This window comes from Ambystoma mexicanum, chromosome 7p, assembly GCF_040938575.1.
Source record: "Ambystoma mexicanum isolate Mex_15411 chromosome 7p, UKY_AmexF1_1, whole genome shotgun sequence".
Taxonomy (NCBI): Eukaryota; Metazoa; Chordata; class Amphibia; order Caudata; family Ambystomatidae; genus Ambystoma; species Ambystoma mexicanum.
Window position 1 is genome coordinate 99,749,530 of NC_090939.1, and position 576,716 is coordinate 100,326,245.

General features: G+C 48.7%; 1 protein-coding gene across 2 annotated transcripts; it reads right to left on the reverse strand.

Moving 5' to 3' along the window:
- Positions 1 to 34,987: 34,987 nt before the first annotated feature.
- Positions 34,988 to 447,591, reverse strand: USF3 (upstream transcription factor family member 3). 2 transcript variants are annotated; one of them, XM_069635867.1, is made up of 8 exons: positions 447,310 to 447,590; positions 440,600 to 441,066; positions 349,721 to 349,834; positions 275,521 to 275,600; positions 189,317 to 189,351; positions 157,856 to 157,938; positions 100,840 to 100,936; positions 34,988 to 47,440 (listed from the first exon to the last, which is right to left on the reverse strand). In XM_069635867.1, the coding sequence occupies exons 3-8, from the start codon at positions 349,799 to 349,801 to the stop codon at positions 41,031 to 41,033; spliced, it is 6,786 nt and encodes a 2,261-aa protein (XP_069491968.1). In that variant the 5' UTR covers positions 349,802 to 349,834; positions 440,600 to 441,066; positions 447,310 to 447,590; the 3' UTR covers positions 34,988 to 41,030. The 2 variants fall into 2 exon arrangements, with proteins under 2 accessions (XP_069491968.1, XP_069491969.1); XM_069635868.1 differs by lacking the exon at positions 440,600 to 441,066 and having other exon boundaries at positions 447,310 to 447,591.
- Positions 447,592 to 576,716: the final 129,125 nt, after the last annotated feature.

The following is a 576,716-nucleotide window of genomic DNA, read 5'->3' on the forward strand; positions in this document are numbered from 1 at the left end:
CACCAATCACACATTTGTTTGATGCTTGACCAAATCCTGAGAGGAAATTAATATATAATCTATATACACAATGACAAATATATCCAGATACTGTTGAAGCACTTCATGAATAAAGAATTAGAAAGCTGCCGGGGCATTACAGAGTCCGAAAGGCATCACCTGGTACTCATACAGCCCAAACCTGTTCTTAAATGCCATCTTCCACTCGTCCCACTCCAGTAGCCGAACCAGATGGTATGCAGCACGAAGATAAATCTTGGAAAAGACTGTCGTCCCCTGGATCTGATTCAGCATCTCTGAGATGAGAGGGAGAGGGATATCGGTTTTTGACTCTCACTCTGTTAACTGCTCTATATTTTGAAATGTTTTAAATGTATACATTTATACCGCGCCGAAGCCCACAGGCATCTGGGCACCAACATTTACACAAGGGGATAAAGTAAAGACAGGATGGCAAAATGATGCAGTTCTTTATTCTTGGGGCGGTGGCATCTATTTAAACAAGGCTATCTTCAGGGCCTTCCAGAAAGCCAGATAGTTACCCCTCTAATCTGACGGTGTTGGGTAGACCATTCCATGCTTGAGCTGCCCTTACAGGGAAGGATCTCCCCAGCCCATTTGCGCGTTTAAACGCTGGGCATACAATCTGGCCCTTAGTTTCTGATCTCAATTATCTGCCCGGTATATACGGAAGGATCAGCTCTATTAAGTAGGCCAGAGATTGCCTGTGGATACTTGGATGGACCAATGTCAAGGCTTTCAATGTGATCCGTTCCTGAATTGTCAGCCAATGTAGGGCTCTTCTCTCGGCAGTTATATGCTCCCATCTAGTTCTCTTCTTAATGATTCTTACTCCGCTGTTCTGGATGGTTGACATCTCGCGATGCAACCATTGTTCGCTCCAAGCATTAATGTATTTCCATAATCCAGCCTAGATAAAATAATGGCTCTAGCAACAGTGGCGCTATTTTGTTCACTCACTAATGGTCTGATGTGATTAAGCAGGCGCAAGTAATATTGGCAACTTTTTTTAAAGTTGCAGACCTGAGACACTGCATAGAGTGATGCTTCCAAAATGATACCCAAGGTCTTCACCTTTTCTTGAACCTTGACAGTGGACTCCCTGATCTGAAAGGTTTCATATTCGTGGCCAATTTGGCTTGTGCCTGCCGTGAGCCAAAGATCAGTAACTGCGTTTTGTTCCCATTCACACACATCCAATTGGAGGTCGTCCATGCCTCTATGGTGTTGTACACTGTTTCCAGGTTATGGGCATCTATTTTATGGCTGCCACTCAGTTCCATCACCAGCTGAGTATTATCGGTGTAGTTCGTGAAGAACACTCCTGTGCCCTCAAGGACTGTACAAAGTAGCCTAAGGTAAAGATTGCAAAGGAGCAGGGACAAACTGGCCCCCTGTGGAACTCCACACTCGATAGGCGATAGCTTCTCGGCCTTGGCACCTCAGTGAATTTTAGATCTTCGATTGGTAAGAAAAGATAATATCCATTTGGTTGCTTATGAAGAGCAGCCCCCCACATGCTCCAGGGACCAAATAAGTTGCTTGTGGTCTAACAAATCCAAGACTGCGGACAGGTCCAGCAGCACCAACATGCCCGACCTGCCTTTGTCCATGATACTGAGCATATGGTACTGAAGGTCGACCATAGCTGTTTCCGTGCTGTGGGCCAGCCTAAAGCAGATTGTTGCTTGTGCAAGATGCTATTTGCTTCCATGTATGCTTGCAACTGCAGTGTAGCGGCTTTATCTAGGAATCATCAATAGACAAACAAGTTACATACCCCTCGGAACGTTCTTTCGATTGGATGTTCCTTATCTTATGATAATATATCATTCCAACTTTGCTACTTCGGAATTTCTTTTCTGACAGCGGACGCTGTATGCAGTGTTGTCGAGTCGATGTCCTTCGAGGGCCACAGTCGATGTCATCAGCATAAATAGCGCATGCAGTGCTCATTGGCTTGAGTTCTGTTTTTCTTTTACCCTCCGAAGAGGAATTATCAGGCGTACCCAAGACCGTAGGCTCACAGAAAGCATATAATGTAAAAGCATGTAAATTGTGTGGCGGGGTAGGCTGGGATGGGCAATGAGGAATACATGGGAGGAACATCCAACCAAAAGAATGTTACAAGGGGTAAATAACTTGTTCTTCGAATGGATTGTGTCCTCCCACGTATTCCTCATTTTATGATGGACTCCCAAAGCAGTACTAATTTGGAGGTTGGAGTACCAATTAAATTTAGACCTAATCATGGACCGAATGGAGGTTGGCTTTTGCATAAAGTCCTCCCTGACTGGAGGAAGAATCCAGACAGTAATGTATTACAAACGTATGGATAGACGACCAAATGGCTGCTGAACAAATATTTATTGGGACACCCCTTTGAAGAGCTGCAGAGGTTGCCATGCCCCTTGTGGAATGAACCCTAAGGGCTTGCGGCAGGTCCTTGCCCGCTAGTCTGTGGCATTCGCCAATAGCCAGGACAATCCATCTGGATATTTTTTTGTTTGGTGACTGCAAGGCACAATTTGGGACCAGTATATCCAATGAAAAGTTGATCTACTTGGCGAAATTTTGCCATCCTGAATATATGAAAACTGAGAGCCCTTTTTTGGGTTCTTCCTCCTCCTCCTCATCCTCCTCCATCATGTTGGTAAGGTCATTTCTTCAGACAAGTGGAAGTCAGAGGGGGTCATTACGAGTTTGGAGGCAGCCATGGTGCTATTAGCACCATGGCTGCCTCCAAACCCTTGTCTGTGTCCGGGTAGACAGAATAGGGACTTAACGGGCCATTCTGACCTTGGAGGACCCGGTAGGTCCCCATTCTGAATACCATTCCCCATTCCCATTTGCGCCCCCATAAGGCTCAATGGGAATGGGGAAGGAGCTAATAGCGTGCCCGTTATTAGCTCCATGGTCCCTTAACGGGTCCCGCTAAGGACTACTAGTCAGACCAGCCGTTCCTGGTGGGACCCGCTAAGGGACCTCGGAATGTGGCGGTAAAGGGTTAACGGCACCGGCATCCTTACCGGCACCGTTGACCCCCTACCGCCATACTCATAATGACCCCCAGAGACTACCTTTGGTAAAAAAAAGAAGGTTTTACCCTGAGAGTGACTGTCTTTATAGAATATGGTATGAAGAGGTTTGCAAGAAAGTCTGCAACTCGCTTACCCTGCAGGTTGATGTTATTGCAATAAGCAAAACTGTCTTTAATGTCAAGAGTCTTAAAGGACATGTAGGAGCTCAAAGGGAATACATGTTAAAAACTTTAACACAAGATTGAGATGCCAAACGGGTACAATGAATGGAACTGGTGGGTATACGTTAGTAAGGCCCTTTAAGAATTGGACAATGAAGGGGATCTTAAAATATGAATCATCCTCTGAGGAGCGCTTGAAAATGGAAAGCGCTGCTAGGTAGCCTTTAATGGTACCAATTCGGAGGCCCAGATTGGCTAAATGTAACAGAAAAGAGAGCACCATAGGTGTGTCACATAGAAATGGATCCACATTCTTAGCCTTGCCTCTGTAGGCCCTGATTTTAGCATTGAGTAAAAATAATTTGAACCCCAGCCCCTGTTTGCCTCCCCTTGCAAGCCGCGTCCTCTCCTGCTTCCCCTTGCGCCCGCCCTCCATCCCACCCTGTGGTCCTGATTGGTCCCTTGCTTCCGTGTGGATAAACCCAACAAGGTCACCTCAACCTGCACACCACTTCCATCCAGGCAAGTATGTGAGCCCCCTGAGCCTCTGTAGGCTCCGATTTTAGCATTGAGTAAAAAAAAAATTGATTCCCAGCCCCCGTTTGCCCCCCCCTTGCTAGTCATGTCCTCTCCTGCCTCCCCTGGCGTCCGCTCTCCCCAACGCCCTGCGGTCCTGATTGGTCTCTTGCTTCCGTGTGGGTAAACCCAACAAGGACACCTCAACCTGCACGCCACTTCCATCCGGGCCATGCAGGTGAGTATGTGAGCCCCCTGAGCCTCTGTATGCCCTGACTTTAGCATTGAGTAAAAATAATTTGATCCCCAGCCCGTTTGCCTCCCCTCGCAAGCCACCTCCTCTCCTGCTTCCCCTTGCGCCCACCCTCCATCCTGCCATGCGGTCCTGATTGGTCCCTTGCTTCCGTGTGGATAAACCCAACGAGGACACCTCGACCTGCACGCCACTTCCAACCGGACGTGCAGGTGAGTGTGTGAGCCCCCTGAGCCTCTGTAGGCCCTGATTTTAGCACAGAGTAAAATTAATTTGATCCCCAGCCCCCATTTGCCTCCCCTTGCGCCCACCCTCTATCCCGCCCTGCAGTCCCGATTGGCTCCTAGTCTACTCTTAATAGACCCTCCCAGGGCAGCCCTCTGCCCGGCAGCCCCTGCGGCTAAGGGCCTTGAAGAAAAGGGCAGCTACAACAGAGGCGGCTACTGAAAGTGTCAGCAGGTGGCTGCAGGGGAAACCATTTGCCAGCCGTCAACCAGCATCTACTAGGACCAGTACGGTAGGAGGGGCCTAGAATCCCATTCATTGTCAAATTCACCTACACAAATACAATATTGCATTAATTCCACCCTCTGCCACCTCACAGGTCTCTCAAATCTACCTGCACCTTGATTGAAATTGCACTGCCTGGTATTCAGGTTGCATTGATAGGCCTCTCTCCCACTGTGCGGGTCTCTCGTGTCTAGCTGTGCCTTGTCTGAAATTGCACTGTCTGGTATTCTGGTTGCATTGATGGGCCTCTCGCCCACTATACCGGTCTTTCGGGTCTGGCTGTGACTTATTCCATATTATCTGATATTCAGGTGCATTGGTAGGCTTTGTCAGTCACACCCATTAGGACAACTCTGTAGTTACTAGCTATACCCTTTTTTAAACACCACACTGGTTGTTCACTGCAGTGAAAGTCTTCCCAGGGAGACCCATATTTAGGACAGCCACTGTAATAATCAGACGATAGAACCCTAGCAAACCTCCCTTACCTTACCTGAGACAGCGACTGAACAAACCAACAATATTAGCTGACAAGACCTCCAACAGACTGAGCCCAACCACCACCGGACAACCCCCGATACCGAGTACCACACCACAAACAGCCGGACCAAAGGAAAAACAACTCTACATCAATGAACACAAATCAAAACCAACAAAAAACAATCAATCTCAATAAGCTGCGCAAACGACCAGGATCAAAGGAAAGACAAAGATCAGAAAGAACAAACACAACCGAACACCACCGAAGACTCACAACTGCACAACACACCTCCAGAGACAGGAAAGACAACCAAACCAATGCAGAGAGAAGAGAGAAATCACTCTAACTCCATACCTCACAAATAACCAGTCACCAGAACAAGTCAACATAAAGCAAAAATCAACAACAGACAACCAATCACACCCACGCAGAAGAACGGACAACGCCAAAAACAACAAGAACATAATCGACGCAATATAGAGGATCTTCCACCCAACACCTACAACATTTGGAAGAATCTGATGAAAACAAAAAGCCAAGACTGAACCTAGAGCAATTTTTCAACAACACAGACACTCCTGTACCAACATCTCTACTAGAGATCGACCTGGAAGAAAACCTTAACACCAATCAGAGGACAACACCAACAACAAACTGTTGGGGAGAATTCTAAAACAATTGCGATTTCCCTCCACCTTATAGACCCCCAGCAACTTTGCTGGATTTTGAGGATTTTTTTTTTAACACCTGGAGAGAGTGAGACCCTTTTTCCCCACTCATGTTTTATTTTTTTTACCTCTGTGTTTCTTTTGGTTGTGGAGTCTGTCAGACTCCCTAGGCATTGTTAGGTAAGATTTCCACAGGGCTGGTAAATCTTCCTTGCCTGGTTCAACTCCAGAACTTTTTGCTTTTCTAGTGAGATATTTTCCATTAATACCTCAGTGAGTGGGAACCTTTTTCCACACTCACCTGTCTTTAACTCTTTTTATGGGTGTCATTTTTAAGACTCTCCATAGTGTCTTTTTAAAGTTATCATGTCTAACAACTTATTGGTGCCTGTTGTTGCTGGGTTGCCCTAGGGGCTCCCCATTTAACTTTCTTGTGCTAACCTTGAGTGAACTACAGTTCCCAAGGGTAGAAAGGATCTTTGGATCCCTTTTACATCTTATTCTGTGAAACCAGCACACCCCACCTTATGTGGAGTGCTGGGGAGACACAATGTATCCCCTTTCACATTTAAACTGTAACAATTCTGTTACAGTGACAAGCTTACCTTTAATGGCTGGTGGCAGTGATACCTTTTACTAATTTGGTGCACCTTTACCGCGTGCTGTAATCACAGCTGCAGTAAAGGCACCTAAGGGTGCTCATTTTTACCAAAATGGCCCCTGTCTTCTTTTTCTGCCATTTTAGTGTTTCTTGTCGTTTCTTGTTCCTTCCCCTGACATCCAGGGCGGGAAAATCCTTTGTTTGTGTTTTGTCTTCGGCGGGAGTCCCCTGGACACCCCGCCCAGGCTCCAGTCAGTCTGTAAGCACAGGAAGTGGGGGAGGGGTCCCAAACTTCCCCCTCCTTTGTCTTAGGTCTTCCTTCAACTGGGCCAAATCCCAGTGGGGGGTTGGCTGTCCTGATTGGACAGCCAAACGCCCCTTTCTTGTAAAATGCGGGGAGAGAATGCAGAGGTTGTGTTGCAGTTCCTGATAAATACTGGAAACCTGGAAGCTGAAGTCATGTCGACCACTGGAACTGAAAACCGAAGAGGATGACGAAGGAAAAGCGGCGGGAATGATTTCCAGCGGCCGGAGGGCCTGCTTTGTAACCGGAGCCTGCTGCAGCCCTTCCTTCCGATCGACCTGGGGTCTCCGAAAACGACGACCCGAACCCAGAGCCTAGTGAGACCCACTAGACTCAAGAGGACCTGCATTTTGAGCCATCCCACGGGTTCCTGCGACCTTGCGTTCTTGCAATACCCCAATACCCTAGGACCTCCTGCCACTGTGCGGTGCATGGTCTTCCGAATTCCGAATCTCGCTGAAACTTCGTGGGCACCTTGGTCTATCTCCAGAGACACGAATCGAGTCCAAAAAGTCCCCTCACAAGAGTGCTGGACCTTTTAAACGACGAGAATTCAACCGCGATTTTCTGTCTTCATCTGTGCTCCTTGAAAAGGCGCCAAACCCGCAGAACCACATTCAGCCGTGAAAGGAATCTTGCCTAGAGCCTTCTTCATCGATCCCTGCTGCAAAGTCCCTTCGGAGGTCTTGTGTTCAGTCTCCAGGACAAGGAATCCAGTGACCGGGTATTTGGCTGCAGTCCCTGAAGTTCTCCTGCTGCAATCTCTTCTTCATTGCTGAGGTACTGTGTTGGCTTGGGTATATACTTACCTTAAGCCTGTTGGGATTTCTGTGTAGTCCTGGGGTGTTTTCTGTGATTGGGAGGTCCCTCGTCCAGTACACCCAGTCCCACTGCTAGAATCCTGCTGGGGTGTCTTCTGTGAAGCCCCTGGACCCTCCTCTAACCCTAGAAGTAAAGTACTCACTTGGTTGCCAGTTTTCCTAAGGAAACTCTGACTTTTGCTACTAAAGAACTTATTCTAACACTGCCTGTTGGTCACTAGTCCTAGTGACCCCCCCTTCTGCCACTGAGAACACTCATGCTCTAAGGGAAAAGACTTTGAAGGGATTGGGACTTCTGCCTAGAAAAGAAATCAAGTGGTTTACTTACTTGTAAAGAGTTGGTTGGTAACTGTAATTCTAAGAGTGAACAGTTACAAAAGTTCTTACTGATCTTGAATGTGTGATGCACTGTTCTTAAAAGTATGGTTAACATCTTTTCTTCCTTAGCCACTGTTTTACCAGTCTAAAAGAAAGTAGATGTGAAGGTATTTTACTCTCCTGTGATTAGGTTGTGCCTCTTTACAAAAGTAATGTGTTGGTTTCACCAGATTATTCCTGAAGGGTAATTGTATGAGTGTCCTCCAACTGTTGGTATCACCAGGTTAGTCCTGTTAGGATAACTGTATGAGTGTCCCCCAACTGGGTCTTGCTTCCCCTGACTTGCTGCTAGCCTGTCTTTAATAAGTCTACAATAGGTTGTTGCCTACCTAGAATATCTATTCTGTAAAGTGTGACATTGGGTTTTACTTTCCCCTTCATTGTGAAGTTAAAGTAAGTGGGTTCTACTTACCTTGTGATAGCTGTGTGCCATCCAAAACAAGTGACAAGAGTTATTGCTTATCTCAATCTGGGGTTCCCTGATTTCCAAAGCATCTGTAATTGTATATTACATCCATTAGGTTTTGCTCACCTGGTATAACTGTGTGTTATGACAAAAGTAGTGATAGGTTTTTACTGCACCTAGAATAAGTGTTTCACTATTCACCAAAAGTATATTGTCCAGTTGACTGGTTATGTGATTTGTTCCAAGAGTCACTGTACAACTGGAAGGGCCTACTGTCCTTGTATTACCAAAAGTAATCTAAAAGTAACCATTGGTCTTTTACTCCCAAGGAATAGGCTTGGCCTATACTAAATGTGTATAACAAGGTTTTGACTTCCCTAGAACTACTGTTAGGTGTTCCAAATAAGGTCTATACTTGGGTCTGTGTACTTTCAAGTATAGTGTTGTGTTTTATATTGTGATTTCATATAATGTTTCAGTATTTACTTAACCCCTAGATTTATCTGGGCCTACTTGTATTTAAATAAATCCTTTATTTTTATAATACATAGTGTTTCAGTGTTTCTTTGGATCATTTGTATTACAATTTTCACTTGTACTGTATCTACTGCCCTCTCTCCCTCCTAAGATAAGCCTGGCTGCTCTGTCTACGCTACCCCGAACTCAGGTGGTACAGCCTTGTTCTAAGAGTGGAGTCTTGTACTGCCTCAGTAGAGTGGTTTTGCTAGGCCCTTAACTGGACTTCAGAAAAACTGACCTAACAGGCATCATCATTTACATTGTGTCAAACAGCACCTTCAGGGCAGTGACACAGGGAAGTCTTTCAGATTTCCTAAAGGTTTCACTACCTTCTCTGGGATAAACTACTGTTTCCCAGAGCAGTAAAGTGAAATTGACTTTACTTACCATTGTAACTTGCTAAACCCAGCACACACTATCTTACAATAGATTGGTGGAAGGGTTACTTAGTATCCCCTTTGTCTAGCTTCTCATGTAAAATGTTTTATGTTACCCTTTTCTCATAGAACGGCTGGTGGCAGTGGTTTCGTTTGAACTACCATGGTTTGCATTTACCGGGGGCTGTGTCCACAGCCACTGTAAAGCAACCGGGGGAGCCATCTTTGTCAAACTGGTGCCCAGTCTTTTTTCTTTTGCCATTTCTTTGTGAAAACGCCCTTCTAGAGATTTTCTCTGTGCGCCAAACTAGGTTTGGTCTCTTGGTTTATTTCGCCTTTGGCTGGGTTTCCATGTGAAACCCGCCTCTGGCTCCAGAGTGTCTGGGGTAGGCATGAAGTGAGGGAGGTGCCCAAAACTCCCTGTGCTTAGTCTCTTAGGAGACCCAAATGCACTCTGTGATGATTGGCCGGCTGACTGTCCAGCAAGGACAGCCCCCCTGCTGGGTAATTGACAGCTAGGCTGGAATAACTTGGAGACAACTGTATAAAAGGCAAGTCTTTTGGCTTGGAAGGCAGAGTCAACCACTGGACGAAGGAACCGAAGAGCTTGAAGAGTACGCCTGATGAAACTACTGGACCATTGGTTTGCCCTGTGAAGCCCTGCTGCAGTGTACGCCAGGTTTGCATCGACAGAGAAGCCCCTGCAAGGACGACTTCTCCCTTTGATTTGGTGGGACCAATCAACTCCAAAGACAGACACCTGGACATCCATCTCGGAGCTGGTTGAATTTCCACAGAGTTGCTGCTGGAAACCGTATAACCAGGGAGAGGAACACCAGATTGTGTGCATTGCTTTTAAGCTGGCCTAGAGCTTTTGGAAGATTCCCCGGACTCCCAAGAAGCAGGACTGACCAGGCCTGAGACCCCTCAGAGTGCGGGACCCCAGAAGCAAGGAAAGTCTATCTCAACAGCCAGGAACCACAGTGTTGCTGTTTGTGGTAGACACAAGGAGCTGAAACAGTGAACAGCCACTGAAAGTGAAGTTAGCCGGTTGCAAGTTTTGACTGTCTCAGTGCATTGCAGGAGTCCCCCCGAGGTCCTCCCTCTTGTCCCCACGACTGAGGCCCAGGAACAGTGAGATCTGCAGAGCTGCCAGGAGCAGAAGTCATCAGCTGCATCTTTTCTTCATTTCTAAGGTACTGTAAAACAAGTCTAAGAGAACTTGCCTCTTACCATAGAATTGCTTGAAACTTCTACAACTCACAAGTCTAATCAGCTTGTGGCCCTACATTTGATTCTTCTTTTCATCAAAGACTCCTAAGAACTTGTGCAAAGACTTTTCCATTTACTTACCAGAAGTGCTTCATCCTATACAAGACTTTTGCCCATTGACTTTAGCTTAGCCTATTGAATTGGATGACTCTTCTTGGAGGATCCAAAAGTATTTGCCTGCTTATGAATATTTGTGGTCTCTTGTGTTCTAATAACCTTTGCCTTTTACCAATTCCTAAAAGTATTCTAAATGCCAACAGTAAGATATTAATGTCCCCAGCAACCTTGTTATTGAAGTCACCTGTGGGTGCAGGTTGTGTCTGTGGGCCATCCCACTGATTTAGAAACTAACAGTGTACAGTATTGAAGTGTATTTGTGTGTTACTATTCTATTGCTCCCTTCTAAAGATTCTAAGGTTATTTATCAGTCAATGCTTTATAATTGACTGATAAATTAATAAATAATTGTTTATGCAAGAAACCTTGAGTGTAACAGTTTATTTGAATACCTGTAACTATGAGTCTATGTGTACCTCCACTACAGCTCACATTTGCCCCTCTTGAGATAAGCCTGGCTGCTCAACACGCTACCAAAACTGTGTAGTACAAGCTTATACCAAAGGTTGGGTTGCCTATACCTGTAGTCCGAGTTGTGTGTGTGGTCCCAGAGTGTACTTCATACAAACTTTGCCTAACACAAAGCACAAACCACACCACACCTTTAAACTCCACTGCAACCTAATAAACGCAAGATCCATGTCAAAACACTCAAGAGATCTTTGACCTTCTCTGCGACAACGGCATCGACATCCTGTTCATCACAGAAACATGGCTGGACGATAACTTCAAAATCACACTCCAAAGCTGCCCCACAACCAACTTCAAATGCCTTCAGATAAACAGGAAAAACAAAAAAGGAGGAGGCCTCGCAACAGCATTCAAAGGACACCTGAAAATTAAAACAGACAAACCTCTCAACATCATCAACTGTGAAGCCATGGTTATGCACTTATCAGCGAACCCAAAAACTAACATCACATTCATTCTGGTGTACAGACCACCAACAGATGATGCTACTTTCGTCGCCAACTTCATAGAAGTCATTACCAACTTAGCCATCAAGCACGAACACCTAATAATCCTGGGGGACATCAACATTTGGTTTGAAGAAAAACACGCCAACTCCCAAAACTCACGAATACGGCAGCTAACAACCATGAAACTACGACAGTTGGTCAAAGGGGCAACACGCTCGGCATGACACACCCTTGACGCAATCTTCGCCAAGGAAAAATTCATTACGGCACCGCCGATATAAATACTGTGGCGCGACCATCTCATCTTCCCACTCGCGATTACACCCAAGTTCGCAACCAGCCTCCAAAGTTCACAACCACCACAAAAAGGAACTGGAAAAACATCAAAGCAAGCAACCTAATGGAACATCTGGAGATAACAAAACCCTCGACTACAGAACTAGAGCTGGCTGATCTAGACAAAAAAGCAGAGCTACTCCACAAATGGATTGCTGATACAATCGAAAACATCGCCCCGGAAAAACCATTCACCCCCTAAAAAAAAAAAAAAAAGAGCCATGGCTAAATGGTTCACGCCGCTACTAATCACCATGAAAAAGGACAACAAAAAGATGGAATTGGAATGGAAGAAAGAATACAAGCAAGACAAGAAAATACTGTTCCAGAAACAAATTCGCGCCTACAAGAAAGAAATACAAAAGGCGAAGAGAAGGTATTATGATGACAGAATCACCAATGCCAGCAACACACAAAAAGAAATGTTCAACATCATTAAAGAAATGAGAAACCCACCAGGCTGTGTCAACACACCAACTCCCTCAGAAAAAAACTGCAACGACTTGGCAGACCATTTCATGAACAAAATCAACGACATCCGACAAATCATACAAAACAGACCAACCAACCATAACACAACCAACCGGACCTAAAGAAGAGCCACAGCACAAACTCCAAAACTTTGCTGAAATCTCAGCAGAAGCTTTCGTCAAAGTGGTTAAAAACAGCAAGAAAGCAGGATCACCCATGTATCCCTGTCCCCCCCCCCCAACCCCCAGATATCTACAAATCAATCCTTGACAAGGAACGCGATCAGAACACTAAAGAACCTCCTAAATCTCTCGCTCGCAACAGGAACAGTATCAAGATCCTTCAAAGCAGCATATATCAAACCACTTCTAATAAACACAAGTGGCGATGTTGAGTATCTCTCCAACTACAGACCGATTTCAAACATTCCCTACCCGGCAAAACTCCTAGAAACGTACGTATACAAATTAACGCAAGAACATGTGGAAAAGCACCACCTGCTAGACCAAGCACAAGTCGTTTTCAGACCCGCAAGAGTAAAAGAATCGGCACTACTATCCATCTGGGATGACCTAAAAGCAAACGCAGACTCCAACACAACCTCAGCTTTGATTCTGCTCTACCTCTCTGCAGCCTTCTACTCAGTTAGCCATAACACCTTAACCAAAAGATTGGAAGACATAGGCATAACGGACATGGTACTACTCTGGATTAAATCATTCCTAGCAGACAGAACAGAAACTGTATGGTTAAAACCCTTCAAATCTACTCCATGAGTTAACGGCTGTGGAGTACCACAACGATCCTCACTATCACCACTATACTTCAACATCTACCAGACTCCAGTAATCAGAATCTTAAAAAAAATACAACATTACATGCTACAATTACACAGGCAACACTCAAATCATCTATAAAATCGAAGACACTCAAGCGGATCAATCAGCCCTAATCGAGTTTCTAAAAAGTCTTTAACTGGATGAGCGCCAACAACTTAAAGATCAACCCAGGAAAGACAGAAATCGCAATTATATCCAATAACCAAGAGAACAACAAGAAATGCTTCTTCCTCCTTCACACAACAATAAGAATCCTACCTGGCCTAGTAGGATCGTTGTCTGTCCTCCCCTTGTTCCCCCCTCCCTGCCTCGTCGGGCCTTGAAACACTTGTGTATAGGCGTGTTACAAATGCCATATATCATATCAAACCTTTCCTCTCCTTCACTCACAAAGCTCACAATCACCCTCATGTCAAGAATCGACTACGCAAATAGCCTCTACCTCGGGATGCCAGCATATCTCATGAAGAAACTACAACGCATCCAAAATGCAGCAGCCAGACTTCTCCTCAAACTATCCAGAAGAGACCACATCACCCCAGTGCTAAAAATACTACACTGGCTCCCAATCAAACATCGCATCACCTTCAAAACAATGTGCATAACACACAGGGCAAATCAGTGGACAAGGGGCAGAATTTCTACAAAAGAGAATAATCTACAAGCCAACAAGACTTCAGATAAAGCAACAAAATTCGCCTGGAACAAAACCGTACCAAGAAAAAACTAGGAGGCTCCTCCTTCTCCCACCTGGCTACAAAAACCTGGAACAACATCCCGAAAGGAATAAGAAACACTGAAGACCACCTACAATTCAGAAAACCACTAAAAACCTGGCCCTTCAACACCACAAATTCAAACTGAAAAAGTAAAACAACCAAACAGGAGACAAAAAACAGGATGACGCGGACAAGCACCAAAATCTGACCAAATAAACCCCTGCAATTACAAGAGAGATAACGCTAGATCACATAGGACACTAGTGTAAAGATACCGGTGAGGGGTGTCTGTACTTCCGCTCTATATGGTATAGGAGTTGCATAGCGGACCCCAGCCAAGATTCTATATAGGGTAGCAATGGACGAGCAATCAAGGCCTAGCTTCTCAGGAGGTGAAGCAGGCTGGTTCTTAAGTACAGTGTAGTCCCCGAACCCCTACAAAGGAATGTCCACACACTGTATTACTGAAAACACAGTCTTTATATAATTAATATTCAAAGGTATGTACATGATCACAATAACGCACTTTGTACTCTGAAATCAACAATGATAAATATATACAATTCTAAAGTGGTACCACCAATGTTATCAAATCTCATTAATGTGCATCAACTGTACGGTTAAAATGTCACACAGAACAATAACAAGGACACCAGCAATAGAGATAGAAAAGAAGGCAAGATGGTTGAAACAATAGGCAGATTTCTGGCCCCTACCACTAGGCACAGTTCTGTGTCGAGATCCCGCCACCTGGGCAACCTGTAAAATAAAGATATATAGCACAAGCCCAGTCCATAGATTGTTCAATAGTCTTATTCCCTCCTATAATGTTTTACCCACCCAATGTACCTGGTGGAGTAGAGTTCTTCGAAGACGCGTCGAAGGATCCTTCTTGAGTGACTCCCTTTAAAGTAGGAGCCATGGATCGTCGAGAGGCGAAGATGGTGAACTTGGCGTTGACGGCGTCGATGAGAAGTTCAAGGGTGCCGAGACCACGACGTTGATCCAGGCGGTGCTCGTCAGCGACGTCCTGCGAGGATGAGGTGTGCGGGGCACCTCGGCGATGGATTGTTAATGACCGCAAAGAGTTTCAGAAGAACTGTGGCCCCACAAGGGCGTCGAGTCGTCGAAGTCTTTGTGGCCTTCAGGTGGCGGGAAACCCACTGGCAGATTCTCCTCGGCGCGTTGGTCGTCCTCGACTTTCTCTGGCGGGAAAAAGCGGTCAACATTGCGGACAAGGGAGTCCGTCGATTCAAATGTTCTTAGGCAAAGGAGCGGGCGGCTCCGGTCGTCAGCGGCACGGTGTCAAGTGGTCCCCACAGCTGGGCAACACAACTCCGACGGGCCTCCAGCGGTTACACAAACCTGCGAACCCTGGTCGATGGCGATATACTTCGACAGCAGCGAAGTCTGGGTGCTTTGCTTCGTTCTCCTCAGCGGTCCCGTCTCGGGTCGGCAGCCTTTCGAGGGTCTGACTTCCAGGGAGCTTCGGCAAAGGTTAGCGGTGCTCGATAGTCCCTCTGGGCACGGGAAGAGGACGCCTTACCAGGTCCTCTCTCGGATCAGTCTTCGACAAATTCGGCAGCTTTCAGATCAGGTCGAAGCAAATGCAACAGCAAGTCTTCTTCCAGCTGGGCGTCGAGGATCAGCAGTTCCAGTTACTCTTCAAGTGTAGACACAGCTTCTGAACAATTTCCAGTGGTGAGAGGTCCCCAGATATACTATCCTGTCTCTCATACACACAGCAGCCAATCATACAGAAGGGCATGCATGCAGTCAGTCAGCCAATCAGGCACACAGTGCATTCAGGCCATCCTCCTCCCTCTCAGACACTCACAACAAGGAATGTGGATTGGGACAAGTACCCAGCCATTCAACACTACACAATGCATTCAGGCCAGTTTCGGGCAGGACTGTCTCAGTCTTTGTCTCTCATACCCGAAACCAGACAGCCACAACAAGAAGTGCATATTGGTCACACACTCCATTCACCCAGGTCCCACCCACAGGGTGTACCCACAACATACAGTCACTGGGAAGGCTCCAGCCAGTCTGGACTGGACTTCACAACAACACCATATATGGAACTTCCACCCAACAGCCAGTCAGGGGGAAGGGACAGAGTCAGGGCTTCCCAGGACTTTGGGAAAACAAGGTAACAGGCAATAGAAAGCAAGAGGCCACAGGGGCCATCTTGTTTTCCATCAGGAATCAACTGATTCCAATGGCAGGGCCTGGGTATCCCAAAATGGACGATACTCAGAGCACCTGTCAAATTCAGCATGGAGCTGCCACCAGCCCATACCCTGCTCTGCGGGCCACCCACAGGTGCCCAAAAACATACACTAGGGGCACAGGGTTGTACCCCCACCCATGGGTGCCGTAAGGGTATCCCATGGGTCTGTTCACCAAACCAAAAGAGAGAGCTGCACCGCCAGGAGTCCCACATGAACTCCTGCGCGGAAAACACCACAGAACACACGATAAAAAGGCAGTAAAGGACAAGGATATGGAGGCCCTGTCCCTCTGATGCATTTCCAGCATCACAACTAGTAACACCTCAAAGACAGAATCAGCTCCCCTGGCCAACCCACCCTACAACCTCCATCACTCCTGAAACGCTACCAGACACCACTCTTGAGTTGATTTGAGAGGATGCTGGCAGCTGCCACACTTGAACTGAGTCGTGGACATTGGCAGGGACTAGGCCAGGATAGAATTGTGAAGGATGACTTGTGGTGCGTATAAACGTAGGTGCGAACGCTGGCACATGCCATGCTTTGAGCGGGCTGTGAGTAGTAGCCTGCGTGAGCAGTTGGTTAAACTGTGAATGCCGACCACTGCTAAGTCTGGATGGAGTGGCTTTGGCCGACCGACGCCACGTATTGACTGGAATGAGAAGGCTATCTGGGATAGACTTGTGTGGAGTCAAACACCCACTAACCCTGCATACAGACAGGTTTGACAGCGATAGGTCGGACTAAACTTGGGCACGGTTATGAATGTGGATGGGTGCCATGTGTGGAAGGGACAGTGGAGTCTCGGCCGGTGCCAGATCTGGATGGAGATGTAGAGATGCTCGGGCCCCCCACCCGGAGAGGAAATATTTAAGTTTCGCTTCCTAGCCCCACCCAGAGAGGAAACACAGAAGCTTAGCGCTTCGCTTCTGAACAGCTATGCCAACTAACCAATCCACTAACAATTTTCAACCCTCTGCATACACCTTTCAAACTCTAACCAAACACAACCACAAGCCTATAAATGCAACAATCTGCATAAACATCACTACACTGCAACAACAAAACAAACCACATAGACCCACACAACAGCACACGACGGCTACCGAACAGAAAAACGCCCCAAGCCCAGCCAACGTGTGTTAACCGGGTTGAGGCTGCCAACAGCACATCACCGCTCTCTTGCACTTTTCCCTGCCTATTCCCACTAACACCCCCCCCCCCTTCCTTTTCTGTGCTGCCAGAGCGTCAGGGGACTACTCCGGTGGTGATAGTGCGCGGTACAAATATCCTTTACCATTAACATCAGTTGCTGAACTTGTTCCAACAGCAATGGTACAAAGATTTAGTTGCTGGCGCTCTGGCCGAAAGCAAAATCTCCATTACGTCATCCAGGAGGTCTCAATCCTTGTATCTCAACCATGCATGAAGGCTGAGTGTCTTGACCGCTTGATGGAGAACCCGACCTTTCTCTTGCAAGAGAAGATCCTCTCTTAGTGGAAAACATATTGCAGGGCAGATGGATATGTCCAGAAGGTCCAGGTACCACGTCCTCCTGGCCCAATCCGGAGCAATTAGGATCATGGATTTCCTAAACTTTCTCAACCTCCTGATCACATGAGGAATGACGGGGACTGGAGGAAGCGCATACAGGAGTGGAAAATCCCAGTCCATCACAAGTGCGTCTCCTAGAGCTCCTCTTGGGGGAAATTCCCTGGAGCAGTACTGTTTGCACTTCCGGTTGACACTGGTTGCAAACAGACCCACTTGAGGGGTTCCCCAAAGGGTGAAGAACTCTTGAAGGACTTCTGAGCTAGTTCTCACTCGTGGGAGACTGTGCTCTGCCTGCGCAAAGCGTCCGTCGCTGTGTTCTGCTCTCTGGCTAGGTCAACTGCCGACAGAGATTCCTTCTTGTATTGCCCAGAACCAGAGCTGCATTGCCTCTCTGCACAGTGGTAGTGACCCTACACCCCCTCTCTTGTTGAGGTAGTACATGACCACTGCGTTGTCTGTCATTATCAGGACATTCTTTCCTCCTAAAGAGGCAAGGAAGGCATTCAGCGCTTGTCTGGTCGCCCTAAACTCGGAAAAGGTTGATATGTAGTCTGGACTCTGATGGAGACCAACGACAGCTGATTGTTAGATCGTTAGTGTGGACTCCTCACCCCGTGAGTGAGGCGTCCATCACTACCGTTATCTCCGGCCATGGTTGCCAAAAAGATTATCCCTTGAGAAGAACAAGTTACTTTCTTACCTGGTAAAGTTCTTTCGATGGGATGGTCCGACGACGTATTCCATATCTATGACAGGGAATGTCCACAGCTGTGCTGCTTCGGAAAATCTTTGGTGTCTGCGTCCTGCGTTGATGACGCCGATGCGCCGTCCTCGAGGACCTCCTCTGACAGCCGACGTCACCCAATGTGATAAGTAGGACGCACGACGCCCATAGCCTCAGTTGTAGTTTTTTCCCCCAGAACGTGTGACATTAGTCAACTGCCAGTCAGACACAAAGCCTTGAGGAACGTAAGCTGCAATCGCAAAAGAAATTCTGCAGCGGGGAAGGTAGGGAGGGAACCATATGGAATACGTCGTCGGACCATCCCATCGAAAGAACGTTACCAGGTAAAAAAGTAACTTGTTCTTCGAAGGGATTGGGTCCTCCGACGTATTCCATATCTATGACTGACTCCCAAAGCAGTACCAAGCAAGGAGGTGGGAAAGAATTTAGAACACAAATTTAGCATGCCAAATCAAATTGCGGAATAGAGGACTGCCTTGCCAAAGGCCAGATCGTGCCCTCTGATGGAACCGAGGGAGTAGTGACGTACAAAAGTATGTACTGAAGCCCAGGTGGCTGCATCAGAGATGTGACGAATAGGATCGCCCCTCTGCAGGGTAGTAGAAGCAGCCACTCCCCTAGTAAAATGGGCCCGCAAGACAGCCGGAGGGTCCTTACCCGCCAAGCTGTAACACTCGGAGATAGCTAAAATAATCCGAGACAAAGTCTGTTTCGTCACAGCTTGTCCCAAACGCTTTCCAGTGTAACCAATGAAAAGTTGATCGTCCACTCTGACCCGGGACATGCGCGAAATATAAAAGCTCAACGCTTTCCTAGGATCAAGCCTATGGAGCCTATCCTCTTCCTTACCAGGATGTGGAGGAGGATAGAATGCCGGAAGAACAACCTTCTGGCTCAAATGAAAATCCGAAAACACCTTCGGAAGAAAAGAAGGACGAACTCTAAGGACAACCCTGTCCTTATGAAACACAGTAAAGGGTGGCTTAACTGAAAGTGCCTGTAACTCACTCACTCTGCGTGCAGAAGTAACCGCAACTAAAAACACAGTTTTAAAAGTTAGCAGTCTCAAAGGGCAAGAATGTAAAGGCTCAAACGGAGCACCCATAAGAAACTTAAGAACCAGGTTTAAATCCCAACCGGGCACCAGAAAAGGTGACGGAGGGAACACATTAGTAAGCCCTTTCAAAAACTGAGAAATTAAAGGAATCTTAAAATAGGAACATTCTTCAGACGAGAGCTTAAAGATGGATAGCGCCGCCAGGTAACCTTTAATGGTCCTCATTTGCAAGCCCCTGTGGGCCAAAGAAAACAGACCGAACCATGGGAATGTCACATTCAAAAGGATCCACATTCTTAACTCTGCACCAGTCGCAGAACTTTCTCCAACGGCAACGGTACAGAGACTTTGTTGCCGGCCGCCTGGCCGAGAGCAACACCTCCATCACGTCTTCAGCAAGGTCCCAATCCTTATACCTCAACCTTTCAGAAGCCAAGCGTGAAGGTTGAGGGTTCTGACCTCTGGATGGAGAACCTGACCCCCCTCCCGTGAGAGCAGATCGTCTCAGTAGGGAAGACGATGTGGGTCACATGGACAAGTCGAGAAGGTCCGGGTACCACGTCCTCCGGGCCCACGCCGGAGCAATGAGGATCATCCGGGAACCGAACCTGTGCAGCACTTGCGGGATGACGGGGACTGGAGGAAACGCATACAGCAGTGGGAATGACCACTCCACCACGAACGCGTCTCCTAAGGCTCCTTTTGGAGGAAATTCCCGCGAACAAAACCTTTCGCACTTCCGGTTGACACTGGAGGCGAAGAGATCCACTTGAGGGGTCCCCCAAAGGGCGAAGATCTCCAGGAGAATCTCCTGAGCCAGCTCCCACTCGTGAGAGATCGCGCTCTGCCTGCTCAGAGCGTCCGTCCGTCCGTCTCGTTGTCGTCTCCGGCCCGATGAACAGCCGAGATCGAAACTTCCTGCTGGATGGCCCAGAACTCGACCTGCATCGCCTCCCTGCACAGAGGAAGTGACCCTGCCCCCCTCCCCCCCTTTGTGTTGAGGTAGTGCATGGCCACCGTGTTGTCCGTTAGAATCAGGACACTCTTTCCTCGCACAGTCGGCAGAAAAGCCTTCAGGGCTAGCCTGACAGCCCTCAGCTCCAACAGATTGATATGGAGTCTGGACTCCGACTGAGACCAACGACCGCTGACTGTCAACTCGTTGGCATGAGCTACCCATCCTGTGAGGGATGCGTCTGTCACGCTCGTCACCTCCCGCCAGGGCAGCCAAAATGGGGCCCCATTCATCAGATTGCCTTCGACGACGGCCCACCACAGAAGGTCCTGGGCGACCGAGGGCGGCACCTGAACAGGGTCCGACAGCCTGCCGGAGGACTGAGACCACTGGAGCTGGAGTGCCCACTGCAAAGATCTCATCCGCAGACAAGCCTCTGGCACCAGAAGAATGCAGGATGCCATGAGGCCGAGCAGTCTCAAGAACTCGGACGCTGGGAAATTCTGGGCAAATTGAAACTTGTGCACCATCTGCTGAATTTGAAGAGCCCTCACCTGGGGAGGAAAACACTGCCGCAGGGATGTGTCGAGCACTGCTGCGATGTACTGGAGCCGCTGCGTTGGTGTCAAATGGGACTTCTTTAAATTGAGGGAGAAACCCAGCTTGTGAAGGGAGTGGCAGGTGACGGACAGATGATCCAGGACTTGCTCGGGAGAGCTCCCCCTGATCAACCAATCGTCCAGGTAGGGGTAGACGTGAATCCCCCCTTTCCTGAGATGCGCTGTCACCACCACCATGAGCTTGGTGAAAACCCTCGGGCGGAGGTCAATCCGAACGACAGGACCCAAAACAGAAAGTGCGAGTCGCCAACCGCGAACCTTAGATACTTCTTGTGCTTGGGATGGATCGGCACATGGAAGTAAGCATCCTTGAGGTCGAGAGACACCAACCAGTCCTGAAGTTGAAGGGCCTGGAGGACGAGAGAGAGTAACCATCTTGAACTTGTCCTTCCTGAGGAGTTTGTTCAAACCGCGCGTCCATGATGGGTCTCAATCCCCCGTCTTTCTTCGAAATCAAAAAATAAGGGGAATACCATCCCTTGTTCCTCTCTGCTACAGGCACCAGTTCTATGGCGCCTTTCTCCAGCAGGGCTCGAATTTCCTGCGCAAGGAGCGGATCCGGACTCTTCAAAGAGAGGTTCCCAGGTGGATTGTCGTGAGGCCTCTGCCGAAAAGGAAGACGGTAGCCGTGGGTTATGATCTCCAGAACCCACACATCTGAAGTAATGGCTTGCCACTCTACAAGATGCTGCGCCAGCCTTCCCCCAACCGGCGAACCATGGGACCTGGCCTCATGACTGAGTGGTAGCGGCGGCGGCGTTGCCTGAGGGCAAAGAGGCAACTGCCCGAGCGGCCTTGGCACCTCGACTACCCTTGTTTCCACCTCTGGCACTCTTACGGTGGCCTCTTTGACTGCTAGCTCCTCTCGTCTTACTGAAGGACGAGTAATAGTGAAAGGAACCTCCCCTCCATTGCTGTCCCCTAGGACGAAAAGGCAGAGGTTGGCGAATTGCCGCCCAACAACTTTTCTACAGCTTTGGAGGTCTGCAACCTCTCAAGGCTCTCGTCAGCCTTGCTGCCAAAAAGGTGTTCACCGTCAAAGGGCATGTTGAGGAGCCGGGACTGCACATCAGGAGCGAACCCAGACTTCTACAACCACGCAAACCTGCGTATTACGGTGCTCGCTTGCCCACTGCCGGGAGACTCTCCGGAGCAGTCCAAGCCAACGCCACCCTTCTCTGCAGAGCCATATGAAACAGCAAAATCGGGTCAGTGGGGGGACCAAGATCAAGGATGTCCGAGATCATCCTGAACGAACTCCCCTGGGGGAGCTGACCAACCCAAGTACTCGGTGACCCGAGACATAAGGCGCTGATATGAAGAATCGGCATGAGTGCCAGGCTCCGGCCTACAAAACTCCACCTCCGGAGAGGTGTCCAGTCCACTGGCATCATGCAGTGACTGCCTCAGGTCATCAAACTGGCTATGGCCCGAGATAAGCTCATCTGGCACCGTAAACGGAACCAAGCCGTCATCAGAGCCTTCATCACCCTCTGAAATGTACTCCAGGCGGGGAGAGGAAGACAACTGGGGACCAAAGCAGTGCCTGACCTTAGCCAGAGCCTTTCTAGGGGCTAACCCCGTGCCACGGGCCCCTCCGACACCACCGCCTCGAAAGGCATCGAGGGTGCCGAATGAGTCGGCGCCAGCAGAAACGGCTTCAAGCAAATCAGCGTCGACGTCAGCTGCAGCGCCGCCAGCATCGGCGGCGTCCACACAGGCCTCAAAGCCAGAGCAACGAGCGTGTCTCTCGACGACCTAGGTGCCGACAGCGTCGACGACCCCCTCGGAGGCGGAGCCTTGAGAGAAATAGTCGTCAACCTCGGCGCCAGAGGCGGCGACGTCTTTTTCGAAGATGGCACAGGCTCACGCAGTCTCCAGCACGTCGAGGACCGGGACCTGGAACGGACATGGCGAGAACAGCTACCCTTGTCCAAGCGGGACCTCTCCCGCGAGCCGTGCCAACCACCCGAGCCCAAAGGCGTACGAGCGGTGTCTCTCGACTGGTGCCGACCGATCCCACTCGGAGGCGCGGACGGACCGGTGCCCTGTGATTCAAGAATCACTAGCATCTGCTTCCTGAAGGAAGCCCATTCCTCTGGTGTCGCTTGCATGGAGGGATAAGCGACCCGCCGATGGTCGGAGTCCTCGGAAGAGGACGGGGAAGGCGACCGATGCTGGCGCTTCCGGGAATGCCTCGAAGAGGCGGAGGAGTGGCGAGACCGACTCCTGGAAGGAGACCCACCGGACTTCCGACGATGACGCGGAGAGTCGCCCCTCGAGTCATCCATCGAAAGCCCCGCAGACATCGACTTCCGGGGCTTAGACACCCGACCTACCGACAGCTTCTTCTTGCATTCCCGCAAGGCCTTTGCCGTGAGCGACTGGCAGTCGACACAGTCGTCCGTATCGTGGGCCTCTCCGTGGCACCAGAGGTAGGCGTCATGCAAGTCCGTGACCGACATCTTGGACCCACAGTCCCCGCATTTCTTGAAGCCCGGACGCGGGGTTGAAGACGAAGTAGACATCGCCACGAACAGGTCTTCACGAAAAAACGAACAGGTTAAACTAACCGAGAATTGAAAACAGCAAACTCCGAAGAGTCGAGACGTACCGAGATTCACGAAGCGAACACGTTCGCGGAAAAAACAGAACTGAGGCTATGGGTGTCGTGCGTCCTACTTATCACATCGGGTGTCGTCGGCCGTCGGAGGAGGTCCTCGGGGACAGCGCATCGACGCAGGACGCAGACACCAAAGATTTTCCTAAGCAGCACAGCTGTGGACATTACCCATCATAGATATGGAATACGTCGGAGGACCCAATCCCCTCGAATATTATCTTTGCAAACCCTCCATAGGAGGTCCTGAGCAACTTTGCTCGGAACTTACAGTTGGTGTGACATTTTGCCTGAGAATTGGGACCACTGTGTCCTGAGAGCCCATTGGAGGGATCTCATTCTCAAGCGGGACTCTGGCAGCAGGAAAATGCAGGATGCCATGAGACCAAGCAACCTCAGAAAATGTGAAGGCCAGAAGACTGAGCATTTTGGATTTTTTTTACCATCTGCAGAATGTGTTGACTTCTCCCCTCGGGTGGCAAGGCTTTCCCGGAAAAAGTATCCAGGACTGCTCCAATGAAGTGGAGTCTTTGTGATGGTATCATACGGGACTTCTTGTAATCGAGGGAGAAGCCCAGTCTGTGGAACGGATGGCAGGTGATACTGAGATGTTCCCGAGCATGCTCGGGTGAACAAACCCTGATCAGCCAATCGTCGAGGTAGGGATAGGCGTGAATCCCCCATCTCCGGAGACTCGCTGCCACTACCACCATCAACTTGGTGAAAACCCTCAGGCGAAGGTCAGCCTGAATGGCAGAACTCGAAACTGATCACGAGAACCGTTAACCGCAAACCTCAGGTACTTTCTGTGACTGAGAAAGATTGGCACATGAAAGTAAGCATCCTGAAGGTCCAATGATACCAACCAGTCTTGGAGTTGGAGAGCCTGAAGGATCTGAAGAATCTGAGAAAGAGTAACCATCTTGAACTTGTCCTTCCTGAGGAACTTGTTCAAGTTTCTTAAGTCCAGGATGGGTCTCAAACCTCCTTCCTTCTTGGGAATCAGAAAATAAAGGGAATACCAACCAGTGTTCCTTTCCGCTACAGGTACATGTTCTATTGTCTGAAGTAATGCCCTGCCATTCGTTCTGATACTGAGAAAGTCTGCCTCCCACCGGGGTCTTGTGGGTCAAGGCCTCAGAGTGGCTTAGAGGCGGCTACAGCAGCGGCTGAGGGTAGGGTTGCCACTCCTGGGGCTGATTTAGCATCCCTTCCTCGTCCACCACAAGGGAATCTTCTCTGGCCCCTCTGTCCGGCTTGTACTCTTCCAATTAAGGAGTAGAAACAAAAGGACCTACCCCTCCAGGAAGATGGGCCCGAATAGGGTTGTTGAGGCTATCTAATGGTGGCGCCAAGGGATTTAGCCGCCGCCTTTGAGGTCTGCAGCTTCTCCAAACTCATCTGCCCTGCTGACAAACAACCTTGAGCCGTCAAAGGGCATGTTGAGTAGTCGTGCCTGCACATCTAGAGCAAACCCGACTTCCTCAACCAAGAAAATCTGCGAAATACCGTACTAGCAGCCATGGATCTGCTGAGGCTGTCTGTAGTATCCAAACCTGACATTCATTCATTGCCTCCTTACCATCCTTAATGATCGTCAGGAAGCCGTCACTTTATTCACATTCCGGGATGTGCTCAGCTGTCAAAGCAACACAGCCCCGTAGGGTAAACGTGAATCTAGACAATAATTAAGTCACATTAGTGGATTCCAAAGCCATACTACCTGCCGTGAAACCTTTACGTGCCCAGGCATCTACCCTCTTGTCATCCCATAAACTCAATGACCTTTCCGATCAGTTTTCTGTAGGATGAGTCAACATGCTCAGGGGGGTCAGGCTTGCCAAACTAATTCTGGTGAGGTATCCAAGCCACTAGCTCACTGGAGAATATCATACAAATCTCTTAGTCTGGATTCATTAGAAATAAATTCCTGTGGCACATTGGGGGTACCAAACTGTATACCAAATGGTGGTGCATCATCATCAGAGGGTTGGCCTTCTGCATAAATGGCTGAAAGAGACATAGTATTTTTTAGGCAAGCCCTTGTTCACCTTGTCTTGCAATGTCAATGGCTTCGACAATGTTGAAGTCAACATTGAAGGCATCGAAGACTGCTTTCAAACGGTTGGCATTTTATCCAGTGTCGACCTAGATTTTGGTGTTGACAGCTCTGGCGCCGACAATGTTTTTGACGCTCTGCTTCTTCGATGGAACCACAGTTGGACTCTGTTCTCGACTCGTCGAAGCTCTCGATTTCTCATAGAATCGAGAATATTCCCGATGGGACGCCGGCTTTGATCTCGGCTTCGAAGAATTAGCCTTTGACTTCCCTTTATCGTCCTTATTCTGAGCGACTGGGGCATGGCTTGTTTGCTTTTCTTTCAAGGGGGTTGAGGCTGCATTCTCGAAAAATTGCAGCATCTCGCTTTGAAATGCGTTCCACTGCAGGGGAATCTGATTTCATAGGACATCTGATTTCCTGTGTGGAGGAATCACTCGAGGTGAAGGAGACCTATGGTGTCTCATCTTTGCCTTCTTAGAGGAAGACGAAGAGTGCCGCGATCGACTCCTCGATCGGGACTTTTTGACTTTTTGCGCCAGGAAGAGTCTCTGGACTCACTGGCCTTTTTCTCCCTCTTCGAAGGTGATTTCGATGCTATCCTCCCCACTGCCAGTTTACCTCCATGCTCCCTGAGAGCCTTCTAGGTCATGGCCTGACAGTACCCACTGTCAGCGTTATGGTGCCCGGAGCCCAGACACCACAGGCAGACACACGGTGAGGCTCAGTAATCGTCATTTTCGACCCGCAGTCCTGGCATTTTTTTTAACCCGACTTGGGCATCGATTTAGTTGAAGAAGACATTTTCTCACGAATATCTGACTGAAGCGCGCCGTAATTCACTCAAAGCGTAAGCTTGGAAAAACAGAACTGAAGCCAACGGGCACTGCATGCACCATTTATGCTGATGATGGCGTTGACTGTTGACGGAGGCGCTCGAGGGACATCGACGACTCTGCATACATTGCCCTCTGTCAATTTTGTTTTCCAAGCAGTCAAACTGGAGAGATACATTATCATAAAATGAGGACTACATGGGAGGACACAATCTATTCGAAAGTTACAAATGGTTGCGAGTTACTGGGGTCCTTGTGGTCCAAGCCTGGCTTTTTAACTAACAGGGTGACTAACAATATTTTAATAGATTCAGGTATGTGGCCGTCACGAAAGGACACATTGACCAGACGTGTGAGAAAGGGTATGAAAATGTCTCTGTGTTCTAATATAATCCTGGGGGTAGGATATTCTCTGCACATGACGTGGGTCTCATGGTGGATAAAAGGGACCAACCCCATGTCCCTTGTTGTAATATTAGAGAGTTCAAATCTTTATGCCCCTCTCTGCTCTTGTTGGTTAATCCAAGGATTTTCTCGGGAGTATACTGGGACACGTGTGGTCCTGATTGTTTCTCTTGCCTTTGTGAACTTGGCACTGAAAGCCTCCTGTACTTTTAAACAATCATCCTGGGAGGGTTGAGCCAGAGAAGATAGTGCCTTAGGTTTTTTTAACAATCTCAGAATTTCAAATAGATTGCACGTTGAGTTTGATGCTCTAGCTATATGTTCATTGTAAAAAAAACAAAATCTTAGATTCTGTGATGTTTTGTTTATTTGGAGACTGCTTCCTTTCACTTGTTCCTGTTCTGGATGGTTGGCTATTTTACCCATCTTAATTCTAACTTTCCCGTCTCTTTTTTAAGCTAGTCAGCAGGGGGGTGAACCATTTCTGATGGTTTGTATTTGCCCTGACTAGTTTCCACCTTGCAGGAGCTGCCCGTTCTACCAGTTCTTGAACTGATGTGATGTATGCATTAGCCTCTGTGGTTTGTGTCATTAATGCACTGAGCCAACTACACCCGAGATCTTGTCCGGCAGTACTTGGCCTAGCGGAATCTCCCTAAGCTTACAAGGGGAGAGAGCGAGGCTCTAGATGGAGAGATAACCAGAGAAGAAGTACTGGGGGCCATCCAAAGGCTGAAGACAGGGAAAGCCCTGGGAGGCGGCTTTATGGACGATTTTTACAAGCAATATCCCCACTGGCGGCACCCCGGGCTAAACTCATTAACTCTATAGTGGGGCAGGACACGATACCGCCAACGTTTGTCCAGGCCCTAATAGCAGTCATTCCGAAACGAGGGAAGGACCAAGCCAATTGTGCCCTGTATAGGCTAATCTCCCTCAATGTGGATGCCAATATCTTTGCCAGAATCCTGGTGTCGTGTTTGGAGTCTTACCTCCCCCGACTGATTCACCCTGACCAGGCAGGCTTTGTGTTACACAGAGAGGGAGCATACAGCATGCAAAAGACGCTTCATTTCACACATGCCGGCGGCAAAGGAGAAGGGGGGGGAGGGTACTCTTGCTATCCCTAGACGCTGAGAAGGCATTCCACTGGTTAAGCTGGGCCTTCATGGGGGAGGTCTTTGCGTCCCTAGGGATGGGACCCAGATGGACGGGTTGGATATCGGCCCTTTACTCAGGGCCAACAGCTAAGGTAGTTGTCAACAGGACCGAGTCACTGACCTTGCCACTACAGCGGGGAAAGTGCCAGGGGTGTCCTCTCTCCACACTGATTTATGCATTCGTGATGGGCACCATCGATCAGGGATAATGAGGACATCAGAGGCGTCACAGTGGGTGGGGTTGACTGTAAGGTTAGTCTCTTTGAGGAGGACGCCCTGCTCTGCATCACCAGACCGTCCCACTCAGTTTCCCCTCTGCTGGAGAGTTTGGAATATTATGGGAAGCTGTCGGGGTTTAAGGTCAATCTGAGAAGGTCGGTGGCATACGTGGTAGGGGGACTGTCGGAGAGGGAAAAGGAATAGATGAAGAGGCTTCTGTTTAAGGTGTAGGATGATGCCTTCGGATATCTTGGGGTCCAATTGACACAGCATTTTGAGGATCTTTTTCCCAGCTATTTCCTCACCCTTTGGTCCGCCATAAAACAAGTTATAGCGAGGTGGTTGGGGCTGTCTTGGATAGTGCATTTAAACTGTTTAAAGATGGTGGTTCTCCCCAAATTCTTGTTCTTGTTTCAGATGTTGCCCAAACCAATACCTGTATCGTTTTTCTCTGAGGGGAAGGTGACAATGTTGCAGTTTCTCTGGGTGGGGGCCAAAAATTGGGTCGCCGACGGAACACTGATCCTGCCAAAGGAGGAGGGGGGAGTGGGATTCCCTGACCTGGGGATGTAGTACAAGCCGGCCCAGCTTTGGGCCTCGGTGGATCACTTCGACCCACTATCAGGGAAACGATGGGTGGGGATGAACAATGCAGTATTGGCCCCGGTTACATTAGACAAATGGTTGTGGGTCCCTAGAGCCCGTATCCCGAGGAGAGTGCTTCATCAGCCGATCCTGGAGGTCCTGTGGTCCATATGGAGGGAGGGGACAATAAGTGGCTCACAACGTGGCCGTCCCCTTTGAGCTGCATCTGGGCTCCCCTACTCAGGGATGGCCTCAAGGAGCTAATGGCATTCAAGCCCTGGTATGAGGCCAGGCAGAGCAGGGTGGGACAAATGTGGGAAGGGGATGCCTTAATTTCCCTGAGTAGACTGGAGGAGGTGCTGGGTCTCAATTAACTGCCACCTTTCTTTTCTTGCAATTGAAGGGGGTTCTGTCTGAGGGACGATGGGGGGAAAATCTAAGGAGGGACCGGACGAGCTTCGAAAAATGTTTGATCACACAGAAGGGATCTAGAGGGCCGATAGCTGTATTGTATTGGAAGCTCATTCTGGTGATCCCGAAGACCGCCCCCCCTTCGAGAATCAAATGGGGACAGGATCTGGGCAGAGATATTGAGGACACTATGGGCTTGGATGTGCAGGAGGGCTCATCGTTCCACGGCATCGCTCCAGTATAGACACCAGGCCCTGAAACTTATCCGAATGAGGGAGGGATACGACCCACATTGCTGGAAGTGCCACCGGGAAAAAGGGGATTATATTCATATGTGGTGGAGTTGCTCAAAGGTGCAAGTTTACTGGAGGGAGGTCCTATCCTGGATAAAAGCGGTCAATGGGATTCAGAGGCAGCTCTCGCCATGGCTTCTCCTCTTTTGTTTAGGCACAGAGGAGGAGCCGGAAACTGAACAGGGGCATACGTTTCAGAGCACGATGGTTGCAGCAAGATGTTGCCTGGCCCAATTGTGGAAAAACCCACGAATGCCGCTGGGAAAGGATTAGGTCTGAAAGATTTGTGTTATATATGATATGGAATATCTCACCCACCTCCTAGATTAGTCCAGTTCTGACACTGAGGGCCCATGGCTCCCTTTCTTTGAGAAGTATGGGTGGTTAGACCGACGGGATGAGGAAAAGGCTGAGGGTTAGGGGACTGCTCACCACGATGAGAGATTAATGTGTTCGGAACCCATCATGGGGACGTATGGGTGAGGCTCTCCTGTTTTTCATACAAGCGTACCCATGAGATGCCTGGTTGAAAAGGGGATGCTATCCTGTGTCTGAACATTGTGGGGACAATTCCAACTTTGCAGCATTGTGGGGGGCAAGGGGGTGGCTTAAATGTCTAGGTTATAGGGGAATGGTAACTGCTGTTCTGTGTTGTCTTAACTTAAATGCCAATAAACTTTGATTTTGAAAAAAAAAAACTGCCTCTTAATCATTTTACATAGAGATATTTACAGATGAATAATTAGTCCTGAAATATATTCACAGAGTTCAAAATAAATTCTGAATTCACTTAGCTTCCAGTCTATCTTGAAACTTGCAGTCACGTACAGGAACGAGATATCCTCCAATCCTTCTGAAATAGTTCAAGTTTATCACTTTTCCATAAATGCCCCACAAGATAAGGCTAGTCATCAGAAACTTCTGTGTTTATATCCTCTCAGCTGGGCTATAGACAATGGAAGGCAGTTTAGAATGTTCATTGGCTGCCTATTATCCCTTCCCAGCCAATCAGGGTGCTTATGGAGAACCTCCATCTTGGCTTGTGAGTTTATCCACACACTGCAAGGAGAAGGTTAAGGCCAAACCAACTACAGAAAAAGGTTTCCTCACATCCATAGCACACATTCCAAAACACAAGAAACCTGACACACTGTCACTGGGTGTGTCCTCCATAGCGATGCTGCAGGCATGCCTTTTGTAGAGGGGGACTGGCACTTGGGCAGCTGCTGCTCCCGTTTAATCGTCAGCATCACTTTGTGCTGAACGCCTGGTCCTGACTCTTCGGCATCTGCTGGCACCTCAGTTGCTTCGGCCAGCATGGCGTGTACCGCCTAACGTTAAGTACGCCAGTCCTTGAGAGACTTGGGTCGAAAAAGTAGGCAAACGGCACAGTGATTTTTAGAGTGATGATGCGGAAGGCACTGACTGCACACCTTATAGATGTCCTTCAAGGGATACTTTTTATGACACAAGGGGCAGAATTTAAAAGGAGTGTTCTCCATGGTAATGGAAACTTGTAAAGGTGTAAGTAGAAAAGACGGAAAGTGAAAGGGTAGGCATTATCTGGGGCACGAGGAACGTGATAACCCCCCTCTCTCCCTACTGTGTGGGCCAAGGCGGACGAGGAGTCTCTCAGCGATCATCTTTTTCTGTTGCAAACACTGTCGAGAAGAGGCACTGCGTTAGTCGTCAAACGCGATATCAATCGTAAGTAATAACGATAAGAAATAAAGGCTACAAGCCATGAGCTAGCAACTTGCAACTTAATACAGATGCATTGGTAAATGAATGTGTGGACAATCTATTGTGTATGTTAAATGTATTTTACCTGATCTTAGGCTAAGCCTTACTGCCTAGCCTTATTACCAAGTGAGAGTTATGTGTGAAACCTTAGTAGGTCCTCAAAGGTTGGCTTCCCAGAACCCTGCCACCGTAGTGGTCCTAAAGCACCTAGGAGTAGGGCCAGGACCACAAACTTACTGCTGAAAAGGTTTCCCCAAGCTTACACAAGAAGGAGAAAATAACCGTTTCAGACTCATACAAATAAAGGAAGTGGACAGGGGAGGAAGTTTGCAGCACACAGGCCATATACTAACCTTCCTGCTGGGGCCGATAACATCAATACTAGATGGACACTCGCAGAGCAGCACAGGCACCATCTGGGAACTGTCACCTTCCAAGATAGCTGTGGCACTTCTTAAGCCCCTGGATCAGCAGTCGATTATGCAAATAAGAGCAGTAGTAGTAGGAGAGGAATATGCAACTTGTATCCCAGGAGAGAAAGGGACATGCAGGGAGATGAACAAAGCTGGAAGGACCAAGCACAATGTTTTGTTATGTTATAGATATTTGTAAACCGCACGTACACTGTAAGGCATCATGGAAACTGACCAGCAGAGAAAGAAAAGAGCAGATGAAAATCTACAACAAGAATGTTTTGAGGGGGCGACGGAAGGTTAGATGGTCAGACATGGCTCGCAGGGGATAAGGCAGAGCGTTCCAGGCCTTGGCTGCGACAACCGAGAAGGGCTGTCCACCCACACGAGAAAGCCTATACCGGGGGACATAGACCAGAAGAGCAGACAGAGCGGAGAAGGAACATACAAAGGAAACTTTGCCTGAAGATACTTCACCCCCACTTGATAAAAAGCATGATGAACAATTCACAGAGATTTAAAAAGAACACGCTTCTCAATAGGAAGCCAGTGTAGCTGTCGAAGTAGAGGAGACATATGTGCCCCCATTGGAGGATGAAGAATCGCCCTAGCTGCAGCATTCTGAAGGAGCTGGAGCCAGTTTAGGAGATAGCAGGGTTGGCCAAGATAGAGCAAGTTACAATAGTCCACTGTACTAAGCAGAAGAGCTCCTACAACCTGAGCCTGTAGCTGAGCCGGGATAAACAAAAGAACCTTCTGCAGAATTTTTAAGCTAAAATGGCCAGCCCTACAGACCAACACAACTTGATTCTCCATAGAAAGAGATAAGGCAATTTTTACCCTCAGATTTTTTATCAGAGGGTCGGGCATCGGAAAGGGGCCCAAAGAACTATGCCAAAAGTCAGACGTCCAGAAAGAAAGAGGGTTGGAGGTGCCAACAACCAACACCGCCATTTTGTCACCATTGAGCTTAAGCCAATATGCCGCCATCCAGGTGGCGAGATCCTCCAGGCCACACCTAAGCCGTGACGCGGTATCAGGACAAGTGAGATCAAGGCGAACCAAGATCTGCGTGTCATCAGCATAGGGGTAGCACCTGAACCGGTGCAACTGAACGAGGTGGAGAAGAGGTCTAATATAGATATTAAATAATATCGGTGACGGTGCGGATCCCTGAGGTGTGCCGCAAGATAGCAGAACCCATTTAGAACCGAACGGGGGAAGAGAGATGGGCTCTGAGAGCGATCTGCAACGAAGGCAGAGAACCAAGTCAAAACTTGGCCAGATACGCCCGCCACTGATAGCCGAGAGATCAGGGTGGGATGGTCCACTGTGTCAAACGCAGCAGATAGATCTAACAATATCACTGTGCCAACACCACCCTGATCGATCAGGAAGGTAAGATCATCCAGCACAGACGTAAGGACTGACTCAGTGCCCATGCCTGGCTGAAAGCCCCATTGAGCAGGATCAGAGAACCCAGAAGAGTCCAGAAAAGTTTAAAGCAAAAGGTGAAATGAGGGATTCCAACAACTTCATAAGAAAAGGAAGAAGAGAAATAGGACGGAAATTAGAAAGCACAGCAGGGTCTAAAGAGGTTTTTAAGCAGAGGAATCAAAAGAGCATGTTTCAGGGCAGTCGGGATATATCCATCACAAAAAGAGGCATAAACTGCCATTGTGATCTGAGAAATAATATCACCAGATATTTCCTTAAAAACAAGAAGAGGAATCGAGTCAGCGGGCGAAGCCGATTTAACATCTTGGTCGGAAAAGGTGGGAAAGACCGACCAGATGGGATTAGGATCAATGGTGACAATAGGGGAAACTGATCTACCAATTGGAAAGACTGAAATAATCTCCCAATTTAGAAATGTATAAAACCCTGCTAGAATGTCACATTAGGAAAAAGGACAGCTTTCCATTAGGAAGAGGACAGAGTTCAGGGAGGAGATGGAGGTCAGAGAGCAGTGCTGCAGCCAGAAAAGTTAGATCCAGTGCTGAGCCCACACCAAAAAGGCCTCTATGAAAGCCAGAGGGAGGCTAGACTCGTGGAGCCCTAGCTCGAGGAAACTTCGCACTGGAACTGTGGCAAGTAGGAAATGTCTGTGGTCCTGGGCTGTGCTAAGAAACCCTTGTATGAACTAGAGTAAAAGGCCAAGTGAAGTAAACAGAAAGGAACTACATGGGAGCTATAGCACATACACTGGTGGGAAAAAGTCAGACCACCAGCACAAATGAAAAGAGGCTTGCTAAGGGAGAACCAACCTAGGCAGAGGGATAATATATTTCTACCAAGAATTACCCATATTAAGGAGAGGATTCCTACACTTGTTGAAGCTGCAAACCCCCCTACGAGCAAGGTGATGGAAGGTCTTGCCCAATAGCTTTACAAGTCTGTTGTCTCATTCATTTGGGACTAAGGCTTTTTAATTCTTATACAAGCTTCAGTAAAAGCCATGACCACAATCACTATCTGGACCAAGACACCGCCATTAAAAGACAGCATCTTGCAAGAAGTGTGCTGGGGAACTTCACACCTGCGACTGTGGCTGAACACTGTCCCGGGCAGAGACCTGGGTGCCTTTTTGTTTTGCTAGTAAAGGGATGGCAATAGGTCTTCCTATTCTTTAGACTCTAAATCAGGGACTTTTCTCCCAATACCTTGTACTGTTGCTTGTGTAAACATCTGTTATTGAGTTCCTCCTTTCCTGCAGCCCATTTTTGAACAAACTAAAAGGGGTTTGCCCAACTTATGACGCACATTTTGTTCAGTCAACTATTACTTGGTTTCGTGATCGTCACCCTACAAGTAAACCCTTTTTAGAACCTCAAACCAGTGTGCATGTTCTTTTCCCACCTACTCGTGACAGTCGATACATTATTCCAAGTGACGAAACCAGTATCTTGCATATCATCATTTTCATTCAAATTCGAAGAGTAAGGCTTTGAGTGCTGAACCACGGCTACCAACAAGTGAGTCAAGGGACGCTTAAGTGTCCTAGCCTGTCTATATCAGGATCACACTAGCCCATAAACGTAGAGCATAGGGACATGCCAGTCAAATTGGGATGCATGTTTCACAGATATTGTTCTCCGGCAGGGGCAATTACTGGCAGCACTGACAACTATTTAACCAGTGAATCCTAGAACGAAGTACTCTCTAAATAAGCTTTAAATAATTTTAAGTTGGAAAAATATTTGCAACAGGGATGCTGTACTCTTGTTGTGTATTACTGGTGGTTTTACATACATTTATTTATGCAAAATACAATAATGGGGAACAATTTCAGACCCACCACCCTTGTAAATAACACCCGCAAATGGAAACGAAAACAATGGGAACACTTTTTCACTTTTTTAATAAAATATTATATTCATTTCTTTACAAATAATTATTACAACCGTTACATAGTGTTAACATTAATCAAAAATTTCAAAACTGGGCAAAGTTTGTTCATACTTCGTATACTCAGATTACATACATATTTCGGAAACAAGAGCAAAAGTTATTTACAAATAGTGAACATTCCTTATCGATTTCATTGTAAAATATTTTTTTTTGTTTTAAGAGATCTGGTTTTCCTTGGGGATATAAAACAAATGTACAACAATATTACACAGCAGATCCTGCTGGCAGCTTTATACATATAAATATTAAACATGTTAAGAATCCTGCACTCTCAGTTCTTTTGTGGCAATATGTTAACTTCACCTGCAAATAAACAAGCTTCAACATCTCGAAAGAGCATGCTGTAATATTTCACTATTACATGGGGTGTTAGAACATTTAACACACAGCCCAAATGACACTGTAGATGAGAATATTTCCAGAAGACAACATATGTAAGCCGTATTCATCTTGGAATTTGACAGATAAATGACCTATGAACAGGTGGGTTCCTAGCTCCGTTTCTGGTATATAGAAGTTCACAGCAACGGAAGGCATTTGCAGGATGGGGTGCAGTACAGCAACATGCCCAAGACATTTGTGGCTTTGGATCAAAATGAGTGACAGAAAACTCCATTCACAGCGTTTGCTGAAACACCAAGCTGTTGCTAATATCAGACAGCAAATTGAGAAGGAAGGCATGTGCAGGTGGCCAGAGCTGGATGTGGGGTAGTAATCAGAGGGATTCCTTTCCACCTAAACTAGCCATCAATAGGCCTTTGAAGTATGGTTTTACTCCTGTACATTGGCCCCTATTAGTCCCACTGGTTTTATTTCAAGGTATCTAAGGAGAAAGTGTGTTTTAGGCCGTGAACCCTATCTAGAGAAGGCCAAAGACATTGAAGCCAAATTCTTACATATGACAATCCAATTGAGTATCTTGCTCTTATGAGCCTACTAGTTCAAATGTACTACTGGCTCAAGTGATTAGTGAAAATATAAATCACATTTGACTTTTCTGCCCTTATTATCCAATGATAAAGTGATGGCTTTTCTCTTTATTCATACAAAATAATATTCGGCCGGTTTCACAAGCATTGAACCTTTGCTTTCATTGTGAAAACGATGAGTCTCTATGGGGGATTTCTCAGTTTTTGAAAAGTCAAAATCATATTCAGTGTTCTAGGGCCTACTCAAATGAAACAGGACATTTCAATTGCAGTCTTCAAAAGACCAAACATCACCCCGCAGGTTCTAGGAAACTATAAACGAAGACAAGAAACTTAGAAAAATCCTCAAGAAAATTAAAAAAGCAAACTCCAACTAAAAAGAGCTAGCTGAATGAAACAAATTCAATTATTTCAGAAAGTATGAAATCGTGTTATTCTGTTTAAATATTTAACTGATGCATAAGGGGCCACTTGCAGCCTACACTACGGGCAGAGTGAAAATAGAATTTCGAAGCGAAGCAGCAGCGTTGGCAGGGATATTGGGGTTGGGGAACAAGTGCTTTGCAGGACTGGGAGAGGAATGTGAATTACTACTTACTCTTTGCATTTTCTCAATGCCTTTGGTGTTCCCCTAATTGGACTGGACACACAGATTTGTTTAGTGCTAAAATACCCATCAAGATCGTCTCATGTGCTCAATGTAGCAACAGCAGATTGAAAACTGATAGACTGGTGAATTGCACACACACACAAATACACTGTAGTTCACGTCTTCCGATTAGTTACAGCTTAATATATGTTACAGAGGAGTGGAAATTCACAACTTTCTCCTAAACACGCACAATGAAGTTGAATGGTCGATGGATGACTATTCAGTGCCATGGCAATAATTTTGCTTCTTTAAAGCACTCAACTCTGTAGTGGATAAAGCCCTTGTCTGGACAAGTGTTCAGCGGCACGACTGGGAAATAAACGTACAAACTGTACATCAGTTACAAGACAGCTGTGTTGCAAATTGCTCTTCGCTGATGCACACATGCTTGGAAATCGAGTTAGTAAGGGAATTCAGTATAGAATCTTGAGCACCGGCATTATATGTGCTTCACACTGCCAGCTGGTGGTTATCCTGGCAGCCAATGTACTAAGAGTTGCACACCAGCTTATTTCAGAAAAAGTAAGTTTGATTATCACAATAATGAAGGTGGGAATTTATTGCAGCTGAAATCATTGTTCTTTGACAGCCAAGAAAGCTTTTTATAAAGCGATCATAAGGTATGACGACCGAGTGATCAGGTCGTATAACAGAACTAAGCTGATTGGAAAAGGAATATCAGTGGCCCAGATGACATCTCCATCCCATACCTGGCTGATCAATGGTGGACAATGACTGAATAGCTGCCATTGAGAGGGTCTTGTGCAAAACAACAGATTCCAACTTGGCACCAGTTTGGTTCAGAAAGATAACTCATCCATGTTTCTGTGTACAGGTATACTGGGAGAATCAGAGTAGCCTTGTAATTCCAAGATCTAAACACTAATGCAGCTGGCTGTTGGTGTAGAAATGGAAATGCATGGATGTTTATATGTGTGGGTACTGGTAGACAATCCAAAGGAAATAAGAAAGTGAGTAGCCTTGCAGTATGTCACTGTTCAAGGAGAGGACGGCTAAACCTGGCCTACTGTGAGTAATTCCACGCAGGAAGATATTCAGCCTCTAGCCAATCCAAACCACGTGATCAATAATCACAGATCATAAGCCTAAATGCCTTGAACCCATGAAACGCCTTTGTGATATCATACAAGTTCAAGGAACACAAAATGAATATTGTGCCATCATCCTTGAGACTTGCCTCAACTGGAATTGGGGCAGGATAGCCCAAACTTCTAAATGTGCCTTAGGTTGAACATACAGAATGAAGGTTAGAGATAGGAAAACCACTGATCAACAAAGAGCATTCTTCTGACATGGCAATGTCACTATCACAATGCACTGTTTTGAAGCTGAAGCAGCGAGATCAAGTGATTAACGACAAACTGATAATGGCCAACGGGAATTGAAGCTCGACAACGTCTTCAACTGCATGAGCGGGAAAAAAACATTGACATTGTGGCTTTAAATGTCAGCTATATATTTACATAAATGTTTAGAGAGCGAAACACAGAGGGATAGTGGTGGGACGTATGGGAACGTATACAAAATTATAAGTCAGTGCGGTAAAAGAAAAGAATGGAAAACTGAGAACAGATGGACATGTTTCTGCTAATGGTTTAAACAATTGTATTTCTCTATTAGGAAGGAATCTGAACTACATGACAGTGTGAGAGAGCAGACTTGAATATGAGCTATTGGACAACTCTGAAACAATAGAAGTAGGACTCCTTGGGTAGACTGGACCCACTTATCACACAATCACACTTTTTTGTGAGATAATGGAAGTGAATAGATGATTTTGCCACCTTCAGATACCCGTGTTGGGAAGATGCACCCTCCAAACCAATGTCCCTTCTGTGGTCAGAGTTTATAGCCTTCTATTTAGCACCAACTGTAAATCTTTGACCAAAAAAAGACGTCTCAGAGGAAGTGCATAACACTTTGATCCCCAAACCCAAAAAACGCAAACACAAAAATATATTGATGAAAAACAAGTGAAACGCTTCAGCATCAAAGTTGCAAAAAGTTCTTTGCTGTAAGGAAAATGTGAATTAAATACCTCATCATAATGTGGGTAAACATTGGCGGGTGTGGAAGATACAGGAAGGTCAGTTATGACTTTCTCAAATCCTGAGGAAAAGACATATTCATGACATGGAGTAGATTACTCCTGTGTGCGAGGACTATACTGAGTGAAATGAACATGAAGATGATGTTGAGAGATGTGTACAAACAGGAGCAAAACTATAAAGACAAGGGATTGACTGCTACCCTCTTTGACGAGTCTGAATAGCCCAAGTGTTGTATGGATATCTACTCCAAACACTGCATCAAACCCTCACAAAGCACTGTACTGTTCCTAGACCTTTTCACAGCTTTATGCTGAGTCAATCTCTTCTCGCCGCACTATGCTGCATTGAGGTGATGCATCACAGTTCTGCTGCTTCTAGATCAATTTAAGAGCATTGGCTGGTTTCTAGATCTTCTAGTGGCACAGTATTGCTTCCAGATCTTTTAACAGTAGTATGCTACACCCAAATCATTCGTCCAGCCCTTTGCTGCAACATGGGCTTCTTGTGGTACAGCTCTGCTTGTAGAATGTTTTACAGTTCTGTAGCACCTGTTTCTCACTGTACTATTCTGAATGTAATTTGTTTCACAGAAGTATGCTGCATCAAGATCTGCACACAACACCATGTTGTATTTAGATCTGGCAGCACTGTTTTTAGATCTTTTCGCAGCAATCAGTTGCATCTGCAAATTATAGACAATGTATTACAGAATTATATTTAAGTGGGCCTCAGAGTGCTGCAACGAGAAATGGCATATGTTCAACCAAAAAAGTGGCAGGAGGTTGCACATGTATAAATGAAGTATGGGAAGCAGAAAAAACAGGTTAAACACCAATTATACGTTAAGTATTGTAAAAAGAGCAGTTGTGAGAAGCATTATGTCAGATAGTGAAACAAAGGTTAAAGTGAACAGCAGTAATTCATGCAGGAGTATGGGGCTCCAAATGGGGTACTGGCGAGTTTGATGGGTTCATGCATTTGGTGTACCACCTGAGAATTCATCCAAAGAAATGTGAGCAGTTATGCCAGGGACTATTGTTGGATGGGAAGGAGTTCTCATAAATCCGCTGCATTGCACTTTGAGGTCAGCGAAGCATCAAATAAATGGGGCTGTGACCGAGGACGGACACTATCACACATAAGGGCAGACAGCCGAAAAAAGAAGATATGCCGCTTTCGGTAACTGTAAGATCTTCCAGCAGCATTGTTACAGCACGGTGTCATAGCACTTGTTGGCATGTCTCTGAACTACACAGCAGTTTCAAACTGTTATAAAAAAAAGCTGTGCCGATTCAAGACCCAGCATGGGCAGTTTTGCAGTACCATGCAGTTCCTAGATGTTCTGGTAGGGTCATATTGCTTCTGTTGAAGCTGCCTATTGCACACTGTTGTAGCACGGTTTCTAGATGGCCTACCTTTACTTGGCTGCTTGAAGAGATTCTAGCAGTGCTGTTTCTAGACATTCCATTCAGGTTTTTTTTCTAAACCTGTCGGCAGCACTGTATACTAGCACCAGGTCATGCCCAGGTGAAGGGCTTCATGAACCTTTGCTCCTAGGTAGAGTAGGCTACCTTTCATATTTTGTAAACCTAAAACTGCGATTCCTCCTTACAATAGAATTGTAGAAAAATGTGGTTTAGGAAAGTGTTTGGTAGAGTCTTACTAGAAACTATGACCCTTTGCAAAAAAATACATGAGTGGCAAATGGCAAAATTAGAATGTCAGAGGCAAAACAAATACTATATTAATCAATTCTCACATTCATAACCAATTTCTTTTTTGGGGCAATTCATGGTGACCATCTGATAATGTAAACAAGCCACCTGCCCCCTCCTCTTCCAAGTTAGGTCTGGGAGAACCACCACTGTATATTGCCATTGCTTGCACATCTTGGAAACAGCTGACAGTGATTGCTGGACATTTGGCCTAGCCCCTTCCAAATCGAACAGGAAGCACTGCAATAGGCCTAAAATGGAAGTCTGCAAGTGTGCTCCTCAATTCATACAAGTTCACAACTTTCAACATGACAAACAGACTAGATCTGCATAGGCTGCTGATGTGGACGAGGAAGAGAAAGCATTGGGCCAAATGTTTCTCCACGCTTGGGAAAAACACTGTTCCATTTCGGCAACAGCGGACACAGTGGCTTTCTCAGTCAGTGCAGTTTCCATCCTCCTCCTTCCTGTATGCACTGCTCTACACACTAGTTTTACTCCGGCTGGACAAAAGCAAAACAAAAGAGTATCCAAGATTTATTAAACTGAGTGAAACTGGTTTAGGTAAAATAATTTGGATGCTTTACCACCAAGAATGTCATATACGTTCAAACAGCCGAACTGCAATCATGACCTAAAATATGGCTTATGTTATGAGCAGGCCGGTTGGAGGATTGCTTGGAAGAGTCAGTTGTGGCAGAGTTGACAATAGAAAGCAACGGTGACATTGCGGAACCATCTGGAAGCGCGGTCGCGATTTCAGGAAACAAGGATGTCAGATTGAAATTGGATAAATGGGAAGGGTTTGCCATGTGCATCGGTGGCATATCTGCGAGAAGAGGAAAGCTGGGTTGAGCAAAGCCAACGGGTCTAGGAGGAGATAAAATTGAACCAAACCGGTTGTTCAAGCTGGCACTGTTGGGCTTCTCTGTGCTGGGATTGGTAAATATCTGATTAGAAAAATAAGGAATAGAAAGGTCATTAGACAAACTGGGATGGGCAGGAGAATAGGGAGGATAAAAAGACGGCAAAGTGTTCTGAGGATCTACTGGAATTAAAGCTGGTGCGCGGGTTGCACTGGATTGGGACACTGGAGGAATGAAGGCTGTATTTGCATTAATTGTGGGATTCATACCACCATCAGGAATAAAAGGAAATCCAAAGTTTTGAGAAAGGGTGTGCTGATCTGGTGCTGTGTTGTCACTAGGAACCTGGGAGCCATCGGACATAAAGCGAACAATGCTGGATCTCTTTTCTGTTGAAGACGGCTGACGACCAAGGAGCATACTACTACTTGGAGCCAAAGGAAGATGGGGAAGGCTTGGTTCAAACACATTCCCATGTCTCGGATTGCTAGATCGAGTTCTCTCAGGTTGACGGGCTTTAGAGCTACCACTGTCCTGCAAAGGGTGCCTTGAACGCGGATTTACTGGGGGATTGGACTGGCGGACAGAAGTCTGTCCTTGCTCAGTGCTCCCATGGGAGATGGCTGGATGAGATGCTCGAGATATGGCATGCACGTTTGTGGACACATTTGCAATCAGGTGGCTCTTCGAGCCTTGGCTCTCAGTGATTCTCATGGGATTCGATTTCTGGACAGAAATGTGAGGACTTGTGTTTCGGCCCTGAACTTCCCCTGATGATGAACTTGAGAATGGAATACTTAAATTGTTTCGGGAATTAATAACACCCATGGACATGTCACACGTCTCCCTGCTCTGACTTTCACTGTCTCTTCGGATTTGCACAGATTCTCGTCCAGTTGGGCAACCGTACTCAAGTGTCCCGGATACACCACACTGTGTAGTCCTCTGATGATCCGAAATTAATCTTTGACTTCCGACCACAGGTTCTCCAAGATGGGGTCCAAGCAAACTCTGCATAAAGCTCTGGTGACAGGAATTTTCAATGTCTCTAGGTGGCATTGCATTTCCAATTGGAATCCCTTGAACGGGTGCATAAGGTAGTCTCTTTTGTCGGTCTAAACCAGGAACAGAATTTTGACCAATTCGAAAAGCCTGCGACTGCATGCCCCGGAGGGATGAAACTGTATTTCCCATTTCACTGTTTCTTGAAGACTGTAGTTCATAGGTTACTGTAGGCTGCTGATTCGAAATGCCTGGTTTGTAAGATTGGCAGTCAGAAAGGCGCTGGACCTCAGAGGGGAGCGCATGCTCCACAGATATGCGGGTTTGCAAGTTATGTATTGGCAAAGCTTTAGTCCTGGAAACATCAAGGTAAGTTCTCATTTCTAGCTGGTCAGACACCCGGGGACCCTGATTTGATATACCCATTCTCTGTTCAGAATTAGATGTCTTTCCAATCAAAGCCTCTGCAGAGTAACTTGAAACTCTATTTCGTTCTTGCCTGTGAGGGGCACATGCCATGTTTGATTGTCGAGACACAATGCTTGGCTGGGACACCATATGATGCTCCATACTCCTGGAAGTCAGAAGTCTCTGAAGCTGATTGTGTGTTGATGTATGCTCCAAAGAGGTACCAGTGCTCTGTTGCCTATTCCCTACCTCCTGCTGTTGTTGATGCATGAGATCCGAATTTAGATGGCTCTGCTGGTGGGTACCTTGATGATTTCGGTTGCCCGCAGGATTGTCACAGCTCTTCTCCCCCTGGGGAGTGCTAAAGTGCTGCTGCATTTGTTGCTGCATTTGCTGGTGGTGGTGTGCATGGGCCTGGTTTCCCTTTTGCCGGCCTTGATCACTAACGTGATGCTTCTGTTGCAATGAGGGCTGATTTGCTTGACTGACCTGAACTGCATTACGTTTCTTTTGCATTTGGACATCCTGCTGTACTGCTCTTTGCTGGTGGACATTGTGAGGCTGAGAGTGGATTGTGCCTTCTGGATGTGGAGTATGATGCTGCTGATACAAGAGATGGCGTTCGCGAAACTGACCAACCTGTTGCTGTTTTAAGTATGGGTTGCTATTCTGAAGGTGGTTTGCAGTCTGACTAGAACCCCGCTGCTGGAGATGCTGGGTATGGGACTGTCCTTGCTGATCTGCAAGCACTGGCTGGGAGTTGCATCGGACATCAGTTTGCCTCAAAGCAGAGTTAACAAAAGTTACATTGGTTGAGAATAATGTATTGAAACTATTTGTTGGTGCGTGGCTGCTCACAGAAACAAGTGAATTGGATGAATTGTGCGGCATTTGATTGTCAAACATTTGAGTTTGCTCATCAAAATCATCAGCTGTTCCCCTCATTGATGCAATTTGGTCTTGTCGAACAGGTGCGCTCTCACAATGTTTCTGTCTCTTGGCAGTGGAAAGAAGGTGATCATCTTCAACAGTACGCTTGGCTGAGTCTTTCCTATGTTCTCGGTTTTGTTTCTGGTTAGCTTCTTGTGTCTGGGAAGCCTGCATCACAGTGGTCCTAAAGGCATGGAAATGCTCTTGAGAATATTCTGTGGTCACCGCTGGTGCTGGTGACGGGTTGTCATACAAAACAGATGGTCTGGGAAAGTCAGTAGGTATTGTAGTTGACATTTGATCAGATGGCTGGGATACATTTGAACAACTCACAAAAGGATGGGTAACGCCCACAGGATGTATCAAATTATTGATACTCAAACTAGTCACATTTTGGGACTGGGATGTTGAAATGTGCATAGGTAGACTGGTTGCTTCAATACCAGAAGAGCAGTTTGGTTTTTCAATTGGTCCACCAGCATTTGTTTGCGGGTTGGAGTCCTGAGAATGCTTATGTTCTGGTGGTGTGACAAACTGTTCTGTGCCCTTATCTTTAAAAGTCTGCATAAAAGGCGGTGGCCTGTTTTCTTTCACTGGTGCCTCTTTAGTAGTTTTACAGAGCCCCTCCCTCACGTCAACCTGGATATTAACTTTCTTTTTTACAGTGTTGCCCTGATCAAAAATAGCTCTGGCAGCAAGTGCAACTATGTCTGTTGATTCAGAAGGTGGAGAGATGTTAAACACAGACGTCAACGGTGTAGCATTCGTAACATCTTCTCTACTTGTATCTGGCAACATGGAAGCAACAGAGAAGCTGCGGTTACTGCCAGAGCTAGTAGACATGGGAGAGTCAGCCTGCCTGTTGGGCACGGATGAGCAACCAACAACTACTTCCTGCTCACACACACTTGTATGTTCAGGGTCCACATTTTCAGCCACATTAGGCATGAGATTTCCAGGCAAGGGAACTTTATCAGAGTCTATGGATTTTGAGCCAGCAGTCGTTGAATGCTGAAGCTCGTTCACAACAAATAATGGGCTTTCTGTAGGGGTGGTTTTCTCTTTTGAAATGTCATACAGCACTTTACCAAGGTCTTGTCCTTCCAATAAATCTGATGCAGCTTGCATTATACTCGGGGACTCTTCCATGCTTGTTTTTGGTTCTGAAGTGCTTACCACTTCAGCAGCACAGGTAACATTTGAACTACTGTGGTCTGTGGATGGAGTACAAACATGGTCAGCCAGAATGTGCTTAACTGTGCTAGATGAAGTCGAGGAGCTTGTCATTACACACTCTTTGGAGCATTCCAATGACACAGAGTTAGTTATTGGGACACCTTGAGATCTATTGGTTTCTTCTGCAAGAGGGATGAGATCTTTGCAAACAGATTCATCCAAAACAATGTCTTTTTCAGCGACAGATTTTGGTAGCAAAGGACTTCTCACAGTAGATCTGTTCAAATCACTCTCAGAATGTAATCCCATCTGTTCAGAATTACATATTTCATTAGAATTACAGTCAGAATTGCTAACACCATTTTCAGAGGGCATTGCGCTTTCCTGGAATCTTACAGAGGGGTTCGATATCATGGATGTGCTTTCCATTTGTGCCTCTTTTTCAGCATTTGAAAGTGACTTTGAGGCCTTCTGGCAGTCCAGAACAGATGTTGATGCACTTGCAGCTACGTTCACTTGAGGAACCACCTGGGTGGATGAGGGACGCTTTTTAACGCCAGACTTCTTGCTTATCCGCTTACATTTAACATTGGACGATAAACCAGGCAAAGGCTTTGCTGCATTGGAGGCAGCATGTAAAACAGTAGGTTTTTCAGAAGGCTTTGGAGATGTGGCTGTTGTAGACAAAGAAACACAGTTAGATGGGATCATCTGGGAACTTTCAGTTGTTGGTGTAATAGTGGGATGGTTGATGGACAGCTGTACACAGCTCTGCCCAGCCGCTTGTGATAGGCTTTGACTGAGACTAGCCAAAGCGCCAAAAGTGTTGAGGGCAACATTCGTGATAGGATCTTCAGTGGTGATAGGTTGAATAAGTTGCATTGGAGTTTGATGTGTAGCTCCGTATGAAGGCATCATTGGCTGCAAGGCAAATAACTGCCCGTTGAGTGAAATGGTTGATGGCTGCTGTTGATTTGACATTGCAACAGAAAAGGATTGAGCAGAACAAGGCGCTGATGAAGTTGGTGAAGGCCGTGGTAATATGTGAACAAGATGCTTACCCCCGAATATTTGCGGTGTCGGGGCATTTTGCGCAGGACCATTAGTACACAACACATGATTTGTCCCCTGAAGTGGCATCCTAGTGGCTCCAGGGGGCTGAGCAGACAAGAGCGGCAGTGGATTTGGGTTAGACGGTGATTGAATAATCACAATCTGTTGCCCTACTGTCTGTGAAGGGCATGGAGTAGGGTTAGGTGGCTTCAGAATTATAACATTCTGATTGGCTGGTGCTGGATTGACAGTGGTTCCTAGAGGTGAAGCCATCTGAATGACCTGCATGGCAGGATTTAAAGGGACAATGGCTTTTGCAGGTTGCGTTTTCGTTGGGGATGGAGTACACAGTGGCTGCACAGAAGTAGGTGGACAAGAGGGCAAAGACACTGCTTGCCCATCAACCTGCAGCGTAGTGTTTAAACTGATGCCTCTTATTGTTTGTATGCCATTGGTAGCAGGTAATGTTCCAGTGCAATTTGCTTGCTCATTCAAAAAGATGGGCAAATTATTATGAGAAGCATGATTCAGAGGTTGAATTGTGTTACCTGCCACTTGTAAAGTAGTCCATGTAGTCTGTGTGTTTCCAGATGTAGGAATCCGTGTAAGACTGCTAACCTTTGTCAAGTTTGATGTTTCACTTGAAACTTGCAAAGAATTTGAGAGAGCCCAACCACTGTCCAGGCACGATACAGGCAATGTGCTTATTGTTGTAGCAGGCAATGTATTAATTGCAACAGTCTCTGCCACTGCAGATGTTGCCAAAGATCTTCCACTGTTGGTTAGATGTATGATTGGGTTGATGTTGGCAGATGGTAAGGTGCCAGAGATAGCAGTCCTTGTAGTTTGGTCAGAGGCGGCATCTGTAACTGTGACCACAAAACTCTCCTGAAAACCAGAACATGTTATGCTTGTTCTTGGGGGCTCTTGGGTCATGACGGTGGCAGTCAAGGGGGCACTTGTGTCTTGGGACAGAGCTATGTTAGCCAGGCTGACATTTTGTTGTCCATTTGAGCTTTCCAAAACATTCTGATCACTCTGTGGTGCACATTGCAAGTGACCAGTTGCCTCACTTGGGATCACATCCTGTGTGTTGGTGGCGGCTGAATACGGTACGTTTGCCGGGCTCTCTGAGGTGGAAATCTTAAGAATGGCCTGAGCTGGAAGGGTCACAGGACCACACAGTGGAATTTGTTGATGGGATGTGGATGCACAGGCAGTTTGCTGCCACGATTTATTTTCTGTTGCACAAGCGCTGGCATTAGTAGAGGGTGCCATTATGTTACAGGTCCTCTGCACAGGCACAACATTAGCTGTTTGTTTTTGCATGTTCTGGCTAACATTAAAAGAGACGCTCTGGTTGTTCACCCCCAAGGGGCTCCCATTGGAGTAGACTATGATGTTCTTCTGGCCCTCATTGTTGGGGATCAGAAGAGGGGCCTTTGCGTTTTTAAGATTTCCTCTCCAGTGAATTGTAGGGTCATCGTACAAGCAGATGTCATTTGCTTTTAACAGAGATATGTAACGAGCATTCTCCTTCTGAATACTCAACAGTTGCTTTCGTAGTCTTACAATCTCATCAGCTGCAAAATAAACAGAAATAATGAGAACAGGGATGCAGAATACACATTACAATCTTTATATTGGACATTGAGCCAAGCAGAACAAGTGCTAATTCATGCATATTTACATGTATTATAGGTCGGGAGGATAGCTCAGGGGCAACACATTTGTCTTGGAAGCAAGACAACCCAAAGCAGCACATGTTTGTATCCTGGTCCCGCATTTATAGACTGGTCTCGGTTGTTAAGCACGTGATAAAATATCAATTCATTATTCAACATTCAGATAATATAACTAGCACACTGGGTGGAAGAAAGAGGGGACAGAGCTCTAATGAAAATAAATGCATTCTTCTTTAAAGCGAATATGCTCAGGGGTACAGTAATCTTTTACCAGATTCATTTCACATCGAAGACAAAAAACTTTATATTGAAAAAGAAAAGATGTAAATGTAAGGCTGCCTATAAACAACCAAGGTGTGTGAGAATCTGTACAGCTGCAGGAATAAAATTTTCAGTAAGTAAACAAATGAGTTTTAGGGGAATATCCAGTATCCCCTGCAAAACACTTTAAAGCAAACTATATCAAGCACTGCCACCTCCCTGCTCTCTAGTGAATTTTGTGGTCACATCATCCACCATCCAAGATGTTATGCTCCTCAACATCTCTTCTCATTTTCTGCCCACCATTGCAAGACACTGCTTAGGTTGGTGGACCATTATTGCAGCAGACAAGTAAAGTACTTGCATTGTCCTGCAATTATCCAGGAGTAGCGGTGGAAGAAAAAAAAGAGGAAGGGAACGTGCCTCTGCAATACATCGTTCCCCACTACTCCAAATGGATCTGCAGAGGGTGCTTGAGGCAGAAAGAGGAGCCTGAGAATGGTTGCCATCACATACTGCAGGATACGGTATCCGGTAATAATGTTGCCTTGAAAAAAGTAGTCAAGTTGGCGACTTAAAAAAAAAAAGCATTAATAATTCACCCTCCAGGCTATCAAACACTTTCCCCAAACGTTGTAGGACTGGAGGTAATATATAATTATACCTCTCCTAGAATATTTGGAGAGAGAATTTTGATAGCCAGGAAAAATTCGCCAGAACCTGACAACTTTTTCATGGCGACAATACTATATGGATCCACGGGATACACACGGTACTGCTTTGCCGCCTGTGGTTTTTAGTAGGTTACTTACTTTTTATTGAATTGTGACCGTTTTATTTGCACATTTTGTTTTTCTTGTAGGCTTCGGGTTATCACCCGGACTGCAGTGTTTGACTGGCCGCCACATACACCCATTTTAAGTTTGCTTTTTCGAATGGTTTCTTGTTTTTATTAATTATTTTAATTATAAAGTGCCTTTTACTTTCCTTGTACAGAGGGGTGCTGGCTGAGGGTGCCTGGCCTCTTGGCAGCCGAAGTTCGGCTCGGTCATCACCGGGATTACTTTTTCTTTCCGACACACATTCACTTCCTGATTAAAGTTTGTCTTTGCTTTCCATTTGTGCCCGGGAGCACACTGACCTCAGTTGTACCATGCATCGTCATATACGCTCACTACGCAGACAGCGCAGCAGTTGTGCGCTCAGTGCACCGAAGTCGCGCCAAAGTTAATTCCGTCTCCGTCGATCTGGGTCTCGGATTGTCAAGACATAATTGGCCTTTCCCCCATTTTTAAATATACCCGTGAGGCCATGCTGCAGCTAGTACCTTCAGACACTGTGCTGCCTAAAAACTTCATTCTGTCTTCTCCGGTTAGGCAAAGCTACGTCGCTGTCATCACGTCTATTTTTAATGCCTTTTTACTGAATACAGGTCCTCTTGTTGCACATGCAACATCGAAATATGAATTTTAGCATGAGCATTTGATGGACGTGCTCTGCCTCACTGAGACTTGGTTAACCGATACCTCGATGACTACCATTCCCCTTGCACTCTTGGATGATTAGAATACACTCCATCTTGACCGAATAGCGTCTCACCTTGGTGGCGGGTTCGCCATTGTTTTTACATTTACTCTGACTTTTTCCCCCAATTGCAATTTCTCACAATCTAAAAATGGAAGCTTTGCTGATACGCCTTGCCATATCTGCCTCTTATTCTATACATTTTTTCATTTATCATCAGCCTCCTGGCTCATATTCCGATTTTGTGGACCAGTTTGTCGAGTTAACAGCTTCTCTTCAGGTTAAGCTCTCTAACTTAACAGTATTGGAAGATTTTAATATCAGATATAATTCTCCTCAAAGCTTGACATTGGCTCACTTTTTCGAATCACTAACCGATCTTGGACTCCCATCGAAGGCTTTTGGAACCAAGCCACGTGATGGGCAGTATCTTAGACCTTATCTTCTCGGCAGAAACACTCGGCCCTTCAAGTTCTGTGGTCTGACCACTGTGTCATTGCATTTGGAGTAGTATGTGCAGCTTCACCTTGTAAAATTAGTCGAGCATTAGTTATGAAACGTAACTTCCGTGCAGTAGATCGCACTCGCTTGGTGTCTTGGATTAATGACAGGTCTCCTCTTTGGTTGACCTATCTTGATATTGCAGAACGTGGCTGAATGTGTTGCTCCTTTGTAGCCTACTCGCGCTGGGAAATGCCCCTCTGCTCCTTGGTTTTCAGAGGAATTAAAACGAGCCCATTTGAAGGTAAGACAAGCAGAGCGAAAGTGGCGCATATCCTACAGCCCTACTGAGAGTTTGGTTTAGCGATAACTGACTCATGAGTACCACATGGACATTAGGATGGCTAAACAAGTCTTTTTTACATGCAAGATTCATGGCCCTGAATCAATCCAAATAATTGCTCTGTATTGTAAAGACATTCTCTTCTGCTGCACTTTACACACCCAACGTGAGTGATTCTGACTCAAGCTCTTTGTAATTCCCTTTCTGAGTTCTTTATGTCAAAAAGTAAAAATATTAATGTGAATAACTAGCTTTTGATTAACACATCCCCAACTGGGATTGTTACTCCAGCATCAAATGTATGGTCCCATTTCTGTTTTCTGTTGAGGATGTATCTAGGGCAGTGACTCAACTTAAATCTGCTTCCCCCGCTGAACCCGTTCCCCTTGCAGTATTAAACGATATTATACCCACCATTATTCCATGGGTTACCGAAGTAGTCAATCTTTCGTACCAGTCAAGCATTATTCCTGAAGAACGTAAACTAGCTACAGTGATTCCCTTGTGGAAAAAAACATCACTGGAGGCTTCCGTCTTGGCTAACTATCCTCCTATTTCCCTTCTCCCCTTCTTTATGAAGCTTTTGGAATCCCTGGTTTCTCTGCTTCTTTCCATCTTCCTTGATACTTCCAGTTTATTTGACCCCTTTCAGTCAGGGTTCTGTCTGGGCCAGGGAACAGAGTGTCCTTGTATCGGTTGGATCGTGGAGGAGAAGGAGCAATAATCCTGTTTGATCCGTCAGCGGCATTTGATACAGTTGACGACAATATCCTTCTATCCCGCATGGCTGCAGCAGGCCTCTCTGCACCAGTCCTGACCTGGTTTTCATCCTTCTTTGTTAGGGAGAATTCTCTTATAAGGCTAATTTCCCAAACATAGTGAGTCCCCCAGCAGCTTTGCTGGATTTCTGTGGTTTGTTTTTTTCTCCTGCTAAGAGTGAGACTCTTTTACTCCCACTCTTAGGCATGATTTGAGGTATGTCTCGGACTGTGTGTGATTTTGGGCTATGGGGTCCTTTACTCCATAGGGTATCATCTGTTGTTTGTGTATGTGTTACACAGCACCCTTAGTGCAGTAACACAGGGGTGTCATAGTGACCCCCAAACAGACTCCATACCCTGGGACTGACTACTGTCTCCTAGGGCATGTAAAGTCACCATTGGCTTTACTAGTCTCAAATTGTGAACAGAACCAGTACAAACCATCATATTGTGGAAGAGGTTAATTATATTGCCCCTGGGTCTGTTTTCAAGGGGGCACTGTCCAGTCCCCCCTTGTCGAGTTTCTGGCTGGTGGCAGTGGTTACCACGCAAAATATTCCACCGGAATATTCTCTATGGGATTTTCCCATTGATTTTAAACGCACCACTTTTTGGTGCAATGTTAAAGATACCGCCGGTTTATTTATTTAATATTAAATTAACGGTTGGGTCTTTTTGCCAGAATTCTTTTCTAGAATGGCATTCGTGTACGTCTCTAACTCTGACCAAGCCCTTTGTTCCACTTTTTTGGCGGGCTTCGCCACAGAAACCCTCCAAATGGTGCCACTCTGTCTGGGTTCCACAGGAAGGGTGGAGGGGGGAATTGGCACCCTGGACTGTGTTGCCTCGGCAACCCAAGTCGCACTCTATTCTTTGGGAGTGGAACTTCAGAAGTCGCCACAGGACCTAAGAATCCGAAGAGGGAAGAAGCTGAGCCATCTGCAACGACGACACCACCGGTGAAGCCCTGCTGCAACTACCTCACCACTTTCCCGACGACAATAGAAGATCTTCTGCTGGACGAGTCTTCTTCCTCTGAGCTGGTGGGAACAACCTGTTCGCCGTTTTCCAAGACATCTCTTGGAATGGCAGCCGGATGTTGTCAAAAGACTCCCGATTCCTCCCTTTCCACTCGTGATGTGTGAGCCCGACCCCCAATGGATGCCAGAGGCTCGTTTTCAACAAAGGACTCATAAGCGTCATCAACCCGCCAATGCTGCTTCTGTTTGAAGTTAGCTCCCGGCTTGAAGTTCCATCTTCTGTTCTGTGCGTCTTTATCTCTATTTGAATCTTCTGTGTACCGAACCCTGCTTTGCTATCATGACTGCATCAGTTTTGCGTTTTAACACTCCTGAACTGCTGTGTACCGGATCCTTCCTTCATTGACACGGATTAACTCTGCTTTTCGGCTTAACATTCTTGAACAGGACTGCCTCTATCTCAGGCTGTGGCTCCTTTGAACTGCTGTGTACCAACCTCTTCCTGCTCCTACCCGGATTGCCTCTTAACACCAGATTTCAGAACCTTTGTATGCCACCTCTGTGCACTATAGGACGCTCTCCAGCCAGTGCACCTTCCCGACTCTAGTGCTTCCCATGTGCTGCCCGGTTCTAGTTCTCCTTTACTAACTTACCTTTTATTATTTTCTCCACTCGCTTTTGGACTTCAGAACACTCTTTATCATGTTCACGTTCTTTTGCTACAACGGTAAGGAATCCCTGTTTATCTACAGTTATACTGTAATTCTGCTGCATCTCTGCTGGTTCTGTGGCGGTGTGCTTTCCCTGCTCTTTTAGGTAATCGGTCCCTCTGTCTGCCTTATCAGTTCAGCAAATGGACATGTAATAGAATAGAGTTTTCCCTCAGAGATGATGCTTGGGTTCTAACAAAACCAAAGCTCTACAAACAATCCAGAAGATTTTGGTCTCTACGCTTCATCCATTCACCGGATTGGTGAGTAACACATGTGGAGGCAGAGGAGATCAGCACCGGAGAGATGCAGTCCCTGGGCTTGAGGCCAAGGACAACTCTTGCGGTGCGGTTCTGTTCTGGATGAGTTGCAGAGGGCGCAGGGCAGACGCGGGGAGGTTGAGGAAGAGGCTGATGCACTAGTCCAGCCTATAGAGAACCATGACTCTACCTCATGTCAGGAATTGGGAAGATCAGAGACAATATTAATGTATCTTCTTTAATTGGCTCCAATGCCTGCTTGCAATTTTCTTTCAGTTAGAGGCTAGATGTCTGTTACTGTTTATAAGATGTCCACACCTCTGTGATTCGATTTTTCGCAATTCCAGTGATAAACTCCATGGGAATTTGAATATTGTATCCAAACAAATGAGCATTCCTTTTAAAGTAATTCATAAGAGAAACATTTCACCTCATTATGTGTGTGTCGGTGCAGTAATAATGTGCTGATATTACTGCATACTGGCACGTTACTGTAACAGCACACACTCAGAGTTTGGTGGTCGGGTGACCGGATTTACCTGCAGCTCCGAGCTGCCGGTAATTCCGGCACCCCCGCCACCAGAAAATGCCAATACTACTGGCACCAGCAATTCCCCCAAACTTCCATAGGACACAATGAAAGGGGAATTCCAGCACTTACCGCCACTTGTAATCTGCCGGTAATTCCAACAGACCAAGTGGCGGTAACGGTATTACAGTTTGGTGGTATCCCGCAGGATTTGCCAGCAGCAAGGCATAAATTAGTCTTGCAAAATTGATTAGGCGAGACTGCTAAATAAAAATATTTTGATTAGCAATTCAACGTATATGATTAGCACGTTTGTATATCCTTACTTTCAATCAGGGCCAATGCAAGACATGTTTCCCGTGTACGGCAACAGAGGGCGTAGGGATCTTGTACGATTGTTCGCCACTAGTGCTATAATGAGGATGCCTTTTGTTGGACATGTGACTGGACACCGCTACCATTGCAAATTCAACAGGGCATCCCACTCGTGCCTCGCAAATAGTCACACACTTAAGTCTTAAATATACATTTCCCAAACTCAAAGGATGTTTTTTTAGCTTCATATTACTTTGTGTTCTTGTAGTTTTCCATTCAAGAATTAGTAAATAAAGCTACGACCATAGTGTTTGTTCTCAACATGGATTTATTTATTTTTCAGCTTGGATGATGAAATCAAGTTTCAAAACAACTCGACAAAACAGAGTGTTCTTTAAAACCAAAGTACTATTTCTACCAACTAAAGCTGGGAAGATATTTGGTTAAGGGCTTATGTTGCAGACTGGTCTCAAACCCCGGCTTCACAATTAACGAAAGTGTGTGTGATACTTGGCAAATCATTTGATCTCACTGTGTCTTATCTGCCAGAATTAGAAGTGCCCACAAGCTGTGCACTTAAAATTTGGTATAGATGGTACTTTACGCCACAGAGACTGCATGCAATAAACGTAGAGTACCCAGATAATTGCTGGCACGGATGTGGGGCAAAGGGGGACTTAGGACACATGTGGTGGCATTGCCCGATCATCCAATCCTTCTGGCTGGAGATCAGGTCCAAAATTAAGGACATCTGTGGCATTCTTCTCCCCTTGGACCCACTGATATTGGTACTGGGCGACACCTCAGAAGATGGCTCATACCCTCATTCGGGTCCCAGAGCGCGGATAATCACGCAGCTGTTAATGGCGGCACGCCTTACGCGCGCCCGGTTCTGGAAAGAACGAGAAGGCCCCCACATTGCGCTCTGGTGGGTTCAAGTCTGGGACATTTTGGGGGTAGAGAAACTAACAGCTACTATGGAAAACCGACTGAACACATTTCAGAATATCTGGGGCCCATTCCTAGAATACGTTGAGGAAAAAGAACATATGCACTTCCAACCGAGATTGATTAAATTCCTTCTTCAACCTTGAACAGCTGGGGAATAAAGGGAGAATCCACCGATTGGTGCGCTAGAACAAAATCCTGATGGACATTGAGGACAATACATACCCAGAACCATGGGAAACGAAGAAGGGATTGGACTGCACAGAATTTTATTGAACGTAACGGTGAATATGAGTAAAGTGGTACTGTAAAATTCCTTTTTTTTTCTTCCCCTTCCTCTTTGTTTTGTCCTTCTCTCCCCTCCAATTAAATGCACTATGGACTATAAAGCGGCTATATTATACCCAAAAAAATATCCATGAACCAGTTTAACCCCAAGAAGTGTAAAAATATTCAAATGAAATGTTAATGCATTGTGACAAATTAATTGAAGTGGTATGAACAGCGTCAAATGATGAACCTTACGAACCCTTTTGAGTGGCAGGAAGGGCTTCAAGGGACAGGTGCCAAGGAGGCGGCTGTTCGATGTACTGTTTTAAGTAATCAATTTTGCCATTGACTTGTTTATTGCTGAACTCAATGTATTGGTGTTTCAATAAAAAAATGTTGATTAAAAAAAAAAGTGCCCACAAGCCACTCTGTTGTGTTGACATGTGTAGCTACACAAAAAAAGCTTGTTCAATGTACTGCTTCATATATAATAATGATGATAATGCCACTTGTTAATCTGCAAAGCAAAGTTATTTGTCTCTTGGCTTAATTATAAACTCGTTTTGTAACATGTCTTACCATCATCACATTGAGTATCCAAGGCTCAGCCACGCAAATTATAAACCTGGCAACTTGCAAAGTTCACGTTTGTCATGAAAGTTGAATGCCAGCATGCATATCAAGTTCCAATCACATCTCATGTGCATTAATTCAAAAAGACTAGCATACGTTTTGTATGCTTGGTTCGGACTATAGAAGCTGGTAATAGATGTGTTAACCATTATCTTAGCTTTTGGTGCGGTCATTGAATTAAGATGGTGTTCAAATCTGGTAACATGTTATTTGGCATTTGTAGAACGCTCAATATATCATTGGTATGACCTCAAAGCACTGGTAGGTTGAACGCCCTCGGGGACCGCAGTCCAGGTCAGTATAGCGAGTAGAAAGAGATAGTACCGTAGGGTGCGTGAGTGCACCAGTTATGTGTGCAGCTGGTAGAATTGCCTGGTGGTAGCTGCATCTTAGCATTAGGTGTGGTAGTTGAGATATCAGTTAAATGTGTGCAGTCTGGGGAGTGGACACTGTGACTGGTTTCTGGCTGCGTTAGGCCTGTAGGACGCTTATGTGGGCAGCTAGGCAGGTTGTCATGGGATATAGCTGCATTTTATTAGAGTGAAGAGGTATTTGGGTATTTGTGGGGTAGTGTTCTTATGAGAGCAGCTAGGCCGAATGTATCGCCAGGGTATAGCTATACTCCAATTGAGTGATGGTGTAGAGTTCAGAGTAAGCATAGTGATATGATATAATGGTTCATGCATAAAGCGCCTAAGCATAATGCGCTTAGAAGCAAGTGATGAGGTACGGACCAGGGAGGACATGCAGGACATGCGAGGAGCGGTACATGAGGATGTGGCAGGGACAGACAGCAAGCATGCAGGGCCCGTGGCACAGACAGGACGGGGGTCGGAGGTGTACACAGCGACATCATGGGGAACAGGAAGGCAGGGTACTCAGTGACACGCGGGCACACAACGGGATCATGTGGACTAGAGGGGCGGGCGACAGGGATATATGGGGGTATTACAGGATCAGGAGGGCTGGTGTACACAGCGACAAACGGGCACAAAGGGCCCGACAGAGGGTTTGGGGTTATGACCGGACGGAGGGGCTAGAGGATACATAACTGCATGGGGAAGGGGGCATGGAATGTAGCGGGACACATGCGCAGTGGGGCATACAGCGGGAGGCTAGAGGGGAGGGGCACACAGACAGTGGGCTGGGCTTACAGTAACAGGATGGAGGGGCTAGAGGGATACATAACGTGGGGAGGGGGGCAGGGAACAGAGCGACACATGGGTGCAGAGGGGCTTACAGCGAAATCATGGTGACTAGAGGGGGGCAAAACAGAGGGATACATAGCGACAGGACGGGAGTAGGGGTATACAGCGACGCACAGGGCACAAAGCGACATCACAGGACTTGATGTGTCGTTGAAGGGACTAGAGGGGAAGAGAGGGGTCGGTATAAACGGTGGCACAGGGGGCTACAAAGAATATACAGGTAGTAAGTGGGTAGGAGACCCAGGGAGAGTACAGGATAAAGGGGCTGGGGGGGGGTTATCGAGATATCACAGGGATTATATAGGGTTGGACAGACAGCGATAACCCAGGGAACAGAGAGGTACATGTCGACAGCACTTATGACAGCACAATGTTGTTAGGTTTGTGTTCATTGAAGGCATGATTGGTTCACATAGTATGTAGTCTTTCGCATTTCTTTGAAATTCAATCGATTCTTAAGATTTAGGATGTGGTTATGGAAAGAGGCACGTTTTTAGTACTTTGCAGAATGTCATGTAGTTTTGGGAGCTTCGAATATGTGGGGGAAGGGAGTGCCACAGAGTCGGTGCCAAGACTGAGAAAGCGGACCCACCGATCCTGACAGTTAGTGCTAGGGATAACTAAAAGGAGGGCAGTGCTTGATCTTACAGTGCGCGGTGGGAGGTAAGGGTTTAGCTTTTCTTGCAGGTTTTATGGGCCAGTCTTGTGCACTGCACAATGAGTGATGCAAAGGGTCTTGAAAGTGGCTCTACGTCGGACTGGGAGCAAGTGGAGGGTTCGGAGAGTGGGAGAGGTGTCGTCTCTTGGAACAAGGGCGAGGAGCAGCTTAGCGGCAGCGTTTTGCGCTCTTTGGAGTTTGTTAAGGTGGTATGCTGGGACTCCTAGGTAAAGGGAGTTCGCATAGTCTAGCCTTGACATTACAATCGGCATCACGGCAGCAAGTCTGTTCGCGAAGGAGGGGAAGATGCATCTGAGAAGTTTGAGATGGTATTGGCAGCATTTAGACACATTGTTGATTTGTCGGGAGAGGGTTAAGCCAGAGTCGATAGTGCAGCCTAGGTTTTTTACTGTGTCGGAGTGGGGGGGGGGGTTGGCCCTGGGAAGGGGGCCGAGGATGAGGTAGAAGCATGGAATTGTCATACATCACGATTTCTGTTTTTGTGGGGTTTAAGAGGAGGTGGTTTATTGTCATCCATCGGTGGATATCTAGGACACAGGCTTCAAGGTTGGGCTGGGGGTTGGTCTCTGAGTTGTGGATTTTAAGGATGATTTGGGCATCATCAGCGTAGTTGTAGAACAAGATGTTGTGCGGGCGGATGATTCCAGGAAGGGTGGACATATAGAGGTTGAATAGGAGGGCAGATAGGCATGCCCCTTGCGGTACTCCTGTGTTAAGTGGGCGAGCAGCTGAGAAAAGGGGAGAGGAGGGTTGTTTCCTGTTGCAGAGGAAGGAGGCAATCCACTTTAGAGCAGTGCCACGGATTCCAAGGGAGTGGAGACGGTCCAGGAGGATTGAGTGGTTAATCGTGTCAAAGGCTGCAGAGAGGTCGAGAAGAATTAGTGCAGCGCATCCTTCAAAGTCTGCAGTGACTTTAAGATCATCCCAGATTGAAGTCAGGGTGGTTTGTTGTTAAGGGTGGTCGTCCTGTCAAGGTGGTGTAGAAGTGTAGCGATAGTGAGTCACAGAGTGATTGTGATGGGGCAGACTGGGTAGAGGTGAAAGTGGGATTGGCAAATTCAGAGATTATTTTATGGAGTTCTTTGCTGCTGTTACCACAGTTGAGAATTTATATTTGTTGTAATAGGCTTTTTTGGCATTCTGGATTTTGGCTTTGGAGTTATGGTGGTGCAAGGCGAAAGCGGATCTGCTGAGATCTGTTTGTGATGCTCGCCATTTGCGTTCCACAAGTTTATTTTGTTTTTTAGCGCTTCTCAGTTCGGGTGTGAACCATTTGGGAAATGGTCCATTGCGTGAGGATGCAGGGCGCAAGAGGAATTGGTGATTCATTTAGCCAAGAGCCGAAAGATTCAATGGTTAGGGATCCGTGCGGGGGAGGGGGGAAGGCTGGAGAAAGGGATGGCAAAGTGGTCGGACCAGATGAGAGGTATGGGGGCGGGGGGCTAGATGGATCATGTCGTGGGAGCTGAACATTGCATCTAGGGTGTGCCCCTTAGAATGGGTTGGACCATCAAGGCTGTCGACCAGAGGATAGGTCATGGGGTTGGTGGGAATGTCCAGCCAGATATTGCAGTCTCCAAGGAGAGTCAGAGAGGGGTGATTTACTTGAATGGTTGCTACAGAATCACAGAGGTTGTTTGCGAAATGTCTTTCGTAACCAGGCGGTCTGTAGAGGAGTAGGAAGCTGTGGGAGAAAGTCGGAGGTACAGAGAGCTTAACTAGAAGGGATTCGCATGAATGATTGCATGTCTGTGATTCAGCGAGATTTGAAGAGGACTGCCACGTTGCCTCCTCTGGTAAACCTGTTGAGTGGGATGAGCGAGTAGCCGGGGGAGGGGGGCGGATGCTTCATGTGCAACAGGGACAAAGTCATCGGAGAACTAGGTTTCAGTGATAAAGACTAGGTCTAGTTTGTCAGAGGAGAGGTCGAAGTTGCTGTGTCTGTTTTTCGCTACGGAGCGACCATTAAAAAGGATGCAGTTGACTATGGCGTGGGATGTTGTCATGGAGGAGGACATTGGGAGGTGAGCTGGAGGAATATGGGGGGTTGGAGGGTGCGGTGGGACATTCTGGGTCATTGAGACTGGGAAAGGAGGGGTATTGAGGAGGTAGGGTGCCAGCAGTTTTTGAGAGGTGGGCCATGGGGTTAGATCGGTTATGCCGGTGGAGGCTGGGAAGAGTAGGCGGGCAGAGGAGGATATGTGAGGTGTGTGTGTAGGGTCGATGAGGGGCGGGCAAGTAGACAGATGGTCTGTGGGTGTGAGGTGGATTAGGGGGTTATGAATTGGAGCGAGTCTTGAACGGATCTGTGGTCTGGTGTGCAAGCAGAGATGTCAAGAGCGAGGGGGTGAAAATAGGGCTAGGGTACGGGGGATTGCGATGGGGAAGGCGATGGAGAGCTTGGGAGGTAGGGGGGCGAAAGGGAGGGGGCAGTGTTTGTTTCTGTGGTGGGTTAGGGGAGAGGGACATTGTGGTTAGGGGGGGCAAAAAGGAGGGGGCAGTGTTTGATGGGGAGTGGAGGAGGATGGGGGTGGGAGCTGGTTGGAGCACCAGCAGGCTCCTCTGGTTTGGGAGTTTGATAGGGGGCAAGGTGTCTTGGAGTGGGGTATTAGGGAGTTCTCAATGGCGTTGATAGGGAGGATGGGGGCAATGGGTTTGGGTGGAAAAGGTGGACGGAGTAGGTTTCTGCGGTGGGAGGTGCTTGGCACGCCAGAGTGCACCTCTGATTTTAGAGTTGGATGTGGGGTGGTGGTAGGAGAGAGGGCGTGTGGCGTTCGGCTGCAGTGAATGGTGCGGGCAGGTTTCAAGGGTTGTGCTCAGGGCAGTAATAATGCAGGGGTTTGAGAAGATGGGTGCTAGTGCGCGGGTCACAGGCTGAGGTGGATGAGTGAGGAGGGCAGGGAGGGATCAGGGTTTCTAGGAATCGGGGGGGAGGTGAAAGGGGAATTCATGTGAGCTGGAGAATCCATTTGGTGTTGTGAAGCTGGGATTGATGAGCTAGATGTGAGAGAGTCTTAAGATGGCAGAGTACAATACAGTAATCTTAGAGCTCACAATTTTAGGATGGCAGAGTACAACACAGTAATCTTAGAACACAATCTAGATGTGAGAGATTCTTAAGGAGGCGGAATAAAACACAATAATCTTAGAGCGCACCATCTTAAAATGGTAGAGTTCAACGCAGTAATCCTGGAGCGCACAATCTAGATGTGGGACAGGCTAGTAGCTGATGATATATGCTATTTGCTATATATGCTATTTTAACATAGGTAGATCAGAAGTGCTCACTAAGGTTTGTCGTAGACTAACATATCTAGATAGCACATTTTGTAACGGGGGGGGCTGTCTTGGCTACACTTGCCTTGTCGGTCGATGCTGGTTGACAGCTGGCCACCGGCTTGCCCCTGCGGACACCTGCAGGCACGATCTAGAGCCGCTTCAGTGAGAGCTGCCCTTTGCCTCGGGTCCTTAGCCGCGGGGGCTGCACGGGCATAGGGCTGCCCTGTGGTGGTTAGTAATGACCTGGTGGGAGAGCCAATCCGGGCGGTGGGCGGGCTGGGGAGGCCGGACTAGTGGGAAGCAGGAAGCAAGGGATTGGGGATGCGGGCATATGAGGGCCTGAGGGATCAGGGCACTTCCAAAATTGAAAAATTAGGCCAGAATGGGGCTCAAACGTGCATACACTCACCTGCAGGGTCTGCTGGCAAAGGCATGTACAATACCCACAGCAACACATACCACAGCACCGCAGACTTTCACATGCAAACAGACCTCAGCCTTACATGTGCACACCTAGCCTTTCATTTGCAGCATAGCTTTTCAGGCACACAAACTGTAGCCTTTCACATGCATGCACACCAAAAATGCACATGTGCACACTCAGCCTTTCACATCATTTCAAATGCATTCCCACTATAGCCTTTTGCATGCCCACATGAAGGCCTATCATGTTTAAGGCCATTGCAATCTTAGTGGAATATAAAGCTTGAGAGGGGAACTAGACAACTGATTTAGGAAGCAAGATGCGGGAGAAAGAAACAGATGAAAGAAGAGCATCTTGGAAGAGATGAGGAGAGATGGGCAAGAGAGAAATTTATAAAGTCTGTGGATACATGAGAGAAAAGTGAGGGGGGAAAAAAGGGGTACGCCATCAATAAAGAGTGCAAAAGTGAGCAAAAAAATTATGAAATCGGAAAATGCTCAGGAATTGAGGTGGAAGAAATGACCGATCAGAGAGAAAAGGATAACTTGTTTAGTACCAGGCTGACTCCCTCCAAATATGTACAAGGGAAGACAGACACTTCCCATCACCCTTATCTGCAGTTTCCATCAGCCAAAGTGCTCATTAAAATTAAACTTCGGGGTCAGCGTCAACTGGTCTTCTTTCTTCCAGTTCACTCTCCTTCTCACATCTTCAACATCAATCTTAGATGCCCTTGATCATTCGAACCCAGGAGACTACATTCTCGAATTTCCCTTCCTCCCCCTCATCATCCCGAATGGGCTCACACCAGTCACTACATGTGACGACATCCTAAAAGCACATATCCTCTCCTTTAATGCCTCCTCCTTATTAAAGTCACACACACCAGCCAACCTCATCACATCCATAATGCACCAGTTTACCCTTTCCACAGCTCCATTGCACTCCAGATGATACAAAGCCATCCTCTTCTGCACAATAACAATTTGTTTCCATAACCTTCCCCACAAACTGGCTCCCGTTGTCAGTGAGAATACTTCCAGGGACCCCTTTCCTTTTTCCTTTCAAAAATATCTTCCAAGAATCCAATCATCTTCACTGCACTTGCTTCACTCCCAATTATGAATTCTACCCATCTTGACAATAAGTCAACACTACCACAATACATTTTCCTTGACCGCAATCAACATCCATTGTACTCATTACATCCTTTGCTAACATGTCCCATATATGTTTTGGAACTTCTGTCTTCATCAAAGGATGAGCAACAGCCTTCACATCCTTACCTGCCCTCTCACAACTGCTCACATTTTCTAACCACCTCTCGATCATCCTATCAAATCCAGCCCACCAACAGTCTATCAACACAGCTTTTGCCATTGTAACGCCTCCATGAGCCATATGCGCAATATTTGAGTCTCAACATTTTTGGTACAACCACCCTACCCCATTGCTAAAGCTATCCACCCTCCACGCTTAGTTCGGCTCTCTCATCTCCCTCTAAACTCCATTTCTGAAGCCAGCCATACTCAACACCCAGCACTGCGCATATTCATTTTCCCTTTTCATGGCATATTTTCTCATTCCGACTAACCAATTACCCCTTCATATGTCACAAACACCCGATATTTCTTCTTTCCCTTTTTCTTCTACTCCACCTAACCGTGACAAGTTATCCGCCAAAATATTTTTCTGACCTGGTATTACATCCATCACAAACATATGACATTGCATTCTTGTCACCCAACCAATTATACGTCTTGACACTTTATCCAAACCTTTTGATTCAAATGTCGCCTTGAGAGATTTATGGTTTGTCCCCAGGACGAAGTCAGTGCCCATACACAATTACAAAATGTTTCCATGGCTCAATGGCATGCTAAAGCTTCGTTTTCCAAAACAGAACACCTCTTTACCGGCCCTTGTAAGACTATTGAAGCATGGGCAATCACTCTTTCCACACCTCCATCACTGATTTTCAACAATACTGTGCCTATGCAGACATCACTTGCATACACTGTTATGCCTATCTTCCTACGTGTGTCAAACTATTTTAGAAATTTCACCATGTCAATTTCTTTCTTAATTTCACAAGATTCCTTTCCACATTTACCATTGCAAGCACATTCTTCACCTCTCCTCAGAAGTGTCCCCATTTCTCCAACTTTATCAGCAAAATTCCTCACACATTTTTGGTAAAACTATAATTCCTAGGAATGATCGCAACTCTGCTTTCAACTGTAGGACCACAACCTTAGCAATGCCATAAACCATCTCTCTCTTGGGTCTCACCACATCTTACACAATCTCATGCCCCAAATATTCCACAGAGTTCTTTTGAAAGACACATGTTTCCTTCTTCAGAGTCATGCCTCTCTTCCAACATATCCAGTAGCTTTCCTAATTTTCTTCTCATGTTCTTCCAATGTCTCACCGCAAATCAAAATGTCATTCTGGAAGCAACAAACTCCCTTAATTTCATTCAACAATGTATACATTACCTTCTGAAATACAGCCACCGCAACCAGACTAAAAGGTATATGCCGAAATTACAATATACCCTTCATGCATCACCAATTTCTACACATCTCCAACACTGATGGTAAGCTGATGCTAGATCTAGTTTAGTATAGATATTCCCTTTTCCTATTCTCGACATTTCACACATATTCGGTAAAGGGTGCCTCTCAACGACAACACATTTGTTCAATTGCCGGAGGTCTACACACAAGCGGAAATCTACAGGTTGTTTCTTTACAACAACCCTGGGAGGTCCCCCTTATGGTGCATCTGACCTCTTTTATTCTTCTTTTTCAACCTCTCTTCCATGCTGACATTGAGAACTTCCACATCCCAGTTCCTTACTTTCATATTTCGATAGTTTGTCCACACATGCCATAGAATGCGCTACTGTCTTGGCGATACCAAGAACTTCCTCCAGCTTTGGATCCTCCTTCAAACAATTCCTCACAAATCTTATTGTTGTTGCAAAGAATAATAAACCAATCACGGATATGCTCATCCAAGGCATTTCCAAAATTACATATTAAAGCCAAGTGGTGTGAAGCTGTAATGCATTCTTCCACACTTTCCCCATTTTCCTGATGCTGTACCTCAATTATACCTGTCCAAAATATTACTGGTTTTGGGATTGACGTGGGCATCCAACTTTAACATAGCCACCTCCAGTGCGTTCAAATTTTCAGTAGTCGCATCATCCGCCAGATGTCTCCAATATTCGTTGGCCCCCAAGGTAATGCATCAACAGGGACACTTTTCTGTCAACAGCAAATCCACTCCCACATACTGCTGCCACATAATGCAAAAACCCTTTTTCCCACTGGTACCATTTAATCTTAGTCAGAACAGGAGAAGTCAAATATGGGCAGGACAGGCATGCTCTGTATGGCCAATGTTCCAATGCCCCACCGGCTGATTTAACAGTAGTTAACGTCCTTGATCTCAGCAACAGTAGAAATGTATAACTGACAGTAGAAATAACAAACTGTCACTCTCCACCACAATCTCATGAGCTCAGGAGATGATCATCCATACCTGCCAAAATGTACTTTCCACTCTGTTTTATGTTCCAGCAATACCGTTATCACACAGATAGTGTGCCCGCCGTGCTGATCCGGCACTCAAGAGAATAGTTTGCCTCGGAGATTGGATGCTGTGCACCGTCTTATATCTCGTGCGCCCTTGCGCATCTCTGTAACCAGGGAAACCAATCGCGCACACACACAGTGTCCGTCCTCTGTGTTGCGTGAGCATGCACGCGTAACCAGTTCCTCCCTAACTGATAAATCCTCCAAGATCCTAATACTCAAAATAGGGTAAGGGGACCATTGTCCCTCTTCTCCCTTCACAGCAGCAGTGGCAGGTCCACGAATCCTGCAGTGACCCGGGACGACAGGCGCACACACCTAATCTCTCTGGCATTGTCAGCCACCATCGAGGGAGCTGGGGGCTGCATGAAAGACCACTTGTCGCCAATTAAATAATGTCTCTCTGAGAAGTAGGTAAGTAATATTCGTGAACTTAAATAGTAGTACAAATCTTTACGGTGCTGAATTATGTCGCTACAAAAACATTAGATTTAAAAAAGAACTGAAAATAAATACCTGAAACAATTGCCTCAGATTTCCGCAGCATCCCCAAATGCATTAATACATTGGGAGCTTGATGTGTATTCAATTGGAGTACAGGTTGCTCTGACTCAGGAGTTTTACTCGATAAGGCACTGAAGGACTCAGAAAATATTGAGATGCTTTGAAGCACATACTGGATATTGCTGGAGGCAAAGGTGTTCCCTGGGCTATGCAAGTCAAGAAAATATTGTATTGCATTAATGAAAACGCACTTTGGAAAGACCCCCTCAGATTTGTTGTGGGCACCAAAAGTAGAATAAAGGAAAACACAATTACCCTAGCCAGGCTAAAACTGGTGGAAGCTGCGAAAGCCCTAAAATTAGGTTCTGATTATCTGGCATGCAGGGTGGACTTTGGACAAGAAGGCTATTTAGATTATCCGAGCCCTCCTTTTATGTGAATTTCAGGCGAGGGACGTTGAAGATTGCCACCTTTACAAGAACTTGGAAAATTGGATAGTATGGTACCTGTCCTTTATTCAACCAAGGGGAGGAAAACCTTGCTAATTTTGTATTTGTTTGTGAAATGCTGAAACCCGGAAAGAACACGTTATCTGAACCCCTTGCTGAAGAAAGATGGCACTCGGTCAATGGTGGGTGCTTTGGAATTTAGCCCTTATTCTGTGTTGTGTGTAGTGCGTTACATCTATCGAGTCTGGCTGCTTAGGTGAATGGTGTGCTTATGTATCTTAGATAGTATCCAATCGGTTTGTAACATTTATAATGTTATGAATCTTGTTTTTAGTTGAAAGGGCTGCAAGCATACTCTCCCTATTTTTTAGCCCCTTCAGTTTTATTTAATTTAGAAGGTATTCCCATCATCATTTTGTGCCTGGTCGGATACACTTTACTGATTACCACAATATCACACTATTACGCATAAACCACCATTCAACTAGAACACAGCAGTACTATGACACATTCGGTAAAGCAGTTCTCATACGAACATGACTCATTTAACTACCCATCATCCTAACAAAACACAGCTAGCTAGCACGTACCGGCTAGCTTAGGCGTCTCCTCAGGCCTAACGCAGCCAGCACGCAGTATGGATGTCCACCCTCCAGACTGAACACATTCAACTGAACTCCTCAGCACCACACCTACCGCTAAGAAGCAGCTATGATGCAACAACCACACCAGCTGCACACATACCTGGTGCGCCCACGTACTTTACGGCTCTCTCTCTCAACTGACTTAAACTGCGGTTCCCTAGGGCATTCAACCTACCAGCGCCTTGAGATCATACCAATGATAGATAAGGCGCTATACAAATGCAAAATAACAAATAACATAACAAATAATTGTTTAGTAAAGGCATGTTTCCTGCCCACCAATCAATCCTTAGCTATTTTGTGACATTTGAACTCTTGCAAACAAACTACGTACAGATAAACCTAAAGCACATGAAACAAGAGGGAAGGCAGCTACAGCAGCTCTTCCAGAAAAATAGTCACATTTCTGAGATCTGTAGGGCTGCAATTTGGAAGTCTTTCAGTACCATTGCCAGGCGATACGGTCTGTATTTGAAGGTTAGAGCAGACACAGAAGTACTCAAGGCACCTCTGCTCAAACTGCTCAAATCGGTTTTTCCCACTTGTTTGTCTTTGTCCTGATGTCCCTCCATGTATTCTTGTGCATGCTTGCTATTCTATTCTTTTACTATTAGAGACAGTTTAACGCTGAAAAGGAAATATAGTTACTTATTCTTTGCCAGCATGGTTATTTTCATAAAGAATGTGCATATCGCCACAAAGAATTTGTGAGAAAAGGCAAACTTGAAGGCTAGAATTCTTGCTATCTTTCTCACAGAAAATAAGAGGACGATAACTACTACTAAATTTCCTGATGGGATACTGATGTCACTTGGCGGTCTTCCTTTTCATCACAAAATGCCCATCTGTTACCCTGTTTGTATTTTTACCTTTTCTGGATAGAATTTTGGACCACATTGACACAGGACAAATCTGCTTTTTGGAATAAGTTATTATTTAAAAAAATGTTTTAATCTGGAAATAAATTTTGTATTTTTTTAAAAAACGTCTGAGATCCACAGTCAATCTATTCATGGTTTATGAATTTTATTAAGATACCATGATGGAGAACTGGGATTTCAAATAAGAACATTTCATTTTTCTTATATTAGGGCACCATTCGCTATAACTGCAATGTTCTATCTCTATTAAGGACAGAGTTCTGTAGAAGCCATAATAGCCAGGAAATGGTTCATTAATCTCAATCAAGTATCTGTGTGCGCATCTCGTGCTCAACTTTAATTTCAAGAATCGTTCTTCTCCAACTACCTACCAATAACCCTCTCAAGGACGTTGCCAGGCCTCTCTCCTTGCACACAGGTACATGCTGTCAAATTCTGTGCCATGAATTTTATCTCTATTAGTCAAATGATCTTGCTCTTGTCTGATGTTGCTTGCAAAAGCCTCGTCATCTGTTGACATCAGTTCTGATCTCGACTAAATTAACATACTTCCAGTCCCTCCAAAAGCCCGATGGTGTATCACAGGATTCCATGCTTTGCAGATAGGGTGCATGTGAGGCATGTTTGCTTGAGTGTCACATACGAGTTCCCAACAATATATCCAGGGTGACATTCCTTTCAGGTTATTTTTCTCTGTTCTGAGGCAAGTTACATCATAGGTCATGTTGGGAGTATCGAGATTTGCCTGGATTTAAGGACTCATTGAAATCACACCCAAAATGAATCTTGTGATCCATTGAATACTTTCACATATTGAAGACCTACCAAAGCATTTCGCGAAGTCATAACTATTATGAACTTGACCAATGTATCTGCCACCAACAGAGTCAGTTTTAAATTGACAGCCCTGCATATCAAAATAATCATCCTTTCAGGGATCAAAAAAAGGAGCTGTTGAGCAGGAGCTAAAAGGACCTCCTGGGTATCCATCATCCCCCAGTGAGTATGAGCTATCTTTGGGGAACGAGGAGCTAGTACAGAAAGAGTTTCAAATAGAACTTCCACAAGGGCAGCATACTATAAACCTATGGCCATTATGTATGACCCATTATGGTATAATGTTCTGCTAGAGGTGCTCTAATACTCCTTTAGACACATTTTGTCACGCAGGTATGTTTCTGTTCTGTTGGACCAGTTGGCCTGGGGAGTCAAAAATAGCTCATTGCACCTGTTGGTGTTAGCCTAACTAGGCTCTTTTGGGATGCAAGCAGAGGCTAAACAGCTCTCATCTCTGGGCAATTTCGAACCCTGTCCCTCTTGTTCCACTGTGTATGTGATATAATGTATAATGTTGTCTCTCTCTCTCTGTAAACACTTCATTTTGCGATTTAACTAAGCGCGTTTCCTGCAAATTAGTCAGGTTGGTTTTTGTACTTGGTATATCTACACTTTATTCTGCTTAACTGTATTACCCGACTCCTTCCCACTTGAAGAGGGACTCCTTTACAATCATAGTCCTATCTCTCTGATCATTCTTTCAGTTTCCTGTGGTGGATCCACGTGCACCCATATTTCCGCTTGTCCATGGTGTGCCGCAAGGCTCAATCCTAGGCCCTCTTCTTTTTCTTTAATATACTGCTCCTCTTTCTGCAGTTTCCTCTTTTGGCCTGTCTGAACACTTATATGCAGACAACTCAACTATTTCAACTCTTTCTCTTCCTTTTCGGATTCCTTGCACTCTGCTTTTACTGTTTTCTTCATTTGAACACAACTAAAACAGAAATTCTCTTTCTTCAGCCTCTGCTGTCCCCCACATGTGCTCTCCCTTCTACTAGCTTTCCCGCAGTTCTTCCTTGTCTTCCTCTGCTCGCAACGTTGGCGTTCTTTTTGACTCTTCTCTCCCTTTTACTTCTCCTATTGCTATTATGGAACAATCCCGCTATTCTCAACATTTTAATATGAGAAAAGCTCGTCCCTTCCTCACTTTTCATGCTACCAAACTGCTGAACACTCCCCTTGTCTTCTCTCGTCTTGATTATTGTTCAGGTCTTCTTATTGGTCTTCCTGCTTCCCATCTGTCGCCTTTGTGCTCCATCTTGAATTATGTTGTCCATACCCTCCGTTCCATTTCCTCTGCCCTTCTTTCTCTTTGTTGGCTATCCTTCGAGGCTCGTCTTCAATTGCGTTTCCTCTATGTATTACTTTTAAATGTGTCCATGGGTTTGCACTTTGGTTTCTATGCTGATCCCTGCTCGTCCTCTCCACCCCAATTTCTCCTTTCTGCTCCTAAGCCTCCTTGCACTCAGTCCAGTTTTCGTTCTTTTGATCTTCTGGCCCCCAAGCCCTGGAACGCTCTTCCACTACTTATTTGATCTATCTCTTCTTATTCTCTTTTCAGCACTACACATGAATCCCATCTTCTTGCCTCCATATCTAAATTCCTCTGCTTTTGGTTCCCTTTCTGTTTAATGCATTGTTTGTACCGCTTTATTATATTGTATGTGTGGCGCTTTGGTGAAGGCCCCTTATCAATCAAAAATAGCCAAAAATACGCCTTAATCCCGGGCTCATTCTATCAAACATACAGTGATCTCTTAGCCCCACTTATATGTCTAATTGAATGTTTACCAAACTGCAGCTGCTTTTTTGAGTGATCTACACCTAAATTCCCCAGCATCCTCCCACTAAAGCCCACTTTCCACCACCATCTGAAAACCTGACTGATGGAATCCCTGGGTTACCAACGTCAATAACCACCCTCACTGGGGCCCAGGTATGAATCGTCCTCAGGCAGCAGTGGTAGCCCAATCATGCAGAGTCTCCACTCACCCAGTTGCTGCACCTTACTCAATGTAATGAGAGCAAACTATTGGATAGCGATAAACAGAAATTGCAATAGTGGAGGTAATTTCTCAGCATCCGAGTTCGCTTCCTGTGCATGAATGACAATAAAGTAAGCTTACGCCATCTGGTCAGTCTTTTTCCTCACCTCCCCTTCTACCAATCCTAATGGAGGAGAAGGGGATTCACACCACCCCCACCATCTGTTCTCCACAAGCACCAACACCTTTTGACACCTTTACTTCTTGAGCGCTGATTAGGCATGTCTGACACAGTTTAATAAAACAAAATTCCAAATTAGCTATATATGGTAAGCCCTTTCCTATGGAAAGCTTCAGTTTTCCGAGGCAAAGCAGCAGAGGGTATTTGTGGGCAGATGTGGTGGCAGGAACTGTCTGGTCCTAGTTCACACCCCATCCAATGTGCTAGTTTGAAGGTAATCATTGGAGCCAAGACCCTTTTGAAGAGGAGTATCCCGCTGAAGACTCAGAACTCGTTGGTGCAGCCAACCAGCATTGTCTTCAACACTTTCCAGGAGGTCTTCATAGGTGCTTCAAGCCCTGGACCATTTGGAACAACCAGTCTGTACCCCTGCTTGAGGATCCTGCACTTAGAAGCATTTGGAAGTGTCCCAGAACCATCCTGTGGGATGGCCAGCTTCCTTTTGGGCTACCTTACTGAATTGGTCGCTGTCCTGAGTTTTGACTTGGGAGTCTGCAGACGCTCTACTTTTATATACAATAGGGCAATCGCCTGCAGTTTCAGCTCTCCAGCACAAAGAGTGGCCTTGCAGGACCAGGTTCTTTGTAACCACCATAGGGGCCGCCTGTGCCATTTCTTCCAAGTGGCTAAGATCTCCCGATGCATCGTTTACTGGGGTCCATGACTTTATCTGATCAGCCCCGCAGCAATAACTCCTGACATGTGTTGGTCCCAGAGTGTGGGAGCATCGGGAGCCGCGGCCGAGGGTCGATGTGGTGAGTGGCTGGTGGCTGGATAAGCTCTGAGCAGACACTGTTGGCTCCTGTTTTCATTTGGTAGTACTAGCATTGCCCTGAATGTAGGGATCCTAGCTATGGCTTGTGCCTTATTCCCTGGCTAGGTTAGGTGGTCTTTGAGTGGATCGCAGTTTGCAGTCCGCCACGTCTCAGTTCATTATGACTGATGAGACGGACAGCTTGGGGTGGGTGTGCGTGGGGAGAAGAAAGCCCTGTTTAAAGGGGTGTGCAGGCCGCTGTTCTTGCTGTCTCCCTCCTGCCTTACGCTGCCCTCCTTTTCCCCGTGTGCTGTAAGCCTCGGCTATCGTACCAACTTTAAATGCAAGGCGTAAAGAAGAGCTATAATCTCTGCAGTGACAGAACAAGAGCCTAAGTACACGCAGGTCTTGTATTGGCCTTACCACAGAAGGACATCTCCAAACTCCTGATACAACTAAAATGTCAAGGTTTTTCTCACCTCACCAAAAGAAAACCTATAGTGAGGTTGTGCAATCAACAACTCATGTGCAGAACTCTGGGGTGGTGGAAGTTGGGAATGGCACACCTGACCTTTCGGTGTAGATCACAGCCCCGGTGCTGGGTGATATAGAGAGTCGTCTCAGCATCGTCATACTGGATGCAGGGTTAAGCCTGGCTAAAGAGCGTACAGCCACTGATTCTGTGTCAGAGTACCTGAGTATGTCGGCCCAGATGTTTGAAACGCAAACACAGCTGCAACTAGATCTGCCGGAACTAAGCATATCTGATACGGTGAATGAAGCCGAGATGGAAGGGGAATCTGAAGATTCAGCACAGGTGTCTCAAGAGGAGGTTTACCTCTGATATGGCAGACCTGGACTCAAACTGTAGCCCATTGGTAGCCTTGAATATTGTACTGCAGTCGTTTATAAGGTTTTACAACACTGTAGTCCATGAAGTTAGGAAAAACACGGGCATCCTCAAAACAATTCAACCGCTGCTGCAAGGTGAAGCAGGCGGTACAGGATGACCGGCCTTGAGCAACCTCTCAGTAGGCTAGAACCCCAATCTTGACTTTAAATGAAGCCAGCTTGTTGACACTAATTCTGGAGGATCTGAACCCTAGCAGTGGATCCTGTAGCACTGCCCTGTGTCAGGTGCAGAAAGTCATGGAATATGCTGCCGAGCCACCTGTGGATGGTGGGACCAAAATTAAACCAAAAAGCAAACAGCCAGGAGAAGAAAGAAAAAAAAAAAAAAGAATTCAAGGCAGTATCCAGGACAGATAATACTCGAGTCAGTGGATGCCATTAATCGGGTTCCCTCCTTGCCGCAGATCCGGATTGGCTACACACTGCAACTTTCTAGGGACCCTGCCATGGATGATGGAGTCGGGAGGGTGTCAGGCCTTGAGTCAAAATCTAAGGGACAGACGCTGAAGTCTATCATAGCACCTCATATGCAGCCGGACTGACCGCAGACTATTAAGGAGCCCATAGCGCTCCTTTGCCCTTAATTTTGGAATCTGTGTTTGAGGAAGAACGCACTATACCTCTAAACAGAAGTAAAATGCTAGCACTCCTGTCTTCAATTCCTTCCTAGTCGACAATTTCATCACAGGATCTGAAGTTTGTACATCTGGCCGATCGCACCCTCCTGGGGAAATGTACTGTAAACTTCACATCTAAATTAGCAAAAAATCTTTTGTACTCTCATCAGGAAGATGTCCTACTCAATGGCTTTGAATGTTATTATGCAGCCAATACTCTGAAGCATCCCATACAATTGGAGCAACGCATGACAATTATGACGATTATTGTTGGCTGCCTAACCAACCATATCCAGATGCTGGTTGGAGATGGCTACCAAGGCCCTTGCCACCAATTCCAGCTCGTCAACCCGGGTTCCAGCGCAGACCTTTTCTGCTGGAACACTAGAGGGTTCAACTCATTTCTTCATGTTGATCAGGCAATCCACCTACTACAGTATGACAATCATCCTCCAGGAAACATGGCTCCTAGACTGTCTGGTTATTGATGGCCGTCTAATCAACTACAAGCCTCCTACGAAAGGAGCGAGGTGCCGTCTTAGTGGAGGTCTACTAACTGCAGTCAAATACACCCAGAATCGGGTCTTAGTGGACTGGCCTTGTAGCTCTGCTGCTCTTTTGGCATCCGTTATTATGCATAAATCTGGCCTTCAATCGGTACAGCTGCTGGTAGTGCACTAACTTCCCCAGTGGAGGAGGTCTTGGAGGAACTGGGTAATGTGCTGATAAAGTGGAATGATATGCATTCAGGTGATGGTATAGTTATCGCTAAACTGTGAGTTCATAGTGGATGAAGAAGGGGCGGACAAATGTGAAGTGGAACCATTTACCATTGCCAAGGACACTGAGGGCCTTGGGAAGAAAGCGGCACGAGGCATGAAATGGTCCCAATTTCTGTCTTGGGGGGGCTTCACCCAAACCAATTTAGTATTTGGTGAGACGTGGACAAAAACACCCACGTGGCAACATTGTGGAGCTGAATCCATAATACATTACATCTTTCTTAAAAACATTGACAGGGATAGGATCGCAGCGTTTAAGATTGTGAAATCATCTAGAAGTGATCACACTATGCTCTGTCTCTCGTTGAGCGCAGGACTGCGGACCACAATCAGTACTGGAGGCCTGACAAACCTGATGATTACAAGCAGTAAACGAGCAGTGTGCAGCCCAGCTAAAGTCCATAAAGCAAATTACAATCGGAATATTTGGTGGTCCCTTTTGTCAGAAGATTCGAAGAGCAAAGCTATTATTTCCAAAGAACTTTGCATCTATTTTGGCCAAACTAGTGAGCACAGGCTCTGATCAACGGGTGACTTCCCCCAACCCCTTTCGCATTTTATCATGCAAAACCCTTTGACCCGGCGATTAAAGATCGGAAAAGGGATTTAAAGCAGAAACTGAACAAACATGAAATTTCTTCTACGAGGAAAGGATTGGGCTGGGCAGAAGGGGAAAAAAAGCAAGCAAGCATGAGTATAGGAATTGGCTCAAAGGGCACAGAATCCTACTTCATGGTGCCAAAAAACAATCTTTCTTCAAACGTTTGGTGGAAAAGGATACTAGAAGTATATGGAGGATACTAAACAGCACTCAGGAAAAACAAACTTCCCTGGAAAAGCAAACTGCCCTGCAATCATGTTGCATATCTGAGGCCGAGTGGTGTGCCTTCTATCATGATAAAGTCAATGCAGATAACCCTAGCACGATTCAGCATATGGCTAATCTCAGGCACGCCGTCCCTCGCACCTGCAAGTTTGACATTACAGATATCTCGATTGATCTCCAATCCTTGAATAACTCCAGAGCCAGTGGCCCTGATGGAGACCCCAATCAATTCTTCAAGGAGGATCCTACCTTGTGGTCGGACATATTATGCAGACTATTCCAACGCTTTACTAGTGGCATCAAATGTCGAATCTCCTGGCGATCTGCAGTGGTTGTGCCCATCTATAAAAGCGGGGACCGAATCAATCCAGCAAACTATCGGCCAATAGCACTGATCGGCAAGGCAGCTCAGATCTTTGCCAAACTGGTTTTAAAAAGGGTACGACGTCCTTTCATCGCCAGCATGTTCATCCCCAGGAATTTTAACATGCACATTCCATCGAATGTGCTCATCAAATGTTTTAGGGTGGGAAAGGACAGATAAGGGTTTGGGCAGGTAGGCAATAGCAAAAATAAGTGTCAGAGGGGCATTTAGGGGGAACCCCTTCCCCCAAAAGAAAGAAAAAACTATGAGCATTTTCCATGGAATGTGCACGTTAAAATGACAGGGGATGAAATGACATGGAACCTTTAAAAGATCTATCAAGATGGATAGATAGGGAGAAAATACTCAGTCCATTGCAAACAGATTTCAGGAAGAATGTAGGCACCCTTACGAGTGCAGCTGCCTTGTCGATCTGTACCTCAGATATTGGGGGAATACAGGGAAAACGATATATGTGGCAGTTCTGGATCTTAGTGCTGCCTTTGATAACATGAACACAGAGGCTCTGGGATAAACTCAGAAAATGGGGTATTAATGAAGGCCTCCTCAGTACGTTTCAACAGCTGTACAAGGAAAATGCAATAACAATTCGGCTAAATAATCAGGGGCAAGTTTCCAACCCCATTCAGATCACCAAACGGGTAAGACAAGGGTGTGTGGTGACCCCCACAATTTTCAACTTCTATTTAGCGGACCTTTGGTATGAAAGTTTGAGTGGGGGTTATGCACCTAGATGGCAGGACCGGAGAGTTAATATCATCGTCTATGTGGATGATCTAGTTTTAATGGATTACACACCGGCCGGCAAGACTGCAAAGGTTACTCAATGATGTACAAGCTTATCTAGCAATTAACCATCTTAAAATTAACCACCTTAAGTCTTATACGCTGACTTTCACAATCAAAATTAAGACCAAGAGGTATAGTTGGAAGGTAAATCAATCCCCGATCAAAGAGGTTACCAGTAGAACGTATCTAGGTTTTTCTATCTCTACTAAACAGCATTAAATGATCCAAGAGGGGAAATTGGAAGCTAAAATAGGTACGTCCATTTTACAAATGCAAGTTCTAAAGAACAAGCTATCTGCCTATTCTCTGCTCCCCCCTAATTGAAGTATACAAATTAAAGGTCACAGCCACAGTCTTATATGGCTGTGAGTTAATCTTGTTTGGAAATGTAACCTTTTTAGATAAATTGGAGGGTAAAATTTGGAAGACAGTACTAGGGTTGCCGAAGTCTACTCCGATTAGCGTAATCCGTTTACAACTGGGTTTGACCTCTTGGTGGGCGCAGCACATAAAGAGATTGTTATCGCTGCTGACCAAATTGGAGGAAGGGGAGGAAAACTCACTGACTGCCCGCATTTTTGCGCAAATGAGTAATGCCGAAATAGTAACTCTTTCTTGTATACATTTTCCATGAAATGTACTGCCTATCGAAATCTGATCGTACTGACAGGTTCCGATACTTCCTATATAAGGAAAAACAAGATAAAGAGATGGGATAAAAATAGTGATTATGAAGACATAAATAGACTTCATCTGTACCAGAAGGAACACTATCTACATATGCCGCAGAAGTCCCTAAGATCCTATATACGAAAGGTTCCTTCTACAAAGCATCGAGATCTTTACCTGAGATTTCGTCTCCGAGCTTTCCCAACGATGGAACCCCTGGGTTCGAAATTACAGGTCCCTAGGGAAATGCGGGGCTGCCATGCGTGTGGTTCAGTAATAAGTGAATCACTTTCCCACCTGCTTTTTGAATGTCCTGGTTTTTTGGGCCTCCGACTTATTTTTTGGGCAGATTTCAGCACTCGACTGCGAGTGTCCTCACTGAAAAACTTCGGGTCAGAATTATGATGACTGCAAATGAGGATGTGATTGTTGCAGTGACTTTTTGAGGAGTTAGGCGAGAGGATACTCCAGGGGGAAGCTGATCCGAGAGAGTTTTTGGGAGAGTAGTCTTTGCCCCAGGATGTTGGACTTATTCATGTCTGTATGGCCTCATGGCGGTGAGGGGGCCACGCTGGACCCCCAGCCTAACAACCTGTGTGACTTGCTTTTGCTTCACTTGATTTTGTATTGTTAGTAGGATTTTGATTTATGTATGGTGGAGCTGGCGACCGTTGATCCGAGGCACTGTGCCAGTACAGCTTTGAACTTTGTTGTATTTTATGTTAATAACGATTATGTTTCTATTATTAGTGTAACAGTTTATTATTTTAAACTAAACACTTTATTTTAATGAAAAGAATCTAAGGGCACTAGGCACACTAATTCATTTCTAGCTAGGAAATTACGTTTTAATGTTTAGTGCCTTATTTTGGAAGGTTTTGTATGGTGTTTCTAACTAATTCCTTTCCTGCATATTAGTCCTCTAGTATTGTTCTTATTTACTGTGTTCTTATTCACTTGCTTTGCTAGACTACAGCTGCCAAGATTGTTTTAATTATGTTCAAAAGTAAAGTGCTAGTGCTGTAAGGCCAGAGTAATACGAAAGTGAATGTAATATATTATTAGTAAATGTTTAGTGTGTTACTTACCTGGGGTTTTTATCTGCTAGGAGTTTGTACATGACCTAAATAATTTTATTTGTATACATTCTGCCTAACGTGTGTTCTAAAGAGTGTTCTGTGATTGATGTGAAGGGTTCATTTAAGCACACACAGTCTCCTAAGTATACGCCTTGCTGCTCAGTCACACGACTCAAGAGTTTGGCTGGACATTAGTATTTTGGCCAGACATTAGTGTCTTTCCCTGTTCACCAGAATAGGGTGGCCTCTCAGAATCCGTCCACAGAGTGGAAAATACATACATACATACAAAATACATCTCAAAATACATTTCAACAGAGCGTCATGGGTGTAGAACTGGAGAAGGGACGCTAGATGGGGCTGAATGTCAGCTCCGAGAGCAATATTGGGGCAGTACTATAGCAATGATAGCCACATAGGGTAAACCCTGGGTTATTGAGGGTATCTGTGAGGCAGAACTGGTAGCAAGGGCGACATTGCAGCAGGTCTAGGCACAGAGAGAGCAACATTACCGCAAAACTAGCAGCGATAGCCACACAGGAGGGAACCTGGGCATTAAAAGAGAAACATTGGAGCAGAATTGGGCAATGAAATTGCCAGCAGGGCAGCATTTTAGGCTCTCCCTTCATTGGTAATTTGGAAGGCGTATGGACAGAACTTAGAAAATGAGTGGTGTTGGGCACATTGGGCAGGGAAGATGACAGTACGGCAGAAAAGTGGCAGTATGTCACAAAGGGCAGAATAGAGGAATACATCTCAACATTGTGGTGTAACTTGGCACAGAGTATTACTGGGGCACAAATGGGCACAGAGGGAAAAATGGGTAAAGAAAGGGCAGATCGGGCATAGAAACAGAATACAGGCTAAGATTGGTGACAGTAAAGGGCACAGATAACCACACTTTACAGAACCTGGGGACGGACAGACTCTGGACACACAACAACACTGGAGCAGAACCTGGGCACGGAGGGTGATATGGAATGGAAGACAACCTGGCCACATGGCTCACTTGGATGAACATACAAAGCGGCACTGTTGATGCCTGAACCTTTCAATTGACGCGGACTCCACAATCATAGGGTCAGTGGCAGGAATTGGACTGGGATAACTTGTCCATCCTAATGCTTCACACCTAGTACCAGTTATCTGACTAGGGTAACTAAACAGGTACAATTCTAGCTCGTAAGAATTTGTCCCCCGCTCTGGAAACTACTTTGCCCGGCACCAGAGAATTCTCTCTCCCAAGTCAGCCCAGTATGGCTCATAAAACTGAAGAGGACATCAATTTCCTCAGACGTAAGTCAGCAAAGGAAATCTATGCATTGACCTCACAGTTGCTAAGCCAAAGCTCTCAGCTTACTGTAGGGGAGGCATGGTATCACAAGTATGACACTGACACAATAGGTACAATTTCTAATACCTTTAAGTTTCTAGGGTTGGAAAAACTCCTCTATAACTGAGATGGGAGTAGTCACGAACTTTACATGATAAAAAAAAAAAGAGTCCTAATAGAGTCTGTCAAATCAAAATGGCCTATGCCAACAAAACCGAATGCCTGCCCTATCTCTTGTACAAAAAAGTGTATAAAGGAGAAATGTATAAAGGAAAAATCGGTGTTCAAAAGAATAAATGTGGCTGAATCAGCTCTCCTCCCCAGGTTAGACCACACAGAGTAAGGCTGTCTCTATAGGCACGATGACACACTCTGGCTCAGGCTCTTAACACAATAAACAGTTCCAAAACGTGGACCAAGGCCCGCCTGGCCTTCCTCGTTAAAGTCTCTCTTTCCAGACTTCCAAATAATGTTTCAACAAAATGTTCACATAGGTCCTCTTCTGTCGGGCTCAGACCTTTTCAGAACAAAGTTTAACAAGATTTGCAAGGGGCCTCCCTTCCCCCAGCTTATTACACTTCGGGTCTCCCTCAGTCGGGCTCGGACCGCTTTCGGATTTCGAAGACTTGAATGTGCGTGGCTTTCTAAAAGTTCAAGGTTCAACTTTCACTCTCTCCTTCTCTATGAGTTAACTTTGCTTACTTTGCTTTTTCAGGCCACTTGTTTTATCGTTATAAATGAAATGTACCTTTCACAGAGACTTTCGAGTGGGCTACTTCCTGGACCACCCCGTTACTCGGTATCGCTGACTTTCCAGAAGTCCTTACTTCAAAGTTCATTCACAGGTCTGCCTTTCTTCACGTCTCATCCACACGCGTGCAGCCTTCACTTGCGATATAATGTTGCTACTTCAAACTTTCTTTAAACACACACCAGTCTCTCAGGTTACTCGTCAACTTGCGGGCTATGTGCGTTTCTTTTTTGGTTTCCCGATTTCCAATTCACGAGTCAATATTAGTACCACAGGCTTGGCCTCGCCTCCTCAACTCTGCTGTTCACCCGGGAGGGTCACTGGCGTCCTTGAAACGCCCTTAAAGTCAAGTGCCCAATTTTGCCTGACCCGATCACCAGGACATGCGACACAGTGCTTTGAAGCACTTCACTTGTGTATAAGCGCTTTACAAATAAACAATTATAATTACAATGTGCAGTACGATGTATGAGAGTTAGTCTGGCTACTCTCAGTCACCCTCTTTCTCTGTCTAGTGTTTGTGTAAAAAGGGGTGGGGGGTGGAGTTGCGACCTGAGAGAATCCTGAAAAACAGGATGGGTTAGACCCAACGGGCGAGACACCCTCTGTTTTCTCACACTATCTTAGAGTGTATTAACAGAATGTGACCATTTATTTGTCTCTCAGTCTGAAACTGATGCAATGCCTTACAGTTAAACGGTTAGCATGCTAGTTACAAATCCAAACAGCGACAGGTTAACCCTTCACGATACTGTTACTTCCGGGATCTTAGGCAGTCGGCCTCTGGCCTCAACGCATCAATACCCAGGGGAATCGGCTCTGGAGAGGAGTGCCAGGAGAAGGCAGCGACTGCAGGAATTAAGAGGAGCATATAGTGAGGCCGTTGGTTTTGACTAGGTGGAATCCCAAAGATTAAAAGATCACCTTGGATCTTCACGTTCCGTCCCATTACATCTGCAGCATTTCTTCTCAAGATTATTGATAGGGTCGCCAATGTTCAGTTGCACAAACAGAGACAAATGGAATTCTAGGCTTGCGGCAGTCTGGTTTCAGAGCCCAACACAGGATTGAAACTGTGCTCCTGGATCTTAAGTCTAGCATGTTGAGTATCGCTGAGAAGGGCCATGCTGCCCCTTTAATGCTTTTGGACCTCTTTGCAGCATTCAATCTCATAGATCACGGACTTCTCCATGAGAGGGTGATGAATGCTGCCAACTGCTCTGAGAAGGCCGCTTTATGGCTTTCATCCTTCTTGGTACCTACATCATCTAGAGTGGCTCAGGGCACTGCTGAGGCCACCCTGGTTACTTCATTATGTGGAGTGCCGCAGGGTTCCTGTCTGTCCCCCACTCTTTAATATTTATGTAAGACCCTTTCTTGACTTACTGGATAACCTGTGTGTCGTCTACGCAAATTACGCAGACTATACCCAGGTGCTTCTTGAGCTCACTGGCATCTATGATATTGATGTTGAGCACATATGTAATGTATACAATGAGATTCAAAACTGGATGGCTCTTAATTCATTGGCATTAAATGATAAGACTGAGCACTTAGGGGCTGCATCGGGCCAACGCTTAAAAAAACCTTGATCCTAGATACTCCCATTTTAATATCTTGGCCAGTGTAATTCCAGTCAACACCAAGGTGAAAACCTTGGGGTCGTGCTGGACTCGGAACTTACTATGAAGCAACATGTTGCCTCTGTTCGGTCCTCTTGTGGATACATTGCTAGACTTCTCCATCAGATCAGACCTTTTATTTCTGCAAACAGTAGATCTCTCCTCGCCACTACATTAACTCACGTCTTGATTATTGCGATAGCCTGCTTCCAGATTCCACAGTCCAATCTGGATCGCCTCCAGACTACCCAGAATAGCGCAGTCAGATCTGTTTTGGTCTGTCCAGAATGGACCATGTGTCCGAATTTAGGAGAAAACTACATTGGCTGCCGGTAAAACAACAAATCAGGTACAAAATTATCACCTTAACTTTTAAGTGCTTGAACTCTGCCACTCCACAATACCCGATTGATAGGATATCTTGTCAGGAAAAACTTGGAACACTTTGTTCAAATAACTCCCAGACGCATCAGCCCTGCATCAAGTTGAACACCTTTAAGAGTTCTAGCTTTGATGTACGGGCTCTGCAAGAATGGAATGCAATTCCTGTTGCTTTAAGATCTTGCACCACCCTAGTAAAGTTCAAGAAAGCCATTAAAACTTTGCTTTTCAATCTCCCAGATTGACCAATTAACATGCACTTCTGGATTCTGCCTTGATATTACCATGTTGGCCGTGGTGTCGTTTGTTCGTCTTGTCCAATTTGTGCGCTCTGAAGCGAGTAGCGCTTTACAAAAATGTATAATAAATAGATAAATAAATAAATGGTGCCGTCTGTCAAGAGGGTTTAGAGCAGTCCATGAGGGCTCTATCGCAAGGAATCCAAGTAGGCTCCTCAGATGGTACAGCTTTAACTGTGTTCTTCAACGCTGGCTCTAATTCCAGAGGTGGGTTATAGTTCCTCCTAGGCCCTCCCCCCAAAGTCTTCTCAGAGTGTTTTGGCAATACAGGTTGCATATCGGCACATTATTAAAACCCAATACATTGAAAACAAAATAAGATTGCCTGTGAAACGACTGACCCTGCTAACTGGCAATTTGCCATGCAGTGCATTTTATCTAACCTCAATCAGTTTGGTAATCTAAATGAGTTCACCAGTGGCGCGAATCGCTGAGCAAGGTGTGACCAAATCCCTGTTGGAAACTGAGGATAAACACTGTCAAACTGCCCTAGATGAAGAAAGTAGCATTAGAACGGTCAGGGAAGAAGGTGTCAAGAGTGCAGGGTAACTTAACTTATTCATTGTTCACGCAAGCTCCTTTGACAGCCTCTGTAGAAATCCCTGGTGGATCTACATTGCTTCATCCATCTTCAATAAGAACTGCAAATAAGACACATGGAACATCTGGATCGTTTACTACAAGGGATTTTCTTTTGGGGAAAAAGCAAATGCCTATTATCAATTGATAGTTATTTAAGAGAACTAGTGATGGATAAAAGGAATATAAACATCACCAATGTGGATAGAAATCTAAGGAATTAGTCCAGAGAGGCTTTGAGGAATAAAGTGCTAGCTTGGCTGCATCATAAAGCAGGGTGTGATACTATAAGAATGCATGATACGAGAGTCCTGCAAAGGGTAGACATTGAAGGACGGTCCTCCCAACAGAGATTGGATAATAGTGGGTTGTGGCAAAAGCAATCTTCATTTTTTTGAGTATGAGCAAAGGTTTGTCGAAAGTTACTTCAAACTTTAAAATTGTGGTTCATGGCTCAGGGGCTTTATAACTGTTGTAAGGTATTTGGCAGAGCTTACAAACCAGCTTCTGATGCCACTTCAAATGTTTCTTAAATTTAATGTCTGGTGTGAGCTTCCCGGAAACAACACGAAGAAACACTGTTCCCACACCAAAACCAAGGAAGAGATTGGAAGTCACCACAACACCTTATGGATTAGACCCTGAAATCCTATATGCAAATATTTTCTCTTCTAAAGTAAGGACAATGGCACATAAATCAATGTATTGTATTAAACCTGAAGCAAACAAACATACCGAGACGGGGAGGCCCTGCGCAGCTGAAAAACAAAAGCACAATCAATGTTCTAGTCTTGTTCTTCTTACTCAAGGTACACGGCCAATGAAAAGAAAAGAAGGATGGTGCCAAGGTGTTCATGGTTGGAACAATTTGAGAAATAATTGTGGCAGTGTTAGTAGAGAACCGGAGCAAAAGAATAGTGCGGACAGAGGCTACCGTGATTATGAAGCCAACAACACTATTTACAATCGAAGGAGGAAGGGGAAGCTAAACCCCTGGGAGCGAAGATAGGCACTTCCATTCAGAGTGCAAACCCCATACCACGAGGAAAATTGGAGGCAGGGTCCTTCAAGCAGCACTGTCCTCGACTCACAGAGTATGCGAGCCACTGAAGAACAAACAGGAAATCACTATCCTGTCTCAAAGAGGACACAGGAGCAACATGCCTGATACGTCAGTGAACAAAAACAAGTAGCCTAGATATGTGATGTCCATCACAACATGTAAATACCAAAAGGTATATACCAACTCTCAATGCATTTAACTATTTTTCTGTGCAAATGCGATCACTTTCCATAAAGACAACATTTTTTATGGTTATCAAAAATATTGTTTATTTTATATAATGCATGGAAGAAAATCTGGAAACAGTGTAAAAAAGATATCATGCCATTAACAATACTTAGCCAAGTCTATGATTCAACAAAACATTTTCATCATACAAAACAACCTGCTGTGATCAACACTATGGGCCTAATTCACACAAGTATTTTATAATGGCAAAACCCCACTAGAAAACGTCCTGTGAATAAGGGCCTATGATTCATACAAACCAACCACATTCATTCCCATACATAGTCCATTCGTAGTGTGCAAACAATGCAAGAGAATTAATTTGTAGAAAAACAGTAGGTCTCACAATTCGACCTCAGGTGCAAAATGCTATTCTGACGTTAAATACACCAATTCTTTACAATACTGATATGTTATGTTATTTGGCATTTATATAGCGCTCTATATATCTTTGGTATGACCTCAAAGCGCTGGTAGGTTGAACACCCTCGGGGACCGCAATCCAGGTCAGCTGAAAGTAGGGTGTTGAAGGGTGCTTGGGTGCACCCGTTAAGTGTGCAGCTGATGTAATTATTTGATGGTAGCTGCATTCTAACATTAGGTGTGGTGGTGTTGGTTTCGGTTCATGTGTGCAGTCTGGCGGGTGGGCACCAGGACTGGGTTTTGGCTGCGTTAGGCCTGTGGGACGCTTATGTGTGCAGCTAGGCCGATTTTCTCGTTGGATGTAGCTGCATATTATTAGAATGATGAGGTGTTCATGGGGTAGTGTTCGTATGTCAGCAGCTAGGCCGAATTGATCGAGGGGTGTAGCTGCACTCTAACTGTGTGATGGTGTAGAGTAGAGTGTAAGCATAGTGAAATGATATATGATTGTTCATCCACACAGCGCCCACACCCAATGCTCTTCAAAAGCACTGCAGACAAGGGAGAGAACAAGCGAAAAAACGCAAAGACACTCCCACAGGCCATGAACAGCAAGAATGTGAATACTAGCCACTGCACTCGGCCTAGCGATACCCAGACAGTGCAAGTGCCAAGCCAAAGACCGGAGGGAGCGGTACAGGAGGACTGGAGGGGCTAGGGCACACAGCGACATGAGTTACGGGGGACCAGTGGGTGTGGGGGGGCATATAGCAAGAGCATGGAGGGGGCAGAGGGTGCTGGGGGGGCACAGAGAGACATCACAGGGACCGGAGGGGCTGGGGGTACACAGCGACATCAAGGGGACCCGAGGGGGCTGGGGCACATAGTAACAACACGGACAAGAGAGAGGCAAGGTGCACAAAGCGATATCTTAGGGGACCAGGGGGAGCTCGTGGCGCACAGCGACATTGCGGGGGACCATGGAGGTTGGGGCGCAGTGACGAGACGGGAACCAGAGGATCTGGACGCACACAGCAAATTTAAGGGGAAACGAGGGGCTGGGGGCAAATAGCGACATCACGGGGTACAGAGGGGGGAGGAACACAGCGACAACACGGGCGAGTGGAGGGGTTAGGGCACACAGGGACTAGAGGGGCTGGACATACAGCGACAACACATGGAACTGGTGGGGTAGGGGCAAACAGGGACTTCACTGGGACTAGGGGAGCTGGGCATACATCGACAACACGGGGAATAGAGGGGTGCACAGCGACATCACGGGAACCAAAGGGCAAGGGTACACATCGGCAACACAAGGACTAGAGGGTTCTGGGCATACAGCAGCAGCAATGGGCCCAGAGGGGTACACAGCGACAACACGGGGAGCCAGAGGGCAGGGGGTACACAGCGACAACATGGGGAACCAAAGGGGCTGGTGGGCACAGATTGACATCACAGGGACTAGGGGGGGCTGGGCATACAGTGATAGCACGAGGGACCAGGCGGGTACAAGCGACATCACGGCGAACCAGAGGGCAGGGGGCACACAGCGACATCATGGCGGACCGAAGGGGGCTTGGGTGCACAAGTGATAACACAGTGAACCGAGGGGCAGGGGTATATAGCGACATCACGGGGAACTTGAGGTGGGGTGGGGGCACCCAGCAAATACACAGGGAAACGGAGGGGCAGGGGGTACGTAGCGGCATCGTAGGGGGCGGGAAGCATACCTGGGGCAGACAGGGAGTTGACAGAGGCTTTGTTGTGGGTCTAGTATGGTGACGAGGCATCAAGGATACTGGCAAGGATATACGAGTAAGGAGAGGGAATTGTGTGGAGTTATAGTCTAAGGAGATCATTATTCTGCATTTCAGGCATGCGGTTGCTTAATAGCTCAAGTAATTAGTGTATTCATTGATGACATTGTTGGGAGTTTCATTGAGCATTAGTCATCCGGTTGCTAGAGTTTCGATCACTTCAGAGGGTCGTGGTTGGTATTATGGAAAGACACGTTTTTAGAACTTTGTGGAATGTCATATAGTCTTGATGTGTCGAATATGTGGAGAAGCGAGTTCCACAGAGTCGGGCCAAGGTTGAGAAGGTGGATCCTCCAATCCTGACAGAGTTGGTGGTTGGAATCACTAAAATCAGGGCAGTGCTTGATCTTTTCTTGTAGGTAGAGTGGGCCGGTCTTGTGCACCACATTTTGAGTTATGCAGAGGGTCTTGAACGTGGCCCTTCGTCCGACTGGGAGCCAGTGGAGGGTTCGGAGAGCACGAGAGATGTGGTCTCTCGGAGTCAGGTCGAGGAGTAGTTTAGCAGCAGCGTTTTTTGTGCTCTTTGGAGTTTGTTAAGATGGTATGCCGGGGCACCTAGGTATAGGGAGTTGGCATAGTCCAGTCTCAACTTTACAACATACATAACTGCAGCAAGTCTGTTCGGGAAGGAGAGGTAGGGAAAGATGTGTCTGAGAAGTTTGAGATGGTAGTGACAATATGTTGACACAATGTTGATCTGAAGGGAGAGGGTTAGGCCAGAGTCCATAGTGCAGTTTACGTTTTTTACTGTGTCGGAGTTGGTTGGCCCGGGGGGAGTTTGAGGGGGGGGGGGTGGACCCAGGGACGGAGCCATGGGAGTGGATGAGGTAGAAGGGCAGTGTTGCCACACACCATGATGTTGGTTTGAGTGGAGTTTAAGACTAGGTGGTTTATGGTCATCCCTCGGTCAATATCTCAAAGACAGGCTTCGAGCACGGGCTGGGGGTTGGTGCACGAATTGGGAATTCTTACGATGATTTGGGTATCATCAGCGTAGTTGTAGCACAAGATGTTGTGTATACGGATGATTCCAGGCAGGGTGGTCATATAGAGGTTGAATAGGAGAGCAGATGGGCATGAGCCTTGTGGTACTCCAGTGTCAATTGAGCGAGCAGCTGAGACAAATGGGGAGAGGAGGGTTATTGATTTCCTGTTGCTGAGGAAGGAGGCGATCCACTTGACTGCAGTGCCACGGATTCCAAGGGAGTGGAGGCAGTCAAGGAGGATTGAGTGGTTAACAGTGTCAAAGGCTGCAGAGAGATTGAGGATAGTGCAGCGTATCCTTCAGAGTCTGCGGTGACTTTAAGATCATCCCAGATCGAGGTCAGAGTGGTTTCAGTTCCATGTTGTGGTCTGAAGCCAGATTGTGCGGGGTTGAGGAGGTTGTTGGAATCTACAAAAGGCATTGAGCTGGCAGTATGCTGTTAGGTCGATGAGTTTTGCAAGGAATCTGGCGTTTGAGATGGGTCTGTAGTTATTGGGATCAAGGGGGTCGAGGGATGGCTTTTTATGAAGAGGATTGAAATGCGCAATTTTGAAGGCATCAGGGAAGCTGCCAGAGCTGAGGGAGTCATTTATTATGGCTCTTGCATGTTCTCCTGCGCAGATAGACGAGAATATTTCTTTCATCAATGTGCAATTCTGATACAATGATTCGCCACAAATGTCATAAAAGCTATCCAAATTGCTGTCCAATGGAGCTTGTGACAAGAAAGTGTCGACTCGAGTTTGGCTCGGTAATCAGCGTGGTTTTCATACCCAAGCCATCTTCAGGACATAAAGAGAATCCATTTGTAATCACACTGGTGTGTGTTAACAATTCAGAAGAAGAGTATCTAATCTGTGGACTTGCAGCAGTCGGTTGGAAAGACCCATCCGTCCCCGTTTCGTCGTATCTGCAGCCCAAATGGTGCAGTCCCGATGTGACAGTCTCCCCGGTGAATAATAGCAAGATACTGTCTGTATCTACTTCTGCGCGATGTAATATCCTCATTCAATTACATGCTGTCTGGACATTTCAGTGATGCAACACGCCCAGTTTCTACAGTAGTGTCTTTGCATCTGTTGTGAATCATGTGAGGCAGTTAGTTGTTTCCAGGCAGTTCATCCCGATGTCACAATGTAGCACGTAGGCGTTTTCTCACAAAGTAACGACAACAGCAAACGATATGTGATGTCATCAATGACATTTCTGATGTTTTAGCAGTGCACAGTAGTGGCACGAGTTATGGTTGTTTAGCTTATTATAACTGGTGAATTTCTGGGGGTTTTTGATTTTACTTGTAACAATAACGTCCCTGTAACAAATTTGTTTCACTGAATTTCATAGGTTTTTACTAGTACACTTAAAAGAATGTCCATTTTATTTTAAAAATCATGTTAATAGAAATTTTTATTATTGCTGTTCTACTTTTACCTGTCCACCTTCCTCCAACAATCACCCCAATCAAATTCACACAACATAATTCAAAGACGGTTGGATAAAACATCTCTCCGTCCATCCGTCCCTCCCTCTCTCCTCTGATGACTTTATAGAAATACCAAATCCTCCCATTTGTGTTTCTCATTCCGATACCCCATCCCTTTCATAAATCCATTTACCCAGACAAGATACCAACATCTGTGGTGAACTCTGCACCCACGCTTATTGGGCCTTCCTTGTAGCAGTCTTGAGTCTGGGCAGCATTCCCAGGTCCTTTGAGCACCACCCCGTTGCTGGTCTTTTTCTGTGGGGTCTCTGAGCTGTGTGTGTTGCCCATCTTTAAGTCCACCCACCGGCCACAAAACCGTTCTGCTGTGGGCTGCAGTCACACACTGCAGTCATTTTTCCCTGGGCCTCCAGTGGCAGAGTCTGGATCCTGAGATCTTCTGGTAGGGTCCCTCAGGTGGCTCAGCTGGATGTTGCGGTTGATCACAGAACTATGGACTGTAATACTGATCTGTTTTGTCACCATAACTGCAAGAAAACTACAGACTTTGTCCTATTGGTTCTCATGGACAAACTCTACTGAACTTTTAAAACTCCCCATAAATACCACAGACTATTACCTATGGTCCCTTGTTCCCAATGGGATCCTGGAGTGTGTACAGCATTGACTGTATTTGTAACTTAATTGTGCTTTTTATGCCCATTGGTGTGATAAATCAATGTTTTCCCCCTTGAGGGACCCTGTAAAGTAGTTAATACCATCTTAACCCTTATTTTTTCTACTAGTCTAAAAGGTATTTGGGTCTCTGCAACACAATCTTTATGGCAGTTTTAGTTATCCATTTGATTTTTGCTATCCACGTAGAAATCACTGATCTTCACCCTTTACGTACTTGTGAAGTAGATGGTATTGTACTGCATGGTATAAGCATGAGCCCTACTGGGTTCATAAATGGTTTGGGCCTTCGTGTTGACCCCTTTAGTGTTTTTATATTACTTATAGCTACACCTTAGTACTTACTTGTAAATAAAGATATTCCTTCATTGCTTTACTTCTACTAACGAGTATACTTTTGACGAGCGGTACTGTACGGACAATACTTTATGTGCTTATGTTTTAATTAACAAAGTCAGGTTCTACATCCACTTTTGGAAACCATATATGTCAGCTACTGCTAGAGCGATTTCCCAGGAGGAGCACGGTGAGTGGCAAGGCCCTCCTAGGAGCGCCTTCATTTTTGTATAGTTGCAGGCCCCAAGGCCTTTTAGAGCCCCTCAGCAGCCCACTCCCACCTCGCGCCCTCTTCCTGCTTTCCCTTCCCTCCCGCCGCCCGACCCGCCCAGCACCCCTCTCATTGGTCCTCTCACCCTTCATCACTGGTCTTCCCAGGGCAGCCCTCTGCCCGTGCAGCCCTGCGGCTAAGGGCCCAAGGCCAAGGGCGGCTCCAACAGAGGTGGCTCCAGGAAGTGACAGCAGGTGTCCACAGGGGAAGCAGTGACCAGCAGTCAACCGTCAACTACAAGGACCAATAAGGTAGGAGTGGCCGGGGTCAGGAGTAAGGGCAACCACCCTACCCCAGACCCCGAACCACTTAACAAACTCATAATAAATAAGGTGATTACTCCCCACTGCATCCCTCTCACCCTCAAATTAGAGAAAATGTAATCATTACCCAAGACTGTAACAATCTGACCAGCTAGACACAGACCTTTACAGGTCTCTCAAACCCAACAGGGCCTATGTGTCCAAATTTGCACTGTATGATATCTGGACTGCATTGATAGGCCTCTCTCCAACTATTCAGGTCTCTCAAATTTAGCAGGGCTCAATTGCATTGTGCATTGTGTGATAGCTAGAACACATTGACAGGCCTCTCTCTCAAATCCAACAGGGCCTCTGTGTCCAAATTGAATTGTGTGATATCGAGAAAGCATTGACAGGCCTCTCTCCCACTATACAGGTCTCTCTAATCGAGTAGGGGCTCTATCACCAAATTGCACTGTATGATATCTAGATTGCATCGTTAGGCTCTCTCCCACTATACATGTCTTTCAAGCTTAGTAGGGGTTCCAGCTCTAGATTGCATAGTACAATATTCAGATCTCATTGACGGATCCTTAGACAGGTCTCCCAAACCCCGCTGATCAACTCACCCTGAAAGGGAGACAGAACCCACCAGTGAATTACTGTGATGTGACACCCTGATTAGAGGCTAACACTCATAAGGCATATATCCTAGCTGTGCCCCTCCAAATAACCCAACAACTAGTAGATATCCTCCCTAAGCCCTCACTGCTCGCACACTGCAGTGAACCACCTATACGGAGACGGACACTAAAGAGAGCCACTGAGAACACCTAACGATATAACCCCTAATCCACCTACGCCACCCCTCTCTAGACAGCAACTAAACGAGCCAACATCAGCTGGAAATTACCACCCACAGACAGAGACCTAACTGTTAGCGGACAGTCCTCCATGCACATTACAACGCCACAAGACAACCAGACCAAAGCAGAACCAAATGGACATCAGCAAACAAAGACTAAACAACCTCTTACAATGCCGTGCAAACAACCCATCCTGAGAGAAAGAAAAATAGAAGAAACAACAAACACTCCGGAAGAGCAACAAAGAACCACAACTACATAACGCACCCCCAAAGTCAGGAACAAGAATAGAACCAACACAGAGAAGAGACAAATCCCTCTACTTAACTCCTTACTTCACCGACCACAGGTCACCAGAAAGAACAAGGAAACCAACCCAATGCTAGAAGCCGCAACATCAAACTACCCCACACAATCGGGCAGAAGGATGATTAACACAAGTAACAACAAACATACCTCCGATGCGATAACACCTTTCATCACCAAAGCAAGAAGAACTTCCAATCGACAACCACAACTCTTCGAAGACGAACCCGATGAAAACAAAAACCCAAAACAGAACCTAGAAGAACTCTTCGAAGACGGCGACACCCGAAACCCTAAACCTCAGGAAGAGTTCGACCAGGAAGGAAACCCCAAGACCAATCATAAGACAAACTCAGCAAGAAAATCCAACCAAAACAACACCCCCCAAACTCCACTGCAATCTTATAAACGCAAGATCCATGTCAAAACATTCAACAACAGAGATCTTCAAACTACTCTATGACAATGCCATTGACATCCTGTTCATCACAGAAACATGGCTGGACGACAACTACAAAATCACACTCCAAAGCTGCCTTCCAACCAACTTCAAATGCCTCCAAATAAACAGGAAAATAAAAAAAGGAGGAGGCATTGCAATAGCATTCAAAGGACACCTGAAAATAAAAACAGATGAACCGCTCAACATCCCCCAACTGTGAAACCATGGTAATACACCTAAAAGCAAGCCCAAAAACCAACATCACATTCATCCTGGTGTAGAGACCACTGACATATGATGCAACCTTCGTCGACAACTTCATAGAAGCCACCACCAACATAGCCATCAACCACGAACACCTAATCATCCTGGGGGACTTCAACATCTGGTTTGAAGACAGTCATGCCAACTCCCTAAACTCACTGACTTAACAACTCACTACCATGAAACGACAACTAGTAAAAGGGGCAACACACTCGGAAGGACACACCCTTGACGCAATCTTCGCGGAGGAAAAACTCACCACGGCACCGCCGATACAAATACTGTGGAGCGACCATCTCATCATCCCATTCGTGATCACTCTGCCTACCCAAGTCTCCATCCAACCCCCTAAACTCTCAACCACCACAAAAAGAAACTGGAAACACGTCAAAGAAAGCACCCTATTCGAACAACTGGAGTTAACCAGACCGTCAACTGCAGAACTAGAGCTAACCGACAGACAGGAAAGCTAAGCTACTACACAAATGGATCGCAGATGCAATCGAAGAGATCGTCCAGAAAAACCATTCACCCCATCAACAAAAAAAAAGAGCAATGGCAAAATGGTTCACCCTACTATTAAGCACAATGAAAAAAGAAAACAACAAAATTGAACTGGAATGGAGGAAAGAATACAACCCGGACAAAAAAAATCACTGTTCCAGAGACAAATCCGTGCATGCAAGAAGGAAAATCAAAAAGGCGAAGAGAAGGCATTATGATTACAGAATCACCAATGCCTCCAACACACAAAAAGAAATGTTTAACATCATTAAAGAGATGAGAAACCCACCATGCTGCGACAACACCCCAACCCCTCAGAGAAACTATGCAACGTCCTTGCAGACCATTTAAAAAAAATTCTATGACATATGACAATCCATACAAAACATACTAACCGACCACAACATACTACAAAGTGAACCCATCACAGAACCTCAGCACAAACTCAAAAATGTTCCTGAAATATCAGCAGAGGCATTTGCATTGCTGGTAAAACACAGCAAGAAAGCTGGATCACCCATGGACCCCTGTCCCCCGGACATCTACAAATCAATCCTCGCACAAGGAACGCCGTCAGAATACTACAGAAACCTTATGAACCTTTCTCTAGCAACAGGAACTGTACCAAAGACCTTCAAATCAGCATATATCAAACCACTTCTTAAAAACACAAGTGGCGATACAGAAGACCTCTCCAACTACAGGGCAATTTCAAACATTCCCTACCCGGCAAAACTCATGGAAACCTACTTATATAAATGAACCCAAGAATACGTAGAAAAACACCACCTGCTGGACCAACCTCAAGTCGGTTTCAGACCCGCAAGAGGAATGGAAACAGCACTACTATCCATCTGGGATGACCTAAAAACCAACGCAGATTCAAACACAACCTCGGCCCTCCTTCTACTCGACCTCTCTGCAGCCTTCGACACAGTTAGTCATGACACCCTAACCAAAAGACTAGAAGACATATGCATAACAGACACAGCACTACTCTGGATTAAATAATTCCTAGCAGACAGAACAGATACTGTATGGATTAAACCCTTCAAATCCTCTCCAAACGTTAACGACTGGAGTGACACGAGGATCCTCACTCCCAACGGAAATGGGAACCGCAACATCACCATCTAAGGTAGTAAAAAATATGGGAGTCCTGATGGACAACACCCTTACCTTAGAAGCACGAGTAAATGCAACAGTCAAGAAGAACAAGTTACTCTCTTACCTGGTAACGTTCTTTCGATGGGATGGTCCGACGACATATTCCATATCTATGACAGTAATCACCACAGCTGAGCTGCTTCGGAAAATATACAGCATCTGCGTCGATGAACCGTCCTCGAGGATCTCCTCCGACGGCCGACGTCACCCGATGTGATAAGTGGACGCACAACGCCCATAGCCTCAGTTGTAGTTTTTTCCCAGAACGTGTGCCACCAGTCTTCTGCCAGTCTGACACACAAAGCCTTGCGGAAACGTAAGCTGCAATCGCATAAGAAATTCTGTAGCGGGCAGGGAGGGAGCGAAATGGAATACGTTGTCGGACCATCCCATCGAAAGAACGTTACCAGGTAAGAGAGTAACTTGTTCTTCGAGGGGATTGGGTCCTCCTACGTATTCCATATCTATGACAGACTCCCAAAGCAGTACCAATGCAAGGAGGTGGGAAAAGAATTTAGAAAACAGAATTTTAGCATGCCCAATCAAATTGCGGAGTAAAGGACCGCCTTGCCAAAGGCCAGATCCTGCCCCCAGATGGAAATCGAGGGAATAATGACGTACAAAAGTATGTACCGAAGCCCAGGTCGCTGCATCACAGATGTTGCGAATAGGAACACCCCTCTGCAGGGCAGTAGAGGCAGCCATACCCCTGGTAGAATGGGCCTGTAAGCCGACCGGGGGGTCCTTACCCGCCAAGCGGCAACACTCCGAGATAGCCAAAATAATCCAGCGAGACAAAGTCCGTTTCGTCACAACCTGTCCCAAACGCTTTCCAGCGTAACCAATAAAGAGCTGATCGTCCACTCTGGCTCGGGACATGCGTGAAATATAAAAGCTTAACGCTCTCCTAGGATCAAGCCTATGGAGCCTCTCCTCTTCCTTACCAGGATGTCGAGGAGGATAAAATGCTGGAAGAACAACCTTCCGGCCTAAATGAAATTCCGACACCACCTTCGGAAGAAAAGAAGGACGAACTCTAAGGACAACCCTGTCCTTATGAAACACAGTGAAGTGTGGTTTAACTGAAAGTGTCTGTAACTCACTCACTCTGCGAGCGGAAGTGACCACAACTAAAAATACATTTTTCTGAGTTAACAGTCTCAAAGGGCATGAATGCAAAGGGCATGAATGCAAAGGCTCAAACGGAGCACCCATCAGAAACTTGAGAACAAGGTTCAAATCCCAAGCTGACACCCGGAAAGGTGACGGAGGGAACACATTAGTGAGCCCTTTCAGAAACTAAGAAATTAAAGGAATTTTAAATTAGGAACACTCTGTAGACGAGTGCTTAAATATGGACAGTGCTGCCATTTAATCTTTGGTAGGCCAAAGAAAGCAAAAAAGACAGAACCATGGGAATTTCACATGCAAAAGGATCCACATTCTTAACCCTGCACCAGTTGCAAAACTTACTCCAACGGCAACGGCACAGGGATTTTGTTGCGGGCCTTCTGGCCGAAAGCAACACCTCCATCTTTTCTTCAGGGAGGTCCCAATCCTTATACCTCAACCTTTCAGAAACCAAGCGTGAAAGTTGAGGGACCTGACCTCTGAATGGAGAAGCTGAACCCCCCTCCTGTGAGAGCAGATCATCTCGGTAGGGAGGACAGATGGACAAGTCGAGAAGGTCTGGGTACCACATCCTCCGGGCCCACGCCGGAGCAAAGAGGATCATCCGGGAACCGAATCTCCGTAACCTCCACAATACTTGCGGGATGACGGGGACTGGAGGAAACGAGGACAGCAGTGGGAATGACCACTCCACCACGAACACGTCTCCTAAGGCTCCGTTTGGAGGAAACTCCCGTGAGCAGAACCTCCCGCACTTCCGGTTGACACTGGGGACGAAGAGATCCACTTGAGGGGTCCCCCAAAGGGCGAAGATCTCCAGGAGAATCTCCTGAGCCAGCTCCCACTCGTGAGAGATCGCGCTCTGCCTGCTCAGAGCGTCCGCCATCTCGTTTTCATCTCCTGCCAGATGAACTGCCAAGATCGAAACTTCCTGCTGGATTGCCCAGAACCAGAGCTGCTTCCCCTCCCTGCACAGAGGAATTGACCCTGCCCCCCCCTTTTTGTTGAGGTAGTGCATGGCCACCGTGTTGCCCATCAGGATCAGGACATTCTTTCCTCGCACAGTCGGCAGAAAAGCCTTCAGGGCTAGCCTGACGGCCCTCAGCTCCAACAGATTGATATGGAGTCTGGACTCCGACGGAGACCAACGACCGCTGACTGTCAGCCCGTTGGCATGAGCTCCCCATCCTGTGAGGGATGCATCCGTCACGATCGTCACCTCCGGCCAGGGAAGCAAAAATGGAGCCCCCCTCATCAGATTGCCTTCGTCGGCCCACCACAGAAGGTCCTGGGCGACCGAAGACGGCACCTGAACCGGGTCCGACATCCTGCAGGAGGACTGAGACCACTGGAGCTTGAGTGTCCATTGCAAAGATCTCATCCACAACCTGGCCTCTGGCACCAGAAGAATGCAGGATGCCATGAGGCCGAGCAGTCTCAAGAACTCGAACGCTGGGAGAGTCTGGGCAAGTTGAAACTTGTGCACCATCTGCTGAATGTGATGAGCCCTCACCTCGGGTGGAAAACACTGCCCCAGGGACGTGTCGAGCAATGCTCCGATGTACTGGAGCCTCTGAGTTGGTGTCAAATGGGACTTCTTTAAATTGAGGGAGAAGCCCAGCTTGTGAAGGGAGTGGCAGGTGACGGACAGATGATCCAGGACTTGCTCGGGAGAGCGCGCCCTGATCAACCAATCGTCCAGGTAGGGGTAGACGTGAATCCCCCTTTCCTGAGGTGCGCTGCCACCACTACCATGAGCTTGGTGAAAGACCCTTGGGGCAGAGGTCAATCCGAACGGCAGGACCCGAAACTGAAAGTGCGAGTCGCCAACCGCAAACCTCAGGTACTTCTTGTGCTTTGGATGGATCGGCACATGAAAATAAGCGTCCTTGAGGTCGAGAGACACCAACCAGTACTGAAGTTGAAGGGCCAGGAGGACTTGAGAGAGAGTAACCATCTTGAACTTGTCCTTCCTGAGGAGTTTGTTCAAACCGCGCAAGTCCATGATGGGTCTCAATCCCCCCGTCTTTCTTGGAAATTAAAAAATAAGGGGAATACCATCCCTTGTTCCTCTCCGCTACAAGCACCAGTTCTATGGCGCCTTTCTCCAGCAGGGATTTAATTTCCTGCGCAAGGAGCGGATCCAGACTCTTCAAAGAGAGATTCCCCAGTGGATTGTCTTGAGGCCTCTGCCGGAAAGGAATACAGTAACCGTGGGTTATGATCTCCAGAACCCACACATCTGAAGTAATGGCGCGCCACTCCGCAAGATGCTGCGCCAGCCTTCCCCCAACCGGCGAACCATGGGACATGGCCTCATGACTGAGCTGAAGCGGCTGCAGCATTGCCTGAGGGCAAAGAGGCAACAGCCCGAGTGGCCTTGGCACCTCGAGTACCTTGATTTCCACCTCTGGCACTCCTGCGGTGGCCCCTTTGACTGGCAGCTCCTCTCGCTTTACCAAAGGATGAGTAATAACGAAAGGAACCTCCCCTCCATTGCTGTCCCCTAGGACGAAAAAAGGCGGAGGTTGTCGAACTGCAGCGCCCAACGACTTGGCTGCAGCTTTGGAGGTCTGCAATCTCTCAAGGCTCTCGTCAGCCTGCTGCCAAAAAGATGTTCCCCGTCAAAGGGCATGTTGAGGAGCCGGGCCTGCACATCAGGAGCAAACCCGACTTCCGCAACCACTCCAACCTGCGTATCACGGTGCTCGCCGCCATGGACTGGCTGACGCAATCTGCCATGTCCAAACCCGACTGAACGGCCTCACACATAGCATTCTTGCCATCCTGAACCATGGCAAGGAAACCATCCCGTTCATCCCCTTCGGGAATATGTTCAGCCGCCAAGGAAACAGTTGCACAGAGTGTGCGTGAAACGTGACAAGGCACAAATGGAGTTGGCCGCCTGAAGCGCCATATCCCCTGCAGAAGACACTTTCTTCGCCCAGCCGTCAAAACGCTTGTCGTCCCTATAGGCAGGGATGGTAGGGTACGATGCCTGCTTTGCCGGGGCCGTAGCCGCCTGCACCACCAAACTCTCCAGAGTAGGGTGCTTGGATAAGTAGCAGGGGTCACTACTGGCTGGGTGGTATTTTCGCAGCAAAGACTTGCTCACTGCTGGGAGACTCTCCGGAGCAGTCCAAGCCACTGCCACCCTTCTTTGCAGAGCCATATGGAATGGCAGTACCGGGTCAGTTGGCGGACCAATGTCGAGGATATCTGTAAGGTCATCCTGAACAAACTCCCCTGGGGGAGCAGACCATCTTAAGTACTCGGAGACCCGTGACATAAGTCGCCGGTACGAAGAATCGGCATGAGTGCCAGGCTCATGCCTACAAAACTCCACCGCCGGAGAGGTGTCCAGTCTACTAGCATCATGCAGGGACTGCCTCAGGTCCTCAAACTGGCTATGGCCCGAGAGAATCTCGTCAGGCACCGTGTCAGGCACCATGCCATCATCAGAGCCCTCATTCACCTCTGAAATGAATTCCAGATGGCGGTAAGAAGGCACAGAACTGGAACCAAAGCCATGCTTGACCTTGGCCAGAGCCTTCCTAGGTGGTTCCCCCGAGCCACGGGGTACCCCCGTCGACACAGCCCCGAAAGGCGTCGAGTGAATCGGCGCAGACGTCGAGAGAATCGGCGTCGACGACAGACGGCGCAGACAGCATCGACGGTGTCGACACAGTCCTCGAAGGCGGAGCCCCGAGCGTGTCCCTTGACATCCTGGGCGCCGACGACTTCCTCGGAGGCGGAGCCTCGAGAGTGTGTCGACGACCTTGGCGCCACAGGCGTCGACGTCTTCCTCGAAGACTTCACAGGTTCACACAGTCTTGAGCGCTTCGAGGACTGGGACCTGGACCGGGCATGCCGAGAACGATTCCCCTTGTCCAAGCGGGCCCTTTCCAGCGAATCGCGACAACCACCCGAGCCCGAAGGCGTGTGAGCGGCGTCACTCGGATGATCACGACCGACCCCACTCGGAGGCGCGGACGGACCAGTGCCCTGCGATTCGAGAATAGCCAACATTTTCTTCCCGAAGGAAGCCCATTCCTACAGTGTCGCATGCTTGGTGGGGTAAGCGACCCGCCGACGGGCGGAGTCCTCGGATGAGGACGGGGAAGGCGACTGATGACAGCACTTCCGGGTGTGCCTCGAAGAGGCAGAGGAGTGGCGAGACCGACTCCAGGACCGAGACCCACTGGACTTCCGACGACGACGCAGAGAGTTGCCCCTCGAGTCGTCTGTCGAAAGCCCCGCAGACCTCGACTTCCGGGGCTTGGACACCTTACCTACTGATAACTTCTTCTTGCGCTCCCGCAAGGCTTTCGACGTGAGCGACTGGGAGTCGACACAGTCATCCGTGTCATGGGCCTCCCCGAGGCACCAGAGGCAGGCGTCGTGCGAGTCAGTGACCGACATCTTGGACCCACAGTCCTGCCACTTCTTAAAGCCGGACGCGGTGTGGAAGATGAGGTAGACATCTTCACGAAGAAATCGTACACAAACAGGTTCAAAGAACCAAGATGAACAACAGAAACTCCAAAGAGTCGAGGCGTACCGAGATTCACGAAGCGAACACGTTCGCTGAAAAAACGGAACTGTGGCTATGGGCGTCATGCGTCCTACTTATCACATCGGGTAATGTCGGCCTTCGGAGGAGGTCCTCGAGGACGGCGCATCGACATCATCGATGCCGAAAATTTTCCGAAGCAGCACAGCTGTGGCGATTACTGTCAGATATGGAATACGTCGGAGCACCCAAGCCCCTCGAAGAAAAAAAAAAATCTCCTCCACACGGCAAGAAGAATCCTACCTTTCCTCTCCTTCACGCACAAAAACACTCACTATCATCGCCCTAATCATATCAAGTATCGACTATGCAAACAGCCTCTACCTCGGAATTCCAGAATTCCTCCTGAAGAAACTACAATGGACCCAAAATGCAGCAGCCAGACTACTCCTCAAACTATCAAGAACAGAACACATCGCCCCTGCCCTAAAAACAATACACTGGCTACCAGTAAAACATCGCATCACCTTCAAAACAATGTGCGTAACGCACACTGCAATCAATGGACAGGGAGCAGAATTCCACAAAAAAAATAATCTACAAGCCAACAAGACCCCTCAGGTCAAGCAACAAAATCCGCCTGGAATCTAAACCATACCTCAAGAAGAAACGGGGAGGCACCTCCTTTTACCACTTAGCCACAAAAACCTGGAACAACATCCCAAAAAGACATAAGAAAAACAAAATAAAAAAAAAATCACATAAAATTTAGGCAATTACTAAAAATCTGGCTCTGCAACACCACAGACTCAAACTTAAAACCGAATCGGAAAGAAAAGGGATGAATGAACGGACTCGGACAACCCCCAGTACAGACTGTGGACATCTCCCTATGTGAAGAAGCTCCCATGGCACCTGGACGGAGGACGCTGGTTAGAGGGGAACAAGGGCGACACCCGAATTGAGTCGGAATAAACTCCCCACCCAACCACTGCACTCGTCCAGAAATTGCCACCGGGTACCACAGTATAGTGGAATTATCGGGATATTAGCAATCACCACAATATATGAGCTGTGGACATAGGCCGGTGCACTAGCCGTATGGGTGTGAAGCGAAGACTGGGAAGGAGGGGGCCAGATGTGAAAGGGACCCCGAAGACAGAGGCTGGGGCGCTCCCGAACCCCACCTGGGGAAATTAAAGAAGCCCAGCGCCTCAATTGAGCATAAAGATGCCAACTAACCAATTGCACTAACAATTTTCCCCTCTGCACACACCCCTCAAACTCGAAACCAAACAACCACAAACCTACAGCACAACAAACCACAAAAACTTCACTTCACTGCAACAACAAAACAAAAAACACACAGACGCGCACAACAATACATGACTACTGGCCGCAAAACACCCCAGGGCCAGCCAACGACCCACCGGGCTGAGGCCGCCAACAGCAGATCACTGCTCTCTTGCACTTTTCCAGATACTCCCCACTAACCACCCTTCCCCTTCCTCTTTCAGAGCCGCTAGAGCGCCAGGGGACCACTGCGGTGGCGATAGTGCACGGTACAAATGTTCTTTAACATTAACACTAACTGTACTTTGTAACCACCCTGCTCCCCTCCAAAGAGTGAATTCTGGATGCACGTTCATGTTACCCGGGTAAGAGTCAGGTACAACTTGGTGGTAAACCCTACCTAGTACTATAGGTTGTTTCATCTCAGACCTGACAAGGGGACAGCCCCAACAGTAAAGTGAGAAGCTCCAGAAGTTTACCTTTGGGAAACATGGTGGAGTCTCAACGTTACTAAATGTTCTCAGAACATGAGAGACTAAACAAGCTGTAATGGTGGAGAAAGAGGGAGGTAGTCTGGAATGCTCTATGAAGAGGACAACATTGGAGAGACATGTACATTTGCAGCCAGAATGCATCTTTATTTTTTTTAACTAAACAGCTGTGATTATAAATGTTTATATTAACTACAAAATACTAGTGTTCTCCATTAGTTGTGAACTTCTGAACCATGGCAGATGACAGAGTTCAAACCCAAACTGGACAAAATGTCAAGCCTTTAAACTGGGTAAACGTGCTGTGGGGATCTACTAAGTACATACACACTCCTTGCACTTGTACTTTGTTGCATAACGCATTCACACTGTTGAAGGTTAACCACCCTGTACCCAATCCTTACCCTGTTCTTTGTCTCCGCCATTCAGGAGAAGTTCATCATTTTGCCTCTTGAGTTCATTTATGTACTTGAATGCTTGATCCAAGATCATGTTCTTACTCTGTAAAGAAAGAAAACGTTGTGTGCAAGTTACTTTGTGGCTCATCTGATTAAATCCTATAAAAGCCATTTACACAAAACCTGGGTTGCGATATTTACTATACTCTTTTCATATTGGTTTAATGTAGAATTTTAAAGTTTGTTCGAGGATTTGGTCTTACCCAATGAGTCACTGAATTCAGAGTGACTGCGGTGGAAGAGTTATGGGGCCTGGATGGAGCAGCACAATGGGTCTGTTTGTCCAACCTCCATCACTAGGACAAATTATTAAATGCACTGACATAGCATGTGGTCAGTGCAGAGAGGTTGCGCGAGTGATGGGCAACTAATGCATTTGTTATTACTCGAGTAGAATCTTCTTTCAGGATTTCCAAACGTTACCTCAGTTTTCCTCATTTTTGGGGACTTTACACTGCTTGAATGAGAGTTCTGTGATAACACAACTTTACCTAACCTTAAAGCCACTAAGCGTAAGCACTAAGAATTGCTGTACAATAATGGCATATGGACTTATTGAGTGTTGGGCATATAGCAAGGAGTCTAACAAAGTATGTAATGGTGACATCTGTGGTCTCATTTGAAGGGAAAGGATACTGTAGTTAGATGCAATGAACGTTTAGTAATGTTCACTACATGCTATAAGATGTCTCAATGAGCTTCTTTTCTGAAATGTATGCCATTGTTTATATCACAACACTGTACGTTGAAGACCTTTTATTAATAGTCAAAGAGATTTTGCTGACCCTGACCCAGCCACAGCTGAAGGCAATTCAGAGGGTATTGTCCGAGGAGTTCTACCCACTCTACCTCTGGATCCACGTGATGTACTTCTCTGATCTCTTTGAAAGTATTGTCCCCTCCCTCTTGAAATGGTAGAACAACATTTTTTTAAAAGGACATCCTCTCTACCCATGTGCTGAGGGTTGTGAAGTATGTTTTATTGAAGCCCTCAGAGATTTAGCTGCTGCTCTTGAAGCCTGAAGTTTCTCTAAGCTGCCATCAGCTTTTTCAACGAACAATTGAGCCCCATCAAAGAGCAGGTCCAGCAAACATGCATGGACATCTAGTGTGAAACCTAATTTCCTTAGCCATGCCAGGCGTCTTAATACCATACTGGCAGCCATTGCCCTGCTTTTTTTTCTCTTTTCACTCAAGCAGGCTGAAGGAGAAGCCGCTAGCTGCACTGTGAGCTGCTGGAGCAGCGTCTTGGAGCAGATCCCACTGAAGGTAGGCCCTGTGGGGCTTAGTTTCTGGCTGGGGAGGCTAAAGAAGAGAATTGGTCACTTTTTCGGCCAAGCATGCATGTTAAAATAATCCCCAGAAGAAGCATAATTGTTTATAAATATAGCGCTAGCATTTGAGGTAATTGCAAGGCTGAATCCTTCCTTGGGGGGGGGGGGGGGGGGTTGCACAATGTCCATCTATATTGCCCTCCGCTTCTGAATATCTCCTCCAAGATGGCCACCCTCTTCATGGGCGTGGAGCCTTAACTGCCCTGCAGCTGCAGTCTTCACCATGACTGGCTGCCTCTGACTACTACAGCTAAAAAGAGGCGCCGGCAGGTGGAAGCCGGTCCCTCCAGCAAAGACCAGCAGCTAAGGCCCTGTCTGGGCCTAGTGCCCACAGCATCTCTGAATCCCCCCCACCCCTCTAGCTATTCGGCTCCAGACTGGTATTCCCTGCTCTCCACCGAACCTGGGCTCATCTCATCTCCATGGTCTCTGCTGACCCATTGAGTGATGGCTAAAATGCTCTGCTGCCTCCTCTTCTAACTCCTGACCCAAAGCTGTGTCGATCTCAGCCTACCTTCTGTTCCTCAACTACTATACATTCTCTTCATTGCATTCTGTGTTCTTTTAAACAAAACAAAAAAATTGTTTCTAGGTGGATGTGCTGTATATCTTGCACCCTCTGCGCACTGCATTTGTGATCCACTTTTAAATCATTTATAGGGGTGTGAGTGCTTTCACATCATTGCACCCATTGTGCACTGCACCTTTGTGTTCCTTTTATAAAAATCAAATCTAGGTGTGTGTGCTTTTACATCATTGCACCCATTGTGCACTGCATTTTGTGTTCCTTTAAAACAAATCTAATCTAGGGGTGTGTGTGCTTTTACATCATTGCACCCATTGTGCCCCTCCTTCCTTTAACTACTAGGCCACCTTGTGAGTTCGGGCCAGGACTGTGCTGTGCAGCTCCCCTCTTTCATTCAATTATCCTGTGTCACCCTCATGGCCCTCCCCATCTCTCCTATCTTCTGTAACTGCTTCACTATTACCTATCCTCCATCTCTCACAAAGTGTGGAAGAAAAAAGCAAAATAATACATCCTCAATGCCAACCCCAGTCTACCCATCGGAGACACCTATATTAGCACAACTTCCAGACAGGTCTTCACCAATATCCTTTTCTCTGTCCCCTCCCCAGATCTAGGGACTCTTCATCTAATTTCTACTCTCTCACTTTTCACATCCTCCCCCATTAATGGTGGCACCAATTGGGAAGTCCTTTTGGCGGGCTTCTTATCATGCTGCATCATTAATGTCTACCACACTGGCCCGATCTTGGTTCAGGGTCCACAACCCAACCTCCTCCTCTTTGAATGGTGTCTGCCGTCCCTCATCAACCTCCTTCCTTCCTGCACCTGCCTCTTCCCCATCGGTTCTCTCTGTCCCTCCCACTCCGACTGGAAAACCTTCAAAGGGGGAGACCTCCTTAACCTGGCCACATTCAACGCCCGTTCAGCCAACTAACACTCTGCCAACATAGGACTCCTTCTTGAAGACATTGACCTCCACATTCTCGCTCTTACCGAGACGTGGTTCAATGCCATCTCAGTCACTGCTTTCGACTGCCATCTACCCGATGGCTACAAGATATTTTTCAAGCCACAACCAAACCGTGCTGGCAGTGAGGTTGCCTTAATCTTCTCTGAGTGGGTCCCGGCCTGCCGCATATCCACTCAGCCTTACTCTTCCTTCGAGAGCCTGGTCTGCAAGTTGGTCATCTCTCCCGCCAACTCTCTGACTATTGCCACTATCTACAGGCCCCTGGCACTACCACCCTGTTCCTCTCTGAATGGGGTGACCTCTGCTCCTCTCTCAACCACCTTCAATCTCCTCCTCCTGGTGACTCAAACATCCAATTGGACTCCCCCATCTCAGCTTCCACTCTCTTCCTTGACCTCTGCACGTGTCCATCCCTCTCCATCCTCCCTTCTGGTCCAACCCACCTTGGCTGGCCACACTCTGGATGCCCTCATACTTTGGCCTCTCCGCCGCCCTCCTCCCCACCCCTTCTGGTCACATCACTTTCGTGGTCCGACTACTCTCTCCACTTCTTACCTGGGTGTCCCCTTGGCCCTCTGACTGCATCTCCCCAGCCCTGCCAACCGCGTTCACGAACATCCGCCCTATGAAACGAGTATCAGCTGCTGCCTTTGCATCCACCTTCATCCCCTCCGCTCCCCCCACCCCTGACTCTACGTCTGACTCTGCCCTGAGCAACCTCAACTTGGCCATTACTAACACTGGACATTTTTGCCCCAGTCATGAGGATCCACCTGAAATCTGCCCCCAAGCACAATTCCTGGTGCAACTCCAAACTTGCAGCCTTGAAACGCAAGTGTAGAACAGAAGTGGCAAACCTCAGACACACCCTCTGACAAACTGGTCTGCTGCCTGCTCCAAAGACAATACAGACTCTCCATCCGTGCCAAAAAAAGAAGGGCGCACATCCAGGCTTGGGTATCGGGTGCTTCCAACAACATGGCTGAACTCTTTAAAATCTGCAGGGAACTAGCCAGCCCTTCTGCATTCTCCTCCTCTCCTCTTCTTTCCCAGGCCCTTGGCAATGCACTGGCCACACACTGCACCACCAAAACTCTGAACATCTTGAGCACCCTTGCTACCCACTGCTCTCCCACCCCCCTGCCTCTTGTGGTCTCTCACTCTCCTCCTTCCTCTATCTCTTCCTTCTCCCCTGTCACACCTGATGGGGTCACCAGAGTTTTCAGCTCTACGAAAGTCTCCTCCAAACAGGTTACCCCTTGTTCTTCCAGAATCATCAAGGACAACATTGGCTCTCTTGGCCCCGATTTTTCTGAGTTCTGCAACCACTTTTTTGCTACTGGATCCTTCCCCTCCTCCCTCAAGCACTCCCTTGTGCACCCCCTCCTGAAAAAACCTTTAGCAGGTCCTACCTGTCCACCTAGCTACTGCCCTATTTCTATCACCCCATCCTTGGGAAACTCCTGGAAGAGCAGGCCGTTCCCCAACTTAACTCGCACACTGAACTTGTTCGATGGTCTCCACGACCATCGATCTGAATTCTGAGCATCCAGAGGCGCTGAACACCTGTAAAAAAAGAAAAAAAAAAAACTCCTTCCCACCCTTCTCACCCTTCTCCTTAACCCAGAAACCTTGGAGTGATCTTCGACTCCTCTCTATCCTTCCTACCTCCTTCACATCTGGACATTGCCAAGAAGTCCAACTTTCAACTCTTCCTTCTCAATGGAATTCTCCCATTTCTCACTTTCCCCCAGAAGCTCAATGTTACCAGTGCTCTGGTTCTCACTAGGCTGGACTAACTGCAATAGCCTTTGCTTGAATCTATCCTCTTCCTGTCCAAGACCCCTCCAGTTAATCCATAACATTGCAGCAAGCCTTAATCCATGGCCTCAAGCCACGGGGCTGAATCTTTCCTGCCCTAAAAACTCTTCAATGGCTCCCGGTTGCAGCACGGATCAAATTCAAATCCCTCTGCATCATCCACAAGGCTGTCTGGGGCCAGGGACCAGGCTATCTGCAACTTGCCATTACTAAATATTCTCCCTATAGACTTCTACGTTCCTCTGGTACCAGCTCTGTGTATGTGAAGCTGCTCGCTAAACAGAGGGAAGGAGGCAGATCTCTTGCTTCTGCTGGCTACCTCTTGTGAGGGTCCCTTCCTCTTCGTATTGAAATGGACCTCCTCAAATTCCAGAGGCTCCTCAAGACTTTCCTCCTTCCCTTCCACTGGTAACAGTCGCTGTGATTGGTGACCAGAGCCCGTATGTGTCCTCGGGGCCCTGGCCTCCCACACCTTATCGCCTCTGCCTATACAAAGCACTTGCCTCTGCACCCACTGGCCTATGCCGCTAGGCCTGCACTTACCACCAAATTGCAGCTCAATTGCTCTCTAGCACTTAATTCATTTGACACATCCGCTGCGCACCTACAAGCATGGTCAATCCAGCACTTCGGCACCCCACTCTCACAACCCCACCCTCTTCTCTCTCTGCACTTGCACGTTCTGAACACTCACAAGGCATAGTAGGTTTGTCTATATCCTCCAGTTTATGTATTGTTTTTTACTGTTATTCTCAATCCCACGTTCCCTCCTGTTGCCATGTGGGCGCTTTGAAATGCATTTACTGGTACAAGCGCCTAATAAATGCACAATAAATACATTACAGAATCAACTGTGTCCAGGCTTCATTTTAACGATTGCCTCATAGCATCCTTCCCATCCTGGATTAAATTTAAAAATCTCTCTCTCTTCACCCTCCGGTATATGATCCACTGCCAGGGCAGTCACTCCCCAAAGGGTATGCGTATATTTTGCCACAGCACTGGTGGCATTAGCAGATCTCAGTACCATACTACGCGTATTGAACATTCTTTTCCCTATGTCATGAATCTTTCTGTCGTCCTTGTCAGCTGGGTTAGAAGGATAAGCTGACGCCCTAGACTCCCAGACACTCTGGTGTTTGGCATTTATTGAAAAAGGGTGGACCTATGGAGGCTGGTCTATATCTATTTTTTTCTGTCAGTAACTTGTTCACTGATGATAGAATCTGGCTTCAGCCAATTCTCCATGACTGACTCAATGCGGTGAGAAAAGGTAATACCGTTTCCCTTACTGGCCCCACTGTACAGTATATCCGGAAGATCATCTATATTAGTTATCGCAGCTGGTTTAGACCATCCAAGATATTCTGACACCTTCTGATCATTGGCCTATAATATGGGTCTGAGTAGCCAACCACCTCTGGATTTCCAAAATCTGTCTCAGATGAAGTTTCCCAACTGCTAGTCACTTTCAGGGTTTCAACTATATTTCTCATATGTGTATAGGTTTACCAGCTGGGTCTTGCGTCCCCTGACTTGCTGTATAGCCTGTCTATAATACGTCTGCCTTAGGTTTTTACTTATCTTGAATAGCTGTGTGCCTTCCTAAAATAAGATATTGCTCAACTTAGTCTGTGTTCCACTGATATGAAAAGCAACTGTAATAGTATATTACACCCTTAGGTTTTACCTGCCTATAATAGTTGAGACATTCTTAAACACAAATCCTGTAGGTGTAGCTGACCTCGGTCTGCCTAGTGCAATCTGAAATTAGAGTAGACAGTTATTGCTTACCTGGTCTGAAATGTAATTGTATATTACACCATACGGTCTTACTCACCTGGTATAACCAAGTGTTACCCTGAATTTAGTTCTAGGTTTCTACTGTTCGTTGAATTTGTGTTCCACTATTCAGAAAAGTATCCTGATAACAGGGTGGGTTTACTAAGTGATTCCTTAGCTGAGTGTCACTGCAGGATTGACAGGATCTGCTACCCTTGATTTACTGTAAGGTAACCTGAACATAATTTATGGTTTTACTCCCCATGAATAGGTGTGGCCTATACTAAATGTGTACGATAAGGTCTGACTTTCCTAGAATTACTGGTGGTTATTCTGAAGAAGTTTATGCTTTGGTCTGTGTACCTTCAAGCAGTGTGTTGTGTTTTTACAATGTGTTAATGACTATGACAAAGTACTTACCCCAAGAGTTAACTTGGCCTAACTGTATTCATAATAAACCTTTACATTTTAGAATACCTCTGGTTGTAAGCGTTTCTGTTGAACCTGTGGTATAGTACAAGTTCTTTCTACCTTCCTACAACCCTCGCCCCCAAGATCAGCCTGTCTGCTCTGTCTACGCTACCATATACTCAGGTGGTACAGTCTTATACTAAGAGTGGAGTTGTCATAGTTCAGAAAAACTGTCTTAACAAGAGGCGCAGAGCAATGAAGAATACCTGGTGGAATGGTAATCGCCATTCTAGCTTTGGCAGAGGAAGGACTGGGAGCTTAAGCTAAAAACTGACAGACTTACAGAACGTCTGAGAAGCCGGAGATGCTGCATTGGGGAGAGTGACCGCAGAAGAACCGTCCAGCCCGGGAGATTGAAATGAGGCACAGAGAAGAAGAAATCTCCCCGGTCCCTAAGGAACGAAGAAATCAATTACGTGGAACGAACCTGGACCACCACTGGGAGCTCAAAGCCAGAACCGGGAACGAGAAGCGTGGAATCTGAGCAGGAGGACAGAGAAACACCAGTGTAGCCTGGCATACCACCACTGGGCAGAGCGTCCAAAGGCCAGAGAAGGTAGAGGGCCAGACGCTGGTGCCGGTGGGGGTTTTGGAAGCCGGTACTTGCCGAGAGAGGGAGCTTAGCTGGTCAGAACATCACGGAAGAGAAAGCAGGGTCTGGGACGCACATTCAGAAGCAGTGAATCTTCCTTGTGACAGTACTTAGTCAGAGAAGGAGCCAAATTGGACAAACTAAGGAGCAAGAGAGACCAGGGTCCGAGACCTCACAGAAATTAGATGTCTTTCTCATAGCAACGCTTGGCAGGAGAGTGAATCAAGTGGACCAATCCATAGAAAGGGCCTGGGGGAAGAGTATCATACCCCCTGGCATTGTGAACTGCAAACCAAGCCTGAGAAAAGGCCTCGGGAAGGGAGATATTCTCATTGGCATTGTGAGTTGCACAGTAAGCCTGGGAAAAGGCCAGGGGAAGGAGTCATTCCCTCTGGTATTGTGAAAAGACTGAAAGGAAGATACCTGGAGAAAAGAGGCATTCTCCACAACCCTAACAGTGAAGGAACAGCTATGGGCAAAAAGGAATGTTGATGTTTGAGTTGGAACTTTAGTCAGGAACACGGTTTGGTGGCTTAAAAGGGGTTGAGACCCGAGGATGGGAGACATTCCCTCAGATGACGATCCCACCTAAGTATCAGAACTTTATCCTTTGGAGCTGAACTGAGAACGTTGCTGCTTTTTGACCATTCAACTTTGAACTAACTTTGTTTTATAATCTGGAAAAGGATTGAAACCTGGGGAAGGAGTCATTCTCTTGGGCAAAGGTCCCAACTACAATTGAAACTGCTTTCCACTGTCCAGAAGAAGGGAGTCATTCTTCTGGACCAAGAAGATACACTACAGCTTTAGTTTAGTTATGAGTGTAAGGGACAGAAGCAGGGTTTTGACGCAGGACTGTGACCTATTGATTTACTTATGAATCCTTAGTATTTTGGTTGAAGTAGGGAAAACCCTCTTCGAGTTAGGGAGATGTAGGATTTCTTTTTTATTTTGATTAATAAAAGTCTATGCCAATAATCATGCCACCTGTGTGTCAGTCTCCTCCTTCTACACAGAGTTCAGTGTATCCATCCAATTCTCCAATTCTTACCAAACCTGAATTTTCCCATGACCCTTTGCAGGCAGACCAAGTCCACCCTGTAAAATGAGTTCTCTCCATCAACAGCAAGTCCTTCTTTGGAAGTGCCAACAGATTGAGGGTCTTTCCTAGATTATCTGCCCGAGACAAAACCCACCTGGTCTGAGTAGATCAACACTGGTAAGTATTGTTTCAATCTAGAGGACAAGACACTTGCAAAAATCCTTGTATCTTCATTCAGGAGGGAAATTGGGCCTAAGGAGGAACATGATGTGGGATGTTTACACCCCCTCCCCCCTTTGGTATGACAACAATAAGGGCTTTCAGGTAAGAGTGCGATAGGGAGGGCCATCAAGAAATTATTGTAAAACTTGGCCACAAAGGATGACAGAGGTGCTGAGAACTTCTTATAGAAGGTGGCGATGCCAACACCACCTCCTCCTGTGTCACAGAGAGATCTAGGTAATGCAACTGTTCATCGGTCAGTTGTGGGAGCGTCAAAATGTACAGGTACTGAGCCATGGTTGTATCTTCCGGGTGTCCCTTTTCTCGTATAATCTACCATAGTATTCAGCAAACATAGCTGTGATCAACAGCTGACCTTTACCATCCTTAATTAGTCTCAATCTCCTATTTGTTGTCAGCACCCTTATGCAATTTACTAGAATCGTCCCCGCATCGTCACCCTTCTCATAGAAAGTGTGTTTGGGTAGGCCTCCAGGGGGCGCAGTGATGCAGTAGCTGGTCTGTGCCATGCTGTCGCCACAGGGCTTGGAAGGGAACTGACCCCTCTCCCCAAATTCCCCCGTGCAAATCAGAAGTGTTCCACCAAGCTGTTCACGGCCAAGGGGTCTGTGGTCGAAATCCGGAGCATTTTGGCCCAGGGAAAGCGAAGTTATGAGTCAACAACTCCTGAATGCAGGCACTGCTGACTCCGAACTGTTTGCTGGCCCCGGACAGATTCTAGACGAGGCTGGGAAAATGCTGTCGGCAGGGCCTAACCACCCGCGAGGAGGCGGGCTGTGGGGAACATCGTCCCCTTGGAGGTTGTCTTCCCAGTTTGTCAGGGTCTATTGCTTTGCTAGCATCCGCAGATCCAATCACCAGTGACTGCCACCGCGATCTACGGGGAGCGGCCGGTGGTGGAGCGCCCTCCCCTCCGCCATCCTTGGTAGTGCAGGCTGAGTGCGGACGTGAACCGGCCTTAGCAGCATCTAGAGACTCGGGGAGTGTGTATGGCGAGTTATTACAGCAGAACCTGGCGGAGGAGGTCCCAGACTATTCGCTAGTGCGATGGGGCAAGATTACAGCACACAACTGTGGTGGGAAAGAAGTTAAGGATTAAGTGACTGGTAGTGGTGGGCACCCCCCCACAGCAGTGGTACCCGACAGCCTGGTACTGGATCTGCCCAGATGTTGGACTGCCTTGGGAGCAACAAGGGTAAAGATCCTTACAGGACTCAGGCAATGTGGGAGAGCTGGTGCTCATTTCGAATGGTGGACACATAGTTCTAGACATCAATGCAGGGAACATCTCAGAGTGCTTTGGTTTTCTGGAAATCTGCTCCGCGAAGATTAAGGTTTCAGGACCTGTCCTCCTTTACGCTGTCTAAACGTAAACTATGTGGCCCCTTGACCAAACTGCTCACCTCTAAAGGGGTACGATACAGAGGAGGCTTCCCATTTTCATTGGTGTTCGAATACGAAGGGTTAAAATACAAATTGATTACAGAGTAGGACATACGTAGGGTCTCTGGTGAGCTACTCTGGGAGGATGAGTCGTGGCACCAATCTCATGAAAATTTAAGAAACTTATCACCCCTTTGTCAGCCAGACCTTGACTGAGGGAGCTGCCATGCTAAGTGATTGTTTGTACTTTTAATTGTTCAGCTTAGAGATACAGTGCCTGCCGGTGCGGCAAGGCCCCTGGAGGGTCTCTGTAGCAGAGTAGGCTGAGGTATTAAAATCTGCGTGGCTACCTGAAGTTCCCATTGGAGTGGGGCCTGGCTCTGGGTTGAGTGGGGTGTTTGAGGGTGTGTAGAGGTGGGGGGAGGTGGTAGGAGCTTTTATTGTCCAAATGTAGGGCAGTCCTCTTCCTGGGAGGCGGTGGGGGGGAGGGCCTGCTTCTAGAGGGGGAAGACTTTAACATGGTCCTTGACTTGGCAATAGATAGTAATAAATTGAACGACTCTACTGTTTCTCAGGTAGCACAATCCTGACGTTTCCAGCAGATTAGCGATGAGCTGGGGGTAATAGACTCCATAGTACGAGTGGGGAAGGTGACCCGCCGTTCACATTTTATTCAGGGGTTCATGACTCCTATTCTAGAATAGACTATATCCTTATAGATGCTAGCTTGAAAAGGTAGGTCACAGAATCGGCCATGGCCACAATACCTTGGTCGGACCATGATCTCGTTCAAATTGACATTGGAGACTGGGTGGTTGGGGAACATTGGGGGGGGGGGGTGAGATGGATGTGAAATGACCTCTTGAACGACAGACAAATCGTACTGGGGCTCCTGACTAGCAGTAAATAATAATGCCAATTTAACGATAATGGGGAGGTGGGAGTCCTTAGAATATGGGAGGGCTTGAAGGCCACGATTAGGGGGTGGAGCTCATACGGATAGGAGCCCGAAAGAAGAGAGCGGGATTAACAGGAGGTGGATCTGAGAACATTTAGGGCTTGCATCCCGGGGGCAATCCTAACTCCCATATTTCACTGCCATTGTTGTTGGGGAGAATTCTCTTATAAGGCTAATTTCCCAAACCTAGTGAGTCCCCCAGCAGCTTTGCTGGATTTTTGGGGTTTGTTTTTTTCTCCTGCTAAGAGTGAGACTCTTTTCTCCCACTCTTAGGCATGATTTGAGGTATGTCTGACTCATTGTGTGCTTATGGGCTATGGGGTCTTTTTACTCCATAGGGTATCATCTGTTTTATTGTATGTGTTACACAGCACCCTCAGTGCAGTAACACAGGGGTGTCATAGTGACCCCCAAACATGGACTCCATAGCCTGGGGCTGACTACTGTCTCCCAGGGCATGTAAAGTCATCATTGCCTTTACTAGTCCAAAATTGTGAACAGAACCAGTACAAACGATCATATTGTGGAATTACTGGAAGGGGTTAATTAGATTGCCCCTGGGTCTGTTTCCAAGGGGGCACTGTCCAGTCCCCCTTGTCGAGTTTCTGGCTGGTGGCAGTGGTTGCCACGCAAAATATTCCACCGGAATATTTCCTATGGGATTTTCCGATTGATTTTAAACGCACCAATTTTTGGTGCAATGTTAAAGATACCGCCGGTTTATTTAATATTAAATCACTGGTTGGGTCTTTTCGCCAGAACTCTTTTCTAAAATGGCGTTTGTGTCCGTCTCTGTAACTCCAACCAAGGTCGGGCCCTTTGTTCCACTTTTTGGCGGGCTTCTCCACAGAAGCCCTCCAACTGGTGCTACTCTGTCTGGGTTCCACAGGATGTGTGGGTGGGGGAATTGGCACCCTGGACTGCGTTGCCTCAGCAACCCAAGATGCACTCTGTTCTGATTGGCCCAGTGGTGAGCCGCCCGGCTCACCACTTAGCATGCATGAGTGACAGCTAGACTGTTGAATGGGGGGTTTTCTGCATAAAATCAGGGCTTTTGGGACTGGAACTTCAGAGGTCGCCACAGGACCCAAGAAATCCGAAGAGGGGAGAAGCTGAGCCATCTGCAACGACCTCCCCACTTTCCCGATGACAAGAGAAGATCTTCTGCTGAAAGAGTCTTCTTCCTCTGAGCTGGTGGGACCAACCAGTTCGTCATTCGCCTTCCAGGACGTCTCTTGGTCGAATCGCCAGTGCCAAGCACCCCGGCGGCCGGATAGCCAAGCTTCACCACTGTGACAATGAATAAAAGGAACGCACCTTTTAACCGACAAACTACGCGGCTGCTATCTTCCCTGGGCAGTGCAACGACTCCAAGTTTCCTCCTCGACGAGATCTTCTCTTCCCCTGGTCGAAACCACGAACTGCACCCGCTGCCAGGAACAACTGCCACCGCTGGAGCTTCCTCAACTTTAAAAGGTACTGTGTTCCACCTGGCCTCCCTTTCTACGGTTTGCTAAAGGTGACCCTTAAATCCTTGGCTTTCCAACTGGGTTGGCCCCAGACCTTATAACTTTACCTTCTGAATCAACCCAACCTCTTTTGAACATTTTTACTAAGACTTGAATGCATTTCTAAACTGTGATCTTGGGCACATTTCACCTTGCTCCATTTAAAGTGGGCCTGGCCTATGAACTTTGGCTCTACAGTAGACTCTGCCTTCACTAACTTGTTTTGGTCCTAGAAAAGTGTTGGGAACTGTTATTTTCATAATCTGCTTTTTTTCTCTCCCTTTAACTTAATTATTGGAGTGTCATCTAAGTTACACGCTTGCATCGGTTTTTACAAATAGTGGTGTTTTGACTTAGACTTGTCTAATAATTCTTAAGGGAGGTGTGTATACTTTTCTGATTGTGTTTTAACTTGCTTTGATTTATAGTGCTAGTGTATTTCCTTAAGTGTGTGTTAAATAAATAATTATATACTTTTGATACCAAGCTCTGGTCAGTGTTTGCTTGCCCTACTGTGTTTTTAGCCCTATTGTGTATCCTCTGTATACTGCCCTACTCTTCTTGAGGGAAGTCTGACTGCTCAGCCACAGCTACCAGGTAAATCTGGGTGGTACAGACAGCTACCAATTGGGTTTACTGCTTACTCCTGTAGTCTTAATCTTCTTGCAGTGGTCCCCAAGGGAACTGCACAGGATTCTTCCTAACAATCGTCAGCAAAACTTTGAAGGTAAACAAATCAATTGAAGGCCCTGTTGCTTCAACAGACTGAAAAGAAACTGCAGGAGCGACGAAGGGCTAATAGGGTGGCAGCTATAAGCCCGGACAGTGATGTGATGGTCTATGCAGATGATAAAATAGGGGAATTTCAAAAATATTATGAACTTTATAAAGCAGATTACGAGGGGGATGGTTTGCACATTGACTGTTTTCTGGGCTCGTTGCCCGTCCTGGGGGTTTCTCAAGAGATGGCGTCTGCCCTGGAGACCTTGGTCTCTGAGGAGGAGGTGATCCAAACCATCACACATATGAAAGGAGGAACTTTCCCGGGTGATGATGGTTTTACAGTCAGATTTTCTAAGTCTTAACGCTCCATCATGGCTCCGATCTTGTCTAAACTGTTCAAAAGGTTACTGGCGGGTGGTATGATATGATATGGCATGGCATTTATAAAGTGCATATACACAAGTGTTTCAAGGCACGACGCAGCAAGGGAGGGGGAACAGAGGGAAGACAGACAGTGACCCTACTAGGCCAAGTGTCATTCAGATGGCGCAAGTGCAGGGCAGGGGGAAGAGGAAAAGTGCGGAGTGGGGGTGGGGACAGTGCAGTACATGGGGTAATAGAATAAATAAAAACAATAAGCAAAGTAGGGCCAGCTGGTGGCAAGTGCAGGGGTAAGTGCAGACATCAGGTGTAAAGTGCAGGTGGGGGACTGTAAGGATACAGAAAACAGTCCCCAAGTGCGGGGATTGCCAGGAGGCAGTGCAGGAGTGTAACTGGTGGGGGAGGGAACCTGGGCCCGAGATCAGAGGGTGGCCAAGTAACCAGTACAGTTTCAGCTAGGAATTCAGCAGGGGAGAGGAAGAGAGAAAGCAGAAGCAAAGAGGAAGGTTTTGAGGTGCTTCCAGAACCAGATTTGGTTCTCCTCAGGTTTCAGGTAGGCTGTTCCAAAGGGAGAAAGATCTACCACCAACTCGTTGCTTGGAGAAGCGACTGACCCTGAAGGAGTTGGGAGGCAGATGAGCGAAGAGCTTCAGAAGGAAGATATTAAGAAAGAAAGAGTTGAAGGTATTGAGGCCCCAGGCCCCAGAAGGCCTTGTGGACAATGCAGAGGGTTTTGAACTTAATCCTCGCAGCCACTGGGAGCCAGTGCAGAGATTTCAGTCCTGGAGAGATACGATCCCTGGGCTTGAGGCCAAGGACAAGTCTCGCAGTCCTGTTCTGGATGAGTTGCATAGTGTGGAGGAGTAGAAGCAGGCAGATTTAGAAAGTGGCTGTTGCAATAGTCCAGCCTAGAGAGAACCAGAGCTCTGGAGACAGTGAGCTTCTGGGGGAAGGAGAGGAAAGGAAGAATACCTCTGAGGAGGTGCAGCTAGTAGTTTGACTTCTTAGAGACGTCAGAGATGTGAGGTGAGAAGGAGAGTGTGGAGTCGAAGATGACCGAGGTTTTTAGCCTTGCAGGTGGGAGCAGGAAGAAGGCCAAGAGAGGCCGGCCAGAGAGTGACATGAAAGGAGGAAGCGGGTGTGCCGATGAGGAGTATTTCAGTCTTATTGGCATTAAGGTAGAGATCATTGGCGGTACACTGTTCCTGGATAGCAGACAGACAGTCAGAGATGAGAGATGGAGAAGAGGTGGCCGAAGGTAGCCTGAAAAGGAGCCGAGTGTGATCCGCATAGCACTGAAAGTTCTTACAGACTCCATGCTCGGTGCTATTATAGTGGCGATTCCTAAGGTGGGTAAAGACCCAACCCTGTGTACGTTGTATAGGCCGATTTACTTCACGAACACGGATGTAAAAATGTTGGCGAAACTATTGGGACATAGATTAGACCGGGGTTCTACCGTCCCTTATTCTTGGGGATCAGGACAGTTTCATCAAAGATCGCCAAGCATCAGATAATGCCGCAAGATGATTGACCCCATCCATCCTTATTTATTTCATTTGATTATACGCCCAAACCCAAGGGTACCACAGAGTAGGTTACAGACAATTTTGAGCTTAGAAGTTACATACAGTAGATACACAATATTTGCTTACATAGGTTTCACAATAGGACTTCGTTAAATAATGGTTAGTTACAAACCTTACTTACAATTCCAGTTGAGGCAGTGAGCGAGTTGCGAGGTCTCAGGTGGTGTTAGCATTTGTTAAAGAGCCATGTTTCTAATAGTTTGACTTTAGATTAGGAAGGCTCGTTACAGATGTAGGTGGGTTGTGAATTCCAAATTCTGGGGGCTGCTATGGGGAAGCTGGATGATCCTGATCTACTATTAGTGAAACGGGGAATGGTAAGGTGTGGGTTGATGCTGGATCTGAAGGATCTGGTAGATACTTTACGTGACAGACTTTGGTTGAGGTAAATCAGGGCGTTGTTGGTGATACATTTATGAGTGCTGGTGAGTTCTTTGTGTAAAACTCTTGCTTGTACTGGTAGCCAGTGTGCCCCTCATCTATGATGTGAGATATGTTCCCTCCTATTTATGCCCAGTGCCGCTCTGTAGGCTTTATTCTGAAGTAGTTGCATTTTAGTTTTCTCCGAAGTACCTAATAGGAGAACATTACAGTAATCGAGCTTAGCCAGAATGAGAGCTCTGGCTAGGGTGACAGAATTTTCCGTGGTGACTAGGGTCTGCTCAATGCGATTAATTTAGCAGTGTACGCCGTAGAGGAGGCAAGTGAGCTGATGTGTTTGTCCATGGATAGGCTGGAATCAAGGTATACCCATAGAGTTTTGACTTGGTGTGATATGGTGATTGGGGTGCCATCTATGACAATGGATGTGTATTGTGGGTTAAGTTTACTAAGACAGGTAGGGGAGCCTACTAGGAGAATCTCAGTTTTTTCTCCATTGAGGCAGAGGCTATTGGTAGCCATCCAGTGCTGGATAAGCGAGTAGATTTTGTTCACACATATGGTGTCCTGTTCGAGATTGCCGGAGATAGGAATGAGGATTTGTGTGTCGTCCGCGAAGTTGGTGTATATTACTCCCATTGCATCTAGGGCCGCAAAAAGCAGTTTAGTGTAAGCGTTCTAGAGCGTAGTTGAGAGGCACGATCCTTGTGGGACACCTAGAGGGACTGATATGGGATCTGCTGCTTCGTCGCCTATCGCTACTCTCGAAGTGCGGTCTGAGAGAAAGGATTTTACCCAGGAGGTGGCTTGCTTAGAGAAATGAAAATGTTTTGTTAGTCTTTGGCAGAGTTTGTTGTGGTCCACTAAGTCAAACGCCGCGGATAAGTCAAGTACTAGTAAAATACATAGTTTGCCTGAGTTCCTAATGGCGTCCATCTGGTTCTTTAAGTCCAGGAGGGCAGTCTCAGTACTGTGTCTGGGAGGGAAGCCTGATTGCCTGTCCCCTAATAGTTGGCTATTCTCCAAGTGGGTTTGAACTTGGGTGTAAGTAATTCGGTCTATGATTTTCAGGAGGAAGGGTACTGTCGTAATGGGCCTGTAGTTAGTAGGGATGGTGGGGTCTAGCGTGTTTTTTTCTTTTTAGTAGTGGTGTAACCCAGATTTCATTAGTGCTGAATGAGGCATTCACGAAGTTGGTGATGATAGGGGATAGAGTGGGGCTGCAGTCTTTGATACGTTTGGCAGGGAAACTGTCTCCTTTGCAGTTGGAAGGTTTGAGTGTGGCTATTGTTTTGAGGACCTGGTCGTTGGTCACTGGGGTGAAATGGAATTCGGGCACGTTAACTGAGGAGTCTGTTTCTAATGTGGGGGTCCACTCCGAGTGTACAAGCTTTTGTTGCACAGCGATTTTGGTTCAGAGCTTGATAACTTTAGTGGTCAAGGCGCCCTGGATGGTAGTGCACCAAGTATCACTTGCAATGCCAGTACTCGGTGGTGGGATAGGCGTTTCAAGTTCTCTGCCCATAGCAAATAATTCTTTGGTGCTTGAGGCAGCGCTGGTGATACGTACATTGAGGGAGTTAGATTTATGGGAAATTACTTTGGATTTGTAGGTTTTGGAAAATGACAGGAATTCTTTTATGGTCTCAGTAGTGGGGTTTTTCCTAGTAAGGTGTTCTAGTGCTCTTTTCATTCTTCCAAATTCAATGAGCTCCTTTTTGAACCATGGGGTGCTGCGTTTGGCTTTAGGGATCTTAGATTTGAGGGGGGCTACTTCATTTATGGCTGTATTAAGGCACTGGTGCTAGTGCAACGACATGCTATCAGGGTTGTTGATGGATGGGGGTTTGGTGTTGAGTAACTTGTTGAGAATGGGGGGTCAGGTTTTCCAGGGTGAGTTTCCGTGCATTTCTTACCAAAATAGGTAGGGGGCGGGGAGTCTTGTTTATTGATGCGTCGATAGTCGTGATTAGATTGAATGTGATTAGGTGTGATCAGTCCGAGGTATCTCCAAGAATCCTTTTAGTGTGACTAAGGTATTTAGCATGAGAATCCAGTCAGGTATTCTACCTTTTGAGTGGGTAGGGGTGTTGACAATTTGCGTGAATTGCCTTTCTAAAAATGCATTGTGAAAGGTTGTAGCTTTGTGGTCCGTTATATCCTAGATTAATATCTCCTAGGAGAATTGAGGAGGGGGGTAATGAGTAACGGTAGTTCAATATCAGGGTTATTTGCGGTGCAAGGGGTTTTGTACATTATTACAAAAGTTTATGATGGTTTTGGGGTCCGTAGTTAGCTTGAGGGAAAGTAGTTCGTAGCCCGATAGGGTTTCCGTTTGGCATTCTCTGAAGTGGAGGATAGTTTTGGTGATGATGGCCACCCCACCTCCTGTGGCATTGAGACGATCTGTTCAGAGTATCGTATAATCAGGCGGGATGGCGAGTAGGGCCTGAGGCTGGGTGTAGTCACGTTTCCGTCATTATTATAAAATCTAGTTTGTGTTCAAGAATGGGATCATGCACATCTATGGCATGTGCGCCTAAGCATCTTACATTAAGTAGGGCACCTATAAGTGGTGCTTTGGATGTTGGAGCGACGGGTGTTTGGGCTAAGTGGGCCTGTGAGTGAGTTGAAGTGGATTGTGTTTTCTGTGCAGAGTTGGTTCGTTTCTTAAGGGGTGGGATGATAGATATGGAGCAGTTCTGAGAGGAGAGGGATTTATGCGTTGCTGGGGTACAATCTGGTGAGGGGATAGCCTGGATCTTGGTAATTGGGTGCAGGTGATGTGTCAAAGCAGTGAGTTTTAATTTCCCTTGTACCGCCTAGCATGGGTCTAGAGAGTGTGGCATAGACAGGGGTTCTGGAAGAGAGGTGTGCACGCCGTGCTACACCTAGCTGCGGAGTGGTAGTAGGAGCTTTAAGAGGATTGTGTTGTGTTATGGGAAATGCTGGTGTGCTAGGCAGAAATTGAGTGGGGCATGGAAGGGGGTGGTGTCTGGGACAATGTATACATGCAAGACGTGTGCATAAATGGATGAAGGTTCCCTTCATGCACACTACGGTGTTGGTGGCGTTTGTGTCTCGGTGTGGGTATTGTTTGTATGTATTGGTATAACCCAGAGTCCTTTGTGATAGCTGGTATGGCTGAAGGTTGTGGTGGCTCGATAGTATGAGTGTGGTTGCCAATACGTTGAGCCTAATAGGTTAGGGTCTCTGGTGGTGTGCACTTGCCATGTGCTGTTTCTACAGGGCTCCTTGCTAAGAGGTGATAGTGTTTAGGCACTCATATTAGAATGTCTTAGTACAAGGGAAGTTCACTAAATAGATTGTGAGGAGCGAGACAGAATGGTGCTATGTTAGTATCACTTGAGTCAGAATCAACTGTACGTAAGTCAGGCAATATGGTACAGCATTGTAAATGTAATGTTAAGAACAATGGGTTAAAAATATAGACATTATTTAGACATGTAAAAAATATTGGCAGTAGGCTCGGTACATGAAAGGCGATTTGTCAGTTGGGTACTATTACATGAGACAACGGTACAGTAGGCGTTCAGTTAAACAAAGTATTGTTCTGTTAAACAGAAAGTATAGACCGTTTGAAGGTAGTGAGCACACAGTCTGTGGGCCTGACTCGACACTGGAGTATGACTGGTACAGTAAGTAGTTGGGAGCACAATGCGGTCTGGTAGTGTACGTGCATTCTGGGAAATGGGGATGGGATGGAATGCTGAAGAATCAAAGTAAGTCTTTGCGTATTTTATTACCAGAGGCGTGTGGAAGTGCCGGCTGGCAGGGGCTAGAAGCGGTATTAGATCAGCTCTGACATCAGACAGATAAGGCACGCGTTAAGCATAGCGAGATACGAGAGTACAGTGCAACTGGTAACACGATGCATGCAGAAGTGGCCTGGGATAGAGCTACCTTCAGTTTTGCATAACGTTACACAAACAACTATCTAAGAATGAAGTAATGCAGTAATATGCTGCAATATATCAAATAGTCAGTTAACAGGACGAGCCGTGTTTGGATCGGCGTTGGCAGATGTGAAGACAAGTGCATGGAAGGGGTTTGAAGGGTGGCATAGTGTTTACCCTTTGTTATTTGACGCGGCTAGTGTTGGATATGCAGACAGCGTGGGTGGTCCTCGGGGCCCGTTGCAGCACGGACAGGCACAGACCTGTGCCTTCATATGTGGGCTGCCTCGCGCCCTCCGGGAGCACACTGATGATTATGATGGGTGCCTCGGCCTATCAAAGCAATGCGCCTCGGCTGTCAAGGTGTTTGGCGCAATAGTACGATCATAAGTGCATACGTTGTAGTGTGGGGGGGGGGGGGGGGGGGAGTTGGGAGGAGGGGCTTGGGCTGTTTTCAAGTGAAGTGTTTTGCAATTATGAGACCGAGACACAGATGTTCGTAGTGGACTGGGAGTTCCCACTTCTGTACGCGTTTCCTCCAGTCCCTGTCATTCCTCAAATGATCAGGAGGTTGAGAAGGTTTCGGAAGACCATGATCCTAATTGCCCCGGATTGGGCCAGGAGAACGTGGTACCCGGACCTTCTGGACATGTCCATCTGTCCTCCAATTCGTCTACCGTACAGAGAGGATCTTCTCTCGCAGAAGGGAGGTCAGGTTCTCCATCCAGCCATCAAGACCTTCAACCTTCACGCTTGGTATCTGAAAGGTTGAGGTACGAGGATTGGGACCTTCCAGATGACGTCATGGAGGTGTTGCTTTCGGCCAGAAGATCAGCAATTAAGACTCTATAACGCTGCCGTTGGAATAAATTTTGCAGCTGGTGCAGAGAAAAGAATATCGAACCCTTTTCATGTGGTACACCTGCGGTGTTATCCTTCTTACTTTATTTGGCAAATTCAGGCCTTCAAATTGGCACTATTAAGGGCTATCTCGCAGCGCTATCGATCTTTAAGCACACTGCGGAAGAGCCATCGTATTTCAAAATTCCATTGGTAATACAATACCTGAAAGGTCTAACTAATGTTTACCCTCCAAGACCATTCCAAGTTCCCTTATGGGACTTAAATCTAGTTTTAAACTTCCTAAAGGGTGCTCCCTTTGAACCACTCCACTCTTGTTCATTGAAGTTTCTCACCCTCAAAACTGTTTTATTGGTAGCATTAACATCTGCTATAAGGGTTAGCGAGATACAAGCCCTATCTTGTAAACCTCCTCGTACAACTTTTCACAAGGACAAAGTAGTTCTACAGGTGAAGCCTAACTTCCTCCCAGAGGTAGTTTCGGAATTTCACATTACTCAGAAGATTACTTTACCTTCATTCTATCCTCCTCCCCATCTGGGGAAAGAGGAAGAGAGACTACACAGGCTGGACCCTAAGCGAGCCTTGAGTTTTTATATAAGTAGACTTGCTAAAATTAGACAAGCAGACCAACTCTTTGTAGGTTACGCAGGACATAAGTTAGGATTACCAATAACCAAACAAACCATCTCCAGATGGATTATTTTAGCCACTCTGGAATGCTACAAACTGGCAGGGAAAGAGCCCCCTCAAAATCTAAGGGCTAATTCGACCATGGGTATCGCAGCAACCTCAGCTCTTCAAAGAGGGGTACCAATTAGAGACACATGTGCGGCTGCCACATGGTCGTCCGCACATACCTTTACCAAATTTTATAGCCTGGATTCCTCCTCTAGTCAAGAGACTAGATTTGGCAAAGCTGTGTTACACTCTGTTCATTCTTAAAGGGTAATATGGCATCTCTTACTCCCGCCTCCAATCACATACCACTGCTATGGGAGTCTATCATAGATGAGGAATACGTCGGAGGACACAATCCCTTCGAAGAACAAGTTACTTCTTACCTTGTAACGTTCTTTCGATGGGATGTTCCTCCGACGTATTCCTTATCGCCCCTCCCATCCATCCCCGCAGTAACATTTCCCTTGTGGTTGCAGCTTACGCTCCTTCAAGGGTAGTAACCATTCATACAATAACTACTTTACTCTACAAAACGGAACTGAGCAACGGACGCTGCGCGTGGCCATTTATAGACATGATGACGTTGGCGTCGATACGGTGGCTGTCGAGGAGCACCTACTCGACGGATGTCGATGCACAGCGCCCTCTACTGGGAAAAAAATGTTCTGAGGCCCGCAAGCTGGAGATACAAATATCATAGATAAGGAATACGTCGGAGGACACAATCCCTTCGAAGTTGGTATTAGCCTATTTGACCTAAAACAATTGACCTAATGGCCAATTTGATCGAATTTTGCATGGGTGATTTGGAAATTGGGGCAATTTGGGTGTATATATTGCAAAGTACCAACCCTTGAGAGCAGGGGTTGCGGGGGTGTTGCCCTCTCCCCTCATTTAATATTTTACAATTTCGGGGGATCAGCAGTGTCCCCCGCTTCCTTAAAATTGGAGGCGGGGCACAAAAGAAAAAAATACATGTGCGTTTAAATTGGGCCCCGAGCAGATAGCTTGCGGTCACTTTGCTGCGATCAAAAAGAATGTGGTCAAACGCACCCAAACCGAGAAGTTGGCTGCTGCAGCAAGGTGGTGGCAGAGAGTTTGGTCGATCCAGAATTACACCCATTATGGCATAGCACACTGCCTCGGCCTTCCCTTTCAACACAGCTTGAAATCATGTTGACTGACATATAGCTTGAATCCTCTCCCCCTGCCCAGCACCACATTCCCCTGAATGTTAGCAAAGTATGTAACCTAAAGACCCAAACAACAACTCAACAAAGAGTAGAACATAGATTTGACAGGGGAGTAGGCCTACCCACTTCCACAGAGACAGCTGGGTACTACCAGCTCACCTAGGTCGTGGACCCCCGTCTCCTGCCTCCACAGTTTTATCACATTTACTTGTTTGATGTATTGTGCAAGAAGAACCCATTAAGATAAAGTCCCCTCTGCTTCAGGACAGTTGTCCCTCATGGACCACAGCTCCAAGATCTGTAAGAGCGCCACTTTGCAGCCTGGGAGGAAGAGAACCCCTGGGAACCTGGTGGCGGATCAGCCACTTTTCTGAACCTGCGGGTACCCTTCATTTTCACCCTGGCACCCTAGGCCTTCAGAAACTCGTTCACACTTCAACAGTTCTCGCTTTCCCTTGTCCTTCGTAGTGGCAGACGGTTCCCACTTTACCATCAGCTGAAAGGATCGGAGGAAACTCCACCTCTGTGATCCTGTAGGGAGCCCCTTTGATCTCAAAGTTGAGGGAGAAGGCGAAGCTCCATCTATACCGGGTATCTCCCTCAGCCAGCTAGCGTGTAATCAGTTTGCATGCTTTCCCTCTGGCTAGAGCACCCACTGACAGATCATGAAAAATTGTAAACCTGGAGCCCCCATATTCCACCACTTCTTTCTGTCACGCTCTCTGCAATATGTCAGGTTTGTATGGATAAGGAACAAGTTACTTACCTGTAACTGTTGTTCTCCAGCATGGGTCTGGCATGGATTCACATGCTCATGAATATTCCCCGTCGTCAGGCTGGGAATCCTCGGTAAAGAAAAAACCAGTATCAGTTTCGTTTCTGATCTGTCTTTCGTAGTAATAACCAATCACTGGTCTCTGCGTCATACTGACCACAGCCAATGACTGCCCTCTACCTAAGCACCTCCTCCGGCAGCCATCTTCAGATTTGGAAGCACGTGAAGTGGCAGTATGACCAAGTGAAGAGCCGCAGAGGGGTAGGCGGGAGGGTTCGCATGTGAATCCATGCCAGACCCATGCTGGAGAACAACAGTTACAGGTAAGTAACTTGTTCCTTCTCCAGCATGGGGTCTGGCATGGATTCACATGCTCATGAATAAAGAATACATAGCAGTACACACATGCACAACCACGGGAGGTGGCAAAGGCTCAACATTAAGCATCACATTAACTCAACATTAAGCATCTTACCTCCTCACCAGGCTCACCTCAGGCGAACAGGTTGCGCAGCACTGCTTGGCCGACCCTGGACTCCCCCCTGGAATCCCGGTCGACGCAGTAGAATTTCGTGAAGGTGTGCGTCGACCTCCACGTAGCAGCCCTGCATATGTCCAGCAGGGGCACACCAGATAGGAACGCCGTGGTAGCTGCGATCGCTCTGGTGGAATGGGCTCTCGGACGGCCAGGCAGCGGTCGGTTTGCCAACCGGTGACAGTACATGATACAGCCGGAGAGCCATCTGGAGATGGAAGCCTTCGAGAGAGCCTTCCCCTTATTGACAGGTCCAAAGTTCACAAAGAGTTGTGACGTCTTCCGAAAACCCTTCGTGCGGTCCACGTAGAACTTCAGCGCTCTAGCTACATCCAGCGAGTGCAAAGTCCTCTCAGCCGGCGACGAAAAGAACACAGGTAACACCAAGGGTTCGTTGAGATGGAAGTCCGACGGTACCTTGGGCATGAAGGAGGGGTGCGTCCTGAGCACTACCCTCGTGTCGTGGAAAGTCAAGTACGGGGCCTTGCAGGAAAGGGCCTGGATCTCTCCCACTCGTCGTGCGGAGGTGATGGCCACGAGAAAAGCTGTTTTCCACGATAGAAACTTCAACGGGGCCGAGTGCAGAGGCTCGAACGGAGGTCCCATGAGCTTGGTCAGCACCACGTTGAGCTCCCACGCCGGGGCCGGAGCCTTCACCGGCGGGAACGATCTGAACAGTCCCTTCATGAACTCTTTCACCAGACGATGAGACCACAAGGACGTCCGGCCCGTGGTTCTGGTGTATCTGGAGATCGCAGCAAGATGAATCTTGATGGACGCGTGTGCCAGACCAGCTTTGGCCAGCGTCAGCAGGTACGGCAGTACTTGGGGAGCCGTAATCCGTAGAGGGTTAATCTTCTGTGCGTGGCACCAGACAGAGAACCTCTTCCATTTGTGTCCGTAGCATTTAAGAGTCGAGGACGCCCTGGCCTTTGCAAGAACCTCTCTGCAATCGGCCGGTATGTCGTATCCTCCAAACTCTAGCGCTGCAGGAGCCAGGCCTGCAAGTTCAGCGACTTCGGGTCGTGGTGGAGGATGGCGCCTCCTTCCCTGGAGAGTAGATCCGCGTCCGCCGGCAGCTTGATCGGCGGGGACGCTGACAAGTCCAGAAGGTCCGGGAACCATATCTGCCTCGGCCACGCAGGTGCGACGAGGATCATCCTGCACCGTGACCTCTTGAGCTGGTTGACGAGCCGGATTAGCAGAGGCAAGGGAGGGAACGCGTAGAGGAACAGGCCCTCCCAGGGGAACGAGAAAGCATCGCCCATGCTCCTCGTCTGGGGAAACCTGCTGGCGAACCTCCGGCACTTGGTGTTCGTCGCCGTCGCGAACAGGTCGATCTGGGGTGTGCCCCACCGTCGGAAGAGGCGATCCACCAGATCCTGCCGTAGTTCCCACTCGTGGCACGAGCGCAGCTTCCTGCTGAGTGAGTCGGCGATGGTGTTTTTTATCCCTGCCAGATGAAACGGCACCAGAAGAATCCCTTGGGCGACGGCCCAATGCCACAGGTCCTGCGCCTCCTTGGACAGCGCTGGGGACCTGGTTCCGCCCTGTTTCCTGATGTAAAACATGGTGGTGGTGTTGTCGGTGAAGATCCTCACCACCTTGCCCTTGAGGGGCGGAAGGAAGGACCTGAGGGCCCAAAACACTGCACGGAGCTCCAGGACGTTGATATGCAGGGACTTCTCCGTCGGGAGCCAGAGTCCCCTTGCGTGCAGATTTTCGGTGTGCGCTCCCCACCCTTCTAGGGAGGCATCCGTGGTCACAGTCACCTGGTGGGCTGGGGTCTGGAAGTCCATGCCCGCCGTCAGATGCGCGCGGGTGCCCCACCACCGTATCGCTCGTCGGAAACTCTCGTCGAGCTTGATCCTTTCCTCGAAGCTGCCCGTCGTCTGGATCCAGCGCGCATCCAGGAATTCTTGCAACGGGCGCATCCGGAGCCTGCACATGGGAATGAGGTAGATGCAGGAAGACATCATCCCGAGGAGGGACTTGATGGACCTCACTTTGGCCGCGTCGGCCACCAACATCCGTTGCACCTTGCCCAAGATGGTCCTGGTCCTCTCCTCCGACGGGGAGGCCAGAAGGGACACTGTGTCGAGCCTCGCTCCCAGAAACAGTGCGACTTGCGCGGGCACCAGGTGGGATTTGGCGTAGTTCACGGAGAATCCCAGGTCCGTGAGGAGTTGGACGGTCCTTGCCGTGTGGACCACGGCGAGCTCCCTCGTCTTGGCGCGGATGAGCCAGTCGTCCAGGTAGGGGTAGACGTGAATCCCCTCGCGGCGCAGCTGCGCCGCCACCGGTGCGAGGCACTTGGTGAAAACCCTGGGTGCCGACCGTAGTCCGAAGGGAAGGGCTTTGAACTGGTAATGACGCCCTTGGACCACGAATCTGAGGAATTTTCGGTGCCCCTTTAGGATGGGAATGTGGAAGTAGGCATCCTCCAAATCCAACGACGATAGGAAGTCTCCTTCCTCCAGCTGACCCAGGACGTGCTGGAGGGTGACCATCCGGAACTTCTGCGCCTTGATGAACTTGTTCAGACGTCGCAGGTCCAGGATGGGGCGCCATCCTCCCGTCTTCTTCTTCACGAGGAAGTATCGCGAGTAGACTCCGGAGCCCCGAAGCCTCTTTGGGACGAGTTCGATGGCGCCCTTTCTGAGCATCGCCTTTACCTCCAGGAGAAGTTGAGGGACGTGAAGTTCTTTCCTGGCCACGGGGGGGACGCGCGGGCACCTTCTTTGAAATTCGAGCGCGTGGCCCCGGGCCAGGGCGTCCAGCACCCAACGGTCGGTGGAGATGGACTCCCACACGCTGACGAAGCCCGCCAGCCGGCCTCCCACCGGGGTGCTTCGGTGGGGGCCCGACCCCACGGCCGGTTCAATCCTGCTTGGACGCGGCCTTGCCGCCTTGACCTCCTTGGCGACGACGGCGGGGTCCGCTAAACTTGCCTCGTCCTCTGTAGGCCTCTTGCGACGACGAGCGGGCCGCTTGACGGTAGGAAGCGAAACCGCCGCCGGAACCTTTGGAGGCGCCCTTGCCTCCGCCGCTCCGAAAGGGCGTCCGTCGTAGCTGCAGGACTCCAAGGGCCCGGGCCGTCTCAGTATCCGCCTTGATGGCCTGAAGGGAATCGTCCACTGTCTTCCCAAACAGGTTGTTCCCGTCGAAAGGCATGTCCAGGACTCTGGTCTGGACGTCCTGCCGAAAGTCCGTAGCTTTGAGCCATCCACGACGTCGAAGGCAAACGCCGTTGCCCAGCTGGCGGAACCCAGTGTCGGCGATGTCCGTCGCCACGGTGATGGCGTGGTCCGAAGCCACCTCACCTTCCTGCAGGATCTCAAGGGCCTCCGCCCTCTTGTCGTCCGGCAGAAAATCCAGCAGGGGAGCCATCTTGTACCAGAGCTCCCTGTCGTAGCGGGCCACGATAGCCAAGGCGTTGGCCGCTTTAATCGTCGTCGCTGCCGACGAGATGACTCTACGTCCCATAGCATCCAATTTCTTTCCCTCGCCGTCCGGCGGGGAAGTCGACGTGGAGGCCGCACCCCCCCCCGCTTTCTTCCTGGCTGCCGCGGAGACGACGGAGTCCGGGGTAGGCTGCGCCCGGAGGCATAGGGGGGCCGTGTCCGGGACCCGGTACTTTTTCTCGTACCGGTCTCTTCTTGCTGGCGTCGTGGAAGGGTTCTTGAGGAGGGAAAGGCCCTCATCCCAAATGTCGTCCAACAGAGGCACTGCGAGGACCGTCTTCCTCTTGGCCTCGCGCCGCTGATAAAGGAAGCCTTCCTTTTTCTTCTCCTCAGGGCAGAGTTGGAAAAGCTCGGAAGCCCTGGAGATCATGGAGTGGAAAGATCCGATCTCGTCGGGCGGAGAAGCCCTGGTGGGAGGCGACGACGGAAAATCCTCGTCGTATGCCTCGTCGTCCGTACCCGTCGCTGCCGTGTCAGTCCCCGTATCATCCCCTCGAGTGGACGGGGAGGAGGGCTGGACGGGGCGCGACGGTTGAAAAGGAGGTGGTGGATGGATCCTTCTTTTCTTGGTAGGGGGAACACCAGAAGGTCCCGGTTCTGGATCCCCCGACGGGAGAGGTTCCTCCGTCGGTAACGGTAGCCTCGTCCTTATCTCGGAGCATAAGGACTGTATGGCCAACAAAATGGCCGCCGAGTTGTCTTGCGGCGCTGGCAGAGGGGAATCCGACGGGCGAGCAGGGGCCCCGTCGGTATCCTCGACGATGTCGTCGTCGTCACCTGCGTCGGGGTCCATTCCGACGGGCTGGCCTTCTTCCACGCCTAGGCCGTGGCTTAAGACCTCGATCAGTTCCTCTTCTGAGGTTGAGGCCGAATCTACGACGACGCCCTGCCCCCCCTTCTTCCCCACGGAGGGTTTCACGGGGGTCCTATCGATGGGCACAAAGGAAGACTCCCTCCGAGGAGGCAGGGAGATTCTGGGCCCTGAGGTCGCCACCACTGGTGCAGCCACCACAGGCTGAGCCAGGGCCTCCGCGACCGTTTCGATAGAGGGCTTGGTCGGATGGATCAAGGCCTTCACCACCTTAGGTGCGCTCACCGCCTTATCCTTGAGGGAGGGGGCACTGCCACGCTCCTCCTCTGCCTTAGAGCTCGACCGGGGCCTCTCCAGGAGCTTCGCCGGGTGCTCGGCCTTCCTCTTACCCGACCCAGAGCGTTGGCTCGTGGTTGATGGTGCCGGGGAGGGTGCGCCCTGCCTGGCGCCCGTAGAGCCCGACCGTTCGGCGCTCCCGGTGCCAGCGGACTCGCGGTGCTTGGCCTTATGTTGGGCCCCCGTCGCCGGGGCGCCCTCAAAGGTCTTAGAAGACCGCTCGGATTTCTTCTTCTTCTCGCCAGACGGGCTCTTACCCTCCAGCCAGTTGGCGAGACGTTGATGGCGGTCCTTCATGGTCCGTTCCGACATGTTGCCGCAAAACGCACAGTCCTTCTCCACGTGCGTCTTGTCCTCATGAAGGCAGTAAAGGCAGAAAGAGTGTTCGTCCTCCTTGAAGACGTTCTGCAGCTGGCATCCAGGGCAGACCCTGAACAGCTTTCCGGGCGTCGAGCTTCCCTTCTCCTGGGCCATCTCCGAGATCGGGCCTGAGAAGCTTCTGGAGTCCTCCGAAGTGTAGCTCGACGAAATCTTCACCCTTGAGGGGCACAGATGAATCCGACACGGGTCCCCGTAGATCGGATGTAGGATCGGTGGAGCTTGAGGCTCTTTTGACCGAAAGAATCGAAGTTTTTTTGTGAAAAAGCGCGAAAAATAGCACCAACGCTCGAGAGCAATAGCACGAGGATCCCAACACATGAACGTGCGGTAAAAATCTGAAGATGGCTGCCGGAGGAGGTGCTTAGGTAGAGGGCAGTCATTGGCTGTGGTCAGTATGACGCAGAGACCAGTGATTGGTTATTACTACGAAAGACAGATCAGAAACGAAACCGATACTGGTTTTTTCTTTACCGAGGACTCCCAGCCTGACGACGGGGAATATTCATGAGCATGTGAATCCATGCCAGACCCCATGCTGGAGAATAGTGGCATTTTGCCAAAACAGACATGGGCCCGTTCCCAGCTCCCCTGGCCTTGTGCACTCAGTCGAAGAGGAATGACTTGTCTTCTACTTGGCCAAAAAGGAGTTGCCGGGCCTCCTTCAGCTTGCGCTCCAAATCGACTCCGGTCTCCCCATTCTAGTCTTCGTGTGGGAGGCCTCAGAACCTTATTTTATTGCGCATCTCTCCATGTTCCATGTCATCCATCCCAAGGATAATGTCCTTCTAGCTCCGCTCCAAGCCCTTGATCCTAGATTCCAGGTGCATTTTCACAATATCGGCCAACATCTGGTTGTTCTTGAGGGCTTTCAGCTCGTCTTCTATTTTGTTCACGTCTGTCTAGAGGGCAGTGACTGAGGTCTGGAGATTGGTCCTCAGTGCTCTAATCTCCTGAAGGATGTTTAAAATGTCCAGTTCCGGGGGCGCTGTTGCGCGGCGATCAAGATGGCCGCCTAAACGTGGTGCTCCGGGCCGGCAGAGCGTTCGATCCTGCTCTCTTCTGCCCGACGCCATCTACGGACCTGCCCTCTGCACCCGATCCTGCGGGAACACTTCTACCGCAACCGGACGCGGTTTGCAGCCGCTGCGAGCCCCGCAGACGGAGCTACGCCCTTCTTCCTACCCTGCGGCTGCGGCCTTCCGCCCTCCCCGAACCGCGGCTCCGACAGCGTCGGCCCGCCTTCGACCTGAGGCCGCGGCGCTGCGGGCCGCTTGGGGGAGGGGCGCCCGCCCGGCGAGAGACGCATCAACTTGGTGGCTGCTTGGAGGTAGGGGGAGAGCGGGGAGGGGACTGCACCCGACTACAGTGATTCTGGCGGGCCGGCCCGCATCCTCCATACCCTGCGGGTGCCTCCCGTGTGCCGGCGCTGCGGTCCCCTCCCGCCCCCCGGCCTCTCTCTCTACGCTGCTAACTCCTGCGCCCTCCTCCCAGCCCTGCGGCTACGGCCTTCCGCCCTCCTCGACCCGCGGCTCCGACAGCGTCGGCCCTCCTTCGCCCTGGGGCCGCGGCGCTGCGGACCACTAGGGTGAGGGGCACCTGCCCGGCGAGGGACGCCAGATTGCTGGGTCCGGCTGTGACCAGGCGAGGGACGCCAGATTACTGTGCCTGGCTGTGACCACTTGGACCACCACCTCTTCTCCTGACTGGCGCGGGAGCCGACCTGCCCCGTGCAATTGGTCCGGGCCCCGTGGGGCCACTTCAACTTTGTGGCGGCTTGGGGGTGGGGGGTGCGCGGGGAGGGGACTGCGCCTGACTGCTGTGACTCTGGCGGGTCGGCCCGCACCCATCACACCCTGCGGGTGCCTCCCTAGTACCGGCGCTGCTGTCCCCTCCCGCCCCCCTGCCTCTCTCTTCATGCCGCTGACTCCTGCTGCTTCTACCCAACCACTGTGACCCGCTGGACCGTGCTCCATTTCCCCCCGGGCTGCAGGCGTCCTGGGGCTGAGGCGCTGTTGAACATTCCTTGGAGCTGCCTCCGCTGGACTCCCTGCACCGCGCCCCGGCCACTGTACGCCATTTCACCGGTGCGCGCCTGGGCCTATCACGGCGACATCCACTCTCCTGTCTTAGAGGGGCCACAACCTCCACTCCGGCCTCAAGGTGTGCTCGCTTGTTGCTCTGTGTCTACATTACCCCGGAACACGGATTGGCCCCTATATTCCGGAGGACGCTCCTTGGCACTAATATTTGGCTCTCATCTCTCCCCCTTCTCTTCACCTGACACACTCATAAGACAGGATGACCAAGGGAGGTGCAAGGAAACAGAGCTCCATCAATATGTTTGCGAGAGCTGCGGCAAGGCCACCTGAAGAGGCCTCCGAGTCGGTCTCCGACGCCCCCCTCGACACATCCCCGGATTCCCGAAATATGATTGATCTCATGCGTGAGGGATTTACCGCTCTCCACTCCAAACTTGATGACATGACCGGCACCATATCCTCTATTAAGGCCCACATTGAGAGGACGGATGGCCGTGTGTTAGAGGTCAAGACACGGGTGGGCTCTGCGGAGGATGCGCTGGGGGCTCTTCGCGCCGAGGTCGGCGCTCTCTCCAGCCGAGTCACGGAGGTGGAAAAGAAGAACGAGGATTTGGAATCCCGCTCGAGGCGCAATAATCTCCGCATCATCGGGGTTCCTGAGGACGAAATCCACGAGCCTATGGAAGACTTTGTTCAACGCACACTCCTGTCGCTTCTTGACGAGCCTGAGCTTTCTCCACACTTCGCAATTGAACGGGCCCACCGCGCCCTGGTGGCGAAACCAAGACCTGGTGCCCCTCCTCGACCCATCATAGCCCGCGTACTAAATTACCGCGATCGGGACGCCCTCCTCAGGGCTGCGAGACTCAAAGGTGAGCTACTTCTGGGTGGCGCAAGGATCCACCTCTATCCCGACTTCTCGACTGCGGTCCAGCGGGAACGCAAGACCTTCCAGGCGGTGAAACGCAGGTTGCGAGACCACTCCATAAAATACGCTATGCTCTACCCTGCCAAGCTTCGCATAGAGTACTCCAATCAGGTGCTGTTCTTCACTATCCCGGAAGAGGCTTCCAAGTTCATCGATGAACACTTCCCTGGCTGATCCCCTCCCTCTGATCTCGGCACAGCGGTGATCCTTGGTCCCCGATGGGAGGCGTATGGTCCACTCGCCCCCCCGGAACTGGGACCATGCCAATCCTTTCTCCCGCAACCTGCTTGTTCAGCTCGACCTTGGTGCTCGCCCGCTGTTCCCTTGGCGAGAACTTTGTCTAATATGCATCTCTCATCCGTCACGGGCTTCCCATGCACTATTTGCTCTGCTGCAACCCGGAGCGTTACGGCCAGTCGGGCCTTCAGACCCCCAGGCGATGATGCCTCTGCTTTTGTTTTGTTTACTAAGGGATGGGCTGGTCATCCCTCTGATTGGGAGGGGGGTGTGGGTGGGGGTGGGGTATGTTGGGGTTGTTTGGGTTTTTGTTATTGGAAAAATGGCGATGGCAGCGAAGGCGAACTGTGCTGGGGCATTTGTGATATGCTCCTGTGGAACTGTTAATTTGACCTCTCGGTCCCCGACATTCAGCTTTATTCTTAATACCGCCATACTGTGACTGAGAGTGCCCTGACCTTTATGAGCTGGAATGTGCGAGGTCTGGGGAACTATAGGAAGATGAGACAGCTCCAGCTGCAGGCCGAACGCCACCGATCCAAGATTCTCTTCCTTCAGGAGACTCATGCTCGTTCTATACACTGCATGCGCTTCGCCAAATCCTGGGGTCCTCACCGGTTTTTCACTGATTATTCTTCCCAGAGCCGAGGAGTCATGACCCTCATTCATAGGAGCCTCCACTTTTCCCTCATCTCCTCGAAAATCGACCCCCAGGGTAGATATGTACTTCTTCACGCCATGCTGCACCATAAGGAAGTGATCCTCCTGAATATCTATGGCCCTAACCTTGACGACCCGGAATTTTATGTGCAGGTCACCTCCCTTCTCGATGGCTTCCCCCTTGTTCCAATCCTCTGGGGAGGGGATTTTAACACGATCTTCGATATAGCCCTGGATAGATCGGGCTCCAGGCCCCGTCACCTCTCCAGGGTGGCCTATGCGGCACTTTCCTCCCTTCCCCGTCTGGCCATGGTGGACGCGTGGAGGTTCTTCTACCCGGATTCCCGCATCTACTCCTTTTACTCCTCGGTTCACGACTCCTATTCTCGTATTGATAGGTGGGTGATTTCTAACATACTAGTCAAGAATGTAACACAACTAACGATCCTTCCGAGAACCCTCTCTGACCACTCTCCTGTCACCATTACAGTAGACTGGGGCCCCGATCCCGCCCGCTCCCGACACTGGAAATTAAAACCCCTTTCCCTGCTGGACCCTGAGTTTTGTACCGAACTTGAACTGTCGATTGAGGAGTACTTCGAGACCAATATGGGCTCGGTAACGTCCCACGCAACCCTATGGGAATCATTCAAGGCTTACACTAGAGGGATTGCGCTGTCTAAGGAAAGCTGGGTCCTTAAGTCAATCCGCAGAGACCTCGCCGCCAGCGAATCCAGACTTTCATCTCTGGAAGCCACATGCTCACTACACTCCACTCCGGGCAACCTCGCTAGCATTGGGGAGGAACTGGATAACTTCCGCTCTCTTGCGGACCGCGAGCAGAGGTTCCTCGATAACCCTAGTGTGGCTAGGAGGTACGGGGAGGGGGAACGCCCCGGCCGCTTCCTCGCTAGGTTGATCCGGCGTGAGACGGGGCCCCCGCACATCCTCGGGGTTGAGAGATCTGACGGTTCCATGGCGGTCTCTTCACAAGAGATCAATAGGGAATTCTTCACCTTCTATGAATCTTTGTACTCCAATGCCGATGAAGTCTCGTTGGCGGAGATTGACTCCTTTCTCGATACCCTTCCTCTATCGACCCTATCCCCGGAGGCCGCGGGCTCCCTCGACTCCCCACTCACACGGGAGGAGCTCTCGACCGCAATTGACTCCCTATCCTCGGGCCGCACACCTGGCTCGGACGGTATTCCAGTCGAGTTCTACAAACGCTTCAAGGCACAACTGATTCCCCATTTGCTGGCTCTCTGGGAGGAATCTGTTGGGGCTGGGGCACTTCCTCCTTCTCTCCGTGAAGCCACGATTGCTGTGCTACTTAAACCCGGCAAACCCCCTTCACAGTGCGGCTCGTATCGCCCACTGTCCCTCATAAACTGCGATGTCAAAATATTTGCCAAGGCTCTGGCTCTCCGGCTGGCTCCCCTTCTGCCATCTATTATCCATCCAGATCAGGCCGGTTTTATCCCAGGTCGCTCCACTTCTCTGAACTTGAGGCGGCTATTCAACATTATTGATAGAATCAGCCCCGACACACACGCTGTGGCTGTTGCCCTTGACATGCAAAAGGCATTCGACTCGGTCTCATGGAAGTATTTATGGCGAGTCCTTGAGTGCTGTAAATTCGGCCCCTCTTTTATCTCCTGGATCAGACTGCTTTACTCTGAACCGGTTGCCAGGGTCAGTACGGTGGACCGATACTCTCCCCTTTTCAAGATCGCCAGGGGAACGAGACAGGGATGTCCCTTTTCTCCCCTGATCTTTGCGATAGCAATCGAGCCGTTCGCCGACATGCTCCGCCAACGTCATGCCGACAAGGGTCTCCGCTCCGCGGGACACACAGACATAGTGTCCCTCTATGCAGATGATGCCTTGCTGTTTGTGCGCTCTCCCTCGGCCAACTTACCCCCTATACTTGCAGACATTAGTCGCTTCGGCCGGATCTCTGGCCTTAAAGTGAACTGTTCGAAATCTACCCTTTTTCCGCTCACGGAATGCACCTCTCACTTCCCTGATGCCTTCGGTTTCACTTGGGCTCAAGACACATTTACGTACCTTGGGACGGTGGTGACTCGCCAACACGAGCGGACATTCCACGAAAACTACCAGAAATACCTCACGCACTTGACAGCCAAGATTCAGGTCTGGGACAAGCTCCCAATATCTCTGGCTGGCAGAATTGGCCTGTTGAAGATGGTAGTATTACCCCAACTGCTCTATAGGTTCGCTAATGTTCCCTTATGGCCGGGGGCGGGCTTTTTCCGCGAATTAGACTGCACCGTGAACTCCTTTCTTTGGCACTCGGGTGCGGTTCGTCTTAAAATCGGGACCCTCTCCACCCCCATGTCTTACGGGGGCTTCGGTGCCCCTAACTTTCTTAAATACTGGATGGCGTCACAAATCCAATATACCTCCTATTGGTTTGATACCACGGATCCTGCCCCGCATGTCCGACTTGAGAGGCTCGCAGTAGCTGACCGAGACATCCGCTCCCTGGTGCTACAACCCGCCCCCTTGACTCGGAACTCGCAGAGCCCGGTTACCTGCACAGCCGTTGCACTGGCAAAAACGTGGAGTCTGTTGGGGACTGCCTACGCCTTCCACGGTAATCTTCCACTGTGGAACTTTCTCCCCGGGGTCCCGCGGGTCCCATTGGTAGCAGTGCGCCGATGGGCGGACCTGGGCTTCGAACTGCTACGCGACGTGTTCGACCAGGGTATATTCGTCGAATGGTCTGACCTCCCCCTACCCCTGAGAAGGGGCCAGAGCGTATGGCTCCAATACGCATCCCTTCGAAAGACCCTTAAACGACACTACCAAACATTCCCCGCAATACCGCCTGATGACCCTGCTATTGACGAGCTCACTTCTCCCACCCCTAGGAGGGGCAAGATCTCTAGGCTATACACCATGCTCCAGTCCAGATCGATTCCAGACTTCACCAAACTGAAACTCGCCTGGGAGGCGGACCTTGGTGTGGAGATGTCCGATGATCGTTGGACCCATCTATGCGACCGCACACAACGGGTTTCTTTCAACTCTCGGTTCAAACTTATCCAATTCAAAGTTCTTCACAGATTCCACTATACCCCGATCAGACTACATCGTATGTCGGCCGACTACCCTGCCAACTGCCCCAGATGTGGTCGGGATGAGGCTGACTATATCCATATGATCTGGTCTTGCCCTCGCCTGGCCCAGTTCTGGGAGGCCGTCTGCTCGACTGTATCCACCGTGACGGACCACCCCATTGCTCTCTCCCCGCTGGTATGTCTCTTCCACGATCTCCCGGGCCTCCCCCGAGACTCCAAGAAACTAGCTGGTCTTTGCCTCCTCCTCGCGGTGCGCTCTATCCTGCTCTGTTGGCTTCGCCCCTTCCCTCCTACACATGCCCAATGGTTGAGGGCGGTCACATGGGCCTCTGATGCGGAAGAGGCCTGGTCCCACCTACAACCCACACATTCCAGACCGAGAAATATTTGGCTTCGATTCCGCTCTTATATCTTAGACCTGGCCGTGACTCAGACCTCCCCTCCTTCTCCGGTTTCCCCTGGCCAGCCTGGGTCCTCAGCTCAGTCATAGCTCCCCGATACCCTCCTACAAGATCTCACTGCTTTTTGCTCTTTGATTGTTCGAAATGTGAAGTAACATCTGCATACCAATGCTATGTATACTGTTCTTTTACAATGTTTTGCCTGGCGCTGTTCGCCTGTGTTTTGCTGCCACGCTTATAATAAAAAGAAGTTTAAAAAAAAAAAATGTCCAGTTCCATGGGCCTCTAAAGCTCACCGTGGGTGGATGGTTCCATAATCATGTATTCTGTTTTTTCCCAGCTTCTAATTTCGCTAGGCCTCCTGGACAACCCTCTCTTCAGAGGCATGCCTAGCTTTGCACCAGGTCATCCCCTCACAGTCAGTGGGGTGTACGTCCACCAGGGCCCGATTCAAGGGCTCCCGCTGTGCAGTAATGTCCCCTCTCAGGTGGGCTTCACCCTCCTCACCTCGGGGCACTGCTGAGCTTCTCTGAGATCCAAGTATAGTCACTGAGCGGGAACCTCCCTCCCACTGATCAATCACGGTCTCACTGTACCCTTTCCAAGGCTGGGCTTCCCTCCATCAAATCCTTGCATGCTCGGGGCTGTCCCCACTCCTCAAAGGGTCCTGTACTGGGGCTGTAACTGTTCCCCTGGCCCAGCAAATCTCTGCCCAGGGAAATCCTCACAGTCTCCCTGCAGCGGGCCAATCAGCTCCATCCTACCTCGCCTGCGGCTTTCACATCTCAAGCATGGTTCCCCCCGCCTGGTGTCTCCAAGCCCCTCCATGTCAGTGGTCTGAGGCAGCATCCCGTGGCTTGCTTCGCGCCCTCTAGTATCTCCAGTGCTCACTCTTTGGACTCTTCCTAGGCCTGTCTCGGTCTCGGGTCCACGCGCCTGACGCAGCCTCCAAGGTACTCCACCATGCGCGCTTCATCAGTGCAGATTGGGGCTACCGCACCTCCAACCACTGAGCTCCCAGCGATCAGAGCACCTCTCCACATCAATCTCACCCCCATATATTTCACCTGATGTAGGTGGACTTGACGGGAGCTCTTGGTTTATGCAGCCATCTTGACGTGCCCCCTGGTGGTCTCCTCGTTGGTAGGGTTGTGAACCAGGATTAGCTCATGTATGTGTTAGGTAAGATTTTCATAGTAATGATCAATCTTCCTGACCTGTGTCAACCCCAGAACGTTTTTCTTTTACCTCTGAGTGGGTGCCATTTTTAAGACTAACTGTAGTGTCTTTGAAAAATTATTCTCTTTGACAACATTTTGCCAAAATGTGCCTATTGTTGCTGAGTTGCCCTAGGGACTCCCCTTTTAACTTTCTTTGGCTAACCTTGTGAGAACTACAGTTTCCAAGGGTAGAAAGGATCTTTGAATCCCTTTTAAATTTTATCAAGTGAGGCCAGCACTCCCTCACCTTATGTGGAGTGCTGGGGAGATACGGAGTATCCCCGTTCTCATTTTATATGTTACAAGGACAAACTTACCTTTAATGGCTGGTGGCCGTGAACCTTTTTAATAATTCGGTGCATCTTTACCGCAGGCTGTTTGCACAGCCCCGGTAAAGGCACCCAACGGTGCTCATTTTACCAAAATGGCCCCCGTCTCGCTTTTTCACCATTTTAGTGTTCCTTGTCCTTTCTCGTTCCTTCCCCTGACATCCAGGGGGGGGGGGAGAATTCCTTTGTGCGATTTTTATCTTTGGCGGGAGTCCTGCAGACTCCACATCCAGGCTCCAAAGTGTCTGAAGGCCGGAAGTAAAAGAGTAGTCCAAAACTCTGCATTCCTTTGTATTCCAGCCTGAGTGCGATATTCCAGTTCGAACTGGGAGGCTGGCTGTCCTGGAAGGATTGCCAACCCCCCCAAGTTTGAATGTTGCAAGGCTGTTTGATTGGCTGGGTCCCTACATAAAAGTCTGAAACTGGAAGCTGAAGAGGTAGTCGACCACTGGAACCAAAACCGAAGTGGAAGATGACGAATTTGCAGTGAAACAATATACAGTGACCGGCGAGCCTGCTGTAGCCCTTCCTTCCAATCGACCTGGGGACTACAAAAACGATTGCCCCGACCCAGTGCCTGGTGAGACCCATTAGACTCGAGAAGACCTGCATTTTGAGCCATCCCACGCCGTGCTGCGACCTTGTAGGGCTGCAATACCCTAATAAATACCCTGGGACCTCGAGCCATTGTGCAGTGCATGGTCTTCTGAATTCCAATTGAAACTTTGTGGTGGATCTCCAGAGGCTCGATTCCAATCCAAAAAGCCCCTCACCAGAGTGCTGGACCTTGCAAACGATGAGAATCCGACAAGCAATATTCTGTCTTCCTATGTGCTCCTGAAAAAGGTGCCAAATCCATAGAGCCGCATCCAGCCCTGAGGAAAACCTTGTCTAGAGCCTTCCCCGTGATCCTTGCTGCAAAAGTCCTTCCAGTGTCCGGTCTTCTGTCTTCTTAATGAAGGAATTCAATGACCAGGTTTTTGGCTGCAGATCCTTAAGTCCTCCTGCTGCATAATCTTCAGTGCCGAGGTATTGTGTCGGCTTGGATATTTACTTACCTTAAGTTCCTTGTGATTCCGGTGTAGTTTTGGGGTATTTTCTGTGATTGGGAGGCCTTTCGTCCAGTTCACTCACCAAGGCCCCCTGCTGGAATCCTCTTCGGGTGTCTTCTGTGCCCTGGACCTTCAACTAACTCTAAAGTAAAGTACTTACTTGTTCCAAAAGTCTTCCTTAGGAACTCAGACTTTAACTTATCCTTACCTGCCTGTTAGACACTAGACCCAAGTATCCCCCTGCTGCCACCAGGAATAAGGGCAAGACTTCTAAGGATTGGGCCTGTTCTTGAGAAAAGAGAATCTGTGTTTAAAAGTGACTTACTTGCAAAAGAAGTTGGTGACTAACTCAGAGTGCTGTTAGGCAGAAACCTGTGCAGTTCCCTCTGGGACCACTGCAAAAGATTTAAGACTACAGGTGTTTGGCAGTAAACCCACTTGGTAGCAGTCTGTACCACACAGATTCACTTGGTAGCTGTGGCTGAGCAGTCAGACTTCTATCAAGAAGAGTTAGGCAGTATGCAGAGTATTCACAATAGGTCAAAAGAACATAGTAGAACAAGTAAACACTGACCAGAGCCTGGTGTAAAAGAGATAATTATTTATTTAAAACCACATCTAGAAAAACACACGGGCACTAATAGTAAGCAATTCAAAAACACGGTCACTAAAAGATATACACTCCCTTAAAAGAATATTAGACAAGTCTTAAGTAAAGCCCCACTTATTTTCAGACAGCGGTGAGCGCTTAACGTAGATGGCACTCTAATAATTCGTTTTAAAAAGGGAGAGAAAAGCAGAGAATAATATGAAACAGATCCCAACACTTTTGTAAGATCAAAGCAAAAGAGGAAGGCAAGTAAAACCGTGAAGTTAGAGTTCAGTAGGCCGGATCCTGTCATGATCTCTGCTTCCAAAAGGTTAGGGTTTTCCCAACTCCCTTGGAAGCAGATCCATAACCCAGGTTCCGAGTGCCAACCAGTCCCAATTGGGACCTTTTGGACCCAGTCCTGGCGCCAGTGGCACCAGGCTCATAAATATGCCCAGTCCCAGCGCTGGAAGCGCCGGGCTCATAATGCTTGGGTGGACTTACCTGCAGCAGACCATGCTGCTTACTTGCCTGCCAGTTGAGCCTCTGATACTCTTCTGTTTGGAACTACTTTTCCTGTTGGGTGGGGCTGGAGCCACTCCCTAGATTTAGAAAACTGGAACTCTTCTGGAAGGCAGGAACTCTTTTCTTACCAGGAACTCTTTTCTTACTTAGGCGTGGCTGTGGAAGGAGACACCTAAGCACTACAGGAGGCTATTTAAACCACACCCGGTGGATGAATCTTGCTTTGCGGTATTCTGCACCCTCTGCAGCAGGACGCTCATCGTGTCTTCTGCATCCAGTCCTGGGCCTAAGGAAAAAGGCTTACCATCCTGAATCCAGTCTTCAGCAACACCTATAAAGACAAGAAAGAACAGGTTAGCATTCCGGCATCTGAAAGGCAAAGGCTTACCTACTCTTCGTGCGCTCCGGAGGTCTTCACACTGCATTCCGGCATCTAAAAGGCAAAGGCTTACCTATTCTTCGTGCGCTCTGGAGGTCTTCATACTGCATTCCGGCATCTGAAAGACAAAAGCTTACCAACTCTTCGCACGCTCCGGAGGCCTTTGGCGCTGCATCCGCATCTGAAAGACAAAACAAGGTGCGTTTAAAGACATTGGGGAACTTTAATACTCACGTGCCATTACTCCTTTCCACATCTAATCCAGTGGGTATTCCGGCACCCTGCAGCCGCCCCGAACTCGTACCTGCAAAATAAAAAGACAGTTAGAGCGCATCGTGAAGCAGGCAACAAGCGCTTACTCACGTGCTTCCAGGCGCTCCTATTCATCACACGGGCTCCATCTTCAACTCACTTCAGCCCGTCATCCGTCATCCGCCATCGCCGGAACCCTGCAAAACAAGAGACATCATTACTAAAGACTTTAAAAAGACATTTGAATGACTCGAAACTTACCGTTCGTGCAGTAAACGACGGACAGCAGTCCTCTGAAGTCAAGAGGCCTGCGCTACCTATCCAGTGAAGAAACTGGCTACAGCACCCTGCCCCGAGGCAGATGGAGAGCTCGGCATTCACTTACCTAAGGTGAGAGCGTTAACCTTTGGGGGTCTACAGGAGAGGAGAAGAGGAAAGAGATAGGGACACCCCAATAACCCCAGTTCATTAACCCCATATTCTCTATCTGCAGACATCTTACTCTACACGTCAGGCATACAGTGCACAGAGGTCCAGCCCAAAGAGCCAACCGGGTGCTACACATCACCTTTGAAGATACGGTAGTCGCCCAGTCAAGACCGGCGCCTCTGCGAGAATCAGGTGAGCGTTACAGAACGCAAAGCCTACCGCAAAACTCTCGTCCAGGCGCTATGGAAACCTCGGATACTGACCCCCTAGCCCGGTTACTTGGGGAACTAAGGGCAGAAGTGCATGCAACTCGTCAGGAAACGAATGCTCTAAGAAGGGAACTAATTATTTCCAAGGAGAGAACAGACAATCTTGCTAGACAAGTGCTACAGTCACAAGCCGGACAGACCCCGTTACCCGCATCAGGGGCAAATCTTCCTTCAACATCCTCTATGAATCCAGTGCAGGTCAACCTACCTGGGAATGTACCTCTGGCTCCGCCCGAGCGATTTTCTGGTGACCCAAAGAGGTTTGCAGTATTTATCAATCAGTGCCGGTTGCACTTCTTATGCCGGCCAGCAGCCTTTCCAACTGATCAAGCTAAAGTAGCTTTTGTACTTTCGTACCTTAGTGGCAATGCGGCAGACTGGTCGATCCCTCTAGTTCATCAAGATGATCCGGTTCTCCATGATTTTCAAGCCTTTCAGCTTAATATGGAAAAACTGTTCGCAAGACATTCACAGGGGCAGGCCTTGGACAATGAGCTTCTTTCGTTGCGACAGGGTAATCAAGACCTTTTGGCTTATATTGCATCTTTCAATAGACTAATAGTGGAAACTCAATGGCCTGAGGACAAAAGGATTACGCTGTTTTATAGAGGTCTACGTGGAGAGCTCAAAGACGTTTTAGCCCAAGTAGTGAATCCCCCACAAGACAGTTCGGATTACATAGACTTGGTTGTTCAAATAGATCACAGGCTGCAGAACAGGAAGGCCGATCGTTCCAAGTTTGATGCTCGAGTATTTTCCAAACCGCCAACTCCTTCCAAAGGAGTAGACTCCGGGGAACCCATGCAAATAGGGGGTCTGAAAGGTCCTCTAACACAACGGGAGCGGGAAAGGAGGAAACAGTTGCAATTATGCCTATATTGCGGAAACTCAGGGCACTTTCTTCGAGACTGTCCAGTGAAACCTGCCAAGAAGGCAGTAGGAGCTGCAGTTACCAAAGTTACAAACTCTGAGCAGGGAAACGACCTTGCCCGACAGGAATAGAGGTCCTCTTGCCGAACGTGAAAACCAGTTCCGTGACCTCGCATTTCGTGATACCTATGGTCCTCATTAGCCCTGATAATCCGGATCGATTACATGCAATTGAAGCTTACGTCGACAGCGGTGCCATCGGCAATTATGTGGATCATGAAATGGTTTTGAGGATGAATCTAACTCTTTGTCCCAAGGCTGTAAAGGACGTCATTACTACGGTGGATGGTACGGAGATAGCCTCCGGGCCAGTAACGCATACCACTCAAGAAGTGACGCTAGTAAGTCAAGATGGACACCATGAGAAGATCGTGTTCGATGTGATCAAGGCCCCTCAGTTTGATTATTCTAGGAATACCTTGGTTAGAGAAACACAATCCTCTGATCGATTGGCGAGCAAGAACGGTCCAGTTTCCAGAATGTGTCTCTACTTGTCACCCTCCACCTGGTGTTGCACTGGCCGCAATTTCTTCAGAGACTCCCCAGTTACCTCTCGAATACCTAGAATACCAAGATGTTTTCCGGAAGGATCAGGCTAACTCTCTACCTCCTCATAGGTCTTACGACTGCCAGATAGACCTGATACCTGGATCTACTCCTCCTTGTAGTAGAATTTATGCCCTCACCGAGCCTGAGAACCTTCACCTTCGACAATACCTGGATCAATACCTGGCAAATGGGTTTATTCGTCCTTCCAAGTCCCCTGCTTCTTCAGCTTTGTTCTTCGTTCCAAAAAAGGAAGGAGACCTTAGAACTTGTATCGATTATCGCTCCCTGAACCAGATCACCGTTAAGAATAGATATCCGTTACCTTTGATCCCTGAACTCCTGGACCAAGTCAGAAAAGCATACATATATACAAAGCTGGATCTTAGAGGAGCTTACCACTTGGTACGAGTAAAAGAGGGTGATGAATGGAAGACGGCCTTCCGCACCAAGTATGGGCTATTTGAATATCAGGTCATGCCCTTCGGACTTTGCAATGCCCCGGCCGCCTTTCAATATTTTATGAACGATGTCCTTAGAGAGCTCATAGATGTATGTGTTGTTGTTTACATTGACGACATCCTCGTTTATTCTTCATCGGAATCTGAACATCAGAAACACGTGAAAATGGTCCTCGAAAGATTGCGTCAACACAAACTTTTCGCTAAGTTGGAAAAATGTGTTTTCAACGTGACTGATGTTGAATTCTTCTGATTCATATTATCACCTGGCGGAGTGCGTATGGATTCAAAGAAGGTCGATGCAGTTCTGAAATGGCCATCACCATCCTCCGTAAAAGGTGTGCAAAGCATGTTAGGCTTCGCTAACTTTTACCGCAGGTTTATCCCCGAGTTCTCTCGAATAGTCCAGCCCATCACTGCCTTGTTAAAGAAAAACAAACGTTTTGAATGGTCTACCGAGGCGGAACAAGCTTTCCAGGATTTGAAGACTAAATTTATCTCTGCACCAATCTTAAAACACCCTCGCCCCGAACTCCCCTACATCGTGGAAACTGATGCTTCAAGCCTTGCCATGGGGGCAGTTCTATCACAAAAGGACCCGGTAACCAATCAGTTGCATCCCGTGGCATTTTGGTCCCGCAAATTCTCGCCTCCTGAAGTCAATTACACGATTACTGACAAGGAACTTCTGGCTATCAAGTCTGCCTTTAAGGCTTGGCGGCATTATCTGCTGGGGGCCCGACACACCGTTACTGTGATTACGGATCACCAAAACCTGCAATATTTGAAAACCGCAAAAGCCCAATCCTCTAGACAACTCCGTTGGGCATTATTCTTTGCCGAGTTGGACTTCATAATTACCTATTGACCTGGTACAAAGAACGGTAAAGCCGATGCCCTTTCTCGGATGGGAGTGGAAGAACACTTGATCAACCCTAAACCTGTACCAATCATTCCCGAACAAAGAATTCTGGGTGTAATCGCCACAGAATCCATAGAGGAAGTTAAGGATAAAGCCAGGCAACTTGTAACTCCAGCAGATATACAGAATTGGCATCTGCAGGGAAAGGACTTTGCAGTAAAGGACAACTTATTGTATTTCCAAGAACGATTATACCTACCCAGCACAGATTTACAGAAAAAAGTAATCTGTTGTTATCACGACTCTTTAATGGAAGGTCATCCCGGTATAGCCAAGACCTCAGAAAAGATCAAGCGCTACTTCTGGTGGCCGTCTTGGAAAAAAGATATCAGAGACTTTATAATGTCCTGTGGAGTATGCGCCCAAAACAAGAGTCAAAAGGAAAGACCAGCAGGCCTCTTACGCCCTATTGACATCCCACCTCGCCCTTGGCATACGCTTTCTATGGACTTCATCACCGATCTACCTCCATGCTCCGGATACAATACGATTCTAGTAATCGTGGACTTATTCTCCAAGATGGCGCATTTCATTCCGCTCAAAGGCTTGCCAACAGCAGCAACTCTGGCCCGAGAATTTCTCGAAAACATCGTCCGACTGCACGGTTTTCCTTCGGTTCTAATTTCGGATCGAGGTAGTCAATTTATTTCTCATTTTTGGCAAAGTTGCTGTCGGTCGGCTCAAATTGATGTGAGACTATCGACCAGTCACCACCCTCAGACCGACGGACAAACCGAGAGGACCAATCAAACTCTGGAACAGTATTTACGCTGCATGCTGCAACAAACTGAAAAAACTTGGAAAGATATCCTTCGGATAGCCGAGTATGCCTACAATAACTCTGTCCATTCGGGAACTGGGAAAACCCCGTTTTTTCTTTTGTACGGCAGTCACCCTCGAACCTCGGAGTTGGATCCCCTCCAAGATCTTGAAACACCAGCAGTAGACTACCTGCATTCTACAATCACCCAAGCCTTTAAGGAAGCTGTTTCTCACCTTCAAAGGGCTAAAGAACAATACAAGAAAGGAGCAGATCAACATCGGAAGGAAGCCCCTCAATATCAAGTAGGGGATCAAGTCTGGTTATCCACCAAATATCTACCTCTAAAAGGGCCACGCACATTCAACCCAAGATACCTTGGTCCCTATTCCATCACTACCATAGTAAACCCAGTAGCGGTCAAGTTGGACTTGCCCCCGCACATGAAGATACATCCGGTCTTCCACGTCTCTCTATTAAAACCCGTGCAACCTCAAACCCGACTAACCAAATCTCCAAAACCTATCCTAGTGGATGGAGAACTCGAGTTTGAAGTCAAAAGCATTCTGGACTCCAAGATCTCCAAATCTAAACTATTCTACCTAATTGACTGGAAAGGCTACGGCCCCCAAGAGAGATCCTGGGAACCTGCTGAATATGTCCACGCTCCTCGCCTAATCAAAAGATTTCACCGAACATTTCCTGACAAGCCAAAACCCCCGGAGAAGCCCGGTTTGGGAGGGGCCTTGAGGGGGGGTACTGTCATGATCTCTGCTTCCAAAAGGTTAGGGTTTTCCCAACTCCCTTGGAAGCAGATCCATAACCCAGGTTCCGAGTGCCAACCAGTCCCAATTGGGACCTTTTGGACCCAGTCCTGGCGCCAGTGGCACCAGGCTCATAAATATGCCCAGTCCCAGCGCTGGAAGCGCCGGGCTCATAATGCTTGGGTGGACTTACCTGCAGCAGACCATGCTGCTTACTTGCCTGCCAGTTGAGCCTCTGATCCTCTTCTGTTTGGAACTACTTTTCCTGTTGGGTGGGGCTGGAGCCACTCCCTAGATTTAGAACACTGGAACTCTTCTGGAAGGCAGGAACTCTTTTCTTACCAGGAACTCTTTTCTTACTTAGGCGTGGCTGTGGAAGGAGACACCTAAGCACTACAGGAGGCTATTTAAACCACACCCGGTGGATGAATCTTGCTTTGCGTTATTCTGCACCCTCTGCAGCAGGACGCTCATCGTGTCTTCTGCATCCAGTCCTGGGCCTAAGGAAAAAGGCTTACCATCCTGAATCCAGTCTTCAGCAACACCTATAAAGACTAGAAAGAACAGGTTAGCATTCCGGCATCTGAAAGGCAAAGGCTTACCAACTCTTCGCACGCTCCGGAGGCCTTTGGCGCTGCATCCGCATCTGAAAGACAAAACAAGGTGCGTTTAAAGACATTGGGGAACTTTAATACTCACGTGCCATTACTCCTTTCCACATCTAATCCAGTGGGTATTCCGGCACCCTGCAGCCACCCCGAACTCGTACCTGCAAAATAAAAAGACAGTTAGAGCGCATCGTGAAGCAGGCAACAAGCGCTTACTCACGTGCTTCCAGGCGCTCCTATTCATCACACGGGCTCCATCTTCAACTCACTTCAGCCCGTCATCCGCCATCGCCGGAACCCTGCAAAACAAGAGACATCATTACTAAAGACTTTAAAAAGACATTTGAATGACTCGAAACTTACCGTTCGTGCAGTAAACGACGGACAGCAGTCCTCTGAAGTCAAGAGGCCTGCGCTACCTATCCAGTGAAGAAACTGGCTACAGCACCCTGCCCCGAGGCAGATGGAGAGCTCGGCATTCACTTACCTAAGGTGAGAGCGTTAACCTTTGTGGGTCTACAGGAGAGGAGAAGAGGAAAGAGATAGGGACACCCCAATAACCCCAGTTCATTAACCCCATATTCTCTATCTGCAGACATCTTACTCTACACGTCAGGCATACAGTGCACAGAGGTCCAGCCCAAAGAGCCAACCGGGTGCTACACATCACCTTTGAAGATACGGTAGTTGCCCAGTCAAGACCGGCGCCTCTGCGAGAATCAGGTGAGCGTTACAGATCCACTTTAAGAGGATCAGAGCGAAATGTGTCCAAGGTCACACGGTTGAAGTGCACAAGAGTCTTGCAAAGGTTCAAAAAGTGTTGGACCACAAGAAAGAGACCAGTTAGAGGGTCAAGGCGGCCAGCCCAGTCCAGAAGGCTAAGGGGTTATTATTACCTTGTAGCAATCTTTAGAAAGGGAGGCCTGGCGGAAACGGTACCTTAAAGTGGTGAGAATACTCCAGCGGGGGCAGTTGTTCCTGGCAGCGGATGCAAGTCGGTGCTTCGTCCGGGGGAAGAGAGGATCTCGTCGGGGAGGAAGACAGGAGTCCGTTGCACTGCCAGGGAAGAAACTAGCCGCGGAGTTCTCAGGTTCTCCTTTTATTCGCGGTCCAGTGGTAAGTGGCTATCCGGTTGCCGGGGTGCTTGGCACGGGCAATTCGACCACGAGATGGCCTGGGGTCCGAAGAGAAGGTAAATTGGTTGTGCCCACCAGTCAGGGGGAAGAAGCCTCTCCAGCCGGGAGATCTTCTCTGTCGTCGGGAAGTGGTGAGTCGGTTCCGCAGGGCTCGACCGGTGGTGTCGTCGTGGTAGGTCGGCTCAGCTTCTCCCTCGTCGGATTCTCAGGTCCTGTGGCGACTTCTGAAGTTCCAGTCCCCAAAGCCCTGCTTTTATGCAGCACACCCCATTCACTCAGCCTAGCTGTCAATCAAACATGCCAAGTGGTGAGCCGGCCGGCTCACCACTTGGGCCAATCACACAAGAGTGCGACTTGAGTTACCAAGGTAACTCAGTCCAGGGTGCCTAAACCCCCTCCCACACCCCCTGTGGTACCCAGACAGAGTGGCACCACTTTTGGAGGCTTCTGTGGAGAAGCCCGCCAAAAAGTGGAACAAAGGGCTCGACTTGGGTTGGAGTCACAGAAGAGAACACAAACGCCATTTTAGAATCGAGTCCTGGCAAAAAATACCAACCGGCAAATTCATATTAAATAAATAAATCGGCGGTATGTTCGAGGCTATGAGAATTAAATAATTAAAGTTGGTAGCCTCGAACAATGGGAAAATCCCATAAGGATATATCCGCTGTCGAATATAAAAAGTAGTTTCCACTGCCACCAGCCAAAACTCGATCAGGGGGGACGGAGACGTGCCCCCTCGACTAACAGACCCCGGGGCAATCGAATTGCCCCGACCAGTACGTCCACAATATGATGGTTTCTGTTCATAATTTGGGACTAGTAAAGCCAATGATGACTTTACATGCCCTGGGAGACAGTAGTCAGTCCCAGGGTATGGAGTCTATGACACCCCTGTGTTACTGCACGGAGGGTGCTGTGTAACACACATGGCAAAAACACATGAGACCCTATGGAGTAAAGGACCCCATAAAACATCAACAGTCAAAGGAACACCATAAATCATGTCCAAGAGTGGGAGAAAAAGAGTCTCACTCTTGGCAGAAGAAAAAAACAAACTCCAGAAATCCAGCAAAGCTGCTGGGGGCCTCACTAGGTTAGGAAATTCAGCCTAAAGAGAGAATTCTCCCCAACAAGTGCCCAGTCACAAAAGTTGTTATTTACCTTAGACATGTTCTGCCATTCTGAAAAGTATATATAAAGGTTGCTTTACTTACCTTAGAAATGTGTTGCCATCCTGAAAAGTATAGGTCACATCTTTCTTCCCTTAGAAACCGTTTCACCATTCTAACAGAAGGTAGGCGTAAGGTTATATTACTCAACTGTGATTTGGCTGTGCCTCTTCCCAAAAGTAATGCTGCTGGTTTCACTACACTATTCCTGTTAGGATAAATGTATGAATGTCCCTAACTGGGTCTTGCTTCCCCCGACTTGCTGTTAGCCAGTCCAGAAAACGTCTGCATAGAATAACCGAGTCATTCCTAAAGTGTAACACTGGGGTTTGCTAACACTCTTAGGTTTATACCTGCCTTTAAGTTGCTTATAGCTCCTGTAAAAAGTGTATAGCTTTTACTTAACTGGAGTAGAATTGTGTTATCCTCAAATACGTTTGAGTTATTGCTTACCTTAGTCTCTGAACTGAAAAGCAACTCTAATTGAATATTACACCCAGAGGTCCAACTCCGCTAGAATAACTTATCCTGATTCAGAGTTATAGGTTTATACTTTTCCTAAAATATGTGTTTCACTAGATCAGAAAAGTAGATTGTCCAGTTGATATTAATATGTGATTCCTTGCCAAGCGTCACGGTACAAATGATAGGGTCTACTACCCTTATGTTACTGAAAGTAATCTAAAAATTAACTATTGGTTGGACTTCCCTAGATTTCCTGTTAGGCGCTCCAAATAAGGTAATATGCTTTGGTCTGTGCACCTTCAAGCGTAGAGTGGTGTTTTTATAATTGTGGTTATATATAATGTGATAGTACGTATTTCCCCCATGATTTATCTGGGCCTACTTGTATTTAAATTAACCATTTATTTTTTTACAATACATAGTGTTTCATTGTTACTTTGGACCATTTGCATTACAATTTCATTTGTACTGATTGTACAGCCCTCTCTCCCTCATAAGATAAGCCTGGCTGTTCTGTCTACGTTACTCGGAACTCAGGTGGTACAGCCTTACACTAAGAGTGGCTGCCTCAGTTGAATGGTTTTACTAAATCGTGGGACTTAAGAAAACTGTCCCAACAGTATGTTTGGCGAATGGCAGCACAGAAAACAAATAAAAATGTCAAACAAACACAGTCTGCAACAAAGGACTATGCCAGGAAAGTGGCAGATCAAATCCCATTTTCCCCCTCTCTACACTTTGTGCTAATAGTTCTGACACAGAATCTCTCAAGCACCACCTACAAGCTAAAATTAAAAAGGAACAGCGATTCCACGCAAATGTCAATATACCTGGTTTCCATGCAACACTGGCTTCAATGTATATCAGAGTACTGCTGCAGGCATCAGAGGAAAGGACTGCAGCAACAGTCTGCCACTCATATCTTTCATTGGCAGAAGGAGCAGCTTTAAAGGAACACCCCTAATGGATTGCCCCCCATGCTCAGTAAGTTTGTTTCCTTTCCTCAAAGCAGAAGCCCAGTACCAACATGCTTCAAGACTGATATAGGCAGGTAGAAGCATTAAAGATACCAGCACCACACTTCGCAAGAGATGAGCGCTCAAATTCCTGAAGATAAAAATCTACTGAAAAACGTGCATTCCATTTGAAGTTGGACAATTTGCAAATGGCATTGAAAAAGGGAGCAGCAGGGGACACCATTTCAGAGATCCAAATTGCTAGAAGCTATTTAGCCTTGGTCTTTAAGTCTAGAAGGGCCTAATACTAACAGCTACCAGGAGCTACATTTGACTACGTCCCATGCTGGAAGACCAAAAATGGGAACGAGGTGCCCTGGGGACCACCAACCTCTCTGTGATGCATGTTCTGGAGGAGGTATACGGTGGATCAGGCACAATCACCACACATGCTCAGAAGAAGAGCACAACAGTTCCCACCTTAGACATTTGCAGTTCCCTGCTCCACTTGGAGATAAAAAGAAGAGCAGAGCGTATGGAAAACATGGCAGTTGCAAGAAAGAGCTTGAAGGTGCAGCAAGGAGGTTATTGAGAGAGATAGAGAGATAGATATATAAAGAGAGATAGAGAGAGAGATGAACAAGTTACTTTCTTACCTGGTAACGTTCTTTCGATGGGATGGTCCGACGACGTATTCCATATCTATGACATGTAATCACCACAGCTGTGCTGCTTCGGAAACTTTTTTCGGCGTCTGCGTCCTGCGTCGATGACGTCGATGCGCCGTCGTCGAGGACCTCCTCCGACGTCCGACGTCATCCGATGTGATAAGTAGGACGCACAACGCCCGTAGCCTCAGTTGTAGTTTTTTCCCCCAGAACGTGTGACATTAGTCAACTGCCAGTCAGACACAAAGCCTTGAGGAACGTAAGCTGCAATCGCAAAAGAAATTCTGCAGCGGGGAAGGCAGGGCGGGAGCGATATGGAATACGTCGTCGGACCATCCCATCGACAGAACGTTACGAGGTAAGAAAGTAACTTGTTCTTCGAGGGGATTGGGTCCTCCGACGTATTCCATATCTATGACAGACTCCCAAAGCAGTACCAGAGCAAGGAGGAGGGAAAGAATTTAGAATCAAAATTTAGAATAGCCAATCAAATAGCAGAGCAAAGGACCGCCTTGCCAAAGCCAGATCCTGTCCTCGGATGGAATCGAGGGAATAGTGACGTACAAACGTATGTACTGAAGCCCAGGTGGCTGCATCACAGATGTTGCGAATAGGAACACCCCTCTGCAGGGCAGTAGATGCAGCCATACCCCTGGTAGAATGGGCCCGCAAGCCAGCCGGTGGGTCCTTACCCGCCAAGCGGTAACACTCCGAGATGGCCAAAATAATCCAGCGAGACAAAGTCTGTTTCGTCACAGCTTGCCCCAAACGCTTTCCAGCGTAACCAATAAAGAGTTGATCATCCACTCTGACCTGGGACATGAAACAAAAGCTTAAAGCTCTCCTAGGATCAAGCCTATGGAGCCTCTCCTCTTCCTTACCAGGATGCGGAGGAGGATAGAATGCCGGAAGAACAACCTTCTGGGCCAAATGAAATTCTGTCACTACCTTCAGAAGAAAAGAAGGACGAACTCTAAGGACAACCCTGTCCTTGTGAAATACAGTGAAAGGTGGCTTAACTGAAAGTGCCTGTAACTCACTCACTCTGCGAGCGGAAGTAACCGCAACTAAAAACACAGTTTTCAGAGTTAACAGCCTCAAAGGGCAAGAATGTAAAGGCTCAAACGAAGCACCCATAAGAAACGTAAGAACAAGGTTTAAATCCCAACCGGGCACCAGGAAAGGTGACGGAGGGAACACATTAGTGAGCCCTTTCAGAAGCTGTGAAATTAAAGGGATTTTAAAGTAAGAACACTCTTCAGACGAGCGCTTAAAGATGGACAGCGCCACCAGGTAACCTTTAATGGTACCCACTTGCAAGCCCCTGTGGGCCAAATAAAGCAAAAAGGACAGAACCATGGGGATGTCACATGCAAAAGGATCCACATTCTGAACTCTGCACCAGTCGCAGAACTTACGCCAACGGCAACGGTACAGAGACTTTGTTGCTGGCCTTCGGGCCGAAAGCAACACCTCCATCACGTCTTCAGGGAGGTCCCAATCCTTATACCTCAACCTTTCAGAAGCCAAGCGTGAAGGTTGAGGGATCTGACCTCTGGATGGAGAACCTGACCCCCCTCCCGTGAGAGCAGATCGTCTCGGTAGGGAAGACAACGTGGAGGGCAGATGGACAAGTCGAGAAGGTCTGGGTACCACATTCTCCGAGCCCACGCCGGAGTAATGAGGATCATCCGGGAACCGAACTTCCGTAACCTCCGCAGCACTTGCGGGATGACGGGGACTGGAGGAAACGCGTACAGCAGCGGGAATGACCACTCAACCACAAACGCGTCTCCTAAGGCTCCCTTTGGAGGAAATTACCGCGAGCAAAACCTTTCGCACTTCCGGTTGACACTGGAGGCGAAGAGATCCACTTGAGGGGCCCCCAAAAGGGCGAAGATCTCCAGGAGAATCTCCTGAGCCAACTCCCACTCGTGAGAGATCGCGCTCTGCCTGCTCAGAGCGTCCGCCGTCACGTTGTCGTCTCCGGCCAGATGAACTGCCGAGATCGAAACTTCCTGCTGGATGGCCCAGAACTCGAGCTGCATCGGCTCCCTGCACAGAGGAAGTGACCCTGCCCCCCCCCCCTTTTGTTGAGGTAGTGCATGGCCACTGTGTTGTCCGTCAGGATCAGGACACTCTTTCCTCGCACAGTCGGCAGAAAAGCCTTCAGGGCTAGCCTGACGGCCCTCAGCTCCAACAGATTGATATGGAGTCTGGACTCCGACGGAGACCAACGACCGCTGACTGTCAGCCCGTTGGCATGAGCTCCCCATTCCGTGAGGGATGCATCCGTCACGATCGTCACCTCCGGCCAGGGAAGCCAAAATGGAGCCCCCTTCATCAAGTTGCCTTCGACGGCCCACCACAGAAGGTCCCGGGCGACCGAGGGCGGCACCTGAACCAGGTCCGACATCCTGCCGGAGGACTGCGACCAGTGCGTCTTGAGTGCCCACTGCAAAGATCTCATCCACAGGCGAGCCTCTGGCACCAGAAGAATGCAGGATGCCATGAGGCCGAGCAACCTCAAGAACTCTAACGCTGGGAGCGTCTGGGCATGCTGAAACTTGTGCACCATCTGCGAAGGGAAGTGTCGAGCACTGCTCCGATGTACTGGAGCCGCTGAGTTGGCGTCAAATGGGACTTCTTTAAATTGAGGGAGAAGCCCAGTCTGTGAAGGGAGTGGCAGGCGACGGAGGAGTCTGTTCAAACCGCACAAGTCCATGATGGGTCTCAATCCCCCGTCTTTCTTTGAAATAAAAAATAAGGGGAATACCATCCCTTGTTCCTCTCCGCTACAGGCACCAGTTCTATGGCGCCTTTCTCCAGCAGGGCTTGAATTTCCTGCCAAGGAGCGGATCCGGACTCTGCAAAGAGAGGTTCCCCGGTGGATTGTCGCGAGGCCTGTGCCGAAAGTTAAGACAGTAGCCGTGGGTTATGATCTCCAGAACCCACACATCTGAAGTAATGGCTTGCCACTCTACAAGATGCTGCGCCAGCCTTCCCCCAACCGGCGAACCATGGGACATGGCCTCATGACTGAGTGGGAGCGGCTGCGACGTTACCTGAGGGCAAAGAAGCAACTGCCTGAGCGGCCTTGGCACCACGGGTACCCTGTCATCCACCTCTGGTACCCCTGCGTTGGCCTCTTTGACTGCCAGCTCCTCTCACTTTACTGAAGGACGAGTAATAGCGAAAGGAACCACCCCTCCACTGCAGTCCCCTAGGACGAAAAGGCGGAGGTTGGCGAACTGCAGCGCCCAACGACTTCGCTGCAGCTTTTGAGGTCTGCAACCTCTCAAGGCTCTCGTCAGCCTTGCTGCCAAAAAGGTGTTCACCGTCAAAGGGCATTTTGAGGAGCCGGGACTGCACATCAGAAGCAAACCCCGACTTCCGCAACCACGCAAACCTGCGTATCACGGTGCTCGCTGCCATGGACCTACTGACGCATTCAGCTAAATCCAAACCCGACAGAACAGACTCACATGGCATCCTTACCATCCTGGACCATAGCAAGGAAACCATCCCGTTCGTCCCCTTCGGGAATATGTTCAGCCGCTAACGCAACACAGTTCCACAGAGTGTGAGTGAAACGAGACAAAGCACAAATCGAGTTGGCCGCCTGAAGCGCCATACCACCATAAGAAAACACTTTCTTCGCCCAGCCATCAAAACGTTTGTCGTCCCTATCAGGAGGGATGGTAGGGTACGACGCCTGCTTTGCCGGGGCCTCGGCCGCCTGCACCACCAAACTCTCCGGAGTGGGGTGCCTGGTCAAGTAGCAGGGGTCGCTACTGGCTGGACGGTATTTTCGCGACAAGGATCTGCCCACCGCCGGGAGACTTTCCGGAGCAGTCCAAGCCGCCGCCACCCTTCACTGTAAAGCCATATGGAACGGCAGTACCGGGTCAGTTTGGGGACCAACATCAAGGATGTCCGTTAGATCATCCTGCACAAACTCCCCTGGGGGAGCAGACAATCCCAAGTACTCCGAAACCCTAGCCATAAGGCGCCGGTACGAGGAATCGGCATGAGAGCCAGGCTCAGGCCTACAAAACTCCACCTCCGGAGAGGTGTCCAGTCCACTGGCATCATGCAGTGACTGCCTCAAATCGTCAAACTGACTATGGCCCGAGACAATTTCATCTGGAACCTGACTAGGAACCAGGCCATCAGAATCCTCATCCGCCTCTGAAATATATTCCAGGTGGCGAAAAGAAGGCACCCGAGAGTGCTTGCTCTTAACCAGAGCCTTCCTAGGGGGTTCCCCCGTGCCACGGGGTACCTCCGACACAAAAGGTGTCGATGGTGTCGAGCGAATCGGCGCCGGTGTCGAGAGAACAGGCATCGGCGCCGAGAGGATCGGCGTCGAGGAAATCGGCGTCGACGTCAGATGCAGCGCCGCCAGCATCGGCGGCGTCGACACAACCCTCAAAGCCGGAGCCCCGAGCGTGTCCTTCGACGACCTGAGCGTGGACGGCTTCGACGACTTCCTCGGAGCCGGAGCCTCGAGAAAGCCTGTCGACACCCTCGACGCCTCAGACGTCGTTGTCTTCCTCGAAGACCTCACAGGTGCACACGGTCTCGAACGCGTCGAGGACCGGGACCTGGAACGGGTACGTCGAGAACGAGTCTCCTTGTCCAAACGGGACCTCTCCCGTGACTCGTGCCAACCACTCTTGCGAGCGGTGTCTCTCGACCTCTCACGACCGACCCCACTCGAGGGCGCGGACGGCTTAGTACCCTGCGACTCAAGAATCGCCAGCATTTTCTTCCCGAAGGAAGCCCATTCCTCCGGCGTCGCACGGCTGGTGGGGTAAGCGACGTGCCGGGCAGAGTCCTCCGAAGAGGACCTGGAAGACGACCGGTGTCGGCGCTTCCGAGAATGCCTCGAAGAGGCTGAGGAGTGGCGAGACCGACTCCTAGAAGGAGACCCACGAGACTTCCGACAATGATGCGGAGAGTCACCCCTTGAATCATCCGTCGAAAGCCCCACAGACCTCGACTTCCGGGGCTTGGACACCCGACCTACGACAACTTCTTCTTACGTTCGCGTAAGGCTTTGGACGTGAGCGACTGGCAGTCGATACAGTCATCCGTGTCGTGCGCCTCCCCCAGGCACCAGAGGCAGGCGTCGTGCGAGTCCGTCACCGACATCTTGGACCCACACTCCCCGCACTTCTTGAAGCCTGGACACGGGGTCAAAGACGAAGTAGAAGACATCTTCACACAAAGGATTTTCACAAAACAAACAGGTTCGAAGAACCGAGAAGAACAGAACTCCAAAGAGTCGAGGCGTTAACTGAGATTCACGAAGCAACACGTTCGCGGAAAAAACAGAACTGAGGCTACGGGCGTCGTGCGTCCTACTTATCACATCGGATGACGTCGGAGGAGGTCCTCGACGACGGCGCATCGACGCAGGAGCCGAAAAAAGTTTCCGAAGCAGCACAGCTGTGGTGATTACATGTCATAGATATGGAATACGTTGGCGGACCCAATCCCCTCGAAAGAGAGAGATAGAGAGAGATAGAGAGAGATAGAGAGAGATAGAGAGAGATAGAGAGAGATAGAGAGAGATAGAGAGAGATAGAGAGAGATAGAGAGAGATAGAGAGAGAGAGAGAGAGAGAGAGAGAGAGAGAGAGAGAGAGATAGAGAGAGAGAGAGAGGTAGAGAGATAGAGAGAGAGAGGTAGAGAGAGAGAGGTAGAGAGAGAGAGGTAGAGAGAGGGAGAGAGAGATAGAGAGAGATAGAGAGAGATAGAGAGAGATAGAGAGAGATAGAGAGAGATAGAGAGAGATAGAGAGAGATAGAGAGAGATAGAGAGAGATAGAGAGAGATAGAGAGAGATGCCCTAGGGTTCTCACCATGTGTACGATTTCCCTGTTTAGACACTGCTTAAAGATCTTGGGCATCAGTGAAGTGCTACCTGGTAGAAGAGCCAAGGAAGTTCAATGCTAGATCCTGAAAACGAGGACTATGAAAACTATGATTAAAGCTAAGAAGGAATCATCCAAGGTGAAAAGTGCAGGACTCTTATGAATCCCAGAGGCTGAGTCACGATTCATACGCCCAGGAGGCAGCACCGAATGAAGGTGAAAGAGGTGGCAGAAATTGATTATCAAAGCCCAAGGAGGATTTGGGAAGGGCACTTGAACCTTACCAAGAGTACCTGAGAATCGAATAAACCGGTTGATTGCTTGGCTGAGACACTGCCCACACCAACTGTTCTCATACAATCATACATACTCAACATTAACTCTGGGTGTTTGGGAATTTGTATAAAGATTAAGACTTATCTAAAAGACATTTGAAGCATAAGAGGTCATATAAGGGAGAGACACAAAGTTATTGTTTGTACCTAATTGAAAGTTAAATGTGCAGCCCACTGTGTGCTAGCTCCGCGTTTCCGGTTGCCAGTTCCTTCTTACTGCGCATGCCAGATATCAAGGAGCTCCTGCTCATCAAATCTTTATTTAATTCCGTGACATTTACCTGCTTCAGTGTTGGTGAACATGGGATGAGCTCGCCAATGCGGTTGATTCCAGAGTTTATCTTCTTCTTTCGATGCCTCTCCACTGGAAGGAAAATGCAAATGGCATTAGGGAGGTGAAATGCACTCACTTAATTGGAACTTTTCCCCCACAAGAAACATTTGGTTTGGACTGCCATAAACATGGGGTATATGGCCTGGCCATGTTCTTCAGAATGCAAATGGTCCTGGGAGGATAGCTCAGTGGCAACGTGCTCGCCTTGGAAGCAAGACGACACGAAGAAACACAGGTCCATAGGCCGGATCCTCTGGGTATTTCAGAGTGTTATAAATATGCAACTAAGACAACACAACAAAAAAGATTCTCTAACAGCGCCTCGATGCCCCCGGGCTGTGTGAGCGCTTTAAAAATCCTAATACATTTTTGAAAATGCATAGCCGGCATGGTCTTCTTTGCAGCCTAATACTCCATTGGGGACTTACTTCTGAAAAGGAAGTCTACAATAATTACAACACTGATTGTCACAAACTCTCAAATAAATACCCTGCCATGGCTGGAATTTGATATATTCTTGTTTTATCACTTAAAAGAACTCAAACAGAATCAATCCAACAATAAATGACTGCATCTCAGAGGGAAAAACATGGTATGCCACTGGGTCTTGCTAAAGTTCGACCTTTGTCATTTGCATGGTGGGTGCTGCAAGTAGAAAAGGTGGGTTTATGGATGGGCCAGTGGAAAAAGAGCAGACGTTGCGAACAAATAGGTTTGGGATCTTGAAAGTTAAATGTTAGTCATACATTCTCTTGCTAGGCAAGTAACTACTGGCCAAACGTCAAGACTCGCTGGCCTTCCAGAAAGTCCATTCATAGGGTACTGGCGTGCTTTTTCAACCACACATCTAACATCCTGACAAAGCTTGAGGTACGCGAAGGGCCACTCTATTTTAGGGCTCCTTCCACCTAAATCTTGGTCTCCTCTGTGGAAACATCAGTTAAATATAAAGTGCCTGGCCTGCCGCTATTCCCCCATCCCACAGACACCCTGGAACTACAGAAACCCACCAGCGATAGGGGACAGGCAGCAAACCTTCTGGGTAAAGATCTGCTAAGAACTGCAGCAAAGTACTGGTAAAGGTGCAAGCACAGATGATACGGTGGTGTACGCTTGGAGTGGTGAAGCCCTGCGGTGTGGCCTGCCCCAAAGTGTATTGTGAGTGGTCGGAGTAAGGAGATGGACACAGCGTTTGCTTCGCAGGACACAGGGTTGTTTGCTTCACAAAGCTTTTATTCAAATAATAACAGCGGAAGGAAAAATGCCTAGCTCTATGAGGGCTTTCCCTGCCTCAACAAAACTAATGGACCAGTCTTTGTCAGGATGTCCAAAATGAGAACACTCTACTGTGTCGAAAACCTATTCTGTCCCTCACACTCTGAACACTACAAAAACCCACTATAAGGGGGAACAAATCAAATGTACTAGGTTGCCTTCCGGTAGCGCTGTGGGCTTTCTTTGATACACAACGTCAATGAGTAAGTCAAGGCTTTAGTGTTCCGCAGATGCCAAGGGGACAAACCTCTTCCCTAATCTTTCCTAATCTCTTTACCCATTTAAGGAGGCCGACTTCCTTCCCCTATGGAATTCAGTAATGCCAGGTGGGGACAATGCCCTTCCCCTGGCCTTTCCAGATATTTTATTATTTCCAAACAATTGGATGTGGGTAAATACTTTACTGAGGCTTCCCCTGAGTTTGGCAGGCTTGGTGTATTCTCCTGCCAAATACTGCCAAGATTTCCCCAAAATGACTAAGCCGAAGAAGATATGGGTAACGTTTTACTGTTTAAGAAGCATCAGTGTGCCTCACTGTCCAGTAGGAGTAGTTACTCTGCATTACACTGGTTTACTGTATACTGGCGTTATCCCGTTATAGGCACAGCGTTACATGCCCCCATTCATACTTCCTGCTCCCCTCACCCCCCGCTTTTCCCCACACGCTACCTGTATGAGATGTTCCATGGTATGGCAGGTTCCCCTGGTGGTCAGCGGGCTCTATAGGGCTTTCAGGAGTGTTGCCGACATACAACACGTGAGCCACACTTCTGCTGAATCGTTCCCAGTGTCCACACCGGTGGGTGTGAAGGACACTCATGGGTGTCTGTGGACTCTCCTCACGCCGGCCGGTTTACAAAACCAAGGGTTTGGCTTTATAGAAGTCTGCATTCCCCCTGTGTATTCCAGTTTCTTTTCTTCACGAGCGCCGCTTGCATACTCCTACTGGTTTCTCATGAGCTTGGGGAGTCAGTGTGTGTCCTGCACGGGTGCTCCGTCTTTGTCGCCGTGCTGATGGCCCTTATCGCAGCAGGTGCTGGAGAAGCGGTAAGCCTCCTGGCTCCACAGGACTTTGCTCCAGTAGCCACCCCACGCTCATCTAGCTGGCGCGGGGGAGACAGGGCACACACGTATTCACTGTGTCTGTTCCTCGTCGACGCTCCCACCAGGCGACCCCACTTCAGCTTCCTGAGGCCGTCTACCAGCCTCAGTGAGAACGCTGCTTGCGTTCTGTAATGGTGTTCGGGAAAGACGGATGTGGCACCACTGTGTGAAGCCCTGGTTTCTACTTGCTCTTAGGCTCACATCGTGGTTTTCCGCAGATCTTTCGATTGGTAAAAGAGTTTGGTCTACTTCTTCCTCTTATTTACTTCTGCTCGGGTTTTCTGTTCCTTTAAGTCTTCCATGCCTACAATGATATAGTCCACTTCCACGGCTCCTGCTTTCAATGATTCCCCTGCTGCTGCCGTGACCACAACTGCTACTACTGCTTCTTCCACAACAACTCATGCTCTGTTTTTTGCAGGCTTTTATTTCCATGCCATTGCCCCTTGTTTTCCAAACACTAGAACGTTGGGTGCAGTTCCCTGCCTCTTCATGTGGCCTCCTCGCCCCAGTACCAGAGGTGGTTGGTTTTCCTTTTGTTTCTGTTTTTGGCCTAATTTTACACAGATATGATAGGGAACGTGGCCTAAAACAGCTTAGAGCAGGAACATTGGGGAAAACACTTGTGTCATGTTGGATTTTCACTACTGGATTAGTGTTGATTGGGTGTAACATGGGACATGATCCTTGGATCCGGTACAGTATCCTTTCTATTCTGGGGACATTTGGAGCAATTGTATGATGAGCCATAACTGTGCTGTACATGAATGCCAATCAAGATAGTGGAAGGCAGCTGTGGGGCCTCTGCATACACCATCTGCATTCTCCCTTTACTCTGTAGCCTGCGGTCACTGGCCGTCAACAGTAGGCGAGGGCACGATGGTGGCTGAACAGTCAAAATGTTGTTCGTTTAAGCAAGTATACTGTTGCAGCAGCACGATGCCCAAGGGCCGATGTGCGCTTTATAAATGCAAATAAATAAAAATTGCTTGACTCTGAACCTGGGGCACATCGCTGGAACAGTGCTTGCATGGAACCAGCTTGTCTGCCTGAGTGGCCCACACAAGTTTGTGCCACTGATCACCCCTATTGCCAGGTAGTCATATGGCCAACACCAAGCGATTCAATTTCAGGGTCAGAGTTGGGGATGAGTATCCATAAGAAGGTGTTCCTAAAGCCCTCCCAGGGCTGTGGCAGGGCTTTAGGAACACATCACAAACTGACACAATGAGAAGGCTAGGTTCCATCTTCATTGTTGTTACCTATTTAGGATGACATTTAGAGGGGGAATAACTTAATCGCTACCACTTTAGCTATGCAAATTCATTATGAAGGTCAAATATCGACTGTGGCAGCCATCGCCAAAATAAGAAAACACTGCAAAATATCTGCTTCTGTTAGTAGCCAACATGCTTTATGAACGAAGTGGGATCCTGGTGGCAGAATGTCCCAGATGTAGTTGTCCTTTGTGTTTGGGATGTAAGGAAGGCATGGTATCAACAGCAAGACAGACACAAGTGACCACAGTTCAAGGGTGTTCATTGAACTTTACACAAAGGTTTGAAAAACACCCATCTAATCCTAAATCTAAAGATGGGAGCAAGCTATGACCATCAAATGATAATAACAGTCCTAGTGGTGTCTTGTCAAAATAAAAGGGTCTTAAACAAAAAATAAAAAGAATATTGCCAATCCTTACCTCTAATTACAAATAGTGCGGGAAACAATGTTATGTAAAAGAAAGAAGAGTCCAAGAAATTTGAAGTCAAGATATTGAGGATGTTGGCCTCCCTTCCCCAGGTTTTCAGCACGGGACAAGGCGACGTACTCTCTCTTAGCACAATCTCTGGCTTCTCTAGCACGAGGGTGCAGTTCAGACATTAGCATCAGGACCTTCCGTGTCCAAGACTCTTTGCCTTTCAAAGTTTCTTTTTTCAGATGGCCTGATACGAGAATCAAGTTATTTTCCTCTCAGGATTTCACATGCACTCAATTTCTCAGGTGATTCACTATTCACCTCGGATCCCCCTAAACTGGACTCAGATACGTTTCAACACAATGTTCAATCAGTCCCCCTCCACCGGGCTCGGATCAATTTCAATTTACTTTAACACGAACTTGCTTTATCAAAAAGCTCTCAGCTGATCTCCCTCATTCGGGCTCGGACCTACTTCATCATCAAACATAATTTATTAATGATAATGATGTGTTATTTATATAGCGCCTTTGTCCAAAGCGCTTTACAGAGCACATATTTACCTACAATATCACCCAACCGAAATTGGTACTCATTTATCGACCTCGGAAGGATGAAAGGCTGGGTTGGCCTTGCCGAGATTCGAACCTGTGAACTGCAGATCACGCTCAGATCGCAACAGCAAGCGCTCAACCCGCTGACCTATCTTACCGGCCTATCGAAGACATTGAAGACTTTCAATTGTGCAAAGGATTTTGCTCTACCGGTTGCAGGACCATTTCGATTCACAACCCTTGGTCACTCGCTTTTGCCACCTCGCAGTTGAGTACCTTAGAGACCTTTGAATGAGCATTCACGAGGTGCCAGACCACTCTAAGGTATAGTATCTTGGTTTCAAAGTTCAATCACTCATCTGTTGCCCAGTTTTACTTGCGTTGGTTATCACATGCGCTTCATACACCGTTTGCCTCGGTGTTCACCATACAATGTTGCTGCTTGCAAACTTGGCTTCAACACAGACCAGTCTGGTATCGGCCTCCCCGTTAGGCAAAGTTTGAAGGCAGTACCCTCTGGGAACACTACAAACTAACTAGGTATAGGCAACCCAACCTTTGATGTAAGCTTGTACTAAACAGTTTTGGTAGCGTGTTGAGCAGCCAGGCTTATCTCAAGAGGGGAAATGTGAGCAGTGGTGGAGTTACACAAAGATTCAGTTACAGGTATTCAAATAAACGCTTACACTCAAGGTTTCTTGCATAAACAATTATTAATTTATCAGTCAGTTATAAAACCTTCTTCAGAAGGGAGCAATATAATAGTAACACTCAAATACACTTAAATACTGTACACTCTGAGTTTCTGAATCAGACAAGACCCATTTGGGATGGCCCACAGACAACCTACACCCACAGGTGACTTCAGTAACAAGGGTGCTGGGGACATTAATATCTTACTATTGGCATTCAGAGCACTCTTAAAAGTTGGTAAAAGGCAAAGGTTATTAGAACACAAGAGCTCACCAATAGTTTTAAGAAAGGCAAATCCTTTCAGATCCTCCTAGAAGAGTCATACAATTCAATAGGGTAAGCCAAAGTCAATAGGCAAAAGTCTTGGATAGGATGAAGCCCTTCTGGGAAGTAAACGGAAAAGTCTTTGCACAAGTTCTTAGGAGTCTTTGAGAAAAAGAAGAATCAAATGTAGGGCCACAAGCTGATTAGACTTGTGAGTTGCAGAAGTTACAAACACGTCCACAGTAAGAGGTAAGGTCTCTTAGACTTGTTTTACAGTACCTTAGTAAAGAAGAAAAGATGCGCTGATGACTTCTGTTCCTGTACAGCTCTGCAGATCTCATTGTTCCTGGGCCTCAGTCGTGGGGACAAGAGGGAGGACGTCGGGGACTCCTGCACTGCACTGGAACAGTCAAGACCCGCAACAGGCAAACTTCACTTTCAGTGGCTATTCGCGTTTCAGCTGCTCACAGGTACCACAAATAACAACGTGATTCCTGGCTGTCAAGGTGGACTGTCCTTGCTTCTGGGGTCCCGCAATCTGCTGAGAGGGCTCAGGGTTGGTCAGTCCTGCTTACTGGGAGCCTGAAGGATGTTCCAAAAGCTTTGGACCAGCTTAAAAGCAACGCACACAATCTGGTGTTCCTCTCCCTGGGTCTACCGTTTCCAGCAGCAACTCTGTGGAAATTCAAACAGCTCCGAGATGGATGTCCAGGTGGCTTACTTTGGAGTTGATTGGTCCCACCAACTCAAAGGGAGAAGTCGTCCTTGCAGGGGCTTCTCTGTCGATGTGAACTTGGCGTTTCGGCACGGAGCAGGGCTTCACCGGGCAAACCAATGGTCCAGGAGTTGCAGCAAGTGTCCTCTTCAAGCTCTTCTTCGGTTCCTTCGTCCAGTGGTCGACTCTGCCTTCCAAGCCAAAAGACTCACCTTTGATTCGGTTCTCTCCCATTCATTCCAGCCTAGTTGTCACTCACCCAGCAGGGTGGCTGTCCTTGCCAGATAGTCAGCCAGCCACTTAGTACAGAGGGCCTTTGGGCCTCCTAGGAGACGGGTTTCACTCCTGAAGTCGGCCAAAAGCAAAATGAACAAAGAGACCACACGTAGTTTGGCGCGCAGAGAAATCTCCAGAAGGACCTTTCCATGAAGACATGGCAAAAAAAGACGACCGGGGACCATTTTGGCAAATATGGCTCTGCGCCCTTTTGAAAAAGAAGGCTCCCACGGTTGCTTAACCGGAGTTCCGAACAGCTGTGGTAAATGCAAACCATGGTAGTTCAAAACGAAACCACTGCCACCAGCCATTCGTGAGGAAAGTGCAACTTAAAATATTTTACATAAGATGCTAGACAAAGGGGATACTAAGTAACCCCTCCAGCACTCTTTTGTAAGATAGTGTGCTGGGTCTAGAAAGTTATAATGCTAAGTAAAGTCAATTTCACTTTACTGCTCTGGGAAACAGTAGTTTATCCCAGAGATTGTATTTAAACCTTGGGAAATCTGAAAGACTTCCCTGTGCCACTGCACTGAAGGTGATGTGTGACACAATGTAAAAGATGATGCCAATGGAGTTTGTCAGACTCCATAACCAAAAGAAACAAACACAGAAAACACATAGTATTTAAAAGTTCAAAGTCCCAAAGTTTAGCAAAAGAGCTGGAGGTCTCTAAGGTGAGAGGAATTTAGCACTAAACTGAAAATTCTCCCTAACTCACCAGCTATGTTTATTTCACTGGCGCTGCTTTGTTGTAAGGGCCGAGGCGATTCTTCCCACCTTGATTATCGATGCGGGAGAGCCTTGGGTACCTCCGACCCACAATGCAGGATTCTTGAGAATGATTTCCTGGTCTTACGTTTTCAATTCTCGAGGTTTTGTTAAAGTAATGGTTCCTCGTTGAAAAGGTCAAAGGCACTTCCCTCCTTGCGCCCTTCTGTTTTGCCGTCTTTCACCTGGGGAGGGTGTGTGTGTGTGTGTTCTCATAGCGAGTTGACTGTGAAAGGGGTTGAGTTCATAAGAATCCTACATGGTATGATGGGGTAAAGATGTTACAGGGAAGGGGATACCATGTCTCACCATACAGTGTCCTAATCCCCAAAGACCACTCACCCAGGTGATCATCCCGCACTGGTCCACCCCCAGGAACTAGATCCAAAAGCGATGGCAGTGTCCTGGCCACCTGTATGACAGATCCCCAGTGACCAGCTGGTGAGACACATTCAGGTTTCGCACAGGGCACTCATCACTGCACTGAAAATGGGAAAGGATTATAGACTTCAAGCTAAACTGAATTCTGAGTGTGGGAATAGGTGGCAGAAGGATAACTCTCCCAAGCATTATTAGGTAGTGGTTGTGCAATTCCAGGCCAACAACCTCCGGAGAACGAAGCAGATGTCAAAACGATGTTCCTGGAACTGACAGCATGAACTCCGGGCATTGGCTCCAAGGTTGATTCTCTGACATGCAAGGTTGAGCATATACAATCACCCAAAATAGGTCAAACAGCAGGCTGGACGAGGAAGATCATATATGTAACATGGAAGACAGAGTCACCACCATGGGCAGACTGGGAAACCGCCAGTAGCCTGAAGAGTATGAGACACCAGCCCAGTTCACAAACCTTTAAAATAGTACCCTTCATACACCACTGCCAACACCAGAACTCTGGAAGCACTGCCACAAAAGACCCATTGCCAACATGGCTGTGTCACCAAATAATGAAATGATGTTGTTTCTCAAATACTTTGTTCTGAATCAGCATACGAAAGCATGCCACAGAAAAAATAAACATATCTGATAATAGTTTGTTGTATATAGTGCGTCTTACCACACTTTACAGCACTTGTGTGAATACACTATACCCAGAAAGAAAAACTAAGTTGGCACTTCCTGGGTTTGAACATATCTAGAACATGAGCATTGATCTCAGCAGCAAGCACTCAACACAGTGAGCCATCTGTCCTTCAAGTAAACATGAGCTGGAAAAATGTGGCCGACTAGTGACCAGCCCTCCTTTTACACGGATGACTCAAGAAGGAAGGTGCTAAAGAAAGCCTGACAGGCCTTCAGTTATGCTCGTGTGTGTTTTCAATAGTTTTGTCTCAGTTGAGGCAGCACTTGGCTTAAGATAGTAATGCGGATGGTCATCATATGCAGGGAGGCAGCACCAAACCATTAAAGGACCAGGCCTGTCAGACTACTGAACAAAGCAGTGAATGCCAAACCTACTTAATAGCCGGTCTGCGGCTTGTTTCCAGATCTTCATTCTTAACAGCTATCCACGCCCTGCCACCCCCATAGGGTTTCAAGTTTTCTTTGAAATCTTTACATGCTGTGATGTAAATGTATCAAAAAAAGTGTGACGCTTGAGCCCTTTAAGTCTAAAAATGTGATCAAAATGGAGGAGTATGTAGAAATAATTATCAAAGGCATGTTTGGCACTCGTCCAACTACTGTAATAGCCTCTATCAGGGGTTAAACAAAATCAGCTAAAACACTTGCAACTAATACTAAACAGAGCAGCAAGACTTGTGCTATGTATAATGCAGGGATCATAAATTGAAGTTGCAAGCTACTATAGCCAGGCATCAAAAAGTCACTTGCCACTTTAATTCCAAACATACATAAAACACACCATTTCATTTGCCAAGAGTCCAATATCACTAGCCAATGGCTAGAGCAAATTGTGCACCCTGGTCTAAAGCCTTAGGATTGTATTTCACCAGGCTTGAAAGCCCCAAATTTGCTCCTTGTGGAAAACTGAATTCTACACAAAGTCCACTGCCTCATTTCTTTCTTGTTGGGAAATTACAGACCAACATATCTAAACTCATACTTAAACACTCCGAGGAGAGTGTTGAGATCCACAGAGAACAATGATCCAGTGCTACCTAGGTTCAAGGGAATGGGTTATGCAGCATTAGACCCTAAACACAGGAACAGCTTTCCCCAAGACCAAAGAAATGGAAAGCAATACCAAGGAAGTGAAAAGAAATCTGAAACACTGACTAGCCAACCTCAAACTGTAAACAGAAAGTCCTTCTCTGCAACAGTGCATGCAGTTCCACCCTGATCGCCATGACCCACAGGATCCTCTGCATACCTCTGCAACAAAAAGCAGGTTCACAGCCTAAAGGTGGTTCTAGCCCTTTCTGTTAACCTTGAACCATGTGGGCCTGCAAAAAGTTCTTCCCTGTACCCATTCTGACTCAACATGTTTAATAATGATTGTATTGTTAGCACATCTAAAACCTTTTTACTGGTGCTGCAAAGAATTGGCAAAAATCCCAGTTTCCTCTCTGTATAACTGCACCTAATGGGAATCAGTGACATCATGGGCATATTACCTATCCCATGCTTTGTCCTGCATATACGTTCTGCAACTTACACACTTTGAAGCGGATCTCCTGCAAGTTTGCACCTTACAAAACCTCAACCTGTAGAGGAACAAGTGCAATCAATCCCGTGTGTGGCAAGAGGGAGGGATGCTTCAATTTCAGAATTCCAGTTTTGTCTTGAACTTCACACCTCTAAGTAGCATGGAAATCTTTCATTGAGACAACAGCAAATTAGAAAATTCATGGTATCTCTAGCAAAGCTATAAAATAGTGTGTGCTCGAATTCAGAAATAGGCAAATGCTCCTAAAAATGAAAGGGAGTAAATCTACTCCCAACAAAAAATGGCAAACCGTCATATAGGAGCCTGTCGCCCTGTATTCCTTCACACGGCTCCATGGAAATTATTGGAAAAGTAGTACACATTGTGCCACAAGAAGAAACTATCATCATTATTGCTGATCTGAAGTGGTAAACATATCTTTTAATATGCATGAATAAATAGGTGCAAAGACATTTATTACAAAACATTTCTGTTTGCCAGTTGGAAAAATATATATTTACTCGCTCATTAAATACTCCCATTGGCAATAGAACTTTTTTACTCACTAAAAATCATTTTACTCCGAGCTTCAAAAATATGGAGTAAAATACTTATATTTCAGAATCTTATCAAGAGCACTGGTTGTCGGGAAAGATTTTCTTTTTGCCAAGTTCCTCCCATAGACTTATGGGACACCCTTTCTTTTTGCTTTGATTGCACTCCTGACCTGACTTTTTGGAGGTAGGTAAAGACTTGTGCTTTACTACCCTTGTCTTTTTGGTCATTTGATGGGGAAGAATACTTTGTATCTTTATAACTTTCTCTGTGGCTTTTTGGTTACATTTAAAATGTGCCCAGGATGAGCTGGTTTTAGCAGATATTTTACTACTGTTTTTATACTTTTTACTTGTGCAATTTTGCATTTGCTGCAAATGGCTATTAAAAAGGTGGTTAACATACCAAGATGGCTGTGCTACACGCTTTTTTATCGTCCTTTGGCTAGATTGGTTCTTTGCCCTTTTTCCTGCCCTCTTGGATCCACAATTGCCATATATGGGAATCCCTTTCCTGGGTAAAGCTGCTTCTTTGCTGAGCAAAGAGGTGGTTTGTGTTTGAGCCGGATGTGGGGGCTGGCTTGGGCTGGGACTGTCTGGTCCCAGTACACATCCAGGTGCCTGAAAGTCTGTTGCTGGGCATATATTCTGGCCTGTGGGTATCCAGGATTGAATAGTGCAGATCGTTACCATTGTTAGACCTGGGCGAGCTTACAGTCCATATTTTGGATAAAAGGAGAAATCCTGGAGCCATTCTGGAGATTGCTGAAGCAAAGTCCTCTACAAAGAAAAGCTGCCTGAGGACGACCCCCGCAGCTGACCAGCACTAACTCTAGTGAAGTTGCAGTGAAGCCCTGCTCCTCTGCCTCATCTCAAGAAGACTCATCAGTCCATTCTCCCCCCCCCCCCTGGACCAGTGTGAACAACCAGTATCAACTCCTTTACGAGGATCTGTGCATTCAGAGACTTCTGAAGGGACCTTGGACCAACTAGTGGGCTGACCAGCTCTCTATCCTGGGCTACCTCGCTGCAACAGTCGCCGCTCCAAGTGCATCCATGGAATTTTGAGGATCTTCAACTTTTACAACAGGATGCCTGCTCTTGCATTTTCAGCCTCCTTGCTTCAACGGAAGCTATGCAGGATCGGCTCCTTTGTTCGCCCTGAGAAAGAGCACCTGTCACTGCCTGACCGTAGTGACTCTTGTTGCAATCTGTCTTCTTTGCAATCTAGAGGTGACCTGTGGTTGCCAGCACTGCATAAGTCTACCTCTTTTCTTTGTTTGGGTGTTCAGCAGGAAGGTGCCTGGAACCAGTTGCGAAGTGCTGCGACCCACAAAAACTAAATCCTGCACTAGAAACTGGCTGCTGCACCTGCGACCCCTGGACCTTCCTAGACCGAACTAAGCACAGAAGGCTGCGTCCTCAAACAGATTTCGTAACTTCAGCAGTGGTCTCTGGAGAAATTGAAGTCAAGGGGTTTAAGTTAACATACCTGTTTCTGTCCCCCTCTGTTCTTCATAGGGTTCCATGGGTGTAAAGTCTGGTCCCTAAACTACTCGTTCCTGACTTTAGTTGGTGGAGGCCTCGTCAAGCACCCCAACTGAGTTTGTTTACTTATCTTTTTGACTCAATCACTGGCATCATGCAAACGTCTTAGTAAACCTACCCAAAAAGTATAACTTTGGAACTCATAATTTAGGGCACAAGGCCCAAAACCATCTTACGGTTGTTCTCATGAAGTGCTAGGGGAACTGTCCTGTGGTTATTCCAAAGTGTCTTTACTGAATTTCATGCATCTGAATACTTACCATTGTTTCAATGGTTATTGAATCAAATGCTTTCTTTCTTCTCTTAAGGGTGAATTTATATATCTGTTTTATAGTAGGTGTGTGATAATATTTGAGTAGAAGTTTTACTTTCTGTAGCGTGTATTTTAAAGGCCCAATACATCATTGTACATTTTTGTACTTACCTGTCTAACCAGAATTATTGGTGGTGTTCTGTGTGGACTCATTGTAGCTCTAGACCACTCTCACAGCCCTCCTGGCACTACAGCTTACTACTTTTCCATCTGTCCAAGTCATTCCTGGTATTCCACACTAATGCTGGATAGTTAACTCCAAAAAGGTCCTCGATTTGACTGGTTATGCTACCAGTGTATTTAATAGTTTTGGCGGCCCATGTGACAGGGAGCCTCTCTCAAGCGGGGGGTAGGGGTGGGGTATATTTATACCCAGGATTTCAGAGTTGGCGTTATTCATTTTAAACCCAGAGACCCAGCCATAGCGCTCAATCTCATCTTCTACGCTTCGTAGTGACTCTAGGGGGTCTGACATTGTCAGAATCACATGGTCATCGAAAACGTTGATTTTGTTTTTGGAGCCCCCAAAGTTTATTCCCACAATGCGCTCATTGGCTCTTACACGCGCCGCCAAGAGTTCCATTACCAGCGCAAATAACAGTCTTACTGCTTTTCTAACTTATCTAGATTGATTGGGTTTGGCTAGTCTTCACTGCCTCCCTGTTCACCATAATAGGTTGGTCTCCCAAAATCATAGTTACTGTGCGTTTCCTCTTTGATAGTCTTCAGGGTAGAAGAAATATACAGCTTTGGTTTATTATTCAGTTGGATCAAAAACAGTTGCACAATAGCGACCTCCAAGTGTTATCCACTGTGTAGTTCTAGGTTATGTTGGTGCACTGGTGTGGAGGGAGAGTGGGTTTCACTGGCGGTAAAGGTTGGTCAGTGGGGGGTTAGCTTTGCGGGAAATTCCCCGATAGGCTGCAACATGTATTACAATGCAGAATGTAAGCATTCATATTTTGCCATGGGGCCTGCTCTATAGCTGGTTCTTATTTCTATCATCAGCACAGACAACAATAGGTAAAATAGGTAAAATCGTGGCAACAGTTTGAAATCACAGCTTAAAGGAATGGAAAGTGATCCTCTACCTCCATAGAGAAGATCGGGATGCTTCAGGAGACACCATCATGGCTCTTTCGCCAGCAGGTGGGGGTGTCGAGGATTCTTCTCTTCTTATTCAACACGTGGGGATTCCATAATGGATGGGTTCGCGGGGCAGCACACATACAGAACTGCTGGCAGTTTAAAAGGGGCATGGCTCTCTGACATAGTGCTTAAGGCAGCTCTAAGAGGCAATTGGGGATTTTTTTTCAACCACACCGTTCAGTCTGTGGACTCGCAGGAAATGCTGGGAAGTCTTTCAAAGTATTCTTTAGAGGTATATGCATTTTCAAAGGGGTGGCGGTCCTCCAAGCCACTACAAGCAATCACAATACACTTGAGGTTAAGGTGAAGAAGCCGGAGTTACAGCATGCCAGCTCTATTTGCTGGACAGTCCTGGCGCAAATAATAGACTCTTGCACAACTGCTTGTAAGGGAAGATTTACATATTTATGATAAATCTTCCTGACCTGCGTCAACCTCAGAACTTTTTGAATGGACTTGGTAATTATTTTATCTTGTCCCTAGGTGAGGGGGAATCTTTTTCCCCCTCTCACCTAGTCTTTTACTCTTTTTATGGGTGACCTTTTTAGGTCTCTCCATAGTGTGTGGTTCGAGTTATAGTTTCCTATAATGTTTGGGCTTAGGCTGGGTCGTGCTTCCGTTGTTAATTTCTCTTATTACCTCTTGGGTGAACTACTGTTCCGAAGAAGTAAAGTGGGATTCCCATCCCCTTTACATTTATTTTAGTGAGTCAGCACACTCCACCTTAAGTGGAGCGCTGAGGAGATACAATGCATCCCCTTGCTCACTTACCTGGCAACATTTGTGTTACAATTACAAGTTAACTTGAACAGCTGGTGGCAGTGAAATAACCTTAATGACTTTTAGTCATCACTCGCTTGCTCTCAAATCAGCAGAGGTAATTCAAAGGAGGGTCACCATTCAGCTAGAATAGTGGGCTCCTTTTGTCGCCATTTCTCATTTGCTTGTTGTTTCAGAGGTCTTCTTCTGCCGTCCTGGGGGGGGGGGGGGGAGATCTTGGTTGACGTTTTATCTTTGGTGGGAATCCTTTGTATTCCCGCTGAGGTTCCAGAGTGTCTGAGAAGACAGGAAGCGAGGGAGGAGATCAACATTTTCAGCTTTTTGTCTTTCACCTTGCCTGAAAGGAACCAGTTCCTACTGGGGGGCTGGCTGTCCTGATTCGACAGCCAGATCGCCCCCTTTCTCTAAACTGCAGGGAGTGTTTGCAGACTATGCGCTTTAGTTCCTGATAAATACTCTGATCCTGAAAGCTGCTGACAAGTTGACCACTGGAACCAAATCCAAAGAGGCAGATGAAGCAATGACGGCTGTAACTATTTCCAACGACTGACCGGAGAGCCTGCTGTGTAACTGGAGGCTGCTGAGACCCAATAGTCTCAAGAAGACCTGCATATTCAGCCATCCCCCGACATGCTGCAACCTTGCTCTGCTCCAAACCTCCAATACCCAGGGACCTCGAGCCAGTGTTCGGTGCATGGTCTTCCAAAGTCGGATTTAATCCAAAACTTTGCTAGACTCCTGATGGATCTCCAGAGACACGATTCAAATCCCTGAAGAACTCATCAGCGTGCATGACCAAGAGAGTGAAAAGAATCCGACCAGCGCTATTCGTTCATGAAACCATGCAGGTGTCAATAGTGCGCAGTATAAGACCCTTTAACATAACGGTACCTGTAAAAAGGTGCCAAATCCACAGAGCCATGAGAAGATACAAAGAATCCTTTGTTGGAAGCCTTTCCGGTCGATGACTGCCGCCAGTTTTCCTTCAGTCTCCAGACCAAGAACCCAAGAACCGGATCCTGTGCTGCTGCATCCTGATGCATCCACCCAGAAGCACTTCTTTTCTGATGAGGTACTGTGTTGGCTTGGGTAATGCTTACTTTAAGTCTTGTGTGAATCCTGTGAGACTAGGTGGATGATTTGTGTGGTTGGGAGTTTGCCCATAGCATTCGCACAGGTTTAATGCTGGAACGCATATAGGGAGCCTTCTCTGAAGTCCCTGAGCACTTTAGACCAACTTTAAAGCTAATACTTACTTTTCCTGCCACTGAAACCCATCATGACCTGTCCACAGTTGGTTCCTAGGCCACTAGGGACCCTCTTCTGCCTCTGATAAAACTCATGCTATAGACTCGGGAAGGACTTTGGTGATGCTCTCGCAACCACTCCCATGACCCTCCCCCTCCCTAGCCCCCACCACCTTCAACACAGTCAAAAACCTTGGCTGCATATTGGACTCAGACCTAACCCTGTCCCACCAGATCAACAATGTATCCAAATCATGTCACTACCACCTCAGGCTTCTCAGATGCATCTTCCCTTATCTCTCCTTCCCCAACAGTTTGACATCTATTATGTCAATCGTCATGTCCAGATGGACTATGCAAACTCAACGTAACTGGGAGCTCTGGCATACCAAATTAACGAACTCCAAGGAATCCAAAATGCAGCATCTAAACACCTTGCACTGGGAAGAAGGGACCACATCTTGCCTGCTCTCTGCACCCTTGTTAGGCAGAATCATATGCAGTACCCTTTGGGAACACTACACACAATCAAGACTACAAGTGCAAGTACAAGTACAATTTCACCTTTGGTACACGCCTGTACTAACACAGTAATGTGGTAGCAGTGGCTGAGCAGCCAGACTTATCTCAAGAGTCAAGTGAGCAATACAACAGGTTACAGTGATTCAAACAAACACTCAAGGTTTTTTGGTAAAAGAATATACATTTATTTACAGTCAGTTGGAAAACATTCCACTAGTAAGAGCAGCTCAATATCACAATAGAATACACTCAGACTCGACACTAAGCCCAAAACAGACATCCCCCCTCCTAAAAATAGCACCAACTACCCTTGCTTCAAATTCTCAAAAGTATCTACTATTGAGACAGAAAAAATCATACTGTCACTCAAACCATCTAATTGCCAGGGGGATCAATGTCCACCTCAACTGATAAAGGACGCAGCTAGAGACCTGGCTCCCTTTATCTCAAAACTCATTAACGCCTCGTTCGCTACAGGGTCCATACCAAGCAACCTAAAAGAATCTTGGGTACTCCCTTTGCTTAAAAAACAGACACTAGATCCTGCCATACCCACGAACTACCGCCCAATCACCACTGTGCCATTCCTTTTAAAAATCATAGATAAAGTGGCATACTCACAAATACAGAAACACCTTGAAAACAACAATCTACTAGGAGTACGGCAGTCTGGCTTCCGTCCCCAGCATGGAACCGAAACTGCCCTCTTAGACCTAAAGGCGCAAATTGATGAGCTAAGGGATCACAAACCAGCCTTACTCCCCCTCCTGGACTTATCAGCCGCATTTGACCTTGTTGACCACAAGGTCCTTTGCAGGCACCTGGATATAGCCGCCACTTCTCAGAAGAAACCACAAAATGGATCCAATCCTTCCTCAATAACATGACAATGAGAGTCTTCTCCAAGACAGCGGCAGCAGACTCCATCCCCATTACATGTGATGTTCCCCAAGGATCCTGTGTTTCGCCTACACTCTACAACATCTTTACTAAGGCCCTTTTCGATAATCTGGACCTTCTTGGTATCACCTACACTAATTATGCAGATGATACCCAGATTCTCCTACCACTTACCGGTGATTACGACAAGGATTTGGCCTTGGTGAACAGAGTGTATCTCATCATCCAGGCATGGATGGCCCCACACGGTCTATGCCTGAATGATGACAAAACTGAAATCATCATCCTGGGCACACCCCCCACCCTCAAAAAACTGGTCCCCAACAACTCCCCCTTCAATATCGACAACAACCAAATCACAACCGCCCACGCGGTCAAAACTCTGGGTTTCTACCTGGACTCCACCCTTTCTTTCAACAAACAGGTCAATTCGATGGCTTCAGCAACCGCCTACACCTGCAAATTGATAAGAGCAGGCAAACCCTTCCTATCAAACGATAGCTGCATCACACTCGCGAGAGCGATCGTGTTATCAAAACTGGACTACTGCAATTCGCTCTATATCGGGGCTAACAAGGAAATTATCAAAAGAATTCAAACTCTGCAGAACAACGCGTTTAGAGCAGCACTTTGCATTCCCAGGAGAGCCCACATCACCGCACTCAGACGAGCTAACAACTGGCTCTCTACTCAGGAGAAAATCCAACTAAAAGTTGCCTCTTTGGTCCACAAATGCCTTAACAACGCTGCACCACAGTACCTCTCTGCCAGATTCACCAAACTAAAACCAACAAGACTTACTAGATCTGCTAACTCCAATATCCTATCCATACCTAGAGTCAAACTGACTAAAGTCGGTGGCTGCAGCTTTCAGGTGAAAGCAGCTCAACTCTGGAACGCCCTACCATCCACCTTGAAGACTGACCAACCCTATGCCACATTCCGACACAACCTTATAACGTGGATCAAAAATGCAGACACTTTAGATCATCTACTGCCTGGACTTATTCAAGCCTAGGAATTTCTGCATAGGACCATAAATACATGCTTTTACACTTTACATGCTGTATATTCCTGTATATTTTGTGTATATTCCTGTATATTTAGTTGTATATTATTCTTGTGGCGCTATTTTTGCCTTGTGATCTTGTAACAAAGTTTTGAGCTGTCTTATAAAATGCGCCCGGTCACCCTTGGGTCTGGTGCGCAATATAAGTAATAAAAACAAACAAACAAACTACAATACACAAACAATCAGTTTCTGAACAAGTGCAGCTCCCCTGAAGTGGGAGCAAAATGGCACTTCAGTTGCTTTAAAAAGGGGCAAAAAGACAAGGTTATAAGAATAAACAGCACAAATACTTTCATAGGCAGGGCAAAGGGTTTCAGTTCACTACAACCAGCAATTCAATTCAATAGGCCTGGGTCAAAATCAATGGTTCAGAGTCTTGTATAGGATAGCATAGTTCTGGTAGTAAACAGTTAAGTATTTGCCACGGATCTTAGAAGAATTTGGTCAGACGAAAAGTTAGATGTTAGTTTAGGGAAGGACAAGCCTTCTTAGTCGAAAAAGTTTCACAAACTTTCACCGCGGCTGAACAGAGTTCTACACCACACTTGCACAGTACCTTGTAAGTGAAGAAAAGCTGTAGCTGAGAGTTGTTCCTGGCAGTTACTGCAGATCTCGCTGTTCCTGAGCTTCAGTCGTGGGGACAAGAAGGAGGACGTCGGGAGGTTCCTGCACTGCCCAGGGATGAGGCACAAGCTTGGCAAAACGTTGGTTTGAGGTGCAAGTGCCTTAAAGTCCACAAGCTTGTTTCTTTACCCCTGGCTATCTGGTTTTCAACAGCACTCTGAGGAAAATTTGACCAGGTTGGGGACAGTGTCCAGGTGGCTTGCAAGTTGGTTGTTCCGCCAAACTCAAGGGAAGAATTTAACCTTGAAGGGCTTCTCGGTCAATGGAGTTTCAGGCAATTCGGACCTGCAGCAGGGCTTCACCGGTGGACCAGGAGTTGCAGCAGTCGTCTTCCTTCAGCTTGTCTTCGGTTCTTTCGTTCCAGTGGTTGACTCTGCTTTCCAAGTCTCAGAGACCTTGTTTTCAACAGTTTTTCCCCATTCCTTCCAGCCTGGCTGTCACTCACACAGCAGGGTGGCTATCCTTGGTGGACAGCCAGCCGGCCAATCACACCAGAGTGCATTCAGGTCTCCTATGAGCCTAAGCACAGGGAGTTTCGGGCACCTCCCTCACATCCTGTCCACCCCAGACACTCAGGCGCCAGAGGAGGGTTTCAGCACTGAAGCCCGCCAAAGGCCAACGAACTAAGAGACAAACACAAGGACCTTTCCAAAAAGAAATGGCAAAAAAAGTTGACCGGAGTCTGTTTTTACAGATAGGTCTTGTGCGCCATATTGGAAAACATGGCTGACCCGATTTTTAGCTACCAGTGTTCGCGGTTGGGAAAAATCATGGTAGTTGGTTTAAAACCACTGCCACAAGCCATTTCAAGTGGGAAAGGGTAACATTTAACTGTTAAATGAGTGTTTAGACCCAGGGGATGCTAGGCAACCCCTCCAGCACTCTATAGGAAGATAGGGGGTGCTGGGTCTATAAATTTAAAGAGACGAGTAAAGTCAATTTAACTTTACATGCTCTGGGAGACAGTAGTCAGTCCCAGAGAAGGTATTTAAACCTTGAGGAGTCTGAAAAACACCCCTGTGTCACTGCACTGCGGGTGCTCTGTGACACACAGTAAAAGGTGATTCCCATGGAGTTGTTTTAAAACTCCATATCCAAAGAACACAAAAGTAAAACACACATCAAAATACATGGAAGAGTGGGGAAAAAAATGGCCTCCAAGTCCAACCACAGAACATCTCGAAAAGGACTGCTCATCCAAAGTAAAGCGTCATACCCTCACCTGCCACGAGCCACCCACTAATAACCACAGGCACTCATTCATACCAATATGCTCACTCTCCACTTTACACCCACAACATATAAAATGCAGCTATCAATTTAGCCTAGCTGCACACGGTTCCATGTTATTTCGTCGCAGGATGTTTTTTCACAGGGTTTTCTACTGCAAATTTTTTTTATCAAAATAACTCACTCGAAATGTATGACTTTTTTTGAGGGGGGGGCCACCCCCACCCCCAACCGCCAATTCCCATTCAGTTTTTATCTATTACCAAAAACCCACATCCCATATATCTATCATTTTTTAACCCCCCCCAAAAGAAATGTGATTTTCTTTTTCGATAAAATGACGTTGTACCGCTGCACACATACCTATATCACTCATAAAACACCTCAACAACCTGGTAGAACGCAGCTATACCCCACGGAAAGAATCAGACTAGTGGCACATAATCTCTTACACATGCCTCACGGCAGCGAGACTGCAGACTTGGACCACCCTCTTTGCTGCGCACATTACACTGATCTCTCACATTCATCGCACCACACTTAGCATTAAGTGTGCAGCCAAACCCGCAAAGACCACTCTGGCTGCTCACATACCAAGTGCACCCAAGAACTATATGTTACACTACTCTTTCAACTGATACGGACCACAGTCCACGAGGGCGTTCAACCCACAACGCTTTGAGATCATACCAATGGTACATAAAGCGCTATACAAGCGCAATATAAAACATAAGGCTCCTGTCTGGAAATTCTAACAAGTGTAAAGGTACTTATTTGTAAATGAGTTATTGGTGTAACTGTATCTCTACAAGAGAATAAGTTACAAAGAGTCTAAAAAGTTAATACTTATCTTTAATTTGCTGGTTGCTCCTTTAAAAAGTATAGAAGTTATTTTACTTACTCTGAATGGTGTTCTCTCTCTTACGAAAAGTAATAAGTGTTGGTACTGTTTTATCATTGCTTAACTGAATAAGTGTAAAAGCTTACCTACCTTGAATAAAAGATTGTCATTCTTAAAGTGTAATATTGGGTTTTGCTTTCTCTGATCTGCTTTAGTGCATTTTCGAAAACAGTCTTGGCGTTAATCTTTGAGTGGCTTGTAGCCCTGCTTAAAAGTATATGAGGTTCCTTACCTTGAAATACAAATGTGTCTTTAAGTGTATAATTGGGTTATACTTTCCCAGAACTGCTTTTTAGAGCACTTACCTTAGAACTGTATATTACACTTCTGAAAATTATCCTTGGTTATACGATCTAGTCCAATAATAGAAATAGTATAATAACTTAATATAATAGGTTACTTACTGACCTTGATTAGCTGCTGCTCTTCTTAAACTGTAAGATTTCTAAGTTAATTCAAATAAATACTCTTACTTACCTGACTGAAGTCAGTGTGTGCGGTTAGAAGAGTGCATGGTAAATTACTCACCTGTTCAGTAGTGCTTTCCCTAAATTGCAATTGGGAACTTCTAAAATAGTTTCACTAGGTTCTTACTTGTCCACGAGTAGCTCATGGCCCCTCTAGAAAGTATACAGGTTAAGTTACTGCCTCTGAACTGTGTTCTAAAAAGTGATTTTGTTGTTTAACTGTATCCATTCTGGATAGAAGAACGTTACATATGTTTCAAGAGATACTTATAACAGTGTTGGTCTAAGTAAGTGTGTCTATAACTGAAAAAGGAACAAGTTACTTACCTGTAACTGTTGCTCTCCAGCATGGGTCTGGCATGGATTCTCATGCTCATGAATATTTATTTTTATTATTATTCTTTTTTTTATTTGATTTAATTGCACAGCAATTTTTACAAAACAAAAGTAAGAAAAGCTCAAAGCATCAGAGTTTCTTATCCTATACATACATAATCCTTCTTCATTCAATTAACTTTCCAATAGGAAAACTTTCTGTATAAAAGACACCACTGCAATGGTCCATGATTTCTGATCTCCATTGATCAAGCAGGCCAGGGGTTTTCAACAGTCATCGTTGAAAATGTTTCCATCAATGGTTTCAACAGAAGGTCCCTCTGCGCCATCAAGCCAGTACAGTCCATAATTACGTGTTTAATTGTCTCAACTCACTCTTGTTCTAAATTCTGAAAAAATCTGCACATCTTAGTGGAACTGAGACCTCGAATTTCTCTAATCTCATTCGTTAGGATTAGGTTAAAGCGGGTTTGTAAAGACTGGAGGGGGTGTCTGTACTCCTGCTCTCTATATGGTAGAGGAGAGGCACAGAGGACCTCAGCCAAGATTCTCTATTCGGTAGCTATGATCGAGCAATCGAGGCCTAGCTTCTCAGGAGGTGATGCAGGCTGGTTCCTAAGTACAGTGTAGTCCCCAACCCCCCACAAAGGAATGTCCACAGACTGTATTAGTTAAAAAAACAGTCTTTATATCATTAATAGTCAAGGTTATGTACACTATCACAATAACTCACTTTGTGCTCAGAAAATCAATAATGGTAAATATATACAGTTCTAAAGTGGTACCACAATTATTATCAGATCTCATTAAAGTACATCAACTATACTGTCAAAATGCCGCACAGATCAATAAAGAGTATACCAGCAGTAGAGAGAGGAAGGAAAGCAAGATGGTTGAACAATTGACAGAATACTGGCCCCTACCAACTAGGCACAGTTCTGTGTGGAGATCCCCCCCACCTGGGCGACCTATAAAGCAAAGATATATCACAAGCCCAGTCCATATATTGTTCTACGAGTCTTATTTCCCTCTACAATAGTTCTACAGCCCCAATGTACCTAGAATTGTAGCGTTCATCAGCGGGAAAATCGACGGCCCTTCTTGAGTGCCCTCCCTTTAATGCAGGAGTCACGGGTCGTCGAACGTCCGACGGAGAACAGGATGAACTACAGCAGTGAAAAGGCAGCTTCATTCCTAGCGATGCTCGTCGACGACAGAGCGTTGGCGTCCTGCAAGGAAGAGGCATGCGGGGCACCTCAGTGACGATAGTTCCGGACCGCAAAGAGATGATGAAGAACTGTGTCCCAGCAAGTGCGTCGAGTCGTCGGCGTCTGTGGTCTTTAGGTGGCGGGAAACCCACCGGCTCCTCGGCGTGTCGACGGTCAAGCCTTCTCCAGCAGGATAAAGTGGGCAGCAATGCAGACGAGAGCGTCCGTGGATCAAATGAAGTTCTTAGGCAAACGGGAGCATGGCGGCTCCAGTCGGCGATGGTGGTCGTCGACAGAGGCAGACAACAGTCCGGGCGCTTCTCTTTGAGATTCCGCAGCAGTCCCAGTCTCCCGTTGGCAGCCTGTCGTAGGTCTGTCTGGAATTTCAGGTGAGGACGGGGCGTGATCCTGCAGCAAAAAATAACCACAGGCGAGGTACCTTAGTTAATGCAATATTGGGATTACAGTACTTCTAAGGAACAGTATTGCCCAAGAGCTTACACTCTATCTCAAGGAAACAGGTGTTGATATGAAGCCTGAAGAAGACCAGTTGTCCATGAAGTGGTATTCCTGAACTGGAGACAATCCAACCTAAACCTGCCCCCTCCAGCACGCGGACGCCTAATGTGGGTAAGGAAGTCTCTAGTCCACACGAGACAGTACGTATGAAATATCCCAGGTTAAGTTCCAATCCAGCGTAGAGAAGTTCAAGAGGCAGGACGTGAAGTGAAAATGTTCCATGAATAGCAATGAGCTGGGGAATGTGGGTTTTGAAGTTCCGTGAATAACAATGAGACGGGAAGAGTGGGTGGTTGAAGCATCAGCGGAATAATCCACTGTTCGGTAAAGTTCCGATTCACAAACACAACAAGACGTTAAGCAGAAGAAGCGTGGTCGTAGCGTTCCGTAGTCAAGGATTCCGGGTATTTCAGTTCAACGAAGCCAAGGGTGATGCAAAGACAATCCATTCAGCAAAATAGGGGTCAATAACAGAGGCAATGATTCCGTGATACAACAAGAGTGCCAAACGAAAAATCAGAAGCAGCGTGCTGTTGTCACGGGCGGAGCTTTATAGAACGCCACGTGATCGTTCGTCAGGACGCTGTGAACGCCGTAACTTCGCACGTAGGTGCTCTGGCAACCAACGTTTCCATGACAGCCCCCAATGCTGTCTGACTGAAAACGTGAGGAAACTGTGCGTTTCGATACTGGCTTAGGCGAACAGGGTTTAACAGAGCCTGCGACCGCTAAAGATGTCCGTGATTTGGAGCAAGCCTGTTTAGCCTAACGGGAACCCTTAGAGGAAGAGCACCTAGTTCCCGATTTCCTGAGACACCCACAACACAGAATGTGTATTCGTCACACACTCCATTCACCCAGATCCCACCCACAGGGTGTACCCACAAGATACAGTCACTGGGAAGGCTCCAGCCAGTCTGGCTGGCCTGGACTTCACAACACCATATATGGAACCTCCACCCAACAGCCGATCAGGGGGAAGGGACAGAGTCGGGGATTCCCAGGACTTAACTTGCTCTGTGGGCCACACACAGGTTCCCAAAAACATACACTAGTTGCACACAGTTGTACCCCCACCCATGGGTGCATTAAGGGTATCCCATAGGTCTGTACACCAAATCAAAAGATAGAGCTGCACCGTCAGGAGTCCCACATGGACTCCTGCGCGGAAGACACGACAGAACACATGATAAAAAGCAGTAAAGGACAAGGATACGGAGGTCCTGTCCCTCCGATGCATTTCCAGCATCCCAGTGTTTGCATAAAGATGTCTCTGAAACGTCTGTCGGGAATCTTCTGTATATAGGCACCCGTGGATGGTTTACTTTCCTATGGTCTGCTGGTAGATCAACCACAAGCTTGTATGCCTGCGCGGTCTATTCAGTGTGAATCCAGTCTAGTTCTACGAGTTTCTTTTTGACTCGCATGGGGTTTGACTGCAGAACCTCCTCATTACAGCCTAAATCTTCTAGTTTCTCCTTTAGTCAAATTTCCCAAGTTGTTAATAGAGTTGAAGCAGCTTTCTTCATTTCCTGGTTTATCATCTTCAAGATAGCCGGACTGTTGGGCAACAGTATTTTACGTGGCAGAGAAAGCCCTTTCCATTCCACTGTTGCAGCCAACGATAGGAGGCCCAGTTATCTTCTAATTATTGGCATTGGAGTTGAGGATGGTAAATTCAAGATCTTCTTCCAAATTATTCCTTCAAGTTTTGGCCATAGCTTCTTTGAGATCTGAGGAAAAGCCTCCATACCGTATATAAGGGAGGGTACAACCTTGCCTTTGTAGAATTGGATGGCTGCCATGAGAGAGAATCTCCCATATCTCTTGTCTATCATTTTTGCCTGAATCTCTAACAATTTTGCTTTGGATATCAGTGCGTCTTGGAGAGGGTCTACACTTTGCTGTTATTAATCAACACTCCCAGATATTTAAATAACTCGACCTTTTCAATTTTAGTGGTGCCCACTGACCATCTAAACAATTCTTTCTTCAGAGATCCTGGCTGAAACGACATTATCTCTGCAGACTATCCAGCGGTCTTTGTAACCCAATTTTAGTCTGATCAATTAATATGAGGTTGTCTGCATACAGTAGTTTGGGAACTTTTTCCTCGCCAATAGTAGGTGGGAATGATCTCAGCTGTGGTTCAAACCCTTGAATGTCTGAAATGAAAAAGTTATATATTACCAGAGACAGAGGGCAACCCTGCTTAACTCCTTGTGCAGTAGGAATCACAGTGGACCGGAGACCTGCTCGATTTAGACGGACCTTCACGTTAGTGTCTGTATGGAGAACGATCAAAGGCTCCATTATTTCTCCTGGGCAATTCCTTTTCTTTAGTTTTATAAATAACAAGTTCCGGCCCCCACGATCAAAGGCTTGCACAAGATCTACAAATGCAAGAAAAATCTTTCCGTTACCATGGTGTGCCTCATCTTTCAAGATATTGAGAAGGAAGATGTCTGGGATCGTGCCTACTGATTTTACAAATTCCGTCTGTAAGGGATCAATAGAGTTGGAGGTCCTGGTCCACTCAATGAACTTTTCCAGCAATAGTGAGCGGGAAATCTTGCCCACCACATCTAACAATGTGATGGGCCTATATTTGCGGGTCATCTATCGCCCCCCTTTTAAAATTAGGGACAATTATTGCCAATTTCAACGAATTCGATATTTTCGATTGGTTTGAGAGGTTCTTCAATAACACGAGCATGAAAGCTGCCCATTTTTCAGGATTTTCTTTCAATATAAAGTTAGTACGACTGACAGGCCCTGGAGCTCTGGATGGATTAAGTTTAGTAATTTTCTCCAAGATTTCATCCACTTCATATTGAAATGGCCAATCCTGCATCTGTTGGAATAGCTCAATAGGTTCAGTTGGAAGGGGCGAACCTCGGTACAGCTCTGAAAAGTGGGTAATCCAAGATAATTTGCTCACATGATTTAGTTGGGCCTCGTTTATAGTAGCAGGAGACGGTTTGATCAATGACCAGAAGTTGGAAGGTCCTCCCTTACTTGGCGCCCTCAACATAGTCTCTGAATCATGTTGTATCATATGATGTCTTCTTTCAAATTACCCATGATTTATATTCTTTGCACAATTTCGCTGCGTGGTCTTACTCTTTTCAGATGAAAAAGCTGCTTTTCTTTTTATACGTCTCATTAATTGTCTTTTCTTCACAACCCGCCTTGGGGTCAATTGTAATTATTCCATCTTGGGGTCTTGTGTAACGCTTACCTGGACCCTGCGGGGACGCTCCTGGAGATCCTTAATATTCTTGCAGTGTACAATGAATTTCTGTAGAGACAAATACAATAATCTTTCTTAATAATGACCTCCCTCTAACAATCTCAACTCTAATACACTATTCAGTAGGTCCTTAACTAATAATTCCTTTGGCTCACCTTAAGTTTTATTTTTGTGAGCTCTCCATCCTGTTATAACACAGGGGCGCTAGTCCTTAAGATAAAGTGATGGCTGAAGAAGGGAAACTAACTGATGACTAAATGGTTAATGAGGGAAAAACCATATGACTGCTGAGGAAATACTACATGAGGGGGTGAAAATAGTTTCAAAATCCTGAAGAAAAAACAACTTTAATGACCCTCACTAGTTCCAATGAAAAAAGAAATACAGTTCCAGCAGTAACAGTGAAAGCCTATACAAACCTCCCCTATATCAAATAAAGAACACAAATAACTAACTGTTAGTTAGCCTGTGTGTTTGAATGCATTTACTAAAATAGAAGAGAGCTTTTACACCAGCGCCAAAACAAATGAATGCGCACTAGCGCAACGCGGTCCTCACAATGACAGAACAACAAAATGAAGAACATATGAAAAGCCCAGCGCACGAACAATAATTGCGCACGAGCTGAGAAAACGTTTCTATTTAACACAAGTCAAGTACTCAATGAAGCGGAATGGAAAGCCACTACAGATAATTACTACAGTCCCGAAACGTCAACGGACTGATAATAACACACTCCACAATCACACACAGTACTTGCGTGAAGTCGGAACAACGCTCTCCGGAGTTCTGAGGAGAAGCCGTCGCCGACGAAAATAAGTTCTGCAGGGAAAAATCAAGGAATGGGCCAAAACGGACAGGGACTACAGACTAGAAAGGGAAGGGCAAAACTGCAAGCAAGTATAAGGGAATGACTGGAATTTAACTGACAACAGCTGTGAGGGGAATCCAAGGAACCGCGGTAGGCGTCACAACTGCAGAGCAGTCAAACGACATGAAGCGCGCGTCTCCAGGTGGGCTGTCATTATATAGAATGACATTGCCAAAGACTAGACCGGTAAGGCTTAGTCAATAGTGGCACAATAAGGCGGCCACGAAGGAAAGAGAAATTCCCATTGAATATTACAGGAATTAGCTATCTACACTAAGTCACCCCTCCCTTTTTCCATCAAGAGTTAAACCTTACAGGATTTCTATAGAACTAACACCCAGGAACTAGCCTGTGGTCATGACATCTTGTTGCTTCCACCATGTCTGGCGGTTTGAATTTCCCCACTCATCTTCGGGATATATCTTTGGTTTTCACCCCACCTTGGGGTTGGACTGTTCTTTCCCCACCGTGGGGTCATGGTGCTCTCATCCCCTCCTTGGAGTCTGTGCCCTCAACTCAGTATGGAGTTGCGCTACTTTCACCCCGTTGTGGGGCCTTCGTGCTCTCGCTCATGCTGGTTTGTTCTTACCCCCCTTGAGGGTTTCGATGTGCTCTGCCATACTTTGGTTCTGTTTACTCTCACCCCAGCTTGGGGTCCTCTAGGTCTCACCCCAGCTTGGGGTTGTCTTGTGCTCACTCCTTCTCTGCTAAAAAGTCTCTTGCTCATTCTGCAGGCTTCTCTATACCGCCCAGTTTCTGAATCGTTTCTGTGCCCTTGGAGTGCCTGGTTCCTGCTCTGGTAGGAGGTGGTGGTGGCATTACGTGGGCCTCTGTGTGCGATTCCGCCACACCTCCTTGGAACAGGATTCTCTCTCCTCCCAGCTCTGCAGCTTTCCATCCTCCCTTCTCTGCGTCTCTTCTCCCTTTCTGGTTTCGTTGCAGGTTACTGCTTTATCACTCTCCTGGTGAAGGAGTGGGGCGGGTGGGACTCAAACGGTGCCAGACGCTTTAACAGGTACGTTTTGTCTTTCACAGAATGAGCTACCCATAACAGTATTGTAGTCCTCCCCCTCCTCTTCCTACCTCTGTGTCACGACCCTCGCCCAAAACCCCCTTTGGCAAACCCATTGGCCAGGTGGAGGCAGAACTCTGGCCTCTAGAGACTGGTATCCTCTTCAAAAGCCCTCATGGGGCCAGTCCTGGCGTCTATGGCGCCAGGCTCATACACCATGAACAACAATGTGCTTGGGAACTACTTTATTGTATTGTCAGCCAACATGGAGGCATCCACATAGCTTGGTTCTTAAGAACCAAGCTATGCGGTCTAGTGTTTTGGGTGTGGCAGGCCTGAAACTACTTTCCCTGGTACTACTTTACCTGGGCTATATAAACCCCACCCTGACTGCAGAACATGCTTCGTGTTACTTTGCAGCTTGCAACGTGACGCTCACTGTGTCCAGCTATTCCCTCGAACCTCGGAGAAGCAGAACCTGCAAGGAGACAAAAGGAACATTAGCACAGCATCATCTTACCTGCAGTCTTCATCTTTGAACACTCGCAGCTACTGAGAACAGCTTCCTCGAATCTGCACGCCTCCCGGACAGAACGACCTGAAAGAGGAAGATAGAGGCAACATTAAAGAAAGCTGTAGAGACATTTACAAATTAATAAACTGCTCAAAAGGCATATCTGGCTGGTCGCCTCTCGGCTGGCACCACTTCGGACATTCCACTTATGCTGAAGAACACCGCAACCTACAAGGAAGGAAAACGCAGGTTAGCAAAGGCAAAACTGTGCAGGGCTGCGCATAGCGCTTACTTACTGCGCCATCATTTAGCAGCGGGGCTCAACCAAGCCAGTTCGCCGCACTGAAGCTCTGCATACCTAAGGAAAAAAAAGACATTTTAAACAAAGAAAGGCATTCAGGATAGCATCAAAACTAAAGAACAGCAATAAGATCTACCTGAACAATATCAAACGGGCCGGGGTCAGTGAAGTAAGTGGACCGCACTCGCCCATGAAAGACAACGCGCCCCTGCAAAGAAGGCAGGATGGAGAGCATGCCTAATTCTACCACAAGGTGAGGAGAGGGCGCCAGAGGGACTGAAAGCATACGGGGGTGGAGGGAGGATACTTACCCCAGTCGGTCAGTCTTGAACACAGTCCTCGTGCATTTTCAGGCAGAACATTCTCTGCAGACCACATCAGGGCAAAGCTGAGAAGCATACTAGCGAGTAACCCAGCTTGGTGGCGTCCCTGTGGATACCAGGTGAGCCTAACACTCTGCTCCCCTTGGGACTACATTACATTGAACCCATCCTCATTTCTGAGCCCTATACAACCATTTCAGTTCTATGTGGGATTGAACAATGCACTGCTGTTGGTAATGCTTTACCTGTTGTGAACTGATGCTGTTTGTTCAAGAGTGCACAAGGAGTGTATGCGTGGTTGTGGGGGTTTGCGGGGCTGGGTGTGGATATCGAAGTGTGTGTTCCACTGCTTCAATGTTAACTACAACAGAAACAGCAAGGACTTCCAAAATCTTGAATATGATAGATACAGCTACTGCTTTAATTATCATCTCCCTTAATCCCCATGTTAATTTTCAAAACATTTAATGCATGTTACCCAATATATCTTTCATTAATGAACGAGAAAGGTGTTTGACACTAAACCCAAAGTATTGGGCCTGACAACAATCTTGTTTTGGTCAATTAACACGACAAAATATGATTTGAAATGAAAATCATGATTTTATAAATATTTTGGGAGGTCCAATTCATATATTTGTTTATTGAAGACTCAAAGTGGAAACCGCAACAATGTCACTTTGCAACCCACCCAGAGCTCAGAGGGAAAAGGGAGGGGAAAAGGGATGTGATCATGCACAGCTCTAGGGGATTTAGATCAGCTAAGTGCAACAAAGGCAACAGAAGTGCTACAGATAAATGAAATGAGAGCAAACAGTAGGTGAGGAATGAGCTACAGGGGTCTGCAACCTTTAGCCCTCAAGATGTTTTGGACTACAACTCCCATTAGCCCTAGCCATCATTTTCAATGGTGGGGGCTCATGGTAGTTGCAGTACAAAAAAAATTGAGAGCCGCAGGTTGCAGACTCCTGAATTAGTAGGAGGGCAAGGGACAATTTATCAAGCACAAATCGAGGGAAATGCAGATCAGTTAAGTGTGACAAATAGACCATTAGTGAATATACATGCAATACAAGCAGGTGAGGATGTCAGCAACAGTAAAGTAGGACGGGTCATAGGCAATCAACAATGCATGAGGGAGAAAGAAGCAAGAGTAATGGCAGAACAGCTACTCACAAGTCCAGGATGTGTTTTTTTAAAGAGGTAGGCTGAAGTATTTTCCTAAAGCAAAGGTGGTTTAACTCAAGTCTGAGAACTAGGGGAAGATCACTCCAGGTGAGCGGGCTTGCAAATGCCAGAGTTTTTCAAACAAATCTTTTTTCCCCTTAAGGAGCAACGACAAACTGCCTACAAAGGATAATCTCAAGGAACTTGTAGCAACATAGCTCTTGGAATCAGAAAAATAGATAGCCAGAATCACAGAAGGCTCTGTGTAATAGGCAGATAGTTTGAAATTCGATGTCATCTGGAACCCCGTGTCTTATCCACCACCTGCCCACATGGTTAGCTCCAAAACAAGGCTTTGCCTAGCTGTACACATGCCATCAACCATAAAATGACTGACTCAGATATAAAAGCCTTCAGCTAATAGAAGGATATCTATCTCATTTGCCATAACCAAAATAACAACTGGATGCCAACCAGCATATGATTCATACTACAATGTAAGATCACCTAAACGGTCACTGTACACACCCCATGGAAGTGTTTAAAGATGGTAGAATGGGCTGCACTTACAGAAATCCTACTGTACTGTGTGGTATGATGCAAGAGCACAATAGGCAAACAAACATTCCAGTTTTTACCTGCATTATGGGTCTCCCGGTTCTTCTTTTTCTTCCTATAACAAGAAAGTGAGAGCAAAAAGATCAGAATTGGAAACAAGAGGACTATGCAAACAGATTCGATTTCCTTTTCTAAATGAATAAAAAATAGAAACGGAGACAATATTCAGCAGTTAAGAGGTTTCCCGTATGAATATGACAAACGCATTTCCAATTGCAAGTACACCACACATCTAAAACAAAATATTGACTCATAATAAGGCCCTCCGTGTTAAGGCATTGGCTGTTAGGGAAGATGTTTCTATTACAAACTTTCCCCCATTGACTTCAATGGGACACCCCTATCATATCTGCTATAGCTTTGGACTCTCACCCATTTCATTTGGTGTGCACTGGGTAACCCCTTGGGTTATCAGTTTAGGGAGAACTCTCCCATTTGCTTTTTCGCCATTCACTTTTGAATAGCAGCACAATCCCCTTTGAGTGGAGTGCTACAAGGACAGGACACATTATACCCCTTTTTTGTTCTAGGTGACTTTCTTACTTTTTAAATGTGTCCAGTACAAGATGCTGGCAGTGAACCCCTGTTTACTTATTTTTCCAGGTGAACTATGCCTTTTTGAGTAGCATATACTCCAACGGGCTGGGTCCCATGGTTTCCTCCCCATTCTTGGATGGATCTTTTTTTTACCTTCCTCTCAGCTCTGATGTCTGCTTATATTCACATGCTGTGCACATAGTCCGACATTATTGGTAATCGCATAGTATTGAATATTTCTTTCGAAGTTCGAAAAGGGACGTCGACATGGGCGTGACTTTAACACTTTCCCCAACGTGACTTGTAGTGTACCCAAAATCCTTCACGTGGCGAGGTCCCATTGATTGTTTTTCTTCTGCCGTGAGGAAGACTTACAAAGCGCGTGAGTACAGAAGAAAGAAGGTGCAAGATGTTTATTCTCCTACTCCAAGAGGGACGGAAGGGTGGGTGCATGTGAATCCAAGCAGATGCAATCATCTGAAATGCTATTACGGTGAGTAATGCATGTCTTCTGATGCTTATTAATCTGCTTAGACTCACATGTTGCACATAGATTAGCGAGCAGTACCAGGAGATGGTGGTCGAGTGTGTGAAGGAACAGTAGCAAGGAGATGTCTTAGCACCGCTTGTCCCACCTGAGAATCAGACTTCAAGTGCATGTCTAAGCAGTAGTGTTGAGTGAAGGTGTGAACAGAACTCCAGGTAGCTGCATTGCCTTGCAAATAGAATCAAGGGGAACATTGGCAATAAAGGCTATAGTAGCTCCTGTGCCTCTAGTAGAGAGTTCTAGGTGTAATGGTAAGTCTTTTGGCAAGAGAGTAACAGTGTGACAATCCATTTGGAAATAGCTGATTTAGAGACGTGGGTCCCCTTCTCTACCAGCAGTCACAGAGACAAAGAATTGGCTTTTCTTTCTTTATGGTTTAATCTTTTCAAGGTAGTACACTACTACTATCCTAACATCTAGTGTATGGAGGCTTCTTTTAGCCGAGTTAGTTGGATTCTGAAAGAAAGTAGGAAGTTTGAGTGACTGGTTCACATGGAACTTATAAATGAATTTTGGTGCAAAACGTAGGTGTGTGCGCAGTACCACCTTATCTTTGTGAATAGTCACAAATGGGTCCTGAACTGAGAGGGCCTGCAGTTCACTAACCATCCTTATGAAAGTAGCAGGTGAGAGCTTTAAGACTGGCCTTCTGCTTTGGCTCAAAAGGAGGTCCCATTAATCTCGTGAGAACATTCACATCCAATCCGGGAGTTGGGTTAGAAATAGGAGGGTGAAGCCTTTTTACCACTTCCATGAATGCCTCAATTACAGGAATATTCTACCATGAAACCTTGCTCTGTGACGTGGTATACGCAGAGATGAAAGCGAGGTGGACCTTGAGTGAGTTGAAAACAAGTCCTGAGTCTAATGCGTGTGTTAGATAAAAACTATGGGCCTCATTACGCGTTTGGTGTAATCTGGCCGGTAAATCTGCCCAGATACCATCAAACTGAATTACTGTTACCACCGGATCACAAGTGGTGGTTTAAATCCCCATTTCTTTTGAGTCAATAGGACTCAATGGGGCTTTTTTGGTGGAATTACTGCAGCGATAATGCTGATTTTTCAGCAGAGTTGGAGGATTTACCTGCAGCATTTTGCTGGAGGTAAATCCTCCACTCCAGCGCCATACTCTTAGTATGACAGAGCTGGGAACATTGGCTGTAATTCCGTTACCAGCTATTTTTTCCCCCTCCGCCAAACTTGTACTGAGGCCCTTTATCTTTAGGTAAACAGTCAACAGGATTGGTGCTTTTAGAGTTGCACCATATGACAAAAACTTGTGTCCACTTATTGGAATAACAATGTCCAGTGTTAGGTTTCCGTGCCTCTAAATATGTCAGTGTATCTTTGAGGTAATTGGAGATGCCCAAACTCTGACCTCAGGAGGCAAGTTTGGGGGACACGGGTGCAGTGTTCTCGCTAGGTCCTGTGACATGTGTGCCGGTAGGTCAGTTTCTTGGGAGGGGAGACAGACATTCTCATTAGATGGGAGAACCTTGGCTGTCAAAGCCACATTGGTGCCACCAGGATTAGCGTGACTTGTTCCTGGTGCATCTTGTGCACTATTCTGTTGAGAAGGGCAATCGGAGTTGTTGGGGGGCGTAGGCAAATCTCCCGGACAGTGTATTATATTTTTTATTTGTTTGTTTCTGGTTATTATTTAACCTTTACAAAAGATAACAATTTAAAAAGGTAAGCTAATGTAAGCTATAGAATATATATATATATATATATATATATATATATATATATATCTCACCGTAATCGTATTTCTGATGCTTGTATCTGCTTAGATTCACATGCTGTGCATAGGCCGACATCTAGTGGAAGCTGCGGAGTATTACAGTTTGTTTTTCGAATCTCGAAAATAGGCGCCGACACAGGGTGTGCCAGTAATACTATCCCTAGTGCGACGTCCACTGTACCCATGATCCCTCATGCGTCTAGGACCCTCAGATTGTATTTTTTCTGACATGAACTAGCATGAGGAGTAGCGCGAGTACACATAATTCAAGCAGATAGATAGAAAGATAAGACTACAAGCATCCATGTGCCTTCTCTCAGAGTGGAGGAAGGGTGGGTCGCATGTGAATCTAAGCAGATACAAGCATCAGAAATACGATTACAGTGAGTAATGTATCCCCTTCTGAGGCTTGTGGAATCTGCTTAGATCACATGCTGTGCATAGATTAGCAAGCAGTGTTAGGAGGTGGGATGCGAGAAGGGTCATGAGCAAATACATGTCTTAGAACCGCTTGTCCCAATTGAGTATCTGTCTTGGAATGGGTGTCAATGCAGTAGTGCTGAGTAAAGGTGCATAGAGCTCCAAGTAGCTGCTTTGCAAATGGTGTCAAGGGGTACATTTGCAATGAAAGCCAGGGTGGCCCCAATGCCTCTTGTAGAGTGGGCTCTTGGCGTGAAAGGCAGAGTTTTTTCAGCAAGGGAGTAACACAGCTGGATACAGTTAATAATCCACTTTGAGATGGCACCTTTAGAGACGCAAGTTCCCTCTCTGCCTGTAGCTACGGAGACAAACCGTTCTGTTTTCCTTAGCGTTCTGGTTTTGTTTACATAGTATAGGACTGCCCTACGCACATCTAGGGTGTGTAGTTTCACTTCAGCCGAGCTTTGTGGGTCTTGGAAGAAAGCTGGAAGCTCGATGGACTGGTTCACGTGGAATTTAGAAATAAACGTAGGTGAGAACCTAGGGTGTGTACGTAAAACCAGTTTATCGTTAAGAACCGTAAAGAAAGGGTCCTGCACTGATAGAGCTTGAATTTCACTGACCCTTCTTATAGATGTAATAGCTACTAAGAAGGGTGTCTTATAAGTCAGGTGTTTGAGACTGCTTTTATGCATGGGCTCGAATGGGGGGCCCATGAGTTTAGCTAGCACCACATTAAGGTTCCATCCTGGTGGTGGGTTTGAAACTGGAGGGTGAAGTCTCTTTACTCCTTCCATGAATGCTTTAACTACTGGTGCTTTCCACCACAACACCTTGTTATGGGAGGTGGTGTATGCTGACAGAGCCGCCAGGTGTACCTTCAGTGAATTAAAAACCAACCCTGCGTCCAGCAGGTGGAGCATGTATGTGACAATTGTGGAAGGAGTGCAATCAACTGGGCTGATTTGCTTATTCTGGCACCAGATTACACATTTTTTCCACTTGTCAAAGGAGCAGTGCCTCGTGTTTGGTTTCCTAGATTCTTTTAGGATGTCCATACATCTCTGCGGTAAATTGAGATGTCCAAACTATGACCTCAGGAGCCATGCTGCCAGGTTCATCGAGTTGGGTTGAGGATGCACTTTCTGAGCTTGGTGCTGGGACAGTAGGTTGTACCAGCCCGTGAGTTTGATGGGTTCGCACACCCTAGTCTGCTTTAGTGTGGGAACCATGGTTGTCTTGCTCACATGGGAACATCTAGGACGAGCGTCATCGATTCTCTGTTCATCTTGTTGACCACCTTCCTGATGAGGAGTTGGTGGAAAAGCGTACGCAAACATCCCTGACCAGTTCATCCACAGGGCGTTCCCCTGGGAGTCTGGTTGGGGGAACCTGTATGCGAATTCTGGGCACGGTCTGTTTTCACTTGTGGCGAATAGGTCTATAGTGGGGAAACCCCACTGAGTGAAGATATCTTCTACGACCTCTCTGTGTAGACACCATTCGTGTTCCTCTGGGAGGGGGTCTCTGCTCAAGTCGTCCGCCCGAGAATTGAGATCCCCTGGAATATGTTGAGATGAGAGGAAGATGTTCCGTCTGAGTGCCCATATCCAAATCTTCTGGGCAAGCTTGGACAGATTTGGCGAACGAGTCCCTCCCTGCCTGTTCAGGTAAAACATGGTTGTGGTGCTGTCCGTCCGGATCTGCACTGACAGGTTCAACAGGTAGGGCTTGAACGCTTGAAGCGCTCTGAATACTGCCAGAAGCTCTAGCATGTTGATATGATTCTTGGCCACTGAGTGAAACCAGGGACCCTGAGCTGTGTGGTGGAGATGGTGAGCTCCCCACCCTGACAGGCAAGCGTCTGTCGTGACTACCGCCTGTATGTCGGGATCGTAAAAGGGTTTCCCTTTGGACAGATTCTCTCTTGTCCACCAGTGAAGGCTTTGTACAAGTGTTAGCGGAACGACCACTAGATCATCCCACTGACCACTTGCCTGAGACCACTGTTTCGCCAACCATTCCTGCATGGGACGCATGCGCAGGCACGCGTGGGGGACCAGGTAAATACATGACGCCATCATGCCCAGCAAACGCATTGCTTTGTGTACCATTATCTGGCGACCGGCCTGATATTGCGGAATTTGCAGCAGTATATTCCGAATTCTTTCCTCTGATGGAAAGGCCAACCCCTCTTGAGTGTTCTGCAAATTACTGGGGTCTCCACCGTGATGAGCCAGTCGTCTAGGTAAGGGTACACTGGGATTGCCTCCCTGCGTAGGTGTGCCGCCGCCACCGCCAGTACCTTGGTGAATACCCTTGGGGCCGAGGCTATTCCAAAGGGCAGTACCTTGAACTGGTAGTGCTGACTGTCAACCTTGAAGCGCAAGTACTTTCTGTGCGCTGGGAACATGGAAATATGAAAATAGGCATCTTTCATGTCCAAAGTTGCCATGTAATCCCCTTTTTTAGGGGAGGGGGGGGGGGATTACCTCTTGGAGAGCAGTCATGCAAAATTTTTGGGGCTTGACATACTTCTTTGCAGGCCATAAATCCAATACTGGGCGCATTGTCAAATCTTTTTTTGGCACAAGGAAGTAAGTTGAATAAATACCTTTGTTTACCTGGTGTCCCGGGACGAGTTCGATCGCGTTCTTTGTTAGAAGATTGGTGATCTCATCGAGGAGGATCTTCTGGTGGTCTAATGAGTGTACCTTTTGACGTGGAGGGTGGTTTCGGGGACGCTCTAACAGTTCTATGCAGTATCCTGCGGACACTGTGGACAGCATCCATCTGTCTGATGTGATCCCTTCCCAAGCTTGGGTGAAGTTGGTAATGCGTCCCCCTACTGGGGATGCGTGTGAAGGGACCCTGAACGGAACGTCACTGTTTTGGTGGAGGCATGCCGCCGCCTCTACCGGGGCTGCCTCTACCTTTTCCATGTCCTCTCTTATTGCCCCTGCCATAATCCTGGGTAGACTGCTGGTGGTGGTTGTTCCATGGTGTACCCTGCCCCTGGGAATAGTTGGATCCTCTCTGGGAATTTTTTGCTGCGTGGGTGACGAAAATTGACATTCCCTCTCTGATTGGGGGGTTTGTTGGTTAATTGGCCAGGGATCTGAGAGTCTCGTACTCATCCTTTGCATTTTTCAGCACGTCCTCTACCACCTTTCCAAACAGTAGATCCGTCTCCACCGGTTTTCTATTAGCGATGCTTGGGTTTCAGGTTTGAACTCAGATTGACGTAAGCAAGTCTGTCTTTTGATAACAGTGCTTTCTGCTATCAATCTGCTGGCGTTATCCGGGCATCGAAGGTTGCCTTTAAGATGCAACCGGACACGGCTCTTCCTTCCGACGCAACCTGTGCCAATTGGCTCTTAAAGGGTTCTGGGGTGGAGTCTATGAGTGCTGCGACTTCTTCCCATTGATGGCAGTTGTAACTCGCCAGTAGGGTGGTGGAGTTGGCAATCCTTGCCTGGTAGGTGGAAGTGGAGGCTACTTTCCTACCCAAACCATAAATCTTCTTGCTCTCCTTGTCTGGAGGAGCTTCGGACGATGACAGGGGTGTTCCCGCCCTCTTTCGGGTGTTCGTAACTACCAGGGAGTCCGGTTTAAGCTGCCCCCTTATGCACAGCGGGTCTGATTGGGCTGCCCGGAAAGGTTTTTCAATCCTGGGGTTTACCGCCCTGGTGAGGTTGGGATTTACAAGGGGGGTCTATTCTCCTTTGTATTGATTTAAGGATAGGGATGGCCTGGCAACAGGTCTCCTTTCTCCCATTAATTCCTCGGCAATGTCCCTCTCTTCTTGTGCTCCCTGGGTGTCAATGTGGAAGTGTTCTGCCGCTCTGGACAAAACTTCATTCAAGAGAGGTTGGTTGTCGACAGGGGAGTCGGTTACCCGGGGGATCTTTGTCTACTGGGGAATCTACCCTGTAGGTTTCTGGGTCTTCCTCTTCCTCCTCTTGGTCCTCGTCTTCCCCATAGTAGCCCATCCCAGATTGGTCTCCCAACATGCCCAAATCAGGATACTCAATAAAGGGTGGATCCTCATATTGAGAGTAGGGCTGTATACAGAAAGGGTCCGAAGAGCCGTGTTGGTGCTTCAACCCAGGTCTTTTACTTGGGGGTATCAGGTCCCTAGAACTTGAGGGTGAAGCCCAGTCAGGGGTATATGAGAGGAAGTGTTCAGGATTCTTGGCATAGAAGTCTGACAAAGACGACATCCTAGACATAACACTGTCTATGTCGTCACTAGACCATTCCTTTGAGCTGGGAATGACTCTTTCCTGGGAGAGTTTCCCTGTCTTGTCCTGACTGGACCTATGTGTTTGTGCAGGGGTCTTTAAAATGACAGAAGACTGAGACTTGACCGTCTGTTTTTGCCTGTCTGACTGCTTCTGAAGTGTGGAAGAAGGTAGAGAATGCTTCATTTGTTGTTTTCCCCCCTCCCTGTGGGTGGAAGGGTGTTTTCCATGTTTTTTTGCCCCTTCAGAGCCTTTCGACATCTGGCGTCGAGGTTCGGGGGTAGTGTCCCTATCTCTAGAGTGTGGAGGTTGGGACTCGGGAACAGCCGTTAAGCGGTCTGCTGATGCAGACTCCTGGAGTGCGGCTGGGGATAGAGGTCGACTTTGTCTTCTGATGATCGAACCTCAGTTACCTTAGGGAGCGAGGCACTCTTGGCAACAGTGAATGGCTGCCTGGAGTCATGCGGCGATCTAGATCGAGAACGCCCAGAGGACACCGATTCGGTGGACCGTTCTCTGTGTGCCTCTTTCCGAGAACTCGACGTGCGCGTCGAGTCTCGGTGGGACTTAGGTTTGGTGGAAGTGGTGTGGGTAGCGCTTGTGTCGCCGGGTGTTTTCCCCATAGCCGCCCTGCCGGATGACCTTCCGAGGTCGGGGACTTGCGCTCGTCCGAAAGCACAGCATCGCTGAAGGCGCCCTCCGCTGCCATGGCCTCTTGACGCCTGGCGCGGTGGGCCCAACGCTTGATCGGACGGTCCTTAAGTGTTTTCGGTTTAAACCTACTACACGCTCTGCAGTTCGCCTCGGGGTGCTCCCTCGGCAAGCAGAGGTTGCACGTGGCCTGTCTGTCAACCCAAGGGTACTTGCGGTTACACTTGGGGCAAAATTGGAAAGGGGTACCCTCCATACGCACCTTGTGGCAGTGGGCTAATGATTGTAGGAATATATAGAAGATGTACCTATATATTAAAGAGTGTAGAGCATGTGTCACCCCCCACTGTCCCTACTTGCAGGGCCGAGGCCAGAGGCCTCCCAAGGCCCGGGCAGAGGCCAGAGGCCTTCCGAGGCCCAAGTCTGTCGTGCAGCTGTCGACGGTTGATTCCTTCTCCGGGCCGACGTAGAGTGTCGAACTTCGGTGGCTCGACGTTGGGGTGGAGAAATATTAAGATATTTTAGCAAAATTGTGGCTAAGGCCAGGAACTCCGTGGGATGCTTCCGACCGGTATGGCGGAAAAAAACAATCTGAGGGTCCTAGACGCGTGAGGGATCATGGGTACAGTGGACGTCACATTAGGGATAGTATTACTGGCACGCCCTGTGTCGACGCCCATTTTCGAGTTTCGAAAAACAAACTACTCTGCAGCTTCCACTAGATGTCGGCCTATGCACAGCATGTGATCTAAGCAGCTTCCACAAGCCTCAGAAATAAATATATATATATATATATATATTTTTCTACTTTATGATTTTGTATCTTTTTTAAAATGCTATATATATAATATATATATAGCATTTTGCATATAGCAAAAGATACAAAATCATAAAGTAGAAAAACAAATACAAATAAAAGACAATTCATTGATTTATGCAGCATTTAACCTGTGCACTTAATTCATCAGTTAAAATATTCCGTGTTCATACTACTCTATGATGTTTATGGAGTTTATATAGCGCTTTAATCCAAAGCGCTTTACAGTATAACAAGGTACAATAATGAAATAAGCAGATTTACAAACATGAAACAAACCAGTAATACAGTATGCAGAACAATTTACTTAAAAGGAGGGGAAGGGGAGGGGGGGTGGTAAGGAAGGTTTCAATGTCATTTTTCTTTAAGGTCAGGGGGAGGGGAGGAAGGGGGAAAGAAGGGAAGGGAAAGGGGGGGAGGGGTGCCCCCTGGTTACCTCATAGGGCCCCTGGAGGTTTCAATATCAGATTTGAGGTCAGCGGGAGGAGGGGGAAGGAGGGAGGGGAAGGGAAGGAGAGTCGGGGGGAGTGAAGAAGAAGGGCTTTCAGAGAGGAACGGAAGGATGAGTAGGTAGGGGAGGAACGGATAGAAGAGGTAGGGAGTTCCAGTGAAGGGGGGGCCAGGAGTTGAAAGGAGCGGAAGCGGGAGGAGGCACATGGGGCTGGGGCAACAGTGAGTAGGTAGAGATCAGCTGAGCGGAGAGGGCGGGAAGGAGAGTAAAATGAAAGCAAGGAAGAGCGATAAGGGGGCGAGATCATAGAGAGATTTGTAGACAAGACAGAGGAATTGAATTTTTTGTGGTGAAAGGAAGGAAAGGAAAGCAAGCCGGTCAGATAGCACAGCGAGTAGAGCGCTCGCTTTGACATCCGTGCAGAGCCTGCTGACACAGGTTCGAATCCTGGCAGGCCCAAACTCAGCCTTTCATCCTTCCGAGGTCAATAAATGAGCACCACACACCGTGGGAAATAAGCAGCGCTCAGATGCCTGAGGGTTCGTAGCGCTATATAAATGCACAAATAAACAAGGGAAGCCAGCCGAGTTGAGAGAGTGAGGTAGAAATAGAGTGTCTAGGGCCAAGAAGACAGAGTACGTATAGAGGAGTGGCAGATGGATTTTAGGGGAGTCAGTTGAGGGACAGGGAGTCCGGAGAGGAGCAGTAGAAGAGGCGGGAGAAAATAAGGGAGGAGATCAAGAGTTTTGAAGCGTGTAAGGTGAGAGAGGAGCGGATCTTGAAGAGGTTAAAGAGATGTGGTTGGAGAAGGAGAGGGGGGAGTCAATGTGGAGGCCAAGATTGCAGGCGTGGGTGGAGATGGGGATATTGGAAAGGGGAAAGTGGATGAAACGTTGGGGTAAGGGGAGGAAAGAGTGTTAGGAGGGAAGAAAAGCACTTCAGTCTTGTCAGTGTCGAGGGAAAGAAAATGGGATGACATCCAGTGTTTTATGGCCGTAAGGCAGGAAGAGAGATTGTGATGGAGGTCGGGAGTGAAAGAAGAGAAGGAGAGAAAGAGTTGGGTGTCATCTTCGTAGAAATGGTGGGAGATGCCAAAGGAAGAGATGACAGGGCGAGAAGGGAGGTATAAAGAGAGAAAAGGAAGGGTCCTAGTACGGATCCCTGGGGAATGCCATAGTTCAACAGGTTGTGGAAGAGCGGCCGCCCCAAGAGACAGTAAAGGATCGATTGGAGAGGTAAAAGGAGAGCCAGGAGAGGACAGAGCCTTTGAAGCTGAAAGAGGACAGAGAGCCAAGAAGTAAGGGGCGATCTACGGTATCAAAAGCTGCAGAGAAGTCAAGGAGGATGAGAATTGAGGATTGCTTAGCGTAGCGAGCAGTGAGGAGAGAATTAAGTACATAAGTGAGAGCAGTCTCAGTGCAGTGTTTAGGGCAGAAGCCAGACTGTGAGAGGCGGGAAGGAGGGAGTGTGAGGATAGGAAAGATGAGAGTTGAGAGTAGGCTAGGCGCTCAAGGAGCTTTGAGATGAAAGTGAGAAGGGAGATTGGTCTGAAGATGGAAGCAAGAAGAGGGCTAGCAGAAGGTTTCTTCAGGATAGGGATGATGGTGGCATGTTTGAAAGCTGAGGGAAAGGTAGCAGAGAGACATGTGTTGAAGAAGGTGGTTAGGTAAGGGATGAGGAGAGGGTAGATTTTGGGGATGAGGGAGGTGGGGATGGGATCATAGGGGGAAGCGGTAGGGTGGTTTTTGGACATGAGACGGGAGACGCAGGCTGGGGTAATAGGAGAGAATTGGACATGTTAGCAGAGATGGAAGAGGAGGAGGGGGAAGGAGGGGAGAAGGAAGGCGAGGATGTTTTGGCGTAGAGAGACTTTTGGATGAGAAGTTGGCAAAGTTGGAGGGAGAGAGGGGAAGAGTTAGTGGAAGGGTCAGAAGTAGGAGGGGAAAGAAGGCGAGAGAGGGTCTGGAAAATGCGGCAGGGGTGAGAAGCTTGTGAGTGGAGGAGGTTAGAATAGTAGGAGCGCTTGGCAGATGTGAGGCAAGAGTCAGAGTGATCAGAGAAGTAGGAGGATTGATTAGTCAGAGAAGGGGATTTGAGCCAACGTCTTTCGAGGCAACGGAGGAGGCAACGCATGGACAGAAGGTGAGAGGAGAGTCAGGGTTGGGAAGGTTTGCGAGAGGGGGAGAAGGAAGTAAGAGGATAGAGTTGGTAGAGACTGGAGGATATAGAGGAGGACAGTGAGGAGAGGGCGTCGTTAGCCGAGAGAGATGAGAAATCAGGGAGAGGGGGAAGAGAGGAAGAACAGGAGTTGAGGAAGAGAGAAGGGCTGAAGTTGTGAAGATCACAACGAGAGAAGGAGGGGGCGGAGGCAGAGGGGGAGGACAGAGAAGAGGGTGGGGAGTGAGGTAGAAGGAGAGTAAGGCATGGTCAGAGATAGTTGGGAAGAGACGATACGGGTGAAGAAGAGTGAGAGGAGAGAAGGATGAGATCGAAAGTGGAGCCGGAGGAGTGGGTGGGGGGGTAGGAAGGGGAGAGAGGAGGTAGGAGTCGAGTAAGGAGAGAAGAGGGGAAGATTGAGAGGAGGTTGAAAGAGGGAAGTTAAAGTCGCCGAGGACAGAGAGAGGAGTAGGGGAGGGAGAGATGAGAGGTGGTGGTCCAGGTCTTCACAGAAGGAAGAGAGAGGGCCAGGAGGTCTGTAATAATTAAGAAGGTCAAGGGCCGCAGTGGCTTTATTGCAGATGGATCTGGCATTCCAGAGGGTAATGTTGATGAGACTAGAGGGATTGACAGTGGGGAGGTGGATATGATTGGAGCGAGGAGGGAAAGTGCGTGGGGGAGGGGGTGGACAGGAAGGGAGGTGAGGGGGGGGTGGACATGGGGAAGAGAGGGAAGAAGAGGAAGAGGAGGAGGGAGAGGGAGTGGGGGAAGGAGAAGGAGGGAGGCTGGGAAGGGGAAAGACATAAGAGTTCATGACAAGAAGGGGATTAGAATATGTGTTGGTGGCCCTGCAGCAGAGTGTTAGGGGAGGAAGCTCAGCAGAGCGTCCAGGGCAGTGCGCTGAGTGGCGGGGGCCGAGGAGGAGGCCCTGAAGGGGGGGTGAGTAAGGGTCCCAAGCAGTTAAGTGGGTGTCTAGGCAGTGGAGTGAAGGTTGCAGCGGCAGAGCGTCCAAGGGTGGATTGGTGAGGAAGGTAGGAACCTTTGGAGATCGGCAGCAGAAAGTCCGAGAGGTGAGAACAGCAGGATCCTTAAGAGTTGAAATTGCAGCAGGGAGCGATCAAGGGCAGCTGATGAGGTCAGGAAGATTCTTGGGGAGGAGGAGCAGCAGAGCGTCCAAGGCAGTATGGTGAGCAGCAGGGGCTGAGGAGAAGGTCCCGAGTAGAAGGTTGTAGTAGGTGGTGCTCAATGGACAGAGACAGTTGGCAGCGGTGGCATAGGCAGCGACTGCAGGACAAGGTTAGGCGAGATGAGGCAGGAAGATAGGGAGAGCCCAGGAGGTGAAGCGGGTGAAGGGATAGGCAGTGCGGCAGTCTGTTGTAGAAGGGCAAAGGCAGACTTGTGCTGAGCCGAGTAGTGGGCTGGGACAGCAGGTGGAAGAGAGAGGCCCAGCTCTGATGCCAGTTGCAGTGGTGGCAAGGCAGGTGTGGGTGCGGGCAGAGGACCAGACAGAGCAGTAGACCGACAAGAGATCCGTAGTGAGGAGGGTGATATGACACGGCCGTGGTGCGGCTGTGGAAGTAGGGCGTTTGCCAGCCTGCATAGGTGAGGGGGTGGCCACTTGTAGTACATGGGTTGTGGTGGTGGTGATGGGTCCTACCTCGGTGTGGTAATGGGCCACTCAGTGGTCTGCGACAGTTCTGGGCTGGACGGTGGGCCAGAACAGTTAGGTGGAGAATGGAGGCTCTGCTCACGGTGGTAGTAGCAGTGGAGGCGATGGTGTGCGCGACGGGCGTGATGGTAAAGGAGGCCGTGACAATGGGTCCATCAGCGGCCTCAGTTCCCGGGGCTGTGCTGTTTACGGCACTCAGTACAGAAGGAGCAGTCAGGCACAGCTCCTGTAGTTGTAGTGGTGGCGAGGGTGTGTGTGACAGGTGCAAAGGCAGGTGCGGTCAGGGAAGTGGGATCTCGGAGGCCACCGATTCAGGGACTGTGCCGTGCGCAGCACACAAGACGGCAGCAGAGGTAAGTCGCTACAACGTGTTATGAAGTCTAGAGCAGAGACCCTGGTGGAGGGGTAGCAGAGGAGGTCTCACCAAGGGCACACGGGGCCTCTCTCAGTACAGTGGCTAATGATGCGGATATTAGCGCTGATTTAACCAGCCTTTGTGAAAGTGGCATTACTGTGAGCATTACTAAAGAAGCTGGCATGTCTCAGAGGGAAAGCGTAATAGGGCAAGACCAATCTGTTATGTAACATATCCCACCATAAAGAGTCTAAATCCACTCTTTCCAGATTTGTTACAAACATTCAAAACACAGGCATTCCTTGCTCAGTGCCATGCATTCAAACAAATGCCTTAACGACTCTTTACAATTATCGACTTTGCATAATCTACAGTCCGATAGTCCTGCAGTGATCTCTCCCCTCATTTCTTTAATCTCACCGATATTAAGGACATTAAACCTCAAGAAATCACAACAGCAGTTCTTATTCGGAAATCGTATGAGGTATGATTCAAGACGGCCCATTTCTTTTATAGCTTGACACGAGTTGATGATACAACTTCGTTTCCAATACAGCGTCCACTGTTTTAGACCACTTTTTTAAAAAAAATGTATTCACTTTATTTATTTGGAATGAACATACAGAGAACAGAACAGTAACAATCTCAATACCATTACATTGCATCTAGATTGTAAAATTCATAATTTACCAAGAATCATACAGCATTATTCCTAAATTTATGAAATAGAGAAACTAATTGTAATCACAAAGAACTTTTTAACAACCAATGTATAGATCTTGGACGTACAACAAACAAGACAAAACAGAAATAACCAGGTTACTCACCGTAGTGACCACCTTACTCCTAGACCATAGTCCCCTTTCCTCCATAGTTATAGGACATTCCTCCGTCCTGTTGGACGGGACCGGAGCACTTTGTAAAAGCATCATTTTAAAAAAATGTGTCCTTCCTCTTTTTACGCGTGGTACTGCACGCGGCCGCAACCCCGCCCTTCTTAGCTCCGCCCAGCGCATCGCCCATCACTCCTTTTCTATCGCCAGGTCAGAGACCCTTAAGCAATAATAGAGGAACCTTATTAGAGGGGACGGCGGGCGGGCGTATGGAGGAAATGGGACTATGGACTAGTAGTAAGGTTGTCACTACGTTGAGTGACCTGGTTATAATCATACGTCGGAGACCTTACTGAAAAGGTTTTTCAGCACAGCCTGCCCAAACTGAGCGTCAGATTTGGAGCTCAAGTCCAAGCAGTAATGTTTACAAAAAGCCAAAAGGGGAGGCCCAAGTAGCCGCTTTCCAATGGTCTCCCAGGGGACATACTTTTGAAAGGCAACAGAGGCTGCCTTGCCCCGTACCAGATGTGCATGAATCCCTTTAGGAGGCTGTAGACCCTGAACAGTGTAAGACTCCTTAATACAGACAGCAATCCATCTGGAGATGGTCGCTTTGGAGGCCTGCTTGCCTTGCGGGTTACCAAAGCTTACAAAAAGTTGAGAAGAACTCCGTAGTTCAGAAGTTCTGTCCAGATAGAACTTAAGAGCTCTTCTAACATCCAAGCAATGCAAAACCCTCTCAGCTTCCGAAGCCGGGTTTGGAAAGAAGACTGGCAGCGAGAATGACTGATTTAGATGGAAATCAGAAACCATCTTTGGTAGGAAAGAAGGATTCGTCCTTAGGACAACCTTATCCTTGTGGAAAGCTTGGAGGTCACTCACTCACCTTGCTGAGGTAATGGCGACAAAGAAAGCCACCTTCCATGACAGGTGCTTAAGATCTACCATAGCCATTGGTTCGAAAGGCTTATGGCACAAGGCTGTAACAACCACGTTCAGATCCCACGTCGGACGCGGTCTGCGAACAGGAGGGAAAAGACGCACAAGACCCGCAAAGTGTCTTTTAATCACTGGGTTTGACAGTGAAAGAGAGTACTGGTCCGTGGATAGGTAGGCGGCCACAGTCTAAAGGTAAGTCCTGCATGACAGGACATGAATGCCTGAAGATGAGAGACGAAAGACAGCACCGTGTCAATCGTAGCCACCCTGGGGTCCAATTGTTTGGCTAAGCACCAGTGACACAACCGAAGCCACTTGCTCTTATACTGCGACCTCGTCGACCTCGTCGAAGGCTTCCTGGCTGCTTGAATTATGCACATGTCAGCAGACAAGTTGAGATGTTCTAAAGATCTGAACTCAGGCACCATGCTGCCAAGCTGAACGATTGTGGGGAGGGGTGCCACAGCTGTCGATCTCTCTGGTGAAGCAGATCGGGAACTAGCAGAAGCCTGATTGGTGCACACACCGACAGATGTTGAAGCTCTGAAAACCAGAACCTGGCTGGCCACCACAGGGCTATGAGCAGAAGAGAACAATTCACTGTGTTCTTCAGCTTGCAAATCGTCCGATGAATCTGAGGCAGAGGTGGGAAAGCATAGGTCCTCATGTTGTGCCATGGAATCTCAAGAGCTCCCAGTCCGTTTCTGGAGGCATACAGGGGAAGTCTCTTGTTTGCCGTTGCCGCGAAGAGGTCTACTTCCGGAGTGCCCCAACACAAGAATATCTGCAAGAGGACCTCTGCTTTCAATTCCCACTCGTAGCTGACCATTGTCGGCCGAGGGCATCTGCCGTGACGTTCAGCTGGCCCGGGTTGTGTACTGCCACCATCCAGACACCATGCTGAACTGCCCATTCCCAAATCTGAATGGCCAGATCCACAAGGGGAGGAGACTTGGTGCCCCCTGCTTGTTGATGTAAAACAGACACCACATTGTCCGGGCGGACACAACCACTTTGTTGGCAATGACTGGCCTGAATGCTTTGAAAGCCAGGAAAATCGGCAGAAGCTCCAGTTGAATTATATGAAGGAACTTGTCTTGTGGCGACCAGAGGTCGGAGACCTGAAGGAGATCTAACGTCGCACTCCACCCCAGAAGGGAGGAGTCTGTCGTGATCGTCACCATCGGAGCGGGGTCCTGGAAACCCGCACCCACCGACAGGTTTCTGAGAGACGACCACCACACTAGGTCCATTCTCATGAAAACCGGAATCAATATTATCTTTCAGTCCGTATCCACAGCCTGACGCCAAGAACTCCAAAGAGCCATCTGCGTCTGCCTCATCTTGAGTCGAGCCAGGGGAACAGCCAATACACACAAGGCCATGAGGCCCAGAAGCCTCTGGAACCACCAGGCCGACATGCTCTCCGACTGCACAAACATCTGACACGTGGCCAACAGATCCGCTATTCAGTCCCCGGTCAGGTAAACTCTGCAGTCGATCATGTTCCAACGAAAAACCAGGAAAGTCAGGTCCTGAGAGACCATCATGGAAGATTTCCGCCAGTTCACCGACAGCCCAAGGTGAAACAGGAGCTGGAGGAGAGACTGAAGATTGCTCGAGGCTTTTAGCAGACAAGGACTGCGCAGCAGCCAATCGGCCAAATACGGCTACACATGGATACCCTGTAGCCGAAGATAAGCTGCGATAACCAACATCATCTTTGTAAAGACACGCGGTGCCGAGCTGAGGCCAAAAGTGAGCACTCGGAACTGGAAGTGCTCCTCCTGCACAGAAAACCGTAGTTATCTCCAATGCGGATTCCAAATCAGGATATGCATATCCGCATCCTGGAGCTCCACCACGCTGAGCCAATCACCCTTCTGTAAAGAGGACTTTATCTGACAGGGCGTGATGATCTTGAATTTCTCTTGGGGTAGAGAGAGATTGAACTGGGAAAGGTCTAGGATGGTGTGCAGGCTAGCCTGGTTGAGTTTGGGCACTGTTAACAGCCGGGAATAGAAGCCCTCCCCTCGCTCCCCTAGAGGAACGGGTTCCACTGTCCTGAGATCCAGTAACTTCTGAATCTCAGCTCTGAGGGAGGGTGACCCGACTGCTGGAAGGGAGGATTGATGGGTGGGGTAGGGGGAAGGGGCAAGTGGAAGCCCGCTTGAGCGACTGACAAGACCCACCAATCCTCGGTGATGGTCTGCCACGCCTCCCAATGAGACGCAATGCATCCTCCCACCGGGGTCTCGTGCGAGTGCAGAAAACCCTAATTTTGTTGGTTTGTCGGTGGCAGCACCACCTGACCCTGAGGAGGAGGCTAAGGAGCGGGAGAAAAACCCACTCCGTTGCTGCCTTCAGTGGGAATTTCCCAAAGGGGTGTCAACCCTGCGGGATTTCTGATCTAAAAAAACCCTGAAACCAGAGGAAGGCTGAGGGTTTGACAACGATCGCTGTGCCCTGAAAGGAGGTTTAACCAGGACAGACAAAGACTTGGCAGTCTGAAAGCTGTCCTTTGTTTTGGTCAGCTCCACATCTGTTGTAGAGTGAAAAAGCTTCTTGCCATCGAAAGGCAGGTCCAAAACTTTATCCTGCACCTCCTTGGAGAACTTGGTGGCGTGCAGCCAAGCTTGACGAGAGGTATCCACACCAAGCATAAGGCCCCGGGCAGAGGTGTCGACGTGGTGCGCCATAGCCTCCAGGAGATCCTGTGCCAAGACCCTGGCGTCCGACAAGCCCGCTTTGAAATCTTCCAACTTTTCAGCGGGAATAAACTCCTCAAACTCGGACAGACCTTTCCACATTTTCATTTTCGCCCCGGCTAACACCAGTTCTGCATTGGGTTGACGCGGCTGCAGAGTTGAGTCAGCGAAAATCTTCCTTCCAAGGGAGTCAAGAAGCTTATCCTCTTTGGCCAGAACCTGTGTAGCCGTCGAAGAAGAGGATGACGCAGGTCTTGACAGCAAAGTGGCTGCCACCACTAACGTGGAGGAAGGGGGCGGACGCAATGCTAAGGTCACCTCTTCCGAAGAACAGAGCCTGTAACGCACGTCAATCTTCTAATTGACAAACAGTCCAGAGTGTGGCTTGCACCAAACTTTACGGACCTCGGCCAAAACGTCCTTCTGCAAGAACAAGCCGGTACGCTCCGAAGGAGATAAGGTGAATGCCCCCGAATGCACGCCCTCTTGCGGAGCGGGTGCCTCAGGTACTGGAACATCTAACAGACACATCATGTCCAGTGCCCGATCATGAAAAGCTCCGACAGAGCAGGGCTGGTCTTCGCTGTCCGGATCACCCTGTACATCATCCGACAGGTCCGGATCAGGTTGAGTCACATCCGGCACCACAATGCATCAATGACCTTTGCATTAATGTTGAAGTTCAATGTTCAAATAGTTTTTATGAACATGTCCCCAAATCCCATTCTCTTAAGAGTATGATACAGAAAAGACCAATTGACCCTATCAAAGGCCTTCTCTGCATCCATAAAAATGAATAAGGTATCCCGGGTTTTCGCCTTTGGTAGTCCCATAATATCAATCAGCGACCTAATATGGTCATATCCATATCTACCTCTCATAAATCCAACTTGAGAGCTACTAATCAGTTTACCAATGCATGCATCTAATCTATTAGTCAATATTCTTGTAAAAATTGTAAGGTCGACATTCAAAAGCGAAATTGGCCTGTAATTTTCAAATTTTTTGTAATAAAACCTTTTGACTCTTAGTGGATTGAATATGAGCGTTTCAAATGTCAAGCCCAATTTTCCAAGAATCTCACAAAATTCCGCTTTTAGTTTGGACAGAAAACCTGACTCTGGGCCCCCTTGGCATAATCCCTTTTCCTATCTCTGAATATAAGGTTTTATTGAAGCATGTATAGAATTTCCTACACACAGACAATCTTTTCCATTCCACCAGACTTTCTAATGATTGAAGACCCAACTCATAACAAAAAGCTGAAAAGGGTACTGTTTAGGCAGACAATATAGAACAGAACACCACATTCGCGCCTCCAATTTATGAAGCTCCGCCCGTGCCCAAGATGGAAATAGTTCCAGGCCATAGCAGAATTGGGGTATTATCTTGGTATTATAATGGTGTAGTACTGGAAGCAGTGAGAATTTGCCATATTTACGATTAACTTTTTTCATCTACAGTATTTGCTTACCAGCCTTCTCCAAGTACTGACGATAGTTACATTTTGTTGGATTGTCAAAGATAGGGAACCTTAAATATCTCAGAGGTCCTTATGGCCAATTTCCCGTGGTTCAAAAATCATGCATAGCCAATAGCTGTTGATCGTCTGGTTAACCTCAGGATCACAGTTTTCTTTGCGTTGATTTTCAGCCTGTTTAATTCGATGTAGTCATTACATGCCGTGATCAGGCATTGGAGACCTATCGGAGTATGATCTATGAGCAGGAAATCATTTGCATCAGCTGACCAACAAATGTTTACCCCTCAATTTTCAGCAGTGCAGGCTACATCCTCCAGTCTTCTCCCTGCATCTGCCATGTACAGATTAAAAAGCACTGGCGCAAAAATACAACCTTGCCAAAGGCCATTAAAGAAGGCCTTCTTTATTTTGATGGACTTTAATACGGGGGCCATCATGTAGATAGATTAGAATAGTGAGACCACCTGCAGGCATCCCCAATTTCTGTAATTTCAACCAAAGCATGGTTCTATTCACAGGATCGAACGCTGATGAAAGATCTATGGCGGACTGCTTCTCAGTCATTCGGCCCATGAAGCGAGAATCAGTGGCCGCCTTTGCCTCAAATTTCTCTGCTCCTCCTACCCCTGCCACCGACACCCACCCTGACACAGCCCTCTGTAACCTGCATCTTTCCATCTCCAACACCTTAGACATCCCTGTCCCTGTCATGAGAATCCATCTGAAGCCTACCTCCAAGTGCAAATCTTGGTATGACTCTGACCTCGCCACCCTGAAACACAAGTGCAGGGTGGCTGAAAGGAAGTGGTGGGTTTCAGGCGCATCCTCTGATAAACTGGCCTGCCGCCTGCTCCAAAGGCAATACAGACTATCTTGTCCAAGAAGAGTATCCATATTCAAGCCTGTGTCTCTGCAGATACTAACACGGCTGAAATCGAAATTCAAAATCATCCCCCTCCCTCCCTCCCTCCCTCCCTCCCTCCCTCCCTCCCTCCCTCCCTCCCTCCCTCTCCCCCTATCTCCCTCCCTCCACCTCTCCCAGGCCCCCCTTGGAGGCCTCTCCTCTTCCTTTTTCCTCCTTCTCTCTGACAACACCCGACGATGTTACCAGACAAGTCCGATCTATGAAAGTGTCGTCCGAACAGGGACTCTCCTGCTCCTCCACAACTATTAAGAACCACGTTTCCACCCTCACACCAGCCTTGGCCAATTTCTGTAATCATTGTATTGCCACTGAATCTTTCCACTCTCTCCTCATGAACTCCCTTGTGAACAACTCCTAAAAAAGCCTTCTGCCGATCCTACCTGTCTGGCAATCTATCACCCAATGTCTATCACTCCTTTCCTGAGCAGACTCCTGGAAAAACTACCCATCTCCCAGCTTCCTCTACACACTGAATCTGTTGTTCGTCTTCATGACCATAAGTTAGGCTTCAGAGCAGCCAGGGGCTCTCCTGAACACCTGTGAAGATCTGCTCTCTAATCTGGATTCCAGTTTTCTTTCTGTCCCCACCCTCCTTGACCTTTCCTCTGCTTTTGATACAGTCAATCATGCCACCCTGATCAATAGACTGAGAACCTGGGCATTGCGGATCAGGCCCCAGCGTGGCTGACCTCCTTCCTCTGGGACCCACCCTCCCAGGACCAACTTGGGTCCTTTCTCCTCCACCTCTCTTGCAACGTGTGGTGCTCGATCCTCTCACCCTGGACCTTCAATGTCTATCTGGCCCCTTTGGCCAACCTGATCTCCACCTTCTGTTCTAACTTTCAGTGTTATGCGGTTGACACTCAGCTCTCCTTCAGGCTTCCCTCAGCCTCCTCTCCTTCCTCGCTCATTCCAGATAGTTATCCACGATTCAGAATTGGTGCATCTCCAATGATCTCAGCCTTAATGCCAGTAAGACGGAGATCCTTCTTATTGGGACCCCTGCTCCCGCTTTCCCTCTCTCAATCTGGCCGCCCACCTTTGGCCCCTCTTCCCTCGCCTTCCTGTGAGGCAAAAAACCTTTGCATCATCTTCGACTCCACTCTCTCCTCACATCACAGACTTTGCCAAGAAGGCCCACTTCCAGCTGCACCTCCTCATAGTTATTCTACATTTTCTCACCTTCCCCCACAAGCTCACCACCTCCAGAGCTCTGGTTCCCTCCAGGCTGGACTACTATAACAGCCTTTCTCAATCTTCTTAACTCTACTCTTCGCCCAATGCAACTAATCCAGAACAGGACTGCAAGACTTGTCCTTGGCCTCAAGTTCAGGGACCACATCTCTCTTGCCCTGAAATCTCTCCACTGGCTCCCAGTGGCAGCAAGGATCAATTTCAAGACCCTCTGCACCGTCCACAAGGTGTTCTGGGGCCAGGGCCCTCACTATATCCAACTCTCTCTGCCTACAAACCTTCCTTCTCGAGCCCTTCACTCAGCTTCCTCTAACTTTCTGAGGGTCAGACGCTTCTCCAAGCAGAGAGTGGAGGGTGGGGGGGGGGTAGATCTCTCTCTTCTGCAGGTGTTTCCCTCTGGAAGGGCCTCTCTGCCCCTCTCAAACTTTAGCTAGACCACCTGAAGTTCCGGAAGCAGCTCAAGACCTTTCTTTTCTCCTCTGCCTTCTTTCTCTCGTCTCTCGCTTCTTTGCCAACTTACCGGTTTGCGGCGGCGACTGCTTGCCGGTACCCTCAGAGTCTCATTGGGTACTAGGCTCCTCCTTGACCAGTCTTCCTTGCACTGCGCCCTGACCTACCGCGCACTTAGGGGCTGTAACTGTAACCCCTACAGCTCCCAGCCCCCTTGCAATTACCCAGAGGCGTCCTGCCTGCACTTACTCAGAACCATGCTGCCCTGATCGCACTTCTGACTCTCCCTTCCCCCTGTACTTCTCGTTGTCACACTTACATGATCCCAATGCCACAAGGACTAGTGGGATCGTTTGTCTCATCTCCGCTCCGTCTCCCCTCCCTTGTGGCACCTAGAAACACTTGTGTACAGGCGCGTTATAAATATATCAATCGTTTGAACTGCCCCATATACACCTAAACAACTAGAGTTACTTACCTGTAACACACCTCGACTGGCCTTCTTAAGTAATACTGGAAGTGTTGTAGTGCCTTATGAAGTTATAAGACCAAGAATTTGTGTGAATTTATTTTTACTGTATATGCTTGTGTAACTGTGTGAAAAATCCATTTTGATTTGCCAAACTGCATTGGTGTATATTTTGATGCGCTGTGTGTGTAGGATTTTTGGCTTGCATGCATCTGTGTTCTTAATAAGTAGCATATGTTTTATATGCATATGTTTGTGGATATTCTAATATTTGTCACTATTGTGGTTTAATGCACCTACCACCAAACCCATAAGCCATACTGCTCAGTCTTGTTACCAAGTGAGTTTTTAGTTCGACCAAGCATGGAATACCCTTTCTCGTCCAGTAGGTTGGCTTTCCAGCACACCACACCACTGATGGTTCTGAAAAACCTCCGACCAGCTGGCAGGTTCATGAAGAAAAGAAAAGGTGGGAAAACAGATGACTCCCAAATAAGAGATTGGGCAGGACAAGCCACTGCACATCAACTGCCCAGTAGAAAGCTGCTGCAAACTCCTTCTGCCAATCAAGTAGGAAGGAAATAATAATGACTAAAAGGTCCATATTGGATTATTACAGTCCTTTGGGACGACATGGGTGTTTGCCTGCAAATGTGAGGGTGAAGCTCTTATATTAGAACTCACCCAATCCTAGGTTTAGATGCAGACATTACCTTCTCAAACTCGGGAAACAGGCAACCCAGTACCTTCCTTGTCTCACAGAGTGTAGCAGTGATCGAGCGCTCAATGGAAGATAATAAAGGAGGAGTGGTGTGATAAGTAAGAGGGTAAACAGTACTTTGAAAAAAGCAATGTCCACACAGAGGTATACTATGTCTTTAATATAACCTCTCAAAAGCTAAAGTGTGGTTGACTGACAAAACAGATGACACGAGCAGGAGACACAAAAGCCCTCTGTAGTGTCTGGAAGGAGAAATTGAAGCACAACATAAAACTTTAAACGTAGCATGACACCTTGCACACCAGCAATTTCTACGGAGTAAGACCAATATTAAACTTGCCAAGTGAATGTTTGGAGAGGGGTGGGGCGAGTCTGTTGGCCCCCTTGGTCGCCCGCATCCCGACTCTGGTCTGGGGAGTTGTAGAGGGTGACCTGTCAGGACGCACTGGATCTCTTCTGGCCCACGGCACTGTGTGTTTTCTGAGCACTCTCGGGCGCTGATGGTTGGGTGCCACCCCGCCTGGCCGGTGTGAATGGTCTGTGCCTAGCTGAGGAGCTCTGCAGTGTTATTGGTGGTGCCTGGGCGGGGGGCCTCCGGCGGCTCTACGGGACTGTGTGGTGGTGCTGGTGTTGTGGGGGCCTGCACCCACGCCCTACTAGGGGAAGGAGTGGGCCGGTTCTAAACGCAAATTGTGCCTGGGCTCTGCCGCTCGGCTCATCTTGTCTAAACCTAGTAAAGGTGGGAAACAGCAGTCAAAGCTCAGTTTCGAGCCATCTGGTCAGGTTAAAGGCAGCGGACCGGTGGAGGATTCAGTTGCTTCTCGGGCTTAGGGGATGGATTCGGACCCGGCGGCTGCCTTTCAGGATATTAAAGGCATGCTCCTGCAGCTGCAGTCCGGGATTCAATCGCTGGATGGGAAGCTTGACACATTGACGTGTAAGCTCGACCATATGCAGGTTCGCTTGGATAAGCATGGGGAGCGGCTGGATGAGGCAGAGGGGCGGATCTCCGGGGTCAAGGACACGACGGCATCCATTTCGAGTGAAATGCCTGGAGTCAGGAAAGCTCTTAAAGAGCTTAGGGAGAAGCTGGATGATCTTGAATCCAGGTCGAGGAGGAACAATGTAAGGATTGTGGGCCTGTCCGAGTCGGGAGACCAGAGCAACATGGAGAAACTGGTGGAAGAAATACTGCAGGAGACTCTGGGGTCGGACGGCTTCTCCCAATACTGTGTGGTGGAAAGGGCGCAGAGTGCAGAGCGGTTGGAAACCGGTTTCAGGTGCACCACCACGCCCTGTGATAGCCCGCCTGCTGAACTATCGAGACCGGGATACTGTACTGCGGAAAGCCAGAGAGAAGGGGACGGTCTCATATAAGGGCAACACCATAACATTTATTCCAGACTTTTCTGACAGGGTGCAGGCAAGCAGGAGAACATTCCTGGATGTTAAGAAGAGGCTCAGGGACAGAAATATTAAATATGCAACGTTGTTCCCGGCTAGGTTGCGGGTTGAACACGACTGCAAGACGCTGTTCTTTGAAACACCTTATGAGGCTGCTTCATTCCTGGATATGTTGCCGCGAGCCACCAGATCACGAGGGAACAATGAATGATTAGCTATCAGGTTACGCTTCGGCCATGATACAGATTCATCTCCATTTGTGTTTCGGTTTGAACACTGATTGGGAGACAACACATTTATAGTGGTGGTGTGGAGGGTCGGGCTTGTAGCTACCCGTAGAGCGGAAGCAGAAGCTATGTTGCTTAGGGGGGTGATGGGGTTTTGTAGTTGGGGTTCTTTGGATGGGTGGGTTGGTGTTTCTTGTTGGGTGAGGGGGATGAAGGGAGGCTGTGGGTGGGATGATCGCCGACAGGTTAGGGGGTTGTCGGCAGGGGTGGGGGGAGGGCTTGTTGGGGGATGGGGTGTTACTGGGGGTCGGGGAAGGAGGTGCAGCAGGGCGGTGGATGCGGGAATACTTACTGTGAGAGATAATCGGGAGGTCCAAGGCGTAAGATTTTTTTGATGGCAGCTCTTAATCTCATGTCATGGAATGTCAGGGGTCTTAATGGCCCACCTAAGTGTCGGAAGATCTTGCAGTATCTAAGGCGGCATCAGATAGGAGTTGCGTTTCTCCAGGAGACCCATCTGACGGCTGAGAGCGAGTCTAGATTCGGTAGGGGCTGGGGTGCCACAGATATTTTTCCTCCTACTTCTCCTATTCCAGGGGGGTGGCCATTATGATGCACAGTTCGGTGGGATTTCGACTGACCAGGGTCCGGAAGGATCAGGAGGGCCGGGCGCTGATAGTGCAGGGGAAACCATATACACTAATTTGTTATTATGGGCCCAATACGGACACCTTGGACTCGTTGCAGTGGGTGGAGAGGCAGTTGGGGGATATTTCAGAGGGGGAAATTCTGTGGGCCGGTGACTTTAATTGGTCCTGGATGTAACCCAGGATTGCAAGGCAGTGGCCGACATTCGGGCATTAAGTGCTCAGGGAAAATACGAGGTATGCTGGAGGTGTGGGGGCTGGGGGACCCATGGCGGGTGAGGCACCCGGGGATCCGCGGCTATATGCATTTTTCTGCTCCACATGGCTCCGCAGCATGGTTGGACTTTATTTTAGTATCTCAGGCGCTTTTGGGACAAGTCCTAGGGGCTGAACTTTTAGCCCGCTCCCTGTCTGATCATGCTCCGGTTTTGGTGTCCATTCATCACAGGGGCGGACTGGGACACGGCCACCCTGGCGGTTTCGAAGCAAGGAGCTCACAGATGCTGTTTTCAGGGAGGAATTGTCGCTGCTATAGACACATACTTTGCCGACAATGAGGGGTCAGTAGACTCAGTGGCCATCCTGTGGGAAGGATTTAAGTGCGTGATGCGAGGGGTGTGTATAGCTAAGGAATTTGGGATTGTAAGGTGGATACGGAAGGAACTGGCGGATAAAGAGGAGGAGGAGGTGCGCCTACTCCAGGAGGCAGCCCCCGCTCCTACGAGGCACCAGCAGGGGGAAATAATGCAGAAGCTTCAGGAATTTCAGGATCTGGCTCAGAGGGAGGTTAAGTATCTGTGGGACAGAGTAGCTCCTCGACGATATGGAGAAGGGCAGGACCCGGGCGGTCGCTCGCCAGGGCTATCCAGGCACGCGAGAGGGCAAATAGAGTAGTAGCAATCACTGATGAAAAGGGGAGGGATTGTTTTGAGGATGAGAAAATAGCCCTTGCATTTCATTAATTCTATGGCAGTTTATACTCCTCTCATTCGCAGGCCACTCAGGCAGAGATAGAAGCTTACTTGGACGACGTGGGCTTATATTGGTGCTCCAATGAGCAAAGGAAATGGTTGAATAGGCCACTGACTCTGGAAGAGGTAACTGGGGCCATTAAATCGTTGAAAGGGGGGAAATCTCCGGGCCCGGACGGCTTTACAGCCGAATTTAATAAATGCTTTGCTGATAAGCTGGCGCCGCACCTATTGAGGGTCTACCAGCAGGCGGTATCTGAGGGGCGTCTCCCCGAGTCCTTACGGGAGGCGGTGGTGGATGTGTTGTTGAAACCTGGGAAATCCGCCGACGATTGTTCCGCATATCGCCCAATCTCGTTGCTCAATCTTGCTAAGATACTAGCCACAGTGCTGGCTGATAGGTTGGCGCCGTTGATTTCTGTGATGGTTAGGGCTGATCAAGCAGGATTTATCCCGGGACGTTCCACGTTGTTTGGGTTGCGAAGAATGTTCGGTCTGATGGCAGCGCTACCCGCGGAAGAGCCGGTGATAGCGGCCCTTTTGGATGCTAATAAAGCGTTCGATTCTGTAGAGTGGCCGTATCTCTTTTCGGTTCTAAGGTGGTTAGGGTTGGGGAACATGTTTATTTCCTTTATATCCTTGCTATATAAAGATTCAGTTGCTAGGCTTAGGGTGAATGGGCTGACTACTGAACCTATCTCACTGGCGCGTGGGAGGCGCCAGGGGTGCCCGCTGTCCCCATTGTTGTTCGCCCTGGCGATCGAGCCTTGGGCGGAGCGGGTGAGAGACCAACATATACACCGAGGTGTTCAGCTGTATACTCACCGGGTGGTGATTTCATTGTACGCGGACGATATGGTTATGTTCATTCGTCAACCGGAGACCAACTTGGACCCGATTATGAGGGATGTTTTGCTTTTCGGGGAAGTATCTGGGCTTACAGTTAACACTAGTAAATCTGTTATTTTCCCGTTGACGGCAAACTGGGGGTTTCAGTGGGAGCTGGTTAGTACCCGATATCTGGGGATTGTAAAAGCAAAGGAAGAAGGGGTGGTTTACCGTAGGAATTATCTGGAGGTGCTGGAATCGGCTAAAACGGCACTGCTCGGGTGGGGTTCGCTTCCGCTTAACCTATATGGTAGGATTTCGGTGATTAAGATGACCATCCTCCCTAGGTTTCTCTATGTATTCCTGAATGCTCCGATTCCGGTGCCTAAGAAATTCTTCCGGGATGTTCGGACGGCGGTACTAAATTTTATATAGGCGGGTAAACAGGCCAGGGTCTCCTGGAGACAGTTGATGGCGCCGGTCCGGGAAGGTGGACTTTGTGAATGAGGGACAGGCACCCAGGAGTGGAACTTAAGTAAAACCTTTATTCAGGATACAGGAATTCAAAAGGAACGAAAAGTTCAAGAATGCTTCTTCTTTTTCTTGGAATATGGATGTGGCTTCTCGACCTTGCAGCTAGTCCTCGTATTCCCACAGCGTCTCAGGCACAGCTCTCTCTCTCTCGAAGTCCTAGAAGAGAATGGCAAAGACACACAGTCCTTCATTTGTTTTTACCTTATATAGGGGTTGGGGTACAGATAGCCAATCAGCACGGACTTGGCTTGGTTCTCTATAAATATCCCCATAAACCCTGCCCTCTTTCTCTTGGTTTGAAGGAGGGTTGCCTGCCCGGCCCGCCAAGTCTGGGTCCCCGCGAGGAACCCCCGTCTTGAAGAGGTCTGGCACCCTCGAGATCTCTGTGACGCTTTCTGAAGGTGTGTGTTGGCGGTGAACTCGGAAGCGGGTCTCTGCCTTCCGCGTCACTGGGTACGGCCTCAACCGTGTTATGAAAGGAACCGCGTGGGAAGCCGGCGTCTGCCTGTGAAGGCGTTCGGCTTGTCATGGTCCACGCTGCACTCGGAGAGGAACACCGCCCCCCGTAAACCAGCGGTTGTCCAGGAAGGACGGCCCAATCGCCTCCGTTCCCGTTTTTCCGTTCACTGGAACAAGCTCTTCCCGCGCATCCTATACTCATGTAAGCGGTGTCAGCCGTAGTCCTTTCATCCACGTCTCTCTTAATGCTGTCTTCCGGGGTCCCAAGACTGTTAATTATCTGGACTGTGCTTTCCCGCCCTCGCAGCTTGGTCGGTTCGTACCCCCTCTCAGGTGGTCTTCCTTCGATCGGGTGCTCTCTCTCATGTGGTCCCTCCTCTCGCCTCTTCCCTTTCATGCCATCCGTATCCCTCCGATCACAGACTTGCTCTGCCGGATTTTGAACTATATTATACGGTGGCGCAGGCTAGTTATCTGCGCTATTGGTTCGGAATGGTGGCGGAGCGATGACATGTGGACGTGGAGAGGGCGCTTGCGTCCCTCGCCTTACTGCGGGCCGTTATCCTTTTGGCACCAAGCCGGCCGGGCACACCCCGGGACATGGTCACTCTGACGTGCAGGTCCTGGTCCTGCCTCGAGCGGAAAACAAAGGGGGAGGTAATATACTCTTCGGAGCTACCGATCATATTTATCCCGGGTAGCCCCTGACTAGTGAGACTAGGTATGTTACTTTGATGAAGAGGATGGGAGTACACACATTTGGGGACCTGTTTCCAGGCATCCGGTTTATAACTCTTGATCAGCTGAAAGAGAGGGGGGTGCTCTCTGCACTGGACATCTTTCTATATTTTAGATTACAGGTGGTATTGAAGCAACTATTTCTGTTGTTCCCTGCACAACCTTGCATAACTGATATGTTGGATAAGCTGATACGAGGGGAGTTGGGACGCCAGGTGATATCTGAATTGTATGCGGCGGCCGTCCAGGGTGAGCTGAGGGCTGTGACCACATCACAGGAGCGGTGGGAGCGGGAGCTGGGCAGGGAGATACTGGGGGCCGTATGGAGCTACTGCTGTGAAATTACTAGAAAGGGGGCGGTCTGCACTAGGTTTAAACTGATTCACTTTAAGTTTTAGCATCAGTACTTTTACTCACCTGTTCAAATGAAAAAATATTTTCCCCAGCGGTCTGATGCCTGTGTCAGGTGTGGGTCGTCCCCTGCGGGGTTTTTACATGTGGCATGGGAATGCGAAAGGCTACAGCGGTACTGGACTCATATCTTTGGTGTGCTCGGGGGCATAGTGGGGAGACAGGTTGACCTGGATCATGTGATGGCCCTACTGGGGTATACCAAGCTGCTACCTGCTGGAACCAGGAAGCTAGTGGGCCTTCTCCCGATACTGGCGAAGCGTAGAGTGGCTATGGAATGGGGCGGGGAGAACAGTCCTAAGGTGGTGCAGTGGGAAAAAGACGTTTTGTACTGTCATGATATGGACTCTAGGTGGGGTGCGATGCAACCTCAGCGGGGAAGGGACCGCAAGATGTGACACTTATAAGGGACACTTATACTTCATATCTTCTTCGACAATCGACGACGGTACCTGCCGGACTTTCCTCGCCATAGACCGCTGGCATAGCGCCCTTCATGGGGGTGGTGGTCCTGACTGCGCCGGGGGGAGAGCGGGAGAACCTGAGAGAGTGGGGACGCACACCAAGTCGGAGGTTCTGCGGAGATGCGGGTGGTCGGGGTGTTCTCCGTGCACTTGGGGACCTGCAATTCAAACTGTATTGCTGCCATGTTCTTTAATCTGCTGCTTGTCAACCTCTTTCCATTGCTGTACCTTCAGGCAGTTACGGGAGGGTGGGAGCGTTGGATTGTTATTTGAAATGTTAATAAAGCAGCTTTCCTGCTCTGGTCTCCGGTCCCCATCCTCCGCCTACAGCACTAATGAAGGGAAAGCCACCCAGCGGTAGCTTTTGTTTACTACAGCTTTCCTTCATTAGTGCCGCAAAAGCAAAAGCCAGCACAGGAGGGCCTCCATTTCACAAAATGGATGCGCCTATGTGCTTGCTTTTGCGAATTTTGAGCTTGAATAGGAAGTTTTAAAACAGAGAATGCTAGTATTTTTTTTATGTTGCCTATTTTTTAAATAAACATTTTTACTAGACCATCCCTTTAATGCGCACAGCAACCTTGAAGCAGAGGAAGAGATGCTGCATATCTCTTGGTACAGGCGCGTGTAAATATTCCAGTGGAAAGAAAGTGCTTACTTGCGGCTGTTAGTTAACTGATGAGGTAATGCACTTGCTATTTACTTCATTGTGCATTGCGCTCACACTGAAGGGTCAAGAGTGGTAGGACCTGCCGCTGTCACACGGAGGACGGAAGCCATACAAACCGTATCTTTGGTGAAAGGCGAAATAGTGAGAACTTGTGCACGAGGAGGGGGGGGGGCAACCGCCAGCTCCTCAGCGGAGAGGATAAACAGAGGAGGAGAACACAGGGCAAGCAGAGGAGTAAAACTCTCGCCAGTGTCACAAAGAGAGAGAAGGACGAGCAGCGGAGCAGAAGGCAGGTCTGGAGTGTCCCTAAGAGGAGTGTTCTTCCTGAGAACTAAGTATGGCAGGTTTGCCGGGGATAGCTGGACCACCGATATTTATGCCGATACCGGGAGCTGCAAAGATACCATGGGCTCAGTGGCGCAAAGGATTTGCACATTACTTAAAGGCTGCCGGCGGAACGTCATATTCTAGCGAAAGGAAGTTGGCACGATTGCTGCATTTTTTGGGGTATGAAGGCCAAAGAATTTATGAGACTCTTCCACAACCAACAGGAGATGGTAGTGAGGGTGATGCTGGGAATGAATTTGACGTAGCTTTAGTGAAGCTGGACAATCATTTCAACCGCAAAACCAGCACAATACTGGAACGATATAATTTTCCCATGAGGATGCAGGCCCAGGGTGAGTCGGTTGAGGAGTATGTAACAGCCCTGCGACACTTAGCATTGACTTGCAAATTCCAAGGAACGTTCAACGAATACATTTGTGACCAGTTTATGACGCACTGTAGATCTAATAAAATACGTGAAGAGTTGTGGTTGAAGGATGACCCCAACCTGGATGAGGTATTAAATCTGGCGAAACGAGTGGAACACTCATTGGCATGTGTCGCGAAACTGTCAAAAAGTGAAACTAATGATCCCAAGGAAGGCAAGAGTGAAGTATTGAATGTAGGAGATAACAAAAGCAAAACAAGAGAAAAGAGCAAGCAGTCGAATAAAATTGGGGGTGAGGAGAAGAAGAACCAAGAGACAGTGCAGAGATCTGAGAAAAGAGAGGATAGACTATGTTTTCGATGTGCTAGTGGGACGCATTTTGCTTCATCCATTGTATGTCCTGGCCGTAAAGCGACATGTGCAAAGTGCAAGAGGAGAGGTCATTTTGCAAACTGTTGTAAGAACTACCAGTTTGGACAGTCAAGTCAAAGAAAAGTTCTTTATGTAAATGAAGAAGAGGACGGCAGATCATCGGACGAAGAAGTGATGCTTCCAGTGCCAAATGTCATCGTCAATACTGTTAATGTTGTGATGGGTGGTGATCAGGATGATTGTGAGCGGCCGTATGCGACAGTGAATGTGAATGGTCGTGAAGTTTATATGATGGCGGATTCAGGCTCGAAGATAACTTTAGTATCCAAAAATGTGTTTCAGAAGGAGATGTGTGGAGCGGTAGATCGTTTGATTCATCCGGATATCAGTCCCGGAGGTACAATCAAGACAGAATTGAGTTGCTGGGTTATGAGTGGAGTGAGTTTGAGTTCAAGGGAAGGAGATGTAAAGGCAAAGTATATGTCACTAGGAAGGGGCAATCATTACTGGGATGGAGAGAACAGAAGAGTCTGGGTATCCGTTTGGACCCCAATCATCCTGAACAGGTGCTCCAAGTGTCATTGCCATGCACAGAGTCAAGCAAGTATGTGATAAAGCATAAAGGAGTTTGAGAAAGGTTTGGGGAAAGTGAAAGGGTTTCAACACCAGATTGTTCTAAAAAGGGGTAGTTTGCCAGTCGTTGCAAAACTTAGGCCAGTACCATTCCCTTTAAGAGAAGGGGTAAAAGATGAGCTCAGGAAGTTGTTACAAATGGGTGTGATCGAGAGAGCAGGAGCCGTAGAATGGGTGTCACCGGTTGTTGTGGTAAAGAAAAGTTCAGGTGATCTGAGGTTGTGCATAGACATGCGCGAGCTCAACAAGTGCGTTATGGTTGACAGGCATCCTTTGCCAAACATGGGTGAGATGTTAACCATGGTGGGCAAAGGGAAAGTATTTTCAAAACTTGATATGGCGTCTGCATATCATCAGGTCGAGTTGACGGAAGAATGTAGGAAAGTTACAGCTTTCATAACTCATGAGGGTGTATTTCAATTTAGAAGAATGTCGTTCGGGCTGGCGTCAGCTTCATCAGTATTTCAAAAAATTATGGATCGGTTACTTGGATGTGTAAAGGGAGTGTTTTGCTTCCAGGATGATGTGGTGAGACATTGGAGGAGCATGACAGAAGTTTGTATGCAGTGCTGAAGATCTTTGAGGATAGAGGCATCACTTTGAGGGAAGAGAAGTACAAATTTGCAGTATCCAAGGTAGATTACCTGGGTCATGAGGTATCATTTGAAGAGGTGAAACCCAAGGAAAGCATTATCAACTCCATAAAACAAATTGAGAGGCCAACGACCAAGAGTGAACTTCGTTCATTTTTAGGCATGGCAGAGTTTTATCAGAAGTTCGTAGAGAATTATGCTGCAAAGGTCATGGAGATGAGAAAAATATTGAGGAAAGATGTGGATTTTGTATGGAGCCGTGAATGTGATGTAGAGTTTGCCAGAATCAAGGAGGAAATAGATATGGCAAAACCTTTGGGATGTTTTGATACTAGGAAGTTGACGATTATTACGGTGGATGCAAGTGAGGGCGGCCTGGGTGCTGTTCTATCTCAGAGACAAGATGATGGATCGGAAATTATAATAGCTCATGCATCACGTGGTTTGAAAGGTGCGGAAGTACGTTATTCGGTTCTTGAAAAGGAAGCCCTTGCATGTTACTGGGCGGTGGAGAAGTTTAAAAATTTTGTCTGGGGTGTGGAATTTGTGATCCGCACAGATCACAAACCGTTGAGTTATTTTTGAGACGAAAGGTCTGGACAAAATATCACGCAGGGTAGCTGGATGGGTTACCAGGTTGCAGGCCCACAGGTTTGTTATGGAAGTAATTCCTGGGAAAGAAAACACATTAGCGGACAGTCTGTCGAGAGTAAAGGTTCATTCCCGGGACAGGATAGAGGATGATAACATGGAGATGGTGTTTGTGAATACAGAGGGTATTGTATCCAAGCAAGAGTGGTTGGAGGAGATAAGGAAGGATGTGATGTTGAGAAAGGTGATATCGTACGTGGAGTCCGCAGTTTGGCCAAGCAAAGCATTACTAGAGGAAGAAAAACCCTTTTGGGAGGTAAAAGATGAATTGTCGGTTGCCAATGAGATATTGTTTAGATGGGAAAGGGCAATGGCTCCCAAGGGGATTCGGGGAAGGATTATTGATCTGGCGCACAGTGGTCATATTGGTATTGCAAAGACCAAGGGAGTATTGAGAACGGATTACTGGTGGCCTGGTTTTGACAAGGAAGTTGAAGTTAGTTTGGGCGAGTGGCAATTTTGCCTCAGAAGTGGTAAGGGGGTAGAAGCTAAGAAGCAACCCCTAGTGGATGTTGGAGTTCCTTCAAGGGTTTGGAATGATATAGCCATGGACATACTTGGACCTGTCGATTTGGGATATGGTCGGGGAAGATTTGTTGTTGTGGTGGCTGATCTATTTTCTAGGTGGGCGGATTTTAGAGTTGTGAGAGAGATAACGGGAGAAAGTATGGTTAAAGTATTGCAGGAGATTTTTGCAAGTGAGGGTCTCCCAGGAAGTGTTCTTACAGACAATGGTACGCAATTTACTGGTGGATGTTTTCCCAAGTATTTAGAAAAATGGGGTGCGAGTCATAAGAGGGCTGCTTTGTACCATACAGAAACAAATGGAGTTGTTGAGAGGCTCAACAGATGTGTGATGGAGACCATTCGCATGGGGGAAAGAGTGTGGATTTGACAAGTTGGCAACCATTCAGAATAGGATGTGGGCGTTGCGTATGGCACCCCATGCCACCACCGGACTATGTCCATTCGAACTCATGAGAGGTCGAAAACCTTATTCCATGGCGTGCCCGCCTTGGTTAGGCGGGAGCAGGGAATCTGATGTGGTTGTCGACGAGGTGAGAAGAACTCTCAAAAAGAAGAAGAGTGAGTGGGTCATGCGGGAAAACAAGACGAGAGGAAGGAAGGAATTGCGTGTGGAGTGTGGTGACTTGGTAAGGATAAAGAAAGGAGTTGTGAGAAAGAAGGGTGATCTGTTGTATTCCGACCCAGTTAGAGTTGTAGCTGTGGCCGGTGGCCAGGTTTGGAATATGAATAGAGTTGCCACAGTGAAAAGAGGTAATGTGTGAAACATCTTATTGTGAAGGAGTTTATTAAAAAGAAAGGGAGATGTGTTATGATGTTGCTGCTCACATAGCAGCCTGAGCCACCTAGCACAGTGAAGCTGGATGGCATGGAATGTTATGTACCTCTGGTTCCGATGAGGTCATAGAGGTTGCAATGTACAGCACTACTCTCAGTGTTCTAAATGTGTCAGTTAATCTTGTCTGTGTCACTGTAGGGAGCCCATGTTGTTGGGGGTCTTTTCCCTTATTATCCTAAATAAACGTATGTATGAAGACTTACCAGTGCCCTTTGATGTCTTCGCAACAGGCAGGTATACTGCTGAATAGGTGGTTCCAGTCCAGGCCTCCATTTTTTGGTTTTTCTTTTACCCTGGCGAGGGAGGTTGGCACTTGGGCATAAACAGGATTATCCCAGGCACACCCTCAGAGATGTAAGAAGCTGGGGCTACAGAGGGGGGTGGCTGAACTGTGGATTCTGATTAGGAGGGCTGGGCATGTCGCTTCAGTTGGTGCTCATGTTTTCAGTAAGATAAACCCTTCTCGGAAACCTTTGACACTTTTCGGAGAAAGGGATGATAGCTTGTGACTAAGACCTTTGGTATTCCAAGAAGAAAAGGAAAGCAGGGGTGGGACCTATGTCTGTCGCAGAAGATATGCATTAGTTATGCAACCACACAAGCAATTTCCCCGAACTAGGCCGCCTGCCTTCAGGTGTGGTGTGTGTGATAACTGTTAAGCTACAGGAATGGGTTTGCAAGAAATCCTTTGCACGAACAAAGACAATTAAGACTTGGGCGTGCAAGCAGCTGCCAATGACTATGCAGATTTTTGTCTCAACTACGTGCCAGCTATTGAATGCAATGTTAACCAAAATCTATATAAGCTGTATGAACTTTTAATGCTTGGCTCACTCCTGCGCAGTCCTGAAAGTGCAGGAAATCATGCCCTTTTGCGAAAGAATAGATTGAATAAATGGATGACTTGACTTACTTGGTCTGAGTCTTATTATTGGTGGGGTCCCTTGTACCAGGTTGGGGGTAGCAAAATCTGTATCCTCAATTTGGCCGACCGCGAAGGGACCCGAAGGTGCGGTAGCCCATCACTGGGTGAGGCCTTCTAGGGCGAGGCTGGAGGAGTAACTGTATCGGGGCCCCAACGGAAAACCGCATCATTGAATGTGAAAACACAGGTTACCCTTCCTCCGCCAGTCCCGCCGAATGACAGGGCAGCAGGATGCCTCCCTTCGGGTTTGGGCGACTTCTGGCGGAGACCCCACAAGAGGCAAGTGCGGGTAGGAGGAACGGTTGGTAAGGCTGTTGGGACAAGAGTGTCAGTTTTATGGTACGTACTATTGTTGAGGTCTGTTTTGTAGACTGAAAGGAAAGATGGATGTTTAATGTAAAGGACCGGTCGGGGTGTAGAAGTTATAAGTGAAACAAAAGTCATGGGGAATTTGTTGTCAGGTTTGTTAAGGATTTCAATCAGGTGACACACACCTTGTATTTTGTATTTGGCATCTGGGCGCATGTTATAAGATACATGTTACAGAAAGGTAGTTTACATATATGGCATAAATGAAAGTACATTGCAGTGAGGTAGGTTTACAGGCATACAAAGGTAAAAGTACAGAAAAGTATGTACAGGCATGATAGGTATTGTACAAATACAGTGATATGTGAGTAGGCTAATGTTACAATGACGTTTATCAGTTAAATACAAGTGGATCCAATGTAAACTCCTGATGCGAGTCAGTCATAAGAAGCCACAGGGTACAGTGACGGAATGTCTCAAATGTGTACCTTGTCTCAAATTTGTGAAACCTTGGTCTCAGCCTAGCATGTAGCGCACAACTGAGATGCCTTTCTCTTATTTTATGCGGATTCAATTTGAGATGGTACACAACTCGATTCACACCCCCTTTTTCAAATGCCCTGGGTCACAATGCACCAGGAACCAGGCTAGTTGGTGAAAATACAATATTTATCTATATGGGGCAGCAATCACCACTGGGGTGATAATTACAGTGAAAATGGAAGCAATACACTTAATTGGCCTTCTCCTAGAACATATACAAGTGAATAGGAGGACTTTTTGAATTAGGATAGATAGCACCCAAGTTAAGGTTCCCCCCTGCAATGTTCCCTCAACCCACAAGTAATCGAATTCTGAGTGGATAGAAAGAAGCAGCAGGTACTCAGGAATAAGAGGCACTAAACAGAATCAAAATCCCTCATACAATAGGAGGCAAAAGGCCCAAAATGACACTCGAATTTTACAAATGATTACTTAATGTGTGGTCAAATTATGATATACATATGTTTCATCACAATAGCATGTATGTTGTATCACTGGCAGCCACAAGGCAATGGATCAGCAAAAGGTATACAATTCGAAAACAAGTGGAAAGTTTGGGGCATGCTGCGGCAATTTACCTAATTCCCCTTTTAGAATGACAAACGAGTTTGAGGAAAAACGGATGAAATACTTGAATTCTCAGTGGGGCTTTTGGGCAGGGGGGTATATATATCACAGGGATGACAAAGGTAAACATGTTTCTAGCTGGTGAATTGAGAGAGATTTGGAAAGTAGAGTGAGGTTCGCTAAGGTACCACAGCCTGCCCTCTGCTTTTTTTAAATGGAATTTTAGTGGGATTTTCTTAATCTAGGTCTTTGCTGGGGTAGAGTCAGCTATGCTTTGGCCTGGCAGTGAAATCTCGTCAGCTTTGTTGTAGGTGTAGTCATCTTATTTTACACAACAGTCTGTACAAGGCAAAAGTCTTCATGAAATTGACATGTGCACAGAAAGCACAGAAAGAAATTTTCTTTTCAAGCAGTCATTTTTGACCTTTTGTAGCAAAATGTAAGCGTTTCCCGTGTAGCTGAATGAAAGCTTTTGTTGATCTTCTAAGGTTTGGGTGGCACAGCCTGTCTTTCAGGAATAAGGCTCTTTTCTGATGGAGCACAATGTGAATATGGCCAGGCATGACAGGGTCTTTTTGATAAAGGTAATGTGATGAAGAACAGGGACAAATAGCATCAGAGCAGCATCATTTTCATTGGGAATTTTGGTTTTGCAGAAAAACAGTGCTGCCTTTTCACTCCCCTTCTTTTGTACATCTAAGAACACCCTGGCAAGCTTTTTCACTGTGCCCCCTTGTTCCATCCTGCCCAATATGTGCTTGGCCAGGTGTTGCAGCCATCTTTTTGTCGTTGCAAAACGCAGTTTTGGGGTGAGGCAATGGTGCTCACAGGAGCCAGTGCAGCCATTTTGCTGGTTCTGCTGAAGTGCAGCTTGGTGAGGTGGGGAAATAGTGCTGAGTGGGTAAAAGCTACCAACTGGGACATCCTTGGTCTAGTATGTAGATGATATATTAATAAGTGCCAATACGGAGGAAGGTTGCAGGGATGCGACTGTTATGGTACTGTTTCACCTGGCAAAACATAATCACAAAGTGTCTTTAGCAAAAATGCAATATGTACAGCGACAAGTTGACTATTTGGGCTATGTTTTGTCAAAGGAAGGGCTGTCATTATCAACAGGCCGAGTAGCATTGATTCAGGCTATGCCAATTCCCAGAACATATAAGGAATTGAGAAAGGTGTTGAGAATTTTGTCATATTGTAGGCACTGGATACCAGAGTTCTCAGTAATAGCTAAGCCTTTGTTAAAAACATTGAAGGCCGAGAAACACCACGTACCCTTTGAATGGAACAAAGAGATGGAAAAGGGGTACGTGGCGTTGAAGAGCGCCTTATGTAATGCTCCAGCCCTGGGTACGCCCAATTGTGACAAGGCATTTTATCCATTTGTTGATGAAATAGATGGCTGTTCGGTATCTGTATTAAACACAAGAACAGGGCGGGAAGCAAAGGCCATGCGGTTATTTTCCCACAGGATTAGACTCAGTAGCAAGGGGACTGCCCCCCTTCTATGAGAGCAGCAGCGGCACTAGCGTTAAAGCAGAGCGCTGGCATTATTTTAGGAAATGAAGTGATTGTATGAGTGCATCGTGCTGTGGATGTACTATTGAATAGAATGCAGACATAGCATTTGACAGCTGCCAGACTAACCCAGTATGAAATGTATCTATTTAACAGTAATGTAAAAATTGAAAGATGTAATGTGCTTAACTCAGCGTCATGGTTACCAATTCCAACCAAGGGTGACGGCCCAAGGCATAACTGTATGATAGGAACAGAAGAGGAAACGAGGGGGAGAATAGATTTGCAGGATCGGCCCTTAGAGGATGGTGATGGGATCTTGTTCTGTGATGGGTCTTGCTTTAAGTTGGAAACGGGAGAAACAGTAGCAGGGTATGCAGTTACAACTGGGAACAACATAGTCGAAATGGGAAAGGTACTGGAGAATTCAGCACAAGCAGCTGAATTACGTGCTCTGATACAAGCATTGAGAAAGAGTGAAGGCATATGTGTAACAATCTATACTGATTCAGTTTATGCCCATGAGGTTGGGCTAACTTTGGGAAATTGTGGGCGGAAAGGGGGTTCCTAACATCACAAGGGACGAAAGTAAAGCATGCAGTGTCGATACACGAGCCATTGACTACCCTAGCGCTACCCACGAGGGTGGCAATAGTTAAATGCGCCGCGCATCGGAAAATAACAGATGTGTCTCAGGGGATAATATGGCAGATATGGGTAGAAAATCTGTGGCAGAAAACTGTGAATGACAAATGGGAATGTTTTTATATAAAGGGAAAGAGGGAGGTGGGACAGAGGAAGTTGATACAATCATCAGAAATGCTATTACGGTGAGTAATACATGTCTTCTGATGTTTGTTAGTCTGCTTGGAATCACATGCTGTGCATAGACTAGCGAGCAGTACCCGGAGTTGGAGGTGGGTTGTGAGAAGGAACAGTAGAAAAAATATGTCTTAGTACTGCTTGTCCCACCTGAGAATCAGCCCTAGAATGAGTGTCTAGGCAATAGTGTTTTATAAAGGTGTGTACAGAACTCCAGGTTGCCGCTTTGCAAATGGACTCAAGAGGAACATTTGCAATGAATGCTATGGATGCCCCAAGTGCCTCGAGTAGTGTTCTCTAGGCTTGAAGGGCAGTTCTCTTTGCAAGAGTGTAACATAGTGTGATGCATTTGACAATCCACCTTGAGATCGCTGATTTAGACCGGATCCCCTTCTCTACCAGCTGCCACTGAAACGAAGAATTGTTTAGTCTTCCTTAGTGGTTTAGTTCTTTCCAGGTAAACATGACTGCCCTGCGCACGTCTAGTGTGTGAAGGCTTCTTTCGGCCATGTTAGTAGGGTTCTGGAAGAAAGTGGGTAGTTCGATTGTCTGGTTCACATGGAACTTTGAAATGAATTTAGGCGCAAACCTGGGATGTGTGCGCAGAACTACCTTATCTTTGTGGACTGTAACAAAGGGGTCTAATACAGACAAGGGCTGTAGTTCGCTAACCGTTCTGATAGAACTGATAGCCACTAGAAAGGCTGTCTTATAAGTGAGATCTTTCAGACCTGCTTTATGCATAGGCTCGAAGGGAGCTCCCATGAGCCTGGTCAAAACCACATTCAGATCCCATCCATGGGCTGGTTGATAGATGGGAGGATAAATCCTCTTGACCCCTTCCATAAAGGCTTTAGTTACTGGTCTTTTCTACCACGATACTTTTTGTTGTGATGTGGTGTAGGCTGACAGAGCAGCCAGATGAACCTTTAGGGAATTGAAGACTAACCCTGAGTCCAACCGGTGGTTAGATACAACACAATGTATGAGGGTGAGCAATCGATGGGATTGACGCCCTTGGAATTGCACCAGATGACAAAACGTTTCCATTTGCTGGCATAGCAATAACGTGTATTAGGCTTTCTCTATTCCCCAAGTATGTCCATGCATCTCTGAGGGAGTTGCAGGTGTCCAAACTCTATGATCTCAGGAGCCAGGCTGCTAAATTCAGAGTTTGTGGGCATGGGTGTAGGGTCTCCCCCTGTCCTGAGATAACATGTTGTACGGGCAAGGCAGCTTGACTGGGGGGGAGAGGGACATTTCCATCAGGTGAGCGAACCAGGGTTGGTGGGCCCACATGAGGGCCACCAGTATCATGGTGACTGGTTCATCTTGTGCACTATCTTGTTGAGAAGGGGATTCGGGGGGGAAAAGCGTAGACAAATTTCCCCGACCAAGTTATCCAGAGACCGTTCCCCTTGGATCGGTTCTGGGGGTACCTGGAGGCGTAGTCTTGGCATTGGGCATCTCCTGAGTAGCAAACAGGTCGATCTCTGGGAAACTCCATTCTGTGAAGACGTTAGACACAATGTCTTCGTGCAGTCGCCTTCGTATTCTTCTGGCAGAGGAAAATCTCTGCTGAGTACGTCTGCCAGAAGATCGAGTTCCCCTGGAACATGTTGGGAAAGCAAAAACATCTTGTGTTTGAGAGCCCATATCCAAATGTTTTGGGACAGCTTGGATAGCCCTGGAGAGTGAGTGCCCCCCGGTTGTTCAGGTAATACATTGCTGTAGTGCTGTCTGTTAGGATCAGTACTGTCTTCCCTTGCAGATGCACCGGAAAGGCTTTCAATGCTTTGAACACCGGTAGTAGTTCCAGTAAGTTTATATGGTTGTCGCTACTTGAGGGGACCACACTCCGTGTGCTGTCTGCTGAAGCAGGTGAGCCCCCCACCACATGAGAGATGAGTCTGTCGTGAGAGTGGCTTCCACTGCAGGGGTGGTGAAGGTCTTCCTCTTCAAGAGGTTTTCTCTTAACCACCACTGCAGAGAGAACGAGGGCTGGCGAGACAACTAACAGATCTTCCCATTGTCCGCTGGCCTGACACCACTGGCTGTTGAGCCACTCTTGCATGGGACGCATACGCAGCTGTGCGTGGGGAACCAAGTATATACATGACGCCATCATCCCTAGCAAACGCATCGCTTTGCGCACCGTCACCTCCCAACTGGCTACATATTGAGGAATCTTAGAGAGCATGTTCTGAACCCTCTCGCTGGAGGGGGAAGACAAGGCCGTCTTCCGTCCGAATTAGCACTCCCAGAAATTGTTTTACTTGGCTGGGGACTAAGCTGGATTTCTTCTCGTTGATTGGAAAACCCAGGCTGAAGAGGAGATCTACTGTTTTTGGGTGTTCGAAAAACAAGCGTCCCCCGTAATGAGCCAGTCGTCGAGGTAAGCGTAAACTGGGACTGAGTCTGCGCAGGTATGCTGCTGCCACTGCCAGGACTTTGGTAAACACCCTTGGCGCCGAGGCGATGCCGAAGGGGAGTACTTTGAACTGGTAGTGTTTGTCCTGGATCATGAACCTTAGGTATTTTTCTGTGCACTGGCAACATTGAAATATGAAAGTATGCATCTTTCATATCCAATGTTGCCATGAAGTCCCCTTTTTCAGCAATGGGATCACCTCCTGCAGTGATACCATGCAAAACGTCTGGAGTTTTATAAATTTGCTCACTGGGCACAGATCCAGAACAGGACGCATGGTGAGATCCTTTTTGGGTACAAGGAAGTACACTGAATAAATACCCTCATTTACCTCAGGAATAGGGATGGCTTCTATGGCGTCCTTTCCCAGAAGTGCTTCCACCTCCGGTGAAAGGTGCCGTGAGCGCGGCGGTCTGAACTGTGGAGGTTGGGCGAATTCCACGCAATTACCGTGGGCGACCGACTTTAAGACCCACTGGTCGGAAGTTATCCCCTCCCATGCCTTGAGGAAAGAGGCTAATCACCTCCCCCCGACCGGGGAGACATGGGAGGGGACCTGGACTTGGTGGTTATGTCTGACCAGAGGCTGTGGCTCCTCGGGGATTGGGACCTCTGCCTCTACCTTTGCCGCGTTTCTGACCCCTTGAGGGGTAGTAAGTAGGGCTTCCGGATGCTTGATTCGTGTTGAAGTTACCCGTGCCATAGTTGTTCTGACCGGCACGGGCTTTTCCTCGAAAGGACCGCCGAGAATTGTTACCCGTCTGGGAGGAGGGTTTTTGTGTAATTTGGTGCAAAGACCTAATAGTCTCATGCTCCTTCTTGGCCGTCTCCAACGCTTCATCAACTGCTTTCCCGAAGAGGTTGGTCTCCTCAATGGGTTTATTAATGAAGGAGGCCCGAGTCTCAGGTCTGAAGCCCGATGTACACAGCCATGTGTGTCTTTTCAGAAGAGTACCTTGTGCAAGAGACCTGCCTGCTGTTTCTACAGTGTCCAGGGTGTTCTTCACCACATTCTGGTTAACCAGCTTTCCCTCCGAAACAATGGCGAGAAGCTTTGTTCTGGTGGGTTCAAGAACCTCCTGGAGGCCTTCTTGAAGTAAGCTCCATTGGGCATCATCATAGCTTGCTAATAACGTATTATTATTAGCAACCCAAATGGTTTATGCAGCTGCTGATGTGACACGTTTGCCCAGGGCATGCAACCTTTTAGACTCCTTGTCCGGTGGCGATTCTCCAGTGGCAAGGGGTACCGCTGCCCTCTTTCGAGTGGTAGTCACTACCAGTGAGTCTGGGATGGCGTGTGCTGAGATATACAGAGGGTCGGTAGGAAAAGGCCAAAATCATTTTTCGACTCTCGGGTTCACTGCCCATGTCTGAGCAGGTGTGACCAAAGAGGGAGCTACCCGTCTCTTAACAGAGTTAAGAAGGGGGATGGATTGACTCGCTGGAGGTTTTTCTTTAATATCCTCCATGAAATCCTCCTCCTGTACTGCCTCTTGAGTGGCTATTTTGAAGAATTCTGCCGCTTTTTTCAACATGGAGTTGAAAGCCATTTGGTCATCCACAAGGGAGGCCTGGCGAGCGGGGTGGACGGAGGAGAATCTAGGCACAAAATATCAGAGTCCTGATCTGGTTGTGTCCAAGGGTTTTCACCTTCCTGCTCGATTTCACCCCAGTTGTCCGTCGTATCATGTTGATCCTCCTCATAGTTCGAGAAAGAAAGCTTCCTCTTCTTCATTATAGATGTCTCTATAAGTATCCATATGGATCACGTCTTCTTGTTGGAAAACCTGAGACTGATCTACTTGAATTTGGGAGTTAGGGTCTACCCCGAGCACTTTTCGGGGGCCGATGATCAGAAGAACTGATAATCTGCTCCAGCCGATCCATACAACCCTCGAATTTTTCTGTAGTCCATTTAGAGGACCCAAAGAGGGCGGCGGCGGCGGGAGAAGTGAAGTTCTCTTCCCTTTGGCGCCAATGGGAACCTCTAAGGGTGTCGGAAAGAGTCTCTTGACTATCTACGTAGATATCATCGGAATCGGGAGTCCAATCTGCCGAAATCTTTTCTGCGGATTGACCCATAACCTTCGGCGGAACCGGAATAAGGCCCACCGCTGCTGCGATTCTTCCGATGCTACTTTGGATAGTCGCTGAATCGTTGTGAGACAAAGCTCCGATGATTTGTCGGAAGTAGAAATACCGTCCGCGCCACCTGGAGGCTTAGAGGTCGGGTTTCCAGGTAGAGGCCTAGCCGTAGTTTCTGGGCATACTGAGGCCTTGGAATTCGAAGCGTCGGACTCCCGACTTTCGACGCGTGTAGGTTTTGGAGTAGCGCCCTTGGTTTGTTTTGATTGCCCCGTCGCCATACGCTGCTGCGAATGCGGGGAAGGCTTTGGACCAGAGCGATCCGAGGGAACCGGCGAAGACTTCGGCAGCCCCGTTGGCGCTTTCGCCTTTTTCGGTGTCGAAATTGGCGTAGGGGTTGTGTGCTTAGTGCGATGCGCTTGTACGCCCCTGTCGCCGGGTGTGGTCCCTGTAGCAAGACCAGAGTCGAGCCTGGAAGGGTCGGGGACGGGCGTGGCAGATCTAGAAGTGTCTGCCTCAAGGTCTATAACATCCGCGTTGGACTTTTGGTCATCCGAAGTACCCCCGTGACTTTCGGCTGGTGTGGCAGTGGGGGAGGGGGGCTCCACGTGTGAAATACCGTACGCGGCCCACCGCTTTACACAGCGCTCCTTTAGGGTCTTGGGCCAAAGAAGTTTGCACGCTGCACACCGCTTCTCGTCGTGCTCTTGGGGGGAGACCGGCGTTACACGTCCTGTGTTCGTCCTTCCAAGGATATCTGACCCTACACTTAGGGCAGAATCTAAAAGGAGTCCTTTCCATAGCAAAAGGGAAGGATGACCAGACCGCAAGGGAAAAGAGGGGAAAGGAGGAAAGACATACTAAACAATATGACCACCCCGACCCCACTCTCCCTACTGTATAGGTCGGCCAGAGGGCCCGACAACGTGGACAATCCGGCCGCTGGATGTTAGGCGCTGAAATCCACAGCCGTAGACGATTCCCCCGTAGTCTTCGTCGAAGATGTAGCTATTGGCGAAGTGACTTAATGGGGAATAAACTGACAATTCGGTAAAGATAAACAATGTCCCTAGTAAGAGCTCTGCTATAGGGCGACCAGTTATCTGGGCGGAAAACAACAATCTGAGGGACCTCGACGGGTGAGGGATTTTGGGTACTACAGACATCACGATAGGGATAGTGTTACAGACACGCCTATGCCGACGTCCCCTTTCGGTCCCGGAAAGACAAGATGCAATACTCCGCGGTTACCACTGGATGTCGGACCATATGCACAGCATGTGATTCTAAGCAGATTAACAAGCATCAGAAATATTGATCTTGCTCAAACATGAGCAAAAGAGCCGCTTTGTGGTTTCTGATTAGGCGGGCTGGGCATGTCGCTTCAGTTGGTGCTCATGTTTTCAGCAAGCTAAACCCTTCTCGGAAACCTCTGACACTTTCAGAGAAAGGGCTGATAGCTTGTGAGTAAGACCTTTGGTATTCCAAGAAGAAGAGCAGAGCAGGGGTGGGACGTATGTCTGTCAAAGAAGATATGCATTAGTTATTCAACCACACGAGCAATTTCCCCGAACTAGGCTGCCTGCCTTCAGGCGTGGTGTGTGCCATAACTGTTAAGCTACAGCAATGAGTTTGCAAGAAATCCTTTGCACGGACAAAGACACGTGAGACAGGGCGTGCCACCAGCTGCCAATGACTATGCAGATTTTTGTCTTGACTACGTGTCAGCTATTGAATGCAATGTTAACCAAAAAGGATACAAGCTCTATGAACTTTGAATGCTTAGCTCACTCCTGTGCAGTCCTTCTGAATGTGCAGGAAGTCATGCCCTTTCGCGAAAGCCTAGATTTAATAAATGGATGACTAGACTTACTTGGTCTGAGTCTTATTGGTGGGGTCCCTTGTACCAGTTTGGAGTGAGCAAAATGTGTATCCTCAGAACACAAGGCAAATCACAAGGAATATCAGACGGATGTACGATCAAATCCAGAGGAAAGTTATCATAAAACTAGGAACATAAGGTGTTCAGGCAGCCTTAATACAGAATGTGCAGGTGTACAGCTTGATACATTCCTTATAGTCCAGCAATGTATCGCAAGTGAGGCTCCACTTTCAGGCGAACCATGGGTGAGGTGGGTACAGTTGCAGGAAGAATATATGGAGAGGATAGATCACACACGCCCAATGCTGCTAGTGCTTACTTGTTTCCTGAGGTTACAGATTTGTGTAATGCATACTGAGGTGGGCTGTAGCTGAGGGGAATGTGGCGGCGGGTATGAGTAGAATTTTAGTTGTGTGTTGAACCTTGAGTTAGATTAATTGTCACTGCCTGCCTACACCAGAAGACGGATAGGCAGATTCCTATAAGGTAGTAATGGATGATTATCAAATTATAGACTCATAGCACAGTCAGCTTGGGTCTAAAATACAATATCCATGATTTCCGTCTGTACATTGTATTTACACACAGATAGACTGCTGGACTGCGAGTAGGAAAACAAAGATACTGTCAAAGCGCTGGTTATCTAGTATGCACATAGCCTGCCACCTCATGTATACGATGCACCGAGGACATACGAAAGCACCCATGTCGACCTGCAGCAGAGAATTTTGCTCTATTTATAGTAGATTTCTAAAGGCACAGTCTGTGAAACAGTCCCATTTTGGCAAACAATGGAGGGAAAGGGCTAGATTAAACTAATCACTGAGGATACTCCTCTAACATAAAATAATGCAGTCCAAGTTGCTGCTCAATTACGGGGTAGTTTAAAAAACAAACAAAAAAGATGACCCTACAATTACTAATGTGTATGTTTCTCAAGATCAGAATTAATGTTTTAGAGTGAATAGGGGTCATTATATGTTTGCTGGTCTGGGAAAAGTGCCGGCCATTCTGTGGTTGGCACATTTACCGGACCGCCAAACTACAAGTCTGCCAGTGGAGGTTCACCGATTTACCTCCAGCCAAGAGCTAAATCAGGCACCCACTGGCAAAAAACAGCTGGTATATCCGAGAATTACCGGTAATCCCCTGCATGGAGTCCTATGGAATGGGGATTTATCACCCTTTCCGCTGGCTGTAATATCGCAGAAATATTGGGATATCAGGTGGCGGAAACAGTAAGTCAGTTGGCCGGCGGGGTACCCGGCAAACTTATAATGACCGTCAATGTCTTTATAGACTGGACCAAAAAAAGGCATTCTTGTTTGCTATGCAAAAACATCCAAATGGGCAAGATGCTTCTTCAATTGGGCCCAGTACTATTTGTATTAAAGGGTCAACTGTCAAACCTTAAGCAAGTTATAACCGCTTTTTCCTGGATAAAAATGGACTTCAGTTAGATACTGCTGTATAGTATTTGGGGCAGTAATTCGATATAGCACACTATCAGACAAGAGCTTAAGTTACCACAATTCTGTTTCTTCACTTTATATCATTCTTTTAAAGCCTTAAGTCTATCCAACTTACCCTTGGGAAACCTTTGATAATCTCCTCTATTGCTTAGATTTGCTACATTAGAGAGCTCCAACAATATACGTTTTACCCAGTTTATAGTGAAAGCGGCACCGTGATAGCACGCATGTCCAAATTAATTAACTGGGTCAGAGGTGCCTTCTCAGTCTGCCATCATTTTAAACAAGCTTCGGCAATGGCAACAATTTGGCCTTTTGTCGAAGTATGGCAAAGGCACTTGCCAGGCACAGGCACAGCTGTAGTGGTATTAACTGGTCAATGATGGCTGCAGGTGCAAGTACCTGGGCATCTAATAGCAGTACCGGGCAAATTCCTAATACTAATACACAAGTCAAAACGGTTTGCTTTGCCAATGCTTGTTTCAGTGAAGGGCACGCAGATTGCAATATATATATATATGTATATATATATATATATATATATATATATATATATATATATGACTGCTTTGAAAAAATACCGACATGCACTTTCAGTGCAAAGTTTAATGGTAAAGCTTGATTAAAGCGAGCTCAAAGAGTTCCCTTGAGAAGTTTGATTTGGGTAGGGAGGGGCAGAAACTGGGTGGGAATGGGCATAGGGATTAGCATGGCCTTGGGAAGTCATTGGGTGTGCAAATAACCAAACACCTACAAGCTTTGTGTCCCTCCTTATATGCCATTCCACCCCCATCTGCACTCTAATGCAATAGTTTAGCCTTATAGATTTTGCAAGCAACACCCAATAGCCAAACAAATAAAGCTGGACTTGGTATAGCTGGTCCCATTTTATAAGTGCTCACAAGGAAGGCAAGACCAGGCCACCTATGATTAGTATAATTCGCAGAAGACGTCGGGTGACCAAAGATAATTTAAAAAAAAAAGGTGTTTTCTAGTGCCTGAGGGGATTCAGAGTTGGAGAAACAATATAAGCTTGCCTAAACAAGTAATGGCCCTTGGTTTCGCTATATGAGCTCTCAAAATGGGACTAACTGGTTGAGCATTACATTTTCTAGCAAATGTATGAATATCTTCAACCGCTCACAGAATTTACCCCCATATGTCTTAATAAGGAAAAGGTACTCACCGCACGATTACTGTAATCCTATTTTTTTTTAATTTTCTTTTTTTATTGTATATGGTTACAAAAATTAACCTTTCACAAACAGATAACATTTTTTTCTAAAACTATACATAACAAAACTAAATCCATTACAGATAAAGCAATTTTTCTCCAACCATCAGCTCTTACAGAGAATAAACAGAAGAGGAAGGAAAAAGAAAAGGAGTAGGAAGAGGAGGAAGAGGAAAGAGAAAGAAGGGAAAGAGGAGGAAGAGGAAAGACCAAAACAGAGGTGCAAGAAAAGAGGGCTTCCACAAAAAAGTCAATTATCCGCAGCTTTCCCCTCCCAAAAGGAGACATATTGAGCGCCAGTCCCCCAAAAATGCACTTGCCAAGCTTTCACAGATCTAACTTACAGTCCTCCAGCATTTTAACTAACGCTATCGTCTTTTGTTGGGATTGGCCATCAATCAGACTTTCCCAAAATTAATTGTGAGCCCAAAATGTTGACTCAGACAAATCTGCTGAAGAACTGTTGTCTGGAGCTTCTCGTGCCATCGCACTCCATCATCAGAAGTTTGATGGATTGTTTTTCTAGATTAGCACAGATCTGACACAAGTTCAAAGCTCTAGCCCCCAAACCTCTTCGTGCAAGAATTTCCCCAGTATGTAAGATATTTATTCTAGTCAATAATGCCCTTTCCTCCATAATTGTGGGACATTCGTCCTTCTGGACGGGACTTTGAGCTTTTTGTAACACCATACTAACATGTTTCTGGCTTATTTTTATTATGCGGGCCCAGCGCATGCGTGGCCACAGGACCCGCCTCCCCAAGCCCTGCCTCCGGGCCACGCTCTTCAGTCCTTTTCAAACCAGCCTAGGTTGCGTTCTAACTAATAAGATAAGGAATTTTAGATAACTGGAGGGAGGTAGTATGGAGGAAATGGGACTATGGACTAGGAGTATAATAGTCACTACGGTAACTTTTCCTTACTCCCATGTCCGGTCCCCTTTCCTCCATACTTGTGGGAGATTCACTAACACTTGTCTCCCAGAGTGTGGAAGGTTCTCTCTCGACTTTAGCTGAAGAGGTTCTTCAGTGCTGCCTGACCGAATTAAGCATCTGCCCTCGAGCTAGTGTTTGTAAAAGGTTGAGGGGGAGGACCAAGTCACTGCTTTTGCAATGGTATCCCAAGGAACATGTTTCTGAAATGCAACAGATGCTGCTTTGGCTCTCTATAGGTGAACATGAAGCCGCCAAGGGTGAGGGCATTTCTGTAGAGTATAGGATTCTAGAATCGTCGCCACTACCCATCTAGCAATAGTAGCCCTCAAGGCGGAGGGGCCCTTGTTTGTGCCCCCAAATGTTACAAACAGCAGAGGGGATTTCCTGAACTCCTTGGTCCTGTCCAGGTAAACTTCTAGAACCCTTCTGACATCTAAGGCCTGCAGGACTCCTTCCAGTTCCAATGTTGGATTTGGGAGAAGAAAACACAAATCTGATTGATATTGACCAACACTATGGGCCTCATTACGAGTCCGGCAGTAGCCGTGCCAGAAAAACCAGCCGGCTGCCGCCGCACACAAAATACCATTTTGCCTCCATGATTGCCGGAATCACCGGGGCATTACAACCCTGGTGACCCGGTAATTATGGAGGCGGAATTCCGTAAATCTCCATTCCCAGAGTCCGATAGGACTCCATAGGGATGGGGACAATGGAAACACTGGTTCCGTCTATGACGGAGCCAGTGTTTCCATTTCCGCCTGCAGGCGGGTGGTGCTACTCCCGCCAGGTTAGACCTGGTGGGAGTGACACCTCCTGCCTGCAGAACTCGGAATCAGCCGGTCTGGAAACAATGGTGGTGGCGGATTTACCGCCACCGTTGTTTCCGGGCCAGCTGACTCATAAAGAGGCCCTATGTTATGAAGGAATGACGGGAAAGTGCAGAGCACTACTTTTTCACGGTGAAAGACTAAACGGTTCTTCGCCAGCTAAAGCCTGTATCTTGCTTATTCTCCTGGCTGAGGTGATTGTCACCAGGAACAAAGTTTTCCATATCAGCCTGATGTCTGCAGAGGCCACTGGTTCAAATGGTTTGTGGCACAGCACTGTCAGTACCATGATAAGATCCCAATTGGGATGTGGAGGCTCAACTGTTGGAAAAAGACAGCGAAGTGCCAAGCGCAGACAAATAAGTTCCTACAATTTTTGGGCTTTTTTCCTGAAGAGACCAGATAGAAATTAAAGAGGACATCGTCCAGTGAAGCAGATATAGGGCTGTTGTGCTTCTCTAGGCACCAGTGACAATACCTAAGCCACTTTCTCTTATACTTTGACCTGGTGGAATACTTCTGATCCGCTTGCAGAATTCTCAGGCACCAGGTTGCCAAGTTCAGCGATTGTGGGAAGGGGTGAAGTATCTTCCCCTCCTCCATAGATAGCAAGTCCTGGCGAAACGGCTGAGATATCGGGGTCTCGTTGGAAAGGATCACCATATCCGAGAACCAGAACCTGGCTGGCGACCATGGCGCAACTATTATGATTGAACAGCAACCTGCTTCCTGGAACTTTCACAGAGCTCGGTGTACCCGCGGAATAGGAGGGGAGGCTTAACCTGTCATTGCATCCTACGGAATGTTCAGAGCATCTCCGAGAGAATCCCATCCCTGTTCTCCCCTGGACATATACATAGGACAGTGGTTGTTCAGATTGGAAGCAAAAAAATCCACCTAAGGCAATCTCCACCGGCTGAACAGATCTTCCACCATGTAGAAGGAGTTGACACTTGTGGTTGGCTTCCACTACACAGCTCAGTTGATCTCCTTCTGCGTTTGACACTCAAGTAGGTGAACTCCTTGAAGCCATATACCCTGGCTAACAGCCCACTCACACATTTCCATGGATGAATAATAGGGTGTGGGGGAGCAATGGGGTGATTTGGCCATCCTTAACGATACTGTCTTGCTCTGAATATTGGGGAGAAAGGCCTTTAGCGCTGTGAAAATGGCCTTCAGTTCCAGGTTTTTCAATGTTGCACCACATCCCAGAAGAGAAGAATCCATTGTGGTCACCACCTGGAGGAAGGGTCGCGGAAAGGAACCACTTCCACCAGATTCTGAATATCGGGCCACCAAAGTAAATCCTGGGTCAAGTCCCACAGAATCTGAATCACAGAGACGCTGTCAAGCTTGTCTTCTTCCAGTTCACTGACAGACCTAGGCCGAAGAGGGAATCCATGAGATAAAGGACCTGAGCCTCTGGGGGTGGACACCTTAGCAGCCAGTTGTCCATTTACGGATAGACATGAACGCCCTGGAGACAGAGAAAAGAAGCTACTTCTGCCATCATCTTCGTGAAAACAGTGGGTGCCGAATTGAGCCCAAAGGGAAGGACTCAACACTGGAAATTTGAATGCCCCACGGGAAATCTCAGAAACTTCAGTTGGAGCACCATATAGGGATATGGAGGTATGCATCCTTCAGATCCACTGCACAGTTCCAATTTCCGTGGCGTAAAACACACTGGATTGGTGCAAGGGTAATCATCTTGAACTTCTGAAGGAGAAAGAAGAGATTGAAATCCACCAAGTCCAGGTTGGTGTGCAGGCCTGCCTGGTTAGACTTTGGCACAGTGAATAAACTACAGTAGAAACCATGGCCACCGTCTGAGGTTGGCACCGCCTCTGAACCTTTAGCTCCAGGAGTTTCGAGATCTTCAGCTTTAGAGATGGGGACCCCAATCTGGTTTAGAGGGGTCAGGAAGTGGGAAGAGGGTGCAAATGAAATCTGAACCCTCTGCTGGCAACTCACAACACCCAGGAGTCTGAGGTTATGTTCCTCCAGGCATCCATATGTAGGGAAATTCTCTGCCCTACGGGAGTCCCATGGGACAGAGCAGGACCATCATTTAGAGGTTTTATCAGTGGGAGAGACAGAAGTACCAATTGAGGAGGCTTGGTTGGGGGAAAAAACACCTACCAGAGATCTTTTGTGGTTTTATTCTTTGGTGCTGGCCGATTTGTCCTGCAGCCTCGCCCTTCGCTACAGAAAATCAAAGAAGGATCTGAAGCGTGAATCGGCTCTAAAAGTTGCAGATGGTTAGGCTGCTGCCGGTTTCATCAGCACGGATAGGGTTTTTGGGCGGCGAGTGTGATCGCCGCCTTCTTAGCTAGCTCCTCATCTGTGGTGTTATGGAACAGTTCTTTTCCATCGAAAAGAGAAGTCCAGTACTTTCTCCTGTACGGGTGCTTCCAAGAGATCCAGAGAACCATTCTGTCATCCGCCAGGCCACCTTAAAGATCTGCATGCTCAGGTGGAATACATTTTTCCAAATTCATCAGATCCTTCCAAAGCCTCTAATTTTCCGCTGCTAAGAGTGCTGTAGCATTTGCTCGTCTCAGTTGAGGCGCAGAGTTTGCAAAAACCCTTTTGCCAAGGGCTTCCAGCACGCAAACATCTTTGCTCAGCACTTGCAAAGTGGCAGAAGATAAGCCTGGAAAACATGGTACCAGCCGCCACCACAGACGAAGACTGATGTGGGTGGAATACCTCCTCAGACTGAAGTAGACTGTACCTCATGTCTATTCTTTTAATGGTAGGTGTTACCAAGTGAGGCTTTGCCCAAACCTGCGTTGCTTCTGCTAGGACATCTTTTTGAAGCCTCATCCCAGTTTTCTCAGACATTTTAAAGGAGGTGGCTCTGGGACAGGAATGTCAAGAAACCCCATTAAGTCCGAGCCTGTTGTGAAAGGCCCTTGTCAAGGAAGGGATTTCCTCTTCCTCCTCGGCCTGAACATCCCAGTCCTTAAGGTCTGCTGCCTGCCAGTGGCAGCACAAAATACTGGGAAGGAGGGACCTCCGGAGCCTACGGCAGTGGTTGAGGGGCATGTGGCAGCACTGGAGGTGGGCGTGGTTTAGAAATGATCTCCTCGGATACTCTCTCATAGGATCCAAGTGCATTAATGCCTGAAATCTACTAAAGAAGGCATCTGACTGGTGCGATCTCTGCTGTTACCCGGGGTGGTATAGGCCTGGACCACGATTCTGTGAAGATCTGTTGCCAAGTTGGCCTGGACATCCATAGATCTGCCTAATACAGAGGAGAAGAGGTGATGGGCAGAGACAGTAAGGACATCCAGGTAGGAGCTGACCACTCAGCTCAGGGGTGAATGGATCACGGCCCACAAGAGCTCTGGGTGGCTGCGCAGAATGGTCACAACCCAAGGGCGCACTTTGTGTGTTCCTGGGATGATCCTGTACCTGGGATGATCCCTTATCACAGAGGACACTGTAGATGTAACAGGCGGAATGGATGAGACATTCAACGGAGCTGGCTCCAGGTTGGTCCAGCACTACTGGGGGTAAAATTTATGCTTGTGACACGACTGAAGAGGGCACAGTATTACCTTACTGGGCCCTGCCGTATTCATCCCTTGTGCAGGGAACCTTGGCTGAGCCCGTATGTGATTTAGCCATCTGTGAGGAATCCTTAGGGTTAGACTGTGTATTTTGCCTGTGTGGGGAACCTCAGCTCCACCGGAAAATAGATTAGCCCTTCTTGAGGGAACCTTATGATATGATAGGTTATTTATAACGCGCTTAATACCCTGAGTTTTCTAAGGGCCGACCCGGGAATCGAACCTGTGTTGCTCCGTGTCCTCTTGTTTCCAAGGTGAGCACGTTGCCGCTGAGCCATCCTCCTTGAGGAGGAGGGTCAGTATGTTTAGTCCCGGAACGGGGGGAACTTCAGCCGTGCCAGTACTAGCCTTAGCCCTCGAGTAGGGGAACCACAGAACAAGCTCTGGTACCCAATCTAGCTCTGTAGGCATCGGGACAAGTCCTGGTAGCGATAAGGTGCGAGCGACCCTCCCATGACAGGGGACCTCCGAAAAAGAACCTCTGGGCCGGGCACTCTGAAAAGGAAGTCACTTACTGGTCAGCACTCCTTCTCTGACAAACTTATGAATATGCCCCAGCAATGACTGACGGAAGACTTCTTATTTTGTATTTAAATGTATTTATTGATATTTCATAACACAACCAAGCTTGGTAACAGTAATGAGCTTCACCGTGGACCAAACCGTCTCACAGACGTACAGCAATCATATTTATAAAAAATAATGAGAGCACAAAACCAATAGACTAACATATTAGGTACAGTGAGCCATTCATGGGCACACTTACTCCAGACAGGACATTAGTGAAAGTGGGGGAACAAAAAGGGGGCAGGGGAGAGATCAGTAGTAGTACTAGGAACAGTCGAGGAGGCTAAGCAACCTCAGTTTCTTGGAGCAGGTGAAAAACCTCAGTTGTAAACTTTCGCATGAGATAAAAAGCTTCCCCACTTTGGAAAAAACCCTGGAACCTTATCCTGCAAGACATGGTTTTTTTCCTCAATGAGCAGCAGGGACCACCTCCTTTAAAACCACTCCTCCAGTGAGGGAGGGCTTGCCCATCTCCTACAGGCACCTATAGAAGCTTTAGCTGCTAGGAGCCTTGGGTGGAGAATAGACAGATTATAATGGTGCAACTGTACACCCCTACCCCGTAAAATGCCCAGGAGACTTACAATAGAATCCATCGGAAGGGTCTCACCAATAAGGAGGTTGAACATGTACAATTGCTCTGACCATTAACGTATGAGCTTGGGACAATGCCACCAGATGTGCATGTACACCCCCTCCCACCTACAACCTACAACCCCTCCAGTATTTGCTATCCTCAGCCCATTCCCCCCGGCACCCTTGCGACCTCATGTGCCTTGATCTATCCGGGGTTACGTGGTCCTGTGCTATGAATCTATAATCTCTTTCTGCATATTGCATGCTTTGGGTTGGGATCTTCAGGCACCTTAAGTCTCCCGCCAACCGCAGGTATCTCCTTATGCCAATCTTCGACATATGTTGGTGCCCTAAAACACAACATGCCGCCTAGGCCTTAATAAAGCCGGGAGATCAGCCCCTTCGAGCCACTTTACGAGAAGGTCGCTCTCTCAAACTCTGTAATAGCTCTGGTGGCCACTAAATTGTGCAGCTGCATCGCCCAATGTCTTATTTGTCAAAATGTGTACCATTTCTGCTCAGCCACCCTAAAGAAAGCTGTCTCAGGTTCGGCAGAGCTAACCATCCCCTCTCCCTTGGTCTATAAAGGGTGGCTCTGGCTATCCTAGCCCTTCCACCCATCATAAGAAATAACAATGCCCCTTGGAACTCTCCAGAGTGCACAAGGGGGAACTGCCACTGGCAGTGCCGGAAAAGTATATATGCTAAGGCAAAAAGTGAATCTTAACCGAGGCAATCTTACTGAACCACAAAATTGTCCAAGCCCCCCCATGCCTGTAAATCTGCTTTGATAGTTGAAAACCGCCTCAGGTAGTGTGCCTGGTACAACCCCGCACAATTCGACGTAAGGCGAGGCATTTTAGGGAACCGGAGGCCTAATGGAACGTAATCTCCCCCCTCGAGTGGTTCCGCTGAGCCCAGATTACAGTAAACATTGAGAAGCTCGCAATTATCTAGGTTAAACCCTGAGGCTTCCAGGAAGCCCTTCAGGACCTGCAGGAGGAGAGGTACAGAGGTTTCAGCCTATCAATGTCAGGATTACTTTGCCGGCGTAGAGAGATATTTGATGCGACTCACCCCAGTATGGTATGCCCTTGATCCCCCTCCTTGTGGAAGGGCTCCACTGCTAAGGCGAAAAACAAATGCGAGCGCGGACAAACCTGCCTTGTCCCTCTGGAGAGGGAGAAGCCAGAGGACAGTACCCCATTCACCACCACCCTTGCCATCAGTGCAGAGTAAATGGAGAAAATATCTCTTACAAAAAGATTCCCCTTAACCGGAGCCGCGCCAGAACCTCCCGGAGGAAGGGTCATTCAACACGGTGAAACGCCTTCTTGTCCAACCCCATGAGCAGTGCCGGAACATGGGACCTATGTGCAACGTCTATGAGAGCTATGATCTTCCTTACATTGTCCGTGCCCTGTGTACTCTTCACAACATCTGCCTGTGCCACACCATCAGGTATGGAAGAATCTTGTCCAACCTGCTCGATAGTATTTTGGCATAAATTATTAATGCCTCATTAAGCACCGTAAGGTGGCGATATGAGACGGAGAGCTCGGGATCCCTACCCTTCTTTGGAATAAGGGCTATCGTCACCTCCCCATGGAGCTAAATGCCCTACCCTGCGAAAACGCCCCGTTAAACATAGTAAGATGCTGTGCAAGTAGGCTACCAGAGAATCTCTTGTAAAAAGGAGGCCATGAAGCCAACCATGCATGAAGTGGCGCAACACAAAATTTGGGGGCATCCCTGCGAGCCATGCTGAGGGCCCCCCACCCCCAACCCATCACCAAATCACAGGTCGCACCACACTGGACCGACCTAGATTACCACACTTGCGCAATACGCACCAACATGCTGCTGCAGGGGTACGCCACACACTGCACTAGGAGAAAGATATAAATATGTGTTTTAAACCATTATACAGCACACTTTCGGAGAAAAATTGGCTAAACGGCCAGAGCATTTGCAATTGTTTTGTAGGGTAACACCAATCTAAAAATCCAATACATGCAAGTCATCAACAGTGCACAGGAACATTGATGCTTTAATATAATGCTTTGCTATTAAAATGCCACGTCACAATGAAAACCTCTCCAACTGGCTGCACAATGTCGACCAGTCTAGACACGTAATAACATATTACAGGCCACATTTAGACGCACCTAGACTGGTTGCACCAAAATGCCAGTTGAAGCAATAACACTTATGGTTATTTTATCACATATGCCCAGAAAAATATACAACGCTGCAGTAAGAAATGGCTATACTGGCAGCACGCACATGCCAGTCTAGTCAGGTAATTACACTTAAAACGACTGCTTTATCAGAGATGCCCAGTTAAACAAAAGTCAAGCCAAACTAAGAAATTACTAGACTGGCTGCACCAAAATGCCTCCAGTCACTAAAACCACATACCAAGCCTGCTTACCCTGGACATGGATGACCATTACAATTTATCGCATAATCCCCTTTCAACTTACACCATACAGGCACACACTCCCAGACAGCCACCCATACATTTAAGTGTCCACCCTTCCACCATATACTCACACAGGCAGCCACCTATACATCATACAACAAATAGGCAGCCATCTAGACATTTAAGTGTACCACTTTCATCACTCAGGCACACCCAGACAGCCACCCATACATTCAAGTGTGCACCCTTTCACCACAGAGGCATACCTAGGCAGCCACCCATACATTTAAGTGTGCACCCTTTCAACCTACACTCGACACGCACACCCAGTCATCTATACATTTAGGTACTGTATTGTATTTGGTTATTTATATAGCGTTCTTTCACCATTTGTATGGCCTCAACACACATTGTGGTTGGATCGCCCTCAGTGACCGTAGACAATGTGCTGGAGGTTCTAAGAGTTTTAGATTAGGAGCTGCATGTGTGCATTTTTGCCGGTCTAGAACGTTGGTGGCTGGCTGGCTAGGCTCTACTAAGCAGCCCAAAAAGGTCAGGCATGTGGGTGGGTGCAGTTGGTGGTTTGCGACAGAGTGCTATTGTTGAGAGAGTCGATGTGTGGCCAGCTATACTGAATTTCTTTTCGTTTTTGTAGCCGCTGTATGCTGGTGGCAGAAGTGTTGAGGTACGTCAGGTGTTTCAGTGTGGACAGCTATATGTGCTGCTAGACCGGATGAGCATAGCCATAGCTGCATTATACGGTGCATGTATGTTTGGCTGTGCCTGCAGCCTGTGTCCACGTGGTGTAAGGTATACTTACCATAGGCTTTGATGTTGTTCAGCTGAAGCGATCTTTGTCCAGTGCGTACGGCATGATCTCATTGTTCGTGGTTTCTCTGGTGCGAGGGTTTGAGCAGTGAGGGAGGGTGAGTTTATTGCGGTGTACCACAGCAAAGGCTGCTGGCTTCCCTGCTGTATTTGTCAGGTAGGAATGTTTTTGTTCATGATGGGGTGATAGTTTATCAGGGTGAGCCGATGCGAATGCTGTCGTCGTTTGTGTTGTAGTTGGGAGAGGAGTAGGTTTATTGTGGTGTGCCTCAATGAATGCTGCTGGTTTCCATGCAGTATTATTTATCGAGTAGGAGTGTTGTTGTGCATGGGGGGACAGTACGTCAGGTGAGCCGCTGAGAATGCTGCCGACCTCTGTGTTGTAATTGGTGTATGGGAATGTTGGGTTCGGCAGTGTAGTTTTGAGAGGGTGTGTGGGGGGGGGGGGGGACAGAGGGATATTGGGAAGAGCCATGATTTCAGAGCCTTTCTGAATTTCAGGGGGTTTTCAGTGTTGCGAATGTGTAGTGGCAGGGGGTTCCAGATGATTAGCGCTTGGACGGAGGAGGAGGATCCGCCCAGCCTGGAGGAGTTGTGAGGTGGGACCACTAGGCAAAATGCTGTGCGAGAATTGAGATTCACCGAAGGCTGGTAGATTTTGTCTCGAAGGAATTCCGGTCTGGTGTTGTGTATGGAACAGTGGGTGATGCACATGGTTTTAAAGGTAGTGCGTCGACCAATCAGGAGCCAATGGAGGACTTTTAGTGTATGGCTGATGTGTTCTTTGGCGGGTAGGTTAATGAGCAGGCGTGCTGCCGCGTTTTGGATTCTTTGGAGTTTCATTAGTTGAGATGCCAGAGCGCCTAGGTAGAAGCAGTTTGCTTAATTTAGGCAGGACATCATGATGAAGTTGTTGGCCGAAAAACAGTGGGGATAGGTGAGGTAAGGGAAGATACACCTGAGAATCCGTAGATGGAAGATGGAGGTTTTGGATACGGTAGTGGTGTGTTGGGCGAGTGATAAGTCTGAGTCGAATGTGCATCCAAGGTTTTTTACCACGTTAGAAATTGCCGGTTCTTGTCCTAGGGATTGAAGCCACAGTATAAGTTGGGGTAGGAGGGCTGTTTTCCCACAAACTAGGATTTCAGTTTTCCCAGGATTGAGGATGAGGTGGTTGGTCGTCATCAAGTGGTCAATATTCGAAAGGCACAACGACTAGTCCGGACTGCCGCAGCCTTGAGACTTTGAGAATGATCTGGGTGTCGTCTGCGTAGTTGTAGCAGGTAAGATTGTATGAGCAGATGATTGCGGGCAGGGGTTTTAGGTAGAAGTTGAAGATTAGGGGAGATAGAGATGCTCCTTGTGTGACATTTTCTTACTGGTCGTGATGTGGATGTGAACTGATGGAGGTGCGTGATTTGTGATCGATTTGAGATAAAGGAGGAGATCCACGAGAGGGCTGTGTTTCCGATTCCTAGTGTTTGTAGCCTGTCTAGTAGGATAGTGTGATCAATGGTATGATATATGTTATTTATAAGGCGCTTAATACCCAGAGGTTTCTAAGTGCAGACCCAGGGATCGAACCTGCGTTGCTCCCGGTCGTCTTGCTTCCAAAGCGAGCATGTTGCCCTTGAGCTATCCTCCCAAGACAATGGTATCGAAGGCTGCAGAGAGGTCCAGTAGGAGGAGTGCAGCCAAGCCTTCTGCGTCGGCTGTTCGTTTTAGTTCGTCCCAGATGGAGACTAGATAAGATTCTGTTCCCCTGAGTGGCCTGAAGCCCGACTGTGCATGGTCTAGGAGGTTGCTGGCTTTGGCAAAATGGCCAAGCTGTTTGTATGCTGTACGGTCCATGAGTTTGGCGATGAAGCGTGTGTTGGAGATTAGCTAGTAGTTCTCGGGGGAGGAGTGGGTCGAGTGTCAGTTTTTTGAGGATGCGTTTGATGTAGGCAGTTTTTAGGGCTTTCAGAAAAGATCCTGATGTGAGTGAGTGGTTGAGGATTGTGCGTGCAACACTACCTGCAAAGGTAGAGGATAGGATGTTTTTGAGGAGTGAGAGTGGGCAGGGGTCCTCGGGGGAGCCTGAAGGGTGGCTATCTGCTACAAGCAAGAGAAACTCTAGGTGTGTGATGGGAGAGAAAGAGTAGTGGATTTGTATCGGGGGTGGTTCGAAGGTCGGTCTGTGGGCGATCGGGTGGCGGCGGCATTTGTTTTAATTTAGAGATGATGGCAGTGTGTCTCATTAGCGGCATTGTGGAAGAGCAGTGATAAGGTGTCACATAGGGCTTGGGAGATTGGTGGTGGCTAGCTCGAGCATGCAGGGGATTTGAATTTGGATAGGACTCTGTAGTTCCTTGCTCGGGTTTCGGGCATTCATGATTCCGTTCCCATAGAATGGTTTCTTGCTTTTTTTGATTTCCAGTCTGTATGTTCTGGTTGTTCTGGCTAGGGCGGTTTTGTTTTGGGCTGTAGGGTCGGCTCTCCAGGCCCGTTCCAGATGGTGCTTAAGAGTTTAGTGATTTGAGATTGGCGGTGAACCACCTGGGTGTTGGTCCTGATCTCGGAGAGGTCCATTTTGTTGGAGTGAGGGTGCTTGTAAGCCAGAGGTCTAAGTGTATGGAGAGAGTTGAGAAGTGAGATATATTTGTGGCGCTGAGAATCGCATCAAGGGTGAGACCTCTCGTGTGGGTGGGTGTGGAGATGTAGTATGTCCGGTTGAGTGATTCTAGATTGTCTGTGAATCATCGAGTCATAGGGTTTGAGGGCGAGTCGAAACCTATGTTGAAATCCCCTAAAATGGTAAGTGTTGGATGTGTGTACCCTTTCACCATACACTCCCACAGGCAGCCACCTATACATTTAAGTGTGCAACCTTTCACCATACAGGGACACCCAGGCAGCCACCCATACATTTAAGTGGGCCCACTTTCACCATACGCTCACACATGCAATGGGGTTGAGGGGAGCCTATTACTTCAAAAAGAAATTGGTTATTTTTGAAGACACTCCGACTTCATAACGACAATATTTCCATTAAGGACCGAACCATAATGGAAATACTTTCTTTTTGAAGGCAGAGTGACTTCACAAAGAAACTATTTCTTTTTGAAGTCATAGAGCTCCCCCACCCCATGACGTACAGGCCTCCTGCCTATGTTATGGGGTAGGAGGGGCCCTGGCACTTCGAAATGAAATAGTCTCTTTTTGTAGTCACTCTGCCTTCATAAAGAAAGGAAGATTGACTTTAAAATAAAAAGAATGTTTAAAAAGAATGTTTTAGTCCAAGGGGTGGTGGGGCCACCTGCACTGCGAGGGTTGGGGGGGCCATTACACCAGTGCAGGCACGTAGCTTTGCCTACTTACAGGGAGGAAATAGATACATCCTCAGATTTGGTAGCACGCCAAGTGGCAGTATCACCAAGTGAAGAGCAGCAGAGGGGTAGGTGGGAGGGTTCGCATGCAAATCCATGCCAGACCCATGCTGGAGAACAACAGTTACAGGTAAGTAACTTGTTCCTTCTGGGTCTCCTCCTTTGTAATTTCCTGATTGAGCGGGAGCTGGTGTTCCTCTGGGAGCCACGACAAGGGGCAACCGTCGAGGAAGTTGGATATCTTTGCGGGCGTAGGCCATTCCTTTATGTAAAGTGTCCTGTAGAACCTGTCGAATTCACCCTACAATGTCAGGGTCTGCATGCAGCATAATGCCTCCCGGACATCCCATCCAGACTATTTTCACCATGTTGACCCTCTGCCTAAGCGTACAGGCTTCCCAGCTTTATTACCCTCCTCCTAGTATTTCAGCTTTGTGTGCACCAAAGAAGATTCCGCCTTGGCAGATTCAGGATGTTAACCTGCCTCCTGAAGTTCCTGAAATGCTTTCCGCAATCCTGGATCTCTATATTCCTTTTCCTTAGCCTTGACTTGCAGGAGTAGCAGCTGGGCCTGCTCCCTTCTTACCTTGCTGAGGCCCCAGGACTTTGATATTACCATCCCCTGCATATACACCTTAAACATGTCCCACCTCATTGTATCCTCTACATGCCCTTCCGGGTTATTAGCAAAGAAGTCCCAAATGGCCTTCTCAATCTCCCTGCATAATACTGGGTCCTCTAGGAGAGAATGATTAAGCTTCCACCGTCTAGGTCTGGGTATAGTTGTAGCCAGAGTAAGGGAGATGGGCACTATAGACTTCTAGGACCATACCACAGCCCTGTGTGACGAATCCCCAGCATGCCCCATCTAACCATCAGTCCCTTTATCTAGTCAGAATTGGCAACTTTTTAAGCAGGGTAGGCAGGAGGGTGTATGGAGGAAAGGGGACTATTAACTAAGAGTGCAGATGTGACTACAGTAACTTTCGCACTCTTATGTCATCTTATTGAGGTCTTGCTTCAACTTGTAGGCTTCCGAGATGGTGGAAACCAGCCAGAAGTGCCTAGTGGGCCGCAGAGCTCGGGGTGGCCCTGTAAAACATAATGAAAAGTGGCCTTCCAATTTCTTTTGTTCAGTGAATGGACAATTTCAGAGACTTCACAACATCCAAGCAAAGCAGGGCCCGGTCTGACTGAGGTTAGGGGAACTGGGGCATTAGATCAAAAAAGAAAATAGACAAAGGTTTTCCAGATTGAGATGAAAACTTGACAATCTTAGGGTGGAAGAAGGGATGTGTCTGAAGAACAACATTGTCTCTATGATGAAGGATAAAATGCTCCTAGCAGCAGAGGGCCTGCAATTCATCAATTCTGTGGGCAGAGGTAATACCCATCAGAAAAGACATATTGAGCATCAACCACCATAGAACCATGAAGCCTATGTGCTCACAGGGTTTTTGCATTACTGCAGAGGGAAGCATGTTAAGCTCCCAAGGAGCTCAAGGTCTTTTATTGGGTGGAAACAGTTTCAAGAGCCCATTAAAGTGCTTTTCAACAACCGGGTTCGCAAGCAAAACTGTCCATAATATATAATTTAAGTGTGCATTGATGGACACAGTTTCTGCAGGAGTTGGCTGTTAGGGATATTTTCCTTAAGCCCTGTTGCAGGCTCTTTAGAGGCATCTTCCTGACTTAGGAACTGCTAGCTATTATTTATGTATTTTATGTATTTATTTATAATGTACCGAAAGCCCTCGGGGCACAAAACACACATAGGGACAAAACGAAAAGAAACGGGGCAAGGTAAAACAATTGCAGAGAGAGGGAGTTATTTGAACAGTAGGATTTTTTTCTGTGTTACTGAAGAGGGAATAGAATTCCAGAATGTGGCCGTTTCGACTTAGAAAGATCTTCCCAAGCCGTTTTCACGCTTGTATAGTTCTGTCTTATTGCAGTTCCAGCTAAGCCAATTAGATGACATCCAATCTTCAATTTGATGATATATTGTTGAGTGCTGCACAGTTGGTCGTATAGTCATCACCTGTTTTCATGACTACTGTAAGGATTAAGGAAGGCATAGAAGTAAGACAGACACAAGTGACCACAGTTCAAGGGTGTTTATTGAACTTTCAAATGGGTGTGGTAAACGCCTATCTAAACCTAAATCTAAAATTGGAGCAAGCTACGACCATCAAATAATAAAGAATGCAGTCCTAGTTGAGTCTTGTCAAAATAAAAAAAAGAAAACTATTGCCAAACCTTACCGCTAATTTACAAATAGTGTGGGGTATTTTTCATGAAAAATAAAGAAGCGTTCACAAAATGATAAGTCATTGGCATCCCTTCCACACGTTTTCCTCACAGGAAAGGCGGGTCACTTGAGCCAAGCACACACTCTGGCTTCCTTGACACAAGGATCCGATTCCAATTCCAGCATCAGGGCCTTCTGTACACCAATCTCTTTTCCAACAAAGTCTCTCGATTCGGAGGGCCTGATGTACAAAATAAAAATAGAAAGCCATATGATTTGGGTGCCTCTCCCTCGATTCCTCTCTGCTGGGCTCAGATCACTTAATTTTACAATTCCAAAAGTATTCCTTCTCGGGTGACTCATGTTTCACCCTGGATCGCCCTCAGCCAGTCTCAGACCAATTGCAGTTCACTTCATACTTTCAAAGACTTTCAAATGTGCACAGGGTTTAGCTCGACCTGTCGCAGGACTACTTCGATACAAAGTTCCTTTTTTACAATGCAATTGCCATTCAGTTGGCTACCTTACAGAGGCTTTTGAATGAACACACACATGGCACTGGACCACTATACCCAGTATCTTATTTGGCTTTTTCAAAATACATTCACTCTTAGTTTCCACTTGTTCGCGCCTCTCATCACATGTGCTTCAAACACTATCCCTTGTGGATTTCTTCATACAATGTTTTTGCTTGCAACCTCGATTTAAATACAAGCTGATTTCGTATCGGTTTCTCCTACTCAACGGCTGTTTTTCTTTTACTGGCGCAGCTTTCTTGCAAGAGCCAAGGACAGTATCACAGCGGCAATCGCTCCTCCCGGCCTGGGTAGCAACACTAGAGCGCCCCCGATTCCTTTGGTGCACAGTGTAGGATAGATCAGCGTCAGTTCCCGGTCTTCGACTTCTCACTTTCCAAGGCCTGTGAAACTAACGGTTTCTAGAAGTCAAGGGCGCTTCCCTCCTTGCAACCCTCTCCGGTCTCGCTGCCTTTCTCCTTGTGATAAATCGCCATCTTGGAACTGCTGCTTCCTCATGTGCTTTTCCTCGCTCAGTGTGCTTTCATGCTCTGCCTTTTATCAGTGTGGGAAGTGTGATGGGAGTCATGTGTGTGCAATGATTAGTAATTGCCTGACCAGGGTGGGGTCTTGGGACAGGTCAGGTATATGGCTCTGGTGTTAGTCCGTTGTCGCTCACGATGAGCTGTCCGTGAGATAGTGTTTGTGTCGGGAAAGGCGGGGCCATGGGGTTGAGCTTCTAGGTATCCTACCTGGTAGGATGGGGGGGAAAGGTGTTACAGGAAAGGGAATACTGTGTCTCACCCTTCGGAGTCGCACTTCCACTCCCCAAAGAACCCTCACCCAGGTGATTCTCCCGCACTGGTCCACCCCTAGGAACTGGATCCAATAGCGATGGCCACGTCCTGGCCACCTGGATAACAGATCCCCGGGGACTAGCGGGTGAGACAAGGAACAAGTTACTTACCTGTAACTGTTGTTCTCCAGCATGGGTCTGGCACGGATTCACATGCTCATGAATATACCCCGTCGTCAGGCTGGGAATCCTCGGTAAAGAATAAATCAGTATCAGTTTCGTTTCTGATCCGTCTTTCTTAGTAGTAACCAATTACTGATCTCTGGGTCATACTGCCCCCAGCCAATGACTGCCCTCTCCCTAAGCCCCGCCTCTGGCAGCCATCCTCAGATTTGGTAGCACGCCAAGTGGCAGTATGACCAAGTGAAGAGCAGCAGAGGGGTAGGTGGGAGGGTTCGCATGCGAATCCATGCCAGACCCATGCTGGAGAACAACAGTTACAGGTAAGTAACTTGTTCCTTCTCCAGCATGGGGTCTGGCATGGATTCACATGCTCATGAATAAAAGAATACATAGCAGTATACACATGCACAACCACGGGAGGTGGCAACAGGCTCAACATTAAGCAATACAACAACTCAACATTAAGCATCTCTTACCTCCTCACCAGGCTCACCTTAAGCGAACAGGTTGCGCAGCACTGCTTGGCCGACTCTGGACTCCTCCCTGGAGTCCCGATCGACGCAGTAGAATCTTGTGAAGGTGTGCGTCGACCTCCACGTAGCAGCCCTGCAGATGTCCAGCAGGGGCAGACCAGACAGGAACGCTGTGGTAGCAGCGATCGCTCTGGTCGAATGGGCTCTCGGACGGCCGGGCAGCGGTCGGTTTGCCAACCGGTGACAATGCATGATGCAGCCGGAGAGCCATCTGGAAATGGAAGTCTTCAAGAGAGCCTTCCCTTGATTCACAGACCCAAAGTTCACGAACAGTTGTGACGTCTTCCGAAAACTCTTTGTGCGGTCCACGTAGAACTTCAGCGCTCTAGCTACATCCAGCGAGTGCAAAGTCCTCTCGGCCGGCGTCGAAGGCGACGGGAAGAAAACTGGTAACACCAAGGGCTCGTTGAGGTGGAAGTCCGACGGAACCTTGGGCATGAAGGAGGGGTGCGTCCTCAGCACTATCCTCGTGTCATGAAAAGTCAAGTATGGAGGCTTGCAAGATAGGGCCTGAATCTCTCCCACTCATCGTGCAGAGGTGATGGCCACGAGGAACGCTGTCTTCCATGACAGGAACTTCAAAGGCGCCAAATGCATAGGCTCGAATGGGGCTCCCATGAGCCTGGTCAGCACCACATTAAGCTCCCACGCCGGGGCAAGGGCCTTCACCGGCAGGAATGATCGGAATAATCCCTTCATGAATTCCTTTACCAGGCGGTGAGACCACAATGACGCCCGTCCCGTAGTCCTGGTGTATTGGGAGATGGCAGCCAGATGTATTTTTATGGAGGCATGAGCCAGTCCAGCTTTGGCCAGCGACAGTAGGTACGGCAGCACTTGAGGGGCCGTAATCCGCAGAGGGTTAATCTTCTGTGCACGGCACCAGACAGAGAACCTCTTCCACTTATGACAGTAATACTTGAGAGTCGAGGACGCCCTGGCCTTTGCAAGAACCTCTCTGCAATCAGCCGGGATATCGTACCCTCCAAACTCTAGTGCTGCAGGAGCCAGGCCTGAAAGTTCAGCGACTGTGGGTCGTGATGGAGAATGGCGCCTCCTTCTCTGGGGAGAAGATCCGCGTCCGCCGGCAGCTTGACTGGTGGGGACGTTGACAAGTCCAGAAGGTCCGGGAACCAGATCTGCTTCGGCCACGCCGGTGCGACGAGGATCATCCTGCACCTGGACTTCTTGAGCTGGTTGATGAGGCGGAGCAGCAAAGGCAACGGAGGGAACGCGTATAGAAACAGGCTGTCCCAAGGGAACGAGAAAGCATCGCCCATGCTCCTCGGCTGTGGGAACCTGCTGGCGAACCTCTGACACTTGGAGTTCGTCGCAAACAGGTCAATCTGGGGTTTGCCCCATCGTTGGAAGAGTCGATCCACTTGGTCCTGGCACAGTTCCCACTCGTGGCACGAGCGCAGCTCCCTGCTGAGTGAGTCAGCGATGGTGTTTTTTATTCCTGCCAGGTGGAAGGGAATCAGAAACATCCCCTGGGCGACGGCCCAGTGCCACAGATCCTGGGCCTCCTTGGATAGGGATGGGGATCTGGTGCCTCCTTGCTTCCGTATATATAGAACATCGTGGTGGTGTTGTCGGTGAAGATCCTCACCACTTTGCCCTTGAGGGATGGAAGGAACGACTTGAGAGCCCAGAACACTGCTCGGAGCTCCAGAATGTTGATGTGGAGAGACCTCTCCTCCGGGAGCCAAAGGCCTTTTGCGTGGAGGTCTCCGGTGTGGGCCCCCCAACCCTCCAGAGAGGCGTCCGTTGTCACTGTCTCCTGAAACACTGGGATTTGAAATTCCGTGCCTGTCGTGAGGTGAGCACGGATGCCCCACCATAAAATTGCCCGAAGGAACTCCTCGTCGAGAGGGATCCTGTCCTCTAAACAGTCGCTTTGAACCACCCCCGTCACCGAAGGCAAACACCATTGCCCAACTGGCCGAAACCGGTGTCAGCAATGTCCGTGGCCACCGTTACGGCGTGATCTGACGCTACCTCACCTTCCTGCAAGATCTCCAGGGCCTCAGACCTCTTGTCGTCCGGGAGAAGTCCAGCAGGGGAGTGATCTTAAACCACAACTCCCTGTCGTAGGGGGCCACAATCGCTATGGCGTTGGCCGCCTTAATTGTCGTCGCCGCCGAGATGACTCGTCCCATGGCGTCCAGTTTCTTCCCCTCACTGTCCGGTGGGGAGGTCGAAGTTGAAGCCGTCACCGCCGCCGCTTTCTTCTTAGCTGCCGCCGAGATGACCGAATCCGGGGTCGGCTGCGCCCTAAAGGCACAAAGGGGCGGAATCCGGGACTCGGTACTACTTCTCGTACCGGTCCCTCTTGGCGGACGTCGTGGACGGGTTCTTCAGGAGAGACAGCCCTTCTTCCCAGATGTCGTCAAGTAAAAGGACCAAGAGGACCGTCTTCCTCTTGGCCTCACGCCGTTGATAGAGGAAGCCTTCTGTTCTTCGGGGCAGAGCTGGAAAAGCTCGGATGCCCTGGCAATCATGGCATGGAAAGAGCCAATTTCATCAGGCGGGGAGGACCGAGGGGGTGGTGATGGCAGGCCCATCCCATCGTCACCACCGTTGTCATCCGTCCCCGTCATAGCCGTATCCGTTCCAGTTTCCTCCCTAGGATCAGGGGAAGGCGATGAAGGCTGAGAGGGCCGCGAATTACGGAAGGCGGGGGTGGATGAACTCTCCTCCGTTTGCCTGGAGGGCTTCCCGACAGTCCCGGTTCTGCTGGGTCATCAGTCGGGGGTAAGGGTAACCTCGTCCTTATCTCCGTCCATAAGGCTTGGATTGCCATCAATATGGCCCCCCCGAGTTGTCCTGAGGCTCGGCCACCGGCTGCGACGGTTGGGGGGTGGAGTCCTCCTCCTCCACAGGCTCGTCAGCGCCACCGTTGCTCTCTTCGTCTGCCTTGTCGGGATTCTTCCCGTGGGAATGGATCTCCTCAAACCTCTTGCTGAGGACTTTCACGACTCCAACCAGTTCCTCTTCAGAGGCTGAATCTGTGTCCGTGATGGTCACCACCCCCCTCTTTTTCCACCGGGTTCTCACGGGGGTTTTATCGATGGGCTGAAAAGAGGAATCCCTCCGTGGTGGCAGGAAAACTCTGGGCCCCGAGGTCGCCTACACTGGGGTAGCCTCCACAGGCTTCGCCAGGGCATCACGACTCCCTCGATAGAGGGTTTAGCCGGGTGAATCAAGGCCTTCACCACCTTGGGCACGCTTGAGGCCTTCACCTTGGGGGGGGGGGGGGAGGGTCACCGCCTCGCTCCCCCTCGGCTGACTCCTTTGAGATCGACTGGGGCCTCTCCAGAAGCTTGCCGGGGTTCTCCGATTTTCTCTTCCCCGAGCCAGAGCGTTGGCTCGTGGTTGATGGCGTTGGTGTAAGTGCGCCCTGCCTGGCAGCCGAGGAGCCCGACCCTTCTGCGCTCCCAGTGCCCGCGGACTCGCAGTGCTTTGCCTTCTGTTGGGCCCCCGTCCCCAGGGCACCCTCACAGGACTTAGAAGACCGCTCGGACTACTTCTTCTCACCTACTGGGCCCTTTTCCAGCCAGCTGGCGAGGCGGATCCGACGATACCACATAGTCCGTTCCGACAAGTTCTTGCAAAACGCACAGACGTTCTCCACATGCGTTTTGTCTTCGTGAAGGCAGTAGAGACATCTCAAATGCTTATCCTCCTTGAAAACATTCTGTAACCCGCATCCAGGGCAGTTCCTGAACAGCTTGGATCCGGGCGTCGAGTTTCCCTTGTCCTGAGCCATGTCCGCGAGGCAGGCCTCAGATCTTCTGGAATCCTCCAAGAAGCGTAACTCGATGAAACTTCGCCCTTGAGGGGCATAGAAAATTCCGAAACGGGTCCCCGTTGATCAGAAGTGGAAACGGTGGAGCTTGAGGTGCAATTGACCGAAGAAAATGAGATTAAACTCTTTGAAAAAAATGCAAAACGCAGTAAAAGCTCGAGAGCTATAGCACGAGGACTCCCAACACTTTAACGTGCGGTAAAAATCTGAGGGTGGCTGCCAGGGGAGGGGCTTAGGGAGAGGGCAGTCATTGACTGGGGCCAGATGCGACCCAGAGACCAGTGATTGGTTACTACTAAGAAAGACAGATCAGAAACAAAACTGATACTGATTTTTTTCTTTACCGAGGATTCCCAGCCTGACGGGGAATATTCATGAGCATGTGAATCCATGCCAGACCCCATGCTGGCGAACTTAAACTTTATTTTTGTCAAATTACTTTATTCATGTGAATTGTGTGCAATACCAGCCTCAGATGAAGAGCTAGAAAAGCTCGAAACACGTGTCAGGCTGCCTTCATATTTAAAATAAATACCAAATGGCAACTAACCTTTGCATCCAAGTGGCGCAGTGTTACTGGGAATCTTTGTTTATTGTTACTATTCAGTGGTAGTATACTGCCAGTATACCCACACCCCCCAGAGACCTGCACCCTATTTTGTAACAGTACCATTACTGGTGCAAGCGCTGTGGATAAATATGGACTTATTCTGCCACTTACTCCTCCGAGTCAAAGATGATACCAAGGTTTTCAGCCTCACAAGATGGTGAGGAGAGGGCGGTCAGAAAGTGGGAGGGGGAAGCAGGGAGCAGGGGTCCCAATGAGAAGGATCTCGGTCTTACTGGCATTAAGGCAGGGATCATTACCTGTGCACCAGCAGTCAGTCAGGAATGAGAGAGGAAGAAGATGTAGAGGAGGGACGCTTGAAGAAGAGCTGTGTGCCATCAGCATAACATGGGAAATGAGGAGAGAATCAAGTGGGCCATAGGGGCAAGGGAGATAAAAAGCCACGACAATGGGATAGAGCCCTGAGGGACGCCACAGGTAGAGAGTGAGGCGGAGGAGAGGAAAGCACCCAGTTGCTGAGATCTAGAAGCTTCTGGACCTCACCGCCCTGAGATCTAGAAGCTTCTGGATCTCGGCTCTGAAGGAGGGCGTCCCAGACTGCTGAAAGGGAGGATTGAAGGGTAGGGGCAAGTGGAAGCCCGCCCGAGCGACGGACAATACCCACCGGTCATCAGTGATGGTTTGCCACGCCTCCAGATGAGACAAGATTCGTCCTCCCACCGGAGTCTTGTGCGAGTGCCAAAAAATATATTTTTGCAGACTTTTCGGTGGAGAGACTAGCTGTCCCTGAAGAGGAGGCTGACGGCCGAGAGAAAAACCGGTCATGTTGCTGCCTCTGGCAGGAGTTACCCGGGGGAGGATCAGTCCTACGCGAACTGCGGCTGGCGTGGTCCATAAGGCTTGATGCCGGAAGGCATTTCAGCCTTGGACCACGCCAGCCGCAGTGAGATTCCAGCGACTTCCAGCTTACCTGCATTCCAGCACGTCTCCGGTAAGTGGTCTGTTTGTGTTTGTGTGTCGGGTCTGTTTTGCTGTATGTTTGTGTGTATGTTGAGATGCGGGCTGGGGGGGGTGTCTGATGTGTATGATTGTTTGAATTTGAATGTTTTTTGTGTGTATGTTGAGATGGGGGGTGTTGGGTGTGCATGAATGTTTGTTTTGGAGTGTAAGTGCGGACACACTCTTGATGCTATCTTTAGCTCCAACACTCGGATTCATTTAAACCCCCTCATCCCCATCATCTGCTCCGATCACTTCATTCTCTCTTTCGCCATTCATTCATTCACTCACCCGACTCCACCCCCGTACTTGAATCTGAACCACCAAATCTACGCAAATGCTGGAAAAAACTAATAATCGTCCCGGACCTAGCCGACGCAATCCTCCAATCTCCACCACCTACCTGCCAGCTGACTAAACCCCTGATGCCTTTGACTCATGGCTCAACGCATCTCTGATGCCGCTCACACCCCCTTGTAAGCCATCATCCCACCGTGGCCTTTTCCCCAGATGGTTCACTCCGAGTTGAAGACCACTAAACAACTATATAAATACCTATAACGCAAATGGCAGAAGGACAAAACCAAGGAGAACAGGGCCATCTTGGCCCGACACCTATCACTACAAGGCCGAAATCAGAAAAGCAAAAAAAAAAACACTACAACTCCAGAATCGTAAACTGCGAAAACCCAAGCAAGGAACGCCACAAAATCATCTGAGTTCACCAAACCAGCTTGCACCTCGACCGTCCCGACCCCCTCTCAATCACTGTGTGACTCACTCTCCCTGCACTTTTACACCATAGCTCTCGAAAGAACAAATACTCTAGCCACCAAACTGGCTCACTCAGATCCACCAGGCAACACCCCCACCTTAGCGGCCAACCCCCCACCAGCGACCACTACGCAACCAACTTTCAAATCCTTTAGTCCAATGTCACCAGAGCAATTTCTCAAACTTCTACCTGCCCGCAAACCATCTGGCTCCCCGCTGGACCTTTGCCCGGCCACAACCCTCAAAGAAATGTTCACTTCCACCTGCGCAGGAGAACACGCAAGATCCATCATAAATGCCGCCCTTTCCTCTGGTATCTTTCCGGACGCATTCAAAATGGTTCATGTCAAACCACTAATTAAAAAACCTTCTCTCGACCCTCTCCAGCCCAAAAACTACCACCCCATCTCAAACACCAGATTCCTTGCAAAACTCATTGACCGAACCGCCTACTCCCAACTAAATGCCTTTGTCGAAGCCAACAATCTCCTAGACACTGCACAATCAGGTTTCAGAGCCCGTCACGGAACCGAAACCACCCTAACCTCAATCTGGGATGACCTTAAAATGACGGCAGACTCCGCGGGATGCGCGGCACTAATCCTTTTTGACCTATCCGCCGCCTTTGACACAATCAATCACTCAATCCTCCTAGACCGCCTCCACTCCCTAGGAATTCGTGGAACCGCTCTTAAATGGATAGCGTCATTCCTCAAAGATAGGTACCAAATAACAATACTCTCCCCTCCTATACCTCCCAAGCCCGACCAGTCGACACGGGAGTCCCACAAAGAGCAGGCCTATCTGCACTCCTGTTCAATCTCTACTTGATCACCCTCCTTCCAATAGCTCGTTCACACAACATCCTGTGTTACAACTACGCTGACGACACTCAACTAATTCTAAAACTAATGAACTCCAATCCCAACTCCCGACCTGACCTGGCCTCCTGCCTCCTCGACATAGAACTCTGGATGACCCAAAGCCACCTATTGTTAAACCCCTCCAAAACTGAAATCATGGTATGTGGCAACTCTGAGCTTCTTCCGCAACCACTACCCTGGCCACCCGCCATGGGCAGCTCACCGACCCCCTGCAAATCGGTGAAAAATCTTGGATGCATCCTTGACTCTGACCTAACACTCTCGCGCCAAGTCAACAATGTCTCAAAATCCTGCCACTACCACCTTAAAACCCTTAGGCGCATCTTTCCATATCTCTCCTTTCCTAACAGACACTCCGTGGTCCAATCAATTGTTATGTCAAGACTGGACTATGCAAACCCCCTATACCTCGGACTCCACACGTACCAACTAAAACTCCAAAGGGCGCATAACGCGGCAGCCAAATTGCTGCTTGCGCTCGGCCCAAGAGACCACATCTCCCCAACCCTTAAGACCCTGCAATGGCTTCCAGTAGCCCGAAGGGTGACTTTCAAAACATTATGCATCTCCCATCGAGCACTGCATAAAACCGGACCTCAATATCTTCAAAACAAACTAAAGCCCTATCATCCCCCTCGCACCTAAAATCAAGCTTAGCCGGCCTCCTAGTCATACCTAAAACAAACTCAGTCAGATTAGGCGGATCATTATTCTCAGCTTTGGCCCGCACCATGTGGAACTCACTCCCACCTCACATCTGCCAAACTGAGGATCTAGCATCTTTCCGCAAACTGCTGAAAACCTGGCTCTTCCCCTAAAACCAACCGATAACCAAACTAACCCAACCAGACAGACAGCGTCTCAGCAACACCAACCCATCAAGCTACCTGAAGCGAGAAATGGACAGCTGAAAGCCCTGAATAAGGACTAGAAAGACAAACCGAATTAAACGAGTGAAGTAGATCAAAACAGTGAAGTGGATAATAAGAATAAGTCATGTGGAAACAGTAGGGAGATGTAAACTGCTGAAATGCACATAATGCGTGAGGAGGGAACGAAGTGAATAGCGTCAATGAAATAGAATGGATGAAGCGTGTGAACAGATGAATGCACTGAATGAGGGAATGCATGAGTGGAAGAACAGATGACTATATAGATTGAATGGGTGTGTAAATCGAATGAGTAAGTACGTCGGATAAGTATATAGAATGGATGAACATGATGAGCGGCCGAATGTGTAGAGATGGTTGGATGTAAACAGTTAAATGCACTGAGTGGAGGAATGCATGAGTGGAGGACGGATGACTACATAGATCGAATCAGTGTGTAAATCGAGTGAGTATGTGGATCGGATGAGGGTATAGAATGGATGAACATGATGGGCGGATGAGCATGTGGAGTGGTTGGGTATGTAGATCAGAGGAGCGCGGATGGCGGACGAGGGCATGGAGACAGAGGCGAATGTAGAACTGGTGGTTGCACAGAACGTATGAGCGTGTAGAGTGTAGGAGCGTGTAGAGTGTAGGAGATCAGAGTGCGGATGAGGCCAGAGAGCGGATGAATTTATAGAACAGGATTACTGCGTACTAACAAATGACTAAGGGACTGATGAGTACATACTAATGTTGAATGCATGAGCACATAGAACGGATGAGTGTGCAGAGCTGGCGAGTGCAGGGAGCTGGTGTGTGCCGGGAATGGGTGAATGCGGGGAGCGGATGAATGCGCGCGGTGGGTGAATGCGAAGTACAGGCGCAGACAAGGTTGGCTGGCTGTCAGGAGCGTGCGGGGCGGACTGGAATGCATGAGTGCGTCGAGCAGACCGGAGTGTGTAGCACTGACGGAGACGCTTGGAATTAATAAAAGTCCATAGAATGGACTGGAGCGCTTAGAACTGCGCGACGTACATATTATGATCTGGAATGCAGAGAACATATGAAAGAGCATGTAACCCATCATATCAAACCCCACGCTTACTCTCTTCTTTACACCACCACTCAACTAGAACACAGAGATACTATGACACCATTCGGTATAAGTGTTCTCATACCAACATCCGCCGCTCACTCCACATCACTCTAAGTAAACACCGCTGGTTACACACCCCCCCCAGCCAGGCGTTCTCAGGCCTAACGCAGCCACATCCGATCTGGATAAATCCGGCAGGAACGAACACATACTCCTGATCTCTCAACCACCACACCTACCGCTAAGAAGCAGCTATTTAACGAAAACCGCACCAGCTGCACTCATACCCGGTGCTCACGCGCCATTGACTCTCCCTACTCTCTCTACTGACCTGAACTTCGGTTCCCAAGGGCGTTCAACCTACCAGCGCCTTCAGACCATACCAATGGTATATAAGGCGTTATATAAGTGCAAAATAACATAACATAACAGATAAGAAGGAGGTTAACCAATCCAGTGCCAGGTCTGGGATACCAAGGGAAGCAAAGAGCCGATTTAGGAGGATGGCATGGTTGGCCGTGTCAAAGGCAGAGGATAAATCAAGGAGGATGAGAACAGCAGGAGAGTTGGAATCAAGGTTTGAGACCAGGTCTTCACGGGTCATCAGGAGAGCAGTTTCCGTGTCTCTGGATGCTCGGAAGCCATGCTGGTGGTCATGGAGACAGCCAACAGATTCAGTGTGGTGGGTTAGATGGGAGTTGACCAACTTCTCCAAGAGTTTGCGAGTAAGGGGGTAGTGGAGATAGGGCGGTAGTTAGCCAGGCAGGAGGGGTCGGCAGATGGCTTTTTTAGAAAAGGGTGCATAAGGAAGTGCTTGAGGGATAGTGGGAAGGAGACACTGGCAAAGGAGTGGTTGCAGAAATCAGCCACGGCGGGAGAGAGAGAGAGAGAGAGAGAGAGAGAGAGAGAGAGAGAGAGGAAATGTTGTCCTTGATAGTTCTGGAGGAGCAGGGGAGCACCTGTTTGGAAGAGACTTTCATAGAGCGAACAGCTTTACAGACTTCATCCGGTGCTATGGGTTAGAAGGAGGAGAATATGGGGGAGGGAGAAAGGAGGCCAAGGGAGGCCTGAAAGCAGGTGGGGGAGTAAGGAGGGTGTAGAGGAGAGTGAGGACAAATGTCCAGGGTTTTGGTTGTTAAATGGGAGGCAGGGCAGTAAAGAGGGCCTGGGATGGAAGAGGAGAAGCGGAAACTGCATTAGGATTGGCAAGTTCCTCACAGATTTTGAAAAGTTCAGCTGTTTTTTGTTGGTCGCAGAGACGCAAGCTTGGATATGGGCCCTCTTCTTGGAGTGGGTAGAGGGATGATATTGCCTTTGGAGCAGGCGACAGGCCAGTGTGTTAGTGGATGTGCATGAAGTCTGCCATTTCCGTTCAGCAATTCTGCAGTTGCGTTTCAGAGAGGCTAGTGCAGAATCTTACCAGCTGTTGCGCTTGGAGGCAGGCTTCATGTGAATCCTCAAGACGGGCAAGGTTGTCAAGGGTGTTGGAGATGGAGAGGTGAAGGTTAGTGAGGGCTGTGTTGGTGGGAGAATCAATAGCAGGAGCTGAAGGGGGGATGAAAGTGGTGTCAAAATCAGCGACTGACATTCGCTTCATCGGTCGAATAACAGAGAAGGAGACTGGCAGTGCAGGCAGAGGCATAGCCAGGTAGCCCAGGAGCTCCAGGTGAGAGGAGAGCATGGTCAGATCAAGAGAGGGGTGTAGTGAGAGGGTTCAAATAGGGATGTCTAAAGGGATGAGCGCATCCGGTGTGTCCGGCTGAGTGGGTCGGACCAGAGGGAAGAATGGTGAGGGAAGAGTCCCACGAGGATGCGCAACAGTACAGTGGCTGCATCAGAAGAGTCAAGTTGAGTTTTGAAGTCTCCAAGCAGGAGAAGAGGTGAGTTTGGCCAATTCAGAGGGAGACCAGGCCTTATCGGGTCCAAAAGGCATGCCACTGAATTGATGAAAGCTTTTTGGGCTGCAGAATGCACATTGTTTTCTTGGCACTGTCTATTAAGGCAATTTGCCAATAGTCAAGTGAGATTGTTGATGCTCAAAAACCTGGCAGCATCAAGTTTGTCTACATGTTCATCAGCTCTTCGTAGAGGGTGTGCATCAGTCTTGGTGACTCTATTGTGAGCCCTACAGTCTACACAGAGCCTTACGTTCATGCTTTAGTTACCAGCTCAACAGGACTGAACCAAGGACTGTTAGAATGTTCTATTACACCCAAGTTCACCATCTTGGCAACTTCTACCTTGATGTGGTCTCTGACTTTGTCAGACATCCCGTAGCTCATGTTTGCGACAAACTAACCCCACTGTCTATACGATTTTGACATACAGATCCAAGACCGGATTCGAGCGGGAACAGGCAGAATTGTTGGATCAAAGCCCTATAATCTCCCTGCTGCTGAGGAGTCAACTGGGACTCCTTCCTCTGAACCAATGTTGTATTGGAGAAAGTCTAAGAGGCTCACTTTCTCCATTCTCCTGGCCAAATGCAAGGCACCAAAGTCTTCTTCATGGAGGTAGGGCTATAACCAGTTTATGTGGAACACTTTGGGAGCCTCCTACGGAATAACGAAATCAAGCAGGTAATTGTCTTCCTTAAAGTTGTGCAATAACTGTCAAGGGGCCAGTCCACCTGTACTCCAAAGCTCTAGGGTTGGTAGGTTCCATGAGAAGGACATCTTGGCCTTTAGCTAGAGCAACCAAGGCGCATTCCTACCAAACCAATGTTTCATCACCATTTGACTTCTATTTCAACATCCAATCTATTCTTCTCCAGAGGCCCCGGACTTAATCTACTGCATTTAAGGCTTGTTTGTGGGAGAAGGCTTCCTGGCCTTTAGGCTATAGGACATCTCACAGAGTGGCCAAAGAGCAGCTCAAAAGTGCTCAATCCAACTCCCTCTTGAGGTACTTCCCTTTAAGTAAAGAGAAGGCATAGCAAGATGAGACCCCACTTCCTCCCCAGGGGCTCTTCCAGGACACCCAACAGGTTTTTAAAGGTTTTGCTGAATCTAGCCATCCAGCTTGCTGCTGGTGGCCCCACCTTAAAATTCCCCATCGCACATCTTTGCACATCTTTAAGGGTAACAGCCACCCAAGCGTGCCAAGTCACACGTTCTTTTTTTTCTTGTGCTCCCTAAACTTCACTTTATTGAGAGGGAGACTTACCAAACTTAATCTGGATTTCATAGATTCCTAATTCTTTTGCTCAGTTTCATCCAGTTTCAGTAGTGTTTCTATAGCACTTTGAGGCCATTTACCCATCAGGCATGTTCAGTTAGTCAACCCCAGCCCTTCTAAAAACTCTTTCAAAAGGACTTCCACAAGACATCATCCCTCTACTTGAATTCAGTCACCAATCATTTGGGAATTCTGAGATAAGTTTCTGAGCTGTTGCCATCGCCTGTCTTGTTGTGAATGGTAATCTTGGCCTTTGCTGCTTCAAGCACCAATTCCTTGGTTTGACATTTTTTTGTTTTTAATTGAATATTTATAAGGAGCAAAAAGAAGGGGAGGTCGAGGGGGTTTGGGGCGAAGATTACAACAAGCGATCCTACTAGGCCTTCTGACATTCAGAACATGCAAGTGCAGTAAAGAGAAGTACAAAAAGAGGACAGGGGATCTGCATGCAATGCAGGGTCAAGGTAAGTGCTGAGGGGAGCCCAGGGGTTAAGTGCCAGCGAGGGTAGACATGGTGAGGACCACTGTGTAAGTGCGAGGACAGGGGTGGATCAGACTCCGGAGGGAAGCCTAGCACATCGGGCAGGTGAGAGGGGAGGGGGTAAGACAAGAGGGAGTGTTGGTTTGAAGAAGTGCTGGTTAGCACTAGTCAGGGGAAGGCCTGGTAGCCTGTAAGACTCATAAGGGACCAGGCCGCCAGTCGCAGTAGGGAATATTAGCAAGGTAGCAAGGGAGGGCGAAAGTGAAGGAGGTAGAGAAAGGAACAAGTTACTGTAGCTATTTTTCTACAGCATGGGTCTGGCATGGATTCACATGTTCATGAATATTCTGTCGTCAGGCTGGGAATCATCAGTAAAAGAAAAATCAGTTGCACTTTCACTTACACACCGTCTTTCTCCTATACACCAATTATTGAGTTCTGGGTCATACTGACCCCTAGCCAATGACTGCCCTCTCCCTAAGCCCCTCCTCTGGCAGCCATCTTCAAATTTGTTAGCATGTAAAGTGCAGTATGACCAAAAAGAGCCGCAGAGGGGGAGGAGACAGGGTTTGCATGTGCATCAATGCCAGACCCATGCTGGAGAACAATAGTTACAGGTAAGTAACTTGTCATTTGTCCCTTCTCTAGCATGGGCCTGGCATGGATTCACATGCTCATAAATAAAGAATACATAGCAGTACAACATAACACAACCACGGGAGGTGGCAAGGCTCAACAGCAGCAAATACACTTACCTCTGGAACAGGCTCATCTTCAAGCAAACAGGTTGCATAGCACTGCTTGGCCGACCCTGGACTCCTTTCTGGAATGCCAGTCAACGCAGTAGAATCTTGAGAAGTGTGCGTGTATCTCCACGTAGCAGCTCTGTAGATGTCCAGCAAGGGCACACCACACAGGAATGCAGGCGACGCAGCGATCGCTCTGGTGGAATGGGATCTCGGACAGCTGGGCAGCAGTCGGTTTGCCAACCAGTGATCGCTGTGTGATGCAGCCGGAGTGCCACCTGGAGATGGAAGCCTTGGACAAGGCCTTTCCATGGTTCACAGGACCAAAGTTCACGAATAGTTGAGTTGTCTTCCGGAAATTCTTTGTGCGTGCCACATAGAACTTCAGCGCATAAGCCACATTCAGCGAGTGCAAAGTCCTTTCGGCCGGCGATGAAGGTTTTGGAAAAAACGGGCAACACCAAAGGCTCGATGAGGTGGAATTCAGACAGAACCTTTGGCATGAAGGAGGGGTGCGTCCGCAACACCAGCCTTGTCTCGTGAAAAGTGAGATAAAACTGCTTGCAGGAAAGGGCCTGGATCTCACCCACCCTCCTGACAGACTTCATGGCCACGAGAAAAGCAGTCTTCCACGAAAGGAACTTAAGAGGGGCCTGATGCATAGGCTGCAAGGGAGCCGCTAGGCAGGAGAACGTGTTGAGCCAGGCCTCGAGGAATAGCGCGTTCTGTGATGGTATCAGCAGGATTTCGGATAGTTGACGGAGAACCCCAGATCCGTCAGCAGCCAAATGGTTCTTTCCGTGCATTCAACGGCTACTTCACTAGACTTGGCGCGGATGAGCCAGTCGTCGAGGTAAGAGTACACATGTATCCCTTGTAGACGCAGATGGGCCGCCACTAGCGACAGGCACTTCATGAACACCCTGGCCGCCGACTTCTGTCTGAAGGGAAGGGCCTTGAACTGGTACTGACTTCCCTGCACCACGAAGCGCAGGAACCTCCGATGCTTCTCGTGAATGGGGACGTGGAAGTAAGCGTCCTCCAGATCCAGTGACAACAAGAAGTCTCCTTCCTCCAGTTGGTCAAGCATGTGCTGCAACGGGACCACACTGAATTTTGGGGACTTGAGGTATTTGTTGAGGCGCCGCAGGTCTAAAATGGGTCTCCAGCCCCCAGTCATCTTCTTTACCAAGAAGTATCTGTAGTAGACTCCAGAGCCCCAGAGTTGCTTTGGAACCAGCTCCATCACCCCCTTTTTTAGGATGGCCATACTTCCTGCAGGAGCTGAGGGATGTGCTGCTCCTGCCGGGCCACCGATGTTATCCGCAGACACTTCTGCTGGAATTCTAGAGTGTGTCCGTGGGCGAGAGCGTATAGCACCCATCGGTCAGTGGAGATCTTTTTCCGCTCACTGACGAAGCCTGCCAACCGACCTCCCACTGGGGTGCAAGGGTGGGGGCCCGACCTCCCAGCTGTATTAATCTTGCTTTGGGGCCTGTGTGCCGCCTTGGGAGAGAAGATGACATCAGCCACATCCAAAAGCCTTGGAACGGCACATGTTGGCCTCCTGGGTCGTGGAACGGGACGGCTGGCGGTATGAAGATGATCCCCCGCTGAAACCCTTCAACGACCTGTCAGATTTCCCGCCTGAGGCACAAAAAGAAGGACGATGTTGCTGAAGTGTGCCAAGGGCACGGCCATCTCCGTGTCGGCCTTAATGGCTTGCAACGATTCGTCAACGGCCTTCCCAAAGAGGTTGTCCCCAAAAGGTATGTCCAGAACCCTCGTCTAGACTTCCTGCCGAAAGTTGATGGCTTTCAACCAGCCACGACGACCAAGGAAGACACTGTTCCACATCTGTCTGAACCCCGTATGCGCGATGCCCAGTGCCACAGTGATGGCATGGTCCAATGCCATCTCGCCCTCCTGGAGAATCTCAAGTCTCCTCCTCCATTTGTAGTCGGGGAGAAAGTCGAGCAGCGGGCCATCTTATACCACAGCTCCCCGCCGTATCTGGCCAGGAATGCAAGCGCATTCGCTGCCTTGACTGTCGCTGCCGAGTAGATCACTTTCCTACCCACGATGTCCAACTTCTTCCCCTCGCTGTGTGGGGGAATGGAGGCTGAAGATGAGGGATTAGAAGAGTTCTTCCTTGCAGCCGCCGAGACCACAGAGTCTGGGATGGGCTGCAACCGTAGGCACTTGGGTGCGAACTCTGGCTCAGAGTACTTCTTTTCCAGACTGTCCCTCTTCGCCAGGGCTGAGGCCAGGTTTCTGATCAGGGCCAGGCCCTCAGCCCAAACGTCGTCCAGGAAAGGTGTCGTCCAGGAAAGGTACCACCAGAATGGTCTTCCTCTTGGCTTCACGTTGTTGGTAAAGGAAACCTTCCTTCTTGGCCTCTTCTGGCATCAGCTGGAAGAGCTCAGATGCGCAGGCGACCAAGGCGTGGAACAACCCCACTTTTTCCGGGGTAGAAACCCTCGGCGGTGGAGAAATGCCACTGTCGTTGTCTGTGTCCCTAAAGGGGGGGTGGCATGCGCGGCAGTTGATGTGATGGCATAGGGTGCCGTTTTTTCGTCTTCATCAGCAGCGGGCTCGGTGCCACCGGGCCGGGGGGGCCGTTAGCATCCTCTTCTGGATCTCCGACACCAGTTTGTGGACAGTTGAAAGGATGCCCAGAGATACGTCCCTGGGAGGTGTCGAGGGGGCTGGGGTTGGGGGGGGGGGGGTGGGAGTAGGCTTGCTGGGCCCAACGCCCACGTCATCTGCATTCCCGCCGTCGTCGCCCCCTCCGCATTTCCGCCATCGTGGTTCCCCCCCACGTCCTCCAGGATCGTGTGAATGGACACCAGGTCCTCCTTGTCGGAGGAATACATATCCGTGCCCTGGAGCACGGTAGAGGCCTCCACCCCTCTCACCCCCCCTCTTTGCGTCCTGAGTGGTCGGTCTCAGGCTTAGGGACAGCATCCTCTTTTCTGGCTTTTTCTCCACTGGCTTGGCCGAGGCCTCCAGCCTCGGGAGAGGGCCACTCTGGGCACTGGCGGAGACCCCTGGACCAGGACAGCCCCTTTTGCCTTCGAGAGGGCAGCCGCCACCAGCTCGATCGTTAAGGATGACATTGCCTTGGCCAACTGGGCCTTCAGGTCAAGTAGGACACCTTATCCTGCGCCTTGGTCTTCTCCAGCATCTCCCGCAGCTTCCCTGTGTTAACCAATTTCCTCTTCGCAGAGGAGCTGGAGCAATAACTGGAGATGGAGGCAGATAGTGAAGATGAACGCACCCTGCCGTCGCGGGAACCACTTGCGCGGAGACTCATACGGAAACGGAATCGCAGTGCTTGGCCTTGTCTTGGGTCCCCCATGGATGGAGCACACTCAAATGACTTAGAAGCCCGCTCCTCGGAACAGCCGGTCCTGAGTGAGTCATGCCCCTGCTTGCCGCATGGGGTAGAGGCCTTGGCGTTGAGCCACGCCGCCAACCTACTGTGATGATCCTGGATGGTGTGCTTGGAGAACCCAAGGCAGATTTCACAATCCGTTTTTCTGTGGTCCCGATGGAGACAGTAGAGGCACTGGGAGTGTTTGTCCTCCACAACCACGTTCCTCAATCCACAGCTGGAGCAGAGCTTGAAGAAGGAGCCTCCCTCCTTTTTCTCCTCCGACATGGTTCGGCGTGCGTCTGCGCGATGGCCTTCTGGAATCTTGGATGAAATTCTCAATGATTCTTGCCCTTGAGGGGCGTTGAAAGACGCTAACAAATGGATCCCTGTTTGCCGGTCAAAGTAACGCAAGAGCACACAGGCTCTATTTGACAAAAGAACGTTTTATCAAAAAATTGCAAAAACTTAGAAAAGCTCTTGGAGCAAAACACGAGGACTCCCAACACTTGAACGTGCAGTAAAAATCTGAAGATGGCTACCAGAGCAGTGGCTTAGGTAGAGGGCAGTCATTGACTGGGGGCAGTATGACCCAGAGCTCAGTGATTGGTTTATAGGAGAAAGACAGTTTGTAAGTGAAAGTGAAACTGTTTCTTTTACCAAGGAGTCCCGGCCTGACGACGGGGAATATTCATGAGCATGTGAATCCATGCCAGACCAATGCTGGAGAACAGAAGCTACAGTAACTTGTTAATTTCTCTACCTCCTTGCTAATATGTCCCACTGCAACTGGCAGCCTGGTCCCTTACGAGTATTGCAGGCTACCGGGCCTTCCTTTGACTAGTCCTTACCAGCACTGCCTCCTGACACCCCCACCTGCCTGATGGGCTGGGCTTCGCTCCGGAGTCTGATCCACCCCTGTCCTCGCACTTAGACAGTGATCCTCACCATGTCTACCCCTGCATTGCATGCTGATCTCCCCATCCTCTTTACTGCACTTGCACGTTCCGAATGTCAGAAGGCCTAGACGAATTGCTTGTTGTAATCTACCACCACCCACTTCTTTTTTGACTTGTGGTGCCTGGAAAAAAAAAAAAGAGGGGGCAGAGGGGGCAGAGGGGGCATAGGGGGCGAGGGGGAGAGTGGGCAGAGAGAGGAGACAGAGGAGAGAAAGAGAGAGAAAGAAGAAAGAGAGAAAGAAGAAAGAAGAAAGAAGGAAGAAGAAAGAAGAGAGAGAGGAGAGAGAGAGCGCAGAGAGAGAGCGCAGAGAGAGAGAGCGCAGAGAGAGAGAGCGCAGAGAGAGAGAGCGCAGAGAGAGAGAGCGCAGAGAGAGAGAGCGCAGAGAGAGAGAGCGCAGAGAGAGAGAGCGCAGAGAGAGAGAGCGCAGAGAGAGAGAGCGCAGAGAGAGAGAGCGCAGAGAGAGAGAGAGCAGGGAGGCAGAGAGAGAGAGAAGAGAGAGAGACTCCATGGCTGGGGCGCAGATATTGGTTGGCTAGGAAAGGCTCACAATTTTTTAACACTTATCAGTTAGCTCTGAATAAATAAATAGCAATGAACTTGAGATAAACACAACTAAAACCAGAATACTTACAATTGGTCGCCTAAACAACAAGGACAAGTCTTTCAGGTGGTCAGTTGATGGTTCATTTCTGAGTTCCGTGACCTTCATAAGGTATTTAGGAATTCAGTTCAACAATTCAATTTGCGAACATCCATGGACGCTTGACCTAAAAATCTGAATGACAAAGTTTTCACTACAAGGAGTCAAGATCTATAAAGTGTATGACCGATTTTCGCTGGCGCCTTTCTTAACCTTCTACCTTCAAAAGGTAGTTCCTGCCATAGTATTTGGTGCAGAGGCTGGCTGGAACATCAATGAATATACTTGGCAGAGACTAGAGGTTTGTTTTTGGTGTTGTGTCTTGAACTTGCCGCAGTCTGCCTCGATGGCTGCTCTAAGATACGAACTGTCATTAAACTCCCTCTACTCTAGAGTGTTGTGGAAATAGTTTGCTGCCATGCAAAAAATACTTGTCTCTTCGCCAATGCCGGCCCATGAGATCTTAGTCAGAGAAAGTAATGGAACTCAATCCAGCCTTATGAATTCATGGGTTGATCAGCTTTATCAAATCTTATCAGCTGCAGATATAAAGATCTTGGACCTATTAAATCGCCCACAATGGGCAAAGAAAAAGTTTGAGTCTTGGGCCTGGATATGTAACCAATAAAAAAGAGCAAAGTTGCATTCTGTAATTGACCTGGGCATGGGTTGAAACAGGCTAAATGTTAAACTTCGATATCTCCTTCATTGCCCCTCACGACACCATAGAGCCCAATTCCTAAGATTAAGAATGAATCTTCTGGGAACGAAGCAAGTCTTATGGCAAAGACGTGATAAGACTGTGAATGATAATCTTTGTCGCTTCTGTCGGATTTCCATAAAATCGGTGAAACACCTACTAATCAGCTGCGAGGGCACTCAAAATCAACGCTCATTACATCTTGGGCACTATGACAAGGATGCCTGGTGGGATAAGATCACTTCAGGAAATGACATCAAACTCTACTGTGCCGTTGTGGACTATATGGACACATTACTAAAGAGTGAAACTTAGTCAAAATTACCTCAGATTGATGGCTATTGGAAGCCAATGAACCTAATTTAAAAGTGGATATCTGAGATTTGAGAAATGGAATTACGATTTGTAGGAAGTATACAAATGAGTAACTAACGAAGTTGAAGAAATGTTTGTTTGAGACAAAAGTTTAACTCCTCTGTTTTAAACTGTAGTTTTCAATACAAATAAATAGCCTCTTCTTCCTACCACATGGAAAACGGATGTTCACCAAAACCACTGAACAGTTAATGGAAAAATACATCAGCCTGCAGTGACTTTCAGTGGGTGTTGAAATCTGGAGAACAGGAAATAGGGCTAACACCAAATTGCAGGAACGTGGGGATCACAGGAGGACCCCAGGAGTGCAGGTTGCATGAAGACAAGATTAGTTCGTAATAGTGACCGCTGCATGGGTTAACAAATACTGACCACAAATTGTTACACGTTTGGGGCCCGTTCGTCACACATGATCACACCTCAAAGCAACCTTTAAATAATGAATAGGTGGCAGTGCATTGCATTAAATGTGGCTTCCCATAGCATGTCAGAACATTTTACTTTTCAGGAACAAGTGTTTCGCCTTCAAGCTACAAACATTTTGCAACACATCTAGCTGGATCACTGGCTGAAAACATGCACTTACCGGTGTTTGTCTTTTGTAGGCATCTCATTTTCTGGAGTGTCATTTTCGATAATTTCGGGCATGGCAAATGACGAGTGTGCCTACATAAAAGGAGAAACAGTTAGCAATTTCGAGTTGTCCCTTTCCAGTTTAGCTTTAGTTCACTGTGTTGGGCGTGGGGTGAGAAGCACGTTTAGGAGTCTGACTAGACCGTAGTTGTTGCACAGTCAAACAATGCAAACAGAATCATCACTGGGGACTTCATTTAGGATTTATCTACACCTTAAGCACACCGTTTCATCTTTTAAGAACAAGTTACTGACCACAGTTACTACTCAACCTCTAAATAGTCCTCTTTCCTTCCTACTTGTGTTATGCTGGCCCTGGGAAGGCCAAGACTGTAGCATGTGGCAAAGCAGCATTTTAGATGATCAAATTAGAGAAGGTGCGGCACAGACACAGTGTTAGCATGTAACTATCCGATATGCATGCTCCTGGATCAATCTGCCATTCTATTACAGCTATCAGAGCAGTACCATATGGAGGTGGGGGGACAGGAAGGCCATACGGAGCAAAGTGGACAAGAAGTACAGGAGAAACTATGGTGAACAACGTATTCTTACTACTACATCCCATCCTCTGTGTGCCATACTGGTCTTGTGGGAGATGAAAAAGCACTGAATTTTGGTAACAGAGGGAAGAACAAGTTACTTAGCAACTGTAACGTTCTTTCGACTGGATGTTCCTCCCACGTATTCCTCATCTATGATATTCGTATCCCACCAGCTTCACTGCTTCGGAAGAAAAATTCGGCAGAGGGCGCTGTGCACGAGGTCGTGGTGTCGATGTCTCTCGGCGGTCTCCGTAGGGTGTGGACGTCACCAGCAGTATAAGCAGCTTGTGCCGCACCCGTTGGCTTCAGTTCTGTTTTTGGTATAAACTATTAATCATTCAGTCGTGCCCCAGACTGTAAGCTCTTTGTGAACGTAAAGTGTATATCACGTAAATTGTGCAGCTGGGAAGGATGGGAGGGGCGATGAGGAATATGTGGGAGGAACATCCAGTCGAAAGAACGTTACAGTTGGTAAGTAACTTGTTCTTCGAATTGATTGTGTCCTCCCACGTATTCCTCATCTATGATAGACTCCCATAGGAGTGGTAATTTAGGAATTGGGAGTACTATTTAGTTTTATCATAGATAGAATGAAGTACAACTTTTGCAAACAATCCCTCGTGCAAAAAAGAGGCATCTAAGCAGTAATGCTTAACAATAGTATGGACTGATGCCCATGTTGCTCCTGAACAGATATCAACTACAGGAACTCTCCTCTGAAGAGCTGCGGCAGTTGCCATACCCCTCGTGGAATGGGCACGAAGCTCTTCCGGCTAGTCTTTCCCGGCTAACCTGTAACACTCCACAATAGCCAAAGTAATCCAGTGGGATATAGTTTGCTTTGTCACTGCTAATCCCAATTTACGACCAGTATAACCCACGAAAAGTTGGTCATCCTGGCGCAATTTTGACATTCTTGAGATATAAAAACTCAGAGCCCTCTTTGCCCAAATGAGGAGGAGGGTAGTAGTTTGGGAGTGTTATTTTTTGTGACAAGTGAAAGTCAGAAACTACTTTCGGCAAGAAAGAAGGTTTAACTCTAAGTAGCACCATGTCCTTGTGAAAGGTAGTATACAGAGATTTGCATGAGAGAGCCCGTAACTCACTAACCCTGCAGGCTGATGTTAAAGCCACAAGTAAGTGTTAAAAGCCTTAAAGGACATGAATGTAGAGGCTCAAAAGGTAAGCAAGTTAGAAATTTCAACACAAGATTCAAATCCCAAGCAGGGACATGAAATGGTACTGGAGGGAACACGTTGGTGAGCCCTTTCAAAAATTGGATAATCAATGGAATCTTGAAATATGAAACCTTTTCCGAGGAGCGCTTAAAAATGGAAAGCGCTGCCAGGTATCCCTTTATTTTTCCAGATTGGCCAATGTAACAGAAAAGAAAGCACCATAGAAGTGCCACATTGAAAAGGGTCCACATTCTTATCCCTGCACCAGATTAACCAGGTTTCTCACCGTAGTGACCAGTTTACTCCTAGTCCATAGTCCCCTTTCCTCCATACTTATGGGACATCTCTCCGTCCTGTGGGATGGGACCGGAGCACTTTGTAAAAAGCATCCCAAATTTTTTGCCAAAAATGTGTCCTTCCTCTCTTTCTTGCGCGAGGCCTGGCACGCGACCGTAACCCCGCCCACCTTGGCTCTGGACCACGAATCGCCCATCAGTCCTTTTCTATCGGCAGGTCAAAGACCTATTAGCAATAACAGAGGAACCTTATTAGAGGGGATGGCAGGCGGGCGTATGGAGGAAAGGGAACTATGGACTAGGAGTAAGGTGGTCACTACGGTGAGTAACCTGGTTATACTCCTACGTCCCATCCCCTTTCCTCCATACTTATGGGAGATTCCCAAGCACTCCTAACAGGAACTACGGGTGGATGGAAATACCCCTACTGAAAAAGGTTCTTCAGCACAGCCTGACCAAACTAAGCATCAGCTCTTGAACTCATGTCAAGACAATAATGCTTACAAAAAGCAGATGGGTAGGCCCAAGTAGTTGCCCTAGCGATGGACTCCCAGGGGACATATTTCTGAAAAACAACCGCAGCTGCCTTGCCCCGCACCAGGTGTGCATGAATACCCTTAGGAGGTTTCAGCCCTTGGACGGTGAAAGACTCTGTAATGCAGGCGGCGATCCACCGAGAAATAGTTGCCTTAGACGCCTGCTTACCCTGAGGGTTACCAAAAGTCACAAACAGTTGAGAAGAACTCCTAAACTTGGAAGTTCTGTCCAGATAGAACTTAAGAGCCCTTCTGACATCAAGACAATGCAGAACCCTTTCTGCCTCGGAGGTAGGGTTCGGAAAAAAGACCGGCAGGGAGATAGACTGATTCAGATGGAATTCAGTTACCACCTTCAGCAGGAAAGCAGGATTCGTCTGGACTACCTTGTCCTTGTGAAAGACCAAAAAGGGATGCTCCACCGACAAGGCCTGGAGCTCACTCACCCCCCTCGAAAACGTAGCAGCGACCAAAAAGGACACTTTCCAGGTTAGGTACTTGAGGTCCACCATAGCCATTGGTTCAAAAGGTTTGTGGCACAACGCTGTCAGGACTACATTTACATTTGGGTCCGTCGGCGGGTGCGGACTACGAATTGGAGGGTAGAGGCGTGTCAAGCCTGCAAAATGCCTCCAAACCACTGGATTACCCAAAGAGTAAGAACATTGGTCCATAGAAAGATAAGGGGAGAGCGCTGAAAGGTAAGTTCTGCATGACAGAACGTGAACAACCGACTGCTAGGAAGGATACAAAGGACAGCACCGTGTCAATCGTAGCCCCCCTTGGGTCCAACTGTTTTTCCAAACACCAATGACAGAACCTGAGCCATTTACTTCTATATTGGGATCTAGACAAGGGTTTCCTGGCTCAGTGGATAATACGCATGTTATCTGCAGACAAGTTAAAGACTTGAACTCAGGCACCATGTCGCCAAGCTGAGCGATTGTGGGGAGGGGTGCCACATTTGCTGGTCCCCTTGGTAAAGAAGATCGGGGGTCACTGGTAAGCTGATCGGCGGATACACCGACAGGTGCTGAAGTTCCGAGAACCAAAACCTGGCCAGCCACCACGGGGCTATGGGCAGAAGGGAACAGTTCACTGAGTTCTTCATCTTCCAAATCGCTCGATGGACTAGAGGCAGAGGCGGCAAGGCGTAAGCTCTCATGTTGTGCCATGGAATCCCGAGAGCATCCCCCAGAGAGGAGGCTCCTAGCCCCCCTCTGGAGGCATACTGAGGAAGCTTCTTGTTTACCGCCGTAGCGAAGAGGTCGACCTTCAGGGAGCCCCCAACACAAGAAAATCCATGAGAGGACCTCCGCCTTCAACCCCCACTCGTAGCTGACCACTGTCCGCCGGCTGAGGGCATCCGCTGTGACATTCAGCTGGCCCGGGATGTGCACTGCAAGCAGCCAAACACCATGAAGCACAGCCCACTTCCAAATCTGGATGGAAAGATCCAAGAGGAGGAGGAGTCTTGCTTCCCCCTTTCTTGTTGATGTAATGCATCGACACCACATTGTCCGTGTGTATGCGGAGCACTTTGTTGGCTATGACCGGTCTGAACGCCCTCAGCGCTAGGAAGATCGCCAGAAGCTCAATGATTTATGTGGAGGAGCTTTTCCTGAGGCGACCAGAGATCCGAGACCTGAAGAGGATCTAACGTCGCACCCCACCCCAGGAGGGAGGAGTCCGTCGCGATTGTCACTGTAGGGACTGGGTCCTGAAACCCCGCACCCACCGACAGGTTGCTGAGAGACGACCACCATTCCAGGTCCACTCTCATGGAAGCCGGAATCATCAGCTTGGAATCCGGGTGCACAGCCTGGCGCCAAGAACTCCGAAGAGCCATCTGGGTCCGCCTCATCTTGAGACGAGAAGAGGAAGAGCCAACACACACGAGGCCATGAGGCCCAGGAACCTCTGGAACCACCAGGCCAACATCCTCTCCGACTGCGCAAACATCTGACACGTGGCTAACAGATCCGCCATCCTGTCACCGGTCAGGTACACTCTGCAGTCGATCGTGTTCCAGCGAAAACCCAGGAAAATCAAGTCCTGCGAGACCTCCATGGAAGATTTCCGCCAGTTCACTGACAGCCCAAGATGGAACAGGAGCTGAAGGAGAGACTGAAGATTGCCCGCTGCTTTCAACAGACAAGGGCTGCGTAAGAGCCAGTCGTCCAAATACAGATACACATGGATACCCTGCAGACGAAGATAGGCCGCAATCACCAACATCATCTTCGTGAAGACACGCGGCGCCGAACTGAGTCCAAAAGGTAGCACTCGAAACTGGAAGTGCTCCTCTCCCAAGGAGAAACGGAGATATCTCCTGTGTGGATTCCAAATCAGAATATGCATGTACGCATCCTGAAGATCCACCACACTGTGCCAATCGCCCATCTGCAAGGAGGACCGTATCTGGCCTGGCCTGATCATCTTGAATTTCTCTTGGGGTAGGAAAAGATTTAACTGGGAAAGGTCTAGGATGGTGCGCAGGCCAGCCTGGTTGGGTTTGGGCACCGTAAACAGCCGGGAGTAGAAGCCCTCCCCTCGTTCCCTGAGGGGAACGGGTTCCACAGCTCTGAGTTGCAGAAGTTTCTGAACCTCGGCTTTGAGGGAGGGCACGTCCGACAGCTGAAAAGGAGGGTTGAAGGGTGGAGTAGGGGCTGGGGTAAGCGGAAGCCCGCCCGAGCGACTGACGAGACCCATCTGTCTTCGGTGATGGTTTGCCACGCCTCCCAATGAGACGCGATGCGTCCTCCCACCAGGGTCTCGTGCGAGCGCATAAAACCCTCATTTTGCAGGTTTTTCAGTGGTGTTGCCACCTGAACCTGAAGAGGAGGCTGAGGAGCGGGAGAAAAACAGAGTCTGTTGTCTGCGGTGGTTATTCCCCAAGGGGGTATCCACTCTGCGAGATTTCCGGTCAAGGAAGCCCCTAAAGCCAGAGGAGGGTCGGCTTTGCGACAGCGGTCTCTGGGTTTTGAAGGGGGTCTTAACAAGGACCAACAAGGACTTAGCTATCCTTCATCTTGGTGAGCTCTACATCTGTTGAGGAATGAAAGAGTTCCTTACCATCGAATGGAAGGTCCAAAACCTTGTCCTGTACCTCTTTCGAGAATTTAGTGGCATGCAGCCATGCCTGCCGTGAGGTATCAACCCCCAGCATAAGGCCCCGAGCCGAGGTGTCCACGTGATGAGCCGGAGCCTCCAGGAGATCCTGGGCCAGGACCCTGGCATCGGACAATCCCCCCTTAAAGTCTTCCAGCTTCTCGACCGGAATGAACTCCTCAAACTCTGACAGACCTTTCCACATTCCCCCGCTAACACCAGTTCGGCATTGGCCTGCCTGAGCTGCAAGGCCGATGTTGGCGAAAATCTTCCTCCCAAGGCCTCGGTGCGCATCCCGGTCTTATTTTTGAGTGAAGCCGACAGAGAGGCCTCAGAGTAAGCTCCAGTACCCCACGACTCAGTAGAACTGGGTCCACAAACAGCCCCCACAGCGTGCTCCGGTATCCACAGGCCCCTTACAGGTTCCCAGAACCTGAGTAGCCGTCGTGGAAGAGGATGCTGCAGGCCTGGACTGCAAAGTGGCCGCAGCCACTACCGTGGAGGAGGGGAGCGGACAAGACGACAGGGCCACCTCTTCCGAAGAATGCAGCCTGTATCGCGTGTCAATTTTCTTATTGACAAACAGTCCAGAGTGTGGCTTCTCCCAGACCCTACGGACCTAGGCCAGAACGTCCTTCTGCAAGAACAGGCCGGTACGCTCCCAGGGAGACAGGGTGAACACCCCATAAAGCACACCCTCCTGCGGAGCAGGTGCCTCGGGCACCGGAACATCCAAGAAAGCCATCATGTCCAGTACCCGGTCATGGAAAGCTCTGATAGAGCGGGACAGGTCCTCGTTGTCCTGATCGCCTTGCGCGTCATCCGACAGGTCAGGATCTTGCTGAGCCGCGTCGGGCGCTGCCTTGTCCACGGGGGACAATGGTGGCAAAGGCGGAAGAGTCGGGGAAGCCACAGTGGGCAAGGGAGGTGCCGGCGGAACCACCGGAGGAACGGGTGGAGCCGTAGGCACGGCTTGACATATCTCCCTAAAAAGCCCTTTGAAATATTCCCTCATGGGGTCGGTACGCTTGAGCGTCTGAAATTTACCGAAAAAGGCTTCCTCAGGGGACTGCTTTGGAATCTGAGGTGGCCTCTCATGAGGAGGATAATTCCAGGATTGTAACAGGGAAGGGTTCCACACCGGCCCCTCCACCGACAAATCCACATAAATCAACGGTGCCGACCCCACAGGCAACGAAACAGTGTGCGAAAGGGGCATCCGGGCGTTCCAATCAAACTGGCTGATAAGGATGAGCACAAGGGACTGTGTTCAACCACGGAACCAAGCCCTACACCTGAGGCTGATGGCGTAGTTGTAGGGGCAGCACCCAAAATGGCCGCCGCGGTCGTGGCGGGAACAGCGCCATTTTGTCATCACCTGAGGGGAACTGCGGCACGTGAGGAAGTGAGGCAGGCGTCCCCGTCGATGGATCAGGGGTCCTAACTTTAGCCTTAACATAAGGGACCTCGTCAGAGCCGGTACTGTGAGGCCTGGAATGTTTGTGACATACCAACCGCCAAATTAGCCTTTGAAGGGAGGACCTCGGCACTGCCGGTAAAAGAAGACCTTTGCTTCTTTGCCCCCTCAACAGGTCTTGTGTCACTGCAAGAGCGGGAACGGTGAGAAACAGCTTTCACCGACAAGGCCTTGCTAGGCCTCTCAGAACTGTTGGTAGCTTTAGCCGCTGTACGAGGGACCTCGGACCCAGGTCCGGTAACAGCCTTATCTGCGCGGGCCTCGAACATCCGTTTGGTGACAGCAAGCCCACCCAAGGCCTCGGTGCGCATTACGGTCTTATTTTTGAGTGAAGCCGACAGAGAGGCCTCAGAGTAAGCTCCAGTACCCCACGACTCAGTAGAACTGGGTCCACAAACAGCCCCCACAGCGTGCTCCGGTATCCACAGGCCCGTTACGGAGACCCTCGGAGAAAACTCTGGTACAATTATTAAGCCCAACGGGCACCTCAGGGCAATCCCCGGTGACAGAGCGATCAATGCCCATCCCGGTCTGGGAGGAACCCGGAAAGGTATCCCCCAGCCGGGGTGCTCCGACTAGTAAAGAATTTACCGGGCGTTTCTTCTTCTCGTCGATGAACGCCTGAAAATGCAAAGGAGGAGTTCGCCGGAACACCTCCTCCCACCGTTCCAACCGACGTTGAAGTGCCGGACCGAGAGGGAGTCGCAGTAAAAACAGGCGTCCCAACGGTGATCCGGACCCAAACACTCCAAGCAAAGAGGATGGGGATCCGCCCTCGCGAAGCGACGGTGACACGAAGAGCAATCTGGAAAGTCTAGTTTGAACGACATAGACAAACTAGTAAAAGATCGCTAGCGAGAGCCAGAGAGGAAAAAAGGGAAGAACATCTTTCGAGGATGCAAGTGCGTCCAGTCCCGAATGAGCGGAGAAAAGGACTGATTTGCGATGCGTGCCGTGCCCTGCGCAAGAAAGAGAGGAAGGACACATTTTTGTAAAAAATGTTTGGCTGCTTTTTACAAAGTGCTCCGGTCCCGTCCCACAGGACGGAGAGATGTCCCATAAGTATGGAGGAAAGGGGTCGGGACGTAGGAGTAACTGAATTTATTCCAACAACACCAATACAAGGATTTAGTTGCTGGCCTTCTGACCGAAAGCAAAATCTCCAGTACGTCGTCCGGGAGGTTCCAATCATATCTCAACCTCTCAGAAACCATGCGTGAAAGTTTGTCTTGACCTCTGGATGGAGATCCAGACCTTCCTCTTGCAAGAGAAGATCCTCTCTTTGTGGAAAACATATTGGAGGGCAGATGGACATGTCCAGAAGGTCCAGGTACCACGTCCTCCTGGCCCAATCCGTAATTAGGGTCATGGTTTTTACCGAACTTTCTCAACCTCCTGATTACGTGAGGAATCACGGGGACTGGAGAAAACGCATACAGAAGTGGAAACTCACAGTCAACCACAAACTTGTCTCCTAGAGCTCCTCTCGGAGGAAATTCCCTTGAGCAGTACAGTCCACACTTCCGGTTGGCACCGGTCGTGAACAGATCCACCTGAGTGGTTGCCCAAAAGGTGAAGATCTCTTGAAAGACTTCCTGAGCTAGTTCCCACTCGTGGGAGGCTGTGCTCTGCCTGCTCACAGCGTCCGTCGCTGTGTTCTGTTCTCCGGCTAGGTGAACTGCTGACAGAGATTCCTTCTTGTATTGCCCAGAACCAGAGCTGCATTGCCTCACTGCACAGTCGTAGTGACCCTACTCCTCGTCTCTTGTTGAGACATGGTCACGGTGTTGTCCGTCATCATCAGGACATTCCTTCTCCGTACAGAGGGCAGGAAGGTCTTCAGCGCTAGTCTGATTGCCCTCAGCTCCAAAAGGTTGATTTGTAGTTTGGACTCTGATAGAGACCAACAACTGATGATTGTCAGATCGTTGGTGTGTGCCCCCCTCCCCTCCCCCCCACGAGTGAGGCGTCCGTCACTACTGTCATCTCTGCCCACGGCTGCCAAAAAGATTCTCCTTTGAGGATATTGTCATTGCAAGCCCACCATAGAAGGTCCTGAGCAACTGTGCTCAGAACATGCAGAAGATCCGACATATTCTCCAAGAATCGGGGTCCTTAGGGCCCATTGAAAGGATCTCATCCTCAATCGGGCCACTGGCACCAGAAAAATGCAGGATGCCATAAGACCGAGCAACCTCAAACAATCGAAGGCCGGGAGATGCTGGGCATTCTGAAACTTTGTTACCATCTGCAGAATGTGGGAGACGAGTATCCAGGACTGCTTTGATAAACTGGAGTCTTTGGAATGGCATCATATGGTAATTGAGGGAGAAGACCAGTCTGTGTAGGGAGTGGCAGGTGATTGGGAGATGTTCCTGAGCTTGTTCGGGGGAATGAACCCTGATCAACCAATCGTCCAGGTAGACCTAGGTGTGAATCCCCCCCCTCTCCTGAGACTCACAACCGCCATCAGTCTGGTGAAAACCCTGGTGCAGAGGTCAGCCCGAATGGCAGAACTCGAAACTACCACCCGCGAACCTCAGGTACTCTGTGCTCGAGATGGATTGGCACATGAAAGTCCAATGATACCAACCAGTCTTGGAGTTGGAGAGCCTGAAGGATTTGAGAAAGGGTTACCATCCTGAACGTGTCCTTCCTGAGGAACTTCAAGTTTCTGAAGTCCAAGATGGGTCTCAATCCTCCATCCTTCTCACGAATGAGAAAGTATGGGGCGTACCAACCCTTGTTCCTCTCTGCTACAGGTACATGTTCTAGTGCACCTTTCTCTAGCAGGGTTAAGATCTCCTGCAACAGGAGCCGATCTGGAATTTTGACAGAGTTGGTTCCCGGTGGATGGTTCCGAGGCCTTTTTAGGAAGGGAAGGCAATAACCTCGAGCTACTATTTCCAGTGCCCAAGCATCTGAAGTAATGACCCGCCATTCGTTCAGATGCTGAGAGATTCTGCCTCCTACCGGTGTCTTGTGTGACAAGGTCTCAGAGTGATTTGGAGGTGGCTGCAGGAGCGGGTGAGGGCAAAGATGCCGCTGCGGAGGCTGATTTAGCACCTCTTCCTCGTCCACCACGAGGGAAGTTTCTTTTACCTTTCTGTGCGGCCTGTCCTCTTCCTCTACCAAATGAGGAATAGTATTGAAAAGACGACCTCTCCAGGAAGATGAGCCCGAATAAGGTTTTTGAGGCTGTCGCATAGAGGCGCTAAGGGACTTAGCCTCCGCCTTGGAGGTCTGCTATTTCTCCAAGCTCTCATCAGCTTTACTGCCGAACAGCCTCGAGCTGTCGAAAGGCATGTTGAGTAGTCTGACCTGCACGTCCGGTAAAAAAAACAAAGAAAAACAGACTTCCTCAACCACGCAAATCTGCGCAGTACTGTGCTTGCAGCCATGTATCTGCTGATGCTGTCAGCAGTACACAGTCCTGATTGGAGACACTCTCCCATTGCCTCCTTGCCATCTTTAACAATAGTCAGAAAGCCTTCCTTTTCTTCGCCTTCTGGAATATGTTCAGCCGCCGCTGTAACACAATCCCACAGGGTATGGGTGAACCTGGACAGTGTACAGGTAACATTAGTGGATTCAAGGGCCATACTGCCTGAGGTAAACACCTGGCGAGCCGAAGCGTCCACTTTTTTAAAATCTCTATCCGGGGGGGATAGATGGATAGGCTGATTGTCTTGTGGAAGTTGCCGCCTTGACCACTAGACTCTCAGGCGTAGGGTGCTTACTATGATAATCAGGGTCACAGCTTGCTGGTCTATATTTTTTGGGAACGTTCTTATTGACTGCTGACCCAGATTCAGGAGCCTCCCAGTTTGCTACCACTGTTCTTTGAAGAGCCTAATGAAAAGCAAGACCTGGGTCCTTTTGGGGGCCCTGATCCAGGCTGTCGGTCATATCATCCTTTTCAAAGGTTGGTGATGACCTACCCCAACCCATATAGTCAGCAAACCTGTTCATCAGGTTCCTGTACAAAGAGACTGCATGCTCTGCAGGATCAGGTTTTGGAAATTCTAACTCTGGTGACGTATCAATGCCACTGGCAGAGTGAAGGGTGTCACAAAAATCTCTCATTCTTGACTCAGGGTCAATCAATTCTTCTGGTACATCTCTAGTACCAAATTTTTACCCCCAATGGAGATCATCCTCTGATGCGCTTTCCTCCTCAAAAATAGAGGACATAGACTTTAAAAAGTCTAATCTCGGTAAATGTGTGTACCTTTTTTCTTCCTCTTGAATTTGCCTCGAGGGAAATCGAAGGAATCTTCAAAGACGTCGATGACGTTTTCAATAACGGAGTCAATGTCTCCTTTGGCTTCAGCGTCGAAGCCATCGCCACTGATTGGGTCCATGAACTCGTTGAATGCTTCGATGGTTTATGCTTCTTAGCCGGTGTCGGAGAATCACTCGACTGTCGAGGAACCTTCGAAGTTTTAACATTGGTCGAGAATGTCGAGTCTCTGCCTTAATAGTGGTCTTGGCCAAAGTAGTTTCTGACCTTCATGCGTCGTCCAAAGGAGCAACCAGGGTCTAGCTCTTACAAGGATTCTTTGAGGGTGTTGCGGCTGCATTCTCAAAGACCTTCATCATGTGCACTCTAAATTCTTCCCATTTTCTTGGGGAATCCGACCCAGTCGGACATCGTAACACCTCGGTAGAGGTATCTGACGAAGAAGAGGGAGACCTATGTCTCCTCTTCGCCTTCTTGGAAGAAGACGAAGAACGTCTCAATCTACTCCTAGAACAGAACGAAACCTCTTCCGAGTGCTTGTGCCAATCTGAGTCTTTCAACTCACCGGACTTCCTATGCTTCTTAGAAGAGGCCTTCGAAGCTTCCCGCCCCACCGCCAATTTACCTTTTCATTCACAAAGAGCTTCATCTGTCATTGACTGACAGGAGCCACAGTCACCACACCAAAGACAGACACGATGAGGGTCTGTGATTGACATTTTAGAACTGCAGTCGATACACTTTTTAAACCCCATCTTCGGAGTGGAAGGGGTCGGAGATGAGGACATTTTCCTGAGGAAAATACGAAGCGTGCCGTTAACTTGATCGCAAAGAGATTGGAAAAACGGAACTGAAGCCAACGGGCGCAGCACAAGCTACTTCTACTGCTGGTGACGTCGACATTCTACGGAGACCGTCGCCACAACCTGAAATTTTTTCCTCAGAGGCAGCAAAGCTGGTGGGATATGAATATCAGATGAGGAAAACATGGGAGGCCACGATCCATTCAAAATAAATATTGAAGAACCATAACTGAAGAAAGACTATCAAAACATGTTACAAGTCTTCCGCTTATAGAAGATGTGTGGAGTAGACCATGTAGCTGTTTTGCAAGTATCTTCCAGTAAACTTTCCTTTGGAAAGTCACTTTCGCAATTCTGCATTTGGCAGCTGAACACTCGAGACTACACACTAGGTGCCTGTGTTGAATACAGGTTCTCCCTCCACCTCTAAACCTTCTGCCCCATCAGACTCTTCAAACCTTGGGGATTGGACCAATGGATTGTTCCACTTTTAGTGCAAGTGGAGGGATCGGCCCTCACACTCCGACTATGCCATTTTGTCATGGAGCTTTGCTCATTGTGCCCTGCGGGGTAAGAGGAATAGACAAGACACCATCTAATTTCAGAATGTCACCTCAATAAAGAGAACTATTTTAACATTGGCTTTAAAAGGCCAGGTAGAATAAGGTACATTGAGTGAGATAAGCAAATGGATTCCTACATTATATCATCTGCGGCTATATTCTGTTTGGAGTATAGATAGCATTGCAATAAATGTTAAAGGGAAGTACAGATTGCAATACTCAAATCAGCAACTGTAGTGCTTAGCACTGAACGGTATTTTCAAAGCATTTTAGTGCTCAAAAAGGCTCCTAGAGGTCCATATTAGCTTTGTAGTGAAAAGCAGCTATATAACAAAGGAGTTTTAGAAGTAATGTCTCAGACACAATGAGATGTGTGTTTTTGAGTTAACATTCATTCATGGGGGGTGCTGGGGAGCAGCCGTTAAGATGGCGGCTCTCCTTTAAGCTCCGTGCACCAATACCACTCTTGCCTGCCAACAAATGAGCACTGAGAATAGGCTATGGATGAGTTGCTGATTCCAACGCCAAGTCTCCCGACACTGTTTGATATCGGGAACCAGTGTTTCTATACTTCCACCTGGCAGCCAAGCTCTTGGGCCCTGCCGGGAGGCTCTGAACGCTACAAAAGATGAGGAAGCTTTGTCCCCGAGTGGACCGCGGCGGTGCTCCATTAGCCTCAATGCTTGCAGTAGCAAGATCTGCTTCGTGCGGAGAACATTTAATTATCGCCTGCAGCTGTGAGCGACAAAAGGCCTGGACTGTGGGTGGTGGTGGGCCCTGCTACTGCCCCGCGGAGATCTGTGGCTGGATTCCACAGCGCAGAAGCATCCGCTCGGTGGTGGTGGATTGGAAATGCAGCGCATAACCCCTTAAGGCTGCGGCGGCCTGATGACATGGTGTGGAGCGCCGCAGCCCCTGACGGCTCTGGCACGGTGAGTTGAGGTGGAGGTGGGAACAATGCAAAGGGCGGCCACCAGCGATCACTGTAGTCCGGCCCGCTGTGACTCTGCCCTCGCGCGACCAGAGAGTCTCTGCATTCGTTGTAGGGTACAGGCAACTCTGAGTGCCACTGCAAAATAATGCGTATAAACATGAATTGGGAGCACACAACTGGGCTTGTAACAACAGTTTGGATGCACTGAGATCTAGTGTGGAGGTTCTCTCCCAAGACTGCCGACCCCTCTGGGTTCAGCAAATGGTGGCGGGGGTGCTGTACTCTAATGCTACTTATACATGGTCAGGTTATACTGCAGGACCCATGAAGAAACAGCCGCACGCACATTGAATCTAGACCCCCAGGAAACTAGCTGGAAACTGCGGGTGGGCTGCGTGGCACCGGAAGCAGCACTTTGGCCCACGCCTCGGGCCAACGATATTGGCAACACTACCCACAATGGACACAAGCAATATAGGGCCTGTTGGGACCCGGTGTTTGTGTCCACTGCAGCTAAATTTGCAATATGACAAAGGCGGCTGGGAGCAAGAAGGGAGGCACCATGGAACGCAACAACTAAAACCACGGAAATGGCAGCCACAACATCTACCATAGCCCCAGCCTCCGACATCCAAATCAGTGTCTGCAACGGTGAGTATGCAGCGAATCCTTGATACCATGACAAAAGTGTTCAGTGCGGTTTGGAAAGCTTGATGACATTACTACAACAGTCACATCCATAAGTACCCAACTCGAGAAGGAGACACAGAGAATCACAGAGGCGGAGTGTAGGATCAGCACGGTGGAGGGCAATATCACAACCCTACAGACCACAGTGGCGACCCTGGCAAAAGAAATGAAGACGGTAAAGGCTAAAAGCAATCACCTGGAATCAAGATCTCGTAGGAATAATATCCAAATTGTAAGGCTGCCAGAGGAGGCTCTTCGTGGCAATATGGAAATAGCAGTGGAAGAGCTACTCAGAACTCTACTGGACACTGGACTATCCCATCATTTAACTATTGAGCATGCCCACTGAGCGGTTACAGCCAAACCCGAAGACAACCCCGGCCCATCATCGCACACGTTATGAACTACAGAGACCAGATCTTGCCACAAGCCAGAGAAATTGGAGACCTCCGGTACAAATCCCAAATTATCCACATATATACGGATTTCACAATAGCTGTACAGCAGGAGTGCTGCACATTCGCAAGTGTGAAGAAACTAGTGCAAGAAAGAATTGTCTCCAATGCCATGCTGTTCCCAGCGCAACTCAAATGTCGATATATTAATAAGACACTCTTCTTCACGGTCCCGACTGAGGCAGTATCCCTTATAGAAACGCATATACCTTGACCCCGTCCCCCAGCCTGGGGGTTCATCTCCCATTTGATTGTAATGCTCTTACTACTGTAACATGCTTGTTTGCAACATGGGTCCATAGAAATGCCCACTGTGCTGGACTAAGCTTCATAATTCAGAAATTTCGAATTCAACTAATGACTTAAAAAAGCTGTTCAAGATCGTCAAATCATTAGAAAAACCGAAAGCCCAAATACAACAATTTACCCCCAACAATGCTGACTGTAAAGCGGTACAAAAGGCTTTCTCAGACAAAGTATATACAGCACTATCCTCAATTGCGAGTGCAAGAAAAACACATAAGAACAGTGATACTCAGAATTCCACCAGTCAATCAAACACACCTGCTAATCCACTATTTTTCATTAGAACCTATTACGTCAGAGTTCTTGATTAAAACTTTGAAGAAAATACGTCCAACTACCTGTCAAATAGACAGTTTGCCATCAAAAATTGTTTTACAAAACCTGGAGATCTTTGCGCCGTTACACAATGAAGTGCCAGACTTACTAAAAAAGTGTCACAGTGACACCACTGCTAAAGAAGCCTAACTTGGACCCCACTACATTTTCTAATTACAGGCCCATTACTAACACACAATTTTTGTTGAAGATAGTCGACAAGATTGCAGGCATTCAATTCCAAAAATATATTGAGAAAGCTAATGCCTTACATCAGCGGCAGTCCGGATTTAGGACCGCACATGACGGAAACCGCCATGGTAGACTTACAGACCCAAATGTTGGACATAGCAGATGAATGCATAGCTAGTCTGTTGATGCTTTTAGATCTTTCAGCGGCGTTCGATTTTGTAGATCAAGCTAAACTGCTAGAATTTATTCAGGAAAGTGGAATCTGCTCCCCTAATTCAGTTAAATGGTTTCGCTCTATTAAGTAAAAGGTAATCTAAAATAAACTGGTAAAATGCATCTTCTAACGTGGAACAGATTACATGTGGAGTGCCACAGGGAGCTTGCGTGTCCCCCGTTCTTTTTAACAAGTTCTGTAGATCCCTGTGTGACCTACTAGAGTCCATAGGACTACATTTGACCAATTACGCTGATTTAGACTCAGTGGAGACTATGAAAAAGTCACAGAAATGATCTCATCCACATAATGAAAGATTCATATCTGGATGATGGAAAACGGCCTTTATGTGATTGGCCAGAAAACAGAGCTCTTAATTTTTGGCTCTGATAAAGCAAGAGATAAATTAGGAGTAGCCTACGAAAAATGTCAGATTGATAAACATGTAATCCATTCAGTCAGCAAAGTTAAAACACTGGGGGTTACCATTGAGGCATCCCTCAAATTAGACACTCAAGTCGCAGATGTGACAAAGAATATACATTATTCCCTAAGGCTACGCTTGATAAAACCTTTTGTCTCTGCAGCCAACTGTGCTATGCTAGTTAAAGCTCTAGTTTTATCGAGACTAGATTACTGCAACGCACTACTTGGTGGAGCATGTAAATGGTGTATCAAAAGTTTAGATTTTGCAAAAAGATGCAGAGAGAACAGTAAAAAGTGTGTCGAAGTCTGAGCATATCTCACAACACTGGAGAGATCTTCACTGGCTCCGTGTGGAAGAATAGAGTTTAAGGTAAAATTTGGAAATAAAAAGCCTGGTCTATATATGTTCAGTTATCCACACAGGGGTATCAGCTGGTACACTCACAGCTAAAGAAATGTGGATGATTCAGAAAGTTTCGTTTTTAAGTTGGAATGTTAGGGGGTTGGGTAACCCAATCAAGGCTTACAAAATAGTCGCGTATGCTAATAGGAAGGGAGCGCAGGTCCTCTTCCTGCATGAGACACATGCACTAGACTGGCAGGCCCTTGCTGTGGCTCCCAGCTGGGAAACAGCGATATTATACTACTTGCTCCATTAGCGCTAGGGGAGCACTCATCTTGATACACCTTGATACTTCTACGACTTCTACAAGGCTCTATACCAACCTAAGGGTAGTGCCTGTATGAGCGAAACAATACCTAAATAGGATACCCACCAATCTACTTTCCAGTGCGACGCAAGACACACTTGACGAACCTCAAACATTGGAAGAAATTCAGGCAGCTATAGTAGCACTCCTCCGGGTAAGGCCCACGGCTCAGACAGGCTGGGAGCTGAGTTTTACAAGGAATTCTCTGGTCTGCTGTCTCCATACTTACTACAACTATGGGGAGAGGCGCTGGGGCCTGGGAGCTCCCGGATACAGCACGGGAAGCTATCATACTACTCCTACTCAAGCCTGACAAGGTACCAGAGGAATGTGGTTCCTACAGACCCTTTTCCCTTAACACTGACACCGAAATATTCGTCAAGATACTTGCAATGCGGTTATCCCCATTCATGACCCATATGGTACACCCCCATCAGGCAGGATTCATACCTGGCCGATTGACAGCACTGAATCTCTGGCGGCTGCATAATGTCATGGCTGGACTCAATTTGACGCGAAGAAGGTGGCAGAGTCACTAGACATGCAAAAGGCCTTTGATACTGTGTTGTGGCTGTTCCTTTTCCAGGTGGTGATTAATTATGGATTTGTACCTAGATTAATATCCTGAGTGAAGTTGCTCTATACACGTCTGTGCGCCCGTGTGCATACAAACGGTTGCAACTCCCTGCTTCTGCAGCTACAGAGGGGAACACAAGCATGTTGTTCTCCAGCCGAAACTTAAAATAAATGGCTTATGTGTCTGCCAGAGACCAAGAAATGTGTTTTCCCCGCAACCAAATGCTACAGAGGGGGTGGAGGGGGAGACCAAGCAGGGATGCCCATTGTCCCCACTGCTGTTTGCACTATTAATTGAACCACTGGCGGACAAGATACAGGCTGACCATAGCTGGGCCGGCATAGTGATAGGGGGGAAACTGGAGGACATATCACTGTATGGTGATGACATATTGTACATAAGAGGCCCCCAAGGTTCATCTGGCTGAGTGCTTGATACAGTGGTGGGCTTTGGAAAGCACTCTACATCTGAAAAGTAACAAATCTGAAATGTTCCCACTGATGACTGGAACTAATGAATGTATTCATACTATGGGGCTGAAATGTACTACACACTCGATTCGCTACCTAGGGATAGTGATAACCTGTACTACTAGCCTCACTCGAGAACTGAATTATGGGTCCTACATGAAGATACTAAAGGCCAAACTACAAAAAGGGATGAAGATACCAATGTCTACGGCAGGGAAGCTGTCCCCAATTAAAATAAAGATACTGCCAAACTGCTCTACATGTTCCACAATATTCCGCTTTGGCCAGGCCGCGCACAGTTACACGATATTAGGACAGAATGGGCGGGTGGGGAAGCACGCTTGAAATGGTAACATCTGACCAGACCCTATGAGGAAGAGGGGTTTTAATGCACCAGACTTCGAATTATACTACTTGGTGGTGCAGATACATTACACATCTTATTGGGCTGCATCCGCTCTCACCCTACCACACACACTATTGGAAAAGGTATGCACACACCCTGCCTCCTTATCTTCTCTACTGGTTGGCGGTTCTTACCAGGCAAGTCATCAGCTGGACCCTGTAAGGACAACCTGGGAAGCATGGAAGAAATTGTCAACTAGAGGGGCTCAGGCACCACTGTATGACCTGATGCTTCCTCCGACTGAAGATGGGAGTGTAGTTAAAACCTGCAGTGCAGTTGGAATCCACACGGCCGGCGAACTGTATATAGAGGGCCGTTTTGTGGAATGGGATGTGTCGAGAACAGCTGTGGGATGGGGCCCCTTGCAGGCACTATTATATGCAAATGCATGCCATGGTCCAAGCGTACTGGCCTACATTCCCGGATAAGCCTCCATCACACCCATGCTTGTCATATATATCACAGAAATCCACCATCAAGAATAGTATATCTGTACTATATAAACTTGCACAGTGTTTGAACACAAATACTGCAAGAACTATACGCTCCAAATGGGACAAGGACCTTCAGGGGAAATATACTGATCCTCAGTGGAGGGTTCATTGTCAAAAAGGGTGTCATTGAACTCGAAGTTCAGGCTTATGCACTTCAGGGTTCTGAACAGAATATGCTATTACCCAGCAAAACGGAAGTTGTTTCAGACCGATGCAGGGATGACAGCGCTCCGCTGTTGCATATGCTCTGGTCCTGCCCAAGACTGTATGCATACTGAAACATAGTGAAAGCCACCCTGTCCGAAATATTGGGGGACATCTGGTGCTGTCGGCCTGTTAATGCATACTCGGCTATACTGGATGTATGGGTGTAACCCATCGCAGATTCCTCAACCTGGGGTTACTGCTAGCCAAAAGAGCCATCCTTATGAGACAGACACAAACAACCTTTATTCATTTATGTAGCCATTCAACATAGCAAGGCGCTAAGCAGCTTGACCATATCATATCATTCATGCATGCATGCATGCATGCATGCATATGTAGAGTAGTTCGATTGAGTAGTCCAGTTCATCCCTAGGCAAACTTAGGAGTCATAATGAGTAGGCCGTGGAGCAAGGCCCACTCCATTTCAAGGCATTAAATAAGCAGTCTTGCGGAGCAATTTGCTACGCAATTCTGTAGGTTTGCTAATTAAAATGGCACTTGTGCAGCAAAGTTAGCTATTTAAGTTGCCCTGTTCAATGAAAGAACAGCTCATCCTACATTCCTCTATTGCGTTCAGAGCTCTCTACACCCTCTTTTCACTGCAAGTTCAAAGGGGCTAATGAGGGGGAGGTGTGGAGGGAAGCAGTAATCATCCCCTTCAATCATGTGCCAAAATGCATGTGTGGGAGTGCTACGCACATTTTATTTTTCAAATAATTGCAAACCAGAAATAATCGGGATAATACTGTTATTAAGCCAACTGTATCCTGTCTGCCAAAGACAAGCATGTTTTAGTAATTTTAAGAAAAAAAATCCCATTCTTAAAATGTGATAGGTTACATAATGCATAATTACAGTATTGCTACTGTACAACACTGCATTGTCTCCATGCTTTACAGTGAAGCATACCTAAATCTGTGTCAACTTGATTTTATTTTGTTGGGGAAGATGTATCATATTGACGAGTGGACACTTTTGAAAATTTATATGACCACGCGGCCAAATGCTTTGATGGAAAACCTAGTCCTGTGGCCTGCTAGTTACATACAGCTTGCAACTGGTGCTCAACCCATGAGCTGATCCCAAACTCTGGCATTCTATCTTACCATGCTGAAAGTGCGATGGCCACAAACTACAATAGTCTGCCTAGTTTGCCCATATCTCTGCCTGCTATGCCCGCCACTGTGCTTAGTCTTTTACATAATGACTACACAAAGCTAACTTAAAAGTAGCGATCAATACTTTCATCCAGTATGTACATCTTCAGACCTTCTGCAAAACTGTACAATGTAGTTAGCCTCCAGAGTTCACTTTGCTCTACGATTATGATTGCATTATATATTTGCACCTGCAGCAGCGAGAGCTGGCCAAACTGTTTTAAGAGCCTTTTTATTATATCTATTTATTTGTGTCCATTCATGAAGCTAACCTTTTTACAGACACTCATCCAGGGCTTGCAAAGTGTTTTCGCCCACTCGCATAATCGAGTACATTTTAAGAAGGGCCAGTACCATTTGCAGGGGGATGTTGGAAACCCATCTAAACTTTACTTTGTTTGCAGTAAATGTCAAATAAAAGTTTCACTCTGGGTGGCAGCAGTGTGCCAAACTAAAGTGGGTTTTTGATGACATGCACCATTTTACAGAAAGAATTTGCCAGGCCTGACTTATCTCACTAATGTCTTACTTCAGCGGTATTCAAAACTGCTGTATTGTTGCTCAATTTTACCTTGTGTACAAGTATCTTCTGGTGGCATTAAAACCATTAGTACAACATTTCTAATCAAATGCGTTTGTTTGCTAATCAAGAAAAATGTAATTAGCAAACTCTGCTAATCAATTTTTGAAAACTAATTTATGCCTTGCATTTTCTATTTACAAATATATACAGCAACTTGCTTGGGAGCTAAGAGAAGCACCCTGTGACTTTGAGGCCTTGAGCAGGGACATTTAGGGCATGTTAGATAAATAAATCCTTTTGGAGCCGTTACTGATAATTTCGCCTGGGGAGTCTACTGATAAATAAGCCTCAAGCCTGGGGGTTGTACCAACCAATACGGATTACCATTATCCTACGGAGAATGGGAGGTACTTCCATAGTCAGAAGCTGGAGGAGTCGGGAGACTGTGGGAGCTTTTGGTAAGAGGGGAATTCCAAGTGGGAAACATTATAAATGGGCTACTAGCCCACAGATCAGGGCCGATGATGCCATACCAGGGATGATGGGGGTTGCGGGGTCCAAGCCTCATCTAAATGTCATGGTTCATTTATTCTTTACAACAACCTTTTGATTGTGAGGTTGAGTTGGCTGGACTGCAATTCTGGTCCTGTGGCACTGTGCTTTGCATGGTTTCAAATATTTAGATGCGCAAGATTGATTCATTGAATTATGCATCTTGGTTTGTTTCAGAAGTAACAGAAATAGGTTGGAGTACATTTACAAGTGTTGTACCTTTCCTTAGAGAACAGATGGAAAGGGCTTTAGTATTCAGAACTTGAATTGATGATGCCTGTTGGTTTAGCTAAAGAGAAGTGACTTGAGATTCATCTCATGTAGAGAGTTGAGCTGCAAATATTGTAACATAATATAGTAACGTTAAAATTGAAAATGTGTTTGTACCTTAAGTTGATTTAGCGAGATTCAATCTCAGGCGAAAGAAAAGAGATTTATAAATACATTTTTTTTTTTCGTACATTCTCATTGGTTGTTCTGGTCTTTGGTACATCACTGGCACATTGCTTTTTATGGGGATAGCTAATCAGAAGCCCTGCATTATTTGTTCTCTTTGCCTCTCGCCATATCTTTCTCTGTGTGTGCATTAAAATACAAGGATGGATGAGGAACGGTTGCCAAACCCGCAAGTAAAATATCAGGTTCTGAGGGTTGTAATATTTTAATGCTGTGATGGAGGGAAGGGAAAACAAACTTTGAGGCCCACTAATCTAAATCTGATCTAATTATTGACTCTGTTCTGGACTGGCCTGGAGCACACGTCCCTCGTGCAGCTAGTCCAGTGGCGGATTGCTCCTTCCATTTGCAAAAGAAAGACGCTAGCCCTCATATTAGAGGTGAGCTGAGATAGCTGGGGGAAGAGTTTTTAACTAGCTAGGTGATCTTTAACACAATATGCAACAATTTGGACCCACTGAACCACTCTACCCCAGACGCCACCTGAAAGGGACCCCTCCCGAAGTTATTCTTTTCCATCTTTCCCCTTCTTACCTCACCCTACTTGGTGCTAACTAAGAAGCATGATGGAGCTGTTGAAAAACTCCCAAGGGGAGAACTCTACAACGAACCCAAGAAGTAAAGGTGCATTGCTTACCCAAAATTAGCGTCATGCCAAGAAATCACCACCACAGAATATTGTTTATAAAATTAAAGTGCAGAAAACCAGGTAGCTGCCCAGCAGAGGACATAAATGGGTAGATGTCCTGAAAAAGCTACCGGTGCAGCCTAACACATACTTTGTGAGCAGGAAGACCCTTCTGGATCTGGGAAGCTTCCAGGATACACACAAAAAAGCATGCAACAGAAGGTTTTGGATGTCTGCTATCCAGGAATGGTGTGCCGCCAATGACCTCTGCCTTAATGCTAGTAAGACTGAGATTCTACTCATCGGCACACCCACTCCCTCCTTCCCTGCAGTTCTCTGGCCGGCCTCTCTTGGCCCTCTTCCTGCTCCTACCTGCAAGGCAAAAAACCTCTGGGTCATCTTCGACTCCACACTCTCCTTCTCTCCTCATATCTGACGTCTCTAAGAAGTCACACTCTAAGCTGCACCTCCTCAGAGGTATTCTTCCCTTCCTCTCCTTCCCCCAGAAGCTCACCGTCTCCCGAGCCCTGGTTCTCTCAAAGCTGGACTACTGTAACAGCCTCTATCTTAATCTGCCTGCCTCCACTCTCCGCCCTCTGCAACTCATCCAGAACAGAACTGCGAGACTTGTCCTTGGCCTCAAGCCCAGGGACCGTATCTCTCCAGGACTGAAATCTCTACACTGGCTCCCAGTGGCTGCGAGGATAAAATTCAAAACCCTCTACATTGTCCACAAGGCCTTCGGGGGCCTGGGGCCTAAATACCTTCAGCTCTCTCTTCCTAAATATCTTCCTTCCCGAGCCCTTCGCTCATCCGTATCCAACTCCCTCAGGGTCAGCCGCTTCTCGAAGCAACAAGCTTGTGGTAGATCTCTCTCCGCAGCAGGGGCCTCTCTCTGGAACCGCCTTCCTGCCTCCCTGAAATTTGAGGAGAACCATCTCCGGTTCCGGAAGCACCTCAAAACCTTCCTCTTTGCTTCTGCTTTCTCTCTCCCTCTCCCCTGCTAACTCTTCACTGAAACTGCACTGAATCTGCAACTGGGCCACTCTCACCGACCTCGGTCCTGGGCCCAGCCACTCTCCACTTGCACTGCCTCCCTGGCAACCCCTGCACTACGGGACTGTCTCTGTATCCCTACAGCCCCGCCTTCCCAGCACTTGCCTGCACTTACCCTGCACTTGCCACCGGCTGGCCCTTTTCTTGTACTGCACTTCCCCCCTCCCCTTCCCCTTGCACTTCTCCCTTGCGCGATCTGAATGACACCTGGCCTAGTAGGATCGTTGTCTGTCCTCCCCTTGTTTCCCCCCTCCCTGCCTTGTCGCGCCTTGAAACACTTGTGTATAGGCGCGTTACAAATGCCATATCATATCATATATCATATCATGTCTTGAAATATTTGTTCCTGTCCAGGTAATATTTAAGGTCATTACACACATCTAGTCAATGTAATCTGCTCCACCTCTGAAGTGTTAATTTATGTGGAAGTCAGATTACTTTGGTAAAACATTTTTTTTAAAACATGGGTACGCAACACAAGCATGTTGTTCTCCAGCCGAAACTTAAAATAAATGGCTTATGTGTCTGCCAGAGACCAAGAAATGTGTTTTCCCCGCAACCAAATGACTTTAAGAGGCCATTGCCCAAACTGTATATAAAAAAGGGACAAATGACCATGTTAAGATCCAAAGCAGGGGAGTTGTATTCACCCGATGAGGTGTTGTAATTCTTCCAAGTGCTGCAACAATGAAGTCAGAATTTCTATAGGTGCCAATGGCTAGTAAACAAGATCTGCAATAATCAACTGGCAATCCAGACGAATCCAGGTACCCTAAGACAAGATGTTGTTCACAGTGCATGCCAATGGATTGATATTCACTTGATGACACCAATGCAACAACCGAGCGATTTGCTGCAGTACGGGAGACTAGAGAATGGTTAACTTGCGGTGTGAAGAATGTCATGTTTGGGTGTGACAAAACCATTTGTGTAAATCCCATTAGGTTAGTGACATCAGCTAGAACCCCTGGCAGCAATCTGTCCAGGTCATCGATTGAAGGTAGGGAGGGCAAAATTCGCTATGTCTGCACCCCAACCCACCCCCACTGCTGCTGCTGCATCAGAAGGTCCAGCTTAAGTGGAAATCATCTGGGAGTAAGAAGACACATGCAATCAAGGTCGGAGAACCAAATCCTCACTGACCAGTATGTTGCTATCGGAATAAGGTTGCAATTCAGAGGCTCCATGAACTTCACTAGGACCTTGGATAATAGAGAAGGAATATGCAAATCTGCTGTTCTAGCGGAGCATTAATGACTACACCAGTGACATGACACCAAGACCTGAGAGAGAGGCATACTGAGGGCATTTTCTGTTTAGAGCCATGGACATGGACCCACCTAAATGAAACCCAAACACCCCAACAGTGCAGCTGTCAGAGCATGCCGGAGTTCAGACGATGAATCCGTTAAGTGAGATCTGCGTCAGAGTTCTGATACTACACATCTCCCCAGTCTTCATCGACCTTCACTGGCTCCCACTGCATGCACAAATCACCTTCAAGTCTTGCTGCAACATCAATTGCTGCATCATCTATAAGGCAGCCAACCTCCAAGTCACTGTAATGAATCCAATTATGTCATTAACCTTTTTCCGGCAGTGACATCCCCCATGTGGCATGGGGACAGCAGCCACTACCTGGTCCTGACCCTGGGGTGGCTATATGAGGGACGATCAACCTGTGCTCCCACCTGCGAGGCAAAAAACCTTGGGGGTCATCTTCGACTCCTCACTCTCCTTCTCTCCCCACATCGCTGACGTCTCTAATAAGTCACACTACCAGCTGCACCTTCTCAAAGGTATTCTTCCTTTCCTCTCCTTCCCCCAGAGCTCTGGTTCTCTCTAGGCTTGACTATTGCAACAGCCTCCTTCTAAATCTGCCTGCCTCTACTCTCCGCCCTCTGCAACTCATCCAGAACCGGACTGCAAGACTTGTCCTTGGCCTCAAGCCCAGAGATCGTATCTCTCCAGGACTGAAATCTCTGCACTGGATCCCAGTGGCTGCTAGGATTAAGTTCAAAACCCTCTGCATTGTCCATAAGGCCTTCTGGGGCCTGGGGCCTCTATACCTTCAACTCTCTTCCTAAATATCTTCCTTCTCAAGCTCTTCGCTCAACCACCTCCAACTCCCTCAGGGTCAGTCGCTTCTCCAAGCAACGAGTTGGTGGTAGATCTCCTTCTTCGGCTGGGGCAACCCTTGCCTCGTTGCGCCTTGAAACACTTGGGTGAAGGCGCGTTACAAATGCCATGTTCTCTTTTTCCTGTTTCAGAGCTGCAACTCCCAGAATTCACCAGGGAGCATCCAAGAAGACCCAGACTGGAGTCCAAGTATGGTGAAAACAGACACAAGTTAATCTTTGCATTACCTGGAGGAATTACAACACCTCTTTCATTGGGTGAAGATATCTTAGACTGCTTTGGATCTTAACATGGTAATTTGTCCTTTCTATATACAGTTTTGGCCATGACATATGTGGATAGTCATTTGGTAGCAAGAACATTTTTTTTGGTCTCTGACAGACGCATAAGCCAGCTACTCTAATTTTCTGCTTAAAACAATACATTGTCATCCGCAAAGGCATGGTCATGTTGTGTACCCAGGTTTCTATTTTACTAATAGAGTTATCAGACTTCCACACTAATAAATACTTCTGTCTGGCAACTGTTTTCCTTTAATCGCTCCTCAGACTTGGAGAAGGGTTTACAGTGACTAGATGTTTGTAGCACCCTTACATTTTACCTGGACAGGAGCAAATATTGCAGGACATCCAAAACCTTTGGCTACATGCTGGGGGGTCCTGTGCATCCTGGAATCTTCCAAGATCCAGAAGGGTTTTCCTGCTCACCAAATACATCCTATGGGGCAACTATGGATTTTCCAAGTCATATACCCATCGATGTCCTGTGCTGGGCAACTAACTGGTTTTCAGAACTTTCCTTCTGTAAACAATATTCTGTGGTGGCACATTCTTGGCATGATGCTCATTTTGGGTAATATAAGGGAGGCAAGGTATCACAAGTATGACACAGACACAAAAAGGTACAGTTTGTAAAACTGTTATTTAATTCTCGCAGTTTGGAAAAACTCCTACTATGCCCTATAGTCAAGATGGGAGTTGTCTTGACCATCAAATAATAAAGGAAACACAGTCCTAGTCAGTCTGTCAAATCAAAATGGCCTATACTACAAAACTTAATGCCTGCCCCATCTCTAATACAAAAGGTGAGCAAAGGGAAATATTTATGCAAAGAAAATCAGTGGGAAAGCACAAAGAATCAAAGTGGAGGGCAGGTAGGGTTAGTCAGGTGGAGGTGGAGTGGGAGAGGCGGTGTGCTGTTGGTGGCTTCAGCTCGGTATACACCGTGTGCTGGGCTTTGGTGCAAGTGTCGGATTAGGCGAGGCCTCATGTGCTGTAGGGGCTGTTTATGGGTTGTTGATGCAGTGTGGTAAAGTGTGTGCGGATTGCTAGGAGAGAAATGGTTGTGTGACTTTTATGTGGGTTGAGTATGCAGAGATTTGAAGGTTAGGTTGGTGGGGTCTGTATCTGGATTCTGATACTTCTGGTTCCTTTTGAGCTGTATTCCTGTGGGTTGGGTTGTTGCCGATTCCTTATATGCCATCTCGCTGTGGCGTGTGAGGTTGCAGCGCGGACCCAGCTGTATCCTAATGAGTACTGTATGGAGTGATAGGTATGTCTGAACCTTTCCTTCTGGTGTGGGAAGTGAGGTTGGTTCTACCTATTCTCGTTATCTATCGTGACAATGGTCTGTTGGAGCTTGCAATGGTTCAGGGTGCTGTTAATGAGACGTCCTAGTACTTCCGTCTTGGTCAGCCTTTGTATTCAGTCGTTAGTTTCCTCCTATCATGACTATCTTTCAGTTAGTCCATCAGTCTTTCCATGGCGCGACTTCCTTAAGAGCGATTGTTTTGTTGTCGTTTGTATGTGATGGCGCAGCGTGCTCCCCGCTGTATCTTAAAGGAATGGTTCGGTCAGAAAATATTATTGTCCCTATGGTTCGGCCATGTGTTTCTAACCATAAATCGATCGATCGATCGTACAAACATTTCCTAAGCACCTTACCCGAGTTTTCGTCCCTCGAACACAAGCGAAATCAGAGAGCAGGGCGCGGCCATCTTATGATAAGATTATCACTTGCTGCATCGTCCTGGGTGACCTTCGTTTGCGGCACTAAATCATATCCCCCCGCCCCTGAGCCTGACATCACCAAATCATTCATATTCCGCCTCTCTTCGTGACGTTACTGGGCAGCGTAGGCAAACGCGCCCAGTCGTCACCTACGCGACTAGACGCGGAACCCGGAAAACAACACATCTAACAGCACAGCGCGTCACAATTAGGAATATGAAACTGTACTTTAAAAGGAAACAGCAAGACTGTACAATTGGTAAAGTACATTTATTTCACATTACATGTTTCGATAACATTCGGCATCTGACATAATCGATCAACATGGGAATGTTTTCCTTTGCTCTCGATCCGCAAATGTTTATCGTGAGTCACGCGCTGTTCCTTTTTGGTACACAGGGTGTTCGTTTTGTCTAAATGAAGCACTTCGGTCGCACAGTGAATTGCGAAGATGGTGCATGAACTTGGCACTAGACCACCGTGAAGGTTGTTATGTTGCTCCTTATCGCTGGTACCGCGTACGGGCATATTGGACCTTATCTGTCGTCCCAAAAGACGGTTAAGTAGATCCAGTGATTGACATGTAGCTGCAGCTGGCGGTTGAAGAATCCATCGGTCGGGGTCTGGAATAGATGATAATCGCAGAATGGCACGATGTATCGGTTTGCAAAAAATAAAAATAGAAATGTGTCTCAGTAGCCGATCTTTATTACAATTAATCACTTTCTTTATTAGCACAGAGGTGACAATGTGAACCGAGAGAATACAACATGGAATATCAAAGTACTCCGCTATTTGCTTCCGAGGATATTGCAATGGAGTATGTTGAGCTCTAAACGTAATGCGTAAACTGGGGCAACAATTCGAGGTGCACAAACAATGTAATGATTTATTAGCATAGAACCAGGGAGAAACGAGTGGTGGTCTACATGCGTCTCGATCCTGGCCTGCCCATGTGCCCGGTAGATAGCCCAGCACACAAAGGTTGTACTATCAGTTCATTGCAATATGCCACACAGAAAGAACAAGTACAATGTGACCCAGCAATAACCGTCAGCTATTTGTATTTCGACTAGTTCTGGTATAAAATTGTCTAAAGAGAAACTTACATTATATTCAGCATTTCCAGTCTCTTGGCGTAATGCAGACCGTAATGCAGACTCCGCTCGTGTCAACGAAATTTCATAAACTGAATTAATATGCAACTAGGTCCAGTTTCGGAATGGGCAACCTTATATCATAAGTTGTTACACCCCCACCCCTTCAATTCAATCCCTTTCGGAATGGTCCCTGCCTCTCAAGGTAAAAAAACAATAGAACCTTATACTGTGCATGGTACGCGTGGGTCTCCCAGCTCCAAAGCAAAAATTCAAAGCTGTTGACCTTCACTCACAATGAACATACTTTCTTACTTTGCAACATCCAATGTCAACCCCATGGCATGTTTTCACAGTCAGTACTTCTTGCGTGCCTAGAATGTTTTGTAGCCTAGGTCTAATCCCTTTTGTGTGACGCGCAGATATTCAGCTGTTTGGGGAACTTTATGGCAAGGCAACTGCCAACACCCAAATATTCTTACACACTGTTATCCATTGGTCATTTACACGAAAAATGAAGGTCCCACAGTAGCTCGACTAAACTCTGAAATGTGAAAGCAATCGTAATAATTGTACTTTTCTTTTAAGAAAAGGACTAAGAGGATAGATTTCAAAAGACAAATTGCATACTTTATTTGTACAGAATATTAAAACATGTTTGTCAAAAATAAAAAACAGATGGTAGTCATTTGTACCGGGATTTGAACGAGCTCTGCTTTGGGTGGACATGGCACGTTGGCAATGTTTTGTGGCAATGTATCTGTGCTCTGAACAGATGTGTGCGCAATTCCACGAGTATGCATCTCTACGACATTAACAATAAGATCTTTCACAAAATCTAACTCCATTTTGTCATATACTGGTTTGACAGCCCATTTTTTTCCTTCTTTTCATAAAGGCCATAGTGTAGCGAAGCATCCCCAAGTTTCCTGCAGTCCTAGATTGTTCCCGGCCTACATTCGCGTTATGTGCTAATACCGCTAGTAAAGTCCTAGATTTCATCCCTTGGATGCCGAAATGCAATCTCTTTGGGCTGTACTTTAGGCACATATTGTGGAACACCTCCAAATCTCCTGTGTGACAGAATTCTGTGAGTCTGTCAAGCTGGTTGGCCCGAGAGGACCGCGTACCTGCAGTCTTGGTGGTTGGTCTCGCAGAGGTCGCCAGTCTGGAGTCCGGGAACTGATGAACTAGTGGCACGAGGAACCAGCCTCTCCACCACCCAAAAGAGGAACTGGGTGGAGGATGGACCAACTCCCAATGTCACGAAAGGCACTCTCCAGATAAGCGTGACAAGAAGATTGTTTAGGCACAGACGGATGGAACCATAGTCCAGGTGGAGCTTGTTGTCGAGACCATGAATCTTCCAAGAACCTCTGTGCAGCGACAGTTGGTAGATAGACCAGTGTGGCAGAAAGGGTATTCGCAGTAGGCAAAAGGAGCTTGGCTGATGCTGATGGTTCCAATGGTACACAGGATAAAGTTCGGAGTCAGGCAAGACAGGAAAGAGGGAGGTCAGATGGAGCTTGCTGTCTGGCCAAATAAAGAACTGTCTAAACGTGCCCAGGATGGAACAGGAGAGTGCAGGCTAGCATAGGGTATGACCCAGATACACAGTTGGTGGTAGATGACCCAGGACAGGGCTCAGGTAAGGGCTGGTGGAAGGCTGGCCCAGGACAAGACCCAGGTAAAGGCTGGTGACAGACTGGCCCAGGACAGGACCCAGATAAGTGCTGGTGGCAGGCTGGCCCAGGACAGGACCCAGGTAAGAGCTGGAGGCAGGCTGGCCCAGGACAGGACCCAGGTAAGGGCTGGAGGCAGGCTGCCCCAAGACAGGACCCAGGTAAGGGCTGGAGGCAGGCTGGCCCAGAACAGGACCCAGGTAAGGGCTGGAGGCAGGCTGGCCCAAGACAGGACCCAGGTAAGGGCTGGAGGCAGGCTGGCCCAGGACAGGACCCAGGTAAGGGCTGGAGGCAGGAACAACGAGGCGAGCGAAGCGAACCGCGTTGAGACGCGACCCACTTCGACTCGCGGCCTCTTTTATGGGCCGCCGGCGCCCGAGAGGCCTGGAACGCAAGCCGTTCCGTTTCCGGGCGCCGGCGAACCCACAACGAGGCCTGGAAGGCAAGCCCTTCCAAAGAGGCGAGCCCAGTCCATGGCGCATGCGCGGAACCGAGACAGAGGTCTCCCGCGCATGCGCCGAAGGCCACCGGCCCCGCAACCAGTCGCTCCCCTCCCGGCGAGTCCCCAGACGCGAACGCGCGGGTAGACTCGCCAGGAGGAAATGGGAGCGGCAGACCCCAGTCTCCCGCGTGACATGACAGAGTCCCTTCAAATCTCTTGATAGAGTTTTATCAAACACAATCTTCTCAAGGGCTTTGTGTGGAGGTGAAGATGGGATCAACCAATTCTTCTTCCGTGCCTGCTCTGGGGACAAAGGGCCACGTTCACATTGGTGGAAATGTTAGTTTTCTGTCCAGTGGTGAACGTTGGAACAGTGGTGCATTAGTGACCGCCATTTTTCCAGTAGAATTTCCACAGACCCATCACATTTTTTGGAGCTCCTCCAAAGATGGTTGCTGAAAGACTGGGATCATTGCGAAATACTTTCAAAACCTTTTTTTTTCCCTGTCGACGTGATTTCTTTTATTGATTTGGCAACATGCCATACATCAAATTGATGTGTAATATTTGGATACTTCTCTCTCATTGTCTTGGCTATTGAAAAGTGTCTGTCCGTGGCTATGAAGTCGATTTACATTCCCTCGATTGTAGATATTGCAGTGATTTTATAAAACCAAGTTTCTCCATGGCCACTGAGGATTTACATTGGGACACCTGCACAACCAAAAAACTCACAATTGTCTTAGTTTCCATGTCCTGAAAATGGTAGGTGCAGTACTTAGCAGAAAATCCGGGGCTGTCACACTGTCCCTCGCCGGCTAGCCTGAACCGTTTGTCAGAGAACGTACTTTGAATAGCCAATTGTTCAATGTTCCAAGCTTCACTAATGGCAGGGAATAGATAATCATGTTGGTATTTGTAGTATTGCATTTTAGAAATGAAATGGAGTCCCACAAACTGAAAGAAACTGGAAAACTTTGTGAAACTAGAGCCACTGAAAAGTAAAGCTGCCGCACACAGTAGATTGCCAGCTGGCAGTTTCCCCAGCATCGGTTGAGCGGACCATGAAAATGTTTTATGGAACTTTTCACAGGTGGCGTGTATTTTGAGGTTACTGCCTTGTGTTAGACGAGTCACGCTCACCAATGGCTCCATCCCACATATTACCCCTCCCACTGAATGCACACATTTCAGCATCTTTATAATCTCCATCAAGCTGCTGTCAAATACTATGTATTTGGCCTCTTTTATTAGATTGTCATCCGGCAACACTGTTGTTTCAGACTGAACCGTTGTTGACATATCAGCCAAACTGGACATACTATAGTCGAAATCTTTGTCTAGTTCGTTCGTCAATAGTGTTGATGCTTCAGTCTCTGTCATTTCAACATCTGTTACTTGACCATGAATAGGAGGACTGTTTTTTGGGGCCCATTTTTTTGGCGGGTGTAATTATGTCAAGTGCGTATCGAGGAATGTAAAACTATCTTCTATAAATTCACTTTCACCTTCATCTGGCAGAGCAGGCGCATTGTAGCAATGGTCCAAAAGCACTTTGCTGGATTCGCCGGTCATAGTAAATTCATTTTCTGGCCATTGGACATAGGCATCTCGAGCGTGAACACGCCGCGCCTCAGTTAAGGGTTCCTCCATGGTGAAAACAGTTTGGCAAGCAGCATCTGTCATTTGTATCGCCGTCTGTGTCTGCATAGTCCGTACTCCATCGGGCAACTACAGGACAGTTAGGAAAAGGGATGTTCAGTGTAAATCCAACATAGTGTTGTACAATTTACATTACAAAAAAAGCATGTAATGAAGGCCTCAGCACAAAACAATTGCCAAAAAAATAAAGTCTATATAACTAACCTTATTTTTATTCCTTTTCTTTGAAACCTTCTTTACTCCAACATCAATATCAGCATGCTGGCCCACCGACTCAGATCCACGTGCCTCCCGTTCAATATACGGATCTTGTATACATCCCTACAAAAAATAGTATCCTTTTAAAATAAGTAATTTGCATTACACATATAATAAGACCAACTTTCTTTCGTTAGATGGAACTGTAAGTACCCATACCTGTGGCTCCGGATCAACTTCAAGGGATAATGTAATTGTAGAGGACGCTCCAGCATCTCCCTGAAACAGTACTTGCATTAGTAAGGACGAAAATATTGGAAACTGGCCACACAATTTAGAAAGACGACAAAGGTACATATCAAAAGTAAAGTACGAATGAAACATTATGTAAAACAATTACACAATATGTAAATATTATCACATTATCTAGAATTCCGTGCATAAAACCAGTCTGGAACAGAATAGCTAGGCAAGATTACCTATCGAAGTGGTTGATGACTACAGGCATGACATGGATGTTGAATCTTGTTGCTTCATATTCGGTGGATAGTCATGGAGTTGTAAAGGGAAAGTATTATTCCATTTAGACATTCCAACATTAAAAAGTGGCATGTTTGGAGACTGAATTCGAGAAAATTATGCCTTTGTAAATGCATAAATATAGCATAGTCATCTGTCCCCATAAATCAATTTTCTATGTGGGTTATCAAAAACAAGGACTGATGTTTAGCAAAATAGTCATTATTTAAACAGCTATTCAATCACATAAAAATCGAAAGTATTATAAGTTACATTTACACCGAAAATACATGCGTAAAGCTAAATCTGGAAGCGTGACTCACCTGTGGCAGAATTTTCATGAATAAAGTCGGAATAGCGTTTGGGAGCAATTTACGAGTTGTTCTCAGTTGATTCCTCTTTGTGTACAAGGATGTGTTGTACATATCCGGGTTGAAGTGCAGGCTGCAGATGCGGCATCGATGACCCCTCTTGTCCTCCAAGACTTGTTTGACTCTACTTTCAAGCTCTTCCGGTGGATATCCGCAATATCTGACCCATTCTCTTATTCGATCAACAGTCTTCGGGAATACATGCATTGTAATGCCTTCGGATTTGTCATGGGTCTTCTAAGGGCAACCGAAAATAGAACATGCAGGCATTGTTGTAAATTCTGCAAAATAAAGGTCAACATTATTAGAAAAGTATTTTGCATAAAAATGTGAGAAAGAATTAATTGGATCATACATTGTTCATTGCACACTTTCTTTTGGGCACCACAGCAAAACCAATGCAGCGTGGGCGGCTGTATTATAGGATACATTTCAAACAATTCATTGATGTGTTCAAAATCAGAACATGTTACGCGCCCCTTGAATGTTCTATCATGCACGAAAAGGAAACATGCTTACACTATACACACGGTCCGCGAAGGATGCAATACGATGCCACTGACACTGATAAAAATTGATATATCGATAACATAACAAAAAAACTCAAATCAATAGCAATAAGACAAATTAACATAGCACTAGTGAGTTTGTTACTTCGAAATAGATATGAATTTACAAATGAAGGAGATATGATTAGGATACATGCCCTTACCCTGACCAACAAACAGTTGGATTCAGCAAACAGTAATTAGTGGCAGGAGAACAGGGAGATGTTCACAGGCAGCGCGCTGACGAGTTCACTCAAAGCGGTCACAGGGTAGCATGATCACGAGTTGACTTGCAGTGCTCAAAGTTGTTCTCATGGTAAATATCAAGTGGTTTATAAAGAATAACAAAAAGGGGTGTGTTTGTGAATGAATGACGTGTATATGTCGTAGTATTATGTGTATTGCCGGGGAGCGCCCTGCTTCAAGGGGAGCCTGCCTGGAGACACAGGGTCTGAGGAGGCCATGTGAACAATGGCCCCTGGGCGTAAGATACCTTTTGAAGTGTAAATGTTGTTTGGCACCTTGGCCGTTCGCACCCCTGACAGCACCCCTTGGCAGCGCACATCCACTGGTGCGAACTGCCTTTGATAGTGGAGGGGGGGTGGATGGGCCTGGGGCATGCAGACAAAGCACCGGAACACTGCTGAATGGTAACACACTTGATTCACTTAAAAACTGAAACAATTGATAAAAAATATGTTGTGTTTTATTTGGTTTCTTATTTTGATGGCACAAAAATACTACACATTGTAAAGGTCTGGTTGCAGCTCAGCGAGGGAAAATCCCCTGTACTGACCGCCGTCACTGGGGAAAGTTTGTCTAATGGCACCAACGACACAGGCGGGTATTACTCTAACTCGGTGTCCAAGCCTCCCATGAAGCCACCATGCGTACGAACGATAGGCTACCAGCCGGTACCACCTGTGAAAGAGAAAGATACAAACTGTTTTTAAATGACCAAGATAAGTGTATTAAACCTTAGTTACAATGACAATTCTTGTATGCAATGGCATTTTCGCCAGGACAAATGCTAACAAGACACTGCACAATATTGAACGACTTTTATGCAACTATTACTAGAGAATTGCAAGACTAAACTGATATGACAATGATATATTGAAGTTACGAGAATACAGGTGACAACCATGAAATAGTAGTGGCCTAACTGACATCATGACCAGACTATACTTACTCATTACTGGGATTACGAGGGCGAACTGTTGCGAAGTTCGTGCATAAGCACCATCAAAATCCTCAACACGGGCTGTGTGAGGTAGGCTGCCGTGAAGTCTGGCAGCTCAGTAACGCATTGAGTCTGTGGATCGCAATGCAATATGTAGGACAAGCATCCTGAGTTTTCTCGGCAGCAGCAGTTCTCCTCCTCGGTTGGCATTAGCGCGCACTGATTGCAGGTACACCAGGTGGAAACACCGTCCATGCGACTAGGCCCAGGCTCTCCGTCTGTTGAAACGTCCGCCCAACTGTCGTCCAAAGGCCCATCGTTTACGCAGCTTTCTCTTTCTAGTAATTCCTCCTCGGAATACTCGGGCTCGTACAGGTAGGGCATTATTGTTGCCATTGTGTGGTAAACAAACGAAAATAATTGATAGCGGTGGTACTGGTATCTGTTCACACGGGCTACAAGCAACGAAGGTAGCTGAACAGAGCACAGAAACGAGTCACAGAATACTAAAAGAAATACAGTGAGAGGAATGGAAAAGAAAATCTGCTGTTGTGTGTTGTGAAACGGTCTTTTTATACTTATCGAGGAAAGAGGCTTCCTGCCGTTTCTATGGCGACACGTCATTAGCTGAAGCGCAGAGAATGTGGACACGAGACATGCTTTGGCGTTGTGAAATGGACGGTACGCGTCTAGTGATGTCAGGCTCAGGGGCGGGGGATATGATTTAGTGACGCAAACGCAGGTCACCCAGGGCGATGCGGCAAGCGATAAGATTATCACAAGATGGCTGCGTCCTGCTGCCCGATTTCGCTTGTGTTCAAGAGACGAAAACTCGGGTAAGGTACATAGGAAATGTTTGTACGATCGATCGACTTACGGTTAAAAACACATGGCCGAACCATAAGGACAATAATATTTCTGACCGAACCATTCCTTTAATGAGCATTGTGTAATTTGAATGGTTAGGTCTTTTTCTCACCCTCTGGTTTGGAGCACAGGTGTGGTGTGTTCTCTTTGGGGTCATTTCAGAAGCAGTCCGGCTGCTGCATTTAGTATGCGTTGTAGTTTTCTTTAGAAGTCGTTTCAGGCATACCCAAGTATAGGCTGTTGGCATAGTCTACTCTAGACATGACGAGAGCGATGGTGGTTGTTTTGTTGGCGAATGATAGGAACGGTAGGATCCTCTTTGCCACTCGCAGGAGAAAGAAGCATTTCTTGATTAGGGCATTCACTTGTGGGTCTCTAGGGTGAGATTTGTGTGCATCAGGACCCCCAGGTTTTTTTTTTTTTTTTTACAATCGGCGAAGGTTGTCCCGAGTTCACTTGGCCAAGGGATGAAGTGGTTTTCCTCCTCCATTTATTGTGACAAACATTATTTCAGTTTTGCCTGTGTGGATTTTGAGGCAGTTAGAGTTCATCCAGTTGAATACATGGCAAGGGAGTTTTCTAGCGTTAAGTTTATTTCTAGGTTGTCTTGCATTTTGAAGATTATTTGTGCATCGTCGACATAGTTGTAGCAGGTGAGGCCATGACTTTTGATTAGTAGATATAGGCAGATGTTGAATAATATCGGGGAGAAGGATGATCCTTGTGGTACTCCACAAGTGGAATTGAAGGGTTTCATCCATTCGGTTTCCTTTCTGTTTGTTAGGAAGGATTTGATCCACAGTAGGGCAGTGTCTGTTATTCTGAGTCCTTCTAATCTCTTTATGAGGATTTTGTGAGGATTTTGTGATTAACTGTGAAAAAAATTAAGTGAAAAAAATCATTTCACTGCAACTCTTGGTTCTCGGAAGAACTCCAAACCCTCCAAGCTCAAAAGCGTCAGTCAGTCGCTTAAAAACTGGCAAACGGATCTGAGTGATCTAAATAAGAGCCTCTTCAAACAAATAGCGCTCCAATATAAAAAAGCCATTTTAGCAGCAAAATCCAACTCCTTCAATGATGGGATCTCAAAGGCCAACTCCCAAGCTAAAGAACTATTCGCAATCTTTAATGAATTAGTCACTCCTCCGGCTACCGCTGACGAGATAACTAAAGACAAACCCTGGTGTGCCAGCATTCAGTCCGCCATGCTCAACAACATAAAACTCCTCCAGAACAAAATCCAAAACCACTGCAAAGCCCTCCCAAACCAAAAAAACAACCGCCCTACACAAGACAGGCGTAGTAATCTCAATCATGCTCAATTCTCCTTCAGCGACGTCACTGAACCTGAGGTCCTTAATCTCATCAAAAACCTCAAACCATCCCTCTGCAAAGAAGACATTTGCCCTCCCAAAATCATCAAGGAATGCACCAATGACCTAGCACCTCTGATTACTGCCTTCATTAACGCATCTTTCCAAACAGGAACCGTCCAAAACCATCTCAAGGAAACCTGGGTGCGGCCACTTCTAAAAAAGGCCACACTTGACCCAGCGCAACCCAACAACTACAGACCGATAACGACAGTCCCGTTCCTCCTAAAAATCCTGGAGAAAGCAGCTCACATCCAGATCCAATCATACATAGAAGCTAACTCCATACTAGGCAAAAGACAATCTGGCTTCCGCGTCGGTTATGGAACAGAATACGCCTTATTAGACCTAAAAAATCAAATCTCACAGATCATGGACAAAGGCAAACCTGCCTTGCTCCTCCTTCTCGATCTATCAGCTGCTTTTGACCTGGTAGATCACCAAACACTCACCACCCACCTCACCCATGCAGCCCATTTCGCTAATCAAGCAGCATTCCGGATCACTTCCTTCCTTGAAGGAAGAGCCATGAAGGTCTACTCCGACACAGCTAACGCAGATCCTACCACTATAAACTGCAATGTCCCCCAAGGATCTTGTACAGCCCCTACCCTCTATAGCCTCTTCACAAAACCCCTCTTCGACCTACTTGACTCCATGGGTGTTGCAAATACAAACTATGCAGACGACACTCATACTTTTACCCCTAGCTGGACTCTATCACCAAGACGCCACAGCCCTTCACAACATCTATGCCACTATCCAAGCTTGGTTGGCAATCAATGGTCTCTGTCTTAACGGGAGAAGACTGAAATTCTCATCCTGGGCCAGACAAACACATTATCGAAACTAATCCCCCAATACAACAACACAGACAACTCAACCATCTCCATATCATCCTCTGTCAAGACTCTAGGTGTTGGGGGGCGTGGCTGACATGCGAGCTCAGAAGACGTGAGTCCAGTGAGCTCCTCTTGCCGCCGAAAACATCCTGATAAGATTATCCTGCCTGGTGGGACGCGGAGACCCGAAATTTTAAGCACAGCTGGACGAATGTCTGTAGCGGCTCCGTGGCAAGTCTCAGCTTGCAAATTCTGTGTTTTGAGGCTGTAAATTGAGAAATACTTTCAGCGCGTGATACGCATGAGGCGCTTCCAAGATGGCCGTCGCGACTCGTCGCCTCTAGAGGACAGAGGCCCCTGGAACCTGCGGTGGGAGAAGACGCCTGCACCGCGTGGCAGTGGAGCTGGCCGGGCAGCTGCTGCAGCCTAGACACAGCGGACCGCACCGAGGGAGAGGGACTGAACCCCCCCCGTGCCTCCCTGCTGAGGAGGAGGTGTGCTGCGGACCCGGCGGGGACCTCCGGCAACACCCTGTAGGAGTGGCGGGGAAGCGGGGAGCTGCGGCCTCATATCTGCGGACTGGGAACCGGCGCTGCCTAGCGCAACGCGAGCGCCAACGGACTGCAGAGAGCGTTGTTGGCCGCGTATACTGAGGAATGCAGCCCTGAGAGCCGGAGCGATGAACGTGAAGAAAAACAGTAAGCGAGGCTCCCCAACTGAACTACGGCTGCATCGGCCGGTGCTTCCTCCCCTCCCTGCTGGGAGCCGGCATCTACACAGGAGCACGGTGGCGCATCCATCTGCTGACACCAGCTTACGTCCACAGACCCAGCGTGCCTGCGCTGGACATTGGTGCTGTGATACAAGCGGTCCTCTGCAACTCAAAGGGGGAACGGAGGACGCAGAGGAGCACACGCTGTGGGCCGCGGGCCCCTGAAGAACGGCTGGAACCTGGAGGAGATCCCGTGGTGACCTCTCCCCCTCCCTGCACTACCACATGAAGAGCGGCTTGCAAAAGAGGACCAGAGACTGCATTGGGAACAACCCCAGGCCATAACAAGTGAGTGGGGCCCCCTCCTCCTTTAGACCCTCTCGACCCCCCCCTGACGAACCAACCACTGGGGGGGAGAAAATATACATAGAAAAGGGGTGATTCTTCCCCACGAGGAAGGAGGTGGGAGGCACGAAAGCGCCCTACAGTCCAGCAGAGAGGGCCGAGCCCGGCTAGAGCCTGGTGTAACGGCAAGGGCCTTCTTAGGGTCTCGTGACGGTGCTGGCATTGGACTAATGATAATCTGTGGTGCAAGCCCCACCTGGCAACTGCTCCTGGCGAAACACAGGTCATAACGCACCGTGTAGAGACCACTAGAGGACCACTACTTCTTGGGTGAACTGTTAGAAATGCCAGAGGTCCGCGCGTTCTGTGAACGTTCTGTGAAGGCACGAAAAGGGGCAACGAGCCCCAGGCACTCAAAGTACGTTGACATATTAGCCTACTGGAGGACGCCCTGGGGACCCACAGCTCTCCATCTGACTCGCTACGGGGCTGCAACACCACACACCTGGGAGGGTCGATCACTCCAACCGAGCATAAACAATACCATCTGACCCACTGTGCCGGGCGCCCCACAGCTTCAGGAAATATGGGGAAAGACGGGCAGAAGAAACCATCCACACAGAGCAGTATAGATCAGTTTGCCGTCGCTACTGCCCCAGCCACGGCGGGCCCAGCAACACGACCGAACTCCCACACGGGGGACGGCTCTCTCTCTTACATGACGTAATGGCGGCCATCGCCAACTCCCGATCCTCCATGGAGACTAAAATAGACAGCATTGCGGCGGATGTCTCCTTCCTGCGCCACGATTTGCAGAAGTTGACTTCCAGAACAGGAGAGGCGGAACACTGCATCTCTGAAGCGGAAGACAACATTGGAGGGATCACTCGTCAACTGTCCCAAGCCTTAAGCTGCTTAAAAACCCTTGAATCAAGAGTGGATGATGGAGAAGGAAGGTCCCGCCACAACAACATCCGCATCCTGGGCCTGCCGGAGGGGGAAGAGGGACAATGCATGGAACTGTTCCTGGAACAGTGGTTCGTGGACATCTTCGAGGCCCAATCCTTCTCAAAGTTCTTTTCAGTGGAAAGGGCTCATAGGATGCCTTCGGGTAAACCACTCCCGGGTGCTCCGCCCTGTACTATCATCGCCCGCCTGCTCAACTACCGGGACAGGGACGCCCTCCTGCAACTGTCACGCTCGCAAGGGTCGATCACCCATAACGGCTCCCGAATCGCCTTCTTCCCGGACTATACCCGAGAAGTGCAGCGGGCACGACAATCGTTTGAACCACTTAAGAGACAACTGGCTCAACTGAATGTGAAATACGGCCTGCTCTTCCCGGCCCAACTTAAAATTTATCATAAAGGAACCACTGTTCACTTTAATGACCCACAAGAGGCCTGGAAATGGGCAATGGCTCACATAGAAGGCGATTGGACTGCAAGACCAAGGAGACTGAGAGGGAGACCCCGACCGGGACCTAGGCGGGCCTCCCCGAGGAGAAACCCAGACCTGGAGGGACAGGAGATCCTGGAGCCAGCGGCAGAACAAGGAGGACACTGAACAAACTGTTGCCCCTTACTCCGGGGCCTAGGAGCAGTGCTCTGACATGTGGGCATGTGCTTTCCGCGCCTCTGACATTGGGCGCAAGAGAGGAACTGTGGGGGAAGCTCTGATCCCTCCCCTGGTCAAGCCCCCTTTTTCTTCTCTCCCCCTACCCCCTTTTTCTCTCTTTCTTGCTTTGGACTCTATCCAAGGGTCTGGTTTTTGAACTGACACCTTAAATTGAAGGTTCAGCAATGTTTGGGCGACAGGTACTTCGTGTTGGGGTGGAGTATAGGGTGGGGGTGAGTTGGGAAAATTCAAAACTTTGTTATTTCAAGACTGTCACATGCTCATAGGCCAAACGAACCACTGTCCTTTGTTGAGGGCGCTCTGTACCACCCCACAGTGCACCCCCGCTCCTTTGGTACGGGCGGGAGTTATACCGCCATCTTCCACTGATCACTCTACCCTGGAAAACCCCATCATGCGTAATAAATGTCCTCCGCACAAACTTGTAAATCACTCATGCGACACACTAAATCTCTGAAATTCCTCACTTGGAATGTGAATGGGTTGGGCTCAGGAATTAAACAGCGTCTTATGCAATTCTTAAACAGACATTCCCCTGATGTGGCTCTCCTAACAGAAACCCACCTGGCCGGATCACACTGTGTCTTCTTTCAGAGAACCAACTATCGCCTTGCCTTTCACGCGGGGTACACAATGGGCTCCAGGGGCACCCTCATTATCTTACACAAACGCATCCCATTTATTCAACAAACTGTAGAACAAGACCCCAGGGGCCGATACGTGTTCATTTTGGGAACGATCTGGGGTCAAACGGTGGCAATTGCCTCAGTCTATTCTTCACCTGGGCTGGGACAGGAGTTACTGGATGACCTTACCACCCCTATAGGGAAACATCACCCTGAGGCACTCATCCTTGGGGGAGACTTTAATGACACCATGAATAATAACATTGACCATTCCCATCTTCGGAATCGTAGCCCAGATACCCCTACCAGATTAGCCAACTTTACATCTGCACTTGGGCTCCGAGATGTATGGAGGGAGTTACACCCGGATGTTAGGGAATATTCTTTCCACTCCGGTGCCCATGGTTCTAGATTGGATTATTTCTTCCTACCACACACCGATTTACAGGGCAATGTCCGCAGAATTGCTCCCTCGGGGCATCTCGGACCACTCACCACTCTTAGTGGAAATACGTATGCAGGGTCCCGTCCCCCCTAGAACGTGGAGACTTAATAGCTACTATCTAGGGTTCCCAGAACTGATAGATCGCCTAGAGGAAGTATCCGCCGAATATTTCGAAATTAATGAGGAATCAGTAGATAACCCTGTGACTTTATGGGAGGCATATAAAACAGTGCTCAGGGGTGAGATTCTCTCCTGGACGACACAAACGAAAAACCAGGCCCCAAGAACTACTGAAGATTGAGAGGGAAGTGAGTAACTGGGAGACTAGCACATCTCTGATCCCACACCCGAGGCTCATCGATCTCTCCAACGCGCCCAAGAGCGCTTTCGGAACAGAGCGATGGATGGCGCCAAGCAGGTCCATTGGCAGGCTAAAGCGAGTGTGTACGAACTAGGGGACAAGGCAGGTAAATTGCTCGCCTGGCTGCAGAAAAGGGATGAAGGACAGCGCCATGTCCGGGAAATAGTTACACCACAGGGCAACAGCTATCACTCAGACGCTGGGATTGCTGAGGCCTTCGCAGCGTTTTACGCAGACTTGTACCGAGCCCCAACCTCTCCGCTAAACCCCTCCCTCTTAGATGCGGTAACGGTGCCGACTCTCTCTGAGCAGCAGAGGGACCATCTGGACTCGGCCTTATCGGAGGCTGAGATTTCAGAAGCGCTATCTCAACTCCAATCAGGGAAGGCACCAGGCCCGAATGGATTCCCTGTTGAAACCTGGCAAAAGCTAGGGGCAGACAAAATGGCGGCTCCCCTGCATAGAATGTTTCTTGCGGCCCGGGAACAGGGCACTCTCCCACCAGATCTCTGCAAGGCGACCATCGTGGTCATTCCCAAACCTGATAAACCTCCACACAAATGTGCTTCCTACAGACCTATATCACTGATTAACAGGGAGGCTAAGGTTCTCGCTAAGCTACTAGCGAACCGATTACAACTGGTTGCACCCACCCTGGTCCACCCGGACCAATGTGGATTTATGCCTTGCAAATCGACTCGGATGAATTTATGCCGTCTCCATCTGGCGTTGGAGTTCCCCGATTATAGACGGACCGTTGGCCCTGTTGGCTATCGATTTCGAAAAGGCGTTCGATTCCATTCGATGGGACAGCCTTTGGGAGATCATGCGCCGTATGGGATTCGGAGAAGCCTTTCTGGGATGGGTGAAGTTACTTTATACCAACATCCAAGCTGAGGTGAAAGTAAATGGATGGTCCTCCAGGTCCTTCCCTCTGGGTCGGGGTACACGGCAGGGATGCCCGCTGTTCCCCCTTCTATTTGCCCTTGCAATCGAACTACTGGCTCTTTGGCTTCGTCAAAATACTGCCTGGACGGGTTTAGATGGCCAGAGGGGTAGGATAATCGTACATCTCTCTACGCAGATGATCTCCTTGTATATCTAGGAGACCCACCAAGGTTCTCCCCTATTGTAACAACTGCTCATCCGCTTTGGTGAATTCAGCGGATTCAGAATCAACTGGGATAAATCAGTTTTCTTTCCTGTAAAGGGTTGAGAACAAGCAATCCCCCAGGAATGCCCGTACCGAGTGGAACGACAGGGCTTTCGATATCTGGGAATATGGCTATCCCCGGGACTTGACAACTTATATAGAACACAATCTCTGACCGATCACGGACCGTTTCATTATCGATGTCCAACACTGGAAACTCCTCCCCCTGACACTTATGGGATGAGCAGCACTCTTTAAAATGATGACCCTTCCCAGATTCCTCTACATCCTTCAGAATGTCCCACTCAAAATCCCAGACCTGGAATTTCACCAAGTGGAGACACTTCTCAGAGATCTCATATGGGGGGAGGCCAGTCACGAATCGCACTAACTACACTCCAGAGATCGGTCTGGGAGGGAGGAATAGGAGTTCCCCGTCTCCAAACTTACTATTGGGCATCACAACTGGCAGTAGTTAATGACCTTCTTCATGGAAATCGAGACTTACCTCATATACGCGCTGAGATAGCCACTGTACAGAACACAGATCCACTGTCCCTCCTCTATCAACCCCTTCCGAGAACTCCCCCACCCATAACCACAACACACCTTATTATGGTATGGAGACAGGCACATTGATTCATTGGGTGGGAAAACAAAGTTACCACCGCACAACCCATCTGGCAAAATAATAACCTAGCTGAAATCCGGAAGTTTGAGCCATGGCCCAAATGGGTGAGAGCGGGAGTCACTAGAGTTGGGGATATGCTCACAGATGGGAAACTGACCCCATTTGACAACCTGCAACTACAATTTCAGATCCCAAACACGGAACGATATCATTACATACGCCTGGCCCACGCCTTACGACCCTATTTAACAGCAGACACATTGGTACCGGAGTACACCCCTATAGAGCGTAACATCCTGCCGGCGTATATTCCCACCAAATGCACTTCCATCCTTTATAATGCCTTATCTTCCTTTGCCACCCCTGAATTGAATGAGCTGAAGGCGAAATGGGAAGCGGATGTGGGGGAAATAGATCCAGAGGACTGGATACAAGCCCTCATGCATCCCCGAGAAATCGCTATATCCTCTAGGCTTAGACTTGTGAAGCTGAAAATACTGCACCGGGTATATTACCCCAGGACGCGCCTATACGGCTGGAAATGGGCCCCAAACCCGAATTGTCTGCGATGCGGGGAGGAGGAGGGAACCTTCGTTCACATCTTGTGGGCATGCCCCCAGATACAAACCTTTTGAATGCATGCTGTAGGGAACTCTCCCGAGTTCTGACCCGTACCGTACCACTGGACCCGAAGGCCTTACTCCTGGGTGTGCCTGATGAAATCGAGGCTAACAAGTGGGAGAGATTGCTCCTGCATACGGCGATGGGACTGATTAAGCGCAATATTGCGCAGAAATGGGGAGCCCCTGATTCCCCGACATTGGACAAATGGATATCGGATATGGACACATGCGCTATGATGGAGCATAGGATCTACTTAGCACAAGGCTGTCCCAACAAGGCCTCGAAAATATGGGATAGATGGGAAGAAGAAGCGACTTGAGAACCCCTCCTACATGAGGGGGAACGTGCACTGGGTATTTAGTACTACATGCTTATATATGTACTGAGAAAGACATTCGACCTCTGATGATGTGTATTACCTCTCGATTATTGATGACCATGACAGTCTTTGTGTTGATTTGCTTTTGTTGTTTTTTGTGATTGTTGTACTATAATAATAATAATAATAATAATAATAATAATAATAATAATAAAATACTTTATAAAAAAAAAAGACTCTAGGTGTTCACATTGATGCAAATCTATCCATGAACAAGTCAGCGCCATAGCGTCTGCATCAGCGTTCAGCACCAAACTCATCAATGCCATTAAACCCTACTTATCCGCCCCCAACCGCTTGGCCATAGCTAGAGCAACTATAGGAGCCAAACTAGATTATTGCAACACCCTCCTAGCTGGCACCTCCGCCAAAAACATTCACAGACTGTAAACCACACAAAACAATGCCCTCAGAGCTGCCATGAGCATCCCTAGAAGAGACCATTTATTCCACGCCAGACGTGAAGCCCGGTGGCTCCAGGTCAAAGACCGTATTACTCTGAAAATCCTCACCATCACTCACAGATGCATCAACAAAACCGCTCCAGCATACCTATCTGAAGCAATATCAAAGACCACATCCACTCGCCCCACCAGAGCTCAGTACACCAACCAGCTACACATACCACGCATAAAGAGAGCCACAGCGGGAGGTCTAGGCTTCTCTTATATTGCACCGAAACTCTGGAACTCATTCCCTGCCACCCTTAGAGCTGAAACTTCCATCTCTGTCTTCCGCAACAACCTCAAGGCCACTCTCCGCAACTAGCAAGTGGAGGACTGCCTCCTCCACGTCTGCCATGTATATTGTAATATAACACAAATGTAATATAACTATATTGTAACCTGTATATATACTGCTAATGACCATGTAACTAAGTAACTAAGCTTTGTACTGTAACAAGTGCCACGATGTCCTCGGGCTGTTGTGCGCTAAATAAATACGAATAAAACAAACTGTGTTGAATGCTGCGGATAGGTCTAGAAGTATCAAGGCAGTGCTGTTGTCCAAGTCTGCGTTCATTTTTAGGTCGTCCCATATTGAGACGAGAGCTGATTCCAGGGAGCTGGTGGAGGCAGGAGTGCGAAAGTGTCTTTTTAGAGGCAAGTTTACCACAAGCCAACAGTGGAAAGCAACCCAGTAAAGCAGAACACTCACCTTCAAAGCAGAATGTTTTTTTACAGCACGACAAAAAAAGCAGAAGAACCACCACAGATGGTCTACAAAAACCATGCTGGAAAAGGAGCAAGGGATTAGAGGGTTTCTCAAAGCCAATTACCTGGCTCCTTGGGGAAAAGATAGGCACTGACTCATGCATAGAGTCAGGTGATTGGGCAGCCAATGAGTGGGGGAGAAGGACACAGAACAACCAGCAGCACCACATAACTCGATATAGAAGAGGCAGAGTATGGATTGCCCGGGTGAGGGCACAGGAAGAAGTGATTTTGACATCCTGACTGACCCATTTGAGATTTGTGCTGAGGCAGGGAAACCCCTCTTATCGTCCAGGCTAGGGATGCCTTTCCCCAAATCTATTTTTATTTACATAAAAGTTTGTAGCAAAATAAATGCCACCTTTGTGTCCATCTCAATATTTCACCCTCGCGCTGGTTATATATCACTTAAAGTGAGTTAGCACAACCACACAACCCTGCATCACAATGTTTGGTGTTCATATTTCACTTGTAACTATGTCACTACTGATCAAACACACTTGTTCCCTCAAACATTTTAATGTTCTGCAACAAGGAGGCATTAATACACCATTTTCTAAGCTGTGTCAACCATTTCTGGTGATCTACTCTAAGGATGCTGAAAAGCAGCACACAGCAGACGTTTGTGTGCTATTGCTGTGTTAGCCATTGTGTATATCGAGAACGTTTGAAACAGTGGACCATCCTGTCCTAAAACCAGTCTGACCTCTGGATAATATGCATGTGACGACCATTCAAGCTGCAAGGTACTAACCAGCCATACGAAAGTCACTCCCTATCTCAATTCTATAAATCCACACACCATTTCTTACTCCCCAAGAGTCAAATATCACTACCCAATTGCTCCTGGCGAGGACAAATTTGGCACCCTGGTAAGTGAAATTCTATCATCCATTTAATGAATTCCTTTACCAATATTTTCACAGCAAAGTCTGGCAATGCTATTAGTCGGTATTTTCTTGGAAAAGTATTACTTTTTTTGGATTGTTACTAGTATAGTTTTCCTCCAACTATCAGGAACCTGAGCCGTTTCTGTTACAGCTTTAAATAAACTGCACAAGACTCCTGCCCAATTGCACATTTGATCTTTACGGCTACTATTGTTGTATTTTTATCCTTTTCACTCCTTCCAAAATTAGTACTTTACATTTTCTCCGGCCCTACAGGTAAGTGGTGTACCAGCCACTTTTACTCCCTATAAATAGGCAATACTCCCAAAAAATATAAAAGGGCAGTAAAAATACCCCCCCCCACAAAAAATGGGAAACATATGCCCCTACTTTAACTCACATCCTCCTTGGATACGTTTGGACCAGCAGTGCACATAGTACCACAGAAAGAAACTGCTATTATTACTGCGCGATTGGAAGAAGTAAACCTGTATCTTTTAATATTTATGCATAGCTAGGTGCAAAGAAATGCATTATTACAAGAACGTTTAAAATAGATGTTAACTTGCTTATAAAATACTCCCTGGGAATTGGATTTGCAATTTTACTTCCTAAAAAATCATTTTACTCCCAACTTTAAAAAGAAATGGGGAGTAAAATACTCCCACTTCAAAATCTTATATGGAACACTGATTTTCTCCCTGTGCTACCTCAGATGGGGGTTAAGTTCAGAGGTTGAGGGTGAAGTACTGGCTTAGTTTCGTAATAACCAAAATGTGCGGGTATTGTTTGTCGCCAGTACCTTGAGCATATTCTGTCCATGTTTTGTAAGACCATATTGTTTTTGTCTCCTCGCCCAATTTCAGTATTTGTACTTCAATTTATCCATGCCCCCTTACCCAGCATTCCCACAACACTTTTTTAATTAGTCAAATGTCTTATTCTTAAACGTTGGATCTCTACTTCTAAGAACTACTTCAGGGAAGTACATTTTTCTTACCACTGCCCTGTCTTGCATTGGAACTTTATTAGTTTCTTAATTATATCATCAGTTTGTTTTTCTCCTTGACAAGATACATTTTCTTGGTTTGTATTTTACAGTATATTGTTCCAATTTTGGTCATTCTATATTCAGGGCTCAAAATGTGCACTCGCCACTGGCCATTGGCTAGTGATAATGGACTTGTGGCGAATAGGAAATGGTTTGCTGTGTGTAGGTGTAGAATTGGGGCGGAAAGTTATTTAAGACCGGCTAGTAGCTTTTTGTTAAGAATTCATTAAAAAAAAAAAAAACATTTTTAACACCTGCTATAATACTATTAAAGAGGTTTGCACCAATTTATCAGACCACCTCACTGTACTCTCATTTGTAATGAAATCTATGGTCAGCGAGTAGACCTTATGTGGTCGGACCTAGTCATTCAGTCATATCCTTAAGGTTACTGAAGAGTGGCCACTCACATCTTACATTTTTGGAATGCAAGACTTCCAGTCCCAACACAAAGATGCAGTCTGTGACAGCCATTGACTTAGTAGTGGTTCACATGAAATTTGCCAGGACTACCCCAGATATTCTGCCACTGAGCACTTGCATGTCAAGTGAAGTTATTGATTGCATCCATCTTTTAATGATAATGATGTGTTTATTTATATAGCACCTTAATCCAAAGGGCTTTACAGAGCGCATATTTACATCCAATATCACCCGACCAAAATTGATACTCATGTATCGACCTCAGAAGGATGAAAGGCTGATTTGGCCTTGCCAGGATTCGAACCTGCGACCTGCAGATCACACTCAGATAGTAACCCGCTGAGATATCTTACCGGCTTACCATCATTATCCATCGTTATGCAAGGACATTTTACATTCTCTGGTTTCCAAATTTGCTGAACGTGTTTTACATATCCAAGTTTTCAGGATCTGTTTTGTCACAATAAGGGCACTATGTATATAGGTTTGTACATCTAGCGAGATGTGAGGTGTACTGAGAAACAGACCCCAGACTGATAAAGGACATTATCGAAACCACAATGCCTAATATTAGTCAATCCTCTAGTAGACCTCTTTCCAATAGTGAGTCACTTTCCTTCGTACACAAACCATGTGTAAGCTGGTACGTTTGATTTTTTATAGTACCAACATTCTTCCGATGGTAGAAGTTTACTTTTCCTCCTTTTAGAAGGGGACTAATAAAGATCATCATTTGTTGGGTGTACCGAAGGTCTGAGCTCACATCACTCTTCAACATGTGTAGACATACCCGTGTCCAATCTTGTTCCGGGATGTGTAAATTCAGATCCTATGCCCATCTCACCTGGCCAGGCCCCGCACATTTCAGCCTGTTTTTGTATAAGGACATACATTGTTGAGAAGGAAAAGGGGAGATCAAGGATAGACAAAAGGAGTCCAAGTGCATCCTGTAAGCTGGCATTTATGGGGGTAAGCTGACATTTATTGGGGGGGGGGGTAAAGGTCTAATTGAATAGAGAATTGACAATACTTAGTATTCAGAATGGCATAGTTTATATTTTAATTTTCTTGTATTTTCATTATTCTTTTTATTTGTTGGCAAGAAGGACTAAAAGCATATTAATTTGGCGTGCCCCTTCTATGCATTTTGGTATGCAGTTCCAAACATGGATTTACGTCATATCAATTAGAGTTAATTCTGCAATGCATAGAGTTAACCATATCTTGTTCTCACTTATACATGTAGTCCTGTAAAGAATTTGGAGTGTTGATTGTATCTGATGTGCAACATAATGGGCACGATTACTTGGCAGGAGAATCCAAGTCCCACATATTATATGTATTTTTTTTTGCTAGGCATATTTTCTTTTGCATTTCCCCATTTAATTTGGGGCCTACACCTGGTATGTCCGCTTGCTTGTCTGAATTATTCCGTGAACAGATGGTTTTGTTAACATGTGAATATGTGTTCAGTAATTTGCTGAGTCCTAGCTCTGTCAGCAAGGCTCTCTTTTTGTACTTATCCTCTGTCTTTACTAGCAGTGATGCATGCCAGAATTCTTTCAGTGATAAAGTGGATTTCCGCCTACTCGCTTCTCAAATTAGAGGAGCATTTCATTGTTTACGCAAGTAAGCATACGTCATCTTTTTTGTTTAAGGTTTTGATTTACACTCATGGTCGCGGAATTACGGATGAGAACATAATCTAAGCAAAGAGAGGTAAGAAAATAATTGCCTAATTCGATTAACAATGGGATTCCCAGCAATCCCCCTGCTTCACTTCACATGATTTTGTCAACACTCGCCACTGAGAAACCAAAGGCTGTCTCACCCGCTAGTCCTCCAGAACTTGTCTGTGAAAGGTGGAAAGTTTTTTGCAATAAAGTGAATGAACTGTAAAAGCAGGATGATTGAAAGTGGCATTCAGAAAAGGGGAGAGTAAAAAGGTGAACATTGAACTTTGGTGCATAATACAGTGAATTATCCAGACGAGGAAGCACTGCGGCAAATAACAGGAGTGTGAATTGAAAGCTGGAAAGTTGAAGTGGTCCTGCGGAGGTCTGTCGAAAAAAAGCCACACATTCGAAAATCTTCGACACAAGTAAAAGGTCTGAGCCCGACATAGGGGGACCGACGTAAACTTTTAGTGAACTGTGATTTGGAAATTGGGAAGTAAGACGAACGTGAAAGGCCAGGCGGGCCTCGATCCACTTCTTGAACTGCCTTTGTGTTAAGAGCCTGAGCGTGTCATCTTGTCTACAGGGACCTCATTACTCTGTGTTGTCAAACGTGGGTAGATGTGCTGACTCAGCCACATTGATTCTTTATATTTGAACACGGACTTTCTTTTCCTGTGCATACATGTTCTCTTTTTTACACTTTTTGTACAAGATATAGAGCAGGCATTAGGTTTTTGTTAGTATAGGCCATTTTGATTTGACAGACTCAGCTAGGACTGTTTTGTTTATTGAGGGTCTATACTACTCCCATCTTAGCTATAGGGCAAAGTAGGAGTTTCTCAAACCCCATTGAAACTTCAATAAAGGTTTTACAAATTGTACCTTTGTGTCAGTGTCATATTTGTGCTACCATGTCTCACTTACACCATACAATAGAGGCAAGGAAGGCATGCCAGAGAAGCTTAAATGAAAGGCCGACAACCTTCCCTCTACTCCTCCACATGAGGCGAAAAAATTAACAATCAACAATTCCACACTTATTTCGCAGCCAAGAGGAGGGAGGTACACCAAATGGTTTAAGGGGTAAGCACAGTTGAACACTCCTCCACCTCAGGGACAGAGTTTGTAAGGGGATTTCTACTCTGAATGATAGTAAGCGCAATTTACTGCCTGTGATATCTTCCCACTGGTTAAGAACCAAATGTAAGGCTAGGCCCTCATGTGTACCAAGTTTGAGCAGCTAAGGTTGCCAAAGGCGCCAAAGAAACCTAGGACGCTTGCCCACTTTGCCATCTACTAAATATTAATGCTCCTGGGTGGGCTTGGGAGGGAGCACCAAAATGATTCACTCCCTCTGGGCTCAGTGGCAGTTTCTCTACTCATTCTGCAGCATTAGCAATCATCACATAAACCGAAGGCACTTTGTGCACTCCAGTGGTATCCTGTAATCCACCCTGAAGCTAATGTAGCCCTTCAAAGACAAGTCTTGGATGCTCTTGCTTTTCCATTTTAGGCTGCTTTCTGGTTTTGGAGTACATCAACTTTTTCGGGAAAGCTGCCAGAAATAGTTCAACAATTCAGGCGCACCATGGCTGAAGACATGGTCAGCTCTACCAGGTAGTTGGTGTATAGGAGAAATAAAATTGTTAGTACATGAGCTGATAAGAATTTGTCCTTTGACCACTGTTTTTAGCAGGTAAGTGAATTAAGAGTCTGAAATGAATCAGGGAAAACATTTTAAGTTGCAAGCAGTAGCGAGGAATAAAAATCATTTGCTCCCTTACATGAATGCCAGTTCTCCACCTGCACACACAATACCATTTCTTAAGCGGGAATAATCACTCCCCAAAGGCTCATGCACGTTTTGTGGCCTGCTGAGTAATACACATGTGTTCTTTTCTTTCTGAGCTATTCTCCGGGCTCCAAGTGTAATTTTCCTATGTATATTAATGTCTCATCTTTATGATATCCTTACTGGGATTAGTCTAGATGAATCACACAGCGGAACATTAGGGACTACAGTAATGTAAGAAACATTGCTGCCGTGTTGCAGTAATGTACTTTACTTGGAGGAAAGTGACAGAAGAACTGTGAAAAGGAGCTAGACTACCCACGGGCGTCTCAACAGAAATTCAGGGCTCCTATAACATTTCTTAGCCCAGTCAAAGGATTGTGTGTGCATTTTATTAAAATATATGGGCACAGCAGCCCTAGCTGAGTAACAAAGGTGAAACTTACTGAAGATGGCAAATGCAGGCTTCAAACTAAATGAAAGTGCTAGGAGAGACTGCATGTTTAATTATTTGTTTACTGGGATATATGAACTCTTTCACCAAAGCGCTGGACATAATTATAAACATTGTATTTTTGAATTTAGAGTAAAAAAATAAGGAAACAATCACAGGTGAGATGAGGGTAACAAGGATTTAAACAGAGGAGGGAAGGTAGCAAATGTAAGGACAGAGTTGAAAGGGCGGAAGGTTCCAGAGATTTGGTGCAGAATGGGAAGAGGATCTAAAGCAGAACTGAACACAAGGAACAACTAGAGGAAATTGAGAAATGCAGAGGTGTAAGAAGGACAACAAACATTAACAAGCAAAGGAAGAAGTGGAGTTGTCAGGTTTATAAACACTACATATCTGACGAAATATTTGAGTCAGGAAGGACAAGGTAGCCAGTCAAGAGAGGGGATAGGGAAGGAAATAACGGGCAGGGAAATTTGACAAGGAAGAATGGCAGTGTTTAAAAGGGGTTAGAGGTTGAGAGAGCAAGACGAAAAGATGAACAGTAGTCAAAACAAGAACAAGAGTAAGAAGAATCTTAGTGGCCTGGAAGGTCAGAAATGAGCGCATGTTAAAGATGTTGTCAAGTTGAACGTGACCTGTGCAGGCAAAAGTACAAAATGTTATGAAAATGTGAGCAAGGGGTCACAGATCACAGCAAAGATGAGCAAAGGAAGGTGGAGACAAGGAGGATTAAAGGGGAGAGAAGAGAGGATGGGTACAGTGGGTGCACGAAAGAAGAGGACATCCGATTTAGAAAAACAGAGTAGCAGAGAATCAAGTTTTTTTCAGTGTAGGAAGCCAAGAAAGTACAATTTAAAAGTAGACCGCATTGAAGAGGCATTTCAAAACAAAAAGGTGAATAAAAAGAATAGAAGAGGTTGATTGACTAAGCCTTGTGGAACATAGAGAGGAAGAGGGGCAGCCTCAGCAGAGTTTAGGGGACAGACTAAGAACAGTTACAAAGGTAGGAGAGCTAATAACAGGCAGAGCCAGAGATCCCAAGAGAGGAGTGGGAGGAGCACAGACTAGAGAGTTTGACAATTCATTATTATTAAGTTTATTCAGGAAACATTCAATTTTTATAAATTTGCAAAAGAAAGAAATGGCATCAACCAAACTTACAAAACTAGTCAGCACATTTTACATTTCATTATATCCAATCCACTTACAACTTCCAGATATTACAAAAGGTTCAAATGTCAGCATTAATAACCATGGTGATGGGTATAAAACTTCAGTGCCAGAACAGTATATCCTAAGAGTGTGGCAATTTTGCTCAAATAGGGAATATATCAAATACAACCGTCCAAGAAGAGCTTTACATAAAATGCCAAAGCTATACAATAACAATATCCAAAAACTATTTCCAATATCAAATATACCCCAAAAGACCTAAAACATCTAAAATGATCTTGAACACAACATGGCAAGTATGCGTGGCCATTCATTTCTAAAAGAATATTTGAGCAAAAGAACAATATTTTGTATTTTTTTAATGGATTTTCAAACAAAATAACAATCTTCCCCCACCAGAGAGAAACTTTTCAGATTAAGTATCTTCCATATGTCACCAAGCTGTTCAAAATAGGTCCAAAAGGCAAGTTGTGCGGACACCACTGTTGCATTTAGTCCCCTTGTAGAAATGACAGTAAATTGTCCCAATCTTGTCTGAAAAACTCCCGATACCCTTGAGCTGTATAGGTTGCCCACTCCAACACCACAAAATGCCAGCCTTTCCGTAACCAGTATAAATCGGAAGGAGGGCGACTACTTTCCCAATTCTGTGCTATCGCCAACCACGCTGCTGCCAGGAGTAGCATAAAGCCCCTCAGTTGACTCTTAGTAAGCCCCTTACATCTATGGTCCCAGAGTCCACAAAGCCCCAAGTTCATGTCTGAGATATCCAACCCCAGAAACATGCCCTTCATGTGCTTTTTTACTCCTTCCCAAAACACTGGAGGACCGGACATCCCCACCAAATATGCCTCCAATCTCTTAGATTTACAGCCCCTCTAGCAGGTCGCTTGGGTCGAGGGGTACATTGTATGAAGCCTGGCCGGGGTGTAGTGCCATTGGTACATAATCCTATACCACATTTCCCATACCTGAATTGAGCGCGCTAATGTCGGTATATTCCCCTACAGTCTCGTGCCCAGTGTACTCTCCCACTTCTTTTGATTATTGCCAATTTGACGGGGCCTGGCGCGGCTGAACCCCACATTTTCGACCCAGAGTGGGTTGTAATATAGAGTCAACGGGAGTTAGCTGGCGTGTTGCTGACACCCTAAGGGTCAGATCAGACAACCAGTGATGCAGCTGATATCAGAGCCTGTTGGATTTAGTCAAACCCAGGGGCTATTAACATGATTCAAACGTCCTTATTTTCTGCCCTTGGAACATGTCCCTCAGCTTCGGACAGCCTGCCCTAAATGCACCCCATTCCATTCCCGGTGGAAATAGAGGATTCTGAAACAACAGCAAAGCAAAAAAACAGTATTAATGGGTCACAAAAGCACCCTTCAACACAAATGGCAGTACATGAAGATTGAAGAATAAACATTTGGATGTCAATTTCCGTGCCCGACAGATTATTGAGAGACTCCAAACAGGACTTAAAAATCAGTTCTTCTACAAAGAGTCAAAGAAGATGCAATAGCATGAATCTCTTTTTGAAGTAAAATATGAAATAAACCACCAGTTTCATCTCAGATCATAGTAAAGGTCAAGAGAAAATAGAAAATGGGCATTAGACTCAACTTGCTCACAGAAGCATAGTGCCAGCATCATTTCTGTCTGATATGTTTGCTGATAGACTTGGCGGTGGTAGGACACTTTACAGAAACTTTGTGAAGTTAAGCAATGATATCTTGGGTTCCATAACATCCAAGTATGGCTCCTTGCCTGACAAAATGTGCCCTTCCATATACATTGTGAATGTGGTAAGCTTAGTAAACTTAGTTAAAAGAATGCCTTCGGCACACTCCAAAATTATTTCTAGAGGCATTGCTGAATGGTACTGACTGGAAGCAGTAGGGGGACCAGATGAGGGAGCCAGCGGACAACCCACCATCAATAAGGTAACAGCCAAAGCTGAAGGGAATGCCTAAACTGCAGGCAACTAGCGTGGGGCTTGGGGACCCTGGATGGGCATCTGGGGGAAGGGAGCCACCAGGAAAGTGCTGACCGAGAGGAAGGAGAGAAAGGAGTCCTGCTGGCTGTGGTGTTGCTCCACACACCCAAGAGCCAGGCTGACCGAAAACTGCAGAGCACACCCAGACACCAATACCATGGCTTCCCCATCAACAAGCACCCGGGAAGCAGAAGAGGATGTAGCACAATACTGTAGAGGACCGGGGGGGACACTGAGGGAAGGGTACACCACCACCCACATACCTGAACAAAACAGAGTGAAACTGAGCCAGACCAAAAACACCCACCAGAAGATAACCACCATGAGCAGCCCAGCAGTCGGTGAATGCCAGGGGAGGAGCCTGTAAAAAGGATAGTGTGGCAAGCCAGAAGAAGGATTCGGACCAGAGGAAATTGGCACATGTAGTTGTATTTAGATCAAAAGGAAAAATGCCTTATTATCCCGATTGCTAAAAGGGTGTTTCCCTTCCTGTCCAACTAAACTAAGGTGCTTGTCTAGTCAAAAAGTAAAATGGACCCCAGTCCAAACCTATCCATAAAGATGGAGTGTTATCCATAGAGGCCTCTCGGTCTTTCCAGTACTCACTCCTGGATCTTGATTTGATTATGTATTTAACCAAAGTCCCTTTTAAGGCAAAAAAGTTATCGTCAGTCTTAAAAATTCCCAAAGAATGTACTAATCTCAAGTTCCAGAACTTACAACAAAACCAATCTTCTTTATGTTGAGATATATTTCCCTGATCTCCTTCCACCAACTTGTCAATTCTTTGCACACTTTGACCAGTGTCTGGTTGCCACAACTTTCATTCCCGCTCACTCTGTGTGTCCCCTGTAGGTCGATTGCGGTCTCCTTACCCACTATTCTATAGAGTTCTACAATGTTTTTCTGACCCTTCGGGGGTTATGACTCTGTTTCTCTCTGGTTCCTGTGACCCTTCTGGGTGGAAAGCCATTCAGGCTTCTCAGGCTCTCGCCACCCATTATCTGCTTGGTCTCTCTCTTGGGTTCTCTGGGACCCTCTGTTGAGGTTAGGGTCCCGTTCTCTTCTCACTTGCCACTTCATTTCTCCTTCTCTACCCAGTTCACCTGTGGCATGGCGGTCCTTGCTCCAGGGAAGGTCAGTCATGGTAGCTTGAGAGCAGATGGTCTCGTTCTCTGGTCGCCTCAGCGTCTCGATAGGAAATAGGCCCATCACATCCAATACGTGGGTGTGCCTCCCAGTCTCCTCCGCTCTGCACAGCCTTGCTTTCTCCAGCCTTGCAAGTCTCTTCTAGGGACATATTCCATCCCCCACTGGCGTTCTCTTGCTTCTGCAGTTCTGCCTGCTCTGCATGCACTGTTCAGCTCCTCCCCATGTACACGCCCACACGTCAGGTAGTCTTGGCTCTGGGAGTCTTCTCCTCTTTTTCAAGGGTCCTTGGCCCTTCATCTGTCCCCCACCCTTAGAAGGGGCGTGTTCTTCACAACAGGTGATCAACAGGTAGGGGATTCACCAAAGTACATTTTGTACAAGGAGTTCCCTAAGGGAATGGGAGTCCAAGTCCCATAGCGGGTGTCACTCCCATGGGAGGGTTATGCTGAGCGGGCTCACCTCCCTACCCTCAAAGGAGAATGGACGAATTCCTGGGATTCGTCACAATATCCAATTAGGTAATAGAAAAAAGGAAACAGGATATAAACAGAATCGGTTTATCTTTTTCTGCTTTCACCCGCAGATTGTCCCGTAGGAGACTGAAGACTACACATGGACTGTGGCAGGTCAGACAAGAGGACATGTTTGAACAAGATGATTTGAACAAGAGGGTTTATTGTAAAAATGTAAAGAAAACCTACTCGAGGCCCCAGTTCTATGATGAATTCCCTATGCTAAAAAACAAATGAGTACTAGTCAGGATATCTCACAAAAATAAACTCTGTTCTGTGTCAAAACTATGCGAATCTATTTCTGCCCTACCACCATGAAAAGAAAGAAACAAATAGGGACTAAGCTTCAGCTTAGCATAGTGTTACTTCCTGAAGGGTGTGGAAGGAGGAGACGGACACACAGGTGCATTGTTGTGGTTATAGACTTATTTGGGTCAAAATAAAAAAAGAATAAAAAAAAACTGTCCAACAATAAGAGGGGTTTCCCTGCCTCAACTAAATACCAAGGACTCCCGTCAGGTAAAGAAAATAGTCCACCGCCCTGTGTCAAAACATATTTCTGTCCCTTACACGCTTAACTAACTAGGAAAAAAACAGGGATCCTCCTAGTCCAGAAGAGTGACTCCCTTCTTCTGGACTGAGGCTTTGTGTTGACCTCCTGGTGAGGAGACGTGTTCTCCAGATTGTAGAAACAAAAAGTTCCAACAGTTCTCTTGGAGGACTTCTCAGTCACTGGCAGGCACATACAAAAAAAGTCTCTTTAAATTATGTATTCTATTCACAATAGCAGGGGGATGGCTCCCTCCCTCTGGCTCCTCTTGAACTCACTGACAACTCATCAAGCAATGGGGGAATCTCTCCCTTCCCCGGGTCTTTACTTAGAATTTCTAGATAGTTCAACAAGCAGTGGGGGAAATCTCTCTTCCCCTGGTCTTTCTCAGACCTTTCAAGCAGTTCTACCAACGGTGGCAGAATCTCTCCCTACCCCTGGCCTTTTTCATCCCTTTTTAGGATGCCAGAGGAAATGACTCCTTTATCTATGGCTCCTTTGCAGTTTTTCGTATCCCCAGCAGGAATGATTCCCCCCTTCCCCTGGTTGGTTTCCAGCTGCTCTATTTGGAAGGTAAACCTGGTTCACTATCCTGCCAGGCACCTCTATTGTTTATATAGTGGTTGTAATAACTTCCCTGTATTTGGGGTTCCCAGACCCTTGTTCCAATCACTAAAGGAAGAGACCAAGTTCTGCTGGCACAAAACATCTCCATTTCCCCCAGGAACCTTAGGATGTCTCCTAGGGATTTCTTGAGCTCTCCTAAATTCACCCTGAGTCCAATCAAGGTACCCGAGATGGAAAAAATACTCTCCACCATGAAACCAACCTCCTGTGTAGAACATTTGCTGCCACCTAAAATTATCTTGGAGCACAGCATCCTCTTCACCCCTTTGACACGGTTCTTCAACTCATCTTTTCGGGACAAGTGCTTCCCCTCTGCCATTAAGGTAGCCATGGTTAATATGCCCTCTCCCCAAAAAGATTGGCCACGGACCTAGAAACCCTGCAAACCTCAGGCCCATAACAAACTGCCACTTTCCCCTAAAGATCTTGGACAAAGTCGCAACATTACAGTTACAAACCCATGTCGAGACCAATAATATCCTACATGAGGGGCAATCACGTTTTAGGCCGGCCCACAGTACCAAAACAGCCTTAATAGACCTTCAATCATACATGCTAAGGATTATGGAGAAGGGAAAAGCAAGCCTGCGGGTCCTTTTGGACCCCTCTGCAGCTTTTGACTTGCTGGACCATCAATGTCTTCTACACACACTCTAGTATCCATAGGAAATTTCTCTAGCGGTGCTACCGAATGGTTCGAATCTTTCTTGACTCACTGGGTCTAGAGTACAGTGGGGCGATGCCCTCTCCCCACACGCAACCATTCCCTGAGGGGGCCCACAGGGGGCCAGCCTGTCACCTGTGCTGTTTAACATGTACATCCAGCCTCTATGTGCCGTATTGGAGAGTATGGGCACTTACTATACCAACCACGTGGACAACACGCAGTTAGTCATTGAACTCAGTGGGGACAACACACCAAAGACTCAGCTAAACTCCTCTCGATCTTCAATCGGGTTTAGTTCTGGATGTCCGAGAACTGGATGTACATTAATGGAGGGAAAAAACAGAGCTTCTCATTATCGGCCCCCACCAAGCCAGGACTAAGCGCAACAGTAGTTATGATACTTTCTGCATTAATCAAACCAGGATCCCTATTCAGACAAAGGTAAAATGGTTAGTAGAAATTGCAACTACCAACTTCATCTTCTTAGAAATATTCGGCCACTCCTCACTGAAAAAATGCAGCCACAATCGCCTGTGCCATCATCCTACCAAGGCTGGACTATTGCAATTCACTGCTTCTCTGGGCTAGCATTTCCAGCTAAAAAAAGATGCCAGCGGATCCAAAATGATGCTGTATGCATCATTAAAAGGGTCCCTTGGAAGGAACACATATCTAAACACCGGAAAGACCTGTACGGCTGTCCATAGCGGACCGCATCAGTTTCAAAATGTGCAGCAACGTACACTGTTGCCTTTATGGCAATTTCCCCTCGTACCTGAAAACAGCAAAAACTCTACGCTCAATGGACAAAGCTTTGGCATCAACGACAAGAGGCATGGGCAAATAATTCCCAACTACGTGCAGCCCAGTTGTGGAGCTACCTTCCATGGAAGATGAGACATGAAGAGACTCTCCTAAATTTCAGGAAAAACATAAAAACAACACGTTTTAGATAATTGACTCATACACCCTATTCTTGACCTATTTCTTGTCCCATTTCCATTTGTTGGTCTTCGTGTTCATGTGCGCCCTGATGCCCGCAGGCTGTTCGGCGCGTTATAAATAAATAAATAAATATGCAGTTTTTCCTTTAAAGTCTCTCTCACAGGCTTTCCTCCCAGCCTTTAACTCCAGGGTACTTTTACTCTTCTTGAGGGTTGCCTAGATCTGCCCTCCGTTCCCACAACCAGCTCCGGCAGACACCTACCTTTAGGGAACTTCCATTTGGGATCCAGCCGGCTCCAGTGGTCTAACTCTTCTGCCCGTGCTCTCTGCATCGTCCTCCCCAGCCAAGGCATCTGCCTAGCTGCCGCTTGCTGCTACTCTGCTTTGCCGGCGTGCATGCACGGTTCCTTCCCTCAGGGCAAAAGGTCACTCTTCCTTCAACCCTTTTTGGATGCTTCAGCTTCTCGCCTCACGTCTTGGTTCCTCTGGTCTCCCTTCCATGCTCCACCGACCTGCTTGCAGCTCCGAGGGATGACTGAATAAACTCTTAAGTCCTCCTTCCCTTTTTATGTATTGGCAGCTTACTGATTGTCCATATTGACTAGACTGTTGGAATTGGTTACGCTGAGCGCTCTCCATTACTCTGTGCCTCCTCTTTGTCCCAGTACTAATGTTATTCCCCTAAACTGGGTTGCTTGGAATCTTCGTCTCAGTACTTTTGCAGGATTCATACATGGCGTCCCTACTCTTCTTCGTCTCAGTACTTTAGAAAATGTTTGGATGCTTTACTTTACATAGGGAGATGGAAGAGTGTGGAATCATGTTACCCTGTACACGGTAGGGAGATGAGGGAGGGTATACAGCATTCTTCCCTGATAATCAACCCCAGTCCCACAGGGAGAGATGTGTGATTCCCTCCCATGAGATCCACCCGCTGAGTTCCACCGCCAAGGGGACAATCAGGTAGCAGCCTCACCTCCCTCATGGGGATGGGCTCCCCCTAGGGAAGCAGGGAACAATATCATAGAATTTGTCACACTCCCCTTTGGGAAAACTAGTGGTGGCTGGTTTTCTGACACCCCCTCAAAAGAGTTCAGTCTCTTCCAACTCTCAGCTTCGTAGATTGGTCCAGTCCAAACCAACAAAATACATGTTTCTCAGCTTTAGCTAATACAATATCCTTGTCAGGAGTCAGAACGGTTCCTAAATCATACCTTCTTCTGCAATGTATTCTCCTGAACTGGGTAGGGTGGCATTCCAAACAAAAACTATGTTCACCCTTTGTCAATTCTGCATGGTTCACATTCTTGGCATTGTGTAGGTTGTGTATCTGCTCTGCACTGTTGGGTGACCTCTTCTTACAACCCCTCATGGGGTGTCCAATCTGTCGGCCCCAGTTGGGCCAAGGGCTCATTCAGTCTTGCTGTGCCTTTTTTCTTTCACCCCCTCCTAGGGTACTCTGTTTCTCAGCCAGTCTTGGACTGTCGCCTAAGACCCCCCTAACCCCCCCTGTTTGGTCCCCTTCTTTCACCCCCTCATTGGGAATTGAGTCTAAGCCCCATGATGGCTACAGGCTCATTCAACCCTGTGCTGTGTGTTTCATTCCCCCCCCGCCCCCCTCTCCTCCTTGGAGTATTCAGAGTGTCAGTCACAAGTGGGCTATGGGCTCCTACATCCTGGTTCGGTGTCTGCTTCCCGCGCCCTCCAACCAGTCCCTGTATACAGCTGCGTACCTTCTTTTCACCGGTGGAAGACTGTACTGGAGTCGGATTCTCTGCCCTTCCGAATCCGTGCTGACTACACCTCTTCGGTCTGCACAGCTGGCTGGTTTGCTTTTCTTCTCCCGATTCTGAACTTCGCAATCTACATGACAGGACGCTGGTACTTCTTGTTGCTTCTTTGCTGGCTTCCAATTTAAGCGGTTACTGCGTTGTTGGGGGTCTCCGCCTTTGTCAAACCAACAGCATTCCTAGCGTTATCCCACATATCCACCCATCACGTCCTCTGCGTGTCTCTCCATTCTTCGCCTGAGGGAGCGCCTCCCTCCTCTGCTTGTCTGCAGAGGCTGGCGCTCGGTGCTATACAGCCGATTCTCTCCTCCTTGATTGGCTTATTAACTTTAAATACCTCCCTGAAATGAAGCTACCATTGGTCATTGGTTTCACCAAGAGGCGATAACGAGTACAGGTCAGAAACCAAGCTATTCACTTTATGGGGGCCCTGTATATTATTACCCCAACTAACATGTGGGTCTTGGAAGTAAAGTGAGGTTGGATGGAACCCAGACTTGTGCATTCATTGTGCCCAAAAGGGAGTTTGGGGGAATCGCCCCAGTGGGATCCTGCTTGCCCTAGCCCCTAACGAGGGTATCGAATAGCAGGCTCACCTACCTAGTCCCAAAGGGGGTGGTTCCCCCTGTATGCAGAAGGGATGAATTCCTTGGATTCGTCACAGAACTTACTGCGTGTCAACCTGCTACAGAGCTGCCCATAAATGCAATGTTTCCACCACTATGAGAGAAACAAGAAGTCTCACTCTAATACCAGAGTCTTCCAATAACTATATAATAGAAGAGGCTTAGAAAAGCCTTCTGTGTCCATGTTCTTCTCTACATCCACAGGTGGTGTCAGAAGTGGGATGAAGACAACAACCTGGGAGGCCCAGCAGTAACAGTTATCGCAACTCCAAAGTCAACAGACGCAAGGCAACCAGCAAGCCTTTCTGCATGCAATCCAGGTGCTGGGCTCCAGCACAGGAGAAACACCAGTAGAAATAACAGGAGTCATTGATTTAACTCACCAAAGGGGTTGCCTCTACTCACGCACATCCCACAGTGCCTCGTTTTACAGAACTTCACCACAGGGAATACCTTGCCTACTTCTTTACCAAAGTTGAATTGGTAGCCGGTAGTGCCCAGTGACCTGAAGAATGATGGGGCCAATGTATTGCTATATGCCAATGGGGCAATTATAAATGGTCTATCAAGCCGCTAACACGATGGGGGCTACCCCTTAAGAGGATATTAGGAAAACTATCTTGGAGTGACTGGGTCTGCATAAGGAGACATACTGAGAGATTCTGGGAAACCAAACTAAAACCTCACAACTATACTACCATATTTTAGCTGACAAATGGCTTGAGCCTGCTTTGACGACTGTCATCGATCAATTCATAGAGAGCTTGCTCAGTCCAATACAGCAGAGGGTGCAACAACATCACGGACCAGCCTTAACTAAGCGATTAAAATATCATCAACCTACCAGAAAACTGGACTATGTGGTTTGATTTTGTATATGTGTGGAGTAGACAGCCCAACCCCTTCCAGATGGTAACTAACCCCGAACAGGGAAGAACCTTGCATGAGAGGAAGAGTGTAGCACTCGTAAAATGGGAGATGAGAGCAGCCAGAGCCCAAAAAGAAATTTGCCCGAATTACCCTAATGTCAAGACAACCCCAACGATATTAGTGCAGGGAATGGAGGCTGTGAGGAATCTGAGGGCATCCTCGCTCCTTTCTCTAAACTAGCCTCTACCCAGGTGACCAGGGAAAGGCCAAAGCTACCCAGAGAGAGGCCGGGTGCCTGTTCGGGAGGGGCTGCATGTGTCGAGGTCCTACGCACAACCAGCGGAAAACAGATAAAACAACTTACACAGTGAGTTTGAGGCAAGTGGGTGACTCCCGGGCACGCCAATGTTGTCCTTGCGTGCACACCGGTCCTTTCACTCATGTGTGGGTGAACGAAGTGCAGACAAGTCATATGAATATCGAACTTTTAGAACCCAGTGCAAGCATTGCCAAGGGCCAAGAGAGAACAAGTGTTGCCAAGAAAGAACAAGGATTGTCAAGTTGTCCTATGGCCAGAAGAGGAAGCTTTGTTGTGTTTGACATTGATGACCTCTTGGGAAATCTGGTAGGAGAATACACCAGTTCCCAAGTGAGGGAACATTTGCTTTGTGAACTTTTTTGAGAACTTTTCCAGAGAAGAGGGGCTGGGACACACCTCGTGCTTGTCAGTTAGAAGTGTTGTGGGAACCTTTGAGAACTGTATCTTGACGAAAGTGAATAACCTTTCGTTGGACAAACAGGGCTGTGACACCCCCATTTGTCCTTTTGAAGTGCATGAAAGCTTGAGGAAGGGAATCCCTTCTCAGGCCATGAGCTGTGAAGTGCCAGTGGAACATTTGTTGAACATATTTTGAGACTCAGCCCTTACACATTTTGATCCAAGTAGTAAGTGAGGGCAAGAATATGTTTGGACACAGACAGAACATTTAATTGGGACTTGCTGACATATACTGGTCTTAGTTAGGTAGTGAAAATCCGCCTTAGAATAGGGCAAGCCAGGCCTTTTCCCAACCCCATCTTCCTTTCAATAAAAGTTTATAGTCAAAACTACATATGTTTTGTCCGTTTCTGCTTCATGATGCCTTCACCTGACATATAGCCAAGCTTTGTCCCAGCTGAAGGTACGACAGAACCTATGGAGACGAGCGCTTTTTCTACTCAACCCGAGGGCCAATCCTCACGAAGAAGATAACCATGATCATATCCTACACTTATGAAGTACAACTAGATGAGGCCCCCCTAAGTATGCCATATTGGTTAGCGGCGGCCGACGGCCGTTTGTACTGGTGTTGGGATCCCAAGAGATGATAGCAAGCCCAATATATATATTTGCTGCATAAATATATAGAAGCATACCCCTCCAGACATGTAACACTACAAGTATGAGACAAGACAATGGGAGCAGAGGTGGCAATGCTTCCCGTTCTTCCAGACCCTGTAGGTCATACGATTAGACATACCGGAATTTGAGAACCTCGTATGAGTCTTAGAACCAGAGTGGTGCGATGAAGCCCCCTCCTGAACCATCAAGTTGGAATACACAGAAGAAAAGAAGAGCAAACTGAAAATCATCAGAGCCAGACTACCATTATTGGGTTACGGGAATCTAAACAGTGCAAGTACCCGGAAATCTTACCAGTGAAATCTCCTGCCGAACTTAGTCGGATCCTGAAGATTGAGCTCCTCCTCCTCCTCTTGCTCCTCCCCCTCCACACCAGCTGATCTCCATATTTCTCAGCATTCATATTGAGCAAATGGATTCCTAAAACGATCCCTCAAGCTATTTCTTGGATCCGTCCTTCTTCCAAAGGTCCACCCCCAAATCCTGAAGGATTTGCCTTGTACTTTACTTTGGAGGTCTGTACCACGGGGAGGCAGACCACCTACCCCATGTACTAATGCGGTGGACGGCTGGCCTCCACGAGGGATAGGCCTTATTTATTCGAACGATGCGAGCGACAGTTGTGTAAGTCCATTAGATCATCCAAAATGTGACACCACACCAAAGCCACTGGTGCTCTCTTGTTTGGGTTCCAAAACAAGATGGGTACGCTAGTTTCTGAACAGACATCAGACAGCTCAACAAGGTATAACATACGAATCTTAACCCATATCCATAGTGGATGAGCTCATTCAAAATCCGGGGGCGCAATGGTCTCAGGAGGATAGCTCAGGGGCAACGTGCTCGCCTTGGCAGCAAGACGACGCAGAGCAACAGGTCTGATCCCCGGGTCCACGCTTAGAAACCTTTGGGTACTAAGCATGTTATAAATAACCAATTACAATTATTTTATTTCAACATAAAAGAGCTTAGCAAGGAGCATAAGCAAATTCCATTGCAGACTGAAAATAAAGAAGATAGCGTTTGCCACCCCTGAAGGACTATACCTGTGTTGCCCTTTGGGGTGAATGGCACACCAACCACCTTACAATGCCTGACAGACAATTAACTCCAAATGTGACTACACCACTGTCTATCTGGACAAACTCAATCTTCAGCACAGCCTGGTGGGACCATTTAATCCACTTGACCGGATACTATCCATAGTAATGAAGAATGGGGTCAATATCACCCCGTGAAAGACTGGTGTGATGAATCCAGTGAGATCATCACTAGAAACTCGGTATGGGGGCATTTTCTCATGTGCATGGGAAAGGCAGCCCTGCTACCTGATCCTGACCCTGGGGGGTGGTTTCTAGTAGGAAGATCACATGGGAGGGGACTCATCCAGGGAGACAATGGAGATCTCATCTCATAATCCCTGAAACGTGAATGACTTACTGTAAAATAGAACTAATAACACAATCTTCTATGGACTTCAAATCCCATAATGCTAAAAGTACTGGGATGAGAAAGAGGAGCTCAGGGGCAATTTAGACACAGAATATTCAAAGGTGGGGTCTAGTTGCTGTCACTCAAAGCACCCGAGCAGGATATTTAAAACCCAAGATGAGGCCCAGCTGTAGATTCAAGGGAAAGAAGGTGAAGCAGAAGAAGACGGCCAAGGAGCTTTAAATGGTCGTGCAAGAGGCAAAGCTGAGGGAGTTGAAGCCATACAAGGTGCAGTAGCAGCCACGGAAAGAAGCACACCAGCAGAAGACACCACTGCAGAGAACGCGCAGCGGAAAGCAGCATACCAAGAAGAAGCCCAGCTGAGGAGACGTGCTTCCAGAGCAGCGTGTGGCAGACCCGTGAAGCCTTGAAAGATCAACAGAGCTGTCATCGCTCTCGAGGACAGACACACAACTTACCTGAGGCTCACAGAAGCGGGAGAGAAAGCAGACTGAAGGCAGAGGAACTGTGGCGAATCGCGACAGCAGATGGGAGCCACAGCAGAGAACCAGCGAGTTGACAGAGTGTTAATGCTGACCCCGGGGCGCTCTTTACACAAAAGCTGTCACAACGCAATAATTTTGAATACTGAACAATTGACAAATCAAAGCAGAACTTGTTTTCTGAATACCGAACAGTTAAAGAAAACAAAGCAAAGTGTCAAAGACCAAAGTTCCCTTATAAGGGATTACAAGAGGGGAACATTTATAACCAGTATTAGCCACAGCCAAGAGGCTGTCAAAAGACTTTGGGAAAAGCCTCTAACCAATACCAACCATAGCCAAGAGGCTACGAGAAGACCATTTTAAGACAAACACTGGAAAAAGCTCATAACCAGCATTACCATCAGCAAATAAGTTGTGAGAAAATCTTAATAAAGCAACCAAGGCATAAAATACCTTTTAAGAAATATACTTTTGGGAAAGCTTATATCTCACATTGCCAACAGCCAAGGGACTGTGAAACCATAACAAAAGACTGGTGTGGAGAATACTGTAATCAATATTGCCATCAAGTTTGAAATTAGTTGCAGGGGTTTTCTTCCTGGCAGGCGAGTAGACCAGGAAGGAGCTGATTATAGTGGTTAGTACGGGCAGGCGAGTGAACCAGGAAAGAAGATGGTGGTTTGATATCTTTGTGGCAAAAGATGTGTGGAAAGAACCACACATATTAAGATATTTCATGTACTTTAACATTTGTTTGACAAGAGGTAGTATCACTGAGACAAGTTGCTTTTTGCTATCCTGATGAAAGTTTATTTCAAGAAGTACTGAGAGAGATTGAAGTGATTGAAGTGCTATCTTGACAAGAAGTAATTCATTTGGAGGTAGTGGTATATGTTAACAGAACAAATGCATAGTTTTTGAACTTGTGGTTTTTGAAAGAAAGTCAATCAGCCTTTCAAAGGAAATATTGTGGAAGACATTGATTTCTTTGAATGATCAACCAACTGTGGTGGAAAGGACATCTGTTGCATCTCCAAGAATGACAGTGATTGAAAAAGACTTTTCTTTTGCCTAGAACCGAACTTTGTTAAATCAGAACTGTATCAGCAGAACAAGAAAATATATAAGAGGGAAACCCCGAAGGGAACTCACTCCAATCAGAACTGTAGTCAAAGTATTCCTGAATTTATCAAGAAGAAGGAAATACAACCCATGGTATCAAGGAGTGCTTTCAAGAACATTTGAGTTTGAATTACGAAACTGTTTTGTTGAACTAAAGTTATCATATTTTCCTTGTAGAATTTTATTGTGCATTTTAGTGTGAGGGTCAGAGATATTTTGGACACTAGGTCATTTTTCTTTAGTTTAAGTTTGCTAGGCAGGGACCTCTCCATTAGGTTAGGTAAAGTTAGGTGTTATAACATTGCCTGAGTGTTACTCTGTGGCCGTCTCACATTTCTGACTCCTCACACAAGGCAGTCAGAAAGCAAGACAGGCCAAGTATCTGGGGTATACGGTGGGCAGCAGGGTCATCACAAGTGAACAAGGTAGTGGTTAACAGCCAGCTTCCTTTCACCACCATGACCACAGGAGTTGCACATACCTTTTGGGTTTAGAAGTATATTGCTGAAGGTTCATGCCTCACTTCACCACCATGGCAGCCACCCTTATGGACCTCCTGGGGCCATCCTCCAATACCAGCCCAAAGTACAGCTAACAGACAGTCCAGGCTTTTTAGACATTAAAGAGCATAACTGCTAACAGGCCTCTGTTAAGAGATCTTAGTTTTACAATCTAATTTATGCTACAAACAGCTGTGTCAGGGGTAGGCCTGGGTGCAGTTCTGTGTCAAGAAGAGTTCGATGGGCTCCCCCCAGTGGTTTTCATCAGCTGTGAAGTCTACCTGCATGAGATTCATTAATCCACAACTAAGAATGATGCCTAGCAAGTAAAAAGGTGGGAGTGTCACTGTAGTATTTCCTCCTGGGTCGTCCCTTTACACTTTTCAGAGACCAGGTCCCACTTACATGGTTACCCTGTAAAAAGGATTCCAAACAACGCGTTCTTCAATGGTTTCTGGTGCTACAACTGTTCTCAGTTTCAACTGTGCATAAAGCAGGCAAGATGCAATACCAATGCAGACTTCCCGTCCAGGTGGCAGCCCCCGCCCTAACGCCAGGACTTGTGTGAGGGTGATGTCTCGGGAAGCAGATGACCACCAGAAGAGGGCGACAGCATACACCCCACCAGCCGCAAAGTCGCAAGGAGCCAGTGAGAGACTCAAGGAACCTGCACAGACATCAGGGGGCAACTGGGGGAGTGCCAACTTAATGGAAGGAGAGAGAGCGGAGTCGCAGAGAAGGCCAGACCCTGAGGCCCGCCCCTTCTGGCTTCCCTTCAACAACTGGAAGGGAGGGAGGCGAACCACAATGCTGTAAGGGAGTCGAAGGAGGTCAGGCAGCAAGGAGAGCAACACCACCCATATACCTGCACAAAAGGAGCAGAGCCTCCACCCGGAAACAGCACACCAAAAACACCTGGGATAAAATCACCATGGCCAGAGCCAGCAGCCAGGGAAGCGCTGGTGAGGAGCCTGAGATAGCCATTTAGGGAATGGAAAGAAGAAGGAAAACCAGATCTGAACAAAAGGCAACCAGGAATCGGTTTGCTTTTTTTCTGTCCTTTCACATGTAGATTAACCCAGAGGATACTAAAGACTACTCCTGGGCGTATTGAGTGCCAAACTGCTACAGATCAACCCTTGAACCCTCTTCTGCAAGGTTTCCACCCATATTGGTGGGACAATAAGTCTCACAGGCTTCCACTTACAGTGTGTTAACCGAGACACAAAAGATTTGTGTCCAGAGACATCTGTACACCTACCGGGAACTAGTCAAGTGGTCAAGCTAGAATTCAGGTGTACCAATAACATAAAACCTTTGACACATTTAAGCATGGGTGGTGAAGGAGCAGTTCTCAGAAACAAACTATACAGTTATAAAACGTGATTTAACATGTTAAGCGTGTCCAGGCACCACAATTTTACTAAAAAAAGAAACAGGGGGTGGGTCTTGGCCCCACACAAAGTTTAAAATGAATACAAACTGATGATGTATATTTGGGGAGCTGTAGCATAGATACAAATGGATACAAATGTATTTCCACAGGCCCTAAACTGTTAAGGTAGCATCATCCCTTGTTCTGCACCACATGCAGCAGCCACCACTAACGTCCTCTGAAAACGTTCAATGGCTGGGGAAATGGCCTGCCCACCCAATATGCAGTTACAAATACCACCTGATAATCTTAATGATATTCTACTTTTCATGACAGATTACTTGCACATCAAATTCCTAAATTGTATTGATCGGCTATTTTCAGAGGGACATTTAAAAAAAAACGAAGATTAAGTCATGTAAAAACCAAGAAGGAAGTTGATTGATGTGTCAAGCAAAAATATGTACATCTGTGAAGTGTTGAGAGCAATTTCAGTGGCACGAACAGGGCAGAAACGAGACTGAAAAGTGGATACCAATAGAGTCAAGACAGCTGGGAAAGGTAGCACGCTAAAGAATTTACAGGAAAAGGGTTAGAGTGAAATGGGGCAATAGTGTAAAAAAGTAGTGTAGCCTAGTGTCGTGGCCAAGAGCAGGCCCCTTCCCAAGGGCCGGACGCAGCTTGCAGCAACTAAGCAATATGAGCAAATAAGGGGAGAGACACAGACTCGTGGTAAATCAAGCTTCTTGTATTAGGTAGCAAATACACAGCATACAGACATTATCAGTGGGGAAGCAGGACACAGTAGGACAAGTGTTTAGGAAGTTGGCACACAGAGCTCCCTCTAGGGCAACCCACCTAGAGTGCCGGCTTATATAGCATATCATAGCCAAACCCGAATGTTTCTGTGCTTTCACTTGTGACCTTGTGACGCAGTCCTGCAGGGACATTGTGTTGTATTATGAATAAGTGAAATTCGCAGTAAACCCTACGTTATCTCCCTTATATGGGGCTAATGCTATACTTGTAGAGAATAAGCGGAAGAGACGGTCTGACGTGTTATCTGCCACCGCAGGGGTGTTTGGCATGTCCGGGGTGCTGCATGTAGAGAAGGCAGAGGGAGGTGACATGGAGTGTCTGAGGCCGAAGTGTATGGGAGAGCCTAATGTAACAACCATAGCATTGCAAAACATAGCATAGTATTGCATAACATAGCATAGCAATCCTGCATAGTGTAGGGGAGGACTGGCCGCGAGGCCCTCCTCACCTGCAGCCTTCTCCCCAGGTGAGGACCATGACTCGGTGGGCGTCCCCTCATGCCACCCGGGCCCAGGTGGAGGAGGGCTCACCCGCCGACGACATTGCCCACACGTATCCGTTCCCTGCATATACCAAAATTCAGTTAGGCCTAGAAGCCATCTTGTCTAGCAAAGATGGCGTGAGTTCAGCGCACTGTAGCGCGGCCCCCACCTTTGGAGGGCCTTTCATGCATCTCTGCCGCCGCAGCACCATGGCAGCTCCGCTGCGAGCGCGTTCCCATGGGAAAGTTGGGTACGAGCTAACACCAGATATTAACACTGTAACAGTCTGTTATCCACAATGTAATACTGCACCCCGTGTGACCTGGTCCGCGAGGCCAGGGCGACGCAGAAATGAATTCAAGTAGTGGTATTAGTGAACTACTCTTCTTAAACAGAATCTGCAAACTATGAATTAGCCATAAAAGTGAAATGTTTATATGACTTCACATTGTGACTGTACTAATGCTGCTAGATCACAGAGAAAGTGTCCTTAAGTCATATGTAGACACATGAACCCCTATATGTCTTCTTAAGTCACCCATAGTGGCAACCGTCAATCTCTGTGGTCCATAATATAGTTCTACCTCATGTACCGTCGAATGTAGATAAATACTTAAACACTGTAGTAGATATAATACCATGTAATGAAAAGGTACTCGGACCGAATGTATTAAAGAAATGTGTAACGAAATTGAAATATAGATGTGTGTTTAAATAAGATCAAAATAAGGCAAAACATTATAAAAGTTCTGCATTCAAAAGTCAGCAACGCACGAGGAAAAAACCTTTGTGAATATATGCAAGGCCATTCTCCCTCCCACCCTACGAAGCCTGCCAGATGAAGAAGCTAAGGCATGTGCCGCGCTCCCTCACCTCCCCCAACCAAGCTGGAGCCGCTTCAGAGAGTCAGAGGCCCCGGTACCGCACCCAAGGCCACAGCCCGCCACCTGTGTTATTTACAGCACGGTAATAAACCCACGTTTGAATCCACAGATCTACCAGCACCCTCTCGTAAATCCCACAACCCCCCCTAGACCACCCCAAGAATCATGACCCCGTGCACAGACGACCCCCAACGCTGGGACAAGACACAGAGACCCATTTATATAATAACTTCTAACGCAGCAGACAGACATGTATCATTCGGCTCAGGCCCCAGAGCCCAGCCCCTCGACCTAAAATACCGGTCAATAGGACACAGGTAAATCTCACCCCAACCGACAACCACCAGACCTCTCACGAGGTGCATTCCTCATGTGTTGCATTTATTTTATAAGATAAACTGCTGAGCGATTTATTGATGAACTTAAAATGTCGTTTCTTGAATAACTGCAGTGTGCATGGCCTAGGGCAAACGAGTCAGGAAAGGTATTCATCTTTGTCACAGGCTGCCCCAGCATACCAACACCGCTCGGATGACCTCAAGCTGGCCTGCCAGGCCCAACCCAACCCACGAGGCTGACCAGTGACGTCCTCACGCCAAGACCAACCACGCTGCAGCAACACCTATAGTTAGTCGACGCCACCCAATCCCAATTAACTTGTGCCCCCTATAGTGTGTAGGTTCTGATGACGTTTTTTGTATTAGAAATACGCCTGTCTTTGCTATTGTCAGACAGAGCGCTCTCGGAGGTTGCAGAGTTCTTTGCATGCCCTATTCTTTGGATAAACTCCTACTTACGCTCACCCGCACTCTGTCTTGGCCTTATTCCCATTACGGGAGAGTCCCTTATTGTCTCTCATTGCGGGGAGGATCGTGCTGAAATTGGGGGCGCTTCCTTTCAATAGCATAGCAATCCTGCCACATCCCTTAATAAGGCATTTCTAACAGTAGGTAGAAAAGTAACATTCTCAATGAATTAGTAAATATGTGGCTGGCGGAAGTGGAGTTCATGATGGAAGATAAGTAGATATGGAATTACGGGTGAGAGTAGTGTGGATGGCAAGAGGGTATAGAGGCTAAAATAGGGTTGGATGTAGACAGATCCCAGATTCAGTGATGAAGACTTTAAAAAAAAAAAAGAGGTAAACAGGATAACAAATAACAGAGATAGAGAGGAGGAAGGAAAGGAAAACAAATAGTCAATGGTTTGGAAGGAAATTACAAAGCAAAGTCATAGGCAGAGAGCGAAGAGCAGGTTCAAAAGATTGAGGTGCAGGAACAGGATTGAGGGAAATTAATAAATAATTGAATTAGGAGGCATATGGTAAAGATGGTCTAATAGCTTAGTTGTTCATCAGTGCATACATCAAAGTCATACGAGGAATGGGGAGATCAGAGTAGCAAAAGATGTGGGAGGGTGTGACTTTTCCCAGCATCACAAGTGGAGGTGGTAACTTAAGTTAGCTGGAGAATAAATGGTCTGATTACCCATAGGTTTCTCTGGGAAGCAGCAGGACAGATTGAGCACATTTCAAATGGAGGGATGAACATGAAATGAAATACTAACATGAACAACTTCTTTTAGTAACCAATGAAAAGACTTTCCACATAAACGACCTAGTGTAGATTCGGTATGTGTTGCTACTCTAGCCAAATCTACTCGCTCATGGGATAGGTTTTACTAGACAATTCAAACACAGTTATATGCATCTCTAGTAAGATGCAAATATTTAAGTGAAAACATACATGCAATGACAAGAAGAGAAAGCAACTCACTACTGTACAAAAGGATAGCATGACTCATGGTAAGCCTTGGTGTAAGAAATGCAACTCTAAACTATTTGGCATACACATACCTTTGCAGACCTGCCAAGTCTGCCCTCCTCCTGCCTTTGCCTCAAACCGGCTTCAGACAGAGACATTTTTTTCTCCAGCATATTCGACAAGTCTCACATTTCACCCTCATTTTACTGCAAGGCAAAAGACAAACCAGGATATTAAAAGATTTATTCATTAATCATAAGCAGCAACTAGTTTTACATGACAAATTCACAACATCAAAGTTAATCCAGAGCTAATATTAAATAGGAGCACGCTAGAAGCCCATTTTGTTAATGCATTCCAGTGCAAAAATTACCCAGCCTCTGGATTTACCCGTGCTTTCATGACCACTGCTCCCTGTATTACCCCTGGTCTTTGGGAATCACTTGCCAGGTGTACTTGTTATATAAATAAAGGAATGAGTGTGTATGTAATACCTATGGCTTGGGGTAACGCCTCACATCTTGATTACTCATCTAGGATTTTCTTACATGAAAACCATTTCCATACTGTATTCTCCTTGCGATATTAGTGTATGTCCATTGTTCCGCCTTCTCTAAATTTTGCTTCAGAGATTACCTTCTTGGCTTTAATAACTGCTTGTGTTGCCAAATTGTCAATATAAGAAAATGAAGCTTAAAAAAATATCAAAATGCAAAATACACAGTGTTAAGGAGTTCTACACACACAAGTTAGTGCCTGTGGCAGAACTTGGAAAAGCCCACCTTAGGTGACAGGGTTGTAACCCCTTAGGTTCACCCTGAACTACCCAAAGGTTTGGTAGAAATGGCTGAGCAGCCAGGCTTATTTTTTTATTTTTTATTTATTGGCTTTATTTGGTTTAAAATATATACAAACCTTTAGCCACAATTTTCCAGCAGATACATAAACTTTGCTTAAACGTAACAAAAAGACAGGCACACCTAAAGCTGGCTTCACAATTCGGACTCAATTACAGTTCTGTTTCGTTTTAAGAAAAATATTAGCAGAAGTTTCACCAAAGCTAAAGATAGCGAGATAGGATTTCCTCTCAAAAATTCCAACCACCACTCTTCAGATTTCCAATTATTGCTCTTTGTAAAATCATCCATAAGGTTCTTTCTCTCATCACCTATTGCACTGCATCTTACAACAAGGTGCTTTAGAGATTCAACCGGATGTTGATCCTTACACAGTCTGCAATGATTCGGGATCAGGTTGATTTTTCTCTTATTAAATAGTTCACCTGTTGGGAACAAATTGAGTCTAAATCTCATCATGTTATCTCTAAAATACCAATTTGAGAATTGCACGAGATACTTGGGTAGTGTGTTGAGCTTTCTTGCTTCAGTAAACGGTTTCCCATATGCCGTTAGGGATTGCCCCTCGTCTTGAGTCGCTTTCCAATCTTGAACATATAATTTGTTTAATTTTATCTGGATTATTTAGTAGGGAGTTTTCATTTTCCCCCAATTCTTCTAGGATAGCTTGACATCTTTTTTTCCATTACATTAAAGTTACTACACTATTTGGGATTACAGCCCTTTTAAGCACGGCAAAACCTCCTTTGTCCAACGCTCCTAAGCATTTACGGTATAGTTCCAGCGATTTACAGACTACCACCGTTTTCATGGCTGTCAAGCCCTGCTTCATTCTCAGCGCTTGCATTGGAGTGCTCTTTGGAATTCTTAGCACCTTCTTCCAAAATAATCCCTTCGATCACTGTCCAATTTTTGGCACGAAAGGAAAATACACACACTGCTCTGTAGGTCAAAACTACCTTCTCATAAAAATTAAAATAAAATAATTGGTATAACTTTCGATCTATAGAACGCAATGAGGGTTCTGAATGAGTATCCACAATATTTTTTCATCAGCACTCTACCCTGACTTGCCAGGTTTCGGCCCTTTGATCTCAGGAGGATTAGTCTTGGGGCATCTACTCTGCTCGTATTGAGGTATACCCCCAAGTATATAAAACAATGACACTTGTGGAATCTTCAGTCCTTGCAATTGCCAGCAATTCAAGGTTTTCCCTTTGCCTCCTAATTGCTCACCGAAGGTCATGTTCCTGTATTTCAATGGATTGATCTTTAGACCATTCTCATCTACATACCTCTGCAGAGCCACCAGTTGACGTTGAAGGCCTACTGGAGTTTGGTCCAGCAGGACCACATCATCCGCATAGAGTAGACGAATTATTTTTTCCTCTCCAATGTTCGGTGGAAAGCATCTGGTGTTACTGAATGCATCTGCAACGTTTGAGGTGAATAGGTTAAAAAGATCTGGAGCTAAGGGACAGCCTTGTTTAAGCCCTTTATTTGTCCTTATTTTTTTTAAAGAAGGCAAGATCTATCAAGCCTAATCCTGATAAGAGGTGTCCGAGGATAGATCTCATAATTCCACAATCGCACCCTGTTTACTGTGTTCCCTTTCGATCGCTCTACCTGTGCCTTGATGATATTAATTATGAAGATGTTTAAAGTAACTCCTACGCCCTTAATGAAGCCGCTTTGCCATTGGTCTCAATATTCCATTTACCCAGTGTTCTCAAGACAAAAGTGGCAAATACCTTCCCCACTACATCCAGTAGTGCCATGTGGCGGTAATTTTTAGGATTTAATCTCACCCCTTTTTAAAAATTGGGATGATCACTGCGGTCTTCCAGGATTCAGGCACTTTCCGTTTATTGATTATGTGATTGACTAGGATTTTTAAGATTTTAGCCCATTCAATGGGATTCTCTTTTAACATGATGTTCCTCAGCCCATCAGGACCTGGAGCTCTTGATTTATTAAGTTTATTACCTCTTCAATCGTCTCCGTTAGATTTAATTGGTTCCATGTATCCTGGCTATGTCTCATCACAGGGTTCATAGGTTTCTGAATCGAAAAATTTAGAAATATGCAAGATCCAACTAGCAGCCGAGATAGAATTTGTCGCTAGTGCTTCTTGCGGAGCATCCATGTTGTTGATCATGGCCCAAATTTCACCAGTATTTTTCTTTGATGATGTGCAGCATGCGCTCTGCGTCTTGGTGTATAATGGTTTTTTTTCCGAAGCTTTCACCAGTTTCTATATTTGTTTTCTTTTCTTTATTTTATTTTAATGGCCCTTTGTGCTGCCGGCTTGTTCTTTAATAGTCGGATTTGTGATCGCAGAAACCTCTTCTGTTTCCTTGTGGCCTGGTCGAAGGTGAGGTGAGTGAAACCGGCTTTATTACTTCCGGTCTTTTTTTTATCTCAAAGATTGTTAAGAGTGCAGACAGTTCAACTACACCGGTCACATTTGTGTCTTGGCTTGTGTCAATTGCTGTATTTAAGCTGTTCATCAGCAAAGGTAAGGCGGCAGGTCTAATTCTCAGTTTGTTACGTCCCGGCATCACCTCTAAATCCGTCGAATATTTCATAGTTATTCGTGGTGGATCACAATTCCATGTCATACTTAGCAAATTGTGGTCACTCTGAGGTTTTATTTCAACTGACATGGTGGCTGGGCCATTTCAAAATGTTCTGAGACACACTAATGTAGTGTAAGATGGAACTGCCTTTTTTTCCCCTCTCCAGGTAGAATCATATTTGGTCTTCTCTCCATTATCGCATTTCAAAATGTGAATATTTCTGGATGCAATGGCATTCCTCCATAGTTTTCCTCGAGTTTTTAGTTCTGTTTTGATGGGATCTTCGTCCATACCATATCCATCATTGTTCTCACAATGTGCGTTCAAATCACCACACAGAATGTGGATCCTCCCATTTCATTCTCTGCTCATCCACCCATGCCATAACCCGATCAGGTAAGTTGTTCATTAAATTGACTGCCGGGTTCCAATATAAGTTAATGATGGCAATCATTTTTAGCTCTTTGTTAGGTCCCACTAAGATCTTACCTACCACTGTTTGCATAAAGTGGTTTGGGTTACCTGCTTCTAGGGTTTCAAAGTCCAAACTGTTTTGAATTGCAATAAGCCCGACATTGGTCTTCCTTTTACACCTTTAAATGTAGGGTTTAGATGGATGTTGAACCCTTCAATAGTTGGTGGACTCCTCAACCAAGTCTCCTGGAGGCAGATGATATCATGCTTCCTAATTGAAAAGTCTTCATAGAACAGGAGATGGGAGAACCCCTGTGTATTCCAGGAAGCTAATAACGGGGCGATGTTTCTCAATGATTGAGTCTATGCTTGGTTGAATTTTGTTGCCAATAACCCAACCAACCACTTCCAGTGATCGTCGGATCCATTTCCACTCGCGTTCACAGGTCCCGCCTCAGTTATTGGAACCGCTATGCCATTTCCTCCATTTTGTGGGCCCTCCTTATTTGGCCCCAGACGAGACTGATCGAAGTTCTTGACATTTCTTCCTCTTGTTTCGATCGATGGTTCTGGTGTGGGTTTGTCCCCTTCTCATGATCTTGCCTCTACTTTTGTCAAATTTGCAATTTCGAATCCCATTGGTCTTAGGTGTCTAGCTTCATCCAATATCAGATGTTTAATGAGTCGGCTCGACAAATGTAAGGTCACCTGATCCGTTCTTTCATCATCTGGGAATTCTATGGTGGCCAAATCATCCGTTGTCAGTAATCTGAGGGCCGGTAGGTGATGAAATATTCCAATTACATTCGCCCTATTGAGAATCAGACCATCTTCCAAGTCGCCTACTCTCTCCAGCATAATTAATAAAGTCTGATTATGCTGATCACCCTGGTCACCGTTATGCATTTGGTCATTGTTCCCGCTCACTGAACTCTTTTCTTGTTCCTTATTAGACTATCTGATCTTTACGTCTAGTTGTTACGCTCACCTGGCTTCCGCGGGGGTGTTGGGGCGTGGTTGGAGCCCTCCCTCAAACTGGCTCCTCGAAATCACCTTCCCCTTCTGAGAATGGTTGGACCTTTGGCTCTGGAGCTGGGTGTTGCCCCTGCGTGAAGAGGAGAGGCAATGAGTGTGGGGGTGGGGGGGGAGGTATTGTGACTTCCCCCAGCCCTTTCATGCCAGAATACGGTGGGCAAGCACTTTCCCATAGACTCTCACCTGTAATTTCGTGATGAACAGCTATCCGTCCTGCTTCCCTTAGCAGGGGCGTGTTGAATGGACCAAGTTACTTCACTGGTCCGTTAGGGTGTTGATCCAGACCAGCTGCGACCAATCCACGTACAAGGTAAGTCTTTAGTATGATTATAGTTTGATAGTGTTTGTATTCAGTCTTAAAAGTAATTCTTGCAATGTCTTATTCCATAGGTACGGGAGGAGAATCTGGATCAAAGAGGATCCGGGAGACCCTAGAGGCTGATGGAGTTCCAACAGTGACAGCTAAGATGGCCTTTATAAGGGAGCTTTAGTCTCTTGTATTATGCGGCCAAGGGAATGCATACGAGTCGTAACCTGTTTCCTCGTAGGTGTCTGCCAACAACGCAGAATGGTGTCCTGTTCCTAGATGAAGATTGCCGGAGGAAGTCTCCGACTCCGACTTAATGGAGGCAAGAAGAAGAGTCCAGCACAGCCCACAACGAGTTGCAGGTGAGAGGGGCGCTCGGCAGTGTAGTGACTGGAGCTTTTCAGCAGTGTAGCGGCTGGCAACAGGTAAGATATGCGCTCAGCGATGTGGAGGCTGGTAAAAGGCAGGATGCGCGTCCAGGGATGGAGCGGCTGTCAGCAAGTAAGAAGTGCACTACGCTCAGCGATGTTGAGGCTGAAGTGAAGACGCTCACAGAGATGGGCGGAAGACTGCAGGTAAGAAGCGATCAAGAGAGTCTTCAAGATGAGGCTGAGAAAATCCAGAGAGGCACCGGTGAGTACATCTGAGAGCGTTATGCTGTTTGGAAGCAGAAGAACGCAAAGCGAGGGCACGTGGATGGGCTGGCCTTATATAGTCTGGTTCAGGCCCCTCCCATTAGCTCCGCCTAACAACTCCAACTTGCCCTTCTTTGGGCCTGTAGCACGTGCCTTACAGTTCTGATCTATGGCCATGCCTGGCCCAGCTGCACACGCCCTGGGTCTAGAGTGTGCAGAGCACACTTTACGATGAGCCTGGAGACCCCAGGGGTGAGGAAGGGTTGGCCCCACGACTAGTGGCCATGACACTAGTGATCCTTAATGGTGATATTATATATTTATCATTCCTTCTTACAATAGTTTCACTCATCGGTTTTTGATGATTAACAGGTGCCCGGTTGATCAATCGATTATGGGGTATCACACCACCCCTGTCCTTGTTCTCTAGTGTTTTCTCCCTTAACCCTTTTTTTCTTGGGTCTCATTATTACGACTTCTTGGACAATAGTGTCTGTTATAATTATCTGGCAATTTGGCCAAGACCTGAATAGGTTCCTGTACTAGCATCCTTACTTTCAGTGTTGGAAGGTCTTTTAGTTGACCATTCCTCTGTCTGCGTTACCTCTTTGGCGTTTTTGAAGGGATCAACCATAGTCTTTCCATCTGTTCCCGTACAAGTGGCTGCACAATCCTTTTGCTTTTCCTTTAATGCTATTGGTCCAGCTTGCCTTTTTAACCACTTCCCTGTCTCTACTTCATGTATCTCATGTTCGGATTCTAAGGATGGCGGATCACAAGTGGACTCTTCATCACTTGCGTTGCTTTCCTCGTTATCTCCAGACTCTGAAATTGTATAGGTATTATACGTTGACAAATTCATTAAGTCAGGAGAGAGAAGGGCTGTAGTGAGGCACACAGTATTTAGAGCACATACTTGGTTCAAGGAAACACAGACATACTAGCAGTTATATAAAAATAAGTTTATTTTATATACCACTAAGGCTTTAGAAAAAAAAAGGTAATGCAGGTACGTCACACACAGTAAATTCACAGTAGAATAAAAAGGTAGCACACTTTAAATAGCAAAATGTAAAGCAACACAAAAGTTAGTGAAAATGACTAATACTAATTAGCAAACTTAGATTAACTCTTGTAACTTTAGTTAACTCTTTCTTAACCACTCTTCCAAAGTCCAACCCTATACTAAATGAGTCACAGAGTCAAGGGGGGCACCGGGGATCCAGTGACCAGGGGCTGATGAGGGAAGAGGTAGGTAATCAGCAAACGGAACAAAGTCTATGAGGATGTCTTCAGGTTTGCATGCAAGTAATAGTGTTGGCAATTTATAGCCCAAGGTGTTGTTCACCCAATGGGGCTCGGGTGCCCTGGGGGGGGAGGAGGGGTGAAAAAAACAGCTTAACTACAGCTCTCCAAGCACACCTGACCAACGCAGTAAGTACATAGGCCTGGAACAGTACATTATGAATTAACATCTTGGTGCAGCAGGTTGGTCCCCAAGGTGAGGCAATAATTGTCCCCAGTTCGGGTTTCTTGGCCTGGATGGCTGAAGGAACTTTGGAGGGAATATGCGGATGCACTCCAGCAGTGGGACGCCACCCAGTGGATCTTTGCAGCACTAGTGCGTTGGAGCCCTTCACAGGCTTCGGTTTCACAATGGTTGTTGTCCGGGAGACTTTACTTCGGTTCTCGGTCCTCGACTCAGCTCAGGGGACCTCAAGGAGGAGACAAGTGTCATTGTAGGCCCAGAAAGATGCCCAAGAGGTTTCAGCCAGATCCTCACTTCACATGAAGTTGCACCGCAAAATGGCAAAGGTCCCAGGGTATTGGGTGTTCGTATGAGTGTCACAGCGCTTCGTGGGATGGCACAAAATGCAGGTGTCTTTAGACTAGTTAGGCCCACCGCTCCAGGGGAAGAAGTGGTGTTCAAGATATCTTCTCTGTTGCTCGGAATTCAGGGTTGGGTCTTCAGCAATCACTCAACTGCTCTGGTGGTCGCTTGGCAGTTGCTGGGACATCCTTCTTCGAATTCCTCTTTGGATCTTCAGTCCAGTGGTCGACTGAGGTTTCGCTTCAGGACCCTTGCCTTTGATGCAAGAAAATAAAACTGGCTGAACCCATCAATAACCATTCAAGCCTCTCGTGCAAATTCAGGGGGTGGCTGTCCAGGGGGCCAGCCAGTCTCCAAGTTCAAACTGGTTCCAGGCAGGCACATTGCAGGACAAAGACCGGCAGTGTTTCGGTTACCTCCCCATTTCCTGTCCTTGGGCATTCAAAGCACCTTGGCAGGCTTTCCAAGGGAAGCCCGCCAAAGACAAAAGACCCATCAAGACCTCCTCCTGCCAGGAAGGTAGAAGGCTCAAGTAAGAACAAGTCGTCCTTAACAGGGCTTTAAAAGTACAGCCACCATTTTAGGCAAATGGTGACCCCTGTGTTCCTACTGCAGCTGCGAAGACGGCCTGTGGTAGAAGTCCACAAAATGTCATGCAAAAAGGTACACTGCCACCAGCCTGTCAGATGAACTTGTGAAGTAAAATAGTGAGAAAAGGGAGAGACAAGGTTTCACATATGGTGGGGGTGGGCTGATCTCACAAAAGAAAAATACAGGAGGGAAAAAAGGGTGTCCCTTCCTGCCTTGGTAACTAGCCCAGGTAACATAAAAAGGAAAGCTCAAGGAGCTTCCACCAACACTGCAATAATTAAAGAGTATGCCGTTCATTTGACGACAGTGTTTTTTTAATGGGTTTTTCCTCTGAATTTCTTTTCTCGAAAAACCTCCTAAAAATATAGGGGGTGGTGGGTAAGGTTACATATAGAATAGGGGGGCAGGACAAGTGTAAAATTAATAGTGGATGCGGTTTGGGGGTGCAAGGACCACCACCCAAAAACAAAATGTTTTGAGTCTTAAAAAAAAACTAAAAAAACAAACACTTGATACAGGAGCATAGAACCAGAAAAGGGTAGATGCCAGAAAACATGGAGGAAAGCATAACTCCATTAAAAAGTATCAAAAAGACATAGAAAGGGTTCCCAAGTACAGAGTAAAAAGAGTTGAATAATCCACTGGTCCAGCTAAAATGCTGGGGAATTTACAAAGTGGGAAGAATTACACTCAAGAAGGAACTTCTACCAAACGCACAGCTGCGGAGAACATTCTTTTCGCAAAATCGCTGTAGCTTTGTGTAGGATGCTGTGCTAACCAGCCAACAGAACAGTCAACATCGCCTGATATCAGGTATGTACTTTCCTCATCTTTATCTCCAAGGATTACTTTCCAAGGGTCCATAGGTAATTAAATACCAACAATCTGCTCGATCAGGGGCACAACCGCTTCCCATTATACAAGGGATTTGGGACATTTCCACCACATATGGCCAGGGTCCTCAATTACGCTACCATTCCTCCCGAAATGAGGTGCCGCACTATGGTGAATTTTAATAGTTAGGTGGGACATGTACCACCAAAAAGACATTTTATAAGCACTTCACTTTATCCAAGTGCCTTTGGTGCGGTGGGGGGGGGGTCTACAGGTTCTTTGCCAAATATATATATATTTTTTTTTTAATTTGTTTTGGCTGATAAAAATCAACCTTTCAAATATATGAAAATACAAACTTACAATGTACATTTTCATCAATTCATTATTAAAAACAACAATCAAAGTATAAAATGGCTCGTTTAACCAAGAATCACGATCTATACAACAAACTTGATGTATTAATAAAAATAAGAAACAATCATTCGATTTCATTGTGGTCGTTGGGTAAAATAGCACTTAAATATTGTGTTATTGCAATTCTAATAACCAGTTTTGAGCTTCTAAATAGTCTGATCAAAATTTCATTTTCATCCATGGGGACATAAGCACATAGTAGATCAGTGAAAAAGGAGTTTCTTAGTACAGTTAAAGCTGGGCAGCTCACTAACAAGTGCTGCAGAGTTTCAGAGAGGTCTATGTTTTCACAAAATCGACAGTAATTTAATTGTTTCGGAACCATCCCTCTCCTTGCCATTATTTCCCTTGTCGGCAGTAAATTAAACCTGAACCGTAGATATTGGTGTCTAATATCTGGCGTGGGAAATTTAACCAGGTAATCTGCCATTGTACGTAGTCTTTTTTGCCCAAACCACTGTTCGTTGAAATCTTTGTAGGTGGAACATTTGGCAGTATTACATATGCAGTCATACTGGAATAGCTTTAACTTGGCTCGGTCTGGGTTTGTAAGAAGTGTTTCAAGGGACATAGTTCCATCTGCCAGAGCGTTCAGTACACAAGATGGAAAAAGGTCTTGTGAACCTGCAAGATGAAACGCAACTGTGCTTAAGATGTTACGCAACTGTGCTTAAGATGTTATTCTTTGCCAATCCCAGTAAACATTTTCTAAATAGTGCACACATTTTCCATAATAATTGTGAGAATAGCGACACCAAACCCATCTCAAAACGAATCATGGGGAGTGGAGCACAATTCGGGAGTTTTAAAACAGATCTCTAAAATCGTGCTTCACATAGATCCCACGTGTTACTCCTGATAGGCAGTTTGGTGTCAACGCCATATAGTAAAATTGGGACTACTTTTGCTTGATTAAACGCCATAATGTGGCTGTATGAAAACTTCCCATACTTATACACAAGTATGTTAGCCTGTGATTTCAACGTTTCTAATTTCAAGTTCAATGTAACAATATAGGCTTTTTCATTTAGAGTGTTAAAGATGGTTAAACCTAAGTATTTGTAGCTTTCAACATTCATTAATGTGACATTGTTAAGGTGCCACTTATATTTTTTCCCACAGGAAACCTTTTTGGCTTTTTGACAGACTACTACTTGTGTTTTCTCCAAGTTAATTATGAGATTGTTTTCTATTGAGTATGCGTACAGCTTGTCCAATAAATTCTGTAGCCTTTTAGGGGTCTGCGACAAGAGGACTAAGTCGTCCGCATACAGCATCCAAGCTACGCGCTGTTGGCCCAGTTTTGGTGCATCACTAATAATGTCTGCAAACGATTCTCCAAGATCAAGAATAAACAAGTTAAACAAAAAAGACGCCAAGATGCAACCTTGCTTAAGATCTCGCTAGGGATGTAACGGTATACCGTTAAAGATACCGTGAACCACTTAATTGAACAATAATAACCGTCACATTGTTTATACCGTTCAGTGTGCTTTTCAACCTGATTTGGAAAGGCTGCAGTAAGCAATTTCTGCGCAGTCTTGGTTTTGCACTGTTGGATGTGCCGTCTGCCAAGTAGTTTCAGTTGGAGCAGTTTTTAATGCCATTCCATAAACCACACGTGCCTTACACAAAATCAATATGTTAGCAATAGGAAGAATAGATACAGTGCCAAGAAGGAAAAGGGTTTATTTTGGGGTGGCGGCTTTGGGGTTTATATATTTATAATGGATAATGTTCTCTAAACATATGGCAATGGGGGATTTCGCTGGTTCCATCATTGAATTTACATATAATAAGTCACACTGCGAAATTCACTCATCTCTGTGGGTATTCCCTGCTGCCATACCAAAGGGTAACATGTCAGTGATTACTGAACACCTTTTGGCCTGCAAGTAAACTAAAGGGGGGGGGGAGAGAAAGAGAGAAAAAGAGAGAGAGAGAAAGAGAGAGAAAGAAAGAGAGAGAGAAAGAGAGAGAAAAAGAGAGAAAGAGAGAGAAAAAGAGAGAGAGAGAAAAAGAGAGAGAGAGAGAAAGAGAGAAAGAGAGAAAGAGAAAGAGTGTATATATATGGGATACATTACTCACCGTAATCGTATTTCTGATGCTTGTATCTGCTTAGATTCACATGCTGTGCATAGGCCGACATCTAGTGGAAGCTGCGGAGTATTACAGTTTGTTTTTCGAAAGTCGAAAATGGGCGTCGACACAGGCGTGCCAGTAATACTATCCCTAGTGTGACGTCCACTGTACCCAAGATCCCTCACGCGTGTAGGATCCTCAGATTGTATTTTTTCTGACATGAGGAAGCATGAGGAGTAGCGTGAGTACAGATAATCCAAGCAGATAGACAGAAAGGTAAGACTACAAGCAATCATGCGCCTTCTCTCGGAGGGGAGGAAGGGTGGGTCGCATGTGAATCTAAGCAGATACAAGCATCAGAAATACGATTACGGTGAGTAATGTATCCCTTCTGAGGCTTGTGGAATCTGCTTAGATCACATGCTGTGCATAGATTAGCGAGCAGTACCAGAAGAAGGAGGTGGGATGTGAGAAGGATCATGAGCAAACAGGTGTCTTAGAACCGCTTGTCCCACTTGTGTATCTGTCTTGGAATGAGTGTCAATGCAGTAATGCTGAGTAAAAGTGTGAATAGAGCTCCAAGTAGCCGCTTTGCAAATGGTGTCGAGGGGAACATTTGCAATGAAAGCCAGAGTGGCACCAATGCCTCTAGTAGAGTGGGCCCTTGGCGTAAAAGGCAGAGTCTTATCAGAAAGAGAGTAACACAGCTGTATACAGTTGATAATCCACTTCGAGATAGCGCCCTTAGAGACGCGATCCCCCTCTCTGCCTGTAGCTACGGAGACAAACAGTTGATCTGTTTTCCTTAGCGGTCTGGTTTTATTTACATAGTATAGGACCGCCCTACGCACATCTAGGGTGTGTAGTTTCACCTCAGCCGAGCTTTGCGGGTTCTGGAAGAAAGCCGGAAGCTCGATGGACTGGTTTACATGGAACTTGGATATGAATTTAGGTGAGAACCTAGGGTGTGTGCGTAAAACCAGTTTGTCCTTGTGGATAGTAAAGAAAGGATCCTGCACTGACAGAGCCTGAATTTCACTGACTCTTCTTATGGAGGTAATGGCTACTAAGAAGGCCGTTTTATAAGTCAGGTGTTTGAGACTACTTTTATGCATGGGTTCGAATGGGGGTCCCATGAGCTTAGCTAGCACCACGTTGAGGTCCCATCCTGGCGGCGGGTTCGAAATAGGAGGGTGAAGTCTCTTTACTCCTTCCATGAAGGCTTTAACCACTGGTACTTTACACCACGAGACCTTGTTATAGGATGTGGTGTAAGCCGAGAGGGCTGCCAGGTGTACTTTCAGCGAGTTAAAAACCAACCCTGCATCCAGCAGGTGGAGCATGTATGTCACAACGTTGGAAGGAGTGCAATCAACTGGGTTGATTTGTTTATTCTGGCACCAGATAACGAATCTTTTCCACTTATCAAAGTAACAGTGCCTTGTATTTGGTTTCCTGGACTCCTTTAGAATGTCCATACACCTTTGTGGTAATTTGAGATGTCCAAACTCTATGACTTCAGGAGCCATGCTGCTAGGTTCATAGAGTTGGGTTCCTGATGCACTGTTTGACCTTGTTGCTGGGACAGTAGGTTGTACCAGGCTGGGAGTCTGATGGGTTCGCACACCGCCATCCTGCGTAGGTGTGGAAACCATGGTTGTCTCGCCCACATGGGAGCAACTAGGATGAGCGTCATCGATTCCTTGTTCATCTTGTACACCACCTTCCTGATGAGAGGAGTTGGTGGAAAAGCGTACGCAAACATCCCTGACCAGTTCATCCACAGGGCATTCCCTTGGGAGTCCGGCTGGGGGAACCTGGATGCAAATCCTGGGCATTGTTTGTTTTCGCTTGTGGCGAATAGGTCTATAGTGGGGAAACCCCACTGAGAGAAGAGATCTTCTACTACGTCTCTGTGAAGGACCCATTCGTGTTCTTCTGGGAGGGAGTCTCTGCTTAGAGTATCCGCTAGGGAATTGAGCTCCCCTGGAACATGTTGCGATGACAGGAAGATGTTCCGTCTGAGTGCCCATATCCATATTTTCTGGGCAAGCTTGGACAGATTTGGCGAACGAGTCCCCCCTTGCTTGTTCAGATAGAACATGGCTGTCGTGCTGTCCGTCCTGATCTGCACCGACAAGTTCAGTAGATGGGGCTCGAACGCCTTTAGCGCTCGGAATACTGCCAGAAGCTCTAGCAGATTGATGTGGTTCTTGGCTACTGAGTGAGACCAGAGACCCTGAGCTGTGTGGTGGAGATGGTGAGCTCCCCACCCAGTCAGGCATGCATCTGTAGTCACCACGGCTTGTACTTCGGGATCGTAAAAGGGTTTCCCCTTTGCGAGACTCTCTCTTGTCCACCAGTGTAGGCTCTGTACGAGTGTTGGCGAAACGACCACTAGATCGTCCCAATGACCACTTGCCTGAGACCACTGTTTCGCCAACCATTCCTGCATGGGACGCATGCGCAGACGCGCGTGGGGGACCAGGTAAATGCATGACGCCATCATGCCCAGTAACCGCATAGCTTTGCGTACTGTTATCTGTTGACCTGACTGATAATGCGGAATTTGCAGAAGTATATTCCGAATTCTCTCTTCCGAAGGGAAGGTCAATCCTTTCTGAGTATCTAGGATAGCTCCTAGAAACTGTTTTGAGGTGCTTGGCACCAGACTTGACTTTTTCTCGTTGATGGAGAAGCCTAATTCGTGGAGGAGGTCGATAGTCCTCTGAATGTTTGACCTGCAAATTCCTGGGGTTTCCCCCGTTATGAGCCAGTCGTCCAGATAAGGGTACACCGGGATTGCTTCCCTGCGTAGGTGTGCAGCCGCCACCGCCAGTACCTTGGTGAATACCCTTGGTGCTGAAGCTATCCCGAAGGGCAGTACCTTGAATTGGTAGTGGCGACTGTCTACCTTGAAGCGCAAGTACTTTCTGTGCGCTGGGAGCATGGAAATATGAAAATAAGCATCTTTCATATCCAAGGTTGCCATGTAATCCCCCTTTTTTAGGAGGGGGATTACCTCTTGTAGCGTGGTCATACGGAATTTTTGGGGCTTGACATACTTGTTGGCAGGCCGTAAGTCCAATACTGGGCGCATTGTCAAATCTTTCTTTGGCACAAGGAAGTAAGTTGAATAGATACCCTTGTTTACCTGGTGTCCTGGGACGAGTTCTATCGCGTCCTTTTCTAGCAGAATGGCGATCTCCTCGAGAAGGATCCTTTGATGCTCTAGGGAGTGCACTCTTTGTCGTGGAGGATGGTTCCGGGGACGCTGCAGTAGTTCTATACAATATCCTGCGGATACTGTTGACAGCACCCATCTGTCTGAGGTGATCCCTTCCCAAGCCTGGGTGAAGGTGGAAATGCGTCCCCCTACTGGGGTTGCGTGGCAAGGGACCCTGAACTGAGCGTCACTGTTTTGGTGGAGGCGTGCCACCTCCCTTGTTGGGGCTGCCTCTGCCTCTTCCACGACCTCTCTTGTTACCCCTGCCGTAACTCTGGGTAGACTGCTGGTTGTTATTCCATTGTGTACCCTGTCCCTGGGCATAGTTGCCTCTTTGTGAATTTTGGCCGCGTGGGCGACGAAAATTACTGTTCCCCCTCTGGTTAGGGGGTTTGTTGGTAAGCTGGCCAAGGGATTTGAGAGTCTCATATTCATCTTTGGCATTTTTAAGTGCGTCTTCGACCGCCTTCCCAAACAATAGGTCGGGTTCCACTGGCTTGTCTATTAAAGAAGCCTGGGTTTCTGTCTTGAATCCCGACTGCCGTAACCACGCATGTCTCTTGATAACAGTAGCTTCTGCTATCAATCTTCCTGCGTTGTCAGCGGCGTCGAAAGTTGCTTTTAAAATGCAACCAGACACGGCTCTCCCCTCTGCCGAGATCCGAGCCAGCTGGCCCTTTAACGGTTCTGGAGCAGAGGCAATGAGCGCCGCGACTTCTTCCCATTGATGGCAATTGTAACTAGCCAACAGGGTGGTGGAATTCGCAATCCTTGCCTGGTAGGCGGACGTTGAGGCTACCTTCCTGCCAAACCCGTAAAGTTTTTTGCTCTCCTTGTCGGGAGGAGCTTCTGATGAAGATAAGGGCGTGCCAGCCCTTTTTCTAGTGTTGGTAACCACTAGGGAATCTGGTTTAAGATGTCCCCTTATATACAGAGGGTCAGACTGGGCTGCCCGGAAAATCTTCTCAATTCTGGGGTTGACAGCTCTGGTGAGGTTCGGATTCACCAGGGAAGGATCTATTCTTCGTTGGATGGATTTGAGGATAGGGATGGTCTGAGCGACCGGTCTTCTCTCTCCTACAAACTCCTCCGCGAAGTCCCTTTCCTCCTGTACACCGTGGGTGTCGATGTGGAAGTGTTCCGCTGCTCGAGCGAGAACCTCGTTAAAGAGGGGCTGGTTATCAACTGGAGAGTCAGTAACTGGGGCTTCGCTTTGTACTGGGGAATCTACTCTGTAAATTTCCTGCTCATCTTCTCCCTCCTCCAGGTCCTCATCCTCTGCATAGTAATCTGTCCCGGTTTGTTCTTCCATAATTTCAAACTCTTGGTCTTCTTCAGGGAAAACTTGTCCCTGGTAACTGGGGAGTGGAGTAGAATATGGAGTGGAGTAAGGCTGAACCTCAAATGGTTCAGGTCTTTCGACCCGGGGCTTTTTACCTAGCGGGATAGGATCGGAGGAGCCTGAGGGTGTGGCCCCTTGAGGGTTATATGAAAGAAAGTGTTCTGGGTTCTTATCATAAAAATCAGCCAAGGAAGACATCCTAGACATAACCCTGTCTATGTCTTCACTGGACCATTCCCTGGAACAGGGTATTACTTTAGCAGGTGATAATTTATGGGACTTTTCAAGGGTAGACTTGTGTTTACTTGTCTGCCTAGGGTGAGAGGATGGCTTTACAGGGGTGGAAGGCTGTGCTTTCCGCTGTTTCCCCCCCTCCCCGTGCGTGGAAAAATGTTTTCCCTGTCCCTTGGGGGCCCCAGAGACTTTCGACGCCTGGCGCCGAGGGTCTGGAGAGGTATCTGTGTGCTTCGGGCGTGGGGCCTCACTGGTGTTAACCGCGGTCTCTGTATCTTGGAGCGCGGCTTGGGGGTGGAAGTCGTCTTCGTCTCCCGATGATCGAACTTCCGTTAATGTGTGTAGCGAGGCACTCTTGGCAAGAGTGGATGATTGCCTTGCGTCGTGAGGTGATCTCGATAGAGAGCGCCCAGAGGACACTGAGTCGGACCGTTCTTTTTGTGCCTCTTTCCGGGAAGTCGACGTCGTCGAGGTCCGGTTGGTCTTAGTGTGTTTAGTGTGTGTTAGGTGTGTAGCGCTTGCGTCGCCGGGGGTCTTCCCCATAGCCGCCCTGCCGGACGACCTTCCGAGGTCGGGGACCTGCGCTCGCCGGCTGTCTTTCGACCCCATAATGCCCTCGCCGTCCGAAAGTACGGCGTCGCTGCCATCGCTGAAGGCGCCCTCCGCTGCCATGGCCTCCTGCCTGGCGTGGTGGGCCCAACGCTTTGTCGAACGGTCCTTAAGTGTCTTAGGTTTAAACCTACTACACGCTCTGCAGTTCGCTTCGGGGTGATCCCTCGGCAAGCAGAGATTGCACGTGGCGTGCCTGTCGACCCAAGGGTATTTGCGATTGCACTTGGGGCAGAATTGAAAAGGGGTACCCTCCATACGCACCTTAAGGCAGCGGGCTGCTAAGTGTAGGAATATATAAAATGTAACTATATATATCAAGAGTGAAGAGTATGTACCACCCCCCACTCTCCCTACTTGTAAGGGCCGAGGCCAGCGGCCTACTAGGCCCGGGCCGAGGCCAGCGGCCTTCCGAGGCCCAGATCCGTCGTGCAGCAGTCGACGGTCGATGACTTCTCCAGCCGTCGTCGAGGTTGAGGGTCGACGTTGGGGTGGGGAAGGGAATGAATAAGAATTATAATTATAATAACAGCAAAAGTATGGCTAAGGCCAGGGAACTCCGCAAGATGCTTCCGACCAGTATGGCGGAAAAAAACAATCTGAGGATCCTACACGCGTGAGGGATCTTGGGTACAGTGGACGTCACACTAGGGATAGTATTACTGGCACGCCTGTGTCGACGCCCATTTTCGACTTTCGAAAAACAAACTGTAATACTCCGCAGCTTCCACTAGATGTCGGCCTATGCACAGCATGTGATCTAAGCAGATTCCACAAGCCTCAGAAATATATATACACACACACACGCGTATACTACCATCACCCTCCATTCATCAGTGGCATGCAGGTTATCAAGATGGCAACATGTTCATCTTCACCAGTAGCCAGTGGGAGAGCAAAAAGCCTAAATGACTACTTCAGAAAAGCTATTCAGTTTGGTTTGCCAGTTGCAGCAGGCCTCCACCCCACCCACTCCTCTCCACACGTGTGTTTGTGTTTGGTGGAAGCAAGGCATTTCAGTGGAAAGTATATTGAAAAGCCCAATTCTGGCCCTGGGTGCCTGGTTTTGTTTGTGATGATATCTGTCAATTTATGACCTTTTAGAAAATATTTGTTAAGATTAGTTAACTCCACCTGCTATAACCATGATATACCGTCATTTGGCAAGAAGGTTATCGTACCGTCATAAAACGAATACCGTGACACCCCTAGACCTCGCCCAGTTAGAATTAATTTGGAGAGCAAGCCTTCGATGGTGAGACGAACTTGGATCGAGGCGTTAGTATGAAGTTCTTTTATAATGGTAATAAGAGAAGGGGGACATGCAAAACGAATTAATTTTTGATAGAGTAGATTACGATCGATAGAATCAAAAGCAACCCTAAAATCAATAAATGCCAAATATAATAATTGATTCCGGGCTGCACACTGTGATTTTAACATGTCCAATGTCATGATATTTGGTGCTGTCCCTAACCCAGACACAAAGCACGCTTGGAAAGGGTCCCTCGTTCTTAAATTCGAAGCCCAGTTGTTCAGTTCTCCGAGTACAATACGACTGAAGATCTTCCCCGGTGCATCCAACAAGGCAATGGGTCTATAGCTGGCTGGATCCGACCCATTACCTTTTTTGTATATTGGGAGAATGATTGAACGTTTCCATGAGTCAGGGATTAATTGCGTCTGAATGATATTTGAGAAGATGTTGTATAATATCTCAGACCAAATTTCCGTGTGTTGTTTTAGCATGAAATTCAAGAGCCCATCAGGACCCGGAGCTCGAGATGAACTTGCCTTATTTATGAAGAATAAAATGTCTTCTTTATCAAAAGTTAAGTAAAATTTTTCTGTTAATTCTGGCAATCTTTGTTTGCTTATGTTCGAACATGGCATATATAAACTTGAAAAATGTGTGACCCATGCCTGTTCTAACACATTATTAGACTGATGGATTATTTGATGACCTGTATTTACTTGATTGATTACTGACCAAATTTGTGACGTGTTCTTGCCTGATAGCATGCTCAACATTTTAGAGCTATCATTTTGAAATAAAATTGCTTTGTGTGATCTTAACCAATTCTTATAATTTGTCCTCAATTGAGAGATGACAGCGTGTCTTGTAATGGGCGGAAGCTTCGAGGCTTGTCGCCTTTTTGAACAAAGTGTTCTTTTTGCAGCTTCCACTTCCTTGTCAAATATATGTAAAGTATGAGTCTTGAATGACATGTTATTTGTTTTATATTGAAAAAGTTGCATTAATTTATGATATGGAATTTGCAGCTGGGGATGTGCGATTACTTTACCAGGTAGCGGTTTCATTCCAATATAATCGATTGCCACTGGGATTAACAATTACAAAATCCAGGGTGTTAGTAACTGCCTGGATGCTTATTGATTCAGGTATATTCCACTGCATTGAGAGGCTATTATGATCGCTTAGAGTCGATGGATTAATCTGAAACTTAAAAACTTCTGAAATGAGAGATTGATTTACATAAATGTAATCAATTATTGCCGAGGTGTTACCTCTGTGCCACGTGCAAATGAACCATTTAACATTTGGAGATTATGCATTTCAATAAAGTGGTTCCAAATTAACAATCTATTACAAGATTTGCTTTGATCAAAGTAATTCAAATTTAGATCTCCTGTTATGATGACATATCTAATGGAGTTATCAAGACCCACCAGGTGCATTAGGGAATTCATGTCTCTCAAATATATGGTCGGAAATACCAGCAGGGTTCCAATATGCGTTTATCAAGGCATATGTGGAGTTGCCAATCTTTAGTTTTATCATCTGCTGAAAGAGATTTGGAGATGACCAATCTTCCGATTCAAAGAAAGGATTTTGCTCAACAGCTATGAGGTGCCCTTGCTTTAATTTTTGGGCTAAATTTATATGTATACTATAATTGTCCCAAGTTGGGACACTAGTGAGCCATGTCTCTTGAAATGTGGCTATATCAACGTTAGAGGCTTGACTGAACAGTATTCAACAAGTGACGAAACCCTCTCGTATTCCAACTAGTTAGAGAGACACGGGTTCGCTTGTTAGGTTGATCTAGTTAATGCACATTGTGAGTTAGATGACGATTGCAGATCTTTGCGGAGCCATCTGTGGACCCCTGAATGGCACTTGTTTCAATGTTCCTCTCGTGAGTGACTACTGAGAGTAATGAATTTGCTGTTGGAGTTTTAGAGGGAGGGTGAGACACTTCGATAACAAAGCCTAGATCATATAGGTGGTTTTTAGCTGACCATATAGTATTCACAACCACTCTAGAGCTGATCCACAGTTTTACCGAAGTGAGTATATGCGCATCTTCGAACTCCACTAATTGAATATCAGCAGAATGAATATCTTCCAACTCAGGGATTTCAGCAAAGATGGTAAGAATGGATCTGCGATTTAGATCATATTGCACATTCAGAGGTTGACGACATACAATAATCAATGAATGTAATGATGGACGTTTCAAATCACTTTTAAGTGTTTTTTTGTGTTGTAACAGATTAGGACCATTTTTAACAGGAACTAGATTGGATGATGCTTTTTTATCAAAAGAATTTACTATAGCTGTTTCAATCAGCCGTTGAAGTTCTGGCCCCAGCGCTGTTATCAAATTTTTCTCCTCAAGTGCAATGTTTGTTTCAGACGTTGATTTTGCCATAGTCGGTGGTTCATCTTAACGAGTCTGATTGATGGCCTTAATACAAATAGGTCCTAGGGACTTTTGGGCCAACAGTTGAGCATTACAGGTCTCAATTTCAGCCTCAAGGGCTTGACGAAGATTTCCAATTCTATCTGGGACAGATGTCTCTTGTCCATACAGAGAGGAGGTTCTAGTTGAGTCATAATGTGTAAGATAATTTTGCGCTGGTTGTGCGGACATATATGCGTCAACCGCATGCCGAATCTCCTTTCTGTGTTCTTCCAGGATCTGCTGAGAAGATCCATGTGGAAAGGTATGTTGATTAGTTTGCTTTTTAGATCCTTGTTCTGTAATGGGTGAAGTGTGCTCTGTGCCATTTGTAGTAGTAACCAAGTTATCTTGAGTGAATTTCACATGATGTTCAGCAGAGATGTTAGTCATCTCATGTTCACTATTAGCACTGTCTTGACGAGCTAAGGCCTGCAGATGATACTTTCTGGAAATTGCTTTTGATGCCAGTAAGATGCCTTTCTGTGGAGTTACTAAGGATTTGATGAATCGCTTAGTCGTAGAGGTGCAGATGTTTTTTGGTTAGAGCCATATTTTTTGATTTTTTCTTGTCTGTCAATGAAACTGCAACTTTTTCTAGCGGAAGGTTGGAGCGAGAATTGAAGACAACAGCTTCTTTCTCAAGAACAAGTGGCATTGAGTTTGCATCTAGTCTTTGTCCTGTGTTCACAAGGTTTCCTCCCTTTGATCCAACCAGATTCAAAGTTTTGAATTTACCAGTGCCAAGCTTTATTCGCACCCCACGATCGCACGTTGCTTTCTGGTTTTGATCATAGTGATTTTTTAAAAATATGGGGGCAATTTTTCGAGGGGCCTTGATGATTTCATCGGCCCCGCCACTAACTGTAGATGGTTAGGTCTTTGTTAAAGAGCCTTTTGAGAAAAATCGGGGCTATTTTTAGTTTCTTCTGCGGAAATGGTGGTGTGAGTCCGGCGGTTTGTTCGAAGTTCACTTTAGTAGTTTGCGAACTTGTTAACGTCATCAAAGCGGTTTTCTTTTTCCTCTACATATCTTTGCTGAGAGCTGCCTCATGGAGTTGTTTATCAATTTCAATGTTGTTCTTGACAATTTTTCGAGATATGGATTTTTTTCCGCGTTTCATAGTTGCGACTTTCTCTCATAGTCTTTTTCTTCTTCTTGCTTCTCTTTTCCTTTCCTTCCTACCACCTGATGACGAAATGTGTTGTGGACGAGGAGTTTTTTCTACAATTTGGTCTTCATTGATGACTGCCGGGCCAACTGATGGATGTGCATTTAAGATGGTTTCACTTTCGCACTCAATACTTACATTGGCCAATCTTCGAAATTCATCGAGAATTGATTCAGACAAAAGGAGTGTCGTCTAAAGGCTGGTTTCTGTCATCCCTAACTTGGATGAGCGGAGGCAAAACTATAATAGCAGAATTTTGCAGATGATACAGGAGCTCCTGAAGTGTGAGTCTGTTGGTGTCCTCTATACTATTTTTGAGGGCCATGGATCTCTATTGCAGAGAGATCCATACCTTGTTTTGCTGGTCTACTTTAAGTTCCTGTATTTGTTGCAAGATATTGGTGTTGATAAGATTGCAACATCCAACCATTGCTCCATCCAGAGAGGCGACTTGCTTTGTTAATTCTAGAAGGGAACCAGTCGGTGATTGAACTTCGCCTTTCAACAGTTCGAAAACAGATACTAAAGAGTTTAATACATAACTAAGTGCACTTAGTGTATGTGTAGAGGGTTCGGATGGATTCTGACGAGGTTCAGCTTGCAGGTTCTGGGCTTCAGATGGAGTATGAGGCGTTACCAAGTTATTGTCTTGGCCAGAAACTAACGAATCTGAAACCCCATCTAAATTGGATAGATTTAGCTTCTCCAAGGGTTGCGTACTTATGTTGGAGACCAGTGACGTTAACGCAGAAGAGCTCTGGGTGATCAGAGATTCCCCATGAGTTATCATTAGAGCAGCTTCCTTACGAGTTATTTTTCCCCAAAATGGTTTTCAGTTAAGGGGATATGAGCTTCATGTGTTGTGTATATTTTAATTGGGGTAGAATTAGTTGACTCAGAGTGAATTTGTGCTGTGATTTGCTGAAGCGCTGCATAAGAGAGGCTGACTCGCAGCAATTGCTTGGGTATCCATTGATCCATTATCGGGGGAGACAAGTCGGAGTAGGCTCATCCCATTCAGGAGCCCGAAGATCATCCTCAGTCCGATTGCTGCAAGTTTCCATCCCTTGTATATGCACGGGTTTATAGCTAGAACTTTTGATAGTTCACCTTGCTCTACTTTTTGACTGGGTTAGTAAGTCTCTGTTAATAAAACGGATCACTTACTTTCACTTGATCAGCCGAATCAAGGGAACTTCGATCCCGCAGTCTTCGGCAATGGGTAGTGTGTTATTGTTGTACCCACATTGAGCAAGTTTGAGTGACTAAAGAGAATGCTGCTCAAAGGCCAGAGCCCACAGTCACAGCATGTGCATGACAAAGGAATATTCAGGCACCAGTTTCCCCAATATTGATGAACACTCGTCTAGATAGTGATCAAGCAAGTATTATGCGGGTAGGCGCGCTGAAAGTATGAGCACACAGAGTACATAAAGCGAGTTTGTAATCTTTACCCTTGTGTTTTCACACAGTTCCAAGGGTGTAAGTGTGAATGATGGCCAGTTAAAAAGAGACAGTGATTACCTGGTGTCCAAGGTGTAGGACCTTCAGCAAGTCATCTGATTGCCAAGTCCCGATATCGACGCCTTTCAGAGCCAAACAGCGGCAAAACAGTTCTTGCAAAAAACAAGATGCACCACCCTTTACTCTGCAGCCGGGCTTAACGCTGCAAGGGTGACTGTGGCTGTCCTTTAAGGTGGGTGAAAGTCACGTGATGAAGCACGTGACCGGCAGCAGTCTCCGCCCCCTCCGGGGAGCGAGCGTGATACAGCAAGAGTCTTCCTGACTCGCAGTACTGGTGTAGAAGTGATAAAACAAACGCATGTTCGTTTTCAGAAAGGCAGTTCAAATAAAGCAGCAAATACACCAAAAAATGTAACAAGAATTTCTCTTAGCTAGAATCACCAGTTCATGCTCCCATTTGAAGGTGTAGGGTGGAAGGCTGACATGCGGGATAAAAGGCTCCACAATTTTATTTTTTATAACGAGAAGTCTAGAGCTGAGAGATTTGGCGTGTGGGCATAAACTCAGCAAATGAAAGCTCCAGATCTCCCAGGTTCTAGAGCCTACTCCCCTGACCTTGTTTTGGGATGCCCAATGATGCAACATGTCATATCTAAAGAATTCCTCCTCACTTAGCTGAAATGAGGAAATGCATAATGTTAAAGTGGAACCCTTCAGAATAAAAGTAGTGTAATTTGAGAGGTCTTAGGCGCTCCCATGTTGGCTGTTGTCTTTTGGTCATGTTGGGGGGAAAACAAATACATATGAACTACTTAATACCGGCATGATGGACCCAAACCAGAAGAGACGTTAGTCATTTTCAGACTGCTGTACCAATAATTGAAAGCACAAACTGTGATCGGAATGAGAACTCCACCCTCAAGTCAATTGCCGCCAGACAGAAATGATAAAATGGATAATGGACATTTAAGAACACATTATTCACTACATTTCTAGCGCTTCTACCCAGATTGAGAATATGATCGGTAGGTTCAGGAATACATAGCAATCTAGATAGAGTCATCTTAGTGACTGAAATCCACAATAGACAAGAGATTTAATCTGCATGCCATCAGCAGAAGACTCCCTCATCAGCATTCCATACACTCAGGATATTCGTTTTGTAAAGAGATTCATACAAGGAGGTGATCTTTTCCTGCAGATAAGCCAGACAATCCTTAACCCAAGTGAAAGGATAAGAGTCCTGGATACCCGCCGCAAACGCGTCTTAGGATTCTGTTATATTCAAAACATGTTGATTTAGAATTATTGACTATGAACTAAGAAACCATTGAGAAATGATTTAGTTCCCCCATCACATCAGTGTGGAGGCGGATCATACTGTCAAAATATCAATGACATTCTGTGAGAGACACTCAAAGCAGTCCACAACCCTAATTGCCCCATTATCATGCAAGTACTGAGCTGGAGGTTCAATGGACAATTTGAAAATGAGTGGAGTGGGAACAGCCTTCTCCTGTGCCCCTTGTGATCAATAATGGTTTAATTAGGGAATCATTGACACAGATTCTCAATCAAAGGGATTTTAAAGTTGGACAAAATAAACGTAGAGAACTGAGGAACACAGTCAAAGGTGTTCAGCAACAATAGAGCATTGAGCGAGAAGAGTGACATCCTTTGGCCGGAGCGCTATATAATTAATTTTATTATGGAGGTTTTCATTGGTGGTGTTTTTTTTTATAAATCCCATTTGATCACAAGCATGGTGTGCCCACAACAGCCGCAAGGCCAGGAACTGAGCAGAAATCGTTTTATCACAACTGAGAAGGAGACTAGGAGGATATGAGGCACAACCAGAGTCACCCATCCCTGCCTTCGGTAGTAAGGCCGTCTTGGATTGAACTGTAAAATGGAACCACATTGCAAGGTAGAGTTAAGCAATTTGGTCAATGTTTGGAGAAGCCATCAGGGCTCAGCTTTATTCCCTGGAAGAAACTTTACTGGTCGTCTACTTTTTAGTGACGGATAGGGTGTTCTGGTTTCTCCCCATCTGTCTAGAGAATTTATGGGGGGAGACAGGCACCAAATATTGCTTTTCAAGAGATGGACCCAGAGACTCTTCTCCCATGCGCTTTATGAAATAAAATTCAATTATCATAATTTTTTTTATACTCACCATAACAAATGAACCCTCGAGCATCACACAACGTTTCTCTAGTTAGAGAGTCTGTCTCCAGAAGTCCCATAAGAGTAGTAATATTGTTTTGAGAATTGCTTGAGCTGTTCCATCAACCAGATGAGATTCCAATTGGCTCCTTGCAACACTCAACATTCACAGAGACTTTAAGGATCCAATACACCTTGACCGCATAATCCAGCCTTTTGCATGTCACTCCTATTACCGTCAAGCAGGTGGCTGTTTTACTCATTAGTTCATCTCTTACAATGCATCCTTAATCGCCCTCAATGCAATTCGTTTCAGGTGTTTTCTTGGAAGGAGCGAGTCATGTTATTCAGTCTCCATGAATTTCTCTCATATGGGTGGGGGGAGGAGGGGCTAATCAGAGGAGGAAGTGCATGCAAAATGAGGGGCACCCGAAGAGAGGCCCAATAGTCATCTCTGAACAACACCACTTTCCGATTGTTAGTGATGCAGATACCAACAGCATAACGATTCTCCTGTGGATGTAGGAGTAATAATTATAATCTGTTTTCGTCCTGGGGAATGAAACGCAAGGCCTCGCTCACTGAGAGGTCCCCAAGGGTTTTGGCCAGTGCCTGTAGGTTTAGTCTGTCTGCCTAAATCAGGACGAACGGCTTATCCACCATCTACTCTAAATCACAATTGTAGACCCTGCCAATAATTATTCCTCCTCCTTTAGTGGTAGACCGTCTGTAAAGGATTCACCCAGTATGTCCTTCAAGGTTTAAATCACCATCGAGATGAACAATCAACCGTTCATGTTTCCCTTAACCAGCACTACAGATAAGGTGCGTATCGGCCACTTTTACTCTCTTAAGTACTCCCAAATACTCCCCAAAAATTAAAATGGGGGTAAATATACTCCCAACAAAAAATAGGAAAAAGACATGCAATATTGTATTTCACCCTCACAGCTCTATGGATATGTTGGGACCAGGAGTGTACGTAGTACCAGATGAAGAAAATATTATTTAACTGCCCGATTAGAAGAAGTAATAATGTATCTTTTAATGTGCATAAATAACTAGGTGCAAAGAAATAAATATTACAAAAATATTTCAGTTTTTGTAACGCTCACCTGCCTCCCACAGAGGCGTCGATCGGAACTGGACAGCTGCGGTCTCCACCAATGTGACGCATAGGGCCGAGATGACGGACTGGACTGGCCCACCTAGCTTCGTTTGCTTGGCCCGTAGAAATATTCTTCTGCAAATGGAGAAAGGGAATTTACCACCCGTGGAGTTGAGCGTAAATCCCCCCACCCCCGCTGTTCTCCCCACAGATCGCCTTTGATGTCCCCTCTTATAGTCTCACCTGATGGTTTGAAAAGAGGAGCTCTCCATCCTGCATTGAGCGCAGGGGCGCGTTGATAACCAGTTGCTTCATTGGCTCGAAGGAATTGGTGAGTTCCAGAACAATATTGACTCCGAGATTCCCGGCAAGACGCCGTAAGTATAAAGTTCCTAAGAGTTCAAATGCCTGACTTTCAGTCTTGTCCGATTCCTTGCAGGTTGCAGCTTGACCCTAATGAAGAGTTCCTCGTGGCAACCGATAGTATTCTGGTAAGGATTTGTATTTTCCAACACAGTTCGATAAAATAATGTCAATATGTAACCTGTTGCTTTCTCCCTTATTCAGGCGCTGAGAGAAAGTATGAAGTCTCGCGGAATAATACCTCCGGCGGTAAAATCAGGTAAGTCTATTGTGGTGAGGAGGGTTCCCCTTGTTAGTCCCTTAGTTTCACCTTGCTGTCCTTTTGTTTCCAATTAGGGGCCGGGGTTCGGCGAAGATGCAGTGGAAGCTGCACCGACCCGTGAAGAGGAATAGTACCCCCGGTGGTAAAATCAGGTAAGTCTATGGGACGTAACAAATATTCCTCTGTGTCTTCCCTTGGCTCACCTTACTGTTCTTGTCTTCTCCTTAGGTGCCGGAGTGCGGCGGGAACATGCAGGAGGATGCGGTGGAATGTGAAGATGCTGCGAAGGCCGGTGAGTTCAGCGCGGTGCTGGTGCTGTCGAGGCGACGGGCATAAAATAACTTTTCTTCCCGCTCGAAGGCGAGATGGATTGGGAATTCAGGTAAGGATCAAAGGTATTGCTCTTGTTCTAACCTTTTCTGCTTCTTTCTCCCTTTTTCTAGGCACTCCAAACTTGAGGCGGGCGTGGCAGAAGGCTGGATGCAGACTTGCCGGCACGGTGAGCATTACGCTGCTGGATGCAGAATAACGCTTCGGACGTGGTTTAAATAGCCTCCAAAGTAGTCCCAGGTAAGTATTCCTCCCCAGCCCCGCCCGAGTAAAAAATAGTCCCTAAGTAAAGTAGTCCCTTCCAAGCCTCTTTTGGCTTGAGCTCTTGCAGCATGGTCTGCATCAGTTAAGTTTTAATCTATGAGCCTGGTGCCTATGGCGCCAGGACTGACTCTCCAAATGAGCCTGGCGCCATAGGCGCCAGGACTGGACCCAAATAGCCCCTAGCAGGGGTTGTTGGGCTTGCTTAGCATAACTTGATGCCTGCTTCTGGGGTTGCTGGACGTGGTCTGGGCCCCCGGGGGTAGGCATCATGACATTTTTCAGTTAAACCATATTTGTACTCGCTTATAAAATACCCTCATTGGGAATTTGACTTCCATTTTTACAATCACACTGTGCAAATAACTAGAATGTTTCAAGCATAGGTGCATAAAATATTCATTCATTCCAAGATCAATTGCAAAGAAATCAAAAGCTGAATTGCCTGATAATTATCAGCCTTTTGGCATGTAATGCGAAGTCTCCTGGTAACATGTCAAGGCTGATAACTATTCTCTCGAGACGCAACAGCGCAGCATTACACAGGCAATTCGGTATTTTGATTTTTTTGCAATTTAGATCCAAAACTTAATGGACTTGGTGATCAACAAGAACACGCCAAGCCTCAGAAGAAGAGCCTTTAGCTCGAAAGGCTGATCTTGGAATGAGTAAATATTTAATGCACCTATGCATGAAACTTTATAGTGATTGGCGCAGTGTGATTGTATGTGTTTTCTAATACATTAGTCCTTCTGCGGAGTAATTCGCAAAATACCCATGCCATACAATCACCCGCTGCCATCTCAATAACAACAAAAAAATGTGTGTGAAAGCGCTTGGGTTTCTTTGTTTTTTTGCCACTGTTTTCTTCGAATTACATTTTTACTCCCCCCCCCCCCAAAAAGTCATTTTACTCTCAACTTTAAAAATTCGTGAGTAAAATACTTAGCCTGGAACTGAAGGGAGGAGCAAAGGTTGGTAAATGTGCTTTGCCCATACTTGCCACATCAAAGCTTAATGCTTCTCCACACAGCAGAGACTAGTTAGAAGCTTGCTTACATTTCTTTTTTTTTTAATAAAGTCCCTTACTTGCTAGCCAATACCATGGAAATATCTCATTTAAAAAGGTTTAAAGGGATTTTAACGGGACAAGAAAATGGAGGCTTAATTCAGGCCCAAAATATAGATACAAGCATGCAATTACAATTGTGGAAAAGGTGATGCTTTTTCCTCCCAACGCCAGCCACACTTGGAATGTGCTCAGCAGGACACCTCAGGGTGTTCCATGTCCCCACTCCTCTTTTGAGCTTTCTTTATAGGGAAAATGCTGTTTTATCCAACTATGCCCATTTTCCTAGACATGGGTAAAATGAAGATGGCATTGCAGGTAATCTGGGTCTTCTCCCAAAATGGAGCTCAATCAGCCCACACCAACTGGGGATACCCAAAGTAAAAACTCAACCAGCTGGCGGTTATCCCCATAGCGCAACACTGTTTTTTTAAGAAAAGACAATGAGCGTGCCCTATAAACAACAACTAAATGGTTCCGTCTCAACCATTAATTATTCAAGTGTTGGTCTAGTTTTTTCTCCAAATGCATTGGACTTGCTCACTGTGCAAATTACACAGCATATACATTCTCTGCAATGGAGAATTCCATCCATTAAAATGTATTCAGTTAATTGTACAGGCGCAAATAATATTTAGGAACACAAACAAGAATTCCAAAACTATTTGTCACAGATGGCAAAAGAAATACTCCAAGTCTCAGAGAAGGTTTAACAGTGTTTAATAAAATTGTATTGGATCCGAGGGATGTCCCAGTCCGTGATCTAAAAAGCACCACCTCCCTAACCCAGCCATCCTTCACCCCCAATTAATAGGTACCGATTGTTTCACCATCAAGTATTCAATGAACTGTGGTTCTAACCAAAAAGTACGGAGCTGTATCCAACTCCCTCAGAGACTTCCCAACTCTCTATCAATGTATCACATAATATTATCCCCAACAAAAATATCGCTGTATATATGGTCGTCAGGAACGCCCATAGGCAATATTTTTATTGGGGATAATATTTGGGGTTTTTGGGAGCGGGGGTTGCAGGGGTGTCCCCTGCTCCCTTTATATTAATACAGGAATTGCGGGGGTGTCCCCGCAGGTTCCATGCCTTAATATTGCCGCAAAAATATGGCGATATTTTTGTATGGCGATATTTTTGTGGGGATATTAACACATGGAACCCTATCAATGGGTTTGTTTTATAAGGGAAAATGGGATTGTGCCTTCCACACACTCGGTCCGACTCTGTCCCTTTTCTCAAGTCCATGTCTGCCTCTCCCTTTCACTATCGAAGGGTCTTCTCTACCTACTCTCCCCCTTCTGCTTCCTCCCACCTTTTACTCTACTACTCCCTCGTCTGTCCCTCTGATCTCTCCTATTCTGTCAAAGTCTTGCATCCACCCTTTGAAGTTACCATTCTCCTACTCCCTCTTACCCACCAATATTACCTGCCACTCTCCACACTACTACTACTACTACGCTCCACATCGCTACTACCCTCCCCTCTCAACACCATTACTACTCTCCCCTGGCCACACCCCTACTCCCTCTATCCCACTACTACTACACACTACTCACTAAATCACCCATTCACTCACACCCAAATGTTTCAGTCACTCCTTACACTAACTCCCCAAACCACTCGCTCTCCACACACACACACACACACTCTGCAGTACCCCTTACACTCACTACCAACAACTTACCTGCTCCAAAGATCCCCTCCACTGTCTACTCCGTCATTCTTATTGCTGATCTCCGTCTGCCACCTCCTTGACCTCATCTGAACAGCCCAATACTTCCTGCTTTCTGGGGGCTTTTGCCCTCCCTTTATTCTGATTGGCACTCTGTCACTAACCAATTAAATCCTGATTCCCCAACCCATACGTTTTCTAAAATGACAGTCTTCGAACAGTGGGTTAAACTCTTTTCTTCACACGGGACCGCCGTATAACAATGGCGACCCAACATTGTACATTGTCATGGTTAGAGTTGGGGGTGCGTGGGGGTCCCATTCCAGGCACCCCTCCCAAAGTTCAGTGAAGTTGTATCTGGGGCTTCAACCCCTGCCCCCTTTTAAGTCTATGGGGGTCTATGGGCGCCAGAGGCAACTATTCTTCAAGTGTCCCAGTACTGGCATGTGCTGAGCGCATAGCAGAGATCCAGCTGCAGTGTCTGCTCCTTCACACTGCTGACAGCCGGGAGTCTGCGTATGTTGGCGTTAGCAACGATTGCATCTCTCTCCCTTGCAGTTGTTCACCGGAATGTTTACAGGTCTACGTGTCGACCACTGCGCACTCTTCTCTGTGGATATTCAGCAACTGGGACCATCTCCATTGCCTGCATCCCCTTCTGGGATGAACATGCATTGGCGTTCTCTCAATTAATTCTTCCATCTTTTACAAAGAGGGGTTTCCTTTCCTGCTTGACAACGGCAGTATGCTGACTGGGTCACATAACTGAAGGTCATTAGGATGTAGCCACATTCTTTCCAGTCGAGTTCATATTCAACATGAGAGTCCAACATCATAGGTTACAACACAATTAGAAAAATAGACATTATGCAGCTGATAAAATCCCAACCCAGGTCCATTCTGTTCATCTAGGGCTGGGCGATATGGAGCAAATGTCATATCTTGATATTTTTGGGCTGAATGGCGATATACGATTGTGGGAAATACTTTTCATAATACCCGCCTTTTCCCATAACCAGCAGAATGAGACACCAGCACAGAAGAGTTCTGAGACTTCACATTCGTAGTTTATTCATATGCTTAAGCAGAGCTCAGATGACCAGCAACTGCTTCGTCCGTGCCTCTGAAGTTATTATGATAACAAACAACATGTATACATTTGGTGCTACATTGCTTCATAACCAGCATTAAATATCTAGGCTAAATGTGAACACGGAACAAGGTCAGCTTACTGCTAATGCAGTTGGTAAACTGCTATTTTCACTGTTGGAGCATGCTCCAAGATTAAATGCGTACGTGCAGAGCAAATGGTTTCTTTTTCTGCAAGGCAAGCACACTTTAACCGTGTGCACAGACCAACTGATCACAGAACTAATCACTCATTTTACAAAGTGCCTACAATTATTTGTTCATAATTTTCCACAATTGGTCTTTGAACATAGTTCTATTATCACAATGTAACATCAATAAGTAAGTCAATCTGTTACATCAATGGCCAATATATCACTAATAACATTCTCTTGCATAATAAAAGCATTTTAGTGGATACTGAAGTTGCCTGCGGTCTCAGACATGAAGCTAATGTCTGGCACAAGGCAGGTACACGATTAATACAAAGACATATGAAAATGAAAACGGCCAATAAAACAAAGATAACTGACAATAGTTTCCACTCAAATGTTGTCATTAAGGACCTTAAAAATTCACCAATGTCTAATGTACCCAGAGGGAAGTGCGGTTGGTACGCAATACTCTGAACAAAATTATTTTTCTCTTTGATCCTGCTAGATCAGAGACAGTGTGGCATTGGGGACACCGCTTACTGTACCAAAAAAGGATGATGCTACATAATATTCCAGTAATAACCACCCACCTAACACACAATCAATTCCAACAGTACTGCATATACGAACCCCTTGGAACAATACCTTTTTCTTTTCTCTGACAGAAGCATAGAGATGCACAGACCCTCTCTGGGGTGAAAGCCATACACTCAAGGTTTTGCATAGCTTGTGTATGGAGCAAAACAAAAACAGCACAAACAAATTCCAACAAAATAGGTTTCACTGAGCTTAATTGCTCCTTGGAGTGTCTCTGTGCTACTGCACCCCCAAGTAGTCCATTTAAAGAAAGGGGTCTTGCCCACCCGGTAGCAGTCCTTCACGGAAAGGGACTGCGCTTCACAGTTTGTAGTTCAGTAGCTGTAGGTTCAAAGTTTCCTGGGTCTTAGGTTATATTGCGGCCCCTCTGTTGCTGCAGCAATGTCTTTGGCACTAGCAATGTTACTGCAAAAGTCAATAGACTTACCATCGGAGGGGGATTTTGGCCTCCTTACCAGGCAATGCACCATCCAAAGGGACATCCAATGTTTATGGCTGCTGCACTTCAAAGTAGTCCGAGTGGTTAGCAGCACATGCACTGTGCCCTTGCACCGGTGTTACAACCCAGAGGTTCGCTGAAAGTTCTGCGTGTACATACCCAGTCATCTGCTTGGATGCCATATTCTGGCCTCTCCAATGGCATTGGTAGACAATCAGCAACCTGTTTTCATAACGTTCTTAGCTGACTCTTTACCATAGTCGATGAACAGCAGATATGGCACAGGTTTCAATATATTTGGATTTGGCAAGCCCCATACATTTACTGGGAAGCCCATGACTACTTCATAAGGAGACAATCCAACAACTGATTGCACTAATTCCATTACAGTATTAACAAAATGCACACTATTGTTGCTCCAGACAGTGCGAGGCAGTCCAAATCAGGGTAAATACTCCTTTATCAGTATTTTAGCAGTATTTAATGCAGTACTGTCTTAAGGGGAATGCTTCTACCCATTTGCTAACCATGCATACTAACACATCATTTTTCCTTGACAGGAAGGCAATTTCATAAACTCTACCTGTAATGCTTCAAAGGGAAATTCAGGTGGCCGAAAATGTCCTTTTGGGGCTCCCTCACTCTTCCCAATGTTATAGGATGCACATACTAAACCATCAACACTCTTGTGTGGAGCTTAAGAGGACTTTGCACGCTGCAACAAACACGTGGCACTGCAGCACCACAGCTGGCGACGAGCAGGTGTACATCAAAGAAGGGGGAATAAGAGAAGCCCTGGGAACGGCAACCACGTTCATAGCAGGGACACAAGCAATAAAATCCTCTCTGCCCGAATGCACTGCATATGACAGAACGCCAGAGATCAAAGGGCAAATAACACGGCAGGGAGCAGATTAAGGACTGCAAGAGTAGGGTAAAGCAGGACAGAAAACAAAAGGTGCTGGAGAGGGGAGGATACATCTGAACGGTGGCAGCATTCCACTAAGGGAAGAGAGATGCAGAGGCCTAGACCTGCAGCAGGACAAAGAGGCATACTGAACCCCAAGAGAGAGAAAATGAAAGGCCGGAGCAGTTGGGCCCAGAAGACACAGAAGCTTGGTAGGCAGCACTTGAAGCTAAGGAGGGCAAACAGAGGAGAAGCAACAAGCTACGGGCCGGAGAGGGAGTGGTAAACACCAATGAAGCAGAAGGAAGCACTGGGGAGTGAAAAAGGAGTAAAGTCTCTGGAGGACACCCTCACTTGCAGATGCCATGCCCAAAAGGGAAGCAGACCCCGGGCCCACAGCCTTCAAAGAAAAACCAAAAGAAAAGCCAATTGGAACAATACTGGCAAAAAGACCCCAGTAGAGCAAGGGCAGGAAGAGCAGCCCCATCAAACAGACTGGAACGGGGAGGACACACAGGGGACAGGGGCAAAGGCCCTAAACAAGGAAGATCTACAAAAGTGCCTGATGGGCATGGAGGAGAGAATCACAGCGTCCTTTCAGCAGCAGATCAGAGGCCTGAAAGATTATTTGAAGGACACACTAAAAGAAATAAGGGATGACATCATTTTCTGGGAAGTAGAGTGGACATAACGGAACAAGGGCTATCCGAAATGGAAAAAGAGGTATGCCAAAACTCTGAATTATCGAAACAGATAGTCTCCGCCACACAAAAACTAGAAATTCAAGCAGAGGATTAGGAAAATCATTTGAGACGCTTGAATATCAGGATTAAAGGCCTAGCAGATGTGACCCCAGGTGGAGTACTGAAATCCACAATTCAACAATCCTTCGTCACCCGGTTGACGTATAGTACCCATGAGAAGATACAAATAGACTTAATACACAGAGTGGGTCCGAAGAAGAGTGGGTCCGAAGAAGAGTGGAGAAGGGAATAGACCTAAAAATGTCCTGGCGGCACTGGCAATTTATGAGGAGAAGGAGAAAATATTGAATGCTGCAAGTGGACAAGAGTCGATAACAATAAATGGTTCAGAGGTCAGTTTATTCCAAGATTTGGTGACATCCACCCTGCAGAAAAGAAGAGCGACTATGAAATGACAGGAAAAAAAAGTCCCCTATAAATGGACATTCCCCTTCAGTTTACTATTCCCCTGGGAAGGGAGACAACAAAGAGTGACAACTTGCGATGAAGGACTGGCCGTCCTAGGGCTGGAAGCGGAGGAGGTACCCTCACATGAGAGAGTAAGCGATCTACGCCGACTGGAGCCTAAGCCCTGGGAATGGTCCACTGTACATGGGAAAAGGGGATATAAATTGAGAGGTCCAAGACGCAGGAAATGAAATCAGATTGATCTGGTAAAAGGGGCCTACATGGAGCAAACACCCAGACAAAGCGGACAATGGTGGGGGAAGAGTGGGATGCTTAATCAGACAGACCTATGAACAACAGTTGATTCTGGAGTATGGTGGCCCAGCGTGGAGGAGACAAGGCACCACTTGGAATCGAAAAGGTTGAGTAACCCAGGGGTCCGGGTAGAACATGGGTCAGTGCCCACGAAGTGGGAAGTATCCAAGGAGATACTGAGTCAGACCCGGGGGAGGGGGGTGAAGGGGAAGGTGGGCAAGAGGAACCACACTCACCTAGGATACAGACGAAGAAGAACGATATACCAGGCAAACAGGGAGCAGGGGCGGAGGGTAAGATAGACTGATGGCAAGGCCGTATTGATCTTCTCACATAATTTAAGGGGCTTGAATACGCTGGTGAAACATAAGAAGGTTCAAATTCAACTAAGGAGACACAATGCAGACATTATCCTATTACAAGAGACACACATACAGTAAGAAGACGAACATAAGATACAGATACAGCAATACTCAACTGTACCAGGCAAATGCCAATAATAAGACGGAGGGAGCAATGATAGGCTTAAAGGATTCACTAGGAGCACAAATAACCAACACAATGATAGATCGAAAAGGGAGATACAGATTTGTTAAGGTGCGGGCAGAAGAGAGAACAATTACCATCGGGACTGTATACGCCCCCAGTGCAGGACAGGACCCCTTCCTAAATCAGGTGTTGGGGAAACTGCAGCAGTTTGTAGCTGGGGAACAAATAATTACAGGTGACTTGAATATGACATGGGGCACGGAGCTTGATCGGAGCGGGCAAAACATTCATAAAGGCGTACATCCTTCGGTGGTACTATGGGACAAAATGGAAGGGATGGCGCCAAAGGATTTACGGAGGGCGACGAAGGGCCGGGAAACAGGGTATACATGTTTTTCGCAGGAGCACCACACGTACTCTAGAATAGACTATGCGTCGGGGATCCCCGAGATAATGGGCGCATTAATAGACATAACTCTGTCCGATAGACATCTCCGACCAAGCACCGATGAGGATACATCTTGGGGAGTTAAAATGAAAGAATCCCTTATGCTCATGCAGACTACCGGGGGATCTAGTGAGGGACCCGGTATTGCGAGAAAAGGTGAAGGGTAAAATAATAGATTACTTTGCATTGAACAACACCCTGGGGGTACCGTTGAATAGTGTATGCAACGCCTTTAAGGGGGTGCTGATCTCATTAAAAGCCCAAAGGCAGAAAGAAAGGAACAGACTAGAGGAAGAGTTAGAAGGAGCATGGACGTTGGCACAAAATCTCTTGGGAAGCCGAAAGACTAAGGAGAATTGCATTAAAGTCAACGAGGTACAAAGGCAGCTGTGGGTTTTAAACAGGAGGAGAGCGCCCTATTAAGGCTTAAACAGATGTACTACGCGAATGCAAATAAGGCAGACAAAATGCTAGCCAGACTCCTTAAACAGCAGAAGGGTCAACGGCATCTAGAGGGAACAAAACAAGCAGACGGTGCATTAACAACGGAGTCAAGTGGGATAATAAAAGGCCTTCACAGCATATTACAAGGAGCTTTATTCTACAGGGAAACCAGACCCGCAAAAGATAAGGGCATTCCTGGAAAGGATAGAATTGACTAGGTTGACCGCAGAAGAGAGAGATAGTCTGGAAGGGGAAATTAAAGAGGAAGAAGTGGAAAAAGTGATCAAAAACATGCCAGGCAATAAAGCACCGGGGCCTGATAACTTTACCGGGGGGTTTTATAAAGCTTACTTTAAAGAGGTTAAAGGGTTCCTGACAAAATTGCTCAACACATTTAGGGAGAGTGAGGGGGTGACTAACTCCACGATGGAAGAAGAAAGTGGTCCTATTTGAGAAACCAAATAAGGACCCCACAAGCTGCGGATCATACAGACCTATTGCTTTATTGAATATAAATGCTAAAATCTATACTGGAATATTTGCCAGCAGAGTAAAGGAGGTTCTCCCACAGATCATTGGGCAAGATCAGTCGGGTTTTATAAAAGGGAGGAAAACCTGGGACAACACCAGAAGGTTGATACATCTATTGGAAAAATTAGAAATGGGGCAGACACCGGACACTCTCGTTAGAAACAGAGAAAGCTTGATAGGGTGGAGTGGCCATACCTTTTCCAGACGATGGCCCAAATGGGCTTTGGGCCCAACTACATACAAATGGTCAGAACAAGCTACAATACGCCCCTGATCCGCATGGCAGTAAATAGTCAAATCTTGGAAGCGGCATGTATAATAGAACGATAGACGAGGCAGGGATGCCCTTTATCCCCACACATATATGCTATTTACTTAGAGCCTCTGTTAGCGGCAATAAGACAGAGCCAGTCTATTAAGGGGGTAAAATATATGAGGGTGCAGGGGGGGCACAGGGGGAGTCCGAATTTTCTTTGAGTCCAGCGCAAAGTATGGGTCTGTTTCCATACTTTGCGCTGGACTCGAAGAAGCCGAATAGGTGCCGGAAGGCGGACATAAAGAAAACGCCAGCCAAGCCATTGCTACGGACTGAGCGACTGTTATACGGGTTGATAGTGTCTCCCACTTGATTCCAACCACGTGTGGGTAGCAAGACACATGATGCATTATGGATAATGCAGGTCGTACCTTCCTGCTGAGGAAACGCGATCATTTGAACTCAACTCCGAAAGAAATCCTTCACTAAACATGAATCATGGACTTCTTCAGATGCCGAATTTACATGGCGGCTCACATTTAAGTCAGAAATAAGTTGCCCTTCACACCCAAAAGACATTTTCACCAGGGTTCACTTTTGATGCACAGGCTCCAGGCATCATCCATAGTTGAATACTGTCACTAATCCTCTTCGTCCTGAAGATGGGTCTTGGAACTCCACTAACCAAAGCTAGATTACGGAAGTGCCGTTCCCTGCCCCAGAAACACATTTAAGTGTAGACGCTGCTTAACCCATGTTGGATAAACATCTGTACTTGGTTGAAGTTACCGTTACTAACACAAGGCATAAAATAAGCAGTGTCGCATAGCAATTAGCTATGCAATTTTGTAGTTTTGCTAACCAAATGAACACTTGTGTAGCAACGTTAGCTATTTAAGTTGCCCTCTTCAATGAAAGCACAGCTTGCCCTGCATTCCTCTCTTGGCATCGGTGCTTTCGTCACCCTTTTTTCTCTGTTCACTTCAAGTGCTAATGGAGGGAATGTGCAGCAGTAATCCTCTACTCCACTTTTAAGGCCCAAATGCATGTGAAGGAGTGCAAGAATGTTTTCCCCCAAATAATTGCAAACCAGAAGAAATTGGGGTGATACTTTTATTACACTTTTTATATCATGTCTGGCAAAGACAAGTATGTGTCAACTTTAGATCTTTTAAAAAGACAGTCATGCAATTCCATTCCTAAAATGTAGGTTGTTAAATAATACGTAATTACAGTATTGAGACTGTAAAAACCTTGCATCAATCCATGCTTTACAGTCAAGTTTAGGTTAGTGTATCTGAATTTCATAGTGTCAACTATATTTCATTTTGGGGAAGATGCACCATGTTGACTAGTGAACTTTTGAAAATGTACATCATCACATGATCAAATGCTTTTGATGGCTAACCTAGTTCTGTAACCTGCAGGTTGCATACATCTTGCAACTGGTGCTCAACCCATGATCTAACCCATACTCCTTGACATTCTATATTATCACCCTGTTGCTTTATATCAGGTACCCTGAAAGTGAGATGACCACAAACTACAGTATTCCACCTAGTTCTGCTTAGACCCTTTCTTACATAATAAATACACAAAGTGAGCTAATTGCTTACGCAAAGTAGTGATCAATAGTTCCATCCAGTCTGTAGATCTACTGCAATACCAAAGACTGTATTTAGCCTCTCGGGCTCGCTTTGTTTTATGATTGCATTATATATTATCACCTGCAGGAGAGAGCTGGCCAAACTGTTTTCAGAGCCTTTTTTATCATATCTATTTATTTGTGTCCATTCATGCAGCTAACCTTTTACATTTTACAGACGCTCATCTATGGCTCGCAAAGTCGATTCGCCCACTCAGGCGTGTAGATTTTATGAAAGGCGAGGAGCATTTACAAGAGATGTTTGAAACTTTTATTTAACATCTACTTTGCAGTAAATGTCAAATAAAGTTTCACTGTGCATGGCTGGACACTTGGTGGCAGCAGTGTGCCAAACAAAGTGGGTTTGTAGTATGCACCATTTTACAGAAATCGCATTATACTTTTGATGTCCTCTGTTGCTATGGGTGGAGTGCATTTCTCTTGGGTTAAATAGGTAAACTAAGTGACCCGATCTGCAGGTCCAGCTGAAATTTAAAGAATTTACAAGACCTGACCCCATTTCAGCGGTAAGCAAAACTGCTGTATTGTTGCTCATTTCAGGACTTGGGTACAAATAACATCCGGTGACTTAAATAATATTAGTACAAAATTACTAATCAAATGGGTCTGTTTGCTAATCAAAAACATTTTAATTAGCAAACTCTGCTAATGAATTTTTGAAAACTAATTTATGCCTTGTAACATCACGTTACTTTAACATGCATACGAATAACATTTGCAGTTGACACAGAAACAGCTCTTCTTGTGGGTGTGATCCCACTTCTTGTTGTATTGTTCTTCAAGCTACATCTGCATATATTAGTGTTTTATATGTTTTATGTGAGCACATTGTTTGATATATATGAATTAAAATATGCCTGTTTTGATATATGCCTTTGGTTGAATATAATTTGATGATCTAAAATACCATCCTGTGAGTAGGTTTTCTAGTACTGCTGTGTGGTAGAGGTGGGTAGCTAGTGGTATGCTTTGCTGTTTTTTGATATAGACTCCTCAAATACGGGGGGCGTGGCTTGGAGCCGATGGAGGGCAGAGGCTGATCTGCCGGGCTCCGGCCGAGACGCCGCTTCCTGATCCTTTTTCTCCGGTACAAGAGTGGTTGCAGCCAGCGGAAAAGCACGCATCGGCGGGGGAAGTGCTCCCCATTAGGAATTACTCGATTGTTGGTATTTTCGGAGCCCCCGTGAGGAAGAGCGGGCTCCGGATCCCACCCTCCCCTCCGCCGCGCATTGATCCAAGATGGCGCCTCGCACAGCTTCACGCAGCCCCTGAACCAGCGTCCCCTGACGGAGCGCTTTGGGGATCGGCAACAAGGCCGGGGGGGAGCGACCCCTGTCTGAGACTGGTTCGGAATCAACACAGGCCCCCAGGCCCCTGACTCCGCTACCCCTGGGCTGGCCCAATTTATGCAACGCGGACTACAACTAGAACCACGCGGAGGGCATCACATAAGGAGAAACTCGCCACCTCTGAGAAGCAGCACCCCGCCCCCCGGCCATCACCCGAACGACCTGATTCCAGCCGAAGCACTCGGGGGCCCTGAAACTCAAGGTGCGTGAGCCAACATAATACCCTTTGGTGGGCCTCTGACCACCACCGCACCCCTGGGCCGCCCCACTTGGCTCCCCGACGCGGCGATCTACATCCTGCGGCTTCAAGATGGCCACCAAGAACAAGAGCAGGGCCGCCACCATGGACTCCTTTGTCTCGACCAAGCCGAAGACCTCCACCCAGCCCAGACCTAGCCTCTCCGAAATCACTCATCCGAACGAAGGGGAGGTCAACGACAATCGTTCTCAAATATTGGATGCCATTGCCTCACTGAGAACCCACATTGACTCCAAGATTGATGAGTTCAAAATAGACATACAACTCATCCGCCAGGATGCCCGCAACTTGACGGAGAGGGTAACGACCGTTGAGAATTCCACGACGGAGCTGTCCGGGGCCACTACAACCCTGAAGTCCGAAGTCTCCGATCTAAAGAGGAGGGTCGCCTTCCTGGAGGAAAGGACAGAGGAAGCCGAAGGACTGGCCAGACGGGGGAACATCAGGATCCTGGGTATCCCGGAGGGAACAGAGGGCCTAAACACCACATCCTATGTCGAAACCCTTCTGCTACAAGAGATCGGGGCCGGAAAACTAACCCAAGGCTTTGCGGTCGAAAGGGCACATAGATCCCTCCAGAGACGTCCTCCCCCCGGCTCGCGTCCACGGCCAATAATAGCCAAAATACTGAATTTTCAAGACAGAGAAACCATCTTACGGCACTCCAGGGAAGCAGGTCCCATTGAAAGGGGGGACTCAAAAATTACTATTTACCCCGACTACACCCAGAAAGTGCAGAGGGAAAGGAACTCATTCGTCCCGATCAAGGCGAAGCTTCGCCAACTGGACATTAAATACAGGCTGCTGTACCCCGCGCGCCTGAGAGTTGTTTGTAATGGGCGAGCGATATTTCTCGAAAACCCGGAGGCGGCCAATATGTGGCTAGAAGATAATAACCTAGCCGATGGCAAGGATCCTCCTCGGAACGACGATTAAATCCCGAGTCTCCTCGCACCACCAGTAACCGGACCCCAGCAGGTAATCCAAACAACAGTTTAACTTACGGAAGCGGCCCTCGTACGGCCCTGCCGCCTCGCACCAACCCTACCCCCAGCAGAAAATCCAATTGGGCCAGTTCACCGCCCGACCCAGCTCACGCCCGATACCCGGATGGGTTCAGACGGCGCGAGAGCGCCTGAGCACCGCAACAGGGTTGTAGTCGCTGGGCGCACCAGTTTGTGTTATGTTATTAGTTTAGTTGGCTTTGCAGTCTACGAATCATCAATGTTGGTAAAGTACAAGATGGCGGCAGGTTACGACACAAGACTTCATGAACCAGGGGCCCCCCGCCCGCAGAACGCCACCAGTGGTTCGTTGTGCCACCGGGCCAGCGGGCCAGAACTCCAAGACGAATTCAGAACACCGATCCGATGGCGTCGCAACTTGTTGTGATGACATGGAATGTGAGGGGAATGGCTTCATACCTCAGAAGGAACCGCGTGCAGTCCTACCTCAGGAGGAAGAAGGTCTCGATTGCGCTATTACAAGAGACCCACCTTACAGCGGACTCCATGTCTAAGTTAACAGATCGATGGGATGGGACCACGAGGGGGTCTCCTTACTCCAAATATGCGAGAGGCGTACTGATATGGGTGAACCCGAATGTGCCTTTCCAGCTAGAAGGCTGGGATTCTGACAAGGAAGGGAGATATACATCAATGTGGGGCACCATAGAACAAACCCCAGTGTGCTTCATTAACACATACTTTCCGCAGCATGGAATCCCGTCATACTTAAGCACGTTGAGTGCTAGACTGGCACAACACCGAGGCAGGACCTTCGTGTGGGGGGGAGACTTCAACTGCGTCATGGACTTAAGCAAGGACAGATCGCGCCCTCCTCCTCAGCCAAGCAGTCCCGCATCCACCTCCTTGACGGAAACACTCGACCAGCTCAACCTGGTAGACATCTGGAGGGTGCAACATCCAGAGGCCAGAATTTACTCACACTACTCAGCTCCACATGGTGTCCACACAAGGATCGACTACTTGTTTGTTGATAAGGAACAATCTCCACAGGCCACATCCACTGAATATTTGGGGAGATCGATCTCCGACCACTCCCCGCTCGCCATGCATTGGCAGCTGCGTGGACCCAAACCTCCAATTCCCATGTGGAGGATGCCTACAGCAGCGCTGGATGATCCAGAGTTCAGAGAGGACCTTGCTGAGAAGCTAGAGGAATATGTCGAAATCAATAAGGGATCGGTGGCTACCTGGTCCACACTGTGGGAGGCCATGAAGGTGGTTACCAGGGGAGAAGTCATTTCAAGAGCGGGCGGAACCCGCAGACAACTACAGTCCTCTCTTGAGGCCCAGGAATTAGAGATCGCAAGACTAGAGTCCGCCCCTGACATTTCCCCAGAGTCCGAGAAGATCCTTAAAACAGCCCGTATAAAATGTCAGGAATCATGGGTCAGACTGGAGAAATTTGACTTCGCAACACATACCGCCAGATCCCACAGCGAGTCTGACAAACCCGGCAGATTGCTTGCCTGGCTCTGCAGGCGGGAACACCCCAAACACCTGCCTACGGAGATAAAGGACGAAAAAGGAGTAACACACAAGACGCAGATGGAGATTAACGAGACTTTTGCCAAGTTCTACTCCAAACTGTATGCCCACGAGTCCCAGGTGCCCGCCGCAGAATTAATCGAAACATTGGAGGAGATAGGCCTCCCTCAAATCTCCAGCGAGCAGAGGGAGGAACTGGACTCGGAAATCACTTCCGAAGATGTGACAGCGGCCATCAGATCGCTCGCTAATGGCAAAGCTCCCGGCAGTGATGGTCTCCCGCCCGAATTCTACAAGACCTACGAACCCATTCTCACCCCCATCCTGCATGAAGTTTATCAAGAAGCCTACACAAACGGCATCCTGCCCAACACCATGAAAGAGACCATAATTATTCCAATGCTCAAGCAGCACAAGTCACCCACCGATTGCGATTCTTATCGACCTTTGGCCATGCTGAATTACGACAGCAAGATCCTCACTACTATATTAGCCAACAGACTCGCCAGAGTGGTAGGATCCATAATTCACGAAGATCAAAATGGATTCGTCCCAGGACGCAACACCACGGCCAACCTCAGGAGACTACAACACATCATGGCCGAAACCCATGATCGAGAGGAGGACCTGGCGATACTGTCACTCGATGCCATCAAGGCCTTCGACTCTATCTATTGGGAGTGGCTTGTGGAGGTTTTGAGGGGCTTCGGCTTCGGTGCGGGCTTCATCAGATGGATCCAGGTACTTTATAATTCGCCAATGGCAAGGGTTAAAACAGGCAGAATTGTCTCGGGATCCTGGGCAATACAAAGAGGCACGAGACAGGGGTGCCCACTCTCCCCCATGCTGTATATATTGGGCCTAGAACCAATAGCCATATACTTTCGCCAACAGTTTTTTGATGCAGGCATTAAGGTGGGCAACGTTTACAACATAATTTCACTATACGCGGATGATGTACTTCTCTACTTGAGGAACCCTGAGCTCAACGCACCCACAACGCTAGAAGTTCTCGACAATTATGCAAAGTACTCAGGGATACGATTCAGCAGACACAAATCAACTGCATTCCCCCTAGCTAGCCTGAGGGGCACTGCAGTAGACAACCTCCCGCCTATCGGAATACAGTGGCAACCTGACAAGTTCCGGTACCTGGGAATCAATGTGGGTCACACCCCGCTACTCACACACGAACATAACACTATAGCAGCTGTCACCGGCCTTCGGCGTTCAATCAAATTTTGGTCCAAACTACCACTGTCAATGGTGGGTAGAGCGGCGATTGCCAAAATGATAATCCTTCCTCGATTCCTGTACTTCTTTGCCAATATTTGCCACTACGTTCGCCCGCCTTTCTTCAAGACACTAGAGGCCATCATCAAAGACTTCTTGTGGGGTCCGCGCAGACACAAGCTCACACTGGCCACGCTGTCTCTCCCACATAAGGCAGGCGGAATAAAACTCCCAGACCTTCAACTTTACTACTTGGCGGCCCAGCTCAGCCACATTACGAAGTGGCTGTCTGATGACACATCGGCCGAACTGGAACTACTCAGGCAGTCTTCCACAAACTTAATCCCCAAAGAAATTCTATGGTTTCCCCCTCGGCTACCTCCCGAAACTCTGCTGATTGTCAAGCTGGGCAGGCAGATATGGGCCAGGGCCTGTCATATAAGGCAAGTGAAACATCCGTACTCACCGGATAACCCCATGCTGGTGGATGTGTGCAAGTCGGAGGCGGAACTTTCCACTCCCAGGAGGTGGGAGGAAGCAGGCATATATACATGGGGAGACATATTCACTGATGGGGAATTCAGGGACTTCGAGTCGTTACAGAACAATGAAGGACTATCCAAGGGCCAGTTCCTCTGGTACCACAGGATCAAACAGATCGCTAAGAAGCAGTGGAACAGCTGGCCGGAAGAGCCCACCCCAGACCCACTGCTACAGGAAATGCACGACCTCTCAGATGGATGGAGACCTGTTTCCAGACTTTACAACAGACTCATAGACAACCCTAACCCCAAAGGTCAGGCACTGAAGGCGAAATGGGAGGCAGATCTTGAATCACCACTTACCGACAAGGAATGGGAGAGAGCACTGATCTACCCCAAGAAAGTGTCCCGGAATTCCAGATTCGGACAAATACAGCTGAATGTCCTTTACCGGACATATATGACTCCCCACAGGATTGCCTCATTCAACCCGAAAATACCCCCGACGTGCCCATGGTGTGGAAATGACAAGGCAGACATGATCCACATGTTCTGGTCCTGCATCAAAGTGAAATCACTCTGGTTCAAAGCCAAACAATCCTGCGCAGAAGCTGGCATGGTAAGATACGACTGGACGCCCGGAGAGTGCCTACTAGGTATATATCCTAGACCGGGCAAATTTAAACATTTGGTGAAACTAATGGATATCTCATGCATTTTGGTCAAGAGAACAATAGCGATGGCCTGGAAGACTCCAGCGGGCCCCAGCCATGCCCGGTGGCTGAGCGAACTGGCGAGATGGACGACTGCTGAAACCAGGGCCTGGCAAAACGGGATCACAACCAGCGGAGAAGCCACAAGTGGAACCCTGGACTCCTGGAAAGCCCTCCTGAGTGACATGCGCTTCAAGGCAGACTATAAGCCTCCCTGAGGGACTGTAGCGTCCTATAACACCCGATTTTTCATACTGATACGGAGAAAGAATTACCCGAATCTGTTCCCCTCGCTTCCTGTAATATCGGAACTATAATTTTTACTTGCCACCAAACATCTCATAATTTACGCTACATGTAGACTGCTGTTGTTTTGGTTGTTCTCACGTTACTTTATTTTGTTGTATCGTTTCTTTATTACCACACTTGTAAGTTTGTAATGTTTCTCACTTTCTTGAAAAAACCAATAAAATACTTTACAAAAAAAAATAGACTCCTCAAATACCACAGCCCCTTCACAAAAAAAGAGGAACCCCTTGTTTGCTCAAAATTATTTTTCACATATTTAGTCATTAAACTGACAAGCAGGGTGGCCGCGTTCAATAAAGCAAACATGCTCGATCTAATCAAACAAACACAGGCCGACTTTGCAAAGTAGTCCCCAATGTGGATTTCCTGAATGGGACGCAAAAACACAGTGAAGATGGTGACCCTGCCGAGGGCCCTATAGTGGTTCAACACACTCCCAATAACCATTGCGAATGCCTCCTTTAAAACAATGAATATATTAATCTCTCGATTCATCTGGCAGAATAAACACCCGCGAGTAGCCATGGACGTGCCGAGATTCCCCAGACATAGGGGTGGATTTGGGGCTTCCCAATCTATTTCAGCACTACTAAGCAACTCAACTCAGAGTGGTTAGGGATTAGTTCTCGGGATGCACCGATAAAATATGGGTCTGCATGGACAGGGGAGTAGCCGGAAGGCCCCCCCGACAGGTTTGCTCTGGCTGCGGGGGAGTGACCGCATGACATGCGAGGTCTGGGAGAGGAGAATCAAGAAAGGGCATTGATCATCGATAGCTTCTGCCTTTACTCCAATGTTTGATAAACCCAATTTCACTCCCGGCATGGTAAAAGGAACATTTAAAAAGTGGAAGGAAAAGGGGTGTGAAAAGATTGGAGACATGGTATGCGAAGGGAAAGTAATGACATTTGAGGAGAGCAAAACACAGGTGAGGCTGAGGGAAAGTGATCAATTCGAATACACTCAACTCAGACATTGGCTGAAGCAGAAGGAGACTCAGCAAGCCGCAATGAGGTCACTGACAAAATTTGAGACATATATCACATCACATTCGGGGATCAAATAACTAGTGGCGGATATTTATAGACTATTACAAGAGTGCCCGGCTCTAAGCCCCTGGCCTTCTCAAGTAGCGTGGGAACGATCACTGGTGGAAGCTATACTTTTGAGACATTGGGAAGAACTGTGGAGGAACATTATAAAATTGACTAGGTTGCTACAACTACAAGAGGCGTGGTATAAAATTATGCTCCAGTGGCATTATACCCAGCCCTCTAGATAAGGTGCGTATCGTGCTCATTTACGCATCTAATTATGGGAAATACGGATGATTTTTGTTTCTACTGCGTACCATGTACGCTGTGTTTATTAATTTAAAAGAGCATACTTTCCACCACTAGATGGCACTGTAGCAAGCTCCTGTCTTGAGGCAGGCAGGCCCTTCCCTTGCCAGTCTCTCTGAGACATGTATCCTAATCCAGGGCTCAACACCCCCCCTCGGCCCCGGAAGACCTTTCCAGAAACGCACGTGTCCTTCTGCTATGTTTTTTCATTTGTAGAGTAAGCCGAGAGAGGAGGCCACAAACGCGGTGACACCAGCCAGGTAAGCAACCCGCCCTTCTGCTGCAGGCACTTTTCAATTGCATTTTTATCTTCTGTCTGACAGCCCGGACCGCTATCTGATCGAATCTCACATGGTCCGGGCTGTCAGAGAGAAATAAAACCGCAATTGAAACCAGTTCAAAGTATTTTGTTTCTTCCAAAGCAAATCTGCTCGGGTCGGATGATCAACCAACTGCCCGTTTCCCAGAGTCACAGTCCCCCTGAGACACAGGCTGTGTCCCTGATGAACTCCACCACAGTGTTGTCGATGCAGCCTGTGTGTCTTGGGGGGGTGGGGCGTGACTCTGGGAAACACGTTTCCTTTGTCATCGGCAGCATAGACCGCTCCCCCACCCTGTGACTCTCTGTTGCCCCCATGCCTCCCATTACCGTGTCATGCCTCCCCTCCCTCAACCCCCGTGACTGTCTCTGTGCCACCTTGCCCCCGTTACGTGTCATGCCTCCCCTCCCAACCCCCGCGACTGTCTCTGTGCCCCCTTGTTACATGTCATGCCTGCCCTCCCTCCCCCACCCCCTGTGACTGTCTCTGTGTCCCCTTGCCCCCAGTTACGTGTCATGCCTCCCCTCCCTCCCCCCGCGACTGTCTGTGCCCCCTTACCCCTGTTACGGGTCATGCCTGCCCTCCCTCCCCCCACCCCGTGACTGTCTGTGCCCCCTTGCCCGTTACCGTGTCATGCCTCCCCTCACTCCCCCCACCCCCGTGACTGTCTGTGCCCCTTTGCCCCCGTTACGTGTCATGCCTCCCCTCCCTCCCCCCACCCCCTGTGACGGTCTCTGTGCCCCCTTGCCCCTGTTACCATGACATGACATGCCTCCCCTCCCACCCCCAACCCCCGTGACTGTCTCTGTGCCCCCTTGCCCCGTTACGTGTCATGCCTCCCCTCCCACCTCCCAGCCCCCGTGACCGTCTGTGCCCCCCTTGCCCCCGTTACGTGTCATGCCTCCCCTCCCTCCCCCAGCCCCCGTGACTGTCTGTGCCCCCCTTGCCCCCCGTTACGTGTCATGCCTCCCCTCCCTCCCCCGCAACTGTCTGTGTCCCCCTTGCCCCCGTTACGCGTCATGCCTGCCCTCCCTCCACCCCATCACTGTCTGTGCCCCCTTGCCCCGTTACGTGTCATGCCTCCCCTCCCTCCCCCCACCCCGTGACTGTCTGTGCCCCCTTGCCACAGTTACCGTGTCATGCCTCCCCTCCCACCCCCCAGCCCCGTGACTGTCTGTGCCCCCTTGCCCCTCGTTACGTATCATACCTGCCCTCCCTCGCCCCCCGTGACCGTCTGTGCCCCCCTTGCCCCATTACGTGTCATGCCTGCCCTCCCTCCCCCCGTGACCGTCTGTGCCTCCTTGACCCCGTTACGTGTCATGCCTCCCCTCCCCCCACCCCTATGACTGTTGGTGCCCCCTTGCCCCCGTTACGTGTCATGCCTGCCCTCCCCCCGTGACTGTCTGTGCCCCCTTGCCCCCCGTTACCGTGTCATGCCTCCCTTCCCTCCCCCGCGACTGTCTGTGCCCCCTTTCCCCCCCGTTACGTGTCATGCCTGCCCTCCCCCGCCCCCGTGACTGTCTGTGCCCCCTTGCCCCCGTTATGTGTCATGCCTGCCCTCCCTCCACCCTCCATGACTGTCTCTGTGCCCCTTTGCCCCCCATTACCGTGTCATGCCTCCCCTCCCCCCACCCCCCTGTGACTGACTGTGCCCCCTTGCCCCCCCCATTACCGTGTCATGCCTCCCCTCCCTCCCCCTGCGACGGTCTCTGTGCCCCCTTGCCCCCCCATTACCGTGTCATGCCGCCCCCCTCCCTCCCCCTGCGACTGTCTGTGCCCCCTTCCCCCCCCCATTACTGTGTCATGCCTCCCCTCTCTCCCCCTGCGACAGTCTCTGTGCCCCCTTGCCCCCGTTACGTGTCATGCCTGCCCTCCCTCCCCCGCCCCCGTGACTTTGTGCCCCCTTGCCCCCGTTACGTGTCATGCCTGCCCTCCCTTCCCCCACCCCCCGTGACCGTCTGTGCCCCCTTGCCCCCGTTACGTGTCATGCCTGCAATCCCTCCCCCCACCCCCCGTGACCGTCTGTGCCCCCTTGCCCCGTTACGTGTCATGCCTGCCCTCCCTCCCCCCGTGACCGTCTGTGCCTCCTTGACCCCGTTACGTGTCATGCCTCCCCTCCCCCCACCCCTATGACTGTTTGTGCCCCCTTGCCCCGTTACGTGTCATGCTTGCCCTCCCCCCGTGACTGTCTGTGCCCCCTTGCCCCCCGTTACCGTGTCATGCCTCCCCTCCCCCCACCCCCTTGTGACTGTCTGTGCCCCCTTGCCCCCCCATTACCGTGTCATGCCTCCCCTCCCTCCCCCTGCGACGGTCTCTGTGCCCCCTTGCCCCCCCATTACTGTGTCATGCCTCCCCTCTCTCCCCCTGCGACGGTCTCTGTGCCCCCTTGCCCCCGTTAAGTGTCATGCCTGCCCTCCCTCCCCCGCCCCCGTGACTTTGTGCCCCCTTGCCCCCGTTACGTGTCATGCCTGCCCTCCCTTCCCCCACCCCCCGTGACCGTCTGTGCCCCCTTGCCCCGTTACGTGTCATGCCTGCCCTCCCTCCCCCCACCCCCCGTGACCGTCTGTGCCCCCTTGCCCCGTTACGTGTCATGCCTGCCCTCCCTCCCCCCGTGACCGTCTGTGCCTCCTTGACCCCGTTACGTGTCATGCCTCCCCTCCCCCCACCCCTATGACTGTTTGTGCCCCCTTGCCCCCGTTACGTGTCATGCCTGCCCTCCCTCCCCCCACCCCCCGTGACCGTCTGTGCCCCCTTGCCCAGTTACGTGTCATGCCTGCCCTCCCTCCCCCCGTGACCGTCTGTGCCTCCTTGACCCCGTTACGTGTCATGCCTCCCCTCCCCCCACCCCTATGACTGTTTGTGCCCCCTTGCCCCCCGTTACCGTGTCATGCCTCCCTTCCCTCCCCCGCGACTGTCTGTGCCCCCTTTCCCCCCCGTTACGTGTCATGCCTGCCCTCCCTCCCCCGCCCCCGTGACTGTCTGTGCCCCCTTGCCCCCGTTATGCGTCATGCCTGCCCTCCCTCCCCCCACCCTCCATGACTGTCTCTGTGCCCCTTTGCCCCCCCCATTACCGTGTCATGCCTCCCCTCCCTCCCCCTGCGACGGTCTCTGTGCCCCCTTGCCCCCCCCATTACCGTGTCATGCCTGCCCTCCCTCCCCCTGCGACGGTCTCGGTGCCCCCTTGCCCCCCCATTACTTTGTCATGCCTCCCCTCTCTCCCCCTGCGACGGTCTCTGTGCCCCCTTGCCCCCGTTACGTGTCATGCCTGCCCTCCCTCCCCCGCCCCCGTGACTTTGTGCCCCCTTGCCCCCGTTACGTGTCATGCCTGCCCTCCCTTCCCCCACCCCCCGTGACCGTCTGTGCCCCCTTGCCCCCGTTACGTGTCATGCCTGCCCTCCCCCCACACCCCGTGACCGTCTGTGCCCCGTTACGTGTCATGCCTGCCCTCCCTCCCCCCACCCCCCGTGACCGTCTTTGCCCCCTTGCCCAGGTTACCGTGTCATGCCTCCCCTCCCTCCTCCCAGCCCCCGTGACTGTCTCTGTGCCCCCTTGTCCCCATTACCGTGTCATGCCTCCCCTCCCTCCCCCCACCCCCCGTGACTGTCTGTGCCCCCTTGCCCCAGTTACCGTGTCATGCCTCCCCTCTCTCCCCCCACCCCCCGTGACGGTCTGTGCCCCCTTGCCCCCGATGCGTGTCATGCCTCCCCTCCCTCCCCCACACCCCCCGTGACTGTCTGTGCCCCCTTGCCCCCCATTACCGTGTCATGCCTCCCCTCCCTCCCCCTGACTGTCTGTGCCCCCTTCTCCCTGTAACGTGTCATCCCTCCCCCGTGACTGTCTGTGCTCCCATGCCCCCCGTTACCGTGTCATGCCTCCCCTCCCTCCCCCGTGACCGTCTCTGTGCCCCCTTGCCCCCCGTTACGTGTCATGCCTGCCCTCCCTCGCCCCCGTGACTGTCTCTGTGCCCCATTGTCCCCCGTTACGTGTCATGCCTGCCCTCCCTCCCCCCACCCTCCGTGACTGTCTGTGCCCCCCTTTACCCCTGTTACGTGTCATGCCTCCACTCCCTCCCCCCACCCCCGTGACTGTCTGTGCCCCCTTGCCCCGTTACGTGTCATGCCTCCACTCCCTCCCCCCACCCCCGTGACTGTCTGTGCCCCCTTGCCCCCCATTACCGTGTCATGCCTCCCCTCCCTCCCCCTGCGACGGTCTCTGTGCCCCCTTGCCCCCGTAACGTGTCATGCCTGCCCTCACTCCCCCCACCCCCGTGACTGTCTCTGTGCCCCCTTGCCCCCCGTTACATGTCATGCCTGCCCTCCCCCCACCCCCGTGACTGTCTGTGCCCCCATGCCCTCGTTGTGTCATGCCACCCCTCCCTCCCCCGCCTCCCGTGACCGTCTCTGCCCCTTGCCCCCGTTACATGTCATGCCTCCCCTCCCCCGTGACTGTCTCTGCCCTCATGCCCCCCATTACGTGTCATGCTCCCCTCCCTCCCCTGTGAATGTCTGTGCCCCCATGCCCCCATGACCCCCAGTTACGTGTCATGCCTCCACTCCCTCCCCCGTGACTGTCTGTGCCCTCTTGCCCTCCCCCGTTACGTGTCATGCCTGCCCTCCCCCGCGACTGTCTCTGCCCCTATGCCCCCGTTACCGTGTCATGTCCCCCGCCCCCCCCTTGACTGTCTCTGTGTCCCCATGCCCCCCGTTACCGTGTGTCATGCGCACAACTTATTTTTTGGTGTGTTTTTATAGCGCTGAAAATAAAGTAGCTAAATCAGGATATTTTTCTTTTGCATCATATCGTTTTCCATTCAGGATGTGGAAAACAAAGGTACAGTGATATTATTTTGCCACAACATGCTGCTATAAGGATTTACATGTTGTCGTGATGCTTTACTATGCAATTTGGGTATTTTGCAAGTAAACTCTAGAGGACAGTATATTTGTAGGTCTTGACACCCAAAACTTAAATATTTCTAAGTATGGAATGGAAGAAAGTGGCCATGCCCAAATTGAAAGAGTGGGTTAAAATCCCTGCTTCGCTGTTTAGCGTGAGTGAGTGTGATCCTGGGCAAATATTGTAATCTCACCCTAACTTCAACTGCAAAAAATGGAGTGCTTATGAATGATTACGTGTACACCCTTACTACAATAGGACAGTTTTAATAAGTGTAGGGCAACATTGGTGTACGCGGGTGCTCCTCTGCTAGTAGCTCTAATACTGCCCTATGGAAATGCATTATTTTAAAGGTTTTTATAAGCTAATAAAAAAAAAAATGCATTATTGCTGCACTGGCCCGCCTCCATTCTCGTAACACTGGATTTTACAGGCAGACAGTGCCACCAGCCAGTCAGTGCACCAGAAATTCTAGTATAGCAGACTGTGGTAGAACCAACATTACATTTTCTCCCCTGTTGCTCCCAGCAACTGAAGTGGTTTGGGCCGTCCAGAGTACTGCCCCCCACTCTGCAATGTCCCAGTTATGCTATGATATTGAGTCTTTCATTGCACACCATCTGCCATTTGGACACTTTCTAGGACCTTCAGGATCTGCAAGAAGTGGGTGTTTCAGACTTAAGAGAGTTAACTGATTGCAACATTGAAGCTGCACTAGAATAGTTTCATTACAAGTAAGAAGTTAAATGCCCTTACTCAAGTAAGTTTGCCACCCCTCCACCGTCTCTGAAGTTAGTGCTTCTCCCAACATTTGAAGGGTTAGCCCTGTCTAAATTGTACCCCAGGTACACCCCTGGATGTGTGCACTTGTACTTACAAGTTATTTCATGGCAGAATATTTTCTGCAAGTGTAATAAAATGGTTAAAGGCAAGCCAGACAACTTTGAGCTACAACTCTTTTTGTCTACGGGTCTAATTTTACGTATGCACTGGCTGTATATGTTGGATACGTTTTACTCTCTTGCAGAGGAGAAAACTCATTTTTACTCTCTTGAAATTGCATTTACTCTCCAATTTCAAAAATCATGCGTAAAGTACTCCCACCTCAAAATCTTATCTGGAGCACTGATTACACCCCTAGTAAATAGCACAGGATGTTTCGTTCATCATCCAAGGAATATTGTAGGGGATTCAAGGGAGTGGGGACTGGATGGGGTTGTCCCAAGAAAGGTTACTGGGCAGAGATTATGAAAATCTTACAGGAAATAGTCCCAGAAGCGCTTCCCCTGACATTAGCGGAGACCCTGGCTGGAACACTGAGTCAAGAAATACACAATCTCAAAACCTCAGAATAGAGCTCCGACTACAGCAATACTGACCGCATGGATGGTTATCGCTAAAGATTGGAAACAAAGTGCCCCGCCATCGATTGTTAGTTGGTATCGCAAGCTTTGGGACATAGTGGTGATGGAATGGATGACCTACAGGGCTCAAGGGGATGCAGATAGGTTCCAGAAGGATTGGGGAGAAATGCTAAGTTTCCTGAAGAGCGATTTTGTATAACAATGGTGGCCCCAAAACATTCGGATATTGGACATATGTTGATAAACTTGTGAACTAGGGAAATAAGGAAGAATGGATTGTATACCTCAGTAGAGGCAGTAAATGGGAAGTGGTTCCTCAAAGGGAGGGGAGGAAAATGTTTAATAAATAGCAATAAAAATATTTTGGAAAACAAAAAAAGAAGACAAATCAACCTATTGAAATAGAGGAGCTTTTGAAACCAGCTTTTTTAATACCCAGGAGACCAGGTACTAGTGCAAACATGTGTGTGCACCTGGAACACGCCTTACGAGGTGGAGAAAGTTAATCCCACCCCTGTGAAACTAAAGGAAGGTGTGCGTCGATACACCTGCATGACATCAAACCATATAAAAGGCGAGCCATCGACCCCTTCTGCAACTACCCACAGTGAAGCAAGAGAAGTAGTTCCGTGTATGCAGACTCGTTTAATGGCTAGAAATGAGAATAAGGATGAAGTGCACACAAGCACCATGGATTAAGGACCAGCGTTACTCTAAATTTTGCAAAGAATAGATAGGCTTGCAGTTATCCTGGAACTTTGTAGATAGGACAAAAGGAACAATGAGAGAAGAATCTGGAATTTGAAGAGAAAAAGAAAATCATGCAGCCTGTATGCTACCTATCATAGTAACAGTACACACACTCTTGTATGCTATTTTTTCCTACATATTACAGTCTTATCCAGCCCCGATAAGAAGAGGAGTCAACATTGTCATGTTTTTTAGAGATCCCACAAATAACTATTATTTGGAGAGTTGGAATGGCATATATATTGCAGATTTTCATATAAAAGGTGATCCATAAAAACAATCATAGTGACATATTAAAAGTAAAAATAAAATGGAGAGATTACAAAACATAAGGAATGCACTACCATCAAGAAAGTCAATATGTTTTCATGGAATATTAATCGTGGGATCATTTTGTATTAGGAGTTGCGTTTTCTTCCCAATAATGCATTTAAAAGTATTACACAAAGCAATACAGATATGAAGGTGGTCAATGAAACAGTTAATTATTGTCCCCACTACAGGTATAGATCATTTTCTAAAATGTGACTTAACACCTATTGAGATATAAAAGTGATACCGAGGAGGCCACCAAGGGGCATGCTGATGAAGGGAGTTGAGAGAGCCCCCACTTTTCGACCCCCACCCTCCGAGCAGGCAGCCCCAGTCCACAGGACTTATGAAGGTCCCCTGCATGTGTGGGCACAAAAATGATTAAAAAAACGGCCCAGTAAAAGAGTTTGGCCCGTGTCGGCAGCAGCCAAAAACAAAAGTGATTTCTCCCGCCGGAGACTAGGCGGAGTAAGCAATGCGCTGCTTTCCTGCCCGCCCAGGGCCTCTCCCGGACGGCCTCTCTCATCAGGGGAAGGAGCCAGAAGACAAGCGCTGCAGAACAGGGAGGGGAGTGCCCGCTTCTAAAGCCCCCCGAGCCCTGTACCATCGGAGGGGGCGAGGACTCCACCATTGGGCCAGCCGAGTCCGGCGACACGCATGGGTCTTGTGGCGGACCTTGGTGGCACCCAGAAACCGATGGGGGTCACTGCCACGGCTCGTGGCCCCCCTAGGAATTGCGGAGGACAGTGGGTCCCGAGCGGGAAAGAGCAGATCGTTCCGCTTTGGCCCACAACCCCATTGGAGGTAACAGGCCTAGACCAGACTACCACTGCGGAGAGGTGGGGAGACTTTCCCTGGATGATCTCTCCGAGTTCCCAGGGATATGGCGGGCCCAGGCATAACAGCAGACTCAAGCCTACCATCAAGAGCTGGGAGAGCAGGTGAGCTCTAGCCCGGTCCGGCACTCGGGCCTCTAGATCCTTCAAGCCGAATAAGAAGCACGCGGGGCAGAGTAAGACACCCGCAAAACAAATAGGCCTCTCGTTGCAGCTGAGAGGCCCCAAAAAGGCCCCTGTCGGAGTCCAGATGTGCCCCAAGAAGGTGAAGAAACTAAGAAACTACAGGCGGCCGAGGGCCTCCCTGAAAAACCCAAAAGTTGATCCAGCCAAGTAGGCCGTCAAGAGCCCTACAAAAGTCATTGTTGAGAAAGCGACAGTGACAAATAGACCCTGTCCCAGCTCGTGAAATCAAAGGCTGACAAACCCAGTGCTGCAGAGCCAAAAAAGGGAAGGTTGCACCCATGGAGATGCAGCAACCTTAGCCAAGATCCTTAAAAGCTGAGGCCCCAGGAAAGTACCCCATGGGCCTCCGGAGGGATCACCAGCACCGGTGGACGTGCCCAACAACGGGGCACAGTGCACGTGGTGGAGCCCCCCCAACTCACCGCCTGAGGGAGAAGCAGGGTTGCTTGCAGAGCGGCAGGGAGGTGAGGGGGTCCCCTAACAAGGGGTGTGTGAATGCCTTCCTACCCCCCCATAGACAGAGGGTACTTGCACTCCCAGAGTGGTTGGACAGGGAGGCATTGTCCCAGCATAAAGGAACTGTTTTATCGCAGGGGACCCACCACCCCCTCTAAATGAAGAGGCAGTCCATCAACTGTGAAAGAGTTGACAGGGAAGAATGATGCCCCCCCCCAGTACTACGTTCTCGGTCTGAGGGGTGCCTTACAACCATCAAGGTCCAACCACCCAAAATCGACGCACCTACATAATAGGTCGCAGTCCCCCCTGTACTCATGAGACACACCAGAGTGCTCAAAGCTGCACAAGAGACCAGAGACAAGTCCTTCATTTACTGCATCAGAGGCTGACAACCGTTTCATAGGGCACATCAACACAAAGCTGAAGCCGCCCCAGTCCACAGCGGGGACGTCACCGCATAAATCCAGGGACGCATGTTATTCAGTGGAAGCACATGGATGGGAGATCTAAGCTAGCCAGCTTTGAATACACACCAAGGAAGAACGGGGGAGTGACCGCCTTGTGGGACACCAGGTCTTCAGTGGGGGACGAGTCTGCAGCAACCAAGAAAGATATTGCAGCACTAATGGATGAGATTGGAAACATGAGGGCGGACATTGAAGGAAGGGTCGATAAAATGACCCAAAGGATTGATAAAATGGAGTAGAGACTAGAGGACGTGGAGTATAATCAATCCTCCCTGGACACCCTGGAGACCCAAATGGCTGTCCGAATGTCCGAAATGGATCATAATGAAAATGGTTGACCTTGAAAACTGTGAAAGGCGGAACAATCCAAGACTCTTTGGGATCCCGGACAAAGAGGGGGAGACTGAGATGGACTTGAGAAGAACCTTACATGAAGTCACAAAACTCATTTTTGATGACGATACCATTGATGAAGTGGAATTTGAGAGGATCCATAGAGCAGGTGGCTCGGCTGGGGGTCCTAAATCAGTTCTCCCATGCTTCCACAACTTCTATGACAAGCTCAAGATCCTGGAGAAAGCGAAGAAGAAGAAAGGCCTGGTTATGTATAGCACAACCATGGTAACAGTTTTCCAAGATTTGTCCTCCCTGACCCTTGCCAAAACAAGACTGTGCTCAACCCTCATGAAGTGGCTAAATGAGAAAGGGGTCCGGTACAGGTGGGGGTTCCCGTTCTCCATCGCCTTTGAAGTGGATGGATACAAATATAAACTGACTACAGACGAAGATATTTACAGAGTCACAGGGGAGCTCGCTGGAGAAGCCGGAACTCCTTAGTGCTCAATAGAAAAGGTTGCGGCCGATGGACAATGGCGCATTAAGGGTCCGAACAGAAGGCGAATGCCAGGGTCCCTGAAGTTCAGAAAGCTAAATACTTCCCCGGCGGCTGTGACTTGACCTGGCATTGTTGTTAAAGTCTGCAGTGAACACTTAAGAAAGGGGTGTCACAACTAGAAGGGACTCGGGATATAGGTATCCAACTGGGGTGTACTGACTATTCAACCGCCTATGAGCATTGGGAGAGAAGTGGTGTCGGAGCTGGGGGGGTTGTGGGATGTTGAAGTTAATGTGTTATAAGGGTCTTTTGGGGTGGGGGGCGAGGAGAAGGGCTGTAGAGTAAGTGGTTTAGACGGAAGGGATCCGATCAAACAGGTTATGTTGGTGGTTCAGCATTGACCTAGAGATGCTAACTTGTGAGATCCGGGAGCCCTTTGGAGTATGGGGGGAAATTTCAGGAAGGGGGTTGGAGATTGGGGGCGTGGGGGAACGTGATACAGGTTTTTTTTTCGTATTGGTTTTCTTTTTCTGCCAACGCTCGAACTGGCATGCGTAGGCCCGATAGGTGGCAAGGAATGAGTTCCCGAAGTGGGGTAACATGATTGTTACACTACAGGAAGAGGCACAGGGGTGGACAATTTTAGGATTGGCACTAAATGTTAAAGGGATGAACTCGCAAACAAAAAGATACTTGGTGGCAAGGGAATTCAGGAGAGCGGAAATGGATGTCCTGTTCCTTCAGGAGATTAAATTTAGTAAGGGAGAAGAACGAAGGATCCGATGTGGATAGTCTTCAAGGAATATTGGGGGATCAGGTCCTTTAACCCTGTATGTCCCAAGGATGAGATATCTTGTACTTTTTGGCACCTTGTTTTGAGCGATCCCTGCAAAGCAGGGATCGCTCAAAACTGTAATCCAACCCCTGGGCTATGTGAGAAGAAGGTCCCCCCTCACTGCCAGAGGGCTGGATTACCTTCAATTTCATGTTGGCGTGCGTAATGCACGGCGGCTTGAAAGCGCAAGTAATTTTCACTGCGGCAGCCATTTCGGGCTGCCGCAGTGAAAATGAAAGGTGAGTCTCCACCTTTCTCCTCCTCGATCTCCGGCTGTATTTCAAGCCGGAGATCGAGGGAGGTGCCGTTAGAAAGGGGAGTTTCTCCCCTTTCCAATGACACCTTTTGTGAAAGCATAGCTGGGCGTGGATCGGACGCAGAGCGCTCAATCCGAACCCAGCAATGCCCACTAGACACCAGGGATGTCTTTGAATGCGGGGGAGGTGGGAGCTCCCACCCGACCCCCAAAGCATGGGGGCACATATGTGCAGAACCCTGGGGGCAGATGGCTGATCATCTGCCCCCAGGGAAGGGGGTAAATAAAATAAAAAAGGAAATGCAACGGGTTGGGGGGGGGCCCTAGACACCAGGGATTATTTTTGCCCCCCTGAAAGGGCAGTGGCCCTCCCCCTCCCACATGAAGGGGAAAGGGGGGCCACATCTTGTAGCCCTCCTTTGGGGCAGATTTCTGCCCCCAGGAAGGAGTACATGAGGTGGCCCCCCCATCCAATTGGATGGGGTGGGTGGGCCACCAGGAATAAGTGTGCAGGCCCCCCAAAGGATGGGGCCTGCAGGTTAGGGCCACCCTGGGGGCAGATGGCTGATCATCTGCCCCCAGGTAAGGGGGCAAAATAAAAAAAAGGAGATTTGGGTGGGTGTGGGGGGGGCACCAATGATTTCTTTTACAGAAAATGGGGGTGGCCCCTCACCCCACGGGGGAATGGGGGCACCCCTTGTAGCCCTCCCTGGGGCAGATCTCTGCTCCTAGGAAGGGGCATCTGACCCCAGGGAGGGCTGCATGAGATGCGCCCCCTGCATTTGGTGTGGCAGTGGAAAGGTGCACCCCCCTTCGCATCACAAAATTCCCTGGCGGTGTAGGGTGCCCCTCAGACCCCCCCCCCCTTAAAGTGCAGCCTGCCATTTTCAAATATTTTCTTACCAAACTTGCCTAGGCGCAGAGGGGCACATTGGTGTGCCAATCTGGCCTCAGGGTGCCCAAACCTTACTGCCCCACCCACTGGGGGGCCAGTCCCACAATTTTTGGTGGCCCTCTCCCCCCCACCCCAAATGGAGGGGGGGGGTGTACCTCACGCAGCCCTCCATGGGGGCAGATATCTGCCTGTAGGAAGGGGCAATTGGGTTTTCACTGGGGGGTGAGGTTCAGTAGACCATCAGGGATGGCTTGCAAAGGGGGAGTGGGGGCATGCTTTGAAAGTATTAATTTGTTTCTGCTGGTGTGACCATAGGTAACATGTTTTTTCTTTTGTTTACAGCTTTGTCTACGCGAGCAGCTGCAACATTATGCGAGTACTGTTTTTTATTATTCTATGGTTAGGGCCCACTGTCAGTGGGGTGGGTGAGACTGGGGCTGGATTGTTGGTGGTGTGGGTGGGAATGGACTGTCTGGGCAGATATTATGGTGGGCTGGGACACAATTGCAGGGGCAGGCCACAAATTACCACCCATGCCAGCAGAACATTGGTGTTTCCCTGGGAGCGGATGCCTCTCAAGTGGGGTGTCCATCTGCAAGCCCAGGCTGCAGCTTTGGCTGTGCTACGTTACAGGCATCACCTCCGGGGAGGAATGGGAATCCTGCCGGGGATCCCTGGAGCTGCCGCTGCGATTATGGGACGGTACACCCACATGGTGTATGGATGTCCAAGGCCGGGGACTCCCCCCTCCCTTGCACCTCTGTCTGTATACTTGCATGACCTTAATTTACTAGGCCTAGTAAATTCTGTCTTGTCCCTTCCCCCTTGGTCTCCCCTCCCTAATCTGGTTTGCACTAGTTACACTTCATGCACTTACTCTAGGTGAAATGCCGTCAGGTCTAGTACGCTAGTAACTTTTTGTTAGATCATTCAGAAACTTCAAGGCCTAAGAAAGACTACTGTTTTTCCCTTGCTCCCTTCCTGCCTTGAGGTGCTTTGAAGCACTTCACTTTTGTATAAGCACTGTATAAATAAACAATAACAATTGTGTGGGAAGGTCAGGGAAGGCGACCTGGAATGGGATCCTGATTAGTGAAGGGGCCAGGAAAGAAAAGGGAGCGAATACTTATTGAAAATAGACTGCGGGAGGAGATTAAACAACTTGATAAACGGGCGCATAAATCCCTGGAGGGGCGGGAGGATTGTGTTATGGAGGTTAAGGGGAAAAAGAGGAGCTGCAGCTTCTGTAGGAAGGGACGCAACCTGCAATTTTTGAAATAGAAAATGTAGGAGAAAGGGGACAAGGTGGATGCTCTGCTGGCAGCTAGACTAAGAAGGCAGTGTTCAGAAAGATGGGTCATAGAAATTGAAGGAAGGGACAAAGTAAATGAATCTTCTACGGAGGGGAACCAGGAGGCTTTTGCTTCCTTCGATGAGACGCTGTACGAATCGGAGACTAAACCGGAGGAGGGAGATAGACACATACCTAGCGGATATTCACCTACCCAAGCTCTCTGATGAGGAGACCAATGTATTGGAGTCTCCCATAACAGAGGAAGAAATTAAGAATGCGTAGGCAAGATTACCGCTAGCAAAGGCTCCTGGGGAGGATGGTTTCTCAGTAGGGTTTTACAAATCCTTACTCACTGTTCAATGATAGATACTGGGAAAGCCGATTGGGCACTTATGACAGTGATACACAAGGGGGACAGGGATCGCCAGTCACGTGGTGCGTATCGCTGATCTCCCTTCGTAACAGATGCCAAAATCTACACTCGGGTGCTTGCAGCTCGACTCGAGAGGTACATGCCAATACTGATTCACCTAGACCAAGTAGGTTTCCTCAGGGGACGACAGGGGGTTGACACGATGAGGAAACCCTTATACCTAATGCACAAGGCCCAGAGGATAACTGGGGACCCCTCCCTCCTTTCAGTGGATGCCAAAAAGGCATTTTAAGGGGTGCAATGGGGGTTTCTCAAAGCAGTGCTCACAAAGTGCGGGATAGTATATAGGCTCCTCTGTGGTATAATGGCAGTATATTCATCCCCCAAGTCATGTGTGGCTGTAAATGGTGGGTATTCCTGTTGGTTTAGGTAGGGGGAAGAAGGCAGGGCTGCCTCCTCTCCCCGACATTATTTGCACTCTCAGTAGAACCTCTGGTGCCATGTGTAAATATCCCTCAAAAATATTGTGATACAAAAATATCGCTATATTTTAACAGCAATATTGACCCAAAGACCCTGCGGGGCACACCCCCGCATTATTTTAAAATGTGCGGGGGACACCCCTACAACTCCCGCTCCCACAAAATGTGAACTATAAAGTCACGCTTCATGCAGACGACGTGATATTACATATAGGAATCACCAGACCTCCATACCAGTGGCGATCCAATTGATTGAATAATATGGCTCCCTGGCAGGACTCAAAATTAATTAGTCCAAATCAGTCCTCTTCTCCTTGGCTAGGAATATAGATGAGGAAATGGGAAGGTTTACACCCCTGGCCGTGCAGGTCAACCTGGGAACATTAAAATATCTGGGAATCAATGTCACGAGGGCCAAAGGGGAATTATTCGAGGCAAACTATTCCCCCGATTGCCAAAATTAGGGCAGAATTTGAGAAATGGAGCAAACTAACAAGATTATGGCTAGGTTGCCTCAATGATCTTAAAATGGTCCATCTCCCAAGGATCCTTTATATTTTCCAGATGCTCCCCATGCAGGTCCCAAACTCATTCTTTTCAGGAGATAAAGGGCTCTCTGAGATTTCCTTGGCAGGGGAAAAAGGACAGGATATCCAGCGACATACTGTCCCTACCCAAGGATAGAGGAGTAGTCCTACGAGACATGAAACTTTACTAGAAGGCAGCTCAGCTTCGGGTCCTTATACCTCAATCTTAGGGCCCAGAGGGATCTCTCCAATGGGTTGCGCTTGATAACCTACAGTTAGACCCTGCCACAGTTGGGGAATGGCTCTGGGTACCGAGAAATAACCTTCCCCACAGAATACAGGAGCATCTTATCGTAGGGATCATATGGGACATCTGGAGACAAGGTGTAGAAATGAAAGGAATAACGACATAGTCCTCACCCCCTGGACTCCTCTGAGGGCCAGGAGTTAGGGAGGCCATCCCGAACGATTCCTGAAATGTTTTAAGGTGGGCCTGGAAAGGATTGGCCAACTGTGGAAGGAGGGTAGGGTAGCTTCATCAACATAATCGATTTGGAGGAGGCGCTTGGCATAGGTAAACTTGCAGTCTTCTCGTACCTCCAATTAAAGGGAGTGTTAACTGGAGGGGTTTGGAGGGAACAGAGTCAGAGAGACCTCACCCCCTTTGAAAAGCTCTTAGATGCGGGGGGCGCTGTTAAGATGGGCGCCTGAACGAGCAGCACAGTTGCTCATCGTTCCACCACTGCAGAATTAACATCCTTATCCGGCACGTTTTTGACACGGCCCGACCGTCATGTCTTACTGCGGTTGCGGCTTCAAGGTGGCCAATTTTGGTTGTCATTGGTCACCCAAAGGCAGATGAATCTTCGTTATCAGACTCTGCCTACCCGACAGTTTGCTGGGACTGCCGTTTTTCCCGCCTGCCCCGAGAACCTTCGGATGCCTCTGCCAGCTGAGCAGGCTCCATATACGAGGGCTGTGTGGAGCGGTCTCCCGTCCCTGCGGGTTGCTGAGCGGCCGCTTCTTTGGGAGGTGCCTTCCTGGTGTGGTACTCTGCTGTGGAGGCGGGCCTGCCTCCTGGACTCCTTCATCCACAGCTGCTCCGGGTGCTGTGCTGCGGTGAGCGAGGGCCCACCCCCGGTGCCTGCGAGACCCTGGGGACCAGCCTATCCTGGTCTTCCACCCAGAATGCCAGACGGCACGGGCAGCGCTGCAGATGCCTTCCTAAAGTTCGGATCCCCGGACCAGCAGGATCGGATTCCGGTCTTCCCCTTACACACAGTGGGGAGCCAGTGTCTGGTTAGTTTTTGTCTGCCTCCTACCCGGTTCCCCGGCGCGCTGAGCCCTGGATGGGGAACTGCTCCTCTCCACTGTTATGTGGCGACGTTGAGTGCCCTTCTGGTCCTCGTCTACAGTAGCTGGCTACCCAGACGCGCCATGGGTACCCCCTCTGCCATGACCCAACTGGCCGGGCTCTGTGAGCTTGATTGGGGGCGCAGCCAGTGACCCAGATCCTTGCCTCTGTCCTGAGCGAATATAGCCCTGGACATTTTTTACCTGTGTCTGTCCTGCGCTAGCTGCAGCGCCATAACTGTCTGCACTGGGGAGGAGCTGGTCTGAGGGTCTGCTGGTTGCATCCTATGCCAATTGCACGAACCACCAGAGCATCTGAGCGGTGCATCTTGGGTGCCCTGGACCTGCACTTCACAGCCCTGCTGCTGCACATCATCTATCCACCAGGTTGGTGCAATTTGATTCCCCTACCCTTCTCGGATCCTTTTGCCTAGACCGGCTGTCACCCTGCCCTCCCCCTTCACTCTCATTCCTACTTGTATTATCAGAGCCCCTGCTTCATTGCATGGACTCGTAACAGACATATTGGGCCTCCTGCACGGTACTGAGTGCCTGGGGGGTGCTGGACTGGTCTCTTCCTCTGCATGCTGTATTAGCCCTACTGCTTCTCTCCTGGTCGGTTCTTCTGCTCTCTTGGGGTGCCTATTTTGGGAGAGACTCTGCTGGTACTCCGCCCCCTCCGTTTATGCTCTTAGGCTGGGCGCGGGGATAGGGTGCTGCGCGTCTACACTCACTGCTCTTGGCTCCCTCCTTCCCCTCAGGACAGCATCATCCCTTGGGTACTTTGTCTGGCGCTCCATCCCCCCGGTGAGGGTGACGCCATGACTAAGGCAGGAGGTAAGAAACCGCCCTCTCGGAACATGTTTGCCAAGGCCCCCCAGAGTCTCGGTGGACCCCGGCGAGTGGTCTTCGGCCCCTGCCCCCTGGGCGATGGGGAACCCTCAGAGATACAGACGATGATGGACTTCATGATGGAGGGGTTTACAACTCTCAACACCAAGTTGGACGACACGAGTGGCACGATCAGTGCCATAAAGGCCTGCATGGAAAAACTGACACCCCGAGTCACCGAGGTTGAGTCCAGGATGGGTGTGGCTGAGAATGATATCACTTTGCTGTGATCCGACCTAACAGCGCTTACTAAACAGGTCAGGGAAATTGGGAGGAAGAACAAGGACTTAGACTACAGGTCCAGAGGTAATAACATACGTATTATTGGGGTCCGAAGACAATATAACAGGCTCCATGGAGCGCACTCTTCTATCCTTGCTGGATGGTCCCAAGCTGTAGCCCCAGTTTGCAATCGAGTGGGCCCCATCGCTCTCCGATGGTGAAGCCTAAACCTGGGGCCCCTCCACGGCCTATCATTGCCAGAGTTTTAAATTGTCGCGATAGGGATGCGCTGCTGCGGGCTGCCATGGCTAAGGGGAAGCTGCTGCTTGGCTCGGATAAAATCCATCTATACCCGGACTTCTCCGTGGCAGTACAGCAGGAGCGCAAATCCTTCCTGGTGGTGAAGAGGAGGCTCCGGGACTTGGGGGTCCGCTACTCCATGATGTTACCCGCCAGACATCGTGTTGAACACTCCGAAAAGGTCTTCTTCACGATCCTGGAGGAGGCGATGGAAGTTCCTTGACCAGCACTTACCTGGGTGACACTGCCTGTTCTACAGCTAGTCCCCTGGATGTTTTGATCTTTATGTGTCTTACTTGGTGGCATTACTCTTTCAATTAGGTTCCTATTTGGCTGCGAAGGCCACCATCTCCATACACATGGTTGCATAATCCCTTTCTACTTGGGCCTTACCACTTGCCGTATTACTCTCTGCTGTGGTGTGTGATGGGTTGCTAAGTGTGATCAACCCCCCCCATGCTAAATTGCAACGGTTTGTGATTTTTTGTTGAGGGGATATCACCCTCCTGGTTGGGGGTGGGGGGTTGGGTGGGTGGAGTTCAGGTAGTTGGAAGGTTACAGAAAATGCTTAACTTGGGTGGCAAGGCTTTCAGACAGAGACAACATGGCTTGGGATCCGTGTGTGTTGCAATACAATGGTCCACCCCACTTATTGTCTTGGGTTAGGATGGCAGCTGACACCTTAAAATGTATGAGCTGGAATGCAAGAGGGCTAGGCAGTTACCCCAACATGTGCAGGCTGCAGCTATATGTGGAACAGCATGAAGCCCATGTCCTTTTCTTGAAGGAAACGCCCACACAGGTGATTGGATGTGAAAGGTTTGCCAAGGGCTGGGACATACAGTGCTATTATACTCAATACTCTACTCAGAGTAGAGGAGTGATGACCCTGATACACAAGACACTGTTATACACACCTCAGAACACTCATAGATCCTCTGGGGCAATACGTGGCATTACATGGTGTACTGGCTGGGTTGGAAGTGGTTCTACTTAAAAATATGTGCCCAATATAGAGGACCCCGAGTTTTATCTGCAGGTCATGGACATGCTTGGCCAATATCCCCTGCTTCCGGTCCTTTGGGGCAGTGATTTTAATACTATCCTTGATTCGCAACTGGACAAGTCTGGGAGCAGGGCAGGTCTGCTGTCTAGAGCTGCCAGCACAGTCCTTGATTGGCAGTCCTAACCTGGGTGGGTGGACGCCTGGAGACTTTTATCCCCAGTCTCAGGGTTATACCTTTTATTCGACTGTCCATGACTTGCACTCCAGAATTGACCTGCGGCTGGTGTCTGGGAGGCTGATCAATCGTGTATCTGGTGCCGACATACTCCAGGGGACATATTCGGACCATTCCCCATCACCTTAACTCTAACTTGGGATGAACGTCAGACCCACAGGCGCCCCTGGAGGCTCAAAACCCAAGCAATGCTAGATCCAGTATTCAGGACGGAACTAGGAGAGTGTGTTAAGGACTACTTTGATCTTAATGTGGGCACAGCGGCCTGCTTGGCTGTTCTCTGGGATGCGTGTAAGGCAAACATTCGAGGCATGGCTCTAGCCAAAGAATCCAGTATCCTTAGAGCGATACAGGAGGGACATCCGGAGGAGGGAGGACACTCTTAGGCATCTTGAAGTGGGATACACCTTTGACCCAACTTCTGTGACGCTGGGTGCAATCAGGAAGGCTGTTGACGGATTCAGGGAGGCAGCCAAGAGGGAGCTGAAATTCCTCGACAGCCGGATGGCCGCTAGGCAATAACGGGGAGAGCCACTGTCCGGGCAGCCTAATGGCTAGGTTGGTGCGCCAGGAATCTGGGGGGCGGCATATTCCTCTTGAGAGCCCTAGTGGGGCAATAGTTCAGAAGGCGACATGAATGAGGTGTTCTGCTCCTTTTATGCTTCGCTTTATACCAACAGCGACTAGGCCTCTCAGGCTACCATAAATACATTGTTAGACAGGATACCACTGTTGTAATGCTCACCTGATTCCCACGGAGGCGCAGGTCTGGCTTCGAGTGCTGATGCTTCTTCAATGGTGAAGCGCAGGACTCTTAAAATGGACAGGAAGGGCCCTCTACTCTGGCTTCGCCGGCTCGCAGGACTATTCCCCTGTGCGTGAAAAGGGAGCATTACCTACTGACTGAGTTATGCTCAAGCCTCCCACTCTCTTCCAACCCTCCATGATACCCTTCCACGATTCCCCGTGAAGTCTCACCTTAGGGTCAGGAAGGATGAGCTCTCCATCCTGCTTCTGATGCAGGGGCGCGTTGAAACCCAGTTACTTCACTGGATTGAGGATTGATGGGAGTTCAGGTAAGCTTGACTATTCAGGTAAGGCTCTGTAAAAGTTCTGTTGCAAGTTCAAAAGTCCAAGCTTAATAATAATGTTCATTGTCTTTTTGCAGCAAGCGCTAATGCTTTATGTCTTTTTTCTCCTTAGGGGCCGGGGTTCGGAATGCCGGAGATATGGCGCCGACCCGAAGTGAAACGTGCAGTTCCAGTTCCAGTAAATGGCAGGTTAGTTCTGGGTGAGCGCTCAGGAACTGTCTTTGCATACGCTCATTCAATGTCTTTGTCTTTTTTCCTCATAGGGGCCGGGGTCCGGAAAATGCCTGGAAGCGGTAAGACCCGAAATGAAATGGGAATGACCCAACAGGTAAGTCTTATTCCCTTCCTTCTCTCACCTCTTATTCTTGTCTTTTTCTCTAGGCTCTGGGAAGTGGCTGTGTATCCGGATGATCGCTGCTGAAGATGGAGGAACCCAGGAAAGGTGAGTGAAATGCAGCGCTGCAGCGATCGTAACGAAATGCTTTTAAAAATAATGTCTTCCCTTTCAGGATCGTCGGTGATGTCTCCGTGGTGCAGATTTAGCTGGTAAGGTCTCTTGTCTCCCATTGCAGGTGACCCAGGATGCTGACAGGCGTGGCTGAAGTCCAGATGCAGGAGCTGACACGGTGAGCGTCCAGCTGCGAGGAGCAGAACAACGCAAAGCGTGAGTTGCTGATCGGGTGTGGTTTAAATAGCTTTGGAAGAAGTCCCAAGTGTGTATCCTTCCTCCAATCAGGTATATATCCTTCCCCGACCACACCCGGGTGGAAAGTAGTCCCACAGGTAAAGTAGTTCCATTCAGGCCTCAAGAGGGCCTGGATGTGGCAGCATGGTCTGCATCAGGTAAGTGCACATTAAAACACTTGAACACATGTCTAGCTTTATGAGCCTGGCGCCTAAGGCGCCAGGACAGAGGTCCAACATGAGCCTGGCGCCTAAGGCGCCAGGACTGCGTCCAAAGGGCCCCAGCTTGGGCCCGCTGGCACTCCCCTGGGGGAAATGATGCCTGCCTCTGAGGTTGCTGGGTCGGACCTGGCTCCTTGGAGGTAGGCATCATGACAACCGTCGGTACTATCTGATGAAACTCTGGATACCCTTGATCGGCCCATGGAGATTGAAGAGATCTCCCGTGGAACTGATGCATTACCCTCCAATAAGGCGCACGGTCCAGATGGACTCACCAGCGACTTCTATAACAGTTATAAATCCCTCCTTGCTCCCAGCCTGGTGGCTCTTCGGGAAGAATCCTGCAATGTGGGGGTTCTCCCCCGAAAAACTCAGAGGCTTCGTAAGCTCGGTGTGCCTGCCACGCTGTGTGGCTCATATCGCCTCCTATCCCTGATCAATTGACAAAGATCTTCGCTAAGGTGCTCGCCCTTCGCCTCGCCCCGTATATAGCTCGGGGTGGAGGGGGGGGGGGCGTACCAGGCAGGGGTGCTCCTTTTGTCCTTCTCTCCACTTATTTTTGCCACAGTCATGAAACCATTGGCCGACTTGCACAGGGGGGGGGGGGTGTTTGCGGCTGACTGGATCACCTGAGATTATTTCTCTTTATGCAGACGATGCACTGCTCTTCATTATAGACCCTGAACGGAACCTCAAACCTGTTATGAGGGATATCTCCCGATTTGGCCTGTTATCTGGGCTCAAGGTTAACCAGCCCAAATCCGAACTCTTTCAGCTGACGGACGCAACCACGTCCCTTACTGACCCTATGGGATTCGCCTGGGCCCCTTCCGAGATAAAATATGGTGGAGCTACGATCACGAGGCGCCAAGATACGCTATACGAGCAGAACTTTGGGACCTATTTGCATCATCTCAGGCCTAAACTGCGCTCTTGGGCAAACTTCCCATCACCACTGCGGGAAAGGCGGCTCTTCTCAAGATGGTCATGCTGCCCCACCTGCTGTACCGCTTCCTGATTGCCCCTCTCTGGCCTGGGACAGCGCTGTTTGCAGAGCTTAAAACCATTATAAATAGTTTCCTGTGGCATTCGGGAGCGGCGAGGCTTAAATGGTCCACTCTTGCTAGATCCCATAGTCAAGGAGGCCTTGTGGCCCCAGACTTAGAAATATATATATGCTTTCTGCGCAGGCCCACTTTGCGGCTTATTTTTTGGCTGGGGGCCTGCCGTCCCCACATGTGGAAATCGAGCGCCTTGCTACCAAACCCAGAGACCTCCACACTCTGTCCCTCCCTCCCCTATGGAGGGACCCTGGTGTGCCTAGCCTGGCGCCCACTACGGCTCTGGCCTGGGACAAAATACGGATGGGTTCCCCCCACCCATTTCACATGACCTGCCACTATGGAACTACATCCCGGAGTTCCCCACTAAGCAAAGCCGCAGCAGCCAAATGGGCTGCTGATGGCTACCTTTCCCTCATGGATATGCATGTACAAGATGCATTCGTGAACTGGCCTGACGTGCGCAGGAATCGGAGTGGACTATCCTCTAGATGGCTACAGTATGCTGGGTTGCAACGGGCTGTTAAAGAGGCATGGCCTGGGTTTCCCGCACAGCCCCCAGACGAACCACTATTGACACTAGTGACTGGGTCATCTGTACTTGCTGGAGCCGTATCAGTTCCAGAGCCGAATTAATAAGCCCCTGACCGGGCTCAGTCAGACTTGGGTACGGGATCTCGGCACCAACATTTCTGATGAAAATGTGTGGACGTGCCCGTGAGGTTTCCCTTAACACAAGGTACCGCCCAATTCAATTTAAGGCATTAGATAGGTTTCACTACAGTCCTGTTAGGCTTCCCATTATGTCCCTTGACCACTCCTCCTGCTGTCCCAGGTGCCAATTTCATGGGGCGGGTTACTTTCACATGGTGTGGTCCTGCCATAAAATCTCAGAATACTGGGCAAGGGTCTGCACGGCTGCATCTATGATGCTTCATCAAACTATTGCTCCTGACCCTGCAAATTGTTTGCTCCACGCGTTCCCTTCGCTTCAGGGGGGAGCCGCAGGCTTGCTAGTCTCTGTATGCTTCTTGCTATACGACACATTTTTCTCCTCTGGCTTCGGCCGGCTATCCCCACTGTGGAGCAATAGCTTCTGGATGTCACATGGGCAGACACTGAGGAATATTGGATTTCCTTGCCGTCTCCCAGCTGCGTACACCGTGATACATGGCCCCCCTTCTGGGCATAGCTGCACTCACTTATCAGCCGATAGAGATGTGGACACAGCTTCATCTGGGCTCTCTAGCCCCCAGAGCTCCTTAATGACAGCGGACCATCCAGAATCCCTCGAACTAACACTGCACCCAATCCCGTCCACTGTATTGGCTGTGTTATTGATACAATTACTGTATTCTTGTATTATTATGATCTCACTATGTTCCGTTTGTCTCTGTGCCTTGTTAAGCAATCAATAAATAAAGGTTTAAATAAATAAAAGCTCTTAGATAAAGGAACAGGTATGAAGGGGCTGATCTCTGCCATGTATGGGGCTCTTGTGGAATCCGGGACACGATCCACTGAGAAAGTTAGAAAGAGGTGGGAACGAGACCTAAGGTGGGTATAGATCTTCTCTCTGGGGTAGACTCTGCAGGGGAACTTCACAGACATCGATCTCCAGTCAATAAAAGCTGCATGCCATCAATCCCCTCCACAGGTGGCAATATGATCCTGTCAGACTCTCCAAAATGTTTGAAACTGCTAACCCTTTGTGTTGGCGGGAGTGTGGAGCGCAGGTCAATTATTTCCATATGTGGTGGGGATGCTCAAGAGTGCAAATATTCTGGGATGGATCAAGGAGCTGGACGGGATCACCCGGGTTAAAAATTGCCCATGCTGGTCTCGTTTTGTTTGGAAGGAGAGGATGGCAAATATGTCAGATTGCCGAAAATGGCTGTGCCACTACTTTTAGCAGCAAGAGCTTGTCTAGCCATGAAATGGAAAAGTGCACACCCTCCAGGGAAAAGGGAATGGACCAATGTGGCTATAAAAAATATGTAAAAGGAAAGAATAACAGCAGGACTCCATGGATAGGCAGGCCCCTTTAAAACAGAGTGGAGAGAATTTATTGATAAATATTTGAAGCCCAAAGTGAACCGGTCAGTGGTAAATACAAATGAAACTGAGAGGGGAGTCCATAGTGGTTATGAGCATGGGCAGCGCCTGCAATGTTAATCCAATCATACTTTAATGCACACCTGAGTACCAAGGAGGCGGAGGGGGGGGGGGGGTGTCTGGGTAGGGTTGAAAGAAGGTTGATGTTATCTGCTGACAGAACTGCCCATTATGCTCAAAAAGATGTAAACACATCTATATAATTCAGCTCACATAAATAAATAAATATATATATATATATATGTATGGTACCAACATATGAAAGAGGTGGGAAGAGGAACGTCAGGCGAAAGATGGTACGCGTGTTCCCTTATACCTTACGCTTTGGGAACCTCCAAAATATTCATAGCTACGGAAGTATCAGTGAAAAAGACACAGTGCCCGACGCACCATGCACTTTGCCTAACCAGAGGATAATTTCAAGGCAGAACCTTGCACTTTACCTAACTAGGAAGACACTTTCAAGCAGAACAGCATCCATAGTATGGATGGATAAAAAGACATCTCAAAGAGAACACGATTATATGCAAGACATAACGCCAGGGGAAAACAAAGAAACGATACATCGAAAAAGAAGATATGAACAGTCTGGAATAAATGGAGCAGGAATCAAGATTGAGGAGAATAAGATGCTACAATGCCAGGGCAAGAACAAAGAAGCAATACAAATAGGTTGAGAAAGAGGACAACTACAAATCAAAAAGGAACAGTGCTCACTCCTGAAGGATGGGTTGATGGAGTGACTGTATGCAGAGCAAGAGCATTAACAGGAAGATGGGACATAGTTGTGGCAAATACAGAAAAAGAATGTAAACCCCAACGGCCTATAATTGAAAGCTGTGGTTGACGATAGGGGGAGACCATTGCAAATACTACCCCTGAAGAATGCACTTTATGCTTCAGAATTAATGGCACAATAAAAGTTGGAGAAAACCGCAAGTATGGTCGAGTGTTTGATGTACCAGGCATGACGGAAGGAGCAGCAGTCCTGATGGACCATTATTGGGCTTGTGGATCAAGAGCATTAATTAAGTTGCCACAAGAATGGGGGAGGAGTTTGTTCACTGGTGCTGGTAAGCATACTAGCCTTGATAGTACGACAAAGAGACCTACAGATTGTAAACTTCCCAAAAATGAATGCACACCCGAGAAAGAAAATTACCAGGTTACTCACCGTAGTGACCACCTTACTCCTAGTCCATAGTCCCCTTTCCTCCATACTTGTGGACATCTCTCCGTCCTGTGGGACGGGACCGGAGCACTTTGTCAAAAGCATCCACATTTTTTTCAAAAATATATGTCCCTCTTTCCTGCGCGGGGCCCCGCACGTGGCCGTAACCCCGCCCACCTTGGCTCCGCCCCACGCATCACCCATCAGTCCTTTTCTATCGCCAGGTCAAAGACCAGTTAGCAATAACAGAGGAACCTTATTAGAGGGGACGGCGGGCGGGCGTATGGAGGAAAGGGGACTATGGACTAGGAGTAAGGTGGTCACTACGGTGAGAAACCTGGTAATACTCCTACGTCCCGTCCCCTTTCCTCCATACTTGTGGGAGATTCCCAAGCACTCCTTACAGGAACTACGGGTGGATGGAAATACCCCTTACTGAAACAGGTTCTTCAGCAGAGCCTGACCAAACTAAGCGTCAGCTCTTGAGCTCATGTCGAGACAGTAATGCTTACAGAAAGCAGATGGGGAGGCCCAAGTAGCTGCCCTAGCGATGGACTCCCAGGGGACACATTTCTGAAAAGCAACCGCGGCTGCCTTGCCCCGCATCAGGTGTGCATGGCTACCCTTAGGAGGTTTCAGCCCTTGGACGGTGAAAGACTCCTTGATACAGGCGGCGATCCACCTAGAAATAGTTGCCTTAGACGTTGGCTTGCCCTGAGGGTTACCGAAGGTCACAAAAAGTTGAGAAGAACTAAACTCGGAAGTCCTGTCCAGGTAGAACTTAAGAGCTCTTCTGACATCAAGACAGTGTAGAGCCCTTTCAGCCTCTGAGGCAGGGTTCGGAAAAAAGACCGGAAGGGAGATCGACTGATTTCAAATGGAATTCGGTCACCACCTTCGGGAAAAAAGCCGGGTTTGTCCGAAGGACTACCTTGTCCTTGTGAAAGACCAAGCAAGAATGCTCCACCGACAATGCCTGGAGCTCACTCACTCTCCTTGCTGAGGTAACGGCGACCAGAAAGGACACTTTCCAAGATAAGTACTTGAGGTCCACCCTAGCCATCGGTTCAAAGGGTTTATGGCACAGCGCCGTGAGGACTACATTTAGGTCCCATGGCGGGTGCAGATTACGAACCGGAGGGTAGAGGCGTGTCAAGCCAGCAAAATGCCACTTCACCACTGGGTTAGTTAGAGAATAAGAACACAGGTCTGTAGAAAGGTAAGCGGAAACCGCTGAGAAATAAGTCCTGCATGACAGAACATGAACCCCTGACTCTGCTAGGGAGGACATGAAGGACAGCACCGTGTCAATCGTGGCCACCCTCGGATCCAACTTCTTTCCCAAACACCAATGACAGAACCTGAGCCATTTACTCTTGTATTCAGATCTGGTCGAGGGTTTCCTGGCTGCCTGGATAATGCACATGTTATCCGCAGACAAACTCAGATGCTCTAAAGACTTGAACTCAGGCAACATGCCACCAAGCTGAGCGATTGTGGTGAGGGGTGCCACATCTGTTGTTCCCCTTGGTGAAGAAGATCGGGAGTTACTGGTAACCTGATCGGCGGATACACCGACAGGTGATGAAGTTCTGAGAACCAAAACCTGGCCGGCTACCACGGGGCTATGAGCAGAAGGGAACAGTTCACAGAGTTCTTCAGCTTCCAAATCGCTCGATGGACTAGAGGCAGAGGCGGGAAGGCGTAAGCGCTCATGTTGTGCCATGGAATGTCGAGAGCATCCCCCAGAGAGGAGGCTCCCAGCCCCCCTCTGAAGGCATACTGAGGAAGCTTCCTGTTCACCACCGTAGCGAAGAGGTCCACCTCTGGTGTGCCCCAACGCGAGAAAATCCATGAGAGGGCCTCTGCCTTCAATTCCCACTCGTAGCCGACCACTGTCCGCCGGCTGAGGGTATCCGCTGTGACATTCAGCTGGCCCGGGATGTGCACTGCAAGCAGCCAGACACCATGAAGCACGGCCCACTCCCAAATCTGGATAGCCAGGTCCACGAAGGGGAGGGGGGGGAACTTTGTTCCCCCTTGCTTGTTTATGTAATACATTGACACCACATTGTCCATTCTTATGCGGACCACCTTGCTGACAATGAGCGGTCTGAACGCCCTGAGCGCTAGGAAGATCGCCAGAAGCTTCAGATGATTTATGTGCAGGAGCTTGTCCTGAGGCGACCAGAGGTCAGAGACCTGAAGAAGGTCTAACATTGCACCCCACCCTAGAAGGGAGGAGTCTGTCGTGATTGTCACTGTAGGGACCGGGTCCTGAAACCCTGCGTCCCCCAGACAGATTGCTGAGAGATGACCACCAATCCAGGTCCACTCTCATGGAATCCGGAATCATTATCCACATGGAATCCGGATCCACTGCCTGACGCCATGAACTCCGAAGAGCCATCTGGGTCCGTCTCATTTTGAAACGAGCAAGAGGGAGAGCCAGTACACACGAGGCCATGAGACCCAGAAGCCTCTGGAACCACCAGGCCGACATGCTCTCTGACTGCGCAAACATCTGACACGTGGCTAACAGATCCGCAATTGTGTCCTCGGTCAGATGCACTCTGCAGTCGATCGTGTTCCAACGAAAACCCAGGAAGATCAGGTCCTGCGAGACCGTCATGGAGGATTTCCACCAGTTCACCAACAGCCCAAGATGGAACAGGAGCTGAAGGAGAGACTGGAGGTTGCCCGCTGCTTTCAACGGACAAGGGCTGCGTAAGAGCCAGTCGTCCAAATAAGGATACACATGGATACCCTGGAGACGAAGATAGGCCTCAATCACCGACATCATCTTCGTGAAGACACGCAACGCCGAGCTGAGGCCAAAAGGAAGCACCCGAAACTGGAAGTGCTCCTCTCCCAAAGAGAAGCAGAGATATCTCCTGTGTGGATTCCAAATCAGGATATGCATATACGCATCCTGAAGATCCACAAGGCTGAGCCAATCGCCCATCTGTAAGGAGGAGCGTATCTGGCTGGGCGTGATAATCTTGAATTTCTCCTGGGGTACGAAAAGATTGACTGGGAAAGTTCTAGGATGGTGCGCAGGCCAGCCTGGTTGGGTTTGGGCACCGTAAACAGCCGGGAGTAGAAGCCCGCCCCTCGCTCCCCAAGGGGAACTGGTTCCACAGCTCTGAGGTCCAGAGGTTTCTGAACCTCAGCCTTGAGGGAGGGTGAGCCCGACAGCTGAAAAGGAGGGTTGAGGAGTGGGGTAGGGGGTAAAGGTAAGCGGAAGCCAGCTAGAGTGACTGACAAGACCCATCTGTCTTCTGTGATGGTCTGCCACGCCTCCCAATGAGACGCAATGCGTCCTCCCACCGGGGTCTCGTGCGAGCGCGGAAAACCCTCATTTTGCAGGTTTATCGGTGGCAGTGCCACCTGAACCCGATAAGGAGGCTGAGGAGCGGGAGAAAAACTGTGTTCGTTGTTGTCTACGGTGGTTATTCCCCACAGGAGTATCCACTCTGCGAGATTTGCGGTCGAGGAAGCCCCTAAAACCAGAGGAGGGTCGACTTTGCAACAACAGTCTCTGCGATTTGAAAGGAGCTTTGACCAGAACAGACAATGATTTAGCCGTCCGAGTGCTATCCTTGGTCTTGGTGAGCTCTACATCAGTAGTAGAATGAAAAAGCTCCTTACCATCGAATGGAAGGTCCAACACCTTGTCTTGCACTTCCTTAGAAAATTTAGTGGCATGCAGCCACGCCTGCCGTGAGGCATCAACCCCAAGCATCAGGCCCCGAGCCAAGGTGTCTACGTGATGAGCCGCATCCTCCAGGAGATCCTGGGCCAAGACCCTGGCATCGAAAAGGCATCCTTTGAAGTCTTCCAACTTCTCGGCCGGGATGTGCTCCTCAAACTCCGACAAACCTTTCCACATCCGCATGTTAGCTCCCGCCAACATCAACTCAGCGTTGGCCTGCCTAAGCTGCAAGGCTGAGTTGGCAAAGATTTTCCTCCCAAGGGAGTCCAGAAGCTTGTCCTCCTTTCCCAACACCTGAGCAGCCGTTGTGGAAGAGGATGCTGCAGGTCTGGATTGCAACGTAGCCGCAGCCACCACTGTGGAGGAGGGAGGCGGACAAGATGACAGGGCCACCTCTTCCGAAGAATGCAGCCTGTACCTCGCGTCAATCTTCTTATTGACAAAAAGTCCCGAGTGTGGCTTTTCCCAGACTCTTCGGACCTCAGCCAGAACGTCCTTCTGCAGGAACAGGCCGGTACGTTCCAAGGGAGACAGGGTGAACGCCCCAGAAAGCACGCCCTCCTGTGGAGCAGGTGCCTTGGGCACCGGAACATCTAAGAAACTCATGTCCAGTACCCGGTCATGAAAGGCTCCGATAGTGCGGGGAAGGTCCTCGTTGTCCTGATCGCCTTGAGGGTCATCTGACAGGTCAGGATCCTGCTGAGCCGTGTCAGGCACTGCCTTGTGCACTGGGGACAAGGGAGGCACAGGTGGAAGAGCCGGGGGGAGGCACCACGGGCAAGGGAGGCGCCAGCGGAACCACCGGAGGAACAGGTGGAGCCGGAGGCACAGGTGGACATATCTCCTTGAAAAGCCCTTTGAAATATTCCCTCATGGGGGTCTGTGCGCATAAGCGCTTGAAATGTACCGAAAAAGGCGTCCTCAGGAGATTGCTTCGGAACCTGAGGAGGCCTCCCCTGAGGTGGAAAAATCCAGGGACGTAACGGGGAAGAGTGCCACACCGGCCCCTCCACCGACATGTCCACATAAATCAAAGGAGCCGCCCCCGCGGGCAACGTAACATTGTGCGGAAGTGGCATCCGGGCGTTCCAATCATAAACCGGCTGGTAAGGATGCGCACAAGGGACCTTAGGTTCACCCAAGGGACCGAGCCCTACACCAGAGGCCGGTGGCATAGTTGTAGAGGTAGCACCTAAAATGGCCGCCGTGGTCGTGGCGGGAACGGGTGCCATTTTATCCTCATCTGAGGGGGAACTGCGGCACGTGAGGAAGTGAGGCAGGGGTCCCCGTCGATGGATCAGGGGTCTTAATCTTAGCCTTAACATAAGGAACCTCAGCCGAGCCGGTACCATGAGGCCTTGATTGTTTTTGTGACATACCAACCGCCAACTGGGCCTTCGAAGGAAGGACCTCGGCACTGCCGGTAAAAGTAGAACTTTGCTTCTTTCCCCCCAACAGATCTGGTATCACCACAGGAGCGGGAACGGTGAGCAACCGCTTTCACCGACAAAGCCTTGTCCGGCCTCTCAGAACTGTTGGTAGCTTTAGCCTCTGAACGAGGGACCTCGGACCCAGGCCCGGTAACAGTCTTATCTGCACGGGCCTCGAACATCCGTTCAGTAACAACCAGCAAAGGCCTCGGGGCGCACCGCGGTCTTGTTTTTGAGGGAAGCCGACAGAGGCCTCGGAGCGCGCTCCAGTACCCCACGATTCAGTAGAACTGGGTCTACAAACAGCCCCCACAGGAGGGGCCTCAGAGCGTACTCCGGTGTTCACAGGCCCCTTACGGAGACCCTCGGAGAAAACTCCGGTAGAATTATTAGGCCCAATGGGCACCTCAGGGGGAACTCCGGTGTCAGAGCGATGAACGCTCCTCCCGGACCGAGAGGAACCCGGAAAGGTATCCCCCCCGGCCGGGGTGCTCTGAAAAGTAAAGAACTTACCGGGCGTTTCTTCTTCTCGTCGAAGGCCTGAAAATGCGAAGGAGGAGTTCGTCGGAACTCCTCCTCCCACCGCTCCAACCGAGGTTGAAGTGCCCGGACCGAGAGGGAGTCACAGTAAAAACAGGAGTCCCAACGGTGTTCCGGACCAAACAAAGAGGATGGGGATCTGCCCTCGCGAAGCGACGTTGACACGATGAACAATCTGGAAAGTCTAATTTGAAAGACATAGACAGACTAGTAAACGAACGCTAGCGAGAGCCAGAGAGGAAAGAAAATCTTCCGAGGATGCAAGTGCGTCCGGCCCCGATCGAGCGGAGAAAAGGACTGATGGGCGATGCAGAGACAAGGTGGGCGGGGTTATGGCCACGTGCCGGGCCCCACGCAGGAAAGAGAGAAGGGACACTTTTTTTAAAGAAATGTGGATGCTTTTTACAAAGTGCTCCGGTCCTGTCCCACAGGACGGAGAGATGTCCAAAAGTATGGAGGAAAGGGGACGGACGTAGGAGTAGATTGCTCTATAGAGACCGACAAAAGAGAATTTGCCATGAAAAAATAAAAACATATGGTGCAGAACCACTAAACTTGCGATCTGTGCTATTTGGCGACAAGTAGGACGATAAATGCACGTTTAATATGGTTAGTGCTGGGTCCTGACTGTTTTGGCGACTGTGAGCTACTACTCCAAATGGCAAGTGAGCACTCCTATGGCGTTTCCTGATCGATCACCATCCCGGGACAGGGGTATGCAGTATAAGTGTGATGCAGAACGTATGCTCAGGATGGGCAATATGTTCCCTGGTGGTGTATTGGTATGCCTACCGGAGTTCACTACGAAGATGGGCAACATGGTCGCCTGTGATGTGGTCTGTATCACCCACCCCTCCCCTGGTCGCCTATGATATTGTGTGTGCTCCCAACCCTCCCCTGGTCACCTGTGATCTTGTGTGTGCCCCCACCCCTCCCCTGGTCGCCTGTGCTGTTGTGTGTGCTCCCAACCACTCCCCGGTGATGTTGTGTGTGTCCCAACCACTCCCCTGGTCGCCTGTGATGTTGTGTGTGCCCCCAACCCCTCCCCTGGTCACCTGTGATGTGTGTGCCCACAACCCCTGGTCACCTGTGATGCTGTGTGTGCCCCCAAACACCCCCCTCGCATCTATGTGCTACTGCTGCCCTGCAACATGGGCAGGCACCATGCATTTGCCCACTGATTTGACTCTGCATCTGTGTGCTGCTGCCGCACTGCAACATGGGGAAGGCAACATGCATTTGCCCATTGATTTGACTTTTTATCCGTGGGCTGCTGCCGCCTGGCAACATGGGCGCAGGCCCAATGGATGCGATCACCATGTACGTCTCTCTTGCACTTGGCGTATGATGTTTTACCGCTTGTACGCTTCACAATGTAATTCACCTCTTACGCTTCCTTTTCTGTAACCTGAAGCACTTACTGTAACCGTATTCTTAAGCTAAAAGTGCCTAGATACCGCCGGGTTTTGTGCGCTAAGTGTCAAAATAAATATAATAAACAGTGTAACGTTAATTTTGCAATACTGCCGCATGAGAAGAGCCTTCAGGCAGAAATGGTCATCATTCCCAAGCCTAAAACGCATCAACTAATAAACAACATCATCCAAAACTCAGACCTTCGCAAGCTTGTATTAACACTTTGCAATAAAGTACAAAAGGCCCTAATCTCCTCAAGCCGCATACGCACCCAGTGGGAGTCGATACTGGAAGAAACTTGCTTGATCAAACATGGAGTAGGATTTGTCTCCTGACCAAATAAATATCCTTAAATATCACTTAATTCAGTTCAAAGTCATCAATAGCTTACAATACGCGCCAGCAAAAATAGCTACATCCTCTCCTGGCAGTTGTAATGTATGCCCGAAATGCCATGGAGTGCCAGCAGACTTTATACACATGTTCTGGTCATGCCCACTGATGCTGGATTTCTGGTCCAGGGTTGCGAACATACTCACAGCAATAACAGTTATACAGTGCATGCTGGCACCAGAAAAACACTTATTCAGCGACATATGGAAGATATCAATTGTGAGTCATAAGATTTATTTAAACCCGCCATGCCTCACTGCTGGGAAATGTCTCCTTAAATCCTGGAAATCCCAACCCGCCACTACATAGGCTGAATGGTTGAGAGAACTATCATAGTGTTACAGAGAATTCTCAAAAATGTGCTAATTCCCTGCACCTTCGAGACCCCCAGCAACTTTGCTGGATTTTGAGGACTTGATTTTTTTTACCTGGAGAGAGTGTGACCCTTTTTCCTCACTCTCTCATGTATTTTGATATGCGTTTAACCAACTCCATAGGCATCATCTGTTTCATTTGTGTCACAGCACCCTCGGTGCAGTGCAAGGCATAATATAAGCAGTGTCGCACAGCAAATTGCTATGCAATTCTGTAGGTTTGCTAATCAAATGGCCACTTGTGTAACAAAGTTAGCTATTTAAGTTGCCCTCTTCAATGAAAGCACGGCTTGACCTGCATTCCTCCCTTGCCCATGGTGCTCTCTTCACCCTCTTTTCTCTGTTCACTTAAAAGTGCTAATGGAGAGAAAGTGCATCAGTAAATCATCTCCTCCACTCTTAAGTGCAAAAGGCATGTGTAATCAGGATGGTACTTTTATTAAGCTTTCTATATCCTATCTGGCAAAGACCAGTATGTCTCAACTTTATATTTTTATTAAAGGAGTCATGCAATTCCATTCCTAAAATGTAAATTGTTACATAATTCATAATTACAGTATTGATACTGTAAGACACTGCATCATCACCATGCGTTATAGTAACGTTTAGGTTAGTGTATCTATATCTTATAGTGCCCACTGTATTTCATTTTGTTGGGAAAGATGCATCACATTGATAAGTGAACACATTTGAACATTTACATGATCAAATTCTTTTGATGGCAAACCTAGTTCTATAAGCTGCAGTTTGCATACATCTTGCAACTGGTGCTCAACCCATGAACAAACCCATATTCCTTGAAATTAGGTATTATCACTCTGTTGCTTTATACCAGGGATCCTGAAAGTGAGATGACCACAAACTACAATATTCCATCTAGTTTGCCCAGTTCTCTCCCTGCTACGCAATTCACTCTGCTTAGTCTCTTTCTTACATCTTACATAATGAATACATAAAGCGAACTAGATGCTTACGCAAAGTAGTGATCAATAGTTCCATCCAGTCTGTACATCTACGGATCTACTACAATACCAAACAATGTAGTTGGCCTCCAGAGTACCCTTTGCTTTATGATTGTATTATAGATTACCACTTGCAGGAGACAGCTGGACAAACTGTTTTCAGAGCCTTTTTATCATATCTTTTTGTTATTTGTTTTACATTTTTAAAGCGCTCACACAGCCCTCTGGCATCGAGGCGCTGTTACAGGAATAGTTTTTTTTATTTTTTTCATTGCGCAATTGTTTTTGTCTTAGCTGCGTATTTATAACGCATTTAAACACCCGGAGGTTTCTAAGCGCGGACCCGGGGATCGAACCTGCGTTGCTTCGTGTAGTCTTGCTTCCAAGGCGTGCACGTTGCCGCTGAGCTATCCTCCTGGGGTATCTATTTATTTGTGTCCATTCATGCAGCTAACCTTTTAGATTTTACAGACGCTCAACTATGGCTCGCCCACTGCATAGTCGAGTAGCATTTGCAAGAACTGTTCGAAACTTTTATTTAACATTTACTTTGCAGAAAAATGTGCCAAACATAGTGGGTTTGAAAGGACCATTTTAAAGAAATCACATTTTAAACGTGTTGTCCTCCGTTGCTATGGGTAGAGTGCATTTCTCTTAGGTTGAATAGGTAAACTAAGTACCCGACCTGCAGGTCTAGTTGAAGTTTAAAGAATTTGCAAGGCCGGACTCCTCTCACTAATGTCTTATTTCAGTGGTATGCAAAGCTTCTGTATTGTTGCTCATTTCATGTCTTGGGTACAAATAACTTCTAGTTGACATTAACAATATTAGTACAAAATTGCTAATCAAATGAGCCTGTTTGCTAAGCAAAAATAATTTTATTAGCAAACTCGGCTAATCAATTTTTGAAAACTAATTTATGCCTTGCAGGTACTATGAAACGAGAAACGAGACTGAGAGAACTTACCTCTCGCCGTGAAAGTGCTTGAAACTATTGCAACTTGCAGGCCTAATCAGCTTGTGACCCAACATATGATTCTTCTTTTTACAAACTACTTCTGAGAACTTGTGCAGAGACTTTACCGTTTACTTACCAGAACCGCTTTATCCTATCCAAGATTTCACCCCGTTGACTTTGGCCCAGCCTATTGAATTGACTCTTCTGGTGAACTCAAAGTAAAATATTTGCACTGTTGAAGAATAATTGTAGTCTTGTGTTCTGATAACGTTTACTTACCTTTTTTTAAAGAGTATATATTTGTGTGTGATATATGATTGCCTCCTTCTAATGAATGTTTTAGAACTGATAAATAAATTAATTAATAAGTCTTTATCCAAAAAAACGTGAGTTTATTTGAACACCTGTGATTGTAGACCTCTGTGTAAGAGAATTACTGCTCACATTCTCCTCTTGAGATAAGCCTGGCTGCTCAGCCCCGCTGCCAAAACTGTGTAGTACAGAATTATACCAAAGGTTGGTTTGCTTACACCTGTAGTCCTAGTTGTGTGTAGTGTTCCCAAAGGGTACTGCATACAAGCATTGCCTAACACATACAAGCATCAAAGAAAAGAAATATATTTCATTCCTTTATCTCACTGTCCTAAGAATATATAGGAAGAATATCAAATGTATATGAACAGCACAAGCAATGACACCCTCGCTAATGCACCAATCAAGCTCTAAAATACCCTACTCTAATTCTCGAATCCTGATTGGAGTGCTAAACGGCCATTAGTGACCCTCCCAGGGAAGCCCTCTGTCCGTGCAGCCCATGTGGCTAAGGGCCCCGTGGCAAAGGGCGGCTCCAGAAAGTGACTGCAGGTGTCAGCAGGGGAAGCCAGCGGCCAGCTGTCAACCAGCCCCTACAAGGACGAGCACGGTAGGAGCGGCCTGGGTGAGGAGTAGAGCAATTATTCTACCCTGGAAGCCTAGCCACTTGCAAAGTTGTTGCCTAGCCGATTGTTCAACTAACTCTCAAATCTAGCTGTGTTTAGTACTGTACTCCACAGTTCTGTTAGGCATAGGCCTCTCTCCCACTGTTCAGGACCCTCAAGTCCAGCTTGATTTTAGGATTGTACTGAACTATTCAACTGTCTCTCAGGTCTAGCTGTATTTGGCCTTTTACTCAATTGTCCAACTGACTCTCGGGTCTAACAGCGTTTGGTACTGTACTCAACGTCTCAATTGACTCAATTCTAGCTGTGTCTGGTATTATACTCAATTGCTCAGCTAGGCGTAGGCCTCTCACACTATAGAGGACCCTACATCCAGCTGTGTTCAGTCACTCCCTGAAGCCAGACCTCCTCCGCTGTACAGTCACCTCAGTTCCGGGCGCTCCATTACTACTCCCCAAAACCCGGAGCTTCTTCCAGCTACCTAGGGGTCCCAAAACCAGCTACTCACACGACCACCAGAGACAGTTCGAAACAGGGCCCCAATTGAAGGGTTAAGCACTGGCTGCCATGATTGATCACCCACACCGGTGAACCCAAGCCCTACATCCAGCCAATACTTACCTAACTGAGTCCTATACCACCCAACAATAAAAAAACCCCGACAGTACTCCCATAGGAAACGCACCCGACCCATCGACGGGCGGAACCTGAGAGCATCCGAGCTGACCAAGGAAACATCAATACTGTGCTTGCACAATACAGCACAGAGGTCCACTAACCCGGCTACTTCGGCACTGTGAACCAAAAATGCCCCGACCCAGAAAGGGACACTGAGAAAGAGAGCAAGATCGTGCAACAAGGGCCACGGATACACAGAACCAACAGCATCCAGCAGAAGCAGCCTCAAATACAGAAAACACCCCTGCCAACTTGGTTACCATCAGAACATACTATGTAAGAGAAAAATCCTTATATCTCACACCTTACCACGCCACAACCACGGAGCGTTGATACCTCAACACTGAAATCTCGACACATATAAAGAATCCCCCAAAACACCCGGAAAAAAGACGGGAGCACCCAACAAACGAGTGGGATTATTCCAACCCCCTCATCCCATACATCACAAGAACAGAAGGGCACCCTCGATACCCACAACATACCAGACAAGACGAGGAAGCCCTAGTAACCAACAACCCTACCATTAACCTAACGGAACGATTCAATGAAGAAGAAGCCATCGCTGATCTTCAACCAAAGAAGCACCATGTTTGAAAAGCTATGCAATCAACCCAGTGGACAACTTCAATGAATAAGCAGCCGTCGCTGTTCTTCATCCAATGAACATCAATACAGAAAAACCACGACTGAACAACTACAAACCAGAAAAAGGAACAACCAATAAACAAAACCAGCGCAAGAAAATTCACTGTAACTTAATAAACACAAGGTCAATGTCCAAACATTCAACCGAAATATGACCCCCTATCTGACGGAGATATCGACATCCTATTTGTAACTGAAACATGGCTAGACGACAACTACAAGACCACCCTCCACAACTGCCTGCCTGAAAACTTCAAATCCATCCAAGCAAACAGGAAAACTAAAAAGGGGGGGTGGGACAGGCAATCATCCACGAGGAACACCTGGCTATCAAACTGGAAGATCCATTAAACATTGATAAATACAAATACTTAACACTACGCCCATTAATAAACCCCAAAACAAACCTGAAATTCATACTTATGTACAGACCACCAACCTACAATGCAACCATCGTAGGCGCCTTCACTGAAGCAATCATCATCCGAGCCATCAAGCACAGTCATCTGATCATCCTCTGAGATTTCAACATCTGGTTCGATGAAGAAACTACAACCACAAAAAAAATCTTTAAATCGCCCAACTAGCAACCATGAATCTACAACAACTAGTGAAAGGAGCAACACACTCGGCAGGACACATACTTGATGCAATCTTCGCCAATAAAGAACTCGTTACCACAGCACCCCCAATTCAAATACTCTGAAGCGACCACCTAATCATCCCATTCATAATCACAATGGCCGTTCCAATAAACAACCAACGAGACAAACCACTGATCACCATGAAAAGAAACTGAAGAACTATCAAAAATTCCAATCTAACTGAACTGCTGGAACTCAGCAAACCACAAGCAACAACTACGGAAGAAGCTGACCTAGACAAAAAAGTTGCTTTACTGCACACCTGGAACGTAACAACCCTAGACGACATCGCCAAAGAAAAACCTTTCACTCCCTCACGCAAAAAAACCAATGGCAAAATGGTTCACCCCACTACTCAGCGCCATGAAAAGAAAAAAACTGAAAACTAGAATCAGAACGGAGGACCAACAACACCAATGCAAACAAACTAAAATGTCTACAATAGATCCACTCATAAAAAAAAAGGAAATACAAAAAGCAAAGGGGAAACACTACGACAACTGAATCTTCAAAGCACCAAACACCCAAAAAGAACTCTTCAAAATCATAAAGGAAATAAAAAACCACCGGGATGCAACAACATGCCAATCCCATTGATGAAACTATTCAGTGACCTAGGAGACCACTTCAAAAATAAAATCATTACCATCCACCAAACCATACAAAGAAGACCGCGCAATCACATTACAGACCCCACCTATCCTCACGAGGAACACCTGAACAAACTACAAAGCTTTCCCAAAATATCAGTGGAGACTTTCATCAAACTGGTAGATCAAAGTAACAAATCAGGCTCTCCCGAAGACCCCTGCACCCGGACATATACAAATCAATTTTCAAACAAGGAACTCCGATGGACTACCATAGGAATGTCCTCAACCACTCGATCGCGACAGGCAAAGTACCAGAGGCCTTCAAATCGGCGTATATCAGGCCGCTACTCAAAGACACAACAGGAAACGTAGAGGACTTATCCAACTACAGACCCATTTCCAATATCCCGTACATAGCCAAACTGTTACAAACGTACGTTTACAAAACAACCCAAGAATTTATAGAAGAGCACTGCCTACTAGACCAGGCACAAGTTGGATTCAGACCAATGAGAGGAACAGAATCAGCTCTCCTCTCAATATGGGACGACCTAAGAACAAAACGCAGACTCACAGCACTGCCCCGATAATTCTAGACCTATCCGCGGCATTCGACACCGTCAATCACGGCATCCTCCGAACGAGATTAGAAGGACTAGGAATAACAGACACAGCCTTACTTTGGATCAAATCTTTCCTAACAAAGAGAACGGAACCAGTATGGATGAAACCTTTCAAACCAACCCAAGTGACTCCACATGCGGAGAACCACAAGGATAATCTTTCTCCCCGCTTTTATTCAACATCTACCTATATCTACCAATCAAAATCAAAGGACACAGCCTCACCTGCTACAACTACACCAAAGACACACAAATAATTTCAAAATATAAAGCACTGAAGAAAAAAAAAAACACAACACTAGAGAACTGCCTTCGTGATGTATTCAATTGGATAAACTTGAACCACCTCAAATTAACCCAGGCAAAACAGATTATGATCGTCACAAAAAACAGAGGAGACAAACTACATCTCCTGGCCAAGAGAACCCCAGCGCCATCTACCAACTACTCGAAGCTATGGTCAAAGGCAAGTCCTCACTCCTCCTACTCTTGGATCTCTCGGCGGCCTTTGAATTGGTTGACCACAAAATCCTGTGTAAACATCTCACTGACACTGACCACGGACTAGGCATCGGCATCTCCATCCCCCATTGGCTCTTGTACTTCCCCCCCCCACTCTCTATAATCTATGCACTCTCCCCCTATTCAGCGACCTAGAAGAGTTCGGCATAGCCTTTATTAACTACACCGACGACACACAAATTCTCCTCCCCCTGACAGGTAACTATGAGCAAGACCTCAACACCCTCCAAGAAACATATGCGCGCATCCAGGCTTGGATGGCTGCCAATGGCCTATGTCTAAACGGGGAAAAACAGATATCCTACTAGTAGGCCCCAAAGAATCACAAAAAAAAAAAAAAAAAATAGACAAATACAGCTCCTTCAGTATTGAAAACACTGTTATTACAACATCCACTGCAGTGAAAACCCTTGGTGTCTACTTAGACTCCACCTTATCAATGGATAGGCAAGTCAGCACCATATCATAATCGGCAGCACTCACCTCAAAAATTATAAATGCTGTGAAACCCCATCTGTCACCAAAGAACTGCCGCAACATCACTAGAGCCACAATTGGTGTAAAGCTAGATTACTGCAACATTCTACTCCTAGGCACGTCAGCAAATAACATCAATAGACTGCAAATTGCACAAAACAGCGCCCTCAGAGCTGCACTCATTATCCCAAGGTGAGAGCACATCTCCGAGGCAAGAAAAGAGGCCCGCTGGCTCCCGATCAAAGAACGCATAACATTCAAGGCCCTCACAATCGCACACAGATGCATTGCCCAGACCGGCCCAGCCTACCTAGCGGAAACAATTCACCAGGTTCCTGCCCACAGACGAAAACTGGACCAATACTCTCACCTACTCTCAGTCCCAGTATTCAACAGAGCTAAAGCTGGCGGCACTAGCTTTGAAGTACTAGCCCCTAAAGCTTGGAACGCGCTTCCACCCAGTTTAAGAAATGAAGAATCCCTAACAATGTTCAGAAAGGCACTAAAAACAAAAGCTATTTAACTAAAACCGCTACCACACTGCACTGTTTCAAACATTGTTTCACTATAACCTCAAACACCTGTTCAACACTGTCATTGAATGTCTGTGATTGTCTCTGTAACAACTGTCATCGATTGCCTCAGTAACAACTGGCATAACATGCATTAAGTGAACATTCTGTAACAGCACCACGATGCCTCCGGGCCGCTTTATAAAAGAAATAGTCTACTGTAAAAAACCTCGGGGTCTTGATGGACAACAATTTACTCTAGAGTTTAGAGTCGCTCTACTCAAGAAATGCTTCTTTCTCCTACGAGCAGCAAAAAGTATCCTACCGTTCCTGTCATTCGCCAGCAAAACACTTACCATCTTCGCTCTGGTCAAGACCAGAGTGGACTTTGCCAATAGCCTATACCTGGCTATGCCTCTAGCCTGACTGCTAAAGAAACTACAACGCATGCAAAATGAGGCAGCCAGACTCCTTCACAAACTACCCCAAAGAGAAGACATCACACCAGTGTTAAAAATACGACATTGGCTACCAATAAAACAACTAATAAAATTCAAATCAATGTGCATCACGTACAGAGCAATACACAACCAAGGCGGAGAATTCCTGAGATAGATTACGCCTACACCAGCCGACAAAAACGCTCAGATCAAGCAACGACATCCGCCTGGAACCGAAACCCTACAACAGATGAAAACCTGGGAGGATCATCCTTCACTCACCAGGCACCGAAAACTTGGAATGACCTGCCAAAGAATATACGGAACACAAGAAACCACCTAGTATTCAGGAAACTGCTCAAAACCTGGCTCTTCACTGGGTAAATAAAAGACAACCAAAAAAAGAACACCCCACACTGCTAAAATAACGACGAAGGAAGACACCCATCACGGCTCCCACAAAGCAACCAAATACGAACAGGATCCACAAAATGCAGCATACCATAAGATATAACGAGAGATAGGCACAAGAGGAGGACACTAAAGACTGAACACATAGACCAAGGTGGAAGCACTTAGACGACTCATCCATGGCATCCCAGCCCGGTACCACACCCGAGGTTCCAGCAGACAATTCACATGGGTAGTAGGAAAGGGGACACCACTTCTCCTGCTCCGACACCCAAGGAGGAGTACAGAAACTCCAATCTCACTTTACATAGTTCACTAGAATACAACACTTTACACAGCTCATTATAATACAACAGGGAGTGCGCCGCGCAAAAAACCCTATGGCTCTGTTGGGCATAGACCTCTTTCTCAATGCGGGACTCTCAAATCTGCCCATGTTTTTGAATTTCACTGAACTAAAAAATTGTTTCTCAAACCCAGCTGTGTATGGTACTATACTAAATTGTTCAATTAGGCATGGGCCTCTCTCTCATCATACAGGACTCTCAAATCTAGCTGTTTTCACACAATGCAGGATTCCCGAAATCTAGGCTTTCAGCCATACTGTGAAGATTAGCTGCAAAACTACAACCCACTAACCAAAAAAGCTCAAACTCTCTGCATACTTATCTCACTCAAAAAACGAACACAACCACTTCTCGCACCGCAAGCCGCATGCACTTCAGCACACCGCAACACCACATAAACCGCACCAACAGCACACGTGAACTGAGATTGCTCCAATACTCGCACCAAATCTCAGCGCACAGTGTATACCGAGATGAAGCTGCCAAAAGAACACCATTCCTCTCAGTATCCTACTCCCTCTTCACTCTACTAATGCATCTTGCCTGCTCGTTTGCAGATCTGCCAGAGCACCTGGGGACCAACCCCGTTGGTGACGGTGCGCGGTACAAATACCTTTAACATTTAACTATTGTACAAAACTGTCCTTTGTTGGGCATCCAGAAAAATGAGTGCAGCTTGAAAATAAATAATTCCAGGATGGTGGTGTGAGAGGAGCGGAAATAGAAAACCCTCTCAACAACTAAAAGCATAGGGTATGGAAGGTTGCCATGAACCAGCAGACGTTGGGCACAGAACAAGCCCACTTGGCTTGATCTGTGCCAAATGTCTAGTCCACAACTGGAGCGCTAAGTGTGCTGGGGCACTTTTAAACTCTCTGTGAACAAACCTCCAGGGTGTTACAACCCTGAACTTGGATCATATTAGCTTACGAAAACCTGGTTTTAGGAGATTAGTTCCTACTAAAATTGGCATACATTCAGACCTCCATTTATTTTGTGTTCGTCCCATACCCTTGAACTGTTACGTGAATATGTTGCTTGTATTTTAGTTCCCTCCATTGTTCACAGGCATTTCTCCCCCCCAACATTGGTGTTTACTACCAATAACACAAGGCTAAACCGGACTTTTCATTCCAAATCTTCCAGTGATCCCATCTCACTGTGACATAGGATGCATTTACTGCTGTACGTGGTTAAGGAAAATGAGAACAGGCAAGTCCCCATGATCAATAACACAAGATGTCTGATTGGAACATACAGAAATGGACCAAACAAAATCCACACGGTATGCTTTCAATTATTGTCCTTTTTAAAAAGAAACCCTAGAAAATAATGCACGCACTGATATTTAGGCAGAGAGATGAGAGAACTATAAAGCCCCATAGAGTGCTCCAGTCCCACATCTGGAAATGTATTAATGCTACAAAATAAAGAAACAAGAACATTACGTTAATAAATAAGTTGGTCATAGGCCCTGGTAGAAAAACTCTCAAAAAAGTGAAAAAAGTTCAACAATGGGACTAGATACAGCTATTTGAGTGGCACAAATGATCATAGTACTTTCAATAAAACAAAGATGTTAAAAGAAAAAAGAATATCACTTACAGTTTAGACATCTTCAATGCAGATCCTCCAGCATGCATGCCAAATATCCAAGGAAGAAAGACAGAAACATCCAAGAAAATCCACGAAAAAAAGACCAAAAAGTAGGGGGAAAAAAGCTACCATTAAAAATTTAAAAGAAAACAGATGATGCGTGCCATTCATACAGAGGTGTCTTTCGACTCATTGTACACCTCCAATAAACAAAATAAATTAAACCAAACAAACTCTAACCAAATACATGAGTAAAACCATTCCAAATGATGGTGGGGTGGAAAAAAGGTTGGTGTAGTCCATAACAAGCCAGTAAATTGCAATGACAAGAGTCCCATCTGAAGGCATCCAGAAAAAGGAATGCACGTTCAAAAGACAACTCAAAAAAGAACACAAAAGAGCATCCAAAGACAAATCCAGAAAAGTAGTGTCTTGATCTTGGAATCCAGGTACACAAGTCAGAAAACGTAAGAGACCTGCAACATTAAAGAAAAAAAAAAAAAAGAGGTACATGATTTTAAAATATTTTAATTTTAAAAGTTACAAAATACATTTAAAAATTATAGTAACATCAACACAACCATGTATGTTGAAAAACACATGCCGCCATCCTGAAAGAAATTTAGCCCTAGCAAGGACGAATCACTAATAACAAGACCGAACATAAAGAGGAATATTTAGAAAAAAACTTCAAAAAATACAGATGGAATATATAAATGAACCTCTTCTACTAGAACTAAATTAATCCTTAAAACCCAGTGACTACATTTACACACCAGAAAACGATGCTATGCATCCAATATTGGGATCACGGTGAAAGCAACGCTATCCTGTGAAAGCAACACTATCCAGAACCATAAGGATTGAAAAATCTAGAATCTTAGATTAATAAAAGTACAGATCTCAACCTGAATCTCTACAGAGATACTATTCTTTTATTTTGAACCTTAGTTGCTGACACTAGAATGCACAACGATGTATGAAATTATGTATGTACAATCAATAAAAGGTGAATGTTTAAAAACATTGGTTATATGTACTATGTGTTGAGATTATGCCGGATTACACAATTTGAATCACACACATGACATTATACTATACGCATTATTAGTGCCCGCCGAGGCCGCAATCGGAATGAAAGGACCATTTCGATTGGCCCTCGCCGAGGCATTAACCAGCCGGGAATCCCTCAGCCGGGATTCCATACGTGTATCCTTTATTGTAACTGTGCCTTGAGAAAGCCCAGGCAAGGGCAAAACAATTGCATGTGCCTCCAAATGGAGTATGTTGGCACTTCATGAACAACTGTATCCTCACTTTGGTTTAGAACCAATAAAAGTTCACTTTAAAATCTCATTTGTGGGAACTCCTGCTTTAACCAAAGAGCTAGGTGCAAACAACCCAACATACCCGTGCTCTGTACCTTATTTACTGACTGACTAGAGGATAAGTCATTACTGGGATCTGCAGCCAGGCCTGACCACCATATCAAATACGCTCATTAATTTTAGACACCGAGGGGTAAGCACACTGAATATTATTCACTCCCATCTTTCCGGTACACAATACACGTGGCTGCGCACAAATTGACAAACATGGAGATATAAGCAAAACTGTGGCTAGCCATGGACATTCCAAGCAACTAAAAAGTAAAAACGTTCAAAAAGACCATTAGTTATACCCTACAAGTATTAAAGTATATATTAACGTAAAAATAAAATGAGAATATTCAGGCAAGTCCAGTACTTTCCATCATGCTAGCAGGGATCGAAATTCAGTTTGGATAAGCAGGAGCTAAAAGCAGCTCCTCGGTATCCACCATAAACAATGAGCAGGAGCTACCACTGGGGAACGAGGAGCTAGTACTTATCAAACTTCCACTTAAGATGCAAATGTAACATTATCCATTATTTATAACCCAGTGTGTTTAAATGTTCATATAGATGTGTCCTAATGCTCATTGTTAAAATGTCACATAAGTATGTTTGTTCGGCATCAGTAGGCCTAGGGAGCCAAAAGTAGTTCCGGGCAACGATTGGGGTCAAACTAACCAGCTCTTCTAGACTACAAGCAGGAGCTTAATAGCTCCCAGCTCTCCTCAATTTCAAACCCTGTGCTAGGAGATTAAGAAACGTTTTAGCCTTACATATAGATGGATAGAAAAATAAGCACCTATATTCTGTGATTGAGTTTACGATTGCAAACTGTATTCATTTTATACTGATCACAGATGTCAGAAGGTCAAATTGGAAACACAGTTGAAGTGAGGTCACAAGAAAAGTGTGTAGGCCAAAACGTGCCTGTTCTTTTAGTTCAATCAATACACCTGTGACAATCACTAGATGTGCGTCAACAGGACTTGTCAAATCAGAAATCTAATGTATTTACAGCTTTGTTCGTTTTTTCAAAATTTTTAAAGTTCCAAAAATCAAGAAGTACATTTTTTATTTATTGTGTTATAGCCAAACATTTGACTTTTCACATTATAAAACAGTAAAATACATTGACAATGAAAAAAAAACAGTAAAAATGGGACAAATAACGTAATACAAATAAAATTTTGCCACGAAAATTAAGTGGACATATCCTAGCAAGGATGAAGAAGGATGACTAGATCAAAAGTCTGCTTAGATAAAACACCACATCCAATATTAGACTAGCCGGCTCTCCCACTTGCTCAAAAATGCTCCTTTTTAAAAGGAATAACTTTTCAGCCCCCAATAAACAGCCCTTCAGCAGGTCTCCCGTAATGCTGCTACCCAACCACCAAACGATTTCCCCACCTGCACTGCTTCCCTTATATTGGTTAGCTGCACCTCTGTGCACAGTGCCTTGATGACTTTGAGCTAGTTGTATGCTCCATACATAGCATAGGCAGGTCGCACAAGGGTGACAGATTGCCATCTACGAGGATGCCATCTACGAGGATGCAAAACACTTAGCTTTTGTGGGTAGTTCTGTTTGTAAAAGGGAGGTGTGCCATCAGACCTCCATCCATAAATGCCCCATGCCATAATTAAAGTGCACATATATGCCTTATCTGAGATGTCTACAAGCGCCCTCAGCACCAGCTCTGTAGTGGCACAGAGCATGTTCAAAGGTCACGCATGCATCCCCGACAGCTGCTGAGACACAAACTTATTGCAGGCAGAAGTGACTTTTTAATCTTCTGCGCCTCCTCTGAATTAAAATGATTTTATGCCTCAATCAGTCTTGGTGCACGTGCATCTTAAAATATAAGTAAGGCTTCCCGTTTTTTTACACATAAATACAGACGGACATCAATCTGCTTTCTGTCTGTATTTATTTATAAAAATTGAAAAACAGGTATTTCTGCCTGGTTCTCTATGATGTCACTCATACATTGCTGGCCAATTGCATTGCAGATTGGCAGCATGGCGAGTGTAAAAATTGTAAAATACTAACACTGAAGTTCTTCAAGTAGGTGACAGCATATATCTTAAGGCAGAGCAGTCACAGGAGCAACAGTTTGTTGTTATGGAAAAAAAATGAGCAAGAATTTTTTTCTTATATAGCTGCAAGTGTGCTTTAAAAAAAAGCATATTTTCATTAGTACTAATGTGGCAATAAGCCACGAGACGGCGGGCCAATACTGCCCCAGGGCATTACCGTGGGCGGTATTGGCCCACCGTCGAAGGGCTTATAGTCATTGGTACCCTAGCACGTTAGACCGAGGTACTAATGCCATTTTTTTCTGTTGCAAAACACGGCCTCGTTCGAACAGAAATAAATAAGCAAATAAAATGCCCGCCGGGAAAGGGAAAACGTAGTCAGTTTTCCCTTTCCATGGCGGCCATTGGGAGCGAACGCGCTGGGAACAGAAGTGTTCCAAGCACGTTGCATCTGAGAAAAGAAGAAAAACGAAGGTAAGTGGGGTTGGGAGAAGAAAATTTTGAGGGGGAGGGGGTTGGAGGAAAAAAAAAAATAATAATTTACCAGAGTCCCCGGCAGGGGACGAAGGCAGTCTCCAGCCTTGGGGAGGCTCAGAGCGCAGATTGCCCCGTTTCGAGCCTCTTCATTGGCTATGGGGCTGCCACGCCCCCCGTCCCCCGCCGGGAACAAACGCAGGCACGTTGGTGCATCCACCGGATTACACCGTGGTATGGCTCGGAAACAAGCCAATCACCACAGTGTAATCCCGTGGACACACCCACGCTGGGTAATAATGCAGAACAATAGTGGCTGTGAATTATCTTTTTATATGACAACAAATAAATGTGGATAAATACATTAAAAAAGACCCAAAAATAAATATGGATAAATAGACAGAAATGGCAGAAAAATAAAAATCATGAAACCAGAAGCCTTAACTATAAGCAATGCCTAATTGTGGCATACTTACTGCTAATAGCAACAGTTATAAAGCCACAATTTAAGCCCAGACACTCGTTTCAGCTCTGTCAGGATTGTACAGCTATGGCAGTGCTGATGTTGATTGGTGTCTGGTCTGACCATCTCTACTAAATCCACGTGGAATAATTGCCAAGAAGTTGCCTTTTTGATTCTCCTGCAGGAAGGGTAACACATTCCATCTGGGCACAGGAACTTCCCGTCACAGGCAGCACTGACATAAAGCCATTCTCACACTTGGGTGATCAAAACAAAGTCCCTTCGAAGTCAGCAGGCATGGGAAAAATGCAACAATAGAGTAGACCATGGAACTTGCCTATAGCATTATTATTAACCTTCTTTATGTCACATTGTACTGACCTGTTCAATCTGTATCCAAGTGAATATTCTGTAATAGCGCCACGATGCCTCATGGCCGCTGTGCGCTTTATAAATGGAAAGAAATAAATAAATATGAGAGGTGGGCTAAGGGATGGGTCCACTATCTTGGTTTCTGTCAGGGCTCTCTTCCTTTTCCTGTCCCCTCCCTTTCCTGCAGTCAAGGTATTCTGGGTGTGATGTCGCAGGCAAATGGAACTTGCTACAACCACCGGATTGGACCCCTTAGAGCAGGCTTGCTTTGGACCAATTCCCATCTGAGATGAAAGGCGTATGCAGCTGTTGTACCTATTCTTTGCATGCAGGGGAAGCTCCTAGTGATGATGCTCATCTGTTCTATTGGTGATAGGGTGTTTGTTCTACTGTACTTTATCTGTTAATTGCGAGGGAAACATGCTATTCTATCATGATGTAGACAACTGTCGCAAGATGACTCGCATATAGTTTTAACCTTTTGCATGCATTGGCTGGCTGTCAAGTATGTTTCACGCTCTTGTGAAGAAAAAAACGAATTTTACTTTTTTGAAAACATATTTACTTGCAAAGTTAAAATACTCCCACCTCAAAATATTAACTGGAGCCCTGGTTGCACCCATTCTACTGAAGCAATCTGATCAAATGTCAACTGCACTTTAGGGCGGTTTTTAAGTTACTGTACACAGGATATCTTTCTTTTAGTCATGCAGGGCCAGGATTTTTCATCAACTGTAGACATTGCTACCATTCCCCCGCTGGGATCGGAAAATGCTAACCTCTTTGTCTTGCTAAAAGGATTTAAAAATAAAATCAAGAACAGGAGGATGCGCCTTCTCTAACGGCACAGAAACTGTCAAATTTTCCCAATTCAGATTAGAACAGCCAATCAGTTAACATTCTAGTAGAAATGAAAATATATCTATTTTGGTAACCAGTATCTTGTAGCCTAACATTACAAAACGTAGCTGGGAACCAACTGAGCACTGTACAGAATGGACGCATGGAACAGGTTAAAAGTAGGCACAAGTGCGGATCGGATGGGATGGGCAGGGTTCGAAATTGATGGGAGGTAATCAGCTCCTATAGTCTAGGAGAGCCTGGTTAGCTTTACACCAACGGCTACTGGGAGTTTCTTTTGACTCCCCAGATCATGTGGTGCCTTACAAACATACAGATGTGACATTAACTTTAGAATATGTGAGAAATATAATGAAGAATTAGGACACATGTAATAGTCAAAACCGAGTTTGCCTCTCCTGTGGAAGTTAAATTTGCAGCACGCTGTGTTCTCGCTCTTGGTTCCCCATTGGTAGCTCCTGCCTACTGGGTGTTGCCCGACACCAAAGAGCTGGTTTTACCTCCTGCTCACGGATTCTTAATTTCGAACCATGAAAGGGGACTAGGAGAGTGGATGGAGCTTTGGAGGGGGTTCAGTAAGGTTGAGTGGAGCAATCAGCAAGCTGTCTGTTGAAGAGTAGGTTCTTCAGGAACGTCCTTAATGTTAGGATGAAGGCATCTGTTTTCAATGTAGCTATGTTGTAGCTTCTGGTGACAAGTTTGCCTCTAGAGATGGTGACATTCCCAACCGGGTAGGGTGGCATTTGGATTGCGATTGCTCTGTAGGTGATGCTGGTTATGCTTTAATGGGCCGCAGGTCCATTTCCTTGAGGATCAAGATTTAACAAGAAGAACAGACTATGGTCTACACGAAAGCCAGTTGGCAGAAGCAAAGCATAACCCCCAGCTGCACACTCTACGGGGCTACATCCGTGGTGATTTAATGCTTTACAAATGCCCCAAAAACATGATACATCAACAGCCCCTCTCTGATAATATACCCAGACCCTCTACTTAAGAGAAGCATCTCGAGACGGAATATGTGGAGCTGTGATAATGAGGCTAGCCAAAAAAAAAGAGACCTAAATGCGAGACACCACTTTTTGTGGCGAGCAATTTGGCACTGGCCAGCAGCACCTGCAGATACTTTTATTTACCTTTACATCCAATGCAGGAGAGCCGACCCCGGTGGTCTCCCTACTTCAATAACCTCTGTTCTCCGCCACAGTCCAGCAGCTGGGAGAGCCGGGCAGTCCAGTGGGGGCAGATGGACGTAGAGTGATATACCAAGGCCGGCCCACCCCATACCAGCTCACCGGACTGGTGGACGCTGGCTATTCATCGGAGGATGTCTTCAGAGTTCCGGCTTGAAGACTCTCCCAGCACTGTAGCGCCTCCTCCTCCCCAGGAAGCTGAGCTACAGCACAAACCCACTCCACTGAGATCCCAGGGTGCACCGCGCCGGCGTAACGTCGGAAAATGCTTATGGTGCTACTGCGCATGCGTGAATTTCAGTAGCAAAGCAAAATCCGACGGTACATGTCACGTCGGATGTTGCCTAACCGTCAGAAAATGCTTTATGGGCTACGGGGCAGGGGCAGGGGCAGCGCTACACTAACCCTATGTTTCCAGAGACAGCACTACGTTTCCACAGGGCATATTATCTATTTTAACCCTATGTTGTACAGGGCAGTGCAGCATTAACCAGTCAGAAAATGCTTCCGATGCCATTTTTTCACAGCAGCGCTACATTAACCCTATGTTTCCACAGGCCAGGGGCAGTGCTACATTAACCCTATGTTTCCACAGGGCATATCTATTTTAACCCTATGTTGTGCTGGGCAGTGCAGCATTAACCTGTCGGATGGCAATTTTTGACAGTTTTTCGTAGCCAACCCTATATTGTGTGGAGAAGTCAGCATTAACCCCATGTTATCAATTTTAAACCTGTGTTGTACAGGGCAGTGCAGCATTAACCCTATGGTGGCAATTTTGTACCCTATGTTACGTCATTTATGGTGCGATTGCAAAATCAGATGGCAGCCTAAGCAAATTCTGACGGCACGTAAAATGCCATTTTCTGGTGCCCTGCAAAGCCGCCTGTGAGGAATTGTGCCAACTTAACCCTATGGTGGCTTGGCGCCGTCCTTTCCGGGCAACTGGAGCTGTGCCTCAGCATTTTTAACCCCATGTCGCATCATTTAGGCAGCCTAAGCAAAATCTGACGGCAGCCTAAGCAAATTTTGACGGCATGTAAAATGCCATTTTCTGCTGCCCTGCAAAGCCGCCTGTGAGGAATTGTGGCAACTTAACCCTATGGTTGCTTGGCGCTGTCCTTCCCGGGCAACTGGAGCTGTGCCTCAGCATTTTTAACCCCATTTTGCATCATTTAGGCAGCCTAAGCAAATTTTGACGGCACGTAAAATGCCATTTCTGCTGCCCTGCAAAGCCGCCTGTGAGGAATTGTGCCAATATAACCCTATGGTAATGTGATGATTGTTTTGTAAAGGTACATTTTAACCAAACACAATAAAAAACAGAGTCCTTTCCTTTCCCCAGCTGTACAACCTGCAGGCTTGTCTGGGCCCATTCGAAATTCCATGAGCCTCCACCCCCCCCCCCCGCCGTGGTTTTATTTATTGTGGTGGTTGCCCTCCCCGGGCTTTCATTTTGCCTTAAAGTTTAGCCTCCCTGGTGCTTTTATTCTGGTTCTGGGCCTCTTGGACCCCTAGAGCCTCATGAGGTGTGGGGGGAGAAACCCCTTTATGTAATGTCTTTGAGGCCCGGTCTTGTGGTGATGAGGTGCTGGTGGGTCCCACTCCTCCTCCCTTGGGCCTTCTTTTGTGGAACCTCTGTTCTGCAGCTACTTGGGGATTCTCTCCTCGTGGAGGTCCAGCGGGCTATACCTGGCGGGTTGTCTCTCTCTCCTGGACCAGGTCTGCGGGGCCCTAGTCCTTTACTTCCCCTGTTTTTAGGGGGCAATGTCTCCCAGCGACCCCCTCCCGCCTGGGGTGTCAGCTTTGTCCTTCTTGATATTAGAGGCTTCATCTCCTGTGGTTGCCACCGTTTGTCCGATTAAGTGTGCCTGCCCCCCCCCCCCGGAAGCTCCACCTTAGCTCCTTTATCCTGCTCTGGGGAACCGGGTTGTCTGGTGTCACTCTTGTGGGCTCTTGATCGGCCTCCAGGGTGCGGTGCCTTTGCCCTTCCTGGCCTCAATCTCCTCCTGAATGGTTGGTGTGGTGGGGGTTGTGAGGTAGTCCTCTGGGTATAGCTGACTACTCTGTGGCCCAGAGACTCCTCCCTGCCTTGCTATGTCCTAGGGTATCTTCCTTTGTGTTCGCTTTAATGGAGGGGCCTCACCTGTTGCGCTCATCGGGGTTGCACTTGTCTGGATCCTTATGAGTCTCCACAGGTGCTCCTGCTATCCCCCTGTTGCTCTCCTCTACGCTTGCCCCTTCAAGGCTCCTGCTGTGTCCCTGTTGCTCTCCTCTATGCTTGTCCCTTCAAGGCTCCTGCAATCCCCCTGTTGCTCGCCTCTACGCTTATCCTAATGAGGCTCCACAGGTGCTCCTGCTATCCCCCTGCTGCTCTCCTCTACGCTTGCCTCTTCAAGGCTCCTGCTATCCCCCTGTTGCTCTCCTCTACGCTTGCCCCTTCAAGGCTCCTGGTGTCTCCCTGTTGCTCTCCTCTATGCCCCTTCAAGGCTCCTGCTGTCCCCCTGTTGCTCTCCTCTACGCTTGCCCCTTCAAGGCTCCTGCGATCCCCCTGTTGCTCTCCTCTACGCTTGTCCTAATGAGGCTCCACAGGTGCTCCTGCTATCCCCCTGTTGCTCTCCTCTACGCTTGTCCTTATGAGGCTCCACGGGTGCTCCTGCTATACCTCTGCTGCTCTCCTCTACACTTTCCCCTTCAAGGCTCCTGCTGTCCCCCTGTTGCTCTCCTATACCCTTGACCCTTCAAGGCTCCTGCTATCCCCATGTTGCTCTCCTCTACGCTTGTCCCTTCAAGGCTCAGGGCTGGCTCCAGCTGATTTCCCACTCATAAGGCACTGGATGGAGGGAGAGGCTCTTTGCAAACAAAACTAGCTGCTTAGGTGCTGCAGGCAGATTAAAGTGCCTGAATTGCCTGGGCCTCCCTTTCAGGGCCCGCCAGAGGAGATGAGTAGTGCCTTTGAAGGGTTAGTCTTGCCCAAACTACGTAATGGGATGCTAATGAACCTGCTAATAAAACAACTACCCTTTTGTGAGGGTCCAATAAGTAATGATATTGTCATGATGCCCGCTCCCGGGGAGCCGGTTCAAGCCCTGCGTCCCCGAAAGCGGACATCCAGTCCCCAAGGAAGGACCCAGCAACCCCATATAGGGGCCCTTTGGACAGTGTCCTGGCGCCTATGGCGCCAGGCTCATAAAAGACATCAGTCCTGGCGCCATAGGCGCCAGGCTCATTATGGGAGTGCTTGGGTGCACTTACCTGATGCAGACCATGCTGCAGGATCCCGGCCTCCTTGAGGCCTGAAAGGAACTACTTTACCTGTGGGACTAATTTACCATCCGGGCGTGGTCGGGGAAGGATACATACCTGATTGGAGGAAGGATACATACCTGGAACTTCTTCCAAGGCTATTTAAACCCCACTCGAACAGCCACACGTGCTTCGCGTTGTTCTGCATCTAGCAGCTGGACGCTCACCGTGTATGCTCCTGCATCCTGACTTCTGCCACGCCTGCCAGCATCCTGGATCACCTGCAAAGGAAGAGAAGAAGAGAACAGAAGAAGGAAAAGTCCTTACCTGCTAAAACCGCATCCCGGAGACATCTCGCCGACAATCCTGAAAAGGAAGACTTTTATTTAAAAGCTCATCGCGTCGATCGCTGCAGCGCCGCATTCCACTCACCTTTGCAGGGCGCCTCCATGTTCAGCAGCGATCATCCGGATTCGTAGACACGCCCCAGCGCCTAGGGAGAAAAAGACCAGAACAAAAGGTGAGAGAGAGAAGGGAATAAGGAAAGCTAAATCTCCATGTTAAGACTTACCTGTTGATTCATTCCCTCTTCATTTCGGGTCCGCGCCGCATCCTGGCATTTCCAGACCCCGGCCCCTAAGGGGAAAAAGAGACATCAGCATTAATGAGCGGATGAAAAGACATTCCCAAAAAACGCTCATTAAAGACTTACCTGATTTCTACAAGGATTTCACCTCTCATCTCGGGTCGGTGCCTGTTCCCCGGCATTCCGTACCCCGGCCCCTATGGGGAAAAAGACACTAGCATTAGTACATTAATGCATGGACACAAGGGGAACCTCTTATAAAAAAACTTACCTGGAAGCCAAGCAAGTTTGGTTCTCACCAATCCGAAAATCCAGTGAAGTAACTGGATACCAACGCGGCCCTGCATCAGAAGCAGGATGGAGAGCTCGTCCTTCCAGACCCTAAGGTGTGATGCTACGAGGAATCACAGAAGGGTTTCGAGGAGGGTGAGAGGGGAAAGTGGGAGGCCGATTGCATTACCCCGCAGACAGTTAATCCCCTATTTTCGCCTACAGAAGGATACTTCTGCGAGCCAGACAAGCCAGATTTGGGGGCCCGGTCCAGTCCGTCTTCCGAACCCTGCGCATCACCTTAGAAGAGGTCACAGCAGCGCGAACCAGGCCAGCGCCTCCGTGGGAGTCAGGTGAGCATAACAGAACGCGAAGCCTTCCTACAAATTCCCACCCAGGCGCTATGGAAAGTTCTGAGACTGATCAGTTGGCCCAATTACTGGGGGAATTACGGGCCGAAGTACATGCCGCTCGTCAAGAGACTAATGCCCTCAGGAGGGAATTTATAATATCAAAGGAAAGAACTGATGACCTGGCCAGACAGCTTTTGCAAGGTCAAGCTGGGCAAACTCCTCTACCCGGTTCCGGAGGGAACCCCGCTCCTGTGGTTTCCAGTAACCCTGTGCAGATTAATCTACCTGGAAACATGCCGCTGGCCCCACCCGAACGCTTTGCTGGAGACCCCAAACGATTCGCCGTATTCATGAATCAGTGTCGTTTGCACTTCCTATGCAGACCTCGGGCCTTCCCTAATGATCAGACCAAGGTAGCCTTTGTATTGTCCTATCTCAGCGGCTGCGCTGCCGATTGGTCAGTTCCACTGGTTACTCAAGATGACCCGATTCTCCGTGATTTTCAAAGGTTTCAAGCAAGCATGGAAAGGTTATTTGCTCGACACTCTCAGGGGCAGACTCTGGATGACGAACTTCTATCCCTGCGACAGGGCAATCAGGACCTCCTATCCTATATTGCAACCTTTAATAGACTAATTGTGGAAACGGGATGGCCAGAGGATAAAAGAGTCACATTGTTTTATCGAGGCCTACGCAGAGAACTTAAAGATGTCTTGGCCCAAGTTGTAAATCCGCCCCAAGAATGCACAGAGTATATAGACTTAGTGGTCCAATTGGATCACAGACTTCAAAACAGAAAAGCAGATCGGTCCAGGTTTGAGACCCGGGTGTTGGTCAAGACCCATGCTAATCCCAAGGGAGTTGATGTCTCTGAGCCTATGCAAATTGGAGGGGTTAAAGGACCCTTAACTCAAAAAGAACGTGAAAGGAGGCGGCAGTTAAAATCATGTCTTTATTGTGGGAATTCTGGACACTTTCTACGAGATTGCCCCGCAAAACCGCCCCGAAAGGCGGTAGGAGCCGCTGATAAAAACCATGAAGACTCTGTTTCGGGAAACGACTCCGCCCGACAAGTGTAGGGGTCCGCTTGCCGAGCTTGAAAACTAACTCTCAGACCTTGCATTTCATTGTGCCAATGGTTCTCGTAGATGCAGAACAGCCTAAGCGGTTGCATGCAATAAAGGCATACATCGATAGTGGGGCTATTGGAAACTATGTGGATCGTGAATTGGTCTCTAGGATTAACCTCCCTCTCCGTCCTAAAACCAGCAAAGATGTCATCACCACAGTCGATGGAACTGAAATTGCCTCTGGACCGGTAACACATTCCACTACTGAGGTGACTCTTATTGGTCCCGACGGCCATCGGGAGGGTGTTGTGTTTGATGTAATCAAGGCTCCACAGTTTCAGGTTTTTCTTGGAATCCCTTGGTTAGAGACACATAATCCTCGAATTTATTGGCGAGCTAAGAGAATAACCTTCCCGGATTGTACACAAACCTGCTACCCAGAAAACCTGAAGATTAATCTAGCATCTGTAACCTCTGCCTCCATGCAACTACCTCCGGAATACCAAGACTTTCAGGACGTCTTCCAAAAGGAACAGGCCAACACGTTACCTCCTCACAGATCGTACGATTGCCAAATCGATCTGGTGCCCGGTGCACAACCCCCTTATAGCAGGATTTATGCCCTTACCGAACCTGAGAATCTGCATTTGAGACAATATTTGGATCTATACCTAGCTAATGGTTTTATTCGCCCGTCAAAGTCCCCGGCATCCTCGGCTTTGTTCTTCGTGCCCAAAAAAGAAGGCGACCTTAGAACTTGTATCGATTACCGCGCATTGAACCAGATAACGGTTAAAAACCGTTATCCTCTGCCTCTGATCCCTGAACTCCTTGACCAGGGGAAGGACGCTTGCATATACACCAAGTTAGATCTCCGGGGGGCTTATCATCTGGTACGAGTTAAAGAAGGCGACGAATGGAAAACTGCCTTCCGTACTAAATACGGATTATTCGAGTACCAGGTGATGCCTTTCAGATTGTGTAACGCGCCGGCTGCCTTCCAATACTTCATGAATGATGTCCTTCGGGAACTCATCGATGTCTGTGTTGTCGTATATATTGATGACATTCTGGTGTACTCCTCTTCGGAATCTGATCACAGAAAACACGTCAGGGCAGTACTTGAAAAACTGCGCCAACACAAACTATTTGCTAAATTGGAGAAATGTGTTTTCCATACCACAGAAGTCGAGTTTCTAGGTTTCATCCTGACACCCAAAGGAGTCCGAATGGACTCAAGAAAAGTGGATGCCATCCTCAAATGGCCATCACCTAGCTCTGTAAAAGGGGTTCAAAGCATGCTCGGCTTTGCCAATTTCTATCGCAGGTTTATCCCGGAATTTTCACGCGTGGTACAACCCATTACTGCACTCTTGAGGAAAAATAAACGTTTTGAATGGTCTGAAGAAGCCGAGCAGGCCTTTCAGGATTTAAAAGCTACGTTTACCTCCGCACCTATATTGAAACGCCCGCGTCCAGATCTCCCTTATGTCGTTGAGACTGACGCATCCAGCCTAGCCATGGGAGCTGTCCTGTCCCAAAGAGATCCCGGAACCAACCAACTGCATCCCGTAGCATTTTGGTCCAGAAAATTCTCGGCAACCGAGGTTAATTATGCAATCACGGACAAAGAACTGTTAGCCATTAAGTCCGCTTTTAAAGCCTGGCGGCATTATCTGCTTGGCGCTCGACATACCATCACAGTGATCACTGATCACCGGAATTTACAGTATTTGAAAACCGCCAAGGCTCAGTCATCACGGCAGCTCCGATGGGCTTTGTTTTTCGCGGAATTTGATTTCGTGATTACCTATTGACCTGGCTGCAAGAATGGCAAAGCAGACGCCTTATCCCGAATTGGAATTGGAGAATCTGATACAAACTCAGAACCAGTACCAATAATTCCCGAACAGAGGATTCTAGGCATGACTTCGTTACAGACACTTGAAGATATTCAAGCAATAGTGAAACAACTCCTGGACGCTACAACCTTACAGGAATGGATACAAAAGGGATCAGACTTTACCATAGATAATGGTTTACCTTATTTCCAAAGACGCTTATTCCTGCCACATAAGGAATTACACGAACTAGTTATTTCCGGTTATCATGATACATTAATAGAGGGACACCCTGGTATTGCCAAGACAGAGGAAAAGGTGAAACGACAATTTTGGTGGCCCTCTTGGCGAAAAGATGTTAAATCTTTTGTGATGTCCTGTGGTGTTTGCACCCAAAATAAAAGTCAAAAGAAAAGACCAGCCGGTCTCCTTCAACCTCTAGACATACCGCCAGCACCCTGGCACACCCTATCAATGGATTTTATTACGGACCTGCCTCCTTGTTCGGGGTACAATACTATTCTGGTAATTGTGGATTTGTTTTCCAAAATGGCCCACTTTATTCCTTTGAAAGGTTTACCTTCAGCTTCTGTCCTAGCCAAAGAATTCCTCAAAAATATTGTTCGGCTACATGGATTCCCATCTATACTAATCTCTGACCGGGGAAGCCAATTCATTTCCCACTTCTGGCGCAAATGTTGTCAAATGGCGCAGATCGATGTAAGATTATAGACCAGTCACCACCCTCAGACCGATGGTCAGACCGAGAGGACAAATCAGACCCTTGAGCAGTACTTACGGTGTATGTTACAGCAATCTGAAAGCAACTGGAAAGACATTCTTTGGATAGCCGAATACGCATATAATAATTCGGTACACTCTGGAACTGGCCACAGTCATTTTTATACATTGTTTGGGCATCACCCTCGAACCTCAAACCTTGACTCACCTCAGAACCTCGGAATGCCTGCAGTAGAACATCTGCATTCTACAATTACCCAAGCCTTCAAAGAGGCAACTACGCATTTACAACAAGCCAAGAGAAAATACAAGGAGAATGCTGATCTACATCGGAGTGAAGCACCTCCGTATCAGATTAGGGATCAAGTGTGGTTAGCTACCAGACATTTACCACTCAAAGGGCCTCGAACTTTTAACCCAAAATATCTGGGACCTTATTCTATTACGGCAATAATTAACCCAGTGGCTGTTAAACTTGATTTACCAGCTAGTATGCAAATTCACCCTGTTTTTCATGTGTCACTTCTGAAACCAGTGGTACCCGGAACCCGACTACTCAAACCTCCAGAACCTATTCTAATAGATGGGGAGCCCGAATTCGAAGTGAAGAACATTTTAGACTCAAAAATGTTTAGGTCAAAACTGTTCTACCTAATTGATTGGAAGGGGTACGGACCTCAGGAGAGGTCGTGGGAACCCAGCGACCATGTGCATGCACCTCGATTAGTCAGGAAATTCCACCGACTCTTCCCAGACAAACCAAAACCCCCGGAGGGAACAACCTTGGGAGGGGCCTTGAGGGGGAGTGCTGTCATGATGCCTGCTCCCGGGGAGCCGGTTCAAGCCCTGCGTCCCCGAAAGCGGACATCCAGTCCCCAAGGAAGGACCCAGCAACCCCATATAGGGGCCCTTTGGACAGTGTCCTGGCGCCTATGGCGCCAGGCTCATAAAAGACATCAGTCCTGGCGCCATAGGCGTCAGGCTCATTATGGGAGTGCTTGGGTGCACTTACCTGATGCAGACCATGCTGCAGGATCCCGGCCTCCTTGAGGCCTGAAAGGAACTACTTTACCTGTGGGACTAATTTACCATCCGGGCGTGGTCGGGGAAGGATACATACCTGATTGGAGGAAGGATACATACCTGGAACTTCTTCCAAGGCTATTTAAACCCCACCCGAACAGCCACACGTGCTTCGCGTTGTTCTGCATCTAGCAGCTGGACGCTCACCGTGTCTGCTCCTGCATCCTGACTTCTGCCACGCCTGCCAGCATCCTGGATCTCCTGCAAAGGAAGAGAAGAAGAGAACAGAAGAAGGAAAAGTCCTTACCTGCTAAAACCGCATCCCGGAGACATCTCGCCGACAATCCTGAAAAGGAAGACTTTTATTTAAAAGCTCATCGCGTCGATCGCTGCAGCGCCGCATTCCACTCACCTTTACAGGGCACCTCCATGTTCAGCAGCGATCATCCGGATTCGTAGTCACGCCCCAGCGCCTAGGGAGAAAAAGACCAGAACAAAAGGTGAGAGAGAGAAGGGAATAAGGAAAGCTAAATCTCCATGTTAAGACTTAGCTGTTGATTCATTCCCTCTTCATTTCGGGTCCGCGCCGCATCCTGGCATTTCCGGACCCCGGCCCCTACGGGGAAAAAGAGACATCAGCGTTAATGAGCGAATGAAAAGACATTACCAATAAACGCTCATTAAAGACTTACCTGATTTCTACAAGGATTTCACCTCTCATCTCGGGTCGGTGCCTGTTCCCCGGCATTCCGTACCCCGGCCCCTACGGGGAAAAAGACACTAGCACTAGTACATTAATGCATGGACACAAGGGGAACCTCTTATCAAAAAACTTACCTGGAAGCCAAGCAAGTTTGGTTCTCACCAATCCGAAAATCCAGTGAAGTAACTGGATACCAACGCGCCCCTGCATCAGAAGCAGGATGGAGAAGCTCGTCCTTCCAGACCCTAAGGTGAGATGCTATGAGGAATCACAGAAGGGTTTCGAGGAGGGTGAGAGGGGAAAGTGGGAGGCCGATTGCATTACCCCGCAGACAGTTAATCCCCTATTTTCGCCTACAGAAGGATACTTCTGTGAGCCAGACAAGCCAGATTTGGGGGCCCAGTCCAGTCCGTCTTCCGAACCCTGCGCATCACCTTAGAAGAGGTCACAGCAGCGCGAACCAGGCCAGCGCCTCCGTGGGAGTCAGGTGAGCGTAACAGATATTGAGCATTGATTTCTAATACTTTAAGGAATGTAGCAAGCACACTGTGTTGTGATATGCACTTAGTCAGCAGGCCACACATTTTTAAAATGTTCATTGGTAGGCCACCCCCATCAGGTTTTAGACCATGGCCATCATGCAAGACACACCCCCAAATGAGCCCCCACCCCCTTACTTTCTAACCCCACTTAATGCCCAGGGAGTACTTGAAGTAGGGTATGGGTAACATATAAAACATTCTTGCAGAGGGCTGGTTGTGGGTTCTCTGGATTCGTTCTCAAACACCGCCTGGGGACTGTATGGGAACCTGGCGCATAAAGTGTTGCTAAGTATCACACACCAGGTGAAAAGTGCGGCTTCCCTCTCGTGCAATTATCACACCATTGACAAGAAGTCCTGTCCTGCCTCCTCTCACTGAAACAATTATACTTATGCTGAAACCAACGCTACAACTGACTGCACACTACACATCCCATCTCGCAAAACCGCAGCTATCTGGACAATTGGAGACACTCCCTGCCATCCTTGCATCCCTCAAGGCCACATCGTATGTGCCTGACTGCCTCTGTACTCTAAACCCTTTCTGACCGAAGCACTCCTCCTTTACCTGACTATCATTAACTCCTCCCAGCAGGACACAACTGTATTAGTTCCGGAGGCAAGTGGCCTTCATAGAAACATAGTTGGCTAGCCAAACCCTCCGATTGGGTTTATAGCTCTTTGGTGACTATTAGCCCATTAGAAGAGCCGTTCTGTTTGGGATATGAGGCACACTGCGACAAATCAAATTCTGGTGTACCAGTGGTGCAGGGATGAATGTCGGTTTCTAAACCATCAAACAACCCCACAACATCTAGTACACCAGAAGGGATCGGAACAGATTGGAAACATAAGTAAATTATAAACCTTGTTCAATTTTGGTAACATGAACAGAGTGGCAGGCTTATCTGCGAATAGTCGTGGATCGTTGGTTAGTTGCAACACAGCCAAAATACAATTATTACCCAATGTCTTTGCTTTGGGTAATAATCGATTTGTGAAAGCGAGGTGAGTGGAAAGCATCTAAAAGCTTCTCCGAGCCAGTTTTTTCCATTTAATTGTATTAATCTGTGCTTCGTGCCTCAGTGAATCCCTCTCCCTGCCTTCCCCACCCGCATCCTCTTCCTGATCCCCTCCCGTCTCCCAGCCCGCCCACCTCCCTGATTGGTCAGATGATTGGTCAAATCACTAGTCTTAACTGATATGAATTTCTTGACCTACTTTCTGCCAGTTGTCGCTGTGTACCCCTGCCCTTATTTCCCTCATCGTCACTGTGTGCCCACAACCCCTTAGGTCCCAACGTTTCACTGTGTGCCCAGACCCCCTGGTTCCCATCTTGTCACTGCCCCTCCAACAACCTCTGGTCCAGTATGATGCCCCCAGCTTCTCGCCTGGTCCCCCACGATATCGCTGTCCACCCCATGCCCCTCTCGTGTCCCATGTTGTCGCTATGTGCCCCAGCCCCCTCTGGTCACCCTTGATGTCGCTGTATACCCCCAGGCCCTCTGGTCCTGTGATGTCTCTCTGTACCCTCTGGCCCCTTGCATGCTGTTGCTGTTTGCCCCTACCCCCGGTTCCCTGCGATGATGCTGTGTACCCAACCCTTCCGGTCCTCGTTTACAGTTCCCAGTCATGCCCTCCTGTCTGTGCCCTAGCACCTGCACTGTCTAGGTGTCTCTATACTGAGTGCAGTAGCCAGTCTTCACATTTGTGCTGTTCATGCCCCGTGGGAGTGTCTTTGCTTTCTCCCTCTTTCCCTCCCTTGTCATCGAACGCCTTCGAAGCGCATTGCGCTTAGGCGCCATGTGCATGAAACATATCATATCAGTATGCTTACTCTCTACTCTACACCAGCACACAATTAGAGTGCACATATACCCCTCGATCAATTCAGCCTAGCTGCTCACATACGACCACTACCTCACAAACACCTCATCGCTCTAATAAAATGCAGCTATATCCCATGACAAACCAGCCTAACTGCACACATAAGCGTCATACAGGGCAAACGCAGCCAGAACCCAGTCTGGGTGTCCACCCACCAGACTGCACACTTTCAACCGATATCATCAATACCACACCTAATGCTAGGATGCAGCTACCATCAGCAATTACATCAGCTCCACACATAACTGGTACACCCATGCACCCTACAACTCTTACACTCTCAACTGACCTGGACTGTGGTCCCCGAGGGCGTTCAACCTACCAGCACTTTGAGGTCATACCAATGATATAGAGCACTATATAAATGTCAAATAACATAACAATAGGGGCCCAAGAGTGTCAGGCTGTTTGCCTAGACATACACCCCAGTATGTTGAGTGTCATATAATGGATTCAAAATATATATATTGTATAGCTTATGAATTATATCTTCTTTAGCACTACCAAGGAGTTCTCCAGGCTAAAGTTTCAAGGCACAGCTAAATAATTCCTACTCCAGTCAGCAAGCATAGATGTACAAGCCGCCATTTGCTTTATTGGCCCACATTCTGTATAGTTATAGCGCATCTGTAGCCGGAGAAGTTACGCTGATTTGATGTTAACACAAAAAAGGAAAATAGTAGAGAAGCAATCAAGTTTTACGCTGATTATTTTATTCTTTACAATGAAATATGTATTAACAGAAAATAAATTGCAAAAGTCGTCAAGATAATTTCTTTGGACAACTCTGAAGCAATGGCACTCAGAAGGAGGTTTGTGTGACATTCAGGTCACCCACACAAGCCAACGCTGAATGCTCCATTGGGCATGACTTCTCTCTAATTGTAAAAAAATGAAAAACGTAAGGCTCAACAAAGATTGGGATGCATACAACAATAGCCACCAAAATGTAACGTATGACAGCATGAACATATTAATCAATAATGTATTGGGTATTTATAATATGCCTATACAGCAAATGGCGTATCAAGGCACATATATTTACACTAGTAATGTGAAATTCTAAATTACAATGTACATGTAATCAGAATGAACTGGACCTTCTAGCCCTTTAAGATGAGATAGCAATACCCTAGAGATGGATGGGGATGCAGAATTGTATTCAAACATCAATAATTGAAACAACTCAGGTAGTTGGCAAAAGGATAACTGTTTTAATATCAATTATCTAAAACAAGGAGGAAAACGGACAGCAGATGTCTCTCATCACAATCTCAAAGCGTTTCATTAAAAAAACACACCTTTATAGTAAATATTTGTCATTGATGATGTTAACCTGTGTACAGAGTTCAAATGAATGGGAGCAGTCGGGAGCGGTGCTCATCTACTTTTTTTATATTAAGTTTGACTGTTCCTATACTTTTATTTTAAAAAGAAACCGTATTGGAATGGTTTCGTTTTAAAATAAAAGAGTAAGAAGAAGTTGAAACTTGCACTTTCAGTGCACTATACGTAACGTTCTATTAAACAGCAGGCACATGTGTTTGGGGGTTTGTATTGTGTGTGGGAGAGGGCATGGTGATTTATTTTAAACTGTTTTTATTAGCATTTATAATGTATATTGTCTGTTTTACTGGTATTTTCAACGTGGATCCATGTGTACATAAAATTGTGGTTAACAGTAACTTAAACAAACAAACACAATAACTCATCTTCGCTTACAGGGCTCTCATGTTGGGGCTCCTTCCCCATTTGCTTTCTAGTCTATGCGCTGGCATCTGGATGGTGTGTTGGTCAGCGCTGCCAAGCCTAGATGCCTAGTAGTTGAGGAGCAGTCATTGTCAGTGAGCTGCTACATTGTTAGTGGACTGGCAGGGTCTCAAGGGGGTTTATAGTCCGATGGGTGGAACATGTCCCAGATCAGGGCTTTCCAGTCCTCATATGCCAGGCTAGCCTCGCCTCCCGCTTTGGCCACCCCCTTTCCCCAGATCTTGGTTTCCGCTTCTGTCCAATGCTCCAATTCCCTGTGCCACTTGTCAAACTGTGGGCCCTGCTTGGATTTCCATGCCATAGCTATTGCTCTTTTAGCTAACACACATACCATGTCCATAAGTTTCACTACATGTCTCACTTTGCTTATCCTTGGGTAAGCGCCCAAGAGGCACTCCTTCGGGGACCAGTCGTACCTTCCCACCCCCGCCCTTCTGCAGGCTTGCTCAATTTTGGACCAGAAAGTCTGTATCTTCAGGCACCCCAGAACATGTGTAGCATTCCAGCCCCTTCTGCATTACACCAGTTGCATAGGGGATGTGTGCTCTTGTTGAATTTGGCTATCCTGTCCGGTGTCATGTATGTCCTGTATAGGATTTGTAATTGAATTAGCTTGAACCAGGCTAATATCCTCTCCCATTCCTTCCCCAGGTCTGCCTCCCATCTTTGCCTCAGTGCGTCGCTTTTTGGGTTGGGCCTGTCTGCTAGGGGCGCATAGAGTCTGGACACTAGTTTCCACCCATCCCCCAGATTTCACAGCAGTGTCATCAGTGGGTCCGGCTCAGATTCCTCCGGCCACTCTTTCCATTTCACTCTGGCCCACTTCCTGACCCTGCCGTACCACAGGAATTGGCCTTTGGACAGGCCTTCTTTCTCCACCATTGATGCAAATTCTCTGAAGATCCTGTCTTCGTATGCGTCTCCCCAGATGTAGATTCCATGCTCTTCCCATTTCCTCATCTGGGCCAAGTCTGTTTTGGTGCTGCACACCCATGTTGCAATCGGTGCGTCCGGGGAGTAGGGGTGTATTCCTCCAGACAGTTTCAGGGCCCTGTCCCAGATCTTCCTACCCAGTAACACTATCATCGGGGTCTTCCTCAAACACTTTCGTGGGACCCATAGGGCTTCCTTTAGGTTCGCCGGTGCTACCAGCTGTCTAAGTAGTCTAGTTTCTGTGGTAGTCTCATCTGCTAGCCACCTGGTCACAAGGCTCAGTTGGGCCGCCAGGTATCTCTCTCCAGATCTGGTAGTTGTATACCACCTTCTTTATACAGTAGTGTTAGTGTACCAAGGGATATTTTGTGTCTAGTGTTACTCCATAGTAATTCTCTCAGTAATTTCTCAAGTAATCGGAAGAAGGATGTCGGGATAAGGTAATGTACGTTTTGGAAGAAATATAAGAACCTTGGCAACACTATCATTTTAATTACTACAGCCCTCCCCATTACAGATAGTGGCAATCTGGACCAGAACTTTGTTGATTTCCTTAGCCCCTGCAACGCAACTAGGGTGTTACTGCTATGCATCTGTTCAGGATTGCTCCAGATGTTGACCCCCAGGTATCTCAACGTGTTGGTCCTCCATTGAATTGCCACATCTGGGAGTTCTGCCTCTGCGCACCCATCCAACCCTGCCAGTGGGAACACACTCGACTTCTCTTGGCTAAAGGCAATCCCGAACACCCGGGCAAAATTTTCTAGGACCGACAGTATCGTTGGGATGTTAAGGTGGGGGTCCGTCAGGTAGGGCAGCACATCATCCGCTTACAGGGAGACTATATGATATTCTCCTCCCACTCTGATGCGTGCATCAAAGAACTGTTTTCTCATTTATATTGCAAATGGTTCTAGGCCCAGAATGTAGAGCATTGGGGATAATGGGCAACCCTACCTGGTACCTCTCTGGATGTCTCATAGCCCAGACACCATCCTCCCAGTTTGCCTGGCCACCGGTGACTTGTATAGGAGTTTTATCCATCGGATAAAGCATTCCCCCAACCCACATTGTCTCAGGACCTCAAACAACCACTCCCAGTATATAGAGTCAAATGCCTTTATGGGGTCAAGGGATGCAACTGCGTATGATTCATGTGAATCCTTTGTTTGTGCCACTATGTGTTGTAGTCTGCGTAGATTCAGTGATGTATTTCGGCCGGGTACGAACCCATTCTGGTCTTCGTTCACTAGTGTTCCTATCACCCAGTTAGCCTCTTGGCCAATATGGTTGTTAAAATTTTAATGTCATAGTTAAACATGGCCAATAGTTTATATGAGCCACAGTCATCTCTTGGTTTTCCTGGTTTGGGTATGGACACCACAAGTGTCTCTCTCTCATGCTTCTCGGTAGTATTCCTTTTTTGTATGATTCTTTGAACACATCTAGGAGGATGGGGGTGAACTCCACATCATAAGCTTTGTATAATTCGGGGGGCAGTCCGTCACTGCCTGGGGTCTTACACGTCGACAGTGATCTGATTGCCTTGGTTGTGTCCTCGGCAGTCAGGTCCCCATTCAGGGTGGCTCGCTGGGATTCACTCAGTGTTAGCAGGCCTATCTCGTCCAGCATATCTAGGATGTCTCTCTGTGGCACCGTCACTGCATGGCCGTACAGGTGGGAGTAAAACTGCTTAAATGTGTCGTTAATATTTGACTGTGTTGTAAGGACTTTGCCAGTAGGGTCAATAATTTTGGTAATAGGGTGCTTCGGGTGTTCCCTCCTGCACAGCCATGACAGGAGACTACCTGGCTTGTCGCCCTCCGCATGTGCTTTTGTGGTTTTGGCCACATCGTCGAATTTTGCCAATCTAGCCCACGCTTCTTGGCAGGTTCCCCTAACTACGGAGAGTTCTGCCTCAGCCTCTCTTGACCTTGGGGTGGTGGCTTCTAGTTGTGTGATCCCCCTCTCCTTCCTCTAGCTTGTTTCTTAGTGTTCTTCTGATCCCACCTGCATTAGCTATGATTTCCCCCTGACCACTACTTTTAATGCCTCCCATGTTGTGTACCATCCTTTCACACTTCCCACATTGATGTCTAAGTACTCCTTTATTTTATCCCGGAGACCCTCTCTAAAAGCGCAGTCTGTCAGGGCTTCTGTTGGCATTCTCCATATTGGTATGGGTGGCTTAGGGCCTCGTACTAGATATTGATCTTCCCAAGTAGGATGCTGACTCCACCTGGGGTAGATGTAGTTTATCTATTAATAAGTAATCTATTCTGTTATATAGTGTGTGGGGAGATGAGAAGAAAGGGTATTCTCTGTCTGTCGGATGTAATTCTCTCCTTACCTCTGCCAGGTCCAGGTTCTCTATGACCTTATTTAGTGCGGAGGGGGTCAAGTTGGATGGCAGTGTCGGTGGATTTGATCTATCCAGTGTGTGGTCGTGCATGCAATTAAAGTCACCCCCCCATATGAAAAAGCAATCTCGATAGGGTGTGAGCTTAGCTCCCAGCTTCATCAGGTATGCCGAAGTTCCATTGTTGGGGAGATAGGAGTTTACAATGCAAACATCAAGATGTTCAATGCTGCCCCTTAATCTCAAATTCCTCCCTTCCTTGTCTTCCTCCTTTGATAGGAGCTGAAATGGTATCGCCCCGTCTATCCACGTGTATACCCCTCATGCATATTGGGAATAAGGAGCGCCAAAACCCTGTCCTCCCCACCATTCCGTTATTTTTGTAGAGTTTTCAGCGTTGAGATGTGTTTCCTGTAGGAGTGCAATGGAGATACACTTCCTCTTCAGGTAGGACCTAATCCTGGTTTCTGCGCATGTAGGATCCCATCCCCCGGACATTCCATGTCAAAACCTTAATGTCAGCTGCCATCATTGTGTCGCAGTGTCCTCTTCTTCAATTCCAGTGTCCATAATGCACCTGTGTCCTTTATAGCGACGACTAAGAAACGTTTCAAACAATAACTTGTCAAACTCAACCAACTGCGCCCAGCAGTTGCGCAGTGTGGGCAATGCTCAGGTGCCCCTGCCAGATTTTGTGGGGACAAGCCGTCCTGCTCGTGTTCGACGTTGTGACAGGGCTCCCGTCTTCTAGCAAAAAAAGAAAGAAATTGGCATGGGCTTACTCTTTTAGTTTGTCAACTTCTCTCTTCTGTACGTTTCTCCCTTTGTCAGTCTGCAATTCTTGCTTCCGGCTCCTCTTCTCCTGCCCTGTTGTTGTGCTCAAGCCACATGTTGGCCGCTGCTGGTGTCTCTAAGAAGATGGCTCTCCCTTTGTGTATCACCTTAAGCCTGGACGGGTGCATCAGCATGTACTTGAGATTCAATTGGCGCAGCCTAGCTTTAATCGGGACAAAGGAGTTTCTCGCCCTCTGGACTGCCGGAGTGTAGTCCGGATATATGGTGATCTTGACATCGTCTCTGTTTATTACTCCCCCCTCACGTGAATGGCGCAGTATGACTTCCCAGTCTTGGAAGTTGAGAATTCTTGTTATGATCGGGCGTGGGTATGTATGATCCAGGTGGTGTTTTTTTCGGGAGGGCCCTGTGCGCTCTTTCGACCACAAACCCCTGTGAGAGCCGTCCAGCTCCTATTTCTTGTTGCAGTAGAGTTTCTATGAAGTTCGTTGGGTTGGGGCCTTCTGATCCCTCTGGAATGCCCAGTAGGCGGACATTATTGCGTCTGGACCGTCTTTCCACGTTTTTGGCCCTTTCTTTCAGTATCTTTTTGCGCCTTTCCAACTCCACCACGCTTTTCTGTACATCTTCTAATGTTGTGGACATCTCACGTTGTTCCGTTTCTGTGGTTGTCCCTCGTTCCGTAAGGTTGCGTATGTCTTGGCGCATTAGCTGCATGTCCGATTTCACCGCCTCTATTTTAGTGTCAATGAATGAACGCAGCCCAGATATGGCTTCCAGTATCTGCTTGTCTTTGCCTTGCTCCTCTGGAGGTTGGTGAGTCAGAGCAGACTCTCTGGGTTCTGATCTTTGTTCTTTTGGTCGAACCGCGACAAAGGATTCCATGGTATTGACCTTATTTTTCCCTTTGGAGGAGGGCATCTCCATGTATCGTGGGCCGGGGCAGTTGAGGGTCACCAGATTGGACTGCAGTGCCTGTAGGCTGGGTGTCCGTCCGTATGTATGCTTCTGTGACCTCCTTCTCGTGCTTACTTGATCTTGGGCTCTGCTATTTGCAGGTTGTTAGCTTTGGGAGTCACTCCGCCTCATAGTGGGGCAAGGCAAGGGTGATCCATTACTGCTGCCCTCTTTGCCTCCTGACTGTGTGCTCTGGGGGAGGTAGGGCAGGGGCGATGTACTGTTGAGTCCTGAGGCATGTCCTCAGCTGGTTGCTCTTTTGGCCCCGTTCGGGGTGCGTTGCCTTTTGATGCGGTGTATCTCTCGCTTATTGATACTTGGTATCTGCTCAGGTGAGTTGCTGCAAGGTTTGTGAGGGCTGAGTAATGTTATGGGTTCTTGCTTAGTGCAGGCTCTGGTTCTTTGGATGCAGCCTGATCTTACTTATCGGCTGTGGCGTGGTTGGGGAAGCCTTTTATTCCATGGATGGCTGTACTGGGTTGTGTTAATGGTCCTTTTGCACCTCTTGCGGGCCCAGCCTTTGTTTGCCTAATGTCCGTGTGTGGGCCCAGTGTGGTGCCCTGTTGTGCCCACTTGAGCGGTGTATGGTCCTGCCTTGGGCTACTGTTCCAGGTGCCTCCACGTTGTGCAGGTTCCTACTCAGCCTCAGTGTGTGCCCAGCGTGCGGCTATATGTCCCATGGGAGGAGGGGGAAGAGCCTCACTGCAGTAGTCTGTGTTTCATGCGTTTGTTTTTATGGCCGCTGTGACCCCCTTTTCTGGTTGGGATTGGAGTGCCCCTGGTGCATGTTACGCTCATCTTCCTCCGTCTCACAGCAGCTGCCTGCTCACGCTGCACCTTTTGCGGGGGATGATTTCCTGGGTTCCCATGAGTTAGCCCCGGAAGGTGTCTATGCTATTTAAATTGTCTTATGTGATCACCTCCCATGAGGTCTACTGGCGCCTCTCGTGCGATACCTGTGTCAGCAGGAGGTGTACCACTGCGGGATCGCTGCGCAATGGCGGCAGGCCTACCTTACATTGGTTCTGCCACACTCCTCAGTGCTTCTGCGTCGCAGTATTCTTGCTCGAGCCCCGCTCGCAACCTTATTGTGGAAGCTGTAGCAGACGTTCCTCCGACGATGCGGTGACCCCTGCCAGCAGGTGGTTTGTGTCCGCTCCCTTTGCTGGCCTCCTCCAGGTATGTAGCGCTGTCCAAGTTACCTTGCGGGTCTTCAGGCTGTATGTGTTTCTCCTCTCTGCGCAGGGGGATGTTGCTCTTGTACTCCTACTTCGATTCCCTCTCCTCCGGATCTCTCAGTGTGTTGCCTTCCTGAGAGCTCCATATGTTTCGCCTTCGCTTCCCTTGGGTTCGGTCCGTTCCTGCTTCAGGGGGCCCCTCAGTGCCGTCCATGCACCTTTACCTCCTCCACAGCAACTTCTCCCTCGGCACCACGTGTATTCTTGGGTGTCCGCGACAGTCCTATGGTCCGGCTCTCCTCCTCAGCAGCGCTGCCAGTCCACTAGTACAGGCCCGCTGTCCTCCTTCATATGCTCCAGAGAGCATAGCTGCTCCCCAAGGTCCTCAGCGCGCCATCAGCCCTGGAGTAGAGCTGTGCTTTAGGCTGTAACCCGCTGATCTCCCCTGGCAGTCGCTCTCTCCCTCCGGCGCCGGCAGCTCTTTTTTTTCACCCAGCACGGCTTGAGCACTCATCTTCAGGTCCCGGGCCAGTTGTAGCACCGTAGCTCCTGGCTCCTCCTTCCTCACTCGTTCAGGCCTCTGAGCTGCCCGCCATTTTGCCCACCACTGGGCGCAAGTTTCCAATCTTCGTTCGGCCAGTTCCCAACTGTGATTTCCATCGACTCTTCTGTGGTTGGGTGGAGGATTGCTTGCCGCTTGTTATCACTGACTTCTTTATGTTTTCTGCAGCTTTTACCATGCGTTTTGAGGATCTTTCTTAGGATCTGGATGGGAGCTCTACGCCAGCACGTCCTACTCCATGAGCTCAGGCCACGCCCCTGGGACGGGGCGTGGTGATGGGATTTGTGGGGAGTAGGTGCAGACCAGCAGGGAACATAGTTCCACTACTTCGTTTCCTACACTTCGACCACTGCCTGTGTATCCCTAATGTCATCCTACGTGGTAAAACTTAAATACCTACGGGTGAATGTGATAGGCTCTAAAGGAATCATCTAGGTATACGATCCATACTCGTCTGGGAAGTGAAATAAAGTGGTAGGCTTCTTAACATCAGGTGGGGCAACTAAACCCTTCCCTAAAATATGTCGCTATGAACGTCACTAAATATACAACCTCTAATTGGCTACACAACTATAGGATCCTTGATCATGCGGTCCTCTATCATCGGTTACTTTCCAACCTCTGTCAATACCCTCCCAATCTATGCAAGCAGCGCGCAGGGTGAGCGTCCAGGTGCAGATAAGCTAGTCGTAACCACAGCTTCCCAACAATTAACATGACTATCCATCATCACCTCAGTGGTGTACTGTCAATTAGGGCTTTGAACTCGTGCTTGGAAATGTTCCTTGCTACTGAAGAATTCAGGGGAGTGAAGGCACAATCTGCCCTTGTGCGTAGGTGTGACCATCATGCTCTTCCGACTTCTTCTCCCCACGTGACTAAAGACCACGAAATTGAGCTTTCAGTGTATTAAAATGCTATTTTCTCATCATGAGGACAGGGAGCGCACCCCCACCTTTTGGCAAAGCACTGATAACAGTGATTCCGAAGGAGGGCAAAGATCCAGCAGACTGCCAGTCATATAGACCAATTTCCCTCCTGAACGTGGACGCTAAACTGTTCACCAGGATCATAGCCACGAGACTAGACAGCCATATGCCGGCACTCATCCATTCCGACCAGGTGGGCTTCATACAGGGGAGACAGGGAGCGGACACCCTCCGTAAAACCCTGCACCTCATGAGGGAAGACAACCCTGTCTTGGTGGCCATCGACGCCGAAAAAGCGTTCGACAGGGTGGACTGGGAGTTTCTACATGGTGTTCTTGTCATACTGGGCTTCGGTGAGGGAATCAGACAAGCCATTAGGGCCTTATATACAGTCCCCTCTGCTAGAGTCATGGTAAAGGGTCGCCTGTCATGAACATTCAGCCTTCAAAGGGGGGCGAGGCAGGGCTGCCCCCTCTCCCCAATCCTGTTCGCCATGACCATGGAAATACTTGCGGAGTACATCAGATGTGCCCCGATGATCCGCGGTATTGACGTTGGAGGTCGGACCTTTAAGCTCGGCCTCTATGCAGATGACATACTGCTCCACCTGAGGGAACCTACCAGTTCTGTCCCGGCTGCCGTGTGTGTTATTGAATGGTTTGGCCAATTCTCAGGCTTCAGGATGAACATAGGGAAGTCAATGATCTTCCCCTTTGCCTCAGATGCAGAAAGGGACCTGACGGAGCTGTCGCCCCTGGGTTTTCAAATCTGTACCGAAGAGATCAAATACATGGGGATCAATATCGTCCGGCCCCACGAAGATTTAAGCCAGGCAAACTACCCCCCGCTGTTTGACAAATTATTTAAAGAGATGGAGACATGGGGTAGAGGGCAAATCTCATGGATGGGAAGAATAAACGCCATAAAGATGAACCTCCTCCCCAGGGTCCTGTATGTTTTCCAGATGCTCCCTTTCGAGGCCCCAGAAGCACTCCTTGAAGAAGCCAAAAATCGCATAACGAAATTCGTATGGCAAGGCCAGAGACCCAGAATAGGTTATGAAACACTCACCCTCCCCAAGGATAGAGAGTGGGTCGGCCTCCCAGATTTACGAACCTACCACAGAGCAGCCCAGCTCAGAACCCTGGCCCCCCACCTCAGAGAGGACCCCAACAAGCAATGGGTCTTTCTTGAAAACTCCCTCCTGAGCCCTGTCACAGTGGGTGAGTGGTTATGGGTCCCGATGAAAAAGCTCCCAAGGAGAATTAGGGAACACCCAATACTAGTAACAATGTGGAAGGCGCTGGAAGGTAAGGACACGGAGAGAAGGTGACCACTTGGCCCTCCCCCATGAGCCACATCTGGTCCACACCAGTTTTAGAGGAAATCCCATGCCACGAAAACTATCAGCCCTGGTTCGACGCGGGCCTATGTAGAGTTGGTCAGTTGGTCAGGGAGGAGTCCTTTATAAGTATCCAGGATCTTGAAGAGTCCCTGTGAATAGGCAGGCTTTCCCCACTCCTCTACCTGAGACTCAAGGGAATCCTAATGAAACCAAAACTAAAGCCCAAACTACAAAGACAACTCACTCCAGTTGAGAAAATCTTAGACACACAGGTAGTAATGAAAGGCCTCATCTCACTCCTTTATTCTGCCCTTCTAACCCCCTGGGAGGGAACCACCAAAAGCCTCAGAGGTAAATGGGAAAGAGATTTGGGCTGTAGGAACGGAGACGGTCTCTGGGGGCGACTCTGTAGTAGATCATTCAAGACTTCGATCTCCTGCCAATACAAAACCCATGCTGTTAAACTCTTGCACAGATGGCAGTATGACCCGATCACACTCTCTAGGATGTTCCCAGATGTAATCCCGCTTTGCTGGCACGGGTGTGGGGAAAGGGCAAACTATTGGCACATGTGGTGGGCATGCGGGAAGGTCCAAACTTACTGGGCCGAAGTGCTCAGCTGGCTGAAAGAGGCGGGAGAAGGGGTACTCCCACTGGACCCGATTTTGATATTGTTCGGCCTGCAGCGTAAGGATGACCACTGCGAAAAATGACCAGACCTCTCACACTCCCTACTTTTGGCAGCCAGAGCGGCCTGTGCTAGAACATGGAAGAGGCCCGCCCTCCCCACGAAGAGAGAATGGGTGATGATAGCCAAAGACATATTCCTTATGGAAAGACTTGCTGCGGCCCTACATGGTTCAAGCACCCAAATAGAGATAGACTGGCTGCAATTTCAAGAGGTGTTTGACAAAACAGAGGTCACGCCCTGAGACCCTCAGGCGCCCTTGGCCCGGCCCAAACACAAGCCCTGACATTGAACGAATGGAACTGGAACTTGGAAAGCCGGTTAACCACTGGCGGAGAAAACCCGTATCGACGCTGCCCTATGCCGCATGACTTTTATAAGCAGACTGAATCGCCTGAGATACTGTGTGGGGTGGGTGGGAGGGGGGAGAGAATAAACGCAGGGAATAATGGCCTATAGTTTGATTTGTTGAGGGCGACCGCCCAAATGTTGAGATCTGAGTACCTATGCTGTTATTTTCAAAAACCAATAAAAATTGAATTTTAAAAAAAAGAAAGGCTATTTTCTAATAGACCTCTGACGTCTTCTTGTTTCCGTCCATGCCTTCTGAACAGAAGCTTCGTTCTTTCACACAATTTGTATCCAATATCAGCTCTCCCCAGTCTGATAAGGCCTTGGCTTCTTGGCTCATCCAACCTCGCCTTTCTGAGTTTTCGCCTGTAATTCACTTGTTTTTCTGATTGCGACAAATGAAAAAAAGCAAGTTTCCTTCTTTTGCTCAGCACTGCTATTGTACATAGTGGGAACATCCATCCTTTACTGACTCCAATATATGTATATATATACATGTTGGCGCACGGCGCACTCCATTCACTATAAAGCTAACCTCAAGGATATTTCATCTGCTTGCGTTTCTTTGCATATTTACACGTGTGAAATTGCTTGGTATCATCATTACCTCTGTAGCATAAGCTTCTTCATCTTGATCCCAAGAGGTCATTCATCTCGATACTTTCTTGATGCCTTATAGAATTGTCTACATCTGGTTTCTGCATCTCTTCTCTATATACGTCAGCTTTGCATTTGTATGATATCATTATTTCTCTGTGTTTCTTTAATTTGTCCTCCTTTCTTCTGGACTATCACTCGGACAGCCATCATACTGTCTCATATGCTGGTGTGTTTGTCTCAAAGGGAACCTTGCTTCCCGCATTCTCCTTGGTATTTGCAGTTCAAAGGGCTTTGTACGTGTGTCATAATCTGGTGTCCAGCAGATAGGCAATATGGGCGAGGTGATTGAGGTGGGGGTACTTAGCTCCTTCTCTACAACAGTAAGCACAATCGCCTGCAAGTTCAGGCCCAGGTATCCTGCGGAGAATCATGCAATAAATTGTGAGCCCAATCTCACAGTGCTTGGGGTCTGTTTGCCTGAGGTGCTCCAGCACCCTGTTTCCCACAGTTCTGAGGTTTTTTTCTCCTTTGTTCTCTGTCCCAGGTGCTCATACAATAATTGGAGCCTGTGAGTGCATTCCAGATTCATGGGATATTGTTATTCCTGTCTCATTTACTAAGTAAACTTCCACTAACCTCCCCAAACTAGAAACTGTTGAGCCACAGCTGCCCAGAGGATGGAGAACGGGATGCCGAGATGCTTATCAACTGCAGAGTGAAGCAGTTAAAGGAAGTGTGGCAAGGAAGCTGTGTCTCCAGGTGTCAAGGGTCCTCTGTCTGGTACGCAGGGGCAGCACAAACTCATACATCCCTGTAGGGTTATGGCAACTGCACTATAGTAGTACACAGGCCACTGTAACCCCTCAGAGATAGAGGGTTAGGGTGCATTTGATTGGATAGGCACAGGGAGGTAGGGTCACTGGAAAGAGAGTTAGGTAGAGGGTGTGGAAAGCAAGGGGGAAGTAGGGTAAGGAACAAGTTACTTACCTGTAACTGTTCTTCTCCAGCATGCGTCTGGCATGGATACACATGCTCATGAATATTCCCTGTTGTTGGGTTGGGAATTCTCAGTATAAGAAAAAGCACTTTCACTTTTGTTTATAAACTGGGCCTCATTACGAGTCCGGCGGTAACTGAGGCAGTAAAACCACCTGGTTACCGCCGGACTCGTATTACCATTCCGCCTCCGTGATTCCCGGAATTACCGGGGAATTACAACCCTGTGACCCGGGAATTCCGGAGGCGGAATGGTGTAAATCCCCATTCCCATTGAGTCCCATGGGACTCAATGGGAATGGGGATCATGGAAATACCGGCACCATCTCGTGATGGTGCTGGTGTTTCCTCGTCCGCCTGCAGGCGGGTGGTGTTAAACCTGCCAGGTCAGACCTGGCTGGATTGACGCCTCCGCCTGCAGGAGTCGTGATCAGCCGGTATGGAAACAACGGTGGCGGCGGGTTTACCACCACCGTTGTTTCCATACCGGGTGAGTTGTAATGAGGCCCACTGTCACTAGGTCATACTGCCCCCAGCCAATGACTGCTCCCTCCCTAAATCCCTCCTTTGGCAGCCATCTTCAGATTTGGTAGCACGTAAAGCGGCAGTAAGACCAAGAAGAGCCGCAGAGGGTCAGAAGGGAGGGTTTGCATGTGAATCCCTGCCAGACCCATGCTGGAGAACAACAGTTAGAGGTAAGTAAATTGTTCCTTCTCCAGCATGGGGTCTGGCATGGATTCACATGCTCATAAATAAAGAATACATAGCAGTACATACATACACAACCACAGGAGGTGGCAATGCTCAATAGAAGGAATTACTCTTAGCTCCTCACCTTCAAGAAACCAGGTTGCGTAGCACTGCTTGGCCGACTCTGGTGTCCTCTCTGAAATCGCTGTCAACGCATTAGAATTTCGTTAAGGTTTGAATAGACCTCCACGTAGCAGCCCTGCAGATATCGAGCAGGGGCACACCAGACAGGAACACCGTCGTCGCAGCGGAGTGGGCTCTCGGACAGACAGCCAGCGGTTGGTTTGCTAACCAGTGACAATAAGTGATGCAGCCAGCCGAAGAGCCACCTGGAGATGGAAGCCTTGGACAAGGCCTTCTCATGGTTCACAGGACCAAAGTTAACAAAAAGCTGAGAAGTCTTCTGGAAACTCTTCATGCGGGCCGCATAAAACTGAAGCCCTCGAGCCACATCCAGCGAGTGCAAAGTCTTTTAAGCCGGCGATGAAGGTGTTGGAAAAAACACAGGCAACACCAAGGGCTCGTTGAGATGAAATTCGGATGGAAACTTGGCCATGAAGGAGAGGTATGTCCGCAGCACCACCCGCATCTCTTGGAAAGTGAAATAAGGCTGCTTGCAGGACAGAGCCTGGATCTCACCTACTCTCCTGGCAGAGGTGATGGCCACAGGGAAACCTGTCTTCCATAGGCTCGAAAGGGGCCCCCGTGAGCCTCGTTTGCACCACGTTGTGTTCCCATGCCGGGGCAGCGCCTTCACCGGAGGGAATGATCGGAACAGTCCCTTGATGATCTCCTTGACTAGACGATGTAACCAAATCGAAGACTGTCCTGTAGCCCTGGTGTAGTGGGAGAGAGCCTCCAGGTGCACCAGGATGGCGGCGTGCGCCAGCCCCGACGTAGCCAAGGACAAGTTGGAAGGACTTGTAGGGCCGTGACCCTCAGAGAGTAATCTTCTGCAATCGGCACAAAGTTGCGAAATGCTTCCATCTGTGGCTGTAACACTTCCTGTCCACAACGCCCTGGCCTTGGTGAGTACCTCCCTGCTGTCTGCAGGCAGCTCCTAACCACCAAACTCGAATGCTGCAGGAGCCAGGGCTTCAGGTTCAGCGATCCTGGGCTGTGGTGCAGGATTGCGCCTCCTTCCCTGGCGAGAAGATCCATGACCACTGGTAGCTTGACTGGAGGGGAGGCTGACATGCTGAGAAGGTCCGGGTACCAGATTTGCCTCAACCACACTGGCGCGACAAGGATCATCCTGCACCGGCACCGTCTGAGTTGACTGATGACTTGTAGTAGCAGCAGCAACGGAGGGAACGCATACAGGAACAGGCCTTCCCAAAGGGAAGGTAAATGTATTCCCCATGCTCCCTGGCTGGGGGAAGCTGATGGTTAACCTACGGCACTTGGTGTTCATCGCCGTCGCAAACAGATTGATAGGGGACTGCCCCACCTGAGAAAGAGGTTGTCCACTTCACCCTGCTGAAGCTCCCACTCGTGGTAAGAGCACAGCTCCCTGCTGAGGGAGTCCTCAATGTTTTGACTCCCGCCAAGTGAAAAGGAATGAGAAACATCCCCTGGGTGAAGGCACAGTGACACAATTCCTGCGCCTCTCTGGAGAGCACTGGGGATCTCGTGCCCTCCTACTTCCGTATGTAAAACATTGTGGTGGTATTGTTTGTGAAGACCCTCACCACTTGCCCTTGAGGAACAGAAGAAATGACTTGAGGACCCAAAACACTGTCGGTAGTTCCAGGACGTTGATGTGTAGTATCTTCTCCGGTAGCCACACGCCTATGGCGTGGAGACGTCCGTTATGGGCTCCCCAGCCCTCCAGGGAAGCATCCGATGTGACCCTCTCCTGGTACGGCGGGCTCTGAAGTCTGTGACCCTGACAAAGTTGGAGTGCACGTCCCACCACCTTATCACTCAACAGAACTTCTCATCGAGCACAATCCTGTCCTTGAAGCTTCCAGACACCTGCATCCAACGGGATTCCAGTAATTCCTCGAGTGGTTGCATGGTTACACATGAATTCCCTGTATTCACAGATGGGCTGCCAGCAAAGCCAAGCACTTAGTAAAGACTCTGGGCGCCGACTTCAGTCCAAAAGGGAGAGCCGAAAAACTGATCCCCGTTAATCGGATGAAGAAACGATGGAGCACATGGGCTCGATTGAACAAAAATAGAGTTTTCAGAGTCAAAAAGTGCAAAAAATGCAGAAGGCTCTAAGAGTGAAACACGAGGACTCCTGACACTTGTATGTGCGGTAAAAATCTGAAGATGGCTGCCAGAGGAGGGGCTTATGGAGAGGGCAGTCATTGGCTGGGGGCAGTATGACCCAGAGCTCAGTGAATGGTTTATAGGAGGAAGACTGTTTAAAAATTAAAGTGAAACAGTTTTTTCTTTTACTGAGGATTCCCAGCCTGGTGACGGGGAATAGTCACAAGCATCAGAATCCATGCCAGACTGTAAGATCAGAAAGAACAAACATTTTTCTATTTTTTGGATTAGTGGAGAGAAGAACCGTGCAGCATGAAGACAGAAAAAGATCATTCTAGGACCATCACCAGGTGTCAACCCACTAAAGGAAGGTGTGCACCAACTGTCCAGCTTTCTGAGCGGGGATGGATAGGTGGGGAGATGAGGAATCTGCGGGAGGAGTATCCATAGAAAGAACATTACGATAAGTAATTTCTCCTTTAATAGATTGCCTTTCTCCCGTAGATTCCTCATCTGATAGACTGTCACGGATGGCACTCTGTTAAGAGTGTCACAGGGCACCCAGGTAGGGTTTGGGTGGTTGTGCCGAAGTAAGGTGGACAGATAAGTACACACACTGCTGAAAGTAAAAGAGAACAAAGAGTAGGCAAGTGTAGCAAGGAAGTAAGTTACAACAGAATGGATTCCCTCTTGGGGTGTATGCAGATATGGGGAAGAGTGTTCCACGGACCTTAGGAAAACCTCTAGCCTTCTGCACAGTTTGCTATAACAGAGGCCCACGCTGTTTGCTCATGGCTGGGAACAACAGCTGGGGGTGTCTGTAACACAGAAACTAGACAAGGGAAGGGGCAGAGGTTGCCTGCCGGAAACCAATAGACAAGCACTGTACAAAGGGGTCTACAAACGATACAAGAGAAGACAATAACAGACAAATCCAGGAAAAGGGAAGTCGATGAGCAAACTAGCAGAAGGAAATGAAAGGAAAGCAGTATAACTGAATTGGACCGGGATTAAGAACTGAAGGTTGAAAACAAGGAAGAAAGCAAAGGAGCAGCAGTCAGGAAACAGGGAACTGCAATAACTGAAAGTAATAAATGCAGGTAAACTGTTGTGGATTGCAGAGGACTGTAGGGTGCAAGGTAGAGAGCTCAGAGGAGCAGGACAGCAAGGAGCAAGCCCAAAGGAGCAGGGCTGTAAGAAAGGGAGCCCAGAGGAAAAGGGCTGTAGGCAGCGGAGTGAAGTAGGCTGCAAGACAAGGAGCCCAAAGGACAAGGACTGTAGGCAAGGAGCCAAAAGACAAGGGCTGAAGGCAGAGGGGTGTAGCAAGCTGCAAGACAGGGGTTCCAGAGGACAAGGGCTGTAAGCAGCGGAGAGATGCAGACTGCAAGGCAGGGATCCCAAAAGACTAGGGCTGTAGGCAGCAGGGTGTAGCAGGCTGCAAGGCAGGATGCCCAGAGGAGTAGGGCTGTGAGACAGGGACCCCAAAAAGGTTCGGGCTGTAGGCAGCAGGGTATAGCAGGCTGCAAGGCAGGACGCCCAGAGGAGCAGGGCTGAGGCAGGGAGCCCAAAAGGCTAGGGCTGTAGGCAGCAGGGTGTAGCAGTCTGCAAGTCAGGACGCCCAGTGGAGCAGGGCTGAGGCAGGGAGCCCAGAAGGGCCAGGGCGGAAGGTAGAAGGCAGCAGAGCGTGATCGGCTGCACGGCTGGAGCCCGGAAGGGCCAGGGCGGAAGGTAGAAGGCAGCAGAGCGTGATCGGCTGCAATGCAGAAAGCCCGGCAGGGCACTGGATCAAAGGCAGGAGTAAGCAGGAACAGCATACAACAATATGTAGCTCGAAGCAAAAAGGTGCTGGAAGGACTCTTAATGCAAGAGACTGAGCCCCTGCAGGCAGCAGCTTTTATACCGCCCTGCCCAGCACAGAGGCAGGCTAATTGGCCGCACGTGGATCAGCACACCTGCATACAATCTGCCTCTTCCCTCTCTGTTCCTGAGCTGGTGGAAGCAGAGCTGATCCCTAGGGCTTCTGGGGATTGTAGTTCCGATGATGACGAATAGGAATGGCCAGGAATAGATAGTTATAGCCAAGTGCATTGTGGTAAGTGTAGTTTGTTGGGAAAAATAAGTCTTGCAAATGGGAAATAAGGTCCAAAAAGTGAATAGCGGTTGATCCAAGAGTTTTCTCTAGATAAATGAATAACAATTAGTCCATATTGATCGCCAATGTATGTGCCCATGGCGCAGGCATGACCTAGACTGCCCAAGCAGTGAGGCAAGTGGAGGCGTGCAGAAAGCTATAACAACAGATTTTGGAGCACTGCCATGCCAAAACACACATCACCCCCCTTGGAAACATCTAGACTGTCATGTCTAGTGAATGTGTTTAGTGAGCACAATGTTGCCACACGACAATGATCCCTACCCAGAATAGAGTTTGTTTTGTTACTGCCAGGCCTTTACGGGCTAGCGAATAGGCCATGAAAAGTTGATCAGATTTTGTGAACTCAGACGTCCTTGCAACGTAGAAGGCGAGAGCCCTTTTAGGATCCTGGCGATGGAAACGTTCCTCCTCTTTAGAAGGGTGTGGAGGTGGATAAAAGACTGGTAGGTCTATGGCCTGAGATAGTTGAAACTCAGATACCACCTTTGACAGAAATCCTGATCTTACTTTTAGTGACACCTTCTCTCGAAAGAACCGCAAAAAGGGCGGCTTGCAGGATAGAGCCTGTAATTCACTAACTCGCTTGGCGGATGTTGTAGCAACTAAGGGCCTCATTACATGGAATGCAGTAAGGTTTTACCGGTACCGGTAAGGGCACCGGTAAACTCTTACCGCCTTACTACGAGGTCCCTTTGTGGGACCCGACCTCAACGGCTGGTTTTACCAGCCGTTAAGGAACGAGCCCGCAAAGGGACCTTGGTGCTAATTACGGTACCGCAATTTGCGGTACCGTAATTAGCTCCTTCCCCATTCCCATTGAGCCATATGGGGAAGTGCCTTGGTGAATGGGGAATTACCACCCCTGCTTGTCATGACCCGGCGAAATTGCCCCTTCTGGACCTCATGGCCATTGTCACGAAGGGCTTGTACTCTTTGTTCCTCCCAACATGGCCGTACCAAGCTCCGTGCTACGCACTAGCTTTCACGTCGTGGCACGTACTATAAATTGGTCACGCCCCTGCGGGTCCGCGCGTCTCAACACTATCTTCGGTAGTGACCCGACGTGTGTTTAATCTCTACATTGGTTTCCTTTGATCCTCTTACTGCCTTCCTTGCCTTTTATCCTGTTCCTGGATTTCCCCCCCTACTTACTCGTTCATCGCTATCCTGGATACCCTGGAACCTCGGGCGAGCCTATTCAAGACCCGAACCATCCACAGGAGGAGTCCTGCGGCCGAACAAGGGAGATCCCGATCACAGGTGAGACGGGGGGAGATTTACGACACCGCTCACCTTGGAGTAGGGCGGTAATTCCGCCATCCACCAAGGCAGACACGGTAAAATACCGACGGCAACCATGGTGCTAATAGCGCCATGGTTACCGCATACCGTGTAATGAGGCCCTAAGAATGCTGTCTTCAAAGAGAGCAGCCATAAGGAACAGGAATGCATGGGCTCAAAAGGAGCCGCCGTCAAGAAAGTTAGAACCAGATCAAGGTCCCAATCTCGGACAACAGAGAGAGTTTGTTTGTTTGTTTATTGTTTGTAATGCGCACCAGACCCAGGGGCATCAGGGCGCAGAGAATAAGGATATGTTTAGCTTAGTTACAGGGTACAAAGGTACATGGAATGCAGGAAGAAATATCCAAAAGACCTCATACATCATACATTATACAAGTAAATACAGTGTAAATTACATGATCAGGTAGCATAGAATTAAAGTGAGTGCTATACATCCGGAAAAGAGTCCTAGCACATAGTAAGCGAATCAGTAATCAGGTAGGCTTCAAGAAAGGTATTAGAGTGATTATTTATAATTTTCTTTTAGCCTGTTAGTCAGATTCTGTCTGAATTTAGAGAAGGGCTGGGGTTCCCTAATACCAAGAGCTAGGGAGTTCCACAATTGCGCAGCCTTAACTGGGAAACTGTGTCCTCCTATAGTGAGGAGTCTGAAACGTGGTACTTGGAGGCAGTTAGAGTTAGCTGTTCTCGTCGGTCCGGATGAAGTTTTTTTACAAATTCTGTCCGTAACGTATGGCGGTGCATTATTATTAAGGCACTTGTGAGTAAGGGAGGCAATCTTAAATCGGATTTTATCAAAGGTGGATAGCCATTTGTGTTCTCTTCTTGCAGCGGAGATGTGCTCATTTCTGTTGATTTTAAGAGCTGCTCTCAGGGCATTGTTCTGGAGGGCCTGTATTTTATGGATAATCTGTTTATTCACTCCAATGTAAGGTGCGCTACAGTAATCCAACTTGGAAAGTATGAGGGCTCTGGCGAGCGTGAGGCAGCTGTCAGTGGACAAGAATTGTTTACTCGCGCTGATAAGTTTGCATGTGTATGCAGTGGCAGAGGCTAGGGAATTGGCTTGTTTAGAAAAGTTCAGGGTGGCGTCTAGGTAAAAGCCTAAGGTCTTCACTTCCTTTGCTACTTTTATGTTATTGCCATCAATAGTGAAGTTGGCATAATCTGGGCTAAGTTTGGAAATGTAGGTCGGGGTGCCTAAGATAATAAGCTCAGTTTTGTCGTCGTTCAGGCATAGTCCATGGGTGGCCATCCATGCCTGAACGATACTGTAAATTCTATTTACCAGAGCCAGATCCGCGGCGTAATCTCCTGAAAGCAGAAGGAGGATTTGGGTATTGTCTGCATAGTTCGTGTAGGCGATACCCATATGGTCCATTTCGTCGAAGAGGGGCTTGGTGAATACGTTATAGAGTGTGTGTGACACACAGGATCCCTGTGGTACACCGCAGGTTATAGGGATCGGGTCTGCTGAGGCAGATGTAGAGAAGACTCTCATGGTCCGGTTGCTCAGGAAAGACTCGATCCAAGTTATAGCCTCCTTGGAGAAATGAGTCTAGGTGGCTGCATAAGACTGTATGGTCAACCAAGTCGAATGCAGCTGAGATCTAGAAGGAGGAATAAGGCTGCTTGGCCTCTATCTCTAAACTCGTCTATTTGGGCCTTAAGATCAATTAAAGCCGTCTCTGAGCCATGTTGAGGGCGGAATCCAGATTGACGAGATCCTAGTAGGAGGTTAGATTCCAAGAAGTTCTGTATTTGAATATAGGCCACTTTATCTAAAATTTTTACAAGAAATGGCACAGTCGTGATGAGCCTGAAGTTCGTGGGAATGGAAGGGTCAAGGGTTTGCTTCTTCAGTAATGGAAGTACCCAGGATTCTTTCAGGTTGTTCGGGACAGTACCGGTGGTGAATGAGGAGTTGATGAGTTTAGTAATAAAGGGCGTGAGTTCTCTCGCAGCATCCTTAATAAGTTGTGCCGGGCATTGGTCACCTTTGCAGTTGGATGGTTTAAGTCCTAGTATGACCTTCTCCACCTCAATGGTAGATACTTTAGAGAAGCTAAAGCGTGTTTCTTATTTATGATGTGGTAAGGGGGCTATGCTCTGAGGAGTTTGAGGTGTTAGAGAGGCTTTTTTGTGGGCAATTTTGGTTTGTAAATTGGCGACTTTGTTAGTTAAGGCATATTGGATACTGCAGCACCACTTTTTGTCTTTGGTGAAATTTTCTTGTGGTACAATGGGTGTTTCCAATTCTTTCAGAATATTGAACAATTCTTTGACACTAGATTTAGATTGAGATATTCTGTTATTATAAGTCTCCTGTTTGGCTAAGAGGATGTCTTTCTTATATTGGTTTGAGACCTTAGTAAGGTTTAGTTTGTTTTCTGCTGATGGGAGAGTCTCCAAGCAGTTTCATGCTTTCTTTTTAGTAGTATAGGGTTTTTTAAGTGAGGGGTAAACCAAGAGTTAAGGTGTTTTTTAGGTTTGCTATTCCTTAATTTGAGCGGTGCGATATTGTCGAGGGCTGAATTCATGGCTTTGTTGTACTGTTCGACTAGGGAGTTAGGGTCCATATGGTCCGGTACTGAATTAAGTTTAGGTATTAAGTGGGGCAGCAGTTTTTCAATTGTCATGAGTTTTTTGTTCCTTGTAAGAGAAGGTGGGGCAAGCGAGGACTGGGCCGTGGCTAGGTTGGTTGCCAATGTGAATAATAGGATATGGTGGTCTGTCCAAATCTGAGGAGCAATAGATGTGATATTTACCCCGCAGTTGTATTCTGCTATCCAGTCAAGGATTCGACCTTTGTTATGCATGGGTGAATTGACTTTCTGGGAGAACCCAAGCTCTTTCAAAGTCATAGAAGTGGAAACATATTTACAAGGCCCTTCAGGAATTGGGCACAGACAAGACCACCAAATATCCTTTGACTGTGGTGACCTGAAGGCCTGCTGAGGCCAGTGACAGAAGGAACTCCATCACTGTAGTGGTGGGACAAGAGATGGGGTCAGTCTCGCGTTACCTGCACCACGCCCCAAACCTTCTCCACCTGCACGTGTACAGAGAGCTTGACCTTTGTGCAGCCAGCAACACCTCAAGTACTTCCTCACAGAGGTCCCAGTCATCGTATCTCATCCTCTCACGAGCGACGAATGAAGGTTGAGGGACTCCAGGTTCGGTTGAAGAACCCGACCTTCTGACTGGGTTATGAGATCTGGCCACCGAGGCAACCGGAGAGGTAGCCAGATGGTTAGATCAAGAAGATCCGGGTCCCACGTCCTGCTTGCCCAGTCCGGGGCGATCAAGATCATGGTGACTCAAAACCTCCTGAGCCTTCTGAAAACCCAAGGAATGACTGGAATCGGAGGGAAGGCGTAGTGCAGAGGGAAGGTCCAATTCACCAGAAACGGGTCACCTAGTGCACCATTCGTTGGAAATTACCTTGAGCAAAACTGTCTGCACTTCCTATTGGATTCCGTGGCAAAAAGGTCCACTGACGAGGTACCCCAGCGACAGAAGATCTCCTCCAGGACTTACTGGCACACTTCCCACTCGTCTGAGACTGTGCTATGCCTGCTCAGAGCATCCACTAAACTGTTCCCTGTCCCTGCTAGATTAACAACTGAGACCGAGATCCGGTTCTCCAATAGCCAGAACCACAGCTGCATCGTCTCTCTGCACAGGGGGAGGGAGTGCACACCACCCTGCTTGTTCAGGTAGTGCATGGTCACTGTATTGTCAGTCAGAATCAGGACATGCTCCCCTCCAGGGATGGAGTGCATGCCCTCAGGGCTGACTTGATGGCTGGCAACTCCAGCCTGCTGATATGCCACCTGCCTTCCATCACTGACCAGAAGCCACTCACCTGCAAGTCCTTGCAGTGAGCGCCCCAACCCTTCAGAGATGCAACCGTGACCATGCAGGCCTGCAGCCATGGAAGCCTGAAGGGCTCCCCCGCCATGAGGTTGCTGCTGTTGGCCCACCAACCAAGGTCATCGGCCACTGCCCTGAATACCTTGAAGGAGTCTGAGAGAGCTCTGAGGTACTGGGACCACTTGCCCCGTAGGAGCCATTGAAGAGACCTGATGAGCAGCCTTGCCTCTGGCACTAGAAAGATACAGGAGGCCATGAGGCCTAAGAGGAGGAGGAAGGACGCTGCTGGTAAGGCGGTGTGGTTCCGGAACTGGTCTACCATCTGCACAATGCTATTGACTATCTCCTGGGGCAGGGGAGGCCTTCCCCACCAGAGTGTCTAGGACTGCCTCGATGAACTAGAACCTCTGGACTGATGTCATATGGGACTTCTTCAAATCCAGGGAGTGGCCCAGCCTGTGCAGTAGTAAGCAGGTGTCCTCTAGGTGAGACAGACTTCCCTTGGTTCAGGCAGTCGTCCAGGTACGGGAATAAGTGGACTCCAGATCTCCTGGGGTGAGCCGCGACTACCGCCAGAAGCTTGGTGAAGACCCTTAGAGCAGAGGTCAACCTAAAGGGAAGCACCATCAGTTCAAGGTGGAACCTCAGGAACTTCCTGTGCTTTGGATGTATTGACACGTGGAGATAAGTGTCTTTTAGCTCTATGGACACAAGCCAATACTGCAATTTGAGAGCATGGAGAATTTCTCTCATCGTGATCATCTTGAACTTGTCTTTCCTTTGGAACTTGTTCAAGGCCCTGATGTCCAGATCGGGACAGCAATCTCCTCCTTTCTTGGACACTAGGAAATACCGGGAATACCAACCCAATCCTCTCTGCTCGGAAAGCACTTCTTCCACGGCACCCTTCAACAACAGGGCTCTCAGTTCTTCCTGGAGCTCCTGTCCTGTTTGGCTTGGAGGTGGTGGTGCTCTGTCCGGGTGTTTTCTTAAGAAGGGTAGACAATAGCCCCACTGCACGAGCTCCAGGGCCCAGGTGCCGGGGTAATCTCCTGCCATTGGGGCCAATGCTCTGCCAGTCATCCAACAACTGGTAAGTTGTGGAAGGGGAAAATCAAAGTGGCTTAGAGGGCAGTCTCCCCAGCCGCTGCTTGATGGCCTCTGGAAGCCCACTTGCCCTTTCCGAGGCATGAGAAATGCTTCTGCCCTTGCCTGGCCTACTGGAGCTGGACCTTCCTGCCGTAACGGACATAGCGCCTGTAGCCCCTGCCCCTAGAGGTGAAGCTGAAGGCAGGTTTTGCCGGCTGCAGAGCTAGGCCCAGTGATATTGCAGCAATCTTTGACTCCTTACATTTTTCTACGGAGTCCACGGCCTTCTGGCCAGTCATAGTGGAGCTGACCAGGGGAGACGTAGCAGGGATGCTGCCACAGGGAGGCTATTGGGTCAGCAATCGCCAGATTCAGAGGCATGTCCCTTTCGGTAACTGGACCCTCATTCAGTATATCAGTCAGCTCCTGACCCTGGACTGCCGCAGCATGCAGCCCTAAGGTATCAACCACCCTATCTACTAGTGTACGGAGCTTGGCACTAGTGTGAGTATATGGTTGGCCTTGCTGAAACACTAAGCCAGGTGATGTGTCCTGACCGCTGGCATCGTGCAGCACCTGTGCCAACTCTAAAAGTTTGGCTTGGTCATCGAAATATTCCACGCCCCCTGTTTCCATGTACGCGGTATCGGTTCCCCCTTGATCATCCGCGTCATCTACGCTGACAATATGGTACAGAAACATGTGGTCCGGCAGAGCAGGCTAAATGATTTTTCGCTGAGCATTGGCACTGAGTGCTTGTCCTTAGGTGCCAACAAATTGACTGTCAGCGTCGGCCTGGGCTGTGACAGCGAGATGGCGTCATGGACGTTCGAGTCCTGAGAAGTGCAGGAAGGCCCCGGCATTGAAGGATTCAGCGACTTCTTCAGTGTCAAGCCCGAAGGCTTCCCTGGCGCCGATGGTGTCAGCGCTGGTGCTTGTGTGGGGTCGGCTGTACCGAGTGCTACAGCTGCCTCCTTGGCCTGCTGCTTGGGGAGGGGGAATACCAACGCGTGCAGTGCATGTTTTTGAAACATTTAGAGCATTTGGACCTTAAATTCTTCACACTCCTGTCAAGTGGTCAGCCCAGACGATGGCTTAGCTTGTTCCGCAGAAGATTTGGAATCCCGACGGTGACAGTGGCGCCTCTTGGTCTTGTGGCTTGACGACAAGAAAGAATGACTCCTGGAATGCGACCGCTTCTTCATCTTATGTCGACGCTACTCACTCTCATGGTTGGGGGTAGGCCACTCTGTCTCGGCTCCAGAGGATCGGATGGTCGACCGTGGCAGAGATTTTAAAGGCAGTCGCCCCAATGCGAGTTTAGCAGCCCGCTCATGGACCAATTTTGGGTGCATCTTGGCACACGACTGACACTCCTCTGTGTCATGACCTGTGACGAGGCACCGGAGGCATAACTCATGCAGGTCAGTAACTGACATTTTGGAGTGGCAGTCGGAACACCGGTTGAAGCCTGAAACCAGAGGCACAGACATCTTGCAGTCGAATGAAGAAAAAATGTTAGGGCGAAAATGCGTCAGAGAGTCGAAGACTTGATAACCGTGTTACTAAAGCAGCATGTGAAGCGTGTGGAAAAAAGGAACTGGGGTATGGGGTGTAGTGACATAGTAAATATACGACGCCCAACGTCACGTCTGGAGCTGACGATCAAGCACCAATGCAAGTGTTACTCACCACACCAAGATTCGGAAGATTGAAACCGGACCTCGAAGATAGAAGTGGTGGAACTCTCGGAGCAACCAGTCTCGACCTCAGCTACCCTGATTTTAGTAAATCTGGCTTCCTCAAAAGAGGGGCTCTTTTCTATGATGTATCCCTCTGCTGTGTTGATAAGACAGACAGAGGTATCAATCAAATAAAAGAGCGGGGTAGACACATACACCGCTAGACCAACAGCTGAAAAGAAACCACAGAAAGGGTTATAAGCGGTAAGGATAAGAATAATAATTGTAAGACAATCAACTTTTCATGAATACCTGAATAACAAGTTGGTTGGAGTAGCAGAGTAAATACAGAGCCTAAAAGAACAATGCAAAGGACAATAAGGAACTAGCTTTACTGAATTAAGGAATCCCCTTGAATCCCAAGGGAATGCACAACTGACCTGGAAGGAGATGGTTGAGGAGCCAAAAGGGAAATCCAGTTGGAAAAGGACACAACGACAGGAGAAAATAATAAAAAGGGAAGTTAGTGAGGGAGGAAACACCCGAACGGCACGAGGGACGCACTAGATACGGGTTGGTGCAGGTAACTAGAAAGCGTCCTGAACTGCACTTGTAGGATAAGAGTACAAATCCAGCACAATGTCCAAGGAAACAAGTAATTTTCATCACAGCAGGAGAAGGCAGTGTTTATCCAAGAAGCAAATCACAGGAATTTATGATGACTTGAAAAGAAGACACACTTACTGAAAGCAAATAGTGTCAGGCGATGATTGTTCCGATGCAGCCCTTGTGGAAGGAACCAAAAAGCTACAGAGCATAGGAAAACGGCTTCTGACTGCCGTCAACAATCCAGGAAACGTTCTGAGTCGTAACAGCTTGTAGAACCGAAGTCAGCAGGGCAATCCGTGAACAGTCCGAGTGGAAGGCAAGGTCGAAAACCAGGGAAACTAAGTTGGAAGGTTTGAAGAAGGAATTTAGCTCGAGGGCTAAACACGTAAGAGTATGTGTAGACTACAATTAGCAACACCGAGCCCCGAGAGGAACCGGATTAAGAAGGCAAGGGGCGGGGCATCGGTGTACGCATTGTGCGTAATGCGCGTGTCAGCTGACATGGCCGATACTGATGCCGACGTCCATACAGTCTCCATGGAAACCGATAACGCTGCCACAGCAATGTCTTTGCCCGGACGGTGTGAGCCGGTGTAACTGCCGAGGGAGATTGGCGAGAACAGCGCTGCCGGAGCGTAACAGCAAGGTGGATTCGATGGGTGAGTCACGGTCCACTACGCCCCCTGTTGAAGACTTTGTTCGGAAGAGCTGGAAAGGATATCTATCAGATGAGGAATCTGCGGGAGAAAGGCAATCCATTGAAAAAGCAAACCAACAAGGGGGAGCACAAGCCCTCTGAGTGTGGCTGATAGTCTACTTGGATGATATCTGCATAATGGCACAGGACGCCGAGCTGCTGCGCGAACAGGTGGAAGAAGCAGCACAATTGCTGGAGCAGCTGGGGTTTGTGGTGAACTGGGAGAAGTCCCAAGTGACCGCCATCCAAAGCATAGAGTTCAAGGGGTTGGTTGTAGTCTACTCTTGCAGAAAGTCAAGGTCTTCAGAAAGGAAATCAAGGGGATTCTCTCCAAAGGATAAGTGTCGTTGAGGGAGTTGGACAGGGTAGTTGGGAGGCTCACGTCCTCCATCCAGGCAATCTTCCCCAGCACTCTGCATCACTGAGCACTGCAGCGGCTGAAGATCCAGCATCTGCGTCAGGGCCGCTCGTACAAGCACAAGGTCCCGCTGAGCCAGGAGACAAGGACAGAGCTGTATTGGTGGATTCAGCACATGGAGGCCTGAAATGGAAAGAACCTTTTTGGTTCTGGTCGGGACCTAATGACAGAATCGGACACCAGCGTAAGGGCTGGGAGCCCGCTGCGGGCAATGTCGACGGGGGACGCTGGCCTGCCTCATAAAACAGGCTGCATATCAATTGCCTGGAACTGCAAAATGGCTCCTTTGCAATTCGGAGCCTGACACAGGACAGAGTACACTGCTACATCTTGCTGAAGATGGACATCGTCTCAGCAGTAAGGTACATTAATCAGCTGGGCGGAACAAAGTCCATGATGTTGGCAGAGATAGTCAAAGAATTCTGGCTCCTCTGTCTAGCCAGGAAGATCAGCGTGACAGCAGAGTACTTGCCTGGGCTGGCGAACCAGGTCGCGGATTGGAATTCCTGGTACCTGAGGGTTTCCAGTGAATGCCAGCTAGACAAGGAAGTCTTACGCAGCCTGATGGTATGTTATAAAAATGTTTAAAGCACACTACCGCCGCAAGGCACCTTGGTGCTAGGACAGCTGCAATATGGACCCCAACTCTAAACTCAAACAGGAAAGTTTCAGGGACCGTCTAAATGCAAGATGACCCAAAACCTGTTTCAATACAAGCAGCAGGGAACTCCATAGCCAAACTGCTGCTACCAAGAAAGCTCTGCCCCCACCCTGCATCGTCTATAAGTAGGGACCACCAAAAAGGCCTGCTGTCTGTGAGCATAAATCGCGACCCGGAAAATAACGGATTCATTTTTCCTGCAAGTATCCGTCCCCAAGACCCTGAAAAGTGGGGTGAACCAGACACAATGAGTTGAAATAAATATGGTTGGACACTGGAAACCAATGCAGGCGACATAGGGTGGGGGTAATATGAGCTCCATATAGGGAGCCTGTCACCACCTGAGCTGCTAGATTTTGTAGAAGCTGCAAACGCTCTATCAAGTCCCTCGGCTAGACCAGATACAGTGAATTGCAGTAGTCGATTCGACTGAGTATAAGGGCAGCTACCACTGGTGGATGGAGGAGAGACAAAATCAACAAAAGCACCTTCCGTAGAATCCTAAACTGGAAATGACAAGCTTTACAAACTGTTGCCACTTGCTTAGTCATAGAAGGTAGCTGAGAACATCACCACCAGATTGATTTTTACTACCGGGACTGGAACTGGAAGACTCCCCAAAGAGGAAGGCCAAAAGGCAGACACCCAAAGCGACAGATTAGCAGAAGCGCCCACTACCAACACTTCCGTCTGAGGAGCTGGTCAGACCCCTGTGGGATGGATCTGTTCGCATCCAGGGTCAACCAACAACTGGTGCGTTTTTTCAGTTGGAGGCCAGACTCGGAGGCAGCCACCAAGGATGCGTTCCTGCAGAAATGGGGCTCAAAGACAGTTTATGCTTTCCCGCCATTCCCAATGATAGCAAGAACCCTAGCACAAGCGAGGAGGCAACACATGAGGCTGGTGCTCATCACGCCAGCTTGGAGGAGTCAAGCCTTGTTCCCCGATCTGCTGAATCTATCATGCGATGATCTGGTGTTGTTAACCAGTTGGCCAGGGATTCTTCGGGATCTGGACGGGCTTCCCCACTCATTGATGCTCGCGGAAACCCTTCAATTGGTAGCCTGGGTGATTTCAGGGGTACCTGGAACGACCAAGTGCTATAGAGCAGCTTGGGTGAGATGGCGCGATTGGTGTCCAGCTAGAGACGTCCATCCGGCTTCGGCAAATGTGATTTGTGTGGTTAATTGCTTGGCAGCCCTAGCGCGCAAGCGAAGGCATTCAGGACGTCGATAACTTCCGGTCCGCCATCTTAGTGGGGCACGTGCATGTAGCAGGCGCCCCTATGGGTGAGAATGCCCTGGTCATGAGGCTGCTCAAGGGAGTACAGGCCATTTGACCTCCCAGGCCGAACAATACACATGTGTGGGACATGGTTATTGTATTGAAATTCTTGCTGAGATGGCCAGATAACCATGAGCTGACCAGGAATGAGCTCTCTGCCAAGTTAGCAATGCTTCTGTGTTTAGTTGGATGCAGGAGAGTGTCAGATATAGAGGCGCTAGAACTGCATGGCAAGCCCTTCACCCTGGAGGGTCTCATCTTTAATGTGAGGAAGAAGACCAAGATGGCTATCACTTCATTGTCATTCCCAAGTTTCATGGGGCAGCCCAAGTTGTGCCGCGTTAGAAGTCTCACAGATATGAGCCCAGGACTAATCCGCTTAGGCCCTCTGGAGAGAGCGGCCTGTTTATCACATCACAAAAGCCTTTCAAGGTGGTGTAAGTGGCCACCTTGGCCCGTTGGGTCAAATGGATCATGTTCCAAGCAGGGATCGACATAGAGAGTTTTTGGGCCCACTCAGTGCAAAGGCCTCAAAAGCCTTCGTTAGCGGAGCCCGCCTCCAAGACATAATGAAGGCTGCAGATTTAATCAACCTTCAAAATGTCCTATTTCAAGCCTGGAATCGGGTGGCCTCGTTGGTGGTAAGTAAGCATTGAACAAGCATACAACAAGCCTCCATGTCTCGACGTAGAATTCAGATTTTCCAGACTAACTTCCAGGATAGTCATAATTGTATAAAAATTCTATATTCTATGCGGCTAGTAGTTTTGACCATTGTTACTGAATACATATTCTTAAATTTCACAATATGCATCACATTGCATCAAAAAACTCCCCCTTGTGTACAATTCAACCAGTCTGTTACAAAAGGAATGAATTGCCATTTTCAACTGTGGGTCACATTTTCATTGGTGCCTGAGACAACTTTATGCCCCAGTCCAACCCTGGTGGCCAACCATGCTTGGATAGTGTCATACATTCTGTTGATGTAGCTGGAGTCTTGGTCATAAATCCCTGAGAGGGGAATGAGGATTTGGGTATAATCGGCATAGTTGCTATAAGATATGTCCAGAGTGTCTAGATGGTCGGAGGGTGGTTTTGTATAAACGTTGTATAATGTTGAGGAGACCCATGAGCCTTGAGGGACCCCGCAGGGAACTTGAGTTGGATGGGCAGCAGTGCTTCCAGCATAGACACTGTCTGCATGCAAGAAATTAAGAAATCCATTTGAGTGTTTGGTGGTAGGTCAAGAAGAAGGAGGAGGGCTAGGTTGCCAGTGTCGTGGATATCGTTGAGTTGGTTTTTCAGGTGAAGGAGGGCGGATTCTGTGCCATGGACAGTTCTGAAGCCTGACTGGTGAGGGCTGAGGATGTTGTGGTGTTTCAGGTAGGCTTGTATTTTAATGTATGAGATGATATGATATGGCATTTATAACGCGCCTATACACAAGTGTTTCGAGGCCCGACAAGACAAGGAGGGGGAAACAGAGTGAGGACGAAACAACGAACTTACTAGGCCTTGGGTCATTTAGATCACGCAAGTGCAGGGAAGGGAAGGGGTGAAGTGCAAGGGGGGATGGAGAAGTGCATGTAATCAAAAATGCAGCCAGCAGGTGGCTCAGTGCAGGTAATCAAAAGTACAACCGACGGATGGCTCATAAGTGGAGAGCAAAGGGTCTGTAAGGTAACAGATACAGACCCCAAGTGCTGGGGCAGCCAAAAGGCAGTGCAATGTGCAACTGGACAGGCAGTGACCTGGGGCCAAGTTCAGAGGGTAGCCAGGCGACCAGTGCGTGGACCAGATGGGTCATCAGCAGGGGAGTGTAAGAGAGAAAACAGAAGCGAAGAGGACGGTCTTGAGTTGCTTCCGGAACCGGAGGTGGTTCTGATCAGGTTTGAGAGAGGCAGGGAGGCTGTTCCAGAGTGAGGCCCCAGCCGAAGAAAGAGATCTGTCCCCAACTTTCTGCTTTGAAAAGCGACTGACCCTCAGAGAGTTGGAGGTGGATGAGCGGAGAGCTCAAGAAGGGACATGTTTAGGAAGAGACAGTTGGAGATAGTGCGGTCCCAGGCCCTAGAAAGCCTTGCGGACAATGCAGAGGGTCTTGAACTTCATCCTTGCCGCCACTGTGGCCAATGTAGGCAGCACAGTCAAGAATGTTTAGAAGGAAAGGGACAGTGGTAATGGGCCGGTAGTTGATGGAAATAGTAGGATCAAGGGAGGCTTTCTTGATAAGGGCGGGGAGATCCATGCTTCCTTAAGGTTCGGTGCGATGGGACCGTTGGAGAAGGAGCAGTTGACAAATGCACTGATGATAGGAATGAGGGCTTCTGTGCAGTCTTTGATGAGAGGCGCTGGACAGGCAACACTTTGGCAGCATGAGGATTTCAGCCCAGCAATAACATTTGCGATTTCGGGTTCAGTGACAGCCTGGAAGCTGAAGGCAGTGTCAGTGGAGGGGTGTTGGGATATGTTAGGTTCAGATGTCTTTGCTCTGGAGAGGATAGTGTCTCACTTCTTTTCAAATTTCACTTGGTGGGTGTCAATCTTGTGGGTGAGATAATCTTGGATATTTTGGCACCAGGTGTTCTCTTTAGTGATGTTGGCAATAGGTGTGACAGGGGTTTCAAGCTCACGTAGGATGGAGACTAATTCACGAGATTGGGATTTGGCAATAGAGATTCTATTAGACAAAGATGTTGCTTTTGCTGTAAGTCTGGCTTGCTTGTATTCCTTGGAACAGTTGATAAAATGTGTGTTATTGGAAGCTGAGGGGACCTTGTGCCAGATGGTTTCCAGGGCATGCTTCTTGGCTCTCATGGCCTGGAGACATGGTATAAACCACGAGATTAAGTGTGTAGTTGTTTTGGCTTTCTGCGGCTTGAGTGCGGCAATGGCATTGATGGGTAACTGGATGACCACATCCAGTCGGTGCTGACCAAGTCAACTCGAGTGGGGATCCTTGTGTCCGGCTAACTATCGCTCAATTTCCATTACTGCCTTTCTGGGCAAACTCCTGGAAATGTTTGCCATCTCTCAGCTTAACCTTTATTCCAATTCGGTTGGCTGTCTCCATGACCACCAGTCTGGCGTCAGAGCTGCCAGAAGCACAGAAACTGCTCTCCTGAACATCCATGAAGATCTGCTCTCCAACCTTGACTCTAACATGCCCTCTGTCCTCATCCTCCTTGATCTCTCTTTTGCCTTCGACACAGTCAACCATACCATCCTGCTCAACCGTCTCCGTGATAACCTGGGTATCACTGATCAGGCTCTGACCTGGCTGACCTCTTTCCTCTCTGATTGACCCTCCAAGGTCCAACTTGGGTCCTTCCTACAATCTATCTTCCTCTCTACTTGTGGTGTTCCCCAGGGGTCTAACCTCTTGCCCCTGCTTTTCAACCAATACCTGACAACTCTCGCCCACTGCATTGCTATTTTCTGCTCAAATTTCCAGTGCTACGCTGACGACACTCAACTCATTTTCAGGCTGCCCTCGGCTACCTCCTCTCCCTCTCTCATCTCTGATTGCCTAACTGCCATTCAAGATTGGTTTGCCACCAATGAACTTTGTCTGAATGCCAGCAAGATAGAGATCCTCCTCATCGGCACACCTATGCCATCCTTACCCCTCACTCTCTGGCCGGCCTCCCTTGGCTCTCGCCCTACTCCCACCTGCGAGGCTAAGAACATCGGGATCATCTTTGACTCCACACTTTCTTTCTCAGCCCACATGTTTCTAAAAAGTCAAACTTCCTACTGCATCTCCTCAGAGGTACTCTGCATTTCCTCTCCTTCCCCCAGAAGCTCATGGTCTGCCAAGCTCTGCTTCTCTCTAGGTTGGACTATTGTAACAGCCTCTTTCTAAATCTACCTGCCTCTACTCTCTGCCCTCTGCAACTAATCCGGAACAGGACTGCGAGTCTTGTCCTTGGCCTGAAGCCCTGGGATCATATCTCTCCAGCTCTGAAATCTCTCCATTGCCTCCCATTGGATGCAAGGATTAAATTCAAAACCCTCTGCATTGTCCACAAGGCATTCTGGTGCCTATGTTCAAAATACCTTCAGCTATTCCTCCGCAAATACCTCCCCTCTCGAGCTCTTCGCTCCTCTACCTCTAATTCCCTCAGGGTCATTCGTTTTTCAAAGAAACGCGCTGGGGGTATATCTCTGTCTTCGGCTGGGGCCTCCCTCTGGAACAGCCTCCCTGCCACTCTAAAACTTGAGGAGAACCATCTCTGGTTCCAGAAGCACCTCAAGACCCTCTTCTTTGCTTCTGCCTTCGCTCCCCCTCTCCCCTGCTGATCTGTTCTCTCTTGGCACTGTGCACCTGGCCACACTCTGTCCTCCGGGCCCAGGTACCGGCTCACCCTGCCACCCTCCTGCACTGCCTGCGGGGCACCCCTTGCACTGGGGTCTGTATCTGTACCCATACAGCCCCCCCCGCCTTTTTCTTCCTGCACTTATCAGACCTACCCTGTCTGCTGCCTTAAACCCAGCACTTGCCAATTGCTGGCTGCACTACCACTGTTTGTTGCCTTTATTATTTATTTATTCCTTATCTGCTTCTCCATTGCTCTGCACTTTCCACTTCTCCCCCTTCCATGCACTTTTCCTCTCACCCTCTCCCATGCACTTCCGCGTTCTCAATGTCACTGGGCCTAGTAACATCGTTGTTTTGTTCTCCCGTGTTCCCATCCCTTGCCTTGTCGCGCTCTGAAACATTTGTGTACGAGCGCGATAGAAATAAAATATCAATATCAATATCAATGGGTGCAAATGAGAGTGGTGGAGGGGTGACAGTAGGGGAGAGCTTTCCATGAGAAGAGGATGAAGGTGTGGATATGGTGTGAAGAGAAAGGGAGGTGCGTGTTCCTAGGCATGTAAGGCAGAGGTTGGCAGGTGGTGGTAGAGCAGCAGGTATGGAAGGAGTGGTGATGGGGGAGCAAGCATAAGTATTCTGTCTGTGCCTATGCAGGGCCGTAGGGTGGTGGCTGAGAGTAGGTGTAGAGTTGATGTTCTGGTTTCAGCAGTGGCTGTGGCATGTATTTTACAACTGGGAGAAGTGTTGGAATGTGTGGTGCTTAGAGGTTCAATGGTGAAGCTGTGTGCATGAGGACAAGTTGTGAGATGCAGCTGGCAATGAGAACAATTGGTGGCAGTGTGGCTTTACAAGGCCTTGCAGGCTATTATGTTCAGGTCATTGAGTTGAGGGTTTGATTGGGGGAGTTGGTGGTTTCAGGCAGTGTACTAGTTATTGGAGCCAGGTGTTGTTGTGTGCCAGTGCTGCTAGGTACTGACAGTGTATGTGTACACAGGCGGCATGGTTGTGCACTGGTAGGAAGGAGGAAGGATAAGGGTTTGTTATGAGGGTCTATGATAGTGCATGTTATATCTGAATGAAAGGGACGCAGCCCCTTTAAGAATACACACACACACCAGGGCGGGAAGAGGGCGGAAGGGGAGGGGACAAAGGGGAACGTTAAGGCAGTTGAAGGTTATGTAAGAATAAAGAAGGTTGATGCCAGCAGTGGCTTCGCGTATTCTTGGTACGAATGCGGGTGATTGGATGAGGGAGAAGCCCTCTACAACTGGCGACAAAGGCACCGTCCCAGGCGTGCAGCAACGGAGGCTTGTCTACCAACGGGACAACGAGGCAGCAAGGAAACATTGCGGTCATCCGACCGCAGCAGGGGAGGACCGCCACCCACAACGTGTGACCCAGCAGTAGATAAAGACGCTGCAGGGGCAGGAGCCCTAGCAGAAGCAGCAGCAGCAGCAGCAGAACGTCGTTGGAAAAGACATCCAGCAGCAATAGCGGACAGTGCCGCCGGACCAGAGCCAGCAGAGGAGAAGCGAAGTCGGACCGGAGCCCAACGGCAAAGGAGGCGCACCGGTGAACTGGAGCCAGCAGCGGTAGGAGTGCGCCATCGGAACGCGGCCCAACAACGGAAAGAAGCCGACGTGGAGTGCCGCTGGGTGAGGAACACTGCAAGCGGCCCGAAGAAGAGGAACCCGGCAGCCCACGCCGGCGAAGAGGAGTGCAGAGAGGAGAAGACCTGTGCTGCAATGCGCACCGGCACGGAAGCCAGAAGAAAACAAAGAGACCCGGACAACATGAAGAGGACCGCCGCTGCCACGCAGGAGGACTGCAGGAGTACGCCGGTAAGAGGCCCCATGCCCTTCCCCCACTCCTGCAGATCAAGATCCAGCAATCACCCTACGCAGCTCGGAAGAGCAGCAACAAAAGAAAATATAATACAAGAATGGCACGTAGCCCCCATCTACTGCGCTGACCACCAGCACAGTGCAACACCCCTCACAAGGGCATCACACCACCAGCCACACGAGCCAACAACCCACACGCAAACTCCATCCACAATTATAAGAAGTGCACAACAATTACAACAAAAGTGGAAACTAAAAAAAATAAAATAAGAGAGACGCTACAAACAACCCGCGACCTGCCCCATCAGCAAAGCCAGTCCAGGCACATAGACCAAAGAAAAGCAAGCAGGAGGGAATTAAAGCTATTACCAAACTACCACCACCAAACCAGGGAAACCCCCAGACAACAAAGCACCACGTGAGTGGCAAAAGCCCAAGGAACAAGTGCAACCAACAGTAGGACACAGTCAAATTTGGGCAGGAAGCCCAAGGACTGGACAAGCGGCCCGTAGGCCGATGACACTCCTCCAACACCAGCGCACCTGAAGTGGCACCCTCAAACTCGTGGTGGGAAACCCACAAAGAGGATGATAACTAATAAGAAAGCACTCCCCTCAGCGACCCAAGCTCGCCACGTGAGCGAGTCATCAAATGAACCAGCGGCACCTGTACCACCCCGTTAGTGCAACCATGACAGATCCAGCACAGGCAGCTGCAGACGCAGGGACAGCCCCCATCGCTAATGCCAACCTTACCTCACATGCCAGCCTTATGAGGAGACCAAGCCCATTTACACTCAACCCACACCACAACCAGGGCCAACGGTGGGAAGAATGGGTTGAGGAATTTGAAGACTTTGTAGGTGCCATTTGCACGCAAGAACCCCCCAACAAAATCAGTATCTTTACCAATGTTGCGGGAAAAGAAATTAAAAACAAAATATGCACGATTCCCCCACAAGACCGCGCCACCTACCCGAAACTTCTTGAAGCCATCAACGAAAAGCTTGTCATAACACCCAATCGTGACTATGAGCGCTCTACCTTCAATCAATGTGCTCAACTCCCTCACGAATCGATAGGGGAATTTGTCATCCACCTCCAAAGGAAAATCATAAAGTGCGACTTCGCCATCTTTAACGACGATGACGCAATCATACTGCGCATAATAGAAGGATGCATATCCTCAATGTTCAGGAAACATCTTCTGAAAAAGCCTCTCTCCCTCAAAGAAGTATTGGATTTAGCCAGGGTATACGAAAGAATTGACGTCCAGGCCGCAGCCATAGAAAACCCAAAAAAGGGTGACATCATCGCAGCCGTAACCCCCTATACCCGATACCGAAATTTGCAGAACAGACCAACTTCCAGGTACTCCTCACAAAGTGATCGACAATGCTACCGCTGCGGATTTGAATACTCACACAAGGGACCATGCCCTGCAATTGGCCAGAGATGCATGCGATGTGGACAAGAAAACAACTTTCAAGCTATGTGTAAGGAACAACTCCCTGAAGTGAACCCAACCCGCCAACAGAATGCTGGTCGTACACCAGAGACCCCAGAGAACACCATGACCAGTGCCCTGATGAAAGATTAGCGACCTACCCCACAAACGCCTATCAACGCCCAAACACAGTGAGACAAATTGAACCCGACAGGAAAGGTCATGAGCTCTATGACCTCTGTCACCGTGACCCAGTGCAAGTGGCTGCGATAGAGAGAACATACACAGGAGAACTCCTGCCACCTCACGAACAGAACAGTCACACCCTATCCTTCCCCTTGGACATCGACCCCTACGCTAACAGCCCACCAAGATATCATCCGGAAGAAGAGCAACAATTCCTATACCTACAAGACGGATATGACAGGGAATACGTCCGACTCCTCACCGTCAACATTGAGGACACGCCAGCCCCCAGGGTCACGATACAAATGGGAGACACCAGGAACCAATTCGTCGTTGACACCGGAGCGACAGTAAATGTCATGAACGAAGAACTATACCATAACATTGCAGCCCTCTACCCCCTGCGGAAGTCCAAATCACACATCTTCCAGTGGGGAGCAGCCCTGCCCAGGATATTCAAAGGACCATTTCAATGCGACCTGATGCACCGTGACCTCAAAGTAACCACCACAATTCACGTCATAAGGAGTCCCTTTGTAGGTCGCTGCCTTCTCAGCTACTGAACTGCCAGAGCCCTAGCACTCATCGACCTGCAATACGACCAGACTGAATTAATAAAAGGACACCCGTCAGAACGCGATGCCATCATGTCAATAACATGCCAACCCCTCACAATAGAGGATCTCAAAGCTCAATTCCCCAAATTGTTCGAAGGAGTAGGCATGCTCAAAGACTCTGTCGTCACGCTGGATATCGACCCCACAGTCACACTGTTACCACAACACCCCTGCAAGGTGGGTTTCCACCTCCAGGCCCAAGTATCAAAGGAGATCCAACTCCTCCTCCTCAACGACATCATCGAAAAAGAAGAAGGACCAACACCATGGGTATCCCCCATAGTAATAGTGCCCAAGGACAATGGACACCTATGCATATGCATCGATATGCGCATCCCCAACACCGCCATTCAAAGGGAGAGGTACCCAGGCCCGAGTTTGGAAGACATGCTTATCAGGCTGAACCAAGCAACGCATTTTTCAAAACTAGATCTCAATCAGGGCTACCACCAGCTCGTCATAGACCCCGCTTCAAGAGCAATCACCACCTTTTGGGACGCACGAAGGGCTGTTTAGATAGAAACGGCTCAATTTTGGCATATCTTCCGCCGCAGAAATCGTTCAAGAGACAATAAGACGCCTAATATCATCTGAGGTGAATGCCCTAAACTACAGCAATGACATTCTGATCTTCGGGAAGGACCAAGTACAACACGACAGGGCACTCAAAGCTGTCTGCAAGATCCTCCAAGAAGCGGGCCTAACGCTGAACGGGCCCAAGTGTGACATCAACAAGACCAGCCTCAGATTTTCTGGGCACATATTCTCAGACAAAGCCATACAGGCTGACCCAGACAAGATAACAGCAATAACTGACCTTCGAGCTCCCACGACAACTGCGGAACTACGCTCATTCCTAGGGATGGCAGGATACTGTGCACGCTACCTTCCGAACTATGCCACGGTCACTGACCCGCTCCGTATCCTCCTCAAAAAGGACCAACCATTCCTCTGGGACGTACACTGCCCAACGGCATTCTCAACCATCAAAGAGAACCTCACCAACCATCGCCAGCTAGCGTATTTCCACCCAGAGTTGCACACCATTGTCACAGTTGACACCAGCCCAGTTGGCCAAGGGGCCAACCTGGCTCAAACGGACACTGAGGACAACGCACAACATGCAGTCGTAGCCTATGCTAGCCGCACCCTATCTCCCACCGAAAAGGCTTACTCCCAATCTGAACGAGAAAGCCTTGCAGCTGTATGGGCCTGCGAAAAGTTCCACCACTTTGTAATTGGCCGAAAGTTCACCCTCGTAACGGACCATCAACTGCTCCTCTCCATATTTGGTAACCCCAAGACGAAAATGCCTCCCCGAATAGAGCGCTGGGGGATAAGATTACAAGAATTTGACTATACAATTATCCACAAACCTGGAGGAGAAGCCAACCCAGCAGACTACCTGTCAGGACACCCACTGACAGGAAATAATGACAACCTAGCCCATGAAGCCAAAGAATACATTTCATACCTGTCCTCCAACGCGATGCCACCAACAATCTCAACGGCAATCTTTGCAGGCGAATTAAGGCCGACCCGACAATTAAAGCCGCTGTCTGCCTCACCCGCTCCAACAAATGGAGAGAATGCTAGGGAAGAAGAAATGGAGGGGAGGGGGCCGACAAGAAAGACCAAGACCGCCTAGCCAAAATACATACAGAGCTAGCAGCCACACTGATCAAGACAAGCTACTATGGGGTAACAGGCTAGTGGCCCCAAAGGATCTACGGAAGACACTAGTAGCACTAGCCCATGAGGGCCACAGAGGGATTGATAATACAAAAAAGATCCTAAGAAACCACATCTGGTTCCCGTACATGGGTACTATAGTGGAAGACATGCTGGCACACTGCAGACCCTGCCAACTAACAGCGAGAAAGTGAAACCCAAGCCCCCTACAGCCGACTGCACTTCCAGAGAGACCCTGGCAAAAGGTTGCTATGGACTTCTACGGATCCCTAGAGGAAGGCGGATACCTGCTCGTGATCATTGATGAATACTCAAGGTTTCCTTTCATATAGCAAACACCGTCGACATCATTCTCTGAGACAGGGCCCAACATAGATGAACTATTCGGTGAATGGGGCATCCCCAATTGACATTGTCAAGACGGACAATGGATCACTGTTCCAAGGACGCAAATTTGCCAAACTTGCAGATCACCTTGGCCTCCATCATCAAAAGGTTACACCACTCTGGCCCCAAGCAACGGAATGGTGGAACGGTTCATGGCCACTATAAAATTAACCAGACAGAAAGCCCCAGCTGAGCAAGTATCTCAACCACAGGCCATCTGCGTCATGCTCAGAAGCTACAGAAACACGCAACACGACGTAACGGGGAAAACGCCAGCAGAACTAATGGTGAGATATCGACCCTGAACACGCATCCCCCAATGGGAAGACTACACGCCGGAAGAAGACGCAGCTATAAGGGAACGAGACGCAAAGAAGAAGAGAAAGGCCAAGGAATTGGCTGACAAAAAAATGAATGCAAAAGGCCCTCAGCTGGAAGCGGGACAGACAGTCCTAGTACGACAGAACCAGAGAAGGAAAACGGACACTCGTTATGACCCGGAACCTCGAATCATCACGGCCGTGAAAGGACCCATGATAACTGTAACAGGAGAATCAGGGGAGATAACCCGGAACATGTCATTCTTCAAAAGACTGTATCTCGACGACCAAGAGGTGCCAGAAGCAATTGCTGAAGACCCAGAAGATGAGGATGATGCGATCCCCCCGGTTGAGGCAACAGGCGACAGTCGAGAGTCTCCAGGCAGACCCCACAGAATGGTGAGGAGACCGGTGAGACTCATTGAACAGATGTGACCCCAGCTTTCATGTTAAGCATGGGGGAGGTGTTGTTTAGAGGGCGGATGGGGAGGGGACAAATGGCAACGTTAAGGCAGTTGAAGGTTATGTAAGAATAAAGAAGGTTGATGCCAGCAGTGGCTTCGTGTATTCTTGGTACGAATGCGGGTGATTGGATGAAGGAGAATCCCCCAACAGTGCAGGGATTGCGGTGGGGCTTGATCATGGCAGTGGGCACTGCTGGGATGCTTGGAGGTTGGGAAGGATGCGGAAGGGAAGTGTGCAGCAGGCATATTGTGCAGCAAATGCGTGTGCGTTAGTTTTAAGGATCTGTGTGAGTAGTGATGGTAAGAAGGGCATGGGGTGGCAGAACAGGTGGTGCAATGTGTGCAGCAGGCATATTGTGCAGCAAATGCGTGTGTGTTAATTTTAAGGGTGTGTGTGAGTAGTGATGGTAAGAAGGGAATCGGGGGTAGAACAGGTGGTGCAATGTGTGCAGCAGGCATATTGTGCAGCAAATGCGTGCGCGTTAGTTTTAAGGGTGTGTGTGAGTAGTGATGGTAAGAAAGGCATGGGGGCCAGAACAGGTGGTGCAATGTGTGCAGCAGGCATATTGTGCAGCAAATGCGTGCGCGTTAGTTTTAAGGGTGTGTGTCAGTAGTGATGGTAAGAAGGGTATGGGAGCAGAACAGGTGGCACAATGCTAATGGAGAGGCATTGGAAATCACATGGAGTCGGCAAGCGGCATGACTGCGTGGAGGTGGGTGAGACATGAAAGGAGGGTTCCTGTTCTGGGGAAAGGGAGGTGCGTTTCGCAGAATGAGAAGGAGACGCATACGCATCTTGCAGGTATTCTGGCGATGGAATGAGAATGAAACAAATGCAGCAGGCCATTTCTTGGGCTTTCCTTGATTAGCAGGAGGCAGGCTGGGTGCATAGATCAATGAGGATAAGAAGATAAGTTCCTTGCCACTGCTTCCATACGTCTGGATGCCAGTGTATTAAATTCAAAGGCAAGTGCAGAATCAGGATAAACGCTGCAGGAAGCAGCACGGAGGCAGTCCGAAGTAGATTCTGCTGCAGCTGCCATTTTTACATGATAACAGGAGTGCATCGGCCCAATGGACCCTGATGTCGGTGGAGCATAGCTCTCAACCTTTCGCAACTGCTTGGAATGTTAGAGGCTGGGTTGGACACCAGAGGTGGCGTCCGGCATTAGAGGAAGTGACATCACAGGACGTGACATGACAGGAAGATGTGCACAAAAAATCCCAATTTTAACTAACTAGGGGGCTGCAACACTAGATCCTTTTGCATGCAACCATTGTACCAAGTAAATGCAGTTAAAAAAAATACAAATACATGTTCATTCTGTACAGTTTATTGTTTCCCCAAAAGTGCACCTGCCTAAAAATAAATGTATAACTGTCACAAGAAACCAACTGTGCTCATATGATGTTTAAACTCGAAATAGTATAACAGAGGCAGTATGTGTAAGAGGGTGCTGAAGCCGTGGACATAGGGCATTTTTGCCACTAGTAGCAATGGGGATAGAAATTGTGATGTTATGCAAGCAGCACTTGGGCTCTATTGAATACTCCGGTTCTGTATGGCCAACAAGGACCAGAAGGCCTGTGGCAGGTGTTGCATAGTGCATTGTCACCAGTGGCGTACCGAGCAGGGTGGCCGGGGGGCAAGCTGCCCCCGCACAGGCTCTTTTGAGAGCCTGACCGTGATTTCTATCAGCGGGACACTTCTCCCGTGAAGCACCTCAATGAGGGACACCTTACCCTTTCTGAACGGGAGAGGTGTCCTGCTGCCAGGAAAATGTCCCAATGAGCTTCGGGCAGCAGAGGGGCTCTCATGTTGCTCTGTGTTAACAGAGCATTTCAATGTGAGCCATTAGGCACTGATGGGACGGAGGGTGGACTATTAGCAGGGACTTTTGTCCCTTTAGAAATGGGCATGGGACGGAGTGATCAGCAGTGAGAAGGAAAGGATGCATAATGTTGCATGCTTTATTCGTGTGTTTTTTTTACAACGCGCTTAATACCCGAGTTAAATAATAACTATGGCTTTACCCAAGTGGCTCACATTAACCTGCATGATGCTATTTTGACTTTGCATGCAGGATGGGGAGAATAAAACTAAAGCCATACTCTTATTGCTAAACATATTTCTATGATGATGTTCATAATGTAAATCTAATTATGAAAGGCATTGCTACACATAAAGTATTATTTAAGGACATGGAATGCAAAGGGTACCCTCAATGAATATCTATATCAACTAAACCGATGTGGTCAGTTGCCTAAATTTGTAAACATCCCAGTTCCACCATTTAACCAAAGTGTGTGATGCTGGGCAGATCTGCAGCTCTCTAAGTGTACTCTGTCAGTGTTTTACTTCAGAGCGTAGGTTAATATATCATGCTGTTAATTTAAAAAGGCCTGACTATAGAGTTGCTCCATATAGAACAATCGTGCAATTTAGGTATTTTGAACCACAAAGTTATTTGCCACTTGGCTTACTTATGGCAACTTATTCTAAAGTCACTTCCATGGTGCCTTGAAGTATCAAAGACTGACTGGACAGAGCTCTAATAGATGTGTTCCCTGCATCTGTAATGATTTGCAGTTTTTTTTTTGTTTTTGTTATGTGTTAAAATGCCATCTGCCACTAATGTTACCAAAAAGGTCGATTGGGGTAGGGGTAGGCGGTTTGTGGGCGCCTACCTAATTTAAAACAATATGAACTGCTTTCAAAGCCTTTCGATATCTGTGGTATCAAGTTTATTATGTCGGCAGATAAAATGTGAAGTCAGACAATACCGAACGTGTTCCCAAAACCAGATTGAAATGCCATAGGTGTGTGTACACAGTGTGCAGGGTCTTGACTCTGACATTATCGTGAACCCTCACCTCAGCAGAGTGAAGCAGCCAGTCGGATCCTCACAGGCAGCACAAAGCCGAAGGTCAGAGAGGCAACATGCTTGCCTGCAATAGACCCTGAGGAGAATGTCATTTTCTCGCAGCGCTGGCTCGTTTAGTGCAGCCAGCGCCTGCGTAGGATACTAATGCGAGTGTCGTGAGGCGGATGAAAGCAAGGCACATAAGAGGGAACGCTGGTGGGAGGGAGGGGGAAGCGTGGAGCGGGTATCGTGGGCAAAAGTAATTGTAAAGTGGCCGAAATTATTTGAATATGCCCGTCGAAAAATGCTTTCCTGTCAATCCATTACATGCGTAATCAGGCAAAGCATTTTTCGACGCGAAGCAAAATTCGACGCTACACCGGCTCTGTACTAGCAATGAACTACATCCCCTTAGAAACGGCGTTACGTCATGTTGTTAGGGCATCGCGTGCTGTGTAGTGCATACGTGCAATGTGTGAGGAGAACGGTTGAGGCGAGGTAAACGTTCTAAGGATGCCGTCTGAAAGGATAGGCTTCGGGGCAAAAATGAGGTTATGACCGGCTATTAGGTGTGTTCCACCGAATGGCAGTTGCAGAGCAGGCTGGAGCGACACGAAGAAGGGAGACTAAGAAACCGTTTTATGAGCACTGTTTTGACGTACCAGTCTAAGGGATGCAGTGCAGCGTAATTACGTTTGAACGAATTCGCAAAGGTTGGGTCCTGAAGATTGTGACCGGGAATCAAACGGATAGAAGGGCTCGGAAGGGGACTCATTTATTCTACGCATTTTGACGAAATGCCGGAGAAAAGAAACGAGCGACTGTTGCATGTGGTACACCATGAAACAATCCTACGCTAGTTCCAATATCAAGACAACAGCTCTTCACCGCCTCATGGAGACATAAAACGAGCATGGCCGGTGAAAATACAGATGCTAACACAGAGTCTCATGGGCAGTAATTGTGGATTGTGTGTAGGGACAAACAGTTACATATTGTAAAGATGTCTGTCATGTTTGGCACATCTGCCATTTTGTCGGCCTCTTTGTGCATGGCACTGCAAGAGAAGGGGCTAGAGGTGAGGTGTTGGTGGGTGCAGCCTGGAAGTGACCCCCACCTCCCCATGTTATGGTTTTATGTGGTTTGGCAGTGAGAGTTGGCTGTGTGTTTTATTTATTTAGATTTGCAGAGCTCACTGCAGCCCTTGGGCATCGAGGCGCTAAAAAAGGAGCTTAAGAAGGCTTGTTTCTGGGTTAGATGAATGCCACCCATGGAAGGTTCTTAGACAGGGTACAGGTTTATACAACACAAGTGTGACACAGGTTGCATAGTTACAGGCGCTGTGGTTGTCAGAGCAAGTTTAGTACAAACATATCAGACAAAAAGTCTCGTTTTGATAGCCTTGTGGAAGGCTGCATGACAGTCAATAAGCCTGATGAGTTGCTCCATATATAACAATCGTGCAATTTAGGTATTTTGAACCACAAAGTTATTTGCCACTTGGCTTACTTATGGCAACTTATTCTAAAGTCACTCCCATGGTGCCTTGAAGTATAAAAGACTGACTGGACAGAGCTCTAATAGATGTGTTCCCTGCATCTGTAATGATTTGCAGTTTCTTTTTGTTTTTGTTATGTGTTAAAATGCCATCTGCCACTAATGTTACCAAAAAGGTAGATTGGGGTAGGGGTGGGCGGTTTGTGGGTGCCTACCTAATTTAAAAGAATATGAACTGCTTTCAAAGCCTTTCGATATCTGTGGTATCAAGTTTATTATGTCGGCAGATAAAATGTGAAGTCAGACAATACCGAACGTGTTCCCAAAACCAGATTTAAATGCCACAGGTGTGTGTACACAGTGTGCAGGGTCTTGACTCTGACATTGTCGTGAACCCTCACCTCAGCAGAGTGCAGCAGCCAGTCGGATCCTGACAGGCAGCACGAAGCCGAAGGTCAGAGAGGCAAAATGCTTGCCTGCAACAGACCCTGAGGAGAATGTCATTTTCTTGCGGTGCTGGCTCATTTAGTGCAGCCAGCACCTGCGTAGGATAGTAATGCGAGTGTTGTGAGGCGGGTGAAAGCAAGGCACTTAAGAGGGGACACTGGTGGGAGTGCGGGGGAAGCGTGGAGCGGGTATCGTGGGCAAAAGTAATTGTAAAGTGGCCGAAATTATTTGAATATGCCAGTCGAAAAATGCTTTCCTGTCAATCCATTACTGCACATGCGCACACACACTACGCATGCGCAGTAAGCAGGCAAAGCATTTTTCTACGCGAAGCAAAATAGAACGTTATACCGGTTCTGTACCAGTAATGAACTACTTTCCCTTAGAAACAGCGTTATGTCATGTTGTTCGGGCGTCGCTTGCTGCGTATTGCGTACAGGCACTGTGTGAGGAGAACGGTTGAGGCGAGGTAAACATTCTAGGGATGCCGTCCGAAAAGGATAGGCCTCGGGGCAAAAATGAGGTTATGACCGGCTCTTGGGTGCGTTCCAACGACTGGCAGTTGCAGAGCAGGCCGGAGCGACACGAAGAAGGGAGACTAAGAAACCTTCTCATGGGCACTGTTTTGAAGTACCGGTCTAAGGGATGCAGTGCAGCGTAATTACGTCTGAACGAGTTCGCAAAGGGGGGGTCCTGAAGATTGTGACCGGGAATCAAACAGATACAAGGGCTCCGAAGGGGGCTCGTTTATTCTGCGCATTTTGACGAAACACCAGAGAACAGAAACGAGCGACTGTTGCATGTTGTACACCATGAAACAATCCTACGCTAGTTCCAATATCAAGACAACAGCTCTTCACCGCCTCATGGAGACATAAAACGAGCATGGCCGGTGAAAATACAGATGCTAATACAGAGTCTCATGGGCAGTAATTGTGGATTGTGTGTAGAGACAAACACTGACATATTGTAAAGATGTCTGTCATGTTTGGCACATCTGCCATTTTGCCAGCCTCTTTGTGCGTGGCACTGCAAGAGGTGAGGTGTTGGTGGGTGCAGCCTGGAAGTGACCCCCACCTCCCCATGTTATGGTTTTCTGTGGTTTGGCAGTGAAAGTTGGCTGTGTGGTTTATTTATTTAGATTTGTAGAGTGCACTGCAGTCCTTAGGCATTGAGGCGCTAAAAGAGGAGCTTAAGAAGGCTTGGTTCTGGGTTAGATGAATGCCGCCCGTGGAAGGTTCCTAGACAGGGTACAGGTTTATACAACATAAGTGTGACACGTTTGCATAGTTACAGGCACTGTGGTTGTCAGAGCAAGCTTAGTACAAACATATCAGACAAAAAGCCTTGTTTTGATAGCCTTGCGGAAGGCTGCATGACAGTCAATAAGCCTGATGAGTTGCTCCATATATAACAATCGTGCAATTTAGGTATTTTGAACACAAAGTTATTTGCCACTTGGCTTACTTATGGCAACTTATTCTAAAGTCACTTCCATGGTGCCTTGAAGCACCAAAGACTGACTGGACAGAGCGCTAACAGATGTGTTCCCTGCATCTGTAATGATTTGCAGTGTTTTTTTTGTTTTTGTTATGTGTTAAAATGCCATCTGCCACTAATGTTACCAAAAAGGTCGATTGGGGTAGGGGTAGGCGGTTTGTGGGCGCCTACCTAACTTAAAAAAATATGAACTGCTTTCAAAGCCTTTTGATATCTGTGGTCTCAAGTTTATTATGTCGGCAGATAAAATGTGAAGTCAGACAATACCGAACGTGACCCCAAAACCAGATTCAAATGCCACAGGTGTGTGTACACAGTGTGCAGGGTCTTGACTCTGACATTGTCGTGAACCCTCACCTCAGCAGAGTGAAGCAGCCAGTCGGATCCTCACAGGCAGCACAAAGCTGAAGGTCAGAGAGACAACATGCTTGCCTGCAACAGTCCCTCAGGAGAATGTCATTTTCTCGCGGCGCTGGCTCGTTTAGTGCAGCCAGCACCTGCGTTGGATAGTAATGCGAGTGTCGTGAGGCGGGTGAAAGCAAGGCACATAAGAGGGGATGCTGGTGGGAGGGAGGGGGAAGCATAGAGCGGGTATCGTGGGCAAAAGTAATTGTAAAGTGGCCAAAATTATTTGAATATGCCCGTCGAAAAATGCTTTCCTGTCAATCCATTACTGCGCATGCGCACACACACTACGCATGCGCAGTAAGCAGGCCAAGCATTTTTCGACGCGAAGCAAAATTCGACGTTACACCGGCTCTGTACCAGCAATGAACTACTTCCCCTCAGAAGCGGCGTTATGTCATGTGGTTAGGGCGTTGCGTGCTGCGTAGTGCATACGTGCACTGTGTGAGGAGAATGGTTGAGGCGAGGTAAACGTTCTAAGGATGCCGCCTGAAAGGATAGGCTTCGGGGCAAAAATGAGGTTATGACCAGCTCTTAGGTGTCTTCCAACGACTGGCAGTTGCAGAGCAGGCTGGAGCGACACGAAGAAGGGAGACTAAGAAAGCGTCTTATGGGCACTGTTTTGAAGTACCGGTCCAAGGGATGAGGTGCAGCGTAATTACATCTGAACGAGTTCGCAAAGGGAGGGTCCTGAAGATTGTGACCGGGAATCAAACGGATACAAGGGCTCCGAAGGGGGCTTGTTTATTCTGCGCATTTTGACGAAACACCGGAGAAAAGAAACGAGCGATTGTTGCATGTTGTACACCATGAGACAATCCTACGCTAGTTCCAATATGAAGACAACAGCTCTTCACCGCCTCATGGAAACATAAAGCGAGAATGGCCGCTGAAAATACAGATGCTAACACAGAGTCTCATGGGCAGTAATTGTGGATTGTGTGTAGGGACAAACAGTGACATATTGTAAAGATGTCTGTCATGTTTGGTACATCTGCCATTTTGCCGGCCTCTTTGTGCGTGGCACTGCAAGAGAAGGGGCTAGAGGTGAGATGTTGGTGGGTGCAGCCTGGAAGTGACCCACCCCCTCCCCATTCTATGGTTTTATGTGGTTTGGCAGTGAGTGTTGGCTGTGTGTTTATTTATTTACATTTGTAGAGCACACTGCAGCCCTTGGGCATCGAGGTGCTAAAAGCGGAGCTTAAGAAGGCTTGGTTCTATCACATGGGTCTGAAATATCCTCTTCCGTCGAAGAGGACTCCGTCTCCCCTCCTTCCCCTTCCTCCTCACCTTTAGCTTTCCACTTGGGGTCTGTCTTCTTTCTTCCTTTCAGACCGGGCTTCTCCTTTTTTTTGTGAAGGTAGGGTCAGCCATGGAAGGACGCCACAGCGCCACTGAATCGGTGGACTGTGGTCGATCCTCCGTGACTGCCAGAAATGGGGAAAAAGCCAGAGGCACAAAAAACCCCAAGAATGATTTGAGATGGTAGAAGACTTGAACAGCACCCAATGGACCGTAAGCTGGACAGTGGCTTGCCGAGGGCAAAGGATAGACCGCGGAAAGGCCAGCTATGCTCCGGGAAAAATAAAACCCTGAAGGAGACAGAAGAAAATGAGGGAGAGAGCAGTAAATGCAACAGAAGCTGGGAAAAAATAGGCAGAAGCTGGGAAGAAAGTATGCGGGCAAAAGGCACTGGCGAGCAGGAGCACGGAAGGAGAGGGAGGAGCCGCTCGAAGAGCGTAGGAGAGAGGAGAGGAAAAGATGGGCTGCAAGGAAACAAATAGCGCTTGAGGGACAACAGGTAAGCAGGCGGAAACCGCAAGGAGAAATGATACGGAGCAGTACAATACAGGAGGAAACCTAGAAAGATGCAATGCGTCCGTCACCCAGAAGTAGCTGGTAAAAAACTACCGGTGACAGACGCGAGACAACAGAACTAGACCAGCAATGTGACGCAGGGGGAAGTGTGATGGAACTATCAATGGCGGCCCCTTTTCCAGCGATCCCAAATGCGCCACTTACTTCAGGGCATGACAAGTTCTGGGTTAGATGAATGCCGCTCTTGGAAGGTTCTTAGTTAGGGTACAGGTTTATGCAACATAAGTGAGACACGGGTTGCATAGTTACAGGCGCTGTGGTTGTCAGAGCAAGTTTAGTACAAACATATCAGACAAAAAGCCTTGTTTTGATAGCCTTGTGGAAGGCTGCATGACAGTCAATAAGCCTGATGAGTTGCTCCATATATAACAATCGTGCAATTTAGGTATTTCGAACCACAAAGTTATTTGCCACTTGGTTTACTTATGGCAACTTATTCTAAAGTCACTTCCATGGTTCCTTGAAGTATCAAAGACTGACTGGACAGAGCTCTAATAGATGTGTTCCCTGCATCTGTAATGATTTGCAGTTTTCTTTGTTTTTGTTATGTGTTAAAATGCCATCTGCCACTAATGTTACAAAAAAGTTAGATTGGGGTAGGGGTAAGCGGTTTGTGGGCGCCTACCTAATTTAAAACAATACAAACTGCTTTCAAAGCCTTTCGATATCTGTGGTATCAAGTTTATTAAATCGGCAGATAAAATGTGAAGTCAGGCAATACTGAACGTGTTCCCAAAACCAGATTCAAATGCCACAGGTGTGTGTACACAGTGTGCAGGGTCTTGACTCTGACATTGTCGTGAACCCTCACCTCAGCAGAGTGAAGCAGCCAGTCGGATCCTCACAGGTAGCATGAAGCCGAAGGTCAGAGAGGCAACATGCTTGCCTGCAATAGACCCTGAGGAGAATGTTGTTTTCTTGCGGTGCTGGCTCATTTAGTGCAGCCAGCGCCTGCGTAGGATAGTAATGCGAGTGTTGTGAGGCGGGTGAAAGCAAGGCATATAAGAGGGGACACTGGTGGGAGTGCGGGGGAAGCGTGGAGCGGGTATCGTGGGCAAAAGTAATTGTAAAGTGGCCGAAATTATTTGAATATGCCCGTCGAAAAATGCTTTCCTGTCAATCCATTACTGCACATGCGCACACACACTACGCATGCGCAGTAAGCAGGCAAAGCATTTTTCTACGCGAAGCAAAATAGAACGTTATACCGGTTCTGTACCAGTAATGAACTACTTTCCCTTAGAAACAGCGTTATGTCATGTTGTTAGGGCGTCGCTTGCTGCGTATTGCGTACAGGCACTGTGTGAGGAGAACGGTTGAGGCGAGGTAAACATTCTAGGGATGCCGTCCGAAAAGGATAGGCCTCGGGGCAAAAATGAGGTTATGACCGGCTCTTGGGTGCGTTCCAACGACTGGCAGTTGCAGAGCAGGCTGGAGCGACACGAAGAAGGGAGACTAAGAAACCTTCTTATGGGCACTGTTTTGAAGTACCGGTCTAAGGGATGCAGTGCAGCGTAATTACGTCTGAACGAGTTCGCAAAGGGGGGTTCCTGAAGATTGTGACCGGGAATCAAACGGATACAAGGGCTCCGAAGGGGGCTCGTTTATTCTGCGCATTTTGACGAAACACCAGAGAAAAGAAACGAGCGACTGTTGCATGTTGTACACCATGAAACAATCCTACGCTAGTTCCAATATCAAGACAACATCTCTTCACCACCTCATGGAGACATAAAGCGAGCATGGCCGGTGAAAATACAGATGCTAACACAGAGTCTCATGGGCAGTAATTGTGGATTGTGTGTAGAGACAAACAGTGACATATTGTAAAGATGTCTGTCATGCTTGGCACATCTGCCATTTTGCCGGCCTCTTTGTGCGTGGCACAGCAAGAGAAGGGGCTAGAGGTCAAGTATTGGTGGGTGCAGCCTGGAAGTGACCTCGCCCTCCCCATGTTATGGTTTTATGTGGTTTGGCAGTGAGAGTTGGCTGTGTGTTTTATTTATTTTATTTATTTAGGTTTGCAGCCCTTGGGCATCGAGGCGCTAAAAGAGGAGCTTGAGAAGGCCTGGTTCTGGGTTAGATGAATGCCGCCCATGGAAAGGTCTTGGAAGGGTACAGGTTTATACAACATAAGTGTGACACGGGTTGCATAGTTACAGGCACTGTGGTTGTCAGAGCAAGTGTAGTACAAACATATCAGACAAAAAACCTCATTTTGATAGCCTTGCAGAAGGCTGCATGACAGTCAATAAGCCTGATGAGTTGCTCCATATATAACAATCATGCAATTTAGGTATTTTTTTTATTTTTTATTCAAACCGTTGTTTATTAGTTCGATCAACAAACTTTTACAACTTTTTTGTTACATGTTTCATAGTTCTTAAAATTGATATTTACATATGATTTGTGTTCACTTTGCTTTAGATTCTAATAAAGAACAACTTTTTACAATTTGGTGGATAATGAGAATTCTGTCAAATGAAACTTTTTCATGTACGAAAATTACATTGTGGTAAAGTGTTGTATGTACATTTGTTAAAAGAGAAAAAATAATACATCTGGCATTTTGCTTCAGTCAGACGACTTGGACTCTGTTTAAAAAACATGTTCAACAGATTATCAAATCAGCATTGTGCGCTTATGCGTGACTTGTCAAAGATATAAAGACGGTATAGTACAATGAAGGCAAAGAGTACCTAGAAGATGAGTCAATGGACAACTTCCACTTGTTGCTGCATTGTTTTTTTTTTTTGCAAATGACAATACGCACACTAGAAGTTTTCACCAAGTTTTTAATTCCCACCTTCTAGACTTTGGTACATAATCTCAAGTTCCTGGTTAATGATTAATAAAAATCTGCATAAGGATAAGACCAGGCTCATTCTATTACCCCACATGCAGGCTATCCAAAGCCATTCTCTTTTGATAGAATCCAATCCTACACCATCTATATCCAATGTTAATAGGCGAGTTGGGGGCAAAAGATGACTAAATGTTTCATGGATTCGATAGTAGTTTCGTTGTTACAAAGCCTACATCCCAAAACACTATCAGATTTCAGAATTGGATACCAACATCTGATTCTTTCAAGAGTTAGTGATTGATTCAATTTGAATAGGAGATACATTTCTCTGGTCTTGTTACATGGAAATTGAATTAGATAAGGTTTATGCGGGAGTCGTGGGGTACTAAATTTAGCAGCATCTTCATATAATTTGAATTCAGATATGCCATTTAAGGTTTTACACCAATCATGCTCAAACGTGCGCAATTTGACATGAATTAATCTGAATTCCAAATCTGATGGTTTAAGTGCATTTAGGTATTTTGAACCACAAAGTTATTTGCCACTTGGCTTACTTATGGCAACTTATTCAAAAGTCACTTCCATGGTGCCTTAAAGTATCAAAGACTGACTGGACAGAGCTCTAATAGATGTGTTCCCTGCATCTGTAATGATTTGCAGTTTATTTTGTTTTTGTTATGTGTTAAAATGCCATCTGCCACTAATGATACCAAAAAGGTAGATTGGGGTAGGGGTAGGTGGTTTGTGGGCACCTGCCTAATTTAAAACAATATGAACTGCTTTCAAAGCCTTTCGATATCTGTGGTATCAAGTTTATTATGTCGGCAGATAAAATGTGACGTCATACAATACCGAGCGTGTACCCAAAACCATATTTAAATGCAACAGGTGTGTGCATACAGTGTGCAGGGTCTTGACTCTGACATTGTCATGAACCCTCACCTCAGCCAAGTGAAGCAGCCAGTCGGATCCTCACAGGCAGCACGAAGCTGAAGGTCAGAGAGGCAACATGCTTGCCTGCAATAGACCCTGAGGAGAATGTCATTTTCTCGCGGCGCTGGCTCGTTTAGTGCAGCCAGCGCCTGCGTAGGATAGTAATGCGAGTGTCGTGAGGTGGGTGAAAGCAAGGCACATAAGAGGGGATGCTGGTGGGAGGGAGGGGGAAGCGTGGAGCGGGTATCGTTGGCAAATGTAATTGTAAAGTGGCTGAAATTATTTGAATATGCCCGTCGAAAAATGCTTTCCTATCAATTCATTACTGCGCATGCGCACACACACTACGCATGCGCAGTAAGCAGGCAAAGCATTTTTCGACACGAAGCAAAATTCGACGTTACTCCGGCTCTGTACCAGCAATGAACTACTTCCCCTTAGAATCGGCGTTACGTCATGTGGTTAGGGCGTCGCGTGCTGCGTAGTGCGTACGTGCACTGTGTGAGGAGAACGGTTGAGGCGAGATAAACTTTCTAAGGATGCCGCCCGAAACGATAGGCTTGAGGGCAAAAATGAGGTTATGACCGGCTCCTAGGTGCGTTCCAACGACTGGCAGTTGCAGAGCAGGCTCGAGTGACACGAAGAAGGGAGACTAAGAAACCGTTTTATGGGCACTGTTTTGAAGTATCGGTCTAAGGAATGCAGTGCAGCGTAATTACGTTTGAACGAGTTCACAAAGGGGGGGTTCTGAAGATTGTGACCGGGAATCAAACGGATACAAGGGCTCCAAAGAGGGCTTGTTTATTCTGTGCATTTTGACGAAACGCCGGTGAAAAGAAACGAGCGACTGTTGCATGTTGTACACCATGAAACAATCCTACGCTAGTTCCCATATCAAGACAACAGCTCTTCACCGCCTCATGGAGACATAAAGCAAGCATGACCAGTGAAAATACAGATGCTAACCTTTGTGTGTGGCACTGCAAGAGAAGGGGCTAGAGGTGAGGTGTTGGTGGGTGCAGCCTGGAAGTGACCCCTCACTCCCCATGTTATGGTTTTATGTGGTTTGGCAGTGAGAGTTGGCTGTCTGTTTTATTTATTTGATTTATTTAGATTTGTAGAGCGCACTGCAGCCCTTGGGCATCAAGGCGCTAAAAGAGGAGCTTAAGAAGGCTTGGTTCTGGGTTAGATGAATGCCACCCATGGAAGGTTCTTAGACAGGGTACAGATTTATACAACATAAGTGCGACACGGGTTGCATAGTTACAGGCACTGTGGTTGTCAGAGCAAGTTTAGTACAAACATATCAGACGAAAAGCCTCGTTTTGATAGCCTTGCGGAAGGCTGCATGACAGTCAATAAGCTGATGAGTTGCTCCATATATAACAATCGTGCAATTTAGGTATTTTGAACCACAAAGTTATTTGCCACTTGGCTTACTTATGGCAACTTATTCTAAAGTCACTTCCTTGGTGCCTTGAAGTATCAAAGACTGACTGGACAGAGCTCTAATAGATGTGTTCCCTGCATCTGTAATGATTTGCAGTTTATTTTTGTTTTTGTTATGTGTTAAAATGCCATCTGCCACTAATGTTACCAAAAAGGTTGATTGGGGTAGGGGTAGGCGGTTTGTGGGCGCCTACCTAATTTAAAACAATATGAACTGCTTTCAAAGCCTTTTGATATCTGTAGTATCAAGTTTATTATGTCGGCAGATAAAATGTGAAGTCAGATAATACCAAACGTGTTCCCAAAACGAGATTCAAATGCCACAGGTGTGTGTACACAGTGTGCAGGGTCTTGACTCTGACATTGTCGTGAACCCTCACCTCAGCAGAGTGAAGCAGCCGATCGGATCGTCACAGCCAGCACGAAGCCAAAGGTCAGAGAGGCAACATGCTTGCCTGCAATACACCCTGAAGAGAATGTCATTTTCTCGCGGCGCTGGCTCGTTTAGTGCAGCCAGCGCCTGCGTTGGATAGTAATGCGAGTGTCGTGAGGTGGGTGAAAGCAAGGCACATAAGAGGGGACGCTGGTGGGAGGGAGGGGGAAGCGTAAAGTGGGTATCGTGGGCAAAAGTAATTGTACAGTGGCTGAAATTATTTGAATATGCCCGTCGAAAAATGCTTTCCTGTCAATCCATTACTGCGCATGCGCACACACACTACGCATGCGCAGTAAGCAGGCCAAGCATTTTTCGACGCGAAGCAAAATTCGACGTTACACCGGCTCTGTACCAGCAATGAACTACTTCCCCTCAGAAGCGGCGTTATGTCATGTGGTTAGGGCGTTGCGTGCTGCGTAGTGCATACCTGCACTGTGTGAGGAGAATGGTTGAGGCGAGGTAAACGTTCTAAGGATGCCGCCTGAAAGGATACGCTTCGGGGCAAAAATGAGGTTATGACCAGCTCTTAGGTGTCTTCCAACGACTGGCAGTTGCAGAGCAGGCTGGAGCGACACGAAGAAGGGAGACTAAGAAACCGTCTTATGGGCACTGTTTTGAAGTACCGGTCCAAGGGATGAGGTGCAGCGTAATTACATCTGAACGAGTTCGCAAAGGGAGGGTCCTGAAGATTGTGACCGGGAATCAAACGGATACAAGGGCTCCGAAGGGGGCTTGTTTATTCTGCGCATTTTGACGAAACACCGGAGAAAAGAAACGAGCGATTGTTGCATGTTGTACACCATGAGACAATCCTACGCTAGTTCCAATATGAAGACAACAGCTCTTCACCGCCTCATGGAAACATAAAGCGGGAATGGCCGCTGAAAATACAGATGCTAACACAGAGTCTCATGGGCAGTAATTGTGGATTGTGTGTAGGGACAAACAGTGACATATTGTAAAGATGTCTGTCATGTTTGGTACATCTGCCATTTTGCCGGCCTCTTTGTGCGTGGCACTGCAAGAGAAGGGGCTAGAGGTGAGATGTTGGTGGGTGCAGCCTGGAAGTGACCCACCCCCTCCCCATTCTATGGTTTTATGTGGTTTGGCAGTGAGTGTTGGCTGTGTGTTTTATTTATTTAGATTTGTAGAGCACACTGCAGCCCTTGGGCATCGAGGTGCTAAAAGCGGAGCTTAAGAAGGCTTGGTTCTATCACATGGGTCTGAAATATCCTCTTCCGTCGAAGAGGACTCCGTCTCCCCTCCTTCCCCTTCCTCCTCACCTTTAGCTTTCCACTTGGGGTCTGTCTTCTTTCTTCCTTTCAGACCGGGCTTCTCCTTTTTTTTGTGAAGGTAGGGTCAGCCATGGAAGGACGCCACAGCGCCACTGAATCGGTGGACTGTGGTCGATCCTCCGTGACTGCCAGAAATGGGGAAAAAGCCAGAGGCACAAAAAACCCCAAGAATGATTTGAGATGGTAGAAGACTTGAACAGCACCCAATGGACCGTAAGCTGGACAGTGGCTTGCCGAGGACAAAGGATAGACCGCGGAAAGGCCAGCTATGCTCCGGGAAAAATAAAACCCTGAAGGAAACAGAAGAAAATGAGGGAGAGAGCAGTAAATGCAACAGAAGCTGGGAAAAAATAGGCAGAAGCTGGGAAGAAAGTATGCGGGCAAAAGGCACTGGCGAGCAGGAGCACGGAAGGAGAGGGAGGAGCCGCTCGAAGAGCGTAGGAGAGAGGAGAGGAAAAGATGGGCTGCAAGGAAACAAATAGCGCTTGAGGGACAACAGGTAAGCAGGCGGAAACCGCAAGGAGAAATGATACGGAGCAGTACAATACAGGAGGAAACCTAGAAAGATGCAATGCGTCCGTCACCCAGAAGTAGCTGGTAAAAAACTACCGGTGACAGACGCGAGACAACAGAACTAGACCAGCAATGTGACGCAGGGGGAAGTGTGATGGAACTATCAATGGCGGCCCCATTTCCAGCGATCCCAAATGCGCCACTTACTTCAGGGCATGACAAGTTCTGGGTTAGATGAATGCCGCTCATGGAAGGTTCTTAGTCAGGGTACAGGTTTATGCAACATAAGTGAGACACGGGTTGCATAGTTACAGGCGCTGTGGTTGTCAGAGCAAGTTTAGTACAAACATATCAGACAAAAAGCCTTGTTTTGATAGCCTTGTGGAAGGCTGCATGACAGTCAATAAGCCTGATGAGTTGCTCCATATATAACAATCGTGCAATTTAGGTATTTCGAACCACAAAGTTATTTGCCACTTGGTTTACTTATGGCAACTTATTCTAAAGTCACTTCCATGGTTCCTTGAAGTATCAAAGACTGACTGGACAGAGCTCTAATAGATGTGTTCCCTGCATCTGTAATGATTTGCAGTTTTCTTTGTTTTTGTTATGTGTTAAAATGCCATCTGCCACTAATGTTACAAAAAAGTTAGATTGGGGTAGGGGTAAGCGGTTTGTGGGCGCCTACCTAATTTAAAACAATACAAACTGCTTTCAAAGCCTTTCGATATCTGTGGTATCAAGTTTATTATATCGGCAGATAAAATGTGAAGTCAGGCAATACTGAACGTGTTCCCAAAACCAGATTCAAATGCCACAGGTGTGTGTACACAGTGTGCAGGGTCTTGACTCTGACATTGTCGTGAACCCTCACCTCAGCAGAGTGAAGCAGCCAGTCGGATCCTCACAGGCAGCATGAAGCCGAAGGTCAGAGAGGCAACATGCTTGCCTGCAATAGACCCTGAGGAGAATGTCGTTTTCTTGCGGTGCTGGCTCATTTAGTGCAGCCAGCACCTGCGTAGGATAGTAATGCGAGTGTTGTGAGGCGGGTGAAAGCAAGGCATATAAGAGGGGACACTGGTGGGAGTGCGGGGGAAGCGTGGAGCGGGTATCGTGGGCAAAAGTAATTGTAAAGTGGCCGAAATTATTTGAATATGCCAGTCGAAAAATGCTTTCCTGTCAATCCATTACTGCACATGCGCACACACACTACGCTTGCGCAGTAAGCAGGCAAAGCATTTTTCTACGCGAAGCAAAATAGAACGTTATACCGGTTCTGTACCAGTAATGAACTACTTTCCCTTAGAAACAGCGTTATGTCATGTTGTTAGGGCGTCGCTTGCTGCGTATTGCGTACAGGCACTGTGTGAGGAGAACGGTTGAAGCGAGGTAAACATTCTAGGGATGCCGTCCGAAAAGGATAGGCCTCGGGGCAAAAATGAGGTTATGACCGGCTCTTGGGTGCGTTCCAACGACTGGCAGTTGCAGAGCAGGCTGGAGCGACACGAAGAAGGGAGACTAAGAAACCTTCTTATGGGCACTGTTTTGAAGTACCGGTCTAAGGGATGCAGTGCAGCGTAATTAAGTCTGAACGAGTTCGCAAAGGGGGGGTCCTGAAGATTGTGACCGGGAATCAAACGGATACAAGGGCTCCGAAGGGGGCTCGTTTATTCTACGCATTTTGACGAAACACCAGAGAAAAGAAACGAGCGACTGTTGCATGTTGTACACCATGAAACAATCCTACGCTAGTTCCAATATCAAGACAACATCTCTTCACCACCTCATGGAGACATAAAGCGAGCATGGCCGGTGAAAATACAGATGCTAACACAGAGTCTCATGGGCAGTAATTGTGGATTGTGTGTATAGACAAACAGTGACATATTGTAAAGATGTCTGTCATGCTTGGCACATCTGCCATTTTGCCGGCCTCTTTGTGCGTGGCACAGCAAGAGAAGGGGCTAGAGGTCAAGTATTGGTGGGTGCAGCCTGGAAGTGACCTCGCCCTCCCCATGATATGGTTTTATGTGGTTTGGCAGTGAGAGTTGGCTGTGTGTTTTATTTATTTTATTTATTTAGGTTTGCAGCCCTTGGGCATCGAGGCGCTAAAAGAGGAGCTTGAGAAGGCCTGGTTCTGGGTTAGATGAATGCCGCCCATGGAAAGGTCTTGGACAGGGTACAGGTTTATACAACATAAGTGTGACACGGGTTGCATAGTTACAGGCACTGTGGTTGTCAGAGCAAGTGTAGTACAAACATATCAGACAAAAAACCTCATTTTGATAGCCTTGCAGAAGGCTGCATGACAGTCAATAAGCCTGATGAGTTGCTCCATATATAACAATCATGCAATTTAGGTATTTTTTTTATTTTTTATTCAAACCGTTGTTTATTAGTTCGATCAACAAACTTTTACAACTTTTTTGTTACATGTTTCATAGTTCTTAAAATTGATATTTACATATGATTTGTGTTCACTTTGCTTTAGATTCTAATAAAGAACAACTTTTTACAATTTGGTGGATAATGAGAATTCTGTCAAATGAAACTTTTTCATGTACGAAAATTACATTGTGGTAAAGTGTTGTATGTACATTTGTTAAAAGAGAAAAAATAATACATCTGGCATTTTGCTTCAGTCAGACGACTTGGACTCTGTTTAAAAAACATGTTCAACAGATTATCAAATCAGCATTGTGCGCTTATGCGTGACTTGTCAAAGATATAAAGACGGTATAGTACAATGAAGGCAAAGAGTCCCTAGAAGATGAGTCAATGGACAACTTCCACTTGTTGCTGCATTGTTTTTTTTTTTTTTGCAAATGACAATACGCACACTAGAAGTTTTCACCAAGTTTTTAATTCCCACCTTCTAGACTTTGGTACATAATCTCAAGTTCCTGGTTAATGATTAATAAAAATCTGCATAAGGATAAGACCAGGCTCATTCTATTACCCCACATGCAGGCTATCCAAAGCCATTCTCTTTTGATAGAATCCAATCCTACACCATCTATATCCAATGTTAATAGGCGAGTTGGGGGCAAAAGATGACTAAATGTTTCATGGATTCGATAGTAGTTTCGTTGTTACAAAGCCTACATCCCAAAACACTATCAGATTTCAGAATTGGATACCAACATCTGATTCTTTCAAGAGTTAGTGATTGATTCAATTTGAATAGGAGATACATTTCTCTGGTCTTGTTACATGGAAATTGAATTAGATAAGGTTTATGCGGGAGTCGTGGGGTACTAAATTTAGCAGCATCTTCATATAATTTTAATTCAGATATGCCATTTAAGGTTTTACACCAATCATGCTCAAACGTGTGCAATTTGACATGAATTAATCTGAATTCCAAATCTGATGGTTTAAGTGCATTTAGGTATTTTGAACCACAAAGTTATTTGCCACTTGGCTTACTTATGGCAACTTATTCAAAAGTCACTTCCATGGTGCCTTAAAGTATCAAAGACTGACTGGACAGAGCTCTAATAGATGTGTTCCCTGCATCTGTAATGATTTGCAGTTTATTTTGTTTTTGTTATGTGTTAAAATGCCATCTGCCACTAATGATACCAAAAAGGTAGATTGGGGTAGGGGTAGGTGGTTTGTGGGCACCTGCCTAATTTAAAACAATATGAACTGCTTTCAAAGCCTTTCGATATCTGTGGTATCAAGTTTATTATGTCGGCAGATAAAATGTGACGTCATACAATACCGAGCGTGTACCCAAAACCATATTTAAATGCAACAGGTGTGTGCATACAGTGTGCAGGGTCTTGACTCTGACATTGTCATGAACCCTCACCTCAGCCAAGTGAAGCAGCCAGTCGGATCCTCACAGGCAGCACGAAGCTGAAGGTCAGAGAGGCAACATGCTTGCCTGCAATAGACCCTGAGGAGAATGTCATTTTCTCGCGGCGCTGGCTCGTTTAGTGCAGCCAGCGCCTGCGTAGGATAGTAATGCGAGTGTCGTGAGGTGGGTGAAAGCAAGGCACATAAGAGGGGATGCTGGTGGGAGGGAGGGGGAAGCGTGGAGCGGGTATCGTTGGCAAAAGTAATTGTAAAGTGGCTGAAATTATTTGAATATGCCCGTCGAAAAATGCTTTCCTGTCAATTCATTACTGCGCATGCGCACACACACTACGCATGCGCAGTAAGCAGGCAAAGCATTTTTCGACACGAAGCAAAATTCGACGTTACTCCGGCTCTGTACCAGCAATGAACTACTTCCCCTTAGAATCGGCGTTACGTCATGTGGTTAGGGCGTCGCGTGCTGCGTAGTGCGTACGTGCACTGTGTGAGGAGAACGGTTGAGGCGAGATAAACTTTCTAAGGATGCCGCCCGAAACGATAGGCTTGAGGGCAAAAATGAGGTTATGACCGGCTCCTAGGTGCGTTCCAACGACTGGCAGTTGCAGAGCAGGCTCGAGTGACACGAAGAAGGGAGACTAAGAAACCGTTTTATGGGCACTGTTTTGAAGTATCGGTCTAAGGAATGCAGTGCAGCGTAATTACGTTTGAACGAGTTCACAAAGGGGGGGTTCTGAAGATTGTGACCGGGAATCAAACGGATACAAGGGCTCCAAAGAGGGCTTGTTTATTCTGTGCATTTTGACGAAACGCCGGTGAAAAGAAACGAGCGACTGTTGCATGTTGTACACCATGAAACAATCCTACGCTAGTTCCCATATCAAGACAACAGCTCTTCACCGCCTCATGGAGACATAAAGCAAGCATGACCAGTGAAAATACAGATGCTAACCTTTGTGTGTGGCACTGCAAGAGAAGGGGCTAGAGGTGAGGTGTTGGTGGGTGCAGCCTGGAAGTGACCCCTCACTCCCCATGTTATGGTTTTATGTGGTTTGGCAGTGAGAGTTGGCTGTCTGTTTTATTTATTTTATTTATTTAGATTTGTAGAGCGCACTGCAGCCCTTGGGCATCAAGGCGCTAAAAGAGGAGCTTAAGAAGGCTTGGTTCTGGGTTAGATGAATGCCACCCATGGAAGGTTCTTAGACAGGGTACAGATTTATACAACATAAGTGCGACACGGGTTGCATAGTTACAGGCGCTGTGGTTGTCAGAGCAAGTTTAGTACAAACATATCAGACGAAAAGCCTCGTTTTGATAGCCTTGCGGAAGGCTGCATGACAGTCAATAAGCTGATGAGTTGCTCCATATATAACAATCGTGCAATTTAGGTATTTTGAACCACAAAGTTATTTGCCACTTGGCTTACTTATGGCAACTTATTCTAAAGTCACTTCCTTGGTGCCTTGAAGTATCAAAGACTGACTGGACAGAGCTCTAATAGATGTGTTCCCTGCATCTGTAATGATTTGCAGTTTATTTTTGTTTTTGTTATGTGTTAAAATGCCATCTGCCACTAATGTTACCAAAAAGGTTGATTGGGGTAGGGGTAGGCGGTTTGTGGGCGCCTACCTAATTTAAAACAATATGAACTGCTTTCAAAGCCTTTTGATATCTGTAGTATCAAGTTTATTATGTCGGCAGATAAAATGTGAAGTCAGATAATACCAAACGTGTTCCCAAAACGAGATTCAAATGCCACAGGTGTGTGTACGCAGTGTGCAGGGTCTTGACTCTGACATTGTCGTGAACCCTCACCTCAGCAGAGTGAAGCAGCCGATCGGATCGTCACAGCCAGCACGAAGCCAAAGGTCAGAGAGGCAACATGCTTGCCTGCAATACACCCTGAAGAGAATGTCATTTTCTCGCGGCGCTGGCTCGTTTAGTGCAGCCAGCGCCTGCGTTGGATAGTAATGCGAGTGTCGTGAGGTGGGTGAAAGCAAGGCACATAAGAGGGGACGCTGGTGGGAGGGAGGGGGAAGCGTAAAGTGGGTATCGTGGGCAAAAGTAATTGTACAGTGGCTGAAATTATTTGAATATGCCCGTCGAAAAATGCTTTCCTGTCAATCCATTAGTGCGCATGCGCACACACACTATGCATGCGCAGTAAGCAGGCCAAGCATTTTTCGACGCAAAGCAAAATTCGACGTTACACCGGCTCTGTACCAGCAATGAATTACTTCTCCTTAGAAACGGCGTTACGTCATGTGGTTAGGGCGTCGCGTGCTGCATAGCGCCTACATGCACTGTGTGAGGAGAACGGTTGAGGCGAGGTAAACGTTCTGAGGGTGCAGTCCGAAAAGATAGGCTTTGGTGCAAAAATTAGGTTATGACCGGCTCTTAGGTGCGTTCCAACGACTGGCAGTTGCAGAGCAGGCTGGAGCGACACGAAGAAGGGAGACTAAGAAACCGTTTTATGGGCACTGTTTTGAAGTACCGGTCTAAGGGATGCGGTGCAGGGTAATTACGTTTGAATGAGTTCGCAAAGGGGAGGGTCCTGAAGATTGTGACCAGGAATCAAACGGATACAAGGGCTCCGAAAGGGGGCTTGTTTATTCTGTGCATTTTGACGAAATGCCAGAGAAAAGAAACGAGCGACTGTTGCATGTTGTACACCGTGAAACAATCCTACGCTAGTTCCAGTATCAAGACAACAGCTCTTCACCGCCTCATGGAGGCATAAAGCGAGCATGGCCAGTGAAAATACAGATGCTAACACAGAGTCTCATGGGCAGTAATTGTGGATTGTGTGTAGAGACAATCAGTGAAATATTGTAAAGATATCTGTCATGTTTGGCACATCTGTCATTTTGCCGGCCTCTTTGTGCGTGGCACTGCAAGAGAAGGGGCTAGAGGTGAGGTGTTGGTGGGTGTAGCCTGGAAGTGACCCCTCCCTCCCCATGTTATGGTTTCATGTGGTTTGGCAGTGAGAGTTGGCTGTTTGTTTTATTTACTTTATTTATTTAGATTTGTAGAGTGCACTGCAGCCCTTGGGCATCAAGGCGCTAAAAGAGGAGCTTAAGAAGGCTTGGTTCTGGGTTAGATGAATGCCGCCCATGGAAGGTTCTTAGACAGGGTACAGGTTTATACAACATAAGTGTAACACAGATCTGCAAACAAGAAGGCGGAGTTAGGGTTAGTCGGGTGAAGACTGAGTAGGAAAGTGAGAAAGGTGATGTCCTGTTGGCAGCTTAAGTTCGGATTTCACTGTGCGCTGAGCTTGGGTGTGAATATCGGATCGAAGCGAGCCCTCATGTGCTGTTGGTGGGACTTGTTTGTTGTGGTAAAGTGCATGCGGTTTGCTGTGCGAGAAAGTGGTTGTGTGGATTTCTGTATTTGAACTTTTGGGTTAGTGGGTTATGTCTATTAGGATTGAGTGGAGGATCCAGGAGGGAAGTCCAAAGTCAAACGTGTAGGGTCAGATACCATGTCACGCCAAGAAGGGAGAAAACAAAAAGAAAATGCAGGGACCTCCCAAATGGCACGATTACGTCGAAGGGGAGAAGTGCACCATAAATTACATCATTTCCAAGGGAGTGTAAATCCAAGAATCGTATAAGGTCTGGGAAATGGCAGTTCCAATATACAATGGGCAAGGCAATCCAAGAGTCCTGTAAGTTCTGGTATACCACCGTTTTATTATGCAGTGGGCAAGGCAATTCAAGTATCAGAGTAGCCAAGGAAAACACCCAACAAACTGAGAAGACATTGTCAACTCCTCAATGTATACTGTACTTAGAGTTGTGAGAATTTCCTGCCTCTCGGGTGCTTGGCGACATGAAGAAGTTGCAGTGAGTGGGATCGACGGTCATGTCACCAAAGGATTTCCTGGGGGTTGTAGTGCAAATCCCATGGCGCCTGGGCAACTTTCAACACACCCACAGTGATGCCGGCTGTGGCCTGGAATCGTTACACCATCTTTTTTTGCAGAGGGTTGTTTTGAGGGAGGTCCATGATGTTCATCTGTACTTTAGGATATCCGAATGGCTCTGCTTTTCGGAGGGAGTTTGGTTCTATGGTGGTTGTTCTTTGGGGTTTGTCCAGTAAGCTTCTATTTGTAGAGGTCTTTGGGGGTGCCATAGTGTGTGAGGAGTGCACATGTGAATAGAATAGATCTGTGCATGTGTATAGGGATTGAGTTCCAGAGCTTTGTACATAAAAGTGAGACAGAAGATCCACTGTTGGCTTTTGCTGGTTGATGCTTGTTACTGCCACTAAACTCTAGTTTGCTTGTATCTCCACTTGGTGGATTCAGCTTCCCTGCTGTGGAAGACCCTGTGGGCGGTACATACGTTCTTGCATTGTATCCTACATTTGCACAGGAGCAAGTGGAGTGTTTGGAGGGTAGGAGTGATGTATTCACATCTTTTGAGTCCCCATAGGATTTTGGCTTCTGCATCATTTTGTAGTCTATTAAGTATTTCAGGGTGCCTAAGAAGAGTCTGTTGGCCTAGTCTAGCCCGGTGAATGCAAATCTGATGACCACCATGGTTCTGTACAGAGAGGACTGATATGGCACAATATGATGTAAGTTTGGATTTGGGAGAAACTGCCTCACTCATACGCAGGGCTCAACGCTTTCCCTAGCCATTGCTGAGTGCTATAGGAAATGGGGTGCTGGGGAAAATTGAGCTGTCGAGTGACTTTTTATGCCTGGCTAGTAGCTTGTAACCTGATATTTTTGTCTTATGATTGATTTTACCCCAGGTTCTAGTGTGAGTTCATGGTCCATGAAGAATCATATATTTTTGATAGTTGTTGGCAGGCTTTCTTTCCCTTATGTTAGAGGATTGACATGGGGGTTATTGCGGTGCCTCAGATCCTCATTACGGTTTTGGTTGAGTGAAAACTCAGTTTGAAAGGGGGCAGAAACAAGCTGGCGAACAAATGTGATCTTTGAGCTTTGGCCCCTGATCACCTATGGTGATGTACATCTTATGGAGTTGGAGTAGAGGGAAGAGGAGACAGGGCTGCAGAGATGTGGATGGATTAGCCAACGCAAATAAACGAGAGGAACGTTTGAGGGCAGTCCGGGGTGCCGAGTCCTGCACAAAATGGCGCTGGAGTTGATGGCAGAGCTGGTGTGGGTTTCCCCTTTGCAAAAGATTGGTCTTCAATTTTAGTTTTCCGGGCATTGACACAAGAGGAAGCAATTGCTCCCCCCTTCAAGACAAGGGCCTGGCTTTGGCATCAACAAGGCCTAAAGAATCCGTCGCTTGGAGCTGCTGCCCATGAACTGATAGGAAGCCCTTGCAGCGACTGCTTATTTTTGAAAGTTTGGAGTGCAATGATTTTTTTAGGGAGTTCTTTTCCGAATGGGTGTTTTTCTTTTTTTATAAATGAGTAAACAGAAATGTTTTTGTGAGAAATCCTAATTTGCACTAAGTCATTCATGTTTGTTAAAAGATACATTTGACCACTGTTTCATCCTGTGGAACTATGTGAACTAATGGTCCAACCACATCAATGGAACTGTTTGGTTGAAAGCAGGATCACAAGCTCCGATGTGTCAATTTCCCCGTTTTTTATTGGGAGTATTTTTACTCTTTTATTTTTGGATAGTATTTGCCTTTTTTTTAGGGAATAAAAGGGACTGATACACCCCTTATCTGTAGGGCTGGTGGTAGCTAGCGGAACTGCAAGTGTCATTGGAGTCCTAACAAGAGCAAGGCCCGCTGTATTGAAGTCCTGAGAAGTGCTTGGGCTTGTGTTGGTGATTGGCCGCAGAATTGTGCAGGGGGCCTGCTTTCACTGATGGCTGATTGCTCCAATGCTGCTTCGAGAGAGTAAAGGGCAAATATTTCCAAACTAGGAAGGGACTCCCAGAGTAACCCTCCCCTTGAGCCATTCCTGGAGGATCAGAGTTGGTGCCATCCAAGAGGGTCAAACAGAGTGCTTTGGGGGACATAGAGAATCTTTGCAAAAAGACCAGTACTACACACCGCAGACCAAAGAACATGTGCTGAAAATGTCAGAGGAGCAAGGGTAACTGTAGGAGTGTTTGAGTGCACTGTGCAGCAGCATTTGAGTTGCAAGATAAATGCGATTACAAGGTTCGAAATTGCTGGGAGGTATTTGGCTCCTGCTTCTAGCCAAATAGGGCCTGGTTAGCATTACACCAACAGCTACCAAGAGCTACACATGGCTCATTAGGCCAATTTGTTCCATACCAACCTTTCAATATGACATTGGCCCTCATTACGACCCTGGCGGAAAGTGACTGACCGGACCGCAACAGCGTAAATAGCGTTTCCGCCATTGCACGAAGGAGCAAAGTGCGGCTAATTACGACCCATCGGGCACGAGCATTACGCCATGGCGGAATCCGAAAGGCTGCGATGGCGGAAATGACCCCAAAACGGCCCTTACCGCCGCCGTACGCTGCACCAGGTGCAATACCGCCACCCATCTTAGCGGTCACCGTAATGAGCGGTCACCGTAACGAGCGGGCACCGCAAATTACGGGCACCGTAAATATACGGAAACGGAAGTAAAAGCATGTGGCCGGAACGGGAAACAGCACGCCGCACAACTATAAAATCCGAATCCCAACACAACCATTAAAAATCCGACCCTGACACACATCCCAACCCGTTAGCAACCCCAGTTAAAAAAATAAATATGGGAAAGGTAGCCAAGAAAGCGTGTGACCGCAAGCGGCAGGTACACTTCTCCCGAGAGGAACTGACCGTGCTCACCGAGACCCTCCAGGAAAATGCCGCCGTCGTCTTCTCCAGTCAAATGACCAGGACGGCCCTTGCCAACAAGAAGGCCATATGGGCCCTGGTGGCACAGCGCGTAAGTGCGGTGGGGACAACACCCCGCACGCCACAGCAATGTCGCAAGCGGTGGGACGACCTGCGGATCCGCGTACGCAGCATACTTTCTGCGAACAGGAACATCGCCACAGCTACCGGGGGGGGTTCAGAGTCGCCCATCAAGTTGACCCCCTGGGAGGATATCTGCGCCTCCACCATAGGAATGGAGAGCATAGAGGGAGTCGGAGGGATGGAGAAAGGAGTGCCGACATCCGGAGAATCAGGTAGGTTGGCCAAGAGAAACAATGCGAAATCCACAAACCACGAACATGTGCAGTACCATGTGACCCCATAGTGCAATACATACTTTGCCCTGACAGCGCCCTCTAAAAGTCAGAATGAATAAACAAATCAATCAAGATGCCATAAACAACCCCTACATGTGCAGCATGCACCCCCTAACTGCAGGCAGCCAAATGAATGCATCCTCAATCCACACGAAAATGAGACCACCTCCAAGGCCCAGTCCCAAATCAGCCTCATGTACCACCCCAATGCATTTGATACGTTGCCATTCCAAATCCGACAGACCCATAACTAACGCTCGCCCCTCTTTACTCCACCACAGGGTCCGATACCAACGACGAGCTGCAGGACACCCCTACCAGCACGCCTGCAAAGAGGGCCAGGACCAACGTCCCAAGAGCCTCCACCTCAGGTGCAAGGATCAAGACACGGCAGCAGCAGGAATCAAGTGGCAGCACACTGGAGGGGACTGCAACAGGCACCCCAGCAGCCAGCAAGTCCACAACCCCAGCACCACAGGTCCCCCCAAAGAACGTATCTGATGGCACTGCCTCTGGTGGTAGCAGCACCATAGGTGACACAGCTGTCATGCCAGCATGCTCCGACACGGAAAACAGTGCTGGCGACGTAGGTACCATCCATGACCTTTCCCAATCCCCCTGCATGTTCCATCCCCTACACCATGACGAAACCACGCAGGGGCACCCTGAAGACGACGACTGGCCAACCCCCACAAGTCCTGTGCCAAGGCAACATGTGTTGAGCAGCCCCCCTGTCACACCACCGCAAATGTCCATGGCCCAGCAGAGGCAACAGTCCCTCGACCTGCTGATCGAGCAACAGCAGGAAGTGTCCACGCTACTCAAGGACCATGCAAATGAATGCGGGGGTTCCAGGGCAGCCATGGAAACATCCACCGAGACACTCAGGGCACAAATAGAGAAAAGTAGTGAGAGCCTCAGGGGAGAAATGGAGAAAAGCACCGAGAGCCTGAGAGCACAAATGGAGAAAAGCACCGAGAGCCTGAGAGCACAAATGGAGAAAAGCACCGAGAGCCTGAGAGCACAAATGGAGAAAAGCACCGAGAGCCTGAGGGGGGAACTGCATGCGACGTCCAAAGACGTTTGTGCTGAACTTGCTGCTGTGCGCCGTGTGCTCTCGGAGCTCTCACAAACCCTCAGAGACATGCATGGACGCGAGCAGGCAGAGACATCATCCGTGGCAAGTTCCGTCCAGGGCAGCCCCCAACGCAGATCTGGCAGGAACCTGCGCTCCACGGGCAGGGGTGCCCCTGATACCCGTAGAGGGGGCTTGCAATAGCGTCCAACCACGGACAGCATGCATATTTGGACACTGGTGTTGGGGGGGGAGGTAGTAGGGTGGAGGGGGTGTGTTGGGCTTCACTGGGTGGCGGGTCCATAGGGTGTATAAATCAAATCACATTAACAATACAGCATCTCATTATCATCCAATGACATGTGTGGACATTGATATTTGCGTACGAGGCCTTCATAGGCGTACAGTCCACAATGTGCCTGTACTACACACACACAGTGCCACAGGTCCCCTTTCCGTGTAATAGGCACCATGCGTGGTTGCTAGAAGCATGCATCTATGATGCTCTGTCGGATTGCACGTGCATCCTGTGCCTCATGGACTCCTTGAGGTGCCTCCACATCCCCACCCTCATCATCATCATCATCTTCAGGTGCATGCAGTACAGCGTCAGGGGGCATGGGCACATTCCTACGTATGCACATGTTGTGCAGCATGACACATGCCATGACCATCTTAGAAACCTTCTCATGGCTGTACATGAGTGCCCCGCCAGACCTGCTGAGGCTGCGGAAACGAGCCTTCAGTAGGCCGAATGCCTGTTCAATGACCACACGGGTACGTGAGTGGGCATGGTTGTAGTCCTCCTCATGCTCGTTCTGTGGGTTCCGGATTGGTGTAAGGAGCCATCTCTTCAGTGGATACCCGGCATCACCTGTATGAGACGAATAAAGGGTGTCAGTGGAATGATAGTGCTAAGTAGCCCCCCCCCCCTCCTGCAAGGTCATTGACGCATCAAATGGGCCACGATGTCATGCATGGAATGAGACTCACCGAGTAGCCAGGATCTGTGCCCTGCGTGTCGCTCCATGTAGCGTGGTATTCTTGTGTTCCTCAGGACCATAGAATCATGGGTAGATCCTGGAAATCTGGCACAACAATGCGTAAATATCTTGTTGGAGTCACACACCATTTGCACATTGATTGAATGAAATTGTTTCCGGTTGCGGTACTGGACCTCCATGGCATGTGGGACAACCAATTCAACATGGGTGCAGTCGATGGCACCAATGCAACCCGGGATGCCGCCAAGTGCATGGAATCCCACTTTTGCGTTGGTAATCTCCTGGTACGTGCGTGGTAGTGTGATGTGGTCGTCGGCGTGCTTCAGGAGGGCATTGTGCACTTGGAAGAGTGTCCGTGAGAACAGTGGCTGTGAAATGCCATGCAACTGTCCCACTGTGTGCTGGTAGGTGCCTGTGGCCAGGAAGTGGAGTGCAGACACCACCTTCAGTAGGGGTGGGATGGCGGTTGGGCTATCTATCATGCTCACGAGGTCAGCATGTGTCATGTCCACAATGGCGATTATGGTGTCCCGGTCCAAACGGTAGAGGGTGTGGATCTGCTCAGCAGTGAGGTTGAACGGATCGGCTCGGAGGCGTGGGATTGCGGGCCGCCTGCGTGGTGGTAGTGGCAGTGCTTGTGGGCCTTGCTGACCCTGCCTTGCCCTCCTCCTCCTCCTTCTCCTCCGTCTCCCCTGTGCGCCCGGTTGTTGTACCTGTTGTTGTTCGTCGTCTTCTTGTAGTTGTAGCACTTGCAGTGCTATCTGGTCCCCCAGGCCCAACATCGCTAGTCCTGCCGGTAGCATTTTGGAGTGGGAGTGGTTGTGGGAGGGGTTTGGGTCTGCTATATATGTGCTGTCGGCCTGTATGGCCTCCACCTGTGCTGATTGAATGAATCTGTGGCAGATGCAATCCCTTCTGGCCGAGCACGTCCCGCACGTAAGGCTGCATTTGGCCGCATGGCATCTTGGGATTGGAATCATGTATCAAATCCCGATGGCAGTGTGATGTACTTTGACTGATTTTCATGCTATGCTCCCATTGTTACACATGCTATGATTGCAGCCGCTTACATACCTGTGAAGAGTCAGTGGTATGTAGGGCTCGATCGATGGCCGACCCTCATGCAGCACAGTAACGTACTTCACCGACGGGCGTGGCGTCCCATTTGTGATTGCAGCCAGTTAGCATTATGACACACAGCCGCACTACATTGATGTAATTGTGAATGCAAGCGTTCACAGAAGCCTTTTCGACGTAATGTTGCAAGTGAGGAATTCGAAGGCCAGCATTTTTGGTTTTGAAGTAGCGGCGAGGATACGCCCACAGGTCTGGCTGGAAATGTAACGTTCTATTGTAGAATGTCCTTGGGACATGGCCCATAACGAGCAGGCAATGAATGATATGAATTGAATGGGATGCGCAATAGCGTAGTGGACGATAAGGCAGGACGTTCCCAAATCCATCTTGCTTCACAACACTACAGATCCGGCCAGGAGCACAGTGGTTTTTGCAGACTGCATTACGCACAGACGCGATGGAAGTTTCACATATTATGTGAGTGAATATTCATGCGTTTTCATTGCGGGATGAGGGAATGATGAATGGATGCATGGACTGATGATTCCGTTTAGGGTCTGCCATGTACATGGGTTTTTTGAATCACTCCCCTTCCCCTGCGCTATGTGATGCAAGGCTGCCATAGTGGGACTTACGTCTATCTGCCCTTGTCGGATCCTCCCTGTCTCGACGCGCCTTCATACACTTGTGTCTAGGCACGTTACTAATCCCATGTCATGGGTTCTATCTTGACGGACGCATGCACAGTAACCGACGTTGCCAATGGTGTATTTACCTCGATTGATTTCGTTATGATTCGATACTGATTTAGGGGTGTGTATATTCCTTTGGAGTGGGCTAGCATGCATATGGGTGTGGATTTGGTGTGTTGAATGAAGATTGTAATGCATCATGAGTCCCGTAATGCAATCGGTTAATTTGTGTTTCTTTTGGGTGACAGGTATCTCCTGCCCTATTGCAGATGCCATCTCTACGCCACTCCTCCAGATGGTTTTTACTCTCGACTCCTGCAGCTTCGGGTGAATCAGTGGAGCACCATTTCGATCTTATGGGACGATCGCCAATGGGCCACATGCCCTTACGCTGTACTGGTGGCTAGGTGCAACATTTCGGCCTTTCAGCTCGACTAGTGCCTGCCTCATGGGACGGACCTGCGGTTCTTGCCGCTTCCATGTTGCCTTTTGGAACGTTGATGTAGGCCCTGTGTGCCATGATGTTACAGGGCGTCACACAAGTGGAAGCTGGTCAATTATTGCAGATGCAGCCCTCGGTGATGATGGTTGTTTTGGTGTTATTTTGCAAATTGCTGTGGGGCCTTTGTCATTTGGATGTGCATTTAAATTGTATTCCGATATTTGTCGTGTTGCGTTGTTCTTTGCAGGTGATGTGGCGATTTTCGATTTGTGGCGGTATGTATTGCGAGATGATCTGCATTGTGTTCCGCCTTCTGAGTTGAGTTGTGTGGTACAGTACTGGCCGCGTTTGCCTACGTAGCACAGTATGGTCACGGATAGGGGCTGCCATTGTGACTGTTTACATGATGTGCTGTTCAGGGGCGGGGGATTGGCTTTTGGCCGACTGGTGCCTGTCAGCCAGGTCGATTGGTGGAATGATGGGATGTTCAGAATGTGGCTGGTCACAGGTGACTGTGTTTGCGTGCGTTTGTTGGAGGGGGACTGGGGTCATGTCCATTGGAATAGCTTCTGTATTCATGCCATCTGTGCCCTGCAGCTCCCATCGGCCCCTCTTGGGATGAGCCTGGCTGCTCAGTCACTCTGCCAACTTGTGTGGTACATGCTTCTGCTGATGGTTGGTTTGTTTACTGGCAAGAGTACAGGGCTGGTGCAATCCCCCTCAGGATGCTGTTTTGGATGTTGCCTTGCGCTGGTGGCAAGCGATGGGGGACTACTGTTGTTTTGTGTCATGTGTTCTTGATTTTCATTTTGATGTATTGTACCTTCACATGCCTGTGCTGCATCAGTACGGCTATGGTGACATGCCGTACATGGATGCCCACTCACGGGGCGCTTTGAGCCCCTGCATGCTTTTCTACGTTGGCATGCATGGGTGAATTGTAGATTTCACTGGTTGCATAGTGTGAGTACATTGCGCCTGCCAGGAGTTGTGCAATGTGGCCAGGGAGTGGAGTACAGGCACTCAGTGGGCCATTTACGGTTGGTTCACGATGCCGTATTTCTCGCCATGGCGGAATGGTACTTTACGACGTGCTTGATGGCGTTCAGTACATGTCCGCTAGGGTCAGAATTCGCGTACCGTTGCGCCATGGCGGTGATTCCGGTTTTGCAAGGCGCGCGTGCGCGTACTTGGTGCAGTTAGCGTTGCCGTTCACTGCGGTGTCGCTAATGGCATCGTACTTTACGGTGACGGGTCATAATCGCAACGAGCGGTGTTCGATGGCGGTATTGCATTTCCGCCATCATTTTTCCATTTCCGCCAGGGTCGTAATGAGGCCCATTATCTTAATTTGGGAATTTGTATAAAGAAGCATTAGAACCATCTAGGAGACAGTTAATGCAAAATAGATTTTATATAATTGACAAAAAGTTAAAGTATAGATCTCAAGTGGAACTTAGAATGTTATGTAGTAGCTCCCGGTTTCCAAGAGGTAACTCCTGCCTACTAGGTGATGCCCAATACACAGGAGCTGGTTTTTGCTCCTACTCATGAAATCTTGATTTCGATCCCTGTGTGATGACCTTGACAACCGATCCAGGTGGGAAAATCTCAGAAGCTGCATGACTGCAAAACTAAAGAGTTGATTATGGGGAGTCCTTAGTATGAAAAGGGTCAAGCTATTATTGCAATTTCAGAAGGTTTGGGGCCCCTTTGAGGATAAGGTGGCTGAAGAATATGGAGCCCTGGGATGTCCTTCCAGGCTTCGGCTCTGGGATTTCTGATTACATAAAAAAGCAATGGGCCTCATTACGACCCTGGCACTAAGGGGTTAACGGCGCCACAGCCTTTTACGGCACCGTTAACCCCTTAGTGCATAATTACGAGGTCCCTTTGCGGCTCCCGACCTTAACGGCTGGTCTGGACCAGCCGTTAAAGTAGGGACCCGCAAAGGGACCTTGAAGGTAATTATGGTACCGCAATTTGCGGTACCGTAATTACCGCCTTCCCCATTCCCAGTGAGCCCTATGGGGCAAAAATGGGAATGGGGAAGGGTCAATGTTGCATGGGGAATTATCGCCCCGCCAACCTTGGAATGGGGTGGCAATTCCCCATTGCACCATGGCGGACTTGTTACAATACCGGCAGCAACCATGGTGCTAATAGCGCCATTGGTTACCGCCAGTGTTGTAATGAGGGCCAATGTGTTCAGGCGAGAATGACCGACTTTTTGAGACTATGCTCAGTGTTTACGTGATCTGCTGTAAACTTCCATCAGTAATTACTAACCATTTAAGTTTCCTTACTTTTTGCACAAATGGGGAAAGGAAGGAGTGTGGGGAAAATGTTTAGGCTTAATCGGGAAAGAAGGGGAGGGGTTATTTTACTTACTAGGAACCCGAGGGAGGTTTTTTAAATGCATGGTCTAGTAAAAATTTTTATTGTCCCTACGGGTCGGCCATGTTTTTTTAAGCCTAAGTGGCTCGATTTTAGAAAACTTTCCTATGGACCTTACCCGAGTTTTCGTCCATTAAACGCAAGCGAAAACAAGCACCAGGGAGCCGCCATTTTCTGATAATCCTATCTTTTCCCCGATCGCCCTGGCTGACCTGCTTTTGCGGCACTAAATCAATTCCCCCGCCCCTGAGCCTGACATTATCAAAACATTCATATTCCCCGCCTCTCCCCGTGACGTTAATGTGCTGCGTAGGCAAACGCGCCCAGTCGTCTTCTGCGCGACTCCACACAGAACCCGGAAACCAACACAAATCAACTCACAACACAGCGCGCCAAAATTCGGAATATGAAACTACTTTAAAATGAAACAGCAACACGGTACATTTGGTAAAGTACATTTATTTGACATTAACAGGGTAATTCATAGAATTTCGCCGAAAAGTGTCGCAAGCGGCTGGCGCAGAGTGTCCGCGTGCGATTGTGTGCGCCAGGAACGTGCGCTAAAACCGATTTCCGCGCACAGCGTATTCATGGATTTTAGGCTCCCAAACCAGCCGTGGCGCAGAGAATCGCAGCGACCCAGCAGCAGCGCCAGTAACGCCCCCAAGAACGCCCTCGCGCAAGGAAAAGCCATCAAAATCGCTAAATCATCGCAAAGGTCTGCGCTAACCCTGAACCAGTTCACCGGACTGGCAAACAGCAAACGCCAAGCGGGGAACGTGTATTTCAGGGGTGCGTGGGTAGTTCCACACGCGATTGGCCCAGTGTGAGCAGGGTACGTGTATTTCAGGGGTGCGCGGGAAGTTCCACACGTGATTTCATCAGGGTACGTGTATTACATGGGTGCGCGGGAAGTTCCACACGCAATTTCAGCAGGGTACGTGTATTCCAGGGGTGCGCGGGAAGTTCCACACGCGATTGGCCCAGTGCGAGCAGGGTACGTGTATTTCAGGGGTGCACGGGAAGTTCCGCATGCGATTTCAGCAGGGTACGTGTATTTCAGGGCTGCGCGGGAAGTTCCACACGCGATTGGCCCAGTGCGAGCAGGGTACGTGTATTCCATGGGTGCGCGGGAAGTTCCACACGCGATATCAGCAGGGTACGTGTATTTCAGGGGTGCGCGGGAAGTTCCCCACGCGATTGGCCCAGTGCGAGCAGGGTACGTGTATTCCATGGGTGCGCGGGAAGTTCCACATGCGATTCCAGCAGGGTATGTGAATTCTAGGGGTTCTGGGGAGTACTACACGTGAATTGGCCGTGTGGGTCCTCCCAGGTGTACGCTCGACAACCTCCACGGCCCCTGCAGGCAGCCCACACCACGGGGGACTACCCTGCACCCCTGCTCATGTCCCGCAGGCAGCCCATCCACCATGGGCATGCCCCGCAGCCAACCCACATGTCACCTTGCACTACTGATCAACAATGCATGTCTCCCACCACCCCCACCTCCCAGCAGTGCAGGGGCAGCACCACCAGGCCCCCACTCATGTCCCCCTGCACCCCCACCCCCCAGTCACCAGGGGCAGCCTCCACCAGGCCCCCACTCATGTCTCCCACCACCCCCACCACCCAGCCACCAGGGGCAGCCTCCACCAGGCCCCCACTCATGTCTCCCACCACCCCCACCCCCCAGCAGTGCAGGGGCACCCTCCACCAGGCCCCCACTCATGTCTCCCACCACCCCCACCCCCCAGCAGTGCAGGGGCACCCCCCACCAGGCCCCCACTCATGTCTCCCACCACCCCCACCCCCCACCATCCAGGGGCACCCTCCACCAGGCCCCCACTCATGTCTCCCACCACCCCCACCCCCCAGCCACAAGGGGCAGCCCCCACCAGGCCCCCACTCATGTCTCCCACCACCCCCACCCCCCAGCAGTGCAGGGGCAGCCTCCACCAGGCCCCCACTCATGTCTCCCACCACCCCCACCCCACAGCAGTGCAGGGGCACCCTCCACCAGGCCCACACTCATGTCTCCCACCACCCCCACCCCCCAGCAGTGCAGGGTCAGCCTCCACCAGGCCCCCACTCATGTCTCCCACCACCCCCACCCCCCAGCAGTGCAGGGGCACCCTCCACCAGGCCCCCACTCATGTCTCCCACCACCCCACCCCCCAGCAGTGCAGGGGCACCCTCCACCAGGCCCCCACTCATGTCTCCCACACCCCCACCCCCCAGCCACAAGGGGCAGCCCCCACCAGGCCCCCACTCATGTCTCCCACCACCCCCACCCCCCAGCAGTGCAGGGGCAGCCTCCACCAGGCCCCCACTCATGTCTCCCACCACCCCCACCCCCCAGCAGTGCAGGGGCAGCCCCCACCAGGCCCCCACTCATGTCTCCCACCACCCCCACCCCCCAGCAGTGCAGGGTCAGCCTCCACCAGGCCCCCACTCATGTCTCCCACCACCCCCACCCCCCAGCAGTGCAGGGGCACCCTCCACCAGCCCCCCACCCCCTAGACACCAGGGGCACCCTCCACCAGGCCCCCACTCATGTCTCCCACCACCCCCACCCCCCAGCAGTGCAGGGGCACCCTCCACCAGGCCCCCACTCATGTCTCCCACCACCCCCAGCCACCAGGGGCAGCCTCCACCAGGCCCCCACTCATGTCTCCCACCACCCCCACCCACCAGCAGTGCAGGGGCAGCCCCCACCAGGCCCCCACTCATGTCTCCCACCACCCCCACCCCCCAGCCGTGCAGGGGCACCCTCCACCAGGCCCCCACTCATGTCTCCCACCACCCCCACCCCCCAGCAGTGCAGGGGCAGCACCACCAGGCCCCCACTCATGTCCCCCTGCACCCCCACCCCCCAGCCACCAGGGGCAGCCTCCACCAGGCCCCCACTCATGTCTCCCACCACCCCCACCACCCAGCCACCAGGGGCACCCTCCACCAGGCCCCCACTCATGTCTCCCACCACCCCCACCCCCCAGCAGTGCAGGGGCACCCTCCACCAGGCCCCCACTCATGTCTCCCACCACCCCCACCCCCCAGCAGTGCAGGGGCAGCCCCCACCAGGCCCCCACTCATGTCTCCCACCACCCCCACCCCCCACCATCCAGGGGCACCCTCCACCAGGCCCCCACTCATGTCTCCCACCACCCCCACCCCCCAGCCACAAGGGGCAGCCCCCACCAGGCCCCCACTCATGTCTCCCACCACCCCACCCCCCAGCAGTGCAGGGGCACCCTCCACCAGGCCCCCACTCATGTCTCCCACCACCCCCACCCCCCAGCAGTGCAGGGTCAGCCTCCACCAGGCCCCCACTCATGTCTCCCACCACCCCCACCCCCAGCAGTGCAGGGTCACCCTCCACCAGGCCCCCACTCATGTCTCCCACCACCCCCACCCCCCAGCAGTGCAGGGGCACCCTCCACCAGGCCCCCACTCATGTCTCCCACCACCCCCACCCCCCAGCCACCAGGGGCACCCTACACCAGGCCCCCACTCATGTCTCCCACCACCCCCACCCCCCAGCAGTGCAGGGGCACCCTCCACCAGGCCCCCACTCATGTCTCCCACCACCCCCACCCCCCAGCCACCAGGGCAGCCTCCACCAGGCCCCCACTCATGTCTCCCACCACCCCCACCCACCAGCAGTGCAGGGGCAGCCCCCACCAGGCCCCCACTCATGTCTCCCACCACCCCACCCCCCAGCCGTGCAGGGGCAGCACCACCAGGCCCCCACTCATGACCCCCTGCACCCCCACCCCCCAGCCACCAGGGGCAGCCTCCACCAGGCCCCCACTCATGTCTCCCACCACCCCCACCACCCAGCCACCAGGGGCACCCTCCACCAGGCCCCCACTCATGTCTCCCACCACCCCCACCCCCAGCAGTGCAGGGGCACCCTCCACCAGGCCCCCACTCATGTCTCCCACCACCCCCACCCCCAGCAGTGCAGGGGCAGCCCCCACCAGGCCCCCACTCATGTCTCCCACCACCCCCACCCCCAACCATCCAGGGGCACCCTCCACCAGGCCCCCACTCATGTCTCCCACCACCCCCACCCCCCAGCCACAAGGGGCAGCCCCCACCAGGCCCCCACTCATGTCTCCCACCACCCCCACCCCCCAGCAGTGCAGGGGCAGCCTCCACCAGGCCCCCACTCATGTCTCCCACCACCCCCACCCCCCAGCAGTGCAGGGGCACCCTCCACCAGGCCCCCACTCCTGTCTCCCACCACCCCCACCCCCCAGCCACAAGGGGCAGCTCCCACCAGGCCCCCACTCATGTCTCCCACCACCCCCACCCCCCAGCAGTGCAGGGGCAGCCTCCACCAGGCCCCCGCTCATGTCTCCCACCACCCCCACCCCCCAGCAGTGCAGGGGCAGCCCCCACCGGGCCCCCACTCATGTCTCCCACCACCCCCACCCCCCAGCAGTGCAGGGTCAGCCTCCACCAGGCCCCCACTCATGTCTCCCACCACCCCCAGCCACCAGGGGCAGCCTCCACCAGGCCCCCACTCATGTCTCCCACCACCCCCACCACCCAGCCACCAGGGGCACCCTCCACCAGGCCCCCACTCATGTCTCCCACCACCGCCACCCCCCAGCAGTGCAGGGGCAGCCCCCACCAGGCCCCCACTCATGTCTCCCACCACCCCCACCACCCAGCCACCAGGGGCACCCTCCACCAGGCCCCCACTCATGTCTCCCACCACCCCCACCCCCCAGCAGTGCAGGGGCAGCCCCCACCAGGCCCCCACTCATGTCTCCCAAAACCCCCACCCCCCAGCAGTGCAGAGTCAGCCTCCACCAGGCCCCCACTCATGTCTCCCACCACCCCCACCCCCCAGTAGTGCAGGGGCACCCTCCACCAGGCCCCCACTCATGTCTCCCACCACCCCCACCCCCCAGCCACCAGGGGCACCCTCCACCAGGCCCCCACTCATGTCTCCCACCACCCCCATCCCCCAGCAGTGCAGGGGCACCCTCCACCAGGCCCCCACTTATGTCTCCCACCACCCCCAGCCACCAGGGGCAGCCTCCACCAGGCCCCCACTCATGTCTCCCACCACCCCCACCCACCAGCAGTGCAGGGGCAGCCCCCACCAGGCCCCCACTCATGTCTCCCACCACCCCCACCCCCCAGCCGTGCAGGGGCACCCTCCACCAGGCCCCCACTCATGTCTCCCACCACCACCGCCCCCCAGCAGTGCAGGGGCAGCACCACCAGGCCCCCACTCATGTCCCCCTGCACCCCCAGCCACCAGGGGCAGACTCCACCAGGCCCCCACTCATGTCTCCCACCACCCCCACCACCCAGCCACCAGGGGCACCCTCCACCAGGCCCCCACTCATGTCTCCCACCACCCCCACCCCCCAGCAGTGCAGGGGCACCCTCCACCAGGCCCCCACTCATGTCTCCCACCACCCCCACCCCCCACCATCCAGGGGCACCCTCCACCAGGCCCCCACTCATGTCTCCCACCACCCCACCCCCCAGCCACAAGGGGCAGCCCCCACCAGACCCCCACTCATGTCTCCCACCACCCCCACCCCCCAGCAGTGCAGGGGCAGCCTCCACCAGGCCCCCACTCATGTCTCCCACCACCCCCCCCCAGCAGTGCAGGGGCACCCTCCACCAGGCCCCCACTCATGTCTCCCATCACCCCACCCCCCAGCAGTGCAGGGGCACCCTCCACCAGGCCCCCACTCCTGTCTCCCACCACCCCCACCCCCCAGCAGTACAGGGTCAGACTCCAGCAGGCCCCCACTCATGTCTCCCACCACCCCCACCCCCCAGCAGTGCAGGGGCACCCTCCACCAGGCCCCCACTCATGTCTCCCACCACCCCCACCCCCCAGCAGTGCCGGGGCACCCTCCACCAGGCCCCCACTCATGTCTCCCACCACCCCCACACCCCCAGCCACAAGGGGCAGCCCCCACCAGGCCCCCACTCATGTCTCCCACCACCCCCACCCCCCAGCAGTGCAGGGGCAGCCTCCACTCATGTCTCCCACCACCCCCACCCCCCCAGCAGTGCAGGGGCAGCCCCCACCAGGCCCCCACTCATGTCTCCCACCACCCCCACCCCCCAGCAGTGCAGGGTCAGCCTCCACCAGGCCCCCACTCATGTCTCCCACCACCCCCACCCCCCAGCAGTGCAGGTGCACCCTCCACCAGGCCCCCACTCATGTCTCCCACCACCCCCACCCCCCAGCCACCAGGGGCACCCTCCACCAGGCCCCCACTCATGTCTCCCACCACCCCCACCCCCCAGCAGTGCAGGGGCACCCTCCACCAGGCCCCCACTCATGTCTGACACCACCCCCACCCCCCAGCAACCAGGGGCAGCCTCCACCAGGCCCCCACTCATGTCTCCCACCACCCCCACCCACCAGCAGTGCAGGGGCAGCCCCCACCAGGCCCCCACTCATGTCTCCCACCACCCCCACCCCCCAGCCGTGCAGGGACACCCTCCACCAGGCCCCCACTCATGTCTCCCACCACCCCACCCCCCAGCAGTGCAGGGGCAGCACCACCAGGCCTTCACTCATGTCCCCCTGCACCCCCACCCCCCAGCCACCAGGGGCAGCCTCCACCAGGCCCCCACTCATGTCTCCCACCACCCCCACCACCCAGCCACCAGGGGCACCCTCCACCAGGCCCCCACTCATGTCTCCCACCACACCCACCCCCCAGCAGTGCAGGGGCACCCTCCACCAGGCCCCCACTCATGTCTCCCACCACACCCACCCCCCACCATCCAGGGGCACCCTCCACCAGGCCCCCACTCATGTCTCCCACCACCCCCACCCCCCAGCCACAAGGAGCAGCCCCCACCAGGCCCCCACTCATGTCTCCCACCACCCCCACCCCCCAGCAGTGCAGGGGCAGCCTCCACCAGGCCCCCACTCATGTCTCCCACCACCCCCACCCCCCAGCCACAAGGGGCAGCCCCCACCAGGCCCCCACTCATGTCTCCCACCACCCCCACCTCCCAGCAGTGCAGGGGCACCCTCCACCAGGCCCCCACTCATGTCTCCCACCACCCCCACCCCCCAGCCACAAGGGGCAGCCCCCACCAGGCCCCCACTCATGTCTCCCACCACCCCCACCCCCCAGCAGTGCAGGGGCAGCCTCCACCAGGCCCCCACTCATGTCTCCCACCACCCCCACCCCCCAGCAGTGCAGGGGCAGCCCCCACCAGGCCCCCACTCATGTCTCCCACCACCCCCACCCCCCAGCAGTGCAGGGTCAGCCTCCACCAGACCCCCACTCATGTCTCCCACCACCCCCACCCCAGAGGGGCAGCCTCCACCAGGCCCCCACTCATGTCTCCCACCACCCCCACCACCCAGCCACCAGGGGCACCCTCCACCAGGCCCCCACTCATGTCTCCCACCACCCCCACCCACCAGCAGTGCAGGGGCAGCCCCCACCAGGCCCCCACTCATGTCTCCCACCACCCCCACCCCCCAGCCGTGCAGGGACACCCTCCACCAGGCCCCCACTCATGTCTCCCACCACCCCACCCCCCAGCAGTGCAGGGGCAGCACCACCAGGCCCCCACTCATGTCCCCCTGCACCCCCACCCCCCAGCCACCAGGGGCAGCCTCCACCAGGCCCCCACTCATGTCTCCCACCACCCCCACCACCCAGCCACCAGGGGCACCCTCCACCAGGCCCCCACTCATGTCTCCCACCACACCCACCCCCCAGCAGTTCAGGGGCACCCTCCACCAGGCCCCCACTCATGTCTCCCACCACACCCACCCCCCACCATCCAGGGGCACCCTCCACCAGGCCCCCACTCATGTCTCCCACCACCCCCACCCCCCATCCACAAGGAGCAGCCCCCACCAGGCCCCCACTCATGTCTCCCACCACCCCCACCCCCCAGCAGTGCAGGGGCAGCCTCCACCAGGCCCCCACTCATGTCTCCCACCACCCCCACCCCCCAGCCACAAGGGGCAGCCCCCACCAGGCCCCCACTCATGTCTCCCACCACCCCCACCTCCCAGCAGTGCAGGGGCACCCTCCACCAGGCCCCCACTCATGTCTCCCACCACCCCCACCCCCCAGCCACAAGGGGCAGCCCCCACCAGGCCCCCACTCATGTCTCCCACCACCCCCACCCCCCAGCAGTGCAGGGGCAGCCTCCACCAGGCCCCCACTCATGTCTCCCACCACCCCCACCCCCCAGCAGTGCAGGGGCAGCCCCCACCAGGCCCCCACTCATGTCTCCCACCACCCCCACCCCCCAGCAGTGCAGGGTCAGCCTCCACCAGGCCCCCACTCATGTCTCCCACCACCCCCACCCCCCAGCCACCAGGGGCAGCCTCCACCAGGCCCCCACTCATGGTTCCCCCCACCCCCACCACCCAGCCACCAGGGGCACCCTCCACCAGGCCCCCACTCATGTCTCCCACCACCCCCACCCCCCAGCAGTGCAGGGGCAGCCCCCACCAGGCCCCCACTCATGTCTCCCACCACCCCCACCACCCAGCCACCAGGGGCACCCTCCACCAGGCCCCCACTCATGTCTCCCACCACCCCCACCCCCAGCAGTGCAGGGGCAGCCCCCACCAGGCCCCCACTCATGTCTCCCACCACCCCCACCCCAACCATCCAGGGGCACCCTCCACCAGGCCCCCACTCATGTCTCCCACCACCCCCACCCCCCAGCCACAAGGGGCAGCCCCCACCAGGCCCCCACTCATGTCTCCCACCACCCCCACCCCCCAGCAGTGCAGGGGCAGCCTCCACCAGGCCCCCACTCATGTCTCCCACCACCCCCACCCCCCAGCAGTGCAGGGGCACCCTCCACCAGGCCCCCACTCCTGTCTCCCACCACCCCCACCCCCCAGCCACAAGGGGCAGCTCCCACCAGGCCCCCACTCATGTCTCCCACCACCCCCACCCCCCAGCAGTGCAGGGGCAGCCTCCACCAGGCCCCCGCTCATGTCTCCCACCACCCCCACCCCCCAGCAGTGCAGGGGCAGCCCCCACCGGGCCCCCACTCATGTCTCCCACCACCCCCAGCAGTGCAGGGTCAGCCTCCACCAGGCCCCCACTCATGTCTCCCACCACCCCCACCCCCCAGCCACCAGGGGCAGCCTCCACCAGGCCCCCACTCATGTCTCCCACCACCCCCACCACCCAGCCACCAGGGGCACCCTCCACCAGGCCCCCACTCATGTCTCCCACCACCCCCACCCCCCAGCAGTGCAGGGGCAGCCCCCACCAGGCCCCCACTCATGTCTCCCACCACCCCCACCACCCAGCCACCAGGGGCACCCTCCACCAGGCCCCCACTCATGTCTCCCACCACCCCCACCCCCCAGCAGTGCAGGGGCAGCCCCCACCAGGCCCCCACTCATGTCTCCCACCACCCCCACCCCCCAGCAGTGCAGAGTCAGCCTCCACCAGGCCCCCACTCATGTCTCCCACCACCCCCAGCCCCCAGTAGTGCAGGGGCACCCTCCACCAGGCCCCCACTCATGTCTCCCACCACCCCCACTCCCCAGCCACCAGGGGCACCCTCCACCAGGCCCCCACTCATGTCTCCCACCACCCCCATCCCCCAGCAGTGCAGGGGCACCCTCCACCAGGCCCCCACTCATGTCTCCCACCACCCCCAGCCACCAGGGGCAGCCTCCACCAGGCCCCCACTCATGTCTCCCACCACCCCCACCCACCAGCAGTGCAGGGGCAGCCCCCACCAGGCCCCCACTCATGTCTCCCACCACCCCCACCCCCCAGCCGTGCAGGGGCACCCTCCACCAGGCCCCCACTCATGTCTCCCACCACCACCGCCCCCCAGCAGTGCAGGGGCAGCACCACCAGGCCCCCACTCATGTCCCCCTGCACCCCCACCCCCCAGCCACCAGGGGCAGACTCCACCAGGCCCCCACTCATGTCTCCCACCACCCCCACCACCCAGCCACCAGGGGCACCCTCCACCAGGCCCCCACTCATGTCTCCCACCACCCCCACCCCCCAGCAGTGCAGGGGCACCCTCCACCAGGCCCCCACTCATGTCTCCCACCACCCCCACCCCCCACCATCCAGGGGCACCCTCCACCAGGCCCCCACTCATGTCTCCCACCACCCCCACCCCCCAGCCACAAGGGGAAGCCCCCACCAGGCCCCCACTCATGTCTCCCACCACCCCCACCCCCCAGCAGTGCAGGGGCAGCCTCCACCAGGCCCCCACTCATGTCTCCCACCACCCCCGCCCCCCAGCAGTGCAGGGGCACCCTCCACCAGGCCCCCACTCATGTCTCCCCCCACCCCCCAGCAGTGCAGGGGCACCCTCCACCAGGCCCCCACTCCTGTCTCCCACCACCCCCACCCCCCAGCAGTACAGGGTCAGCCTCCAGCAGGCCCCCACTCATGTCTCCCACCACCCCCACCCCCCAGCAGTGCAGGGGCACCCTCCACCAGGCCCCCACTCATGTCTCCCACCACCCCCACCCCCCAGCAGTGCCGGGGCACCCTCCACCAGGCCCCCACTCATGTCTCCCACCACCCCCACACCCCCAGCCACAAGGGGCAGCCCCCACCAGGCCCCCACTCATGTCTCCCACCACCCCCACCCCCCAGCAGTGCAGGGGCAGCCTCCACTCATGTCTCCCACCACCCCCACCCCCCAGCAGTGCAGGGGCAGCCCCCACCAGGCCCCCACTCATGTTTCCCACCACCCCCACCCCCCAGCAGTGCAGGGTCAGCCTCCACCAGGCCCCCACTCATGTCTCCCACCACCCCCACCCCCCAGCAGTGCAGGTGCACCCTCCACCAGGCCCCCACTCATGTCTCCCACCACCCCCACACCCCAGCCACCAGGGGCACCCTCCACCAGGCCCCCACTCATGTCTCCCACCACCCCCACCCCCCAGCAGTGCAGGGGCACCCTCCACCAGGCCCCCACTCATGTCTGACACCACCCCCAGCAACCAGGGGCAGCCTCCACCAGGCCCCCACTCATGCCTCCCACCACCCCCACCCACCAGCAGTGCAGGGGCAGCCCCCACCAGGCCCCCACTCATGTCTCCCACCACCCCCACCCCCCAGCCGTGCAGGGACACCCTCCACCAGGCCCCCACTCATGTCTCCCACCACCCCCACCCCCCAGCAGTGCAGGGGCACCCTCCACCAGGCCCCCACTCATGTCTGACACCACCCCCACCCCCCAGCAACCAGGGGCAGCCTCCACCAGGCCCCCACTCATGTCTCCCACCACCCCCACCCACCAGCAGTGCAGGGGCACCCTCCACCAGGCCCCCACTCATGTCTCCCACCACCCCACCCCCCAGCAGTGCAGGGGCAGCACCACCAGGCCCCCACTCATGTCCCCCTGCACCCCCACCCCCCAGCCACCAGGGGCAGCCTCCACCAGGCCCCCACTCATGTCTCCCACCACCCCCACCACCCAGCCACCAGGGGCACCCTCCACCAGGCCCCCACTCATGTCTCCCACCACACCCACCCCCCAGCAGTGCAGGGGCACCCTCCACCAGGCCCCCACTCATGTCTCCCACCACACCCACCCCCCACCATCCAGGGGCACCCTCCACCAGGCCCCCACTCATGTCTCCCACCACCCCCACCCCCCAGCAGTGCAGGGGCAGCCTCCACCAGGCCCCCACTCATGTCTCCCACCACCCCCACCCCCCAGCCACAAGGGGCAGCCCCCACCAGGCCCCCACTCATGTCTCCCACCACCCCCACCCCCCAGCAGTGCAGGGGCACCCTCCACCAGGCCCCCACTCATGTCTCCTACCACCCCCACCCCCCAGCCACAAGGGGCAGCCCCCACTCATGTCTCCCACCACCCCCACCCCCCAGCAGTGCAGGGGCAGCCTCCACCAGGCCCCCACTCATGTCTCCCACCACCCCCACCCCCCAGCAGTGCAGGGGCAGCCCCCACCAGGCCCCCACTCATGTCTCCCACCACCCCCACCCCCCAGCAGTGCAGGGTCAGCCTCCACCAGGCCCCCACTCATGTCTCCCACCACCCCCACCCCCCAGCCACCAGGGGCAGCCTCCACCAGGCCCCCACTCATGTCTCCCACCACCCCCACCACCCAGCCACCAGGGGCACCCTCCACCAGGCCCCCACTCATGTCTCCCACCACCCCCACCCCCCAGCAGTGCAGGGGCAGCCCCCACCAGGCCCCCACTCATGTCTCCCACCACCCCCACCACCCAGCCACCAGGGGCACCCTCCACCAGGCCCCCACTCATGTCTCCCACCACCCCCACCCCCAGCAGTGCAGGGGCAGCCCCCACCAGGCCCCCACTCATGTCTCCCACCACCCCCACCCCCAACCATCCAGGGGCACCCTCCACCAGGCCCCCACTCATGTCTCCCACCAGGCCCCCACTCATGTCTCCCACCACCCCCACCCCCCAGCAGTGCAGGGGCACCCTCCACCAGGCCCCCACTCCTGTCTCCCACCACCCCCACCCCCCAGCCACAAGGGGCAGCTCCCACCAGGCCCCCACTCATGTCTCCCACCACCCCCACCCCCCAGCAGTGCAGGGGCAGCCTCCACCAGGCCCCGGCTCATGTCTCCCACCACCCCCACCCCCCAGCAGTGCAGGGGCAGCCCCCACCGGGCCCCCACTCATGTCTCCCACCACCCCCACCCCCCAGCAGTGCAGGGTCAGCCTCCACCAGGCCCCCACTCATGTCTCCCACCACCCCCACCCCCCAGCCACCAGGGGCAGCCTCCACCAGGCCCCCACTCATGTCTCCCACCACCCCCACCACCCAGCCACCAGGGGCACCCTCCACCAGGCCCCCACTCATGTCTCCCACCACCCCCACCCCCCAGCAGTGCAGGGGCAGCCCCCACCAGGCCCCCACTCATGTCTCCCACCACCCCCACCACCCAGCCACCAGGGGCACCCTCCACCAGGCCCCCACTCATGTCTCCCACCACCCCCACCCCCCAGCAGTGCAGGGGCAGCCCCCACCAGGCCACCACTCATGTCTCCCACCACCCCCACCCCCCAGTAGTGCAGGGGCACCCTCCACCAGGCCCCCACTCATGTCTTCCACCACCCCCACTCCCCAGCCACCAGGGGCACCCTCCACCAGGCCCCCACTCATGTCTCCCACCACCCCCATCCCCCAGCAGTGCAGGGGCACCCTCCACCAGGCCCCCACTCATGTCTCCCACCACCCCCAGCCACCAGGGGCAGCCTCCACCAGGCCCCCACTCATGTCTCCCACCACCCCCACCCACCAGCAGTGCAGGGGCAGCCCCCACCAGGCCCCCACTCATGTCTCCCACCACCCCCACCCCCCAGCCGTGCAGGGGCACCCTCCACCAGGCCCCCACTCATGTCTCCCACCACCCCCACCACCCAGCCACCAGGGGCACCCTCCACCAGGCCCCCACTCATGTCTCCCACCACCCCCACCCCCCAGCAGTGCAGGGGCACCCTCCACCAGGCCCCCACTCATGTCTCCCACCACCCCCACCCCCCACCATCCAGGGGCACCCTCCACCAGGCCCCCACTCATGTCTCCCACCACCCCCACCCCCCAGCCACAAGGGGCAGCCCCCACCAGGCCCCCACTCATGTCTCCCACCACCCCCACCCCCCAGCAGTGCAGGGGCAGCCTCCACCAGGCCCCCACTCATGTCTACCACCACCCCCCCCCAGCAGTGCAGGGGCACCCTCCACCAGGCCCCCACTCATGTCTCCCCCCACCCCCCAGCAGTGCAGGGGCACCCTCCACCAGGCCCCCACTCCTGTCTCCCACCACCCCCACCCCCCAGCAGTACAGGGTCAGCCTCCAGCAGGCCCCCACTCATGTCTCCCACCACCCCCACCCCCCAGCAGTGCAGGGGCACCCTCCACCAGGCCCCCACTCATGTCTCCCACCACCCCCACCCCCCAGCAGTGCCGGGGCACCCTCCACCAGGCCCCCACTCATGTCTCCCACCACCCCCACACCTCCAGCCACAAGGGGCAGCCCCCACCAGGCCCCCACTCATGTCTCCCACCACCCCCACCCCCCAGCAGTGCAGGGGCAGCCTCCACTCATGTCTCCCACCACCCCCACCCCCCAGCAGTGCAGGGGCAGCCCCCACCAGGCCCCCACTCATGTCTCCCACCACCTCCACCCCCCAGCAGTGCAGGGTCAGCCTCCACCAGGCCCCCACTCATGTCTCCCACCACCCCCACCCCCCAGCAGTGCAGGTGCACCCTCCACCAGGCCCCCACTCATGTCTCCCACCACCCCCACCCCCCAGCCACCAGGGGCACCCTCCACCAGGCCCCCACTCATGTCTCCCACCACCCCCACCCCCACCCCCCAGCAGTGCAGGGGCACCCTCCACCAGGCCCCCACTCATGTCTGACACCACCCCCACCCCCCAGCAACCAGGGGCAGCCTCCACCAGGCCCCCACTCATGTCTCCCACCACCCCCACCCACCAGCAGTGCAGGGGCAGCCCCCACCAGGCCCCCACTCATGTCTCCCACCACCCCACCCCCCAGCCGTGCAGGGACACCCTCCACCAGGCCCCCACTCATGTCTCCCACCACCCCACCCCCCAGCAGTGCAGGGGCAGCACCACCAGGCCCCCACTCATATCCCCTGCACCCCCACCCCCCAGCCACCAGGGGCAGCCTCCACCAGGCCCCCACTCATGTCTCCCACCACCCCCACCACCCAGCCACCAGGGGCACCCTCCACCGGGCCCCCACTCATGTCTCCCACCACACCCACCCCCCAGCAGTGCAGGGGCACCCTCCACCAGGCCCCCACTCATGTCTCCCACCACACCCACCCCCCACCATCCAGGGGCACCCTCCACCAGGCCCCCACTCATGTCTCCCACCACCCCCACCCCCCAGCCACAAGGAGCAGCCCCCACCAGGCCCCCACTCATGTCTCCCACCACCCCCACCCCCCAGCAGTGCAGGGGCAGCCTCCACCAGGCCCCCACTCATGTCTCCCACCACCCCCACCCCCCAGCCACAAGGGGCAGCCCCCACCAGGCCCCCACTCATGTCTCCCACCTCCCCCACCCCCCAGCAGTGCAGGGGCACCCTCCACCAGGCCCCCACTCATGTCTCCCACCACCCCCACCCCCCAGCCACAAGGGGCAGCCCCCACCAGGCCCCCACTCATGTCTCCCACCACCCCCACCCCCCAGCAGTGCAGGGGCAGCCTCCACCAGGCCCCCACTCATGTCTCCCACCACCCCCACCCCCCAGCAGTGCAGGGGCAGCCCCCACCAGGCCCCCACTCATGTCTCCCACCACCCCCACCCCCCAGCAGTGCAGGGTCAGCCTCCACCAGGCCCCCACTCATGTCTCCCACCACCCCCACCCCCCAGCCACCAGGGGCAGCCTCCACCAGGCCCCCACTCATGTCTCCCACCACCCCCACCACCCAGCCACCAGGGGCACCCTCCACCAGGCCCCCACTCATGTCTCCCACCACCCCCACCCCCCAGCAGTGCAGGGGCAGCCCCCACCAGGCCCCCACTCATGTCTCCCACCACCCCCACCACCCAGCCACCAGGGGTACCCTCCACCAGGCCCCCACTCAAGTCTCCCACCACCCCCACCCCCCAGCAGTGCAGGGGCAGCCCCCACCAGGGCCCCACTCATGTCTCCCGCCACCCCCACCCCCCACCATCCAGGGGCACCCTCCACCAGGCCCCCACTCATGTCTCCCACCACCCCCACCCCCAGCCACAAGGGGCAGCCCCCACCAGTCCCCCACTCATGTCTCCCACCACCCCACCCCCCAGCAGTGCAGGGGCAGCCTCCACCAGGCCCCCACTCATGTCTCCCACCCCCCAGCAGTGCAGGGGCACCCTCCACCAGGCCCCCACTCATATCTCCCACCACCCCCACCCCCCAGCCACAAGGGGCAGCCCCCACCAGGCCCCCACTCATGTCTCCCACCACCCCCACCCCCCAGCAGTGCAGGGGCAGCCTCCACCAGGCCCCCACTCATGTCTCCCACCCCCCCACCTCCCAGCAGTGCAGGGGCACCCTCCACCAGGCCCCCACTCATGTCTCCCACCACCCCCACCCCCCAGCAGTGCAGGGGCACCCTCCACCAGGCCCCCACTCATGTCTCCCACCACCCCCACCCACCAGCAGTGCAGGGACAGCCCCCACTCATGTCTCGCACCCCCTCCACCACCCAGCCGTGCAGGGGCACCCTCCACCAGGCCCCCTCTCATGTCTCCCACCACCCCCACCACCCAGCCACCAGGGGCACCCTCCACCAGGCCCCCACTCATGTCTCCCACCACCCCCACCCCCCAGCAGTGCAGGGGCAGGCCCCACCAGGCCTCCACTCATGTCTCCCACCACCCCAACCCCCCACCATCCAGGGGCACCCTCCACCAGGCTCCCACTCATGTCTCCCACCACCCCCACCCCCCAGCCACAAGGGGCAGCCCCCACCAGGCCCCCACTCATGTCTCCCACCACCCCCACCCCCCAGCCACCAGGGGCAGCCTCCACCAGGCCCCCACTCATGTCTCCCACCACCCCCACCACCCAGCCACCAGGGGCACCCTCCACCAGGCCCCCACTCATGTCTCCCACCACCCCCACCCCCCAGCAGTGCAGGGGCAGCCCCCACCAGGCCCCCACTCATGTCTCCCACCACCCCCACCACCCAGCCACCAGGGGCACCCTCCACCAGGCCCCCACTCAAGTCTCCCACCACCCCCACCCCCCAGCAGTGCAGGGGCAGCCCCCACCAGGGCCCCACTCATGTCTCCCACCACCCCCACCCCCCACCATCCAGGGGCACCCTCCACCAGGCCCCCACTCATGTCTCCCACCACCCCCACCCCCAGCCACAAGGGGCAGCCCCCACCAGTCCCCCACTCATGTCTCCCACCACCCCACCCCCCAGCAGTGCAGGGGCAGCCTCCACCAGGCCCCCACTCATGTCTCCCAATCCCCAGCAGTGCAGGGGCACCCTCCACCAGGCCCCCACTCATGTCTCCCACCACCCCCACCCCCCAGCCACAAGGGGCAGCCCCCACCAGGCCCCCACTCATGTCTCCCACCACCCCCACCCCCCAGCAGTGCAGGGGCAGCCTCCACCAGGCCCCCACTCATGTCTCCCACCCCCCCCACCTCCCAGCAGTGCAGGGGCACCCTCCACCAGGCCCCCACTCATGTCTCCCACCACCCCCACCCCCCAGCAGTGCAGGGGCACCCTCCACCAGGCCCCCACTCATGTCTCCCACCACCCCCACCCACCAGCAGTGCAGGGACAGCCCCCACTCATGTCTCGCACCCCCTCCACCACCCAGCCGTGCAGGGGCACCCTCCACCAGGCCCCCTCTCATGTCTCCCACCACCCCCACCACCCAGCCACCAGGGGCACCCTCCACCAGGCCCCCACTCATGTCTCCCACCACCCCCACCCCCCAGCAGTGCAGGGGCAGGCCCCACCAGGCCTCCACTCATGTCTCCCACCACCCCAACCCCCCACCATCCAGGGGCACCCTCCACCAGGCTCCCACTCATGTCTCCCACCACCCCCACCCCCCAGCCACAAGGGGCAGCCCCCACCAGGCTCCCACTCATGTCTCCCACCACCCCCACCCCCCAGCAGTGCAGGGGCAGGCCCCACCAGGCCTCCACTCATGTCTCCCACCACCCCCACCCCCCAGCAGTGCAGGGGCAGCCTCCACCAGGCCCCCACTCATGTCTCCCACCACCCCCACCCCCCAGCAGTGCAGGGGCACCCTCCACCAGGCCCCCACTCATGTCTCCCACCACCCCCCAGCCACCAGGGGCACCCTCGACCAGGTCCTCACAATCCCCAATCATGTGCGTTATGGTCAGCCTCCACAGCCAAAAAGCCCTACCAAGTAACCCATTCACCCACATGGAAATGGAAATTACATGTCACACCCCCAATGTTCATGAAGCTAATGAAAAAAAGAGGGGGGTCTGGGAAACTCTCTACCAGCACGAACACAGCCCATTGACTTGTTCTTGGGTGGATGGCCCCTGGGAGAGTCTCAACCAAGTCTTTAGCTCACTGTTCTTTTCACAGAAAAGAAATTTCCCCACATATCAGTCTTTGTCCTGCCCAGGGGCAGTCCAGCACCGAAATGCTAGGCAATTCTCCTCTGAACAAGAGTACCACAGCAACCCCATACACGTGTTTCAACCTTGTTGGGCATCATCAGTGAGGTGAAGCTGCGCCCCTTTAAGAACAGTGAGCAAGGGGTCCTCGTCTGGATTCCCCTGGTAACTTATGGTGAGACCCAAAGTTACTTAGTATGCAAAAAAGAGGGGGGTCTGGGAAACTCTCTACCAGCACGAACACAGCCCATTGACTTGTTCTTGGGTGGATGGCCCCTGGGAGCGTCTCAACCAAGTCTTTAGCTCACTGTTCTTTTCACAGAAAAGAAATTTCCCCACATATCAGTCTTTGTCCTGCCCAGGGGCAGTCCAGCACCGAAATGCTAGGCAATTCTCCTCTGAACAAGAGTACCACAGCAACCCCATACACGTGTTTCAACCTTGTTGGGCATCATCAGTGAGGTGAAGCTGCGCCCCTTTAAGAACAGTGAGCAAGGGGTCCACGTCTGGATTCCCCTGGTAACTTATGGTGAGACCCAAAGTTACTTAGTATGCAAAAAAGAGGGGGGTCTGGGAAACTCTCTACCAGCACGAACACAGCCCATTGACTTGTTCTTGGGTAGATGGCCCCTGGGAGAGTCTCAACCAAGTCTTTAGCTCACTGTTCTTTTCACAGAAAAGAAATTTCCCCACATATCAGTCTTTGTCCTGCCCAGGGGCAGTCCAGCACCGAAATGCTAGGCAATTCTCCTCTGAACAAGAGTACCACAGCAACCCCATACACGTGTTTCAACCTTGTTGGGCATCATCAGTGAGGTGAAGCTGCGCCCCTTTAAGAACAGTGAGCAAGGGGTCCACGTCTGGATTCCCCTGGTAACTTATGGTGAGACCCAAAGTTACTTAGTATGCAAAAAAGAGGGGGGTCTGGGAAACTCTCTACCAGCACGAACACAGCCCATTGACTTGTTCTTGGGTGGATGGCCCCTGGGAGAGTCTCAACCAAGTCTTTAGCTCACTGTTCTTTTCACAGAAAAGAAATTTCCCCACATATCAGTCTTTGTCCTGCCCAGGGGCAGTCCAGCACCGAAATGCTAGGCAATTCTCCTCTGAACAAGAGTACCACAGCAACCCCATACACGTGTTTCAACCTTGTTGGGCATCATCAGTGAGGTGAAGCTGCGCCCCTTTAAGAACAGTGAGCAAGGGGTCCACGTCTGGATTCCCCTGGTAACTTATGGTGAGACCCAAAGTTACTTAGTATGCAAAAAAGAGGGGGGTCTGGGAAACTATCTACCAGCACGAACACAGCCCATTGACTTGTTCTTGGGTGGATGGCCCCTGGGAGAGTCTCAACCAAGTCTTTAGCTCACTGTTCTTTTCACAGAAAAGAAATTTCCCCACATATCAGTCTTTGTCCTGCCCAGGGGCAGTCCAGCACCGAAATGCTAGGCAATTCTCCTCTGAACAAGAGTACCACAGCAACCCCATACACGTGTTTCAACCTTGTTGGGCATCATCAGTGAGGTGAAGCTGCGCCCCTTTAAGAACAGTGAGCAAGGGGTCCACGTCTGGATTCCCCTGGTAACTTATGGTGAGACCCAAAGTTACTTAGTATGCAAAAAAGAGGGGGGCTGAAACACGTGTATGGGGTTACTGATGGTACTCTTGTTCAGAGGAGAATTGCCTAGCATTTCGGCGCTGGACTGCCCCTGGGCAGGACAAAGGCTGATATGCGGGGACATTTCTTCTCTGTGAAAAGGACAGTGAGCTAAAGACTTGGTTGAGTCTCTCCCAGGGGTTATTTACCCAAGAACAAGTCATTGGGCTGTGTTTGTGCTGGTAGAGAGATTCCCAGACCCCCCCTTTGTTTGCATACATTAACTTTGGGTTTCAACCTAAGTTAACAGGGCAATCCAGACGTGGACCCCTTGCTCACTGTTCTTAGAGAGGCAACAGTTTCACCTCACTGATGATGCCCAACAAGGCTGAAACACGTGTATGGGGTTACTGATGGTACTCTTGTTCAGAGGAGAATTGCCTAGCATTTCGGCGCTGGACTGCCCCTGGGCAGGACAAAGGCTGATATGCGGGGACATTTCTTCTCTGTGAAAAGGACAGTGAGCTAAAGACTTGGTTGAGTCTCTCCCAGGGGTTATTCACCCAAGAACAAGTCATTGGACTGTGTTTGTGCTGGTAGAGAGATTCCCAGACCCCCCCTTTGTTTGCATACATTAACTTTGGGTTTCACCCTAAGTTAACAGGGCAATCCAGACGTGGACCCCTTGCTCACTGTTCTTAGAGAGGCAACAGTTTCACCTCACTGATGATGCCCAACAAGGCTGAAACACGTGTATGGGGTTACTGATGGTACTCTTGTTCAGAGGAGAATTGCCTAGCATTTCGGCGCTGGACTGCCCCTGGGCAGGACAAAGGCTGATATGCGGGGACATTTCTTCTCTGTGAAAAGGACAGTGAGCTAAAGACTTGGTTGAGTCTCTCCCAGGGGTTATTCACCCAAGAACAAGTCATTGGGCTGTGTTTGTGCTGGTAGAGAGATTCCCAGACCCCCCCTTTGTTTGCATACATTAACTTTGGGTTTCACCCTAAGTTAAGAGGGCAATCCAGACGTGGACCCCTTGCTCACTGTTCTTAGAGAGGCAACAGTTTCACCTCACTGATGATGCCCAACAAGGCTGAAACACGTGTATGGGGTTACTGATGGTACTCTTGTTCAGAGGAGAATTGCCTAGCATTTTGGCGCTGGACTGCCCCTGGGCAGGACAAAGGCTGATATGCGGGGACATTTCTTCTCTGTGAAAAGGACAGTGAGCTAAAGACTTGGTTGAGTCTCTCCCAGGGGTTATTCACCCAAGAACAAGTCATTGGGCTGTGTTTGTGCTGGTAGAGAGATTCCCAGACCCCCCCTTTGTTTGCATACATTAACTTTGGGTTTCACCCTAAGTTAACAGGGCAATCCAGACGTGGACCCCTTGCTCACTGTTCTTAGAGAGGCAACAGTTTCACCTCACAGATGATGCCCAACAAGGCTGAAACACGTGTATGGGGTTACTGATGGTACTCTTGTTCAGAGGAGAATTGCCTAGCATTTCGGCGCTGGACTGCCCCTGGGCAGGACAAAGGCTGATATGCGGGGACATTTCTTCTCTGTGAAAAGGACAGTGAGCTAAAGACTTGGTTGAGTCTCTCCCAGGGGTTATTCACCCAAGAACAAGTCATTGGGCTGTGTTTGTGCTGGTAGAGAGATTCCCAGACCCCCCCTTTGTTTGCATACATTAACTTTGGGTTTCACCCTAAGTTAACAGGGCAATCCAGACGTGGACCCCTTGCTCACTGTTCTTAGAGAGGCAACAGTTTCACCTCACTGATGATGCCCAACAAGGCTGAAACACGTGTATGGGGTTACTGATGGTACTCTTGTTCAGAGGAGAATTGCCTAGCATTTCGGCGCTGGACTGCCCCTGGGCAGGACAAAGGCTGATATGCGGGGACATTTCTTCTCTGTGAAAAGGACAGTGAGCTAAAGACTTGGTTGAGTCTCTCCCAGGGGTTATTCACCCAAGAACAAGTCATTGGGCTGTGTTTGTGCTGGTAGAGAGATTCCCAGACCCCCCCTTTGTTTGCATACATTAACTTTGGGTTTCACCCTAAGTTAACAGGGCAATCCAGACGTGGACCCCTTGTTCACTGTTCTTAGAGAGGCAACAGTTTCACCTCACTGATGATGCCCAACAAGGCTGAAACACGTGTATGGGGTTACTGATGGTACTCTTGTTCAGAGGAGAATTGCCTAGCATTTCGGCGCTGGACTGCCCCTGGGCAGGACAAAGGCTGATATGCGGGGACATTTCTTCTCTGTGAAAAGGACAGTGAGCTAAAGACTTGGTTGAGTCTCTCCCAGGGGTTATTCACCCAAGAACAAGTCATTGGGCTGTGTTTGTGCTGGTAGAGAGATTCCCAGACCCCCCCTTTGTTTGCATACATTAACTTTGGGTTTCACCCTAAGTTAACAGGGCAATCCAGACGTGGACCCCTTGCTCACTGTTCTTAGAGAGGCAACAGTTTCACCTCACTGATGATGCCCAACAAGGCTGAAACACGTGTATGGGGTTACTGATGGTACTCTTGTTCAGAGGAGAATTGCCTAGCATTTCGGCGCTGGACTGCCCCTGGGCAGGACAAAGGCTGATATGCGGGGACATTTCTTCTCTGTGAAAAGGACAGTGAGCTAAAGACTTGGTTGAGTCTCTCCCAGGGGTTATTCACCCAAGAACAAGTCATTGGGCTGTGTTTGTGCTGGTAGAGAGATTCCCAGACCCCCCCTTTGTTTGCATACATTAACTTTGGGTTTCACCCTAAGTTAACAGGGCAATCCAGACGTGGACCCCTTGCTCACTGTTCTTAGAGAGGCAAAAGTTTCACCTCACTGATGATGCCCAACAAGGCTGAAACACGTGTATGGGGTTACTGATGGTACTCTTGTTCAGAGGAGAATTGCGTAGCATTTCGGCGCTGGACTGCCCCTGGGCAGGACAAAGGCTGATATGCGGGGACATTTCTTCTCTGTGAAAAGGACAGTGAGCTAAAGACTTGGTTGAGTCTCTCCCAGGGGTTATTCACCCAAGAATAAGTCATTGGGCTGTGTTTGTGCTGGTAGAGAGTTTCCCAGACCCCCCCTTTGTTTGCATGAAGCTAATGAACCCATGTCCGTCACACACAATGTTTGCATTGAATGGGAAAACACCCAACATGACATGCATGAAACCAATGAGATGATACCACACAGTGAAGTATGAAAACAAAATTGTATTGAAAAAAAGAAAGAATGCTAAAGAAATGAAACAAACTACAATGGGAAGTAAAAAAAATCAAGCTGCATGTCCGCATAAAAATAAAGAACTGCAAATCATAATCCAAAAAAATGTCGTCCAAAGTCAAATGTAAAAAAACTATCTATCAAATCAAGAACTATGTAAAAAACTCGAAAGGGTCCATGAGCCCAACTGAACAAAGGAAACCTAAAAAAAAACCTAACTAAAAAGCAACTATATACAAAAAGTGGAGCAGTGTCCGTCGACTCCAAATCATAAGAAAAAACAAAGGAAACCTAAAACTAAAGAACTATATACAAAGGCGGCGGGCAAGTCCAGCGGCTCACTCCGTGGTGTTCCGGGCCAGGGCATCATCGAACTCCTGTTCGATGTCCCGGAGGCGGTCCAGTTCCATGGCCCCGAGGGTCCGCAGGGACGACGCCGTGTCCTCCTCCAACCCCCTGCGGATTGCCTCAAGGCACTCGGCCCGCCTCAGGGCCCTCCGCATGGAGTTCTCCGGCCTGACCATTGTGAGCCGCGCCTCTTCCGCCCGCCGCCGCTCCGCACCTATGGTGTGGCCCAACCACTGCCACACGGAAGACACTCTCTGTCCTGGGTCCTCCTGCCCTCCAGCCGATGCCTGCCCCTCCGATGTCGAAGGCCCCGAACCTTCATGGCTCCCACCATGTTGCTGCTCTGCCTCTGCCCGTGCACTGCCTCCTGCTGCCTGCACATCCTCCGCCGGCTGGGGTGCAGTTGTTGATGTGGCCACCCCTGCTGGACGTCCGACTCCCGACTGTGGCAGGGATGCCTCCTCCACCAGCCTGGCCGCACTGTCAGAGGCAGCTCCACAGGGCACCCAGGTGACTGATGGGTGGGAAGATGGCACAGAGGATGACTGGCGCGTAGGAGGTCCAGTTGAGGAGGGGGTCGGAGCAAGCCCCATCAGACGGAGGAATCCGGCCTGGGTGACCTGTCCCAGCAGGCTGACGTGGTCAACGAGCCATTCGAGATGACGTGCAGTCTCTCCATGAAAAGACTGCAGGTCACCTCGCATGTCCCGTTGACGCAACACCACACCAGCCAGGACAGGCTCAACCCGGACCTGGCTAGCCACGTCCGCAGGCAGAGGAAGGCCAGTTGACGTCAGCTCATCCCCTGCCTGAAAACGGGTCTGGACGTAGGCATCCCTGCTGGTGCAAGATGATGCAGGGACAGGATCGGGGACAGGACTGCACACAGGCACCTCCGCGGCGGCCTGTGCTGCCTCCTGTCCCTGGTCCTGGACTGCACCACTAGCACCAGTGGGATCCCCACCTCCAGACCCCGTCTCTGGTGCTTGCACGGCCTCCTCCTCCACCAAACCCCCCACCAACCTGGATGACTCCGTGCCATCTTCCCCTGTTGGGCCCTGTGGGGTCCCAGCTGCTCCTTCTGCTGCCGAGGAGTCCAACTCCAACCTCCGCCTCTTGGACCTCACCCCGGCAGCTGCGGCCTGGGACGCGGCACCGGACTCCTCACTCCCCGTCGAGATGACAACACGGGAGGGGAGTCGGGCCTTGCGTCTCCGGCTGGCGGTGGGATCCCCGCCGCTGTGCTCCACAGCACCTTCTCCGCCCTCTTCATCAGTTGACACTGCAGACAGGGAGAAACAAAACACAGGCATCAGGGCACTGTACAATGGACACATACACACATGACAGTTGCACATGAGTGGCATTGGCAAACCTCAGACATGTCATCACAATCCACAACACACATGTCATTGCAACTCGCACACATGAGCCATACCACAGCCATATCGCAACTGCCACCACCATCCATACACATACAACAGCATGAGCAGCCAAAGGTGACCCAGACATCACATGCAACACAGGAAGTGCACCACACATGTACACACACCACCACACTTGCATGCATGTGTACACCTCTGCCAAGTGTCGCACTGTTCAGACGGGCATCCATGTCACATCTGCCAATCAGGCTTCCACATACCGCAGTCACATGCATCCATGTTGCATCACTGTTGCACCCTTGTCAAATACACACACATGCACATGTACACAGTGCTCATACATGCAGCCGAAAACAACATACATGCGTGACATCACGGACATGTCTACTTAAATACACATTCATCCAAACATGTGTGCACACACAACTGCATTTGGCATGCAAGCCTACACACACAAGCACCATCCATGTCTCACACATTACAGCCCTCGCATGTGTCAGCCCCACGGCCCTGGACACCCCCACCCATACTCGACCCGATACAAACAGATGTGCAACCTGCACACTACCGAATAATCACCACACGCACTGCTCACAATCAGGATGCATGTACACTCACCGCTCGACTCCAGACGGGTCTGCTTCCCCAGGACCTGGACGTGGAGCGCTGGGGATATGCGTTCCAGGACCCTCATCTGTTCTTCCGACAAGTGGCCCCGGCGCCCCTTGACATCCGCTGCCTTCAAGAGGCGCCGGGCCTTGTTCAGGGTCCTGGACCTGAAGTCCTCCCAGCGCTTCCTGACATGTTGGAAGTCGCGGACTGCCACCCCCTCCGCGTTGATGGCAGTCACGATGTCAGTCCAGATCCGAGTCCATCCTTCCTTGTCGGCGCGGGAACTTCCGAAGAGGGCATCATACTGCCCCAGGACTTGCTCCACACAAGCATTTACTTCACGGCGTTTCAAGTTCGTATTCCCTGTTACCTCTGACAGCTTTTTCTCTTTTTTCTCTTTTACTGGTTTACCTGGGCCTGTTCCCTCAAACAGTGTTCCCTTCTACTGTTGTCCTGTCTCCTCAGACAGTGTACAAATCTTCTTTTGGCGGGGGTGTTGCCAACCAAACGCGCTCCTTTTTCACACTCTTTTACCTGGCAGACGGTGAGTCACGCACGTATCTAACATCTGTGCTTGCCCCGTGTGTAGCCTACCCCTTCAGAGGTCATTCCAAGCTGCGTGTGACACGCATACGTTCATTCTTGTGTTACTGGGTGCCACAGCGTAGTGCAGGTTTTTCTTTCTGGACACGTGGTCTAGGAGGGGTTGCGTGCACGTCATCTCCCTTTTTTGGGGCTCCTGTGCGTAGCGTGACCCGTCATCTTTCCCCAGGGGTTACATTCAGCCTTGCAAGAGCACTAGGGTACAATTACCATCTGGTACCCAACCCTCACCTGCTCACCTGCGCAGCTGCATTTGGCCATAGCAGTATCCCTTCTGCCAACAGTAGACATCTAGCCCAACTGCACGCCAGTTGCCCTTGAAGTGTCACCTTGCCACAACATTGTTGCTTATTTTTCACTGTTCATTCAGTCAGATTGTTTGCATTCCACCACTTTTACTAGGCATTTCGCAGTCCTCTAGTCACATGTCTGACATGGCTATGGTAAAGTGGAGTGACTTTGTTACCTGGATATCATTTGTTCACACATGTCCCTGTGCAATTGGACCATTTCGGACTGGCAGCTCCAGGTGAAAAATCTGACCTGTTTGAATTAGATAAGCTATTACATGCGGGAACTGGACTGAATGAATAGGTGCTGCCCTCCTCTCCATCTCCACTCAATAGCAATGGTACATGCCATCTGTGTGATGGCATGTGTGTTTCACCTGGCAATCACAGGCCAATGTGTGATGCCACTGCCAGGCAGCATGCAGAAAATGTGTTCATCTTCCATCTTGGTGTCATCAGTGTGTGCCATTTGCCTGCCCTTCATATGCAGTGAGGGTGCATGCATGGGAGGGTTTTAGTCATGTGGGACATGTGTCAATCAAGTACTGGTTCTCTTGCTTCTCAGCCCTCATTGTGTGCCATGGTGCTAATGCCTGTTTCCATTTCTTTGTTTTTATGTCTTTGCAGGGGAAGACGCACCTGATACTGCTGGGGTTGTGGAGATGGTGCAGACCCAGGAGGGGTCCGAGGGCCGACCAACCACCAGTGAGGGGCGTGGTGTGGTGGTGGGTGAGAACCCACAAGTGCTGCAGGTCGTGCTCTCAAGGGGTGTCTCTGGCTGCACGTCCCCCGAGCTGTACTCAGGTGTTGATTCAGATGAGACCTACGTGCCGTCGCAGGTGAGTGTTCCAGGGAGGGATTCTGTTCTGTCCTATCCACCTGCACCAGGGTCAGAACCCTCAATGGGGATGTCAGTGTTGGCAGCTACGCCTTTGGTGGTTACGGATGCAGGGTCATACTCCGCGACATCTGATCCTGTTCCTGGGCCAGCAGATCAGAGGGGGAATGCAGTCCTGCAGCCTCAGGCAGTGCCGGCACAGCAAGGCGCAGTTCGCCTTGCCCCAGACAGGTGTGGTGCCCGCCGACGTGGTGGCCGTACGCCACCTGGCAATACCGCATGGGAGCAATCCATTTACGGTATGGCAACCCAACAGGCAGCATCATCCGAGATGATGGCTCAGGCCATGGATAGGGTGGCCACTTCCATTGTCCCCCCTGAAAGGCTGATGGAGCGACTACAGCAGGCAACCGACTCCATCTGCCAGTCACACAGGGAGGAAATGTTGGCGTCCAACAGGGACAGGCGGGCGGCACTGGCGACTCTGCAGGAGGCCATCTCCATAGAGTCCCAGGGTCACAGGGAAGCCCTGAGGCAGGAGCTCCTTCACCTCAGGACGACTCTTGTTGAGCTTAAGGCTTCAACACACCAAAGGACAGAACAGCAGCTGGAGCGTCTCACCCGTACGCTCTCAGCTGAGATGCAGGCAATGAGGGCGGAGGTCCGGGCATCCTGTGCGTTGTTGCATGGGGACCTCCGCACACTCATCCTCCAGAACCAGACCTACCACAACCGCATGCTTGCAGCCATGGAGGAGCAGACTAGGGCCTTGCGTGGGCTGCCTCCCATAGTGCAACCACCTCCGGATGCAGCTGCACAGGGTGATAATAGCGACAGCAGTGATACTCCCACAATAGGGTAGCCGTGTGGGCCATGAGCCCAGGGAGGTGTTTTTTTTTCCCAGGATCCACGCAGGTGGGTTCTGGTGTGCATCCTGTCCTCGGACCTCCTGGGTGGCCTCCCCAACCCCCCCGGGCCCATCAATGGCCATTTTTGATTTTTGATTTTTTTTTATTTTTATTTTTATTTTTATTGTTAATTATTTTTTCCCAATTTTTTTGGGACAATTTGTTGGCTTCCGTGGTTCCTGTGGGCATACGCTGCATTGTGGCTGGGCACATGCAGGCTTGTCATGTATTTGGTTCAGATGCTTGGGTTAGAGTCACACACACCCCTCCTGCTTCCCGTTTCCATGGGCTTGCAAAGGGTGTGCCCAAGTGACATTGACGTACATGGTGACATTGGACTCCCACTACATGTGTGGGTAGTCTAGTCAATACTGTGTATACATTCCTAGTGCATATTGCTGTTGTGTTGTACACTGCATGTTGCATTGATGTGTAACTCATCATCTGTGTCTACCTCCCAATTTGCAGGTCCCTTCCTCATGTCTACACAAGGCCCTCTAGTTTGGAGATGGGGCCCATGTTGGCAGCAGTGCACCTACAACTCTACATGGCGCCAACACTGCACAGTTGGTAGTGGTGGGAGTGCAGGCATTTCCAGGTGGTGAGACTACTAATATATAACATTTGTGATGTCATGTTGATGGTAGTACCTGCTCAAGTTTGTTGTTGGTCCTGCATTACTGTGAGCATTTCAGGTGTTGCAAGTTTCAATTAGGGACACTCTACATTGTGGCACTAGTGTCATGTTGTGGGGATTAGTTTGTTTACCTGCAAATAGCATGACATGGCACGGTGTGTCGTGTGGCGGTGCTGGGGATGGGTTGGCTGACATGGCACTGTCCTCTTGTTGCATTTTGCAAGTGGGTATTCATTTTAGCTGCTTGAATGTGTTACTTCACAAAACTGCATTGGTGGTGTCTGTGTGGGTAGGGATGCACACATTGTGACACTTCCAGGTGAACAATCTCAGGCTGATATGGTTTTCACGGTTGATTCTCCAGACATTCAGGATCAGTGTCAGGTTGAGTCATCATTGATTGTCAGATGGAATGTGCCAGGGCAGTGTGCACTCCACAGGGGTGTGATTTCTATGTGAAGTAATTAGCCACTAGCTGTGTACGGGCTGCCTCCCCCCGTGCCCTTTCCCCTCCCATGCGCAGCGGCTGTGCATGTGGTTGGGGATGTGGGGCCACCACCATGTCCACGGCCAGGCCCCGGCGTGTTGCAACGTTGTGCAGGACACATGCTGCCACTATGATCCTGCACACTACTGGGGGAGCGTACAACAGCTGCCCACCAGAACGGTCAAGGGAGCGAAAGCGTGACTTAAGCACTCCGAATGTGCGCTCCACTATGCCCCGGGTTGTAATGTGGGCTGTGTTATATCTTACCTGGGATGGCGTGGTGGGGTTCCGAATTGGCGTCATCATGTGGGGGCTGAGAGGGTAGGCACTGTCCCCTGTGGAGTTGGTGATTGGTATCATTGGTGGGGTTGTGACCTTGCCAGTATCTGACATGCATGCATGTGCAGTGGCCTTCATACTCACCAAGCAGCCATGTATCGCCATGCCGCCCAGCTTCTAGGTCCCGGCTTAGGGTGGACATTCGGTAAATGAAGCTGTCGTGGGTTGACCCGGGATAGTTGGCAAATACTGAGGTGATGATTCCCTTGGCATTACATACTACCTGCACGTTGATGGAATGCCAGTGCTTGCGGTTCCTATAGATGTGCTCTGATGCCCTGGGGGGACGTAGAGCCACATGGGTGCAGTCAATGGCACCTAGCACTTTGGGGAATCGTGCCACACCGTAAAAATCCAGGGCGGCAGCATGCCTTTCTGCAGGTGTTCTGGGCAGGTATATGTGCCTGCGGATTGATGGGCGTGCAGTGATGATGTTCAAGACCTGGTGTAGGCAGCGTGACTGGGTGGCCTGTGATACCCCACCCACAATGGCACTTGTCCGCTGAAATGATCCTGTGGCCAAGAAGTGCAGTACATTGAGGACCTTCTCCAGGGGGCTGAGTGCTTGGGAGCACAGGGTGGGTGATGTGAGGTCATCCTCCCACTCACTCACCAGGTCCAGTATAATGTGTGGTGGAAACCTGTACCTCCCATGCACCTGGTCATCAGGCATCCCGAAAAGGCTGGTTCTGGGTGTGAATATTCTGGCCCTGACTATCCTCCTCCTCCTCCTCCTCCTTTGGTAGCCCACGCCCACTGCTGCTAGGAACGGTATGTTCATCCTGGGTCTGAGCTTGTTATTTTGTTAGCGCGCAAATTAATGCGTTGCGCGTGTTGTAGGCGAGCATGTGACCCGCGCACCCCTGAAATCCAGTACCCAGTCCAATAGCGTGTGGAAATTCCCGCGCACCCCGGGATACAGGTGCGCTGACGTACTTGCGTGTGTAAGTGCCTGCGCACCCCTGATATACACGTACATAGGCCAATCGCATGTACGCGCACTTTTATCCAATTACACGCGATGACACTCTGACGTGCTGTCCAATAACACGCGATGGCACTCTGACGTGCAGTCTTTCCACGTGTGCTCTGTCATCACGTGCTGTGTGGGAAACACCCGTGCGGGTCACGTCACAGACGCGCTGAGGGCCTTTGGTCCAATAGAATCGCGTATGCGTGCTGACGCGCTTACGCGCTAAGGGCCTTTCCTCGAATTTCACGCTGACGTGCAGACTTTTCACGTGCCAAATCACTCCGTATCAAGCTGGCCAAGCGTATGCACACGGAAGACCACGCTCCTGCCCAGAAGGCCGAACTACTGCCCCCCAGAGCCCCGAGCACGCTCCCACCTGCCATCTGCTGCTGCCTGACTGCCTGCTGCCCACGTGCACTGCCATTTGCTGCCTGCACATCAGCCAGGGGTGCTGTTGCTGTGACCACCCCTGCTGGAACCGAAGACTCCCGACTGGTATTCCATCGCTCCACAGCCCAGCCCCAGGACCCAGTTGCCCACCCACTCCTGCCTCTGGGGTTGTCATGTCGGGGCAAACACCATCTGTGACCACTGACAACCCCCGGCCAGAGAGGCAGAGGGGCACCAGCTTCAGTGCCACCGAAGTTGGTGTCCTGGTGGAGCAAGTCCTGGGGCAGTATGATGCCCTCTTCGGAAGTTCCCGCGCCGACAAGGAAGGACGGATTCGGATCTGGACTGGCATCGTGACTGCCATCAACGCGGCGGGGGTGGCAGTCCGCGACTTCCAACATGTCAGGAAGCGCTGGGAGGACTTCAGGTCCAGGACCCTGAACAAGGCCCGGCGCCTCTTGAAGGCAGAGGATGCCAAGGGGCGCCGGGGCCACTTGTCGGAAGAACAGATGAGGGTCCTGGAACGCATATCCCCAGCGCTCCACGTCCAGGTCCTGGAGAAGCAGACCCGTCTGGAGTCGAACGGTGAGTGTACATGCATCCTGATTGTGAGCAGTGCGTGTGGTGATTATTCGGTAGTGTGCAGGTTGCACATCTGTTTGTATGGGGTCGAGTATGGGTAGGGGTGTCCAGGGCCGTGGGGCTGACACATGCGAGTGCTGTAATGTGTGAGACATGGATGGTGCTTGTGTGTGTAGGCTTGCATGCCAAATGCAGTTGTGTGTGCACACATGTTTGGATGAATGTGTATTTAAGTAGACATGTCCGTGATGTCACGCATGTATGTTGTTTTCGGCTGCATGTATGAGCACTGTGTACATGTGCATGTGTGTGTATTTGACAAGGGTGCAACAGTGATGCAACATGGATGCATGTGACTGCGGTATGTGGAAGCCTGATTGGCAGATGTGACATGGATGCCCGTCTGAACAGTGCGACACTTGGCAGAGGTGTACACATGCATGCAAGTGTGGTGGTGTGTGTACATGTGTGGTGCACTTCCTGTGTTGCATGTGATGTCTGGGTCACCTTTGGCTGCTCATGCTGTTGTATGTGTATGGATGGTGGTGGCAGTTGCGATATGGCTGTGGTATGGCTCATGTGTGCGAGTTGCAATGACATGTGTGTTGGGGATTGTGATGACATGTCTGAGGTTTGCCAATGCCACTCATGTGCAACTGTCATGTGTGTATGTGTCCATTGTACAGTGCCCTGATGCCTGTGTTTTATTTCTCCCTGTCTGCAGCGTCAACTGATGAAGAGGGCGGAGAAGTTGCTGTGGAGCACAGCGGCGGGGATCCCACCGCCAGCCGGAGACGCAAGGCCCGGCTCCCCTCCCGTGTTCTCATCTCGTCGGGGAGTGAGGAGTCCGGTGCCGCGTCCCAGGCCGCAGCTGCCGGGGGGAGGTCCAAGAGGCGGAGGTTGGAGTTGGACTCCTCGGCAGCAGAAGGGGCAGCTGGGACCCCACAGGGCCCAACAGGGGAAGATGGCACGGAGTCATCCAGGTTGGTGGGGGGTTTGGTGGAGGAGGAGGCCGTGCAAGCACCAGAGACGGGGTCTGGAGGTGGGGATCCCACTGGTGCTAGTGGTGCAATCCAGGACGAGGGACAGGAGGCAGCACAGGCCGCTGCGGAGGTGCCTGTGTGCAGTCCTGTCCCCGATCCTGTCCCTGCATCATCTTGCACCAGCAGGGATGCTTACGTCCAGACCCGTTTTCAGGCAGGGGATGAGCTGACGTCAACTGGCCTTCCTCTGCCTGCGGACGTGGCTATCCAGGTCCGGGTTGAGCCTGTCCTGGCTGGTGTGGCGTTGCGTCAACGGGCCATGCGAGGTGACCTGCAGTCTTTTCATGGAGAGACTGCACGTCATCTCGAATGGCTCGTTGACCACGTCAGCCTGCTGGGACAGGTCACCCAGGCCGGATTCCTCCATCTGATGGGGCTTGCTCCGACCCCTCCTCAACTGGACCCCCTACGCGCCAGTCGTCCTCTCTGCCATCTTCCCACCCATCAGTCACCTGGGTGCCCTGTGGAGCTGCCTCTGACAGTGCGGCCAGGCTGGTGGAGGAGGCATCCCTGCCACAGTCGGGAGTCGGACGTCCAGCAGGGGTGGCCACATCAACAACTGCACCCCAGCCGGCGGAGGATGTGCAGGCAGCAGGAGGCAGTGCACGGGCAGAGGCAGAGCAGCAGCAGCAACATGGTGGGAGCCATGAAGGCTCGGGGCCTTCGACATCGGAGGGGCAGGCATCGGCCGGAGGGCAGGAGGACCCAGGACAGAGAGTGTCTTCCGTGTGGCAGCGGTTGGGCCACGCCATAGGTGCGGAGCGGCGGCGGGTGGAAGAGGCGCGGCTCACAATGGTCAGGGCGGAGAACTCCATGCGGAGGGCCCTGAGGCGGGCCGAGTGCCTCGAGGCAATCCGCAGGGGGTTGGAGGAGGACACGGCGTCGTCCCTGCGGACCCTCGGGGCCATGGACTTGGACCGCCTCCGGGACATCGAACAGGAGTTCGATGATGCCCTGGCCCGGAACACCACGGAGTGAGCTGCTGGACTTGCCCGCCGCCTTTGTATATAGTTCTTTAGTTTTAGGTTTCCTTTGTTTTTTCTTATGATTTGGAGTCGACGGACACTGCTCCACTTTTTGTATATAGTTGCTTTTTAGTTAGGTTTTTTTTTAGGTTTCCTTTGTTCAGTTGGGCTCATGGACCCTTTCGAGTTTTTTACATAGTTCTTGATTTGATAGATAGTTTTTTTACATTTGACTTTGGACGACATTTTTTTGGATTATGATTTGCAGTTCTTTATTTTTATGCGGACATGCAGCTTGATTTTTTTTACTTCCCATTGTAGTTTGTTTCATTTCTTTAGCATTCTTTCTTTTTTTCAATACAATTTTGTTTTCATACTTCACTGTGTGGTATCATCTCATTGGTTTCATGCATGTCATGTTGGGTGTTTTCCCATTCAATTGCAAACATTGTGTGTGACGGACATGGGTTCATTAGCTTCATGAACATTGGGGGTGTGACATGTAATTTCCATTTCCATGTGGGTGAATGGGTTACTTGGTAGGGCTTTTTGGCTGTGGAGGCTGACCATAACGCACATGATTGGGGATTGTGAGAACCTGGTCGAGGGTGCCCCTGGTGGCTGGGGGGTGGTGGGAGACATGAGTGGGGGCCTGGTGGAGGGTGCCCCTGGATGGTGGGGGGTGGGGGTGGTGGGAGACATGAGTGGGGGCCTGGTGGGGGCTGCCCCTGCACTGCTGGGGGGTGGGGGTGGTGGGAGACATGAGTGGGGGCCTGGTGGAGGGTGCCCCTGGTGGCTGGGTGGTGGGGGTGGTGGGAGACATGAGTGGGGGCCTGGTGGGGGCTGCCCCTGCACTGCTGGGGGGTGGGGGTGGTGGGAGACATGAGTGGGGGCCTGGTGGGGGCTACCCCTGCACTGCTGGTGGGTGGGGTTGGTGGGAGACATGAGTGGGGGCCTGGTGGCGGGTGCCCCTGGATGGTGGGGGGTGGGGGTGGTGGGAGACATGAGTGGGGGCCTGGTGGGGGCTGCCCCTGCACTGCTGGGGGGTGGGGGTGGTGGGAGACATGAGTGGGGGCCTGGTGGAGGGTGCCCCTGGTGGCTGCGTGGTGGGTGTGGTGGGAGACATGAGTGGGGGCCTGGTGGAGGCTGCCCCTGCACTGCTGGGGGGCGGGGGTGGTGGGAGACATGAGTGGGGGCCTGGTGGAGGGTGCCCCTGGTAGCTGGGGGGTGGGGGTGGTGGGAGACATGAGTGGGGGCCTGGTGGAGGGTGCCCCTGGTAGCTGGGGGGTGGGGGTGGTGGGAGACATGAGTGGGGGCCTGGTGGAGGGTGCCCCTGCACTGCTGGGGGGTGGTGGTGGTGGGAGACATGAGTGGGGGCCTGGTGGAGGGTGCCCCTGGTGGCTGGGTGGTGGGGGTGGTGGGAGACATGAGTGGGGGCCTGGTGGAGGCTGCCCCTGCACTGCTGGGGGGTGGGGGTGGTGGGAGACATGAGTGGGGGCCTGGTGGAGGGTGCCCCTGGTAGCTGGGCGGTGGGGGTGGTGGGAGACATGAGCGGGGGCCTGGTGGAGGGTGCCCCCGGATGGTGGGGGGTGGGTGTGGTGGGAGACATGAGTGGGGGCCTGGTGGAGGCTGCCCCTGGTGGCTGGGGGGTGGGGGTGGTGGGAGACATGAGTGGGGGCCTGGTGGAGGCTGCCCCTGCACTGCTGGGGGGTGGTGGTGGTGGGAGACATGAGTGGGGGCCTGGTGGAGGGTGCCCCTGGTGGCTGGGTGGTGGGGGTGGTGGGAGACATGAGTGGGGGCCTGGTGGAGGCTGCCCCTGCACTGCTGGGGGGTGGGGGTGGTGGGAGACATGAGTGGGGGCCTGGTGGAGGGTGCCCCTGGTAGCTGGGCGGTGGGGGTGGTGGGAGACATGAGTGGGGGCCTGGTGGAGGGTGCCCCTGGATGGTGGGGGGTGGGTGTGGTGGGAGACATGAGTGGGGGCCTGGTGGGGGCTGCCCCTGCACTGCTGGGGGGTGGGGGAGGGTGTGAGACATGAGTGGGGGCCTGGTGGAGGGTGCCCCTGCACTGCTGGGGGGTGGGTGTGGTGGGAAACATGAGTGGGGGCCTGGTGGAGGCTGCCCCTGCACTGCTGGGGGGTGGGGGGGGGGTGGGAGACATGAGTGGGGGCCTGGTGGAGGGTGCCCCTGGATGGTGGGGGGTGGGTGTGGTGGGAGACATGAGTGGGGGCCTGGTGGGGGCTGCCCCTGCACTGCTGGGGGGTGGGGGTGGTGGGAGGCATGAGTGGGGGCCTGGTGGAGGCTGCCCCTGCACTGCTGGGGGGTGGGGGTGGTGGGAGACATGAGTGGGGGCCTGGTGGAGGCTGCCCCTGGTGGCTGAGGGGTGGGGGTGGTGGGAGACATGAGTGGGGGCCTGGTGGAGGCTGCCCCTGGTGGCTGAGGGGTGGGGGTGGTGGGAGACATGAGTGGGGGCCTGGTGGAGGCTGCCCCTGCACTGCTGGGGGGTGGTGGTGGTGGGAGACATGAGTGGGGGCCTGGTGGAGGGTGCCTCTGGTGGCTGGGTGGTGGGGGTGGTGGGAGACATGAGTGGGGGCCTGGTGGAGGCTGCCCCTGCACTGCTGGGGGGTGGGGGTGGTGGGAGACATGAGTGGGGGCCTGGTGGAGGCTGCCCCTGGTGGCTGGGTGGTGGGGGTGGTGGGAGACATGAGTGGGGGCCTGGTGGAGGCTGCCCCTGGTGGCTGGGGGGTGGGGGTGGTGGGAGACATGAGTGGGGGCCTGGTGGAGGCTGCCCCTGGTAGCTGGGTGGTGGGGGTGGTGGGAGACATGAGTGGGGGCCTGGTGGGGGCTGCCCCTGCACTGCTGGGTGGTGGGGTGGGGTGGGGGCCTGGTGGAGGCTGCCCCTGCACTGATGGGGGGTGGGAGACATGAGTGGGGGCCTGGTGGAGGCTGCCCCTGCACTGCTGGGGGGTGGGGGTGGTGGGAGACATGAGTGGGGGCCTGGTGGAGGATGCCCCTGGTAGCTGGGGGGTGGGGGTGGTGGGAGACATGAGTGGGGGCCTGGTGGAGGGTGCCCCTGGTAGCTGGGGGGTGGGGGTGGTGGGAGACATGAGTGGGGGCCTGGTGGGGGCTGGCCATGGTGGCTGGGGGGTGGGGGTGGTGGGAGACATGCATTGTTGATCAGTAGTGCAAGGTGACATGTGGGTTGGCTGGGGGGCATGCCCATGGTGGATGGAATGCCTGCGGGACATGAGCAGGTGGTGCAGGGTAGTCCCCCGTGGTGTGGGCTTCCTGCAAGGGCCGTGGAGGTTGTGGAGCGTACACCTTGGAGGACCCACACGGGCAATTCACGTGTAGTACTCCCCAGAACCCCTGAAATACACATACCCTGCTGAAATCGCGTGTGGAACTTCCTGCGCACCCCTGAAATACACGTACCCTGCTGAAATCGCGTGTGGAACTTCCCGCGCACCCCTGAAATACACGTACCCTGCTGAAATCGCGTGTGGAACTTCCCGCGCACCCCTGAAATACACGTACCCTGCTGAAATCGCGTGTGGAACTTCCCGCGCACCCCTGAAATGCACGTACCCTGCTCAAATCGCGTGTGGTACTTCCCGCACACCCCTGAAATACACATACCCTGCAGAAATCGCGTGTGGAACTTCCCGCGCACCCCTGAAATACACGTACCCTGCTCGCACTGGGCCAATCGCGTGTGGAACTTCCCGCGCACCCCTGAAATCCACGTACCCTGCTGAAATTGCGTGTGGAACTTCCCGCGCACCCCTGGAATTCACATACCCTGCTGAAATCGCGTGTGGTACTTCCCGCGCACCCCTGAAATACACGTACCCTGCTGAAATCGCGTGTGGAACTTCCCGCGCACCCATGGAATACACGTACCCTGCCGAAATCGCGTGTGAGACTTCCCGCGCACCCCGGTATACACGCACACGTAATTTTTTGTCAGCGGGTGTCCGTGTTTGTGGGTACCCCTTTGCACGTCATTTGTCCTGGAGGGCCACAGTATAGGACATTCTTCATGGCTGTATATAGGTGCTATTTGTTGGCGCACCTTTTGGCGCACATTTCTTCCAGGCGCAGAGACGCTACCGCCTGCTTTCTTGTGGCGGTCGTGTTTGTGCCTGTGCGCTGGTTTGAGCGTGCGCTTTTTTGCCCTATTCTTTTCCATGAATACGTGTTGTAGGCGAGCGTGTGGGCTTTCCGCGCACTTGTACCCTGTACTTCCCCCGTGACGCCCACGTTTTGGCAAGTTGTTCCCCATTCCGAGTGTTAAGCCCCGTGTTCCGCCTACTTTTGTTGCGTGCGCCGCGCTATGTGCGATTTTTGCTGTGGCCTGTGCGATTTTCGCTGTGACCTGGCGCACGCTGTTAGATGGCCTGTGCGCCAACGTGCGCTGCGCACGTTTTTTTCGCACATCCCATGGTTTTGTCGCGCACGGCCTTCCATGAATCGATGTGCGCTGCTTTTCGTGCGATTTTCGCTATTCCACTGCGATTCGCACGTTTTTGCCCACTTGCGCCGCGCTAATTATTCCATGAATCGGCCTGTAAATGTTTAGAGAATATTCAGCAATTGCCATATGAACTCCGGAAGCCATTTATTTTCTTTTATCTGTATCCGCAATAACTGTTCCGTTTCATCTTGAGTCATGCGCTGTTCCTTTATGGTACACAGGGTGTTCATTTTCGTAAAAAGAATCACTTTGGAAGCACAGTGAACCGCAAGGCTGTTCCATCAACTAGGCACTAGTCCAACCTAAAGGTTGTTATGTTGCTTCTAGCCACTAGTACAGCGTAAGGGCATGTGGGCCCTTGGCGATCGTCCCATAATATGGTGATCGTGCTCGAGTTGTCTGCTGAAGAATCCATCCGCCGGTGTCTCAAACAAATGGCAGTGGCAGAATGGGATCAAATACCTGTTATGAAAACAAAAAAATGATAATTAGTCTCGCTAGCCGAACTTCATTAATATTACTCATTTTATTTATTACGGCCGATCAGAAACTATTTGCTTGCAAGGATAGTTCAATGGAGTATGTTCGTCTCTAAAATCAATGCGAAAAGTAACGAGATAAATCGAGGCCAACACACAATGATAAACGACAGTTAGTCTACATGCGTGAGGAATGATATGATATATGATATGGCATTTGTAACACGCCTATACTCAAGTGTTTCTAGGCATGACGAGGCAGGTGGGGAACAAGGGCAGACAGACAACGATCCTACTAGGCCAGGTGTCTTTCTGATCGCGCATGGGGAAGGGCTGTACATGGTTACTTGAATACAAATTAAATAATAGGGCCAGCTGCTGGCAAGTGCAAGGTAAATGTCGGGAGAAGGGGCTGAAGGATACAGAGACAGTCCCGTAGTGCAGGGAAAAGTGGCTGGGCCAAGGACCGAGATCGGTGAGACCAGTGGACCTGCATGCCCATGTGCCCACTGCAAACAGTTTTACTTGCTTTTCCTAGCTCTTCATTCATTCATTTATTCATGCATCCATTCATTAAATCTTCATTCAAGTATAAAAGCGTGTAAAGATTTACTTACATTATATTTGAAATTTCCACTGTGTCTCTTCGTAATGCAGTCTGTAAAACGGACCGTGCTCTTGACAAAGATTTTTCGTATACTGACCTAAAATGAAACTCGGTCTAGTTTCTGAATTTTCTGCCTTATCGTCTCTTACGTTATTGCGCACTCCCTTCAAATGTAGTTCTTTCGGCATGGTCCCTGTCTCAAGGTCAAAAAACAATAGACCCTTATACTTCCAGTGCGACTTGTGGGCCCCATCTGGGCGCTGTCCTTCGCATTCTTTATTTGCAACATCACGTAGTATAGGCATCTGTGAGAACTTGAAGTTTAGAATCCGTCTATGCAGTGCGCCTCAATGTGCAAATGCGAACTGGCTTCTCTCCCAAATGCCACGGCCCGCTTGGCTGGCACGTTCTAAGTGCCCCAATTTTGTCCCCGTTGTCTGCAAGCTTTGCAGCCCAAATTGAGACATTTAATTTTTGGCGGAAGGTCAGGGAAAGTATAAAGTACCACAGGATTTGAGTTAAAAGTGAGAATTTTTGTTTGTTTGTTTGTTTTATTATTTGCAATACGCAAGCCTCCCCTCCGTTAACAGTGGGCAGCATTTACATTTAGATGAGATGAGACATGAGAAAAATATATACATACACATATGTGAGGTGAATAGAGAGAATTCAAAGATGACACCCTGCTTGTTCGCCACCCATGATGGTGAAGGTAGGGGTTAGGTTTACAGGTACACTGTACAATAACATTTATTTACAAAAAGACAATCGTATTGCAATTATTTAAACCGGGATTTGTACTTCAGCTGTGCTTTGGGTGGGCATGGCACAGTCGCAATGTTCGGTGGCAATGGATCACTGCTCTGCACAGAAACGTCCAAAATTCCATATCTGTGCTTCTCTAACACAGCAACAATAAGGCCTTTCACAAAGTCGAACTGCATTTCATCATAGACTGGTTTGATCACCCATTGCTTACTTCGTTTTGAAAACACCTTAGTGTAGCGAGGCATCCTTACTTTACCCCTAGTCCTAGATTGTTCACGTCCGACATTACTGTTATGGGCCAAGACCTCTAGTAGAGTGCGATGTTTCATGCCCCGAAAGCTAAAATGCAAGCGCTTTGGCCTGTACATTAGGCACATATTGTGAAACACCTCCAAATCTCCTGTGTGACAGAATTCTGTCAGTCCTCTCAAATCTCTTGATAGAGTTTTGTCGAAAACAATCTTCTCAATGGCTTTGTGTGTCGGTGAAGATGGAATCAACCATTTCTTCTTCCGTGCCTCCTCTGGGGACAAAGGGCCATGTTCACATTGGTGGAAATGTTCATTTGTTGTCCAGCGGTGAACGTTGGTACAGTGGTGCATCAGTGACCGCCATTTTTCAAGTAGTATTTCCACTGACCCCTCACAAGTTTTTGAGCTCCACCAAAGATGGTAGAATGTGACCACTGCAAAATACTTTCAAAACCTTTTTTTTTCCCTGCAGCCGAGATTTTCTTATTGATTGATTTAGCAAGATGCCATACGTCAAATTGATGTTTAATATGTGGGAACTGCTCTCTCATTGTCTTGGCAATTGAAACGTGTCTATCCGTGGCTATGAGGTCGATGTGCATTCCCCTCGATTGTAGATATTCCACTGATTTTATAAAACCTAGTTTCTCCATGGCCACTGAGGATGTACATTGTGTTACCTGCACGACCACCGAACTAACAATTTTCTTACTATCCATGTTCTGAAAGTGGTAGGTGCAGTACTTGGCAGAAAATCCAGGGCTGTCGCACTGTCCAGCGCCGGCTAGCCTGAATCGTTTGCCTTCGAATGTACTTGCTAGAGACAATTGTTCAATTTTCCAAGCATCACTAATGGCCGGAAACAGATAATCACGTTGGTATATGTAGTACAGCGCTTTAGAAATGAAATGGAGTCCCACAAACTGAAAGAAAGCCTCTAACTTTCTAAAACTGGAGCCACTAAAAAGGGATGCAGCTGCAAACAGTAGATTGCCTGCTGGCAGTTTCCCCAGCATCGGTTGTGCAGACCATGAGAACCTATGATTTAATCTACAGACGGCATTTATTTTGACGTTACTGCCTTTTATTTGACGAGTCACATTATTCAATGGCTTCCCACATACTTTCCCTCTAATGGAATGCACACATTTCAGCATACTTATAATTTCCATCAAACAACTGTCGAATACAATGTATTTGCTCTCTTTCATTAGTCTGTCATCCTGCGTCAACGTTGTTTCGGCCTTTGACGTTGTGGAGATTTCAACACATTGGAAAGTAATATCGCTGATATCAAGTTCTGACGCGTCTATGGATGCTGCGGCTGGTTCATTCTCTGTCATTTCAACATCTATTACTTCAACATTGATGGGAGAACACAACAATGTCGACAGGTTTTTTGGTGGCAAATTTTTGGCAGGTGTAGATTGTGTAAATTGATCTGCAACTACTTCAGAGCTATCTTCAATACATTCAATAACATCTTCTTGTGGTGGTGCGGTCGCACTGTAGCTATGGTCCAATGCAACTTTGCTGTAGTCTCCAAACACAGTTAATTCATGTTCTGGCCATTGGACATGAGCATCTTGAGCCTGAACACGCCTCGCCTCAATTAATAGTTCCTCCATAGTGTACACAGTCTGGCAAGCCACATCTCTCATTCGCTTCACTGTCTGTGTGTGTATAGTTCTGACACCCACGGGTGTCATGCACCAGCCCTTGAGAATTGCTAGTCGTTGGAGATACTACTAAGATGGCGGCCTGTTCCCTTCTATCGGTCTAGTTTATTCCAACATGGCCGACATATTCTATAACTAGCGGCCCATAGCAACGCTCTGCGTGTTGTATCGTTTCCGTTACGTGCCCAGCAAGTCGCTCTCAGCGGCTAGCTTTTCAAACTTTGCCTTGCGTTCAAGTTCTTTACTTACCTACCTATTCTTTCCCTACACTGGAGGTTTTTTCAGGTTTTCAGGTAAGGTGATTAGGG

Excerpts from the sequence above, each read along its gene's own strand:
- USF3 (XM_069635868.1), bottom strand. The coding sequence starts at position 349,801 with ATGCTGGAGAAAAAAATGTCTCTGTCTGAAGCCGGTTTGAGGCAAAGG. Across the intron at positions 275,601-349,720 it reads GACTTGGCAGGTCTGCAAAG|GCACACTCGTCATTTGCCAT; the intron begins GTATGTGTATGC and ends CCTTTTATGTAG. Across the intron at positions 157,939-189,316 it reads CCGGGAGACCCATAATGCAG|TGGAGAGGCATCGAAAGAAG; the intron begins GTAAAAACTGGA and ends TTTTCCTTCCAG.